Source organism: Gopherus evgoodei, chromosome 6 (genome assembly GCF_007399415.2).
Source record: "Gopherus evgoodei ecotype Sinaloan lineage chromosome 6, rGopEvg1_v1.p, whole genome shotgun sequence".
NCBI classification, from domain to species: domain Eukaryota; kingdom Metazoa; phylum Chordata; order Testudines; family Testudinidae; genus Gopherus; species Gopherus evgoodei.
Window position 1 is genome coordinate 32,740,208 of NC_044327.1, and position 576,716 is coordinate 33,316,923.

At 41.7% G+C, this 576,716-nt stretch overlaps 13 protein-coding genes and 1 pseudogene across 26 annotated transcripts; 3 read left to right on the forward strand and 11 right to left on the reverse strand.

The window, feature by feature from the left end:
• The first annotated feature begins 31,660 nt into the window (after window positions 1–31,660).
• On the forward strand, window positions 31,661–252,867 carry FOCAD (focadhesin). Of its 9 annotated transcripts, none has more exons than XM_030567745.1 (45): window positions 31,674–31,811; window positions 38,477–38,650; window positions 47,922–48,011; window positions 51,610–51,684; window positions 55,613–55,767; window positions 61,950–62,054; window positions 76,951–77,052; window positions 83,853–84,057; window positions 93,483–93,689; window positions 95,116–95,203; window positions 95,953–96,155; window positions 102,884–103,141; window positions 126,218–126,322; window positions 126,740–126,841; window positions 130,318–130,448; window positions 132,906–133,032; window positions 158,941–159,075; window positions 161,730–161,780; window positions 162,383–162,466; window positions 165,669–165,798; window positions 169,642–169,830; window positions 170,367–170,488; window positions 196,476–196,568; window positions 199,651–199,739; window positions 204,095–204,136; window positions 207,473–207,581; window positions 211,173–211,289; window positions 213,644–213,882; window positions 215,835–215,924; window positions 222,557–222,704; window positions 226,968–227,087; window positions 230,703–230,825; window positions 234,265–234,342; window positions 234,748–234,819; window positions 235,013–235,115; window positions 236,493–236,573; window positions 237,402–237,530; window positions 241,168–241,283; window positions 243,821–244,081; window positions 244,784–244,873; window positions 246,064–246,241; window positions 247,401–247,498; window positions 248,386–248,637; window positions 251,335–251,410; window positions 252,434–252,867. In XM_030567745.1, the coding sequence occupies exons 3-45, from the start codon at window positions 47,955–47,957 to the stop codon at window positions 252,505–252,507; spliced, it is 5,409 nt and encodes a 1,802-aa protein (XP_030423605.1). In that variant the 5' UTR covers window positions 31,674–31,811; window positions 38,477–38,650; window positions 47,922–47,954; the 3' UTR covers window positions 252,508–252,867. The 9 variants fall into 9 exon arrangements, with proteins under 9 accessions (XP_030423608.1, XP_030423606.1, XP_030423607.1 ...); XM_030567749.1 differs by lacking the exon at window positions 38,477–38,650 and having other exon boundaries at window positions 31,676–31,811; window positions 102,884–102,914; window positions 103,074–103,141; XM_030567744.1 differs by lacking the exon at window positions 38,477–38,650 and having other exon boundaries at window positions 31,675–31,811.
• A 7-nt stretch (window positions 252,868–252,874) lies between these two features.
• Window positions 252,875–290,783, reverse strand: HACD4 (3-hydroxyacyl-CoA dehydratase 4). Of its 6 annotated transcripts, none has more exons than XM_030567757.1 (9): window positions 289,790–290,783; window positions 284,158–284,318; window positions 270,167–270,358; window positions 269,170–269,273; window positions 267,592–267,719; window positions 264,378–264,490; window positions 259,807–259,913; window positions 258,972–259,103; window positions 252,875–257,571 (listed from the first exon to the last, which is right to left on the reverse strand). In XM_030567757.1, exons 4-9 carry the CDS (start codon window positions 269,264–269,266, stop codon window positions 257,489–257,491), a joined length of 660 nt encoding a protein of 219 aa, XP_030423617.1. In that variant the 5' UTR covers window positions 269,267–269,273; window positions 270,167–270,358; window positions 284,158–284,318; window positions 289,790–290,783; the 3' UTR covers window positions 252,875–257,488. The 6 variants fall into 6 exon arrangements, with proteins under 6 accessions (XP_030423617.1, XP_030423615.1, XP_030423616.1 ...); XM_030567755.1 differs by having other exon boundaries at window positions 270,167–270,632; XM_030567756.1 differs by lacking the exon at window positions 270,167–270,358.
• Window positions 290,784–294,377: 3,594 nt separating this feature from the next.
• Window positions 294,378–294,941, reverse strand: LOC115653536 (interferon kappa-like). The gene has a single exon (XM_030566928.1). The coding sequence runs from the start codon at window positions 294,939–294,941 to the stop codon at window positions 294,378–294,380; it is 564 nt and encodes a 187-aa protein (XP_030422788.1).
• An 11,758-nt stretch (window positions 294,942–306,699) lies between these two features.
• On the reverse strand, window positions 306,700–307,356 carry LOC115653537 (interferon epsilon-like). Its single transcript, XM_030566929.1, has one exon. It carries the CDS (start codon window positions 307,354–307,356, stop codon window positions 306,700–306,702), a length of 657 nt encoding a protein of 218 aa, XP_030422789.1.
• A 15,040-nt stretch (window positions 307,357–322,396) lies between these two features.
• LOC115653538 (interferon beta-like) lies at window positions 322,397–322,966 on the reverse strand. Its single transcript, XM_030566930.1, has one exon. The coding sequence runs from the start codon at window positions 322,964–322,966 to the stop codon at window positions 322,397–322,399; it is 570 nt and encodes a 189-aa protein (XP_030422790.1).
• Window positions 322,967–331,777: 8,811 nt separating this feature from the next.
• Window positions 331,778–342,855, reverse strand: LOC115653539 (interferon beta-like). Its single transcript, XM_030566931.1, has 2 exons — window positions 342,282–342,855; window positions 331,778–332,130 (listed from the first exon to the last, which is right to left on the reverse strand). The coding sequence occupies exons 1-2, from the start codon at window positions 342,853–342,855 to the stop codon at window positions 331,778–331,780; spliced, it is 927 nt and encodes a 308-aa protein (XP_030422791.1).
• Window positions 342,856–361,713: 18,858 nt separating this feature from the next.
• On the reverse strand, window positions 361,714–362,285 carry LOC115653540 (annotated as a pseudogene).
• Window positions 362,286–368,560: 6,275 nt separating this feature from the next.
• On the reverse strand, window positions 368,561–369,133 carry LOC115653542 (interferon beta-like). The gene has a single exon (XM_030566937.1). It carries the CDS (start codon window positions 369,131–369,133, stop codon window positions 368,561–368,563), a length of 573 nt encoding a protein of 190 aa, XP_030422797.1.
• An 11,945-nt stretch (window positions 369,134–381,078) lies between these two features.
• Window positions 381,079–381,555, reverse strand: LOC115653543 (interferon epsilon-like). The gene has a single exon (XM_030566938.1). It carries the CDS (start codon window positions 381,553–381,555, stop codon window positions 381,079–381,081), a length of 477 nt encoding a protein of 158 aa, XP_030422798.1.
• An 8,529-nt stretch (window positions 381,556–390,084) lies between these two features.
• LOC115653544 (interferon beta-like) lies at window positions 390,085–390,660 on the reverse strand. The gene has a single exon (XM_030566939.1). The coding sequence runs from the start codon at window positions 390,658–390,660 to the stop codon at window positions 390,085–390,087; it is 576 nt and encodes a 191-aa protein (XP_030422799.1).
• A 9,172-nt stretch (window positions 390,661–399,832) lies between these two features.
• Window positions 399,833–400,405, reverse strand: LOC115653545 (interferon beta-like). Its single transcript, XM_030566940.1, has one exon. It carries the CDS (start codon window positions 400,403–400,405, stop codon window positions 399,833–399,835), a length of 573 nt encoding a protein of 190 aa, XP_030422800.1.
• Window positions 400,406–405,347: 4,942 nt separating this feature from the next.
• LOC115653546 (interferon epsilon-like) lies at window positions 405,348–405,932 on the reverse strand. Its single transcript, XM_030566941.1, has one exon. The coding sequence runs from the start codon at window positions 405,930–405,932 to the stop codon at window positions 405,348–405,350; it is 585 nt and encodes a 194-aa protein (XP_030422801.1).
• A 16,844-nt stretch (window positions 405,933–422,776) lies between these two features.
• LOC115653758 lies at window positions 422,777–519,696 on the forward strand. The gene is made up of 15 exons (XM_030567375.1): window positions 422,777–422,979; window positions 432,940–435,328; window positions 435,940–436,054; window positions 440,747–440,826; window positions 444,984–445,109; window positions 448,053–448,114; window positions 449,393–449,543; window positions 459,818–459,987; window positions 486,081–486,235; window positions 487,760–487,837; window positions 497,357–497,546; window positions 499,824–499,951; window positions 501,972–502,088; window positions 510,083–510,193; window positions 517,387–519,696. Exons 2-15 carry the CDS (start codon window positions 432,940–432,942, stop codon window positions 517,499–517,501), a joined length of 3,987 nt encoding a protein of 1,328 aa, XP_030423235.1. The 5' UTR covers window positions 422,777–422,979; the 3' UTR covers window positions 517,502–519,696.
• A 3,224-nt stretch (window positions 519,697–522,920) lies between these two features.
• On the forward strand, window positions 522,921–573,053 carry RASEF (RAS and EF-hand domain containing). The gene is made up of 17 exons (XM_030567718.1): window positions 522,921–523,252; window positions 539,397–539,543; window positions 542,355–542,445; window positions 547,425–547,520; window positions 548,749–548,826; window positions 549,506–549,621; window positions 551,073–551,141; window positions 553,355–553,439; window positions 555,784–555,875; window positions 558,637–558,868; window positions 559,879–560,016; window positions 560,122–560,269; window positions 562,043–562,124; window positions 563,275–563,389; window positions 565,054–565,173; window positions 566,736–566,812; window positions 569,532–573,053. Exons 1-17 carry the CDS (start codon window positions 522,921–522,923, stop codon window positions 569,635–569,637), a joined length of 2,124 nt encoding a protein of 707 aa, XP_030423578.1. The 3' UTR covers window positions 569,638–573,053.
• Window positions 573,054–576,716: the final 3,663 nt, after the last annotated feature.

Consider the following 576,716-nt stretch of genomic DNA (forward strand, 5'->3'; position numbering starts at 1 on the left):
GTAACAGGTTACTGAGGGGAAGGAGGAGGGGTGAATCCACCACCCAACCCCGAGTAAACGACTCAGGTCTGACAATAAAAACCGGATTAAAACTGCTGGAATGTAACCAATGTCTAGAACCTTAGCCCCCAGCAGTAAAGCAGGGGATGAGGAGGGGGCACTGCGCGACGGAGGGGAGCTGCTTGAGTTTGTCTGGGAATTTTAGAGGGGTCCTTTTTCCAAGGAGAGAGAAGAAAGAGGAAATTAAGAAAACCCAAACCTTAACTTTTGTAAAGTATTTTTCAAATGAACACAAAAGACGGCATAAAATAACTTGCAATGGCATTTACAAAGCTTGTGTGGAGACACAATGAATGAAGGAGGGTTAAAAATGATGAGTGACTTTTGTTAAGTATCTCAATGAAACACGCAGTTAACTGGAAGGAGTCTTTCAAAAAGAGTGATCCTTAGGACTGAGTAAGGATTTATCTGCAGCAGTTACTTAAACGTGTTTCCTAAGTGCCTTAATGATAGAAATTTACTAGAAGTTGTCAGTTTCTAAGAGGTATGGAGGCTGTAAGCGTGTTTACATTTTGTATTTTGAAGTCTGTTGGATTGCATCAGAAGAACTAGTATTAACCCGCTTACAAACACATGATGCAACTAGCAGACTTAAAATAGCAAATAAAGTTAATACTTACTGTAACGTGTATAAATTGGATTACGACCTGTATGCGCTTTAGTAACAGCGAATATAATCCATATAAGAGAACTAATCTGGTTAAATTCCTGAGTGACAAATAACTAGTTGCTCCCCAAGCTCTGCTGACACAAATGTTCAGTTCTAGTTATTATCTGATCGATGTCAGGAGAACCGGCATGAGGGGAGGGCATTATTTCATTTCAAGAAAGAGATCAGATAACCATTACCACACTATAGCAATCAGGAAACACAATAAGCGATTGAGTGGACTAAAAATAAAACGGTTTATCCTTATTTTGGTGGGAGTGAAGAAAGGAGAAAACAGTTTTCTAGAGTTGGCAAAATAACAGCAAAGCTTCCGTAATCTCTAAAATCCCTTTGCGCCCTTAAAATCAGGGAGACTCATTGATCTCATTCAGGTTATATGCTTTTTGTCAAACCTGCCCATCCTTACAGTCTTGTAACTTTGACTCCAGTAAACAAGAAAATTTACTCCAATGTCAAACTTTACCAGCCCAACAGCGAGCGCTCTGTTTCTTAACAGGGAAATCACAAGCAAGTATTCTGAAAGATACTCTCCAGCAAAATCTGGGGCAAAATTCAGACGTTACAAAGTTTTAAAAATTAGCTAGAAATGTTTCTGTGGGTTCTTTTTCACTTTTTTAAAAAACAAAAAAATCAGCACCCATCATGTTCTCCACCTAAACATAGGGTATGAAAGCATAGTGTATAAAAACGAGGAAATGAAATTGACTAGAAAATTACTCTGAACAAAATGGAAACTCACTAGTCCCTTTTCTTTGCCTAAATTGAAAGAAAGGTAAAAAGTAAATAAGCAGCAGAGATAACAAAAAGCAAATTCGTTTAAGTTTAATAATTTCAGTTTTAACAACGTAAAGGTCCTGTCCTTCAAAAACTACACACTTGATTAATTTTATTCTGTCCAAGAGCCCTTTTGAAGTCTGGGGCTACTTACCTGAATAAAGGTATTTAGGTGGATACCTGTTTGCTGGATCAGGCCCTACAGTATTATTTGTAATATAAGTATCAAACATGTTGGTTTTAAATATGATTTTTTGAACCTGAGTGTTTCTTTACATTTTGCAAATTACAATATATTAGGGAGAAAAATGTTCACCTTTTCCATTGATGGGCTGCACAGACCTCACCTTCTAGAAGACCTATATGAAAATAAACAAGACAACACACTGTGTTAAATACATAATTAAAAACATAAAAAAGATGGAACTTTCAAAGCCCAAGCTTCCATCCTGGCTATTCAAACAAGCTAATATTCCTGGAGAACTATAATTTACAGACTATAAAAGCCCTTTTAGCAAATAAAGCAAGGAAATAGGCTAAACATACATTAATTGAGCAAGTATCACTAATGATCATGGTTAGTAGAAAGAACATAGCCTTTAAGTTTATTTAAATACTGTTTGCATCACTACTAACTGGTTGAAAACATTATTTTAAAAACTTTAGATCCTTTCTATAGCATATATAATAGAAAATGCTTGCTCAGGGCACAGAAATATGGCAATGAGAAATTAGATACGATTTACAGTGGGCTTCTGGGTCACAGTGCTTTATTCTGTTTGCTGAGTACCTTCTGAAGTCTACAAGAATAATATTTTAGCCACATATAAAGTACTACATTATCCTGTTTGAGTAATAAGAATTGCAACTGATTATGTCAACAATTAAAAAAAATCAAACCCTTACAGTCCGGTATTTTTAATCAACTGTACTTAAAGCCAGTTTGAAGTATCCTCTCTGGAAATTATAGATATTACCAGCAGATGGCGCAATACGTCCTTGAACTGACGTCCTCACTTGACCTCTTTAAAAAAAACTAAATAATCCCAGACCCTTTGTATTCTCTTCTGCATTCGACCTGAGTTACTCACATGCATATTATTAACAATATTTTAGAACTAAATCAGCTAAATTTGCCAGTACAATCAACATCATGTTGAAACAAGTAATTGAATTATATATTTTTATATCCATTATTTTAAATTGGCGGGGGTTTCACCTACATTTAGAAGGAAAAGTAAAAAACACCGCTTCATTCTAAAATGTGCTTATAAGATAGTTTAGCTGTAAAAAATGAAATAGTAAAACCAGTGCTAACTAATCAAGAGTCAAGAAGGAAATAGAAATTATTGAAACAGCACAAACCACAATATGGATAATTAAATAACAACATTTACCTATCAACTATACATATATTTTTTGAAAACTGAGCCATTTGAACTTTAGACTGTCTTATATGTCTAGTCTATATTGTTTGTAGGGCTGGATCTAGCAAGCCATCATGAACAGAACTCCCACTGATGTCAGCAGAGTGCCTAATTTTGCATCCTGCATATCATGACAGTAACCCTTACAAGAAGTCCCAGTGAAGACAAAGAGACTACTCACATGAGTAATGATTGCTCATAGGAGTAAGAATCCCTAGGCCAATTAATTTAATGAGGCTTTAAAGGAGTACAATGGTCCACCTGAACAGAGCAGTTTGCATGCTTAGGGTCCTCGAGACTGTAAAATCTTTTGGGACAGGGTCTTATTCTACATGGTGTTCAGCATCTCCTCCAAAATGCTAAGTACCTCAATTGTTTTCATGGGAGTTGGAGGCACTTAGCAGCTCCCAGAAGACACAAAGGGTGGAATCCATGACGGGATTTAGGAGTTGCAATGCTGAGCATCACAATGGCAAACTTTTAGCCACAGAGAAAAATTACAGGAACACAAGTTAGGCACCTAGGATCCCTGATCAAGGAATGGGGAGAGATAGGTGCCTTAGACTGGAATCCACAAAGCCAGCATGCTAGGTGACTCCCTGCCTAAACTAGCCTATGTGAGATGTCAGGTACGTCTACACTACGGGATTATTTCGATTTTACAGAAACCATATTTTTAAAACATTGTATAAAGTTGAGTGCATGCCGCCAAACTAAGCACATTAATTTGGCAGTGTGCGTCCATGTACCAATGCTAGTGTTAATTTCCGGAGCATTGCACTGTGGGTAGCTATCCCATAGCTATCCCATAGTTCCCGCAGTCTCCCCGGCCCCTTGGAATTCTGGATTGAGATCCCAGTGCCTGATAAGGTGAAAAACATTGTCGTGGGTGGTTCTGGTACAGCCTCACCCCTCCCTCTGTGAAAGCAGCAGACAACCGTTTCACGCCTTTTTTCCTGGGTGAACTGTGCAAACACCATAGCACAGCAAGCATGGACCCTGCTCAGATCAACACCGCAATCGTGGATGTTATAAACACCTCGCGCATTCTCGTGCAGTCTATGCTGAACCAGGACCTGCAAAACCAGGTGAGGAGGAGGCGGCTACGGCAGCGCGACGACAAGAGTGATGAGGACATGGACACAGAATTCTCTCAAACCGTGGGCCCCTGCGCTTTGGAGATCCTGCTGGTAATGGGGCAGGTGCTAGCCATTGAACGCCGATTTTGGGCCCGGGAAACAAGCACAGACTGGTGGGATGCATAGTTTTGCGGGTTTGGGACGATTCCCAGTGGCTGCGAAACTTTCGCATGCATAAGGGCACTTTCATGGAACTTTGTGACTTGCTTTCCCCTGCCCTGAAACACCAGAATACCAAGATGAGAGCAGCCCTCACAGTTGAGAAGCGAGTGGCAATAGCCCTCTGGAAATTTGCAATGCCAGACAGTTACCGGTCAGTTGGGAATCAGTTTGGAGTGGGAAAATCTACTGTGGGGGCTGCTGTGATGCAAGTAGCCAAAGCAATCATTAAGCTGCTGCTACGAAATGTAGTGACTCTGGGAAATGTGCAGGTCATAGTGGATGGCATTGCTGCAATGGGATTCCCTAATTGTGGTGGGGCGATAGATGGAACCCATATCCCTATCTTGGCACCAGAGCACCAGGGCACCCAGTACATAAACCGCAAGGGGTACTTTTCCATGGTGCTGCAAGCACTGGTGGATCACAAGGGACGTTTCACCAACATCCACGTGGGATGGCCAGGAAGGGTTCATGACACTCGCGTCTTCAGGAACGCTACTCTGTTTAAAGGGCTGCAGCAAGGGAATTACTTCCCAGACCAGAAAATAACAGTTGGGGATGTTGAAATGCCTGTCTTTCTCCTGGGGGACCCAGCCTTACCCCTTGATGCCATGGCTCATGAAGCCATACACGGGCAGCCTGGACAGTAGTCAGGAGCTGTTCAACTACAGGCTGAGCAAGCGCAGAATGGTGGTAGAATGTGCATTTGTCCATTTAAAGGCGCGCTGGCACACATTACTGACTCGCTCAGACCTCAGCCAAACCAGTGTCCCCATTGTTATTGCTGCTTGCTGTGCGTTCCACAATCTCTGTGAGAGTAAGGGGGAGACCTTTATGGTGGGGTGGGATGCTGAGGCAAATCACCTGGCCGCTGATTATGCGCAGCCAAACACAAGGGTGATTAGAAGAGCACACCAGGAAGCAGTGCGCATCAGAGAAGCTTTGAAAACGAGTTTCATCACGGGCCAGGGTACGGTCTGACTGCTGTGTTTGTTTCCCCTTGATGAACCCCCCCCATTGACTCATTCCCTGTAAGCAACCCACCTTCCCACTTCGATTACAGCTTGCTTTCTAAGGAAATAAAGTCACTATCGTTTAAAAATCATATATTCTTTATTAATTCATTATAAAAAGAGGGAGAGAACTGACAAGGTATCCCGGGTATGGTTTGGGAGGAGGATAGGAGGGAAGGAAAAGGCCACTAAAAAAATGTCAAAGTAATGACAGCCTTTTGGCTGGGCTGTCCACAGGGGTGGAGTGAGCTGGTGCACGAAGCCTTCCCCCACGCGTTCTTACACGTGTGGGTGAGAAGGGTATGGAACATGGTGAGGGGTGCGGGTGGTTACACAGGGGCTGCAGCGGCACTCTGTGATCCTGCTGCTGTTCCTGAAGGTCCACCAGACGTCAGAGAATGTCACTTTGATCACGCAGCAGCCCCAGAGTTGCATCCCACCACTGCTGATCTTCCTGCCTACACCTCTGATCTTCCTGCCGCCACCTCTCATCTCGAGCATCCCTCCTGTCCTCATGTTGGTCTCTCCTGTCCTCACATTCACTGGCATCTTTCCTGTAATTTGATACCACGTCCTTCCACTCATTCAGATGAGCTCTTTCATTGCGGGTCACTTTCATGATTTCCGATAACATTTTGTCTCGCATCTTTTTTTTCCGCCGCCTTATCTGAGATAGCCTTCGGGATGGAGTAGGGAGGCTTGAAAAATTTACAGCTGCATGAAGGAGGGAAAAAAGAGAGAGAAGTATTTAAAAAGATACATTTTACAGAACAATGCTTATACTCTTTCACGATGAACAACACTATTAACCTTACACAGCACATGTGATTTCACTACAAGGTCACATTTTGCATCTTAATATTGAGTGCCTGCGGCTCTGGTGTTAGAGATCTCGCAGATGCAGGTCCGGGCAGCAGAATTCAGCTTGCATGCGGCCATGGTAAGCCATTGTCTTTCGGCTTCTGCAGCCTTCATATACACAGTGCCCTCCTTTCCCAAATACCAAGCAAATCCCATTCAGTGCTGCTTCTTTCCTGTTAATATGCAGCAGCAGAAACCATCCCCCCCTTCAATTCTCTGGGATGATCGCTTTACCCCTCCCCCCACAGCGTGGCTGGTATCATGGAAGAGCACTGCTAGCCAAACACAAAAAAGCTCAGCGCCAATCCTCCCACCCCTCCCCCTGCAAGGTAGGATTTCTTTTAAGCGACAGGCAAATAGCCCAGTAGGAATGGCCATCTCTGTCCCCTTAATTAAATTCCTGAATTTCAACTAGGTTACCATGAACGATATCACTCTCCTGAGGATAACATAGCGAGATAAAGAAAGGATGTTGCTTGAAAGCTAGCAATCACCGGGACCATACGCAGCTAGGCTTTGTTATGCAATGATACCAGATCACTTGCTACATGCATGGCGTGGTCAAGTGTCCTACCATGGAGGACGGAATAAGGCTGCCCTGCCCAGAAACCTTCTGCAAAGGCTTTTGGAGTACCTCCAGGAGAGCTTCATGGAGATGTCCCTGGAGGATTTCCACTCCATCCCCAGACGTGTTAACAGACTTTTCCAATAACTGTACTGGCCACGAATGCATCCAAAGTCCTCAGGGCAAATTAATCATTAAAAAATGCTTGCTTTTAAACCATGTTTTATATTTACAAAGGTACACTCACCAGAGGTCGCTTCCATGGCTTCATTGTCTGGGTTAGTGGCTTGGGAGGGCTGGGAGGGTAATTCCATCTGGGTGAGAAAAAGCTCCTGGCTGTTGGGGAGAACGGAGTGCTGTGTGCTCTCTGCAAGCTCGTCCTCCTCTTCCTCCTCCTCATCTTCCCCGTCCACAGAATCCTCAGGAATGGCTGAGATTACCAACTCCACCTCGGAATCCGCGGACAGGGATGGGGAACTGGTGGTGGACCCCCCTAGAATTGCATGCAGCTCAGCGTAGAAGTGGCATGTTTTCTGCCCTGCCCCAGACCTTCCATTTGCTTCTTTGGTTTTCTGGTAGGCTTGTCTGAGCTCCTTAACTTTCATACGGCACTGTACTGAGTCCCTGGTGTGGCCTCTCTGCATCATGGCCTTGGAAATTTTTTCATATGTTTTTTCATTTCATCTTTTGGAATGGAGTTCTGTTAGCAAGGAATCCTCTCCCCATATAGCGATCAGATCCAGTACCTCCCGTGTGGTCCATGCTGGAGCTCTTTTTCGATTCTCAGGAGACTGCATTGTTACCTGTGCTGATGAGCTCTGCGTGGTCACCTGTGCTGGTGAGCTCTCCACGCTGGCCAAACAGGAAATGAAATTCAAAAGTTTGCAGGGCTTTTCCTGTCTACCTGGCCAGTGCATCTGAGTTCAGATGGCTTTCCAGAGCAGTCACAATAGTGCAGTGTGGGATACCGCCCGAAGGCCAATGCCGTCGATTTGCGGCCACACTAACCCTCATCAGACATGGCAATACCGATTTCAGCGCTACTCCTCTCATCGGGGAGGAGTACAGAAACCAGCTTAAAGAGCCCTTTATATCGATATAAAAGGCCTCATTGTGTGGACGGGTGCAGGGTTAAATCGGTTTAACGCTGCTAAATTTGGTATAAACGCATAGTGTAGACCAGGCCTGTCTCTCCTGTTGAAGCTGTTTCACTGTGGATAAATAATGAAAGAGTAGGAATGACTCTGTAGTCCAGGGATAGACCACCCACCTGATGGGCAAGATACCCTTTGTCAAGTTCTCCTGCTCCACTCACTCTTTCACCAAACCCTGTAGGCAATGAGTGAGTTTAGGCACCTACGGGGTTCAGCAGGAGTTTTGTGCATTACACTGGGGGGACTTAGGCACCTAAAAATGAGATCCTGGTGCTTAAATCTGGGCTTAGGTGTGTGGCAAACTCAGGACAATCAGCTACCAGGACAGGGGTAGTAATTAGTCCCAGAGGGGTTAAAAGGCCTCTCCCTATCCATTGAGGGGAGATAGCTATGGAGAAATCAGGTTCAGCTGGAGCAGGGGTTACCAGGGAACTAATTAGCTTCAGCTAGCCCCAATTGCTGGGGACCTTTTTAAGCCCTCCCTGGCAGGGAAGCAGGGAGGGGAGTGAGAGAAGTAGAGTAGCTGCCAGCAGGTAGGTGCAGCAGGACTCTGAAACTCTTCCTGCAAGGAAGATTGCACTCTCCCCAGGAGGAGAGAAAAACAGAGCAAGGGACTGACTGAGAAAGGATCAGCCAGGCCCTGCGTGACCGGGAAGGACTTTTGCTTTGCCCAAGCCTGTGGCTCCATGGCAACAAGGGACTGAGCCAGCAGAGGAGAAGCAGATACTTTGCCCCACGTGGTGTGAGAAGTGGGATGGTCTAGTGAGTGAGGCTCTGTGGCAAGCCATCTCAGGGCAAGGTAAAATCACAAAAAAAAAAAATATATATGGAGGACTTAGTGAAGGCGTTGATACAGGCCACTGCGGCTCAACAAGAGGCTACCAGAGTACATGTGGCGGCCCAGCAAGAGTTGGTACGTGTCCAACAGCAGACAAACCAGCTGCTGATGAGCCAGGCGGCCCAAGATCGAGCCACCCTGAATGAAGTAGTGAACCAGTTGAAAGCCCTGACCATGCTGACATACGGGGCCCAGGGGACCCGGCTGCTACAGGCGAGCAACTATTTACAGAAGATGACAACAGACGACGATATAGAGGCATATCTCCTTGCATTCGAGAGGACGGCACTGCAGGAGGCCTGGCCCCAAGACCAGTGGGCAGGTCTCCTGGCTCCATTCCTATGTGGGGAGGCCCAGAAAGCCTACTTTGACATGACCAAAGAAGCAGCTATGGATTACCCTCAGCTGAAGGCAGAAATCCTGGCGAGGGCAGGCGTGACGCCAGCTGTAAGGGCCCAGCGCTTCCACGAGTGGAAGTACCGGGATGATAAAGCACCGAGGTCCCAGCTATTTGACTTGATGCACCTTGCTCGGAAGTGGTTCTGCCCCGAGACCCATGGGCCAGAGAAGGTAGTGGAAATCCTGATATTGGACAGGTACATGAGGGGGTTGCCGCCAGACATAGGGGGGTGGGTCTGCCAAAATGATCCCTCCTTTTATGATGAACTAGTTGCTCTCGTGCAGAGACACTTAGCAGCCCAAGAACTTTCTTGGACCACCGGTGAAGGAAGGCGCCAGAATCGGAGACCAGCCTCTGCACCGAGGCCCTGGTTTGCCCTAGCTCCAGGCCGGAAAATGGAAGGGAGGCAGGAGGTGGAAGAACAGCCGGCAGTCCCGGAGAGACTGGAAGACCGGGGAAGAAAGACTCGGGGGATATATCCCAGCAGCCCAAAAAATAGGGGGCTGCCCCGGGTGGGGTACCGATGTTATGCCTGTGGTGAACTAGGGTATATTGCTGCCCAATGCCCTAATCTAGGAGAGCCTGTGCAATGTGAACGGGGAGATATACGGGGACCAGGCGAGCTAATAAGTCTAGTCGGGGTTGTGATGGTCCCTCACAGATACACTAGGCCTGTTAAGGTATAGAGACCACAGCATTAATAGACTCGGGAAGTGCAGTCACATTGGTCTCAGGGAAGCTGGTCAGGCCGGGCCAACTATCCCAGGCCAAACGCTCGGGAATATCCTGTGTGCATGGGGATGTCAGCTATTACCCAACCATCCCCGTACTCATAGAAGTTCTCAGAAACCCCACTAAGTTGATGGTGGGAGTCGTTCCGAAAATCCCCTACCCTGTCCTTATCGGACGAGACTTCCCAGGGGTTGATGGCCTACTCCCCGGGGACGAGGGAGAAGAAAAGAAGGACCCTGGGACCCAAAGTGTGGCCCAGATAGGAGACCCTCCCCCCACCTTCCATGAGTTTAGCCAGAATTTGTTCTCCCCACCGGGGAAGTCCAGGAAGACTCGGAGGGAACAGAGGGCAGATAAAAGGAAGGGGACGAGGATCCTGACCCGGTACCTGAAGTCTACGCTGGCAGGGGAAATAAGGGGCTCAGCTGACAGCGGGGCTGGGTCAGCCAACTACAACTCAATCGTTGGACCCGGTTCCCCAGGGGCTGTCCCTGAGGGAGATACAGAGGTGGACCCTCCTGAATTGGGACAAATAGGGACTGCATGCGGGAATTTTGGTCAGGATCAGGCCAATGATCCCATATACCACAACATTCTTAAGGAAGTAGTCGAGGTAAATGGGGTCCCAGTGGAGGGGAGAGCTAAGGGCCCAGGGCCATATTATATGATCAAAAAAGATCTGCTATATAGAGTAGTCCACGTCCAAGAGCAAGTCACAGAACAACTCTTGGTCCCCCGGAAGCATCAGACAGCGGTAATGGATCTGGCCCACAGTCATCTGTTTGGGGCCCATCTAGGGATAGATAAGACCCTCGATCGGATTCTACAGAGGTTTTTTTGGCCTGGTATTTATGCGGCCGTCCAGCGATATTGTACCTCCTGTACGGAATGCCAAATGCATGGGCCCCAACCATACTTAAGGGCCCCTCTGGTACCTCTGCCAATTATTGAGGTTCCATTTGAGCGAATAGCTATGGACATAGTAGGGCCATTGGAGAAGTCAGCTCGGGGCCATCAGTACATCCTGGTAGTACTAGATTATGCCACCCGATATCCCGAGGCCATTCCCCTACGGAATACCATGTCCAAGACCATAGCCAAAGAATTAGTCCAGATTTTTTCCAGAGTAGGGATACCCAAGGAGATCCTGACGGACCAAGGGACCCCCTTTGTTTCTAAGCCAATGAAGGACTTGTGTACCATGCTCCACATACGGACCCTTAGAACATCGGTCTACCATCCCCAGACCAATGGCCTCGTTGAACGTTTTAATAGGACATTGAAAAACATGTTACGGAAGGTGATTAGTTCTGACGGAAAAGACTGGGATGCCCTGCTGCCTTATGTACTGTTTGCCGTACGGGAAGTTCCTCAGGCTTCCACTGGATTCTCCCCCTTAGAGTTGTTATATGGTCGACACCCCAGGGACATACTAGACCTGGCTAAAGAAGACTGGGAGGAACAGCCGAACCCGGAAAGAAACGTGGTGGAACATGTGCTGCAGATGAAAGACCGAATAGCCCGAGTCACCCCCCTTGTGCGCGAACACATGGAGAAGGCCCAAGGGGCACAACGGACGTACTACAATCGTCAAGCAATGACCCGGAAGTTCCAGGTGGGGGACTGGGTGATGGTGCTCATACCCATAGTGGAAAGCAAGCTCCTGGCCAGATGGCAGGGGCCATATGAGGTAATAGAAGCTGTAGGAGAAGTTGACTATAAGGCCCGGCAGCCAGGTCGCCGGAAGCTGGAGCAGATCTACCATATAAATCTGCTGGAACCTTAGCAGGATAGAGAAGCTCCGGTAGTTGCGCTGGGGGCACCATCCCCTAAAGGCAATCAGCCCAACCTGGTGGGAGTATCCCCAGAACTGACTCCGGAACAAAGATCAGCCTGATCAAATGCAACCAAGATGTGTTCTCCGAAAAGCCAGGCAGGACTACTGAGGTTCACCATCACATCTTCACAGAGCCCGGAGTGAAGGTGAACGTCAAGCCATACCGGATCCCGGAGGCCAAGAGAGAGGAGATTAGGAAAGAGGTCAGGAAGATGCTGGCCTTAGGAGTCACTGAAGAATCTCATAGTCAATGGTCCAGTCCCGTGGTTTTAGTGCCTAAGCCAGACGGCAGTATAAGGTTCTGCAATGACTTCCGCAAGCTGAACGAGGTGTCCCAAGTTGACGCATACCCTATACCCAGGATAGATGAGCTGATTGACAGACTGGGAAAGGCGTGATTTATGTCTACCCTTGATCTTACTAAGGGCTATTGGCAGATTCCTCTGGCTAAGGCCGACAAGGAGAAGACGGCCTTTGCAACTCCAGAAGGACTTTATCAGTACACTGTTCTCCCCTTTGGGTTGCATGGGGCCCCCGCTACCTTCCAACGGGTAATGGACAAACTGTTATGATCCCATGGGAAGTACGCGGCTGCCTATCTTGATGATGTCATGGTATATAGCCCCTACTGGGAGACGCAACTAGAGAAGGTAGGAGCAGTCCTAGACACCCTGAGAAAGGCAGGACTGACTGCAAATCCCTCCAAATGTTCGATCAGGTTAGCTGAGGCCAAGTACCTTGGATATATAGTGGCAAGGGGCATGGTGAAGCCCCAACTCAACAAGTTAGAAGCTATACAGAAGTGGCCCCGACCACTCCGGAAAAAACAGGTCAGAGCATTCCTGGGACTAGTGGGGTACTATAGACGGTTCATTCCCCACTTCACCACCAGGGCATGCCCGTTAACGGACCTGACCAGAGCTCGGGGCCCAGACATAGTAAAATGGTCTGCTGCGTCCGAAGCCACTTTTGCGGATCTGAGGACGGTCCTCTGCACAGACCCCGTACTAGTAGCCCCAGAGTGGGGGAAGGAGTTTATCCTACAAATGGACACCTCTGAAGTAGGGCTAGGGGCAGTGCTTTCACAAATGGTCTGAGATTACGAACACCCCGTCCTCTTCCTCAGTAGGAAGCTCCTACCTAGGGAACAGAAATACGCCATAGTGGAGAAGGAATGCCTGGCAGTAAAATGGGCCATAGAAAGCTTCCGCTACTATCTACTTGGACAGAGGTTTACCCTGGTCACGGACCATGCCCCTTTGCAGTGGATGCACCAAAACAAGGACAAAAATGCGAGAGTCACAAGATGGTATCTGTCGCTTCAACCCTTCCACTTCACAGTATGACATAGGGCTGGAATCCAACATGGCAATGCGGATGGCCTGTCAAGGATGCACTGCTTTCCAACCCAAGTAGCCCAACCCCATAGTGTTGAGCGGGGGGGGGGGGGCAGGGGATATGTGGCAAACTCAGGACAATTAGCTACCAGGAGAGGGGTAGTAATTAGTCCCAGAGGGGTTAAAAGGCCTCTCCCTATCCATTGAGGGGAGATAGCCATGGAGAAATAAGGTTCAGCTGGAGCAGGAGTTACCAGGGAACTAATTAGCTTCAGCTAGCCCCAATTGCTGGGGACCTTTTTAAACCCTTCCTGGCAGGGAAGCAGGGAGGGGAGTAGCTGCCAGTGAGTAGGTGCAGCAGGACTCTGAAACTCTTCCTGCAAGGAAGATTGCACTCTCCCCAGAAGGAGAGAAAAACAGAGCAAGGGACTGACTGAGAAAGGATCAGCCAGACCCTGCGTGACCGGGAAGGACTTTTGCTTTGCCCAAGCCTGTGGCTCCACGGCAACAAGGGACTGAGCCAGCAGAGGAGAAGCAGGTACTTTGCCACAGGTGCCTAAGCAGTTTTGTGGATTCCATCCACGGGTCCTTGCAGGTTTGAATCCTATGTCATCTTCTACATTTGTGCAGGGCTGAGTACATATTCTACTCTCAATAAATTACAATAATATATACTGTAATAATACTCTGCATATATATAGATAACCTTTCATCCAAGGATCTCAAATGACTTTACAAACATTACAATATCCCTAAGAGATAGATAGGTATTATTATACCCATTTTACAATGGGGTGAAGTGAAGCACATAGGTTATGACTTTCTCAAAGCTACACCTTAATACAGTTACAAAGCTGGGAATAGGATTTAGGAGTCTTGGTCAAAATCTTCAAAAGTGATAAATGATTTTGGGTGCCTTAATTCTTGGATGGTCAATTTGAAACACCTTGTAAGTGCATGATTTTCAGAGAAGGGGCACACAGCTCCTTTATAGAGTGTCTTGAGTTGGACACCCAAAAACTGAGCTGTCCATATAACCAGTAAAGTTTGAAAATCTTGCTTGACTATTCATCCATTACACTAAGCACTAATGAACTCTACACTAACATGCAGACTGTAGTATTTAAGCAGATTAATAATTTCCCTTCCTTCCCTTGTTTTACCTCCAATTAGTTACTGAATACACTTTACTGGTAAGACTCACTGCAATCTTATGAAAAAATAATTTTCAATAAAGAAAAAGACTCATACCGCTTCTTGATATCCAAACCCATTATTAATGCAGTACATGTACCATGTTTTTAACAACCACTGTATGATGAAAAGTTTCATCTTAAATGTCATTACTTTAAAAAAACTTTAAAATGATCATATTTAATTCATTACCTCTTGAAAGCTTCTTAATAGTGAGAACATACCTTAAGGTGGTTAATTAGTAAGGCTACAATTTTGAAACTACATTTAGACACCTAAATTGATATTTAAGCACCTAAATACGTGGTTTAATTTTCAGAGGCAGTTAGCACCTGAAGTTCCCATTGACATCACTGGGAACACTTAAGAAATGTGCTTAGGTACTGCCTTAAAGAAGGATACTTTTCTGAAGGGACTACTCTCATAAGTTATGGCTGCAGGATGAGGCCATAAGAATCCAATCTTGCATTCTTTGTGTACCCAAAACTTCAATTAACTTCAGGCATGCAGGACTGAGTGGGTCCTAAAATATGTAGGGGATCGTATGTACTGTGTCAAAAGAATACATGAAGTAGAAACGGGCATTATTTTATTAAGTAAACTTACAGGTGAATATTTGCAGCTCAAAATCCCATTATAGTTGAACTTCTGTTCTCAATACATCTTGCTAGCTAGAAGGTAAATCAATTTACACCATCTTTCTGTATTTCTGGGCAACTCTTCAGAAATCTCGGCTGCCTGTTTGTAGTTTTCTTCCTTGTTTACATATTGTTTGACATCATGAAAAATGTGCTACTCTGCAACACCACTGAAATGGTAGTGGGCACCACTCCCTGTATCCCTATAATGTATTTATCATCACTTTTTGGAGAGCATGCTGTATAAGGATTAAACAAACAAATTGTTCATGTTATTAGACTAAATAGGAAAAATATATAATAGACATATTTTGTGTGAACCATACTATGTTCTTCTGGCTGGATAGAAAGCATGCAGAAAAACTAAGTAATGAAAAGAAAAGACGTCATTATTTATTGATATCCTTCTTGCTCACCTCCCCTGGCCTTCTCTCCATCCCCAAAATATCTTAAATTAGACTCCCCACATTTGTTTTGGAAACCATTATTAATTATTATGATTGTTGCTTTGGGTACATTTAGACTGATGGATTCTCCTTCCGTACAGAAGCAAAAGCTGTTTGTAACTATGGATTAAATGGGATGTCACAGAGGGCCTGATCCTGAGATGTACAGAGCACATTCAGTATTCATTGACTACAATAAGAGATAAGGGGTGAAGATCTGACCGGAAGGCCCCTCAATACTTCTGTTAAGGAGCTGAACACTTTGCAGTATGTGACCTATGATGACTTATTTCTAGACCTAATATATTTATAAGTATGTAAAGTTATTCATCCATGGTTTTCTCAAAAGACTACAGTGTGAGGTTTTGAGTTTTCCCTTCTCTTTCCCATATTCATTTTCTTAATAGTGAGGGTTCTTGAGGTCTGGCACGATCACAACAAACATATTATAAATAAAGTAAATCACACAAGGAAAGAGAGAATTATTTCTGCTCTAAAAATACTGGTGCCTACACTAGCTGTTTCACTGAAGTTCACTAAGAAGTAGTTCAAGTCACATCTGAAACATATGGAGCTTTTCCTGAAGGCCATAAAACTATAACCACGTTAATGGTAGTTTTGTCTTCTTCTTGTTTTATGATGCCTTTGATATTTTTTGCTTTATTAGACTTAGAATGTAGACTTATATAGCATCTTTTATACGCAAGTCACTTTACAAGATAATTAATTGGATTCTGGTAATGCATGGACTCTATAGGCAAACAGAATAGCTATTAGGTATTCAACAATAGCTTCCACACAGTCTGGGATATCTGAACCTGTTTATTGAGAGAGAGAGTGTGGCCAAGACACAGGGGATATCCCCTACCCTTTTTTAAAAGACTCATGGGATCTTTAACTTCCACCTGTAGAAACATCAGTATCTGAGTATAATGTTTCACTTGAAGGGCAGCGATCTTTATTTTCAGTGGTTCTGATGTTGTGTGTCTACTGTCAAGACAGCTTGGGTTGCTGCAGAGAATGACCTGAAATAAAGGTGTGGGTCATTGGGAAAGCAGTAATTGAAATACCCACTAATTTTTAATGGGTATCAGTAAAATAATTCTCTTTGTGAGGTCCCTTTAAAAGATACTGTAACAAGGTGGCTTGCCCCAGGGGCTGGAGAGCCTGGAGCTAAGCCAACCATGATTATAGAATGAATCCCACTTGAGAGGAATCAGGTGATGCCAGCATAAAAGGAGCAGGAAGTTACACCGAAGGGAGAAAGCCCAGAAAATTACAGCTATGTTTGTAAACACTGTAGGGCTCAGAGTTAGCTGGCGTTAGGGGAGTTACCATCTGAGAAAGCTGGAGGAGAAGGGCAAATTCCAGGCAACAGGTGGAAGAAAGCAGAAAGTCAGCCCCTCCGGGAAGAGGGGTTGTGCCCACCTGAAAGTGGGATAAAGACTGTGTGAGTTTGTGTTCTACTTGAAAGACTTCATTATTTTTTGAATACCTGGAGAGAGACACTGAATTAGGGTTAGGGCCTAGAGGGCCAGTATGTATCTGAAAACTTGAACAATTGGACCTTCAGGAGAGGACTGTTCTGGACTACCTTAGAACTGAGTTCTTAAGGAGCCCTGAAATGCTGTGAGAGAGGGGAGTCCTGTCCTGCACTACAAGGCTTCCGGTGCTAGGCCCTTAAAAAAATGGTAGTGTAGGTTTTCCCAAGCACATTTCCCCAGGACATCTTCCTCTCTTCCAGTACCTGTCTCTGCCCTTTCTTTGGCCTTTGTCCACTCAGGAACTTTTAAGGGACACACCATGGTACAGGGCTGACTGACCCATCAATGGCTATTAGCCCACATGGTCAGGGATGCACCCCATGCTCTGGGGTGTCCCTAGCTTCTGATTGCCATAAGCTGAGAGAGGACAACGAGGGATGGACCATTCAATGATTGCCTGTTCTGTTCATTCCCTCCAAAGCACCTGGCATTGGCCACTGTCAGAAGACCGGATACAGAGCTAGATAGACCATTCTGACCTAGTGTGGCCATTCTTATGAGCAGGGGCAGTTCTGTTTTTTGCCACCCCAAGCACGGCAGTCAGGCAGCCATCGGTGGCACTCGCTTGCTGCACTGGTGCCTGGAGCTGCCCCTGCTTATGAGCCCAGTCCTTACTACCCTGCAAGGGATCAGTCCCCTGATGCAATACAGTAGTTAACTCTGGCACTTAAGGGAAGTGAAATGCCTTTTAAAGATATAATAACTCTGAATTTTTCCATAATTTTAGATCTTTAACTTCTTTATACAGCCTATATTTAAAATCATGTAGTGATCTTATTGCAAGCCAGATATTTTGATTACAGACCTGAGACACCGGTCTGACTTATGAGCCAAAACACTGAGCCTAAATATCTGATCATACACATAAAACAAAGAATATCTGTATATTGCTATAAAATGTCACTCTGCCTGCCAGGAAGTAATGGCAAAATATTCTAAGAGGTTTGGCTCTTCCTTGAATTAGCTACATTTACACACACTGATCTAAAGCCAAGTAGCTTGGGCCAGGCTTTGGGCTTGTTTAGAAGTTTTATTGGCTTATGTGCTTCTAATTACGAGTAAAATAGAAAATGAGCACTTTAGTCAGTAACATTTAAACCTCTGATCAATGGCAAAGGCCTTTACAAGTGATATTTGGATATTTTATAAAACAATATAAAATGGTTTATAACTCACCACCAACCACTTCACTAGGTGGGAGAAAGGACAACAGATAAATGCAAAAGAAAGTCATAACTACGTACGATAACACAGTATGGATGGTAAAAAAATAAAACATTTAGCAGACTCTAGGGACATATAAGGAAACCTGTTTAAAGTGGAAAGTCTTGTTGAGAGACCTACAAGGAAGTATTTCGTTTTTGGTTTCCTCACAATGCTATAGTCCTTAGAGGAAATATTCTTGTAAAACAAATAAAGGAATGCAGGGTCAAATTCTGCTCTCAGTCAAGCCAGTGAAATATCTGAATCCAAAGGAGTGACTCTGCATTTATACCAGTATAGCTGGGCCTGATTCTGATCACACTTGCACTGAAGTTAATAAAGAGTAACTCCATTGAAGTCAATATCCCTGATTCTTTCCTATATGGAAGTCTCCTCAGTGCCGGAGAGAGGAGAGAGCCTGTGAAGAAGCTGGATACAGCTCCCTGATTGTCATCGTGAATCTATGCCGGCCAGGGCCAGCTCCAGGCACCAGCCCAGCAAGCAGGGGCTTGTGGTGGCCAATGGAGAGGGGTGGCACGTTCGGCTCTTCAGCAGCAATTTGGTGGCGGTTCCCTCACTCCCTGTCAGAGGGAAGGATCAGCTGCCGAATTGCCGCCGAAGACTGAAATGGCGGCGGTAGAACTGATCGTGATTGCAGCTTTTTCTTTTTCTTTTTCTTTTTTTTTTTGCTGCTTGGGGCAGGAAAAACCCTGGAGCCGGCCCTGATGCCAGCCCATTTCCTGTCCTGCCCTAGGTTAGAGCTGTCTTGGGGCTTCTCTAAATTTGTGCCAGCTAACACTGTTCCATATGGAACTGTATGCCAGCTGATGCTAATTGGAGTGCATTATGCTCTGGACACAGCCTTTACGTTCCTCCTGTGCCAGGGTTTTGTTGAGGGGACGTCACAGGGGCTGGGTACACTGTCTCTCTCCAGGTAAGAGCTCCCCTGTACTGGAAGAATTCTCAGCTGGCCAGCCCCAGGTGCTTTCCAGCACCACTGGAGCAGCACTAAGGGACTAGAACACAGAGAAGAGTATGACTTTGAAGCATAAAGCCAATCCGTCTTTGAGGCATAAAGCCAACTGGGAAACTGGAATTAGGCCCACAGAAAGTAGATTTTGGCCCTAAAACAAGGAAAAGTCGATGAAACAGGTAGAAACATGTAACAAAAAATAACATGGGAAGGAGAAAAAGATTGGACAATGAACAATTAATAAAAAATATCTGTTGAATGTTGAATTCAAAAACCATTGCAAGAGTTGATGAATATATGTTATGTGTTTGCAGGATCAGGGCCTCAGAGTTTAGAAAGGCCCAATCCAGAAATTTAAACATAAATCATCAGAATGGAAAATAGCTGCATTTACACATGAGAGAGCTGTAAAGCAAGGCTGTTCAACATATGGATGTTTGGGAACCAATTTGGAATCACAGCAGCAAAAGAGAGCAGGAGGTAATTTTATGAAGGCATGGAGGGGTGGGGTGGAGGGACAAGGCAGAATAACGTGGGGTGGAAATACTCTGAAAACTGTTGGAAGGGGAATGGTAGCTCTGCAGCATACAGATTCCTCTCTGTCCCAGAGATTTCAGCTCTGTGTGGTCCATGGAATCCAGGAGACTTTGGGAGCAGAGCTGCAGAGCAGCTGCCCTCAGTTTACACTACTCCTAATAGTATGCACCCTTCAATGCATGCTGGATTTCCTCTCCGAAGACTTTCTGCCACCACATGACTTTAATTCTAGGCACTTTTCCATATATTAATGTATTAAAATAAAACGCTGGAGCTAACGAGATACAAATGTAGCAAGCATGATCTCATTGCTTTTCCATATTATAACTCATTTCCAGTCTCCTCTTCTTTGTCATCCCTCACCATATAACATCAGATTCAGATTTGAAATGCACAGAGCAGGAGCCTATCAATTGTATTTGTCTGTTAAGTGCCATAAATGCCTAAGTTACTACATAAATAACAATGGTCATGAGTAATCAGAGAACCATTCATTCCTGTGCTACACCTGCATCCTTCTTGGAGAGTGTGGTTCTGAACGGTGGTGAGGAGATATGTCAAAAGGGAGCGCTGGGTCCTAAGGAATCTGGGATTCCAAGGTGAGGAAAAGGAGGAGCTGGGCAATATTTTTGAGCTGGTAGCTCCCTTGTGGATACATCTGGGATGTGTGGAATTTGCCTTGGGAGTGCAGACAAACAGGCAGGCAGGGTTTAGAGCAGGGGTCAGCAACCTTTCAGAAGTGGTATGCCGAGTCTTCATTTATTCACTCTCATTTAAGGTTTTGCGTGCCAATAATACATTTTAACGTTTTTAGAAGGTCTGTTTCTATAAGTCTATAATATAGAACTAAACTATTGTTGTATGTAAAGTAAATAAGGTTTTAAAAATGTTTAAGAAGCTTCATTTAAAATTAAATTAAAATGCAGAGCCCCCTGGACCGGTAGCCGGGACCCAGGCAGTGTGAGTGCCATTGAAAATCAGCTCATGTGCCACCTTCAGCACGTGTGCCATAGGTTGCCTACCCTTGGTTTAGAATCATCCCATTCTGCCTCTTGCACAGGGCTCCATGAGCTGCTCACTAAAGGGAAACATTCAGCAGAAAATCTTCAGGTGGGCTTTTTTTCAGAAGATGGGAGGAATGGGCCAAAGAAATGCTTTTCATCTCCAAATCTAGTTCAAATTATGTTAGCCCCAGTAATAGAAAGTGATTGAGTCAATAGTGAATGAAAATATAGAGGATCCCAGAATGCAAAATTTGAGATTGAGTAAAGAGAACTGTTATTTAAATGTACCACAGAAAAATAAGATGACAGAAATATTGTTCTAAAAGATCTCTGAAGAATATAATTGGAAATAGGAATCCAAGAAGGCCAGAAAGCAGTTGTGACTAAAGAGAAAAATAAAGGCGTGGCAACTAAACTAACCTTAGTGTTATTGAATAGCTTTTCTGAATGAATAAATGGTTTTCAGTAGCAAACTTACTCTTGTGAGTAGTCTTTTCTCCCATTATTGGTCTCATTTATGTAAATGTAACTATCTGTACAAGTAAGGACTACACGTAAGTGATGTATTGCGGAATTGGACCCTGAAAGATACACATACTTTGTAGTTTTAAGACCCACATATCAATGGTCAAATTCTGTTTACTCAGGTAAACTTTCACTGACTTCAGTGGGAGCTTGAATCATTAAAAATGAAGGCCCCGATCCTGCTAAAACTTATGCATGAGAAATTTTAAACACATAAGTAACTCCAATGACTTAATTGACGCTAATAGCACTATCACGTTTAAAGAACTCATGTACAAAATCTTTGCAGGATTGAGGCCTAAGGACTTGAACTAATGTCCACTGAAGTCAATGGAGAGAATCCCATTAACTTCAATGGGCATGGGAAGAAGTCTAAATGAAAAGCTCTCCTGCCAGTGCACCCCCTTGATGTGGATGAAATGATAATTCTCACTTGGGCTAATGATGGTGGTGGCTTTTGTGATAAAGACACTTGTTCACTCAGATTTCACAGAAGTCACATTTTTTTACTTGTGTCTGTTATTCAAATGCTGCTCCAATCTGCTGGCAAACTCTGTGGGATCTAATTAGGCTGCGTTGTTCCTGAAAGGAAAAGAATCACAAGACATCATTCTGATTCTTGGAATCCTTACACTGTCAGAGACAATGTTTTCCTCATTTCTGACTGGCCTCTTCATTTGGAATTTACAAAAGTATAAATGTATACTGCTCTGAGATGAGCTGTCAGAGAAGCAGAGGGTGCAATGTGAGCATCAGGCATCAGGACTGTAAAGCTCAACAGTTGTAACCCCATGTAGCTTGAACTGTGAATTAGGTACCTTTAATTTAAATAGAGGTGAACCTCACAAAGATTTACAAAGCAATTGTAAGAATACTCCCTTTATGTTTTAAAAGGACAATGTCAAGATGACATCCCTTTGCTCCTGTAGGGTTGCACAGTGTACCTGGAGGTGGAATTTACCCTCATTTATTATTTTTATTATTATTAATTGTTTTGTGGTAGTGCCAAGGAACCCCAGTCATGAACCAGGGCCTCAGTATGCTAGGCACTCTACAAACACAGAATAAAAAGATGGCCCCTGCCCCAAAGAGTTTGCAATGTACATAATTTGCATTTTACTAAATAAAAATATAGGGCTAGATTGTAATGCTGAGCAGAGCTCTGAGCGAGGAGTTGAGCACAAGCTGCAGCAATTCAAGAATAGCCCCAAGGTACATTCTACTCAGAGACCCTCCACCCGGGAAAAATTCCTCTCCAACATCCTCCTTGCTCTGGGAGAGCATATCAACTAACAGATATACCTAGAAAGTTAAAGGAAACACAGTGAAGCACCAGAAAAAAGGCAGTGTCTGATCAGTAATAATTGGCAGTTACATATATTATATTTGATTACTTGGTGCAACAGGATTTTAGTAAACCTTGTATCTCAATAAATCTATCTTAGGTACTTATATGCCCCTCACCATTCCTTTAATGCATTTATCCTGCCAACCCCTCTGTGGTTACAGATGAACGGAGCACAGAGAGATTAAGTGATCTGCCCATGGACTGTGGTGGAGAAGAGATTTGAACATGGTCTACAAAGGTCTCTGTGAGTACGCTAACCACTAGACAATTCTTCCTCTCTTCAAGCAAATATCACTTTATTTACTGTATTGTAATTATTAGTATTATTTGGTTTTGTGCAACATTGGCAATATGCTCATCGCTATCAAATAGACAAAAATAAAGACCGTTACTGCCCCTAAACCATTGTAATCTAAAGGAAACACCCACAGCAGACAGGCTGCTGGGTCATCCAGAGGTTTATATTTGTATGTGATTAGATATAAGGGATTAAAGCTACAAAATATTTTGGGTGGGATTTTGAAAGCCATTTTGCGATTGAATTCCTCTGTTGAGATTTGGGTGTCCAAATAAAGATATATAGCCTATTTCATAATCATTCTAAACTCACTTCTTGTAGATATCATGGAAGAAATGGATTTTCAGAAGGAGTCAATATCATGCTACTGTCATCATCACATATTATGAAAAACACCACTGCCAATCAACCTCTACTTTAGAGTAAGTAGGTGTATAGAAATTCCAGTATGGAACCTGCATTCTTAACTAAAGGGGTCATTTCCCATTTTTATAGACTTTTTAGCATTTAAATATATGGTGGAAAAGTCTTTTTTTACTTTTAATATTTTGATTAGCAATGTGGTTTTTAAAATCTAAATGGATGAAGGTACTTTGGAAAACTCAGAAATATTACTCAGATTGCTCTTTTGTTTGTGTTATTAACTGTGAGGTTTAGGATAATAAAAATAAACCTACATGATTATATCCCTATCAGCCTTTTTCAAAGAGGTTTTGCAAATTGTGCTGAAATGGTCATTTGAAAAAACAGATTGCAAAATCAAGGAATGTAAGCAAGTGTTTGTTAAAGAAACTTCACTAGCAGTTGACCGTGCATAATGGAGAGCAGGATTTGGCTTTATAAATACATTTCACAGTATTTCAGAATTCCTAATTTCAGTTTCTTAAACTGGAAGTGGTGAGGTCTGATATGGAGAAGGGAACAGAATGAGAATGGACACAGGATATGAGGAATATGGGATTTTTCGATCGGGGTGAGAAAAGAAATAATAGTGGAAGATTCTGACATGAAATAGCCATAGGAGTAGGAAAGGATAAGTCTTTAATGGTTAGTGTTTCAGGAAGGGATCAAAGACTCTTCATTACCCTTCCCTCATCCATCCTGAGTTGCCATCAGAGGCAACTATGAAGAAGAGGGAAGATGCCATGAGGCAGGTCTCATGCTTTAAATCCTGTCCCTAATGAAGTCAATGGGGTCAAAAATTCATTCAATGAGTGCAGCCTCTTATGATATAAAAAAATGTCAATTTGAAGCCACGTATCTGAATTTTGACTGGAATTTGGCTATCCATTGAAACTTGAAATTTAATTCAGTCCAAGTCACAAGGATGCAATAGTATAGAACAAACATTGTAATAGAATATCAGGACATCATTCCACAACTTGGTGGCTCTCCATAGCTCTCCATAGAAGTGATGATGCTTGAGCACTAAGGTATTATAACCAAGAGCTGTAGTATTTCTTTACTCATAGCTGCACTCTTCCTCCCTCTTCCTTTTTCCATTTCTTGTTTACTTCTTTTTTCTTTCCAGTTGCAATGTCCCAGGCAATTTGTTTGTCCTCTGCCTACTTGTAATTTACTTTGGGATCACCGGAGTTAGATTATCATTAATATTTGAAAACTAGCCACTGTATATGTGCAGAAGTTACTTTTCATGCCATTATTACCCACACTGTGAATTACATCAGTGACATGTTATAGTGACATTGTATTTAGACTGAAGTATCACAGTGTATACTTATTAGCAAAATCAAGGCAATTTTTGATAGAGCTAAAAGGAAAGCTATAATGATTCTAGTAGAATTGTTTTGGGTCCATTGGCCTTTATGACCTAATACATTTTTAGTGGAATTGTCTTAGAGCACATTTTCTTAATAGCGAAATACCGAGTAATAGGATTTTTTCCACTGTACCATATTCTTAATGGACAAAATATGGCAAGAGGTTCAGATGCTGAGCTGTAGTAGTGTTGATAGAATTATTCTATTCCAGTTTGTTCACAGAGAACCAAATATAGGCCCTAAGTGTTTCTGGTTTGGACATGAGCCAAAAATGCATTACTGTGAGCCCATATTCAGATAGGCTACAATCCCAATTATTACCCTTCTCTGCAGATTATGTCTGCCAGGTGCAAAAATAATAATGTATGAGAGGTGGGATATACAGAGTAGGACAATAATTGCTAAAACATATGGAAAACATCCCATTGAAATGCCTTCTCTGTAGCTCCAGGCCCTCTGCAGATTTGAGGGCAGTGCAGAATAGATAGAAAGGAGCTGTGTGGCTTCCTGATAGCATATATGCACAATCAGTAGGTTGGATTTGACCCATTGTTTTGAATATATCTCCCACTGACATAGCTACTGCTGCTTATTGGATGTGGTTTAATTATGCGGGCAGGAGAGCTCTCTCCCAGCAGCATAGAGCAGCTACAGGGGAAACCTTACAGTGGCACAACTGCAGTGGTTGGTACAGCTGTGACTCTGTAAGGTCCATAGTGTAGACACAGCCTTAGTGTTCAACTTATTAAATCTTTTTTCTAAAAGATCCTTTGGGGCCAAGAGGCTGAACTTCTTTGCAATTTTTGGAGAAAATTCTGATGTCATTTGCATTATGTAGCTGTGAAGCACACACACGCTTCCATTTCTAAAACGTCTTCCTCCTGCAAAATATGTTGTTAATGCTACATGAGAGCTGAAAATTTAAACACAAAAAGTCAGCAAATTCTCAGTTAGATTTCCAACACCAACCCAAGAATATCCAGGGAGGCATGATCTGAGCTCATATCTGAGGGATGAGAGCTCCCAAATTTCTAATTCTAGCTTTGTTTTACTGTAGATTCACAATGAGGTCTTGGCAAGTTACTTAAGGTGTCTGACGCTGTTTTCTCATCTGTAAAATGTGGATAATAATACTTTAGTCAATGTTTGTAAAAATGCTTCAAAGATAACCACTACATATTATTGTTATCCCTCAGTTCAAGCACCAACTTTAACTGTGCCCTGTTGCTCACAAAAATTAGGACCTAATCTAAGCTTATTAAAGTAAACGGAAAGATTCTCAGATCTTTTAGAACCAGTTCTATAACATGAACACACATAGGTAGTAATATAAAATACCAGCTTTACACATCTAAGGCTAGAGAAAAAGATGTAAGATCAGATCCTCCATTGACTTCAACTGAACCACCCTGAGTCACACCAGCTGAAGACTTTTCCCACAGTTTTTGTATTATATTACCCAGAATGTTTGACTAGATAATGAAAGCCCTTTACTGTAAATAACATTGGAAGAACCTAAAAAGGTTGGTTTCAAATAAGAATCCAAATGCTAGGATCCTTAAGCCATGGATATTTAAACTGTGTCACTTGGGGCCCAATTCTTCAGTAATTCTATTCTCAGAACTCCTCCTGAAGTCAGTGGGAGTTTGCAGTGTAGGAACTTGCAAGCCTGATGAGTTTTCAAGGAGAATGAATCTTAGAATAAAGAAAAAAACCCTTGTGATATTAAAAAGTTCCTGGGATTCCATTATTTTATACGTAGTCATGGCTCACTGATCCAAATCTATTTGCAATCTCCATTTTTATATGCTCAAAAATTAAATCATATTAACAGTTCAGTAATGCATAAATGCCATCAGATTGCTTACGCAGGCCCATAGACAAATCAAGCATGGATTAACTATATTCAGGGACAATAAAATCTGCAGGCAAGTAAAATCAACACAGAATGAGTGTATATGAAGTCACTGCCTGGACTTTGCTGTGCAGAATGAAGGATTTAATTTAAACAAACAAAGGGCCTGATTCCATGATGCACTGAATACCCATTAATGTGAATGGGGACTGAAGGTGCTCATCATGTCACAAGCTTAGATTCAGACAATGTTCAGCCCTTCTGGTTGTGAAGATAGTTTCTCACTGCAGATAAATTTACTGCTCTCTTGTTGGTTCTTTGTTAAACAAAAACAATATAGCACCAGATATGTGAACACTTTACTCATCTTTAAGTAGTATCCTCAAAACAGTTTAGATTATGTAAATGTTTTCACATTTACACCAGTTTGTCCAAAACCAAAGCACCTATTTCTAGTCATTGTGAGACAAATGCTTCCCTACTGTGGAGAGCCCTGACTCAATGAAACTTGTAATGAGGGGAAGGCAGGATCTGAGGCCATGTCTACATCTAAAATTTTGCAGCGCTGGTTGTTACAGCTGTATTAGTACAGCTGTATAGGGCCAGCGCTGCAGAGTGGCCACACTTACAGCAACCAGCGCTGCAAGTGGTATTAGATGTGGCCACACTGCAGCGCTGTTGGGCGGCTTCAAGGGGGGGGTTCGGGGAACGCGAGAGCAAACCGGGAAAGGAGACCAGCTTCGCCGCGGTTTGCTCTCGCGTTCCCCGAACCCCTCTGCAAACCGCAGGGAAGGAGACCTGCTTGCTCGGGGTTCGGGGAACGCGAGAGCAAACCGGGGAAGGAGACCAGCTTCGCCGCGGTTTGCTCTCGCGTTCCCGAGCCCCTCTGCAAACCGCAGGAAAGGAGACCTGCTTGCTCGGGGTTCGGGGAACGTGAGAGCAAACCGGGAAAGGAGACCAGCTTCGCCGCGGTTTGCTCTCGCGTTCCCGAACCCCCCTGCAAACCGCAGGGAAGGAGACCTGCTTGCTCGGGGTTCGGGGAACGCGAGAGCAAACCGGGAAAGGAGACCAGCTTCGCCGCGGTTTGCTCTCGCGTTCCCGAACCCCCCTGCAAACCGCAGGGAAGGAGACCTGCTTGCTCGGGGTTCCGGGAACGAGAGAGCAAACCGGGAAAGGAGACCCGCTTCGCCGCGGTTTGCTCTCGCGTTCCCGGAGCCACCCAGCAAACCGGGAAAGGAGACCCGCTTCGCCGCGGTTTGCTCTCGCGTTCCCGAACCCCCCTGCAAACCGCAGGGAAGGAGACCTGCTTGCTCGGGGAACGCGAGAGCAAACCGCGGCGAAGCTGGTCTCCTTTCCCGGTTTGCTGGGTGGCTCCGGGAACGCGAGAGCAAACCGCGGCGAAGCTGGTCTCCTTTCCCGGTTTGCTCTCGCGTTCCCGAACCCCCCTGCAAACCGCAGGGAAGGAGACCTGCTTGCTCGGGGTTCCGGGAACGCGAGAGCAAGCTGGGGAAGGAGACCAGCTTGATTACCAGAGGCTTCCTCCTTCCACGGAGGTCAAGAAAAGCGCTGGTAAGTGTTTACATTGGATTACCAGCGCTGGATCACCAGCGCTGGATCCTCTACACCCGAGACAAAACGGGAGTACGGCCAGCGCTGCAAACAGGGAGTTGCAGCGCTGGTGATGCCCTGCAGATGTGTACACCTTCAAAGTTGCAGCGCTGTAACTCCCTCACCAGCGCTGCAACTTTCTGATGTAGACAAGCCCTGAGGATCCTCTGATGAGGGTTTGCACCCACTACATGATGCAGAGTTTTATGGCACAAGGGTTCCCTGCACTCCAGTATGTGGAGGTTAAAAATACTTGAAGGTAAACCATATGCTGGACTGGTAAATGTGCCTAGATAGCTTCATCAGCCATTCTCCCCCATGGAGTTGGAACACCCCAGATAAAAGAGCTACTGTCTGCTGCTTCTCTGTTTACTTGGAGCAGGGAAGATTCTTTCTCTCTCCAGCCCACATGGTGATCCTGACCATGCAGCCCAGCCACTTGGACTGTGCTCCTAAATGCCAAAAGTTCAAAAGACAAGGTTTATACACCACATTGAGCCCAAATTTTCCATACTGTCCACAGTTGAGGTAATTGCACACTTTTGGGCTGGTTTACCTGTCCCTATTGCTGACAAGCCACATTTGCTAAAATTATTTCTATTACCAGAATTAAGAGATTTTAAATAAATATTGTTTTTAAACGTGGCAGGGTTTACTGCTATTGAATCATGTAATACATTCTTAACTGTGAATTTCCTTATTCCAGTCCTTATTTTTTTTAAGCTACAATACTTCCTAGTTTAGATGGAACTCTGTTTAAGAAATAAGATATTCTAGCATTTTCAGTGGCTGCTCCCTAATGATTTGCATGTACATAGCATCTTTTAACAGAAAAATCTCAAAGCACTTTACAATATCTGTAAGGAGAAGGTACTAGTAACTGTAGTACTCTGAAATTGTTGCCTCTGCACATTCACACTTGTGGAATAAGCAACTACTCATGCACAAGCTTGGACTCTTCCTAAGAACCGATTGGTCAGGGTCATTAAGCCCTCCTTATGCTCCCCCCGAAACAGAGTTCTCTGGGTACAAAAGTGGGAGTTTTCTTAAAGTAGATTACTCTAGGTTTAACAAAAGCTGTTGTCTCATGTATTGGAGGTTGGTAAACTGATTTGGCAGCCCACTCCACCCTAACAGAATTCAAAGACAACTTGTACTGTTTCAAGTGCATTAGACAGACCAAAGTTAAAACCAGTAGAGGACCATCTAGTAGTGAATTTGATTTGAATTGGAGCAAGTGAAAGTGGATTGCCCAGCAAAGCTTGTAGCTGACTCAGGCTGCTTTAGTGTAGAGCATGAGCCATCCCAATTATGGCTTGGTAGTCAGGATTCTAAGGACTCCAGTGGCTTCCTTTTTGCTGAGTAAAAGGGCTTGATTTATTGTGGCCGTTCATGGAACCACAGCCAATACGATCCTGTTCTGAGGACCAGTTTCTGGAAGATCTCCAACCAAGAAGGCCCTGACAATCAAAAGCAAGACCCTTGATCCCAGAGACCTGAGCTCGCTAAACAGGGCTCCATGCAGAAGAGCTCTCCTTTGACTCAGGCAAGACCTGAATTTCTGATGCAACCTACAGGCCATTAATATAAAAGGATCTTCTGGGTTAACTTGCCCCTCTCATTGATGGTGCCATGCCCTTGACACTGCACCTGGTCAACCTGGATGATATCCAGGACCTTGAAAATCGCAAAGCTGGGCCATTGGCACTGGACTCAGTCAACCCTGAGGAACCAAAGTCTCTTATGCCACACATAAAAACACTCTGATGAGCAGCCTATGGAAGTGAAATGCCTCTTAGCATAGACTGGGCCAGACCTTCAGCACCAAAACATTACAAAGGGACAAACTCTGACAAACCCAGGGATCTCAAGTCACTTACACCTGGGAGAAAGCCTTCATGGTGAGTGTTATTTGGAACAGACAGTGCCAGACTTTCAGCACTGTACTCATTTGACTAGAGAGTCTGCAACACGGAGATACTATTTCCTTTGGTTTGTTTTAAAAGGAAAAAATGAAAAACTAACCAATTAATGGGCAGCGTGATGGAGTATACACACCCCTCACCAGCCAGGAAAAGGTTAACAAGCTGCTGTGGGGTCAGCCAGCCCCAATCCATTATACCTGCATTGGGTTCAGGCTGGGAGATGGGGGCCCAAAAGAGGGAGATCCCACTTCAGTTGGGTGCTGCCTGAGAGAGAGAGCACATCTCCAGCTCTCTGTGAGAGAAGCCTTGCTAGGGTTAGGAATGAACTGCAGCCTGCCATAACCTCTCTGAGAGAAGAAAATCCTGAGCTGGGACCATTGTTCTGATTCACTACCAGTCACTTGCCTATTGTTGCTGAGCCAGACTGCAGCAAGAAGTGCCCTCCCGAAGAGAGTGACAACCAACTAAAATCCTTTGTCTTCTGCACCTGACTGGGGATGCAGCAGCCGGTAGTTGTAAGTGCAGGAGTGAAAATGGTCACAGGTGGGGGGAAAAAACCAACAACAATGAAGAAGGTGCAGGGATACCAAGTTAGCTTTGAGCTCACGGCATTGTCAACAGTCACAAGAACCGAGTGGCTGTTGGGGGCCACTCCTCCATTTATACTCCCAGAACCCTAGGTGAAGTGGGAGGGTAAATGGCCCCAACAGACACTGCTTTCTAGAAGATTCTGAGCTGAGGGCAGGCTTGTCCCATGATGCAGAGCAGTATCAGGGGGTAGCCGTGTTAGTCTGTATCTACAAAAACAACAAGGAGTCCGGTGGCACCTTAAAGACTAACCAATTTATTTGAGCATGTGGAGCAGTGGTTCTCAACCAGGCATACTTGTCTAGTCCAGAGTCTTGTCTCTAACAGCCATCAGTAAGACCCCTCTTTTACAGCCCAGGGCCATGATTGCTGGCAGAGATAGTGGTGCTTCCCCATCCCCTCCTATGATCTCAATTTTTTAACTGCCTCAGAATTTGATTCCCCCAGAGATCAGATGTTCAAACCCTCCAAATCAACCACGGCCAGTACTCGATGTTCCAGTGGAAGCAATAAGAACCCAGCAGTAGGCAGATATGGGATAATCTGCCAACATCAGATTTTTATCCTGACCTCTAAGAGAGATTGGTTTACTCCTTGAAAATTTAATATCCCTTCCAAAATGTTTGTTATATAGGAACAGATCCTTCTGTAAACTTTTGAACCCTACAGAAATTAATTTCAGGGTTGTTTTATTTTGTGAAAATTTTATAAAAATAACTTTTTTTAGTATATTTTACCTAACGAGGGTCCTGAACCAAAAACCTGGTTCCAAAACAATCCAGACTTTGGGAAAGTTTGCATCTAGCTCTCGCATTGTGTTCAGCTCATATCTCCATAATGGACCAATGCAAAACTGTTAATCCAAATGCTCCCACGTTTTGGATCGGGACCCAAACTTAATGGCCAGGCAGAGACTTATTTTTAGATTAGGGCTGGGCTAAATTCTATTCTTGGTAACACCTGTCAAATCCATCAAAATCAGTGGGCTTGCAACAAGAGCATAACAACAGAAAGTATCCCTGTACCTCTACTAAAAACACAAGGTACATCACTGGGGCAAAGGGGAACACGTGACATGCCGTGTGCTCTGGGCTAGACCAGCTCCTGGTTTTGCTTTTAGCAGCAGCCCAGACACACACAGCCGTGTGCCTTGTCTCTTTGGGGTGGATCAGAGGGTGAGGGCAGCGGCTTCATGGGTGCAAGTGCGCATGTCGGGATCTCTGTCCGGGCTGCCTCGCGACACTGGAGCACAATTTCACGCTAGCGTCTCCTTTGCCTTGCAGCTGAGGGAGGGAACTGACGTTGCTGCGTTACGTTCCGGTGGCACGTGGTCGGGGAACGTAGCTGCAGCTTGCGGGGCGGGAGGCTAAGTCAGGTAAGCGGCGCAGTGGGGTTTCCAGAATGCGGGGGCAAGGGCTGCCTGCTCTCTTCCCCTTTGGGGCGTCCGTTGGAGCGCCAGCGGCTGCGGCGTTCCCAAAGCCCGGCACGTCAGCCGCGTAGACTGGGGGGTGCCAGGCTGCAGTGGGCGGCGCGGCGGGGCGCCTGAAACTGACATATCGCCCCGCTTTTGTGCGAGATGCGGGGAGGATCTGGTGCGTCCCCCTGGGCTTTGCGAACGTCTGCCCTGGAAACAGAGCCCCGGAGCCGTAGAAATGGGTTCAGAAGTGCTGGGTGTCGGGATAGCTGCTCCCTATCGGGTTTGACCGTGAGGGGTTGGAGAAAGACAGTCCCTCTCCGCTCGCTGTGGGGGCGCCTTTCAAAACGTTGAGGCGCAACTGCAGCAGGGCTGTTTTTCTCCTGTTGGGGTGGGGAGAGCTCCCCCCCCCGTATGTGTATATGCGGGTCTAAAGGCCTCTCGGGATGCGGTGGGAGGATAGATTTTGCTGCGTGTCATCTTCCTCCTTCAGGTGGCCGTCCTTAGACAAGCAAGGGTGTTGTCTCCAAGTGAGTGCCCTAGCCTGAAAAGTTGCCTTGAGACCTCAAGTCCTATTGATTTCAGTGGGAGTTGAGAGTGAGCACCCCATCTCACAGGCCTGGGTTGCAAATCCTGCCTTTGCAAACTGTCTGTAATAGGAGTAATGCACATTCAGCCTAGCAAGTAGAAAGTCTTACTACTTCCTGTGACTCTAGAGTTCCCAGCCCCAACTGAAGCTATTCTAGGAGATTTTTTTCCCCGACACAACATAATGTCATTTTCTTTAAATAACCTATTAAAGTGTCCTGGATTGCTTCCAGTAGTCACTAGGAGATGGATACCAATTCCAGGAGACTCCAGGCCAAATCTGGAAGGTTGGCAACCCTGCCTGTTCTGCGAGCCCTTTCTGATGCTGCAGCAAAGAATCCTGTGGCACCTTATAGACTAACAGACGTTTTGGAGCATGAGCTTTCGTGGGTGAATACCCACTTCCTCAGATGCATGTAATGGAAATATCCAGAGGCAGGTATATATATATATGTGTGCTAGCAAGCAAGCTAGAGATAACGAGGTCAGTTCAATCAGGGAGGATGAGGCCCTGTTCTAGCAGTTGAGGTGTGAAAACCAAGAGAGGAGAAACTGGTTCTGTAATTGGCAAGCCATTCACAGTCTTTGTTCAATCCTGAGCTGATGGTGTCAAATTTGCAGATGAACGGAAGCTCAGCAGTTTCTCTTTGAAGTCTGGTCCTGAAGTTTTTTTGCTGCAGGATGGCCACCTTAAGGTCTGCTATAGTGTGGCCAGGGAGGTTGAAGTGCTCTCCTACAGGTTTTTGTATATTGCCATTCCTAATGTCTGGTTTGTGTCCATTTATCCTTTTCCGTAGAGACTGTCCAGTTTGGCCGATGTACATAGCAGAGGGGCATTGCTGGCATATGATGGCGTATATTACATTGGTGGATGTGCAGGTGAATGAACCAGTGATGGTATGGCTGATCTGGTTAGGTCCCGTGATGGTGTCGCTGGTGTAGATATGTGGGCAGAGTTGGCATCGAGGTTTGTTGCATGGATTGGTTCCTGAGCTAGAGTTATTATGGTGTGGTGTGCAGTTACTGGTGAGAATATGTTTCAGGTTGGCAGGTTGTCTGTGGGCAAGGATTGGCCTGCCACCCAAGGCCTGTGAAAGTGTGGGATCATTGTCCAGGATGGGTTGTAGATCCTTGATGATGCGTTGGAGGGGTTTTAGCTGGGGGCTGTATGTGATGGCCAGTGGAGTCCTGTTGGTTTCTCTCTTGGGTTTGTCTTGCAGTAGGAGGCTTCTGGGTACACGTCTGGCTCTGTTGATCTGTTTCCTTATTTCCTCATGCGGGTATTGTAGTTTTGAGAATGCTTGGTGGAGATTTTGTAGGTGTTGGTCTCTGTCTGAGGGGTTAGAGCAGATGCGGTTGTACCTCAGTGCTTGGCTGTAGACAATGGATCGTGTGATGTGCCCGGGATGGAAGCTGGAGGCATGAAGGTAGGCATAGCGGTCGGTGGGTTTTCGATATAGGGTGGTGTTAATGTGACCATCACTTATTTGCACCGTGGTGTCAAGAAAGAGGACCTCCCGTGTAGATTGGTCCAGGCTGAGGTTGATGGTGGGGTGGAAGCTGTTGAAATCATGGTGGAATTTTTCCAGAGTCTTCTTCCCATGGGTCCAGATGATGAAGATGTCATCAATGTAGCGTAGATAGAGAAGGGGTGTGAGTGGACGAGAGCTGAGGAAGCGTTGTTCCAGGTCGGCCATGAAAATATTGGCATATTGTGGGGCCATGCGGGTGCCCATAGCAGTGCCACTGATCTGGAGATATATATTGTCATCAAATTTGAAATAGTTGTGTGTACCTTCATGCCTACCTTCATGCCTCCAGCTTCCATCCCGGGCACATCACACGATCCATTGTCTACAGCCAAGCACTGAGGTACAACCGCATCTGCTCTAACCCCTCAGACAGAGACCAACACCTACAAAATCTCCACCAAGCATTCTCAAAACTACAATACCCGCATGAGGAAATAAGGAAACAGATCAACAGAGCCAGACGTGTACTCAGAAGCCTCCTACTGCAAAACAAACCCAAGAGAGAAACCAACAGGACTCCACTGGCCATCACATACAGCCCCCAGCTAAAACCCCTCCAACGCATCATCAAGGATCTACAACCCATCCTGGACAATGATCCCACACTTTCACAGGCCTTGGGTGGCAGGCCAATCCTTGCCCACAGACAACCTGCCAACCTGAAACATATTCTCACCAGTAACTGCACACCACACCGTAATAACTCTAGCTCAGGAACCAATCCATGCAACAAACCTCGATGCCAACTCTGCCCACATATCTACACCAGCGACACCATCACGGGACCTAACCAGATCAGCCATACCATCACTGGTTCATTCACCTGCACATCCACCAATGTAATATACGCCATCATATGCCAGCAATGCCCCTCTGCTATGTACATCGGCCAAACTGGACAGTCTCTACGGAAAAGGATAAATGGACACAAACCAGACATTAGGAATGGCAATATACAAAAACCTGTAGGAGAGCACTTCAACCTCCCTGGCCACACTATAGCAGACCTTAAGGTGGCCATCCTGCAGCAAAAAAACTTCAGGACCAGACTTCAAAGAGAAACTGCTGAGCTTCCGTTCATCTGCAAATTTGACACCATCAGCTCAGGATTGAACAAAGACCGTGAATGGCTTGCCAATTACAGAACCAGTTTCTCCTCTCTTGGTTTTCACACCTCAACTGCTAGAACAGGGCCTCATCCTCCCTGATTGAACTGACCTCGTTATCTCTAGCTTGCTTGCTAGCACACATATATATATATATATATACCTGCCTCTGGATATTTCCATTACATGCATCTGAGGAAGTGGGTATTCACCCACGAAAGCTCATGCTCCAAAACGTCTGTTAGTCTATAAGGTGCCACAGGATTCTTTGCTGCTTTTACAGATCCAGACTAACACGGCTACCCTCTGATACTTTCTGATGCTGTACTCCTTCTTCCTTCCCACCCCCCTTTTCAGGGCAGGCTGTCAAAGTCAGGACTATTGTCAGTCTAATAGGTGCTGTGGGAAACACAGTGAACCATTAAAAGCATTCAACAAATTTAGAAATAAATTGGACCATTCACAATGTCTTCTGCCTTTTCCCCCCCTCTCAGCTTTATATTGCTGGGGACATAGGACCTCTTTGTTTTTTGAAAAATTCACTTGCTCCTGTTACTTATTCTCCATTCTACTCTTGTATTTGTGGTGTAGTCATTTCCATAGCAATTCTGACACGTGCAAATTGTGGCTGGAGTGAGGAATGGGTGGCAGGAGCATGTAAACTTCTAACCTCTGTATTCTAAGGGTCTGTCTACACTGTAAACATTACAGCACGGCCACGCTGTGATGTGGGCAGTGTAGACACGCTATATTGCCAGGAGAGAGCTCTTCTGGTGATTAAAAAACAACACCACCCCAAATGAGGGGTGGTAACTGTATCGCTCCTGGTGATAAAGCACTGTCTATACTGGCGCTTTTCAGTGCTAAAACTGTTGTCACTCAGGGGGGTGTTTTTGAAAGACAAAAGTTTAACGCTGAAACTGGCAGTGTAGACACAGCTTAAAAAAATCAACCTGCTGTGGATAAATGGCTATGAGTCCCATTCAGCTGGAGTTGAAAGTGGCTTAACTGAAGTGTAGACAGGACAAAAAATATGTTCAGCACTGTGTGTGCAATAAACCACGATTGAGACTTGGAGCTGGATCCTCCACTGTGATTTGGTTGCTTTGTGTTGCTCTGCTGATAAACCAGTTTAAACCAACTACGGGTATGGCTACACTTGGAGATGTGCAGCGCTGGGAGTTACAGCTGTGTTTGTACAGCTGTGTAGGGAAAGCGCTGCAGTGTGGCCACACTGAGAGCTACCAGCGCTACAGTGTGGCCACATTTGCAGCATTTGCAGCTCTGTTGGGAGTGGTGCATTGTGAGCAGCTATCCCAGCGTTCAAGTGGCTGCAACGTGCTTTTCAAAAGAGGGGGGTGGGGTGGAGTGTGACAGGGAGCGTGGGGGAGACAGAGAGAGTGGATTTTTGGAGCTGACACTGTTCTCAGCTCCCTGCCTTGCAAGTTCTAAGGACTGGAAGATACACAGTGCCTACCTTCAATCATTTTAAAAGTTTTGACCTTTCCCCCACCTGTCTCTTATTCACTAAATGCAAATTATGCACTCCTAAATAGTCTTTAGACCATATAAGCAGCTGCTCAACACTACCCCTCCCCTCTCTCCTCAAGCAAACAGCTGTGAACATTCCAAAGCAATTCCCCTGCCTCCGCTTGCTCGATCGCTGGAGCAAAGAGCAGTTGTGTTTGTTTTTTAGCTAAGGGTATGGCTACATTTGGAATTTCAAAGTGCTGCCGCGGCAGCACTTTGAAGTGTGAGTGTAGTCTGAGCGGCAGTGCTGGGAGAGAGCTCTCCCAGCACTGCATGTAAACCACATCCCTTACGGGTGTAGCGTGCAGCTCTGGTAGCCGCGCTCCCAGCGCTGCTGCCCTGATTACACTGACGCTTTACAGCGCTGTATCTTGCAGCGCTCAGTGGGGTGTTTTTTCACACCCCATTTGCAGCGCTGTAAAGTGTGAGTGTAGCCAAGGCCTAAGTAGCTACAGGGAGATCGGAGTTCAGCCATTCTTCCGGTTTGTTGTGGACAGGAATTCTGGGATACTTCCTAATACCCTGGAGGCCAATAACAGCGCTTTTGGTGGCTACACTTGATGACCAGCGCTGCATCACCGGCGCTGGAATCGCTATACCCCAAGCAAACCTGGTGTACAGCCAGGGAGTTGCAGCGCTGGCCGTGCTTTGCAAGTGTGGACACAGAGTGAGTTGCAGCGCTGTAACCCCATCACCAGCGCTGCAACTCTCCAGTGTAGCCATGCCCTACCTGAGGATTTTCGTAGTGTAAGGAGAATTCCCGCACTGGCATAGAACTAGCATAGTGTCTCTATACTCCTCACACCCACAGGCCCTTTAGCATAGGGAGTGTTCATACAGAAGAGGGATGCGGCTGGAACACTCTTGCATTGTTGGGGGAATCCCCTCTTGCTAATTTTTTTTAAAGCCATAAACAGAAGGGCACAATTTTGTACAGCGCTTGGCTACCCCTTGGATTGGGGATCAGTAAGAATGCTCTAAAGCCACCTTTGTGCTCCCCCCCACCAGCTGGCAAGTGCTTCCCCAGCATGTCTAAGGCTGGGATTTTTGGAATGTGATAGTGTGACTGACTCTAGTTCAGCTGTAGGGTGACCAGACAGCAAGTATGAAAAATTGAGACAGGGAGTGTGTGTGTGTGTGTGTGTGGGGGGGGTAATAGTTGCTTATATAAGAAAAAGACCCCAAAATTGGAACATCCTATAAAATTGGGACATCTGGTCACCCTATTCAGCTGTAAGGTATGGCCCTATACCGAGGTAATCAAATATTTTTTGTCAAGGTCCAGACTCCAGAGAAAATAATACAGAAATAACAGCAACAATAATAATAATAATAAGTAAAATAAATAAATAAAGATTTCATGGTCCATTCAAAAGCATCTGGCAGTCTGGATTTGACCCATGGTCTGTTTAATGACTACCCCTCCTCTATACTGTTAATGGCTAATGGAATGCTGCTTTAGCTCAACAAAGCATGACTCACTTTTTAACAGTGTGTAAAATGATTTTATTCTGCCTATATTGGTAATTAAAGAGGTGTTGTCAATTTACTTTCTTGAAAAAGTGAACCTATTCTTTTTATACGTATAACTGCAAAGGGTTAGAAAAGATACATTCATCTAATTTTTCTATTATGTTTATTTTGTGCATTTGATAGTATATAGTGTATACAGTCATTTCCCCTGGTTCTTCAATTTTGTGTATGTGTGTTTTGGGGAGGGTGGGATGGGGATGTGATTGTATCTTCCGTTCCTGTAAGACTACATCCCATTTTCCCATTTTTGAAATGTTTTTCTAGGATCGCAAATAGGCTGGAAGAACTCAGGTGCCTGTCTAGTATCCAAAACTACTTTAAACTCATTTATTTTTAGATTGACTGACTACTTTTCAAGTTGATGTTTTTGCCACTGACTCAATGGAACAAATCATTGTAATTATTGTAGACTAGACCTATAACAACTTTGGAAGTCAAATTGGACTTCTTGTTGCTAAGAAATGCTGGACTGAACAAAGACCTTGATTCTGATTTCATTCAAATGCTCCCAGTAAGTAGAAAGAAGTATGAGGAGAGGTATGGGAACTACTATCAGAATGATCCAAATAGAATGTTTTCTGTGATGTCATTTAGTCTTATTTAACTTACATACTGTGGTGGGTTTTTTATTTATTTTTCTGCAGACCGTCACAATACAAACCCTAGGTCCGGATGGCAGAATCGTGCTTTCTGTTAGAGTTGACCTAGTCTTGGCCATCCCTCACAGTTTTACCAATGTGTTGATGTATTATGTATTGGGATACTTCTCATGCAAGTTGGCTTCATTAGGAAAAACAAACAGGAGTCTTTCCTATAGCTTGTGTTCTTTATTTATTCTTTGCTCTTGTGGGGTTTTTTTTACTCCTGCTCTCTAGCTCCTTGATATATGTAAAGTACCTCTTCACCAGTCATATTAGGAAAAATCTTATTGTCCAGTAGCTGAGGACAAACAAAAACCCAGCCAGGGCAATTGAAATTTAATTACTTACTGCTAACAAGGCAGGGTGCTGACCTACACGTAGGAAGCTTGGGGGTGTGTTGACTCATAGACAAACAATTTTGGGTCTGAACTGCTTTCCCTGCTTTTATTTAGTAAATGAATGTCAATTATGCAAAATTACCTAGTATTATAATAGTATTGGGAAGGGGAATAATTGTTTTCCTGTGGAAAATATGATGGCATTTTTGCTTCTATTTTCTGGAGGAAAAGCATGGGGGGGAAATAACTTTCAGCTCAGTCTGATATTGTATTGGGGCTGAGGTGGATTTGCTTTAAGGGACTACTGCTCTATTAACTTCGGCTTTTTATAAAATATTACCTATGCAAGAGTTCAGCATCTGATGTGGTGGGATAGTAAATTACATAGCATTCACGGTATTTTAAAGATTGAAACAACTTGATTATTTCTTACTCATTTGAGGCCAAATGCTGCCCCAGTGCACAGTTTGAGAACCTGGAATGTGTGTTGGAGCAGTATTTCATAGTGGTTTGCTAAGTACTTGTTGGTTCATAGAAACTTGACGGCTCACATGGTGCTAGCTCTGTTCCTTGTTTCCATATTACAAGACAGCTAAAGTATATTAAATAATTTCTAATACACCTCTTTCCCGATATAACACTATCTTCGGGAGCCAAAAAATCTTACCGTGTTATAGGTGAAACCACGTTATATCGAACTTGCTTTGATCCACAGAAGTGTGCATTCCTGCCTCTCCCAGAGCACTGCTTTACCGCGTTATATCCGAATTCGTGTAATATTGGGTTATGTTATATTGGGGTAGAAGTGTATTATTTGTCCATATAAGCAATTACTGTAGTTGCCATGTGGATGTTACATTATCGGGAAAGGGGGAGGAAGTGGTCCGTATGCTCCTAAAGGGGAGGGGAGTTAGTCTATGAGTCAATCTTTCCGTGAAATAAGGTGCACACTATGAAAAGGCTGATGAACCCCTGTGCTAAAGTGATGTGTGAGTGGGAGGAAATCCTTTCCCTAGGCCAGGGGTCGGCAACCTTTCAGAAATGGTGTGCCAAGTCTTCATTTGTTCATTCTAATTTAAGGTTTTACGTGCCAGTAATAAATGTTAATGTTTTTAGAAGGTCTCTTTCTGTGAGTCTATAATATATAACGAAACTATTGTTGTATGTAAAGTAAATAAGGTTTTTAAAATGTTTAAGAAGCTTCATTTAAAATTAAATTAAAAGCAGAGCCCCTTGGACCAGTGGCCAGGACCCAGGCAGTGTGAGTGCCACTGAAAATCAGCTCGCATGCCGCCTTCGGCACGCGTGCCATAGGTTGCCTACCCCTGCCCTAGGCCATGCAGCGGCAGTGCAGCTATTCTGTAGCTTAAGAGTTGTCATCATCCCGTGGCTGCAATATGGCCTCTTGGCTAGCAGGTGAGTATGGAAAATAACTTCTGATACACATAGTTGGTGCTTAACCACGAAGTATCTTGGGGTTTCTATTTGGTATAAGGGACAACATTGACTTTGGCATCATAGAGTAAGGCAGTGTTTCGTACAGTACAATGTTTTTTAATAGCTGTGTTTTTTAAAATTGTCAACAAATGACTTTGAATTAAGTATTAAACTAAGGTTGTTTTGTAAACTGAAGTAAAAACAAACACTTGTTTTGACTTCTTTCTGATTGGCTCAGTTTTGACTCAGCAGCTACAATTTTTATGAAGTCAATGCAGTTGGATAAGAAAATGAACTAAGAGAAAAATACTTGAACTCAACCTTGTGAATGGTAGCACAGTTTCTTTTTCTCTTTTTTTGCACATTAAGGGAAGGGGCTTACTAGGACACTGTATGTATTTTCATGCTCATTGGCCCCTTAAGGTCAGTGGTTTAGGCTGAATAACTACAGTATCAGTAAATTACTTATTTTTAAGCAAAAAGCGCATAATAACGTTAGTGATCTATACACAGATCTATGGGTGGGTATTATATACATGCCATGCCCAGGCATTGCGTGAGGGGATGACTGAGGTCAATTGAGAGAGAATTTGCTGGCTCCACTTGCTGTGGTCTGTTTTTTATAAATTGTGGCAGAGATTTTCTGCAGTATAAGGTCACCTGCCTTTAGCAGTTAAACTGGTAGAAGCTATGCTTCTGTTCCTAGATTTTGCCTTCACACTCCTTGTAAGCATAGGTCCCAGAGAGGTCCATCAAATGAATGTCACAGTGTTTCCACCGTATGTGGCAATACCTATACATGGGAAGCCCAGAAATGGAATAAATTAACATATTTAAAGTCAGGATGTGAATGTGTTGGCTGCAGGATTGGAGGTTTGCCTGCATAAGGCTGTGCTAACGCTCGTGTTTTAATGAGCCGTAACTTCAGTGAATATTGTCTGAAACCTCTTCCACTCACCCTCCCCATGAAAGTAAAAGTTTAATAGAACTTCAGTAATGCTGTTTATAATAAGTTTTTAAACCAGTTTTTATTGCATGTTAGGCCTGTAAATGTAAATAAATGCTCTAGTCAACTTAGTGTTTTGGGGATTAATAGTCTTTGTTCTGATGCACTTTGCAGGGGAGGCTGCCTTTCAGTTGTAGGGAATTGATTGCTGAATTTGTGCAACACAATATATAATTGAAATGTAAGATATTATTATACTGTAATCTGGGTGCAGTTGCAGCAAAGTTTCTTTGATCTAGTGCAGCGGAGGGCAAACTGCGGCCTGTCAAGGTAATCCGCAGCTCCCATTGGCTGGTAATGGCAAACCGCGGCCACTGGGAGCTGCGGGCGGCCGTGTCAATGTAAACAAACTGTCTCACTGCCCACCAGGGGATTATCCTGATGGCCCGCAGGTTGCCCACCACTGATCTAGGGGCTTGCTAGAACAAAGTTCAAAACTGAATTAATAGATGTATCTGTCCATAACTGGAAAGAACGTTGCATTCTTCTTCATTCTAGTGTGATGTTCAATTTTCCCCTTGCATCATTATTTGTGTTCTGATAGTGCCCAGAATGTGCAAAGCACTGTTTACAGACACACTTGAATAAGGAATCTCGGTCCTAATGAGCTTACATTCAGGTCTAAGTCCTTGATTCTGAAAAGCACTTAAGTGCATGCTTAAAGTTCACCTTTACTGCTGTAAAAGTTAATGCAGAGTGCATAAGGGGGAAATATTGCTTCCTTTGTTCTCATGACTCTCGTTGAAGATGATGGATGAGCAATTTGACCTAAAATGTATAAATACTTGGCTAGTTCACGTGTTGTACATTGAATGTCACTGATGGAGTCATAAAATACTTAACTACAGCAGAAGACATACTACATTGGAGAGCTATTGTAGATAAGGCAATGATTGCTTACATCAAATAATAGACTTCTGGTTTATCTACAAGCTGGGACATCTGATTCTATTTGTGTATAGAAGATTCTGCACTTTTAATGATCTTGTATTGTTACTTCTTTTTAACATGAATAATAAAAAGTGGCCCCTTGGCAAGTTGTAGTCAGAAATGAATCTCTCTGCAAGATAGAGACCGTATCTATTTCCTCTGTTGATCTCCTGTATGAATGAATATCTGCTTTGTGCAATAAAATAAAATGTATTTTTATACAGTAGGGATTTAATACTGGAAACACTGACATGAATAGTCCTTACTCTCACAATAGTCCCATTGAAGTAAATGGAATCACTCTTATGAGTAAGTTTGTAGAAATGTAACTCAGCAGTACTGGGGGACATGACCCTGATTTAGCTAACGGGGGTTTGGGTTAATTGAGGTTGTAACAATTATCCTGTGATTGGTGATTCTGTGATTGATTCTCCTTCTATTGTGAGTTGCACCAAAAGATGTAACAGAATCAGGCCCTGGAGGCACACCATTAGAGCCTGTTCCAGTCAAGATCAGTAGAGAAATTCTCATAGATTTCAGTAGAGGCAGGAATGGGCCATCCATGTGTAGTGAAGGACAGATCTGAAGCCTGAGCATATATTTTTTTGTATGAGTGCTTTTGCACATGTAGAACTATTTTTTAAAATTTCAATCCACACTAGATTTTTTTTTTTTTAATTTGTTCCTTTGTTACAAAGGACATATTACTAAACTGGATCCAAACTTATTGCTTGATATTTATACCGTTTGCACTTCAATTTGAATGGTGAGCCAAGGCAAGTCAGATTCTAATAATTTTTAAGTTCAAGTTCTTGCACATTGGCACAATGTTGCTATTGTGTTCGGGAGTTCAACCTGGAAGGGAGACTTGGTCCATTCAAAAAACAAATCAAAATTATTTTTTAAGATATCATAAACAATTTCTTATTTTTTTAATATATTTTAAAAACAAAATCTATATATAAGTCTAAGCGGAGAAGTTATTTGAATTGTTTTTTTCTTTTTAAATGTAAAAGACGCTGTGAATAAATAGCCTAAAGTTGGAGGACTCAGAAAGCAAATGTTGAAATAGCTGTAAGTAACTATGGTTGCATCTGAGCAATTTGGTTCATTCTGAGCTGTCCATTTTGGAAATCAGCAGTGCATGGATTGATGATCCTGCAGCCAAACTTCTTATTTAAAGAAACGTTTGACCTTATGTTGTACTGCTGAGGCACTACATCTTGACTGTAGTAAAGCTTTTGATAGTGTCTCGCATGATCTTCTCATAAAACAAACTCGCGAAATGCAACCTAGATGGTGGGTGCAAAACTGGTTGGAAAACCATTCCCAGAGAGTAGTTACCAGTGCTTCACAGTCATGCTGGAAGGGCATAAGGTGGGGTTCTGCAGGAATCAGTTCTGGGTCCGGTTCTGTTCAGTATCTTCATCAGTGATTTAGATAATGGCATAAAAAATACATTTATAAAGTTTGCGGACGATACCAGGCTGGGAGGCTTACAAGTGCTTTGGAGGATAGGATTAAAGTTCAAAATGATCTGGACAAACTGGAGAAATGGTCTGAAGTAAATAGGATGAAATTCAATAAGGACAAATGCAAAGTACTCCATGTAGGAAGGAATAATCAGTTGCATACATACAAAATGAGAAATGACTGCCTAGGAAGAAGTACTGCAGAAATGGAGGCGGTGGGAAGTGGCTCGGGCTGAGGGATAACGCTGCCCTCCCTTCCCGCAGCCCCCATTGGCTTGGAGCGGCGAACCACGGCGAGTGGGAGCTGCGATTGGCTGAACCTGCGGACGCGGCAGGAAAACAAACCGGCCTGGACTGCCAGGGGCTTTCCCTGAACAAGCGGTGGCTCGACTTCGAGAAGCACTGGTCTAGAAAACATGAACTATGAGGGAAGATTGAAAAAATGTGTTTTGTTTAGTCTGGGAAAGAGAAGACAGAAGCTACATATACACTAGAATCTTCAAAGCACTGCTGCGGGAGCTTAGGAGATGCTCAGGTGTGGTGCGGTCCCAACCCTGCGTCCCGGCCGGAGTTGGGACGAGCAGCATGGTGCAGCCCCCAACCCAGCGCCCTGGCTGGAGCACTGGATAGTGCCAAGACTCATGGTGCGGCTCGTGGACCGGCTTAAAATGACACACGGGCTGTAGTTTGCCCACCCTTGGTTTAGATAATATTTAGTCCTGCCATGAGTGCAAGAAACTGGACTAGTTGACCTCTTGAGGTCCCTTCCAGTCCTATGATTTTATATATATATAGTTGACCTCTCGAGGTCCCTTCCAGTCCTATGATTTTATATAAATCCTCAAGAGGTCAACTATATATATTTAAAAAGGGAGCAGTTACATTTTCAGTCTATTGGCAGATGTGACTTTGCTACAAGTTATATTTTTGTGTTTGAAAATGAGGCAGGTTGGGACAACAGCCAGTTTTTCACAGAATGATTGTTAACATATGGCACAGATTTAAAAAAAGCTTATGCTGCCTTATGTAATAGTGGCTTTGTCCTCAGGTCATTCTTTTTCAAAGATAACAGCAATGATCTCTTCACAAGTCTCCTGTGACAAGAACTCAACTGTTTTTGGCAGCTTTCCTCATGAAAGATGCTAATAAGTTTTAATGACTGTACTGGTGTGGGTGGGGTTTTATCATTCCAGTTCATTCTTTTGACACTAGAATGACAAAACCCCTGGGATGGATTTACATGATAACCAGTCCATAGTAGCTACTCTATCACTTTCTAGGAAGTGAACTCTGATAGAAACTTAGGTGGGAATTTTAGTTGGGTAGCAGGTAATTACTCAAATTAGAATTAGGCCCGAACACTGAGGTTAACAATTCTGTATGAATAGGATGTGTCATGGGATCTTGAATGGCCACTGGTGGCCAGCAAGTTTTAAATCTCGTTTGAAAAACAAAACCATGCCCTCTTCTGGAATGCTGGGATGTTGGCTTAATACCAAGAAGGAAAAGAGCCACCAACTGAATCACCAGTACCTCTTCCTGTTGGTCTCATATCCCAGTGCTGGGTAGGCCTGTCCTTGCTTTAACTGGTGAAATCTGACAGTGATGCTAGGGAACAGTTTGGTGTAACTGTTATCTTCAAAGTATGTAGTGACTGTACTGGGCAGTGTAGACAAGGCCTAATTTTGTTATTTCTGTATCCGTAGCTCGGCAGTGACTATAGTGCTGTTCTTCTGTTGATTTTTCTAGTGTGCCCCTCCTTTCAGTTACTTTACCTGCTTGGGGTCCTAAGATCACCAATGGGTTTTATACTTAAATTTTGGAAAAATAATACATTTTTGGCAGTGCAGCTGTAACCCAGTGGTGCCAGTTTCTCTGAACAGGGCTACACTTCTCAGGGCTGTTAGTCCAGTACCTATCATAACTAATTTTTGTAAGTTGACTCCCTGAATGGTCCCTTGGTTAAGTCATTAGCCTGGGATTTGAGAGACCTGGGCTCACTTCCCTGATCCACCAGAGACTTATTGTATGACTTTAAGTCACTTAGCCTCTCTCTCTCTCTGCCTCTGTTCCCCATTGGTAAAATGAGGATACTAGACTTCCACCCCTCACATGGGTATTGTGAAGAAGAATACATTAAAAATTGTAAGGTACAGATACTACAGTAGTCAGAGCCATATAAGTACCTTCGATAGAAATTCACTTCACTGGCATGGGCTGATTCTGAGAGTTGCTGTGCATCTACACTTCTCATTGTAAGAGTGGTAAGCACTCAGCACTTCTCAGGATCAGGACCTTTGGGGCTTTGCAACATGCAGATGTCTGTGATGATGACACATCAAGGATTAGTCTGCAGGTAATTACATTGTGGTTCATCCAGGGGATAGGGAATTGGAACATCCTGCCTCAGTTACTCACTGTAGCCATTCATAGATCCATAGATTCTAGGGCTGAAAGGGACCTCGAGAGGTCATCGAGTCCAGTCTCCTGCCCTCATGGCAGGACCAAATACTGTCTAGACCATCCCCGATAGACATTTATCTAACCTACTCTTAAATATCTCCAGAGATGGAGATTCCACAACCTCCTTAGCCAGTTTATTCCAGTATTTAACCACCCTGACAGTTAGGAACTTTTTCCTAATGTCCAACCTAAACCTCCCTTGCTGCAGTTTAAGCCCATTGCGTCTTGTTCTATCATTAGAGGCTAAGATGAACAAGTTTTCTCTCTCCTCCTTATGTGACCTTGGGATAGTTACTTAACCTTGTGCTGCTTCTTACCCATGTGTCAAATGAATTCATGGTCCATTTTGGTCAATTTCATGGTCATAGGCTTTTAAAAATCACTCTCATGGTTTGAGATATTTACATTTGAAATTTCACAGTGTTATAACCATGAGGATCCCAACCTAAAAGAGGATTGTGCGGGGACGGGGGAGGGTGTCGCAAGGCTGTTGTGGGAGGGTCGTGATATTACGGTTCTTGTTTCTGCTCTGCTGCTGATGGAAGCGTTGCTTTCAGAATTGGGCAACTGGAGAGTAGAAGGCAGTGCAGATGTGAGGGTTTCATGGTAGGGGGGTCATTACTTTTGCGGGGCCAGGGTTGGCCTCATGGGGGGGGGGCAACAGCATGGGTGCCTGAATCTTTGTACGAGTAGCGGGGGGGACACCAGTGCTGTAACGGGGGAGGCCAGGGGCCAGGCCCCGTCTTTTTAACATGGGCAGTTTAGGAGGCAGCGTTTTCTCCCCCCCCCACTGCAAACGTTGGTTAGGTGTGGAGCGGCACTGGCTGGGGCTGCGCTTTGTGACGGCGGAGCTGATAAGGTTCCACTCTCCCCCACGCCCCAGGTGTGGTATCCCTAGCCTCTGTTTGCCAAAAGCTGGGAATGAGTGACAGGGACAGATCACTTGGTGATTACCTATTCATTCACTCTGGAACACCTGGCATTGGCCACTGTCAGAATGCAGGATACTGGGCTAGATGGACCTTTGGTCTGAACAAGTCTGGCTGTTCTTATGACTCCTCCTCCTGTATCTAGGGCATGATGGGCCAGGAAGTGGGGCAGGGTTGCAGAGCTACCTGCAGCTGGGGGAGGTTCCCAGACATGGTTTTGAATTGGCCCCATGAGTGGCCCCTGCAGGGGGGGAAGAAGTCCCATCCCTCCCTAGCCCTGCCAGGACTAGCAGCTGGAGTCCGGCTCATGGTAGGAGCCCTGGCTGGGGCGTCCCAGCCCTGCCCCTCCCCAGCAGATTTCACGGTCTGTGATGTGTTTTTCTCGGCTGTGAATGTGGTAGGGCCCTACAAGTAAACCTACTTATGGTCGATGCTAGTAATCCTAAGTAATTATTAGATCTTGCTGTCTAAGTGCAATGTAATAAGTTTTTAGTTCTATTTATATCTCGTTTGTAATATACCTTCTTTCCTAGTCCTAAACAGTATATTTTTAATCTGTGTTGCAGAACCTAAATTAATATCATGTAAAAGAACCAGAAATGTCAGACGATATCAAGAAGCGGCTGGAATTTCCCAACACGCTTATTCAGTCACAGGTAATTAACTTTTTAATACTAACCTGATGAATTGTCACATTCAGAACTTTTCATTTTATACACATACCTTTCCCTCTGCATCCCTGCAATAAAGAGACAAAAAGAACATTTATCCTCCTTTGCCATTATAGGCCTAAAATCAAAGCCAGCAGAGCTTTCTCTTATAATAAACACTGGCTAATCAGCCTAACTGCACAATCCAAACATCAATTCCAGTCACCCACCACTGCAAAGAGCTCTCATCTTACTTTGCAGACTCTAAATGAGGCTGGATGGCGTTAACCACCCAACTGCCTTGACAGACTTTGACCTTTGTGGATGCCTTGTAGTTCTGGAATTCCTTGGGAATATTTAAGCTACCACCTACTAAAAACAGATACTTGCTACACCCGGCAATTCGGAGCCAGTAGAGAACAGTTGCACCCATCAGAGAATGGCTGAGGGTACTGATTGTTAAAAGTTACATTCTGATTGGCTGGCTAAGTCTCTCTGATGATGTCACAGCCATAAACCAACTCCAAGTGGTAGAGTTGGAATCTCATCATGCAAAATAAAAATAAATCCCGACGCCCATTATTTTTGATGGGTCAGAGAATAATAATAGAATATGGTTAAAAATATGTCGTCCCTACATCCATGATTATTTTTAAATTATCTATCTATCTATCTATCTATCTCCATACTGTTTTTAGCTGCACAGATGATTAAACCTATAACCAGCTTCTACCTTTCCCTTTGCCTTTCTCTTCTTCCTGTTGCTCTGCCTTAAAAATTGAAATGCCATGCAAAACTTGTAATTTTTGTGACAACCTGCTTCCTCAGCAGGACAGGTCACTGTGAACACAGTCTGTACAACTCGGAGCTTTTGCACTGCTTCCACATTTAACCCCAGCTACACTGATTTACAGTAAATCTGTCTGTCGGAGATGTACGTAAAGCAGTGTGACTAGACCCTTGTGTTGTGGGAGTATTGTGTTTGTGCTTTGATTACTCCACTAGCTCCCACTTTGCTTCTGTTGCCAGTTCCAGAGTTTTACCTGATCTTCAAAGCCATCGATTCATCAGGAGCTAACTTTCAGGACTCAGTGGTATAAATGACCGCATCTTTATCTGTGACCCCCCGCCCCCCAAGAAAGCTGCACTCTGGGACAATGTGGCTTACAAAGCCAAGGATAAAGATGTGAGGGCCATCTTCTTGGTCAAGGGGGTCTGCCTGTGAAATGATGTCCCAGAGGAGGCTAGGTTGATCCCAGAGTATTACCAGTTTTATTGTATACTGCAAAATCCTCTGTATTGATAAAACTTTTCCACCCTAACCAGACTGTCTGTAAGGATGCGGTTGTGAATGTGTATCTGAAGCACAGATGCTTATAACCAGGAAAGAGATGAACAGAAGGCCTACTGAAGTCCACTAAGACAGTGTCATGCAGTTTTAACCAGTTAACTAGTGTGGGGCTCTCCACAGAAAATCTTAGATATCTGACTTTATGCCATTCTCTTTCTTGGTTTACATAATAACAAGACACACAGATAATAACCCATCTATTTTTTTATTTTTTTTGGTAAAATATGTTAAAATACTTTAAAAAACAGTGCATTGAATAACCTCATTCTTGTAATCTTGGACAGAGTGAACTAGTTATAATTTGCTGTTGTGTTTTCTGGAAATGTGAACTGTTAACTAGAAGTATTATTACTGGTTTACATTTATAAAGTCATGGCATGCTATCCACTAGTGTCTGAAGGAAGATGTAATTAAACTATAAAAGGAGGAAGAGGAAGCTTGGAAATATTTAAAACAATCTATATTCCTGTCCCTTCATCATTTCTTCACACACTAATGAAACAGAGGTGCTATTTTTTTCTTTAGCTGGCATCCCAGTTTTTCCTCTCAAACACTAATGATCTGCCCTAGCCAGTGATGAATAAATTCAACTTTTCTTTTGGTTACAGTAATATCCCTAAGCATCTTTATATTTTTATTGTGAAAGGATCTCTCACAAAGACTTTCCATTTAGAGACAGCAACACAAATGAAATAAGAAAGAGGAAAGAATGAGATATGAGCCGAAACTGTGGCTCCAAAAACCTGTACCTGTGCAGTTGTTTAAAATCTGAGCTGGAATTGAGAATTTCAAGCAGTCTAGGGGACTTTGATACATCTTCCATTAAATGAAAATTCAACCCTCTATCTAAATTTTACTGATGAACCTTATTATTGTAATGAATAGAAACAACACGCCAGATCTGAATAATCCCTGAACTTTGGAGGTTTTTTAAATTCAGATATAAATTTGTTGCATGAGCCCATCTCTACGAAAGATACAACTTAAGTTGAATACAAAGGTTAAAGGTAACTAAGCATATTTGGCATTAACTACTCTGTGCAGCGTGGCTTTTAGAAGCAGTGGGCCTCATGTAGGGCTGGAAGTCAGGAGACTGTGGCCCTGTTCCCACCCTTGCCCCTAATTTGCTGTGTGACTTTGAGCAAGTCACTTAATTGCTCCCTGCCTGAGTTTCCTCACTTGTTCAGTGGGGAGTGTAACGCTGTGTCTGTAAAACACTTTGAGTTCTGTGGACAAACATAGCTGTACAAGTGTCTATTGTAAGAGCTGATGTTCTCAAGCAGGGGTGGGCAAACTTTTTGGCCTGAGGGCCACATCTGGGTATGGAAATTTTATGATGGGCCATAAATGCTCGTGAAATTGGGGGTTGGGATGTGGAAGGGGGTAAGGGCTGTGGCTGGGGGTGTGATCTCTGGGATGGGGCCAGAAATGAATTCAGGGTGCTAGAGGGGGCTCCAGGCTGGGGCAAGAGGTTGGGTTGCGAGGTGTGGGGTTAGGGCTCTGGCTGGGATGCAGGCTCTGGGGTGGGGCTGGGATGAGGGGTTAGGGGTGCAGGAGGGTGCTCTGGGCTGGTACCAAGGGGTTTGGAGGGTGGGAGGGGGATCAGAGCTGAGGCAGGGGGTTGGGGCACAGGAGGGGGTCAGGGGTGCAGGCTCTGGACGGCGCTTACCTCCCGACCAAGAGGAGCAGCGGGGACGATGCTTGGGGTGGGGGGAGCATGCTCAGCCCCCTGGCTGCCCGTACACATAGGAGCTGGAAGGAGGACCTGCTGCTGCTTCTGGGAGCTGTGTGAAGTGGGGCAAGCCCCTGACTCTACTCCCTGGCAGGAGCTCGAGGCCCGGATTAAAACGTCTGGAGGGCCGGATGTGGCCCCTGGGCCATAGTTTGCCCACTCCTGTTCTAAAGTATCAACAACTTCTGCTTAGGCCTGGTTAGGGTTTAGGTCCTAAACATGAGAGTTGTTCCATGTGGACGGACCCTCATGTCTATGCAGAGCTCTACTGAGGTTAGTTTCTGACAGGATAATAGTGCAAGGTGATATTGCTGCAGACTGGAGATTGGTGGTTCTATGATACATTTTAACTTCTCTAGCAAATTGTTGTTTGGCATCTCTTTTTATCCAGATGTTGCATTAACAAGCTCTTTGGCTTTCCTAGCACTGCAGCTGCAGCTTTGATCTTGGTCCCCTTTCCAAACAATAGTGCAGAGTGCAGCTTTAGCTGCATATTTTAATTAATTCTGTGTCTTTTATAGGCAGTGGGTCATCTTATTGCTGCAGTGCTAAAAGAAAATGTTTTATCCGACAAGATCAGACAGTCTACTGACCAGGTCTGTATTACTTTGTTTTCAGTTTCTCTCCCACATCAGATTCCAAGCTTCTTCTGTGGTCTCCCATAGTCTCTGATTCATGTTGAATAAAGTTGTAAATGCTGTGTTATATTTTAGAGCATGCAGCTGGAGATTGTAAATCTCTGTGATCTAAAGGGTAACCATTTTTTCCCGTTTTGAGACCTAGTGGCTAATAGTAACCGACAATAGAGTGATAATGTTTAACTGGCTGCTAGACTTCGGCTGATGACAGTTTTTTGTTTTCTAAAATTTGCATCACTGCAGACAAGAATTTCATTGTGGGATCTGTGATGCTAATGAACTTTTCAAACAGATTATTATGTAATGGCCCTACATACATCATTGCAGTTTGTATATTAAAATCTTGCAAGTTAAACCTCAGAGTTAAAATTGCAGGACATATTTAATTTCAATTCTCTGTAGCTAAATGTTTCCTTTTGTATTAGCAAATTAGGGTTCATATTTCCTTATGAGACAACGTGACTCAAGGCCATAATTTACTTTTCAGTTTGTCCAACCTTTGTTAGTTGAGCGGCATAGAAAATGCCAGTCATGATGAGTGTCACAGAGCACCGTAGGAGAGGGCTCAGTGTTGGCATTTCCTTTTCTCTAAAGGTGACCTGCAAAAGGGTAGAAGGAAGGAATGGCTTTGTGGCTTTTTTGTTTGTTTTGGGATATGTAAAGACCTGAAAGATATCATTTACAAAGGTGGGGCTTTATGTGTTTTCCTTTAAGATATCAGGCATGCTAAGTCTTGCTTTTTTTTTCTTTTTTTTTTAAGTTCTTGACTAAAATGTTTTAGATAAATTGGTATTAAGAAATAGTAAACAAAATTCATAGAGTTTAACAGCTTGAATAAAACTGCTTATCTTCCCCATCCCTCTCACATGAGACCCTTATTCAGAAAGGTACTTAAGCATGTGTTTAACTTTAAGCATATGGGTCATGCCCATGTGCTTAATGTATATTTCTTAAGTACCTCAGTGAATCGGCTTAACTGAAAGGAAAAGACAGTACTGAAATGGGGCCTTAAGCAAGGTTTACTTTCTTGTGAATATAGTTGTGATGTCACTATAGTAGTAGTTCTCTAGCCATCCATAGAATCTTCTATGGTAGACATGAATTTCTAAAGTTGAAAAAACTGAACTCTTTAATTTTTAACCTCTTCCTCCTCATCCTGAAATATCTTCAACATCGGTTTAAAAAAATGACACAAACCCATTTTTTCCTTTTGCAAAGTGTCTTTAAAATGAAACAAACCTTCAGGGATGTAGGCTAAGATTTTCTTTCAGAGTAGTATAGGGGATTTTGATGGACATATTCCTTTATTTTATATTGACGATACATATCTGATTGCCCTATACTGCTCAAAAAATCTGTCTCATTTTCTACCTTCTGTGGTCTTTACACTTTTATAAGCATATTGGTCTCAACTTCAGAAGGACTGATTTTAAGTGAGAAGAACACTCAAGGTATTTACACTCTGAAATGAAAACTGCTGTAATATTGATGAATATGGGAAATGCACATGTATTTAAAGTTAGACACATGTTTAATTTGACCATGGGATACTGTTGGGAAGAGAGATGATCCACCTGACTAAGAAGCGGAAGAGCTAAGTTGCCAACCAATGAGGAGGGCTTTAAGCTAGATTCAAAGAGAGCAGGTGACAAAAGCCCACAGGTAGATATAAAAAAAAGTGACCTTAGTAGAAACGTTGTGGGGGAAATGAAAAATTGTGTGTGGTTAGATGTTTGGCTCTGTGTGTGTGTGTGTTTTATCTGTGTGCTGCCCCAGCTCTGTGCAGATAGCTGGCAGCAGACCTTGAGCGAACTGCCCAATGACCACAAGATTCGTTAAGGTACTAAGGTGCCAGGGCAGGTTTATTATTGACAAAGCACAGTAATAGCACCTGGCAGACTTTACAAAGATACTAAGACATGTATGCCCGTGACTATGAATGCAGTTCACTGAATGACGGGACTTCCCATTTCCCCCTTGGCTGGACAAAAGATACTCCCTCTATGATACATTTTATACCCTGATACAAACAATTTCATACTGCCTTTGACATAGTTAATTACTGCCCCCTGATGTGGCTAGTTATTACCCATCACCTTGTACATGCTGCTTTGATTAAAACATTTTTATTGTGTACTGTTATCCTGACTGTATCTCTTAAGAGAGGTCGGTGTGTTTTTGTTTTTTGGGGAATATTTTTGTACCATTCTTGATATTGGGATGTTTTGGTATCACTTGATATTGGATTCTGTTTGCGTGAGAACTGTGTGGTTAGCACTTCTTAGGAATGTGTATATATAATTTGTGGATTACACCAAGCTGGGAGGAATTACAAGCACTTTGGAGGACAGGATTGGAATTCAAAATGGAGAATTCGTTTGAAATCAACAAGATGAAATACAGGAAGGACACATAGGAAAGAAAAATCAAATGCCCAACTACAAAAGGGGGGGGGATAATTGATTAGGCAGTAATACTGGTGAAAAGGATCTGGATTAGAAATTAAATATGAATCAGCAATCTTATGGTATTGTAAAAATGGCTAATATAATTCTGGGTTTATTAGCAACAGTATCATATGCAAGATATGGGAGGTAATTGTCCTGCTCTGCTCAGCACTGGTGAGGCCTCAGCTGGAGTAGTGTGTCCATGTTTTATAAAAGATGTGGACAAATTTGAGAGGGTCCAGAGGAGAGCAGCAGGAGTAACAAGAGGTTTTGAAAACCTGACCCATGAGGAAAGGTTGAAAAAACTGGGCATGTTTAATCTTGAGAAATGAAGACAGGGGGGACCTGGTAAGTCTTCAAATATGTTAAGGGCTATTACAGAGGATGGTGATTAGTTGTCCTCCATGTCGGCTGAAGACAGGACAAGAAGCAGTGGATTTAATCTGGAGCAAGAGAGATTTAGGTTAAGTATTAGGAAAACTTTCTAACTATAAGGATAGTTCCAGTTAAATCTTCTGTGTTCTCTTTGTAAAGGTTTCAAAGTGTTGACTTGTTAGAGTTTAAAAACATGTATTATCCTTTTACCTCTGCTCACAAACCAAATAGTAAATAGTAAATCAACCAACAGATGTGTAGCATCAAAATAACAAAAAAAAGGGCCTGATCCATAACACAGTAAAATCAGTGGATTTTGGATCAAGCTTCCCTGTATTCACAACTCCAAGTAAAGAACATATTTTGCTTAAGGTTGAAAGAATTTTAAAGTCACTTCAGTTCTACTGAGGGATTATTGCCCATCTGTAACAAATTCAGACATCTGGAAGTGCAGCAGCTCTAAAAGCAATGGTCCACAAACTTTTTCCATAGTCTCCCTCTCCCCCCATCCATAATTGATCCTGTCCGTGCTCCCTCCTTCCCCCACCCAGGAACAGAACTGAAACTTTTCATGAGAAAATGTTGCTTCCAACAATAAATTTTGAACAGAGATTATTAATTTGAAATTTCTCATGGGAAAACAAACTGCACTGGTAGCAAAAAGTACCTCAGACTTTATTAAAACATTCAGATATAGTAATCTAAGGTATTAGTAGCAATGTAAGTAAGGCAAATGTTTAAGACATTAACATGATGGTGTTGCTTTGAGGTTTGAAGTTTCTGTGTGTTTATTGACAGAAAGTAAGAGAGATTTTTTATTATTTATTTTGGCAGCATCATTGAATAACAGAGGTTTGGTTGGCTTTGTCTTTCTTTTATGTTTAGTAAATACAGTAATGCCCAAAGAAAGCAGAGAACTTGATCTTAGTTTCACCTACTCTTTACTTTAAGTTGCATCTCTGAGAAGATGATGTCAGGCAGGGTTTTGTCTAATAGCTTAGAGTGAATAGTATTTAACTTCTGTCACAATTCTAAATGATTGTTCCCCATTCTTTTGATTTCAGACTCCTGCTTTGAACTTGCTCTGGGAGAAGTGCTGCAGTGAGAATGTGGTTGTGCGGACAGCCTGCTGCGAAGGCCTGGTGACCCTTGTTGCACAGGATTATGCAGAGTTCAGTTATGTTCTCAATACCGCTCTCAACCTGATTCCCTCTGCCAGGTAACATTCATTCATGGTATTTGGGGCTTTTTGTTTGTCAGATATCAGTAAAGTTTTAGGTCCCATCTCTTGTCCTAAACTTAAAATGTAAGCTCTCTGGGCCAGGGCTGTCTTTTCTTCTGTGTTTGTATAGTGCTGAGTACAATGGGGTCCTGGTTTGTGACTGATGTTCTAGGTGCTAGCGTAATACAAACAATAATAGTTGTGCACATGTACTTTATGCACTGCAAGTAGTTCTATGGACTTTGTTTGGGCTTCAGTGCATAAAGTTGAGCACATATTAACACTCTGCAGTTTGGAGCCTTGCTTATTGATGTAAAAAGACAGATACTGTTTTTAATCACCATCTAATTAAACATAATACACATACGTTCCCCTCCCGTTTCAGCTTTTATTAAACTGAATTTCAAATATAGAGAATCAGCATATCTTCTGGCTTTTTAATCAATAGATCAATTAAAAATAGGAAAAACAATTGCAAAGATGTGGTTTCTTGATGTGGGAACTACATACCAGGATGAGGTCAAGGTAGGTTAGAAAACAAGGAAAGGGGTATCTGACAGTTTTTTTCTTAGAGATGTCTAATGCAGCAGTTCTGCAAACAATAAAGCTCATATGTAATTTGACCCATGTAGTCCCATTTTATTTCATGTGTGAGAGTAATTTTGCATATATGAATAACCCCACTGGAATGTTTAGGATCTTTTCTGGAAATATTGATGGGGATGCAAGAGAGTTGGTTTTTGGTCCCTGTACTGCTGCAGATTCACTGTGTAACCAAGGGCAAATCAATTTACCTCACTGTTACACTTCCTCTGTAAAATGGGATTAATAAAACTTAACATCTCTCAAGGGTGTTTTGAGATAAATGTGTTGTGTGGTGCATAGATAATATACTGCTGAGCATCATAAAAAACCTATAAATAAAAACACATGAATGTAGTCAAGTACATGAGTGTAATGTTTGAAGATGTATTTTGTCAGTCTCTTTGCAAAGTTCAGTGAGATACTATTCTGTCCACTGACTTATGGCAAGTGTTTGGTTTTTAGCACTAAGCCTTTCTGCATAGAGAACACTAGTATATTTTCTTGCTCAGGCTACTAATTGATGCTACACCCGTGCTGTATTATGGGATCATGGCAGTGACCCCATAGTCAAGGTTGCCGGAACCATGCCATTCAGAACATATTTGTAACTAACCCGTTTTAACTTTCACGAAATTAGGTTTAGGCTGAAATTTCTTGTGCTTAACTTCAGCCAAAGGTGATTTTAAGTTTGTGTAAACTCAGCTGAACCATTTTTGAGTAATTCAGCTGATTTAAAAAAAATGCAGTTTTGTTTTTAAAAAATACATTTCAGTCATTCCAGGCAGATAATTCAAAATCAGCTTACTCTGAAAACTTGCTACAAGGATATCTGCTTTAGACCAGGTTTACAATATTTTGATTGGAATTCCTGGACAAAAATATTGTAAATGTGTATTACAGGAAACTGGCTAGTGTGTGCACATGTTGCCTTCTACAGGATAGAAGCAGAACAGTTCAGCTGTGTGTCATAGCTAACAAGTTGCAGGTGTGCTTTTGGAGCATGAGGATCTCAGTCCTATCCCTGCTGCTGCTATGAAGTTTTAATTAGTTGTGGTTAGCAGACTAGTGACAATGTGAAATTCCTATATGGCTGTGAGTTTGCTACAATAGCAATAATTTAATAGAATATAATTTTAATCAAATTTTGTACTTTAGAAAATGTTTGTAAACCAGGACATTCAAAGTCAAGGTTAATGTTAAAAACAAATGTGTGAGAATGTTGAGTTAAGGTATTTCAAACGACTTTAACTGTACCATCATTTTCACACCACTCTATTCACCCTGCGTGTGAAACAGATCCATGCCTGTGACTGGTATCTCAGATGGTTGATATGTTAACCACTGGTTGTGTTGGCAGTTTACCCATGAAACCCATATAATATATAAAAATCTAGTATATTTTGACATTTTTCTTCTGACTCCAAGAATTCAAACCACATCCACTATGATTTGCAAAACAGTATATGTAGCCGAACCACAACGGTATATGGGTTTAAAATGTTTTCAACCACAGGGAGTAATGACTGACTAACCTAGCCTTTTCTTCTTGGTTCATTTTAACATTGATCTGTTTTTGACCCTTGGCAAGCTGTTCCTTCATCCTGTTCTCTGCCAGATTTTTATTCAGATTTGTTGTGGGGCTTTGCAACACTGAGTGCACTGTGTCTTTAAAGGCATGTACCTACGAAATTGACTGTCAATGGCAGCCCAGCAGAAAGGTCATCAAAACTGGTGGGCTCCTTACAGTTCTGTTTAAAGCAGGTGTGTGTTAGAACAGTGGAGAAGACAACTTTCTGCCCTCAGCAACTCTCTGCATCTTCTACAGTGACTTTGGCAGAGGTTAGCATACCTGCTGGTCTTTCTGCTGTGCTACCTATTTCATATGCCATGAAGGACAGCCTGTATTCTGAGATGGGCACTCCAGAGCTCACATGGTTTGATATTTCGCGTGTGACACCTAATCATTTCACGTTCAAATTATCATCCTCACTTCTCCATAAGTTTCCTCCTCAATCAGTTTTAAAGCTCTGCTGATTTCCTCTGATCCTTTAATACTACCTCCCTTACAGAATATTCCTATGGAATTTCATCTCATGGGGTTTTTTAACAGAAATCTAAAACAGGCAATTTTTTTTTTTTTTTAAGAAAACACTCTTGAGAGACCAATGCTTTACAGAACAATCATTAGGAATTAGACTCTTTGATATTACGTAGTACTATTTAGAAAAAGATAATATTTACTTAGAGCCTGGACTTCATGGAATGTCTTGAAGTATCTTTAACTTTCCTAAGAATGTCACTCTTACAAGGAATATTTGTTATCGCAGGCTTCCATGCCTTGTTTCTCAGCATAAAGACAATGGGGCAGCTCTTTAACTCGTATAAATTGTCATAGATCCATTGATTTCAGTGGAGTTTCAATATTTTACACCATTTGTGGATCTGCCCCAATAATGGATGAAATTCGATGGCTTGTATAGAGCAGGAGGTCAGACTAGATGATCGTAATTGTCCCTTCTGGCCTTAAAGTCTATGAATCAATGCCATTATTGTTACATATTTAGGAAATAATTTTAAATAAATACTTATTTGCATTCTTTTAAATGATTTTTTCTCACATTAGGATTAATACACACAGTGAGAACAGAAGCCCCTCTTTGCATTATTTAGTGAGGAGATCTTCTGGCTTAGTTCAAAAATTACCTACTTTCCTAACACACACATCCCTCCCCTGATTCCAAGTGGTAGCTGAGACTGGATATTGTTGATATTTTGTTATAAAAAGTGAGGCCTGCTGTTTTGTTTTGCTCAGTCACTTCATAGTTATTCTTCTGAGATTGAGTGACGTGTGCTAGTAAGTTAACCGTGCCTTGAATTTTCCCTAAGGCTAAACATTCCAAAAATGTTTCCACCTCATCTCTGCCAGCTAGTATACCAACTTCCAGAAGCCTACTGCAGACATCTTTTTCTGTTGCTTGGCAACAGGAATGTGAATAAAGCTGTAACTTCTACAGTAAGGTTTTCAATGTTTTGATGCTGAGGAGTCATGACAGCCTGTAATTTTAGTGATTCCAAACATCTTAGAACTGCACCATTTACTTTAAAAAAACAAACAAACCAAAATACCTACCAGCAGGATTCTATCAATAATGAACTGCGCCAATGTTTAATAGTATCTTTTGCAGGAGTGCAGAAGACTCATCTGTGGGAAGAGATGGACTACTCACTGTACTTTGCATCCTGGAGATCAGTGTAAATTCTTGGGTGAGGAATCCACTCTGGAGATTCTGAAATCTTTAGATCCTCATGCCAGTGACTCCCACCAATTTTTATGTAAACTTATGCTGAGCATTCATTTTGAAAAGGCTATTAGTGTTGATGGAAAATAATAAAAGTGTAGCAATCAAGTGATTTTGTGTGTTTCTGATTTCTTCTTAGGAATGACATGGATTTAGGATTATTGCACTGTAGAGATGATGATAGTTTATCCTTAATATAACACCTTTTATGGATGAATCTGAAATCCTTTGTATGTATTAATCAAGCCCCATAAATTCCCTGTAAGATAAGTTGTATTATCTCATCAGTGGAGGCTGATTGTGTTTGAGGCCTTGCCAACCTGAGAAAGATGTACCGATTTAGTTAAATAGATAGCTATATAAGTTCAGCTTCCTTGTGTAGACAAGTCCTGTGGGTGTCAATGAAACTGATGTGCAAAGGTCCATTAAGAGCCAATTTACAATAGCAAGTGTAGAGCATAAGGTATCTTGTACAAATCACTTAATGTTACTGTACCTCAGTTTCCACATCTGTAAAGTAAGAATAGTAGTGTTTACTTGCCTTCTTCAAGGCACCTTTTGAGATCTATGCATGAGCATTGTATAAATGTGATGAGAATCAAATTAGCTAAATATGCCTGATGGTTAGGTGTTTCTACTGTTCCTGTTTCACAGATGGGGAAACTGAGATACAGATTAAGTGACTTGCTTAGATATACTGTTCCCAGTAAAATAAAAGGAGAAAGACTGTCATAAAATGTGTGGCTGTGAGTTTTCTTCTCCTGCCCACCCCATTTATTGTTTAAAGGAATTTCTCCCCATGTCTTAACATCATTTTATTCCTTTTCTCTTTCTGTTAGGTTTTTAATTCATGTGATAAGTTGCTATCCTTTCTCTTTCTGCCAGTGGATATTTGCTCATTTTGTAATAACTGAAATAAGGTTGGGGCAAAACCCAGTGTGAAGCTTTTAAGATATATTTGGAACACCCTGAAGCGTTGCTTATTCATTTTTAAAAATAATGGCTTATTTTTTCTCTTCTGCTTTATTTTAACCAAGGACTTAAAATTCATTCTATTTACCTGAGATGTTCCTAGTATGTTCTGTTTAATTTTTTGTAATTAATATTTTGTTCCAGAGCTTTCAAAACCAGAACACTCAGGATTGTCCCTCTACAGAAGTCAGCCAATGGACTATTGAAATCATGGTCTAGCAAAAATTTCTGATTGCCCAACCAGTATACTAGTTTTTCCTCTGTCTAGACTGCAGTAGTTTCTGTTAGAGCCTCTCAAGAGGCTTTTTAAGGCCTGGTCCACACTACAGCATTAAATCGATTTAAACAGCGTTAAATCGATTTAACACTGTACCAGTCCAAACTACAAGGCACTTTAAATCGATTTTAAGGGCTCTTAAAATCGATTTCTGTACTCCTCCCCAACGAGAGGAGTAACCCTAAAATCGATATTACTATATCGATTTAGGATTAGTGTGGACGGAAATCGAAGTTATTGGTCTCATTCTTTTACTGAGCTACCCAGAGTGCATCGCTCCGGAAATCGATGGTAGCCTAAGACCATGGACGCACACCACCGAATTAATGTGCCCTAGTGTGGACGCGTAAAATTGATTTTATAAAACCGGTTTTAATAATTTCGATTTTATCCTGTAGTGTAGACGTGGTCTTAGATTATAGGGAATCCTATAAAACTTTCAGAAATCCTATTGCTGCTCAGTAGGTTTTCATGAATAGTAAATGAGGTAAGGTGGGAAGAAGGAGATAAAGCAATTTCATGGAAGGGCCTCTTACTGCTCCAGTCAAAAGTCAGAAGAGCAAACCCATTGTCCTGAGAGTCTCTTAGGAGTTAATTTTCAATGTGGGGGATTTAGATGCATGACACTTGATAATCAGAGTTACATGGTAAAATCTGTGCATACTGTGCTGAATATTTACCTTTTTTATTCTTGCACTCAGGAACCTATGTTGGTTTTAAAATGATAAAAATACTGCATTAGAGTGAATTATTAACATTTAGAAGGGTTTTCATCTTCAAAGTGCTTCACAGGCATGGATTGGTCTGTTAATTCTTGATTATAGGCAAGTAATGTGACAGTCATGTAACAGTAATATCTCTATATTGCACATAAGTTAAGTGACTTGCCTTAGAGGCAGTAACTTTCAGCTTAGGGAGTAGAACTCAGGAGATCTGAGATCTCAGTTTTGTGCTTGGATAACTGGATCATACTTCTCATGGAAGGGTCAGTCAATCCACTGTCCTTTAGATGATGATAATGTCATATATTCATTGTGTTTCAACAGGAATGTACATGGTTTGGTAAAAATTATTGGGAAATTACTACAGATGCAGGCCATTACGGTGGGAAAGAGTGGAGATGAAGCTGTTTGGGATTTGTATGCAATCAGGTGAGCTTCATGTGTGCGTAGTGTGTATGTTTTTAATAATCACTATTTTTAAATGACAAAAGCTTGCACATATAACTGTTTACTAACACTCTGGTACAAAAACAGCCATTCTGCCACTGGAGCCAAAGGAGACTTTACATTAGCTAATGAGTAGTAATCATCCTAAAAGCAAAAGTTTCAACCCTTGGTCAAAATGTTTAAATAACATTAGCTGCTTCCTTTAAATAGAGAAAGCAGAGTAGAAGACTTGACTGATCTTAATGGAAGAAGTGCATAGTAATCCCTGAAAGAATAGGAGGTACTTAAAAGAGAAGACATTGGATGCCTGGGAGGGAAACAGAGAGAGAAACTCATTTTATACTCATTAGTCCACAAAAGATATAGAGCTAGCATCTGTGTGCTGTAGTGCTGCCAAAACTGGGATCTGTAGAGCCCCTGGAATATGGTCCCACAATAATAATAGTTGCCTGCAGTTACTAGAGCCTTTACCAAGACTCCGCTTTTCTGATAAATACAGAAATTACCAGGGAGTCTAGGTTGGCAGAATGTAACCATCTGAAGTGGTGATGAATCAGGATCCCAGTGATAATGCCCAGGTAACATAGATATGGGGTACAGAAGAGCCTTATAACATTTTAAATGTTAGTCATCAGATGACACTGATTCACTGAGACCACGTAGATTTTCATGCCTGGACTATAGTTTCCCTGTGTGTGAGAGTGAAAATAATTTTGAGGGTCCTTCTTACTGCAAGAAAGGTGTTTACCCCATCTATCCACTTGTACCACTGGAAGTTGGATTAGAAAAAAATGATCAGTACTGCTAAGAAGGAAGTGATACTGGGTGAAGCAACCAGATGAAGTGTTGGAATTGATATCTTCCCCTCTGTTACCTGCCTCTTATTACTCATATTTGCAGTCTAGGGGACCTGTTGGTTCATTAGCTCTTCCAGATGGTCTAGATAGCAGCAATGCTAGAGTGATTTTTGTTGTTGTTCTGCACTTCAGTATAGCCTGAATATTGAAATGTTATCACAGTCATAATACAGTTTCACTTGCTGGTTGGCCTATTGCATCATGTTTTGTCTAGGTCTGATGGCAGAGGCTAAAAGCTGCATGTGACAGGTTCCCCACAGGATTCCACTTGGAACTGGAGTACCACTGAGCCTGCCTGACCCACCAGCCTGGGCTCCCTTTCCCATGGTGATAAGGTGCTGTGATAATTTGCCAAGCTCTCCAAGCTTGCTCTTTCACCAGCATACACATAGATAGGGACACACCCAGCTACAGCTTTACCCAGATGCTGAGATCAACTCTGCATGGGAAGGCTCAGCTAAGGCATCTCCTAGTTGCTAAGGCATGCACCCCACTCTGGAACCCAGAATTATACCATCTTGCATTGCACAAGAAGCTGTATAGCGTAAGCTCAAAATACGCCCCCTCCCCCAATGTGGAGAAAGATATGCAACAGCTTTCTACCCGAAGTTATAATTTCCACACATTGATTTTTAGACAAACCAAAGGCAAATTTATTAACTACAAAAGGATAGATTTAAAGTGATTATAAGTGATAGCAAACAGATCAAAGCAGATTCTCTTAGTAAGTAAATAAAACCGCAAACTGAGCTTAATACACTAGATAGGTAGGATATGAATTAGCAAATTCTCACCCTGAGTGATAAACTGGCTGGCAGATTCTTCAGGCATAAGCTGCCTTGGCTCTGCAGCTTGGGTTTCCCAGGTTTTCATACACAGGCTAGGAGTCCCTCTAGCCTAAGACCATCACTTCCCACAATTCAGTCCTTGGCCCACAGGTGTTTCCAGGTGTGTTGTTTTAGAGTGAGGTACCATCATGATGTCATTTTCCCCCTTTTATTTCTTTTTTCCACTTGTTGGAAAGCTCTTTTGCTGTGACCTGGGTCAAACAGTTCCCATTGTGTAGTGCTATCTTTGAGAGGTTTCTACACATTTGCTGGGGTAATCCTTCTTGTTGTGTGCGTTTCCTCAATAAGCCATTAACATTGTTTGACATTTTTACTGTTGTACCTGAAAGGCTGCTTGTGGGTGTTTTCAGCCTCACAACATGTTTCAGCAACAGATACATAGCCAAAGGTCATAACTTCACATACGATGATAGCACATAAATTCCAATGAGATATTACTGACTAGCAGATCAAGACATTTAGAGGCATACTTTGTACAAAACATATCCTAGTTACATGACAGTTGTGAATATTGGGGTCCAAGGGTGTCACACTGCAGTTGATATATTGCATACCATCTCATCTCCTTAGTAGGGCATATAAACAAGTGTATTATTGCAGTGCTTAGCAGTCTTCAGTGGCTCCTAATCTAATTCTGGAACTGCTTAAAGGTCTTGGTGATTATATTTTAAAACCTTGAATAAGCTAGAATTGGAATATCTCTCAGCCCATCTGTCTCTGTGACGTGTCTCAGCTTCACCATCTCTGTTGATTGTAGTTGTTGTGACTAATCTTCTTAGGGGAAACTCCAATTAACTTGGGACTGGGCATGTTTGATGGAAGCTCCTAGGTCATGGAGTCACTTACACTGGTGATCTGTGACCAAGTCTTTCTGCTTTTAGAATACAGTCCCAAACCTTCTTTGCACAGGACTGTCCTTAGTAGTAGAACTGAAATGTGGCTGGCCAGGCATTGAGCTCTTGGAAATCTGTCACCAAACTGATCCCACCTAGGACAACAGATATCAAGAATGCAGTGTGGGGAACGTCTTGATCCTAATTTGTGTGTGTGAATACATTGAAACTCTATTATGCACCTGGGTACTATAGTGAGATCCCCTTTAGTGGTGATTAGCTGAATAGAATCTAGAATGCCTTCCTCCCACTTGTGACACTAAACCACTGGACACAGCTTTGTTTTTTCTGTCAAATTATGTTTCCTTTCTATCTCCTCTTTCTAAATTGAGTGCCACATAAATATAGTTCATGTGTACCCAAAATTACTACACAGATAGTATAATATAGTATTAGCATAGGGAAATGCCTTAAGATTTCAGCTAGCTCTATAGTAACACTGAGTAAATGTTGACTTACTAGTGGCCACCACTATATCCCCTTTCCCAGACATGGATCTTGGTTTTGTAAAATTCCGTAATACTGTGGAAACTCCTTTTTATGACAGAGAAAGCAAGCTGTTGACATAGTAGTTTTCATCAGGAGAGAATTAATTTGCAGCTTAGTGGTAGTTAGGATTTTTGTGTGCAGATGGAGAACACTTAATTCCCAGTTTCTTTGTCCCTAGCCAGCTCTAGTAGTGTTGTCCAGCTCTGAAACCTCTTTGTCTAAAATTATGATGATGTAAATTAGTGTGGGAAGGGATGGTTAGAGCTGCTACAAGAATGTAGAGCCTCCCTCTCCTCAGGGGAGAGAAGGACTTACAAAGAATTATAGCTGCTGACAGAAGTGTGGAAGGTGGTGTTTAACAGTAATTATAAAGCTGTTTAAAGTAATTAAGAACGGAAACTAGGCATCATGACAAATCAAGCCTTGTAGATTCAGCCAGCGTCTTGCAGCAGGCTTTTGTTGCTGCTAGTTAATTTCTTGGAGAGGTAGATTCAAATGGAAAAAAATGGATCTAAATTTTGAACACGCAGGAGTTCAGGGTGTTGAGATTCTGGGTTTTGGCTTAAAGCCCTTCTGTACATTAGGAACGAACACTTTTAAAAAAAAATTCAAAGACTTGTCAGGTTATGTTTTTAGTTGCACAATTTTATCGCCTGCTATACTGTATTTCCAGCTTGTAACTACTGTGTTGCACGTGAGGTTAATGTGAAGCTGTCACAAGACTTTCTTTCCTAAAGAAAAGTGAGAGTACACCCAATAGCTCCTGAGGGGTAACCTCCTTTTAACAATACTAATGTAGTGTGCTGTCAGGTATGCAAAAATGTTCAATGTAAAAATCATTGGAGAATTGATGAAGCGCCAAATGTGAAATAGACAATTATTGTCATCTTTTCAAAATAATAGTACAAGTTAAATAAACTTTAGGGCTTAGTGATATTTTCTGTTGACTAAAACCAACTTATTATGGCCTGTCTATTTTGGTAATATCACACTATGAAGAATTCTTAGAAGGAAATTGAAGATCCTGATGTCTTGCAATTGCTTTTGGTTTTGGTTTCTTTAATGTTTGACACTCTCACCAATTATTTCTTTGTCTCCAATTTTGCCGTCTTTTGAGGAAAATTGTTAGGGAGGTTGTGGCAATGTAGCTATGGCTCTCTCAATTCTCTATAGTGTAGACTACCTCTATAAACTAATCAGCCTATTTCTTCTGTGAAGGAAAAATGAATGAGATTTTTCTATTTTTAAGTCATAGAATCCTAGATGTGTAGGGTTGGAAGGGATCTCAAGAGGTCATCTAGTCTTCTTTCTCCTCTCCCCTACCCTGCCCTGTGCTGCGGCAGGATTAGGTATGCTGGACTGTCCTTAACATCTGTATTCTGACAGATGCATATGAGGTGTTCATTTGATCTCCATGATAGTATATAAGTACATAGATTCTTATACCCTATCCTTCCCTCTGGTAGTTAGGAGTTTCTTGACCCTTTTCAGTATGGTTTTAAACATGAGTATGTAGACTTCACTAGTCTCTTTGATCAATGAAGTCCTTCTGAGGATGAGTAAAGACCAAACCAAAGATTTTTTTATTCATTTTTTTAAAAAAAGTGCTTAAAGTTCATAGTCCATATTTAAAATCCTTAAGTACGTTTTGACTTTAAAATCAGTTGGCGCTTCGGATGCTCAGCACTGTTCAACAGTTCATAAATTGGAATCGGCTTTGGCACTTGAGTTGGATGTCCTAGATGGGCATGTCTATGATCTGGGATCAGGCATTACCCACGGAGGGCCTTCAGTTCTGGAAGAGAGCCTGGTTTTGATGACTTTCACATCATATTGCAAAACCTATGTGTTAACTCAGGCCTGAATGGATGAGTTTTAGTGGCTGGTGAAGATTTTTTGGGGCAGCTTTGTAGACGTTGTCAGTTTAGATCAGTGGTCTCCAACATTTTTACCCCTAAGATCACTTTTTGAATTTAAGGGTAACCCAGGATCTACCCTGCTCCTTCCACGAGACCCTTCCCTGCTCACTCCATTTCCCGCCCCTATCTCTCCCCTACCCTCACTCACTTTCACTGTGCTGGGACAGAGAGTTGGGGTTTGAGAGTGGGTGCAGGCTCTGGGCTGGGTCATGGGGTTGCGGTGCAGAAGAGGGTGAGGCATGCAAGCTCTGGGAGGGAGATTGGGTGCAGGAGGGGACTCTGAGCTGGGGCAGAGTGTTGGGGTATAGGAGGGGGTACATGGTGCTGGCTCTGAGGAGGGTCAGGGCTGGGGCAGGAGGTATGGGTAAGGAAGGGAGGGGGGTTGGAGTGAGGGCTTCTGCTGTGTGGCACTTACCTCAAGCAACTCCCGGTCAGCGATGCAGTGGGGCTAAGGCAGGCTCCCTGCCTGCCCCAGTCCTACGCTGCTCTGGGAAGGGGCCAACATCCCCCTGTGGCCCCTTGGGGTGGGGGGGAGAACCTGGGTCTGTGCACTGCCCGTCTCTGCAGGCATCGCCACCACAGCTCCCATTGGCCACAGTTCCCCATTCCCGGCCAGTGGGAGTTGCGGGGGCAGTGCTTGCAGACAAGACCAGTGCACGAAGACCTCTACCTCCCCCTTTCCTGGGGCCATGAGGGCGTGCTGGCTGCTTCTGGGTGCAGCGTGGGGCCGGGTCAGGCAGGGGGCCTGCCTTAGCAGCAGCCCCACTGCACCACCAGAGATCGGGATCGACTGGGAGAGTCTCCAGGATCGACCAGTCGATTGTGATGGACTAGTTGGTGACCACTGATTTAGATGGATTCTGGTATACATTTGCACTTACAGTGAAACATTCACAAATAAAGATGTAATGGGGCGTTAGATACATGGAAAAGATATATTTCTCAGATATATATTTTTTGGAATAGCTTACAACAACATTTTAAGTGTTTCATGTTTTATTATGGAAATGAACAATTTGTATTTCTGTATTGTTAACTTGTGTGATAAGGCTAGGCTATATAAATGCGTGAAGGGTGTATTTAAGAGTAATTTTATTATTCTTGGGATTGAGAGAACACCTATGGTGATAACACATTTTGAAAGTATATCAAGCTTTATATATTGTGCATCTCGTGTTGCAGCCAGATAGCTCACCGGCCTGAGGTTATATAGCCTATCTTGGATGGATGTATACAGTGTAGTTTTCTGACCACTAAATAAACTTAAGACACAAATAAAATAATTTCTTTTCCATTGTGGGTTTTTTTTGTTTGTTTTATATTTCATTAGATCTCTGCTAAACCTTTTGAGACTGGGAAAAGTGCAGTAATAGTAAGGGTGTTCATAAAGATTATTTTAAAATTAAGTGGAACAGAATTTCAGCAGCAAAGTCAACAGAAGAGAGGAAAGAAATTGGCTATAAAATTTTGAGATCAATGTCGCTTTTGCAATTTATCTTAAAAAGCCTGGGATGGAAACAACAAAAGAGCATATTTATAGTTGGGTGTGTCAGTACTTTCTGATATGTTATTTTTTCCTCATTAACCTCCTTAATTTATTTTTAGTGAATGATTTGACTATTCTATATTTTCTATAACTATTCACCATTTTTGTTTTTATTGTGTTAAAATGTTCTCCCACCCTTCCCAAATGTCTCTTTTGCTTCCAATCGGCAGTCTGAAATAAAAATTCAGAGCAGGTAGAAAAATGCTTTTAAAATGCATATTTGATGTAGTAAAGTGCTGTGCCGTGTTTCTGAAAGAGTCAGGGTCACAGCTGCATACATATAAATGCATGGTGAATGCGACATTGTTTCCGCGTACAGAAAAAGCAATCTGTCCGTCACTGAATTTATGATGTAAATTGAATTGTAGCTCTCCTATGTTCAGAGATGTAACAAAAAGGTTAAGGTGACCTAAAGGTTACAGATAACTTTAGATTTCATTGTTGCCTACCATAAGACTAATCTTTTTTGATTGCCTTTAGATGGATGTATTTACACTTGGATAGTTGGATCTGGTTGCATGTCTTTCCTTATCCTAGGTTCTTGCCAATAGAATCAAGAACATAGCATTTTCATTTTTCCAGTTAAAGTGCAGATGTTACAGCACAATATTAGCAAAGCTAAACTTAAGGTTGAAAAGAGATTTCTATCCCAAACCCTTCTTTTCTACTATTTATAACTTTTTCCAAGTTGAATTCTTTAAGGCTGAATTTTTTCATTTTCAATTTAAAATCAATCTGATTAAAAACAGAATAAAATACTATGGTCAATATGATGAAATTTGGTCCAGATGTCTAACCTTTAAGAGCACACAGAATCAGAATCCTTCTAAATTTAAAATGTTTGTTGTGTTCTGACTTGAAACCAGCTTAACTTTAGAACCTGATGCCTGGCATACCATTAGTCTTTGAGGGCCCCATTGACTTCAGTGTAGAAACAAGCCTGATAGAAGCTAGATCAGGAACTTAATGAAGGCTAATTATTTTACCTAATTAGAAGAAAATGTATTTAAAATACCATTAAATATACAGCTGTGTTAGGCCAGAATGTACACAGCCCTGCCTTTTCAGAGTCTCCACATCATATGTAAATCATATACCTAATCTGGCAGTGAGAGGGCCATCTCATATTCCCAGGTCTGTGATCCTGTCTGATTAATGCCAGCATAGGGAATTAATTTTCAACTCGCCTTTCACATTACCCTTTGGAAACTTGCATTTCAGCACTATACTTTACACTCCCAGTCCATGTAAGGAAGTCACTGGGACCAAAGAGCTTCACTAAAACAGAAAGAAAGGAGTTAGACAGGATGGACATATTGTGGGTATGCACAGGGATGTGTGTGTATAGGAAACAGTCACAGGTGAGGAAGGGAGAGGGTGGAGTTCTGCCCTTGACTTCTATTAGGTCCCTAACAATCGGGGGCCAAACCTGAGCTGAGCATGCACAATTGGTCATTTTTCATTACATCCATATCAATAGGTATTCTCTGAACATCCTACAAGTATCCCATCACATCAGCCAGCTTGACATTTGGACAGCTGTCATTTTTGGTAGTGAAGAAACTTTGTTTTCCACACTTATCTATATTCATGAGAATTGCTTTCAATAGCATAGTAGGGAAACCTGTTTTGTTCCCATTCAGTTGTCTTGAGATGTACAAGAATAGTAGGAGGTTTGTTTTTTTTTTTCCTTCGGTATCTGTATGCATGACAGTTAATGTCCTGGAAGTTGATTGCTTTGCAGTCAGGGATGTAGAAAGATCCTGAGTGCTCCAAACTGTACTGAGCAAACTTATACAAAACCTACAGTAGAGAGATGGAAATGTCACTCATGGTGAACACTGATTACTACCCGTGTCCAGCCATAGTGATGTTACTTGATAATAAAACTTTGCATTTACCTAATGCCTGCCATCTGAGGAACAAAATATGCTCAGTCATTACAAACATTGCCTAATCTAGCATCTTGCTAAGTGGATATTACTTCTCTTTTATAGATGAAGAAACTGAGGCACATAGAGATTTAGTGACTTGGCCATGCCATAGACTTTCTCTGCGATATTGATCTCCTGATGCAGATCTCATAGACTCTAGGACTGGAAGGGACCTCGAGAGGTCCTCGAGTCCAGTCCCCTGCCCTCATGGCAGGACCAAATACTGTCTAGACCATCCCTAATAGACATTTATCTAACCTACTCTTAAATATCTCCAGAGATGGAGATTCCACAACTTCCCTAGGCAATCTATTCCAGTGTTTAACTACCCTGACAGTTAGGAACTTTTTCCTAATGTCCAACCTAAATCTCCCTTGCTGCAGTTTAAGCCCATTGCTTCTTATTCTATCATTGGAGGCTAAGGTGAACAAGTTTTCTCCCTCCTCCTGATGACACCCTTTTAGATACCTGAAAACTGCTATCATGTCCCCTCTCAGTCTTCTCTTTTCCAAACTAAACAAACCCAATTGTTTCAGCCTTCCTTCATAGGTCATGTTCTTAAGACCTTTAATCATTCTTGTTGCTCTTCTCTGGACCCTCTCCAATTTCTCCACATCTTTCTTGAGATGCGGTGCCCAGAACTGGACACAATACTCCGGTTGAGGCCTAACCAGCGCAGAGTAAAGCGGAAGAATGACTTCTCGTGTCTTGTTTACAACACACCTGTTAATGCATCCCAGAATCACGTTTGCTTTTTTTGCAACAGTATCACACTGTTGACTCATATTAAGCTTGTGGTCCACTATGACCCCTAGATCTCTTTCTGGCATACTCTTTCCTAGACAGTCTCTTCCCATTCTGTATGTGTGAAACTGATTGTTCCTTCCTAAGTGGAGCACTTTGCATTTATCTTTATTGAACTTCATCCTGTTTACCTCAGACCATTTCTCCAATTTGTTCAGATCATTTTGAATTTTGACCCTGTCCTCCAAAGCAGTTGCAATCCCTCCCAGTTTGGTATCGTCCGCAAACTTAATAAGCGTACTTTCTATGCCAACATCTAAATCGTTGATGAAGATATTGAACAGAGCCGGTCCCAAAACAGACTCCTGCGGAACCCCACTTGTTATACCTTTCCAGCAGGATTGGGAGCCATTAATAACTACTCTCTGAGTACGGTTATCCAGCCAGTTATGCACCCATCTCCTGACTTTTGGTTCCACATGACTCCTATCTGCTCGTTAAATTTCATTTGTCCTCATGTTTACAAAATTACAAAACTAACAGTAAATCAAATCAAAATAAGTAGTGGATGCGTAAGTACACTCTAAGATGAATTAGGGATGCATGGGTAGCAACTTTAAAATAAAGTTGTATTGGGTGTTGCAGTTAAAGCAGGACTAAAATCCCTCTGTTTTAGTTATTGAGTTTCTCCTCCAGATTTAACACACTAACTGTCTTAGTGTGCTGGCTGCAAGTCCTAGGTTTTCCTAACACACTGTAGCAATAGAACCTTCGATGTTTTTGGTTTTCTCTCCTGTACACAGTCCAGTTCTAAGTTTCCTGTACTATTGAGCAAGATGAGAATCTTGAGACAGGTGGTGGAATTGTCGTGCTCTTTTTAACATGAGCTTCCTTGCTCCAAAGAGACTTGTCACTGTTGATTATTTCTTGAGCCTGCTCTATTTTTACAGCTAAACTCAGGGCAATAGAACAACAAAGGTTACTGGATTGCAAAGTGTACAGGGTCTGTGCTCTCTGTAAGGCATGTTTTCCAATCCTTTGCTCGTTCTTGTGGCTCTTTTCTGACCCCAATCCAATTTTTCAACATCCTTCTTGAATCGAGGACAGGTGAATGCAATAGTCCAGTAGTGGTTGTACCTGTGCCACATACTGTATATTTCAGAGTTAAGTGGTATTTAGATAAAGTTTCTGTATATAGAGATAAAATAGCAACAAGTTACTATCTGCAATCCTAATTTTTTCCAGAGAAGCCCATCCTATTTGTTTAAAGAGCAAAATTGTCTTTATGTCCAAATATAATAGAGGGTATTGCAGCCTCCTTGCACTTTTATTATTTGTTTTTTTAACATGTCCTCTCAGACTCAGCTACCTGATTCTATCTATCTATATCTGCAGAAGCAGGCAAGCACTAACTTTTCGAGGGTGCCCTAAAGAATGTTAACAAAATAATTTATGATGCTGATAAAATTATTACTCTGACATTTATACTGCTACATCACAAACACTCTTCTATAGCAAATAGTGCTCACAAGTCAAATCAGGATCCATTTTCTTGGCAAGAGACAATACACTGGAACTTGCTTTCACTATATATGCCATAGAATTTTTATTAAGAGTAGGATATTGCAGATCTTAAAAACCCTGCAGCTATGCAGTCTGAGGTGAACTCCAAGCCTGCAGAGTTCAGTGGGTCGTGTTCCACTATAGTCTCTTACTAGAGTAGAGTCAATAATATTTGCAATTTTCTTGGCTGTTAGCTTTCCTCTGACAAGCTCCTAAAGAAACAAGGAACATTAGGTATGAAAGATCTTTCTGCAGTCACCTTGTGTAACCCGTCAGACATTTCATTTGGATAATGGTGACATTTATTACTCCTTAAGTAAACTGAAATCCAGTCAGTTACCTGGTATTCTAATAAGGTCAGAGAGAATAAAGTACCATAATATGGAGCACCTTCTTTTGTTTTTTTAAAAAAAATGTATCTTTTAGTTTATTTTTCAGAAATGTGTTACTGGGCATGGTATTTTTGTATTCAGGGTCATATTTACAGCAGATGGGTATGGTCTCACTAGTTAATTGATAGCATGAAAGCACTTTCATACTATTTAGTCAAACTATGATGTATAATAGAGAAAAGAACTAATAGCTTGTTTTTACAAAGTGCAGAACTCCTGCAGATACCGTTGACTGCATTTGGAGCTGGGATTACTCAGCACTGCTGAAAGTCAGGCCATAAATATTTCTGTGTAATGTGAAATAATGTAAAAATGTCTGAATTTGTTTATATTCTTAGTATTTTACAATGAGAGACCATCTCAGGCTTGGGCTCTCCTAACAATCTTTATTTAAAAAAAAGAATACAGACGCCATCAAATATCCTGGTAAACAGACTCCATCAAATACCTTGGCAACAACAGAAATATAACTTAATTCAAATTTCCTAACAGTGTCTCCATCAGAGTCCACCTTGCACTGCTAGCCAGCCTTGCCCATCACTAGTCTCCTTATGGGCCAGAGAGGGAAGATGGGCCTGGCGTCATACCCAGAAGGTTAGAGAAAATTTGTGCTATTATGTGGAAAGGGGGTTGGCTAGTGAATTCAAAAAGTATAATGGAACTCCAGGTCAGGCACTCCTACTGACTATGATTATGGCATGCATTATGTCTTGGGCACAGAGAGTTGCCTCTTAGCTTGATAGGTCTCAGGTTATTTAGAGCTTTATAGAGCAAAACCAGCACTCTGAGATCCAGCTAGAAACAACTGGCAGCCAGTGCAGATGTTGGAGCATAAACTTGATGTGCTTGTGAAAAGAAACACTGTTTAACAAACTGAGGGCAGAATTCTGCACCAGTTGCAAATTTCCAGATTTAAGATATAGTCCCATCAGGACTGATAAGTGCCATGCATTGGATGTGCATTCCCTGCTTCTAGTTTATTCCTGCAACCCTGTTTAAATCTCATGTATCCAGCAGGACTTTTCCTGCGACTTCCCTTCTTGGTCACTGGGGGGAAAATGGCATTAGGTATCAATCCTGAGGTCAGGGAGACTGTCCTGTGCTCTGAATGTGCCCCTTGCTGGCCCCCAGGCATCCTATTGAATGAGGCAGCAATGGCACCAGTCTTGTTTGCAGAGGATGAGGAGCAAAATGGGGCCTGGTGAGAGCATGGTGGAAGGAACAAGGGCAGGCAGAGGGAACAAAAACTGGACAGGGCTGGTTAAGAACAGAAGGGACAGGTAGTGGTGAGCAGGGGCAGGACTGGGGAGCTGCACCCCACTTCCAACATTTGTCATTATAACAGGCTCCTCACAACCAAAATTCCCCAAGTGGGTTTCATGTTTAGGCTCACCCATTCCTTTCCACTCTCCACAAACAAGCTCCCATACCACATTTTTCCACCCTCCCTCCAGTAACGTTTGTCTCCACTGGCTTACCCAGGCTCCCAGTGCTCACCCAAGCTGGTTTTGATTTTGCTTCTGCAGGGTGCAAGGGATAGGCTTTAATCTCCGATCCCTCCCCCTGTCCACACACCTTTCCACTGTTTAGGAAGAAAGGTGTGTGGACAGGGGGAGGGATTGGAGATTAAAGCCATTTTTCCCTGGTGAGAAATGTGCCACGTGGAGTGGCACAAAACTTACCTGATGTTGATATATCCCGGTGCAGTGCAATAGTTTATTCTGGAGGTGGCAAAGGGCTGCATCAGAACGAAACAGTTGCAACCTCTTGGCTGTGTACATATGGCTTAGTAGCTACACTAGCAATTCAGACTCTGGTATTTTAATGAAATGTAATACCCTGGCACTCATGTTCCTCTCTTGGTATCCTCTTCAGTCACTTTATGGCAGTTAGGCTGATATCTACCCTGATAGTTGTTTCCATACTCATTTCCTTGTGAGTAGTCTGAGAGAGGGTACAAGAGAACTCATACTGATCATGGTATGCAGGCCTCTCTGCTAGACTCACTTCTTCATGGAGATGAAAGCTGATCTTTTTGATTTCTAATTCCAAGCTGGATAGTGATGTGTGCTGGCCTTGAACCACAATAAAAATCCCCTTTCTTGGTGTGGGGAACACTTCAGCATGCGCGGAGCACGTGGAATAAAGAGGAAAGTGTGGAAGTGGGTTAGGATGGTGGTAGTGCATGAATGGCCCCTGGGGAACTGAGTTCCTGGAAGCTAGTAATGGGAGGAGGAGAAAGAAGTGGAGCAGACCAACGACAGAACCAGTACAGGAGTGACTCCATAGAGACAGCTGCATGAGGAACTACTTCTGTTCCAAACTGACTGGAGACAGAATACATGCAACCTGCAGTAGGAGAAGACCCACCTCCAAAAAAGCAAACACTTCTGCCAAAGAGTCTTGTCAAGGGCTAGCCACCTTCGGGAAGCTTAGGTTCTCAGGTGGGCTCTGTTTTTTTTGTTGTTGTTGTTGGGAAAGGGTGGCTGTAAAATCATTTACTCTCCAGCCATCAAAGCTACAACTGACCCTGTCGTGGGCTGAAGAATAAAGAAAAGTATTAATACACCAATAGCCCTCTGGTTTGGTAATATGTCAAACAGCAAAAGTGGTGGCAGACTTTAAAGACCAGGTCTGAGAAGCTGCAACTTCTGCTTCAGTGGACCAGCCACTGTTGGCAGCCTCTCCCGCTGAAGAGATGTATCTGTGGTTTAAAGACTCCAAAGAGCTGGGTGATGTGCAAATCAGAATGTTTGTCTGGGTACTACTGGTAAAGTAATAGGGGGAAAAAAATCTTTGGATTATTTAAATTGTTCAAAGGCGACAACAGCAACAAAAAAGACAGGAGAGGAGGTATAAAGCACATAACCCGCACCTATTTGTGTTAAGTGATTTATGTTTTCTTCTTTAATAATTAGTCTTGTCATTTGTAGCTTATTGAGATACCTGGAGCATTTCAGAGTATTTTGGGCTAGTACCTTAATTTTGAGGAGGCCTCCCCTTAACTGGGGAGAGGTTTAATACTCACCCACCCTAATACGTTGTGAGTGCCTTTGTTTTACTTAGGAATAAAATATGTTAGGATATCCTGTGGTATGTGACATGCTTATTGTTGAGCAGATAATGGCTCCTTTTATGGGTTAATTAGTTGGTGCACTTCTGGTATCCAAGTCCATTGCTTTAAACAGTCATTATGAATCCCTTAACTATGAAAGGTGCTCTATGACAATAAAGACAAAAAATTTAAAATATGAGATCCTAAAGATAGTACTGTGGAGGGTGACTTTCAAAGACACAAAGGGCAGATAAGCATCCAACTCCCACTGAAAATCAATGAGTGTTAGGCACCTAACATACCAGTGTGTTTCTGAAAATCTCCCCCTCTGTCTGTATTTAAATAAATTACCTGATTTTTAGGCACCTATTTATGGGCATATTAATTTAACTATAAGCACTCTGTGGAAATTTTTTTTTGGCTAAATCTGTACCTAATAAACACTTATTTGAATGTTGTTTCGAGGGGATCCCAAAAAACATACTAGTTCGATGCATAGTATCTTGATGAAACTCATGAAGGAAGTTGGTAAAGGCAGGAGTTAACATTTTGTACATCTACAGATGTTATCTTGAAGATGGTTACCTCACGTTTGCCACCTGCATTACAGATCCAAATATGATTTCTCTGTGTTTCAGGTATCCTCCTCATCCACTAATCACTGTACTAGAAAACAGACCTGATTGCTGGCCAATTCTCTTGCAGCAGATAACAGTATTTTTCAAGCAATGTCCAGAGAGGTAAAAAACAAATATAGTTCAATTGTTTGTTTATATCTGTAGAACTGTGTACTAATTCCACAAAGAAGTGCTTGCTGAAGTGACAGGGTAAAGTACCTGATTGTATGTTTTTAAAAAAGAACAACAAAAACTTCTTAGGGTATGTCTACACAGCAAAGAAAAACCCTGTGGGGTGGAGGGTTCCTAGAGCCCAGGCTCCAGCTTGAGGCTGGAATTTTACACAGCAATGAAACAGTCCTGCGAGCCTGAGTTGGCTGGTCTGGGACAGCTGCAGGTTTTGCTCTGTAGACATGCCCTTAGATTTCTTTGAGTAGTACATAATTGTCAGCTAGAAATGATTTGAAAAATGGTTATTTTTTAGCCAAAAATTATCTTTCAAAGTTTTTTGTTTCTGAGTATGGGAGAATTTCTAAATATCTAAAATTGCTAAATTTTGTAATCAAAATAGTTATTGTAAAAGTTATTCGAAATGCTGTGCAAATGGTATCTGAATTTTTGATAACAATTTTAATGTTTTAGGTGATACCTTCACAAATTTTTCATGAAAAATGTAGTTTCTGAAAAAAGGTCGTTGTTGGATGAAAACTTTGAGTTAAAAAATTTAATTCACTTCTGTTGCAGACCATGTAATAATGGAAACCAAATGTTAAGGATAACTTTGGAAGATTGTCACAGAAATGGTCTAGCCCAGGCAGAAAATTTACCACAGTGAGGATGTTAATGGAAAAACTAATAGTTCATTAAACCAACCATAAAATTATTTCCCTATGTTAATTGGCCAGTTGGCTTTTGAATGGGTACAAAATCTGTATTTAGGAGGATTGGGACTGCTTAGTTTAGAAAGGAGGCAAGCGGGGACATCTGTTATATGAAATAGTGAATGATATAGAGATGGTAAATCAGATGTTCCTATGTACCTTTCTCATAACACAAGCACAGGAGGATGTTCAGTTCATTCACATTTAAATCTGATAATAGAAATTATATTTTTATTTTACACAACACGTAATGAATCTGTGGAACTTGCTGTCTATGACATCGTCATTGAGTTCAAGAGTTCAGAAAGACTTAGAAAAAGAGTAGCTATTTACACGGGCAATGAGAAAATCCTCTATATTAGATAACTAAGTAAAAAGTAGGAGTATTAACCCTCAGGCCAACTGCCTAATAATGAGACATGAATACATATGGGCAGATTACTCTATTATTGTCCATGGTGGGTTTCAGGTACTTTCCTGTGAGACATCTGGTACTGTTGCTGTTAGGATACTGGAATAGATGGACAATTGATGTGTTCTGGTGTGGCAATTCATGTGTTTCTAGGAGTTTTCTGCTGATTTTTTTTTCTTACTACAACTTTGTTCTTTTGAGAAAGACTATGTTTAACAGAAGGCTGTTTAAAAGTCAACATTTGCAAAGCATTACCACAGAGGTATGAGAGTGCCTGCTAATACGTGGCTGGGGAAACTGTGTTAATCTTAAATGTCACTGTGTGATAATTTGGCAATTGGTGATATTTTAATGGCTAATGCTGTATAACAGCACAGTTTGTCCAATGACAAGGTCCATGAATATCTTTTATACAACATGACTTCATTGCAGGTAAAATGGGATCTTTTTTTCTGGGATTGTGCAGCAACCTAGTACCATAGCTATAAGCTATTTTTCCTGTTAAGTTTAAATGATAGTGATTTTGAAGTGATAGTGATAGTGGCTTTTGAAGATGCTTGCTTTTTATTTAAAAAATTGAATTGCAAAGCCGCCTTATAAAAATTGTCTGTTGAAAAACAGATCCATACCATTTACATATACATGAAGAGCTAAAAGGACACTGTCAATCTTGAAAAATGAGTTTAAAGCACTATCAAGTATTATACCAGCCCCACAGCCATTGGCCATTTTTTGTAGTTTTATAAAACATTTCCCTATCTTTTAAAAAATGTCATTTCTCTGTTGCTTTGTGAAAGACTGTCACAAACGGGGAACTGACTGTAGAAATACAATGAAACTAACTAAATATATACAGGTCTGTTGCATCTTAGCTGGGGTTATGTTCTGCAGTCAGTGGGTAAAACGAAAATCGCGTATAGTCAAAATGACCCTTGAAAATCTCTTAAATCACCCATAAAGTACAGTTTTGTGTATACAGCCCTGTACAGTACTATGTATTGTATAGAGCAATATAAAGTACAGTATATAATAAAGACTACATATGCAAAATATAATTTTACAGTATTTTTGACAACATAGAGAGAGAAGAATGAAAGAATAAAAAATGAAAACAGTACAGTACTGTAAACCTGAAGAGTCACCAGTCTTCCTGGATATTCTTGCTAGTCTTTTACTGTACACACTCCAATGATTAGTCTTCCTCTTCCCCTACGTGTGATTTTGAGGCTTCTTTCCATAGAAGGATCATATTCAGAAATTAAATCATTCAAGTATTTTGCTGCTTGGAACACTTCAGAAAATTTATGAAGATTCCAAGTTGCTGGCTCTTCCTGTTCATCATCATCATCATCATCATCATCATCATCTTCTGTAGACGATTTTATCAGTTCCTCTAACTCTTTGTCAGTCAATATTTCTCTGTGGCCCTCAATTAATTCCTCAGTTTCTTCCTCGAGGATGTCGACGAAGCCATTACCACCCACTTGCCTGACCACCTGAACAATGAGTTGCACTTCTTTGTCAATGATCGGGAAGCCCTTAAAATCATTCACACAGTCTTCCCATAGGTTTTGCCAACATGCATTGACCGTTTCAGGCTTGACTGCATCCACTGCCTGTTTAATATAAGTGATGCAGTCAGCAATGTTGAAGGACTTCCGACACTCCATCACATTAACATTGGGATCAGCATCCATAGTGGTAAGGATCCATGAGAATGTAAACCTCGTGTGCGTGGCCTTGAAACAGCTAATGACGCCTTGGTTGAGAGGTTGGAGGATGGAGGTAGTACTAGGGGGGAGAAAAACCACTTCAACAACATTATGCCAAACCGAAGTGCCACAGGGTGGTCAGGAGCATTGCTACGATCAGCACCACTTTAAAGTAAAGTCCTTTCTCTTCAAGATATTGCTTGACCTCCAGAATGAAACACTTGTGGAACCAATCCAGAAGTAATGCTGCCGTCACCCAAGCATTTTTATTTGATTGCCAGAACACAGGCAGGAGATTTTTGTTCTTGCCTTTTAGGAGACGGGGATTTGCAGCCCTATAAAGCAAGCCCAGCTTTATTAAATGCCCAGCCGCACTGCAACAAAGCAACACAGTCACACGGTCTTTAGCTGCCTTGAACCCAGGGGCTTGTCTTCCTGATTTCAAAATATAAGTGCGGGTGGGCATTTTTTTTCCAGAAGAGCCCAGTTTCGTCAGCATTAAAAACTTGTTCTGGAAGATAGTCCTTTTCCTCTATGATTTTCTTTAATTGTTTGGGGTAGGCTTTTGCTGCGTCCTCATTGGAAGATGCAGCTTCACCAGTAGTCTGCACGTTTTTGAGGTTGAAGCGGTTCCTAAAACTGTTAAGCCAACTTGGCTGGCTTTGAATTCCTTCTTATCAGAAGGCTGTCCCTCTTCGGCGGGAGGTTTGAACAGCGCATAGATGCTAAGAGCCTTTTCTCACAACATGTTGCCATTGATAGGCACCCGTTTACGGTTCATGTCTTCCAGCTATAAGTTTAATACCTTTTCAGTCTTCACTTAAAGTCTTATCATGCACTTGGCTCGTCACCTTAGCAGTTACTGGAGCACTTGATGCCATGGCTTGATGAATTTCTGTCTCTGGAATCTTGATGGCATGGATGTTAGATTCATTGCGACCGTATTTACACACCACGTTGGCGATGAACATACCTTCTCTCAATAAGACCAACACAGCCAGTTTGAGCACCAGATGAAGTAGGTGGCTTGCGTTTAGGGGCCATATTATATGAAAAATACGTACTGTCTCTTTAAACAATACAAGTACAGTAGAGTCTCAATCAGTATGAGAGGCCCAGGGGGACTGAGTACTGTAGCGGGAACAGCAGTACTGTAGTGGGAACAGCAGATTCGCTTCTCCCATCTCACAATCACTTCGGGGCATGTATACTATTTAAACTGTTTTTTTTGTTCTTTTTTTGCCAACCTTCCAGGGTTATTATAGGGGAGAACCTTATCACAGGCCTAAAGACATGCTGTTGCTGTCGTCTCCCCCCCCCTCCCTGCCAAATATTTTAGTGGGAACAGCAGATTCACGTCTCACGCTGGTGGAATCGCTCGCACTCTCCCCCCCCCGACCATGTAAAGTTGAAATTGTGCATGTTAAATGCGCGCAAGATGCAACAGACCTGTATAGTGCTCTGTTTCAGAAAGTAGACAACTAGGGTAGGAGAAATATTTTTCAAGATAAATATATTTCTCTTTATTTTATAGTGAGCTTAACTGTTACTTGTGATGATAGAAGTTAAGGAATCTTCAAACGGAAGTTTGAGTTTTAAGTTGATGTCAAATTAAAAAGGTAGATTCATTCTAAAACAAATATTCAAAGACAGATCTTCCAGTCACCTTAAAATTCTGGAATTCAGTGTTCATAAAGAATCCTGTCATAAGTGGGTGTGATATAATTGTTTGTTGAATGGGCAGCAGAAAAAATGTGAAACCTTGACCCCATTGAAGTCTATGGCAAAACTCCCACTAACTTCAATGGGACTAGGATTTCACTCTTAAGGTATAAGGCCTGTCTGTTTCCTTAACTGTGATCTTGCAAACACTTACTGAAGTCAGCAGGACTATTCACATATATAAACTTGAGTGGATGAATAAGAGTTTGCAGAATCGGGGTCTTAGTGTTTTGTTTTAGTTGTATTATTATTATTTTTTATGTGGTGGCCTGATGGTGATGTGGTGTGACTGGAGGAGATTGTATGAGTGTTTGGGAATTTAGTTGATATTAATCTATTAAAATGTTAATGACTTTCGTTATTCCTAGAGCTCAGAAAACAGGGAGGTATTGTGACAATTCGACATTACATTGTTTCTGTTTTTCATGGAAATGTTTTTATTTGAATTTTTCTGAACTACTGTAATAACACCTAGAGCCGGAGCTAGAGATTTATAATTAATTAAAAAAAAATTTGTTCTTTGCAGATAACTACAGGTGATTTTAAAATGTATTTCATTTTTGGCCCAATCTCACAATCTTTACTTAGGCAAAACTCACACTGAAGCCAATGAGTAATGCCTGAGTAATGAATATGTTCTGTCATAATACATGCATTTTCCATAACTGAAATCACAATAGCATATTTTAAAATGTATGCAGAAGGGGAAAGCCACAGATAGCTTTCCATAACCTGTCAGGGAATTGAGTCCTGATTGAAAGTCCTTGGAAGTCAGTGGAGAAATTCTGATTAACTTTAGTAGGATTTAGATTGAATGCAAAATTGTTATGGCCCTGATTGTCCCACTGAAATCAATGACAACATTTGCAGTGATATCGAACGGTGCCAGAAACACTTTCTTTTGTATGGTATTTAGTATATATTTAGGTGTATAGTAGGTATGTTGTGTGATGAATGGGAGTATGAAGTGACAGCTGGTTAATTTTTTTTTTTTTAACAATAGCTGCGTTCTTTAGAAGAACCCATTTGTCCTGTTCTTCCTGCCACTTTTTATCCAAAGGCTTTTATAGCATAAAATCATAGATCTAGAATATGGTGATCTATATGTATTACTGACTTTTTTGAGACACGAATGGGAGAAGATAAAAGGTTTCTGGAGGTACTTAATTTTTTGACAATATCTGGGCAGTGTAACCAATATTCTGATTCCCAGTTTTGAGACAATGAGTCATAAATGGATCAACAATTGGATTTTTTTTTAAATGTATAGTTGTGAGTTTCTAGCAAAGTGAATCCAATGAAACAATACAGTGATACACTCTTCGCCAGGGAGCAACTCTTGTTGAAGTAGTACTTTGTTTTGATCGCTGTTGCTGTGGTAGCTCTCAAACAATGTTCTTTTGTGTTTGATTTATAGTGATGAAAAGTAAGATTTTATAATAGTATTTCTGAACAACATTATCCAGATACTGCATAATTTGGTACCACAATAGCTATGATGACATATAGCACAGAAAACAGATTTCTAAATTGTTGAGGAAAAAAATCAAATATAAAATGCCATTTCAGCATGTAAGAGTATAACAGGGGTCGGCAACCTCTGGTATGTGGCTCTCCAGGGTAAGCTCCCTGACAGGCCAGGCCAGTTTGTTTATCTGCCACGTCAGCAGGTTCAGTCGATCGCGGCTCCCACTGGCCGCGGTTCGCTGTCCCAGGAAGCAGCAGCCAGCACATCCCGCAGCCCGTGGCGCTTCCCGCCGCTTGCATTGCCCTGGGACAGCAAACCGCGTTCAGTGGGAACCGCGATCGGCCAAACCTGCTGATGTGGCAGATAAACAAACTGACCTGTCGCGCCAGGATGCTTACCCTGGCGAGCCGTGTGCCAGAGGTTGCTGACCCCTGGAGTATAAAGTGAGGTATTATTCATGCATCAGTACAGAATAAGTAAATTGGCAATGCCCTTTAATTGCACCTCTGCTATTCAAGAGCTCATTATATTGTTCTGTGCAAGTAAATCAAATTGTTACTGCTTATTGTGAGATTTAGCAATGACTCTCATGATGTCTTCTCATAATTACTATACATCCTGCACAATGTTGATACCAATAGAGGCTGTGAATGTTGTGTTGCTTGGGTTTCACTGTTTGCTGACTTTTACTAGTAAGTGGTCTCAGCAAACTTATTTTTGAACTGCAGGGCACAGAGTTCATGTGTCTGTATAATGACCCCATTTCTAAGATACCTGTATTGTGAACCATCCCAATTGGGGGAGAATGCTGAACTGCGAATGAGTCTACTTAAAATCTTACTTCAGCCACATGGTCCTGAAAACAAAGAGGCACCTTCTACACTAGAACACCTTATTCTTCAGCTGCTTTGTGACTTGATTCCACATTTTCAGGTAAAAGTTAATTTAATGCTTGGCCCTGCCTTCTGCAAATAAACTTTTGTTAAAGCAGCTTTTTTATTGTATTACTCATTTGTGTGTTCACATGCAATGCTGCATTCCAACTCTCCAAACTAGATTTGATCAGCAGCTTGGAAATCTAGAACTAATAAGTCTGGCTTTCTTGGGGAAGGTAATATAATTTTTTTTTAAGTGATCAAATCTGACCATGCAAGTTCTAACTGGAAACATGTGTTATGTGTGATAGTAACTAATGATGCTGATGACCTTGTATATAGTTTAAGCTGGGAGAGCCGCATGTGAAAGACAGAATGTTATTGTCCTGAACCAATCACAGTCTGCTGTTCTTCGAGTGCTTGCTCATGTTGATTCCGTTCTAGGTGTGTGCATGCCCAAATGCGCGGCCATCGGAGATTTGCCTTAGCGGTACCCTTAGGGCTGGCTGTGGTGCCCTCTGGAGTGCCGTGCTCATACCATGGTATTTCAGGCACTGCCGGCCCTACACCCTCTCAATTCCTTCTTATTGCCCATGGTGGTCGGTCGGAGCACCTTTCTCGCTGAGCAAGAGCTAGCGGTTTCCACCATTCTGAACTTCGTGCCTTAGGGCCGTTGTACATAGTTCACATTTGATAGTGTTAAATAGTTGTTAAGTGTTAGTTAGTAGTCAGGGTCCCAGCGAGACTTTTTCCCAGGCGGGGCATGCCTTGGTTTAAGCTCTGCTCGGGTTTAAGCCTTGGTCTCGCAGGTTTAAGCTCTGCTCGGACTGCAGCAGGCCTATGCCTGTGATTGACCCCCATGGCAGCTGCCTTAAGTGCTTGGAGGAGTCACACGTTAAGGAGTGGTGCTGGATCTGCAAAAATTTTCAGCCCTGCACCCAAAAGAAGCAGGCTATCCATCTCAGGGCTCTCCTGATGGAGTCCACCCTCCACCCGGCTTCAAAGCTGTCCAGACAGGTCGTACCTAGTGCCTCAGCCTCTGTGCGCAGTGCAGCACTGGCACCCGACACCTCCTAGAGTCATTCACCATCGCCGGTGCCAAAGAAGAAGGTCAAGAAGTGCTCCCTGGTACCGAGCAAGAAGGCCCAGGAGTCATTTAGCAAGGGACCTTGACCTCCCCGCCAGGCTACTCCGGGGCCATGCAATCATGCCTCCCCAGTTGGGGCTCCCAGCTCCCTTAAAGGTCTGCCACTGACTCCTGGGAGAAGTATGGGACCCACACTCCTGCCTGCACCTTCATCATCCCAGGCTCCCTAGGTGCAGAGAGAGCGTAGGTCTCCATCTACTCCAGTGAAGACCCCAGTGCCATAGGACCTGGCTAAGGTTCCCCAAGAGGGAAAGCCTGCTGTTAAAACCCCTCAGGAGCAGGGGAACAGCACTGGTCGCCAGACAGAAGACGTCGATCTTCTCCGCTGTGTCTGGAATCCCGGGGCAGGTCTCAATTGCGTTGTCGATCGCTCTCCCTTACTATTCCCAGCACCACTCACTCTCTTGATGGTCGTCCTTTAGGCATCGATCCCAATCACCAGCACAGTTGGAAAGTTCCCCGTCCCGTTCTTCCCAGCATCAGTACTGCTCTCCACGCTACAGTTACTATTCAGTTACGCCTGTGCAATGGTCACTCTATGTCAGCCTGCTGGGTCCTGGACATACCCTGCAGTTCTCGGCCACCCCTCCTTCCTGCCCCTGCCTCCTCATTTCGCCGTCTGTCTTCCGGGGCCCTTCTCAAGAGCAACTCCTCATTTAGGAGGTCAAGAAGCTCCTGGGCTTGGGGGATGTGGAGGAGATTCCTCAGGACATTGAAGGAAGAGGATTCTACTTCTGCTCTTTCCTAATCCCGAAAGCCAAAGGGGGCCTCAGACCCATCCTGGACCTGCGTGACCTCAACAAGTCTCTCAAGAAGTTGAAGTTCCACATGTTCTCCCTGGCCTCTATCATTCCTTCCCTGGATCCGGGGAACTGGTACACTGCTCTCAACTTAAAGGATGCCTTTTATCATGACTCCACATTGCTGGGCCACAGGCGTTTCCTGCATTTCATAGTGGCCGGGTGTCACTTCCAGTTCCCGGCACTACCCTTTGGCCTGTCCTCGGCCCCCTGGGTATTCACAAAGTGCATGACACTGGCAGAGGCATACCTGAGATGTCAGGGGTGGGGTGAAGTGTCCAGATCTTCCCATATCTTGACGACTGGCTCATCAAGGGCAGGTCTTGGGAGCAGGTGCAACGTAGCCTCAATCTGTGTGGTTCATCTGCAATGATCTGGGCCTGTTAATAAACACAGAAGTCCACGTTAACACCAGTTGAATGCATAGAGTTTATCGGAGCATTTCTCGACTCCATGTGAGCTGGGGCCTTCCTTTCAGAAGTGCAATTCCAGGCCATGTCAGACTTGATCACTCACATAAAGAGCCATCTGCTCACCACAGCCCACACGTGCCTATGACTAATGGACCACATGGCCATGTGCACATACATGTGCACAGCCATGCCCGACTTCATCTACAGCCTCTGAAGGTGTGGCTAGCCCTGGTCTATAGACCCAGCAGGCACGCCCTGGCCCATGTGGTCACGGTGCTGAGCTACGTGCTTTTGGACTCTTGGCTGGCTCCCAAGTTAATGTTGCAGGGGGTTCTCTTTGTGACCCCATCTCCGTCTCTTACCCTGGTCTCAGATGCGTCAGACCTGGGCTGGGGAGCCCATCTGGGTGAGCTCAGCATCCAGGGCCACTGGCCACACAGTGATCTGGCCCTTCATATGAATGTCAGGGAGTTCAGAGCGGTTTTCCTGGCCTACCAGGTATTCTTGTCCCACTTGGCAGGAAGGTGCAGGTCCTGGTGGACAGTACAGCCGTGATGTATCGCCCTGATGCCAGGTCTTCAGATCTTTGTTGGGAGGCTCTCAGCCTCTGGGACTTTTGTGTGCAACATGCCATTTTTCTGGTGGCCACCCACATGCCTGGAATCAGGAATGTCCTGGCAGATTGCTTCAGCATGACCTTCTTGTCTCGCCACGAATGGTTGCTTCATCCAGAAGTAGTCTGCTTAATCTTCAGCAGGTGAGGGACTCCCCGGGTGGACCTGTTTACGTCTAGACATAACGGAAAGTGTCACCTGTTCTGTTCTCTGTGGGGCAGGGACAAGGGCTCCCTGTTGGACGCCTTCCTTATTCTGTCGTCGTAAGCACTGATGTACACCTTCTCCCCAGTACCATTGATCCACAAGGTACTGCTGAAGTTGAAGCAAGACAGAGCATCTCTTATTCTCATAGCCCAGCGTGGCCTCATCAGCACTGGTTTGTTGTGCTGCTGAGTCTCTCAGCAGCCACCCCATTGCAGCTATCTCTTCTGCTGGATCTGCTGTCCCAGAACCACGGTGACCTGCTGCACCCAAACCTGCATCACTGGCACTTGAACGGGTTTGTCTGCTGCCTTGCTGAGTGTGGATGAACAGGAGTGTTCCGCTGGTGTCCAACAGGTCCTGCTGGACAGCAGAAAGACCACCAGGGCTACTTGTGTGGCGAAGTGGAAGTGGTTCATATGTTGGGCCTCGGACTGACGCATTCGTGTGGAAGAGGCCCCACTGCAGGACATCTGGACTATTTATTGCACCTTAAACTCCAGGGTCTGCCACCATCTTCAGTCACGGTATATCTGGTGATTATTTTGATGTTCTACCCTTCGTTTCAAGGCCAGTCGGTCTTTGCCCATCCCATGACGGCGCGCTTCTTAAAAGGTCTAGAGTGCCTTTACCTGCATGTTCGGGACCTGGTCCTCTCTTGGGACCTGAATCTTGTGCTGTCAAAGCTCATGGGTCTCCCCTTTGAACTCTTGGCTTCCTGCTTTCTCCTGGAAAGTCTCCTTCTTGGTCACTATAACTTCGGCCCATAGAAAGATCAGGGCGCTAACAGTGGAGCCGCCCAATAGGATCTTCTATAAGGACAAGGTCCAGCTGCATCCAAGGTCATCTCCTAGTTCCACACTGGTCAAGACATTTACTTTTAAGTCCTTTATCCAAAGTCTAATGTGACGGATGAGGAGTGTGGGCTGTCTACCCTGGATGTCAAACGGGCACTGGTCTTCTACATTGATAAAACAGAGCTGTTCCATAAGTTAATGCAGTTCATTGCTGTCACTGACAGGATGACAGGTTGCCCAATGTCAGCCCAGAGAATCTCGTCTTGGATCATGGTCTGTATCTGCTTTTGCTATGAGCTGGCAAAGGTGTCCCCACCAGCCATCATGACAGCTCATTCGACTGGGGTGCAGGCATCATCATCATCATCAGCCTTCCTGGCACAGGTGCTGATCCAAGAGGTCTTTCGGGCCACAACCTGGTCGTCTGTCCACACGTTTGCGTCGCACTACGCAGCAGGGTCAAGACGATGCTGGCTTGGCAGAGCAATGATGCGAGTTGTAAGACTGTGAACTCTTGAGCCCACCTCCATTGATTCGGCCTGTGAGTCACTTAGAATGGAATCAACATGAGCAAGTTCTCGAAGGAAAAATGGCTATCTACCTTTTGTAACTGTTACTCTTAGAGATGTTGCTCATGTTCATTCAATTAACTGCCCTCCTGTCCCTCTATTAGAGTTGTCGGCAAGAAGGAACATATAGGGCATAGGGCCGGCGGCGCTTGATATTCCAAGGCATGAGTGCGGTACTCCACCGGGTGCCATAGACAGCCTTACTGGTACTACTAAGGCAAAAATCTCCAACGGCTGCACTCGTGGGCGCACACACACCTAGAGTGTAATGGACATGAGAAACACATTTTGAAGAATGACAGTTATGAAAGGTAGGTAACCTTTTTTTACAGCCAGCTCTCAACATCATGAGCTATTTTGAGAAAACTCATGACACTTGAATTTGGATGGGTGGTTTTAAAATGTGAAATGGGCTATACAAAGTTCTTGTGTTTTAATAAGATAACACAAATTCTGCCTTTACATAAATAAGTGTGACACTCTCTGAAGCCAGTGGGACTATGTACTGGAAGGCACAACTGTACTCTGTGTAGGCTGGGATTGTCAAAGGGGCCTACTTCTCACTGAAATTCATGTGAAGTAGGATGCCTAATTGTTTTAGGCCTCTTTCAAAATCTTAGCCATAGCTCATTGAGGAGAAGAGGGGACAAATGGTCCAGTGGTTAGGTTGCAAGCCTGAGACTCAGGAGATGCAGAAGGAACTTCCATGCTCCGTCACAGATTTTCTGGGTGAGCTATCGCACCTCACTTAGGTCTGATCTGTGCTTCATGGTTAGGTCAACGTAAGCTGCCTTGCATCGACCTAACTGTGGAAGTGTCTTCTCGTAAATTTGGATCCCACCCATGTAAGTGCCTATTAGTTACACCTCTCTGTGCCTATTAGTAACACCCCCTCCCCGAGTGGTGTAGAGTCAGTGTCAATATAATTGGATTGACATAGTGTCAGGCCTGGTCTACACTACGTGTTTATACCAATTTTAGCAGAGTTAAACCGATTTAACGCTGCACCCATCCACACAACGAGGCCCTTTATATCGATATAAAGGGCTCTTTAAATTGGTTTCTGTACTCCTCCCTGATGAGAGGAGTAGCGCTGAAATCGGTATTACCAAATCGGATTAGGGTTAGAATGGCCGCAAATCAATGGTATTGGCCTCCGGGCGGTATCCTACAGTGCAGCACTGTAACTGCTCTGGACAGCAATCTGAACTCGGATGCACTGGCCAGGTAGACAGTAAAAGCCCTGCGAACTTTGGAATTTCATTTCCTGTTTGGCCAGTGTGGAGAGCTCACCATCACAGGTGACCACGCAGAGCTCATCAGCACAGGTAACAGTGCAGTCTCCTGAGAATCGACTAAGAGCTCCAGCATGGACCGCACGGGAGATACTGGATCTGATCACTATATGGGGAGAGGATTCTGTGCTAACGGAACTCCGTTCCAAAAGACGAAATGAAAAAACATTTGAAAAAATTTCCAAGGCTATGATGGAGAAAGGCCACACCAGGGACTCAGTGCAGTGCAGAGTGAAAGTTAAGGAGCTCAGACAAGCCTACCAGAAAACCAAAGAAGCAAACAGAAGGTCTGGGGCAAACGGAAGGTCCGAAAACATGCCACTTCTACTCTGAGCTGCATGCAATTCTAGGGGGGTCCACCACCGCTACCCCACCCCTGTCCGTGGATTCCGAGGTGGGGGTGGTAATCTCAGCCATGCCTGAGAATTCTGCGGACGGGGAAGATGAGGAGGAGGAAGAGGAGGACGTGCTTGCAGAGAGCACACAGCACTCCGTTCTCCCCAACAGCCAGGAGCTTTTTCTCACCCAGACAGAATTACCCTCCCAAGCCAGTAGCCCAGACAATGAAACCATGGAAGCGACCTCTGGTGAGTGTACCTTTTGTAAATATAAAACATGGTTTAATAGCAAGCATTTTTTAATAATTGATTTGCTCTGAGGACTTGGGATGCATTCACGGCCAGTACAGTTATTGGAAAAGTTTGTTAACATGTCTGGGGATAGAGTGGAAATCCTCCAGGGACATCTCCATGAAGCTCTCCTGGAGGTACTCCAAAAGCCTTTGCAGAAGGTTTCTGGGCAAGGCAGCCTTTATTCCGTCCACCATGGTAGGACATTTGACCATGCCATGCATGTAGCAAGTAATCTGGTATCATTGCATGACAAAGCCTAGCTGCGTATGGTCCCGGTGATTGCTGGCATTCAAGCAACATCCGTTCTTTATCTCGTTATGTTATCCTGAGGAGAGTGATATCGTTCATGGTAACCTGGTTGAAATTCAGGAATTTAATTAAGGGGACAGAGATGGCCATTCCTACTGGGCTGTTTGCCTGTCGCTTAAAAGAAATCCTTCCTTGCAGGTAGCCAAGCGGGGGGAGCGGAGAGGGGGGGTAATGACGCTGAGCTTTTTCACGTTTGGCTAGCAGGGATCTTCCCTGCTACCAGCCACGCGGTGGGGGGGAAAGGGGGATGATTAGCAGTGATCTTCCATGATACTAGCCACACGGTAGGGGGAGGGGTAAAGCGATCATCCCAGAGAATTGGATGCCGGGGTGGTTTCTGCTGCTGCATGTTAACAGGAAAGAAGCAGCACTGAACGGGATTTGCTTGGTATTTGGGAAAGGAGGGCACTGTGTATATGAAGGCTGCATAAGCCAAAAGACAGTGGTTTACCATGGCCACATGCAAGCTGAATTCTGCTGCCTGGACCTGTGTCTGTGAGATCTCTAACACCAAAGCCGCAGGCACTCAATATTAAGATGCAAAATGCGGCCTTGTAGTGAAATCGCATGTGCTATGTAAGGTGAATAGTGTTGTTCACTGTGAAAGAGTATAACCATTGTTCTGTAAAATGTATCTTTTTAAATACTTCTCTCCCTTCTCGCCCACTCCACCCCCGTGGACAGCCCAACCAAAAGGCTGTCATTGCTTTGAAATATTTTTAGTGGCCTTTTCCTTCCCTCCTGTCCTCCTCCCAAACCACACCCGGGATACCTTGTCAGTTCTCTCGCCCTTTTTATAATGACTTCTTAATAAAGAATACATGATTTTTAAACGATAGTGACTTTATTTCCTTAAGCAAGCTGTAATCGAAGGGGGAGGGTGGATTGCTTACAGGGAATGAGTCAATCGGGAGGGCCGGTTCATCAAGGGGAAACAAACACAACAGTCGGACCGTACCCTGGCCTGTGATGAAACTCGTTTTCAAAGCTTCTCTGATGCGCACCACTTCCTGGTGTGCTCTTCTAATCACCCTGGTGTCTGGCTGCGCGTAATCAACGGCCAGGTGATTTGCCTTAGCCTCCCACCCTACCATAAAGGTCTCCCCCTTACTCTCATAGAGATTGTGGAGCACACAGCAAGCAGCAATAACAGTGGGGACATTGGTTTGGCTTTCAGGAGCCATCCCACAATCCCCACACTGACAAAGCAATTGATATAAGTGCTCTTTGTGAGGACACACACCACCAACACAAGGAGCCAAGTATGTACATACAATAAATTTAATAACTGTGGTGACTTTATGATGACATAAATAATTTTGTAGTGTAGACATGGCCATAGCCTGTTTGTGCCTTTGTTCTCTGTCTGTAAAATGGGAATATTAGGTGCAGTGAGGATAAATACATTAAAGATCGTAGGATGCTAATAGACTTCAAAAGGGACACAGGAAACTTCTCAGAAAAATAGTTATGAACCTGCTTTATTCCCCCCAAAACAAAACACACAACTATAGGAGTGAACTTTGTTTTGCTAGAAATTACATTTAAGAAAATAAAAGTGTACTAAGCTTTACATTCTCTTCACTGTCCCCTTGTCCACCGTATGTCTTTCACTGCAGCTAGGAAAATCTTTGGCCCAAGAACTCATAAGCTTGTTTTCATAACCTGTCCTTTCTTCCTCCTCCGATCCCCAAGCCCTTTTTATCCTTTCTTTTTCTTGCCCCTTGTTTAGTCCTGCTAACATGTGTTACAGAAATGCTGAAACACTTCATAATCATTTTGTTGTCTTATGATGGCAGCCACTGGTGAAAGGTTCAGCTGGTCACCTGCAGACTTTCCTCTTGATGAATTCAGCAGGCACAAGGCACCTGATTAGAGCAGATGGTTCATTGTTCTTAATCCCTTGGAATAAATGCCAATGTAGATGAGATCAAAACCATATTCATAACACCAGCTCCAGAATTTTGATCAGAACAGCTGGGTTTGATTGGAATTGGAATTTTCAAGAGCAGAACATCTTTCATATCTAACACATTAACTTATTGAAGCACCTTGTTGTTTGAATCTTCTTCTGCACTGCTTCCAAACATAGAATGACACTTTTGGTCAAGACACTCAAATGCAATTTTTTTCTGTAGATAAACTTACATCGTGGTTCAGGGGAATAAGATACTGACCTGCTATCTCTTGAGACTGAAATTGGAATCAAGATTAGATAATAAGAAAATTGAATTTTTTTTTGGGGGGGAGGGTCTCAATAATAACACTTCAGCATTAGAAAACCTCTGTGCCGCTTGTTCCATTTGGCAATCACTAATCCAGAGAAGCTCAGGAATTAAATTGCATGCAGTAGCAAATCAGGAGCGAAGGACCCCAAACCAAAGATGTCTGTTTGTCGTCCCTCTTAAGGAAAAGGGCAGTGCTTGTTAATTCTTTAAGTTTTTGTCTGATTTTACTTGAGTGTCAAACTGCAGATAGGCTTGTCTGTTTCAACGCTGATTCTGCCATGAGCCATAGAATGTTAGGGTTGGTAGTTTATTTCTGAATGTGTTTCTTGAAAAGTTTGCAGTAAAAAAGTTATACAACTCTTAGGACCAGCTATAGAAAATGAAACTCTTCCACACATCTTGTAAGGAAGAAGGAAAATAAATTAAAAAAAAGTGTGTGTGTGTATGTGTTTAAGCTATCTCTTTTTCTCTACAGATAAAGGACTTGTCACAAATAACGGAAGCATTGTTCTTTCTAGAAGAATTATTCCGTAGTCTGCTTCGCTACCCTGTTTTTTGGAAAGTTCAGTTATCCCAGCTGTGTCTGCAGATTTTGTGCTTCTGTGAGATTTGTCTGAACGTGACAGGGGAATGTTCATCTACAATTTGCTTAATAGAGCAAAATGTTGAGTTCTTGCAAGAGGTAGGAATTTGGGAGAAGATACAAAAAGTTACATTAAATGGAAAGATTGTTGCCATTTTAAAGGTGGTCTTTCAAAGTGGCTCTATACATGCAGTTATTTTTTCTTCCTAAGAATCTTTGTTTAAAATGATCATCTGTGCTGAAAAAGCCAATCAAAGGTTCTCATTATCCTCACTGTGAGACCAACACAAAGTTAATACAAAATTCATAAGCAAATAGCATGCTCTGTATTTGCAACAAGCACCATCTTCCAATATATTGAACTTGTACAAGTTAAGAAATCTGAAATGTTTTGATCGGGCTGTAATCCTCAGTCAGGGTTTGCAGTTTCAAGTCAATGGGACTTGTGCTCCTAAGTTGCATAGGTGCTTTTTAAATCTCAACTTTTGGTGTCTAAATATTGCCGTAGGAGCCTAATGCATTTTTGAAAAAATTGGGCTATAAGTCTAAAACAGTTCACAGTAACTTTTAATGTATTGGAAGTCTAAATAACTTTTCATTATTAATGTTGAAGTAGCTTTATTTGGAAGCAACAAAGGTTTTTTGTTCCCTAGAGAAAATCACTCCACCCTATTAGAAACATGATCTAGGAGCATAGTTTGACCATTGCAGAGATCAGGTTGCCACTGTCTGTGAATTTTACTGCTTCAGCCCCAGTATTTTCACAGAGATTTGTGTACTATGGATAAAATTGCCCCCTTCCCCTGGTGCCTCTCCAATGGTGGTACCTAAAGTTAGGCTTCTAAATCCATAATAAGTGATCTAAGTAGCACATATTTTTAAAAAATGCAGATTACCCAGAAGCTCCTACTGACATCAACATAGGATGCTTAGCACTTTAGACATTCGGGTACTTATTTAGGTCCTTAGAATATGGTCTTAGGAGTCTAACTTTAGGCACCCATTTCTGAAGATCTCTAGGCTTATGTAGAGCACATAGACATTGAATTGTTTTATCTAAACTAATAAGGCTTTTACCATAGTGTTTGCTTATGGTAGATATATGAAGTCTGAGTTTAATTTTGTTGTTTTTGTTTCTTCGTTGCAAAACCTAAAAAGCCAGAAAATGTAAAATTATAAAGTCCCCATATATCAGCTACTATGTTTTAGTGCTGACTGGTTAGATTCAGTGTAGACTGTAGTGTAGGAGCTGGCCAGTACAGGTTAAACCAAATTATAGAGAAACTAATCAGAATCTTGTGGCTATTTTATTAACAGACTTGAATTGTATTTAAACTCATGCTTTCCAGATGATTACCTTTATTGAAAGGTTGCTGCTTTTAAATTATGAGGTTTGAACAGATACACTGTGTTCAGTATATACTGTGTGCATAAAAAAGACCTGCAGTAGAAATACGTTTATTTCCACACTGCATCAGGCTCAAAACTGAAATATTCAAACAACATTTTTTTTCTACCTCTTCAGGACTTTCCAGTTGAACAGGCCATAATTGGATTAGGTTTACTTCTGCTACAGACTCCAGCATGTCAGCAGAAACCCATCTTAAGCCTAGGTAAAGTTCTACTTGGAATATCCAGTTTCCAAGATCATGGTTTCCTGTTCGTTTTGTTTCCTTAAATTTAAGACTTTGTCTTTTGTAATCGGTCGTCTTTGAAGTTAGGTGCAGTGATTGGAATGTTCATTGTATTAAGTTGTAATTTTTTGTTAATTAAAAAATAAAAGTTTGATATGGTGGAGCCAAAGGCAAAGAGAGATCTTTTCCCCCTCCTGTTTCCTGTCATGGATGTTATCATCTGCTGGCTTGTCCTGCCTTTGTATAGGGGTTTAAATTTTTCCAGCCAGCAGCAGGATAGCCTTTGCACAGGGTTCAGGCCTACTGAACCTGTTTCTTCTGACAGTTCTTCTGTTTGACAATCTTGAGAGCACAACGTATAGCTTATTTGTTTGGCTGGGCTTTTGACTTACTGTGTTAGTAGTAGAGAATAGACTTTTCCTGTTGATACATTAACAAGCAGGGGTTTCTATTATATTCCATTTCTATGTTTGTTGATATCAGGTGCTCAGGTGGCTTGGTATAAAGGGCATGTAATGTACGTTTGGTGATGTCTTCCTTACCAGGAAAGTAGTTTGCACTGTGGCAGTACAATGTGTGTGTGTGTATATATATATACATATATATATTACAACTCTTTTGGGAACTATTACTGTGCTTGACCAGAGTGTTTGCTAGAAAATGTGTATGTCATACTGAAAAGCATAACTCTCTTTTTTCCACCTATTTTTTTTCTCTTGCTCAAATAGCTTGCAAGCTCCTTTCCTGTACAGAAACTCAGAAAATTCCAGCCACAGCCATCATCTTGATGATGCCTGTGTTGCAGATCTTATCTTCAACAGCAGTTGAAGACTGTATATCGGAGGAAGATTCTGGTTCCACTAGGCAACAGCTGGCTATAAATCTTCTGGAAATGGTACAGCAGGAAAGCATAAAAGATAAAAAGAAATTGGTAAAGATTTAATTAAGGCTCTTCCCTTTTGGGGCAGATTGGGTTGGGGGGGATATAACAGTTTCTCTGCATTGTTACATACAGTAATTTACATTAGAGACTGCTAAAGGTGGTGTGTGTGTGTTTTCAAACTTGACATGGAAACTGTCAAAACATGTATTAAAGATGAGTAAAATGGAAAGTGCTAGGAAGGCATCAAAAGCTAAGTTTGCGCTTGGGCATTGTTTCTACCTGTGAGGTTTTTTTTTTTGTTTTGTTTTTAAACAGCCTTATATCAGCTTATACAGATTTAAGGGTATAAGTACATCTTCATCCTGTGCTGTTAGCCAAATAGCAGACCTCAATAGAACGCTAAACTTTTGCCTCCTCCAGACTCTTGCTTATGGTACTCTTATTCATCCCCTTCCTTGTAACAGTAGTCTCATCAACCACCACTCTTTTCTGCTCTTTCCGCTTTGTTGGGGAAAGAGAGGGAGAACAAAGGCAAAGGGGGCCTATTAAGGTGTCTACTGATCATCTTGGAATCTTTTTGTACTTACTGTTGCTCCCCTCCTTTCTACTGATGCAGGATCTTGAGCCTGAGAACTCTCTCTCCCTCTCCCACAGAATCATAGAAATGTCGGGCTGGAAGGGACCTTGAGAAGTTATTAAGTCCAGCCTCCTGCACTGAGACAGCACCAAGTAAACCTAGATCGTCCTGACAAGTATTTGTCCAGCCTGTTCTTAAAAACCTCCAGTGCTGCAGATTTCCATTATCTCCATTGGAAACCTATTCCAGTGCTTAGCTACTCTTATAGTTAGAACGTTTTTCCTGGTATCTAGCCTAAACCTGTAGATTAAGCCTATTACTTCTTGTCCTACCTTCAGTGGACATGGAGGACAACTGACCACCATCCTCTTTATAATAGCTCTTAACATACCTAATGGCTGGTTTCAGGTCCACACTCAGTATTTTTTTGTCAAGACTAAACATGCCCATGTTTTTTAACCTTTCTTCATAGACCAAGTTTTCAAAATCCTTTAACATTATTGTTGTTCTCCTCTAGACTCCATCTATGTGTTCATAGAATCATAGGGTTAGAAAGGACTGCAAAAGTCATCTAGTCTAACCCCCTGCTAAGATGCAGGATTTGTTGTCTAAATGACAAGACAGATGATATCCAGACTCCTTTTGAAAACCTCCATCCAAATGTTCTAAGGATAGATGAGAGCTGCCTACCTTCTCATTTAGATATCCTCAGCGCTGTAGAAGTTAGGCTCCATTTGCCTCTTTACAGCTGTTTTCAACTATTTCTGGAGATTAGTTAGGTTGGTGGTGCACATGAGACAGCAAAATGTACCATTTCTTCTAGTTTCTGCATCTAATAACCATTTATCTTAGAGGCCCACTCCCAGTTAACGTTTTCTTCAGAAGTCCATAGATGCCAGCCTAGGTAAGGTAGTAATATGTCCTGTCCACAAAAGATAAACATATTGTGTCACAGATGAGTGGGAACTTCTTAGATCAAGACACTATGATGCATTATCAAAGTGTATAATTTTTGAACTTAAATGGTCATCTCTGCACCATTTAACACTAACTAAATCCTGTCTCAGCAGGCTAAGGATGATGCATGCGGTGAATTGTCTAGTGATGCACTGCTCTTTGGTTGTTCCAGAAACCTAGTCTTGTATCAGTACAGATGTCTTCCGATCACAGGGAATAAAATGCTGTAATTTCAGTTCCCTGTAAAGGCAACTGTACTGTCTAGTCATTCAAGTGATCTCCCAGGATCCCAAGCCCCAAAAGGCGAAGGCTTTTCTCAAGTTGAGCTAAAGGTTTTAGTAGTTCTATAGCTTTTAAAATCTTATACCTCTAACTATTTGTAGTCTGGCAAGATCATATTGGTAGTGGATGGCTCCCTAGGGCAGAGGTGGGCAGACTATGGCCTGCGTGTTCCCCTGCCTAGCCACTGAGCTTCTACCCTGGGAGGCTAGCCCCCGGCCCCTCCCCTGTTGTTCCTCCTCCCCTGCTGCCTCAGCTCACTCTGTCGCCAGTGCTGTGCTCTGGGTGGCGGGGCTGCCAGCTCCTGGTTCAGCGCAGCTGCAGAGCCGGGGCCTGACCCGGTGCTCTGTGCTGCAGGGTGGCGTGGCTGGCTCTAGCCGAACAGTTGGCTGCCTGTCCTGGTGCTCTGAGTGGCGTGGCTGTAGTGCCGCTAGCCACCGGTGCTCCAGGCAGCACAGTAAGGGGTCAGGGAGCAGGGGCGGGTTGGATAGAAGGCAGGAGAATTCAGAGTGGTGGGTCGAGACGGTCAGAGGGCAGGGGCTCCCCAGGGGCAGTCAGGAAGGAGGGGGGTGGATGGGGTGACAGGGGGCAGTCAGGGGCTGGGTTTCTGGGGGTTGTCAGGGGATAGGGAATGGTGGGGTTGGATAGGGGGCGGGGCCATGCCATGCCTGACTGTTTGGGGAGGCACAGCCTCCGCTAACTGGCCCTCCATACAATTTTGGAAACCCGATGCGGCCCTCAGGCCAAAAAGTTTGCCTGCTCCTGTTCTGGGGAAATGGTTTAAGGACTTGTATCCCAGATTTTCTCCTCAAGGCTCCAGAAACCTGGTTACTGTACTGGCTGATGAGCTACGGAGACGTGTGGTAACCTGTAGTTCTTAAAAACATAAGAACGGCCATACTGGGTCAGACCAATGGTCCGTCCAGCCCAGTATCCTGTGTTTTGACAGTGGCCAATGCCAGATGCTTCAAAGGGAATGAACAGACTAGGACAATTATTAAGAGATCCATTCCCCCGCAGTCCCAGCCCCTGGCAGTTAGAGGCTTAGGAACATCCAGAGCATAGGGCTGCTAATGGCCGTTGATAGGTCTGTCTTCCATGAACTTGTCCAGTTCTTTTTAGAACCCATTTATAGTTCCACAGGTTGACTGTGTGGTGTGTGCAGAAGTACTGCTTTTTTGTTCGTTTTAAAGCTGCTGCCTGTTAATTTCATTGGATGAACCCTGGTTCTTGTGTTATGACACGGGGTAAATAACACTTCCTTATTCACTTTCTCCACACTATTCATGATTTTATAGTCCTCTATCACATTATCCCTTAGTCACTTCTTTTCTAAATTGAACAGTCCAGTCTTTTTAATCTCTTCTCATATGGAAGCTGTTTCATACCCCTAATCATTTTTGTTGCCCTTCTCTTTACCTTTTCCATTTCGACTATATCTTTTTTGAGATGGAGTGACCAGAACTGCTTGCAGTATTCAAGGTATGGGTGTACTATGGACTTAAATAGTGTCATGATGATATGATATTTCTTAACTTTAGGACCCGGAATGTAGTTTTTTAGTGTTCCCACATGCTTGGTAAATTTGTGCACCAGGGTCAAATCACTAACAGAATATAATCTTTAATGGAATTTCCACGTGTTCTTTTTTGTGCTTTATGCTCTGTTCCTACAGGGAAAACCCTTATCAATGTTGTCTTCATCTCTTGCCTCAACTTTTCTAATTTGCTATGTCTCTGAGCTTCTAATCTCTGCCCTGCTGCCCACCCAGAATGCTTCGGTGAATAACATTTTCCCTTCCAGACCACATCCCATCCCTTCTTTGATCCTTAACTGGCAACCATCTCCTCTTGTATCAGTGAGGTTCCTAGTACAGGCCCTCAAGGCTTTACTTTGCTCATGCTTGCTATTCTGCTCTCCTTTCTTCCTGTGATTTAACAAGGAGATTGCCCTCAGACTCAGAGATCCCAATAAGAATTAGAACTCCACTGTGGCAGATGCTGTATAAAAATAACAGTCCCTGCCTCCATGGGCTCACAATCAGAGAATCCCTCTTTGCTGTGCACAGCTTTACCAGCTCCCTTCATCTTTCTCTCACTCGCCTCTTTGAGTCTTTTTCTGGGCTGTCTTTTCTTCTGGGGACAGAGTTGCTGTTTCTGAACCAGAATCCTCTCTCCATTCATACTCCTACAAATTCTCTCGTTCAGTGAAGCCTCAGTAATGTGCCACCGCAGACACGATTTTTCAATCAATCAATAATATTAAACATGAAATGAGATCCTTCTTTGCCCACCTAGTATATTGTAACCAGTTTGTAGGTACTTACAACTACTTGACATCTGCTTTGATGCTCGCAAATCGTAGCAACATGGGGCTGCAATTTGAATCCTCTTCCTCTGACAGCACAAGCCTTTACCACTTAAGACAGAAGAATCTCCATTAGTTAGGTCCTTTACTACCATGACATACAACTGACCAATTACTTCATTCAGTAAAAGGCACTGGCACATGTATGCTGTGTCTGTACTGTCTGTCTAAATGAGATTGTAAACCTTTGGGACAGGCATCCTGTCACAGTCTTTTTACAGTGCAACATGGAACACATTGTCAGAGCGCAGTAAACAAATACTAAGCTGCTAAATGTTAATGCTAGCCATGACTAAACTTTCTGGCAAATGTTCTATGAATAAACAATAGTAGTCCCAAAAATGTGGAGGGGAAAGGGACATGATTCTCTAGAGGGGAGGAGAATCATGGTAACATAAGGGCTTGTATTTTTCCAGCTCCACTGCATATAGTTATTATGTAGAAATTATTACCACCACAGTCATTGTTCATTTCAGTGAAATGCACAAATACAAATGAAATTGTTCCAATTAAATGCTGAGACTCCCTCCTCTCTCTTCCCAAGAGAACAATGTGTCAGAAAGGCAGTAAGTCATTGTGAGAGAATGTTATACGCCTGTGTAGGTTACTACTGTTCCTGCTGCTTAATGGTAAGGAAAACAAACATATCTCCAGAGAACAGTCTCTGAATCACAGGATACAGTAGAAAACATTCCTGAACTCTGGTTTTGTTTTTTGTTTTTTCAAATATTTTGAAAAATGTAACAGTAAAACTCATCTGTCTCGGCCAGTAAGGGGGTATATTTTCTGTCAGTGCTTGCACAGTTCCGGTGGAAGTTGCCCAGCTAGATTTCTGTCCATGGCAGTCCTCAGATTGGAATGGCAGTGATTATATATTTTTCCTTTCTAAACTCCAAAACACTTAGGGTGTTCCAGCTTCTTTTCAGCATTTATTTTCCTTTATTCGACTTGTGAAATTTGAGGTGTGGGTATAACCACATATGCCCCTCAATTCTAGTATTGGTTTCAGCTGTGGTGAAATTAAATCTTAGGGACTGATCCTGATTTTCAGATGCCTGAGGGAACTGAAGTAATCCAATATCCTGCTGAATCAGGCCCCTAACAATAGAACCTAAAGATCCTGAACTTTCTCATCAGGCCACATTGTGATCTTAAATCAGCCTCTATGATAGCAGCTGAAGTAAATGAGACACCCCTGGGTGCATCTGAGGGGAGAATTTGGCTCTAAGTGATCTCATCTGACAAAGGAACAGTGGGTTGCAGGTTGTTGAATTTTTCGCATACAATAACTGATGGAATAAATATTGGAGTAAGAGTTAATTCTAATTTAAATGCTATTCTAAAAAGGTTATTTAAAGTACAGGGACATTATAGTTCTCATTAATCAAAATAAATTTACATTACATTAAACCATGTGATTAAAGTTAAGGTGTGAAGATTTATGTAGAACTGCTATGGCTGCTCATACAGAATATCTCTTCCACTTGGAAATTCAAGGGTGAACAAGTCCTGAACCTGACCGAGTCTGAATTATGGGTCAATTTCTAGTTTCCAGCTGGAAATCTTTCAAATTCATTCCTTACTTGCTTCATATATAAAATGTATTGCATCTAAATGCGTCATCCCCTAAAGCTACCTCTCGTTGTAATCTAGATTTGGGTGTGGAAGAACACTTGGAAAACATTTTCTTTTATAAGAGAATCCAGTTTTAATAAAAAATGTCAGGTAGTTTATGTTCTGAATTAGTGTTGTCTTTTAATTAACAATAATATGCGTTGAAACTGTTCCATGATTTAAAAAAAGAAATAGCTAACCGATTCTTTTTGGGATTTTTATCTTTCCCTGTTATTTTCAACCCAAATATTACACAACTATACCTGTGCTGAAACATGGGAACTGAAAAATAACATTGGTTAATTTAGTAGTATTGTCCAAAGCTGGATGAAAAGCAAAAAAGTAAACCAAAAACATAACAGGTCATGAGTAACTTACATTTTCTCTTTCAATTCATAACCTGGCAGTTTAAAGCAATATGACAGTCTCCAAAATAGCAGGCACTTTTGTCAGAAACAAGTACAGGTCTGTTGCATCTGAATCCTTTATGCAGTCGGCAAAAATAAAAAAAAAATAAAGAGAAAAATAACAATTTTAATACTGTACCTGTAGTGCGGGCGATTCTGCCCGCCATTACACTCAATGTAATTTTGATTTTACGCAATTTTTCGCTTTACGCGCTGACTGCGGAACATAACCCCAGCGTACGATGCGAAAGACCTGTACTTTTAATATACTTCAGCTTCATTGTCTCCACTTCAGTTTGGAAATAGAACCATAATTATCAGCAGGAATAGTGATGATTGCTGCTAAGCAGAGGGGAACTTAAAAACAGTGAATTTGAATCATATTGCTCTTTAGCGACAGAACCCATGGATAAGCAAGTAAAGAAAGAGAGATTGTGATTTAATTTAATTTTTTTTCCTTTAAGGAATAGTCTCTCTCAAACAAGTTTAGGTGGGAAAATTTGGATTTGTTACTTTTTTGTTTTTCAAGATTTGGACTTAATCTATAATGGTATTAATTTGTTTGTGTTTTCCAGTCATCCTGCAAGGTCATCTTCCCTATAACCAGTACGTACAATTTATTGTATACAACCTGGAGGATCCTAGAGCACATGAAAGAGAAGTCTGCAGTGCTTGTCTGGTTGTCTTCTATTAAATCACTGCTACCTATTATGAATCAAGTCCCCACTCATGTGTTCCTTCTGCTTGCTTACCTCCTGGTTCAAGAAAATGGAGAGAGTCTTCGTGAAGTACTGAGTGCTACTGTGGACATAGCCAAGTCAGATTCCTCTCAGGTAAAATGTGACCATTAATGGATTGATCTGGTGCGTTTCCACTAGCAGTGTTCATTGAGTGCATATGGGTGGTGTGCTTAAAGTGCTCTTCGTGTCTGTGTAAAATTGCTCACTAGCCTTTTTTATTTAATGTTGGTGAAGAGAGAAATCTTTTACTGATGTGCAGTAACTGAAGGGTTTTTAGTTTTTCAGGGATGTTTTTCAGGGTGTGGAATGCAATAAAATAAGGGGCATGTTTTTAAAAAATAAACAAAAATGGAATGAGTTCTGAGAGGTGTCACTTCTTCATTCTGGTGGCTGCACAGTGGTGATGGTCTTGAATTTGCCCTTTATAAGTAGTGAATCACTGAAGCTATAAAGGCATTGTTGTTAAAGTGTTACTGTGTTGGAAGTAGTGTTATGCCAGTCAAATATTGGTGTCATCAACTTGCTGTGTGTACTTGGGCCAGTATAGCTGCAGTTTTTTCAGTCTGTAAAAGGGGGCTAATCTCTCGGGAAGTAGTAAGAATTAACTGAAATATTGTGAGACCTTTAATAGGAACTGTTATGGAAGTGCAAAGCAATATCATATGCTTTTAGCTATATGTTTATTTGAATGTTCTGGGGAGTAAGTCCAAAATGGTGTTGAGCGTATTCTTGTGGTAACTTTTGAAACTTTAATTAGAAAAAGGTTTTCCAAACTATAAGGTGTTTATGCTTTTGCACATTCACCTTTTTGTAATGATCTCCCTTTCAGATTATTTTTCTCTTTTTTTTTTTTTTAGTTGTAAGTTGTGCAAGCTTAAAAAAATGACTATTTGTGGTCTTACCCAATATATATGAAGAATACAATGCAAGAAAATTGAGATAAGTCTACTAAGCCATTTCTGGCTTCTCATGACCTCATAAGTCACAGTCCTCTTGTGGGTACTGTGATGATCTCAGAGTCCCTTGATGTCTGTAGACTTACATTTCAAAATTACCTGAATAGTCCGTGCTGTCTTTTTGTCTACTTCACTCCCTGCAAATTCAAGTCAGGTTTTTCACAATATCCATATATATATCTGTGTAAGTTGAAAGACAAAAATAGATACCAGGCTTTATAATTTATCAGTCATAACACCAGATTGTCATGTGTGTGTATTATTTAAGTCAGAGGTACTAAACTAAGACAATACAGTAGATCATAAAAAATATTCATGTTTGTATGTTGAACATGGGTCACTTCTGCTGTCTTGGCTCAATTCTTACCAGTTCACTTACCCTTGATAGGGAAGTTGACGCTAAAATCAACAAAGCTTAAGTTACCTTTGGCAAACTTACCTCAAGTCTTTGTAACAAGTTGCTAACTCTGAACAAACATAGTCTATCAGGTTTGTGTCCTTAGTACTTTCCTTCACACTTGTGAAATCTGGGTTGCATATTCCAAGCAGGAGCAGAGATTGAACAGTTTCCACCTCCACTGTCTTAGAAAAATCCTTAGAGTTACTTGGCACCAATGAATCACTAATAATGAGACCCTTGACAGAACTGGCCTACAGTCTGTGTAGACTGTGCTGGACGCTCACAGGCTTTGGGAGACATGGACTGCATGCCTCAGGATTGTCTCCTGAAGGCTGTGCTCTATGAACAACTTAAGAACTGCCCGCGATGCAGAGGAAGGTCAAAACTCTGTTATAATGACAAGGTCAAGCAAGGCCTCAAGAAATTCAGCATTCCTCGTGACAGCTGGGAAAATCCTGCCCACAATAGTTCAGTTTGGAGAAACCGAGTTTAGACTGGTGCAGTCACTGCGGAGAGCCATCAGAGAGCCCAGGCGGAGGTCCACAGGCGAGCCAGGAAGCAGAGTATTCTTCACCTTCCATCTGAAGAGTGGGAAGGTTTGCCACTCACACATTAGGGTCTTTTCTGATATCATTGCTAAGCACCATTGACAGACTGACTTTGTCACATCTCCTTTCATCTGTCAAGATGTTGGATGGCCATATATGTTGGAAAGCAAGAGAGAGTCCTTTAAAAATTAGAGATGCTCTTGTAACACAAAGACCAGCTTTTTGTCCATTTCTTAAATGAATTTCTGTTTCAAATGTTAGTTTGCACACCCATTAGAGCAGGATTTGGCAACATGTGGTTTAAGGAGTATGGGTTTGTTTCTGTAGGATACTGGGTGTTGTGGTCCTGATCCATTTAATTGAATGGGACTACTCGAGTGCTTACATTTGAGCACATGCTTAAGTGCTTTGCTCAGTCAGGGCCATCATGCAGTGCCTTCAGAGTATACCTTTGATACTGGTACTAGCACTGTGTCATCTATTGAACTCCTATTATTCAACTTCCTCTCTTTTTCTCTTCTCAATGTTCTTTGTGCTTATGTCTTTTTTATTTCTTATTCTTTCTCTGTCAAGTGGAGGGGGCTGAATATGCACATGGGTTTGGAAGGCATATGAATTTTTTTTTTGTTGGATATTTTTATTCTTCTGAGTTGGATATTTTTCTTTTGCACATGTCTTTTTTCCCCCTGTAGCTTTGCATTTGTTTTTGGCCGTGGTTTTTGAGATTTTCCTTTGTAATTTTCCTATAACTTTTTTGAAATATTTTTGTTTCTTTTTTTTTAGAAAACACATCACTTCAAAAGTTTAGACTCCCTCCCTCCCATTTTTAAACTTTCCTTTTATTTATATTTTTTGGCAGTTTTAAAAGCTTTGGACCTCAAATATGCTGGCCAGGTCACATGGAAATATTAGCTGACCCCTTTCATTCTCAGACATATGACAACAGATAAAAAAAAATATGGCTTTCAGTCTGGAAAAGATTGCAAACTCCTGTTCTGGAGTTACTCATCAAGTTTATGAGCATTGTGTGGGCATGGAAGAATCTGTAGAATGTGTTAATTTACATGAACTGCAAGCTCGCTACTGTGAAAAAAAGGATAAAATGTATTATGTGTAAACCAACAAAAAGCCCTTTGGATGCATTGTTCTGCAATGCAGTTGAGGTTCCAGGAATTGGATAATGCCCTGAAGTCATTTTACTCATGGTTTCTCTCAGATTACCAAGAGGGAACCCACACGTACAGTGCTTTGAAAAAGATCTATGTGCATATGGCGGAGTAGTTTGCTGCCACTTCTATGTCCATAAGGCTGATTAAGTCTGGAAGTAAACAATGAGTGTAATACATTAGCAAGAGACATGGCAATAAAGAGAAGTAGACAAAATTGCAAAGCAAAGCTAAGGGTTACATCCACCTTAGTTTGTCAGCAAACCCATCTAATGTGCGTTCCAAACCCCATGTAGCCATCAGTGGAGTGGAAAGAGATTATCTGGTAATTCACCCTTGTTGTATTTCCATGCATTTGTGTGAATTAAACAGAGAGATGCTGTCTTTTGTTCATTTTATTATTTGAAGTTCTTGTGTCGTGCTGTGCACAAAATTTATGCAGCTATCACTGAGCTAATGTTGGATAAGTTATTGTATCATTCTAGAGAGTTCACAGGTAGTTTGTAGATTCAGGGTAACACTATTTGCACAGAGACTGGACAGCAATTGGTATTTGCAGAGTTCCCAGAAGAAGCTGTGTAGTCTGCAGGCTAGTTCTGACTGTCCTATGGACAAGGATTCGATTCTTTGATTTGATTATTATTTTTATTGTTCAGTGTGCTGTGTGCTATATTGAACAGATATTAGAACACAGGCTGCCCCAAGGAGCTTACAGTCTAAGGCCCCAATCCTGTAAAGATTTGTGCATGTTCTTAACTTTCAGCACGATTAGTCCCATTGATAGAAAGAGAAACATAGAAAACAAAGCATCCTTATTTCTTTCCCAGCTATCTTGCTCCAGCCTAACTATGGTTGTTTTGTTAATCATTCCTAGTACAGGTCTGTTGCAGCTTATGCTGGGGTTACGTTCTGCAGTCAGCGCATAAAGCGAAAATCGCTTATAGTCAAAATTACATTGAGTGTAATGGCGAGCGGAATCGTCCGCGCTACAGGTACAGAATTAAAATTGTTATTTTTCTCTTTCTTTGTTTTTGCTGACCACGTAAGATGCGACAGACCTGTATCTTACTGTAGTTTTAATTCCCATGCATGCCAATGACTCCCTCCCCTTGCACCACAACAGATTCCTAGTCCTTCTCAACTGTTATATCCATTCCTCTCTGCCTTCTAGAGAGCAGCTGCATATCACAGAGCAAAGACAAAAAGGACATAAGCTAGTCAGAACTTCCCACTAGTGGTGTTAGACAGGCTCCTCAGATTTTTGTGTCAAGAGGGCCTGCTGGAATCTGCCTCTGTTGCTCCATGTGGCTCTGGACTCCCATTGCTTCCCTCACCTGCACTCTACAATCCTAAAAAGCATCCTTGTTTAACAATTCAGTATAAAATACAGTACCCTTGCTTGTTTTTTCAGAGAGCACACTTATATTGTGTAATATCTAGTTGCAAAGACCTTGATTATATAGAGGAAGGGAAAACAATTACTTGGAAATCCTACCCCTAGACTTATTTTCCTAAGAAGTCTTTTGCACCTGAAAAACATCAACTTGCAACACAAAAGCCTGAAGTGACTCTAACTAGACAACTTTCCAAAATAGTGGTGGTGTTGCTTGGTGGGAATTCCAGTCTGCAGGTGTCTCTTTGAGGAAAGTTTATACTGTATTCATTCAAAACAGAAAAATGTAAACTATTTTGGGGAATTTTTAAAACCTTCCTTCTCAAATGGCTTCGCATGTCTTTGCTTGAGGTCTTCAATGGGAATAAAAGTTGCTTTTGAGGCTGAGTAATGGGAAAATACAGAGATTAGTACTGTAATGTGCACTGTGCCAGTAGCAATCTGTTACAAATTATTTGCATAGTCATGGATCAGAATACAGGTTAAACCCAGGTCATTGCATTTGCTCTATAAAGATGCATTTTGGATTTGAAAAACTCAGGTATTTGAATTGTAAAGTGTTTCATTGTTGAATTTATTATTAGCGGAAGGTCTCTAGTTTTTATCACAATCTTTCTTTTAATCTAAAAATGTGAGGTAGAATGGATTCAGAATTGTTATATGAAATACATTATCAGCTAAAAGATCTTTATTGATAACTAGGGTTTAGCTGGTTCTTTATCTTCCACGGTCTGTTCTTATGCTTGAGAAGCAAACCTCATTCCTCTGTGGCTTGTATGAGCTATCAGTTACAGAAAAGATGGGGCAAACGTTTTTACTTTATTCACACAATAAAACTTTGATGTAGTAACCAGAATCAGGGCACATATAAAACAAACAAAGTCTAATGCTTCACTCCAGGAAGCATACATGTGGTTTTAAAACAGGCATGCTAGGAACAGCACAAAAGCACTGACAAATAATATTGGCATAGCATGCATTACATATAAAACTGTAATATAAGTGAGGGGAAAATGGCTGATCAAAATGACAACAATGGCAGAGTGTAAAGCTTATAGGCAACAGAAGGTGGTGGCCAGACACGATATTGCGGTCTCAAGCCAGCAGTGATAGATAAGTTTATAGGACATTATATTTGGGTATGTTTCTTAATGTAGTTGCATTATTTTGTTTAGCAGAGGAGGGGGTTATATTGCTGACGTCTGATTCCTTGACATAACTCTCTCTTGGCAACAGTTGTCTAATAAATGGAAATCCGTTTCCAAAGTAGGTCTTCAGTTAAATCAGAAATACATAACCAGATTGGAGGGTCAGGGTAAGCAAAAGCAACTAAACTTAGAGCAATATTGTGCCTGAAGGTGAAACTGAGCTGATTGAAATACACTACATTCCGCCTTATAGTCATTAACTCTGTTTTCTTCTTGCAAGGAAATTCATGGGTTAAGTTTCAGCATTTAAAACAAACATTAATAGCATATAATCCTTTCTCAGATTGGTACACGTATTTACTAACAAATTTAAATGTAGGGCACATGATATAGTCTTAAATTGAATTAGATGCTCTGTAGCTGAGCTGTGTGTGAGATAAATAATAGTACATTCCACAGCTTGAAACAGTGAATGTTAATGCCTCACTTCCTAACTTTTTAATATGGTTGTTCAAAATTCAGTAAAGAAATAATTTTAAAAAGAGAGAATATTAACCTACAGAAATCTGCAGACTGTAATACCTGGGCAGAATGAGTTGAGTTGAAGACCTATGGACAGATTCTGCTCCCAGTGATACTGGTGTGACTCTGGAGTAACTTCACTGACTTCAATTTAACAGATAAATTTAAAGGCAAGTCAGTGGAGATACACCGGATTCATAGAAGTGTGATGGAGCAGAATTTGACCCAGACTGTAACTTCTAGTCTGAAGTGTCTTGCATTGCTTACTGTATGACTAAATCTTAAGGATAGGCTTTTGTGTGCAAATATGTTAAAGATTGACAGAGGCAGCATCAAACATTAGATTAGGTGATCTGTCTTCACTGTAAGTAGGAGGGTCTTCCTGGCTAGGGGAATAACCTCTGCTAATATTGTGGAATATTTGGACACAAGTAGCTCCAGTGACCTATTAATATGATGAAATGAAGTTTAAAATTACATTGGCTTTTTTCCTAATGACCAGCAGCAGGTGGATCCAAATGGATTGGGAATTACTACATAAAACCTGAAACTCAAACCATAACTATTTGTTATTCTCTGATTGGGTCACATTTGGTCTGCAAACAGGCACAGTGCAGACAGTGACTTCTTGTTTTAGATAACTGTACATTTTAAAATGCTTTTCTGCAAAAAATGTAAAATAGCTTACTTCAAGTATCTTTTTACTAGTACCACATAATAGTATTACAGTTGTCATTCTTGTAGGTAATCTTTTAAAACTTGGAACAAGTAGTATACTGTGGTGTTTAATTTTGTGGGGCTATGTCCCCTGTTGTCTCTAGATGAGTGCTACCAGGGAAATGTGAATGCTTTGTATGGAAGGTTGCATAATAATACCATTGTGCATTTATATAGCACTGTTCATTCCAAAAGATCCTAAGGCCTTTTACAGACTATGGGCCAGATTGTTCCATCTGGCTGAGCTGTGCAGAGTGCAAGGTTGAGGTGGTGCTGGGGGAATAAAGCAAAGTGGAACTAAACTACCACTGCCCCCCACCCCTTAGTCCTGGGGCCATCTGCCTCTGGTCCAGTGCCTGGCATAAATTAGAGCAATCCTGAGGCTGCTCTGATTTATGCTGGCTGCTTATTGCTCCAAAGGGACCTGGGGATCACTATGATGAAGGACTATTCTAGCCATACTCCCTTTTCAGTTACCAAGAGCTAGAAGGGGAGACTAGTTAAGAGCTGTTATAGCAGCTTCATGGAAGGATTCAAAGCAGGTTGACTGGACCAAACAGTCCATCCTATGCATCTACAGCACTGGAATCACTTTCCCAGTATGTTGCTAGTGCTTCTGGGGTGGAGCGTGGAAGCCCGGTAGTCATCTGGTATATAGCAACTAATCCATTTTGCATTCCTAAATAAAATCAGTTTTCCCCATCCATTAACTAGTTTTGTACTCCCAAGGAAAATAATTCCTGAACTTTCATACTATATCAGTTAATCAATTCTACCAAATCTGCCTTCCAAACATCAAAACCTATTCTGATATGTACACCTCACATAATCTCCCAGTTAGTAAATTCTGGGCTCTTTCCTAGTTAATGAATTCTACCTCCCGCACCCCCAAATGAATTCTGGGCTTTCTTCTGTCCTGCCCAGCTAAATGAATCTTGAGTCCCTTTCTCTTTATAAAGGGCTGTGCTTCTTCCACTCATGGTTTCCTGGATGTGTAGGAGATTGGAGCTAATCTGCTCTGTTCAGTTATCAGATCCCTTTTGGAAGGGACTAGGTTTTTCCTCTGGAGGGCTAAAAGAGGGGCTGCAGAAAGGAACTTTGGCTCCTGTGACTATCCATGGAGCAGCGGTAGCACTAATAACGCATTTTGTGTTACTTTGGAGTTTTGTTTGAGCTTCTCAAAATGGTGTGCAGGAAGAAGGGCCTGAAAGGTTCTGGGGAATAGCAGTGAGTCCTTAGTGGGCTGGGGAGACCAGCACCTCACAGGTGGTGGAGAGAGCAGGGAGGAGCTTGGCCCCTGAGTGAGGCAGCAGTTGGCCTGAGGCCAGACCACCAAGGCAGTATTTCATTAGTACAGGGCGAAGCTGAAAGCAGCTAAATTTGAATAAGTGGAACTTTATTAAACCCTGTAGACTGCTCTGTCCAAGTGGCTGCATTGCTTCCTGCCCACTCCCCACATTCTCTGTTTTCCTAGTGTTTCCTCAATAACATTCCCCCTCACTCACTTCCCCGCCCCCCCAAACATGGACCCTCTGGCTTTAGTTCCACTGATCATGATACAGGTGGTACTGCTGCAGGAGGAGGCATGACAATCTGAAAGTTATGAGTGAAAGGAAAAGAGAAAAGCTCTAGTACACTGGGGACATTTTCCAAAATTTTGCCACCATTACTAACGCTCTTCATCTCCGTTGATGTTAGAAACATTTAGATGATTACTATAGATAGGTGACTGGCGGCTGTTGATGTTCTTAGCATCGTGTCATGGTAACCCTGATCTGAATAGTCTAAATGAGTAGAGATTCAGTAGGGATAGTGATGGGCGTAGAGGTAGAATTGAATGAAGAGATGCAGAATGGAGCAAAGTGGTGGAATACTTTTGACCTCGCAGAGTTTGTGGAGGTGCTCAAATGCCATGGTGATTAATACAGTATAAAAAGCTAGCTAGCAGTAAGAAAAGATCCAGGAGGAATTTTGTGCAGTCCATTTTAGTATTCAAAATAGTCAGTGATTCTACTGCTGATGTAATTCCACTGCTTTGTGGTGCTGATCATTAGTGCAAAGCTAGAGATACTTCATGGTGCAGGTCTAGTCTGTATGTGGGAGAGTGATGTGCTGGATGGAAGAGGATCAGGAAGAGGCTATCTGAGTAGAATCCTATCTTTATTGCTTGAATTTAGCTGCATAGACTTTACATCTCTTCCTTAGGTTTAGCATTTATTTTAACTCTACCTCATGACAGTGACTAGGGCTCAGAAACGGGTCTTCCATTTCAATCTTGAAAAACCTTTTGACACTGAGACTATAGTGTGTATATATAATAAATTAATGGAGCATTGCAGAAATTTTCTTAGTAAAAATGATTGCAATAACCAGTTTTGCACACACCCCTCTTTTCCCCCCTCTCATTTCATAAAGCCTATAGATCATTTTTTCTTTACTTTTTCTGTTTTTTCTCCTATCCTAGTACAGAAGCCTGACAGCCTGTTTTATTGTTCAAGATAAGTGATTATATTTGATCAGGTTTTAGATGTCTTACCAGCCGAAAAGTGTTGAAGTAATGGTCTGAAACATTCTGGAAGAAAGTCCAGAAATCTTTTTAAAAGGCCAAAGAATGAATAACAGTGCATATATTATCAGGCTGACTTAAATCAAATCATTACTGAACTGCACTGACACATGCTGTTCATGAAAGACTTTATACAGTCCTTTTAATCGGATGAATTGTCTTGTTGTGCAAAAACTGTTATTACACTGTGTGTGAAACCAACCATGCTGCAGGGGGAAAAAATTAAATTGTCTGACTGAGAGGTCACTTGTGAATAGTAAGACAAGATCTATTACCATTATTAGGGGATTATGAGGCTCTAGAGGACATTCACTCTTTTATGGTTTTCAACTGCTCGAATGAAATATTTTCGTGGTAAATGACACCCTTCTGGGAAATTCATCTGAAGATGCATTATCTCCTGTCTTTCGGAGGGGGGAAAAAGTGCGGGTGGAGGGAGGAATATGACAGAAAGCAAAATATGTTCTTATTCATCTAGAAGCTATATATAAAAATCCATTAAACTTGATGTGGGTGTCTGAAAAGTGTCTTAAGTAATACTTGATGGCACTATTCTCAGTCTGCTGCTATTAATACCAGAGAATGGCTTTAGTGGAATTGTGGACAGAATCTTGGAGGGATGTTTGCTCCAAGTTTATCAGGATGCTGAAGCACATGCAGTTTTATAGAGCATATGGATTAGATTCTCTTAGGTGCTCAGAACCACAATTGGGCCCAAATCTTAAAACGCCACACTCGTGTGGCCACCCAAATGAAATGACCAGATTTCCAAGAGTGCTCAGCATTCAGCAGCTCTCACTGTTGTCACTGGAAACTGGTGAACACTTTTGAAAACTGGCCATTTCACTCAGATGTCTAAATGGGAAATGTTGGAGTGTGAACTCTGGAAAATCTAGTCCAGTGTTGTAAACTTTTGAAGTAAAACCTAGAAAACTAATTGCAGTTCCATTTGCTTTTTGTTTGCGGTGATGAGAGAGAGGATCTCACTCTCTTCAATATTGTCTGATTAACGTAGATGAATTTTCTCATGAGATAATGTATTTAGGTTAACAAAGCGAGGTGTGAATAAAGAGCCATTGATACAAGGTCAATGTTCTACAACCAGGTTGTTAAATTGAGAATTGGATTTTTTAAATTGTGGATCCTAATCCTTGTGAAGTGTTGTTCTGTTTGGGTATAATATTATTATTAAGCTAATCTCAGGATAATTTTATTAGCAGCTGTAACACAGGAGCTCTTTGGGGGGAAAATCCATTAAAAAAATTCAGACAGGGAGAAAAGGAAAGGGGAATGATGGATTCTGTTTTCCCCCTACTCCCTCCAGTCAATCACAGCATCAGCTTTTAAAGAGACTAATGGTTTTATAGCTTAAAAATAAATCACCAAATTGCAGGGGATGTGTGAATGTGCATATAAATCCTGATGGTTTGGGGAATAGCAGCTTTTGTTACAGTTAGATCTTTGTGTAGCATATTTAAATTTATTTTTAAGAGGGGCTGTTGGAATCTTTTTCAAATAGAATAATTAAACCCAAACTCAGAATAAACAAACAAACAAATAAAACCCTGGAATACCTTTGTTGGGTTGCTAATGAGAGGCTTCACCTAACTGCTCCATCTTTGGGGATGATGAGGGAGGTAAAATGCACTGTTGCTAGGCAACACATTTGTCTGCCTTCTGAGCATGTTCATATGCACTATGAGCTAATAAATCTTCATGTTGGCTTTTTGAAACGGTTCAACAACTGATGAAGAGTTAATATTTATTTATCTTTGACGGGTACCCAGGCAAGTCTTGTTTATCCATTAAATGGGGGGGAGGAGTTGTGATGCTAAAGCGTATTGTTTATCTAAACTCACAATGTATAGTGAAGTTGTTTTTTAACTGTAAAAAATTCAAAAGGAAATACCAATAGAGGATTGTGTAACTAATAGCTATATAAGTTTACTAGCAAGTGCTTAATGTTTCCCATGGAGCTTCAGACAATATTTAAACAGTTATTAACAAAAAAAATCATTTGCTGTGGGGATCATAATTGTCACAGAACATAATGCAGTCTTCTCAAATTCAGACCACTGAGATAATGAGCTGATATTGAACACATCAGATAATGAGGTAATACAGACCCTCAATCTCAAAGTCAGCTTCTCCTGACCACTGCAGAGTGAGGATGGGACTGAGGAAACTGACCTTTCAACTTAAATGCAGCAGGTATGAATAACGTCCACTGTAATTATAATTGAGATCCAACTTCCAAGAGAAAAAGGATGGTCCAATGGTTTAGGCACTAGTTTAGGACTTGGGAGGCTTGGGTTAAAGTTCCTGCTCCATCACAGGATTCCTATGTGACTTTGGAACTTAGCCTCTCTGTGCTTCGGTTTCCCAATTGTAAAATGGGAATAATAGCTCACTCTCTCTCTCTCAGCGGTGTTGCAGGTAAAATACATGATGGAAGAGCTTAAGGCAATGGGAGTCATACAAGTATGATAGATAGAGTGTCTGTTCTGCATTTCCTTTTTTCAGTTTTTCATAGCTTTCCCAACAAATTCCTCTGAGGCTGAAATTGTCCAGGCCTTGTGTCATCCCAAAAATTATTTCACAAACACTTTCTCTGGCACACCTGAGAGTCAATGGATGAAATCCTGGCCCTATTAAAGTCAAAGAGAGTTTTGCCACTAATGTCAGTGGAGGTAGAATTTTACCTTAAGCTCTGCAGGACTGCAGTTTTTATCAAGATCAAGGCGCTTTCAAGCTCTGTTGTCACAGCTGGTGGATCTAGTAAGCTCTCAAGGCCACAGGACTCAGGATCTTTCTGTTTTTTTTTTCTTAGCAAAACAGGAAAATTGAATAAAAAAAATCTAGTTTTGATGGAATTTTCTGGTTACAAAATCAAACTGTCAAAAGTCAAGACATTCCAAAAAGTTAACACTGGAAATGTAACTCATTCACACTGTGTATGTATGCAATGTCCCTTCTTCCTCATTTCCTTGCTATGTGTAATCTTTAGAGTATCACGTATGTGAAAAGGATAGGATATGTGTTGTGACCCAATTAATAATGTGGAAACAGTCTAATTTTTGGAGCAACCTATCTTTTCAGTGCTTGTTTTTTCTTATCATTGAGGCAGTAATACATTTGCTGCTTGTAATTTATCATAAAGTTAAAACATTGTAAGACCGAAAAGAAAGGAAGGGCTGGAAGAGAGGCATGATTGGCCTAGAGAATGCTGCATCTTCAAACAGTGATATATACTAGTCATTAATTTCACTAAAGAGGGCCAAAACTATGAAAAAATTATTTTGTTACAAACCCAGACAAATTTTTGACTTTGTAGAATTGTTCAGACCCCTCCCTCGCCCCCAGAGGAAAAAAAAAAGAAAGATTTATAGATTGTCTCATCACTAGAAGAGAATATCTTGTTGTTATTGCCTAGAAAACAGGAGCTGTAAGTGTAAGGTGATAAGTGATAAATGGTCCTATTAGAGTAAGGCTTAGTTTATAAACTTCATTTTTCATAGAAATGTGGGACTGGAAGGGACCTCAAGAGATCATCTGATTCAACCTCCTGCACTGAAACGGGACCAAGTATACTTAGTATACCCTGACAGGTGTCTGTCTAACCTTTTCTTTAAAAACCTGCAATTACAGGGATCCCACAACCTCTCTTGGAAACACATTTCAGTGTTTAGCTAGACTTAGAAAGTTTTTCCTAGTATCTAACTTAAATCTCCCATGCTGCAGATTTAAGGTCATTATTTCTTGCCCTACCTTCCATGGACGTGGGGAACAATTGATCACTGTCATCTATATAACAGCCCTTAACATATTTGAGGACTTATCAAGACTCCTCTGCTCCCTCAGTCTTCCTTTCTCAAGACTAAACACATCCAGTTTTTTAACCTTTCCTCACAGATCAGGTTTTCTTTGATCATTTTTGTAGTTCTCCTCTGGACTCTCTCCAGTTTGTTCAAATCTTTCATAAAGTGTGTTGCTCAAAACTGGACACACCAGTCCAAGTAGAGTGGGATAGTTCCCTCCCATGTCTTGCATATAACATTCTTGTTAAAAAACAAACAACCCCCCCCACCCAGAATCATATTAGCCTTTTTTGCAACTACATCACTTCATCTCATATTTAATTTGTTGATCCATTATAAACCTCAGATCCTTTTTAGCTGTACTGCTGCCTAGCCAAGTATTTCCCCTTTTATATATGAGCATTTTATTTTTCCTTCTAACATGTAGTGCTTTGCACTTGTCTTTCTTGAATTTAATCTTGACCATTTTAGACCAATTCTCCAATTTGTCAAGGGTGTTTTGAGTTCTAATTCTGTTCTCCAAACTACTAGCAACTCCTCTGACCTTAGTGTCATTTGCTAATTTAATAAGCACATTGTTCACTTTATTATCCAAGTTATTAATGAAAATATTGAATGGTATCAAACCAAGAAAGACTTCTGCGAGATTCGATTAGATATGTCCTCCCAATTTGACAGCGAACCATTGATACATACTCTGAGTATGTTTTTTCATCCAATTATGCGATCTTGGAACTGTTAACAATTATTTTCGGCAACTCATGGAGGATGGTGAAATCCCAGAAGACTGAAGAAGTTTCAGGTTTTCTTGTTTGTACACTCCTAATTTTTTCTTACCTTAAGTTTTGTATTAATAAACTCTGAAAGCTGTTTTGCTAAGAGAGCCCTTTATCCAGATAAGTAAAATTTTAGTTCTCAATTTTTTGCCAGTAAAAAGACTATTTTAAGAAATACTGAGAAAATGAATGAATGGAAGTATGAGTGATGTAAGAAATAATAATGATCTTGATCACATCCAAAATTTGTAGTGGTTTAGAGGAACTGTTCCATCTGTATCCCCACAGAGAAGGGGGCCAAAACTGCATCCGTGGAGTGATCTCTTGGTGTTCACATGATATTCATATTTTTGGAGTACATCTGTTGCAGTTTGGTGAGATATTGTTACAAAGCTGCCAATAAAAGAGAGAGGGCTGCTAGGCTGGCCAAAGGTCAAACTTGTTCACTCTCAACCTGGATTGGTCTGTGAGACCCGATATCCCCTGATTTTCTCAAAAGGCTTCTAGGAGGGAACTGGATTATACTCTTAAAGATCCAGGTAAATATGGAAGAAGGTGCAATTCTTCCTGGGCACCACAATACCAAGAAGGGCTTCTGCCTCTCCTTCCCCTAGGAAGGAGGAGACCAAGACTACAATAGAGCCATGCTGTTCTCAAAGTAACCTTTTTTTCCCCTCTTTTTTTGGTAATCTATTTGGCAGGGATGCCCGATTTTTTTTTTCCCCCTCTAAAACTGTGTGTGGGGGGGTGGGGGTGGGGGTTGTGTGCGAGTGTGTGCTTGTGAGTGTGAACGTTTAAGTTTTGAGTAAATACTGTCCTAAATCACTGTGTCACCGTGAGTTATAAAAGAATGTTTCCAGAAACTACTCTGTCCTAAAAAGGGACGTTAGATGTGGTTAATCACTCTGCATTGCAGTTAGTAGATACAGTGGGGAGGAGGGGAAGAAGTCAGTCCTAGAAGCCACCTTGTAATAGTGACCTTGAAGGAGTTTTAAGTACTGCTTTAGAAGGCTGAGAAGTAGACTTTGCCTCCTTAGGTCTTAGGTTTAATATGTATAGGAATTGATTATATGTTACGTTAACGTCATGGTTTAAGTCTTGATTGGGGTCATCCAATAATTCAGTCAGCTGCAGATTTTATTCCATACTGTCAGCTTGATTTATTAACTCAATTCCTGTTGTAGTTTCGATTTTATAGTTTTACTGTTTTATCCTTAATTAGTTAGTAAGATTTGTAATAGTTAGTTTTGGCTAGACTATTAATTGATTTTAAGTGTCTTTTAATTAATTTGTAATAAATTATACAATAAAAATCATATAGCTGGGTTTTCTTTCAAAATTGCAACAAGGGTCATAAAACTCTTTCAAGGTCCTGGGTTATTTAGCTGCCTGCGAGCTACTTAGTTCTATCCCTAAATTAGTACCTATGTCCCTTACAGCGACTATATTTTCATAATAAAAAATTGGGACACTTGCAGCAACATGTTATAAGGTTGTGAACTAATCATATAAAAAGACAAAAGTGCATTTTAAAAATTATATATGTACATATGTAAGTACTGGTGTTGCTATCGCCAGTTTCTGACTCATGCATATTTCTTTATTTTGAACAGAAGAACAGCTTTGATAGTGTCTGCTCATTTGACTTTTCTCTCCAAATTTTGTTCATTACACTAAGCACTTGTTTCATGGGACTTTTTATTCCTAGTGTACATGGAGCAAGTTCTGATCACTATAATAATATGCCTTGAACAAGCCATTTGTAATTACAGAACCAAAATCAGGGTGTTTCATGGTGATTGAAAAGCCAGGACTATATTGGTAAAGTTGGGATTTATGGTCCCCTTGTATAAGGAATAATGAATATTTCATGTGTGAATTAGAAGTGAAATAAACGTGCTTGATACCTTGGTCTTAATCTGCAAAGCTATCAGTGCTTCAGGACTGTACTACATCAGATTCCATTTAGGCAGCTGCACTCTTCCAGATCAGTGCAGCTAACTAGGCCTAGGCCAAAGTTTTTTGAGTACTGGAGATAGAGCAATTTTGATTAAGGACTCAACTTCTGGAACAAATATCAAATGAAACCAAAGTCTTGCTGTTTATGGAATGTACTGCAAGTCTTATTTATCTTTCAAAGCTTTTAATCTATAACTGTTTGGGACTGGGATGTGTGCATTTGTGTCTAATGCTTGGAGTGGGAGTCAGGCTGTCATAAACAGATAGTTAAGGGTTAATAGAACAAAAGTACTTCATGTCTCTTTTGCCTGTAAAGGGTTAACAAGTTTGGTGAGCCTGGCTGTCACCTGACCAGAGGACCAATCAGGGGACAGGATACTTTCAAATCTTGAGGGGGGAAGTTTTTGTGTGTGCTGTTAGTTTTTGGTGGTGATTCACTCTGGGGGCTCAGAAGGACCAGACGTGCAACCAGGTTTCTCTCCAATCTCCCTGATACAGGTTCTTATAGATTCAAAATAGTAAGTACTAGGTGATAAGGCGAGTTAGGCTTATGTTTGTTTTCTTTATTTGCAAATGTGTATTTGGCTGGGAGGAGTTCAAATGTGTATTTTGCTGAAAGGATTTTAATTTGTACTTGTATACTTAGGCTGGGAGGGTATTCTCAGTGTCTATAGCTGAAAGACCCTATACCTATTCCATTTTAAATGTACAAAGATAATTTTTACTGTTTTATCTTTCTTTAATTAAAAAGATTTTCTTGTTTAAGAACCTGATTTTTTTTTTCTGGTGTGAGACCCCAGGGGATGGGGTCTGGATTCACCAAGGAATTGGTGGGGAGAAAGGAGGGAAAAGGGAGAGAGAGGTTATTTTCTCTCTGTGTTAGGATTACTATCTCTCTCAGGGAGAGTCTGGGAGGAGGAAAACAGAAGGAGGGGGAAAGGTGAATTTTCCTCTCTGTTTTAAGATTCAAGGAGTTTGAATCACAGTAATCTCCCAGGGTAACCCAGGGAGGGGAAGCCTGGGAGAGGCAATGGTGAGGGAAAGGGTTTACTTTCCTTGTGTTAAGATCCAGAGGGACTGGGTCATGGGGTTCCCCGGGCAAGGTTTTAGGGGGACCAGAGTGTACCAGGCACTGGAATTCCTGGTTGGTGGCAGCGCTACAAGTACTAAGCTGGTAATTGAGCTTAGAGGAATTCATGCTGGTACCCCATCTTTTGGACGCTAAGGTTCAGAGTGGGGAATTATACCATGACACAGGCCTAGTACTCTTAGTAGATATCAGAAACCCCCAGTCAGAGGCCACATTCCAAAGCCATGGGTCAAAAGTCAGGAATCTCAACTGGGTTACCTGGAGTGAGGCAAGGCAGGTGCAGGGCTGGAACACAGCGTAGGAGCAAGGCTGGGAACGAGCAGGTGCAGGAACTATCACAGCCGTGGGCTAATGCTTTGAGCAGCCAGTGCCCTGCTGCTGATCTTAAGAGAAGAGCTGGTAATCCCCTCAACCAGTCAGGTGGCTTGGCCAATCAGGAGGCTCAAATGGGGCCCAGCTTCACTTGTTAGACTGCCTGGGGTTAAACTAGCAGATACGCAGGCTACAAGTTAGTCCTTACTTCTGACAGTAACATAACAGGGGATCATTAATCTAAGGAGGGGACAGGGGATCATTAATATAGGGAGGGGAGGAAAAAAAAACCTAGAACACCTGAGAAAGGCAAAGAGCTGAATCCACTTACCTGTTCAGAACCCAGATGCTATGGTGATAAGCGGTATAGTAATAATTTAGATAAATAAATTGTTGCCATTGAAACATTTTAAAAAACATTATACATTTTTATTGATATCTTTTGTAATTACTAGTTTTATAAATCCTCTGTTTTGGGCTTCACCATTATCATGGGAAATCCCAAAGTGATGTAGCCTCCTTGCAGATTGTGCACCACCCAGATCAATCTCTAGTTAGATTGTCAAGGTGGTCTAGCTGGATATTCAGGCTTGTGGTGACCACATGGTTGCCAGCGATCTAGCAGCAAACATGCTTCATTGGACATCCCTCCTAACATATGTCTGTACCAGGAACACCATTGAAACTGAACCAGTGATGATGGAGGCAGTTGTGGGTTAGATTTCAAATGTCCTCATTTCTGATCTTGTCCTGCCATTTGATATGGAGCTGCTGCTGAAGATAAGAATCAAAAATGTCATTATGGTTCACTTCAGTTTTCCTCAACACTCCTGTTTCACTGACTTACAATAGCGTTGGTATAACTGTAGGTCTATAGATCCACAGCTTTGTAGCAAGCTTAATGTCATTACACCCCCACTGAAGCTGCTGAAGGGCCCAAAGCACAGCCCCATTATTTGACAGTTGCCATCTGCTCGATATCCCATCCAGATAGGTTAATACTGAGTTGGTTGTAATCTGGAGCTGGAGTCTGCTTGGTGGCGATGGCCAGGGACTTAGTTTTATCTGGATTGTAGTGGACCCTTGTTCTCCCATTCGAAGGGAGGCCACTTGTTCAGGTTGCCTTCGGGCTTGTCTGGCCGAGGCACGAAGCTGGAGAACAGTCTAGGGCCCTTGTCTCCACCCAGGAGGAGCAAGGCCCCCCAGGTCCTCTAGTTCCCAGCCCCACAATAGAGCTGGGCACCAGTCAGTCACGGCCAGGCTTCAGCCTGGGCTTGGAGAGGCTCAAGCTGCTAACAATTAAACACGGGCGACGGGGCTGGCTTCGGCTGGGTGGGGCTCCGACTGCTAGCAAGGCGATCACAGTCTGTGGAGCTAGTGTGGCCTTGGGCTTGAGGAGGCTCAGGCTGCCAGCAAACAAGCAGTCTCAAAGCTGGCTTTAGCTTGGGTGGGACTCAGGCAGCCAGCAAAGCAGCAGTCTAAGGGAGCTGGTAAGGGAGGCTCTTTCTTCAGAGCGGGAGCTTCACTGCGCAGTGTAGAGAGTTGGCCACCCCAGAATAGGGTGGCAGGGGGACACAGGCCTACCCTACTCCACTGCGTCTTGGCCCTGGCAGAGGCAAGATTGGCTTCCTCTGCGTCTGCGGGGATCCAGTCAAAACACGCCAACTGAGCTGCACCTGGCTCCGCAGCTGGCTGCTCCGTAGCTGCCCTTGGGCCACTTCCTGCCTCCCTGGGCTTTGGTACCTCTCACATCCAGGGCTCCTCGGGTTCCTTTGGGTATGTTGCAGCCACTCCTTGTCGGGGTCTCCCACTTCTGCAGCTATGGGACAGCCAGGTGTGGATGTAGTTTCCCTTCCTGGGCATGGCAGTACAGCAGGACCGTCCTTCTCCAGGGATTCTGCCCCAACTGTGCTGCAGGGCCTTCCTCTTACACTTCTGGTCCCGCCTCGGCACTTCCAGTGAGGGGGGGCGGGGCAGGATAGGCTCCGCCCACCAAGGGAAGTGTAGTGGACCCTCCCTCTCCTGCTTGGAGGGAGGCCACTCAGCCTTGCTGCATGGATTAATAACCAGACAGGCATGCTGTTTCTCGCCCAGCCAGATTAGCCACAGTGATTCACCAGCTGAGATGATAGGCCACCTAGCAGCATTTCTTCATATATCCACCCCTCTAATTTTGTAGCAGGTCCTGTATTGTTTTAAAGGGTTGTGGCCAGTAAATTGTAAACGAATCCATTGCACATTGCTATTCTATTTGCAATTATTTAGTAGGTTCATCTGTATCTTAAAAATTAAAAGGAAAATTAATATTTAAACATTTGGGTAAAAATTAACCTAAGGTATCAGATTTTCAAGATTTAGCCCATGCAAAATCTTGTTTACAGAAGAAATTATCATGCATGTTAAATGGAAGAATGTGAAAATGGGACCTAAAGAATTAGTTTGTCCCAAATAAGCACAGTTCAAGCTTGATATCTGCCTGATTTCCTCCCTCCGCCTGTTCCTTTGTGCCTTCACTCTTCTCTGCCGTCCTCTTCCTAGATTAAAACAATTTCTTTATTAAAAACATAATTCCTATAAAAAATGAAGAGCTCTTCAATTTCTTTATTAATTCTACAGAAGATTGAAAGCATAGAACAAGGAGCAAGGAAAAAGGACACTTTCAGATTGACACAGCAAGCAGAAAGAGAACAGTGCACTATGAAACTTGCATTAAAATTGCCCCTTTGGGTGAAATTCTACTCTAATGTGCATTATCTGAAATTCTCGGACTCCTTTATTGTTTCTGCTACACGATAGTGTCACAAACCCTTTGTTACACTCAAGCAGAGCTTTTGTTATCTCTTAACTTAAGAGTTGCTTTCTTTATTGGTAGTGGGTCATCTTCTTGAAAAGTAGGGAGAGAGAAATAATGGTACTTCAGCTAAAAACTGTGTGAGAGAAAAGGCTTAACAAAAGGAACTATTTTTGCTAAGGGATTCTAAATAACTAATCTGAAAATCTACAAGAGATGTTTTTAAATTTAAATTAATTTTATAAATATTAAGTTTAGGCCCCCAGATGAAAAATTTGGAGCTGGGCTTTAAAATTATTTAAAAATTGCAGAAGTACAGATCTGGGATTTGGTTTGATCCATTATAAAGATAGCAGCAACTTGCAAAACAAATTGCTGGAGTTTTGGTTTGGGACCATCTCTGATGATGATACATAGAAATTTGCAACCTGAAGATTATAAAATCCCAGTGCTCACTTTCTCCCATTACAAGATCACTGGCTTTCATTTGCTGGATCATCTTTTGGCACACTGTGGGATGTAGATGGTCCCAGGAGAAAGCTGCTGCAGTAATCTGCAGTCATAGTACAAAATACTACATCTTGCATGCATAAAGAGTTGGCCAAACCATACTGAATTTTTTTGAGAGAGGTTTGTAATCTGTTTGATTTACTACTACTTTGAAGGATTTAGAGTTAGGGCTGTTCTGTCTTTTATCTGAGCCAATTTACCCATTGCTAATAAGTATAGGTTTTGGTTTTAGGTTATCCTCATGTTTCCAGCCAACAAAATTGTCCAATCTTGGGGTCATTGAAAAAGGTCTGAGGTTACAGTAATTTAAGGTAACAGAAAAAGTTTGGAACAGTGATCCACTCAAGAAGCAAACACTAAGACTGAAATGGAGAACTCTGTATACTCCAGTGACAGTATAATGCAGGGGTAGGCAACGTATGGCACGCGTGCTGAAGGCGGCACGCAAGCTGATTTTCAGTGGCACTCACACTGCCTGGATCCTGGCCACTGGTCCGAGGGGCTCTACTTTTAATTTAATTTTAAATGAAGCTTCTTAAATATTTTAAAAACCTTATTTACTTTACACACAACAATAGTTTAGTTATGTATTATAGACTTGCAAAAAGAGATCTTCTAAAAACTTTAAAATTTATTACTGGCACGCGAAACCTTAAATTAGAATGAATAAGGGAAGACTTGGCACACCATTTCTGAAAGGTTGCCGACCCCTGGTATAATGAAAATAATTGCTTAAAATCCAAAAGACTTGGAAATAATCAGGTCCACGCATCACAAAATACTGAATTTCCTAACATGCCTTACTGCTCTAGGAGAAGGATAAGATCCCCTGATGCAGGTTGTTTCATGAAAGGCTAGCAACTATGATTAAATGCAAGACAGTATTTTATGGAAACCAATATCTGAAGGGAAGGGGAACAGAGGGTTAAGTAACATTCCTTTTTCTTCATTGTCACTTTGTGGGGCAATACTTAGAAGAAGAATGCTACCATACATTTAAAAATGCAGTAAATCATGTTCTAAACTCATACATGTTGCGAGTTGTGATACAGGGTCATGAGAATTCTGGTAGAATGACTGACAATCACATTTCAGTTCATTCTTCATTGACATGGTATGTGGATTTTTCTGATGTATCTTCTGTTTCTTTCAATGGAAGTTTGGAATGAAAGTTTCAAACTAAAATGAATTTGTTATGCAATCTAGATAGGAAATCGAGAATTTTTCTATGGGTTCCCCTTGATCTGTGCACTCAAGATGTTGAGGCCATTTTATTGTAAGCAAACAATGAGAAGCCTCTAAATCTTCACTTGTGCCCAACAAGACTGAAAATCTGTGTTAATTGTTATGAAAGCAATGAAATATAAACTGGTGACCCCTATGCTTGCTAATTTTGATTTAAATAAATTGCTACCCTTACCTCCGTGTTTTCAATAGTCCGTATACTTCTATGTTCTGAATATGAAGAATATTTTAAATACTCTAAGGCAGTGTTTCCCAAACTCGGGACGCTGCTTGTGTAGGGAAAGCCCCTAGCGGGCCAGGCCAATTTGTTTACCTGCCGTGTCCTCAGGTCCAGCCAATAGTGGCTCCCACTGGCTGCAGTTTGCTGCTCCAGGCCAATGGGAGCTGCTGAAAGCGGCGCAGGCTGAGGGATGGGCTGGCCGCTGCTTCCAGCAGCCCCTATTGGCCTGGAGCAGCAAACCGCGGCCAGTGGGAGCCGCAATCAGCTGGACCTGTGGACGCAGCAGGTAAACAAACCGGCCCTGCTTGACAGGGGCTTTCCCTACACAAGCAGTGTCCCAAGTTTGGGAAACACTGCTCTAAGGCCTCAGCAGGTTTTCAAGACTGACCTGACCTGAAGTGTTATACTATGCAGTATAACAAAGGTTATGATATAATTGAACTAAATTTTGCCTCTGGAAGTGAGGTGGTATAGCTGAGGAGCATTGTTGTCCAATGGTTAGAGCATGAGACTGGGAATTGAAACATGGCTTTAGTTCTTGCCATGTGACCTTGAGCATGTAATTTAACCCCTCAGTGATTCAATTTCGCCATCTGTAAAATGAGGCTAATCTACTACTTATTAACTCATCAACCTTTGTAAGTCTTTTTAAGATCTATGGATGAAAACGGCTGTGTAAGGGTTGCTTGTGGTTCTTACTGTTTTTATTATTTTGTCCATATTACTCCATTTCTTCTATTAGCCTAACATTTATTGCCAATAGTTTAATTGATTTTTTTCCCCATGAAGTCAACCGAGGTTACGGGACTTGTAGGTTCCAAAAAGGCAACTGAAAAAAGCTCTAAATGAATTTTATGAAGAGTCAGTCTTTTAATTCCACTCCCCTAATTTTAATGCAGGAAGAGTGTTGGGGTGTATGTTCTCTTGACTTTATTGTTGGTTATTACATTATCTGTTAACCACATCATTGCAATTGGCTTCTTTAATACCAGTGATGTGTTTGTATATATTACATTTTTCCATTTATTTTAGGTCCCAAATCTAATCCCAGTTCTGATGTTTAAGTTGGGAAGGCCACTGGAGCCTTTTTTGTACCGGGATATTTTATATACTTTGCCTACTCTGGGTGTACACAAGGTCAGTATGAATAGAAATCGTACTTGAGCCAAAAATGATTTTTAATAAAGGAAATATTGTTTTAGTAAGTAGCTAGTTACATTGAATGAGTGAATGTAGACATGGATATGCATAACTTGCTTAAAATTGTAAGTGATTTGTGAGCATCTGCATAACTTATTACTTAATATTTATGACGGGAATATAACAACTAGTTTTAAAGGATTAATTATATATTGTGCTTTAACTATCTATTCTGTATTTATATATCTCCTGAAAATGTCCTTTAGGATCATTATGCACCAAAATCTGTTAGAAAATGACTCCTCATTTCTTTTTGATGCTGCCGTGGGCTTTCAGATATTTGACACAAGTGAAGCATCTCCTTGTTCATGGATATTAAAATAACAAATGCATGTGGTGAACAATCTCTTTTAGGTCTGCATCGCTCAGATTTTACGTGTGATACAGGTGCTGGGGAGCACGCCAAAACTCAGACCTATCACTTTACGCCTGATGACATCTTTATGGGAGAAACAGGTTAGAAAAAATCGTGCAGTCTGTAAAGGGTTCTTTCACTATCTGCCTTATAAGTTTGGATGCTTAATGCTATGCTGCTATGGTTCAGAGCCTTGACACCAGTAGCCAGCCTGTAAACATAAAGGTCTCACCCTGGCTTCTGCCAGCCTAGTTATTCCTTGCAGGGTGATCTCAACAGCCCTTCTGGTCCCAAGTCTCCCCAAATTTATCTACCCTACTTCTTAACTACCAGACACTTGGACTTCCCCCTCTGGTTTGTCCCCCGCGAAGGAGTGAAACCTTTCCCAGTTATCTGTTCCCTTTGGTACATACACTACACACAGTTTGCACAATAGAGATCTGCTTGGGATAAAAATAAACAAAAGGTTAATTTTATAAAAAATCAGACTCAAAGATGAAATAACAAGGGAAACAAACACATTTAGGTTGCATAGAAAATAAACAAAGATGCAACTTCAAGTTTTACACTTCTATTTACACTTCTATGTGAGATAAATTCCCCTTTCTAATAAGTGTTACCTATTGCCTTTTAACAGTTTCCCAGCGTGTCCCCTATCATAGAGGGGATCCAGCACTTAAAGAACTGCACCTCATGTAGATGCTGGCCTTCAGTTTCTGGATGCCAAACCTCCGACACAAGCCTGCTTTAAAAAGGCTTGTTATTTTCTCTCTCATTAGTCAGAGTGGGGGAAACTGCTTCCTTTCATACTTTTCCAAGGCTGGGGTTTTCTTTCGGTTCCAATGTCTTTCTATTAATTTTAATGGTCTGTCATTTGCCTTTTCCTGAATTATATAATGCTAGGTGCTTGGAACTAATCTTGTCTGGTTGGGGAGGCAGCCTCTCCCTGCCTATTGTGAGGAGGAGCTGAATGTTGCAGCACAAATTATGAGCATAGTTTTTTATCTACACAACTACATAAATTCATTACCACAGTTTGTATACATATCTCATAATGACCATCATGTTCAGAACATTACAAGCTTTCTTAAAAGACAGTGCCTGTCACATTTTATACTCAGTAACATTGTATTCAACCAGTTGATTCTATTGTTTATTCTTTGGAGGTTCAATTCTCCTCCCTCCCCCGTTCTCTTGTTGGGATGTTGTCATATTTCAAGGTACAATCCACACCAGTGAGTGTTTGTCACTGCCTGCTCTGCAACCTGGGGTACCACACAATGTTTTCCTGTTGTAGTTCCAAACCTGGACCGCTCACAAACAGCCTACTAGCATGCAGGTTACACCCTGGGTGTCTGTGTATAGCTACAGCTCTGGTCCAGCAACTCTTAGTCCAGCAGCCTGTCAGAAACACACCAGCCACAGTCTGGCTTCCATCAGTCTGGGTTACTACTTCCAGGGTGACCACAACATAGTCCCAGTCCCGAATTGTCCCAAAAACACGTGTTCAGCTCTGTCCAGCCCCCTCCTGGGCAGCTCAGATATTATACGTTCTTAGCCCTTGTAAAGGGTCAATATTCAGCAGTCCTGCTACGTTCAGTGGAGTTACCAAGCAGTTCAGTGTAAACACAACACTGGATTAGTTTATATTAAAAAAAAAAAAAAGTTTATTTAACTACAAAGAGAGAGATTTTAAATGAGTACAAGTATAATTGAGTCAGAAATGGTTACATGAGAAATAAAGGTAAAATGCTTTCTGGTAGCTAAAACTTAACAAGCTAGACTTGGTTCAAGGTAAAATTCTTACTACAGTTTCTCAGCGACATTGCTGACCAACTTCTCAGGTCAGAAGCTCCCCTAAAGTCAAAGGGCTGATTCCTTTGTTGTCTTAGGTGAAAGAGGGAGAAATAGGGGGAGAGATTGGGAAAGATGCCTTGGGTTATTTTTGCTCCTCACTTCGATAGTCCACTCGCTCTTTGAAGTGAATTCTTATGAGGCTTACCCCTTAAAGCAGGTTTATTCAAACAATAAATAAAGCATCATGGAGTCTGGTGGTGAAAGTGGCTCCATGCTCTTTCTTCTCCACTATGCTGAAATGCAGATTTGCCTTGTCTCCTGCCATTTGCCCCTCTTGTTGTCTCAAAAATCTAGTTTACTACTTATGTGTAAATTGAGGTAAATACATTCCTTTGTTTAGAATAAACCTTTTTAACAACTTCTGTCTAGTCAGGGCTGTGTGGTTTGAATATATGGTAACATCATCGTATGGGGGAATTCAGAACTTTACATATAATGTTGCTACATACATTTCATCATGATATTATTGATTAGCAAGTTACTAGTTTTCAAATGATACCTCACAAGGCATATTTGCACAAAGATTATTGCAGTGGTGGATAGGGTGTGGATAACAGGGGTGCTTTCGTTCACAAGTGTTTGGATCCCGCTTGTCTCACAGTCTCACCAAGATAAACTACAGTGGATGTCATTTTACATGCTTTCCCCCGGTAGGGAAAGTACATCATTTTGAATGCCAGCAATGCCCCTCTCCCATGTACATTGGCCAAACCGGACAGTCTCTATGCAAAAGAATAAATGGACACAAATCTGATATCAGGAATCATAACATTCCTGGGTTATGTGGGAGAACACTTCAACCTCTCTAACCACTCAGTGGCAGACTTGAAGGTGGCAATTTTCCAACAAAAAAAACTTCAAAAACAGACTCCAAAGAGAGAGTGCTGAACTCGAATTAATATGCAAACTAGATACAATTAATTCAGGCCTAAACAGAGACTGGGAATGGTTGGGTCATTACACTAATTGAATCTATTTCCCTATGTTAAGTTCTCCTCACACCTTCTATAAGTCATCTTAATTATCACTTCAAAAGTTTTTTTTCTCCTGCTGATGATACCTCATCTCAATTGATTAGTCTCTTCTTGTTGGTATGCATACTTCTAACTTTTCATGTTCTCTGTATGTATAAATATCTCCTGTCTGTGTGTTCCATTCTATGCATCTAAAGAAGTGAGCTGTAGCTCACGAAAGCTCATGCTGAAATAAATTTGTTAGTCTCTAAGGTACTACAAGTACTCCTGTTCATTTTGAATGATTGATTATAGTAGTGCCTGATTATTAGTTGTGGAAAGCAAATTGTGTCAGTGATATGCTTATTAATTCTGATGTATTGAACAGCATCTACAGTTGGTCTTTCATGGAGCCTGTTCTGCATTTCATTGAGTCTTGGAATGAAATTATGAAATAATTTTCTGAAAGATATTTTTATACCACTTTACTCTGATACTTTCAATGCATTATGCAATGAGTGATAATCATTTCTATTTGGCTGCATGTTAGTAGATTACTTTTTAGCTTATGGGGGAAAATATATAGATTCTGTGCAAAGAAGCCACTTAAATCACATCACAGTATTCTTCTCCACTGATGAACCAAAATGCAATGTGATTTGCAATGTAAATGTTTCTTTAGAAGCTAAAGGCTTTAGCTGCATAAAATCATTTCACCAACTTTTATAAACTTAATTATATATTTTAAAAATCAATTGTTTTTCTAGGATCGGGTTTATCCAGAACTGCAGAGGTTCATGGCAATGTCCAATATGCCCTCTTTGTCCATTGGGAAGGATACTCTGTGGGAAAAGGTGATAGCTAAAGCTGCTTCCATCAGAGATATATGCAGACAGAGGTAAGAATGAGTGTTCATTATCCAACTTTGAGAGGATGCAGGGTGTTTAAAGGAAAGCTGTGCTGGTCACTTCTGGCGAGCCTGTTATCTTAATTGTGGGGCCTGTGGTTTTTGATGGCTGTAATAGATACATGTTGTCTTAGGCGGTACTTCGGAAGCTAGTAAGTATAATGTGTATACATGGCTTTTAATACAAACAGAATAGGACTATATGAAGGACTGATAGGAAGCACATACAAACAAAACACAGTGCTTCAGAACAGAATTTACAAAGGAATTCTGCTTTCTCGGGTCTTTCTGTGACAGAAACATTTGAGAAATCATTGAGACATCCCATTTGTGCAAAATTTACTTGGAGTCCGCAATGGAAGAGCCAGAATCATACCACTGGCTTCAACTGTATGTTTTGTCCACCATTAATATGCTGATATAGAACCATTGTTTGAATGTTGTTCTAGATATGGAAATGAATGAGCCATGCAGCTAGCTGACACCCCAACTGTCCTCTTGGACATCGGGGGTTATGTCTATACTGCATACGAAGGCCAGACTCTGTCTCATATTTGACCCCAGCCTTCCCCACCCCCTTCCATCCACACACAAATCAGTCTGAGTTGCTAAGCTTACTCTGAGGGCCATCACTTCTTCATTTCCGGATTGAGTGGGCAAAATTATAATCCTAACAATATGTTAATATACATTTTTTGTATTTAATTTCTGATATTTTTTTTCTAATGGAAAAACCTGTTCTGATTTCACCATGTACTTTAATGTCTGCATAATCAGCGCTGTAAATGGGAGTTACGTACTGAAGAGTGATTGTATTAAAAAGGCTCCTTCTTATTCATTCCTTCTCCATATGTAAATTTAGAGACAAAGCTGCTTGCTTGACTGACTGAAATAAATTTTTACTACTTATGATTCTTGGTTGCACTGAAAAGTCAGCACAGCTCTGGAGGGTGAGATGGATTCTATTTTGGCTCACACATTGTTAATCAAATAATGAACTAAATTCTGATTGTAAAATCTTTAGCTTAGTGTTTCATCATAAACCAGAGGGATCCCATTTTTACTGTTAGGTTCCAGGTTTTGTTGGCAGGGCTGACAGTTTTTTAACTTATAAACTGAGACCATTTGATGTAGAGTTATTGAGATACAAGCATAGAACCTCCACAATGCCATTTTTATAAAGTCACATTTTAGAGCAGAACCACTTTTCTCTGGTCAGATTTTTAAACCATGTGAAATTCAGTCTCCACATTTAAAGTAGCAGAGAAAGGCATAACAAGAACCGATGGCTGGAAACTAAAACCAGACAAATTCAAAATAGAAATAAGGCAGGCATTTTTAACAGGAAGGGAGATTAACCATTGGAACAAACTAACAAGTGAATTAGTAGGTTTTCTTGTCTCTTGATGTCTTCAATCCAAGAGCCAGATGCCTTTCTGGAAAATATGCTTTTTTCAAAAACAAGTTATTGAATCTAGTACGGGGTAACTGGGAGTATGTCTACTGAACACAGACCCAGGGAGTTGGTGGGCTTGGACTCGGGTGGCTAGTCCATGCCACTGTTGCATCATTCATGGTGCTATTTTTAGGGTGCCAGCTTGAGCTGAGCTAGTGCACATCTGTCTACCTGTGGTGGGAATCACACCTCTCAGCTGCAGTGTAGAAATACCCTGGATCAAATTCTGTGGCCTGTGTTATGCTGGAGATCAGACTAGGTGATCTAATAGTTTATGTCCTTAAAATCCATGAACATTAGTGTTATATAGTTACATTATTCCATAGTCCTATGTTCTCTCTTTTTATTGTCTTTAAACCTAAAGTAGTTTTTCCCTTGTTCATGCAAAACTAGTTTTTTCATTTGCTTGTAAGTGTTGTGTGGTCTTTTCTCCCACTTCCACTTATCTACCTGGAGACTAGTCTTCTGTGAAGACCACACACCTGGGATGATTCATACCTCTTGTGACATTCAGTACTGTCTGAGTTATGAATGCACAGAAAAAAACCTTACTCTTTTTAGAGTAGAAAATGTGAGATTTATTTTGATCATAGTATATTTCAGTCAAAAGAAATTTTTTTGGGAAGTTACAAGCATCTGAAACCTGGGTTATAAAAGAAGTCTCAATGTAACTGTAACATTAGCTGCCAAGTGAACACTATTATTAGAGTTGAAAGTTTAAATGGGATTTGTGATGGCACAGTGGAAATGATTTAGAGGCTATAGAAAGAAAACTTAGAAAGCCTAAACAATGCTGTACTTACATCATCCAGTCAGATGATTTATTTATCCAAGTTGTTTAAAGACATAGTCATTAAGTGTTAAATAGGAAGCGGTCCTGTGTAGAAGAATATGTGCTTGGAAATATTTCTCTACATGTCAAGAATCTTTGAGAGGTGGAACTGAATTTTTTTTTAAGTATTTTGCCTTCATGTAATAGTGTTTTCCACTAGGCCATATCAACATGGAGCTGATATGTTGGCTGCAATTTCCCAGATATTGAATGAATGCACAAAACCTGATCAAGCCACACCTGCTGCTTTAGTGTTACAAGGTCTTCATGCACTTTGCCAAGCTGAGGTAAGGTTAATTTGGACTATCCTTTTTTTGAGTACTGCTCTGCATTGCACGTTTCCATTTTCTAGCAGGCATTGCTATAGAATAGTACCATGTTTTCTTCTGTTAAATTAAACTTTTGTCTTTTCCTATTTATTAATTATTCACTCGGGAATTTATCTAAGTGCTTCCCTGATCAGTTGCTATGATATTCCTCTAACACGGGGCCAGGAATTTTAAGTCTCTTCACAACTCTTTTGTCTATCAACAGGCAGATGTCCCCTCAAGAATTTTTCCTTCAAATTTTAGATGTGGCTTGGTGCATAGTTCTATTTGGCTAAGAAGTGCACACGTCCTATAATTTTTGTTACCCTGTGTTCTTAGCCCTGGTCCCTTTGACTGTCTCATTCACTTTTGTCTTTCATTATGTTATTCACTTGTTATGACTGTAAGCTCTTTTGGACTGAGACTGTCAGTTCGTATGTGCTTGTACTAAGCCTAGCACAATGGAACCCTGATCTGGTTGAAGATTCTAAGGACTACCACAATATGTACATGTTTAATAATAATGTCAGTAGCATGCAATTTAATTAATAAACACCTGTATAAAACAACAGACTCCAGACTGCTGCTAAGAACCAACATCTGGTTCAAGAAAATTATCACTGAGTTTTCTTTTAAAGTGGAGCATCACACTTTTTGACCCTATCAATGTGTTTTCAACGTTAGCCTCAATTACTATTTAAACAAGCGTGTCCCTTTACTAGCATTTTTAGATCATATTTTCTCTCTCATGATTTGGAGGCAGGAGCTATGGATATTGCTGGGCCTTGCAGGATAGACAACAATGCCCAAGTTGCGACTCTGTCTGAGATGTGCTCTCTCCCGCCCCATACAGGCTGTCCCAAAGAGCCGCTTTGGGAAGCAGGAAACACTCCTGGTGTTATGCCACTGGTGAGAGATGATAGGCCAAGGTACCGCCAGGTAGTTGAAAGTGAGCACCTTATTTTCCTGGAAGAAAATAACATTGTGTGGCACACTAAAATCTTCCTCTCACCCCTGTTCTAATTTTGCCTCAGTCCTGACACTTAGGCTATGTTTATACTACCACTTATGTTGGCAGAACTTATGTCACTCAGTGGTGTGAATAATCCCTTCCCCTCCCCCGTGACATAAGTTATACTGATCTACGCACCGGTGTGGATAGTGCTATGTTGACAGGAGAGCTTCTCCTGCTGACACAGCTGCTGTTGCTCATTGAGGGTGGATTAATTAAGTCGACAATAGAGCTCTCTCCCATCGGCTTAGAGTGGTTACACTTAGGGTGACCAGATGAGAGGATGAAAATATTGGGACACTTGAGGGGGTGAGGGGTCGCCAGCGGAGCAAAAAAAAAAAAAGAAGGGCGGAGTGCAGCCAGTGGATTGGGGAACCAGTCCCGCTATCACACTATTCTGTGCCTTGGGCCTCTCAGAGAGAATTCTTGTATGGGTTAGTGGTATGGACAACCATGTATTGGAATGAGGGTAAAATTAGTAATTTTTTTCCCCTAATTAGTATTTAAACATTGGTCTCCAGAGCAAGAATTTGAGACACAGTATATTTGGTGGTTAGTCAGAGTTTCTTGAGTCTTCCCTCATTCTGCCACTGACTAAAAGTGTGACCTTAGGCAAGTGACTTAACCTCTCTGTGCCCCAACTTCTCTATCCATAGCAGTGAGATAGGTGGAGATTGTGACCTGTCCTGTGCGGTCTTGCAGGGGAAGCATAAGGCACACTCAGAATCTGCTTCCTAGTCTGCACTTGAGTCAATGCAATGGCACAACTATGTACACGGGCTTTTGCCCAAAATCATTGGTGAGTCCTTAAGAAATTGGTCTGATATTTAACGAATGTTTATAAAGCATTTTGAGATGCTCAAGTGAAAGTTCCTGTATAAGTGAAATTATAATAAAACCTGCTATAGTGCTAATATTTGATCTGAATAGTAGTTTTCAGTTGAGTTGGACTTAATAATTGTTTGGTATTCCATGTATACATAAAGTAGGTGCCACTGTACATTAATTTTTTACATCACTTAGAGCATTGGGTTTGCATTTGGGAGATTTATGAAGAAGGCTAAATCTTCCTTTTTTGCTTTTGTGTAACAGAGACCTTTAAATGAAACTATAGTATGCACTGACTTGCATGTCAAAATTGTAAAATATACAAAGTAGTTCTTGCCAGGCCACATTTACTAATTCTGGGCAAATCTTTTGTTTTTCTGCCAGCATGATTTCAACAGAAGTCAGCATACTTTCTGAGAGGCCATCTATCGTGGTTTCTAATTGATTTCATGTGTAAAGTGTTGTATGCAGGCCAAGAAAGATTCAAGAATGAAAATGCTAAGCATAGTTGTTTTTTAAAAAAACCTCTTCCAAGCTGTTTCTGGAAGTGGTTTCTTGCTGTTTGTTCCACAATTCCACATTTATCGTCTGTCTTTGACCAAAAAAGGGAACTGGCAAAGTGGAGCAGTATAGCAAAATAAAAATTATACAGATGACAAATTATGCTAACCAGTGAATTTGATGTTTAGTGGAAATTGCAATGTTGGATAGTCTTAAAACAGCGTGCATTAATTGGCTATTAAAACTAAGGTTTAAACATTTTTTACATTTAATACATGGAGAAACTAAGATTGTGGTTTGAATTTTTTCCCCTTGGGTTAAGATTTCCCTTGTGTCCTTTACTGAGTCCTGTTGATTCATCACCACCATTCAGGTATTTTTCTTAGTCTTATGTTCCCAGCCACAAGAGGCCCTGCATTACTGATGTTTTAGTTATGTTCAGGTCCTTTAGCCAGGATTACAGATGCTATTCTTTAATTGTCCAGAAGGGTTGCTACTGAGGCCTGGTCTACACTGGGGGGAGCGGGGCAGGGGAATCAATCAATGTTATGGAACTTCAGTTATGTGAATAATGTAGCTGAAGTTGACATACTTAATCTACTTACTGCGGTGTCTTCACTGCGGTACGTCAACTTCTGATGCTCCCCCATCGACTCTGCCTGCACCTCTTGGTCTGGAGTTGACGGGAGAGTGCTCGGCGGTTGATTTATCGCATCTTCACTAGACATGGTAAATCGATCCCTGCTGGATCGATTGCTCTGGAGGTAAGTGTAGACATGCCCAGAAGAGAGATTCAAGGTTTTCTCCTCCTTACCCCAATTTCAGCCCTCCCAGGGCAGTATGCTCCTTCCACAGCATTCCTGTCACTCTCAGAATGGATGAACAAGAGTGTGGGACTGGAAATCATACCAGCCTGTGTCTCTCTGACAGTAGTATGGAGAACTTTGATTCATCTGGTTGGTGGGAATATTCACCATCATAGACTTTTTGAAATGTTAAAGATGTGCTTGACGGCCTCCATTCTATATTCGTCTGCTTCTCTCGCTAATGTCTCTTTGCTTTGTGCAAGCCTACTACCTTCTCCTCATTCAACTCACATACCAAAAAGAATGTAAAAATATAGTCATTGAGGTTGCAAATTCAAGCACTTCAGGTTTAGGAATTACCAGAATTAAGTTAGCATGGCCAACCTTTATTCATTTTTGTTCTGTGTACAGTATGATACAGTCTCAAATTAATGATCACGAACTCTTTTTTCTCCCTAAGATCCCTACTTTTTTCCTTGTTAGGCAGCCTAAAGATTTGGTTCGTTGTCACTTCCCCATGATAGTTTTCACTATGCTTTGCACTAGCTTTCGTTGAGTAACTACACAGTCTTATTGGCGAAACCCTGTTCTTTTGCCCCATCCATCCTTTCCCTAACCCTGTTGTTCTGTTACTCAGGAACAGCGTCAGGGTTTTTGATGCCCTAGGTGGGGGTCCTTCCGTGCCCCTGGTCGTTGGCGGCAATTCTGCGTCGGGGGGGTACTTCCTCCCTCCCGGTCGGTGGCAGTTCTGCAGCGAGGGGGTCCTTCTGCGCTCCCGGTCTTCGGGGCACTTCAGCGGCAGGTCCCGGAGCGAGTGAAGGACCCATCGCAGAATTGCCGCCGAAGACCCGGAGCTTGGAAGGACCCCCCCCGCTGCCAAATTGCCGCCGAGGATGGCAAAATGCCACCCCCCAAATCCTGTTGCCCTAGGCGACCACCTAGGTCACCTAAATGGAAGCGCCGGCCCTGCTGTTGCTCTCTTTGTCACATCATATCTGAATTTATTTTGTAATTTTCTCAGGACAGGAATGAAGACGGACCATATCTTCTTTATACTTCAAGGCAGCTAGTACATTTATGGTCTCTGTAATGTAGTAAGTAGTAATAAAACTATAGTTAGCGTCAATTTGACTTTTAATTCAACAGTGTGCTTTAAATGGGGAATCCATTTTTTGAAGTTTATGAAAGTTTTTTTTCCTTAAACTCTATCAGTTCTTGGGCTTAAAATTTTTTCAGAACTAAGGTAAACCTTAAATATTATTTGCAACAAACTTGGCTTTTTATTTGGAAAAAGGTTCTATATATTTTTTATTTCTATTCACACAACAGTGTGCTAAGTGCTCTATAGGCATATACAGTAAGACAAGTGTTAACAGCCCTTGTAGATTGTAAGAGCTCTTAGGAACTCACAGACTAAATAGAAAACAGTCTAAATAGTCAGCAGAGTCTTCTCTGACATGCAAATATAAGACTTTCAGATTATGAGACTAGTGAGGTACTTGCTGTATCGTGAAGGCGAGCGTAGCCATAAATGGTCTGAAACCCTGTTTTAAGAGACTGATCCTTCTGTACTGTGGCAGTTACTATCAAGTATGATGTTCTTGCTCCCAGAACTTCTGCCTTTGTACTTGAACCTCTTGGTGGTTCACCAAAGTGCAAGTTTTTGGCTCACTTTTGGGCATTGTGCCAAGTGTATTTTGTTGATTTTGTTTACTTTATTCTTGCAGCTTGGCTGTCCACAAATTTTATAGTAGCAGTGTTCATTTTTATTATACAAAATGAATTGTGAGTTCATATACAATTTTGTTTTTGCAAATAGTTCATAATTGCTACAGATGGAAATGCTCTATAAATTACTGAATGAATATATTCACTTCGAAATGGAGGGCAAGTCTGATGGGTTTTGCTGTAGTTCACTGTTCTAGAAAAAGTTTTAATAGGAGCTGTAGTTTAGCGCATAATCTGAACATTTCAGATGATGACTGTGATGGATGTAGAGCTGCTCTGTAATAACCTATGAATGCTATATGTTGACTTGGTTATTGCGATGTTTACCATATGAATATGTCAGTTTTGTTTAATAGTAGCCTATATGGAAACGCAAGCAGGCAGGAGAGAACAACAACTTAGGATATACCATGCCTCACAAACACTTGAGGGTTGTTACAGGACAATGGCAGAGCCATAGGCTCCAATGAGTCTGCCTTGACCTCCTGCTGAGCCTACTAGGGCAAAGCCTGGGAACTGACAAGAACAAAGGGATTCTGTCTGGATTAAGAGTCTCTCTTTGTCTCTGTCTTGTTAGGGGAACCAGACTGACTCAGGCTCCTGCTATTGTGTCTGAAGAAGCTAGGCCTTCCTAGCTAACTATTGTGATGGCAGGGCTGTAGGTAAGGTAGATGTGCATATAGACTATTTGTTGTTTTAAAATCCTTTTTCTCTTATGCTTCACCTCTCCTGTGAGAATAAACAACAGTTTGGTTTAAGAAGGCTGTCTGTTCACTGTATCCATCACTGGTCACAGGCTCCTGAAGGGAAGAACTGCAGGTGCCAAACCCACTTTGTTTAGTTGGTATCTTACCTAAAGCTCTGCCATACATGGTGACCTAGGCAGACTTAGCATTTTCAAACACCTCAGTGAATGCCTGTGTCAGTCTGGTTTTCCCAAATACCTCCCAAACAACTACTTCCCCTCCCTCCCTTTCTCTTTTGAGAGAGAGAGCGTGAAAGCAAGTGTGCCCCTTTTAATCTATCCAGAGTCACTTTGTTTTTGTAAATTCCCAGGCTTTTGCCCTTCTTGTCAAAACCATTTTGATAGGCTAAGCAGGAGATCAAGGCAGATTCCTCAGCGCCTATGGATCTGCCATTGTCCTGTAACAATCCTCAAGTGTTTGCTGAGGCATGGCTTATCTTTAGCTATTCTTTTCCCCTTCTTTCTGGATAAGCATAGTTGATATACAGGTACTGTGCCACCAGGCCTGGTCTAAGAGTGGGGAGAATAGTGGAATTCCATCTCAGGACATGTAAAGGCATGAGGCCAGAGATTGAGGGGGTTCATTCAGAGAAGCTGAGAGAGGACAGAGATACAAATAATCCTCCAACTGTTCGTTCATGTAACCACATTACTACTGATAGTGCCAGCTGCCACATGAAGTCTCAATATAAATAAATGCTTTATTTGTCTCAGAGAGTAAATTTACTTAAAATGTCATCCTCTCTTCTCCCATTCCCCTCCCCCCAGTTCAGTACAGAAAGTTAATTAAAGTATGCTCTCACAGTGCTGCTCCTCTCCCTGAGATCAGGAGATCTGAATAACTAAAACTTCCCTTTCCAGCAAATGATTTCCAGGCAGTGTTCTGTCCAGCAGCAAGAGATGCATTTTAAGACTAAAAAAAGCAAAGACAAAGCTGACTTGACCAGAAATCCTGAAAGCCCATAAATTATAAAGGTTGTTAATTTTTCAAGATGGAAATGATCTGTCAATCTAAACAAAAATAGAACCAACGAGTATAAAGACAAAAACAAATGTACAAAGATCTTGCACCAAAAGCCTTAGATTAGAGAGTCTGGATTTATGAACATTCTTTTTCTAATCAACAACAATTCTGTTGCGGCAAAAATTAATAGGCGCCTCGGCATCATGAAGAAAAGCTCTTTCATCTTGTTCAGTTCCTAGAGGGTGTTGTATTTTCAAAGAGAAGCATTGTACAATTGAGCAATAACTATTGAGGCACAGGGCATTTCCTGGGGATTCATGACCGGCAGGGAGAGTTCACCTCAGGCTGTTTATCACAGTCTGCTATTCCTCCGGAAATATGCCAGGCCAAGGTTGTTGTTGCTATTATAACCGTTTATTTATTTACTTTTTAAAAATGAAGTGTTTGGGGAGCAAAGTACCTCTTCCCTCTCTTCTTACCCATCATTGTTTCTTCACAACACTGCAGGGTGGATGATTTTCAGTGGGGCTGCTGCTGTGTTGGACAGTTCTAGCGAATTATTTCCTTGTAAAAGGAGCCAGTCAGAATTCTAGATTTTAACATTTTAAGGGTTATAAAAATAATTTATTATGGAATTTTGATGGCATAGCTGGAAGCCCATAAATGGCTGGCCGGAGTGCACAGCTGTGTACAGTAGGTTTTTTTTAGTAGGCTGTAGCTTCTATATTTATTACATTCCAGAGATTTTTTAATAATGTGGTTAAACAGTGTTACATTTTTAGATCGGGTCAAATGTTTTATTTGATGCCATTTCCCAGTCAGAAAATTTACTAGATCATCTTTTCCTCAAACAGAAATCTGGGGCAAGGAGTATTTGTGCACAGACAAGACCTATTGCAAATTCTAGTCTGACTCAAAACAAAGCAGTAGTTTGTAAGCTGTGAAGTCTTCTTCCAATTTACTCTTCTTTTGTAGAATCTGCATGGCTTATTTTCATCAAAGAATTTGTCTCTCTCCATTATTCTTAACTTATATATGGATACAACTTATGTAGGGCTCTAAATTGTCTCCTATTGTTTTATTGCATTATTGTGACATACATACTTTATTTATTATTGTATTCTTGCTAGCAGCAAGAAGTTTAAAACAGGGAAAAAATGACTTCTTGTAAGTCCTAGAACAATCTGAATTGTGGAAGCAGGCTATTAAGGGCGCATGCATGCAATATGTTGTTTGTGTGGGAAGCATGCAAAGCAGAACATTTATTTGCCTTGTTTGTCTTTTTATCTTGTTTGTTTTGTTGTGGGAGGAAGAAAAATCATTGTTGCTACAAGGATTATTTTTTTAAAAGCACGTCAAGGGAAAATCATATAAAATACCTACAGCAGTAAATGTTTAAGGTTAGTTGCTTATGATGTCCAGTACATTTATTAGACTGTGTTCTTAAATGTTACAGCTCCTGAAATATTACAATACTACACAAGCTTTGGAAATAGTATCATGATTTTCAGATCCCATCCACCCACCCACCCACAGAGCACCAGATTTTCAAATGTGTGTACACAAGTGGCTCCTGTATTTTGGGTTGTAGAATGGCAGAATGGATAGTTTTCGTACTTGAGCTGATATGATTAGTTCAATGAGCTGTGATAGATTAGTGCCTTATTGGAGCATCTGCTTTAAGTTGGAAAACTTTAGTGTGAGTGTCCTATGTCAGAATACAAGCACTATTCTGGGTAGTGTTGGTGAATTTCTGGATCTTAGTGAAACTCTGAGGGATCTTCAAAAGATCAAATCAGACACTGGGAAGGTTTTAATTTTGTCAATTAGCAGCGGAGGAGCCTGTCTCAATGGCCGCAAAGCATGATAATCTGAATTAACACCACTGGGTTGGAAAGAATAGCATGGCTGAGACTATGATAAGTGTCTGTGCAACTATGCTATTTCAGTGAATAAAGAGTATTTATATAGATTTATGCCTTCCCTTGGGTTGCCATGTTACTTTGAATTTGGAATGGTGCTTGAATTCAGCACATTGTATGTCCAAACAGAATGGTCATGGGAGCCCTATAACTCTGAGTCATACTTCAAGATAGAGTGTTTTAATTAGTAATTGGAGGTGACACCTCTGAGCCTGCCTAAATCAGATGAGTTATCCATGAGCCAGAGAGTGTGATAAGTATCAGAGGCAGTTACCTGCAAGTCTTATGATAGGCCCCATGCCATTCAACAAGGGGTCAGGCCATCCAGAGGCAGGATCTCATCCACGTGATCACAAGGCAGGTAGTCAGTCTCCTAAGTGAAGCAGTCTCTCCAGTCTGTCCAACATCACTGCCTGCCTGGGAACACTCCCATTGCCAGTATTTTCAATGACTGGACATGGTCTAGCCTACTAAAGCTCCAACTAACCCTTGCTCCAGACTTCTCCGGTTCTAGCTGTGCCTGTTTCCATGCTAGCCAGCCCCTGCTCCAGCCTGCATCTGCTCCTGCCTCAGCTGGCTGCCTGGTGACTCTGGCATTAGAGTAGTATGTGCCTTTCTAATTTGGGAAAACATTGGCAATAGAAAATTCCATTGACATTTAAGGTGAGTTGTTTAGTTGCATGCATGGCTAGTTAACTGAGCCACTGAATGGAATCCAGTATTCAGCAGAACTCCCAAGTACCACATGCTGAGAAAGGGAGAGCCTCTCCATCAAAAGTAAGAGCATCCTTGTTCTGTCTCTCAAGGATGAGAGCTCTTATGCCACTCTGTCCTGCTGACATTTCTAAATTCAGCGGGACTTGAAGCTTCTGTCCTGCTGAGCTTGTAAGTTCCATAAGAGTGTAACTCTCTAGCCAGCAATCTCTGGGAAGCTAACTGATTTATAATAACTCAGGTGTTGGCCCAGTAGCTGGCTGGTACCTCTGTGCCCATTATGCAGGTCTTTAATTATCTAAAAGTTATGGGTGTCCCCTCAACTTGCAGGTAGTTGGGGTTGTATTACAGTGGGTTAAAGGAAGCCCCAAGCTCCACTAGCAAAACTGCCTTTAGAAGCTGAGGAATAATCTTCTGGTTTGTCCCCTAACTCCTTTGTTTCTTTTGAAAATCCTAGGAAATTGAATATAAAAATATTTGTGAATGTGAAGGACTTCCAAATTATACATGTGTGGTTGATGATAAAACAATTAAAATACAGAATAGCTCAATTCAAACAAGGTCAAAGTCAGATGATACTTGGGTATTTATGACATTGAAATTACTGTAGTGTATGAGATCTCTAAAAGTGTAGCAAACATTGCTTGTATTATATTGTATTGTTTGATAAATGGTTTGCGATCGTGTAATTAAAGATTGTATTATCATGTCATATGTACATGAGGAGATGCTGGTTTCCTTGGTATCCAAACAACTATTCATTGAGCATGTGTAAGTTTTATGGTTAGGTTGACTTTCCACATTTACTTTGCCTGTATTTAGTGGTGTATACTTCTGTTTTACTATCATTACAAACTGTGCAGCATAGCTTGCATATTTTTGATTAATGGCTGTATTCAGTTGAGCAGAGTCAATTTTGATTTTTGCAGTCTGCATTAGAGATGCTTACACAATTTAGAAGTTGTGTGGTTGGTATGTGGTTAGAAAACTGTAATAGAACTGAAATAATATGTACTTACAAGTATTTTAAAAAATAGTATACAAACGTTAATGAAAGAATTCCTTTAAGGTCACGTTGGGTTTGCAATAGATGTAACCCTCAACTTCAACCAGAAGAAGGGCTTTTAAAATCCATTTTTCATAATGAATTGAATGCATTGAGTTAATCCAGGAATCAACAGTTGATAGGGTTGTTGTTGTTTTTTCTTTTTTTTTTAAAAAGGCAGTAATACCTAATCCATGAAGATAAGTAAAGAATGCTGTGCTACATGGATGCAGAGCACAGGATTCAGAGCTGCAGCAAAACAGTTCTGTGTTAAATTTCTCCTGGGTAATTGCATCTTGTCAAACACAAACTATCATCAGCTGCTATGGAAAACTTTTCAGCCTCAAGCCACTTGTCCCTGTGAGCACATTCCTTCAGGTATCAGGCCTTGTTTCTGTCTCCAGGTGGAATTTTGCAGATATGCAACTCACGGACTGAGCCCTGAACTATGGTACCCTGTGTATCTACCATTATTACACCACAGGTCTGATTGAATTTGGGCAGCTGTGGTTCTTTTCTTCCAGAGCTGGTGACCAGTGGTATACAGTGATTGGACAGCTTCCTTAAAACAAAAATATTATTATTTTAGCAGTAGAGAAAAGCATGTCTGTTATCTCAAGGCTTTACTATTCTCTGATCACAACCTAGGCAGGGCTAACTTCTTCACATACATCCATGGGAGTCCTGATGTTTCAGTCTTTTTCCCCTGATCAACCACTATCTCTCTTTATAGTCCCTATTTCTGCAGCTCTTTTGTTCTTCTCTGTTCCTGGGCTTTGTCCTTTCTGTAGGTTCAACAGGAGACTAAGCCGGACTCCTCAGGGTCTGTGGTACTGATATTGTCCCTGAACAACTATCAAGTGCTTTCTGAGGGTTGGCTTTTTTTGTGCCCTTCTTTTCCTTCCTGCCTTTTTTTTTTTTTCCAAATGCTGTTGTTGAGATAACCCAATAAATTCACACCCCCCCCCCCCAAAACCAACCAACCAACCAATATTGCAAATTGTCACAGGGCAGTTCCAAATCAGTCATATCACCCATCCTTTATTACATTGTCTTCTGACTGTCTAGTATGGTCTGGCTTCACATTCTGGGTGCTGGGCGTTAGCATTCCCTTTTTGTCAGCTATTTGTAAGACTAGAAGCCCACTGGAGTTCAACAGATAAAAGTATCTAATGTTAGCTGCTAACTACTCAAAAATAGTTGCCTTTTTTTCTTAAATACACATAGACAATGAGCTTTAAAGCTATGGTTGCCAGGTGTCCAGTTTTTGATCAGAATGCCTAGTCAAAAAGGGATCCTGGCAGCTCTGGTCATCAGCACTGACCGGGCCATTAAAAGTCCGGTTGGTTGGGCTAGTAGGCTCCCTGCCTCACTCTATGCGCCTCCCAGAAGCAGCGACATGTCCCTCTGGCTCCTAGGCAGAGGGATGGTCAAGGGGGCTCCATGCACTTACCCCTGCCCTGTGCACTGGCTCCACAACTCCCATTGGTTGGGAACCACAGCCAGTGGGAGCTGCAGGGGCGGCGCCTGCAGGCAGAGGCAGCGCACACTGCACAGAGCCGCCTGGCCACCCCATGCCTAGGAGCCAAGGGACATGTTGCTTCTGGGGAGCCCTCTGAGGTAAGCCCACTCCCAGAACCCTCTCCCGTGCCCCAGCTCTGAGCCCCTTCCCGCGTCCCTGCCCTGAGCCCCTCCCAGAACCTGCAGTCCCTCCAGCACCCATTCCCATATCCTTTGCCCAGCCTGGAGTCCCCTCTCACACCCAAACTCCCTCCCGGAGCCCACACTCCGCACACCTCCTCCCACACCCCAACCTCCTGCCCCAGCCCAGAGCTGACCGCACTCCTAGCCCACAGCCCATACCCTCTCCCAAACCTCAAATCCCTGCCTCAGGCCAGAGCCCCCTCCCACACGCCAAACCTCTCAGCTCCACCCCCGAGCCCAGAGCCCCCTCCTGCACTCATAACCCTTCTTTTCTGGCCCCAGACCGGAACCCTCACCCCCTCCTGCACCCCACTCTCTGTCCCAGCCTGTTTGAGGGTGGGGGAGTGTATGAGGGTGGGGGTAAGTGAGTGACGGGGAAGGATGGAGTGGGGGCCTTGGGACGGGGCGGGGCCTCAGAAGGAGCGGAGCAGGGGGCGGGGCAATGATTCAGTTTTGTGCAATTAGAAAGTTGGCAACCCTATTTAAAGCCAGTGGTGCAACTGCACTAGAAAAATGGGTTGAGGTTAAGTCAGTCTTTGTTAACTAACTCAACTAAATTAAATTTTTGCCAGTGTAGGCACTTTATAACACCTTTTCACTTTAGCAGGTCTAGGTGTATACGAGTTAACACAGCCTGATCTAAGCTTGGGCTTGTCTACACTACAAGAGTAATTCAAAGTGTATCAGCAGTTAACCCCTTCTGTGGATTCCAATCTCAGATATTTTTTTCTTATAAAATTATTGCGGTTATACCTTTACATCTTTTGCTACAGTAAAAATAGCTGCATAAGTATTTACGTTTGTCCTGGCACTAGTGGTAGACAGAGATCTGAGGAATAGATTGCAGAGATTCTGCAGAAAGGTGGAAGATGCACACAGCAGGAGTTAATGGTACTTATAAGTAATTCAAATTATTCTCCAATGTAGCAAGAGTTTCCTTCTTTCTGCCCTTGAGGATCTCCATTTAGTGGATATTTGAAACACAACTCAGTCTGTTCTCCAATATAGACAACTTAGTTTGCAGAACTTCAGATTTCTTAATTAAGAACATGGAGATGCCATCCTGCTTCAAGATCTGCATCCTGAATCTCACTGTCTTGCCGTGTTGTTCTCTGTAATATGCAGCTTGTTCCCTGGTATGCTAAGATTACCCGCTCAAGACCCAGCCTTCTTTGAACTGGAGCCTGCAGACTTCCCTTTCAGATCCCTCACAAGTGGGCTAGATTATATGGATCAATCCTATTTATTCTGTGTGCCACTTTTTCCATACAGAATAAAACAGAACCTCTGTGTAAATGAGGGAAAGGGGATATAACTTAACTTTCCTCCCATCTTCAGTCACCAAGAAAACTCAAAACAGAAAAAACATGAACAAAGATTAAAAACAAAACTGAGAAAGCTGAACGATACTTGAAAGTATGTTTGACTATATGGAGTTCAGAAAACTAGCCATCATTCTGCACGGAACTTCAACCCTTTTATATTATATTTTTACTGGGGGGAAATGTTCATTATGTTCTGCTATCTCAAGATATATTTTGGTATTCTGAGAGGGCATTTACTCTAAGCCACTCATTTACCATACTTACAACAAACCATTATGGTCTGTCTTGTAAATCTGTCTTGGGGGAATTTTGGTACAGAAGTATAGTGTTGCCATTAGAGGCCTGTGTGAATCTATACAAATCCTTCTTTGTTTTTGTGATTTTAGTCCTGGCAGAACTGTTCCAAAGGAAATACCAAAAGTGTCATGTTAATCCAAACAGGATTTTCAGTTTGCTTTTAATTCTTATCTTGTTTTCATATTGGTTTCTGGGTTTGACATTTTCTTATGAACCCTTGTATCACTGGTACGGGGCATCAGAACACAAGTCAGTATGAAATAAACTGATCCCAGGTAGCATGGTGTGGACCGTATTTTATTAATATTTTTCTAGGAAGCAAGTTAAGCATGCATGGTACTGCTCTGTCTTCTGTAGGATTACTACAATGTAGGGTATTTTTTCACAGCTAATATTGGTATCATGGCTATGCTGTAGAATAAGTGATACTGTAGACCTCAGGCTTCCTGACTAACTTGTATTTCAAAGGCTTTTATGCATGTTTGATGTGACAGCTAGTACTATATGGAGGGCCACAACACAGTTTCATGTCAACAGCAAAGAAGCAATATATACCCTCAAAAAAAATTATGTTGGTTGATAGAGGAAGACATTTGTTATATACTGTTGTTCTTTCAGTCTTTGCTGCCTTGTTCTGTCTTGGAATTCAACACACAACATAAATAACGTGTCTGGTCATTGCATGTGATGTGCCATTGGACATGAATGTGGCTTAATTATGTACTAAATGGAAGCTGTTTTCAGAGTACTGTCCCTTTTATGGTTTACTCAAGCTGTAGAGCTTAAATGATTCATAAGAAAGTCAACATGAAAGTGTGCTTTGCTGCACTTATTAGTTTTGTACTTTTCCTGAACTACAGTACTTGAGCAGACTCCACAATATACATTTGATTTTTTTTAAATTTTTCTCCACATGATAAATCAAGATGCCTCATTTCCTAAATGACCAGCGCATAAAAAAGTTATACCTCTTCAAATCCTAGAAGAATTCTCTGTCTTTGTGAACACTGAAGTAGTATTGGTCTTTCTAATTCTTGAGAATGATGTTTTTGAAAATGGGGGTAGATGGGTGTCATTTTCACTCAACATGTAGTGAGATTATTTTTCGGTAGCTGTCAACATTAGTTACCATAAAAATGTATTTATGGATATGCCTGTTCCTAAAATGAACTTAATAGGCATTCCCAAAAGCTTCATCTTTACAGATTTGAAATGGTTCTCCAGAGTGTTTTCACAGTCACTGAAATAACTGCTTAATTCAACAATTACTTCTGAAAAAAACAAGTGGTACACTTATCTAACAGACGTGAACAATATTCTCTGTGTGTGCGCACATTGGAGAGAGCTGGACATTAAGAATTTTTGGGTTCAGTGGAGCAGTGCCAGTTTTCTCATTTTTATGCCAACACTTGCAGCCTTCAAAGCACATTCTCTGTTTATCTTATCTGTGCAGTGCTATGTCCACTGCACAAACAAAAAATAAGTTTGTGCATTTAGCTCTCATAAAATTACATAGCAAGAATACTTTTCGCTCCTAGAGTGTCTTCCATCTGAAGAGCTCAAACTACTTTACAAACATTGGCTAAACTGTGCAACACACCTGTGAGGCTGGTAAGTATTACTTCATTTTACAGTTGGGAAAAACTGAAGCATGGAAAGGTTGATTTGCTCAGTGTCTCAAATGAGACAGAACCAGGTGTCTCCTAATTCCCAGACCTGTCCTAAAACCCACAAGATCATCCTTCCTCTTTTAACTATAAAATTATATGCAAATTAGGTGCAGCCTTCAAGCTCTTGCCAAGTTATCAAAACAGCCCAGGTTTGCACCACTGACTTTCGTCCTTCAATTGTGAAAGCAGTGTTCTAGCTCTTATTAGGAAAAGATCAGATAACTCTGTTTTCATAGCCCTAAACTTTCATAAAATTCTTCCTTTGTTGGACTGAGCATTGGATGAAATTAAAAAAAAAAAAAAAAAGGACCTCTCCTGAATTTCTGGAAGTATCACGACAGTTATTGGCAAATTATTTAGGAAACTGGTTTTCTTTCCCTGTAGGTACAAAACCATACCTACAGCTGTCTGTGAATCAGAGCCAAGGAAACATTCATGGCCTCCTTCTTTAGAAAGTCTGCGTTAAATATGCTTTATGAAAGCTGTATGCTCAAATTTTAAATCAACCTGAATACTACAGCTTTCTCATCTTTTCCTCTCAGACATGGTGGCATAACATAAACGTTTTATAAGCATGAGTTTGAGATGCAACTATTAGCTGAACAGATGCCGTTTAAAATCTATTTTTAATTAATTTGGTAACAGTGCCTTAAAAATCTAAATCTGAAATCTCTTTTAAAACCATCATGCATAATTTAAAGTTTATAAGTTGTCATGTATTCAGTGAAACTACTCACATACTTAAAGTTCAACATAAGCTTAACAGCCTTGTTGAATCCAGGCCTAAATTTTTTTGGAGTGATTTATAAAAAGTTTCAAAGACAATCTTCCAAACAATTCCTCTGAGATATTTAACAATCTGTTGATTTGATAAATTGCGTTAATAATCTCATGTCTAGTAATAAAATGGTTGGTCTAAATATATTTTTGAATACACTGAATTCTTGTTTTTATTGGATTTCGTTCTTGCAACCATCAAGAGAGAGATCTGATAAGGGGAAAAAAATTCAACATTTTCACTTTGATTATGAAACAGTAAATTTGAGAGTGATGAAAAGAAAAATGAAGACAGCACTTTGGAACTAGTAATACCATTCCAGTGTAAAGAAATATATTGCAAGATAATGTCATATTATTGTCTCCCAGATTACAGAAATCTTGTTTGGGTCCTGGCTATCTGATAGGGATTCTGTGATTCTTGCACTTTCTCATGTGTTGGTTGAATTCATGCTTGTTGGTATACTGTATGTAACATTTCTCCTTTCAAACTGGCTTTACTTTAAGATCCATATTTAGGGCCTCAGATAAAACTTTTCCTAGTTATTCTCTTGTTTTTTCTTGAGAAATACCTTGGACTCATGTCAGGGATCCTAGAAGCAGCCTTTCCTGGTCTCCCACAAAGACTGCTGTGAGGGGAAATCCAATCCCTTGTGCTCTGGATCCCCTGGGGTATGTTAAGCTTCTGGAGCCTCAGCAGGCTGCAGAACTGGTTCTGCCACTGGTTCTCTGGCACATTGCCAGGGCACTAACTGTCTACTACCATTTCTTGGAAATGGGGCTCCTCAGCCCACCTGCCCTTGGACTGGGACCAGCACTGACCCCTGAGATACCTCAGTTACTTAAACACACTCCTGTGCCAAAACTCTGGTTTCAGTATAACTCTTTCAGGGGGTGCAGCAGTTGTGAAGCAATCAACACTCATATGCTTTGCACAGACTAACACTTTTATGATCTTAATCATGTAAAGCACTAGAGAGTACAGATCCTGCAAAACTATAAATGCTAAACACATGTGACATACCAGGGTATAATCCAGACTAATGAACAGCTATGTCACCCCTGCCCTGCAACCTTGGGTACCTTACAATGCCTTGCTGAAGTGGTTTCCCCTGGGCTGCTCACAAACAGCCTGCCAGCCACACTTGGGTTACACTCTGGCTCTCACCAGCTTTGGTTATACTTCAGGGTGACCCCAACACACTACCAGTCTGAAATTCTTTCCCCAGAAATGTATGTCCTGCACATCCTAGTCTTCTCCTGCACAATACAAGGTGTTATGCAATCTTATTATTACAAATAGTTATTCAGATACTTCAGTTTAAATACATTTGATTATATAAAATAAGTGTTTTAACTGCAAAGAGATTTTAAGTGAGTACAAGTAAGGAGGCATAAAAATCAGAAATGGTTACAAGAAAAATGAAGATACAACGCTACTCGTGTCTGTCTTAACAAACTATATTAAATTCAAAGCAAAGTTTTCTCACCACATGCTCCAGCAGTATTACTTCTTAGGTCACAATCCCTCCTCCAGTGCAACAGGTACTTCCTTGGTCCAATTAGATATAGTGAATCGATGGGTAGAGGGAGGTCCTTCGGGTGTCTGTCCCTTCTTGTTGTAGTTCTGTCTCCTCTTTGAGAAGGATTTCCAGCTGGGAAGAAGGCGACAGGCAGTGTGTGTGGAAGGGAACTCCATGCTGTTTCTTTGCTGTGATGTAGAGGTTTGTCCCTCTTTGCTGCCAAAGAATAGCCACTTAGCAGGTAATGGTCCATCAGCCTTGTTTACACCTGGTTACAGTGTCAGTTTATGCTTTCTATCACAGCATGCCCCCGCCTAAGTTTGCTCACCAATCCAGGACATTCTTTGGGCTGCGGTATGAGTCCTGTGGGTTGCTGTTTCCCGTGGGTTGCCCAGAGTCCTTGAGGCCATCTGGTCTAGGAAAGTGGGCAGAACTCCCCTGCCCCATGAGGCTGCTACATACTGGGAACCTCTCCCTCCTGTAACTCTTTACCCCGCCTCTGTGAGAGAGTTTGTTCTTCTTCGAGTGATTGCTCATATCCATTCCAGTTAGGTGTGTGCGCTGCGCGTACACGCTGGTCCGTAGATTTTTACCCCAGCAACTCCGGTGGGTCGGCAGGGTTGCCCCCTGGAGTGGCGCCGGATATATACCCCTGCTGACCCGACTGCTCCTCAGTTCTTTCTTACCGCCCATGTCGGTCGTTGGAACAGTGGAGCGCGGCTTAGCTGTCCTCCACTTCCCTAGCTTCTCCTTGTTCATTTGATCTCTTGTTGTATATAGTTGACTTAGTCTATAGTGTAATTAGTTTTATAGTTATTGGATAGTTAGTGTATATAGTTGAGTGGGGCTTGAGCATTAGCCCTTCCCCACACCCGGTGCTGGGGCCCATGCCCGGTTCACCGGGGTTTAAACTGTCCTCGGCCTGTAAAAAGCCAATGCCCACGAGCGATCCCCACGACTCTTGCCTAAAGTGCCTCGGGGAATCGCACATCTCTGACAAGTGCTGCATTTGCAAGGCCTTGAAGCCGCGGACAAAAAAGGAGAGGGACTTTCTCTTGAAGACTCCTTATGGAGGCAGCCCTGAACCCCCTGTCCTCGGCACCGAGCGCTGACAGTGCTCTTCCGGCACCGGACCGCGCCGGCTCCGCCAAGACACCTCGGCACCGGCCTTCTCCAGCACAGGGACTTGATTGGAGGCTCTCAGCTTCCTCCACACCTTCAACGCAGACTCATTCGGATCGCCCGACACCTACTCCTGCTGCGGCACCGACGACTGTGGTACCGTTGAGTCCGGTCCCGCGAGAGCCGTTGAGTCCGGTCCTTGAGAGCTCCTTGCTGAGGCCTGTGGTTGAGCTTATGGTCCCCTCCACACCGAAGACATTCTCCTCAGCCAGGGACCTTATCGCGATGACTGAGTCTGCCCTGCCTCAACCCCCGGCACCGCCGGTGCGGGTTCTGCATTCCAGAGGCAAGCCAGCCGCTATGAGGCCTCCTTCACTGGAATCGGCAAGCCGGCCCCGATCTCGATTCAGGTCCTGGCACTGCTTGCGGTCCCATGGAAGGTCCCGGTCTAGACGCCGTTCGCAGTCCCGGCACCGCTCACCTAGGCGGTACTGGTCGTACTTGCGGCACAGATCCACCTCTTGTCCTGCCCGGCACTCTCGGTACCGCTCCGGCACTAGGCACTGCTCCCGGCACCGAGACTCTCGTAGCTGGTCCCGCCGCAGACATTCGAGGTCCAGGTCGACCTCCCGGCACCGTGCTGGTTGCAGGTTCCGGTCTCGGTCTCGGCACCAATATGATTCCCGGTACCGATCCCCGGCACCGAGGAGATCTCCAGTGACAAGAGCAAAGGACTCATACCAGCCTTGCTCGGCTCCTCCATGGCCGTCCTGACACCCATCTGTGTCTTCTCAGGCGGATAGTGCCTACGCCCCAGACACCGACATGCCTGCTGCATTATTCCATGAGCCCCAGCCTCAAGATCATGGACTACAGCAGTGGAGTTTCTGGACACCTTGGGCGTACCATCAGGCCCAAGGCTCTCACCCAGGTCCATAGCGCTCGGCTACATCAGAACACAGGGTGCCGGAAGCCACAATCACCCGCCCTCCTCCTCCTCCTGTGGAGGAAGGGTTGACCCAGCCTCAGGACTCCGAGCTCCCCAGGGAGACAGAAGCGATCCACCAGGCGGAGCCCTCATCAGACCCGCTTGTTCCAGGTCTCTCCTCTTCATCCTCCCCTGACGAGGCTGTAGCTGGAACCTCATCGGTCAGCCCTCCACCAATTGACCTCAGAGCCCACCAGGACCTCCTCAGACATGTTGCACGAAATATGAACTTGCAGGCCGAGGAGGTCCCGGAGGTACAGGACCCAGTCGTGAACATTTTGTCATCAGATGCCCCCACTAGAGTGGCTCTTCCCTTCATTAAGATCATACAGACCAATGCCACTACAATCTGGCAGTTTCCGGCCTCCGTCCCACCTGCTGCACGAGGCGTTGAGCATAAATACATGGTGCCCTCCAAGGGCTATGAATATCTCTATGTCCACCCTCCTCCTTGCTCCCTCATTGTCCAGTCTGTTAATGAGAGGGAGCACCATGGCCAGCAGGCTCCAGCCCCTAAATCAAAGGATGTGAGATGCGTCGACTTGCTAGGGCGCAGAGTCTATTCCTCAGGGGCACTCCAACTCCACGTATCCAATCAGCAAGCCCTCCTTAGCCGCTATAGTTATAACACCTGAGCGGCAGCGGACAAATTTAAGGAGTTGCTTCCGCAGGACGCATGACAGGAGTTCTCAGCGATCCTCGATGAAGGAAAGAAGGTGGCAAGAACTTCCGTCCAGGCTTCCCTGGACGCCACGGACTCAGCTGCCTGGACTCTGGCCTCTGGCGTGACTATGCACCGTATCTCGTGGCTGCAGGTCTTCGGCCTCCCCCCGGAGCTCTAGCACACTATCCAGGATCTTCCATTTGAGGGCCAAGGGCTGTTCTCGGATAAAACTGACCCTAGGCTGCAGAGCCTAAAAAACAACAGGGTCATTATGCGCTCGTTAGGTATGCACACGCTGGTGACTCAGCACAGGCCCTTCCGGCCCCAACAGCATCGCCCTTACCCTCAGCCCCAGCAGAGGCAAGACTTCGCCAGACTGCGAGGCAGAACCGGTCGCCGAAGGCAATCGGGCAACCAAGGGGGCCAAAACCAAAGCTCCTCCAAGCCTTCCTCAGGGCCAAAGCCTTCCTTTTGAAGGTGCGCCCGAGGGCGTTGTACCAGTTTTTTTAAAGGATCCGTCCCCTCCTTTCTCCAACCGTCTTTCCTTTTTCCTCCCTATGTGGTCCCAGCTAACGTCAGATCGCTGGGTCTTACGCACGCTGGAATTTGGATACCACCTTCAATTTATTTCAAACCGCCCCTTCCACTCCCCTCCCTCGTCCCTCTTCAGGGACCCCTCTCACGAGCAACTCCTCATACAAGAGGTACAAACGCTCCTCGCCAAAGGAGCCATAGAGGAGGTACCGGAGCACGAGCGGGGCAAGGGGTTTTACTCCCGCTACTTACTAATCCCCAAGGCAAAGGGAGGTCTCAGACCTATCCTGGATCTGCGGGAACTCAATAGATACATGATAAAGTTGAAGTTCCGTATGGTATCCCTGGGGACCACTATCCCATCCTTGGAGACTGGTATGCCGCCCTCGACATGAAAGATGCCTACTTCCACATAGCCATCTTCCCACCTCACAGGAGGTTCCTCTGGTTCTTGGCCAACCGCCAGCATTTTCAGTTCGCGGTCCTCCCGTTCGGCCTCTCTACAGCCCCAAGAGTATTCACCAAATGTATGGCTGTAGTCGCCGCCCACCTCCGCCGCAGTCGGATACACGTGTTTCCGTATCTAGATGACTAGCTCATCCGAGGGACCTCCGAGGCGCGAGTCCTCAGTCACGTCCGCATTGCCAAGGACCTTTTACTACATCTAGGTCTAATGATCAGTGCGGAAAAATTGACTCTGATCCCCACTCAGAGGATAGAATTTATTGGCGCCACCCTGGACTCCACTCTTGCCAGAGCCTGTCTACCACTGCCACAATTTCAGACTATGGTAGCCATCATCCAGAGGCTGTGAGCGGCGCTGTTGACTTTGGTACGCACTTGCCTCGCTCTTCTGGGCCACGTGGCGGCCTGTACATTTGTAACAAAATACGCCAGACTGTGCCTCCGGCCCCTCCAGTCGTGGCTCAGCTCACAATACCGACTAGGCAGGGGCCCTATGGACATGGTCGTCGCCATTCCCCTGACTGTCTTAGACTCCTTAGAGTGGTGGCTGGATTCCTCCATAGTGTGTGCAGGGCTCCCGTTCCATCTGCCCCAGCCCTCGGCATCCCTGACAACGGACGCATCATCCCTGGGTTGGGGGGTTCACCTTGGGCACCTATGTACCCAGGGCCTTTGGTCATCTCAAGAGCTGACCCTGCACATCAATATCCGGGAGCTGAGAGAGGTCTGCCTTGGTTGCCAGACGTTCCAACAGCACTTACAGGGCCTTTGTGTGTCAGTATTCACCAACAACACAACGGCTATGCACTATATAAACAAGCAGGGCGGCACGAGGTCTTCGCCCCTGTGACAAGAGGCCTTACGACTCTGGGACTTTTGCATAGCCCACTCTATACACCTCATTGCGTCCTTTCTCCCGGGAGTTCGGAACATGCTGGCGGATAGCCTCAGCAGATCCTTCCTTTCCAACGAATGGTCACTTCGCCTGGACGTTGCTCTTTCGCTCTTCCGGAGGTGGGGGTTTCCCCGGATAGACCTCTTTGCGTCCCGCGGGGACAGGAAATGCCAGATGTTCTGCTCCTTTCAAGGCCTCTCACCGGGTTCAGTGGCGGACACCTTCCTTATACCGTGGACGACGCACCTGCTCTACGCCTTTCCACCATTTCCGCTCGTCCACAGGGTCCTACTGAAAGTATGCAGGGACAAAGCCCGCTTAATCATGATAGCTCCAGTGTGGCCTCGGCAACACTGGTACACCATGTTACTAGACCTATTCATAGCTGACTCTGTCCCCCTGCCTTTTTTTCCCCCGGACCTGATCACTCAGGACCACGGCAAACTGCGTCACCCGGACCTTCAGTCCCTCCACCTCATGGCATGGCTCCTGAGTGGCTGACCCAGTCTGAGCTGCGTTGTTCTGCCCCAGTGCAACAGGTGCTCCTGGGTAGCAGGAAGCCTTCCACTAGAGCAACGTATTTGGCCAAGTGGAAGCGTTTCGCATGCTGGTGTGTGGAGCGGAACTTCCTTCCCACCGAGGTCTCCATTCCCAACATCTTGGATTACCTCTGGTCCCTCAAACAACAGAGCCTAGTGGTATCATCTCTGAGAGTCCATGTGGCGGCCATCTCTACCTTCCACCCAGGGGAGAATGGCTGCTCGGTGTTCTCAGACCCGATGGTGTCTAGATTCCTTGAGGGCCTAGAGCGCCTCTACCCCCAGGTATGCCGCCCTACCCCAATATGGGACCTTAACCTGGTTCTTGCCAGACTCATGTCCGCCCCATTGGAGCCGTTAGCAACTTGCTCCCTTCTCTACCTCTCATGGAAAACCGCTTTCCTGGTGGCCATCACTTCAGTGAGACGAGTCTCCGAGCTTTGGGCCCTCATGGTAGATCCCCCCATATAGTGTGTTCCACAGGGACAAGGTGCATTTGCGACCACATCCGGCCTTTCTGCCCAAAGTGGTATTAGCCTTCCATGTTAACCAGGAGATCTTCCTACCTGTCTTCTTCCCAAAGCCACATTCGTCCCACAGGGAGCAGCAGCTACACTCCCTAGACGTCCGTAGAGCACTCGTTTTTTATATTGAGCGAACAAAGCCATTTCGCAGAACCCCCCAACTCTTTGTCGTGGTGGCTGAGCGTATCAAGGGCCTACGCATCTCCTCGCAACGGATTTTCTCTTGGGTAACGTCGTGCATCTGCACCTGTTACGACTTGGCTCACGTCCCATCGAGCCACATGACTGTGCACTCTACCAGGGCTCAGGCCTCATCGGCTGCTTTCCTCGCTCACGTGCCCATTCATGAAATTTGTCGCACAGCTACCTGGTCCTCGGTCCATACCTTTGCCTCCCACTATGCCCTGGTTCAGCAGTCTAGGGATGACGCAGCCTTTGACTCTGCAGTGTTACACTCTGCGACATCTCACTCCGACCCCACCGCCTAGGTAAGGCTTGGGAAATCACCTAACTGGAATGGATATGAACAATCACTCGAAGAAGAAAAGACAGTTACTCACCTTTGTAACTGTTGTTCTTCGAGATGTGTTGCTCATATCCATTCCAAACCTGCCCTCCTTCCCCACTGTCAGTGTAGCCGGCAAGAAGGAACTGAGGAACGGTTGGGTCAGCAGGGGTATATATCCGGCGCCATGGCAGCGCCACTCCAGGGGGCCACCCTGCCGACCCACCAGAGTTGCTAGGGTAAAAATCTTCTGACGAGCGTGCACGCATGGCGTGCACACCTAACTGGAATGGATATGTTCTCGAAGAACAACAGTGACAAAGGTGAGTAACTGTCTTTTCTCTCTTGCCCTATGCTTTCTCTTCCTGCCTGGCTCCTCTTCCTGTGTTACTTTATTTAAATCCTTCCTGGCCACATGGCCTTTTTCTTTCTACTCCTAGTAAGTTTCCACTGTTCCTGCCTTCCCTACTTCCTTCAGAGGAATCAGCTGCTAAACTGATTTTCTAAAGAGGCAGCTCACCCATTGTCCTGAGATGTTTGCACCCTAAATAGGTTCAGTAGGTCCAGAGAAGCATTCTGTTGTATTGTCAGGGCTTCTACAGGGCTTTTCAGCAATGGTGGATCCACATACATATAGGCATTCCTAATTCGGCAGTTTTTCGTAATACACTTTCACAACATCATTCTGAATTTGCAGGTTGTACAGACACGGCCCCAGTTCATCACAACATACATTTCAGAATCTAACTTAATTCTCAGGAATTTCTGTTTTTCTTTCTGCAGACATTAGATTGGGCCAGGATCCTTTTTGTTATCCCCCTCATTGGCTTGTGTTTGGTTTTCAGTGATTTCTAATCTCTTTTCAGAAGTGCTGACCTCTGAATCCAGGTGACCTATCCTGCAAGTTGATGGAAACTTTCAGCTTCCATTTACATTCATTGGGATTGAGGGGTGCTTGTCACCTTGCTATACTCCCCCTCTTCCTGAGTTAGTTAACTAAATGGACATGTTTTCCAGTTTATTTTCTGTTCTTTACATGTCACAGAAGCCTGCAGTTTATTCTATTTAGTTAACCATGTTGCGAAATCACAATATTTGGTGTTTCTCTGAAAGCCACAGTGGTCAGAATCAAGAGATTGCATGAAAACCTCTGATCTTTTTTTTTTTTTTTAAATTAAAGTTTCCAGCCCTGTTGGTTGCAGAGAAAAGTTTTTGAAAAGGTGAAGCAAGTGCATCCGAAGGACTCAGAAGCCAGAAAGCATATGCTCTTCCTCCTCATTCCTCAGATTTATTATTTAAAAGAAATCCCATGATTTTTAGGCCAATTTCAGGATTTTGGAGTGCTTGACTCACGATTTTTGAAAGCTTGCAGTTGGAAATACTGTTCGTACTGTCTCATAAAGCAGAGTTAGTGTTGTTTTTCAGGGTTCTGGCCTGCTCTCTCTTGCACTGAAGCAAGTTGGTTCTGAGAAGTTTATCTGTACTGGGGTGTGGCTCAAAAAACTTTTTTATACTTATTTTGCCATGATACTTTAGGTTTTTCAAAGATTTTAGGCCCCAGCAATATTTGCCCCCCTTCTGTCTGTTCAGTAAATGTCTCAAGATTTGGTTGGCTTTAGTGATTTAAAAGCATTCTGTTGTGCGGCGCTTCAATGGAGTGTGGCTGCTCCTGCTTGCAGCCTCCTGCATTCCCACATTCAGCTTGATTTTAAGCTAGCTAAAACAAATAAAGTAGGGTAATTGTGACACATCTTGCAATTTGCTAGTTCATGTGCACTAGGATGATGATCTCTTCCTGCTGGTCCAGGGAGCTCTGGAAACCATAAGTTATTTTTGCCTTCCCTCCGTAAAGACATCACATTTCAAACAGCTGCATTATCTGGAGAGATGTTATTTACTGTTGTTACATGACATTGCTTAATGTATTGTGAGACAGTTAATAAGTGAAGTCTTAACATGCTTGCCATATTTATAATATGTCCTGTATTAATTCCTGCTCCAGCATAGATTGGCAGAAAAGTGCTGAAACCAATATTGTGGTATGCAAGTTGAGACCTCCAGTGCTAATGATGCATTCATTTCCCTTGCAGGTCGTTTGTATTCGCTCTACGTGGAACGCACTCTCACCAAAGTTGAGCTGTGACACCCGTCCACTCATTTTAAAAACACTGAACGAATTGTTTGGCCTGGTTCCTTCATTAACAGTGAATACAAATGAGTATGAGGTATGTGTCCCAGGTCTAAAGTGTATTTTTTCTCTTAGTGGCAGCTTTAAATGTGTCTGCTCATTTAGGGAAGTTCCAAGTCACTCTCCTGACTTTTATAATTAGTTGTATCTTTGCATTTAAATAGCACTTTGTTTTCAAAGGGCTTTAGAAGCATTAGCTACTTAAACCTTAATAAGTACATACCTGTTAACCTCCCACCACTGCAGAGCTGGACAGGGGCTCCCTTCCCTCAGAATCCTGGACACGTAGTCAGGGATGTTCTCTTTGTGGTACAAATAAAGTTTTGGGGCTTTTTTGAAGTAATATTTTCAGTTGCTCCCTCCTCCCCCTTTTTCCAAATGTGGCCAATGAATAAATGTGAGGATGGTGGCAGCCATTTCCTCTGGTAGTTGAGTGACACAAGGGGTGGCTTTGTCTTATGGCTGCCACAGACTTAGGAATGAATGAAGGATTGAGCTTTTGTCCAGTTGCATGTGTGCCTCTCTGCTCATCCTGATTTTTGTGACAGGGTGTGGAGAAGAACAGGATAGCCATAGAGCTCCACTGAGGTGTACTATCAACAGCACTTGGATACAAATGTGATAGGTACCCTAGGAATACCTCAGATAGATCAGCATGTTGATGATATACAGTTGTGTACCTCTTGCCCTACAAGAGGGTTGTTGGGGATTGGTCCTGCTTTGAGCAAGGGGTTGGACTAGATGACCTCCTGAGGTCCCTTCCAGCCCTGATATGCTATGATTCTATGAAACCTTGTTAGCTCATTCTACACCAGAACAGTGCTTTGGTTCTGCCACTGAGCTGTATCCCTTCCACAGCCCTGGGAAAACAGATGTTTCAGTAGTGGGTGTAGCTTGTCTATAAGAGATGGCTCTCACTTCCTTCGTAGAAGCATAATTCCCAGGCATGTTGCCAGATTAAGCATTTTGGCATTTTTTTTCAACCACTCAGCAGTGTATGGAAAGCCACCTGTGCTTTTGTAACTACTCAACCCTCTTAACAAAACTTTTATCAATCTTTTCCTTTGCTTCTATTTCTTTTCAAATGGAGAGGTTCCACCATTATGCCTTACATTGGCAAGTTGCTGTCCTGTTGCTGTTTTGACCTCTAGACAATAGAACTCTCATCCCTTTGATATCTGTTTAATTCTTTCTCTTCCCACTTTTCTTTTTCATATATGTTGTTTTATTTTAACCGCTGTTAGCCATTTCATAGAGAACCTTTCCACTTTTTGTCCTACTTTGGTGTATCCCCTGTGTTTGGCTTTGGTTCTGAGGTTGGAGAGTGGGTTTTTTTTTTTAATTATACTATTACTTTCATTGTGTTCGATCATGTTTTTTTCTTGTATTAACTTTTACATCCCATCAAAACAAGTCTGAGTGCACTTTGAGCCATTTAATAGGCTAATATGAGGTAGGCAAATTACAGCCCTGGGACCGCATCTGGCTCTTCAGATGTTTTAATCCAGCCCTCAAGTTCCTATCAGGTAACGGGGTCTGGAGCTTGCCTCACTGCAGCCAGGAAGTAGGGTCGGGGGCTTACCCTGCTCTGTGCATGCCGTGGCTCCCAAAAACTGTAGCATGTCTCCTCTCTGGCTCCTGCACGTAGGGGCAGCCGGGGGCTCCATATGCTGCCCCTGCCCCAAGCATCGCCCCCGCAGCTCCCATTGGCTGGGAACTGAAGCCAGTGGGAGTTGTGGGGGTGGTGCTTGTGGATGGGGCAGTGTGCAGAGCTGCCTGGCTGTGCCTCCACGTAAGAGCCGGACAGGGGACATGCTTGAAGTAAGCGCCACCCGAAGCCTGGACTGTGTCCCCCTCCTATGCTCCAACCCCCTGCCCCAGCCCTGATCGCCCTCCAAACCCGTCAGTCCCAGCCCGGAGAACCCTTCTGTACCCGCAACCCCTCATACCCAGCCACATCCTGGAACCTGCACCTTCAGCTGGAGCGCTCACGCCCCACCCCAACCTCCTACCCCAGCCTGGAGCCCCTCCCACACCCTGAACTTATTTCTGGCCCCACCCCAGAGCCCGCACCCCCAGCAGGAGCTCACCCCATCCAACACATCAGCCTCCAATTTTGTGAGCATTCATGGCCTGCCATACAATTTCTATACCCAGATGTGGCCCACGGTCCAAAAAGTTTGCCCACCCTTGGGCTAATAAATCAAAGGATAATCCACCCTGAGTCTCCTGCAGTGACATTTTTTGCTAAACTATTTTTGCTTGTGCATGCACTCTTTCTCTGTTTGCTATTCCATGTAGACAGACTTTAAAAGATGAGAGCCCCCATCCTGCAAATGCAGGCGTTGACTTCACAAGACTACATGCATTCTTAAAGTTAAGCACATACATAAGTGTTTACAGGACTGGAGCCTTGGTTTGTATTTTTATAGAATAATTTCTACCACCTTAAGTATTATAAAGATGGAGATAATTTAAGATACAGTATCTAGATATTTTTACTGCAGCCATCTCCATGGTATCTAAGTGCCTCACTGTAAAAAATCCATAATGCTGAATGTACAGTACATTTTCAATTGCTGATAACTGCTGATAACTCCTTGCTCCAGTTTTATCCATATTACTTAATTAAATAGAAACTGCATAGCCCTATGTGCCTATCTATAACTAAATATTTTTTAAATTTTATAGAAATTTAAAGCTCAAGTTGTCAGCTCACTTTGGAGCCACACTCAGAGCAAGGTAAGTGAGGTGCCAGGAAAATGTTAATTAAGGTGGGCAGTGGGATACATTAAAGATTCCTCTCGTCCCTCTTTGAAGATATTGGTATCAGTGTCATTTATTTATTTATTTTCTGCAATATTTTCTTGCCTGTCAGTGCTGAGTTCTCTCACTGATCTTGGTGTTTGTGAAGGGAGGTAGACTAACAACTTCGGAGATAAATTTTTCTGCTTCTCCTCAGAGCCAGGACAGTGCAGTCAAAACCACTTAAAGCTTCCCCATATTGTCTGCATTTCCCCTATATGTCTTAGCCTTGGCCTGGTGGGGTCCATTCTTAGTGTGAGAGGGTTTCCATTAATAATAGATCTCTCTGTTGAGACTACCAACAAGGGTGTTGATTTTGATAGTGGTTTTTCCCCAATTGTGCTTTATTGCATACAGAAAATAACTGATTGAGTATATGCTTCACAGGAGACTTCATTACATATAACAAAGACATTCATAAGAGTTCAGCACTCAACTGTTAGCCGATAAACTCTCTTAGTTTTAGGGGATAACCAAATGAGTTCTGTCTCCACTATGCAGCAATAATGCCTTCTATGCTTGTAATACTTTTTTCCTAGGATTCCACTGTAGCAATTTCAGCATATAAATCTCTGTCAGAATTTGGTTCTGAAGAACACACCATCCTTCATCTTCCTGAACAGGTAGACATTTTGTATTTTAAAGAGTGAGAGTACGTGCCACTTCTTTAGAAATGAAATGGAAAAGGAAAGAGCAAAACCACAGGAAAGGAGAGTAATACTTGCTCGCTAGCCCAGAGTGTCATAACATTTCTTCCCAGATCTGGACCTTAGCGTCCAAAATATGGGTGTTAGCATGAAAACCTCCAAGCTTAGTTACCAGCTTGGACCTGGTAATTGCTGCCACCAGCCAGGAATTATACAGTGCCTAGCTCACTGTGGTCTCCCAAAACCTTCCCAGGGGACCCCAAGACCCAGATTCCTTGAGTCTCACCACAAAGGGAAATAACCCACTTCCCTTCTCCCTCTTCCCCTCCAGGTGTTCCCTCCCTGGGTTCCTGGAGAGATATACAGATTCAAGCTCCGTGAATCTAAACAAAGGGATTCCACCCTCCCTGCTTCAAGTCCTTGAAACACAAGTACCGAGAGATCTAACATCTCTTCCCCCCTCACCCAGAGGGTATGCAAAGTCAGGCTTAGTAAATCTCACACAAAGAGATTTTCCCCCCTGATTTCTTCCTCCCACCAATTCCCTGGTGAGCTGCAGACTCAATTCCCTGGAGTCCCCACTAAAGAAAAACTCCAACAGGTCTTAAAAAGAAAGCTTTATATAAAAAGAAAGAAAAAGGACATAAAATGGTCTCTGTATTAAGGTGACAATATACAGGGTCAGTTGCTTAAAGGAAAAAATGAATAAACAGCCTTATCCAAAAAGAATACAATTTAACACATTCCAGCAACTACACACATGTAAATACAAAAAAAACCAATATAAACCTATTGTCTTACTATCCTTGTACTTACAACTTACAACTGGAAACAGAAGATTAGAAAGCCTGGAGATAGAAAAATCACTCTCAGAGCCAAGAGGGTAACCGAACCAAGACAAAGAACAAAGAACTCACACCCAAAACTTCCCTCCACCCAGATTTGAAAAAGTCTTGTTTCCTGATTGGTCCTCTGGTCAGGTGTTTGATTCCCTGTGTTAACCCTTTACAGGTAAAAGAACATTAACCCTTAGCTATCTGTTTATGACACAGAGGAACTAACAAACAGCAGAATCAGAAGCAAAATGACCCACCTTAGGGATGTAGCTGGTTGTCACTCCTCAGTAAAAGGGACAGTTACCAGAGAGTGCTGGGATAAGCTCCTGAGAGAGGGAGAATGCTAACTGAACAGTTCAGTGATGCCTTTGTAATCAGAGAGAAGACAAGTTTTATTACTTCATTAATTAGTAAGTGGGGCTACACAGGTGAGAGAGGGTCCTGGATTTGTATCTTTTGTTATTCTGAGAGTGTTTGGGACCAGGCTTTGAATTATAGGGAAGTAGTTAGAAACGCAGACTTTGTTGGAAGTTGTATCAAAATAATAATCCCTGAGCTCATGCTTAATACCAGGGTCTGCTCCAGCTTTTTTGCTGCCCCAAGCAGCAAAGGAAAAAAAAAAAACGGATTGAGCTGCCACCAAAGTGGAAGAGAGGGACTGAAGGGCCCGCTACCAAATTGCCACTGGAGATCCAGGTGTGCTGACCCAATATTGGACGGAGTGCCGCCCCTTTCTACTGGCCGCCCCAGGCACCTGTTTCCTTTGCTGGTACCTGGAGCCAGCCCTGCTTAATACCTCAGTTTGAGACAAACTTGCCTGTTTAGGTAATAGGTGTTTGTTTTGAATCAAGATAAAATGTTTGTCTGTAAAAGCAGCTGCTTTTACAGATAAAATCTTGTCTTCCTGTGTTCCGTATACTTTTAAGGTACTTTTCCTCCTTTTGGGGGGAGGCAGATGGAAAGAAAATCATGTTGTTTGTTTCATGGCTTTAGTGTATGTAAAGGACTGTTTCCTCTTATATTTTACCCCGCAAAATTCCTAACTCAGTACATGTACACAGTGGAAGAGTACATGGAGACTCTCATGTAAGGTTATCTATATGAGAGTATAGGAAGTAATGAGTAATCACTACTACTTTATGGTTCTGGTAAATACTTCTCTATGATTCGATTTCCTACATTATTACATAATTGGCTCCATATGGTGCTATGGCTGTATATCATGAAAATGTAATAAACAGATTTTTTAAGAGAGACCATACTTTATGGTAAATTGTGAAAATTTCAGTGAATATCTGATGAAGAGCTCTGTGTAAGCTCGAAAGCTTGTCTCTCTCACAAGCAGAAGTTGGTCCTATAAGAGATATTACCTCACCCACCTTGTCTCAGGGGTCTTCTACACTGCTGCACTACATTGTCGCAGCTGTCCCATGCCCAGTGAAGACATGTTATACTGATGGGAGAGCACTCTTCTGTTGACATAATTACTGCACCTCAATCAGAGGCAGGAGCCTGGTCATGAGGAGAGCATCTCCTGCAGACATAGCGTGGTCTGGACACTGCTTTAAGTTAATGTAATTTATGTCACTCGGGGGTGTCATTTTCACACCCCTTAGCAACATAACTTACATCAACTTAAGCAGTAGTATAGACCAGCCCTTAGTGAAAACCTGCAAATGAAAAAGGAAGGCATTTTGTCACAAAAGAAGAAGATACAAATTAAGGACAGATCTCTAAATGCTAGTGCAATAGTAATAAATCTCTGTGTGCTGGCACATAGGCAATATCCTGGTAATTGAACCTGGTATAATGTCCCATCAGAAAATGTAGAAGATTAGTAGGTTTGTTTATTTAAAGGCTTAATCAGTTGGAAACGTTGCAGATTTTAGTGTAATGAAAAGAACTAAAAACACTTTTGTTCCTATTAGAAATGTGCTTTATAGGTTGAATATCAATGTAGGCATAAAATATTTTCTTTTCCTGAAATGTTACAGAAGGGTCAGACTAAGTCAAATCCAAGGCCCAGTAGTACTACAGATACTTCCATTCAGTCCACAAATGCCTTGATTATTTTTACCACTAATGATATTTTGGAATTTATATGGCTCACTGCTTTTATAAGCCTACTGTGATCTACATACACTCTTCAGTCTGGTAGAAGAAAGACATTCAGTTGATCAGTTTCAAGACTTAAATTCATTACCCTGGAGGGCATTCCTTACTGAAATAGTGATCCTTATCTTTGTCACACTGGACCTTGAAACTAAACATGGATTAAGAGGCAATGTTTATTTCTATTTTTATTTTTGTTTTATTTTATTGCTGCCTTTGTCATCCTTCAGGCAAGACCAGAAGTTGGTCCATCAGAGGAGATGGACATAAATGAAGAGGAGGAGAAGGAGGTGGACCTTTCTGTTCCTGGCTCTTCATATATCAAACTGTTGTCACTAACTCTTCCTTCTGTTTTGCCAGGTAGAGCACTTTCATAAGTGGAAGCTTCTATACAGCTTTAGAATCTGAGTGATGCCATATGGGTGTAGAGTTCTACCTGTATGAAGAGACTTGTGGGATTGAGACCTTATTTTATTTATCTTCCATACAAATTACATCCTAAAACACTTCACCAATTTAAATAATAGTGACATTAAGAGCTCTTGGCAGTGAATAAAGATGTTTTCAAGGATGTTACTTAAGAATTCTTTTAAATGCTATTCATTTTTCCTCTTTTCTGTAGTTATATAATTGGTTACAAGTTACTATATTTCAAATTCTTGTTCACTAATTATGATATAGGCCTAACATAGAGAACTGAAGGACAACATTTTAAGAAAATTCTGAGTTTTGAACAAAGGTAAAACAGCAGGAAATGCAAAGTTACAGGATTTATAAATGTGTTTGCTTCATGTAAGTTAAACTCTTTGATATTTTTTCCAGATAATGTATTTGTGAAGAGGGTGCATAGTGCTGTGAATAACTTTAAATCAAATCATTAAGTAAACAATATTAAGACATTATGCAGTATAAAACATAGTTAATTAATAAAGGTGTGAATATGAAAAATAAGAGTAACGATAAGCATTAGTGAGACTTAAATAGGTATAAAGAGATACACCCATGGCTGACAGGTTCATTTTGATACCCATACAACTGACTCATCTTAAAAATAACACTTATTTTTAAAATCTTCACTTAATTATAGTGTTAATTATAGCTATCCATTAGAGTCAGCAGTGCAACAGTCACAGGACTGTAAGCTCCTCAGGACAGGAACCATCTCTTTTTATGTGTTTGTACAGTTCCTAGCACAGTGAGGTCCTAGTATATGAATGTGGTCCCTAGATACTACCATAGTATAAATAATAATACATCTTTATGTAATATTTCTTTTATGGGAACTTCTCCCACTTGCATCTGGGGAAGGAGACCATCTTCTGGTCCTCAGGTCCTTTCATTAGGAATCAATTAGGATTGACTGGGACCTGTGTGGACTCTCAAGGAGGTATCAGACTGGAGGATATATGCTGCTTCCATGTAGGGAAGCACTTTTCATACTCTGAATGTAAGGCATTAGTCTGCTTAGGAAACTTTACAGGGAAATCCCAAGTAAGCCATTTAAACTAATGAGAGCAGTGCTTGCTGTCAAAGACACAAAGCTGGGCACGTACATCCTGAGTGACGTTGTTTAGCTTAACAGGAGGCTAGGAAATCTGAAAATAATTTTTTTAAAAGGGCTATTTGTGGAAAAGGGCTATTTGTACTATAGTCAGGGCTATTGACGTGGATGAACAACTCTAGTGATGGAGTAAGATATTGGGTGCCCAAAGCAATGATAGAGATCTCTCAGAGACCACTAAATCTTATGTACAGGTGAGGTTGTGGAACCTGGTATAATTGAACAGCTGTTAGATGTTACCAAGATCATTCACAGTTTCCTTGCTGCTGGCTAAGATGTCAAGCCATGGGAAGGTATAGACCAGCAGTCCCTATTTTCCCTGATGTCCTTGCTAATGGGTACCATGTTGACTGGAGCTTTCAGAGCATGATTTTTACGAGCTCTGGCTGAGATCTCTGTTCTCCTGGGGCTTCTCTGGATGATTCCCTTAACTCAGAACTTTCTCTTCTCACCTTCCCCACCCCTCTCTTCATGGGGGAAATTCTTTCCTAGCCTCCATATGCCACTTCTGGCGGAGATGAATTCTTACTTAAAGAAGAAGAAGAATCATTGATTATTAGGGTTGGAAGGGACCTCAAGATATCATCTAGTCCAACCTCCTGCTCAAAACAGGACCAATCCCCAAATCCCTAAATGGCCCCTTCAAGGATTGAACTCACAACCCTGGATTTAGCAGACCAATGCTCAAACCACTGGTAACTGGAGCTAAAATCCAGAAGTCAAAAGCCAGTTTCCCTCCTGGACTTCATGTTGAATGTGGGATTGTCTTTCCATGAGCCTTCCTCTGCTCTGGAGGGCAAAACTGTCTTTGCTCACAAATAAATCCATTGGGGTTACCTCAGTTACACAGCTGAAAGGAAAAATACTGATAAACCCATATTTTTTTTTGCAACAGAATCATATCACACTTCTTATTTACTCTCTTAGCATCTACATTTGTGTGAGCCAAAGGAAACAGAAATTGGGAAAACTTCACTTCTCTGAGCTCCTTGGGGCCCAGCAACACTGTCAATTTCTGCTGCTAAGCTGTGTTATCTCTGTACTCCCATTGCTGGCATTGTTTCTGTGAGGACAGAAAGAGAATCAGCAATGGGAGTAGAGAGATAATACCGTCTGCACACACACAGCATCAATGTTTTCATTAAACCAATTTCATCCTTGATTGTTATTTGGTGGGTGTCATATGCAGTCTAGAAACTTGTACCTTTAAAAAAAAAAAAGTTTATCAATGTGATGTATGTACATTTTAAAGGACAGCAGTTGAATCCATTTTTTTCTTACTTAGTGGTAGATGTATAGTGCCTGTTTTTCTTCAGGTTTGTACCAGCCTTTAAAGTATGATTCATTATCATTTGCTACAGAATCAGGTGGTCTTTCGTGAAGTTTAGCTAGGTTTCCCTGTTTGGTTTATGCTTGGCATTCTGGATCATTAGGTTGCATTTGTTTGCCATTGTGATTAGAAATAGCAAACTCATTGATAGGCATTTTGAAAGCAATAAGTTCTTTTGTTATAAGTAGTTTTAAAAAAAAGCTTGGATTTAAAGAAATCTATGATTAGACATTGTAATAATGATTAGCCATGGACAGACACCCAGCTGCCTAGGTACACATTTATCTCTAAAATAAGGATCTCTTTTATGACATTTTGTAGTCTTTTTCTCATTATACTGTTAATAAAATAAATAAGAAATGAAAAAGAAGGAAATGCTGCTAAAATAATGGGTACTGACTGAAAATGACCAAAGTAAGGAAGTTCCAGGATAAGATGTGTCTTTCCATTAACTTGTTCCAAAGTACCTCAGGTATTGCCAGGATCTCGGAAGAGTGGGTAAATGCTCTTTCAACCCATATATGCTCCAATTCTTAGGAAACCAGCATTGCATCTGGTTTGGGAACTTATACAACAGAGTTTCAAGAGTAATGTGAAACAGTTGTTATAAATCCTTTAAAACTTGGTCATATAACGAAAGCAATAACGGACTCTTAAATCTATCGGCATTACCAGGTGCTGGTCTAATGTTGGCTTCATGTTGGGATGCAGTTACACTGCACGCATCAACCATAAGGGCTACCTTAATCTAACTTTGAAACCAAGCAATAGCATTACTTTACACTGTTGAACCCAGATAAAATATAAAAATCCCAAGTATGAGAGCATACCACCATATAAACAGTACCTACAACTGTGTTCAGAGTAATTCTAGTACCAGTTGTTTGGTTTTTTTATGGTGAAAAATCCTGTAGGAAAAAAACTCATTTTCAAGGAACATTTTATTTACATTGACAAATGTAAATTTCAGTTTAATTTCTGACTGTCCTGGTTTGTGACTGTTTCATTAGCGTAACAAACAAAGAACACATTGATCAACAGCACTGAGAACAGTTCAGGCTATTTTTCTTCTGAGTTTTAGCATCTGACATCACTTATTCAGAGCTTCCTGAGCTGCAGTTTGAGTGGAGGTGAACGCAGAGTCAGGAAGACTTGCCAGGAGTTCTAAATCCCTGACCTTGGAGCTTTCATCTGAACGTGTAGTTGCTAGTTTAGTTAAGCATAACTGCCCTGAAGCTGTGGTTTTGGGTTTGTTGGGATTTTTTGGCCTCTCTTCAGCCTGTGACCTTTTTCTTCCATCCACTTCCTCCAGCTTTTGAAGAGTTTGTGGCATCACTTGTGAAACAGGAGATGGCCAACATGCCCCGCGGAGTCTATCATTCTGCCCTGAGAGGAGGGGCCACGCGCTCTGATCAAGGAAAGACCGTAGCAGGAGTTCCCAACATCATGCTGAAAATGTATGAGAGGAACAAGCAGCCTGGCCTGAAGCCTGGCCTTGCAGGTGAGCTGCTCCTGTCATTGGTCACATCGCTCCCTTAACTAATGTTTCAAAGTGTATGGTAGTTTTTCTCTGTGTGTGGTGTTAGCCTTGATTCAGAAAATCTTGTCAGGACATGCTTAAGTCCAAACTTTCTCAGGACAATATTTTAGCACATGATTAAAGTTGAGCGTGTGTTTACATATTGTCCTGAATAGCGATGTTTTCCTGAATGAAAATCCCAGAGTGCATCAGTTTAAGCAACAATCATGTACTCTACAACACTAATGTTCCCTTTGCCCTTCTCCCTGCCTCTTCCTCAAAGTCTGAACTCATCCTCTAAGTGATGAATCTTAAAACCCAGCAGCACTGAAACATGAATCATTAAGTGACTCCAGAATGATCTTCCACACTGGTCAGTGTCACAGTCATTTTAAAATGTAACTTTAGAACTATTATATGATCTTTCTTAAAATTTATATTCAGCTGTTGTGCATGAAACTTTTTTTGCTCTATTTAGCAGTATTTTATGTTGATGCACTTATATGTTTTTTTTTAAGCTGGCATGTTGTTATGTTATGACCTTCCAATCCACATGGGCAGAGATGGCAAACCTATCAGTCGTTTTCTGGCTAGCAGAGGACGCAATTTCCAACAGATGTTAATAGCTCTCATTCATGAGGTAAGCATTTTCGGCTTTTCTTCCCTTTTCAGAAATGTTGTGCTGCTTTCTCCTCCCTGCTCCCCACAGAGTCACATTTGCTTTTTTTAATTAGGAAATACTAGCTACAAGCTATGTGATGTTTTAATGCACCATAATTAACTAAAGTTGCTGTGAGGGGCAATTAATGTGAACAGAACGTGTAAATGCATTTAATAAAATACTCTCTTTGCTGAAATGCTCCCTCTGAAAATTGTTGGCGTAAATTGAAACTGACATTCTCCTTTTGCCCCTCCTCCTCTCAGTAGTGGTGCCTAATCAGGCTACAGTGCTCTAGTATGTTGGTGTGTCTGAACAACAATTATGGGATTCCACCATAGGGAGTGACCGCCGCCTCCTCGTTAGGGTAGTAATAACAAAGCATATCTTTTAATTGTTTCCAAGTCCCTGGAATATTATGCTGATGTGGCTGATCCTATGCAGTGAACTTTGGTAAACTAGAGCTGTAATGTTTAAATTTGTGTGGTTTTGGAAAAGGTACAAGAAATGAACATCCAGTTAATCATTACAGAAAATAAGAAAGAGCTTGTTATCAAATTGTACAGGGAGTTTAGAATTATGGCATTAGAGTTGATATGAAAACTGATCTTTGGAAACTGCAGAGACTGGGAAAATAAATAAGTAGCTAGACAAGAGCTTGGGAAATGATGTTTGTTTCCCATTTTTCATGTCAGTTTGAGCATTTACTAGCACAAGTAGACATGTGTTAGGGTATGTCTACACTACGCAATTATTCTGATTTTACGGAAACCGGTTTTTTAAAACAGATTGTATAAAGTCGAGTGCACGCGGCCACACTAAGCACATTAATTCGGCGGTGTGCGTCCATGTACCGAGGCTAGCGTCGATTTTCCTGAGTGTTGCACTGTGGGTAGCTATCCCATAGTTCCCGCAGTCTCCCCTGCCCATTAGAATGCTGGGTTGAGATCCCAGTGCCTGATGAGGCAAAAAACATTGCCGCTGGTGCTTCTGGGTACAGCCTCACCCCTTCCTCCGTGAAAGCAACAGCAGCCAACCGTTTCGCACCTTTTTTCCTGGGTGAACTGTGCAGACGCCATTCCACGGCAAGCATGGACCCTGCTGAGCTCAAGACAGCAGTCATGGACGTTTTAAACACCTTGCGCATTCTCGTGCAGTCAATTCTGAACCGGGACCTGCAAAGCCAGACGAGGAGGCGGCGGCTACGGCAGAGCGGCAACGAGAGTGATGAGTACATGGACACAGAATTCTGTCAAACTGCGGGCCCTGCACTTTGGAGATCCTGCTGGTAATAGGGCAGGTTCTAGCCATTGAATGCCAATTTTGGGCCCGGGAAACAAGCACAGACTGGTGGGACCGCATAATGTTGCAGATGTGGGACAATTCCCAGTGGCTGCGAAACTTTCGCATGCGTTAAGGGCATTTTCATGGAACTTTGTGACTTGCTTTCCCCTCCCCTGAAGCGTCAGAATACCAAGATGAGAGCGGCCCTCACAATTGAGAAGCGAGTGGCAATAGCCCTCTGGAAGCTTAAAATGCCAGACGGCTACCGGTCAGTCGGGAATCAATTTGGAGTGGGAAAATCTACTGTGGGGGCTGCTATGATGCGAGTAGCCAAAGCAATCACTAAGCTGCTGCTACGAAAGGTAGTGACTCTGGGAAATGTGCAGGTCATAGTGGATGGCTTTGCTTCAATGGGATTCCCTAACTGTGGTGGGGCGATAGATGGAATCCATATCCCTATCCTGGCACCGGAGCACCAGGGCGCCCAGTACATAAACCGCAAGGGGTACTTTTCCATGGTGCTGCAAGCACTGGTGGGTCACAAGGGATGTTTCACCAACATCCATGTGGGATGGCCGGGAAGGGTTCATGACGCTCACGTCTTCAGGAACACTACTCTGTTTAAATGGCTGCAGCAAGGGAATTACTTTCCAGACCAGAAAATAACAGTCGGGGATGTTGAAATGCCTGTCGTTCTCCTGGGGGACCCAGCCTATGCCTTGATGCCATGGCTCATGAAGCCATACACAGGCAGCCTGGACAGTAGTCAGGAGCTGTTCAACTACAGGCTGAGCAAGTGCAGAATGGTGGTAGAATGTGCATTTGGCCGTTTAAAGGCGCGCTGACACACACTACTGACTTGCTCAGACCTCAACCAAACCAATGTCCCCTTTGTTATTGCTGTTTGCTGTGTGCTCCACGATCTCTGTGAGAGTAAGGAGGAGACCTTTATGGCGGGGTGGGAGGCTGAGGCAAATCACCTGGCCGTTGATTACGCACAGCCAGACACCAGGGAGATTAGAAGAGCACACCAGAAAACGGTGCACATTAGAGAAGCTTTGAAAACCAGTTTCATCACTGGCCAGGGTACAGTGTGACTGTTCTGTTTGTTTCTCCTTGATAGACCCCCCCCCCCTTGATTGACTCATTCCCTGTTAACTGCCCCCCCTCCCACTTCGATCACAGCTTGCTTTCTAAGGAAATAAAGTCACTATCATTTAAAAATCATGTATTCTTTATGACTTAATTATAAAAAGAGGGAGAGAACTAACAAGGTATCCCGGGTTTGGTTTTGGAGGAGAATAGTAGGGAAGGAAAAGGCCACTAAAAAAAATTTCATAATAATGAGAGCCTTTTGGTTGGGCTGTCCACTGGGGTGGGTGCATGGAACCTACCCCCACGAGTTCTTACTCGTCTGGCAGGTGAGGGAGGCTAAGGAACATGGTGAGGGGTGAGGGTGGTTATACAGGGGTTGCAGTGACACTCTGTAATCCTACTGCTGTTCCTGAAGCTCTACCATACACCAGAGCATGTCAGTTTGATCACACAGCAGCCCCAGAATTGCATCCAGCTACCGCTGATCTTCCTGCCACCACCTCTCATCTCGAGCATCTCTCCTCTCATCTCAAGCATCACTCTTGTCCTCACGTTGGTCCCTCCTGTCCCTCACGTTGGTTCCTCCTGTCCTCACGGTCACTGGCATCTTTCCTGTACTTTTCTACCATGTCCTTCCACTCATTCAGACGAGCTCTTTCATTGCGCGTCACTTCCATGATTTCCGAAAACATTTCTTCTCACGTCTTTTTTTTCCACCGCCTTATCTGAGATAGCCTTCGGGATGGAGTAGGGAGGCTTGAAAAATTTGCAGCTGCATGAGGGAGGGAAAAAAGGGAGAGAAGTATTTAAAAAGATACATTTTAGAGAACAATGGTCATACTCTTTCACGGTGAACACCACTATTCACCTTACATAGCACATGTGTTTTCACTACAAGGTTGCATTTTGCATCTTACTATTGAGTGCCTGCGGCTTTGGTGTTACAGATCACAGACGCAGGTCCAGGCAGCAGAATTCGGCTTGCATGCGGCCATGGTAAGCCATTGTCTTCCGTCTTCTGAAGACTTCATCTATCCAGCACCCTCCTTTCCCAAATAGCAAGCAAAGCCCGTTGAGTTCTGCTTCTTTCATGTTAACGTGCAGCAACAGAAACCACCCCATGGCTGATATCATGGAAGATCAGTGCTAAACACCCCCTTCCTCCCCCCCTTCCCTCACAACCGCGTGGCTGGTAGCAGGGAAGATCCCTGCTAGCCAAGCGCGGAAAAGCTCAGCGCCAATCGTGCCCCCCCCCCCCCCGGTTCCCCCCGCTTGGCTACCTGCAGGGAAGGATTTCTTTTAAGCCACAGGCAAACAGCCCAGTAGGAATGGCCATCTCTGTCCCCTTAATTAAATTCCTGAATTTCAACCAGGTTACCATGAATGATATCGCTCTCCTGAGGATAACACAGCGAGATAAAGAACGGATGTTGCTTGAATGCCAGCAATCACCGAGACCATACGCAGCTAGGCTTTGTCATGCAATGATACCAGATTACTTGCTACATGCATGTCATGGTCAAGTGTCCTACCATGGAAGACGAATAAAGCAGCACTGCCCAGAAACCTTCTGCAAAGGCTTTTGGAGTACCTCCAGGAGAGCTTCATGGAGATGTCCCTGGAGGATTTCCGCTCCGTCCCCAGACATGTTAACACACTTTTACAGTAACTGTACTGGCCGCAAATGCATCCCAAGTCCTCAGGGAAAATTAATCATTAAAAAACGCTTGCTTTTAAACCATGTCTTATATTTACAAGATATACTCACCAGAGGTCGCTTCCATGGCTTCATTGTCTGGGATAGTTGCTTGGGAGGGTAATTCCGTCTGGGTGAGAAAAAGCTCCTGGCTGTTGGGGAGAACGGAGTGCTGTGTGCTCTCTGCAAGCTCGTCCTCCTCTTCCTCCTCATCTTCCCCATCTGCAGAATCCTCAGGCATGGCTGAGATTACCACCCCCACCTCAGAATCCACGGACAGGGGTGGGGTAGTGGTGGCGGACCCCCCTAGAATTGCATGCAGCTCAGCATAGAAGTGGCATGTTTTTGGCCCTGCCCCGGACTTTCCATTTGCTTCTTTGGTTTTCTGGTAGGCTTGTCTAAACTCCCTAACTTTCACACGGCACTGTACTGAGTCCCTGGTATGGCCTCTCTGCATCATGGCCTTGGAAATTTTTTCAAATGTTTTTTCATTTCGTCTGTTGGAATGGAGTTCTGTTAGCATGGAATCCTCTCCCCATACAATGATCAAATCCAGTACCTCCCGTGCAGTCCGTGCTGGAGCTCTTTTTCGATTCTCAGGAGACTGCGTTGTTACCTGTGCTGATGAGCTCTGCATGGTTTCCTGTGCTGGTGAGCTCTCCATGCTGGCCAAACAGGAAATGAAATTCAAAAGTTTGCGGGGCTTTTCCTGTCTACCTGGCCAGTGCATCCGAGTTCAGATGGCTTTCCAGAGTGGTCAGAATGGTGCACTATGAAATAGCTCCCGGAGGACGATACCATCGAATTGCGGCCACACTAACCCTAATCTGACATGGCAATCCCGATTTCAGCGCTACTCCCCTCATCAGGGAGGAGTACAGAAATCGGTTTTAAGAGCTCTTTATATCGATATAAAGGGCTTCGTTGTGTGGACGGGTGCAGCATAAAATCAGTTTAACGCTGCTAAATTCGGTATAAACGTGTAGTGTAGACCAGGCCTATGTCTCTGATTTCAGAGTTCATAAAAGAAAGAAGAGTTAATATGATCAATTTTCTTTACTGGGGAGACTTCTTATGTGCATCTTAGGATGAAGATTCTCTTCACAGGTCATAAATGAGAATGTCAGAATGATACAAGTCTATTCTGTCGTGTGTTAGACAAGCAGGAGAGCATACATGATTATAAAAATACCTTTTGTAAAAAATCTAAGTCTGGGCCCAGAATAGCTCCTCTAGACGTGATGATAACATAGTGATAGATGTACATTTTAAAAGTGCCTTTAGAACAATGCCAAAAACTATTTCTTTATTCATGCAACAGCAACAAAAATGTTCAGAAAACAGAACTATCATGCTTGTTCCCTCTGTCCCTTGTACTGGAAGTAACCATTCTTCCTTATAAAAATAACTGGAAGTTATAATTATAGGTGAAGTTGGTAGTGCCAGCTATGGTGAAGGTTGATCAACACACTCTGTTATAAGAACATGTTTTCGGTTGTTTATATCTTTGCCAAATTTCATCTCTTTGAGCTGAAATTTTCCATGCCAGATGTCTGCATGAGGCTGATTTTTTTTGAAGTTTCAGCTAAACTTGTTTCTAAAGAATGAGATTAGGAATTCGGAAAAAAAAAATTTGCTCATATTTAAATAATGCTTAAACCTGTTTCTTGAGCAGTTCTAGCTGCTCCATGTTTGGAGGCAGGACTTGCAATTTGGCTGGGGATGTTGCCAATTTGGTCAGGGATGTGCCATTAAAAATTGACCAAGTTTTGAGGCTCCGAAGAATCTCAGTTCACACATGCTTCATAGAAACATGCTAGTTGGCAGCTAATATTCCAAAGAATCCACCTGCACTGAGCATGCCCCAGCCCAAGTTGCAGGGGCAGAACAGTATTTTGCCTGCAGTTGCTCCTCTTGGCAGCCAGATCTGCCTGTGGTATCAGGCACAGGACCTGAGAGTAAGGAGTCTGTCTCCAGTGCTTTCAGCTTTCTCCTTTCTGGGCACAGGCAGTGTGGAGGAGGAGGAAGCCTAACTGAAATGCAGAGGGCTGGGGAGTTTTATGGGAGGGTAGAGACTGGGTCAAAGTCTGTGCAGGATAGATTGGAATCTGAAGGGGCAGGAAGGAATAGTAGGACTGGAAGCCAGGGGATGAAACCAGGACTGGGTAGGTGTAGAAGTTGGTATTAGGAGCCGGTGAAGGTAATGAGTGAAGATAGATTGGACAAAGAAATGTTTATGTCTGCATGGGGAGATTGGGACTGGGTGGGCAAGATGACCAGGCTGAGAAGCCTGACGGTGAGGAGAGGGAAGGAGGTCCAAGGTAGGGAGACCAAGAGTTGGAATGGGAGTTAAGTTGAGGGAAAACAGGGATTCTGATAAGGAGCCCAGAGGGAGAGATTGGGACTGGGAAGAGGAACCCAGGGCGCACTTGGAGATTGGGGCTGAGATGAGGAGCTGGGAGACAAATCTGGGACAAGTGTGGTCAGAAGGGGTCAAGCTTGGCAAGAAAAGGGGCAGAAGGCTCTGTGCCCACTTGAGAACACTCCAGAAGCTGGAATTAAATCCAAGATTCTTCTTCAAGTGATTGCTCACATCCATTCCAGTTAGGTGTGCGTGCTGCGCGTGCACGTTTGTCGGAAACTTTTTACCCTAGCAACTCCAGTGGGCCGGCAGATCGCCCCCTGGAGTGGCGCCGCCATGGTGCTCCATATATACCCCTGCCGGCCCACCCGCTCCTCAGTTCCTTCTTACCGCCGTGTCGGTCGTTGGAACTGTGGAGCGCGGCATAGCTGTCCTCCACGTCCCTAGCTCTCCTTGTTAACTCTCGTTATTGTTATAGTTGTTAGTTAGATCGTTAAGTGTAATTAGTAAGTAATTAGGTGTAAATAGTGTTGTAGATAGTTATTCGCCGGGGGCTGTAGCCCTTTCCGGCACCCGGCACCGGGCTCATGCCTGGTTCGCCGGGCTTCAAGCAGTGTGCGGCCTGTAGGAAGCCTATGCCTACCAGCGACCCCCACGACGCGTGCCTGAAGTGCCTGGGGGAATCGCACAGATCGGACGAGTGCCGCATCTGCAAGGCTTTCAAGCCCAGGACAAAAAAGGAGAGAGACCAAAGACTCAGGACTCTCCTTATGGAGGCGGCACTTGACCCGGCGGCTTCGCAGGCCGTGATCTCGGCGCCGGCACCGGACCGCACCGGCACCGGGAAGACTCCCCGGCACCGACCTTCTCCGGCACCGGGTGCAGAGCCGAGACAGTCAGCGTCTGCTACTCCAGCCAGGCAAACCCGACTGGAGCGCCCGGCCTCGGCATGGGCCGCGGCGCCGCCGGCACCGTCAACTCCGGGCCCGACGGGTCCATCGAGTCCGGTGCCGCCGAGCTCCCCCATAAGATCTGGGGTTGAGCTATTGGTCCCATCCACGCCGGAGACCTTCGCCTCGGCACGGGACCTTATTGCCCTAACGGAGCCTACTCAGCCGCCACCCCCGGTACCTCCGGTGCGGGTCGCATCTAGAGGCAAGCCCATGATGTCGGCACCGTCTCGGGACTCGCGCTTGCGATCCCGGTCCCGACACCACGGCAGATCAAGATCTCACCGCCGCTCGCAGTCCCGGCACCGCTCCCCTCGGCGGTACCGGTCGCACTCGCGGCACCGATCGACCTCCAGACGGTCGCGGTCGGACTCCAGCCGCCGATACCGGCACCGTGACTCCAGGAGCCAGTCCCGCCGTCACTCACCGCGCCGGTCGACCTCCCGGCACCGAGCTGGTAGCAGGTCCCGGTCCCAGTCGACCTCCCGGCACCGCGTCGGTGGCAGGTCCCGGTCCCGATCCCGGCACCGAAGCGGCGGCCGGTACCGGTCCAGATCCCGGCACAGAGACAGAACCCGGTCCCGGTCCCGATCCCGGCACCGCTATGACGCCCGGTACTGATCCCCGGCACCGAGAAGATCTTCGCTGCCGACTCACGCAGACCCTTACCAGCCAGGGTCGGCTCCGCCGTGGCCTTCTAGGCAGCCGTCGGTGTCTTCGCAGACACACAGCGGGTATGCGTTGGGCACCGACCGGCAGGCGGCGCTTTTCCAAGACCCGCCGCAACAGGACCAAGGCCCGCAGCAGTGGGGGTTTTGGACCCCATGGGCATACCATCAAGCCCAGGGCCCCCAACAGCTTCCTGTTAGGCCTGCGACAGTGGAGCACAGGGTGCCGGAAGCCTCGTTGTCTCGCCCCCCTCCCTCCCCGGATGGAGAGGAAGGGTCCAAGCAGCAAGACTCCGCTCTGGCTCCTGAGACAGAGGCGAGGGCTGAGGGGGACCCCCCATTGGACACTCTCTTGCCGGGGGTCTCCTCATCCTCCTCCCCTGATGAAGCGGTGGCTGGCACCTCCTCCAGTAGCCCCCCCCCCCCGCTGGATCTCAGGGCGCACCAAGACCTCCTTAGGCGAGTAGCTCAGAATCTGAGCCTACAAGCCGAGGAGGTCTCTGAGATCGAGGATCCGATTGTCACCATCCTCTCGTCGGATGCTGCCACCAGGGTAGCCCTACCCTTCATTAGGACGATCCAGGCCAACGCCAACACAATCTGGCAGTCACCGGCCTCCATCCCCCCTACGGCGAGAGGTGTCGAGAGAAAGTACATGGGCCCCTCCAAAGGCTACGAGTACCTCCATGTCCACCCGACACCGGGTTCCCTGGTGGTGCAATCGGTGAATGACAGGGAGCGTCATGGACAGGAAGCTCCAGCCCCCAAATCCAGGGAGGCCAGGCGTATGGACCTCCTTGGACGCAAAGTCTACTCGGCTGGGGCCCTGCAGCTCAGGGTTTCGAACCAACAAGCCCTGCTCAGTAGGTACGCATTCAACTCGTGGGTGGCAGCGGACAAATTTAAAGAGCTGCTGCCACAAGACGCCCGCCAGGAATTTGCGGCCATCCTAGACGAGGGCAAGAAGGTTGCACGAACATTGTTGCAAGCTTCGTTGAACGCTGCAGACTCGGCTGCCCGCACCCTCGCCTCGGGGGTAACAATGCGCCGTATCTCCTGGCTGCAGGTCTCTGGCCTTCCACCGGAGCTCCAACATACCATCCAGGACCTCCTGTTTGAAGGCCAGGGCCTGTTTTCAGAAAAGACAGACCCGAGACTTAAGAGTCTCAAGGACAATCGGGTCATTATGCGCTCCCTAGGGATGCACACGCCGGGAACGCAACGCAGACCCTTCCGGCCACAGCAGCGCAGGTCATACCCCCAGTTCCGCCAACGGCAGGACCTCAATAGGCGCCGTGGCAGGAATGGAAGGCGTAGGCATTCGGGGAACCAATGGGGGCAGAATCACAGCTCCTCTAAGCCCCCGCCTGGACCCAAGCCTTCATTTTGAAGGTGCGCCCGAGGGCGCAGTAACAGTTTCCCCCACGGATCCTTCCCCCCCGTTTTCCAACCGCCTTTCGTTTTTCCTTCCGGCGTGGACCCAAATGACATCGGACCGCTGGGTCTTGCGTACGGTGCAGACGGGATACCGCCTGCAGTTTACATCGTTTCCTCCTTCCCGCCCCCCCTTCCTCGTCCCTCTTCAGGGACCCCTCTCACGAGCAATTCCTTCGACAGGAGGTACGGACGCTCCTCGACAAAGGAGCTATAGAGGTGGTTCCAGAAAACGAGAAAGGCAAGGGGTTTTATTCCCGCTACTTTCTGATCCCCAAGGCCAAGGGAGGCCTCAGGCCTATCCTCGACCTGCGAGAGCTCAACAGATACCTGGTGAAGTTGAAGTTCCGCATGGTATCCCTGGGGACCATTATCCCATCCCTGGATCTGGGAGACTGGTACGCCGCCCTCGACATGCAGGACGCTTATTTTCACATTGCCATTTGACCACACCACAGACGGTTCCTTCGTTTCGTGGTGGGCCCCCTTCACTACCAATTTGCAGTCCTCCCATTTGGCCTTTCCACGGCCCCGAGGGTCTTTACAAAATGCATGGCAGTCGTTGTGGCACATCTTCAGCGCAGTCGTATCCACGTGTTCCCTTACCTAGACGATTGGTTAATTCGGGGCACGTCGGAACTGCAGGTTTGCAGCCACGTCCGCGCGATCACCGGCCTGTTTGCTACCTTGGGCCTTATGATCAACATGGACAAGTCCACCCTGATCCCCACGCAGAGGGTGGAGTTCATCGGGGCCGTCCTGGACGCCACCGTCGCCAGGGCTCTTCTGCCGTTGCCGAGGTTCCAGGCATTGTCGGCGATTGTTCATCGATTGCGGGCAGCCCCCTTAACATCCATACGGACATGTCTAACCCTGTTAGGCCATATGGCAGCATGCACGTTTGTGACCGGTTATGCTCGGCTCCGCATGAGGCCCCTCCAGTTGTGGCTCATCGAACATTACCGGCCGGCAAGACAGCAGCTGGACATGCTGATCACAATCCCCCAGGGGGTGTTAGATTCTCTCGACTGGTGGCTGAACCAGTCGGTAGTATGTGCGGGGCTCCCCTTCCACCCGCCTCAGCCCTCGGTGTCCCTGACAACGGATGCCTCAGATCTTGGCTGGGGGGCCCACCTGGGAACCCTGAGAACACAGGGCCTGTGGTCCCCGCAGGAGGTGAGGTTGCACATCAACATGCAGGAGTTGAGAGCGGTCCGCCTTGCTTGTCAAACATTCTGTCACCAGCTTCAAGGTCGTTGTGTCGCGGTGTTTACCGACAACACGACGACCATGTACTATATCAACAAGCAGGGCGGCACCAGATCCTCTCCCCTATGTCACGAGGCGATGCAACTCTGGGACTTTTGTGTAGCCCACTCCATTCACCTCACGGCTTCCTTCCTCCCCGGAGTACGGAACACGCTGGCGGATCGCCTGAGCAGATCCTTCCTATCGCACGAGTGGTCCCTTCGCCTGGACGTCGCCCTCTCCATCTTCCAGAGGTGGGGTTATCCCCGTGTGGACCTCTTCGCGTCCGGGGGGAACAAGAAGTGCCAGGCGTTCTGCTCCTTTCAGGGCAGGGAGCCCAGGTCTATAGCGGATGCCTTCCTTATTCCATGGACGACCCACTTGTACTACACGTTTCCCCCTTTCCCTCTGGTCCACAGGGTCCTTCTGAAGGTGCGCAGGGACAGGGCTCGCGTGATCATGGTAGCCCCGGCGTGGCCCAGGCAGCATTGGTACTCCATGTTGCTGGACCTGGCCATAGCCGACCCAGTTCCCCTGCCCCTTCACCCGGACCTGATTACCCAGGAGAACGGGTCTCTCTGTCACCCGGACCTGCAGTCGCTGCACCTAGCGGCGTGGTTCCTGCGTGGCTGACCGGTTCTGAACTGCGCTGCTCCACACCGGTACGGGAGGTGCTTTTGGGCAGCAGGAAGCCTTCCACGAGAGCGACATACTCGGCCAAGTGGAAGCGTTTCTCCTGTTGGTGCGTGGAGAAAGGTCTCCGCCCTATGGAAGTTTCGGTGGCCAATATCTTAGACTATGTTTGGTCCCTCAAACAACAGGGTCTGGCGATATCGTCGTTGCGGGTCCACCTGGCAGCTATCTCCACCTTTCACCCGTGTGGGGATGGCCGCTCCGTTTTTTCTCACCCGACGGTGTCTAGATTCCTTAAGGGGCTGGAACGTTTATACCCTAACGTCCGACTCCCTGCTCCAACATGGGATCTTAACCTGGTGTTGTCTCGGCTCATGGGGCCCCCCTTCGAGCCGTTAGCTACTTGCTCCCTACTCTATCTCTCTTGGAAGACTGCCTTTTTAGTTGCTATCACCTCAGCTAGGCGGGTGTCGGAACTCCGGGCTCTTGTGGTAGACCCCCCGTATACAGTCTTCCACAAAGATAAGGTACAGCTGAGACCACACCCTGCCTTTCTCTCCAAGGTAGTCTCGACCTTCCACATCAACCAAGAGAGATTCCTCCCGGTTTTTTTCCCAAAACCTCACTCTTCAGGCGGGGAGCAGCAGCTCCACTCGCTTGATGTCCGTAGGGCTCTCGCGTTCTATGTGGAGAGGACCAAACCGTTCCGCAAATCCCCCCAACTTTTCGTGGCAGTAGTGGACCGCATGAAGGGGCTTCCTATCTCCTCACAGAGGTTATCCTCATGGGTTACTTCCTGTATCAGGACCTGCTATGAGCTGGCCCATGTTCCTACGGGCCGTGTGACTGCGCACTCTACCAGGGCGCAGGCGTCGTCGCTGGCTTTCCTCGCCTGTGTGCCCATCCAGGAAATCTGTCGGGCAGCGACCTGGTCATCGGTCCACACCTTTGCTTCCCGCTACGCCCTGGTCCAGCAGTCAAGAGAGGACGCGGCCTTCGGATCTGCAGTGCTCCATGCCGCAACTTCTCACTCCGACCCCACCGCCTAGGTATGGCTTGGGATTCACCTAACTGGAATGGATGTGAGCAATCACTCGAAGAAGAAAAGACGGTTACTTACCTTTGTAACTGTTGTTCTTCGAGATGTGTTGCTCACATCCATTCCACACCCGCCCTCCTTCCCCACTGTCGGAGTAGCCGGCAAGAAGGAACTGAGGAGCGGGTGGGCCGGCAGGGGTATATATGGAGCGCCATGGCGGCGCCACTCCAGGGGGCGACCTGCCGGCCCACTGGAGTTGCTAGGGTAAAAAGTTTCCGACGAACGTGCACGCGCGGCGCGCACACTTAACTGGAATGGATGTGAGCAACACATCTCGAAGAACAACAGTTACAAAGGTAAGTAACCGTCTTTTTCTGAGTGTGTGTATTCGTTTGCTGTCAGCAAATATCTGTGAAATCCACTGATAAAATTTCTTTCAGCATGCTCTAGTGGTTGGTTCACATAGAAGATGACCTACAGCTGCTATCAGTTACTTCAGGGTTGCCCAATTTACGGCCCACGGACAATACACAACCTACCAGAGCATATCGTAAGGCCTGCAGCCTGCTTCAACACAGTATACTAATGGCTGATTCATTAGCGTTTTGTCATCATGTTTACTTCATTTTAGTTTACAGAAGTGTGTAAATGTAGTGTACATAGAAATAACATGTCTAAATACATACAAAACAAACTGAACTTAAAATATGAATCAATAGTGGTGACTTTAAATCTTATTTTAATAAGTAGAATGTGTTTGGCCCACACAAGGTTATGCTTAGGTTTATGTGGCCCTCCTGTGTAATAAGGTTGGTCACTAGTGTGTTACTTCATTAGCTCAAGTGTCAGAAATCTGTTCAGTGAATCTAACTGTTCCAACCCTGCTGATGACCCATGTGGGTGTCTGTGTGATGTCACGTGATAGATTTTGGGGTGTTTTTCAGTTTGTTTTATTAAAAAACCTTATGAAATAATCCATAAAAAAAGTACTTTAAAAGAACATTAAGGTTGAAAAATCAAGCACTCCCAAGTTAGGAAATGCCTAATTAAGATTCTTCTTCGAGTGCTGTCCCTGTGGTTTTTCCACTTCAGGTGTTGGCGCATCCCAGCATAACTGCTGAGAGATTTATGGCAGCAGTGACCACGTGGGTCATCTTGCAGTGCCGCATGTAGCACGTGCATGTCCCAGGCCCTTCAGTTCCTTCTCAGCTGTCCTCGGCTGAAGACGGAGCTCTGGGGCAGTGTTAGCACTCTTCTGTAAAACCATTAGAAAAATAGTTTAATTAGATAGTCAGATAGAAAGTTATAGTTACTGTTAGTGTTACTTTATTGAAAAAAAAATTGATTTTATTAGCTGCTTTCCCTCAGGGGACGGTTACCCATTAAGATGCCTAGTTCTCCAGGCTTCAAACCCTACGGCTCCTGCTGCAGAGCTATGCCCGTTTCATTGTGTGTATGCTGTCTGGATGAGAGGCATATCTCCCAAAAACGCCCCCACTGCAGCAATTTGAAAGCAAGAGCCTGACGTGACAGGGATCTATGGCTATAAATGATTTTAATTGAGAAATCCCTCCAGCCAGAGTCCGACAAGCAGACTGCCTCTCTAGGCACTCCTCCAAATGGGAAGGGAGACAGACCCTGTGAAAGACCAAAAAAGACTTTTTTCTCTCTCCTGCTAGATTGCTACACTTGATGCCGACATATGCTTAGGTGAGCACCATTGACGCTCCAGGCACCTCCGGCACTGCTGAAGTCCGAGCAAAGGAGACTGAACTGAGGCACAGACAAAGGCATGCCTCCTCCATGGCATCGAGTTCCCTGTAATGGGACTCGGCACCGAGCATCTCCTCAGGTGCCATCCCTCTGCTTCCAGCACTGACTGTGCAGTCGGCATGGGTGGACAAAAACAAGTCGGCACCGGCCGCACCAACTAAACAGTCATAGTGTCAGTCAGCACCGACGCCTGCATTGGCGAGCACTGACCCTGGGACACTGATGGCCCAGACATTAGTACCAACACAGTCTCTGCTGATATTGTTGACACCACACTCCCTGATATTTGGTACCAAGAGCTCTCCAACAGGCTACAGAAGAGATCCTAACAGCTCTCATGACATTGCACAATCTTCCAGCAAAGATGAGGAGGACATGCTGGAGCAAAACACCTTCTCATCACACCACTCCTCATCGAAAGCACACTGCACACCATGGAACCATATGGGACCAAGATACCATCAGACAACTCAACCATGGTGTGGATCACCGTGGATTTACCCCCCTATGGTCTTCCCCATGCCATGGGCACATTGGGAACCCTGGGCGTCTTAAAGGGATCCACATCCCAGGCCTTCCGCAGCTCACAGATGCAAACTGCACTCTAATCCTTTGTCTCTCATACTGCAGCCTATGGAGGCTCAGGATGTAGGAAAGGACACAGAAACTGGCACAGACCAAGAAACTACATTTCTTGCTCACAATTCTTCCTCCATAGATGAGGCTATTATGCCCCCACTACCAGCTTCGGCGGATGATTTCAAGCAGTTTCAGGGCTGTTTAAGTAGGTCACTCACAGCCAGGACATCCTGCTAGAGGAGGTATGGACAAACCAGCCCAAGCTGGTACAAATACTACAACCATCATCTACCTCCAAAATCGCTCTTCCTATCAACGATGCCATCTTAGATCCAGCGGAGACCATTTGGCAGACACTGACCTGAATTCTGCCAACATGCAAAAGAGCGTATAGAAAGTACTATGTACCCTCAAAAGGGGCAGACTTTCTCTTTGCACATCCACCCCCCAGCTCCTTAATGGTCAATGCTGCAAATCAGCACGGCAAACAACCACAGTTTAAATCAACACCACAGGAGAAAGAACACAAGAGACTAGACATGTTTGGGCGTAAAGTGTACTCTTCAGGCACCCTACAACTCAGAGTGGCCAATTATTCCGCATTGTTGGCAAAATATTACTACAGTAACTACAGGAAACTTAGCTTGTTCACAGCAGAGCTCCCAGAGGAGAAACAGTCACAATTTCAAACCATCATCAATGAGGGTCAACTGATATCCAAAAGAACCCTACTGGCGTCACTAGACACCTTGGATATGGCAACCAGAACCACAGCAACAGTCGTAGTAATGTGCTGGTAATCCTGACTACAGGCCCCGAGTATACCCAAGGAACTTCAAACAAAGGTAGAAGACCTACCTTTCAGTTGAAAAAAGCTTTTCTCAAAGTAAACTGATGAGGTGTTTCATTCGATGAAGGACTCTCGGGCCACCCTTCGCACTTTGGGGATATATATGCTACCTGTGATGAGAAGAAGGTACCAGTTGTATCAAAGACTTAGAGACTCCTCTAACAGCCGGCAACAACATCAGCCTTACAACAATCAATGGCAACGTTCACAGCGTTGACGAATGCCCTAGTCAGAGGCGCCCACTTTCCAATCGGCTCCTCCAAAACCACAATTTTGAAAAGTTGGTCGAGGATTTGAACAACCTTCCTCATAAGACAGCACCTATGCCTGACCCGTCCCCAATTTTTGGTCATTTACTTCGCCCTTTTTATCACATCTGGATCTCAATCACATCGGACCAATGGATTTTAGAAATACGTCGGGATATACCATCCTTTTACCTCCTGATCACCTAATCTACCCCCTTCCACATCCCTCTTCAGGGACCCTTCTCACAAGCACCTGTTACGACAAGAAGTCGATCATCTTCTACAACTAGGTGCCATGGAATTAGTTCCATCGAAATTCAAAGTGAAGGGATTCTATTCCTGTTATTTCCTGACCCAGAAGAAGAACGGTGGATGGAGACCTATCCTGGACCTAAGGAAGTTCAACAAGTTTGTACGCTCCCAAAAGTTCAAAATGGTCACATTGGGCACGATTCTCCCAGTGCTGCAACAGGGAGACTGGTTTTCAGCCCTCAGCCTCCAAGATGCTTATTTCCATATCACCATTCATCCCACTCATTGGAAATTTCTGCATTTCATGGTAGGACAGGAACACTTCCAGTACAGAGTACTACCATTCGACCTATCCACTCCACCAAGGGTTTTCTCCAAAATCCTAGCTCTGGTAGCAGCACATCTATGCAAACAGGGAATTATGAAGTTCCCCTACCTATATGATTGCCTTCTCAAAGGCCCAACTTGACAAGTAACAATGGTCACAGTCCAGACCACTATCACACTGTTCCGGGAGCTAGGGTTACAGATAAATGAATGGAAATTGACTGTAATCCTGGTCCAACAACTGGACTTCATCTGGGCACACCTCAGTGCCATAGAAGCCAAGGCATCCCTGCCCCCAGCTGGATTCACAACTCTCACAAAGCTTATCTCCAAGGTATGAACCAGCCCCCAGATACAGACTTGTGCTGTCCTGCAACTACTAGGACACACAGCAGCCACAACATTCATGGTATGACTCAGAAGACTACATATGCAGTGCCTACAGGGCTGATTAAGCACGGTATACATACCCAGCAAACACAGCGTACACACATGACTCGCAGTACCACCCAGTGTCCTGGACCCTTTACCATGATGGACAAGACCACAAAACATTTGTATGGGCATCCCGCTTCAACAGGAACACCCATCAGTTGTGATCACCACAGATGCCTCACTGATTAGGTTGGGGCGCACATATGAATCAACACACAATTCAAGGCAAATAGTCTCCGATGGAGACTCAGTTACACATCAACTTACTAGAGCTATGTGTAATCTGCAGTGCCTGCAGGCATTTTCTATCTCATAGAAAGAACAAGTCCATTTGCATTATAACTGACAATATTGCATGCATATTTTACATCAGCCACCAAGGAGGAGCTTGTTCACACTCGTTATGCACCGAAGCCATGAAACTGTGGAACTGGTGCATATAACGCAACATAAACATCTTGGCATCCTACCTACTGAGCTGTCAGAATGCGATGACGGACACACTCAGCAGGTACTTATCCCAAGACCACGAATGGGAGATGAATGGTGAGGTTCTGAAATCAGTCTTCAACTGGTGGGGCATTCCCATTATCGACTTGTTTGCATCCCCGATGAACTGCACATGCGCAACGTTCTGTACACAAGTGAGACTGGGACCACGATCACTGGAGAACGCCTTCCTCATCAAATGGGAGGTGCAACTCGTGTGCATTTCTACTGCTATCACATGTGATACACAAGATGCGAACAGACAGGGCCAAAGTTATCCTCATAGTCCCAACATGGCCCAGACAAGCGTGGTACCCTTACCTGATGCACCTGGCGGTATGCGCCCCACAAGCTCTCCCTCGTCATCTGGATCTGCTGTCTCAGCACAACAGTCGCACTCTTCACCCGAATCCAGAGATACTCCACTTACAAGCATGGCTCCTGCATGGTTCTGTCATGGTGAACTAACCTGCTTGGAACAAGTTAAACATCTATTATTAAACAGCAGGAAGTTGACCATCCATAATACCTACCTTCAAAAATGGAAGAGGTTCTGTGCCTGGTGCCAGGAAAAACATTTAATGGATGCTACAGTACCACTACCATTAATGCTGAAATACCCACTGGAGCTGAAAATGTTAGATTTAATAGTGAACTCAGTCAAAGTCTTTCTTGCCGCCATTTCTGCATTCCATCAGGGGATTGATGGAACCTCGATGTTTGCCCACCCAACTAATAAACACTTCCTCAAGAGTGTCCTAAACATTTACCCAGAAGTTCGATGACCTATCCCAGCATGGGACCTCAACCTGGTGCTGAAATGCCTCACCACACCACCATTTGAACCATTGGCCATCTGCTCCTTGCTACATTTATCTATGAAAGTGGCTTTTCTGGTCATTATTACATACGCCAGATAGGTGAGTGAGATAGGGGCACTCAGCTGAACCTCCAAACCCAGTATTCTTCAAAGAGAAAGTCATGCTAAATCTATACTCTAAATTCCTACCAAAAATAACTTCAGCATTTCATATGAACCAACCAATACATCTCACTACGTTCTACTCTAAGCCGCCCTCCACACATTGAACATTAGGGTGCGCTGGCGTTTTACATTGAAATTCCCTGGACTTTTCGTCTCTACTACCGAGTGCTCGAAAGGAGACGCTGTATCCACTCAGAGACTGTCTAAATGGATTTCCACATGCATTCAAATGTGCTGTTGTATCCGTAATATAGAACCACCTGAACACATTAGAGCACATTCTAATCGATCTGTTTCAACCTCAATAGCATTCCTAAATAATGTTCCAATACTAGAGATTTGTAAAGCGGCCACTTGGGCCTCCGTCCACGCATTGCTGAGCACTGAGCAATCACTCATGACTCCAGGGCTGACGCTATAGTGGGCCTCACAGTACTTACTTCAGTGGCTCAAATGAACCCGAAGTCCCCCCATCACTATGAAGGGCACTGCTCTACAGTCACCTGAACTGGAGCACCCACAGGGACAGCACTCAAAGAAGAAGGGAAGGTTACTCACCTTGTGCAGTAACTGAAGTTCTTTGAGATGTGTGTCCCTGTGGGTGCTCTACTACCCGCCCTTCTCCCTTGTACTTCAGAGTTCTCAGTAGGGACTCTGCAGTATAAAAGAAACTAGAGGACTCAGGTCATGAGTGCACGAGTTACATGCAGCACCAACAGCACTGCGAGACCCACGCAGGCACTGCTACATAAATCTCCAATCAGTGGTGCTGGGACACACCGACATCTGAAGTGGAGCAGCCACATGGACATACATCTCGAGGAACCTCTGTTACTGTACAACGTGAGTAACCTTCCCTTGCCTGTGCAAACTCAACAGGGCCCCTTTGTGCATATGCATTCTGATACAGTCTTTTTATTAAATTATCGGATACTATATTTTCTGCAGGACCCCTACCTCATTGACTGCATAGAATGGACCATACCTTAGGGACCAATATATATAATACATTCCCACAATGAAATTGAGGCACCATTTGTCACTTTTCAAAATATAAGCCGTATCATTTGTGTGTATATGCATACTGTATTTGTTATTTTGTGTGTATTATGGTAGTGTCCAGGGACCAAGCAAGAACAGTACAAACCCAGAGTAATAAACAGTCTCTTCCCTGGAGAGCATACAGTATACATAGAGCCTTGCATGGATACAAAATTTATATCTGCAGATGTAAAGCGGTTATCTGCAAAACTGCCAGACTCTACCAAGAACTTTATCTGTTTTCTCTACCTCATGGGACTCTCTTATTCAAAATAATTGTAGTATTTTATTAAAGAAAGTGCTTAGAGTCTAGCCTATGAAGAATGCTACTCAGCATTATAACACTTCCAAGGACACAGCCCTTAGCTAACATTAATGAAAAGACTTAAAATCAAAGTTAATTTGGAGGCAGCAAATATTAATTTATTTGATCCTTTATTGAAAAGATCAACCAAATAGTGCTCTGTGGTCATCTAATTGATTAGGGATTAGAGGTTATCAGTGTAATGATAACCACCGTGGCACATTCAGGTTTGTCATTTTCTAGAGACTTATTCTGGGCTCACCACTGTGAATATTTACTTGGGGAATTGCAGTAATTGTATGTGGAAAATAAGTTGTGTAATTACATTTGTATTTTTGCATGTGGGTTTTTTTTTTGAAAACCGAGTTCCAAATTTGTGATGAGAAGTGGGGCTTGAGGCCACCAAGTTTGTTGTGAGACTTATCCAATGTATAGACTAATCAGGTTCTGCTCTGTGTGTGTGCATATCTGAGCAAAAGGTATAGGTTATGTATCCAAGGAGGAGGAATATTATGTAAATCATTCCATGTGCTCAAGTATTTATAAAACAAAAACAAGTAAAAAAAAACTGTTTTAGTGCGGTTTAAATGTAACTATAACAATAGCACAATGGTCATTGCTATTAAATCTTAAGGGACTAGGCTGTTACTGTTTATCTCCTAGATGCTATCCTAGCTGAGGCATTGGGTGCAGGTATAATATCTGTCAACAAGAGTAGATTAAGATGCAGGGATATTTTTTTCCCCCATGTTATTTGAGCTGGTTTCTCATGGGAAGCAGAACATGCCTTCAATAAACAGTGGTGTGTCTGAAGTATCGTATTGCCCTTTACTGGTCACTAGTGACTTGAAGGAGAAGCTTGTCTCTCCCAGGCAAGTGTTTGAGCACTGTTTTATTGTTTGGTAAAGGAAGCTTGGCAATGTGCCTTTGAAAGAACATTCGAGTTACTGTAGTCACATTGGTTGAAGGTCATTTAAATCATGTGTGTCTACTTTATAATTTTCTAAAGGGCCCGCCTCACCATGCATCTCGGCTGGTGTTGTGCAAGAAATCTCTTAAGGTTTATTGCAATCACTTGGGCTAGACTGGCCAATAATTATCTGCTATGGTTTCAGCAGTTTGGAATCATTATCTATGATGGGTTTACAGGGAATAATCCCTTTTAGGCTTCCCTTGTCTTTATTATGAAAATGAATCAGTAGGAATAGTCACATATATTCACATCATGACCCATATGTTTTGATGGTTCTGTAAATGTATGCTTTGGGTTAGATGCATTAAAGCTGTTAAGCATTTACCCCGCTACTAATCTTTTATTTCCTTAATGGAGATGAAGTGGACTGTGTTTGTTTGTTACATATAAATAGTATCTGAAGCAGTCTTCTTTTGATACAAAAGTACAGTGGCATTTTAATTCCTGATTCCTGGAGTGTCTTTAAAACAAAGAAGGCCTGTTAGAACCAAATTCTTTAGCATTATTATGTATTATTATGATTATTTGTATTGTGATATTGCTATTAAGGTTTGGGGCCCACTTAGATTGTAAATTCTTTGAAGCAGGGACCACCTTTTTGTTGTGTTTGTACAGCACCTAGTACAATGGGGTCCTGGTCCATGACTGAGGCTTCTAGGTGGAACCCTGTGTGGGACTAGCGTATAGCCCTGCAGCAGGACTAGGATCCCACAGGGCCTGCAGGACCCACTGCCATAATAGTGGGAACGGGATTAAAAAAAGTCCCACACAGGGCTTTACTTCTAGGCACCATCACAATACAAATACTAGATGATGATCATGATGATGATGTTTAGGCACCACGCACACACACACAGTGACAAACAGACCCTGCTTCAAAGAATTTACAGTCTGAATAAGCTCTTCAGTTGTACCATGATGAAATGTGTCTTTGTGAAACACAGGGAAGATCACCCCATGCTCTTTTTTGTGCTGGTTTGGTTTTAGTATAATCACATAATTTAAAGGGTTTATGCAGCCTAATGTCCTGTAACATCAAGAGTTATATTTGGGATATATAAAGTGGGAAAATTCAGAACAATAGCCCAAACTAGTTCTAGTATGCTCTTTTGTGCCTAGACAGTATTATCCTAAGTTCATATTGCCAAGAAACATACAAAATTAATAGGGTTTATTTTGCTATTATCATAAAATGTCACATGTGCCCTCTGCTGGTTATGTATCTGCAGTGGATCATAGAATATCAGGGTTGGAAGGGACCTCAGGAGGTCATCTAGTCCAACCCCCTGCTCAAAGCAGGACCAATTCCCAACTAAATCATCCCAGCCAGGGCTTTGTCAAGCCTGACCTTAAAAACCTCTAAGGAAGGAGATTCCACCACTTCCCTAGGTAACCCATTCCAGTGCTTCACCATTCTCTGAGTGAAAAAGTTTTTCCTAATATCCAACCTAAACCTACCCCACTGCAACTGGAGACCATTACTCCTTGTTCTGTTCATTCTGGATGAATGAACGCTGTCCATAAATAATGGTTTATAGCAGGGCAAATGCTGAGATAGAAAATTTATCCAAATCCCCTCTCTGGCTTGAGTTTTATTGCATGGCTTCTGGTTTTACCCAAATTGACACCAGTTTTACAGGAGTCTGTAGTTGCATTCTTGCCACTCACTTTTACAAATAGTTACCTAAAAAAATACAAACCCAGAAAAGTACAAAACCATAGAGGGCAGCTCCTTCTGGATTTTCCCAGAGCTCCCTGCACAACTTCTTTGCTTGTGTCTCATCTGACAGTGAAAACACCCTTATTTTAAGGTGTTAAGCCTAAATAGACTGAGCTGCATGTAGCTGGCTCCCTGCTGGTAGTGTCTACCTGAGCTGCTGCTGAATCTAAGCTGGGAATTCTCCTCAAAACTTCTGGCTGCCTGGCCTGGCAGGACCTTCCTAAGAACACCACTGGAGCAGGGTGTGGCAGAGCTCCATGATCCCTTGCAGGGGGTTCGAAAAGACCTGTCCCATGGTCGAACACCAAAATTACATATTCACAAAGAATTTGCTAGTATTAGTTCTCTAGTTTGATCCAGCATCATCCAAGCCTGTTAGTACTTATAAATCCACAACTTTTCAGAGGTCATCAGGATGGAACATCCAGTGTTGAGGATATTAAATCCACCAGGGCTCTTTATAAAAAGCTGTGGTCATCAAGCAAGGGAGAAGAAACACAGCCATTTGTCTTGAGTGTCCGACTTCTGAGCAAGAGTAAAGAACATCAGCCCTGACACTCTTGTAGATGCTTAACAGAGACTGAGAGTTATTCAAAGTAATACATCTCTACTCCGATATAACGCAACCTGATATAACACGAATTTGGATATAACACGGTAAAGCAGCACTGCCGGGGGGGGGGGGGGGGGCGCTATGCACTCCAGTGGATCAAAGCAAGTTCAGTATAATGCGGTTTCACCTATAACACGATAAGATATTTTGGCTCCCGAGGACAGCGTTATATCTGGGCAGAGGTGTAATTATTTAAAAAGAGCCACTAGAGAAGATTGGTGATCCTCTAATGAGGAAGGGACAAGATCAGAGATGTGACAAGACAGGCAAATAGCATCTTGATTAATACTGAGGTAGGGCATTTGTTTGGGTGAAGAATGAGGATATGTTTTGGACGTAAGAGGCTTTTCTGGAGTTTTTTCTTTTTTGTTATCTCTATTTGATTATTTAAAACTGCTGGCTGTTGGAGTTAATTTATTTGTGTTTTAATATTAATTTTGTCAGTTATTGTAAGTCTGATTATTGGCAAGACACTCAGCTTTTGTGTGGGCATTGTTTTTAATGATCTAAATAAAGAAAAATAAAGAAGAACATCCCCTTTTTGTAGTCTGTGAGGGAAGTAATGACATAAGACAAGGGAAATGCAAAAGAATCAAGGACAAGTTCAGGGACGTGAGAAGATAAGATGTACTTGAACTCAGGTACTTCTCTTGGTTATGCTTTCCATGCTAAAGGAAAGGAGAAGACTAACGGATGTGCCAATAATGTCGAAAGAAGGTGTTTGGGTTCATAGAGCTTTGGAATGCTTTTCATGTTGAGCAGCGGCTACAGTCTGTGTAAGCAGAAAGAGTAGTAGTAACTTTCTGGGATTAAGCCTCACAGCATTGTTTACTGTATGTAGGCTTTATGACGTGCGTGGTGTTGGTATGTGTAACAGAGAATCTGGCATGTTCTTTTAATTTAAAAATGAGAAGTATAGACCTTAAAAAGTGGGTATGGAAATATATCCCATCTCACCATAGCCTGACATGTTTCCTTTTCCTTTATTAAAAATGTATTACCTTGGAAACCTCGGATATTAAATAACTTGTTTCCAGTGGACTCCATGGCTGTCGTGACGTTTTTTTTTGTTTTTAGTAAAGGCAGATAGTAGACATAATTGGACACTAGCAACAACAAAAATTATTTCTTTTTGACCACCATGGAATATTGTGAGACATAACAATGCACAGCAATCATTTAAATTACAGAGCTTGCTTTTGTTGTGGGCCTGAAAACACTGCTGTTAAAAAGAGGATGGCGAGGGAACCAAACCGTGATCCTCCATCTTCTTTTAATAAAATATTGTTATAATTAAGGTGCTAAACAGAGAGAGAAAAGTATTGTACCATTTAGTTTTTAGTATTTTATCCGCTTGTTTAGTAGACTCATTTCTATAAACTTGTAAATTCTAACAAACCAAAATTTCTTTAACGTTGATTTTTATTAGAAATGTCATTCAGAGGAGTTTATGTCTTGATGATTGGGTATGTAGGGTGGGAAACTGAGTCAGAAGTAAACCCAATTTAGGCTTAATCAGTTTTCGCCTTTATACAATTTCAGACAGAATTATTGTTACTTAGTGTCTGGACATAAATTTGAGATAGACAGATAATAACAGACAAGACAGAATAGGTAAATGGGCCCAAGTTACCACATTAAAGGGCACTAAGAAGTCCTTCCATGATGGTTGTCGCCTCCCCTGATCTCCTGGTCTGGTCCTTCAGTCCCATCCTTCAGTTTCTGGTGCAGTGCTTCTCCAGTTTGGGCCCATGTTAACATGGATCCTTATACATCTTCATATCACAAATTATTTATCTTTATCCAGTTGGCTTTTAGCATATACCACTTGATTATTTTTTTTAGTGTAACCTATACATTACACATGTCCGCAGGGACGTGATGCCAGCCACTTCAAGGAGTGGCGCAGGGCATAAGGGGGGCAATCCTGCAGTTGTAGTTTGCCCACCCCTGGCCTAGAAGTAGGCCAGGGGGGGCGGGCACGGGGCCGGATACCAATTTACCAATGGGTAGAAAATGAAGTTGTTGTTGTTAAGACCACCTACCTTGTCTTGATTTCAGCTGTGAAATTTCCAGTCTGAGTTTTAAGCTAGAATATTTCATAGATAAATTTTTTTTAAAAAAATGCTTGTTTATAAAGATTGGGTCCAAATCTACTCTGTTGCCCGACTGCAGCTATCTTGACTAATAACCCTACCTTCCATACCCTCCTTAAAATTCACTACTTTGATTAACCTGCGACAACTAATTTCCATTTTTGTTATTTACTTCTGTTCTTGTGTGTAACATAGCACTTCTAAAATAGAACCTGAATTTAAAGAAAAAACAAACAAATTTGGAACTGTCAAGCCAAACCACAATTGCAAATAAAAACAAACTAAATCACTCTCTATTCTGTTGCATCCCTTGTTTGTTATATGTTTAGTTTAGGGCCCAAACCTGCCAATGCTACTAAATGTAGTTCTTCCTATTGGGAATAGTGCACTGACCTCCCTGGGATCAATTTATCAATTCAATAGCATTTGAATATTGAAATAGCATCCATCAGCATAGTATCTAAGTGCTGCTGTAAACTAATCATAGCAGTGAGTATTATACTTGGGTGTTTGTAGGATCAGCCCATTAATTTGTAAACTCTTCTGAGCATATAGACATTGTCTTATGCTTGTAAAGCACTGTAACCTTCATGACACTGCAGAAATTGTAATTGAATTCAGTGGCATTTCAATTGTGTGGCTGAAGCAGAGTTTGACCTATTAAACTTAATACCATTCTATTAAAAAACTTTCAAGTACACCTTCAGTTAGCTAGATTGTCTTTAGCATTAGTATTTTATTTTTCTTTGGACAGTTAAGTACAGTACAAAAAAATTAATTTGTCTTTATTCTTAAAATGCTAGCTATGGATGTAAATCACATTCTTGTTAAATTAATTCCAATATAACTTAAGTCTTGTTGGGTTTGTCATGCAGGTTAGCATCCAGCCTTCTGAATGGCATCGCTCTCTTCTTCTTCCTCAGTGCTGGCTGGGATTTATGAGTAGAACATACCATGCAGTTTTACAGGTAATTTGAGTTGTGTGGTGTTTTGTGTATTTTTCAGCTTTACCATCAAGGACTTCTCTGCAAATGGGAAAATTTTTTTTTAGAAAGACTCTGCATTTCAACTTGAATGCAAGAAAATTAAATAAAAATAAGGCAGGTCATCAAATTAAAGTTTAATAAGAGTTCAGCCACAGCCAGCGTCTGGTAGAGGCAAATTTTGCACAGGTCTGGTTTCTGCTCAAGAATTGACACTCCTAGCCTTACTCCTGTTCAGAGTCCTACTGGAGTCGATGGTTCAGCCTGTGTATCACTATTAGAATTTGGGCTCTGACCTTGAATTTTTATCAATTATTCATTATTGAAAGGAATTGTATGAAAATACTGAAAAGTGGAACAATGCGGATAGAAAAGAAACTCATCTCCCCTTCCAAAAAAAAATTAAAATGTTTCATATGTCTGTTTTACACACACACACACACACACACACCCCTCTTTCTCTTTGTAATCCTTTGTATCAGTCAGGATTAGAAAGAGAAATGCTGTCGTATTATAAGAGAGACTGTATTGGCAGTATTTCTGACCCACCCCAAAGCAGGAAGTACTGGAAATTTGACCAGAGAATCTGTTCCAGTAAGATTATGCAGCCTGATTTCCAGACCACAGACGTTCCAATCTATAAAATTGTAGCAATAAATAGCTTCCCTGTCAAAAGCAATGTATGGTTGGCTTTGTCCTGCTGTCGGGGATGATTCATATTTTCTCCCATGTATGTCATGTGATACTAGACACTTTCATAGTCTGAGCAGCTCAGATTGCTGAGTAAATTCCAAAAGTTTCATGGAAGGTATCGTCTTTGGTGAGGTAATGTAACAGAATTTATACATGAATGAGGGAGCCATTAGAGATACCATTTTCAAAACAAATCACTTTTTAATTAGCACCAAATTCTCAGATTTAAACACAGCCTTGTTTCAAAACAGAACTAGCAAACCTACTTTTTAAATAGTAATTTTAGGTCTTAACTGTACAGAGTAGTACTTGTTGCCTATATTTTGTTGTTCTCCTCTTTCATCTGTCTACCTCAAACACTAAGATTTTGTGAAAAGAACAACTTTTACCAGCTCTGCTTCTGAAATCCTCTCTAGGATTTTCTGTCATTTACTGGAGCACTGAAGCATACCACTGTGCCTTTGAAGTTTGCTCTCATGTATTTATTTGCTCCTCTTTTCAGAGAACTAGAATAATTATACCTTATACTTCTGTAGCGCTTTTCATCTGATCCTGTAAAAGCACTTTACAAATATAAGTTACCATAGTTGGTTCGAACAAATAAGTAGTTCAGTATGCCCATGAGGAAGTGATGGAGTTATATACCCATTTTACAGATTGAGGACTGAGGCACAGAGAGTCTAAGGGCTCAGTCCTGCAAGGTGCTGAGCACTCTATACCCAGTCTAGCAAAACATTTAAGTATGTGTTTTACTTTAAGTACCTGAGAAGTCCCATTGAGAGTATGTACATGCTTAAGTGCCTTGCAGGATTGAACCTTAAAGGTATGTCTACACTGTAGCCGGGAGTGAGCCTTCTAGCCCAGGTAGACAGTCTCGTACTAGCGGACAGGTGTACTAATAATAGCAGTGCACTGGCAGAGACTCAGGCTAGCCACCCAAGCTCAGACCCAGGGGATCAAGTGAGCTTGCACTCAAGTGGCTAGCCTGAGCCTCCATTGGTACAGCAACATCCATTTCACTATTTTTAGTACGTTGTCTCAAGCCCCACTCGAGGCATACTCCCAGCTGCAGTGTAGATATACCCACCGTGATTATGGTCATATAGGCCTGAACTTAGCAGTGTGCACAAATATATATGCTTAGGTGCTTTGTGGAATTGGAATGGACTTAAACATGTGCTTAAAGTTGAGGATGTGTTTAGATGCTCTACTGAATCTGAGAATTAGAGAATCAGTGACGGAGCTGGGAATGGAACATAGGAGTCCTGACTCCTGGTCCTGTGTCTAACTACTATAATCAGACTTCTTTATTTTGTCTTAGTGCTTGTTTATAAGGAGTTTTAGTGCATAGTAAGACAGAATGTGAATCTACTGCAAATGAGCTGGCCATGTGACCTTGTTGCCACACACTAACGGTTCCACAGCGTGCTTGAAATGAAAGTGGGTCAGAACATGTTATGAATTCTGTTGTTGTGCACTAGAAGTTCCCTAGTGTGCTTTGATGTACTTCCCTTTTAAGCACACTGTGGAACTTCTAGTGTTCAGCAGCAGCAGGGTCCACGTGGTCAGTTAGTACGTGGCAAGCTAGCTAGCCGAAGATTCACACCGTGGCTTGCCATGCACTAACTCTTTGTGTAGACAAGCCCTGATTCACATTTTGTTAATGACATTTGGATTTTGCGGAGATTACTCTCTTGTGTTCTCAAGTTTTCATGATCATCCCATGTAAAGATGTTGAATGTGTGAAAAACAGTGCTTGTGCTCATATATTTTCCATCAAGGCTTAATAAAATCAGTGGCTATCTTGGGGGTGGAGGCTAAACCTAGATACCCATTCTCAGTCTCCTACTGAACAGATTTGCTTAACACCCTCTCAGATCACAAAAGCATCCCATAAACCACTGTGGGGAATCCAACAGCACTTCCTTTGAGGCACAGCTAGAACTGGCATGAAGGATTGCAAAGAGGACAGTCAGTGAGTAGAAGGTTGAGAAATTCCGGTTTAAATGATGCATTAAGTAAATAATAGGTTTTGCTGTCATTGTACCTTTGGTTTCCAAATCTTCTTCCCTGTGGGATACAAGTTTGTTGATCCTTCTTTGTTACGAGGGAATAAGTTTCCTTCCATCATTAGGAAGCTGGAACCATTTTCTGTCTATAGCAACCACTCCACTCTTCCCAGAATCAAAAATTGCAATTCTTTCACTGAATACATTGTATATTACAATGGGATGTAGTATCAAGAACAATTAGGTCCAGTCATGACATGGATCTCAAGGGAAAGGTTACATCTGTTACCCAAGTGTTCCCCGCAGAAATCTCAGGATTATTACCCATGCATGATCTCCTTCTGATTTATGTTGTGATTCTGCAGGGGAGACAGGCAGAGCTGGAGATGCAGTTAAAACATGGAAAAGAGGATCCTGAAGAGGTGCAGTACAAACAATTTACAGCCTGGCTCTGGTAAGAGAATCACTGTCTGCTCCTCATCACTTGTAACTGCAAGTGAGGGGGGCAAAAGGGTGGAGATACTTCAAAGGCTTTAATGTTGCAAGTTTAATCATCAGTATGAGTGCTAATGAGAAAAAACAGATATGATCTCTAATTTTACAGATATGATCTCTAATTTTAAAAAAGATGGAGAGAAGAGAGTGTAGGAAAGGATGCTTATATTCACAGATAGCTAACCCTTTGCAGTTTATGGAACCTAGTAGTGACAGTAGCTGGAATGAATTGAAAACTGCAGTATTTTATATTCTGCTATATGAAAACCTTTTGCTCAGTGCATAATTGAGTAACAGACACAAAAAATATGCTGTGTTTATTGAATATGACTTTATATCATGTCAAAGCTTACATTTCTTGTAAAGACAGTCTTGGAGGAGGGAGCTTGGGGGTGCATTCTCAGATACCATGATGATGAGCACAATATAAAACTTGAGAGAGAGAGAGAGAGAGTGAGTGTGTGTGTTTTAAAGAAGTGTACTCTCTTCCAGATCTTCAGCTGGTGTAGTTCCCTTGAAGTCAATGGAGCTATGTTGCTTTTACAGCAGATGAGGATTTAGTCATGTGTTTATTATAGATGTCTTTATCTCTCTCTCTCTCTCTCTCTCTGTGTATTTTATATGCATGTGTACACTTACACACAGTCAGGATGGTCCTTACAATAAATTTAAACCGTGAATTGGTATAAAGCCATAGTCAATAAGGAAAATGTAATTTCTTAATTATTTTATTCAACTAAGCACTGAGTATATGGTTGGTAAAATAGGCCTAATTCTCTCTTCTCTTGAAGCAAATTTGTGCCAGTGGCACTGTATTTGATCCTCTGTATCCCATCAGGTATAAAGAGAAAAGTGTATGCTTTCCTAGAACTTCTGAGATAGGATGAAAGTAGAAGACATTCTTACAAAATTTCTTTTTAGGTCAGGGGACCAACAAAATCTGCCTTAGCCTCCTCTCCCCAGTGTTTGTAATTGCTTGACCTAAACTATTAAATTAAACAGTTTTTTAAAAAGTGATTTAAATTTGTGCAAGTGCAGATGCAGGTGCTAAGTCAGCAAAGGAACTGGGCTCCCAATTGTAAGGTGGAGTCTCTCTAGGCCTTTCCTCACGGGTTCAGACCTGTAAGGTGCTGAACACCCTTAATTCTCATTAACTTAAAAAGAGATTTGAGGTGCTGTGCACCTTACAGGATCAAATGAGTGTAAAAGGAGGGGCCAGCACTCAGAGGACCTATTAGGTATTTATCAGTATTGCCCACTCTGAAATCTGACCTTGACGTTTGCAACAGTGGAGAGGGCAATACTGAATTTTACTGTTTAATGCATTTTTGCACCATTATATTGGTTGTGCCATTCGGTGTAAATGCTTTCAACTTAGGTGGGTTTTTTTTTTAGTGACTGTACAAAAACAAATATTGTACTTAAAATGAAACATTGATTTTATTCTTTAAAGTATGAATGACCTATACTCTTTGTTTTATAGCTACAATTTCAAACATTTTATTATGTGCTGTAGAAATTTGATTGAAGGATAGGTATCTTTTTGGGTTGGATGACAGTCCTAGTTAAGATTTACTACTTCATATTGTAAATTGTGGTGTATGGGATTTATATATTAAAAAAAACTTGTCAGTATAAAAGATTTATGGCAGCTCATCCTCTGGATATGAATGCAAAACTAAACAAATGAAGTCAAGTAATGTGTTGTAAATTGATCACAGTAACATAGAAAGTATTCTAAGTGACCGTATAGCTTTCATTTCAATAAATGTAGACTATTGCACCACCTGATAGCTTAACCACACATAGTTGTGTTCTGGACTATAATAAATGTTGGATAAATTGTTATAGTTCTCCATTGTAGAATATTTTCATTTTATTAGGCTGGGGCATAGAACATTGACCTGGAAAGCTATCTGCTATAGCTAGATGATCAGATTTATGGCTGCTGCATGAATTTGTATTTTCCACAATGTAGTATAAAATCAGATAAGAGCCTTTTTAGAGGACAGTTTTAATGGATTTAAAGATGTGAAAAATGCAAGATGGTATGTGACAATTTTTACTAGTTTACACTAAGTTTTATAAAATAAGTATTGGATGTGATGTTTGCTAACTGTGGCCTGGTCTACACTACGCGTTTAAACTGATTTTAGCAGCGTTAAACCGATTTAATGCTGCACCCATCCACACAACAAGGCCCTTTATATCGATATAAAGGGCTCTTTAAACCAGTTTCTGTACGCCTCCCCGAAGAGAGGAGTAGTGCTGAAATCGGTATTGTCAGATTAGGGTTAGTGTGGCCGCAAATTGACGGTATTGGCCTCCAGGCGGTATCCCACAGCAATCCGAACTCGGATGCACTGGCCAGGTAAACAGGAAAAGCCCCGCAAACTTTTGAATTTCATTTCCTGTTTGCCCAGCATGGAGCTCTGATCAGCATGGGTATTATGCAGTCCCAAATCCAAAAAGAGCTCCAGCATGGGCCGTACAGGAGATACTGGATCTGATCGCTGTATGGGGAGGCAAATCTGTTCTATCAGAGCTCCGTTACAGAAGACGAAATGAGAAAGCATTTGAAAAAATCTCCAGGCTATGATACAGAGGCCACAGCACAGTGCTGTGTGACAAGCGTAACGGAAAGCCAAAGAATCAAATGGACGCTCATGGAGAGAGGGAGGGGGTACTGAGGACTCCAGCTATCCCACAGTTCCCGCAGTCTCCGAAAAGCATTTGCATTCTTGGCTGAGCGCCCAATGCCTGTAGGGTCAAACACATTGTCCAGGGTGTTTCAGGGTATATGTCGTCAATTTACCCCCCTCCTCCCCTTGAAAGAAAAGGGAAAAAAGTCATTTCTTGACTTTTTATATGTCACCCTATGTCTACTGCATGCTGCTGGTAGACGTGGTGCTGCGGCAATGAATAGCAGCATCCTCTCCCCTCCCCTCCCCTCCCCGGTGGCAGATGGTACAATATGACTGCTATCCATTGTCATCATCAGCCCGTGAGTGCTCCTGGCTGGCCTCAGGTGAGGTTGGCCGGGGGTGCCTGGGTAAAAATAGGAATGACTCCCGGTCATTCCCTGTAGATGGTACAGAACGGCTGGTAACCGTCCTCATCATAGCAACTGGGGGCTGAGTTCCATCAGCCCCCCCCTTTCATGTATAAAAAAAGATTCTGTACTGTCTGGACTATTATAACAGCGGGATGCTGGGCTCCTCTCCCTCCCACCGTTTAATGTCCTGCCTGGACTATCATAGCAGCTGGAGGCTGCATCCCCCTCATTTTATCTCACTAAAAAGTCAGTGTTTCTTATTCCTGCATTCTTTATTACTTCATCACACAAATGGGGGACACTACCACGGTAGCCCAGAAAGGTTGAGGGACAAGGGAATCAAAGGGTGGGGTTGTTGCAGGGGCACCCCCCGTGAATGGCATGCAGCTCATGATTTCTGCGAGATCTGACATGGAGCGGCTGTGCTCTCTGGTTCTCTGTTACACTGGTTCTCTAGTACACTTGCCCCATATTCTAGGCAGGACTGACTCTATTTTTAGATAATCCATAAAGGAGGGATTGACTTGGGGAGTCATTCCCATTTTTGTCTTTGCGCCCCCGGCCGACCCCAGCTAAGGCCAGCCAGGAGCACCCATGACAGCAGCAGACGGTACAGAATGACTGATAACCGTCATCTCATTGCCAATTTACAATGGCACAGCAGACGGTACAGAATGACTGGTAACCATCTCTGTTACCTTGCAATGGCAAATGAATGCTGCTGTGTAGCGCTGCTGTGTAGCACTGCAGTACCACCTCTGTCAGCGGCATCCAGTACACATATGGTGACAGTGACAAAAGGCAAAACAGGCTCCATGGTTGCCATGCTATGGCGTCTGCCAGGGCAATCCAGGGAAAAAGGGCACGAAATGATTGTCTGCCGTTGCTTTCACAGAGGAAGGAATGAGTGACGACATTTATCCAGAATCACCCACGACACTGTTTTTGCACTATCATGCATTGGGATCTCAACCCAGAATTCCAATGGGCGGGGGAGACTGTGGGAACTATGGGATAGCTACCCACATTGCAATGCTCTGGAAATCGACGCTAGCCTCGATACATGGACGCACACGACCGAATTAATGTGCTTAGTGTGGCCATGTGCATTCGACTTTATACAATTTGTTTTACAAAACCGGTTTATGTAAAATCGGAATAATCTCATCGTGTAGACATACCCATAGAGTGGTCAATTGGAAGACTAGAGGGAAATGTAATGTATAATGTGCTAACTTTACTTTTTGTCTCTCCTGCAGGGTCAGAGACATGCTGACTGATGTTATCAAGGGTGCTTCAAAGTAAGAATTGTTCCTTTATTAGAGGCTAGAGAGTGATTTCCTCTGTTTTTTTTTCATTGTGTGTGATGTAAGCTAATATTTCTTATTGATGTGATTTGAACTCATAGCCACAGGTATAAGGATATGCGCTTTCCCTTCATGTACTGCATTGTATAGTTGGCTAGGTGCATTTTCTGAAGAATTAGGCATAGGCTACTCAAAAGGCAGAGTACTACTCTGTGCACTGTTGGTGCAATCTTGTATGGCAAAGAATTTTCCTGAAGTCATTCTTTTTATAATTTTATTCCTCTCAGCTGTCTCTGGGGTGGAACATCACCTCTTTAAAGCTAACCCACTGTCTCTCACTCTTAAGTGTTCCTGCTTGTGTCCAGACCCCTCTCCCTCCTGAAGGTAGATGCAGATACATGTTTTCAGGCTGTCACTGGCATGTTAGCTCATGGCATTGGGTTAGCAGTGAACACTCTGGTTCCACCATCAGTCATTACTGAAAGACTTTAGGAATGGTTGCTAGTGGCTTGATTTCTTCCCTGTGTACATGTCCTTCATTGATGGACATCACTTCACTGTACTCTGTGGTTGGTTAACCTGGATGACAGCTTCTTGTACTTGACCAGACAGGTGCCAAAAGCCACGAATCTGGGTAAAAATAACTCTTAAAATCACAAACTCTGCCCTGGAGATCGCAGCAGTGATAGAACCACATTGCTATTTATCATAGGCTGATTCAGTGGGTGGTACCTGCTGGAGCTGCAGAGAAGATTAGTCTTAAATATATTGGGAAATTCAGAGTTCTGGCAGTTCTAGATATTCAAATTTTCTGTAAAGATTTTGACGGTTTTTGCCTTTTTAACCACGCAGCTGTTCTTGGTGAATGCTGCTGTTGGAAATGTTCACATCCACATGCTTCCCTGCCAATCTTCCTTCAGGTAGTTCACTCCTGGGTAGAGGAGGAGATGAAGAAGAGGAACTGATTAAAATTGAACTCTATATTTTAGCTATTCATTAAATGCCTATGAAAAGTTAGAGAAGTAAAGGTTGAAATCCTTTGTGTACCTACTATAAAGAGCAATATACAATACAGGGACATAATGAACTCTCAGAATGTCATTTCTTGGCTCTAAGTAACAAGAGCCAATTTATTGAAAAAGAATGTACAAGGTTTTTGTCATGAAAATAGTTCACTGGTCAAATTAGTTCATTAGGTAACTTTTCACTGTTGGTTCCTGGGGTTACACTCTCTTCATGGCTAGCTTCAAGGGATTTCCCATGGACAAACCATGCCGCTGGAGCTTTTGCTATGTTTTGTGTTTTTTCGTAGTCTAACTTCAGTAAATTCCAGGATAAAATGGTCTAGTCTTTCAAACATTTTTGGTTTTTCTCATAGAACCTAGTGATTTGTGGGTCTGTGGTGTTGTCTTTATGCTGACAGGCTGATATTTTGTTCTATGACAGTAGAATGTTTTTTATGAATTTAAGGCATCCAGGTGAGGGAGGCCAGTTTAAACGCGTCTAACAGTTGAGGCATTTTAGAGTGCAACCACTGTCACTAGCAATAGACATAAAAATAAATGACTACATCAATAAATTCAGAAGTGATTTAAGGTAACAGAAGAAGAATACTCTGAGAAATGTACTAGCCACCTAATCAAAATTATTTTAGCTCTCTCTGATCCGGAATGGTCTGAGTTTAGTGTCCCAGAGCTGAAAAGTCAGTGACATTCCATTAAGATACTCATCTGCCTTATCAAAAAAACTATTTTCAGATGCAAAAAGAAATTCCTAAAGACAGGAGAATGGGTTTGAGCTTTCAGAGTAGTACATATTTATAGTAGTAGTTGAGCAGTCTTTCTGGATATGCAATACAGTGTGCAGCGTGTAAAAACGGAAACTGAAATGTAGAATACTTCATTTAACCAGTACCATATATTACATCAGCATCCAGTATGATGGTATTTCACATGTTCTATTCTACATAATACCTAAAAGGTAGACTACAGGATTACAAAAGAAGTACTTGGAGCCTATTTTTGCAGTCCTTTTTCTGGACATAATCTGAATGCCAATGTCTTTGTTTTGGGAAAATCTTAAGAAAAAGTATCTCAAATAATTTAGCAGGAAAGGCTCACAAGAGTACCTGTTCCCTAGCAATTTTCAAAATCAAGATGATAGCAATCTAAATTTTAATTGATGGGAAAACTTGGATATGAAAACCCAGTTTTCCTCTTCGTCATTTCTAGTACATACACAAGCACAGAGCCTCAAAAGTGCCTAACCGTGGCTGTAGTGTATTGTAGCATAATTCATATTTAAAAGTGTCAGTGCTGGCTACAACTCTAGTTGCACCTGATGTCTCACAAGGTAAAAAACTTGGGGCTGGTTTTCTCTCTATAATTTCATTGACATTTAGGATTTTTTTATGCGTTTTAACCTTGGCAGACATGATTACTGCTTCACTGCCTGATTCCTATATGCTGAAAGAGTATGGCTAAGCCACTCATGCCCCTAACTCCATAGCTACTAGAAACTGATCTGTTTATAACAAGAAACTTTAAAATAGCCAAAATACTGAGGGAGCGTACATTTACCCAGCATTGTCAGCAAATCCTGTGCACAGCTATGAGAGTATCCCAATCTGTGTACCAGGGAAGAGTTGCATTTCTGTGCTAGCACATATTGGAACTTTTTCTTTATTACATTTGTATGAAATCTTAATGCTCTGTGGTAAGAATGCCACACAACACTTAGCTGCATAAGGCTTTATAGCCAGGTAAGACTGTGGCTTGTTTTGTGGCGCTGTGTGTGTATACGTGCCACTGCTGCTACTGTAATAAGCACCTACCTCTCCAAGCATTGCATGCTTTTGGAAGAGTGTGACTGCTAGACTCAACCATGTTGTTTTTTGCAAGATTAGTACACCATCAGACAAATTATATAGAAAGAATTTTAGATCTTTTCAGCAAAAGCAAAATATATAAATAGTGTGAGGCAGACTATTTAGCTTCAACAGACTTTCTTTAGTTGCAGCAATAGTCTCTCTCTCTTATATACATATACACACAGGTTTGTTTTAGGCTTTGGATGACAAAGAGGCAAAAAGAAAACTATTGAAACAGTAAGCTTAGTTTCCTCCCATCTCACTGTGATGTGAGGGTGAGATGTGGGACACTTGCACTGGGTCAGTGAACCATCTGAGATAGTTGTTAACTTTGAGAATCTTGCTGAAAGGTTGGTATTTGCTATATAGAACACTGGCGGCATGTGCTTTCCCAATTACTAGTGTGTTTCATTACCTCAATCTCTTATGTCTCATTAATTACTGTTTGTTCTTTTCAATAGGGACAGCCCAGTGGTGAAAGGAAACTCTATCTTAGCTTTAACTGGCCTTGCTGTTGTTGTGGCAAAATATGAAAATAGCCTTTCTTCAGACACTGAAGTAGGACCAGAGGTGAGCTGAACCTTAGAAACACCATTTTGTCATCTTAATGTGACTTACAATCAAAGCAAACTGTGACATTGCATGGCTGAGAGGTCTGATAATGGAATACAGGACCCCTCACTCTCTCATATCTGTTCATATCCAGTCCTGCTCAGTAGTGACCATCTACTAGCTCTGCTCTGTGTGAAATCAACCTAGTGGTCTCAATCTGAGTGTGTCCTCCTCACACAAAATGCCACAATTGACACATTTGTTGTCAGTATTGTCAGAGCAGAGAAAGATACAGTAGATGTTGAGGCTCCCCCACCTGCTTTATCCAGATTAGACTTAATAAAATGTTTTGAGAGAGTTTGCAGTGCCACTGCCTGTGCGCTACCTGTACTGCCGCTCAATAGGGACTGGCAATCTGGCACTTGTCATGAGCTCTAAATTCGCACCTGGAAAAGATCATTTGTTTTAGAAATAGATATATCCACAGTATGTGTAGGTGTGTGATTTATGTATGTAAATAATTACATACACAACTTTTGTCCTTATGTCCTTTACCTCAGAATATAGGCACTGGCATTCTTCTTATGTTGACCTCAATCCTTAACCTTGGTGCATAATTTGGTCAGGCAAGGAGAACCCCCATTCTGCTTGAAGATCATTATTAACATGAATCTATTTTTCAGCTAGTAAAGTATTGATGAGTTGCTGGTATTTCCCAGTGTAACACAGTACAAACTGATAGATAGTTTGGCTCAAGAAGCTGCTTGTAACACTTTAAATAATAGAAAATATAACTAGGAGAAGAGGGAAATGTGGATTGTAGCTAAATGTGAAAAGTCGGATTATTATGCTCAACCTTTCAGTGCAATAGAAACACCACAAACTAGTAGTCTGAATCTGTCTTATGTTAATTACCTTCCCACTGGGTCTGTATGGGCTGGAAGAACTGTAAAGGGCCCCAGCAGCTGGGAATGCCACACACTGTTCTGTCTAGGTCAGGAACAGTTTTGACAGGCTCTGGAAGGACAATAATTCAACCTTTTTATTGATGAAAAACATGGTCATGATGCAAAGCCCTAAGGAGGTTAAAGTGAAAAAAAGTATGTATCTTTAAGACTCAAAGGACTTCAGAGTGAGAGGAATGATGATTTACTTGATACATTGTGGTCTCCCAGTATTCTTGACCCAATGCCAGAAAAATCTGCCTGTTGTCTTCATCATGTAACTGGTTTTCAACCTGTTGACTTCCTGAAGATTCTTCTGAAACCCAGTGTCCATTAGTTTACTGTGGTATCTTGCTACTAGGTCAATCTTTGTCTCAGTTATTTGGACTCACTGTTAATATTTGTTTCATTCTTGCATTTTTAGTGTTTTTACTTTGGTTAATAGCAGCTGTCAGAACAGAGTGGAGCATTTTACAGTAGTGTGTGTTTGAGATTTTGCCAAAGTGTTGAAGACCCTGCCTCTGTAAGCTCCAAAGAAGGCTGGAACTTGAATTTGATTTAAACAACTTATGTTTTCAGAAAGTCAGCCTTATTCTCAGAAGTGTGACATTAGCACTTGTTAGGGAACTGAGTGAGCTGCAGAGCCTTTTCACTTATGGGTCACCAGTTTGACTCTAGATCAGCTCAGTCGCAGTTAAAAGTTGTTTCCACCTAATGGAAATTTTGGTAGTTTCTGTATGAGAGGTGTGGGGTGTGACCCATTCCATGTTCCATATCACAAATTCATTCCCATCTCCCATCTCTTTTCACTAGATTTCAAGCTCTTTGGGGCAAGGGCAGTCTCTTACGAAAGTGTTTTTGCAATGCCTAGCACGATGGCTGGTTGGGTTCTCTAGCAAGAGCTCCTGAAACAGGGACAAAAATTGCATTGTGTGATTAATTTGTAAGAATTGGCAACCCTGTAAATTGCCATAGACAGTTATGGGTAGGAAGAGTTCAAAAAATCAGAAAACAGACCCCAAAGCCATGATTTCATCAATTCACAATGTTTGAACTTTTGGGGTTGGCAATACTGAATTTTTATGAGTGACCTTCAGGAGCCTTTCCAGTTAGTTCTTCTAGGAAAACAAGTAGGGAAGCATTAGTAAATAGCCCCGTTAGAGAACTGACTTCTGAATTGTGGGAAAAACTACGTCTATATCTCAGTACGTTTGTTCAACTGTGTTTTAAACACATCTTATCAAGCTAATGAGCAAAAATATAATGACATATGTTCTGTCTGCAAGTTCCTGGGTCATGTTAGTGGAAATAGTACTTCTGGGAAATGAAATGAAGTTCTTCTCCATAAGGGGTGCCAGAGAGCAAATTCAATCAAGCGAATTCATAAAATATTTGTATCCTGAACACCCACAACTGCTATTCACTTACAGCTACTAAATTAACTTGTTATAACATGAAATATTGAAATAGGGCCATGTGATTTCCTATTCCAAATGACAGGGTTTTTTTCATCTTTTCTCAAGTGGAATAATAATCTTTATTCTGTCCTGCGTTCTATTTCTAGCTCTGTCACAGTCTTTAGGGGACCTTTAGCAAGTCTCAATCTATTTGAGCCTGTTTCTTGAGTTGTAGAGTGTCCCAGACACATTTTAAGGCTGGCTTTGTTCATTTTGTAAAGCACCTTGAGAAACTCGGGTGGAGAGCACTACATAAACACACAATATTTGTTATTGTTATTTTGCTAACAGTGTTATGACTGATGCACATACTGCTTCCTATTTCTGAGAAAATTGTCTGTTATCCATTTTATTTCTGTGTCGAGGGAAAAGATCTTTTTAGGACTGATTTTCAGAAGGGAAATTACAGTCTGGGGCTATTTACCATGGGTCAGGGTACTGTATTGCTAGAGGTACCATCCATATATGGCACACTTTAATCCATGCATCATTTATTGCACTGGTAAATTGCACTTCCTGTGTCATAGTGAGACCTCAGTTTACTGTTTATTTTCTGTGTGCATGTTCTGTTTATGCATCTGTTGTTTTAATACATTCTGTTCTTGCTACAGCACAAACAATTAAACAGAATATGAAAAGACGCTGTTTGACTGAGACACAAATTGTGGTCCTGTCTGCCCGTATATAGTGGCTGCCCACATAAAATTAAAGATCCCATGTCATTTTTCAAGAGATGAAAAATATTTAACTATAGTGTCCTTGGAGAATATCATGCTGTCCGTTCAGCCTGAAAATTTTCAAGTTTTCATACATGATTTTTGTTTCCACATTTAATTTATGCCAGGCTCTAGGAAAATTGAAACAGCCAGTTACTTGCTCATGTTGAGCCATAACATTTTAGGGCTGTGTTTTTTCCCCTGTACTGCTGCTAGTTTTGGGCCTGATTCAGTGATCTTTGCTGTCATTGAATAATACCTTATTATGCTAACTTCATGGAATGATTTGTGGGAATAAAATGTGCTACTCGTGAGTAAGAGTGGCAGAATTAGACCCTTGTTGCGTAGCTAAATACTTCATAGTTCGCACATCAGCTGCTGAATCTGTCTTCTGTCCTTGAATGTGGCCTGGTTTAGGAATAGAAATGAATGAATATTTGAAAGCTGTTAGTTAATGTTTATTGGCTTATGTCATTTTTTCATTACCTATAGACTGAACCTGATTTTCTTCCCACAAAACACTGGATTTCTATGGTGATAGAAACACTTCTTAGTATTGTGAACAGTCGCTATCGCGCTAAAGGTCAAGTTTTCCCTTGGTTCTATCAGGTACGTCTAGAAGTATAAAAATATATAAAGAAAGAGGGTAAAACAGTAACTATTATAGGCAAGAGAATAGGTATTTGGATTTAGTGATCTTAATGTTGATGATTGTATGAAATAATTGTTTAATCTTGGTTTTACTGATGCTATTAATTTTTGCAAAAAGATGTGTGGGAGAATGAGAAGACTTTATTTTATTTTTTAGCAAATTTTGCTTCTTATTTTTATATTTTTTCCTCAGATTTTTTCCTTCAACTGTCTCTTGAATTTTCTTCTCTGTTTGAGTTTCAGCAGTTATTGCTATCTATTTCTTTCTAATTTTTTTTTGCTGTTTAAAACCCCCCCAACCCTAAGCTCCATAACATTTCAACCTGCATGTACAAAACTTAACAATAAAACTTTAGCATATCAACCTAAATAGATTCTCACACCACACCACAAATCAAAATTCTGAGTTTGAATAAAAACATGGCTCTTAAATCATGCTCTGTAGGTTGTATAACTCTGACTCTGAATGGGGAGTTATGCAGTCAAAGTCCTTCCCTTGAAAATGCTTTGCTCAACTCCCATATCTAGGGACTATTAGCAGAAGCATCCTATCTGATTTCAGACTTATAACTAGAACCTAAACCATGAACCTGAACTCCTTGAATAGCATCTGAAGGTGAACTGGAAGCCAGTGTAGTCTTCAGGAAACAGGTGTCATATGTTCTGTGCAGATACCAATGCTAAGTACATTGCAACTGTGTTCTGCATTAGCTAAAGCTTCCTTTCTAGATTGTCTTCAGAACTGTATCCTTGTATAGAACACCTTGCAGGAGGAGCCTCCAAGGGCACTGTATAACAGTGAGCCTTATTGAAAAAGGGTGAGCATACTCCTTTCCCAGGGGAAGACACAACTTCTGACCCTATCTACGTTCTTCTATCTACCTAATAATATCACGTTGATCTGAGCTTCAACCACCTTGCCATTATCTATGCTTCTGTCTTGGCCAGTCTGCAGGGAAAGCAAAGAAACCACATAGCTTGGATTAGATGAAAGGAACATAGAGTGGGGTGTAAGCCATGTGATGGAACCGCAGCTCCAGTTCTCTCTCTGTCTCCCTAGTGGCCTCACATAGACTGAACAGAAGGGAGCTAATAGAATGGTTCCTGAGAGAGGTGCAAGAGGTGGCTCAGGATGAATGAGCATTTGTACAAGGACTCTGTCTACAATCTCTGTGAAAGGAAGGAACTGAACCATAAAGGGTGGTCACATCCAGCCACCTCAACAGAACCTCAAGGGCAACAGTACTGAAGACTGATAGTTCTAAAAGAGTTCATACCCGCCCTAGTCCTTTCTCATCACCGGGGGAGGGCCCAGACCACCAGAACCAGTGCAGTTTTAACACCACTTGCAAATATAATGCCAGACTGCCAAGAGCCAAGGAAATCTATAGACTCAGTTGGTACTAGAGTTAATACGTTGCAATCTTCCAAAACACCTGCCTCCAAAAGTGGTACAATTTAAAAATACATTGTATTTTTGAGACGGAGTCCAGGGAATTCATTCACAGCAGTTCCCTCTTCCAAAAATACAATATATTTAAAAAAAAAATTTCTTTCTCAGTCTGTAAATTTCAAACGACAAAGCCTCCTATAGAAATCACCACTCAACAGGATACCTGGCATTCTGATTTGAATCTTTTTCTTCCCATAATTATATATAAGCTAATACACATATAGTAGGCTATTGCGTATAATCAGCTTTTATTTATAGCTTTGTAAATAGAGGCAGTTACAGGGATTTCGGCTTTTAAAATGGAAAGGAATTTGAAGCCTTTGTGGTGAATAATCTGTCTCCTGAGAAGCTTTTCCACCAAAAATTATTCAGGATCTGCTGATGTTTTTCCATTCTGGACTTGATGCTTCCCCACCGCTAAAGCAACATTTTTTTTTCTTCCTGATAAATTCCTGGCTTTCTGTAATTACAGAATCGCATGCCTGTTTTTATTTACACATACATGAGTTGGATCATTCTACTGAATATTTTAGCAAGAAAGCTGAATATGAAAGGAGAGAAATGTATTTATGCTCAGACCAGCTATTGAATTCCTGTTTCCCTCACCCATTTTGATTTAATTCCATATTTGCTCATTCTATTTTGATTCTAGAAGGTATATTTTCAATTACCATATTATTGAACTGGTTGTGAGGGGAAAGGAAATGTTGCTGGAGGCAAAGCTATGAAATACTATATGTTCCCAAATAGAAATGCAATTACAGTACTGTATGCTGTATATTTTTACATTCTTAAAATTCTGTTTTCCCTCACAAATTGGAGAAAAGAACAAAAAAGTCTTTTTTTTAATGTGTCCTAGAAATCCTATTCTGGTGAAAACACAGCCAGTGCTATTGCTCGCTCCTGTGCAGCCACTGCTTTGTCTCTCTTGGTGCCAGTTTTCATTGTATCCTGCAAGGAGAAGGTTGAGGAAGTCCTGAGTGTACTGACTGCCAGGTTACCTGGGAAACCAAATGCTGATGAGTCTCAAGCTGTTCAAATCCACATAGGCCTTGCTTTGGGGATGTTTATCTCACGTTTGTTTGAAGAAAAAGTAAGGTATGGATTACAGTCTACAGCAGGTGTGTAAATAACTAACTTCTTCCCCTTCCCGTAATGTGGCATTTAAGTTCTGCAGAATAAAGTGTTTACATTTTGTAGTCTAATGATTCCCAAGGTCTTTTGCAAGATTACTTAAGACATCTTTTTTATTTCTTGATTAATCTCTTCTTCTTCCCCTCCTCTGTTGTTGTTGCCATACTGTGCTGGGTGTGCTTGTTTAAATACAGCATCACACTTTCAAGATTAATGATGTGGTTTAGTTTTCATAACTGTGTAGGTGTTAAGATGCTCATGTGACTCACTTAAGTGATACAGCCACAAAAAGAATGTTAAGGGGATTAGCTGCCCTTATTTATAGCATTGTATGGTGGTATTCACAATTGTGAGAACATGATGTGCTGCAGAAGTATGACATACAACAAGAATGTCTAGTTACTTGCACCTGATGCTAAACATCTTGGCCGCATCATGAAACACACAACTTTCTAAAAGCTCTGTGTATCCAGTATAACGGACCTTCTTTAAATGTATCGTTACTCTGTGGGGTGAAGACAGCATTTTCAGGGACTGTTTGGTAGAAGTTATCCTACAGCATATCTGCAAAGTTGAAAGGAGACTCTCCAAGATGATTGCCACAGATTCCTGAATGTTGCCAAGAAATTCAGGCACTCACCTTAGGCTGTGGATGTTTTTACTTCATGACTTTTAGGGTTTGTGTTTGCTTACACCTTTAGTAAAATACAGGTACTTGATTTAGGGCTTGCTGGCATAGCTATTATTTTTATCCCTTCAAGCTGATGGTTTCTGAATCATCTCCCTTGGCTAAAATGCATTTTGCATTAATGCGCTACCCTGATACTCAATACTAAGGGGATAATGGGAAAATAAGATTGCCCTGCTTTTTAAAAACCTACAGCACAGTTTGAGGATATATTGCCTCTTGATAATTAGTCAGTAGTGACAAGTGAGCTACAGATAAGCCATAAAAGCCTTCTGAGAAAACAGGATTAGATCATTACACTGTACCAGGGGACCTGAAATATAGTATGACTTTTTTTATTTTTTGAAAGAATAGCAAGAGAGGACATTTTTTTAAAATTCCTTACATATTAAGGCAGGTTAGTTTTTCCTTTTTTGCCCCCAAATTTTCTCTGTCGTAGATATTCCTTAAATTTAGCTACCAAACTCTGACTTAGGAAAGTATTTATGTTGAACATAGAGGTAATTTATACCAAAGCCTTCCTACACTTTAAGAGGATTTTCAGCACATTCTGTAAGCAAGAAATCCCTTGGGGGTTAGTTCAGGGTGTTCAGGCCTCTTTCTCCAAATAAAATCCAAGGATTTTGCTTTTCATTTGTGGTGCTGGTGGTGAGGGAGCAACTTTTCAAGACTGAGTCACAAAATGAAGTTTTAAAACATTAAGCCTGTGAAAAATTAAAGTTGTAGCTGCAGCTAATTTTTATGGAGCATGTAGTACTGTGGTTTTCTTCCTTTTTGGTGTTAGTAGTAAAGGTCTCAGGCTTCTGTGTGTGTGCTGCCTCACTACAACTGAGACAGTTAGAAACAATGATGGGTTCTGAAGTGGATTCATAGACTTCAGCTGTACATGTATTTGTGTGAAAGCACAAAAAATGAACAATTGTGCACTTACATAGAATGAGAATCTATTTTTTTTTAGGAAATAAAAAACAATGTTGAATGGCAAGTTCATTCTTCCCAATATCACAAGCAGCATGAAGAACTGAACAGGAAGGGATAGCTCAGTGGTTTGAGCATTGGCCTGCTAAACCCAGGGTTGTAAGTTCAATCCTTGAGGGGGCCATTTGGGGAACTGGGGTAAAAATCTGGGGATTAGTCCTGCTTTGAGCAGGGGGTTGGACTAGATGACCTCCTGAGGTCCCTTCCAATCCTAATATTCTATAAATTCTATTTTATTTCTTTTTCGTAGTGATGTTTCTGGCCAACAGATGAATTTACTTCTAATGAAGTCCCTTGATGCATTGGAAGATTGCTGCTTTGACACCAATCTGGAGTACAAGTAGGTTTATTCCATTACTGGTGTCAGTATTTACTGTGATTGATACCATTCGTATAGGCCATTAGGGCTTCAGCCCACAAATTCTGAATTTAGGACTACAGACCTGTTGCTATGGGGAGACTGATCCTGTCCTTGGATACTTCTACCTGTCTTGTGTCTTTTGAATCCATTACCATGCTCATTTTAACATAAATGTTAGGATTAAAAATTCAATTATCTTATTCATTGGAGATGGAGCAGCAGGCAGTGGCAGCAATTTGAGGTGGAGCGTTGTTGTGTACCTTACCTGCACGTGCTCATTAATGAAAAACACTTTTGAAAGTGCCCCTCAGTGTTCTTCTATAGCTGCCAAGATGTTGAATGGAGTCTAGTTTCTGCTGCTTCAGAGCCTATTACTGGAATGTGTATGTGTGCACAATATAGTCTGAGCCATAGGAGTGGCTGCCTCACATGGCTCCTTTATCTGGGAGAGCCAGCCTGTTAAATTAACAGCTGTGGATGGCATCAAGAATATGAAGGGAGGCAAATGTAGGTCATATGCTGCGGGTGCCTTGAAGAAAGAAGCAGTGTGCCAGCAGGGCAAGAAATCTTTGAAGAATATTCGTAGTTACCAACATAGGCAAGCCCAGAAGTATCCACATACTGAATTATTTCCTGTACATTAGTTGCCATTTAACAATCAACATGTACCACAGAATGGCATCTCAGATATGTTAGTTACTTTCTATTCTAGGAACAGAGAAATATCTGCAATATCTCAGGTATCACTGTGACTAAATGTTAACTTAATAATGATGACCACTTATGTTGATTCTTCTGTTACCAAAGTCAGCAGAGCAACAATTTCTGTTCTTCCCCTTCCCCTTTGTACTTCTTCAAAAGCCCAGAAGGGGTCACAGCTGCACTTCATTGGGCTCTGAACTTGGAAAGCTTAGTTTGGATTCTGATTTGAGTTTCTCTTCCCTTGGCTGGCATAGAATCCACAGGGAGTTGTATCAGCTGCATCACATTGTTGTAACCACTGCTGCTTAAGATAAAAGCTTCACAGTAACAGCCAAAATAGTCCCTCCCCTCGCCTCCCCCCCCCCACCTGCCAGTAAGAGGCAGACAGAAGAACACAAAACAATCAAGAAGAGGAGAGGAAAGATTAAAACCTTTTCCCTCCGTTTGATATAAGTGTAAAGGTGGGAGTGGGGGGGGGAGGAAGTTAAGCTAGTTATAAAATTGGTGTGCAGTGTGAATTCTTAACTTGAAACTGAACAAGAAAGTATTTTTAGACTTTAGTTGATATAGATTCTTGTCCAGCTAAAACTATATCTATTTTTAATGTGGGTTCCTTTAGTCTTTATATTTTGCACTGTAGACATTCTTGCCTATGTGACTTCAGTAATATGTTTATTTCATTTGGACTTCATCTGCTGGAGATTGTCTGAAGATACTCTGGTGTTCTGTTCCATCAAAAATATGCTACAAACTGTCTGCAAAAAGATATAATATGTTACATAAATAAGAAAAAGGTTCATTTTTACACCCAGAATATTTTTTCCTCTAAATGTGGTTGGAATAAAGTTGCTTCAATTTAATATGTTTCTGGGAGAGCTTCTTCTGGTGATATAAGTCACCAAGAGCAAATTCATCATGCTTGTCCTGATTTAAAAGATGTGCAGCTTTTATTAAGAGATCTCTGGCTGCTTGGAGCTGCTATTTGGTTGGAGAGGATATGTCTTGTATCTTGCTGCCATCTAGTGGAAAAGACATCACTTACTACCATATTTTTTCACTGTTGTACAGTAGATGTTTTGGTTTGTATACTTTTTTTTTTTTTTGCAAACTAGTGGTTCAGTACTGCTTTCTAATACATGATATGCACCATTTAGAAGATGCAGTGAGATGTTCTATGTATCAAAGAGCATTACAGCTTTTTTCCTTGTGTGTCTATTTAATAGAAGAATGTAGTGCAGTGTGTTACTGCACACATTGGAGTTCACATAACACTGTACACTTTTGACTGAACCATTGACTGTCTATATTGATAATAGTATTGTTCATACTAGTGCTGTGGTTGCTCAGTTGTTTAATTAGAATAATTCTCTTTTGCATTTTTGTTAATATACTAATTCTTTAGTATTTTAAGGGGAAAAACAAAGATAGAGAGCTATTTCAAATAAGCAATAAATATTATAATAAGCAACAAGATTACATGAATATTGTAAAACATCTGTTCAACTAAATCAACAAATGATTGTTTACAATTGTGTACTATTACAGAGCTGCCAAGTCTATGTAAGTTACAGAAAAATACTTAAAATATTACAAAATCTTTCTCTTCCAATAGGCCACCATAAAAATGACACAGTATTGACACTCCCTCTTGCCCAAAAACCCTCCAGTAACCAACTAAACATAAAAAAAATCCTACCCTGAAGCAAATCAACCTTAAGGAGGAAAAAACCCTAATAACATTTTAGAAAACCAAAAAGTTTACCCCCCCAAAAAAGGAGACATATCAGAGACTCCAGGCAGTCATCTGGGGACTTTGTTATTGCTTTTGATTTTACATGGAAGGTGCTCAGGTGCTACAGTGATGGGTGGTGGTATAAAACCTTAAGATAAAGAATTAAATATATATTGTTTAGAAACCTGTATTCACACACATTACTGTTGAGTATATGTGTAATTGTAAATATATATTAAATGGGGGATTTTGACAAATAATTCAACAATTAAGTCACCAGTAGAGTCGTTAGGTTTCTTTGTTGTGGAAATTACATAATAAAATTTATAAATATTTCTCTCTCTCTCTCAACATTATTGACACATAGAAGGTTCACTATGCATTTGCATTCATCGTTATATAATTTCTTTTAATGTTATTGAGCTAGTTTATATTGAATATATTATCTGTCTAAACACACTCAATTCTACAAGGATCACAGAGAAAGCAATGTGAAAAGAACCAATCCAAAGAGAGCATTCAATTTCACCCAGTTGTTACAATTCAATATGCAGATAGTGGATATATTTAACTACATACTTCTTTTATTACGTATTGACTTGGAAATTTTTTTCTTTTTAACCTAAGAAAAACTGTGTGTTGAAAATGGGGTTGACTGTGACCTCTCTATGGTTTATGTATGCTCCAAATGTTGAAGAATGCCAAGATAAGTCAGTAATAAGTGGTAGTATTTGTGGCTTACTAAATACATATTTTCCTTCTTTAGGGTATATTTTTATATAGCCTTTCAAATGTTTGGTTACTATATTGATCTATGGTATAGCAGAACTGGACTACAACTACTTGAAGAACAAACATGATAGGACAAAAAAGTATGATTTTTGGCAAAAATGAATGTTGTTGTTTATGTGTTCAGTATATGTGCAATTATGAGCCTGATACATCTGAAATTTTCAAGGCATTAAATGGCCTCCATTCAAATAATCATCTAACATTTGTGGACAATAAATTGATTTGCCTCTGCAAAATGCTTAATATCAAATAACTGATTGACAGCAGTACAAAGTAAGTTTCAAACATTTTCAACAGGGAACTCGATCATTAAACCTTCTTATAGATTACTGGTCCCACTGTAGTCAATGGCAAAAATTCCCATTAACATCGGTGATTTCAGAATTTAGCCTTTATACATAATATCAGCCCTTTTAACTTTTACTTTCGTATTAATTATTTGTGAAGCACTTTGTGGTGTAGTATACTCTACAGTATTATATATGGTTGAATTTGACCTTGCCAGCAGGTAGGGGATCTTGGGGGACAACTACTGCACTGGTGGGGTGCAAAATAAACTTTATTAAGAAAATGCAAAAACAGGGAAAATTCAATAGTGAGGAGTGTGGGGTTTGTTAAGGTAGACAATTGGGGAGGGGTTTCTTTTAGTAAATAGTATAGGGGGTTTCAATAGTGGGGTACAATACAGTGGGGTACAATACAGCTGGTAACCAGTTAACACTGAAGTATAAATGTAACAGGTAGCTAACAATTTCTATGTAAAGGATGTGTCACAGCAGCATATAACCAACTAACAGTTATGGGTAAAATGTGTTAAATAACCAACAACTCTAGGTAAAAATGTGTCACAGTGGTGTAAATGTAAAATGTGAGGTGTGTCAGAGAGAAAAGGGTAACCAATGGGGTTTTATGCTAGACTTCAGTAATACAATTGAGGTTTGGCAGCAGTAGGAGTGGGGTGAACACGTGGGGGAAGGGATTAAAAGAGAGAGAGAGAGAGAAAGGCAGTGGTAGAGGAATGAGGTTGGGGGATGGGGGAAGAGGAGCACATGGTGGAGTAGAGACCAAAGGCAGAGGCGCTGCTGAGGGAGATTTAAACTCAGGGAGACAGAGAGCAGACAGGCTGCAATTTTAAACAGCAGAGAGACTGCAATGAGTGACTGGGGAGCTCGGGGGGAGACACGGGCAAGCTTGGGCGGGGGGGTTAGGGCAGCGGGAAGACAGACTTAACCACAATTATACAGAACAGAGCAAAATATTATTTATGATCTAACTTAACCAAGATTACACAAATTAGCAAGTAACAGAACACAATGCAACAATTCTTTTTTAAACCTAACTTACAGAGCACAATACAAACAATTATTTAAACCTAACTTAACCACAGCTATGCAAAATGAAATTACAATTTATCTAGACTAAGAACCTGATTCTAATAGGTGCACCTTACACTATGCCGATTCTTTGATCGGGAGGGGGAACAGTTCTAGAGGGCAGAGTGGTGTGTGCCCAGGGTACAGCCCCCGGGGGGGGTTGGCTGCAGCAGTGGGGCAGCTGCAAGCCGGCAGCCCAGGATACAGTCCAGGAAGGCACAGCTTAGCAGCGGCAGGGGCTTATTTTTAGTAGCAAAGGCGCTGCGGAGCAAGAAACAGATTACAGATACAGACCAAGGAGTTAGCTGGGGTCTGTCTGCTGGGGAAACAAGGCCACAGCTAGGACAGGGGGAGTCTGCAAGAGGGAGTTCTTACCAATCCCCAGGACAGCAGCAAGCACAGAGGCAGGAACAGCAGTAGCATTGGAGGATGGAGAGAGGACCTGATTCGCTGACAATAATCAGGAGATCTCCAGGCACAAAATCGTTGTTCGTGGGAGGGGAGTTTAAAAACAAACGAGAGCGGGGAGAGGGCGCCCTGAAGACCCCTAGCTGATCAAACCAGGTGGCAAAGCAAGGATCTTCTCCAAGGTCTGATCAGAAAATGTCCAGCTTTAAAGGCAAACTCAGGCAGTTTCCCACCAGTACTTTTGATTGGCTCCTCTTGATACAGGGGAGGAGAGAAGGCAGGGAAAGGCTGCAGGTAAGCATAGACATGCCTGGGCATGTTCTGAGCCACAGGTATGACTCATATGCTTAATTAGTTGGCCACTTCAGGTCTTGCATTTCTGGGCAGCACCCCCCACACCGAGCTGGGTCTGAACAAAGGAGCTGAACAAAGAAGCAAGAAGCCCGCTCCCTAGGCAGAGCAATGGCTCCAGTTAGTCTGTACAAGCCATTCCTATGAATAGGGCTATGACTTTAGGTAGCACAATGGCAGGGAGGGGCGGCCACACAGGACAAACAGAAAGGAGAGGGGAAAAAGGAATGCAGCAGTGGGACAGCTGTAACAGACAGAATTATTCCACTGAGAAGAGAAGATAGTGTTATTGCCATTATGTCAGAAATATTACAGTAAGAGCCCATAGAGCATGCTGTAGCACTTTCACTGGTATGTTTTTAATAGCTGTATAGACACAATTTAAAAAGAGAAAGTAAGAATGATCACTAATAAATTCACTGTTTTCCTCACAAAAGTTTATTCCTCCTACACTCCCTTATGAAATGAAAATTATTTTTTAAAGCATTGTTACACTGGAAATTGTTGTGATTGGAAATCTAACCATATCAAACACTTTTTTCTTTTAGCCAAACTTTGGCTCAAATTTTTGCATATTTTATGAATAAATTATAATATAACATTTATATATGATAACGTGTGATAATTCTAAATGTTTAATTTTCCAAATGTTCTATAGTTCATATATCCCAGTGATATTTAGGAGTATCTGTTGCTGAGGGTTATCTTCATTGTCCTCTGAGGCATAGATAGAGACTGGGAAAAAAATGTCTCCAATACTTGTAGCCACTGCCAGTTGCTGTTGGAAAGTGTTAAATATTCAAAGATAAAGCAAAAGTATTTCTTGAAGTTATTTTTATTTAGTTTGAGTGCTAGTGGCATTAATTTTAACAAGATATCCCAAATTTTAACAAGAGTCCTCAGAACTCCTGCCCTCCTTGTTTCACACTACATTGACTGTTAATTTTAACAGCTGATATTGCTAGTGACATCAGTATAGTATATCATGCATACGGGCTGGGAGTGCTTCATCTCTTGAGGCAATGAACTCTTATCTCTGTGTATGTGTGTCTGTGAGGAAGAGAGAGAAAGAGCTGTCCTTTAAGAAGACTAGGTCAGTCACATTAGTAGTATCTATGCAGTTGAAATGCCATATAGGTTCAAATTGAGTTTCTACAGCTCAGTATCCTGAGTAGTATTGAAAAATAGATCCAAAAGGAGTCTAGGCTTCCTTAACTCTTCCTAACCATTTTATATTTTCTCTTCCTTTTAAGCACTGGATGTATCTTGGGTGTAGGACTTGTTCTTTCATTTATGAGTCACAGCAGCCAAACAGAATCACGGGTTCATGTCTCTGCCTCCCTGAGGAAACTCTGTAACTACCTGGATGACAGTGAAGAGCAAAGCAGAATGTTCCAGGAGGTAAGACTCTCTTCTTTTTTTTATTATAACTTTCTATCCCCCTCCAGTTTTTCTTCGTCCCCTCCCCCATAAAATCGATTTTTACTGAAGACAGTGCCATACATACTATAACTATCAGACTGATGATACACAATTCCAAGGTATCTTCCTTTCATGCATGAATCTTTGACTTATAGTTTTTCTTTTATCATAACATTCTAGCTTTATATGTATCAAACAAAGCTTATTTGATATTCTAAGTTTTTTTATTTAATACAGCACAGGCACTAAGAAATAATACATCAAACTCTTTTTAGATAGAAACTTCGTCTCTTGTTAGGTAGAATCCTTGCTGCAAGGGGTAGTCTCCCAGAAAGCAAGTTACTGATAAACAATAACCCTTCCTTTAAAGTGGTCTCTGCCCCTTTCTTTGAAAGTTCCTTTTGCTTGCTCCTGTGATTGTAGCGCTAAGAAATGCTACTGTGGATGTGGGTTTATCAGCATTTCCCATTATAACAGTTTTCAAGTGTTTTAAAACTCAGATGAGTGGGGTTTAAGCATGACATTATTTATATAGTGCCAAAATGCATGACACTAACAGAAAATGAGACGTCATCCCCGCCCCAAAGGGTTAGCAATTCAGGTTGAAATTTAACTTGACTAGTGAGGCTGACAACACTGGGGAAACTGTAATGGAGACTAAGAGAGAGCGCAAATTAGAGCATGTGCTTATATTTAAAAAAAAGCCTGTTCCTGTCACACTTAAACCCATTGCATGCTGAATAGTTGTGTTACATAATCCCCTATTTTTCCAAGGGATTTATAAACTATCGGTACAAAGTTCTACTCTTTTTGTACAGCACTAAAACTTTCTTTTCTTTTTTTTAAATAAAGGTATATTTTTATATAGTTTAGGTTTTGCTTGCAGTCAATATATGTTGTATATTATCCTTGTGTAATTCTTAGATTATGCAATAAAGTGTTTTATAGCTATAAAATAATTTATCATCCCCATTGATTATAGAGTGCTTTACAGAACCTTAACTGATGTACAAACTTTACACAGGCTTCAATGCAGCAACTGCTGGAGTGAAATGCAGCAGCTGTTTAACATTACAAAAAACTTTGAAATAAGAAGTAAAGCATACTTCTTTTCAATTTGAAACTCCATAGGGAATTTAGGGAGAAGGTATGTAATTACGCCAGTTACAGTTTGCCTGGGATACTGGGACATGACTACACTTACAAAAAAAACAAAGCCATGGAATCTTTAATGACCAGAAGTTATTACCATGACCGTAGCTTACCATTTGTATTTGTGAGGAAGGCTTCTGCACTCCCTTTCTTATTCCTGTCCAATATGTTCAACATTCCACACCTGCACCATACAGGGTTAATCCCTGACTCATCAATATTGTTTCCTGTTGCACTAGTGTGTTCTTTGGAGGTCTCCCATCCAAGTAATGAGCTGGTCCAACTTTGATGCATATGAGAGCTAACGGGATCACAGCACATTGTGGTATAACCTCAAAGTATTTTGTTTTATTATGTGATCTTCTGATTATACATACTGAAAAATGTGACCGTGTGTGGAAGGTTAAACAAAATTTTACCAAACATATTTTTAAGCATATAGTTTTGGACTTAAGCACGAAAAATGTCAGCCCAGAGGACAAATCTTTCAAGGAAACGAAAAACAGCTGAAAATAAGGCTTATAATTCTAAAAAATCCTTCTTTACCATAATTATAATTGTGCCAGAACAGCACTGCGTGTTTTTAAATACATAAGCCATCAGCATCCTGCATTGCTTGGGACAGGGGTTCTTAACATTTTACTTTCTGAGGCCCCCCAAACATGCTATAAAAACTTCCTGACCCCCCTGGGTTCCTGGCCCTCAACTGTTTTTCCTGCATATCCAGTAAATTAAAAACCAGGGCAGGCATTAGGGAATAGCAAACAGAGCAGTTGCCCATAGCCCCACACTACAGGGGCCCTCGCAAAGCTAAGTTGCTCAGACTTTGGTTTCAGTTCCAGGTGGTGGGGCTCGGGGTCCTGGGGTTCTGCCATACCTAGTGGGACTTCAACTTTCCACCCTGAGTTCTAGCAAGTCTAATGGCAACCCTGCTTGATGGACTCCCGAAACCTGCTTGTGGCCCCCCAGGGGGCCCCAGGCTCCTAGTTGAGAACTGCTCACCCAGGAGATACTTTTACAGTTATAGTATAAGTTCCAATACACAGTATTTATAACATCCCTGGTACATATCATTATCCGTCATTTGGATGAGATCCTAAATCAAAGGTCTTTTACCTGCCTTGTGGTTGTCAAGAGAAAAGTAAAGATCTTATAGTACTTTTCAGGAAGAGTGAGAGAGAATCTGGGTGTCCTGACCAGATTTCCTCCTCAGCAGTTTCTAGTATTGAAGAGCTGTGAGCACTGTTGTTGAGTGCATAATGGCTGCTGCCTTGGCCTACACAGGCACTGTACTGTCAGTATCAAGTGCTTTGCTTTGTAAACTTTTTTCTGGACACCTGGAATATGAAATGGTCCTTATAAACTCATCTCTTATAATCTTATGTAAAGTTTCTGTTCACTACAATGAAGAATTTAGTATTATCTTAAAATGTCACAACACTGTCTCCAAATAAATAACAAATACTAGCATTGTGCTAACACTGAGTTGAATAAAATATACAAAGGCAAAGGAGACCAGAGTTAAGGCAGAAATTTACTACTTTGGTTTAGATATAGGTATTCATAAACATTTCAAAATACTAGGTACGTCTCTTACTATCTGTAGTACCTGGGCACAAAAGTTTGGGTTGAGGGCATATGTATAGCTCTTAACGTTGGATTTCCTTAGGTTTGGAATATCAGGGTATGTCTACATCTAAAATTTTGCAGCGCTGGTTGTTACAGCTGTATTAGTACAGCTGTATAGGGCCAGCGCTGCAGAGTGGCCACACTTACAGCAACCAGCGCTGCAAGTGGTGTTAGATGTGGCCATACTACACCGCTGTTGGGCGGCTTCAAGGGGGGTTCGGGGAACGCGAGAGCAAACCGGGGAAGGAGACCAGCTTCGCCGCGGTTTGCTCTCGCGTTCCCCGAACCCCCCTGCAAACCGCAGGGAAGGAGACCTGCTTGCTCGGGGGTTCGGGGAACGAGAGAGCAAACCGGGAAAGGAGACCAGCTTCGCCGCGGTTTGCTCTCGCGTTCCCCGAACCCCCCTGCAAACCGCAGGGAAGGAGACCTGCTTGCTCGGGGAACGCGAGAGCAAGCCAGGGAAGGAGACCAGCTTCGCCGCGGTTTGCTCTCGCGTTCCCCGAACCCCCCTGCAAACCGCAGGGAAGGAGACCTGCTTGCTCGGGGGTTCGGGGAACGAGAGAGCAAACCGGGAAAGGAGACCAGCTTCGCCGCAGTTTGCTCTCGCGTTCCCCGAACCCCCCTGCAAACCGCAGGGAAGGAGACCTGCTTGTTCGGGGAACGCGAGAGCAAGCCGGGGAAGGAGACCAGCTTCGCCGCGGTTTGCTCTCGCGTTCCCCGAACCACCCTGCAAACCGCAGGGAAGGAGACCTGCTTGCTCGGGGTTCAGGGAACGCGAGAGCAAACCGGGGAAGGAGACCAGCTTGATTACCAGAGGCTTCCTCAGGTATGCTGGGATACCTGCTTATTCCACGGAGGTCAAGAAAAGCGCTGGTAAGTGTCTATACTTGATTACCAGCGCTGGATCACCAGCGCTGGATCCTCTACACCCAAGACAAAACGGGAGTACGGCCAGCGCTGCAAAAAGGGAGTTGCAGCGCTGGTGATGCCCTGCAGATGTGTACACCTCCTAAGTTGCAGCGCTGTAACCCCCTCACCAGCGCTGCAACTTTGTGATGTAGACAAGCCCTGAGTTAGTCAGTAGTGTAATTCTGATGTTTGATTGTTTGTTTGTAATGGCCAGATATTGTAAATTAGAGTGTTATCACAATTCTGACATGTAGCATGCAGCAGCATTGAAAACCATGTGGAAAGCTTGTATTGGTCTGGTTATTGTACAATGAACTTATTCCTACACTGAATGACTGTATCCATATTTTATTTCACTTGTTTTCTAGAATTAGATACCCTTAAATACATTTGGGGTGGGTTACTTATTATCTGGAGTGGGGTGGAGTAACAAGGTGCCCTGGTGTATGTCTACAGTATTCAATAAAAGCTGTTTCCTATGTGTTCCCACCTGGGGAAGTGTTAACCTGTCTGGTTTTTTTACCTGTATTTTTCCCCTTTCCCTTTATTCAGATCCTTGCCTACTCCATTGCCTGTTCCTGCGTCTCTGCTTTCAGCATGAAAATCATAGAGGCAGTGGAGGCTGAAGAGATCATGAACAAGTTGCGGACGTTAGCCGAAAATAATCAGCAGGTTATATCCACAATTTGGACCCCTTTCTTTCATTATATTTGTCTTTTCCTGTGTATCTTTAACGCTGTACTCATGTCAATATAAGATGGAAATTCCTTGATCCTTCTTGGATATTTGTTTGAAAGAGTGTGATTTGAGGAGGGTACCGTGAAGGCCATCTGTTTATTCTGTATATTCCCTGTAACTGTTCATTACCAAAGGATGAGACAAAAACTGAATTTATATATGCTGACGATGTTTAAGGGAAAAGCTTACATTTTCATTTCAGGGTGTCTCAGCACCTTGAACCTCCTAATTAATATCTTCTTCCTAATTCTGTTCTTGAGACACTCTCTTCCTGGGGAAATAGGCTCTCTTGAATTATAGGTAAGGCAATAGTTTTGTCATGGAGGCCGAGGAAGTCACAGAATCTGTGACTTCAGACCCAGGGACTGGGAGCTGCAGGGTCCCGTTACTTCCTGCAGCGTCAGGGAGCTGTAACGTACCTCTTGCCGCCTGAAGCAGTAGGCCTACAAGCTCTCAGCCACCATGGGCAGTAGAGATACCCAACAACTCCCAGCCGCCACTGGTGCTGGGGGTACCCTGAAGCTCCCTGCCAGCCGCAGCAGCCAGGGAATCCCTGGCAGCTTCCCGGCTGCTGCGTTGGGGCTGGGGGACCTCCAGCAGCTCCCCGCTGCCGCAGGAGGACAGGGGGAGCCCCACGGCTCCCTTGCTGTCGCAAGGGGGCAGAGGGACTTCTGCAGTGCTCCCTTGCTGCCGCTGGAGGGGGACGGGGGACCCCCACAGTGCTTCCTTGCTGTCATCGGGGGGCAGGGGGACCCTTGAAGTGCTCCCTGCCACTGGGAAGGGGACAGGGGGACCATGCAGCTCCCTCTGCTACTGATGGCAGGGAGACCCTGGAACTCAGAGTCCCCTGGAACTGCCCTGTCCCTTCCCATTTTATCATGGATATTTTTAGTAAAAGTGATGACAGGACAGGGCTTTTTTTCTTGATTTTTTTTATTGCCCGTGACCTATCCATGACTTTTATTAAAAAATATCCATGATAAAATCTTAGCCTTAATTATAGGCAACTGAATTTTTACTCTTTCTGTGGACGCCATACAGCAGATCACAAACACAACCCTAATAGCTTGGTGTCTCAACCACAACTTCCTCTAGGGTGTCCCTTTCCACACAGTCACTGTTCTACGACAGCGGTTCTCAAACTGTGGGTCGGGACCACAAAGTGGCTCACGACCCTGTTTTAATGGGGTTGCCAGGACTGGCTTAGACTTGCTGGGGCCCGGGGCCAAAGCCCAAGCCCAAGCCCGAGTGCTTCAGCCCTGGGCAGCAGGGCCCTTGGGCTTCGGCTTTGGCCTCCCGGCCTGGGGAGATGGGGCTTTGGCTTTACCCCCATCCACATCCTGGGCTGGAGGGGCTTGGGTGGGCTCAGGCTTTGGTCCCCCTTCCTGGAGTCCTGTAGTAATCTTTGTTGTCAGAAGAGAGTTGCAGTGCAATGAAGTTTGAGACCCCCCATTCTAGGATCTCCATCTAACAGATGACCAAAACAGCACCATTTTGTTACTTCAGCATCCCTTGACTGCCCTTCTGTCACGGTTTGACTTGCTTTGCTCCAGCAGTCTTGTTTCAGCACTGCTTCTTCCTCCTCATCTAGCCAGTCTCTACCAATGGGAAAAGAGAAGAAGTGCTGTCACCGAGAGGAAATGCTGGCAGGACTGTTCACAATCAAAACCAATCTTCACAATATTCAGCAGACGAGTAAATTTATCTGGAAATGGGAGGCAAATCAACATTTACTTTTGTAATCCTTTTTCTTCACATCAGAAAGCCATCCTCTAAAAGAGAGGCTTCTGCACCTTGGTCCCTGAGGCACTTGCTGGTGGTCTGCAGACAGCTAGCTGATCATATGATACTAGTTCCTTCTTTTTTCCAGCTGCTAAATCACATTAAAGAAGCTAAAAATATGTTACATTATTTCATAATATCACTGTTCCACATAAGCAATTGCTGAAGTTGCAACAAGGGTGTTGTGTAATTGTGAAGTTAGGTATTTTGTGAATGGGAGAGGATTTGGTCAAGGAGACAATGTTGATATTAAAATGTGATCCATACTGAAGAAGGTTGAGAATTCCTTGCCCTAAAGCAGAGACCTTGTCCCACAGAATCAAGGAGTAGAAACTTGCAGTGAGAATCCACTGTGATCATGATGAATGTCTGTACAGCTGCTGATGTCCTAATAGTTGCATTATTAACTGATTTGTATTTCACTAGTTCCTTCCTCATCACCAGGTTAAGGCAGAGGAGGCCTTGATGTTGCCTGGCATAGTTAAAAATATGTGTGTTGCAAATAATGCATATACTTAAGCACATGCTTAACTTTAAGTACATGCATAATGCCATTGATTTAAGCAGGTGCTTAAGCTTTTGCTAATGGTGGCCTAAATATCTCTCTGAACTACAACACTTGTTCTTCAGCTCTCAAAAAACATCTATCACTTGACCTAAAGAAGTCCATTGACTGATAGCAGTAGCAGCTTCTATCCTTTTTTCAAGCCAGTCATTAGAGGGCAACATAATTCCCTGACATGTATATGTAAGGGTGCAGACTCACCCCTGCTGTGCCTCTTGCTGGTTGTCCTCAGGAATTAACTCATTTTCCAGCCAGAAGCGCCCTTGGCAGGCCAGGTGTCCAGCCTGTCGTTGACCCTGTGTCCCTCCTGGACCCTGGTGCCCTTGTCTTGGGTGCTGCCCCTCCCCACCGGCACTACCCCCTTCTCTCTGGGTCTCCCCACCCAGGGGAACTCCCAGCCCCTATCCCCACGTCGCCTCAGTTATGTCAACTGCCAGTCACCATCTAGCCCCTGCACCCTTGGGTGAACTACAGTCTGTCAGCCAATCATTACAGGCATCAAGGAGCTTGGACTGGCTGCCTTTACCCACCCTCAAGCTGCCCCTCTGCAACCCCAATACCTATTTGGGCCTATAACCAGACCCTGCATCCTGGGGAGTTGCTGGCCCAGGGCCTCCCAGCCCCCAAGGCCTTTCCCCAGCCCTGCCTCACTCTAGGTCCCCAGGTGAGTTCCCCAGCAGCCAGGCCTGTCTCTCTCTCCAGTCAGAGTGAGACTGCTTAGCTTCTGGCTACCCTGGCTACCTTATAAGGCCTAGTTGCTCAGTTTGGGGCTTGGCCCCTGTTGCAGCCATTTCTGCCAGTCAGCTGGGGTTTTGCTCCCTCCCCCAAGCCCCAGCCCTCTGCAGGGCTTTTCCAGCGTCTTCAGGGCTGGAGCGGGTGTTCACCCTGCCACAGTATACATAGACACACATCAAACCAGTACGTTACAACATGACAGGGCTCAACATCGTAGAACTGGATGCTTCATATAATTCGATTTCCTGAAATTGATACCTATAGTTTTGTCTCTTTGTTTCAGTCAGCTGTTCATTTTAAAAGCACCTGGTATTTTGAATGATGATGTAGCTTGTGTTATTGAACATATCAGTGGGAAGTATTGCACCTGGAAAATGCAGGATGTTTTTCTTTTGAAAAAGGAATACATGGGCTTTTGTGAAAGCTGTTTTGTAAACTGTGTTTTTGACATCTTGTGTTTCCTGCAGACATCCGGTTTTGCTTTGGCATTGGGTAGCATAGTTCATGGTTTGGCAGTCTGTGGACATGGGAAAGCAGAAGACTTGAGTAACAGACTGCTTCCTGCCTGGATGAAAATTGTTCTTGCAGAGGTAGAGGAGCTGTCTGTCTCTCCTTTTAAAAAAAATAAATTACTACTGAGCTTATTTAATTAAGGAGAAGAAGATAGTTAAGAATAGTTTGAATTATTTGAGCAGGTGAATAGATTCACATTTAGAAGCAAGACTCTCTGCAGTCTGTTTAAAGAAAAACCAATATTTTCTTCTTTTCATGCTTGCTCATGTCCATTCCACGGTAGGTGTGCGCGCTGTGTGCAGAGTCACTGGAGATTTTTCACACAGTGGTATCCATTGGGCCAGCTCTAGTGCCCTATGGTTTTGTGTGCTCATGCGCCAGTATAGCCAGCCTGCTGGCTCCACACCCTTTCAGATCCCTCTTACCGCCTGTGACGGTCACTGGAACAGCTCTTCCTGCTTTGACAAACTCTTTCTCAGTGCTCTTAGTTTAGTCCTTTTCCCTTTTTTCTCTATCCCAGTTTTTTATTTTCTCAGTTTAGACTGCTGTAGATTAGTTGTATATGTTTAGTTGGTGCTTCTCACTCTGTTAGTGGAGTTTCATCCGGTGCTGGGGCATGCCTCGGTCCCCAGGTTCAAAGCCCTGTGCCTCCTGCAGCCAACCCATGACTGTGAGTGACCCGCACTCCAGTTGTCTGAAGTGCATGGGAGAGACTCATCAGGGACCATAGCCAGATCTGTCAGGATTTCAAGCCCCATACAAAGAAGAACAGTTTGAACTCCCTCCTGATGGAGACTGCACTTAGTCTCTTACTGGAGCCAAGAAGGTCCCACCCAATACTTCAGCGTTGGTGTGGAGTGCTCCTCCCACCGCGTGAGTCTCTTGGCACCATTCTCCTTCACCTGTGCCAAAGAAAAAACATAAGATTCAGCTGTCCAAGAGGGGACTCTGAAGAGAGCCAAGTATGGGAGCACAGTGGTGTGTGGTCTGAGTGAGGCGACTCCTCTGCCCCTGCTCTGAGGGTGGGACCATGAATTGGCCTCATATGCAGGCTACATTGAGTCCAGTCCCAGACAGTCCCTCAGCATCGAGGGGCAATACGGCACCAGTGGGATCATGGTACTGTCTATTCTGGAGGTATTCATTGTGGCCAGGGACCAGCTGGCTCTATCGATAAGGCTACGTTTATGTCACAGAGGTCATGGAAGTCACGAGTGACTTTCAGAGATCGCCCTGACATTCTCTGCTTCAGCCCCAGAGCTGCAGGAGCTGACAGCCAGTGGGGCCCTGACAGGGTTCCAGAAACAGGTGACAGCAGCAAGAAGAGACGGGGGCTCCCTGCAAGTTCCAGGGACAGGTGGCAGACTCCTGAGGGGGCCCTTCTCAGTGTTCCAGTGATAGGCAACAGCCTTGCTTGGGGGGCTTTGGTGAGCGGCTCAGGTATTCCATTTTCTCTTTGGGAAATATGGTCACCCTGCAGCTCCCAGACGCTGTGGACAGAGGAGGAACCCCACAGCTCCCAGCCACCACGGTGGTGAGGGAAACCATGGAGCTGCAGCAGCAAAAGTCATAGACAGTTCATGGCTTCCATGAATTTTTGTTTATTGCCCATGACCCGTCTATGACTTTTACTAAAAATAACCATAACAAAATCTTAGCCTTAGCTATCGGTACTGCTTTTGCCAGCAGTACAAGAGTGGGTGGTGTCATTGCTGGGGAGCAGAAGGGAGTATGTGACCATTACGGGAGCCACTTACCCTGCCAAATGGAAGTGTTTCTCCATGTGGTCCTCTCAGTGAGGTGTCTGACCTGCTGTATCACCTCTCCAGTCTGTGCTGGAGGATCTGCTTCTTCAGAAACAGCCGGGCCTAGCCATTTCATCGATTTAAGGTACACCTAGCAGCCATCTCAGCCTTCCACCCTCTGGTAGATGGTAGGTCGTTTTTTTCTCACAAAATGTCCATTTGCTTCTTCAAGGGCTTAGAGAGACTATGCCTGCAAATTCGTGAACCCATTCCTCCATTGGACCTAAACCTGGTCCTATCAAGACTCTCAGGCCCTCCTTTTGAGCCACTGATATCATGCTCTTGTCATACCTTTCCTGGAATGTCACAACCTGGTCGTCGGTGCATACTTTTTCATCCTATAACGCCGTCACCCAGCAGGCTAATGATGATGCTGGGTTTGGTTGAGCAATGTTGCAATCTGCATGTCCATGAATTCTTAGCCCATCTCCTAAGCTATCGCTTGGAAGGCACCTAACGTGGAATGGATATGAGCAAGCATTCAAAGAAGAAAAAATGGTTACTAACTTTTCTGTAATTGTTGTTCTTCGAGATATGTTGCTCATGTCCATTCCACGACCTACCCTCCTGCCCCTCTGTCAGAGTTAGCTCGCAAGAAGTAACTCAGAGGATGTGGAACTGGCTGAGCTCCTTATACAGGTGCACCAGAGGGTGCTAGAGCCAGCCCGATGAATACCACTGAGGGAAAAATCTCCAGCAACTGTGCACACAGCGTGCGCATACCTAATGTGGTATGGACATGAGCAACACATCTTGAAGAACCATGGTTACAGAAAGGTTATTAACCATTGTTGTTTTATAAGCAACAACGTAATGTAAGACAGCTCTCTACCAAGAAGTTTCCAGATAATCTGTGAGAGCTCAACTGCATTCTTTACTCACTGTGAGTAGTATCTTAGTCCATGAGTAGTCACACTAACATTGAGATTACTTATGAAGTATGGTGGTACTTAACAAAAATTAGACTGGCAAAATGAAATTTGTGTTTTGCTGTTCACTGTAAGTTTACCCTAAGTGTGTATTTCATTAAGTAATAAATGGCTCTAGCTCTACTTTTATCAGCCTGTAATTGCCATCTGTATGCCCAGTGCATACAGAAGCTACACGGTGATGCTCAGATTGCATTTAGTGTAGTAGGTGGAGTTGAACAATTTAAGGCCTACTGAAGGCAACATTAATCACAGTCATCATAACTGAATAGAGAATTGAGTGAAATGTATTCATTTATTATGCTTACAATTCCATAGTAATGATTTATCCCGTTGTACCAAAAAATTACATATGAAATGTAGTTTTAAAAGCAGATCCTAAATGAATCTCCAAGATGGGATTTGAAGGTAAATATTAATAACACAAAATTTTGACAGTCTGTATAAAGACTAGATCATCTCAGCATGTTCTTATGGATGATGCACTTCAAAGATGTTACACTGGAACATACCGTACTGAGGTGCTATGTCAATGAGAAATATACTATTATTTGAGTTTGGGAAAAGGAGCAAGTTCCTGAAATGCTGTTTATTTCAGAGCCTTGGTAACATAGTTGGGTCTCACACTCTGAGGCCAGCATATGAGTTTGTTGGGGGAGAGGTATGTCTGTATTGTTCAGAATTAAAAAGAACATCTTTTCTTGGAGGAAAATGCCTTTGCTGTTCAGTGTTATGCCGCCTTCTACCCCTTTGTCATGTGTTGATTTTGCTTGGATTTATAGGGGTCTCCCACAATGCAGCGTCTGGCTGCTGTCAATGGGCTGGTTGCGTTGGTGGGTTCTGAAGCATCCATGATACAGGTAAAAAGATATAAGCGTATGATACCTGTGTTTCCTTTAGAAACAAAGTTAAAGATTCAGGCTGGAAACCCGAATGGAATCACATCTCCATGAGCACCTGTAACACCACAATGGATTTTGGCGGGGGGGGAAGTGGTGGTTAATATATTGAATAATTAAATAACTATGCTTATTTAATAGCAAAACATTCAGTTTGCTGCAGAGTTTTGAATTAATTGTACAAAAATGTATTTCCTCTGTCAGAATAATATCTTTGAAAAGAAAAATTGGTCCTTAGGTTGCTTTCAACAATATTTGTTGTGTATGAGAGCTAAACCGGTTCCTCCACCACCAGTTATGCATTTCATTGTTTTGCTTTTCCTTCAGATGTTCACATCCTTTTGTTTTTGTTTTTTTTCCTGGCAGCTGAAATCTGAGGCTATCCAGTCCTCCCAGTTTCAAAATAAACTTAATGAAATCATCAGAACCCTGACTCAGGTGAGAGGATCATGTCTGTCTCCAATAATGTGTGATGTGCACTGTACTACAGTACCTTGTGTGGAGGATCCAGATTTAATTTAAAAAAAAGTACAATTTTTTTTGTGTCCCACGTGCTGTCGCAGCACAGAATGAAGAGACCATCATTAATGAGACTAGCCTATAAATTCATGTCCAATAATTGCCTTCACAGATAGTCAGTTTTTCTGGGGTGATTGGTCTTCAGACAAATGCAGTTTGGCTTTTAGGACACCTTCATCAATCCAGTTTGTCCTCAGCCCAAAACAGAACGTCCGGTAAGATGCTTTCATTGTTGTTGTTTAAGAATACGTGACAGGCTTTAGAGGGAGGCTCTTATGCTAGAACACTGCACCCATGTAAAATGAAAAGACAATCTTTGGCTCTAAAAGCTCCTAATCCAAGGGCACCGAACCTGCAAGTTGTAACATGCAGTCAGATCCTTGTATCTGTGCATAGTTCCATTAAAGTCTGTGGTGTTGATTGCAAGGGTCTATTCACATGTTTCTGCTTGCAGAATCAGAATCTAAGAGCTCACAAGCTAAACTGTTCCAATCCAATCTGTATTCTCTAGTTTTAAATTTACAACATAGAAGAATTCATAATTGTTTTAAAATTAGATTTGTGCAGGAGGACCTTGATCTGTGTTTTGTAAATGAAATATTTATACTGTGCTCTGAGAGCTAATTGGATTTCCAGATTTGCTGACTTCTTATTTCTGCATCTTTTTCCCTTAAATATTTTAAACATTTAAAATCCAACCAATATGAAGAAAGGAAAATAAATGAGATTAATTTTTCATAGCTGTACTCCTGAGGGTGAGCTATTCTCTGATTAGCTAAAAGTCACAACTAATCTGTCATCTTAAGCAGTCCAGTAAGCTATTTACAAAGGGTGAAAGTCATCTCTGTGCAGAGGGTCAGCGTGAGGGCGATGCATCACTTATGTCCCACTTAAGCCTACAAGAGTGCTTAAGTGGGATTTAAGTGGTGCATAGACTGTTCACTGGCCCTCAGTGCAGGTGTGAATTTCACCTCATGGTATGGAGTGACCAACTATAACTGCACCAGTAATCCACCAGGTAAATGATTGCAGGGCAAGATGATTGGTGGGAAATATAATTCAACAGAGGGAGCTAAGTATAGGCCACTAGTTTCAACCTGACTCAAGTTGTGAATGGTCAGTATCATCAAGGAGGAACACATGTCAACACCACAAAAACAATCCTCAATCCTCTTGGCGGCAGTCTTGGCAGAGAGGCCAAGGACTTAGTGGGTATGGAATGTAACCTGTGCTATTATCCTTAGCAGTGTTCCCCACAGGTTAGGATAGCGGCATATAAACTGAGGTGTGGGGAGAAATTTGTATACCACAATAGCTTTTTAGTGGACAAATGAATGAATCCGTTCTTCGTTGCTGACAGTCCAGCACCTTTCATCAGCACTAAATTCACATGGAAAGAAAGATGGATTAGGGGGAAGCCAGTGGTAACATCTGCATCAGTCTTTTGATCTAATAGAAATAGTCAGTATCAGTCTGTTAACCGGAGATCAGTTCATAAATACCTCATTTTGCCTTTGAATGTATAGGGTAGTTGGAAATTATTATTTGTCCTGCCAAGTTGCTGGCTTATTTCATATTTTTTGTCTTCACAGTTCCTCCAGACTTCAGCTACTTGCCTGAAAACAGCTTTATCAGGGCAGCTATTGACTTTGCCATTGAAGGAGGAAAGAAAGGTGAGTTGGAGCAAATTCCATAAAGATGTGATAATGTGCTGCTTCTGTAAAATGTGATTTGACTTATGTTTTTACATGTATAACTATAAAAAATCACTAATGAATTATATTAAAAATAGAAATTTCAGTGAAAAATATTTTAATATAAACTGTGTTGGAATCTTGTTAAATTTGTGTAGAAAATCAGAGCAGAGATACAACCCAGGTAATTTTTACTACAGCATAGCTAGTTGAGGCCAGCTCTCAGCTCCCTGTGCCTTTACTCCAGTCGGACTTTATATTGAGTTAGCTATCTTGATGTTTAAAAAAACAACCCACACCTTCCTGTGTGAATATGGATAAATCATGCAAACTCTCTGCATCAGTTTCCCTGCCTGTAAAACGAAGACAATAATTACTCACCTCAGAGAAGCAGTGTAAGGCTTAATTTATTAATGTGTGTAAAGTGCTTTGAGAGTCTTTGATGGGAGTTGCTGTAGAAGTACACATTATTTTAATTTATTTTTATTTATTTTAATTTCTAAAATTAATTTTACACTAGCTCCCCTTCAGCAGAGACAGAAGAACACTTCTTTAGCAGACCATTCTTTGTATAATCCAACAACTGCATTCTAAAAAGTTTGCAACATATTCAGCCAATTGCAGGCAATACAAATGGCAGAATATTTTTAAGTGCTTTTATAATGTCTTTGTCTTTCATTACAAATTGTTTTTCAGTCCAGTATGTAATATTATAAATTCATGTCTTATGTTTTTATATTCCTTGTTTTGGTTATTTTACCCAATTTGCTCATCATGAAATTCAGATAATTGGTTGTTCTGTTGCAGGCCCTGAATCCATTCCCCCTCACTTGGTGAAAGTAGCTTTGGCACCTATAGCTTTAGTTGGAGAAAGCTACCAGTATCCACCTGTGAACTGGGCTTCAGTTCTTTCTCCCTTGATGAGACTAAACTTTGGTAAGTTTAATGATTTTATGAGTCCTTTAGATCATTTTCATGTGACTTGTGTTCAAAAGATCATACTGTCCAGAGTTCTTTAAAGAGTCTAGAGCATTTAACATACCCTGAAGTATGATATTTGTGTTTCTGAGCTTATGTCTGCAAACATTCCCATGGGGACATTGGAATTCCAATACTAGTACAAATTAGAGAAAAGTCAGAGCCACAAAGTTCAGATCTAGATCTGAAATTCCCCAGAATTCAGAAGTGTCTGGATCAGATTTGGGATTTGGCCCATTTTAGTAATAGGAACCTACTGCAACATTGGGACCTGGATCTAAACTTTGTCAGTGTCCATGGAAAGGGAGAAGGGCTCACATCAGAAATTTTGATTTGTTCCAATCTCTACAGCATACCAGTTGTGTGGTGAGTCTGATATACTATCTCTAACAGAAATGCCAGATGTGTCAGAGGAAAGGATACCCCTTTCCTCTGCAATATACCTTATTTCTCAGTGTTTTCCTGTGGCAAGAAATGTTTTCTCATACCCGACTTAGATCAGCTCCTTCTCTGAAGCATGGCTATAAATGTCTAATGAGTATTTGACTATTTCACTCAAAAATATCTGTGGTGCTGAGTTCTCCATTCCATTGTCATTTGGTTCTGTTGAATTTTGTGTCTCTTGCTTCATGCAGTGGTAATTCCCCTACAGCTGAGCCATGCTTTTGCTCTTGGATTTAGATTGTAGGCCTCAGTAATAGGGAGGCTGCTCTTATTTCTTGCTAGAGACTAACAAATTTATTTGGGCATGAGCTTTCGTGGGCTAGAACCCACTTCATCAGATGTATGAAGTAAAAAATACAGGATCAGGTATAAATACATGAAAGGATGGGGGTGCTTTACCACGTGTTAGGTCAGTCTAACAAGATAAATCAATTAATCTCGTTAGACTGACCTAACACTTGGTAAAGCACCCCCATCCTTTCATGTATTTATACCTGATCCTGTATTTTTTACTTCATACATCTGATGAAGTGGGTTCTAGCCCACGAAAGCTTGTGCCCAAATAAATTTGTTAGTCTCTAAGGTGCCACAAGGACTCCTTGGGGTTTTTGTTTTTTTTTTTTTTTGGCTGATGCAGACTAACACGGCTACCACTGAAACTTATTTCTTGCTGTTAGTCATTTTATTTATTTACAAGATGCTCTTAAATCCGAAGTTCTGGAAATTATGAAACTGTCATTGTGGAAAACAAAGCCCTTGCCAGATGTAGAAAGATCTGGCAATTCATAGCAGGTTTTGCTGATACTTTTGCCTGATGTTGTGTTCTTTCAATGAATTCTCTTAAGTTATATATAGAGAAATTTGCATGAGCATTTCTCATATTGAACCAAATTGTCCATATTGCTCTCAGTATCTGAATGGTGCTTTGAATGTGGAAAATTCTTTAGCACACTGGAAAAATTGTGTTATTATAAACCTTAGAAGTTCCAGAAGAAACAGTGCATCTGTTTAGTTCCTTCATTTTAATTGAATTTAGATGGCATTTGAGACTGCTTGATCTTTGACAGGTAAACTCTTCTCATTGTACCTGGGTAATATTATGCAAGTTAAATATATGCATAAAGAAATTAATAGATACCCCCTTTGTATGAGTAGGTGGTTCATGAGCAGTGCTGATGTTGGGCTACAGAAGCAGAAAGCAGAGCAATTGTATTTTAGCCTGACATCCGAACTGGAAATGTGAAACCCTGAAGTAATTTTCAAGAAACATGATCATGAATATTTTTGTGACACATATTGAGTCTCGTCATAATAATAGTTATTCATGAATATTTGGATGACAGATGCGTGTTTGTGAATATGGTTATGAATCTTGAAAGTTTCACACATTCTAACATGAATGATTTATTCATCTATAAACTGATAACAAAAGCAGATTATTCTCCTGTTTTAAAAAGTTCAGTGCTGCATTTGTGGAGCAGAAACAATACTATGTGATTTAGGATTGGCATACCTCACAACTACTGAATAACAAATAGCTTGGGTGAACAGTTTGAAAACAATCTATAGTATGTAAATTATTAATCCAGACTATTTGGTGAATGCTTAGAAATGACAAACAGTTTTGTAGCAATCTGGATTGAGTACCAAACAATATGCTAAAGAAAAAGGCTAAATTTCTACGTCAAGAGTCTCAAAATCACAAGCATAATGTTAGGCTCCTAAATCCATATTTAGACATTGAAGTGAATAACCTTATTTCAGAAGTAAAACTACTTAACAGCATCCGTTGCAGTCAACTTTAGGCTTCCATTTTTGAAAATATTGGCCCAAATACATAAGATTAATAACAAATGGTTCCACTTTCAAGTATTCTGGAAATGTATATAAAGCAAAGTTGAATTAAGACTAAGCTTGATAAGTTTATGGAGGGGATGTTATGATGGAACTGCCTACAATGACATGTGGCCCATCAGCGACTGCCAGTAGCAAAAATTCCCAACGACTGGAGATGTGACACTAGATGGGGAGGGCTCAGAGTTACTATAGAGAATTCTTTCCCAGGTATCTGCCTGGTGGGTCTTGCCCATATACTCAGGATCTAACTGATCGCCATATTTGGGATCAGGAAGGAATTTTTCCCTGGGTCAGATGGGCAGAGACCCTGTGGGGGGGTTTCGTCTTCCTCTGCAGCATGGGGCACAAGTCCCTTTCAGATTTAAACTATCATAAATGGTGAATTCTCTGTAACTTAAAGTATTAAAAGCATGATTTGAGGACTTGAGTAATTCAGTGAGAGGTTAGAGGTCTATTTCAGGAGTGGGCGGGTGAGATTCTCTGTTCTGCAATGTGCAGGAGGTCAGACTAGATGATCACAATGTTCCCTTTTGACCTTAAATCTATGAGTCTAACTTTAAATGTCAGTATTAAATTTGAAATCCCTGTCCTTCATGTGCAGCTACAATAGAATGAACAGTTATGAAAGCCATTCCATTGTGCAAAGCAAACTTTTTTCAGATTTTTATGGTTAGTTATCTTTATCAAGGGACAGACAATTTTGGATTTTTGGGGAGCCTAAACAGGACCCACTAATTAGGAATTCAATAACTACTGTAAGAACTCTGTTCTTTAGAAAGATCCCCTACACCCAGACCAGAAGAATGTCTGTGCCCATGCTCCAACAGCAATAACAATGATTCACCTGTAGTTCTGCAAAGTTGACATTTACACTGGTGCACAGCATGTTGAATGTAAATGGAGCAGAACAGGCTGAGCTTAGCAAAAAGGAATATCAATCCTTAGTTCCCCTTCAAGGGGTTCTTTAATAGTTTGATTATTCTCTCCATTTAGCAAAGAACATTGTGGTTTTTTTTATCCCCCACGATCACATTTTAATGCTTTTCTTCTCAATTAAATTTGAGTGAATGCCACATGCTTGGATTCTGGACACATCCAAGGGTAATAAAGAAGTTACATAAATAGAAAGAGAGGTCTGCTCTAAATGTTATCAGTGGTGTCACAAGAAACCCAACATATTTCTGCTAGAATAAAAACATTTACCTTTGTTTTTATTTTTTCTGCATTATGGGCTAAGAACAAATTGAAAATTAAAATAATTGCATTGTAAACTGTTCACTTTCTTCCCCTTTAGGTGAAGAGATTCAGCAACTGTGTATTGAACTTGCAGTGACCCAGGCTCAGTCATCTCAGAATGCTGCAATGCTCCTGGGGATGTGGGTCGTACCACCTCTAGTTTACAGTCTTAGCGTATGTATGATATCAGCATTAAGCTCCAGAAGGCTTATGAATCCTCTGTGTCCTCTTTTCTGTGTACAAGTTTCCTTACACAGGACAGCACATCTTAATCCTGCGCATGTACATGCTTACTATTCCAGCCCTGCATTTCATCCAAACAAAAAGTGACATTTGTGCAGAAGTTTCTAAAAGTTTTGTTACATCAGCAGATGGCTTTTAATGGCTCTCTGAAATTACTTATACCAGAGACTTCAAACTCAAGGCAGACTTGAGACCTTCCATCACCTATCTATGTCAGTTATTCATCTTGCTTTCCTTCCCTCTGTTCCTCTAAATTAATCCTTATACAGTTGAAAGGGTAATCTGGGTTAGCATCAAAATTGGTGATATCCTCAGATGAAAAGTGGGAATCAAGTTGTGGAAATTCAGCATGGGCTCTACAAGGCCCCCGGCAATGCATGAAATTAGTCCTTTAGAAATCCTGCAAAATTCCATATCAGCCTTAGCTAGGGTGAAGAATGTAGTTCTGATGGAGCTGTGCTGATCTACATCAGCTGAGAAGCTGGCTCAGAATCATTAGAAGAAAATTAGAAGAAAATCCTGCTAGTTTTAGTCTATGATCCTCCAGTTCTCCATGGTTTAGTGAACTGGTAATCCGCTAGAGTTGGTAAAGATGTTAAAAGTTCTGGGATTTGGTTTAGGTGTTTGTCACCAGTAAGGAGAAGACTTGAGTTTGAGCCTTTCATTTCTCAACAGAATCTGCAGGCCACAAGGGCAGTGCATTCAGCTCCAGAAAGTGGAGAGTTTAGCATCATTCTGAAAATTAAGAAGCAATCTTGAAGAGGTTTGGAGTACACTGCTTCTGCACCTCTCTGCCAAAGAATTGTACTGGGTTGTGCATTTTGTGTAGAATGGGCCAAGAGTTCTGCTGGAAGGCCACAGTTGTACTCTGACTGATAAAACACAATCCTCAGTATGTGAGAGAACCTGAGGAAAACTTAACAGATCACAAGTGATTAAATTACTGCTTCAGCTAGTGTTCCTAGGCATATGGTAATACAAATAATAAATAATAACAATATTAAAGAAGTGAGAGAAGCATCTAAAGTTATTTGGGATGAAAAAAATTCCAAAGTGCTTCAAGTCCCAGGGACTTCAGCACTTCTGAAAAATTTACGCTTTGTCTATAGCTGAGGGACGATGGAGGTTTCATTTTAAAACTAAGAGAAGGTGGAGTCCAAATTTTTTAGCATAGAAGAAGAGAGAAACTGAGTCACTGGTAAATATCTTCTACTTTCTGCTATAAATCATATGGGAAGATTAAGTTCTGTGTACTGTACTCTAGAACCATTTAAAACTTTCCAATTTTGCCTCCAATGTAGTAAATCCTCACTTAAAGTCATCCCGGTTAACATTGTTTTGGTGTTACGTTGCTGATCAATTAGAGAACATGCTTGTTTAAAGTTGTGCAATGCTCCCTTATAACATTGTATGGCAACCACCTGATTTGTCCACTGCTTGCAGAAAGAGCAGCTGCTTGGAGCTGTCTGGTGGAGGCTTGGAACCAGGGTGGACCAGCAGCCCCGCTATCAGCTCCCTGCTCCCCTAAGTTCCCTGTGTGGCAGCTGGCCAGCAGGCTATAATTTGCCAGCAATTCAGCTGTCCCTCCCCCCAGTGCTTTGTGCTGCTCCTGCCCTCTGCCTTGGAGCTGTTCTCGGGAGCCTCCTGTTTGCTGTGCGAGGGGAGAGGGCTAATGTCAGGGTGTCTCCCTCCCCCCTGCTCCTGCACCGCACTTACCCCATCTCGATGTGTGAGGAGGGACCACATGACAGGGCTCAGGACGGAGGGAGCTTCCTGGGAGCTATCTCAACTTGCTGATCTATTTAAAAAGGCAATGTACTTAGAGTGGGGTTAGCCTACTGAAAGGTGCAGTGTGCATCTCTCTCACACAGGGTGTGTGGGTCTGTCTCTGTTAGTCATGCTGTCTCCCCTCCCTCCATTCATCTGCCTTGTAAAGTGTGTGAGGCTACATTAACAACAATGGGTTAACCCTTGAGGGCTCAGCCAAAAGCTAGTTCATCATTTAGCAGCAAAGGCATTCCCTGGGAAATAGCCCACCCTCTGACTTCACCACCTCAACCAAGCTTCACAGTCATCATCGCTGTGTACAGTACTAAATTGTTTGTTTAAAACTTATACTGTGTGTGTGTGTGTGTGTGTGTTTTGTATATATATAAAATATAATCTTTTGTCTGGTGAAAAAAAATTCCCTGGAACCTAACCCCCTTTATCTACATTAATTCTTATGGGGAAATTGGATTCGCTTAACATCGTTCTGCTTAAAGTAGCATTTTTCAGGAACGTAACTACAACGTTAAGCGAGGAGTTACTGTAACTAGTTAATGTTACGTCGATATTAGTAGTATTCCCTATGCTTAGTAAAAGGAAGCACATTAGGAATACTGAGATAATAGTATTAATTATCTAAGTTAGGAGCAAAGACTTTGAGCACAACCAATGTCCAGTAATGCCTTGTATTTGCCCTTCAGATGAAAACCAGGAAATATCTTTTTACTTCTTTGCCCCTATGGATGAAACATGTTGCAGAAGACAAACTGCAGACTTTTATGGAAGTGTTTTTAGTACAGCATTTTGAAACAAAGAAGCACCCAAAAAATCCTGAGCTTTGCCAGAGTATCTTACAGGGACTCAGCCAGGCTATGAAACTTCCAAACCCTGCCCAATACTGCTGGAATCTTCTGTGCCAGGCTGCAGAGAAAATATTTGAGCTTTTGCCAGAAGAGATTCAGGTAAGAGAAGTAAATATTCACATTCTAGTACAGAATTTTAAGGGTTTGGTTTTTTAGGGTAGGGAGGGTTTAGGGAGCAAGGCTGGATGGAGGGATAAAAAAGCCACTATAAGATGTTTGCCTGAGTTTTCCGCAGCTGGCAAAAACTCCCCCTTCCCCCCCATGAAATCTGTATTGAGCCATTGGATTTAAAATTTGATGCAGGAATTTTGGGTAAATAATCTAATACCATTCTGGTGAAAATTCTTTAGTTATTCTTTAGAATATGGTAAATTGTAGTGGACTGGAGTGGACTTTGCCTAGCAAATAATGAGGCAATTAAAAAAAATAAAGAATTTGTACTGAGGTAAAATAATTGTTGAAATGGAAGCAGAGAATAATCGGGGGGGTGGGAATAATTTTAGACAGAAAATTTCTCACAGTGACAAATTCCTTGAGAACAGCAAACAGAAAATACACCAAAGGAAAAGCACTTCTCTTTAGAAGTTTCCATTTTGTTGTTTTTGTTGAATGTATTTCATTTTACTATTTAAATCCACCATAAATGCAAAATAAGTGATATATTTTCCAGCTTCATTTTTATTTAGAAACTTTATTAAATGATCCAAATGAATAAAAAGGCTCCTAGGTTCTTCATTACTTTAATGATATTAAAATACAGTTATCCATGTATAAACACACACATTTTTTTTCTTTTTCCAGAGAAGTGAAGTGGAGATGTATATTGAGGTAGCAAAATGCCTCTCAGAAATGGCAGATGCAGAGGTTGACCGGATTGCCCAGTTCTCCAAGGTAAACGTGTTTCATTCTAGGCTTCTAGAACTCTCCCTAACACTTGTTTATGTGTGGGATGAAGACTCACTGTATCGTTTTACACGTCACGTAGAATATTTTAACACCTCTCAAATACTGATTAATGTATCCTCACATCAACCCTGTGTGGAAATGTCATTATCCTCAATTTACAAATGGGAAACTGAGGTAATGGGGAAAAACTCCTATTGACTTCAGTGGGCTTTGAATCAGGCCCTAAATGGCTCCCCCAAATTCAGACAAGTCTGTAGCAGGTCAGTAACAGACACTAGGTCTCCTGAATCCCAGTCTAGTATTTTAACCACAAGACCCCCTCCCTCTATACATCAGCCATGTGGGTTACAACCAATGTTGTAACCCACTGCATCTGAATTCATGAATCCTGGACACAGTTGCAAAATTGAAAAATTATATTGCAATTTTTGGATTTCACACTTGCCAGTATTATAGATTTATCACACTGTATTTCAAATGTGTTCAAAATATTTTATGATGGACAGGATGGCTGAGGAGGATAATGAAATATAAAGCTTTCCAACTCCAGATCACTTGCTCAAATAGAGTTGAGATTGATAGTGATCAGAAGTTATGATCTGGTGATGAAGTGACCTCAGTGGAATGAGTTGGTGATCTCAGATCAAGCCCCCTTATATGCAAGTGTCCATATCACATAACCACCATGGTACCCTTGCTGGCAGACTCTGTTGAGAGCAATCCAAGAATTTAAACAGGTCTTTGAAACTGAACTATCCTTTTACTATGAGGTTAGTCCCTTGGGGTCAGGATGAAGTCACATTGGAAAAGCAGCGTGAGAAAATCTGCATTGCTGCAGCCCATGTTGTTCCTGTCTTGTGCAAATAAGACTTAAACCAGGATTGTCACATTGACCCCTTCCATAAGCATTAATCATTGTTTACAAGCATAGGCACAGTCTGATTGTACCAACTTATGTGCATTTCATGTGCTATTATATGATCCCACATGATACGTATTATATACTATATCCTGTCCAATCCATTTAACCTCCCCCACCCCAAAAAAAGAAAGAAATCAGCTGGCTTAATGATTGAAGGATTCCTCCCATCTCTGTACAGAGACACGTAGTATCTTTTACTGTTGTCACCCAGGAAGAATGTTTTATTTTAATCAAGTTTTTGTTGCTTTTGCAGAACAATATAGAAAAGGTCACTTTCATCAAAGTGTATTTAGTTTCTCAAGGCCGACTGTCTTTGTTGAGCTTGAATGATGTGATTGGTATTGCAGTAAGATGCCAGCAGAAAGAAACTATTACATGGATGTTGTTTCATAGTTTCTACCATGCCCGAATTGTAAGCCATGAAAACACAGGTAAGGCCACACTGAAGGAAGAAGTGAAAAAGCTTAATGAATCTGCACATATTATTTTAAATAAGAGTTTTGGTCCAATCAGTCTTTCTAGGTGCGTTATGTATTATTTCTGAAGTATTATAAATGGATGTGAGGATTTATAGACCAAAAACACAAGGTCACTGCTCTCCAAAATTTAAAGTCTAACTTATACAAATACAAATGGATAGAAGTTTAAATAGAAAGGACTTCAGACGTCATCCGTGTTTGAAGGATTTGCAAAAGTGCTGTATTTGATTGAAATAAGGGAGGTTAATTAGTATGTAAGAAGTGAGATGCATGAAAGCAAATACAAAACTAAGAGTAGCAGGAGATGGTAAAAGGAGCAACTGAGAAGGAAGGAAGCTTGCTAGGAAGGAAGGGAGTACACACCCCCAGTACTCGTGCTGAAAGTAGTTGGTGTTTTGTTTGGATAAAGAAGGCAGGGATGTGTTTTGAGTTAGCCAGGTCTGATTGATGAAAAGTGTGTGATTGGTCTTGGTAGCTCTTACAAACACTCAGTGAGGCAGTTATAGGGAAGGAGTGTTCTAGTCATATTGAATAGTTATATGGTGGTCTGCCTTTGGGTACGGGGAGGCTCCTTAAAGCACTGAGACTAGTTGATTAGGCATATAGCTACTCTATTAATTGTATTGGTCAAATCTGCACTGGAAGAGGTTTTACACACCACTTCTTATACTCCCCAGATTCTTTCCCAACATGCACTGGACTCAACGCAAAGCCTAGATTTATTTGATTGGGGGTGATCTCTTCTGTGTTAGTGTTGGAATGTCATGATCAGGAATCTATATGGGATGTCCACAGAGCAGATATCTGCAGGATGGAATTATTATGAAAGATTATTTTTTCATTATCTTTTTCCATGTATTGTTTTTAGTTTGATAGCTTTAGGGATTGTTACAGCCACATTGTCTGTGTTATAATGTGAGTTTCAGCTGTTATTATTAAGGTGCCTATATGCCTTTTGGCATCGGCACACAAAAATTAAATGTTATAATTGTTGCTATTATTCCTCCTCTGGCTTGCTGTTTGATTGTTATGTTGTTTCCTGGCACTTTCTTTTTAAAGAAAAAGGAGTATTTACTATCATTTATGTAAGACAATATTCTTTTTCTTACAGGAGTATTGAAAAGAATGGACTGGCTGTTAGAATTGATGAGCTATATCAGAAATGTTGCTTACAAGTCAATACCTATACAAAACCTGGATCTTAAAGAGGTACTTGCTGTGAAAATATGTAGCTTTCAGAAAAAAATGGTTTCTAGTGTAATTTATGTCCTTTCTAAGGAACAAGTATTCCCTCACTTTTTATCTTTTAGAATAATCTCCATTTATCTCCATAAGGAAAATCACTGATTGTCCTCAAAAGGTTTTTAAAATGTACATATATTTAAAGTCTCTTAAGTGAGTCTAGCACCTAACCTGTGAGAACAATGACAGAGAATGAAAGAAAACTATATCGTGTAGAACTCTATACACTTGGAACTGTTAAAAGGAAAAGCTCCTTTATAGTATGTTAATTCATCTGTGGCATTCATTATCCCAGTAGGTCAGAGTACTGCAGCGGCATTTTTTTTTACAAGGGTTGAACAGTTCAGGGCTACCAATATTATTTGTAGTTATGCTTGCTAAGATACTTAAATCTCATGCTTTGGGGCATCATTTGATTGCTGCAGACATCAGAAAGGAGCCTCCTCCCTTGCTATATAGCATAGCATTATTAGCCATGTGCATTATGGAGGTGAGCAAGTGGCTAATCATCCTGGAGCACCAGCTGCATGGAACAGGATGCCGGACTTGCTGAAATGCCTGTCCACAAGCATTATTTTCCAGTGTAGATAAAAAAAATGAATAAGTGCATTACTAAAGAAGTCTGGTTCAGAATTGTTTCCATTTGCTTCCCTTGCTTTAAGGTTTGTAATTTTAAAATACTGTTGTACTACTTTAAAGTGCAAAAGCCAGACCATTAAACTGTCTTTAGTCTTTCTCTCTCAAAGTTTGAGTATTCAGTTGCCTAGGATTTATCCTGGAGAATGAGATGTTATAACATTTTTTTCTTCTTTATTATTTAACTAATGAACCAAACTTGTCTTTTTCCTGTTTAGGCTGTAGACTTCCTGTTGTGGATATTTGCAGTTTCTGTGGTTGCCTGGGCTGACCATGCTACTCCACTACTGCTTGGCCTCAGTGCCAGCTGGTCGTCATGGAAACACAAAGAAGTATTACCAGAATTGTCTGCAGATGATTTTGGCAAGCATCCAATTGAAAAGCTCTCTGTGCAGGAGACTCTTACTCTCCTTCCAAACAGTGTGCAGCTTTTGCTGGCTAAAGAGCCTTGGAAAGAACAAACACAAAAGGTAAAGCTGCACATAATTTACTTTCTAAAGGCCCAATCATGCAAGATGCTAAGCACTTTCTGAGGGTAACAGATCACCCTTGGTTCTCAGTGGAGTCAGCTCGGCTCTTATATGAGGCAGCTGTTATATCCTCTATATCTACTGCATCTGACTCAAGCTCTCATTTTTCTTTATCGCAGTCAGATAGGACTTACTTAAAAACATGCCCTTAAATAAAGTCAGATGCAAGTTGATAAAGAACACTTAAGGGTTGGGTGTTTAACATTAAGTAGGTTTACTTAGGGGGAGGAGTGTGTGCATGTGCATACTTGCTCCTGCATGTGGCTAGTTCGGCATGCAAACATTTAGGGGCAGATCCTCTACCAGTGGATGATCTCTCCTCCCCCCCCCCCCCCCCCAGTTTATTGTGCACATCATTTACTTGCAAGCCTAAATTAGGTATGCATAAGCGTGTGTGTGAGATTGTATGTGCCTAGCTTGGCAAATCTGGCTTGAGTTTCCGGTAATGTATAGAAATGGTGATCTCTGTACATTGACATTTAATTATTTTAAACAAACATGTATGCATTAAGGACTGGACCTTGTCTTTTTTGCATGCGCAAAACTCCCACTGAAGTGAGAGTTTGGAGGGTGTGAAGAATGCAGAACTAGGCCATTAAGGTGCAAATTTTTAATTAGGTTTTAATAAAGCATTTGAAAAAATAAACCATCCAGATGTATCTGAAATATTGTATTCTCGTCTAGGCAACATACGTTTCCAGAAAGACAACAAAAATTGGAGGAAAGTCAGAAAAAAGTGATTAAAAATTATGTGGGTGCTGAGGGCATTGACTTTGGGAAGTCTGGCTAAGGGTATGTCTGTGCAAAAAAAAAAAAAAAAACAACCCACAGAATAAGTCTCAGAGCCAGGTTCAACCGACTCTAACTTGTGAGGCTAGCACTGGGGGCTAAAAATATCAATGTAGATGTTCTTGCATATATTGGAGCCTGGTCTCTGTCTCTGAGACCCATTCCCTTTGCCAGGTTAAAGAGACCAGGCGCTGGCCCGAGTGAGAACATCTACTGTGGCGGGGGGGGGGGTTAGCCCTGTAGCATGAGCCTCATGAGACTGAGTCAGTTGACCCAGGCTCTGAAATTCACTACTGTGGTCTCTTTTTGCGGTGTAGTCAGGGGCAGCTCTATGTTTTTTGCTGCCCCACGCACGGCAGTCAGGTGGCCTTCAACGGCACGTCTGCGGGCGGTCCGCTGGTCACGCAGATTCGGCAGCATTTCTGCAGGTGATTTGCCAGTCCCATGCCTTTGGCATACTTGCTGCCGAATTGCCGCCAAAGGCTGCCTGACTGCCGCCCTCACAGCGACTGGCAGGCCGCCTCCCATGGCTTTGCGCCCCAGGCACGCACTTGCTGCACTGGTGCCTGGGGCTGCCCCTGAATGTAGTCATACCCTTACAGACTGATAAAGGAGGATGGGTGCGGATATTTGGAGATGAACTATTTACTGTGCTTGCTGTGCAACAAAGTAGTATAATTGGGGATAATGGGATGAAGGGAAATGTCCCCAGAAAGCAAAATTCAGACCGTCAAGCAGGATCTTGTGACAGTATGTTGTAGTAGGATATATTAAGCTGTGGAAGATTCTTCCAAGGGAAATGGTGGAAACTGCATTGCTTGGAATATTTAAAACTAGACTGAACCAAATATTTGAACATATACTAAGTGACCAATTCTGCATTGACGGAGAGAGGCACTGAGTGACATCATACTTTTTTCCATCTTTTATTACTGTGGTTCTCCAGCTTCTCTCAATCCATCCCAGTTCTGCAGTGTTTTATTTATTATTTTGCATGTCCACTGTTTTAGCTGGTGTTTTGCCTGAGCAAAGTTCAGAACTTTATTAACTGTTTTCTTAAGCAATTTTGTATATTTCCAAAACACAGTGTCAGCATGCCTTGCAAACAAAATATCAGGTCAGCCAAATGGCTCCCTTAAAACACTGCTCCTTTTTTGCCCTAATGTCTGTCCCATTCCACCCAAGGCTGATGATTAAAAACTTAAGTAACAGGTGTGCAAACAAATAGCCTTTGAAAAATAATTATAAAATCTAACATTCGACAGTAACTTTTGCCCTTTGACATGAAAGCAGGCTTTAAACTGCAATCTAGTTCTAAATCTGTTTTACACCCGTAACAATTTCTAATAGCTTAACAATGATTTTTGAAAAAAATATAAACCTAGTGACTCTCATTTTCTATTTGATTTTTTTCTCTGCACCAATTCTGAGTTACTACTTTATAGATTTAATAGTAAGACACTGAATATTATATGTCCATGTTAGGAATGAACAGCAATATTCAGCAGCAACCAAATACATGTGTTGGGAATTCACTGATCAAAGACCAGTATCATCATTGAAATAGGCAATAGTGAGGGCTTGCCTCATTTTCATACTGCAAAAAGAAATAACTTTGATAATCACTCAGATAATTCCTGTACTGTTGTGTTAAATTAAATACTAATGGACTGTTGTAATGCAGTGAAGGGCAAACTCCAGCTTGGGTGGATTTGCCATTCAGTCCAGATATACTGTAGCTAAACTTGAGTAGGATGCATGTCTTAAGCCAGTTTGGTCAGAGAGAATTTCTGGGGTTCTGATATGGACATTCTTTTAATGTACAACTGCTATTCATTTTAATCTTAGTTTGTTGACTGGCTGTTTAATATAATGGAGAGCCCTAAAGAAGTGCTATCTGAATCCTCCAGAGACATGTTGAAAGGTAATGTATTTCTGATATTGTTTATTCCTGTATTTCCTTCAGCACAGGAAAATAGCATTAGTCTGTTAAAGAAGCAAAATGTTTGTACGTTAACAACATATGTTGATGACAGAACTACATATTGGCTTTAAGATAACCTCCACAAGCAAATAAACATTCTTCTCTTTTTAAATCCTTTTTTAGATTGTTTGATCCCTCATTTTATCTCCCACTCACCATGCAACAGAAAATCCAGATAGTATGTGTTGCTCTCAGTTTTAGCATAAAATAGCATCAAACACCAAAAGCTTTGTTAATGTCCAGTTAAGGTTACTGGCATATATCAATGGCTTGAGTACATGTTATTTTTAAGGAAAGTTAGAATTACAAAAAATATATATATATTTTAAAAAACTTCAAGTGTTAGTGCAAGTTTTGTTCTGCATTTCCTAGTGTGTCATTGTTCTGGGAAGACCAGTAATCCAATCAATTAATGTGGCCTTTAATCTTTGACAGCCAGTTCAAAATTATTTAACCCTGTGTAACCTGGCTAATCCTAAAGAGTGTAAAAGTGCTTCAAGACTAACCATTTTCCTGAAGTTTTTTCAGTGTGCACCCGGGGATGCTTTTGCAAGGACTGGGAAGTGTTTGTAGTGGCCACGAACAGGTTGGGTTCCATGGGAGGAGCAAATTGTGATATGACCAAGCTGCCCTTGCTAGAAATGAGACACACTTCCTTAGCTAATCCCTTTCATAGTGTCCTGCGATTCATATGGAAGCAACAGGGGGCTTGGGGAGTAGCAGGGAAGAGCAGGGAATTAGCAAGAGGAGAAGGAGATGGGAGAAAAGTTAATAATTATTATTATTTTGTATTGTGCTTGTGCCTGGAGACCCTGGTTCAAGTACCATCCCCCTTGTACTAGCTTCTGCAAAACTCTGAAAACAGCCAATGAAAATAATATAGAAATAATTGTGATACAGGTGATTCTTGTACTTTACTATACAGTGTGTACATAATCATGTGACTTGTCCTTGTTTTCTCAGCTACACTTCTGGCTTTGAGGTTTCTACCAGAGTTCAAGAAGAAAGCAGTATGGACTAAGGCTTATGGTTGGTAGCCACAAGACAACATCATTCTCGTATCTGACGGCCCTTAATACTGAGAGAAAAATGCATAGCAGAAATGTTCAGTCATCAATAAGTGTCATTCCGAAGAAATTTTACACTATGAAGTATTATGGGATTTTCTTCCCCGGGATTCAGAGAGTAGAAAAGTCATTTGGTTTGACTGGTCAGTAGGCTGTCTCCTATCCTGAGCTGTCTTACCCTAGTATGAGGACAAGCTTTGGGCTACATTTTGAATGTGAGTTAGAAATCTGAATTTCAGAGGTAGTGAAAGCTGCAGACAGCAGAAAGACGCCTTTCTGTAATAGGTGGAACCTTTATATGAATAAGTGAAAAAATTAAAAACAAATCTTGCGAAACTGTTGTTTGATGTGGTGTATTTATTGGAAGGCACAACATTTCTTTTTTTCTGGCTTTTTAATTAGCTTTCATTTTAACTGACAAAATTTTGTTAACATGATTCCTCCATATTATAACATTCATCATCCAATGTTGTTGTTATACCATGAACAACACTATTTTTATTATAGTAGCATAGTTGCCAACCTTGTAACGATTTTACCAGGGACACTTATCCAGGTAAGTGTGGGATCTGGGTGTTGCTGGGTACATTTTGATGAATTTCAGGTTAATTTAATCATGAATATTCCTTTTCAGGGCCTCAGAAAATTAGGATCTGGATAATTTTCCAGAAGCTTGGATGCTTTTCAAAACCTATGGAGACCCCATCTTCCTTACACACAGTGTTCCATCTCCCCACATTTCCCAATAATAGCCTTCCCCTACCTCCAAAGATGCCTTCAACTTTTGGGGTGTGGGGGGAGGGAGAGAACAGCAGGTTTTTTCTACCTTTGCCATGTTAAAAAGAAGATGGCACGTCTGTTCTCTCCTCAGCATCTTAGTGTCTCTGAGAGGACATAGGATTTCTTCTCTCTTTCCTTCTCTTTTTCCCAGCAAGCATATGGAGCTACTCTTATTGGCGAGCCCATTTTCTCACATCCCTCTAAGCTCCTTCATTCCTCCTGCTATTGAAATCTTATTTCTCTCTTCCTTTTTTCTAATGTTACCTTCCTGGCTTTGAGCCCTGCCACTTATAAGTTCCCTTTCTGAATCTTAATATTGTCCTGGTCCCACTTCTTACCTTTAACCCATTTGTGTGTCTCACCATTTAGCTCCCTATGTCTTCAACTTAAATAGGGAAATTATACCCCAATGCAAGGGTCCACACAAGATGGAGATTAAAGAGAAGCGTAATTGGTGCTAAGGTTCTTGAAGAAGCCCCCTCTGCACTGGGGCAAATGTCATCTGTAACTGACTGACTAAGTAATCCCATACTGGTCCCTAGTGTCTACTGCAGTGACCTCAATCAGAGCAGTGTGTAATTTAGTTATCCTAGATATGGTGGTTTTCCCAGTTAAGTATTCATCTTCATAGTATGCCACAGTAGTATCTTTATTTTCTTATTTCTATTCCCAGTTTAGTATTCTTAACAGTGGAAATGAATGAATAAATCTTCTATGTCTGCTATTTACTTCTCTTAACCAAGACCCTTTAACCAGTGAGAATCGGGTATGGTACTTGTGTATGCTTTATATTGCAGTAGACCTATGCATTCTCAAGACATGTGTTTTCATTTTGGCTGTGTCTATACTTTGAGCTAGGGATGTGATTCCCAGCTCAAGTACACATACTCATATGAGGTCTCATCGAGCTAGTGCGAGTATAAATAGTACTGTAGCCTTGGCAGCGCAAGCAATGGTGGCATGGCTCCACTATACTGTGTACATGTACCTGTGGGTTCAGGTGGGCTTGTACTCAGTATGGCTAAGCCATGCTGCTGTTCTCATTCTGATTGCTGAGAGCTAGTGCAGGAACATGTACATGAGCTGGGAATCACACCGCTAGGTCACAGTGTAGATGTAGCCTTTGTATTATCATTAACATGCCAGTAGTAATTCTTAAGAACCATCTAGACCAGTGGTTCTCAATCTATTGACAGTTATGGGCCACATATATAGCTCTCTGTTATGTGGGCCGCATCCGCACAATATATATACTATCCATATGGCCCTGAGGATGTCATAGGGGTCGCAGTTGTGTGCTGATTAGGCCACAGCTGGAGAACCACTGATCTAGATCATGAGTGCATGATTCATCAAATCAGCCTGTTAATTCTTTGCGTAGCTTGAGATTAACTGAACACACTTTTTTGAAGCTGCAAATGTGTCTGCGTTTTGAACACCTGGCCCACGACATCTTGCACCTTGCTAGTGCAGAATCAATGTTGACTGATATACACACTGTAAAACTGAAAGCCATTTACATGCTACAGGTGCCCGTGTGCAGATAAATCAGGTTTGGTAATTACTTCCGTCTTTTCAACCAAAGATTTTTTTTAAAATAGGTTTGCTATCATTCAAAATTAAAATAAGTAAATAAATTGCACAGATTAAAAATAAATATTCAGTAAGTAAATATGAATTTATCACACTGAAATACAATATTAGTGGTGGGATTTTATATATACGTGTGGTTCAGTGTAAAAACAGTGAATTAAATGGTAAACCTAATTGCCAGCACCAGCAACTACAGTAGGTCTGTGGATCAGTAACTTCCTACGCTAACAAACTTCAGCAAACAATTTCATTTTTGAATGCCTAAAGTTGGCTTAAGTTCAGATTTAGGCTCCTATATAAGAATGGCTTGATTCTCAAAAGCAGTCAATACTTTCAACTCCCTCTTCACTTGGCAGAGTGTGTGCAAAGTTCATCTGAAAAATAAGCCACTTGTTAGGGTGCCGAAACATAGACTTAAGGCAACTTACTTTAGCAATCTGAGTTTGAAAATTTTGACCAGACTACCATGTGAACAAAATGGAAAATATCAGCATTTTCCAACAAATGTTAGGGATCCACCATCATTTTACTCTTTCAGGATATGATTTATAAGGTGAGATTCTGGGCTGTGCTTCTAAGAGATGCAGCACAGAGCTCCCAGCCTGTGGAATGGGTTGGCAGGGGTGTGCTAAGTTCACTTTGATCCACCTTTTCTGCCCTTGTGAATCTGGGCTGCTCCAGAGGCTAAAGTGGCCTCAGGTGGGCTGTCTGCATTACAGCAGCATGTCCCCAGCTGGCTCTGCTGTCTGGAATCTCTGCTGGGTAACATGCTGCAGCCCTGCCTCTGATACTCCCTTCCCACACCAGGCACAGCTGCTACCCCAGGATTCTTAAGCGGGTCCTTTGTCTTCCTCAGATCCTGCACTGAGGGAATTCTCCTCTGCCCAGATAGCATGATCATTGTTAAAAACATCACATTTGCTTTTGTAACTAAATAACATTACAATAATATTTGCTCTATTTCCTAAATACAGGCAATACTATAATAGTTACCTCTTTTGTAAAGCGCTTTGAGATCTACTGACCAAAAGTGCTATATGTTAGCATACACACCACAATAATACCTGAATGCAAAAGCAAAGTGTTTAATGGTACCCACTCTAGTGTACTGTTCCCAGGTAATGTATAAGTTTACCTGTCTAAGGCTATGTCTACAGTACAAGCTAGGAATGTGATTCCTTTGTTCATGTACATGTATTCAAGCTAGTTCCAGCATAAATAGCAGTGTAACTGTGGTAGCACGGGTAGGGGCAGTTCAGATACAGCTGAGCTGCCTGGCTGTGGCTGTGGACTTGTCCTAGAGTCACTAAATCATCAATTTGAGATGCTCTTCCCTCATTGGTTAGTCAAATGTTGTCTTATGACAAAGGCATACTTAGGTTTCACTTTTTCAGAGTCTTAAATAGGTAAGAGAATTTTCATGACCCAAAGTGTTTTCATTTCACTCTTTAATCTGCTTCATTTTTTCTGTCTTTTATTCAAGCCCAAAGGGTGGTGGGGAATAGTACCAATGGGGAACAAGTCAGCCTATGGTTATTTCGGAGTAGCTTGTGCAGTCAGAGAAGTAATTTGTCCCCAAGGAAAGCGTATCCTATTTTCTTGCTTCTTCACATATAAGTAGTTCCCCACCTCATAGGACCAAATCCTAATTACTTTTGTTGCACAAGTAACCTCACTGACATCAATGGGACAATTCTCATGTGTGAGACAATCTGGATTTGGCCCACAGTTTATATAATCCATTATCTTAGTTTTAAAAGCAGAGTATTTCTTGGACTGACTATATCACACTTCAATGAGTTAAGTAAGAGTGAGTGTCTGTCTTGTTTCTTCAGTTCCAAGATAATCTGGATGTCACAGTTAAGAAAAACAGATCCTTCAATAGTGTTTACTGGAAATATATTAGAATCATAACTTCTACTTTAAATGCCTTCTAGGACTTGTAGTGAATAGACACTGTAACTGCATTTGTCACTTACATGTACTTTAAGAATCGGGGTGGAGGGGAAGTGGAGGAGGATGGGTTTTCTGTGAACAGTTTTACCTATTGGTATTTGTGTGAATGTGGCAAAATGCAGAACCACCAGCTTCTGCTTCATAATCTATTGCAGTTCCAGCAAATATGATAGTCGTACATCTGATTTACGTAGTCTAACAGGTGAGATAATGATAAAATACCACTGACATTTTACTCTGATATAAAATGCACAATCCATGCTACTGCTGCGATAGGAACCCATTATTAAAATACAGGAAATGCTGATATGATTTACATTTTTTGTCACATTTTGTAACCTGTCATTTTATGTTAGAAAAAGATAGAGTAACCTCTGAGGCCAAGACTTTAAAAAGTGACGGGAGATTTGAGATGCTTACATCTGAGTGCCCAATGTGAGATGCCTTAATGGGCCTCGTTTTCAGAAAGTGTGGAGCACCTGCCCTTGTAAATTCGGAACCTCTAAGGCACTCCCAGTTGGGTGCATAAGATCACTAAGCACTTGGTCTAAATTATTTCCACATAATGTGTTAGCATAGCATGTTCTAGAGCATTTTCCTCATTACAAGACAAGGTATCAGCTTAGCTCCTTTTCTCTTTGATGTAGCTGGCTCCTAGATGAGCTTTCCTTTCTGAGCAGAGGTATGTGGTGATGAAGTACATACCTAAATTGAAACATAAAATGTAAGTGCAGGGAAACAGACTCCAAAAGGCCCAGCATTTACCTAGAAAGTAGAGGTGGACCTGGACCTGCACCTGAAAACCCTAATGGGATGAATCCTATTGACCCAAATGGTCCTGTGGGTGGTCCCATTAAATCCACAGGAGTAAGGCTTTTCAGACAGGTTCTATATTTTTGTAGCTAACCACACTATATTTTTAGGTATCTGTCATTATATGAGAGATAATACCAGGACTAGGCATGGTCTTTGTGCAGCCAACCACTATTACTGGGGCCTTTGTGACAGCCCTTTGTGCAGCTGTGGTGCAATGGAGACGATGACGCACATTGTCGATGAATGTCTGCTGACTAGGTTCAGCAGTGGCCTAGAACTGTATCACACCACTGAAGATGCCATCACTTGGCTAGATGACTGTGCACCCGCTCAATACATTATATGAGACCTCAGTAAGTAAATTTAGCCAATGCAGGTCCTGAGACATTTTCCTGGAATCTTTAAAGCACACCTGCTTTATATAGGGTAATTATAATACTGCAGTTATTGCCATTACATTGATGCATAAGTACAGAGATATTTTTCCAGATTAGCAGGTCCACCCCACAGCCACCATCATGACTAGTGTCCTCATATTACTGGTCAAGGATTAAACAAGAATCTCTTATGAACCAGCCAACACTGTACTTCATCTAAAAGGTTAAATGAGTTTTTTAAAAAACAGATGGGCTCATGCTAGAAAAATAAGCACCCTTTACCCCAAATGTGAGGGGGTTCACATGGGGTCAGCCAGAAAGTTAGATGCAGACCCAAACATCTCCAAAGTGCAGGCCTGTTTGGATCCAGGATTTTGCTGTAACGCACAGTAACTGTAGATGGGGGAAACTATGAAGTTTGGATTTAGCTCCAAATCTTCTCAAGGCTGGAGGAGTTCTGGTACAGGATGTCAGACCTAGTTTAAAAGAACAAAAACGGGGGGCCTGATCTAATGCCCACTGAAAATCCATGGAAAGGTTTCCATTGACTACAAATAGTAGCAGAATCAAGAACTGACTCAGGACTCTCTGTTGAATTAACATCTATAATGATGAAGGTGGCTCAAACACTATATTCATTTCCCATTCACTTTTTTTCTTAATAGTTCTTTTCCCCACACTCCTTTTCTCTAGAAACAGATAATTCACTTCCAAATGGGACACTGGAATTCAGAGCAGCCAACTCCTGAGCAACATGAACTCCCCCTTAACACACAGCTGTCAATGCAGGAACTGCCTGTGAGAAGGCACAGCTTACAAAGAATTTTCACTGATTTGATTTTTACCTCCTCAGGCTTGTGAATTCCAGCACAGTGGCATTAAGATCCTGCTCACAAGAGATGAAAATCTTACCTACAAACAGCATTGCCAGGTACAGTTTTAGTATGTACGGGAAGTAGATCGATAAGGCAACTGGAAATGGTAGCTTGATTGAGTATGTGCCGAAGGATTCAAAATAAGGAAGTGATTCATAGATGGCAAATGCTGCAAAATAATGTTTTGATGTTTTTTAAAGCTGGAGTTATAGTAAAAGACTTATAAGTGAAAGACCATCTCTAAGAAAACTACATTTAAGGCATGAAAATGGGTATTGGTTTACTGCCTTATCTTGTGAAATGTAATCTGTATGAAACAGCATACTTGGCATGCATGCATGGCTTTACTTTTAATTCATTTTCTTGGGACTGAAGTTGTAATCATTTTGATAAAGAGGATTAGCAAATATTTACTTAGTCCTCATCTCTGCTGGGGTTTTCAGCTACAGGGATAGTGCATACACCTAGTCTAGGTACAGTAAACTGCTATAAGCCACAATGGTTTCATGCATAAGCTGGTTTCAAGTAGAGGTCAGCTGCACCAGTGCATTTGCCAGCTTTGTCTGCGCTTCGCACTGGGTGCCTAGAATTAAGCTACACCAACAATTGCAGAAAAGTGTCTGCATCCTAGGTTGATGTTCTGTGGCTTTTGTTGTGCTAACAAATTGCTAATTTTCCAGGAGAAAGGAACTGTCTTGTAAAACCCAAGAAAGAAACAGAGAAAGGGGAAAGATAGATGAAAGTGTGTAGATAAGACACATTTAAACCCCTTTACTCTTATTTCTCAAAAACACTCATCAAAATGATCAAACTCTACTGGGTGAGATTCAGAAAATAAGTAATTTGCCTCATGCCTACTACCTCCCTTTTACCTTTAGCCAGAATTGACAGGGGATATACTGGAATCCATAATGTGTAGTTCAGCCATGTCAAAGCTCCATAGTATGTTCCTGACACTGATAACATGCAGTAAGTGTATCTGAAATTTAAAAAAAAAAAAAAAAATGGGAACTTGTGTTTATTTTTCAAATGCAGATAAAATAGGAATGAATAAACATCTTACTCCTTAAAACAGTCACCTATACTGAGAAATCTGTGGATTCCAGATTCCTGTACTCTAATCGTGTGAGCCACTCTGATGGAATGCTGGACATGTGTTAGAGAAAAATTGCACCCATTTTATTTAGTGTCAAACTCTCATCGGAACCCGGAGACAGCCAACTTGCTGAAGCGTTCTTTTATTTGTGACTCTGGCATATGGTGGGGAGATGAAAATAACAATAATATGGTGCATTCTATATTGCACTTCTCATCATGGAGGTTCTCATGCAGACTAGTTTCCAATGTGCTTTCATATTGGTTTGTCAGAAAATAAGCTTCAGCTATGCATGTAACTTCAATGGGAGGCTCATACATGTAACAGATACTAAAATATCGTCCTTTGTAGTCATGTTTTTATATCAAATATAAACATGATTGCTAAATCATTCTTGAAGCAGGCTAGAAGTTGGATTACTGCCCTGGTTACAGATGGCACTACTGTTCAGTAAGAGGGCAGCCCCGCATCCTGGGGCCCAGAAATGCACATGGGAATATTTCCCTTATCTTCACTGTACAAAAAACTAAGGGTCAGAGTTAGTAACTACACAACATGGGTGTCGTTCTAAAAAGTTCTGAGGTGGATATAGGGACCCAGGAGAACATCAAGGACCTAGCAGCCCTCTCAGAAACGGCCCATCAATAAGTCTCCATATCCCAATTATGTGCACACTTGAATCTTCAGATGATTTAGTAGGAGGTTTAAAAAAGCCCACAGAGCCCCAAGTGTGAAGAAATGCAGGCTAATGCTTCTTAGAGACAGAACTCTAAGAATGTTTTGTTCCTCAGTCTGTGTTTCCATTCAGCATGTCTCCTTCTCTCTTTCTCCCTATAGGGTCTGGGAGTAGGATTTGGCCATCTCAGAAAAGTAAAATGGAAAATGGCTTATGTGTACTGCACAAGAATTCCAGAACGCTGGTAGATTGTCAGCTAAGTGGAATTCCTGCTGCTTCATAGGGGGGTTTCTTTCCTAGGGCTATATGGCAATTAGCAATCTCCTCTGAAATTGAAGTCATAATGGAACATCAGAACTCCAAGTTCTCTATGAGATTTGGTTTTTAGACTCTTGAGGTGGTCTCATTCTTACGGGCTTGTCTGAACTGAGTGACCCAGTAACTTTCTGAAGATTTGAGAGACTGGTTTGATCACATTTTTGGTCGGTTGAAAGGCCCTGCACTTGCTGTAGATCTCTAAAAAAGTGTGTTTAAGCCACCATTAGCTGGGACTGTTTCTAGCAGATAACACAGCCCTAAGCAAACTTCCTGGTGGCCTCGGTATTGGTAACTTTTTGTGAAATCCTGGATGGTACACCCGAGGGAAAAGTTAATAGGGAAAACTGTGCTGTACATTCTCCTCTCTCCCCTGATTTTTCAAATTTTTTTAAAGTAAACTTGCAATATAATACAAAAAGCAGATTGTGTACTTATTACTAAGCAAGAAAGATAAGATTTGTAGGAATAGGCAGAATTCACCCTCCCTGTGTCATTAGGCCTAATGCTCAGAAAACTTTGTATCTTTTAAGAATGTATCTATAACTGGTTGTTAGGCTATGAAAGAAGAGCCTCCTTCTGACTCTATACCAGCAAAGCATCCCCTTTTACTAGTGTGATCTTCGACACCATGCACAGTGGATCTACCAGTGCTGTGGCACAACACCACTGTACCACACTAGACGATCTGTCCCAAAATGTGGAACTGACTATCTAAGCCTTGACAAAACAGAATTCTGTAATTTCAGATAATAATGCTCTCTCAGATGCTCAGTCATAATCAGTAATTAAAAACAATATTCACATTCCCTAGAGAGTGGGAAATATTGAAAATAATTTAAATTTGATCTTTACAGAGTTGTTGTTTTCCTGGGGTTTGTCTCTAGTGAAATTTCTGTTATGTTTTCAAATATAGTTGAAGGAAATTCTCTTAAGGAGTAGATACTTCTCCTAAATAATACTTAATCATTCCTCAAGGAAAGTATATTATTAATTTACACTATATATTCAAACAATCCTAGTCCTTGATCTTCAGTTCATAAGAAAGACTTCATTCCTAGTAAACTCAAATAGTCACTATTGTTCTAGTGTTACACTGGGAGTGGTTTCCTGGACTTGCCCAGCTTGCTTAAGTCTTCTGTTCCTCAGGCATAAAAGTTACAATACATCCTAATATTCGTTTCTTTCTTTGCTATATAGGCAAAGGAGCATGTGCAAGAAGCTCCCTCTCCTTATGCCCCTGTACATCAGTTGAGTACAATTGCATTCCATTGGAACTCAGGAACTGCTCCATCTATACACCCCAAAACATTGGTGAGAATGTTGTGGCCCAACATCCTATATATACTAGCCCAAGGAAGTTGGTTGGGTGCAGAGGAGAGAGACGGCTGAACTACCAGAATTCTGACACATCACCTCCCACACAGGAAGTTGTGTCTTAAAGGCATAATAGAACATTTAATGAGTCCAACACAATCAAGTAGAGAGGGCTAATTTATCCATTACTGATTATGACTGTATGTGATGCAAAATCAGATTAAGTCGTGTGTGTATATATATACGCACACGCGCACACACACACACACACACACGCACACACACACGGTAAACCAACGAAGGAAAGGGAACTAGACAAAAGATATGTTCTCCATAGATATGAAGGAGGACTCCATAGAACTATGAAGTAAACTAGATTCAAAATATTTCTAAATCAATACTAGCAACATTTTACATTATCATTTAAACCATACATTTATGCTGGAGACAATACTATTATGTATGAGGTCTCATCCATTCACACATTCTATGGTTGCCATTATTTTGACCGTAATAGTTGTCTTTAAGGATTACAGTTAGTAATTACATATTGACAGTTCTATGCTGGAGTTTTTCATTGCTGTTTTCTTCCTTTTTCGCTTTAGCTGAAGAGTGCATTTTCATTGGGTTTTATTTTTATCTTTGAATCTTTAAAAATTAAAAAAAATGGGGGAGGAGAGAGGCATATGAATAATTAAAAAAAACAAAACACCTAGAACCCAAACAAATCTTCTTGATCCCATATGCCATTCATTTTCCTTCTCTAGCTCTCTCTTCATACCATACTTCTTTCAGCTACCTCTCCAATGCTGACCCTGGCAGCAAGGTCATCTCAGTACAAATAAATGAATTTTAAAGATGCAGTTAACAACGCATTCAAGGTGAAATTCATCCCTTTGCAGAGGACTGGCACAAGGGCTATGTGCTGCTTAAGTGCCACTTAAGCCTACAGGTCTTCCTTGATGTAAGTAAAGAAACTGAAATCCACAGGCACTTAAATGGCACTCAGGCAGCGCATAGCTCTTGCACTAGTCTTCTGCACCAGGATGAGTTTTATGTCCAATGCAAAAACTAATAGGGTGGGATTGTAAGTGGCTTAAGAACACACATTCCATTGGAAATCACCTGTAACTTCATACTGTGTAAATCTTTCTTCTATTCCCATGCTCTTTGCCTACTGTGATTTCTCCCTGTCATTTATATGCCCTATCTAGCCTAAACTTTCAGGTCATGGGAGCAAGAACTAGAAATTTTCCACTTAATGCATAATAATCAAAATCTTAATGAATGCCCTGCAGCTGTGAGTTACTATACTACAAGTCTTGTGTCTAAGGCTATGTCTACACTACAAGCTAGGGTGTGATTTCCCCCCTGTTCACACACCCATTTCCACTAACTCATTGATCTGGCACGAGTATAAATAGTAGTGTATCCACAGTAGCATAGGCAGCAGCAACAGAAACATGGCTGACCCATACACAGTATAAACCTGCCTGAAACTGGTGAGTGCAGCTCTGCTGCTGCTACCTGTTGTTCTACACTGGCTATGCTGCTGTTTCTACTCATGCTAGTCCAGGGACAGCAACTGTGACTACGTGTACATGAGCAAAGGAATCACACCCTAGCTTGTTGTGTAGATGTGGCCTAAATGAGCTGTAAAAAGGAGATACTGCTTTTAAACATCAAAGCAAAGGTATTAGAGATAGTGTTAGGGAATGCCCTTCCTTAAAAAATAGCTGTGCTGCTGTTCTTAATTGGTGTTAGAAAGGTCAAATCTTTTGAAATAGTAAACTTTAATGCAGTGGCTTACTCTTGTAATAAGGCAATAGGTTTATTTGCAGTTATTTTGCCTAACTGATATACCAATTATTCTAGAAACCACAGTGTGCCTTATCAAATCCAAACATTTGCTTAAAATGTAAAACTATGTTTCTGCCAAGGTCAAAATAATGAAAATCAGATGGCACGCACTGTATTTGGATAGTTCCATTTGACAGAAGTGCTTGCTTTACTTTTATGAAGTTACTTTGATTTCTTACCTGACGACATCCAGTAAATTCCAAAGGAAAAATAAAATGCACACAACATATTTCCCTTGAACTTCTTCTTGACTGGTGATGACAACAAATAAAATGATGATTCTCTCAGTTATCTGACAAGAAGAAAATAATTACAGTAATAATGACCTTCTACTCGTATGTATGGTTTGTGTATCTCTGATTTCTGCATTACTTCAGCAACAAGGATGCCATGTCACTCTAGTGTATATTACACTAAGTCCAGTATCCCCTCTTTTATTTAGCTGAGGTCTTCAGACTGCATTCATGCCAGTAGCAGTACCAAAAAAATCCTGAAGGCCTGTGTAATCCTTCCAAAAACCTGACGTTAATCCACTCTGGATTATACTTGCATTGAAAGTGTTTAAAATATAGGGACAAATTTTCAGCTAGTGACATCATACCAGCTGAGCAATTTACCCACACAATCTGTTCTGTTAATTCTTATAGATTTAAATTATTTAATGGGCAAAGTATCTACCCACTATGAAGTCATGAAATGAAGACTACGTAACTAGAATATAATGAAGTTATCTGTACAGCACTTTCTATATCTTATTTACCAGTTCCTGTGTGGAACTCTGGGCACAGACTATAATTTTAACAAACAACAAAGCTCTTCCACATTTGTCAGATAAAGCAAAATGTCCACACATCATCTTATTCTTCTTCAGATTCATGCGAGGACACATTTCCTATTGCCAGCTCCTAGTCATCTAGAAACAGAACACAGCCCTCCCTGATGGATCCAGTTCCTCATCTTGAAAATTTTTAAAATACCACAAATTTTAATCTTTGCTGTCTGACCATGCCTTCCCCTTCAGATGTTAACACTGGAAGTAAATTCTTAGAGGGGAGTGAATCAGACTCCAGTCTCAGCCAGTGAGCAAAGATTAAAAGGGATTAACAGAACAGTCTTCAGAAATTATTAAACTAGAAAGCTGCCAGCAACAACCCTGCTTAAGTCAATAGGGTTCCTCACAGGCTCTCACGGATCTGTCAACACAGAGCAACTGGCAGGGTTAGTACCTTAGTAAATTGGGAAGGAAGCAGGGTGGGGTTTTTGGTTTGTTTAAAAAAAAAAAAAAGGAAGAAGAAAAAACCTTGTTTCTTTTTGTGTAAATGAGGGTTTGCATGTGGCTTCTTGTTCTCTCTCTGCCTGCCTGGTCTTACAATCCCTAATCGACTATGGTAAAATATTTGCCCCGATACTCTTAAAAAAAAAAATCCATTAGAAACCATGTCTTTTCATGTCCTTAAAAAGGGAAAAGGAAGCACGTGCAGTCATTTCACAAAACATAAACAGCCTGGTTTCGTTTTTCATTCATCTTCATTCAGTGCATGAAGATCAAAGTGGAATTTCCTTTCTCTCACTGCTACCCTATCACGGCATCCACTCAGTTCTGTACATGATTCATGTTTCCACAGTATAATTTGATCATTTTAAGAGTGAGCACGACAGCAATAAATCAAATTCATTTAGGACAAAACAGATTTTACAGGGAGGGATTGTGCACATTGTAGAGCCACAATGTTCGTCCTTCAAATCTCTCTTTAAAATTCACCTCGACTGTGCTGTCTACATAACAATGCACCATGGCCAGGCAACCAGTGTGCTGTGATCACTGCTTGTTACACTTACCATAATCATATTAACGATTACCTTGTGCTCCCTCATCCATCTGTTATATACACTTGTCTTTCATCTTATATGTAAGCTCTTTGGTACAGGGACCATGTCTGTGTACATGAACAGTGCCCCGGGGGAGACCTCTAAGTGTGTGTCCCTAGGCACAGAGTTAGCCTGGGTAATCAGTGCCCAGGCTTAGCCTAACTCAGGTGTGAGCAGTCACACTACACTGCCACACTCGAGTTCCTGCATCCTCAGTGGTGAGCGGTGCTAGGACTTCTGGCAACATATCCCATGATTCTTTGTGATCCACTCTGATTCTTTCAGAGTGAATTGGAGAATAATTTGTCTGTCCTTCTGGGCACATGAGGGAAACTGAGGGAAGGCGCTGAAGGACTTTATCAACACTTGAGTGATTTAGCCTGTATCTTTACTGCAAAGTGGGCAGATAACCAGCTTGAGTGAAAGCAGAACCCAGGTTCTAACCCATACCCCCAACTGTGCCAGCTTGCCTGGATTGAAACTAACCCCAAGTGAGCTGTTTTTTGTTTTTGTATAGACAGGAGGAAGGAGCCTGGACTACTCTGCAGTGAAGACAGAACCTAAGTGCAACTATAATATAAATAATACCTGCTCATATCCTCAACCCTGCCCAATATTCACCTGTTAAGGAATAGGAGGTGTGGAGTTCTTGGTCTTACAGTTTCTAGAGAGGAAGACTAAAAACTCAAGTTTAAGTTAACTCCAAAGCAGAGAACAAGAGAGTTCCTGGGAGAATGTAACAAAATTCTTTCGTGTTTGTTCTCTCTTTCTTTACTCCCGCAACGAAAGGTATGCACTTAAATCCCTATAAAATGTCACAATGCCTGGAGCCTTTCATAAGTTGATTACATCATGTCTGGATTGTGCTAACTTTGACCTTTAATCAAAGAACAGAACTGCTCTTTTCTTCCTGCCCACCCTGCTCTACAAGAGATCCTCCCCTCAATAAGCACCAGCAAACCATGCCTTCTTCAGGCAGCTGGAGCCTGTTGAACTGCTGGGAAGAGTTTCTCAACCACCACTTTGCATTCTAGTTGCTGTTCCTCCTTCACATGTGATTGGGCATGTGGTGCCTCCCCACTGCTCATTCCTGCCTTAGGGAACTGGTTAGGAACTGGCAGCTGAGGGAAGTGGGGAGAATTCAACCCTCAGGATTAGCCAGTCTCATACTGACTATAAACACTGCTCCAGGAAGCACACTCAATTGCCCATGGAGGGAACCTTCCCTTCATTCTCCTCTACTGGTCACCCAGTAGGTTACGTTGTGTTTTGTTTTTTTCTCTTTCATTATACATTTACGGATTCTGATACCCAACATGCTGGTCTGGTGACGAGCATACACTTAACTATAGGGAAGGGGCAAGGAAGTCAGTGTGAGTTTCTGGAAGTTACATTAGGAATTATACTGGGGCATTCTGTCCTGTAAGTATCTCCTGGGTACCAACTGCAGCTCAGATTAAATCTATATGTCAAATCAGAAAGAGCCAGGGACTCTTTGGTACAGTATAACTTAACTTAACTTACCTGTAAAAACCTTGGGAGAAAACGGTTTTCTTCAATTCCAACTAGAATGTGCAGGAGCTCTAATATGGACAATGACTGACAAAGGCGCATTACGAGTCCTATAGAATAGAAGGTATCGGCCAAAGAATCTACAACCGCAGGGGAAAAGAAAACACAGTGCCATTAGTTACATCTCTGAACCCTTTCCATGCCAAGCCTCAGATATAACTACCCGGGTGTCAAAAAGTAAAGTTCACATGCCACCAACCTTTTGAAACAGAGACAAGCACAGAAAGGATGTCTGGGGAGTAGTAAACATAGTGGGGAAGGTAAGGAGGGCATAGAATAGTCTACATCTTACCTACCTTTTTTTAGTTAAGTGGCCATAATGAGCACTGAATAAATCTGTGCAGGACCTGGATATTTGGTTTCAGAAATATTCCTTTGCAATAGAGGATGGTTTGATGTTTCATAAAATATCTGCTACTTGGACTTTATAGTTTGTGTAAACCACTGTCCTTTGTATTCCCACCATCCATCATTTCTTTTTAACTGTTGTCAAGGTTCCTTCCCCACTCTGAACTTTAGGGTTCAGATGTGGGGATCTGCATGGACACTTCTAAGCTTAATTACTAGCTTAGATCTGGTATCGCTGCCACCATCCAGAATTTTCAGTTTCTGGATCACTCCCTTTCCCCCCAAAACCTTCCCCTCCCTGGGTAGCCTTGAGAGACTCCATCAATTCCCTGGTGAGTCCAGATCCAATCCCTTGGATCTAAAAACAAGGAAAAATCAATCAGGTATTAAGAAAAATGCTTTTAATTAAAGAAAAGAAAGGTAAAAGAAAACCCTCTGGGAGAGATTAGCATACCAGCTACTCTCACGGACAACAGATTAAAAATACAGAGGATATTCCCCTAGGCACAAATTTAGTTACACAAAAAATACCCAATTTGATTCTACCTCTAATTGCATAAGACAGGTTACAAAGAAATAAACATAAACCTATTTATTACTTTCTAAAACTTACTACTCTGATAAGAGGCTGGTTCCTTGATCTTTTTCACTCCAGCTGAAACTGAAACTCTAAACAAAGGAAAAACTTCCCTCCTTCCTTTTGAAACATCTTGTTCCCCCATTGGTTCCTCTGGTCAGGTGTTAGCTAGGCTAGGTGAACTTTTTAACCCTTTACAGGTAAAAGAGGCATTAACCCGTAACCATCTGTTTGTGACAACTCTGAAGTCAGTCATTTTCTATTATATCCCTGAACTTGTCAGTCAGTCACTGTAGGTCCAAATATAGCTCTTATCTTCCAAAATTTTACGGTAAGTCAGATCAAATACTGTGGAATATTAATGGTCCTTAGCAGAAAAGGCAGCATAGCAGCAAGAACTATAAAAATAGTGCAGATGTATTGGTATTGTTTTGTTCAACCAATCCAATGCTCATCTGCATTGAACGATGCAGTATTCTATCAGTTTAACTGAAATTATAATTTGACATAGTAACACAAAGAGAGTCTTACAAAGTTTGTCATGTCCAGTTTAGGGATTTTAAAAGTAAAATAATAAAGCAATGTAAAATGAATGAGAGTCTTACCTTTCCCAAATGACAAGAACCTGATGATCATATTCGTAAATATCCAGGAATGTCCACAGAATTGGATTAAATAATAGATGAAGAGATAAGTGTTCATTGTACAGCTGTAAAGGCAGGAATAGTAAAGTAAATAAGCAAACCCAAAATGCATTACTTCGTATCATGTTATGATTTGTGCCAGTGCCCCAAAGCAAATTATACCCCCCACTCAGAATATGTCTACCACTGCCAGGAAAAGGAGCTGAAACTTTAAATAAATATTTCTATGTCAATAGCCAGAAAATCATGCTTCTTCCTTGTGGACTTACATAAATCAATCTAAGGTGCTTTTAAAGCTGCCATCACTTCTGTATCTGAGTGCCTCACAATCTTTCATGTATTTATCCTCACAGTACCCTAGTGAGGTAGGGAAATTTTTATTCCCATTTTACATAGGGGGACTTGAGAGATTAAGGCTGTGTCTACACTGCAGCTGCGCCGCTGTAAGGTCTCCAGTGTAACTGCTCTATGTCAGCAGGAGAGAGCTCTGCTGCCTGCATATAATTAAACCACCCGCAGGAGTGGCAGGAGTTATGTCAGTGGGAGAGCGCTGGCCACACTTTTTTCAGTTAAACTCTTATTTTTTCACACCCTTGACCAACAAAAGTTTTATCAGCAAAAGTGCAAGTGTACACATAGCCTTGATATTTACCTAAGGTCACACACGGTCCATGGTACAGCAGGGTCTTAAAGGAGGTCTCCCCATCCTAAGCTAGTGCACTAACTACTGGACCATCCATTATCTGGCATGGTGATAAACATATTCAAGACCTCCATGCTTGATTATTGCAACTCATATCTAGAAATTAACCCTTACAGCCTGAATAAAGCTCCAGCTGGTATACAATGAATCAGCCCAACAGGCCAACATAAAAATATCATTCCAGTGTCCGTGTTATTTGCCCACTGACTACGGAGTCCAACTTAGGCTCTCCCTCCAGATATACATGGGACTGACCTTGGTTGCCTGGAAGGTCTCCTCTCCGATCACCAGGGCCTTCCACAATGGTTATGTTTTACTGAAAGCATGTAAATGTCAACCAACAGTGGGAGTTTTGTGAGCATGGGAGACCGCACTTTCACAGGAGCTGGACCTAGGCTGTGGAATTTGTTCCTGCAAGGTCTAAGGATGACCCAGACACTGAATGACCTAAATCAGAATTAAAAGCAAACAAGTCTTTGACATGACTTTCCCTTTGTAATGTCTGTCTTCCGCTCTCACACATAACAACCAATCAAGCTATTTTCTACAAGCCAGGAATGAAGAAAGATAAATTAATATTATTTCTGTTTTCCAGAACTCTGAGGTGCTCCAGTGTTATGACAAGAAGTGTCTTTGAGGAGCTCCAAGAGGAATCTTATTCAGCCCTCTTCACCCATGGAAGGTCCTTACCATGCAGGGCCTTTGAGGGAAGAGGGGAAAGCTGTTGAGGAAGAAAGATGATTTAAATGTAATGAAAAATAATTAAAGTAGAAAGTATAATTGTTTTGCTATGATATTTCCTATATGTGAGAGTTGCAGCATCTTATGTCTGAGGAGCAAAAGAAATGTTCTGAGAGGGAACCTGTTACACAGGTCTGATGCAAAACTCCACTGTCATCTGTTTCCACTTAAAGGGTCAATATCAAAGGTGGTTGGGCTTTAATTAGATTTCCTACCTTTTCTGGTGTCATCGCAGGAATCCATCCACATTTACATTGGATTGCCTGATCCTGCAGCATTCTTAGAGCATGGCCTACTGCATAAAGCATAGGAGGTGATATCTGGAGATAGCTGTTCTATTCCTACATCTGTCACACAGACTCACTCTGCCTTTGTTTCACCATCTGTAAAATGGGGTTGACATACTTCTCTACTTCACAGGGGTGATCTAAGAAAACATCCCTTAATATTGTCAAGTGCTTTTTAAATCCTCAGATGAAAAGTTCAATAGAAATATTATGCATTTCAATACCCTGCCTGTTTTGAGAATTGAATGGAGAAAGAGCGAGAGAGTGATATGCATCACTGCAAACAAACCCAGCCTACTGGGTTTATTATGGATAGTGCTTTAGGTATAATTCTTGTAAAGTTATAGTTATTAATTTGCATAAATACATTGAAACCTCTATGACAGTGTGACCCAGTGGTGGATCCCAACTTGTTCAGAAGAAAAACTTGGCTTTTTCTTGCATACCCACAGGTCTGGAAAAGTGAGAAGCTGTATTAGATATTAGCTCTCTGTTTTCCCTCAGCATGCATAACTTGCAAAATGGGGGTGTCCTATTTCCTCCTAAAATATACAGGCAGATAGCATATACCTGCTTATGCTTTAGTTGTCCAGCCGAGAATATGAGATTGTAACAGCATTATAGCTTTAGTTTGGAAAGTCAGCTTTTTTCAGGAATAGGAGGATTACAGAACTACATATTACTACTACTCTTTTTATTATTTAATAGGATTGTGTTTCTGTGGGGACTGTCACCATTAGTACCTGGGTGTCTGCATTTGACAGTGGGCTTGTAAACCTCCACCATACCCTCTTAAGGCTTCTCTCCATTATGCTAAATAGTACATCCAAAGGACACAGATCATGATGACCTGGGTAGGTGTGGGCACAGACTGCGGCCAGGGTCACTTTCTCCTCCAAGGGGAGAATCTCCCAGAACAGCTTAAAGAGCTAAACAGTACCCCTATTCTTCTTCGAGTGATTGCTCATATGCATTCCAGTTAGATGTGTGCGCGCCACGTGCACGTTCGTCGGAGAAACTTTTACCCTAGCAACACTCGGCGGGTCGGCTGGGCGCCCCCTGGAGTGGCACCGCTATGGCGCCGAATATATATCCCAGCCGACCTGGCCACCCTTCAGTTCCTTCTTACCGCCCGTGTCGGTCGTTGGAACAGTGGAGTGCGGCTTAGCTGACCTCCATCTTCCCTAGCTACTCGTAGTCTCTTCTAGTTATATTCGTAGTATAGTTTACTGTTGTTGTATACATATAGATATAGTTCATTAGAGTTAGTTATAGTTCATAGTTATAGTTGTTAATTAGTAAGTGTTGCGGGGTTTGGGAGATAGCCCCTTCCCCGAACCGGTGCCGGAGCTCATGCCTGGCTCACCGGGTTTCAAGCAGTGCTTGGGCTGTCATAGGCTGATGCCAACAGGAGATCCCCACGACTCCTGTTTGAAGTGCCTAGGGGAATCGCACTTATCGGCTAAGTGCCCAATTTGCAAGGCTTTTAAGCCAAGAACAGAAAAGGAGCGGGACATTAGATTGAAGCAGCTCCTGATGGAAGCGGCCCTGACACCGTCGCCCTCGGCACCAAGCACGAGCCAGTTGGTGAGCAGAGGCACTCCTACGGCACCGGGCGTCGCCAGTATGCCTAAGGATTCCCGGCACCTGCCACCGCCGGCACTGAAATCGACTCCGCGCCCCTCCCTCTCCCCGAGGTCAAAGACGGTGAAGGGCCAGACGGCAACGCCAGCGTTGCAGCCTGAGACTGCACCTAAGGCTGACCGCCCAGCACCAACACCTGCCGCAGCACAGCCAAAACCGGTGCCATCAGCTCCAGCCCCACAAGGGCAGTTGAGTCCGGCACCTGACAGCTTCTCGGCACCGGCCGTGGTAGAGCTCACTTTACCATCGACCCCGGAGACTTTCTCCGTGGCGAGGCACTTGATCGCCATCACCGAAGCGGCACCACCCCTACTCCTTGCACCGCTGGTGCAGGTATTGCAGTCCCTGGGCAAGCCGACTCTGACCAAACCGCCATCGGTCAGCGTAGCGGACTGGCACCGATCAAGATCACGGTCCCGCCGCCGCTCTGAGTCGAGACGTCGCTCCCGATCTCGACGTCGCTCTCGGTCCCGGCACCGGTCCTCGCCACAGCACCGGTCGGACTCTCGGCACCGGTCAATCTCTCGCTCACCAACCCACTACTCGTGGTACCGCTCCAGCTCCCGGCACCGTACCAGGCACCGTACCTCCCGGAGCAGATCAGGGCATAGAGACTCGAGATCCCGGTCGACCTCCCGGCACCAGGCCAGTCGCAGGTCCCGGTCTCGCTCTCGGTACCGCTATGCATACTGGCACCGGCCCCCACGATCGAGGGGTGTGAGATCAGTCGGGACTTCGGCTCCAGGCTTTTCTGCTCCACCTTGGCCATCCAGACACACATCCGCATCCTCCCAGGCGGACAGCTATTACGACCGGGACCAAGATACAGAGGTACCGGCAGGGGGTTTCCAGGACTCTCGGCCGCAGGACATAGGAGTTCAGCAGTGGTCCTTCTGGACACCCTGGGCGTACCACCAAGCCCAGGGTGCCCCTCTGGTCCAGACCCACTCTGCTGCCTCAGAACATCGGGCACCAGAGGCCACCATTTCCCGCCCCCCCCCGCCCCGCGGTTGAGTCGGAAGAGCACGTAACATATCCTCCGGACTCCCCGGGACAGCTGGAGCAGGAACCATCCCAGGAGCAGGAGGCCGTCCAAGACCCCCTCATTCCCAGGGTATCCTCCGCCTCCTCACCGGATGAGGCTGTGGCAGGGACTTCATCATCAGGGCCCCTGCCGATAGACCTCAGGGCCCATCAGGACCTCCTGCATAGAGTGGCCCTCAACATCAACCTCCCAGTGGAGGAGGTCCCAGAAGTCGAGGACCCCGTAGTGAGCATCCTCACTGCTGATGCTCCCAGCCGGGTCGTGCTGCCATTCATTAAGACCATCCAGGCCACTGCCGACACCCTCTGGCAGTTTCCAGCCTCCATTCCACCGACGGCAAAGGGAATTGAGAGAAAGTACATGGTACTCTCTCGGGGGTACGAGTACTTGTATGTCCATCCTCCTCCCTCCTCCTTAATTGTCCAGTCGGTCAACGAAAGGGAACGACATGGCCAGCAGGCACCGGCCCCAAAGTCCAAAGAGGCCAGACAGACGGATCTCCTGGGTCGTAAGGTGTACTCCGCGGGGGCCCTACAGCTCCATGTGGCCAACCAACAGGCTCTACTGAGCCGATATAATTACAACACTTGGGCTGAAGTGGGTAGGTTCTCAGAGCTGCTACCCCCGGACTCATGCCAGGAGTTCAACGCGTTCCTGGAGGAGGGGAAGAATGTGGCCAGGACCTCTCTCCAGGCCTCCCTAGATGCGGCTGACTCAGCAGCCAGAACCTTGGCCTCGGGGATTACCATAAGGCGCATCTCCTGGCTCCAGGTCTCTAACCTACCTCCGGAGCTGCAGTACACCATCCAGGACTTACCCTTTGACGGCAAGGGTTTGTTCTCGGAGAAAACTGATCCCAGGCTGCAGAGCCTGAAGGATAACAGAGTCATCATGCGCTCGCTGGGGATGCATACCCCCGTAACCTAGCATAGACCCTTCAGGCCCCAAGCACACCGCCCGTATTTTACACCTCGCCAGAGGCAGGACCTCAGTAGAAGCCACGGGCGGGGGGGGGGGGCACAGATGCCAGTCCAGTTCACAAGGGGGCCAAAACCATGGGCCCTCTAAGGCACCACCGGGCCCCAAGTCCAACTTTTGAAGGTGCGCCCGGGGACGGCATACCAGCCTCAGGACAGGATCCTTTCCCTCCCTTCTCCAAACACCTCTCCCACTTCCTCCCGGCGTGGTCCCAAGTGACATCGGATCTTTGGGTTCAGCACACATTGAAGCAAGGATACCACCTCCAATTTGCTTCATCACCACCCTCCCGCCCCCCTTCCCGGTCCCTCTTCAGGGTCCCCTCTCATGAGCAAGCCCTCCTACAGGAGGTCCAATCTCTCCTCGCTGCAGGAGCTATAGAGGAGGTACCTTTAGATGAGAGAGGAAAGGGGTTTTTTCCGATATTTTCTGATTCCCAAGTCCAAGGGAGGCCTCAGACCTATCCTAGACCTGCGCGGACTCAACAAATGGATGCTCAAGTGGAAGTTCCGCATGGTCTCCCTGGGAACGATTATCTCATCCCTGGATCCTGGAGACTGGTATGCCGCCCTCGACATGAAGGATGCATACTTCCATATTGCCATCTTTCCACCGCACAGGAAGTACCTTTGCTTTATGGCCAACCACCAGCACTTCCAGTTCACAGTCGTCCCCTTCGGCCTCTCCACGGCCCCGAGGGTGTTTACGAAGTGCATGGCCGTCGTTGCCGCCCACCTCTGCCGGCAACAGATACATGTGTTCCCGTATCTGGACGACTGGCTCCTCAAGGGGTCCTCTCAGTCTCAGGTATGGCAGTATGTCAATATAGTTACGGACCTATTCTCCCGGTTAGGACTACTCCTCAACACCGAGAAGTCCACCCTGGTTCCCACGCAGAGGCTGGACTTCATAGGGGCAATGCTGGACTCCATTCAAGCCAGGGCCTACTTGCCTCAGCCCCGCTTCCAAGCGATCGTATCGATCATACAAAGCTTACACGCCTCCCCGATCACCTCAGTTCGCACCTGTCTCGGACTCCTGGGGCATATGGCCGCATCTACTTATGTGACAAAGTATGCCAGGCTCCGCATGAGACCCTTCCAAACGTGGCTCCACTCGGCCTTCCGCCTGGGCAGGGACCCTATAGACGTCCTGGTGACAGTTCCCCCCAGCCCCCTCCGCTCCCTCGATTGGTGGTTAACTCCATCCCTGGTATGCACAGGGATGCCGTTCCATCCACAGCCGCCGTCAATGACCTTAATGACAGATGCGTCATCCCTTGGTTGGGGGGCCCACGTAGGTCACCTGCGTACCCAGGGCCTTTGGTCGTCCCAGGAGCTGACACTCCATATAAACATCCGGGAGTTGAGGGCAGTCCGCCTTGCCTGCCAGGCCTTCCAACAACATCTGCAAGGCTGTTGTGTTTCGGTGTTCACAGACAACACAATGGCCATGTACTACATCAACAAACAAGGAGGGACCCGCTCGTCTCCCCTGTGTCAGGAGGCCATTCGACTCTGGGATTTCTGTATAGCCCAGTTGATAGATCTAGTGGCGTCCTTTCTTCTGGGGGTTTGGAACGCTCTGGTGGATCGGCTCTGCCGGTCCTTTCTATGTCACAAGTGGTCAATAAGACCAGACGTCATCCATTCACTCTTCTGGAGGTGGGGATTTCCCTGCATAGACCTGTTCGCCTCCCGCTCGAACAGGAAGTGCCAGGAGTTCTGCTCTTTTCAGGGTCTCTCCCCGGGGTCGATCACAGACGCATTCCTTCCGTCGTGGAGGCACCACCTGTTGTATGCCTTCCCTCCGTTTCCCCTGGTGCACAAGGTCCTGTTGAAGCTCTGCAGGGACAAAGCGCATCTGATCCTGATCGCACCTGCGTGGCCCAGACAGCACTGGTTCACCACCCTGCTAGATCTGTCTGTGGACACCCCAGTTCTTCTTCGAGTGATTGCTCACATCCATTCCAGTTAGGTGTGCGCGCCGCGCGTGCACGTTCGTCGGAAACTTTTTACCCTAGCAACTCCAGTGGGCCGGCAGGTCGCCCCCTGGAGTGGCGCCGCCATGGCGCCCAATATATATCCCTGCCGGCCCGCCCGCTCCTCAGTTCCTTCTTACCGCCGTGTCGGTCGTTGGAACTGTGGAGCGCGGCATAGCTGTCCTCCACGTCCCTAGCTCTCCTAGTTTCTATCGCTTGTTTATCGCTTATCTCTAGTTCTATATAGTTGTTAATTAGTATTGTTAAGTAGTATAGTTTAGTAAATAGCTGTTAAGTAGTTTCTTGCCGGGGGCTTAGCCCTTCCCGGCACCAGGCGCCAGGCTCATGCCTGTTTCGCCAGGCTTCAAGCAGTGTGCGGCCTGCAAGAAGCCCATGCCTACCAGCGATCCCCACGAAGCGTGCCTGAAGTGCCTCGGGGAATCGCACAGATCTGACAAGTGCCGCATCTGTAAGGCTTTTAAGCCGAGGACAAAAAAGGAGAGGGATCAGAGGCTCCGAACTCTCCTAATGGAGGCGGCACTTGACCCGTCGACTTCGCAGACCGTGGTTTCGGCACCGGCACCGGATCGCTCCGGCACCGAGAAGACTCCCCGGCACCGACCTTCTCCGGCACCGGAATCAGAGCCTAGGCCGTCGAAGTCTAATACTCCGGCCAGGCAGACCCGGCTTGAGCGCCCGGCCTCAACATCGGCCGCGGCACCGCCGGCACCGTCAGCACCGTTGACTCCGGGCCCGGCGGGTCCGTTGAGTCCGGTGCCGCCGAGCTCCCCCATGAGATCTGGGGTTGAGATAGTGGTCCCGTCCACTCCGGAGACCTTCGCCTCGGCTCGGGACCTTATTGCCCTGACTGAGCCCACTCGGCTGCCACCCCCGGTACCTCCGGTGCGGGTTGTGTCCAGAGGCAAGCCCATGCTGTCGGCGCCGCCCAGAGACAGTCGTTCGCCATCCAGGTCCCGACGTCTTGGGCGCTCCAGATCCCGACGCCGCTCGCAGTCCCGGCACCGCTCCCCTCAGCGATACCGGTCGCACTCGCGGCAACGGTCGGCATCGAGACGGTCGCGGTCAGGCTCCAGTCGGCGTCACCGGCACCGCGACTCCAGGAGCAGGTCCCGACGCTACTCACCGCACCGGTCGACCTCCCGGCACCGAGCTGGTGGCAGATCCCGGTCCCGGTCCCGGTCTCGCTCGACCTCCCGGCACCGAGCTGGTGGCAGGTCCCGGTCCCGGTCGATCTCCCGGCACCGAGCTGGTGGCAGGTCCCGGTCCCGGTCGATCTCCCGGCACCGAGCTGGTGGCAGGTCCCGGTCCCGGTCGATCTCCCGGCACCGAGCTGGTAGTAGGTCCCGGCACCGAAGCGGCGCCCGGTACCGAAGCGGCGCCCGGCACCGTGACAGATCCCGGTCCCGGTCCCGATCCCGGCACCGGTATGACTCCCGGCACCGGTCCCCGGCACCGAGACGATCCTCCGTGCCGGCCCGCGCAGACCCGTACCATCCAGGGTCGGCCCCGCCGTGGCCCTCGAGGCAGCCGTCCGTATCCTCCCAGACGGACAGCGGCTATGCGCTGGGCACCGACCGGCAGGCGGCGCTGTTTGCTGATCCGCCGCTGCAGGACCAAGGCCCACAACAGTGGGGATTCTGGACACCCTGGGCGTACCATCAGGCCCAGGGCCCCCAGCAGCTCCCTGCTAGGCCGGCGACTGCGGAGCGTAGGGCCCCTGAAGCCTCTTTGTCTCGCCCCCCTCCCTCCCCGGAAGGGGACGAAGGGTCCAAACAGCAGGACTCCGCTGTGGCTCCGGAGACAGAGGCGAGGGCTGAGGAAGACCCTCAGTTGGACACTATTGTGCCTGGGGTCTCATCATCCTCCTCCCCGGATGAGGCGGTGGCGGGTACCTCCTCCAACAGTCCCCCCCCGCTGGATCTCAGGGCGCACCAGGACCTCCTCAGGCGATTGGCTCAAAACCTGAGTCTGCAAGCAGAGGAGGTCTCGGAGATAGAGGACCCAATTGTCACCATCCTCTCTTCCGATGCTCCCACCAGGGTCGCCCTGCCGTTCATACGGACCATCCAGGCCAATGCCAATACTATCTGGCAGTCCCCGGCCTCCATCCCTCCGACAGCAAAAGGAGTCGAGAGGAAGTACATGGCCCCTTCTAAGGGGTACGAATATTTACATGTTCACCCGACTCCCGGTTCACTGGTAGTGCAATCGGTGAACGATAGGGAGCGTCACGGCCAGGAGGCTCCGGCCCCCAAATCCAGAGAAGCCAGGCGGATGGACCTCCTTGGCCGTAAGGTGTATTCGGCTGGGGCGCTGCAGCTCAGGGTCTCTAACCAGCAGGCCCTGCTGAGCAGATACGCCTTTAACTCCTGGGTGGCAGTGGACAAATTTAAGGAGCTGCTGCCACAGGATGCTCGCCAAGAGTTTACGGCCATCCTGGACGAAGGCAAGAAGGTCGCGCGCACGGCCTTACAAGCCTCCTTGGACGCTGCGGACTCGGCTGCCCGTACCCTCGCGTCAGGAGTTACGATGCGTCGCATCTCCTGGCTGCAGGTTTCCGGCCTTCCGCCAGAGCTCCAGCACACGATACAGGACCTTCCTTTCGAAGGCCAGGGCCTGTTTTCCGATAAGACAGACCCCAGACTTAAGAGTTTAAAGGACAACCGGGTCATTGCGCGGTCCCTCGGGATGCACACCCCCGTGACACAGCGTAGACCCTTTAGGCCGCAACAACAGCAGCACCGTCGGCCGTTTTCCCAGTTCCGCCAGCGGCAGGACCTTTACAGGCGCCGCGGCAGGAACGGGAGGCGCAGGCAGTCGGGGAACCAAGGGGGGCAGAACCAAGGCTCCTCAAAACCCCCGCCTGGTCCTAAGCCTTCATTTTGAAGGTGCGCTCGAGGGCGCAGTAACAGTTTCCCCTATGGATCCTTCCCCCCCGTTTTCCAACCGCCTTTCGTTTTTCCTCCCGGCGTGGTCCCAAATAACATCGGACCGCTGGGTCTTAAGCGTGGTGCAGACGGGGTACCGCCTGCAGTTTGTTTCGTTTCCTCCTTCCCGCCCTCCTTCCTCGTCCCTCTTCAGGGACCCCTCTCACGAGTCTGGGCCTCTTGATAAACACAGACAAGTCCACCCTGAGGCCCACTCAGAAGGTGGAATTTATCGGGGCCGTCCTGGACGCCACTGTGGGCAGGGCCTCGCTGCCTCGGCAGCGGTTCCAGACCATGGCGGCGATCGTTCAACGCTTGCGGTCAGCCCCGTTGACGTCAGTGAGGACATGTCTAACCCTGTTAGGCCACATGGCGGCGTGCACTTTTGTGACCGACTACGCTCGGCTCCGCATGAGGCCTCTCCAGCTGTGGCTTATCAGTCATTACAGGCCAAGGCAACCGCTAGACATGTTAATCACAGTCCCCCAGAAGGTCTTAGATTCCCTCGGCTGGTGGTTGGACCAGTCCGTATTGTGTGCGGGTCTTCCCTTTCACCCGTCTCAGCCCTCGGTATCCCTGACAACGGATGCCTCAGATCTAGGCTGGGGGGCCCACCTAGGGACCCTGCGGACGCAGGGCCTATGGTCCCAGGAGGAGGTGGGGCTACACATCAACATGCGGGAGTTGAGAGCGGTCCGCCTTGCTTGCCAAACGTTTTGTCATCAGCTTCAGGGTCGTTGTGTAGCCGTGTTCACGGACAACACGACGACCATGTATTATATCAACAAGCAGGGCGGCACCAGAACCTCCTCCCTGTGCCTCGAGGCGATACGACTTTGGGACTTTTGCGTAGCCCACTCCATTCACCTCAGGGCTTCCTTCCTTCCCGGAGTGCGGAACACGCTGGCGGATCGATTGAGCAGATCCTTCCTGTCACACGAGTGGTCCCTTCGCCCGGACGTCGCTCTCTCCATTTTCCGGAGGTGGGGTTATCCCCGGGTGGACCTCTTTGCGTCCAAGGGGAACAGGAAGTGCCAAGCGTTCTGCTCCTTTCAGGGCAGGGAGCCGGGGTCGATAGCGGATGCCTTCCTCATCCAGTGGTCGACCCACCGGTACTATGCGTTTCCTCCGTTCCCTCTGGTCCACAAGGTCCTCCTGAAGGTGCGCAGGGACAGGGCTCTCGTGATCATGGTGGCCCCGGCATGGCCCAGACAGCACTGGTACACCATGCTGCTAGACTTGGCCGTAGCCGACCCAGTTCCCCTGCCCCTTCATCCGGACCTGATTACCCAGGACCACGGGTCTCTCTGTCACCCAGACCAGCAGTCGCTGCACCTAGCGGCGTGGCTCCTGTGTGGCTAACTGGTTCCGAGCTGCGCTGCTCCACGCCTGTGAGAGAGGTGCTCTTGGGCAGCAGGAAACCGTCCACAAGAGCCACATATTCAGCAAAATGGAAACGCTTCTCCTGTTGGTGCGTAGAGAGAAATCTCCGCCCTATGGAAGTTTCGGTATCCGAAATCTTAGACTATGTTTGGTCCCTCAAAGGGCAAGGTCTGGCCTTATCGTCGTTGCGAGTCCATCTGGCAGCTATCTCCACCTTTCACCCGGGTGCGGACGGTCGCTCCGTTTTTTCTCACCCGACGGTGTCGAGATTTCTTAAAGGGCTGGAACGGTTATTCCCTAACGTCCGTCCCCCTGCTCCAACCTGGGATCTTAACCTGGTGTTGTCCCGGCTCATGGGGCCCCCCTTTGAGCCGTTAGCTACTTGCTCCCTGCTTTACCTCTCTTGGAAGGCTGCCTTTCTAGTGGCCATCACCTCGGCTAGACGGGTGTCGGAACTCCGAGCCCTTGTGGTAGACCCCCCATATACGGTCTTCCACAAAGACAAGGTACAGCTTAGACCACACCCTGCCTTTCTACCCAAGGTGGTCTCAGCCTTCCACGTCAACCAAGAGATTTTCCTCCCGGTTTTTTTCCCAAAACCTCACTCCTCAGGCAGGGAGCAGCAGCTCCACTCGCTGGATGTCCGTAGAGCTCTCGCGTTCTACATAGAGAGGACCAAACCCTTCCGCAAATCCCCCCAGCTTTTCGTGGCGGTAGCGGACCGTATGAAAGGGCTTCCTATCTCCTCCCAGAGGTTATCCTCGTGGGTTACGTCCTGCATCAGGACCTGTTATGACTTGGCCCATGTCCCTACGGGCCGTGTGACTGCGCATTCTACCAGGGCGCAGGCGTCGTCGCTAGCTTTCCTCGCCCGTGTGCCCATCCAGGAAATCTGTCGGGCAGCGACCTGGTCATCGGTCCACACCTTTGCTTCCCACTACGCCCTGGTACAGCAGTCGAGAGAGGATGCGGCCTTCGGAACGGCAGTGCTCCGTGCCGCGACTTCTCACTCCGACCCCACCGCCTAGGTATGGCTTGGGAGTCACCTAACTGGAATGGATGTGAGCAATCACTCGAAGAAGAAAAGACGGTTACTCACCTTTGTAACTGTTGTTCTTCGAGATGTGTTGCTCACATCCATTCCACACCCGCCCTCCTTCCCCACTGTCGGAGTAGCCGGCAAGAAGGAACTGAGGAGCGGGCGGGCCGGCAGGGATATATATTGGGCGCCATGGCGGCGCCACTCCAGGGGGCGACCTGCCGGCCCACTGGAGTTGCTAGGGTAAAAAGTTTCCGACGAACGTGCACGCGCGGCGCGCACACCTAACTGGAATGGATGTGAGCAACACATCTCGAAGAACAACAGTTACAAAGGTGAGTAACCGTCTTTTCCCCTCCCTCTCCTCCCAGACCTGATCACACAAGACCACGGCAGGCTTCGTCACCCAGACCTGCGAGCTCTCCACCTCACGGCGTGGCTCCTGCTTGGCTAAACGCAGCGGAGTTGAGCTGTTCCGCTCCAGTTCAGCATGTTCTCCTCAGCAGCAGGAAGCCTTCCACCCGCTTCACGTACTTGGCAAAGTGGAAATGCTTGTCTTGCTGTTGTGCAACTCAGGGTGTTACTCCTTTGGATGCCTCTATCCCCACGGTCCTAGACTACCTCTGGTACCTTAAGCAACAGGGCCTGGCGGCATCCTCTCTGAAGGTGCACTTAGCGGCCATATCCACCTTCCGGCCAGGCGAGGACGGCCACTCTGTGTTCTCCCACCCCTTGGTCTCTCGGTTCATTAAGGGCCTAGAGCGTCTCTATCCCCCCGTACGTCGCCCTGCCCCTACCTGGGATCTTAATTTGGTCCTAACCAGACTTATGCTCCCACCATTTGAGCCGCTAGTGACTTGCTCGTTCCTGTACCTATCATGGAAAACAGTCTTCCTGGTGGCCATTACATCGGCCAGGCGGGTCTCCGAGCTGAGAGCTCTCACGGTGGACCCACCATACACTGTTTTCCATAAAGACAAGGTACAGGTGCGCCCTCATCCGGCATTCCTCCGTAAGGTTGTGTCTGCCTTCCACACCAACCAGGACATCTTCCTCCCGGTCTTCTTTCCAAAGCCCCACCCTTCTCAGCAGGAGCAGCAGCTACACTCCTTAGATGTACACAGGGAACTCGCCTTCTACATTGAGCAAACAAAGCCGTTCCGAAAGTCTCCCCAACTGTTTGTGGCGGTCGCGGAATGGATGAAAGGCCTGCCAGTCTCTTCCCAGAGGATCTCCTCCTGGGTGACCGCATGCATCCGCGCATGCTATGACCTAGTTCATGTCCCTTCGGGCCACCTTACAGCACACTCTACTAGAGCTCAAGCGTCATCAACTGCCTTCCTGGCGCGCGTGCCTATCCAGGAGATATGCCGTGCAGCGACCTGGTCATCGGTCCACACCTTCACCTCGCACTATGCCCTGGTCCAGCAATCTAGAGATGATGCAGCCTTTGGCGCAGCGGTTCTGCATACTGCCACATCTCACTCCAACCTCTCCCCCCCCCCCGCCTAGGTAAGGCTTGGGAATGACCTAACTGGAATGCATATGAGCAATCACTCGAAGAAGAAAAGACGGTTACTCACCTTTGTAACTGTTGTTCTTCAAGATGTGTTGCTCATATCCATTCCAAACCCGCCCTCCTTCCCCACTGTCGGAGTAGCCGGCAAGAAGGAACTGAAGGGTGGCCGGGTCGGCTGGGGTATATATTGGGTGCCATAGCGGTGCCACTCCAGGGGGAGCCCAGCCGAGTGTTGCTAGGGTAAAAGTTTCTCCGACGAACGTGCACGCGGCGCGCACACATCTAACTGGAATGGATATGAGCAACACATCTCAAAGAACAACAGTTACAAAGGTGAGTAACCGTCTTTTAGTAGCTCTACAGTTCCAACTGCCCCCAAGGAAACACCTGCTACCTAATGAAGCAACAGCTCATGGAAACCGAAGAGCAACGGCTTTTTAAAAAAAATAAAAAATGAGAAGCTGGCAGAAGACCCCCTCTGCTGCCCTGATTTCCTTTGTCATACTGGTCTGAGCTCTTAGTTTAACACTCCCTCTCCTCCCCTGCCCCCAAGCTTTGCAGCTTAGGATGGGAGCTGGGAGGACAAACAACTGAAAATCAGCACAAGAAGCATGTTTCCTCCTACACGCATATCCCTCCCTCGCTCCTCTGCAGTTGCACGGGTTGAATTGCTTGTTTTACCTTTGCTCAAGAGTTACTGGTTGGTGCGGAGATGGGTCGCTGCTGCGTTTGTCTCTCTCCCTCTCTAGTCACAGCTGCAACAGCTGTTTGCCAGGAGGTTACCCTCCTCCTTTCTCCCCCAGCGTCACTGAAAGCAGCACTACAGCGAAGTAGACACTTTCCTAGTAAAAAGGAAGGAACCACTAACTCAAGGAATCCTCGTTCATTTTATCATTTTTCCACAGGCACCAGTTCAGGCATGTTTCTTGCCTTATTACAAATAGTTCCTATAGATGCAGTTCCACTAGTTTTTGCGGTTAGTCAGAAGGGGAATTTTCAAAGGCCAGATGAGAGTACGCATGCAAAATTAAAAGCACATTATTCTGGAGACGACTGTAGGGTGATACAGAATTAAACAAGTATCCATAAATAGAAAAGATAAGGTGATGGTATTTAATTTTCATCAGACTCTAAGTGACTGCAAAGCAAATAAATATGCTACATAACACTGTTTCTGTTACTTCGCTGGAAATGGAGACTGCACTTTTTATGCCTATAGTTTGGAAATGTGCAAATGTTTGGTCAGATGCGATCCTGTATATACAAGATTTGCTGGGTGCCTGTTTGATTTATTTGATCCAGATGTTTGCATTTTAAATAATTTAGAATATATTAAATAACTAGACATGAGAAAATATATCAAAGTAGCATTGTCAGTAGCAAGAATACACATAATGGGACACAGGACAAAGCAATCTACACTGTCACTGATGGAGTAGATTAAGGGAATGAATGTGTGTCCCATTAGACTATTATTTATCATGTTAGAGGCCATCCAGAGGCATTGCAGAAGTTATGATACCCATATTTCATTGTTTGATATAATTTAATTTATAGCTTATTACAATGCTTTACCCTGAATTTTTGTACTGTTTTGGCTGATTTATCCACTTATAAATATTGCAAAATTAGAGCCAGATAAGCAAGAGGTAACAGGAGTGTTTGGGGCATGGAAATACTCACAGATGTAGAGAGATTGTAAAGACTGAAACTGAGGAGACAAATCAGAGGGGAAACGTGACCAAAATAATTAATGGCCTACAGACGGTAAGGAGGGAATGTCTGTTCCCCTGCCTCATAGTACAAGAGCAAGAGGATATTCAGTGACATTGTGACTCAAAATGTGGGGGAAGAGAACACAGCTACTCCCTTGCCATTGCCCACAGAGTAGATAATGAGGAAGTGAAGGGTGGACAGTGGGAGGAACCATGGCTCATTTCCCCCATCCCCAGTGAGAGTGGCTGGCTGGCTGCACAGCAAAGAGTGAGCTGGTGGATAAAAAGGGGGGGAAGTAACTTAGCTGCTCCCCACGGCAAGAGAGGAATTGTGACTCATTCTCTTGGCTGTTCCTGGAGCCATGCAGCTGTGCATTCTCCCTCACACAGGAAAAGTTACAAGGTTACAGTCTAGCCCAGGGGCAGTCAAACTTTTTGGCCTGAGGGCTGCACTGGGTTTCCAAAATTGTATGAAGGGCCAGTTAGTGGAGGCTGTGCCTCCCCAAATAGCCAGGTGTGGTCAGATCTCACCCCCATCTGACTCCTCCTCCTTCTTGCCCCCCTGACAGTCCCCCCCGGACTCCTGCCCCATCCAACCCCCTTGTCCCCTTACAGCCCCCAGAACCTCTGCCACTGACTGCTCCCCGCCGCCCCCCTCCAACCCCTCCTCTCATTCCTGACTGCCCCCTGGGACCCTGCCCCATCCAACCCCCTGTTCCCCACCTCTGACTGCCCTGACCCCTGTCCATACCCGTACACCCTGACCACCACCCCAAACTTCCCTGCCCCCTATCCAACACCTCCTCCTCGCTCCCTGCCCCCTTACCACGCTGCCTGGAGCGCTGGTGGTGCTACAGCCATACCGCCCAGCTGGAGCCAGCCACACCACCGCGCAGTACAGAGCACCAGGTCAGGCCTACCCAGGAGCTCACAGCCCCACCACCCAGAGCACTGCACCTGCAGCAGAGCGAGCTGAGGCTGCAGGGGAGAGGGAACAGCAGGGGAGGGGCCGAGGGCTAGCCTCCTGGGCCAGAAGCTCAGGGGCCAGGCAGGAGGGTCCCGGGGGCTGTAGTTTGCCCACCTCTGGTCTAGCCCAAAAGGAAGAGACATGGATCTCTATGTTGTGATTTTTAATGCACTGCACAAACAATAACCACATCCCTAAAGCCTAAGAGCTGTGAGCAAAGTAGTTGTTTAAAAATAAACTCTTTCCAAACTTTTGTTTGACAAGTATCTTTGAATCTCAAATACCTTCTATTTGGGGGCCTTACTCTTTTAATCTTTGTGAGAGTGATTATTTCAACCAGACGTACTAAGAAAGATAAAATTGACATAGAGGAACAGGTAATAGAAAAAAGTTAACTGGAATATTTAAAAGGTTTCTCTTGCTCTGGTCTTCTCAGCTTCTGCAGAGAGGTTATCTGAGTTTTATGGCTTGGTAGCTGGAGTCTAAAAACATGGTTGTCATAAATCAGGGCAAAACAAATTACGATGGGCGAGATTGTAAGTCTCGTACTTACGGTAGTGAGCAGTTACATGAGTAGTGCCACTTGATTTCTGAGGAACTACTTGGGTGAGTAATTGCTTACCAGTGTGGGCAGGAGGCTCACAGTTTAGCCCTAAACATTAAGAGCCTAATCTGGCAAGGTGCTGAGTGCCACTCGCCAAATCCTATGCACCTTCAACTCTCATTGACTTATGACCATGGCAGGGAGACTCTCAACACTTTCCAGGATCTGGCCCTAAATTAAAATGTTCACCATCTTAAAGCAAACTTTTTGATTCTTTATGCTGGGCTGAAAGCTGCTAACTGCTACCATGAAGGGAATCTTGGATCCAAATTCAATTATAGACCTCATTAAAGCCAATGGATGTGCCAACTGCTCTGTCACAGGCTCAAAATTACAGTTACAGTTGCAAAATAATAATAATAAAAAATGCGGGCTACCTCCCCAGGAAATACTCTATATTTCAGGTGAGAGCTAAACCATGTGGACTGAGCTGTTTCCCTGGTTGCAAAAGCAGGGGCTACGATATTGGTTTGCATGCTGTGTTTGAGGCAGAGGAAAGCCAGGAGAAGAAGTGAGCGTGACTGTGAGAAGAAGCAGAGAGACAGAGCTTCTACAGCAAAGAGCTCACTAAAGTAGCGATTGTGAGGATCTGATTTCTGAGCAAAGGAACTGCCTGCTGTTATGTTTCTACTGTGTTCAGGAAAACAAGACTGTATTCACTTTTTTTGTAAATAAAAAAATTACGCTGAGAACATCCCTAACTCATATAATCAATTTCTTATCCTAATGGAAACAACCCTGCAAACCTAACCACCTGGGTGAAAGGGGCAACACTTACATCTAGAAGTGGTGGCTGATGGAAGAGTCCTTGACTATATAGCTCAAGTGGAACAGAGTTGCCAGAAAGCTAGAGGAAGTTCAGGGGACCTGAAGCGAGCGAAGAGATTCTGGGAGCCAAACCCAAAGGAATGATCTAGAGAAAACTCTCTGAGGGGATGAGTTAAACTTAACCACTCTTTCCTGTAGCTCTCTTTTTATGTGCGGAGGTGATTTGACCTATACATTGCACTTTGGTACTCACCCTCTGACACAAACGCAAACACACTGTTTTATTCATTGTGTAGGCATATGTGGATTTGAGGAAACATTATCACCTCAGATATTAAATCACAAACTTAACACCATATAGCCAAGTACTCCTACCATAGAATTTTTTCAATAATGGATCTTAATCCATGTATAATTTATAAAAATCAGAGCTGCACAGAAGAAACTTGAGTTTATGATGTAATAAAGAACTGCTATCATTTGAGTTGACCACTGTATATTGTTTATATTGCTGTTTAAGATGAATCTAATATAGATTTCTACAGTTCATTTTTAAATCAAGTAATGAAAAAATGTCAATTTGTATTTTTAAAAAATGTAGCTTTTTTTTTTTTAAATCCAGTGTCTAACAGAAGACCCATTAAATAATATCCTCTAATTATTATGTTTTAAAATGCCTTAACTCTTCCCAGGGCTCTTTTGCTTCCCAGATGATGCCTAGAAAAGTCTTTTTCACCACAGCAAACCCTCTTTGAATGGGTGTGTGAAGCTGCAACAGGACTCATTCTCATCACTAAGGCAATGGTGTAAATTCTATGATGGAGCAGCAAAAGTTTATTTAAGAAATTCGAAATAATAATAAAAAAAAATCCGCAGGCGAGCCAGTGGGATTTTTGTCCAGATAAGGAATTCAGGGCTGTACCCAATGGTGGCGGTGGCTAAATGGAAAACGTGTGTTAGGAAAGCAAATAATACAAAACAAAGTGTACGGTATTATAGTGACAGTGAACCACTGGAAAGGATTCTAGGTCTTTTTAGCAGTTGAAGAAACGTTTTTGTTTTATACAAGTCAATTTTCTAGATATTTCTTATCAAGGAAGACAAACTATAAACAGTCAGTATTCCAGCTATAGTACAAAGGAAGCTATTCAGGCTCTGGCCTGCCGAGATAAGAAACTTTAGGACTACAGCTGATAGAGCAAAAGCAAATGACTCAGAAACAAGGCTAGATTTTTCTTAAGTAATTGGCAGTATGAAGAAAACATTTAACAAAGACGGAGGATCAGAGAAAGTATGGAGGGGTAGCTGGGTGAAAGGGGAGAAGAGGATAATTGAATGACGATAATGAAAATGTATGACCTGATTTTTCAGAGGTGCTGCATGTTTACCATGGCCTATGGCTCTTTCAATAGGCGAGGGTGATCTGGTCCCTAGATTGCACTTTGATTCTCACCATCTGGCACATAAATGCAAAAACTCTGCTCCGTTCATGTTTAGGCATCTGTATGTTTGGAATAAATTGCCCCTGAAATATTATCCTCTCCCACCGGGTATTTATGGACCAACCACCTCACTGACTTCAGTGGTGGCTGCAAGTGCTCAGCCCTTCTAGAACTCAGACGTTTATTGCATTAGAGGATTCAGGTTGCTAGTTATTTGGCCAATTACACTGTTAAATCCAGCGGGAACAGGGTTTTTTGTTTGCTTGTTTTCTAAAATGGTTCCATCTCCCACTGTGCTCAGGTGTAAATATCCCGTAGGAAACAGCCACACACACCCCAAATAAACTTTCCAAATCTCACCCAATAACCCACTAACTCCTTGTATTGCCCCTATTCAAGCAACCACTAATATCTTCCAATCAGAAAAGGAGAGGGAGGAGGGGAAGAACACCACCTTTCGAACCTGAAATTAGGACTCAAAATCCGTATTTAGGAAAGGAGCCAGATTTTCAGAACCGCCGAGCACCTACAAATATAAATGACGTCAGTAGGAACGGAGCGTGTAAAAAGTCAGGTTACTTTTATTTATTAACTTTTACTTTTAAATATGGATCTAGGAGCCTAACTTTAGGCACTCATGTTTGAAGATCAGCCTGAGCACACAAATTAGCTTTGCAGCATATCCCGAAGGTCGATGCATTCAGCTTCCAGCAAATGGCAGGAATTGAATTCCACAGATGCTTTGCAGCCCCTCTGCAAAAACCCCTTGCTGCAGCCCCCTCCATCCCCCCGCAATTAAACCCGGTTATTAGCTCACGTGTCTGGTGACCTCTGCTATCGCAGTAACACGCAGGCAGAAGGCTGGTGATCTCGGAGCTCTCGCGGACCCACTCTCTTTATAGTCTTAAATTGCACCCGGAAACTAAGTAAAATCCAGCATGCGGCGTTTTGGGGAAGGAAATCCAGCGTCCACATGCGTACAGCGTTAATACTCAGGGCAGAGCTTTCCTCACAGCGCCAGCTCGAAACTAACCCGCAACACCGAGCCTAGCAGAGCAGGTTTTAAAACGGACAAATCTTTACATCCCGCCCCCTACCCCAAAGGCCTGTCAAGGCCAGTAAGCATTCTTCTTTGGGGCTGTGTTCGCATACCATCAGCAACGGTAGAGTGTACGGTCATTTTGGTTGCATTATGTTCACATTCAAAACCCAGCTGGGCACCTCTGTTTCCAGCGACGTGAAGGAGGTCTTGCTTTCAGAGAGCTTGCGGAACCTGGAGGCATTTTACTGTCAGCGCTATTTCGGGTTTATCGCTTTTGGCCATTTTCTGCAATATCCTTTTCAGGATTACCATTAGGTCTTCTTGGCTGTCTGGGGCCGATCCAGAATGGGAGGGTATTTGTCTCGCCTCCTTTACACTGGTCTGTGAACACTCAGCGATCCTCCACCAGCCCCTTTTGCTTTTGGTTTTGTTTGGCTTCAGCACCAGCCCTTCGCTCGGAAGCTTGTCTTGCTCTGGGGCAATGCACCCAGGAGACTTAATCGTCGCAGCGATGACTAGTTCAGTTAAATCAGCGGGTGCCCTAATGTAGAAGAGCCTCCTGCGTCCGGACCGAGGTTGCTTGCTTTCAGCGGGGCTAGCGGAATTAGCGGTAGAAATCAGCTTCCCCGCACCAGAAATGGTGACCGCCCCCACCGGGGTATTTGGAGGAGGTACTCAGAACATTTAACCTCCTAAGAAGGTATCAAAACGCTGGTTTCTTTTTAACCAGCTGGACCTACGCGATGTACATTCAGTCCCTAGCGCAAACCGCGGAATGACTGGAGCTCCCAGCCTTTCCCCTTCCCATGCACCAGGCTCTTGCGCGTTTACACCGTTCCCCCACCAGGGGCCTATGCGCCCATTGTGCCCCCCCCCCCCCGAGAGGGCAGCCGGTTTAGGGGCTGGAGCCGCCAGAGGCACCGCGCACTGTCCCGGGGGCCAGGTGAGGAGACCCGGGATATGGGGACGGACAGAGCGGGGCACACGCACTGGGCTGGTGGGGGAAGACTAGGCTGGGCACAGGAGCTGGCAGGGTGCTGGAAAAATGTGTATCTGGGATGCTGAGAGCCATTGAACCAAACTGTAAGGCGTGTATCCCATAGAAATCCCTTCAAGCCAGGGGGAGCTGCAGCAACCCAGAACACCTAGTTCCAGCACCTCTGGGAGCTAGTGAGGTGACAACATTGAGCCAGGGCTAAATGGGAGTGAGGGGTGCAGGGCCATATGGGGACAGGTTGTGGGGGGTGTGGGGACACATGAGGCAGATGTGCCTGACGGAATGGGAGAGGCCAGGGGTCAGCCACGATCTGCTCTGCATAAGGAAGGCTTCCCAACAATCTCATCCCCCCCAAAAAAAACCCCAAAACTGTTCCAGACTTCTCTCACTCACACTCAACAAACCCCCAGGTTCACTCCCACGTATTTTCCCAACAATTACGTCCTCTTCCCTCAGCTTCTCCAACACTCCGGCGTCCTCCCAAGCCTTTGCACTGCTTCTCAGGGGTGCCAGAAATTTCTCTCTCTCTCACATACATACACATAGTCTACCCCCTGACACATATCTATGAGGAAATTGCTGACTCCTTCTTATTGGAGTGACAGTTAATCTGGGGAGCCTCCCTTTGAAGTCTTATGGCACCCACTATCTGTGCACACCCAAGCTGTGAACGTTTATGCCTGTAAATAGTTCTGTTATTGTCAGTGTGGCAGCTCAGGTGTGTACGGTTACTCACAGGCATGAGGGTTTGCAGGATTGGACCTAAAATGTAGAGATTTTAGAAAACACGGTGGCACAACAGGCTAAATTCTAAAACTCTTGGTCTCGTCTGCACAGGGAAATTGACTGGAATAGGTAAAGCAAAATAAACTCCCTCCCATTCCCCTACAATTCTTACTGCTTTAAAGGCACTGTACAATTTTACTGTGGCATTTTAGCTATAATCTCACTTTGCCCTCTAGTGCCCAATGTAGCAGTACGTTCTGCATTGCAAAGTATACCTCTGATTGAAATAGATTTCCATACATTTGTAGTCAGCGGTGCTGCGGAGTTTACATTGCATGGTGCAAAAAATAAGAGCGGCTGAGTAGGAACTGAAAAGAGAAGCTTAATGAGCTGAGAGTTTATGGGATGATTAGAGGACCTTGTGCTAACATTGTCACTTCTCACCAGCAGAGAAAAGTTGGATGGAATTGAGGCTTGAATGGAAAATCCTCGGAACAACCTCAGAGCTTTATAACACGATATTCATGATGTCGTAGATAACACTTCTATCTGAGGGCTCATTCCTATTGATTTCAGAAGCAATTTTGCCTGCTTAAGAACTACAAAATCAAGCTCCTGTACTAAGAACATGCACAGCAGGATGCTGGGAAGTACTGTGGTGTGCATGTGTCATTAAAGAACCTCTGAGTCCTTTCCTGAGACTGTGTGTGTTAATGGACAAATTAATTTTGAAGTAATTATTTTCAGCTTTCCTAAATCTCCCCCAGTTTTAGTTTGATATTTACCATATTCTTCACTTCCTTTCTTAGACTGTTGTATAGTTTTACTATATGTTCTTCAATAATTACTGTGAGTTCTAACATTCAACTTTTTATGTAATAAATTTTATATTTCAATAAAATTTGCCATTTAGATTTCAACATACTATGTTGCAGCAGCATGCTAGTGTATCAAAAGCAGAAAGTGAAACTGACAAACTGCATTTGTATAGTTTAGGCTTCAGAAAGTGCACAAAGAAGTCAAACAATAGAAATAACCATACATTTGTTTAAACATTCTTGCAGTTGTAATATTTAAGTGCGGTGTTAATAACATGAGCAAAGAAAGTTAATTTTATAAACCATATTATTTTGACTAATGTCTCATTAAAAAGAGGGTGGGTTCAGTCTTCACTTAGTTCCTTCAATCTTTCTTTTTTTGTTGTCCCAGATCCTGATTCCTTCTGTACTTGATTGGGTTTGTGATGTTTCTGTTTCAGATCTGCTGTCCTTGGACCTTAGTCTTTTTAGCTGATTCTTGATTTTTTTGCTTTCATCCACAACTAGATTCAGGGAGAAAAGTTAATAGGTACAGCCCGCAAAGAGATCTGTGACACCTATACTGTCTTAATGGCTGTGGAATATCATTGTCTTCATTGATATTTTATCAGATTGAATTTTACCATTACAACTTTGCATCCTGGTTTCTTGAACTGCTGAATATGTGCTTTCCCCTGAATAACACACATCAGGTTACTAGGGGAAAACATTGAGCTGAAGCTGATTGAATTATCAATGAATATTTATACAAGGGTACATTCTGGACCCATATAAGTCAATGGCAGATTTGTCATTGAGTTCAACAGAGCCTCGGATTTCACCTCTAGTAAGTTTAGCATTTTGAGGAACTCATTTACTTTGTAATTATTACGTTCAGGACCACGTGCCTTTTATGTAAAATATGTTAGAATACCAAGGGCTAACTCTACCCACTGGTTGCACTTCCAAACAAAGGGTAAGCAACAGAAAATTTTAAATAGTAATAAAATAGCGTGAGTAGTGATGTGTGAGATTTCAACAGACAGCTTGAAGACACACACAGAACACTAAGAGGTGTCGTTGGCTAGCGTAGCCTTAAGGTGTGTCTACACAGGGAAAATAAGGCAAGGTATGAATTTAAAACATAATAGGTATTCTGGAATAGCTCCCTGTATGGACACACACATGCTGGAATAAGAGTGTCTGCATGGGGAGCTGCTTTGGTCAATTTCCCTCCATAGACAAACCCTTAGAGGATAACTTGAACTGCTGGAACAAAGCAAACATTGGAATTAATCAGACACAATATCAGATACATGACTGGAAATAGCATATCTTGAAAGAGTGAGGAATTATTTTAAACAAAAACATACTTTAAAAATATATAGCAGAAAAATACCATTATTTTATTTTTAGTCCAAATAATTGATTTACATGATTCATGGAAAAGTCATGGCTTGTTGGTTCCTTCAGAATTAAGAGATCTTGTGTAGGCAGGTGAAATGGGAACCACAATAAATAGCACACTTTTCTCAGAAGGGAACGCTACGGCAATAATGTTAATTACCACAGAATTACCACTGTCCTATGCAGTCATACTTCCTGAAAATTATGTGGGTTATTTTGTGGTCAGTGTGCAATTATTTGTTTAATAAAGTTTTATTGTTTATAAACCAAATATTTCTTTGCAATAATTTAAATGTAACAATACATAATTGGCAACATATAAATAGTAATAGAAAACCAGTGAAATTTAACTAGAAGCATTTTCACAGTCAGTAGATAATTTAAAATAAATTCATTTTTTTTCTGATTCCAGTTCTCAGATCAAAATGTTTATACCTTAGTTTCTAAGCCTTCCTATAACTTTGTCAATAAACTGAAGACATCTCCTCATTTCCAGACGGATGATCTCCCAGGAACACAGGCTGTATTGTTTGTCTTTTAGAAAATTATCTATCTTTTGGAAGTACTTTTTCAGTTTCAGTCTAATGATTTCCTCACTCCTTGAGTAGGGTTGTTTCTTCTCCATCCTCTCTGTCAAACATGCTTCCAGATGCTCAATTTGCTGATTTAGTCCATTTTGGAATCTTTCAAGATATCTTCCATCCCAGGCAGCTAAGGTTAGATTTTTGGTAAAGATATAGAAGATCAGTTGCAGGATCTCCTGGATTTCCACCTTGGCATTCTCTTTCTGTCTGAGCTTTAGAAACTGCTCAGGGAACTTGAAGTGAATTTTTTCACTTTGACATTGCTCAGGAAATTGTTGACCCATTTTGTTCAGAAGGTGTAAATTGCCCTGTATCATTTTGTTGTGCAGGAGAGGAAGAATATTACAATCCTGAGTTGAGATTTTGGTGATGTACAGCAGCACAAAGCTAATTTGTAGCAAACAAAAAGTGGTCATGATAATGATGATGTCTTACACTTCTCGACTGAGTATAAATCCAGACAGACACACTGGAATGTTTTGAAGGTCTTTTGTAGATGCCTGATTTTTTCTTCCATAGCTATAAACTTAATTATTCTGTAAGAGAAGTTTTCTTTCATCACTTTTGGTTTTCAAGGATTTCCCCTGTGTTTTTGAAACTTACCACTTTCATTTTCTGCTTAATTACTTCATTGTCTTGTACCACTTTCCTTTTTCTTTTGATCAGAAAATTAAAATATGGTATCTCCCCTTAGGTCATATAGTCCATACTCCTGCCAATTATCTATTGTAAATTTGCTCAGGATTGAAAGAGGTCTCAAAGAAGTGCCAGATGTGTTACTGAAATTTCATTAGTTCTTCATATTTTAGCACCAGAAGAGCATATTTAAATACATGTATAATGTTGTTATTTCCCTTTTAGGACAGGAAAGTGTTTAACATTATTTAGCAGGACTTACTCTTCCTGAAATTCAGTTAAGAAGTCTCTGCCTCAGTTCTCCATCTGTAAAATTGGTATAATTCCTTTCTCTTTTGCTTTGTTTAATCTGATGTAAGGAAGTGTGAATAGAAAAGCAGACAGGGCTGCTCTTTAGGAATTTGTATACTAAGCTTGTGGCAATGTCATTGATATTAGGATCTTGATAGGTAATGCTCAATTGTAGGTTTCTTCTGCTGTTTTCCTTCCTTGCTATTTTCTCCTGTGCTAGTTTCTGGTCATCTCTCACTAGCTAAACAGAGTTGGACTGGCTTGAATCTTGAATGGGGGAAGAGTGCTAATCTTTCCCCCCCCTTTCCTCAAGCTTTCAAAGAACACGTTAGAGCTTCAGGAGGGTATTTACAATGCAACAATGGGCAGTCTTATCTGAAGGCCTATTTTTGTTTTTTCATAAGATGTATAACACAGGTATTTAGTATTCTATATTATTTTGTATGATGGTAGAGAGACGTATTTACATGTTGTGTTGTTTTAATCTTGGAATCTATTTGGTTATAAGGCAAACCAACACTAAGAGTGTCTTTTGAAACTGCCTGTCATTTCCCCTTGTTAAGGGAATATGACTATTCTTTATTCCTAGGATCTCAAAGATAAGTGATGTATAGCACCTGGTTTATCATAACCACAAAAGCTGGGTCAGTAGCCTCATGTTACTCCATTTCTCTCCATTTTAAATCTACACAAAGAATTCTAGAAATATTCATAATGTGAATGATACTCCAAAATCTTCAGTTGTTTAACTTTAGTGTAAACATGTATTCAGTGCATCTTGGAATAACATAGTGAACACAGTTGGAATGCATGCAGATCATTCTCAGTGGCTATTGCCCACTTGAGGGAAATAGAGTTAAGATTGCATTGTCATGTACCTTAATTATGTATTTCCAGGTTTTCAGAGGTTTATTTTGAAATACCTTAACACTTCATTTCCTGGGTTTGTGTGTCATAGAACTCAACTCTCTGGAAGAGTACTAGACACCAGATGGTCTAATATGTTAACATTAACGTTTCTTTGTCAGTGAATTTCCTGGGTTTGTGAACAGAAAGAGGTGTTTTTTGTAGGAGTTAGTGGTCATTTAGGCAGTTGAGGTTATCACACCGGTTGATATACTACTGTGGTTAGGTAATAACAATACTTGGCATTCATGGTGCTTTTTAGCTGTAGATGATCCGTGCAAAGTATGTTACAAAGGATTATTAGCCCCATTTTGCAGATGGGGAAACTGAGTCACATAGCTGTAGTATGACTGTCACCTAACAGACTAGCGGAGCACTGGGACTAAAACCTAAGTAGGTCCCAGTTCAGTGCTCTCTCATTTAGGCAACACAGTTGCTATGTGTATCTAAGTGTGGTCCCCCTCACCCCCAGTATACTTTTATAGTGGAATGGAGCTAATGGTTGTGCTTTGAAATTGTTGCAGTGTGCAGTTGTTAACAGGGCAAGTGAGACATAATCTAGGTCCCAAATCTTGGAAGTTTTATTAGATGATGGTTACAATACATTTAAGAGCCTGAGAGAAGACTTGTGTGTCCATCTCCTTCACCACTCGCTCCCCACCCCTCACCCCATTCTCCACAAAATACAATATCTGGCCAATGTTTTCAGCTCATCTTCTCCTTCCTGTCCCATTACCATTAGGGTGTGAAAAGTTGCTCCTTACTGTTTGACACCCTCTCCTCTTACATATTCATATCCAGGTAGCAGCTGACTAGAGAGCTGCATATTTCCTGAATTATGTCATCTGAGCTGTACACAGAGCAGGGCCCCTACTACTCAGCCACTCAACCTAGCCTCAAGCACTGGAAGGGCAGGCCCCCCAATCCCAGCACAGTTAGGCAGGCAGAGCATCTCAGAACCCCTTAGAGGGGCAGGTCTCCCTCCTCCCCACCATCCTAGCATACACACAGGAGGGGAAGATGTGGGACTGACAGGCTCTCCCCTGCCCAACCCACCGTCCCCTCTTCAGTGTCCCACACATGCCTTCCCCCTGACCTGAGCTCCTCTAACTCCTTTCCCCTCCCACATGTTCCCATTTAGTCCCTCTCCATAATACCTTGCCACAGCCGATAGCCCCTTCCCTTCTCCCAGCAAGCATTTGCATGTGCAATTTTTTAAAAAAAATAGTTTGAGCACTTTCTTAATTATCTGCTGTGCTCATTTAAGCTTTCTCCCAAAAAAACTACCCTTCCAATCCACAAGCCAGATTGAAGCAATATGCCTACAGGTCTTCCTCAGATTTTTGCTACAGGTAGGTTTTGAAGCTGTACTGCTACAGTTCAAGTTCAATGGCCAGATCATGTCCCTTGAACAACCAATGTCATGTAAAAACGTGGCTTAGAAACCCTCTTGTCTAGTCTTCCTGAACAACTACATTGTAATCCATTTAGAGAGACAAGGTGGGTGAGGTAATATCTTTTATTGGACCAACTTCTGGTGGTGAGAGAGACAAGTTTTCAAGCTAACACAGAGCTCTTCTCTGAGTCTGGGAAATGAAGGGTATGTCTACACTGGCAGAGTTACAGCGCCATTCAGAGAGTGCTGAAGGGAAACTGCTGTTGTGTGTTCACACTGTCAGCCGCCTGCACAATAGCGTGTTCACACTTGCAGTGGTATTCGGAGTGGTGCACTCTGGGCAGCTATCCCACAGAGCATCTGTTCCTCTTCTGCCCCTAAGAGTTGTGGAAAGGCAGAGGGGATCATGGGCCATCCTGGGTCCTGTCCCAGTGCCCCGTGATGAATTGCTTTGTATCCCAGCAATCCCTGTGCTTCCATCCACATTTGGCACCATCTTTCAACGGTTTGTGTACTGTGTGCTTTGCCTCTTCAGTCTGCAGGAATGGATCCCGAACTGTTGACCAGTATGCTGCTCGCTCTCACTAACACGTCACAAGTGGCAGTGGAATTATTCCTTAAACTACAAAGGCAAGAGGAGTGCAACATTAATCTCACCATGCATAGTAACTATGACACAAGATTGCTTGTGGCATTCATGGAGCTGCTGACCACGGTGGAACGTCACTTTTGAGCTTAGGAAACAAGCACTGAGTAGGGGGATCCCATGGTGATGAACATCTGGGATAATGAGCAGTGGCTGCAGAACATTTGGATGAGGAAAGACACATTCATGGGACTGTGGTGAGCTTGCCCCAGCCGTGTGGCACACGAGAATGAGAGCTGCCCTGTCATTGAAGCAGCACATGGTGATTGCACCATGGAAGCTGGCTACTCCAGACTGCTACCAATCAATTGCTAACCAGTTTGGAGTGGGAAAGTCAACCATTGGACTTGTGTTGAGGGAAGTGTGCAGGGCCATTAATCGCATCCTGCTCTGAATGACTGTGACTCTGGGCAATGTGTGTGATGTTGTGGATGGCTTTGCACAAATGGGCTTCCCTAACTGCGGAGGGGTGATAGATGGCACGTGCTATTAACATACAGCTAAGGGTAGCGTAAAATCCCTCTTTACCCTGTAAAGGGTTAATTCTTTTTTTACCTGTAAAGGATTAAGAAGCTCAGGTAACCTAGCTGACACCTGACCAAAAGGATCAATGAGGGGACAAGATACCTTCAAATAGGGGGTGGGAAGGAGGGAAAATAGGTTTTGTCTGTCTGTCTGTCTGTCCTGTGGGCTTTTGCCAGACACAGATCAAGGAAGCAAGCAATCCAGCTCCTATAAAGTTGGTAAGTATTTAGCAAGGAAATGCATTAGTTTACTTTTATTTTGGCTTGTGTTTTCCTTAGGGTAAGAGGGAGGTTTATGCCTGGTTTTGTAACTTTAAGGTTTTGCCTAGAGGAGAGATCCTCTGTGTTCTTGAGTCTTTTGTTAATTTGTAAAGTACTTACCATCCCAGTTTTAACAGAGGTAATTCTTTTACCTTTTCTTTAAAATTCTTCTTTTAAGAACCTGATGGATCTGAAAACAATGAAGAATCAAAGGGTTTGGGTCTATGTTCACCTGTGCCAATTGGTGAGGATATTATTCTCAAGCCTGCCCAGGAAAGGAGGTGTAGCGGCTTGGGAGATTATTCTCAGGCCTGCCCAGGAAAAGGATTCTAGGAGTTTGGGGGGATATTTGGTGAAGGTAGGGCTCCAAGTGGTCATCCCTAAATGTTTGTTTAAATCACTTGGTGGTGGCAGCGTTACTTAATCCACAGTATAAAAGAAAAATTGTGCCTTGGGGAGATTTCAACCTAAGCTAGTAAAAATAAGCTTGAGGGGGGGAGATGTCTTTCATGCAGGGCCCCACATCTGTACCCTAGAGTTCAGAGTGGGGAAGGAACCCTGACAGCACGCATATTCCAATTCTGGCACCAGGCCACCGAGTACATTAATCAGAAGGGGTTCTCCAGGCACTTGTGGATCACCGTGGGCATTTCACAGACATTAATGCAGGCTGGTCCGGAAAGGTGCATGATGTATGCATCTTTCAGAACACTAGCCTGTTTAGGAAGCTGCAAGCAGGGACTTTCTTCCTGGACCAGAAGATCACCGTAAAGGAAGTAGACATGCCCATTGTGATTCTACCTACTCCTTAATGATGTGGCTTGCGAAGCCATACATGGGGCACCTTGACAGAAGAAAGGAACGGTTCAACAACAGACTGAGCAAGTGCAGAATGACTGTTGAGTGTTGCTGCTGAGCAGGGAATCAAGGGAGGGTCTTCTCCAAGAAAGCAGCTTCTGCCTTGGTCCTTTTCCCCCAGCTTGCCTGTGTGTAGCAATGGTGCTCCTGCTGCCCTCCAGTCACATCAGAATGGTGCGGGAGAGTTACCCTTAATGAGGCAAGAAACAAAGCAGCTCTGCCAAAGAAACTGTGGCAGCAGATTGCCCAGTATCTCCATGAGAGTTTCCTGGAGATTTCGGAGGCAGATTCCTATGAAGTGAGGGAGTCAAACACCCTGTTCTGCTGCTCAGACTAGGCACGTGGTGGTACATGCATCATACAGACACAAGTCTGCTTTCTGCAGCGCTCCTGCCCCCAACAACTCGCTTCAGTGATTCCCAAAATCAAATCCATTTACCAGGGGCCTCCTCTCCTGTTTGTGCTTTGCCAAGCTCTAACAGCTGTGACTGGCTAGCCTCCTCCGGGGTAGAGAAGAGCTCTGGCTTGCATACATCTCTGACGTCTGTGTCCCCCTTCTGCTCCTCATCCCAAGATTTCCTCCTCCTGGCTTGGTCCACTCTTGACAGGCACACAAGCCACCAAAGTACCCATAGGGGCCTTCGCAGTGGAGGTGGGATCACTACTGAGTATCATGTCCAGCTCTTTGTAGAACTGGCAGCTCATGGGTGCAGCTCTGGAGCAGCAGTTTGCCTCCTACACCTTGTGGTAGGTGTTCCACAGCTCCTTCACTTTGACCCTGCACTGCAGTGTGTCCTGGTCACGGCCCCTTTCCGTCATGCATGGTGAAATCTGTCCCTAGGTATCACAATTCCTACGGCTGGATCACAGCTGGGCTGAGACTGAACAGTCCCCTTTGTCCAACTGCTGATAGGTCCAGCAGCCCGACATTGCTCCAAGCAGGGGAGCACCTGGTGCATGGAACGGGCATAGCCACCTGGAAAGACGTACTGAGACCACTGCACATATCACTGAACAAACAGGAAGGGGACTTTCAAATTTGCAAAGGAATTTACAGGGTGGAAATGACAGTTGGTCACCTGAGGGCAGGGCAGTAGAGTTCAAACTGATGACCAGAGAGGTGAGAACAGGTATTGTGGGAAACCTCCTGGAGGCCAATTGCAGCACTAATCAACCAAGGAGTCTACACTGGCACTGCAGTGCTGTACCCACCCCGTGCAGAAAGCTGTACGCTTCTCTTCAGGTTTAAAAAAAAAAAAGCAGTGCAACTGCACAGTTTCTGCACATGAAGTGGCTTGGCAGTGTGTATACCTTGGGAATTACAATACAGAAAGCTGCTTTACTGCACAGAAACTTGCCAGTGTAGACAAGGCTTAACTCAAAGGGATGCTGTTAAATACCAGGTTTGAACAGATTGTTTAGCATAAATAGTTAACACATCTCAAAAGGAGTACTTATAGCACCTTGGAGACTAAAATTTATTTGGGCATAAGTGGCTTTTAGCCTATGAAGGCTTCTGCCAAAATAAATTTTTCATTCTCTAAGGTATCACAAAGGACTCATTGTTCTTTTTGCTGATACAGACTAACACAGCTACCAAACATTTCAAAGGATCATTCAAGGTGAAGTGGTCAGTTAACACCCCCTCCATTTGCCAGGCACCAATCCTGAACTGGAAACCTTTTAAAAGTCACATTTTCAATATCCCAAGGGGTTGTGGGAACCATGCACTTGCTGGGTAAATGATTGAGATCAGTGTGCGGTGGGGATGATCAGAGCCTGAGTTTGAGCCCCATTTCTGTGCACCAAAAAGGAATTGAATGTGTCAGCTGTAAGAAATGCTGTATCTTGGGAACTCCCTTGCTCCCAAAGTCACATTAGTAACCCTACCCCCAAAGACACCCCAAACATCAAGGTAATCCACCTAAGCATGTAGAGTTTAGAGTTGTTCTTTAAAATAGGAAGGGCTTGGCATGGAGAAACATTCAGGAGAGCAGGGCAGGGCCGGGCCTGGGTTGGCCCTCACAGGGCATAGGGTGGGAATGCCATCCAGCCCTGCTTTGGCCCTGTCTCAAGCTGCCCCCCACTGCACTCAGCCCAGCTGCAGCTCTGCTCCTGGTCCCAGCTCCAGCCTGTCACCCTGGCTCTGAGGGGGAGGGGGTAGCAACACATTACATTACAGGGGAAAGGGTGGGGTATGATAAAGTTTCGGGATTACTCTTCAAGCCTATACATTTAATGTTCTCTGAGTTTCTTGGTACTCTCATGACAACCCTCCTTTCTACCCAACACTATGGTATGTTAATTCCAGTGTCCTGATCAAATTGAAACTGTGAGGGGGAATTTGAGAATTGGATCCTGACATGACTCCTTTTCTCATCTAAGTTGTTTTATAGCATTGCTATATTCTTTAAAATCCTAGCCATAGTTTCCTAGTTAGCCATAGCCTAATCCTAGTTATTTTATTTAAATGAGTGGTCTCATTAAAATCCCTCTTGGTTTAATGAGAGGGATTTGTCCCTTTGCATTTATTTTGCCAGGATAGTAGCAGAGAAATTCCTGTAGCATCCCCAGAATTCTAACAACTAGTAAATCAAGTGGGAATAAATCAATGACAATGATCGCATGTGAGGTATACTCTTGCGTTTAATTTACTGGGTGTTCTAGGAATGCAGAATCAGGGTCACTCAATTTGCTGCAAAGTGACATGATTGTGTGATAAATGCATAAATCAGATGTCACTGCTTATCTGGAGTAATTCTCACAACTGTAGTAGTTTTCTATTATAAAAATAATTTTATTTACAAATAGTGTGATAAAGATGACTTCAAACAAATACTGCTACAAACAAAAGCAAGCAAAAAGTGTTTTCAGTTTAGGAAACAAAAATAATAGTTTACAATACTCAACTCCTTAGGTAATAACTTCATATAAACTGTTTTGTTTGATCCAGGACCTTCATATCAGACTTTAAGCCTTCTGATGTTGAGTAAGCAGATAGATTCTCCAAACAGAAACTAAGTTCTCAGGCATATAGGCCTGTTGTTCACCTTTTGGGAACTAGGTCTTTGCAGTGTTTTATTCCCCTCTGTGTCAGGGTAAAGCTTTCAATCCACACACTTCCTGAATTGATTTTTTCCCCTCCAGATCTGCATCTGAACATGTCTCCATGGTGTTCAGTTGGGCATGTCTTTATGGAATTACCATTCCAGGCAATTTGGGTGAGATTTTTATTAAAGACACTGAAAATCTGATGTGTGATCTCTTGGACTGTCATCTTAGCATTTGCAGCAGACACATAGCTGTCATGTTCACATAGTCTTACACTCCTTGTCTGTTAATAAACTGGGGACTGTAAAGTCTTTTGCGGACTCAACATTTTTCATCCATGTTTCTGAACTAATATGTCCTTTTTTTTTTTTTTTTTAAATAAAGTGGTTTCCCTGCTCCGCCACCATCATTTTCCTCTTCTGTGAATTTTAAGTGAACAAAGCATTTCAAAATATCATGAATGTTCTCAGTCTGTTGCTTATTCAAAAGGCAGAAACTTTTCACTTGGAAGAGGCAACTGAGAAGTGTGAGATTCTGGTGCAGAATATTTCATTCTGTTGTCTTTATATCTGTAGCTGAAGTACTGATCATTCCAAGCTGGAACGAAGAGGGAAATGGTTCAAACACAATCTGTTTCTAAATGATCTCTAACAAATGTTTTCAGAAATGAGTATCTAAAGATTAATGCAAGGAAGTTTGGAAGTTAAAGGTGATCTTTTGTGTATAAACCAAAAGAATGTAAGATTTATTGGCTCTGTATAGCCATGAAGAACAAAAAACAGAAAAATTCTGCTTATCCCTTTCAGCCTGCCCCTCACTCTCTCCCTAACAGGAGTCACTTATGTAGCTATAATGCAATATGGGGATGGAATATTCACTCAAGATGACACTCCTGTTTAGGACAGGGGAGGACAAATTTTTTGGCCTATGGGCCACATTGGGAAATAGAAATTGTATGGTGGACCATGCATGCTCACAAAATTGGGGTTAGTATGAGAAGAGATGAAGGCTCTGGTTGGGGGTGGGGCTGGGGATGAGGCGTTTGGGGTGTAGGAGGGTGCTCTGGGCTGGGACCGAGGGGTTTGGAGGAGGATCAGGGGCAGGGTTTGGGAAGAGGTGCAGGTTCCAACTGGGTATGTGGGCTCTGAGATGGGGCTGGGGAGGAGATGTTTAGGGTGCAGGAGGATGCTCCATATTGGGATCAAGGGATTTGGAGAGCAGAAGGGGGATCAGGGCTGGGGCAGGGCTCTGAGCAGTGCTTACCTCAATTGGCTCCCAGAAGCAATGGCATGTCACTTCTCTGGCTTCTGGGTGTTGTGTAGCCCCTGACCCGGTGCCCTTGCTGAAGCACCGGAGCCGGGCCGAGCCATGTGATACAGCCCCCAACCCAGCTCCCCAGCTGCTTAAAACAGCTCATGGGCTGGTTCCAGCCCGTGGGCTGTAGTTTGCCCATCCCTGGTTTAGGATAAAAGTTGAGGAAGATTGTTTAAAGGGAGCTTTTTCTCCTCTCCATCCCTTCAACCTATAGGAAATTATATTCCTGGATATATAATGTTTATATAATACATACCACAAATAAGTGAAAAGGGATTTGTGCCTCTTGAGAGTGGCAAAGCTGTACAGAACACAGAAAAAACATAGCTTATAACTCTTGAAGCCTGTGAAGATTACCTAAAATTCATCCTTTTTAATGTAAAAAAAGGACACTATTAGAATCTATTCTAATTCCCCAGTGTTTAAAGCAAATGCTCAGTGCCCCCATTTGAAAATGTAGAGTCTCCCCTTTCTGGTATAAAAGGTTCTGGCCAGAAAGCATCAAGCACCCATGCTCTGAAAGTTGTGTCCTTTTAATGTCAAGTTGGGCATCTGAAAACTGAGCCTCCCCCCAAAAAACCCACTAGATACTTAAACTCCCACACCTCTTGACTGAGTTTCTAGGCCTGATCAGTTGCATCAAGTCTGACTTTCAAAGAGTTATCTGTCCAGGACTGAATGTTATTGCCCTGGGCTTCAAGGTAGTGTAATTATTTTTTGGGGGGAGGCGGCTTGTGTTGGTGGCAAGTACACATTTTGAAGGTGGAGGGGAGGGAAATGTTTTTGGCAAGCTTTTAAAAATATGTAAATGCAGCTGTATGAAGCTTTTAGGGACTTGCAATATTGGACATAATTACCAGCAGAGATGACTAGTGGGCTGGGTTCAGGTGAGGTATGAAGGGGCCTGAAATAGAATGCATCATCTAGATATTGTCACCATTTTGTTACATGGCATCTTATAAAGAGAAAAATAGACATATCCAGTATTATATATCCAGTAAAATATTACAAATCCAGTGGTACTAATTTATAGCACTTACACAGTAGAGGAAGGTAATCACCTGATCTTGCTACTATTGAAGTCAAGGAGTTTAGCCAATGGTTTCTATGGGAAGAGAATCCTAAATACAGTAATTCCTTGTTTAACGTTAGTCATGTTCCTGACAAATGCAACTTTAAGCAAAACACTGTTAAGCAAATCCCATTTCCCCATAAAAATTAATGTAAATGCAGGGGGTTAGGTACCAGAGATAGATATATTACACACACGCAAAGTTTTAACAAAAAATTTAATGCTGTACACTGCAATGATTGTAAAGCTTGGTTGAGGTGATGGAGTCAGAGGTTGGGATATTTCCCAAGGAATGCCTTACTGCTAAATGAGGCACTAGCACTCAGCTGAGCCCTCAAGGGTTAACATATTGTTGTTCATGTAGCCTCCCACACAGCATGGCAGAGAGAGAGAGAGAGAGACAGACACACACACACACACACACACACACACACACACACACAGTGCCCCTTTAAGTAGGCTGACCCCACTCTAAGTACATTGCCTTTTTAATTAGATCCGCAAGTTACACAGCAGCTGCTGCCAGGAAGCTCCCACTATCCAGAGCCCTGTCCTGTCCCCCCTGCTCTGTGGATAAGGTAAACTGGGGGTAGGGTTACCAGACAGCAAGTGTTAAAAAAAAATAAAATAAAATAAAAAAAATCAGGACGGGGTCAGGGATAATAAGTGCTTATATAAGAAAAATCCTCCAAAATCAGGACTGTCCCTATAAAATTGGGACATCTGGTCACCCTAATGGGGGGGACAACACCCTGACATTAGCACACCTCCCTCCCCAAACAAAAAAAACACACACAGAGCAAGCAGGAGGCTCCCAGGAGCAGCTCCAAGGCAGAGGGCAGGAACAGCACATGACGGGGGGGGGGAGGGGGACAGCTGAACTGCAGCAATTGCAGGGAACTTAGGGGGAGCAGGGAGCTGATAAGGGGAACTGTAGGGGGGCTGCTGGTACACTCTGGTTCCAAGCCCCAATCAGCTAGCTGCAATGGGCTGCTCTTCCTGCAAGCACTGGACAAAGCAGGCAGCTGCCAAACAATGTTATAAAGGGAGCATTGCACAACTTTAAACAAGCATGTTCCCTAATTGATCAGCAACCTAACAAAACAACATTAACCAGGACAACTTTAAGTTAGGAGTTACTGTATATTAAATTCCACTTCATGCCTTTTGGGTTGAAATGAATTATTCTGAGGATAATATTTATACCTTACCTTAGTTCTTAAGCCTTTTTAATCAGCTGGTCAACAAACAAAAGACATCTCCCCATTTCCAAGCGGATGGTCTCCCAGGCACACAAGCTAAATTGTTTCTCTTTCAGGAAATCCCTGATTCTTTGGAAGTATTTCTTCAGCTTCAACATGGGGAACAGGAGTTTCTTGTTGCCCAAATAGGGTGTCTCATTCTCCATTTCTGAATGCAAACATGTCTCTAGCTTCTCAGTTTGCCAGTGAAGTCCATTTTGTAATGTCTCTACAGAACTCCTGTCCCAGGCAGCTTGTGTGAGGTTTTCACTGAAGATATTCAAGATCTGCTGGAGGATCTCCTGAATTACCATCTTGGCATCCTTCTCCTGGGACTCTCTGGGCCTGAGAGCTTTCTGGGGGAGCCTGAAGTTCCTATTTTCTTTTAGGCATCGTAGAGGAAATTGTCCACCTATTTTGCTCAGAAGCTCTAAGCTTTCTGTGTTCATTTTATTCTGCTGGAAGAGAAGTATGGTACAGTCCAGAGAAGATATTTCAGTGGAGAACAGCATTACAAGGGAGATGTGCAGCAAACACATGGTGATCATGAGGTCTTCTTTCACTCTGCCTCTGCGTGAAGTGCCTTGGAGACAGGAGCTTATGCAGTGTCTTTCATAGATGTGTTTTTCATCCATGTCTGTGATTTAAATATACTGTAGGTGAAGTTCATCACTTTCTGCATCTCAAGTTTTTCCTTCTTGAGGCTTATTTGCACTTTGTCTAATTGCTTCATTTTTTGGTACTTTTTCTACTCTCCTTTTTATGGAAGTGAGCAAAGTTACAAAGATTGTAATATAAATGCATACATGTTTGTCAATTATACAAGTGCCGGTATGTATAATGTACTAAATATGGCATTCTACACCACATTTCAGTCCTGAAGTTATTTAAGTTAGACCTTTCATTTTTATAGATGTTATCTGCTGATATTACAGTATCTAGAGTTGAAGTGGGCCATATGTGTCATTGCACTTCAATTTAAAGTCACCTTGTGTAGGTAACTGTCACTCCTATACAAGTATTACAGTAAGAATACCTGTATTCATATATAATAGTTACAAGTTTAATTAGCTAAGCAGACACACAAACTGCTGTTTCTAAGTCAAGTGCCTCCTCAGAGATCTAGTGTGCAGAGGTTTCCCAAAGGTTTATCTGCTTCTTCTAAAGCTAGAGTTAGTAGTTAAACACACAACTACTTGTTCAGGAAAGAGTGAAAACTCAATCATTAGTCTCTGTATTACACTAACTTGCTTTCAAAGTTCTGTCTTTTTAATTTCATCTGGTTACCAACAGCAAATACATGCAAGAGATGTAGGGAAATGTAATGGGCTCAGGGCAGGCTAATGGAGAATTGTAATGGTGGGCACATAAGTAGAAAGGAACTTCTGAAATATTGTCTGTTCGCCCTCAACTGACTGATAACATTACTAGAGGGGAAAACCTTTACTGTGCTGAAAGACATTCCTTAACTAAAATGCATGCAGACAGACATGAGTAAACCGATTATACAATATGAAATTAATCCCTCCTTATTTACATTTCATACTTTCTAATAAGGGGGGGATAATTTTATGCTGTATAATCAATCAGTTTACTCATGACTGTCTGCATTCATGCTATGTCTCTGGTGTTTGCACATTTGCCAGCAAACTATACTATTCCATATCCTGGGGGTCAGGGGCTGATGCTGCAAGTGCTCCTTGGCCTTTGGCTCTACTGGTTTCTGAGTTAGGATCTGCTGCACCCTCTCCCCCTTGACTTCTCTGGCTGGAGAATTACCTCCCTTGCTCTGGAAGAGTTTCCCCAACTGCTTCTTCATGGAACAGTGCCCCTCCTTTCCACACACAAGGCATTCAGGTCTATCAGTCAGCATTTCTCCCCTTTTGGCCTGACCACACCCAGGAATCAGGATAGCACCTGGAACATTCAAACTCTTTATATCCTGTTTACCTACACTGGAAATAGGAGCCCTGGGCGTTACTCTCTTGCCGGTGGTGGGCCTCCTACCACTGCTATGATCCTGCTAGGCTGACCACAGCACCTCTTACTGCCTCTGCTGATCCTGCAGGAGTTTCAAGAAGATACTGCAGTCCCTGGTGTGACTCTCTCCATCATCTTGTTCTCCATTGCTGTACTGTTGGCCTTCTTGATGGGAGGGGATGTTACTGACTAGGCCAGTTGTCATAGAGCTGAGTATTTCTTCATAGCTCAGGGTCACACTTTAGGCAGCCTACCTTAGTTTCACCTCTTCAGGGGCTTTTAAACCCCATTCTCCAGTCCAAGGGGAACTTAAAACATTACCCCTCCTAGAGTCCAGTTTATTTAGTCCTTACAGAATTTGGCTCTCATGGCCAAACCCTCATTTAACTTCTTTCTCCCCTTAGATTCAGAGTCCCCAGCCCACCTTCCCAGAGCTAGGTCCCCTTTCAATCACTGTTCACAAGCATTACCTGGGTGGAATTCAGATTTCCAGCTTTGACTTCCAACCACCCCAGGGGGGTCAAGATCTTCCCTGCTAAAATCTCTCTCACTCTTTACCATTTCCTGAACTCACTATCACATCCTGCTGCTTTTATAATAGAATCATCTGATCTCTCTCAGGTGTGTCTCCTCAACAATGAGGGTTGGCTGTCCCCATGCCACTATCCCTTAAGGGGCAAGCCACACTGTTACAATCATCTTCCTACTGAAGAAATATGTAGCCTATGTGTTGTTACATCTGCTTACCTTAGTAGCATACATTTTCCTACTGCTTTGTTACTCTAGCTCTTCAGAATTAAGCACAGCTGGATTTTATTCTGGCTTGTTTAACATCACTAAAATCAACCAGTTCTCAAGTACAGGGATCAAGCAAGGGATGTTCTGGAATAATATGCCCTAAGGAATCTTTTCACCCCGAAGGCTCCCAGATTGATTTTGCAGGGCTGTCAATTAGGAAAACACATTTTCTCTCTTAAACTGAGCAATTTGATGTGCAGCTATTAAGACATAGTACACATGGAATCACACAATGCCATTTTTAAAGCAGCACTTTTCAGGGTAGTACTGCTTTTTAAACGGTAAAGGATTTTCTAGTTATATTATTGTGTAATCTATTGTAACTTCCATTACTACTTGTATTTGAGAGAGAGAGAGAGCTATCAAGTGTGGTAATCCAATGAGTGACTCCTGTTTGTGGGGGAGGAAGCTTTGTCAGTGAATGAGTATCCTCCTCACTCCCACCTTCCAAAAAATATTAACCTTGAGATACGCAGTTTCCTGCAAACTGAAAAGTGCAGTTAACTTGAGATGGAAGCAAGAAATGATTGGCAGAGCACACTGAGAAACTGGAATATTCATCACTGTAATATATACCAGCCCTGAGAAATTTGTGTTCCTGAAGACCAGATAAAGTTGTAGAATATGAACTTTGCTTTGCCTTTTGGCTAGTTTAAAATTTAAGAATCTAACTGATTAAATCTATTAAATATACTAATAAAAGACCCACACAGATGAATGGAGGTTATACTGTGATTTAGAGGACTTTGTTGTGGTAAATCATACTGTCTGTTTAAAAAAAAATTACTTGTATTACTTCTAACATTTTTCATGATCAACACTAACCATTTTAAAGACCTAATTTACTTTTCCTTATTCATGCTGGATGTTTCAGTTTTACATTTCACTGGTTTTGGACAGGGAAACTAGATCCGTTTGGTTAGCCTTATTTCCTTGAGCTGTTTCACTTTCTGTTTTCATATCCTTGCACAATGCTGATTTGTTGGAGTTTCCATCACGGGAGGAGAGGTTTTTAATTCAAAAAAAAAAAATATTTTCTGTTAAATTAATAGAATATTTCTGTTCACAAATGTTAATAAATCTGTCTTGTTACATTTATTAGTATTAATAAATCCTACTTATGCCTTATATAAACAGTCTAAAATTGGGTGCAAAGCTATTTCACTGTATCTGTAAGAAAAATAGCTTATTGTACATCTGATATATCACGGACCCAACACAGTCTGTGGCTATACACCACAATCTCCCATTATCTTCAGTGGCTGCTCTGGAAGCATATCCCATGGATGTCTCAAACGATATGTGCAGATAAAGAAAACTTATAACAAATTAAGAAATGGAATGTCAACAAAAAAGGCCAATGTGGCAACTTAAACAAAGGTGAAATAGCCATAGAAGTAACCTATTACTTGAGGGAAAATACTTATAAATATGGCTGAAATTGCTAAGCTGCTGCAGTCATTTTTGTTAGCCAAATCACCTAATTAAACTACCATCTCCTCAGAATAGTTCTCCACACTGTCAGGAAGTTCTCCACACTGCCAGGAAGCTTACCAAATGTCATCTTTGGAGTCTCCTGTTCCCAGAAGACTTACAAAGGGCTTCTGTCCAAGGCAACTCCCAAAATCTTCTGCACAAGCAGGAGACTTTTGGGAGAAGGAGGGGTACAGAAGATAAACCTCTTTGGGAAAGAGGCCTAGTTATCTGAAGCATCAACACAAAGTACAGAGTGGTCCTCCAATTAAACACGAGTACATAAGTATATCAATTTTTTAGGGAGTGGAGAGGAATCTTTCAGCAAGAGCAACTTTCCTAGGAGATGTTCCTCTTTATAAAGCCAAAGGGATCTGCCTACCTGAAAGATTGCCTGTCTTTCCATGCCAAAGTAAAAGTGCTTGAGCTTGATCCCCTCACTACAATGGAAGGGGTGCAGTAGGGCATTGGTCTTGAGGGCCCAATGGCTCTGGAATCACCCCCCCCCAGTCTGAAATTTTTGAATTTCAGGATGCAAGACAAACGCTATCATACATAGCCTGGGGAGGGGTTCTGGGTGAAGTGAAATGTAATATATACTGGCTACTGTGATGGGAGACCATGTCCTCTTTTGGTTCCTGAAGGGCATGGGGAAACCACAGGACCCTAGAATAATATCCTGTCTGCTATAACTTCAAGGAGAGACTACTTGATGAAACACTACAGTTAAAGACTACCTGTAACCAATGAGGCACTAGCTCACATCACATGCTCCCCTTGTTCTATCATCATGATTCATAGACAGACTCCACCAAATGAAGTTCAAGCAGAATATTTGAACAGACATAGTGAAATAATTCACTTTTCATGGCCAATAACATCACGAGGCCCAGCACCAGTTATACATCACATTGACAGAGCAAAGTCTTCTAATCAGTTTGAACAGGGTGGATCAGACTGAGAGAAGAAGATTGTAACTCTCAGGATATGTCATCACTGCAGAGTTAGCCCAGGTGTGTGCAGCCATATTATAAAGCCGCACATAAATTATCGTCTTCTCACTGGTGCTACACTCCACCCTATGTATTTCTAGGAGTCTTGGGGGCATATCCCATGATTCTTTATGTTTCAGTAAGATGAACAGCCCTATGATTCTTTCCTAGTGAACTGTGAGAGAACCTGGCTGTCCAGGAAGGCATTGGACTAGCAACACTTTAGTGATTTAGCCTGCATCCTCACTGTAAAGTAAAGATGAAAACTGTGATCTGTACCACACCCCTAGTTAGGTCAGCTAGCTCAGGCTGAAAGTACTACTAAACTTGGGTGAAAGGGTTCTCTATGTGGATGGATGTGTTGGAGTGGGGGTGGTGAGGGGTCACATTGGTTAAAAGCCTGGGCTAACTCTGATGAAGACAACCCCTAGCTTGCCTGGACAAGTAAGAAGAACTGCAATTAATGCTGTGAATGGTGACCAGGGTAGGTCACAGAAGGATCTGGGCTCATTAGGAGAATGCAAGTTGGTTCTTTTTCATTCCTGTAATTTAAGAGGAACATAAGAATGGTCATACTGGGTCAGATCAATGATCCATCTCACCCAGTATCCTGTCTTCCAAAACTGGCCAATGCCAGATGCGCCCAAGGGAATGAACAGAACAGGTAGTCATTAAGTGATCCATCCCATCAGCCATTCCCAGCTATGGATGCCATCCCTGCCCATCTGGCTAATAGCCACTGATGGACCTATCCTGCATGAATTTATCTAGTTCTTCTTTGAACCTTGTTATCGTCTTGGCCTTCACAACATCCTCTGGCAAGGAGTTCCACAGGTTGATTGTGCATTGTGTGAAAATTTATCTAATTTAGCTTGAAGGGTAGGGTAGGATTATATGTTATTAGATATATGTGATGTTAGCTGTTTTAAAATACTCTTTTTCTCTAATGCTTTATTCCAACTTCTTCATACAACTATTTTGTCTTAAGAAGGCTGTTGGTCAATATCACTGGTCACAGGTTCATGAAGGGAGGAAATACAGAAGTCCAAAAGCCAGGGTGATAAGTGGTTGTTATGCATAGGGTAGTGCTTGTGCATAGGGTAGTGCTTGTGGGTCATGAGCTAAGCGTGAAGGGGATGTACTCAGAAAGACCAGAAAGGGAGAAGAGGTGCAACTAGACTTGCAACCTCCCTTCAGAAAAGTAGTATCTGTGTTTGTAGAAGTTTTGCAGGGGTAAAATCAATAGCGCAGTTATGAGGCAATAATGCTATGGACCTAATTCTGGATTCTTTGCACAAAATTAAAAATCAACAGGAGTTTGGAGGTGTGAAAGGAATACAGGATCAGATGTTTTTTTCCTATGCAATCACTGTGCATTTATTGCAAAAAAAATGTGGTAATTTTATGGAAATTTACATGGTTAGACCCCAGTCCTGCAAGTTTTTACACATCTGCTTGATTCTGAGAATATCCATAGTATAATTGAGTTCAGGGGACTGTTTATGTGCTTAAAGTTAGGTACAGGCATGCTTTTAGGATTGGGGCCTGACTGTGCAATTAAATTAAGTAACTGTTAGTCTCAGGTTAAATAAACAATTAATCCAAGTCACTTATGCAGTAGACATCTGTTTTTATGAAGAAATACTTTATTACATATGTGACATTCTATAGCTTGGGGGAGCACCTTGTAACCCCCTGTAACAGGGTTCATGACCCACCCATCTTTCTGGTGCCCGCTTGTACTCCCCAATAAGGCTCAAGGAGGCTTCAGGGTTGTGCACACTTGTGTCCTTATTAACTTAACTTCATTCCACCACCCATGCCCATCTATGTACAAGTTTTACAGGATTAAGCTCCTTTCCAGGCAGAGCCAGCCTTCAGCTAGGAGACCTCCATTTCCCTCCCTAGCTACCCCCCTGCCTTCTGGTGCCCTCCCAGCCTGGCCCTTGACTTGTCAGGCCAGCAGGTGTTACCAATCCTCAGACCGGCATCAGACCTTTTACATCAGCCACAGTCTGCTTCCCCTGATTGGAGCTGACTGGGCAAGGGCTAATTAGGTGCTTTTGCACCAGCACCCTGCTATATCCCCATATTCCTCATTTACATATAATTGCGATATTTCATATAAAGCATGCATTGTAAGGTATTGTGGGAAAGGTTATGATCTGCTGAAACCCACTGCTTCATCTAAATATGTACATCATTAATGCATATGAAGTTATGAGATTGTGTTGTGTGGTTGTCAGTAAAACATGCTGTAAATTGAGGAATAGGCCAGATATTAGTTCCCCAGAGATAACAGCAAGAAAAGTAACCCATGTCCCGGTGGGTGTCAAACAACCATCAACATCCATTGTCCAGCAAGGGAGTTACAATTCAATGACTCACCTGCATAAGGCCACAGCAGGGGAATGGCTCAGCCTTGCCTGGTGACTCAGCAATTCCCACAAGACATAGTTAGACTTGTGTTCTCCAAGCACATGATTTAGGGTATAAAACAGAACACAAGCGTCCCGTGCTGGGTTTTTTCTCCTTCCTCTACCTATGCTGCAAGCAACAAGGACATTCTGAAGACTATGACAGAGGAGACTGGCCCAGGTTTCAAGGGTGAATCCTGTGTACTATAAACTGCAATAGCCAGTGGGGTGAGAAAACTGCTTAATCTAGATGTAACCAGTCTAATGGGGTTGAGAATTTAGATTGCATGCTTATGTTTTATTTTCTTTTGGTAATGAACTCTGACTCTTTGCCTATCACTTATAATCACTTGAAACCTATCTTTTGTTGTCAATAAACTTCTTTTACTGTTTCTCTTTACCTGTGAGTTTGCCTGAAATGGTGATAAATCTGCTCAGGTTTGCAAAGGCTGAGATATATCCACTTTCCATTGATGAAGTGGTGAACCAATTAATAAAATGGCACTGCTCATTTTGAGCTGTGCAAGACAGTGCATTCCTGAGGTACAAGGCTGGGAGCTGGGGGGATTTGTCTGGTGCCTTTCCCTGTGCGATTCATGAGTGGCTCTGGGCGCATTCATGCACTCTAGCTGTGTGTGGGGCTTGACATGCTCTTTTGCTGAGTGACAACAGTGCCTGGAGGGTTTTGCTGCTTGTCACTAGCAAAGCACTGTGAGAGACAACCCAGGCTGGGGAGAGTTCAGGAGGCACAGTGCTCTCACGGTCACAGGCTGCACTCTGGTGATCCTGTCACAACATAATATAAATTTTTTGTTGACATTTATAAATAAAGATTGACCTAATATGACAAGTAGCACTACAGATCCAGTGAAATGACCTGAAAATAGCTTGACAATGTACTTAAAGCTTATCTACTTTCAGTGCTTAGTAATTAGAATTGACTACCTTAGAACAGCCTTAGGCATAAAAAGATATTGCTTGTTTCATTTATGTCTCAACAAAATGTTTGTTTGCCTTAGTTTTAAGTCTCCTGTGAGTTTGTCAATAAATTGAAAATATTGTATTTCTACTCAAATTGTAATTCAGAAACATGGTCTGTATTACTTCTATTTTGGAAATAATTCATTCTTTGGAAATATTATTTTCCTGATGAGCTAAAGGCCCTTGCTTCTTAAGTAGGTTTTCTCCTTCTCCGTCTCTTTACTCAAACATGCCCACAGCTGGTCAGTTTACAGGGTGAAGCCCATTTTGTAATGTCTGTTTTGAACTCCATCCCAGGCAGCTTGGGAGAGATTTTTCCTCTAGATGTTGCCAGATAAGTTTGAGGATTTCTTGGATTGCCTTTTTAACATTCTCTTTGTGGGACTATTCAAGCTTTAGAACCTCTTGAGGGAACGTGGAGTGTGTTGTTCTATTTAGATGTTGCTGAGAAAATACCATCCCTTTTAAAATGATCAGAACTTGAGAGCAGTCTTGGTTCACTTTGTCTTACTGGAAATGAAATAATACAGTCTGGAGATGAAATTTCAGTGGAGAATAGTAGCATACTGCTAACTTTCAGAAAACACACAGTCACCATAATGATCAAGATGTTTTACAGTTCTTGTCCTTGTGAATAACTGTAAAAATTGGAGCTTGTTAAAGCTTTCATAGACTCCTTTGTTTTTCCTTTCATGTTTCTTTATTGATTTATGTTTATGAGGCTCATTTCTTTGCCTTTCTGTTTAGTAACTTGTTTTCTAGCACTTTTTCACAAAAATAAACTAAGCAAAGGATACAGTAATATAACATATAGATGGTATTTTCATAGCAGGCTGATACTGTTGTGTAATTCAAGGTATCAAATTTTAACTTGATGGAAATAATTATGGAAAGAAGCAACTGAAAAACAAGGGCTTTTGGTGCCCACATCAGTTTCATTTCACTGTTTTCACTGAATCAGAAATAGAAGCATGAATGAAAAAGAGGAAATATTTTAAAACTCAGATGGTCAATTTCTGAATGGTTCCCTATTAAATGTTTTCTAAAGGATGCTGGAGAACATAAATCCTGATCCTTCTTGCATTAATTTTACCCCAGTTAGTCCTGTTATATATGATTTTACTAAAGCATTTTAAGCTAAACAAAACCAATAATTCCAAAATAAGGCCTCAGTAGAAGCTATCACCTCAAATATAGTGAAGATTTTAAAAAGGGATAGAATATTCTCTCGGGTTTCTGGGTTCCTGACTGGAATGTCATCTTGACTGGCAATTGTTTAAAAGGGGTTCATCTTTGTTCTCATCCATACACCATCAAAACATTAGGCCAAATTACATCCTAGAATATCTATTTTTATAAGGTGTTTCTATTGCTGTTGAAAATAATTTAAAGGCATTGGTTTGTAATAGCTGCATGATTCACAAGCGGTGAAGCAATATGCATCTTAGAGTACAAGAAAAAAGATAACATGCACATTTTCAGTGACTCAAAAATTAAGTATTTTATCTATAAAAATATCACAGTTCTAAAATTCAATATGTCTATTCCTGTCCTGGTTAAAAATAAATGCTGACTGTCCCACTGGAGAACTGTGAATCTGTTTTCTGGTAAAATGCTTCTTTTTCTTTCTGGAGCTCTCTGACATTAAAATTATCACTGACTCTAGAATAGTCCTATTTGTGTTACGCTCTTCTTCAGGTAACTCAGAACTATCTATCTGCAGATGTCACTGTAAGGCAGGTAGGAAAGTCTGCTACCACAACAGAAACTTCCTTCTGATAAAGTTCCAACATTATGTGTGGGGGAAATGGTTGGAATATTGTAGATCTCATTTCTCTATATAGTCATATAATGTCCTGACGGCATCAAAATGAAGTATTCGTTCTTGTGTGTGACCATGACATTGTCTATATCCTTTGAGGAATTTTAATAGTGTAGGTAGTGGGGAAACATTTCTGTAGGAGAATCAAGGGAGTACTGACACTGGAAAACTTGCTCATGTGTCCAGGACTGAAAAATGGTACATGGGGAGTAATTCATAAAACGGGATTGTGCAATTATCAATAAAGGTTGAGGAGTGAGAGAACCCCATGTCCTTTAAAACATACTTTGGCAAAATGATGTGTGTTTCAGCTATTATCTCAATAGAGTTAGTTTAATCTGATTGAAGAGTAGTGTATCTGAAACAGTGTTAACTGGCCTTGCATTAGCAGAGTCTCCCCCATTGGTGGTGTTTTGTTTTTTTTTAAACCCAAACAGCTAAAACAGCTTCAAATGTTAGCCTGTGCCTTGACTGGATTTTAAAATCATGTTAAGCTAAACTGAGTGCAGCTAACACATTTGAAAAATACCTGTTTTGCCTGTCTAGAGACAGCCCCTTTTATAGTATGGTTAAAAGGAAATTATTATAACATCATATTGTGTATATATTTAAACCGTAAATACATTACCACTAGTCCCCTAAATTATTAAAATTTAGATATTTTAATAAACTACTTTGACTTCTATCATTTATGCTATATTAGCAATGTTATTGTTTCTGTCTTTGTTTTATTTTAACCCTTTGGATTTTACTTGGTTTGGACAGGGAAACTTGACTGGTCTGTTTTAATCTGCTTCCTGTGGTCAAATTTCACTTTCTGATTTTCATGCTCTAACACCAGTTTGGTATGTTGGAGTTTACATCATTTCAGGAGGCGGAGGGACTTTTTAATTGAAGAAAAAAAGAAAACAATTTTTCCACAAAATTAAGAAAGCAAAAAGGCATGAAGAAAACATGACAGCCTTTCTATTCATATTAGTTTGGGTAATTCCCCCAGGCTCCCAATGCACCTTCCTTTATCAGAAACTAAAGATGGCACTAAATTAGTGTCTCTTTAAAGAAAATAAATCTGCTTATATTCATGAAAAATATGAGTCACTGTGATTGGCTCCGCACTGAAATCTTCCATTAGTAGGTATTCTGGTTGTTTATTATATGGAAGGATTGTGTTGCAAGAGAGGATGACTAAGAGAAACAAACAAATTAAGAAGTATAAATGCTAACAGGAAAGGCTAAAGTATCAAATAAAAAAAGGTTCAAAGGAGTAAAGGCAAACTCTTTGAATAAATTAGAATGTTAACAGCAAGCAGACACAGACGTTGCCCTGCTCACTGGAAAGTGTTAGTTAGAAAACCGTTTTGCCTTCAAGACCCATGGATCCTTAATTTCCAGGACTCTGTGGACTGTTTCTTATGGGACTGGGATCAGCATTAGTGCAGGTCCTGAGGTAGATACGTGAGGTGGGGTCAGACAGTCACAGGGCAAATCCTTGAAGCTGTATCTTCCCTTCATCAGCTCCATGCAGATTTCGCTGAAAGCTAGGCCTTAGGGATAGTCAGAGCGGACTGTGGATGTAACAGCTCTAATGCTACCAGGAATCCGGAAGAGGGGCAGAGTATCTAATGGTTCCCCAGAACTGACTCTTTTACTCAATCTGCAGAGAGACTCTGTAGATCCTCTATGACTTACACAGATTTCAGGGGATCCACCGAGTATGAGGATGGACTTGTCCCTGCAATGATAGAACAATCTGAGATGAGCTCAGCGAGCAGTCCTGGCACAGTTTTTCTTGAATTTATCTCTCCTGCTCATGGCTTTTTTTTTTTCTTTTTTTTCAAAGAAGAGTCTGGTTTGCCCAAAATATGGGTGACATCGCCAAAGAGCTAAATGAATTATTCAGCTTTTTAAAGGAAGGCAAAAACGAGTGTAGCAGCTCCTAGACTGGGCTGTGGGCTTTTCAGAAGAAAACAGAATGATTATGGGTATGTTTTGCCCCCTGTACTGGAAGGGATAATGAGGCAGACAGACACTCAGGAGGAATCAGTCCCAACTGAACTGCATCTTGTAACTCTGAATAAAGTAACAAAATAAACAGGAACCAGCTCAGCAAAGTTATTTTGCAGACAGGACTGAAGATTCCCCATAAAGGTAAAGGGTGTCTGGAGGAAAGAGTGTGGACTGTGTGATAAAGAAAGGAAGAACGCGTTCAATATACTATAGGCCTATAAATCTGTAGTTGCTGGGCTGAGATAGAAGGGGGAGGTAGACCTGTTGAAGGTCTCTGAGTAAGGTAAAAGAGGTAAAAAAACAAAAAACTAAGAGCAATGTCATGGTAGGGGTCTGTTACAGACCACCTCACCCGGAAGAAGAGGTAAAGGAGACTATTTTTCAACACCTAACAAAATCATCCAAAACATGGGACTTAGTGATGATGAGGGACTTCAACTACCCAGATATCTGTTGGGAAAATAATACAGGATTTGGATAATGGCATAGAGAGTACACTTATAAAGTTTGCAGATGATACCAAGCTGGGAGGGGTTGCAAGTGCTTTGGAGGACAGGATTAGAATTAAAAATGATTTTGACAGACTGGAGAAATGGTCTAAATTAAATGGAATGAAATTCAGTAAGGACAGATGCAAAGTATTACGCTTAGGAAGGAATAATCAATTGCACAAACACAAAATGGGAAATGACTGTCAGGGAGTACTACAGAAAAGGATCTAGGGGTTATAGTGGATCACAAACTAAATATGAGTCAACAACAGCAAAAAAGTGAGCAGCATTCTGGGTTGTATTAGCAGGACGGTTGTATGCTAGACATGAAAATAATTCTTCCACTTTGCTCAGCACTGATAAAGGCTCAGCTGAGTATTGTATTCAGTTCTGGGCACCATGCTTCAGGAACGAAGTGGACAAATTGGAGAAAGCCCAGAGGAGAGCAACAAAAATGGTCTAGAAAACATGACCTATGAGGGAAGATTGAAAAAATTGGGTATGTTTAGCCTGGAGAAGAGAAGACTGAGGGGGACATAACAGTTTTCAAGTACCTAAAAGGTTTTTACCAGGAGGAGGCAGAAAAAAGTTGTTCTTTACCTCTGAGGATAGGGCAAGAAGCAATAGGCTTAAATTGCCGCAAGGGATGTTTAGGTTGGACATCAGGAAAAACTTCCTACCTGTCAGGGTAGTTAAGCACTGGAACAAATCACTTAGGCTATTACTAAACTACACAACTTAGAGTGGCATTGCTGTAGAGAGCTCTCCTGTTGACTTAATCACTCCAGCCACCACGAGTGGCAGTAGTTATGTCGGTGCTTGGGTTGGCATAACTTACATCACTCAGGGCAGTGGCTCATTCCCACCCCTGAACAACATAACTTATACTGACTTAAACTGTAATGTGTACATAGCCCTAAGAAGGTTGTTGCCAGGGATGGTCTAGATAATACTGTCTTGGCTCAATGCAGGGGACTGAACTAGAGGACCTATCAAGGTCCCCTCCACTCTTGCGTTTCTATTATTTCTGTGAATATGATCGCTAATGGCAGGGAAGCTGTCCATGAAACAATCATTTTCATAATGTACAAACATCTCAATAGTTTGAAAAACCCTCCTCCACACTGTAAAATTGGTTGAGAATGTCTGAGATCAACTGGAGAGGCCAATCTGTCTTCAATAATGCCATCTGGTGACTTGTTCCCATACCACTGAAGTAATTCACTTTGGATTTTGTTTTAATGGAAATACTATCATGAATAAGGGCATAAGGATTTGGTTATAAAATGCTCTGACGTCTGCTCTATGCAAGTTCAAGGTATTAATAGCAATAACTGATATTAATATTTTATTCTTATTACTTCATCTTCATTTAAGAAATATTTTATTATATGAAACTCAGGGTTGACTTTGAAAGGATCTCAGAAAAAAAACGAGTCTTGTTAGACTCTTCAGAATCATAGTGTCTGATATGTACAGGTAGAGTGGGAATAAATTCAGTAAATATCAGGAGATGACAGTGAGGGCCTGGCCCTGCACTCCTGGTCCTGAACATCTAAGACATCAGTTCCTGGCAATAGTAGTTTGGAAGTACAAGGGATGCAGATCCCTGCCATATAATGGAAAGATTGATTGATTGATTACCACACAATTGGTATTTTCTAGGGAATTGTGAACTTAAAGTAAACCACTTCTGAGGTAAATGTTTTGGTAAATATGTAAGTATTTTAAGATATCATAATTTTTATGTAATTAACTCAGACAATTTCTGTAGTACATTTGTAGCTTGAATAAAATAATTTTATTTATAAATAAGGGCAATAAGTACATAAATAAATAAATAAAAATTGGCCTGTGGATAAATTATGGCAAATCCAGAAAAATGATCTGAAAATATTTTCATAGGAGAGAGAGTAAATTAAAGCAGCTTGAGGCATTCTACTTTTTGCATTTAAAAAGTGAGCAAAACATTAAGGTAAGAAAACCTAATATATAAAATATATCTGGGTGAGTCTGCTGCTTATTTCAAGGTACAAACTTTTAACTTTGTAAAAGTAATTTATTAGAAGAAGCAACTGAGACAGAAAAGATTCCAGCATAGGGTGCAGTTTCCTTCAGCTGATTTCATTACTTCAGTAGTAAAAGTGCCCACCATCATGAGCTGCAATGAGAGAGGAAAATAGTTCAAACAGAAAACACTTCAATAGTGAAATATTTAGAAAATGATGATGATTCCATATCATAAGTCCTAAGTTGCCTTCCAGTAAGCCTAACAAAGAAACTCTCTTTTTACAAAAGGTTTTACTAAAAGTGTTAAAATTCATAGGTGAACAGAGCCAGTGAAAGCAGATAGGGAATCCTGCCTGTCCTCCCCCGCAGAAGACCTCAATCTAAAGATAGCATGGGATAAAAAGGGATGGATTTTCAGGTGTTCTGAGTGGAATGTTATCTTGATTGGTATTTGTTTAGAGCAGGCCAGTTTTTATTCCCCTGTCCATTTTATCAATCTATTGAACAAAGTCATATCCCTGGATATATTATATGAGGTGCAAATATCACTTTTGTATATCAGCAATATAAACAGGATATTCTCTAATAAAGGATAGAACAGAACCTATAGAATAGTTTTTAAATGAAAGCACAGCATGTTTTACCTGTTTTTCCCCAAAACTATTATTTCAATTACTCTAAAAAAGGTGTTTTGTTAAAATACCTTAGTTTTTAAGCCTTTTTGTGAGTTGGTCAATAAACAGAAAACATCTTCTCATTTCCCCACGAATGATCTCCCAGGCACACAGGCTGTATTGCTTTTCTTTCAGGAAATTGTCTATCACACGGAAATATTTCTTCACTGTCAGCCTGCTGAAGTCCTCATTTTGTGGGTAGGTTGTCTCCAACTTTTTTTCTCCATCGAACCACGTCTTCAGCAGCTCAATTTGCTGGTGAAGTCCACTTTGGAATGCAACTATGGAACTCCTATCCCAGGCAGCTTGGATGTGACTTTTGCTGAAGATATTGAAGATCTGTTGGAGGATCTCCTGGATTGCCACCATGGCATTCTCCTTCTGGAACTCTCTGGAGCTGAGAACATTCTGGAGGGATATGAAGTTTGAATTTTCATTTAGACATTGCACAGGAAATTGTCCTCCCATTTTTTCCAGAAGCTGTAAACTAGCTTGGTTCACTTTGTTTTGCTGGAAGTGAAGCATGTTACAGTCCACAGATGAGCTTCCAGTGGAGAAGAGCAGGACAAGGCAAATGTTCAGGAAACTCAGGGTGATCATGCTGATGATGACTTAGATTCCCTGTTTGTGTGTAGAGACAGCACAATCTTTCATAGGCTGATGTGTGGTATTTTTACCCCTGTCTCTGAATTTAAGTATTCTGTAGTTTTTCTTTCATCACTTTCTGCATCTCAAGGTTCTCATTTGCTAATTAGGACTTTTTATTTTCACTTTTCTGGATTTTTTTAAATACTTCTGTTAGTTGGTTTTTCAGCATTTCTTTCCTTTTTTAAAAAAAGTGAGCAAATTATTAAAACCAGAACAAGTTGTTTAATATTTGGTATTATTTATGTTATTGCTGTAGCAAATTTCCATTTGATCTGAAACATTTCCCAAACTGAAAATAGATCAATTTAGCTGGACTAAGACATAAAAGTCCCTTGTAAAAGGCCATCTGTGTCCCCATATCCTCCTAACCTTAATTCAGAAGTCCCTTTAATGTTTACTAATCAAAGTAGTTTAATGAGTACAGAAACTGATAATGGAAGAGTAAACACACTTGAAGAGATTTGGGGCCAGATCCCGAGGACTAGTCATTTGCTGGCCAGAATGACTCAGAAGGCTTACGCCTAAATGTGGCATAACAATGTGTTCTTAATATTGTTTCTTTTTTCTATCCATTGCCATCACCTCCTCCACTGCATGCTACACCTACATGTTATGTCATGTCTTTTTTAGCTTTTTTTCAGGCAGGAACTGTCTTTTACTGTATGTCTTTGTACAGTGACCTTGTTAGAATAGTGCTCTGATTCTGCTTACGACCCTGAGCACTGCAGCATTACAAATAAATTATAATGGATTACTCAGAACTGTCTACATGCAGATGTCAGCATAGAGCACATAGACACACAGAAAACTTTCTTTTGTATCATGATAACCCAAGTCTAAGAGAAACAAAAATTCTCTTTCCAGATAATATTCATGATATATCCTATGGAACACGTAATCTCAGCATGCTCCTGTGGACTTGTCTTTGAGTCTCTGCCAATCTTTACATTAGTTGGTAATAATTTCTTTTCTTCTTCACCTTGGTTTAACTAATCATGTTCCTAAATTACTTATGAACTCTTTTAATTGTAAAGCTAATTTTTTTCCATGGGGGATAATTACAATTTACAACAGTCCAGACTTAGAAAGTTTCTTTACACTATTTAAACTTTCTAGTTTTGAGTAATTGCAATGTAACAAATAATTATAATTATCAAAGTTATGTGAACGCTAGTGACCAAAATTAAACTTTTATTCATAATAGTCTTGCAGAGACTCAACTTCTATGGGAGAAAGGGGTGGGGCAGCTGGCTATTATATTCTTTTGCATTGCTGGGTGTTAAGACATTTTTTCTACTTGAAAATTGAATGTGTTGGAGAGGGAGTCAGATACACTAAATATGGAACCCACAGTGCTGCTTTTTGTTTAAAAAATCATTTAGTTTTCAGATTTCAGAGTGGTAGCCGTGTTAGTCTGTATCAGCAAAAAGAGCAGAAGTACTTGTACTTGTGGCACCTTAAAGACTGACACATTTATTTGAGCGTAAGCTTTTGTGGGCTAAACCCCACTTCATCGGATGCATGCAGTGGTAAATGCAGAAGAAAGATTATATATACACAGAGGACAGGAAAAATTGGGTGTTGCCATACTAACTCTAACGAGAGTAATCAGTTAAGGTGGGTTATCCTCAGCAGTAGGAAAAAAAACCTTTTGTAGTGATAATCAGGATGACTCATTTCCAACAGTTGACAAGAAGGTGTGAGTAACAGTTGGAGAAAAATTAGCTTGGGGAAATAGGTTTTACTTTGTGTAATGACCCATCCACTCCCAGTCTTTATTCAAGCCTAATTTAATAGTATCAAGTTTGCAAATTAATGCCAATTAATTTAATTAAAGAAAGTAACAGAATGCCACTAGCTGTCACCTTCAGTTCCCAATTAAAACCTCTCCAGCGCATCATCAAGGATCTACAACCTATCCTGAAGGATGATCCCTCAGTCTCACAGATCTTGGGAAACAGACCAGTCCTAGCTTACAGACAGCCCCTCAACCTGAAGCAAATACTCACCAGCAACCGTGCACCACACAACATAAACACTAACCCAGGAACCTATCCTTGCAGCAAAGTCCGTTGCTAACTCTACCCACATATCTGTTCAGGGAACACCATCATAGGACCTAATCACATCAGCCATTCCATCAGGGGCTCATTCACCTGCACATCTACCAATGTGATATATGCCAGCAATGCCCCTCTGCCATGTACATTGGCCAAACTGGACAGTGTCTACTCAAAAGAATAAATGGACAGAAATCAGACGTCAAGAATTATAACATTCAAAAACCAGTCAGAGAACACTTCAATCTTCCTGATCACTCGATTACAGACCTCAAAGTCACAATACTCCAACAAAAAACTTCAAAACCAGACTCCAACGAGAAACGGCAGAATTGGAATTAATTTGCAAATTTGACACCATTAAATTAGGCTTGAATAAAGACTGGGAGTTGATAGGTTTTACTTTGTGTAATGACCCATTTCCCCATGCTAATTTTCCTCTACTGTTACTCACACCTTCTTGTCAACTATTGGAAATGGGCCATCCTGATTATCACTACAAAAGGGTTTTTTTTCCTACTGCTGAGAATAACCCACCTTAACTGATTACTCTCATTAGAGTTAGTATGGCAACACCCAATTTTTCATGTCCTCTGTGTGTGTGTGTGTGTGTGTGTGTGTGTGTGTGTGTGTGTGTGTGTATAATCTTCCTATATTTTCCACTGCATGCATCTGATGAAGTGGATTTTAGCCCATGAAAGCTTATATAAATTAGTCTCTAAGGTGCCACAAGTACTCATCATTCTTCTAGTTTTCAGAGTAAGATCTCACTTAAAACTAAATTTGGATTTGTAAAAGGAAGAAAGACCCATGTGGATGAGTCAGGTGAATTTTCTGTTTTCGCTGGAAACAGGTTTTCATGATAAAATGTTTTGTTTAGTTTCCTTTCACTTTATTATTAACAACCTGTATTATGAAAAAAGACATTATTTTTAAAATCTAATTGACTTTGCACCATATATGCTTTTTATCATTGGTTTCAAACTTTTGCATTTCACTCAGCGAAGACTGGTAAAGTAGACACGTCTAGTCAATCAAATTAAATTCCTTTGGTCAGCTTCACTTTCTTCTTCATATGTCCCAGCCTGAGGCTGGTGCATTGGAGTTTCCACCTTTGTAGGAGAGTGGTTCGGTTATTGTAATCCAAAAAAGAAAGCTATTTTCCCTTAAATGAAAAATGGAAAAAACATCATGACCACATGTATAATTATATTGGTTTGGGTAAATCCCCCACAGGAGCAATATGCACATTCTTTTCACTTAATCTATATTTGAAGCCTTAACTGTTTTGGCAATGTGTCATTCAAGACATGAAAACATTGGAGTGTGCATCTAAAAGATCAGATTTCCAGTACTGCCATTAATTTATGCACCTTATTCTCTCACAATCTTCAGTGGGACTTCTGGGAGCATAGCATATCCCAAAGGAGGAGGATTAAAAGAGAGAAACCAGTTAAGGAGGATGATATTTACAAACTCTTAATAACAAATTAAATGAATAGTCATGCTAGTAAAGAGAAATCTTTTAAAATACATCTATATATTAAAAGCGAGTAAGCATATAGGTAGTGTAGTTCCATGAGGAAAGTTGTAAAGCCCTTATCTCTTGCCTCCAAGATCCATACGTGGAAGGGGTGTTGTGGCAGTGCCTCTGATCTGCCCTGGGGTGGGAGAGGGAGAGAATGTATGTGTGGGAGTATTGGCCTATAGAGTCAACGGCCTACAAGCATCATTCCCTCCTTTTTCCTGGGTTGGAGGAATTGTTCTGCATGGTATTAGAAATATGGAGGTGGGTGGGAAGGGACTATGCTGGATGGTGCTGAGGGTGTATCCTATGGGTTACATCTCCCTTCCACCAGCTCCACATAGATTATTCTTTAATGGAAATCCCAGAGGAAGCTGTAGCCTGATGGAATACTACTAGTGTGGCTGTCATGGAGCTAAACTGTTAGAAACCAGAAGGGGCTCTCATGCTCCTGAAAAGATGCAAAAGCAAAGAGCGCCTGTGCAGAGATCCTGAATATTTCCTGCATTCTACATAGAAACCAGAGAATGTTCTATATTTGGGAAAAGAAGCTGGTTCCATGAGAAATGGGGCAAACTTCTCCACCGCCCCAATCCTGATGGAACAATTTGAGTGGAACTGTGTGAGCGGTTCTGATGGAGCATTCCTCTCTTTTTGATCCCCTATGATGTGTTTTCTCACAGGAGGGGCCAACTGAGCCAAGAGATGAGTGGTGTCCCCAAGAAGAAAGAAGCTAGTGTAGCATCTTGCACGCTGGGGTAAGTACTATTCACTGAACAATTGAATGAGGGGGAACAGGGTTCCCTTGCACAAATGTCAGTAATGAAACAGTTAGACATTATGAAGAATCAGTCCCAGATTGATTCTCATAAGTAACAAGGTAAATGGGAACCTGCACAGCAAAGTTGTTTCATAATTAAGAGCCAAGATTTTACCATATAAATTGAAGTAGTGGTATGGAATACATGATAAAGAAAGGAACAAGAAACCCTCCATTCAGGGCAATCCTTCCAAGCCTACATCTGGAACTGTTTGGTAGTTTTATGTCTTCCCTTTTGAAGATAAAATTCATGTTATGTGATTTCTGGTTGTTTTCAGGGCTATTGCATCTCTATCAGTATATTTGCCCTTTTCTATTTCATTGTAACTTTTTTCTGTTGAGTAAGACATTAGTAATGTATGTAGCAGACCACCTCCCCCCCTCAACCCACAGTGTAAAACATTTAGAATTGTATAATATAGACATCCAGCATGGTTGATGTAGGCTGAAAAGCTAGCCTCATGGATTCTGAGTTCTAATTCTGGCTGTCACTCTACGATATTGAACAAGTCAGTTATACTTTCAGTTTATCTATAAGATGGGAATAGTAATATATGACATAAGTTATAGATAAGTAAGCTTTAACAAAGGGCTTAGAGATTCCCAGATATAAGGTTTTATCTAAGTCAGAGGTTCTCAAACTGAGGGGAACACCCCGTGGAGAGGCACGGAATATATTCTGGGGAAGTGTGAGAAGCTTCTGGGGGAAAAAAAAAAACTTACCGCAAACATTTTACCCACACCAGTGAATAACTAGCAAAGCTGATTCCTCCAGACATATCAGTCTTCAGGTGGTGCTGTGCATTTGACTTTAGCTGGCGCTGTGCATTTTGATGGATTTCCACTAAGCTTGCATAGCATTATACAAAGTCATTGCCATATGTACGTTAATCCGTTTGCTACGATGTGGTGTGCACATTTAATTGTAAGCATGGACCACAATCGCAGTTTTGCTTTTGCTCTTATTACAATCGATCATTGGCTCATTTTGTGCTATTTGTGGAATTTCTCTGCTCCAAAAAACAGGTGTACACGTCACACAAGTAACAATGGTGTGATGCCAGTAAGCAGTATCTCACTTAAAATGTACATTACTATATACTTAAACGGCTCTGTTTGAATCAATGACTTACTGTTTTTAATATTAGTGAGAGTTTTATGTTATTTGTAATCAGTAGATGTACTTGTGAGGCAGGAGGGGGGACGTAAACTATTACAGACACAAAGAAGGTGAGGAGCAATCAAATAAGTTTTTGAGAACCACTATGAGAATATATCATTATTTCATCTTTTGAATATTTGTCTGATTGGATAAACCTGTGCATTTCTGGTGATCCAGGTGATCCAGTTGGTGACACTTTTATGAGGATGCCCTAAGCAATCTACCCTGAATAGTTGGAGGACTAGGCCCTAAATCAATACTGAATCCATGTCCAGAATGGTATTAGGGGGCACCTTAATGCTGGGTGTTATCTTCTGGAGGAAATGTAGACCAAAGTGGGAATGGTGGGACTCCCTAGCTCAGAGGTAACTGGAGAGGGAACCAGAAATTTGAAGCCTCATGTTGAAGGTGAAATTGGAAACTCTAAGAGGGATGGTCTTGGGCCTGAAGGCCCAAAGTAGACCACGCTTCCTAAAGAGTTAATAAATTGGACTGCAGGCAGGGGAACTGTAAATACTCTGGACTGCAAACATATTATTGGGAGTGCCAGGAGGGAACTGAGGTCAGCGTGCCTGCCAGGACACGCTGTCCCAAAAAGCTCATCTGCTCTTTTTATAACTGTGTTTTATGGCAGAGATTAGAAACATTTCTGAGAAGCAAGATTATAAAGATGTTTCAATCATACAGTTTACAGATTGAGAATAGATTATTAAAGTTGACAACTTTTATGGTGAGAGCATAAACTTGTGTATTTGTTAAAGGACCAGGAAAATTGTGTTCTAATCTTGCTTTGAAATTGACACATTGTAAGATTTGGATTGCCCATCCAACGTTAATTTAGCCCCCTTGTGCATCTGTGTTATGACAACTCAATGTCAACCCCTCATAGCTATTAGTGTTTGAGGAAAAATAAACAGGCAAAGGACTGAAATGCAAAAGGGGCACTTAATTGAAGTTGTGGTGCATGGAGTCATAGTGAATTTAGGTCTTGATTTGGCGATGTGCTTAAGCATGTTCACAACTTTAAGCACTGACTTCAATGGGACTGTTCATATGCGTAAGGTTAGGCATGTGCTTAAGTACTTTTGTTGAATGGGTATATTAAGGCAGAACAATGTTGTTGTTTTTTATTTGTTCATTTTTGAAAAAATGAAATTAGTAGAAATCACCACTATAATGAGCTGCTATTTTAAAAGTAAAATTATATTTTAATGTTAATGTAAAATTTAATAAAGATAAAATATCTCTGATAAAAAACTAGAAATTGACCAATAGATAAATACTGTTATAAAATAGTAAAATGATCTGAAAATATTTTCATGATGCACTAAGAGAATAAATATTAATAATAATTAAAAATTCCAGTGCATTTCATTTTAGATAACATAGAAAAGAATTACATGCTGTGTTGTAGCCATGTCAGTCCCAGTCCCAAGACATTAGAGAGACAATGAAGGTGAGGTAATATCCAATATTGGACCAATTACTCATTTCACTTCTTCAAAAAAGGCTAATATGTTAGTTTCTAAAGCTTATTATGAGTTAGCTCCAACTCTGAAAGTATCTTAATTCTACTTGGATTCTGTAGCCAGCACTGAGAGTGAACTGTTTTTGTTTGTCTGTTCCAAAATAATCAATATCCCTACAGCATCAGCCTCAATAGCTGTAGGCCAGGCTTCCTAAAAATGGTACCCCACTTTCCATCATTGCAACCAAAATGTCTCCTTCTGCTCAGCTTCTAGGTGAGTCCATGTTGGAGCTTCTATCACAGCCAACATGGGATATATTTTTGCAAAAAATGTAGGAAATCTGTTGGAAGAGTTCCTGGATTGCCACCTGGATGTTCTTCAGAAACACTGAAGTGAAGTGTGGTTAGGGTGACCAGATGCCCTGATTTTATAGGGAACGTCCTGATATTTGGGGGGTTTTCTTATAGAAGCTCCTATTACCTCCATCCTCTGTCCTGATTTTTCACATTTTTCACATCTGATCACCCTAAGTGTATTACAGTTCAGAGGTGCAATTTTGGTGGAGAAGAGCAATATAATACAAATATATAGCTAACACCTAATGTCAGCAATAACTAAGAAATTTTATGATCCATTCCTTTCTTTTTAAAATGCTTCGTCTTCTGACTTTTTTTCACCAATATACTTCATTCTGCGTTTTAAAAAGTGAGTAAACCAATAAAGTATTATCATATAAGATGTAACGTGCATTTGGAATTTCTTAGTAGAGTGAGTCAATTGCACAGAGCAAGGTCAAGAGTTATGGAGTCTCAGAAGTCACTGTTGGCGGAGGCAAAGGAGGAGGGATTCCATTCCACAGTGCAGTTTGATTCAACTGTTTTAACAAATCCAAAGTTGTAGCATCAGCTGGAATGAAAAGGAGACTTGTTAAAACACATAGGAATGTGGCATAATTTTAAAAACCTCAACAAATTAAATGAAAAGATCTTTCCTGTACAGTATATCACCGGTTTTCTGACCCATTGTTCATATTTTTACATGTCTCCCTGAAGTGTCTCAAGGCTGGCAATGTGAGAAATAATTAAACATACTCCATAAGTAGAAGAATGCAAGTATTATTTGATGGTGCTGGTGAGGTGACTAACAGTTCTAGATATATACAATTTATTGCATAAGCAGCAAAGAGTCCTGTGGCACCTTATAGACTAAGATGTTTTGCATCCGACGAAGTGGGTATTCACCCACGAAAGCTCATGCTCCAAAATGTCTTAGTCTATAAGGTGCCACAGGACTCTCTGCTGCTTTTACAGATCCAGACTAACACAGCTACCCCTCTGATACTTGACAATTTATTGCATGTTCTCCATTTAGCCACTGCATAAGACCATCTCACATATGGTGGTTTACAAACATGTGCAAACATAAATAATAGTAGAAATACTTCCAAATGCTATTACAAATCTATGTAATTACAAAGCCATTTTCAGCACAAGATGGGAAGAGCCTGATGTTGCTGCAGTAGATATCAGTTGCAATTTGGCCAATAATTATGTGGTAGAAGGACTAGGTCCTATTTAATAACACTTAAAATATTATTGGCTACCTCTGTTCAGCAGTATAATTGAAAGTAATGTTAATTCAGTTACTGTAGGCAAAAGTTTTGTACTGTACATTATTTTTTAAGCCTTTTACTAAGTTTCTCCATCAGCAGAAAACATCTCTGCACTTCAACGTGGATGATCTCTGAGGCACACGAGCTGTATTGCTTTTCTTTCAGGAAAGCGTCTGTCCTCTGGAAGTATTTTCTCACTCTTACTGGTGAGCTGGAGGTCCTCATTTTCCAGGCTAGTTAACTCTATCTGTGCACCCAAACGTACTTCCAATGGCTGAATTTGCTGATAAAGTCCATTTTGGAACCTGGCTATGGAGCTCCTATCCCAGGCTATTCGGGTGTGATTTTTGCTAAAGATAGTGAAGATTTCTTGGAGTATCTCTTGGATTGCTGCATCAGCATTTTCCTTCTGGGACAGCTGGAGTTGGACAACATCCTGAGTGGGCTTGAAAGTTATCATTTCATTTACTAATTGTGAGAGGAAATTTCCACTAATTTTCTTCAGAAGCTCTAAGCTCTCTTTGTTCACTTTGTTCTACTGGAAATGAAGCATGGTACAGAGCTGAGATGAGATTTCAGTGGAGAAGAGCAGTACCAGGCAAACATTCATCAAACACCCGAGTTTCATCTGTGTAAGACCATTAAGATAATCACTGGTGTTCCTAAGGCAAGAATTTTGTTTGTAAAGTCAGTATTATTGGTGATGCTACACAAGTTAAAGAGAAACTACCTTGTTTCTCTGATGCCAGGCTGAACCTACAGTTAGGTAAAAACTAAAAACTGAGCAAATATCTAAAGGCAATTAGTTACTAACCATGCTAACCACAGTACTATATTTTTATCAGTCTGATTTTAAGCTCACAGATGCATTTTGAACTATACTTTTATTTGTAAATCTATATTTCATCCACTTAACCAGCAAGAGGAAACTGTTCCCTTTCTGGATAGGCAGTGAAAATCATAAGACTTCTATCAACTGTTAATTCTCCTTCATACCCTGCTTCATTTGAGAGAAGGAAATAGTGTAGGTATATTTAAAATTGCTTAATCCAGGAGTAACTATGGGAGTAAAATCTCAGGCCCTCAGGAAATATTGGTTAATCTGCACTTTTCAGATTTCATACAGTTTAAGAAGTACATTTAAAATGTTGTTGATGCCAGAAAAAATTGATATCTTGGACTGTAGTGGGATGGTTACCCTGCTCTGGCCTGGAGGGGTTAAAAGCAGCCCTGAAGAGGGGTTAAAAGCAGCCCTGTGGCTGGGGAAAGGCTGACTGGGGAAGCAGCCGCAGCTGGCCATATAAAGGGGTTGCTAGGCTGGAGCTCAGGCAAAGTATCTCTAGATGTTGAGAGGGATGAGCCTGACTGCTGGGAGCTGAGCAGGGGACTTAAAGTGGAGCAGGGCTGGGGAAAGGCCAGAGGAGCTAGGGAGCTCAGGTCTGGAAAATCCCCAGGCTGCAGGCCTTGTTAAAGGCCAAGAAGGGTATTGGGGTTGCAGAGGGGCAGCCCAAGGAGGTAGCAGGTCCAAACCCTCCTTGCCAATGATGAGTGACAATTATATTGCAGTCCTCCCCAGTGAGTAAGGGCTAGATGGTGACTTGCAGTAGCTGAAGACTGAGGTGAGGTGGGGATAGAGGGTTGGGGGTTCCCTGGGGAGGGGAGACCCAGTGAAACTGGGATACTGCAGGGGGCAGAACCCTGAGAGAAGGGGCACTGGGGTCTGGGAGGTGGGAGGGACACGTGGTGGGGGGCAATGCCAAGGCAAGACATCGGCCTGCAGAGGGCGTTCCAGAGGCTGGCGAGCTAATTCCCAGGATGACCAGCAGGAGGCACTGCAGGGTGAGTTGTCGCCTCATTACATGGACACTGAGAAAAGGAACCTTCATTTACTGTCAACAGATCTGTGAATACAATGCAATTAGTAATACATTTTGTAGAGATGTACCTACCTGGATGGATGTGGTTTACAGTGTGATTAAAAGGAGGTTATGAAGTGAAGACATGCTATGTATTTTTAATAAGTGTGTTGCTGGAATATAATTCAAAAGAATTAAAAAAAATCAAATTTGTGTTAACCATTACTGCTGGTCCCTTGTCTTTTAATTTTTGCCTTTCCCTGGGCTTGGACAGGGAAATTCTTCTGGTTTGTTTAATCCTCTTAACTTTCTGTGGTCACATTTCATTTTCTGGTTCTCATGCCCTAGCATGGACTGTTTGTGTTGGAATTTCAATCACTGCAGGGAAGATTGTTTTACTTTTTTGGAGTAAAACAATTTTTACTGTAATTAGAAGATTTCCTTAAAGAGAACATGAAAATGTTTGTGTTCATATTAATTTGGGTAGAGCTCCTAGGCTCCCCATGCATTTGCTTGTTAACAAATTCACCATTTTTGCTTCAACTATTTGACTGGAACTCTTAAAAGAATCATAGAAATATAGGGCTAGAAAGGATCTCAAGAGGTCTTTTAGTCCAAGGGTTCTCAACCTTTATCTTTCTGAGCCACATTCCCCACTCCAGCATACTATAAAAACTCCATGGCTCACCTGTACCACAATAACTGGTTTTCTGTGTATAAAAGCCAGGGCCAGCATTAGAGGGTAGCAAGCAGGACAGCTGTCTGGGGCCCCATGCCACAGGAGCCCCCATGAAGCTATATTGCTTAGGCTTTGTCTTCAGCCCCTGGTGATGGGGCTCTGAGCCCTGGGCTTTAGCTTTTTACCCTGGGCCCCAGTGCATCGAATGCTGGACCTGCTTGATGGCCCCCCTGAAACCTGCTTGCGACCCCCCCGAGGGGGATCCAGACCCCTGGTTGAGAACCAGAGATCTAGTCCAGTTTCCTGTGCTGAGGCAAGACCAAGTATACCTTAACCATCCCTGACAGTCATTTGCCTAACCTGTTTGTTCTTAAAAGCCTCCGCAACTTCTCGTGGTAGCCTATTCCACTGCTTAACTATCCTTGTAGTTAGAAAGTTTTTTCCAATATCTGATCTAAATCTCCCTTGCTGCATATTAAGCCAAAAACTACTACTTGTCCTCACTTTGGTGGGCATTGAGGAAAATTTATCACCATCCTTTTTATAACAAACTGTAACATTTGAAGATTGTTACTAGGTTCCCCCTCAATCATCTTTCCCCAAGACTAAATAAGCCTGGTGTCCTAAGTCAGACCTCCTTCTGGGATGCCCTGTGATTTGCTGGGATTTCACTGAAGCTGCCTGCTCTAGTAGCCTGGGATCCCTCTCCCCATGTTGCTGAATTAGGCTCTCCAGTCCTTGGCAGCACACACACAGGTAGAGACACACCAGCTGTAGAATCACACAGAGTCTGCAAACAGCTCTGTGATGATATGCAGCTAGAAAATTGCCCAGCACATAAGTGCAGCTCCCCTCTGGAAAGTACACTCAAGATAATATCGTGTTGCACTGTAGAGAAATCTATACAACATAAGCTCGTAAATTCACCCCCTCCCTCAACGTGGATATGTACAACTTATAGACTTTAAGGTCAGAAGGGACCATTATGATCATCTAGTCTGATCTCCAAGGCAGATTTTAAGTGATTATAAGGGATAGCAAACAGAACAAAGCAGATTACCAAGCAAATAAAACCAAGGACACATACAGAGCTCAAGTCTTAAAGAGATTGGTTTCAAGAAATAATTTCTCACCCTAAATGTTGTTTTAGGCAAGTTGCAGAGTTTCTGTAGCTTAGAGTTCCAGTTATTTCTCTTCACAGACTAGACTCCTGTCTTAGTCTGGACTCAGCCCGTGCCTTTCCCACCACTCAGTTCCTTTGTCTCTTCAGCTACTTTCAGCAGTCTTTCTTCTTGGTCAGGAAAGCAATGGAGAAGAGTCCTGTTTGCCTTATACCTCAGCCTTAAATAAAAGATTCCCACCTTATGTAAATCTTATTTCCCAGTCTTGACCTCCCACTCCTTTTAGTGGAAAATTACTGGAAGTCCAAGATGGTGTTTAGTACCAGGTGACAGAACCACCTAACCTAGAACTATCACAGCTACCTCCCAGGATGCCTCTCAGGAAGGAGAGAGATTAGGATCTTCAAAGTCTTATTGTTTCTTCCTAATAGCTCATCAAGGCTGATGGCTTGTTGTCTGGTGGGTGTCTCCCAAATACACACACAGTTGTAATTGTTACATAGTCAATATTTCTAACCTTAGATACAGAAATAATACATGGATACAAATTGGATAATCACATTCAGTAAATCATAACCTTTCTGATGATACCTTACAAGACCCATCTTGCATAACATATATCTTAATTGTGTGATATCCATATCTTAAGCATATTTCCATAAAGAATATGGGATGTAACATCACACCTGTTGTTTTTTTTTACTTTTCCTTATAGGTCAGGTTTTCTAAGCCTTTTATCATTTGGTCTCCCCGACTGTCTCAAATTTCTCCACATATTTCTTAAAGTTTGTTGAAGAAAAGTGAACGTAATACTCCTGCTGAGGCCTCACCACTGCTGAATAAAGTAGAACAATTACCTCCCATGTGACACTGCTATTAACATTTGTCTTTTTTGCAACTGCATGACTTTGGTGTCTCATATGCAGTTCATAGTGATGCTTATCTAGTTACCACACTTGTCTCCATTGAATTTCATCTTGCTGATTGTGCATAGTACTGGAGCCAGGACAGACTCCCGCGAGACCTAAGTAGATATGTCCTTTCAGGTGACAGAAAACCATTGATACCTACCCTTTGAGGACAGTTTTTAACCAGTTTTGCACCCACCTTACGGTCTTTTTATTTAGCCCACATTTCCTTAGCCTGTTTACGAAGAGAAAGCATGTATATCTAATGTGCCAGAGCCCCAGTCCTGCCATGGGGTATGCACCCCAAATGGCGGTTTGGGGTACACATCACACAATAAGAGCAAGTCCCAGGAATGCTGAAGAGCCAGTGAAATTAGTTAAATAATATGAATACTAGCAGGAAAGATGGAGGTAGCAGAGTAAATACAGGCTAATGAAAAAACAAAATCTATTTCAGTAAATCTGTATGTGTCTATGTGCTGTGAACAGAATTAGTATAGTGTTTGAGGAATGTTAGTTACAAAAGCCACAGAATCTGCCCCAGGGGCTTCATGACGGAATAGAACTCTGGTGTGAGCATCTCAGCTGCTCCACATGGAAGCGTGTGTGATGTGGGCTGAGGTGGAGTAGGGTCTGTTGCCTTCACCCATCATTCCCTCTTTCCTGGGACCCTATGGATTGTTTTCCGTAGGATTATGGTCTGTGTCAGGGGCCTGGACTGAGCAGACTTGCTTTGGGTAGGGGCAGTCCTGTTGCAGCTCTGCAAGGTGCATCTCACTAACCAGCTGCACAAAAAATTACAAGTAACAAGGTTGTCTGAGGTAATTGCAGCCTGCAGCCACCCTGGAAGAGACTACTTGGCACTGAAAAGATGCGGGGCGGAACAGTCTAATGGGACCAGAGCTGAGACAGATGCTGCAGATCTCTGTGTGGTGAGACCTTTTCGATCAGCACAGAAACCATAGACTCTGGTGAGTCTGGAGATGGAACTACAGCCGCTTCCATGAGGAAGACTGGGGACAAATCTGTCCGTCCTTACTTCTGCCCACCAGTGGAAGGATGTGGGAGAACCTAAGTGAGGGATATTTACAGAGTTTAACTCTCTTTTAGGAAAAGCAAGCTGGGATTCCCCACAGGCATGGCTGTCCCTTATGATACGGGTGATATTGTCAAAGAGCTCAACTGATTTCTGTGCTCAGCATTGCCCTTTTTTTATTAAAGGTCAGATGGAATGCATCAGAATAGGTCTATCCCCCAACATTGAATAGGTTTGAGGTAGTTTAAAAATCAAATTCAATGTTCACAATTTTTGCTGGTTCCTTGTCTTTTAACTTTTGCTTTCCCCTTGACTTGGGCAGGGAAACTCATCTGGTTGTTTAACTCTTTTCACTTTCTGTGGTCACATTTCATTTTCTGGTTCTAAAGTCTAGCACAATCTGTTGTGCTGCAGTTTCCATCATGGCTGGGAAATGTGTTTTAATTCAACAAAAAGAGCCCTATTTTCATTGAAATTAAAAAAGAAAAATCACATGAAGAAACCATGAAAACATTTCTGTGCATATTAATTTGGTTAGTGTCCCAAGTCTTCCTGCACTTTTATAAGAAATAAAACTATATGAAGGTTTCTATAAAGCAGAGAAAGCAGAGTTACCAGTGCCCCCAGATTGCCATGGGCTACGCTCCCCATTCTCCCATTACTTTCCATGGATGTTGGGGATGTGTATTCCACACCAGGGTGAAGTCCCAAGGAAAAATGTACAAGAGAGAGGGAAATAAGTAGTATGAATACTAGAAGGAGAGGCTAAGGTAACAAAGTAAACCCAGGGCAATAGGGGAAAGCCAGATCATGTCTTTCAGTAAATCTGCATGTTAACAGCAGTTCAGGGGTGCTGGAACAATTTTTATAATGAGGGTTCTGAAAGCCCACTGATCAAAATGTAAACTCCATATATGATGTAAACCATGCATTCACTTGCTAAAATTACTTTAAGCTGCGCACCCCTAGTTCCAAGTGCCCTGCAGCAAGTATGCAAACAACTAGTTATTAATTGAGGAAAATTAGTTAAAAAAGGCCTCAGAGCCTGCTGCAAAGGATCTGTGCAGGTATAGGTGATGACTCCATTGGTGCTGTGGGTCTGGAGCACCCAGGGGAAAAAAATGGTTGGTGCTGTATCAGCACTTCCCCTTCCCTCCCTGCACTTCCCTCCTGCTGCAATCAGCCATTTCAAGATGTGCAGGAGGTTGGCGGGGAAGAGGGAGGAGCGAGAATGTAGCAAGTTTGGGGGAAGGGGCAGAACAGGAAGACGTGGGGCAGGGATGGAGTGGGGGTGAGAAGAGGTGAGGTGGGGGCAGTGGTGTGGCCTTGAGGGAAGAGGTGGAGTGGGGGTAGTGCCTGGAGCCAAGCTGGTGCTGGTCGAGCATCCCCAGCACAAGGGAAAGTCGATGCCTATGCATACAGGGATAGAGCCCTCTGCATATGACTTACCTGTGCCATGTGGAATCCTGTGTTGGGTGAGATGAAGTGCCATGGAGTCAGATGCTTTTGCACATAGTTCCCTTTTGGGTTGTTCTCCATACAGTTATGACCCATATGTGGGGCCTGCAGTGAGCATACTCACATTGGGCTGGGGCACTGAGATAAAGACAAGCAAAGGCAACCCAAACTATGGTGTCACTAATAGAAGCCTCTGTAAATTCCTTGAAGTCAACAGATGGCATCAATGCAGAAGCCTTTGCTTGTCTTTATCTCAGGGATTCTCAAGCATTTCATGATGTCAGCCTAATCTTACCAAAATTGTTCTATGGACCGTTTCCCCTCCCATTCAAGATTAGGTAACACCTTTGTGGCAGGCACACCAAATGCTTACAAAGAAAGGTAATACTAAGAACGCATTTATGTAATTTGAAGTGTCTTTAAAGGAAAGTGGGAACTGTCAGTTCTCTGAATACCACCATCCAGTACTACATGTACAACCATGGAATAATGAACCTCAGTCTGGGACCTGCTGGTTTAGAGGCACGTACAAAAAGTTAACTCTTAAAACAAACACTTATCATGTCTTCTGATACAGGTTTTTTTCAGTAGCTTTAGCTATCACCAATAGATGTTCTTTCCTGCCCAACTCTCTCTGCCTTCATTCATTCTTTGGTGTAGTTGAAGCCTACAGGTCATATTGACAAAAACAATTAATATGTAAATGATGAGAGCCAAAATAGACTGTATGAACAAGCCAAGGATTCTGAACAGATTGGTTCACACCCTCCAAAATGTATCCCCCTCTCTGGTGGAACACGGAAGTCATATAGCACCTGGGAGCCATATAAACTCTTCAGCAAAGTCTAACTACTTCATGATCCCTATAATGCAGAGTGGAGCCTCCTGACATTCATTTCCAATGGGGCATACATTCCTGTTTTTCCTCATAAAGGCAGGTTGCCAAAAAGTGTGAAAATTCACACACAGTTTGTTTCCATGCTCTTTGAACATTTAATGGAATGGTTGTTTGATTTCTCTGAATAACTTTTTAATAAGAAACCTCCAGATTTAGGCTCTGTCCTAGGCAGTGCTATAACTGAGTAGCAGTTCTTCAGAAATACTCTCTACAGACCCAAACTTGCTAGAGAGGTAGATCCTCATTAGATCTGGTGCACTGGCTAGTTTTGTTTTGTTTTTGTTTTTCAATTAATTTTAACTATTGTCTTTAGGGTAATTTTTAGTCATTATTCACATTACAACTGAAATTTTGATGCACTGTGCTCATAAACTAGTGGTTGTTGGTGGAATATGCAGTTCATGAACATATAGGCTTGATTTTGGGCCAGCAGGGAAAGGGCAAAAGGATGCAGCACCAGCTGTTTACAAACCTAACTGACAGGATGGATGGTTACGTATAAACTTGATGCTGTTGACGCTGTGAGTCAAGTGTACCCTAGCCTGACTGATGAAGGGGGAAAATTAGGCCCCCACAAGCCTGATTGGTGGCAGATAGGGAGTCTGAGCACTTGGAAACTTGACTGCTAGGGAGGCAGTTTGCCCACATATCTCATTAATGGGAGGAAGGGAGGGAGAGAAAGAGGAATGGACAAGCAACTTTGTACCACAACAGCCTGAATTCTTCCCCTTGGACTCCCAGTTTTTCCAACACCCCTTTCATCAGTCTTTACCAAACTGGTCTATTTCATCACAATGAATTACTGCATCAAACACCCAACATTTGTAATGTTGGGGAAAAATAATCTGGTAGCAGGCAGAAATGCAACAACTGCAGAGTTGAAGTTGTGGTTTGTGGTCTGTTGGAGTAGTAAAACAAATTACCATATCTGTTTTTCTTATGGAGTCACTGCTGAATCAGGATTTATATTTACAGTGTATTTCAACAGGTTCTCAATGTTAACCCGGATGTCAAGGGAGGCTCATGTACTTAAGGTTAGGCAAATGTTGAGAAGTCCTTTGCTGAACTGGAGTCTTAAGGCAGAACAAGAGAAGATTTTTTATTGGGTGTTTACTTTTTTAAATATGTAATTACTGCAAATCACTGCTGCTATCGGATGCTATTTGGTATAAATAAATATTTATTTATAAATATAAAATATCTCTGAAAATGATAAATAAGAGCAATAAATAAATATTATAAATAAATAGTTGATCAATACCGAAATGTTACAAATCCAGTAAAATTGTCTGAAAATAATTTTCACAGAGCAGGAAGAGAATATAGGTTAGCAATAGTTTAAAATTCGAGTGCCCCTAATTATAAATGACCTAGAAATTGTGAAGTTCTTTTTTGTTTTTTATTCTTGCAGCGAAACAGATCTCCAGAAGTTCCATTTTCTTATGAGTCTATGTTAGAATCTTTGAATGCAACTGTCATTCCAGGCAGCTAGGGAGAAAATGTGGCAATAGATATAGGAAATCTGTTGAAGGAACTCCTGGTTAGCTAATGTGGCAGTCTCTTTCTGGGTCTCTCTGGGCTTGAGAAACTTTTGGGACCACATTAAGTCTCTCTCTTCTTTCTGACTTTATAGGAAAATTATTCTCTGTTTTGTTTGGCAGTTGTCCTACTTCGCATCTGTGATGCTGAAGCAAAGTCTGTTACTGTTCAGAGGTACGACTTCATTTTTAAGAGCAGCCCAAGGCAAATTCTGAGCAAACGCGTAACATGAATGATTTGGAAATCATAAGGTTTTTCTCCTTCAGTTCAAATATTACCTTGTCTTCTGGCCTATTTTCAGCAATATCTTTTGTTTTACATTTTCTCATGTGAGTAAATCAATCTGGTAATGGCAAGAAGTATATAAATTGTGCAATTGGGGTTCTGTAGGAGTTGGTCCCTTGTTTAACGCAGGGCAAACTGATAAGAGTCTGGAAAGGTACTGCTTGTAGAATCAACTTAGAAATGATGGACTCCAGTGAAGGTGCAGTTTCACTCAGCGGTTTTCATAGCATCATTACCTGAAGTATCACGTGCTGGAATGAAAAAGGAGAATGATGCAAACATACATACACAGTTTCAAATGTCATATAGAGTTCCTATTTTTCTAACCAGATGTCAACTCATAAATCCTGAGCCTTACTGCACTTATAATCTTGTGACAATTCTTTTTTTTACAAAAACTCTTGAAATGTAGGGGTAAATGGAACAAAAAAAACAGGATAAGTACCCTTGACCATTCTTTGTGTAGAGGTAACTAACAGAATTGGATGGAGGGATTGAAGTGTGTGGACACAGACCCTCTGTTTTCTGGTGTCCTGACTGGAATGTTGTTTTACTAGGCAGTTGTTGGAGGGAGGCGTCTTGCTGTTCTTTTTGAGTTAGCAGTTATGATGTAGTTCTATGTTTTTCACGTGGAATATTGCGTGTGTGGAATGAAAGCACTAAACTATATGCTACTCCTAAAACAGTTTTATTAACATGAGTTTGAAATAGCTGAAATTACTATGGAAGAAAGATTGGGACCTACGTAATATAACTTATAGAACCACCATTCATCTCTCTTCAGTTGTTTTATTGAAACAATACAATTTAGTTTCCCTAGAAAAATGCAAATATGGTACCTTCATTTTTAAGCCGATCTGTCAGTACATCAAGAATTAGAAAACATCTGGATATTTTTGCACGGATAATCTCCCAGGCACACTGGCTGTATTGCTTTTCTTTCAGGAAATCATTGATTGTCTGGAAGTATCTCTTCATTTTGAGGCTGGTGAGCAGGAGGTTCTCATTTCCTGGGTAGGTTATCTCCTTTCCTTTTTCAGCACTCAAACAAATCCCCAGTTTCTCAATCTGCTGGTGAAGACCATTTTGGAATTCCTTTATGGAAGTCCCTTTCCAGGCAGCTTGGGTGAGATTGTTGTTAAAGATATGGAAGAGTTCTTGGAGGATCTGCAGGATGGCTACCTTGGCATTCTCTTGCTGGGACAGTCGGATCTTGAGGATATCTCTGGGCTTGAAAACTGTCTTTTCATTTAGACATTGGAAGGGAAAGTTTCCACCCATTTTCTCCAGATGCTCTAAACTCTCTCTGTTCATTCTGGTTTGCAGAACATGAATCCTGTTACAGTCCAGACATGAGATTTCACTGGAGAAGAGCAGCATGAGGCAAAATTGCAGCAAACTCCTGCTGATCATGATGATGTCTTAGATTCTCTGTCTTTGTGTAGAACTTGAGCAACTGGCGCCTGTTCAGGGTCTTTTGTAGACTTTTGTGTTTTTGACCCATGTCTTTGAATTTAAGTATTCTGTAGGAAAAGATTTTTCTTTCATCACTTTCTTCTTTTCAAGGTTTTTCCGGCTTGAGGTTTTCACTTTCAGTTTCCTTCTTTTTATTTAGTGGAAGCGAACAAGTCATTAGAAAAACAAAATCACAGTCATTAGCTTTTTTAATATTAAAAAATCCCTACATTTCTTTCCTTAGGTTCCCCCTGTCCTCTTAGATAAAAAAATATTTAAAGGGTAAAAAGAGTATGATGATTAACAATGTCATCCAGTTATAGGTTAGAGTAGGGACTTGTCTGTCTACTCCCAAGTTCCTGTAGTTAGCACTGCTAGGCAGGTCTGAATGTCTGTTACATCAGCAAGACTATCCATGTTTTTAAGTGATAACAATTAATTTTGGCAGATGGGGGGAAACTACTGCAGAGGTTCTTTTTGCTGGACTCTGCAGATAAGAGATGTGCAAAGAAGTGATGTGTAAAGCTGCTGTTCCTTCACTTTGCCAGCAGATGGGAAACTTTCCCTCTCTAGTGTCACACTCAAAATCAGAAAACCCTGCTATGCTGGAAGGGTATGAACATGCTGTCTTCTCGGGTACTTCTGAGTAGTTCCCAGTGATCTAGTGCAGTGACATGCAAAGGAGTTGTCCAAAAAGATTGTCTGGCTGGTAATAAATATGCTAGAGCGACTGACATAAATGAATGTCACTTTCAAACGTGTTTGCCTTTTCACTATTCAAGCTTTATTCTTTTTTCAATGTGCATTTCACTGAGTTTGGACATTGAAATTCAAGTGGTCTGATGAATGAAGTTTGCATCCTCTAGCGTTCCACTTTCTGTTTTTCATACCATAGCACTAGGCTGTCATTTTGGAATTTCCATCAGTGAAGGGGAACGGTTTTCAACCCAAAAAATGAAAAGGAATTTTTTCATATTAATTTTTAAAAAGGAAAAGAAGAAAACAAACATATCTATTCATGTCACTTCTTTTACATCTCCCTGCCCCATCACCTCAAGTACTTTGTTTGATCATAATCTAGAGTTCTGCCTAAACTATTTTGAATTGTCACTTTAAAGAATGCAGTGTCACTTTAAAGGGACCAATCATACCAGAGGCTCTGCACCCCAATCTCGCATTCACTCCAGTGCAAGTTCTCTGTGTGCATTTCCTGGCAAGTTGAAGCTTCAGGAGATAATATTCATATGAAAGAGAGAGAAATTTTAAAATCTGAATCTAAACAAGAAAAGCTAAAATAAGAAAGGAATGGAAGTAAAGGCACATAGTCTAGCAGCATAATTGTATCAGCCATTCGCCTATTTTCATAAATCTTTAAGAAGTCTCAAATGTTTAGGCTGGAGATGAAATATGTTGTTGGAGTGCTACGGTTGACTGATGGCTCTTCAGAACTACTATCCACGTGCACCAAACTTGGAAGAGAGGTGGATGCTCACTAGATCTGATGCAAACTGCAGGTTTATTGCTAGAATTTTAAATGTTGGGTTTAGGTAATTTTTAGGCGTTGTTGATGTTATAACTGAAAGTTGAACACGTTCTGTACACCAAACTGATTGTTGGTGGCAAGGAACCACACAAGCCTGATTTGGAAGGTGTGGAGGGGTGGCACCAGTTGTTCAGAAAACTAAGGGATAGAATTGCTGACTTGAGTGTACGGAAGCCTGATTCATATGGTTTGATTTGTTTGTGTGTGTGTCGGATGGGTGAGGTGGGGTGGGGTCTGTCTATAAGACATGGGAATTCTAGTTGATATTATGTAGTTGTTGTCATTAAATTTCTTAAATAGGAAACCTCTTTCTATGTGTACTCATCCTGTTGGACAGGACCTCCTGCAGGTACTCATTTGGCTGAGGACAATGGGGGACACAACTTTAAAACTGTGTTCTAACATCGTTAGGCTTAGTAAAGTGCCCAAGTTGAGAAACCAGTTTGGCCAACCTGGTGTTAAGGAGAATGGGGGTTAGGAGTGGAAAGCTGCTGAAGGCTGACAAAGAGACAGATGACAAAAACAAAAGGTTCTAAAAGAAATCACTAGGGGAAGACCCATAGGACATTTGGGCAAGAGGAAGGAAGGGGATAAACTGGCCATGTCTGGGAGAGAAGGCTCTGCTTTTGTGCATATAAGTGATGCATTGCAACAGAAGGATGTTGGATGACCCCAAGTGACCCTGATCCAGGCCTATACAATGGCCTAGAGTGTTGAGGAAACTGAGGCAGGGAATTGCATATAGGGTTTACAATTTTTGTTTAATCTGTATATTTTCTGTGTGATTAAGTAAATAGCAATAGTGTGTTAGAATCCTGTGCAAAGTGTCTGGGTGTTATAATCTACACTTACTACATGGCCCCTGGAAGAGGTAAACTCCTCTGGGTGTACATCTGGGAGAGTTCATGTTAAAGCACATTCTGAGCTTCAAAGACTTCCCAGTTGACATCTCAGACAAGCCCCCACTTATAATGCCAACAGATCCCAGTTGTCAGCAGGAAGGATTGAACCTGGAACATTCAAACCTTAGTGTATAAGCCTCGACTGTAGGAGCTGAAAGCCACATGCCTCTTAAGCCAAGGCTGTAGCAGACTCATCAATCTCAAAATGGTTCAGGTGCCACTAGAGGGCGACAGATCACCACACCAACCAGGCATGAGTTGCATACTTGCCCTAGCTGAGGAAGTCCAATCCAAGCTTCAGAGACTTTCCAGTTGATATCCCAGCTCGGGTGACCAGACAGCAAGTGTGAAAAATCGGGTCAGGGGTGAGGGGTAATAGGTTTCTATATAAGATAAAGCCCCAAATATCGGGACTGCCCCTAATAAATTGGGACATATGGTCACCCTAATTCCAGCTGCCCAACAATAACTCTTTAAAAGGTTGTCTAAGGCAACTGCATGCAGGCTGGAACAGCTCCGGAAAATACTACTTGGAAAGACTGGGGCAGGGACTCTAATTGGACCAGAGCTGAGACAGATGCTGCAGATCTTTGTGTTTGAAGAGACCTTTTTGATCTGTGCAGAAACCTTAGAATCTGCTGAGTCTGGAGATGGAATGACAGCCACTTCAATGAGGAAGTCAATGGACGAACCCGCCCCTCCTTCCTCCTCCCATTGAGTGGAAGGCTGTGGGAGAATCTCAGAGGGAGATATGAAAATTTCTTTCCTCACTTTTAAGAAATGTTAGCTGGGATTCCCCACAGGCATGGCTGCTCCTTATGATATGGGTGATATTGTCAAAGAGCTCAGCTGAACACTGCGTTCAGCATTCCCCATTTTTTATTAAAGGTCTGATGGAATGAAGGGGAATAGTTTTCCCACAGCACTGAATACTTGGGGTTGTTAGACTTTTTCAGAAGAATTCCATATTCTTCCTAGATAGTTTCTGATTGACATATTCCACCAAATGGGAAGCTGTGTTTTAGAGGTGACAATGAGAAACTTTGATAATCTTAATACAAAATGGCCTATTCCTGCCCTTATTATTCACATGGAATTTTGTTTGTGATGTACGCCCAAGAATGAATTTAGCCTGTGCCCCACAGAGGTAATGGGATCAGGCAGTGGGCCACAAACCTGATAAGAGTGCATGTGAGCACAGACTTAATATTGAGGGCAGTGCTAGTAAATGTATTGGGTAGGTGCTGGATACATACAAACCTGACTTGATTTTGGTGGGTCGAGAGGGTATGTGAATGCACATTAACCTGAATGATGGGGTATGGGCAGGCTAATTACAAACTAACAATTGGTGTGTGTTAAGGGGTTCATGCAATCTTGCTTACTGGGGGAAAGGGCACCTATCTAGCCTCTTCCAACACAATCGTCTACTACACCAAACATCCAAATTGACAAGTTTTTTTGGGGGAAAATAACCTGGTAAAAAGTAGAATAGTAAAAGGAGGCAGAATTCAGGTATTCAGGTGCGGTCTGTTTGAATGGAAAAGCTAATTACCATTCTGTAATGATTATTCTTCTTCGGGTGATTGCTCATATCCATTCCAGGTAGGTGTACGCGCCGCACGTGCACGTCTGCCAGAAACTTTTTACCCTAGCAACTCCAGTGGGCCGGCAGGTCGCCCCCTAGAGTGGTGCCAGTATGGCACCAGATATATACCCCTGCCGGCCCACCCGCTCCTCAGTTCCTTCTTACCGCTGGAACTGTGGAGTGCGGCTTGCTGACCTCCACGTCCCTAGCTCTCCTGTATTTGTTCATCGTCTTTCGTTGTAAATAGTTCATAGTTAGTTAGTAGATAGACTGTTCGTTAGTAGTTAGTTGAAATCTTGTAATATAGTTGTCTAACATCGCTTGCGGGTGGGCCGTTGCCCTCCCCGGCACCTGGCACCGGGCCCATGCCTGGCTCGCCGGGCTTCAAGCAGTGCTCGGCGTGCAAGAAGCCGATGCCTACGAGCGATCCCCATGACGCGTGCCTTACGTGCCTGGGGGAATCGCATATCAGCGAAAAGTGATCCATTTGCAAGGCTTTTAAGCCTCGCACGAAGAAGGAGAGAGACCAAAGACTCCGCGCTCTCCTTATGGAAGCGGCTCTGTCTCCGGCACCGTCGGCGCAGTCAGCCAGTTCTACTCCGGCACCGGACTGCGCCAGCACCAGCAAGACTCCCCGGCACCGACCATCTCCGGCACCGGGAGCAGACTCTCGTCCCTCGACGTCTGCAACACCATCCAGGCAGGCCCGAGTGGACCGCCCGGCACCTACCCTAGCCGCGGCACCGCCTGCAGGACTGCTGTCAACTCCGGGCCCGGAAGGTCCGTCAAGTCCAGCCCCTCCTAGCTCCCCCTTAAGATCAGTGGTCGAGCTCCGGGTACCGTCTACGCTGGAGACCTTTGCCTCGGCTCGGGACCTGATCGCGATGACGGAGCCATCGCAGCCTCAGACGGCACCCCCGGGACGGGTAACCTCCAGGGGTAAACCGATGCTTCGAGCGCTGTCTCCCGAGCCCCGGCACCGATCACCCCGGAGGCGTGAACGCTCGCGCTCGGGGCGCCGCTCTGAGTCCTGGCACCGCTCTCCCAGGGGGTACCGGTCGTAGTCGCGGCACCGATCGCCATCTGCACGGTCCCGGTCGGGCTCGTCTCACCGCCAGCACCGAGACTCCAGGAGCCGTTCACCTCGGCATTTGGCGCCTCGGTCGACCTCCCAGCACCGAACCGGTGGTAGGTCCCGATCCCGGTCAACCTCCCGGCACCGCGCCGGTGGCAGGTCCCGGTCTCCGCTGCCGTCCCGGTACCGCACTCATTGAAGGTCGTGGTCCTGCTCCCGGCACCGACATCGCTCCCGATCCGGATCCGGATCCCGGCATCGGTCATCACGCCGTTCCCGATCCCGATCCCGGCACCGATGTGCATCGTGGCACCGAGCCTCGGCACCGAGGAGAGCGTCGGTCTCGGCGCACAGAGTCGTATACCAATCAGGCTCAGCGCCTCTGTGGCCGTCTCGGGAGCCGTCGGTCTCTTCCCAGACTGACAGCGCCTATGCCATGGGCCAGGGCACGCACTCGGCCCTGTTCCAGGACCCTCCCCCACAAGAGCGAGGGCCTCAGCAGTGGGGGTTTTGGACCCCTTGGGCGTATTCCCAGGCCCAGGGCCCGCAACACATTACCCCCTGACCTATGGGGGAACGCAGACCTCCAGAGGCGATGGTATCGAGACCCCCTCACTCTCCGGAAGTGGATGGCAGGTCCAGTCACCTAGACTCAGAGCTCCCTCCAGGGATGGAGGTGCTGCCCCACACGGACCACCCCGTGGACACTTTGTTGCCGGGGGTTTCCTCGTCCTCATCTCCGGATGAGGCAGTGGCGGGTACCTCGTCCTCCAGTCCTCCCCCGCTGGATCTTAGGGCGCACCAAGACCTTCTCCGCCGGGTGGCACAGAACCTGGACTTGCAAGCGGAGGAGGTGTCTGAAATTGAGGACCTGGTGGTGAGCATCCTTTCCGCCGATGCGCCCACCAGAGTGGCCCTGCCCTTTATAAAGACAACCCAGGCCAACGCCAATAACATCTGGCAGTCACCGGCCTCCATCCCTCCGACCGCTCGAGGGGTGGAACGAAAGTACATGGCCCCCTCGAAGGGCTATAAATACTTATATGTTCACCCGACACCCTGCTCGTTAGTGGTCCAGTCGGTGAACGACAGGGAGCGCCACGGGCAAGAGGCCCCAGTGCCCAAGTCGAAGGAGGCGAGAAGGATGGACCTCCTGGGCCGCAAGGTCTATTCGGCGGGGGCGCTACAGCTCTGGGTCTCAAACCAGCAGGCCCTCCTCAGCCGCTACTCCTTCAACTCGTGGGTAGCGGCGGGGAAGTTCGCGGAGCTCTTGCCTCAGGACGCCGGCCAGGAATTTTCCACCATCCTGGACGAGGGCAAGAAAGTAGCAAGAACATCGCTACAGGCCTCCCTTGATGCTGCTGACTCGGCCGCTCGGACCCTGGCCTCGGGGCTCACGATGCGCCAAATTTCCTGGCTGCAGGTCTCTGGCCTTCCGCCGGAGCTCCAACATACAATCCAGGACCTCCCCTTTGAAGGCCAGGGCCTGTTTTCTGATAAAACAGACCCGAGACTAGAAGACCTCAAAGACAACAGGGTCATAATACGGTCGCTCGGCATGCACACGCCTGCGACGCAGCGCAGGCCATTCCGGCAGCAAAACCAGCAGCAGCAGCGGCGGCCGTACCCCCAGTTCCGCCCAAGGCAGGACCTCTCTAGGCGCCGCGGCAGGAACAACCGCCGCAGGCAGTCCGGTGGCCAAGCGGGGCAGAACCAAGGCTCCGCCAAGGCCCCTCCAGGGCCTAAGCCTTCCTTTTGAAGGTGCGCCCGAGGGCGCAGTACCAGTTTCCCCTCTGGATCCCTCCCTGCAGTTTTCCTTTCTTTTTTCCTCCCGGCGTGGACCCGAATAACGTCGGACAGTTGGGTCTTGCATACGGTGCAGGCCGGTTATCGCCTGCAGTTTTCTTCGCCCCCCCCCTTCCCCGTCCCTCTTCAGGGACCCCTCTCAAGAGCAATTCCTCCGTCAGGAGGTACACGCGCTCCTTGTCAAGGGAGTCGTAGAGGCAGTTCCCGACAACGAGAAGGGCAAGGGGTTTTATTCCCGCTACTTTCTAATCCCCAAATCCAAGGGCGGCCTCAGGCCCATCCTCGACCTGCGGGAACTCAACAAGTATATCGTGAAATTGAAGTTCCGCATGGTATCCCTTGGAACCATCATCCCATCCCTGGATCCCGGAGACTGGTACGCCGCCCTCGATATGCAGGACGCTTACTTTCACATCTCCATTGCCCCCCAACACAGACGTTTTCTCCACTTTGTGGTCGACCGCCAACATTATCAGTTTGCGGTCCTTCCGCTTGGCCTCTCTACGGCCCCGAGGGTGTTTACGAAATGCATGGCAGTCGTTGTCGCACACCTTCGACGTTGCCGCATTCACGTCTTCCCCTACCTGGACGACTGGCTGATCCGAGGCACGTCAGAGCTGCAGGTCCGCATCCATGTTGACAGGATCAGCACCCTCTTTGCTGCCTTGGGCCTCGTCATCAATGTGGACAAGTCTACTCTGCTCCCCACGCAGTGGATAGAGTTCATCGGGGCCGTTCTGGACTCTACCCTGGCCAGGGCCTTGCTACCCTTCCCCAGGTTCCAGTCGCTGTCGGCCATCATTCTACATTTGCAGGCGGCCCTGCTGACCTCTCTGCGAACATGTCTGGCCCTTCTAGGCCACATGGCAGCCTGTACATTCGTAACGGCATATGCCCATCTCCGCATGAGGCCTCTTCAGTCATGGCTCATTGCGCAGTATCGGCCGGCCAGACATTCGTTGGACACAGTCGTCACCGTTCCTCAGAGGGTACTGGACTCTCTTCGCTGGTGGCTGGACCGGTCCATGGTCTGTGCGGGGCTCCCGTTCCATCCGCCCCAACCCTCGGCATCCCTGACCACGGACGCCTCAGATCTGGGCTGGGGAGCGCACTGTGGCACCCAGAGAACTCAGGGCTTGTGGACACCTCAAGAGATCAACCTCCATATCAACATACGAGAGTTGAGAGCGGTCCACCTTGCTTGTCAAGTGTTTGTCCATCTCCTTCAAGGTCGTTGTGTCGCGGTGTTCACCGACAACACGACGACCATGTTTTACATCAACAAGCAGGGCGGCACCAGATCCTCTCCCCTGTGTCTCGAGGCAATGCGCCTCTGGGAGTTTTGCATAGCCCATTCGGTTCACCTTTCCTCCTCCTATCTCCCGGGAGTGCGGAACACTCTGGCGGATCGGCTGAGCAGATCCTTCCGTTTGCACGAGTGGTCCCTCCGTCCGGACGTCGCCCTCTCACTCTTCCAGAGGTGGGGTCGTCCCCGGATGGACCTCTTCACGTCCAGGCAGAACAGGAAGTGTCGAGCATTCTGCTCTTTCCAGGGTCGGAAACCAGGGTCTCTAGCAGATGCATTCCTGATCCCATGGACAGCCCACCTGTGTTACGCATTCCCTCCCGTTCCACTGATACACAGGGTTCTCCTCAAGGTGCGCAGAGACAGAGCCCGGGTGATTCTCATAGCTCCAGCATGGGCCAGACAGCATTGGTACCCCATGTTGCTGGACCTCTCAGTAGCCAACCCAGTTACCCTGCCCCTACATCGGGACCTGATCACCCAGGACCACGGCAGGCTATGTCACCCAGACCTTCCGTCTCTACACCTTACGGCGTGGCTCCTGCGTGGTTGACAGGCTCCGAGCTGCGCTGTTCTACCCCGGTTCGGGAGGTTCTCATGGGCAGTAGAAAGCCTTCCACCAGGGCGACTTACTCAGCTAAGTGGAAGCGTTTCTCCTGCTGGTGTTCAGAGAAAGCTCTTCGCCCTATGGAGACTCCCGTCACCACTATTTTAGACTACATCTGGTCCCTCAAGACCCAGGGTCTAGCGTTGTCATCCCTCCGGGTCCACCTAGCGGCCATCTCCGCGTTTCACCTGGGAATGGATGGTTGTTCTGTCTTCTCCCACCCTATGGTGGTGAGATTCCTGAAGGGACTGGAGCGGCTCTATCCACAAATCCGCCCTCCAGCCCCTTCATGGGACCTCAACCTGGTCCTAACTCGGTTCATGGGCCCTCCATTCAAGCCATTAGCTACTTGCTCCCTGCTCTACCTCTTGTGGAAGACCGCCTTCCTAGTGGCCATTACTCAGCTAGACGAGTGTCCGAACTGAGGGCCCTCACAGTGGACCCGCCGTATACCATCTTCCATAAAGACAAGGTACAGCTGAGGCCTCACCCTGCCTTTCTTCCCAAGGTGGTCTCAGCTTTCCATGTTAATCAGGAGATTTTCCTCCCAGTCTTTTTCCCAAAGCCCCATTCATCCCGCAGAGAGCAACAGCTCCACTCGCTAGATGTACGTCGGGCGCTAGCATTTTATGTGGACAGGACCAAACCCTTCCGCAAGTCCCCCCAGTTATTTGTGGCGGTAGCAGACCGGGTTAAGGGGCTGCCGATTTTCCTCCCAGAGGCTATCTTCCTGGGTTACCTCCTGCATCAGGACCTGCTACGACCTGGCCCACGTTCCAGCGGGCTGTGTGACTGCTCACTCCACCAGAGCACAAGCATCATCGCTGGCTTTCCTGGCCCGCGTACCGATCCAAGAGATTTGTAGGGTGGCGACCTGGTCATCGGTCCACACATTCACTTCCCATTACGCCCTGGTTCAGCAGTCCAGAGATGATGCGGCCTTTGGCTCTGCAGTACTCCAGGCCGCGACCTCTCACTCTGACCCCACTGCCTAGGTAAGGCTTGAGAATCACCTACCTGGAATGGATATGAGCAATCACTCGAAGAAGAAAAGACGGTTGCTCACCTTTGTAACTCTTGTTCTTCGAGATGTGTTGCTCATATCCATTCCACACCTGCCCTCCTTCCCCACTGTCGGAGTAGCCAGCAAGAAGGAACTGAGGAGCGGGTGGGCCGGCAGGGGTATATATCTGGTGCCATACTGGCACCAATCTAGGGGGCGACCTGCCGGCCCACTGGAGTTGCTAGGGTAAAAAGTTTCCGGCAGACGTGCACGCGCGGCGCATACACCTGCCTGGAATGGATATGAGCAACACATCTCGAAGAACAACAGTTACAAAGGTGAGCAACCGTCTTTTTTAAATATGGAATTACTGCAAACTGGGACACTGATTTATCAGTGTATTTAAGCATATTCCTAAGTGGAAGCACTAACATCAATGGGATAACTCACATACTTTGAGTTAGTCATGTGCATAAGTATTCTCTGGAATTGGGGTTTTAAGGCTGAACAATTACAGAGTTTTCTTTTTTATTCTCCTTTTTGGTTCAATAGGTATTTAATTCAAATCAGTAATACTATAGGTTACCATTTTATATAAAATAATTATTTATTTATAAGTATATTATAAGTAACAAATATCTACGATAAATACATAAAGAGGAACAACAAATAAATAACAGACAGTGCACAGATAGAATAAATAGTAACAACAGCTTTTAAAATTTCACTGCATCTCATTTTAAATCATGTATAGTATATTACTTGATTTCGGTTAGTACTTCTAAAAATGTTGGTATTTAAATTTCTAAACTTCTTTGTGAGTTAGTCGTATATTTGAAAACTCCATAATTCCACATGGATTCTCCTGCTAGCACTGAGGCTGAACTGCTTGTCTTTTATGAAATAATTGGTATCTCTTCACTATCATCCTGGGAAACTGTAGGTCCTTACCTCCTGGTCAGAGAGTCCCATTTTCCATCACTGCAACCAAACATGTCTCCAGATGCCCAACTTGCTGATGAGTGTATGTTGGAATAGATGAATGGAACTCTCACCTCAGGTAGTTTTGGAGAGATTTTTGCAAAAGCAAAAGGAAAAGCAGCAGGAAAAGCCACCTTGCCATTTCCCTTCAGGGACACTTGAGGCTTGACATTAGAGGAAAACTATGCACATCTTTTTTGTCTGAAGGTTTTCCAGTTCACATTTGTTATGCTGTTATACTGTGGTTAAACTGTATGTTACACTTCAGAGATGAGATTGGATCAGAGAAGAGTTGAAGCACAGAAATATATAGCAAACCCATAATGTCAACAATGTTTAAGGTCTGACCCTATCTTAATTTTCTTTTAACTTTTTTGCATCGATATCCTTCATTTTGCAGTTTGAACTTTGAGTAAATCAACAGAGTATTATCAGGTAAATTGTAATATGGGCAGTTGGAATTTCATTATGGAGTGAGTGTCTTCCATAATAGAAGGTCGTGTAGTATGGAGTCTTTGAAGTCACTGTGGGAAGAATCAGAAGAGAGGAGGGAATCCACTGCACAGTACAATTTCATCCAACTGTTTTAACCTCTGTAGTCGCTGCATCCTTAGCTGGAATGAAATGAAATTTGGTTGAAACACAAAGGGAAAGCTAAATTTTCCACTGCATTAATGTCAGTACATTAAATGAAAATATCTTGGTGTGCTGGGACCTGGAGCCACCCCTGCTTGTGGTTGTCTTTTCCACAGGAAGACCTAAAGTCATAGATGATGGATGACATCATATGGCTTTTAAGTAGATTAAAAGATTCTTTCACGTAGCACAGCTTAAAAACAATGTGATGGAATGATTGTCAGGAGATTCTCCTCCAACTACAGAGGAAATGGAGAAGTTAGACTTTGAAGAAGAGTTTGTATGGCTCCCAGGTGCAATATGACCGCCGTGTTCCACCAGAGAGGTGGGTACTTTTTGGAGATTGGGAACAAATCTGTTTATAATCTTTGAATTGTTCATACAATCTATTTTTGCTCACATTATTTCCCTGTAATTGTGCTTTGTCAGTACAATTTGTAGGCTTTAACTACACCCAAGAATGAATGAAGGAAGAAGGACTTGGGCAGAAAGATCTTCTACTGCTGATAGGCACTGCTACTGAAAAAGCCTGCACCATAAATAAAGATAGGCATTTGTATTAAGAGTTCCCTCCCTGTATATGCCTCTAAGCCAGCAGGTCCCAGACAGAGCTTCATGAATGGGTGATAGTATAGAGTACTTGATCGTGGTCCTCAGAGAACTGACAGTTCCCACATTCTTTTAAAGACAGCTCAAATTTTATAAATGTGTTCCTACTACTCCCTTTCTCTGTAAGCATTCGGTGTTCCTGCCACGAAGGTATTACCTGATCTTGAATAGGAGGGTAAATAGTCCATAGAACAATATTTCTAAGATTAGGCCCACATGATGAACTCTTTGAGAAACCTGGAGATAAAGATAAGCAAAGGCTTCTGCAGTGGTGCCAGCTGTTGACTGTGAGGAATGAACAGACTCCTATTAGCAACTCCAAATGAGGTGATAAAAGGGATTTCCAATGGGGCTTACATTGCTGTTTTTTCCCTAAAGGGAGATTGCCAATCAGTGTGAAAATTTATACACAGTTTGTTTTTATGCTCTTTGAACATTTAATGTAGTGTTTGTTTGATTTCTCTTAATAACTTTTTAATACGAAATCTCCAGATTTAGGGTGAAATTTGTCATAGGCAAGTGCTATGACTGACCAATAGTTCTTCAAAATACTATCTATGTACCCAAAATTGGCACTTTTATTGAATGCTTGTATAGCACCCATAATAATGTGCCTGGGCACTGATAGGGCCCCGGGGAACTGTAATACCAATAATAAGTAATAATCAGCTTGCGCTAGCCCTTTTACCTGCAACTGTCACTGTAGTGCATGTTAACCTGTCAGTTACCACAGCAAAGACTCTCTCTCCAGTTAAGGGAATACGGTTTGCATGTTGCAGAGCTTCTATATCTAGATCAGTGATAGTCAGACCTCGGTAGTTCAGGAGCCAAATTAACAGTTAATATTACCCAAAAGAGCCAGAGTTGTGTGAATTCATTGATTCATTTAGTATACTATTGTACTATTTGTATTTAAATGGTATGACAGGGAAATAGTTAGTTTTTTTAATATAATATATATTATTTTCAGAGCAAATAAGTTAACAATTTAGTGCAAGCTGATAAATTAATTGGTTAATAAAATAGTAAAAGCGTCTTGATTGGTTAATAACTTAGACTGGTTAAGAATTAAATCACCCAGTGTTTTTATATCATGTGCTGCAAAGAGCGACAGGAGACACATTAAAGAGCCACTTGCGGCTCACGAACTGAAGTCTGAGTATCACTGATCTAGATGCAAGTCATGAAATGGTCTGAGACATACATATAAACAGAATAGTTCCCTTGTCTGGGCCCTGAGATCATGATATCTTCTCTATTAGTTGTTGTTTTTCTCTCTCCCTGCATTTCTTCTCCATCAGGGCTTGATTCCCCAACATGGTATGTTTTAATTTATTCAGGATTATTTTTGTTCAGTTGCAAAATGATATTTTCCCTTTTGCCTCAGTTTATCAGTTTCAATAGTTCTGTCCCTTTACCTTTTCTTAGATTGGTCAGGCTGAACTGACAGTTAGAAACAAGGCTTTTTACCTAAAAACTGAGCCAATGTCATCAGAAAGCAATTAAAAACACTAAATATAGTGCTCCCACAGTATGATTTTTTTCCCAATCTCCTTTTAAAAGTACAGCCTCATTTTAAACTATACTTTTATTTGTAAATCTACATTTCATCCTCTTACCCAGCAGGAGGAAACTGTTCATTTTCTGGATGGTCACTGCAAAACATAAAAACCTCCTGTAAACCTATAATTTTCCTTCGTACCCTGCTTCATTTCAGAGAGGGAAATAGCGTAGGTATATTTAAAGTTGCTTAAGGCAGAAGTAGCTATAGCCCTCAGAAAATATTGGGTCATCTGCACTTTTCAGATTTCATGTAGTTTAAAAAGAACACTTAAAATGTTGATGCCAGGGAAACTGCTGTCTTGGACACTGGAAAAAAAGAAAACTTTGCTTACTGTCAACAAATCTGAAAATGCAATGTAGTTAGTTATCCATATTCGACAGAGGTACCCACGTGGATGGGTGTGTTTTACAGTGTGGTTAAAAAGCACTTATGAAGAGAAGTCATATCATGTGTTCTTAACATGTGTGTCACTGGGATGTAATAATTTGAAGTTTTTTTAAATCAAATTCGGTGTTCACTATTACTGCTGGGCCCTTGTCTTTCAATGTTTGTGTTTCTCTTGGCTTGAACTGGAAAATTCTTCTGGTTTGTTTAATCCCCTTACTGTGGTCACACTTCACTTTTCACATGCCCTAGCGCAGATTGTTGTGTTGGAGTTTCCATCATAGCAGGGATGTGCGTTTCAATTAAAAAAGAAAACTATTTTCACTGAAATTGGAAAAGAAGATTCCCTTACAGAAAATATGAAAACGTTTCTGTTCATATTAATTTGGGTAGAGCCCCAGGCTCCTAATGCACTTTCTGGTAAGAAAGTCAACATTTTTACTTCAATTATTTGACAGAGAGTCTTTACAGGATCATAGAAATATAGGGCTATAAGAGACCTCAAGAGGTCATTGAGTCCAGGATGAAGTATACTAGACCAGGGAGGGCCACATCAGGCAACAGAAATTGTATGATGGGCCATGAATGCTCACAAAATTGATGTTGGGGAGCGGATACTGGGATGGGGCTGGGGGTGAGGAGTTTGTGGTATAGAAGGGTGTTCTGGTCTGGGAGCAAGGGGTTTGGAGGCCGGGAGGGTGAATAGGGCTGGGGCAGGGGTGCAGGAAAGGGTACAGGTTCCGGCTGGGAGTACGGGCTCTGGAGTGGAGTGGGGATGAGAGGTTTGGGGTGTAGGAAGGTGCTCTGGGTTGGGATCGAGGGGTTCGGAGGGGGGGAGGGGGGGATCAGGGCTGGGGCACGGGGTTGGGCATGGAGAGAGGCTCAGGAGGTGTAGGCTTCGAGCAGCGCTTACCTCACTTGGCTCCCGGAAGCAGTGGCATGTCCCTTCTCTGTCTCCTATGCAGAGGCACGTCCAGGCAGCTCTGCATTCTGCCCCGTTCACAGGCACCGTGAGTCGGAGTGGGGCCATACCGGCTTCTGAGAGCCATGTGGTGCATCAACCGACCCAGTGCTCCGGCCAGAGTGGGACCAAGGTGCGTGGTGCGGGCCTGACCCAGTGTCCCTGCTGGAGCAGGGCTGAGCCATGTGGTCTGACCTTGGGCCAATGCCCCAGCCAGAATGCTGGAGCGGGGCTGAGCTGCTGGTGCCACTCACAGACTGTCTTAAAATGGCTCCTGGGCCAGATTGCCCCATAGTCCATAGTTTGTCCACCCCTGACCTAAACTATCCCTGACAGGTGTTTTGTCTAATCTGTTCTTTCAAATCTCCAATGACGGAGATTCCACCACCTCCCTTGGCAATTTATTCCAATGCTTAACCACCTGGACAATTTGGAAGTTTTTCCTAATGTCCAATTTAAACAGCCCTTAAGAATACTATTAATACTAACAGAAAAGACCAAGGCATCAAGGTAAATACAGGGTAATGAAAGAACAGAATCTGTTTCAGTATATCTGTATATCAACAGCACATAGGCACAGAAGTAGTGTATAGTTTGAGGAAAATTAGTTACAAAGGCCATAGAACCTGCCCCAGAGGCTTCATGCAGTGATAGAGTTCTCTGTGTGAGCATCTCAGCTGCTTCACATGAAAGCATGTGTGATGTGGGCTGAGGTGGAGTTGGGTTTGCTGCCTTGACTCATCATTCCTTCTTTCCTGCGAACCCATGGATTATTTTCCATAGCCCTGGAAAATACTCCTTGACACTGAAAAGATGGGGGCAGAGAGTGTAATGGGTGGTAATACAAAGTGGTGAGACCTTTGTCATCTGTGCAGAAATCATAGAATCTGCTTAGTCTGGAGATGGAACTACAGCCATTTCCATGAGGAAGGCTGGGGTCCAACCTGTTCCTCCTCATTCCTGCCCACCATTGGAAAGATATGGGAGAACCTCCGTGGGGGATATTTACAGAGTTTCTCTCTCTTTTAAGAAATGCGAGCTGGGATTCCCCATAGACATTTGCTGCTCCTTATGATACGGGTGATATTGTGAAAGAGCTCAACAGAATTCTCCACACTGTATGGCCCGTTTTTTATTAAAGGTCTGATGGCATGAATAAGAATAGTTCCTCTCTAGCACAGAATAGATTTGGGGTAGTTAGGGTTTTTCAGAAGAATTCAGTATTGTTCCTGGTTAGTAACTGACTGACGCATTCCCCCAAACAAGGGGCTGCATTTTAGAGATGACAGAGAAACTATGATAATCCTCATTCAAATGTCCTATTCCTGCTCTCATTACTCATATGTAATTTTGTTTGTGGTGTGCACTCAAGAATGAATTTAGTCTGTGCTGTGCTCACTCAAAAATAATGGAACCAAATGTGTGTGGAGCATACACAAATGAGAAGCATTCATGGAAGCCCATACTTGATGGGCGGGGGCGGTGCTTGTAAATGTATTGTGTTGAGTTAGTATGTGAATGCACACAAACCCAATTAATGGAGTTATGAACAAGCTAATTTAATGCTAACTTAACTGGTGTGTTTTTGAGGGTGCATACTGTTTGTGGTTGGTGCCCTTTCTCCCGCACCCAGTAGTTTGGCCTCTTCCAACACATCTACTAAACCAAACATCCACAACAAGAAGTTATTTGGTAGGGGAAAATAACCAAGGAAAAAGTAGCAGAGGAAAAAGAGGCAGAGGTCAGGTCTGGTGCATGGTTTGTTCCAGTGGAAAGACTAATTTTCACTCCATAGCTACTTTTTAAAATATGGAAGTACAGTGAACTTGCACACTGATTCATCAGTGTATCTAATTATATTCCCAACTTGAAGTACGAACATCAGTGAAATGGGTCACATGCCATAAGTCGTGGACTTGGGGTTTTAAGGCTGAACAGGAATAGAGGTTTTCGTTTTTTTAAAATGGGTATTTGATATAAATCATTACCACTATATGTTGCCATGTTGTATAAAATAATAATTTATTCAAATGTATCTATGATAAAATGTAAATAAGAGCAATAAATAATAGACCGAAATAAATATCCTGTTACAAATATCATAAAATGTTCTGAAAGTATTTCCACAGTACACAAATAGAATAAATAATAGAAACAGCTTTTAAAATTCCATTGCATCTCATTTTAAATTGTGTATAAAATGTTAATTGATTTTGGTTAGTACTTCTAAAAATTTTATTTTAATTTCTAAATTTCTTTGTGAGTTTGTCCTGTGGCTGAAAACTGTTTAATTCCATGGTGGCACTGATGGTGAACTGCTTCTCTGCTAGAGAAATAATTGGTATCTCTTCACTTTCATCCTGGTGAGCAGAAAGTCCTTTCTTCCTTCCTGGTAAGAGTCCCACTTTCCACCATTGCAACCAAGCATGTTTCCAGATGACCAGCTGGCTGATGAGTCTAGGTTGGACCTCTGAATGGAACTTCCGCCTGAGGTGGCTTGGGAGAGATTTTGCAAAAGCAGCAGGAAATGTGTTGGAAGATTTCCTGGATTGTCACCTGGGCATTTTCCTACAGGGACTCTCAGAACTTGAGAACCTCTTGCTGCCACCTGAAATCGCTCTCTTTGTTCTGACATTATAGGAAAATTATCCACACCTCTTTGTTTGGAAGCTGTTCCAGTTCACATAGAATGATAGAATATCAGGGTTGGAAGGGACCTCAGGAGGTCATCTAGTCCAACCCCCTGCTCTAAGCAGGAGCAATTCCCAACTAAATCATCCCAGCCAGGGCTTTGTAAAGCCTAACCTTAAAAACCTCTAAGGAAGGAGATTCCACCACCTCCCTAAGTAACCCATTCCAGTGTTTCACCACTCTCTGAGTTAAGCTGTTATACTGTGGTTATACTGCATGTTACAGCTCAGAAGTGAGATTTAATCAGAGAAGAGTTGAACCATAGAAATATATAGCAAACACTTAATGTCAACAATGTTTAAGGTCTAACCCTTTCTTTTAAAATTCTTAATTGTCTTGAAGCTTTTTTGCATCAGTATCCTTAATTCTAAACATTTTAAACACAGTAAATGAACAGAAAATTATCACATAAAATGTAGTTTGTGCAGCTGGAATTTCATAATAGAGTGAATGTATTGCATAATACATCAAGCGTTATGGAGTGTTAGAAGTCACTGTGGGAAGAATCAGCAGAGAGGAGGGATTGCACTGCATCCTTCTGGTTTAACCTCAGTAGTTGCAGGATCCAGAGCTGAAATGAAATTGGAAATAGTTGAAACACAAAGGGAAAAAATATAATTTTCATAGAACTGATCTCAATAAATTCAATGAAAATATCTTTTCCACATGTAAGCTCGCAGATCTTTTAGTATGTTCATATTTTTTTAAAGTCTCTAGGAAGCTTTTCAAATCTTGGAATACTAGAAATAGTTCTCATGAGGACAGTTTAATTAATAGCAATGATGATAATTGTAGAAACACACTACATCTGTCGAAGTCAGAATACTTTGGTCATCAGATAATGACACTTCCCTGCCTCCCACACCAAAAAGTGCTGGTGAGGTGCCTAAGGATTCCACATATATGTACTTTGTTGCAAGGTCTGCCAATTACCGATTACACAACAGTACTGATATGTGAGAGATTATGAAGATGTGCAAAAATAAATAATAGTAGAAACACAGAAAAATAAATCCATGTAATTGCAAATCCATTTCCAGCACAGGACAGGAAGAGCCTCAAACTGCTGCCATGGAAATCAGTTGGTATTTGGCCATTTACCCTGTAGAACAGGGGTAGGCAACCTATGGCACGCCTATGGGAATAGTTTTGACTGTACCTTAGTTATTAAGCCTTCTAGTGAGTTTGTCAGCTAGTACAAAACATCTGGGTATTTCCGTGTGAATGATCTCCCAGGCACACAGGCTGTATTGGTTTTCTTTCAGGAAAACATCTATCCCCCGAATTGTTTCACTCTCCGACTGGTGAGCTGGAGATCCTCACTTTCTGAGTTGGTAAAGCCCTTCTCCATATGTGCTCTCAAACATGCCTCCAGCCGCTGAATTTGTAGATAAAGTCCATTTTGGAACCTGACTATAGAAGTCCCATCCCAGGCACTCTGGGTGAGGTTTTTGCTAAAGATGTTGAAGATCTCTTGGAGGATCTCTTGAATTGCCACCTTGGCATTCTCCTTCTGGGACACTGGAAGTTGGACAACATCCTGGGTGTGCTTGAAAGCTGCCCTTTCGTTTATGCATTGTGAGGGGAAATTTCCGCTCATTTTCTGCAGAAGCTCCAAGCTTTCTTTGTTCACTTTGTTCTGCTGGAAGTGAAGCATGGTACAGAGCCGAGATGAGATTTCAGTGGAGAAGAGCAGCATAAGGCAAACGTGCAGCAAACACCTGTTGGTCATGATGATGTCTGTACAGTCCTTTTCTTTGTGTGGAACCTTGAGCCTGGAGTTTGTTGAGGGTCCTACGTAGGCTGCTGTGTCTTTCCTTCATGTCTCTGAATTTAAATATTTGTCTGCAGAACTTTGTTTCATCATTTTCTGTTTTTAAGTTTTTTCCCTCCTGGAGGCTTTAGTCTTTTTCTTTCTGTTTAATTCGCTGCTTTCTAGTTCTTTTACCACACTTCCTCCTTTTGGTATTTTTGTGAAAGTGACCACAAATGACCATATATAACTCCTTTAACTCATGGTGGATCCACATGCATACAGGCTTTTCATGATACATTAACTTAAAGATGTAATTAAATAAGATCATCCACACTTCAGAAGTGGTAGAGAGCAGACTCCCAATTCATCAAACCCTACACTTCCCATTCATAACCTCCTTCATTTGACAGAAAAAATAGTTGAGGTACATTTAAAGTTTTGAGATATAGAGAGGAAATGGGAGGAAAGGGTTAGGCCTCGGGGAGCTGGAACAATTTGGATAGTGGGGCTGCTGAGAGCCATTGAACCAAACTGTAAGCCCTGAATATGTAGGAAACCACTTCAAGCCAGGGGATGTGGCAGCACCTATGTTAGGCCGCCCAAAAATATTGGTAAATTTCAACTTCAACCATGCAACTTGGAAAGCACACTTAGTGTGGAGACACCAGAATATATCGGTATCTTTCTTCTAGGAAAGCAAAGAAGACAGAGAGTGTGCTCTGTGAGAATGGAAGCTTTTTTCATTTTTTTTTTTACTTCCAGATCTAAATATATATATATATATACTGTAGCTGAGGATAGATGCAGTTAGATGGTGTGAACATTATTTCCTATTGGTCACTCTGAGTAGCTGACGGTGGTGAAAAATGGAGGTAATTCATAAAACAGGACGAGCAGTTAGTTACACATACTAGAGAGGTACCCACATGGATGATTGTGATTTACAGTGTGGCCAGAAGAAGGTTATGAAGAGAAGTCATGCTAGGTATTTTTAACAGGCATGTCCCTGGTTTGTAATAATTCAAAGAATTTTTTAAAAATCAAAATCAGTGTTCACTATTTTTGTTGGTTCCTTCCCTTTTGACTTTTGCTTTCCCCTTGGCATGGGCAGGGAAACTCTTCTGCTTTGTTTAAGCCTCTTTGTTTCCTTTGGTCACATTTCATTTTCTGGTACTCTTCCCTTAGCAAAGACTGTTTTGCTCATTTTTCCATCATGTCAGGAAAATGTGTTTTCATCCAAAAAGAAAACTCTTTTCACTGAAATTAGAAAGGAAGAATCACATGAATAAACCATGAAAAGATTTTTGTGCATATTAATTTGTTTAGTCTCCCAAGTCTCCTGCACTTTTATAAGAAATTTCAGATGTTTGTATCAACTACATAAACATTTTGTAAAGCAGAGAAAGCAGACTTACCAGAGCCCCCAGATTGTCATGAGCTACGCTCCCCATTCTCCCATTACTTTCCATGGGTGTTGGGGATATGTGTTCCACACCAGGGTGATGTCCAGAGGAAGATGTTGAGGCAAGTAGGAAATAAGTCATGTGAATACTAGGAGAGTATAGGGTAACAAAGTAATCACAGGGTAATGGGGGGATGGGAGAAATCTTTTTCAGTAAATCTGTATGGTAAGAGCAATTTAGGGGCACCGGAATAATTGTTATTGTATGGCTGCTAAAAGCCATTGAACAACACCGTAACCCCTGTATATAATGGAGACCATGCATTCACTTGCTAATATTACTGGAAGCTGCTCGACACTCCAACTTCCATCTCCCCTGCAGCAAGTAGGCAAACAACTAGTCTATTATTTGAGAAAAGTTGCTTACAAGGGCCTCAGAGCCTGCTGCAGAGGATCTATGCAGGGATAGAGCCCCCTGCTTATGACTCTTACCTGTGCCACATGGAAGGGTGTGTTGGGTGAGATGAGGTGCTGTGGAGTCAGATGCTTTTGCACACAGTTCCCTCTTGGGGTGTTCTCCATACAGTTATGATCCATGTACAGAGCTTCGAGTGAGCAGACATGCATTGGGGTGGGGCAGTGCTAGTACAGGTCTGGTGGGTGCCTCTTGCCATGTCAGCTGCACTGAAATGACACTTAAGGGGCATGCTGAGGCAACTGCAGCCTGAAGGAAGCCCTGGTTGTATGGCTGTAATGGAACCATGCTGACAGGGACCGGAATGGGGCTCTGACTGGTCCCGACAACTGATGCAGAGAGTCAGTAGCTCTGTATGAAAAGACCTTGTGTTCTGTGTAGAAGCCACAAACTCATCTGTTTATATGATGAAGGCTGGGGACACACCTGCTAGTATCCCCTCCTGCCTGCCAGTGGAAGAATAAAAGTGAGCTTAAGTCAGGATGTATTGGAATCATTTCCTCCCTTTTTATCCCCCCGTGGTTGGTTTTCCCACAAGAAGGCCTGAAATCTTAGATGATACATATCATCAAATGGCTTCTTCAATAGATGAATGGATTCTTCCACATAGCACAGCTTATAAACAGTATGATGGGATGAATGTGAGGAGATTACCCTCTGTACTCTATGGGTAATGAAGTACCTATAGTTTGAAGAGTTTATAGGGCTCCCAGGTGCTATATGACTGCCAAGTTCCACTGCAGAGGGGGGGATACATTTTGGAGGTGGTGATTTTGTCACTCTTGATTTTTCATACAGTCTATTTTTGCTTTCATTATTTTCATATAATTGTGTTTTGCCAATATAACCTGTAGGCTCCAGCTACATGAAGGATTGAATGAAGGGAGGAAGATTTGGGCAGGAAAGAATTTTGACAGCTGATGGCTACAGGTATTGAAAAAAAACTGCACCATAAGAAAGGATAGGCATTTGTTTTCATAGTTAACTCCTTATACATGCCTTTAAATCAGCAGGTACCAAAACGAGTTTCATGAATCAGTGGTAGTACATGGGGTACTGGGTGGTGGTCTTCAGAGAACTGGCAGATCCCATGTTCCCTTAAAGACAGCTAAAATTATTTAAATGTGTTTCTAGTACTACCTTTCTTTGTAAGCATTTGGTGTACCTGCCAAAAAAATGTTACCTGATCTTGAATGGGAGGGGAAATGATCATTAGAACAATTTTGGTAAGATTAGGTCCACATAATGAAATGTTTGAGAAACCCTCAGATAAAGAGAACAGAGGGCAAAAACTTCTGCAATTCTGCCATCTGTTGTCTGTGAAGAATTTACGGTCTCCTAGAGACCGCATAGTTTGGTTTATGTTACAAAAGGGATTTAAAATGGGACATACATTCTTGATTTTTCTCCAAAGGCAGGGTACCAATCAATGTAAAAATACACACACAACTCATTTTTTTTACTATTTGAACATTTAATGTAGTGATTGTTTGACTTCTTTTAAATAAGAAATCTCCAGGTTTAGGGTCTGGCTTAAATGAATCCTAGACAGTGCTATAACTGACCTAATAGCTCTTCAGAAATACTATCTACATACTCAAACGTGGGAAAGAGCTAGACCAGGTGTTGGCAACCTTTCAGAAGTGGTGTGCCGAGTCTTCATTTATTCACTCTAATTTAAGGTTTCATGTGCCAGTAATACGTTTTAACATTTTTAGAAGGTCTCTTTCTATAAGTCTATAATATATAACTAAACTATTGTTGTATGTAAAGTAAATAAGGTTTTAAAAATGTTTAAGAAGCTTCATTTAAAATTAAATTAAAATGCAGATCCCCCCGGACCAGTGGCCAGGACCTGGGCAGTGTGAGTGCCACTGAAAATCAGCTTGTGTGCTGCCTTCGGCACGCGTGCCATAGGTTGCCTACCCCTGAGATAGACTTTTACAAGATTTGGTCCAATGGATGTTTTTTGTTTTTGTTTGTTTTCTTCTGTTTTGCTTTGCTTTCAGGTAATTTTTAACTATTGGGTTTAGAGTAATTTTTAGTCATTATTCTCAGTGCTACTGAAATTTTGATGCACTACGCACATACAGCTGCTGGTCGTTGGTGCAACATGCAGTCCATCAGCACACATGCTTTTTTCGGGAGTGCCAGGGAGAAAGGAAAGGGAAGCAGCACCAGGTGCTTACAAGCCTGAATGACAGGAGGGGTTGGGTATGTACAAGCTTGATGCTGTTTGTGAGCCAAGTGTACCCAAACCTGACTGGTGGAGGGGGACAATTAGGCCCACACAGGCCTCCTTGGTGGAGGGGAGGGGGGGTACAGAGTCTGCACACATGGAAACCTGATTGATGGGGAGCCAGTTCACACACATCTCATTAGAGGTGTGAGGGGACAAGCAACTTTGTACCATAACAGCCTGAAGCCTTCCTCTTGGAATGCCAGCCTCTCCATCACTCCTTTAGTTTAATCAGAATGAGCTACTGCTCCAAACACCCACAACTACAAATGTTGTGAGGAAGAATAATCTAGTAACAGACAGACACACAAAAACTGCAGAGTTGAGGTTGTGGTGTGTGGTCTGTTGGAGCTGTATAACTAATTACCATAGCTTTTTTTTCTTATGGAGTCACTGCTGAATCAGAGTTTATGTTCACAATGCACTTTAGCATGTTCCCACGTTTAACCACTTATGTCAAAGGGAAGCTTGTGTACTTAAAGATTAGGCAAATGTTTACAAGTCCTTTGCTGAACTGGAGTCTTAAGGTAACAAGAGAAAATTTTTCTTGGGTCTTTCTTTTTTTTAAAATATCTAATTAATACAAATCACTACTTCTGTAGGTTGCTATTTTATATAAATAAATATTTATTTATAAATATTATTAAATCTCTGAAAAAATAAATAAAATAAATACATTAATATTTTGAATAAATATAAATGGATCAACATAAAACACTTTTACAAATCCAGTGAAATGATATGAAACTATTTTCACAGTGCAGGAAATTGCACTAGTTTAATATTTAAGAGTGCCTAGAAACTGGGATATTCTTGTTTCTTTGTTATCCTTGCAGCAAAATACACCTCCAGAAGTTTCACTTGCTTATAAGTCCATGTCAGGATCTTTATATGTGACTGTTGTTCCAGGCAGCTTGTGAGGGTATTTAGCATGAGATGTAGGAAATTTGTTGCAGGATCTCCTGGATGGCCACTATGGAAGTCTCTTTCTGGGTTTCTCTGGGCTTGAGAAACTTTTGGGGCCATGTGAAGTCTCTTTCTTCATTCCGCTGTTGCTGGAAAATTATCCTTCCATGTTGTTTGGAAATTGTCCTGGTTCACATTTGTTATGCTGAAGCAAAGCCTGCTACAGTTAGGAAGTAAGATTTCATTTTTAAAAGCAGCCCAAGGGAAATTGGAGCAAATGCGTAATATCAATGATGAAGAAATAGTAAGGTTTTTCTCCTTTGGTTTAAATACTATGTTGTCTTCTGCAATGTTTTCAGCAAAATCTTCTGTTTTACATTTTCTCATGTGAATAAATCAGTCCGGTAATGGCAAGTAGCATATAAATAGTACAGTTGAAGTTTGACAGTTTGCTTAATTCAAGATGGACTGATAAGAGTGTCAAAAGGTGCTGCTTGTAGAATCAATTTAGAGATGAAGGACTCCAGCGAAGGTGCAGCTTCATTCAGCTGTTTTCATAACATCATTACTTGACGCAGCATGTGCTGGAATGAAAAAGGGGAATGGTTCAAACATGGAGAGTTTCAAATGCCAAATATATGCCATCTTTGTCTAACCAGATGTAAACTCATAAATCCTGAGCCTTACTGCGCTTATCATCTTGTCACAATTCGTTGTTACAAGACCGCTGAATTTAGGGGTAAACAAAACAAGGAAAAGCAGAATAAGAACCTTCGGCCATCCCCACGTGCAGAATTGGATGATGGGATAGAAGTGTGTGAGCACAGACCCTCTGTTTTCTTGGGTCCTGAATGGAATGTTGTCTAATGAGGCAGTTGTTGAAAGGGGGCTTCTCACTGTTCTTTTCCCCAACTTAGACATTTACTGGGCAAAATTATATTTGGTATGGTTAGTTATTACTTAATGATATTTTGTCATTAGTTAGCAGTTATGATATATTTGTATATTTTTCATATAGAATATTGTGTGTGGTAGAGAAGCACTAAATTATATGCTATTCTAAAAAGTTTTGAACATATTTTTGAAATAGCTTTATGCATAAAATTATGATGGGAGAAAGATTGGGCCCTACATATTAGGAGTTATAAATCTATTCACTCATCTCTCTCCAGCTGTTTTAGTCAAATAATATTATCTGAGTTTTCTAGGAAAAAAGAAAATATGGTACCTTAATTTTGAAGTCTCTTTGTGAGTATGTTGAGCATGAGGAAACATCTGGATATTTCTGCACGGATAATCTCCCAGGCACACTGGCTGTATTGCTTTTCTTTCAGGAAATCATTGATTGTCTGGAAGTATCTCTTCAGTCTGAGGCTGGTGAGCAGGAGGTTCTCATTTCCTGGGTAGCTTATTTCCTTTTCCACCTCAGCGCTCAAACACGTCTCCAGTTTCTCAATATGCTGGTGAAGTCCATTCTGGAATTCCTTTATGGATGTCTCATTCCAGGCAGTTTGGGTGAGATTGTTGTTGAAGATATGGAAGAGTTCTTGGAGGATCTGCAGGATGGCTTTCTTGGCATTCTCTTGCTGGGACAGTCGGATCTTGAGGATATCTCTGGGCTTGAAAACTGTCTTTTCATTTAGACATTGGAAGGGAAAGTTTCCACCCATTTTCTCCAGATGCTCTAAACTCTCTCTGTTCATTCTGGTTTGCAGAACATGAATCCTGTTACAGTCCAGACATGAGATTTCACTGGAGAAGAGCAGCATGAGGCAAAATTGCAGCAAACTCCTGCTGATCATGATGATGTCTTAGATTCTCTGTCTTTGTGTAGAACTTGAGCAACTGGCGCCTGTTCAGGGTCTTTTGTAGACTTTTGTGTTTTTGACCCATGTCTTTGAATTTAAGTATTCTGTAGGAAAAGATTTTTCTTTCATCACTTTCTACTTTTCAGGGTTTTTCTTGCTTGAGATTTTCACTTTCAGTTTCCTTCTTTTTATTTAGTGGAAGCGAACAAGTCATTAGAAAAACAAAATCACAGTCATTAGCTTTTTTAATATTAAAAAATCCCTACATTTCTTTCCTTAGGTTCCCCCTGTCCTCTTAGATAAAAAAATATTTAAAGGGTAAAAAGAGTATGATGATTAACAATGTCATCCAGTTATAGGTTAGAGTAGGGACTTGTCTGTCTACTCCCAAGTTCCTGTAGTTAGCACTGCTAGGCAGGTCTGAATGTCTGTTACATCAGTAAGTTACATCAGCAAGACTATCTCTTTTATGAGAGAGGAAAAACCATGTGTGTAGAGAATACTAGAGGATGGACTGATAACTGAAAAGATTGTGTGTTTGAGTTTTCACCATACAAGCTTTATTCTTTTTTTCCAATGTGCATTTCACTGAGCTTGGACACTGAAATTCAAGTGGTCTGATGAATGAAGGTGCAACCTGTGGCAAGTTTCATTTTCTGTTTTTCATACCATAGCACTAAGCTGTCATGTTGGAGTTTCCATCAGTGAAGGGGAATGGTTTTCAACCCAAAAATTGAAAAGGAATTTTTTCATATTAATGTTAAAAAAGGAATAGAAGAAAATATAAACATATTTCTGTTCACGTCACTTCTTTTACGTCTTCCTCCCCCATCACCTCAATTTCTTTCTGTAGTCATAATTTAGAGTTTTGTCTAAACTATTTGGAAGTGTCACTTTAAAAAATGTACATAAGTGATGTACATAAGTATACCATATAAGGGACCCAGTCATACCAGAGACTTTGCACCCCAATCTTGCATTCACTCCAGTGGGGGTCCTTTGTGTGCATTTTCTAGCAAGTAGAACCTTCAGGCGATAATATTTATATTAAAGAGAAAAATTAAAAAATCTGAATCTTAGCTTTTCTTGTTTAAAGTAGGAAAGCAATGGGAGTAAAGACACATAGTCTTTCAGGATATTTTCATAAGCAATTAGCCTGTTTCCTGGGAAAGATTAGCTGCAGACTCAGCTGGGTGAAATATTTACTAGAATTTGATGAAATACCGTGTATTTAAATTTCAGTGAAAATAGTAGGAATTTTTACTGGAATTTTTTCCTCTGTGTCAGCCAGCTTAATTTGAATGTGAAATAAGAGATTAGTTTAGCCTCTTTTCCTATTTGCAAATAATCTACAAATAAATTCAGGATGTGTGAATGTGTTTATTTAAAATGATTTGACAAATGTTTTATACACATTTCACTCTGATTGCTCAGGACCTCCTCACCACATATTTTCCCTATGAATATTTGCTATGCATAATTTGCTACTTGTTCTGTTTTATGGTTTACCTGAGTCAATGCTATTGTGTCTGTTCCCGGGCTGGTTGCCTTCAAATTCAAAACTGCTTTCAAAATGTCTGCAGGAACTTTTCTCAAGAAAATTCTCTTTCAAATAAGCATTTCTATGAGTGTTTGTTATACTTTCTTATTAAAGAGATGTTCTTTTCTAACAAAAACTCAAATGGAGAAATATAACAGAAAATGTTTATAAAGGGCCAAACATTTGTCATAAATGTTTAATAAGTCTCTCATGTTTCAACTGTAGCTGAAATATGTTGTTGACTGATGGCTCTTCAGAACTAGTATCCACTTACACCAAACTTGTTAGAGAGGTGGATCCTCACTAGATCTCATGCAACCGGCAGATTTATTACTAGAATTTTAAATGTTGGGTTTAGGTAATTTTTAGGCGTTGATGATGTTATAACTGAAAGTTGAACTCGTTCTGTACACCAAACTGGTTGTTGGTGGCAAGGAACCACACAAACCTGATTTGGAAGGTGTGGAGGGGTGGCACCAGTTGTTCAGAAAACTGAGGGATAGAATTGCTGACTTGAGTGTACGGAAGCCTGATTCATGTGACTTGATTTGTTTGTGTGTGTGTTGAGGTGTGTGTGTGCGTTGGGAAATCAGTTTGGCCAAGCTGGTGTTAAGGAGAATGAGGGTTATGAATGGAAAGCTACTGAAGGTCAATCAAGAGACAGATGATAAAAACAAAAGGTTCTAAAATAAATCACTGGGGGAAGACCACAGGACATGTGGGCAAGAGGAAGGAAGGGGATGAACTGGCCAAAGCCAGGTTATCTAAACTGGGGGATAAGACTCTGTTTTTGTGCATATAAGTGATGCATTGCAACAGAGGAATGTTGGATGACCCCAAGTGACCCTGATCCAGGCCCATAGAATGGCTGGTGTGTTGAGAAAACTGAGGCAGGGAATTGAGAATAGGGTTTACAATTTTTGTTCCAATCTGTGTATTTTCCATGTGATAAAGTAAATAGCAATAGTATGTTAGAATCCTGTGCAAAGTGTCTGGGTATTATAATCTACAGTTACTACATGGCCCCTGAAAGAGGTAAACACCTCTGGGAGCACTTCTGAGAGAGGACATGTTAAAGCACATTCTGAGCTTCAAAGACTTCTCAGTTGACATCTCAGATGAGCCCTCACTTACAATGCCGACAGACCCCAGTTGTCAGCAGGCAGGATTGAACCTGGGACATTCTAATCTTAGTGTATAAGTCTCAACTGTAGGAGCTGAAAGCCACATGCTTCTTAAGCCAAATTTGTAGCAGATACATCAATCTTTAGATGGTTCAGATGCCACTATAGGGTGACAGAGCACCACACCAACCAGGCATAAATTGTATACTTCCTGTAGCTGAGGAGGCCCAACCCAAGCTTCAGAGATTTCCCAGCTGATATCCCAGCTCAGGTGACCAGACAGCAAGTGTGAAAAATCGAGACATGAGGTCGGGGGATAATAGGTGTCTATGTAAGATAAATCCCCAAATATCAGGACTGTCCTTATAAAATCAGGACATGTGGTCACCCTAATCCCAGCTGCCCAAAAATGACACTTTAAAAGGTTGTCTGAGGTAACCGCGTGCAGCCTGGAACAGCCCCGGAAAATATTACTTGGAAAGACTGGGCTAGGGAATCTAATGGGACCAGAGCTGAAACAGATGCTGCAGATCTCTGTGCCTGAAAAGGCCTTTTTGATCTGTGCAGAAACCACAGATTTTGCTGAGTCTGGAGATGGAATGACAGCCGCTTCCATGAGGAAGTCTATGGACGAATCTGCCCCTCCTTCCTCCTGCCCATGAGTGGAAGGCTGTGGGAGAATCTCAGAGGAAGATATTTACAAATTTTTCCTCACTTTTAAGAAGTGCGGACTGGGATTTCCCACATGTATGGCAGCGTCTTATGATTCAGGTGATATTGCCAAAGAGCTTAGCTGAACGCTGCCTTCAGCGTTCCCCGTTTTTTATTAAAGGTCTGATGGAATGAAAGGGAATAGTTTTCCCCCAGCACTGAATAGGTTTGGGGTTGTTAGACTTTTTCAGAAGAATTTGGTATTTTTCCTGGAAAGTAACTGACTGACATATTCCACCAAATGAGGAGCTGCAGTTTAGAGGTGACATTGAGAAACTTTTGTGTTTTCAACCCGTCTCTGAATTTCACTGTTCTGTAGGAAAAGGTTTTTCTTTCAGCACTTTCTACTTTTCAAGATTTTTTTTCTCCTTGAGGTTTTTACTTTCAGTTTCCTTCTTTTTATTTAGTGGAAGTGAACAAGTCATTAGAAGAACCAAACCACAGTCATTACCTTTTTTAATATTAAAGAATCACTACATGTCTTTCCTTAGGTTCCCCCTGCCCTCTTAGATAAAGAATATTTAAAGGATAAAGAGAGTATGATGATTAACAATGTCATCCAGTTACAGGTAAGAGTAGGGACCTGTCTGTCTACTCCCAAGTTCCTGTAGTTAGCACTGCTAGGCAGGTCTGAATGTCTGTTACATCAGCAAGACTATCCATGCTTTTAAGTGATAACAATTAATTTTGGCAGATGGGGGGGAAACTACTGCAGAGGTTCTTTTTGCTGGATTCTGCACATAGCAGCAGTGAAGTGATGTGTAAAGCTGCTGTTCCTTCACTTTGCCAGCAGATGGGAAATTTTCCCTCCCTTGTGTCACACACAAAATCAGAAAATCCTGCTATACTCTAGCTGTCTCATTCATTCCTTCCTTCCAGCCTTTGATAGAGGATAATACTATAGGGACCTCTTTAAATTTGATTAGCATGAAAAGAATTCCTGTGGGAGATTGGGGCCCAGACAATTCTCTATTAATCTCTTGCAATTTCCTGGCCATTTGAAATATGAAAGAGGAGAAACCATGTGTGTAGGGAATACCAGAGGATGGACAGAGGGCACTGAGAAACTGGGAGGTTTACTTAAGAACCCAATACCAGCTGTGAAAAGCCTGAGGAACAGGTACAGTTGAAGAGTGTGAACATGTTATCTTCTCGGGCACTTCTGAGTAGTTCCCAGTGATGTAGTGTAGTGACATGGAATGGAGTTGTCAAAAAAGATTGTGTGGGTGGTAATAAATGTGCTAGAGAGACTGACATAAATGAATGTCACTTTCAGACGTGCTTAACTTTTCACCATTCAAGCTTGGACATTGCAATTCAAGTAGTCTGATGAATGAAGTTTGCAGCCTGTAGCAAGTTTCACTTTCTGTTTTTCATACCATAGCAGTAGGCATAGCACTAGCGTGTTGGAGTTTCCATTGGTGAAGTGGAATGGTTTTCAACCCAAAAATTGAAATGGAGTTTTTCAGATTAATTTAAAAAATGGAAAGGAAGAAAACATATAAATATTTCTGTTTAAGTTATTTCTTTTACTTCTCCCTGCCCCATCACCTCAAGTGCATTCTTTAATTGTAATCTGGAGTTTGTCCCTAAGCTATTTGGAAGTGTCACTTTAAAGAATCAGTTTATTGTTCATAAATATACGTATATGGGACCCAATATTAATATAGGCTCTGTACCCCATCTCTGATTGACTCCAGTGGGAGTTCTGTGTGTACATTTCCTGGCAAGTTGAAGCTTATGAATATTAATGAGAAAGAGAGAAATTTAAAAATCTGAATCTTAACAACAAAAGTAATAAAGCAGTGGAAGTCAAGACACATGGCCTTTCAGCATATTTGCATCAGCAATTAGCCTGCTTTCTGGAAAAAGTTAGATGCAGTCTCAGCTGGGTGAAGTATTTACTAGAATTTGATTAAATACTATATATTTAAATTTCAATGAAAATAGCAGGAAATGTTATTGGACTATTTTTCCTTTGTGTCAACCAGATTAATTTGAATGTGTAATAAAAGATTAGTTCATCCTCTTTTTCAATTTGCAAATAATCTGTAAATAAATTCAGATTTTGCTGATGTATTTATTGAAAATGCTTTGAGAAATGGTTTATGGGAACACATTCCACTCTGATTACTTAAGACTTCCTCACCATATCTTTTCCCTCTGAGTATTTGCTATTCATAATTTGCTACTTGTTCTGTATGATGTTTCACCTGAGTCAATGCTATTGTGCTTGTTCCCGGGCTGGCTGACCTCAAATTCAAAACTGCTTTCAAGAATTTTTCTGGAGAGATTTCTCTTTAAAATGTGTATTTACAAAATACCTGTTATATTTCTTCTTGACGCAAATGTTCTTTTCTAACAAAAACTAACATGTACAAATATTTCTGAAAATGTTTCAGAAGGCCAAACATTTTTTATAAATGTTTAATAAGTCTCAAATGTTTAAGCTGTAGCTGAAATATGTTGTTGGGAGCGCTACTGTTGATGGATAGCTCTTCAGAAATACTGTCCGCCTACACAAACTTGGTATATAGGTGGATCCTCACTAGAATTGATGCAACCAACAGCTTTATTACCAATATCTGAAATGTTGAATTTAGGGTAATTTTTAGCCATTATTCATGTTATATAACTAATAGTTTAATGGATTCTGTACACAAAACTGGTTGTTGGTGTCAAGAAGTGCACAAGCTTGATTTGGAGGCTGTGGAGGGGTGGCACCAGTTGGTCAGAAAACTGAGTGTGACTTGCCTGATTCATATAGTTTGATGTGTTTGTGTTGGAGGGATGAGGAGAGGGTCTATCTGTAAGACATGAATTCTAGTTGATATTAAGAAGTTGTTGATATGAAATTTCCTTATCATGAGAATACTCTTTCTATGTAGATCCATCATGTTGGACAGGACCTATAGGAGGTACTCCCTAGGCTAAGGACAATGAATGTGGAGTATTTAACTTAAAACTATGTTCTAATGACAGCATACTTATGCTAAGTAGGGAACCAGTTTGGCCAAATTGGTGTTAAAGAGTATGGGGGTTAGGAGTGGAAAGTTGCTGAAGGTTGAGAAAGAGACAGATGACAAAACCAAGAGATTCTAAAAGAAATCACTGGGGGAAGACCCACAGGACATGTGGGCAAGAGGAAGGAAGGGAATGAACTGGCCAAGGCCAGGTTATCTAAGCTGGGAAAGAAGGCTCTGCTTTTGTGCATATAAATGATGCATTGCAACAGAAGGATGTTGGGTGACCCCAAGTGACTCTGATCCAGGCCTATAGAATGGCCTGGAGTGTTGAGGAAACTGAGGCAGGGAATTGCAAGTAGGGTTTACACTTTTTGTTCCATTCTGTGTATTTTCCATGTGGTGAAGTAAATAGCAATAGTGTCTTAGAATCCCTTACAGAGTGTCTAGGAGTTATAATCTACACTTACCGCATGGTCCCTTGAAGAGGTAAACCAGAAGGCTCTAACCTATGAGTGTACTTCTGGGAGAGAATGTGTTGTTATAATGACTTCCCAGTTGACTTGTGGGGCGAGCCCCCACTTGTAACACTGACAGACCCCAGTTTTCAGGGGGAAGGATTGACCCTGGGACATTTGAAGCTCAGGGTATGAACTTCTACTGCATGAGCTGAAAGCCACATGCACCTGAAGGTAAAGCTGTAGGAGACTCATCAATCTCTAGATGGTCCAGAGGGGGGCAGAGCACCACACCAACCAGGCACGGGTTGCATACTTTCCATAGCTGTTGATCCCTGTCATCAGCAGGCAGAATTGAACATGGGACCTCTGGAGCTAAATGCATGAGCCTCTGCTTCATGAGCTAAAAGTCACATGCCTCTTACTCAAGGCTGTAGCAGACTCATCAGTCTCTAGTGGGGTTTGGTGGCACTAGAGAGGAACAGGGCACCACACCAAGCGGGCATGGTTTACAACAGCACATAGGCAGGGAAATCATATAATGTTTAAGGAGAATTAATTACAAAGGTCACAGAACCTGCCCCAGAAGCTTCCTACAGAGATGGAACTCTCTGTGTGAGCCTTTCAGCTGCTCCACACAGAAGTGTGGGTGAGGTGGGCAGAGGTGGAATAGTGTCGACTGCCTTTACCCATCGTTCCCTCTTTCCTGGGATTCCATGGATTGTTCTCCATAGGGTTATGATCTGTGTCAGGGGCCTGGACTGAGCAGACCCAGGTTGGGTGGGGACAGTCCTATTGCAGCTCTGCTGGGCTGCACCTCATTATGACAGCTGCCCAAAAATGACACTTTAAAAGGTTGTCCGAGGCAACTGCATACAGCCTGGAGCAGCTCCAGGAAATACTACTTGGCACTGAAAGGATGTGGGGTGGGGAGTCTAATGGGTGAAGAGCTGAGACAGAGAACAAGAAACTGTGATAATCTTATTTCAAATGGCCTATTCCTGCTCTCATTATTCACATGTAATTTTGTTTGTAGTGTACACCCAAGTATGAATTTAGCCTGGGCGCACACAGAAGTAATGTGATCAGGCAGTGGGCCACAAACCTGATAAGAGTGCATGTGAGCACAGACTTAATATTAGGGGCAGTGCTAGTGTGGGTAAGTGCTGGATACATACAAACCTGACTTGATTTTGGTGGGTCGAGAAGGTATGTGAATGCACATTAACCTGATTGATGGGGTATGGGCAGGCTAATTACAAACTAACAATTGGTGTGTGTTAAGGGGTGCATGCAATCTTGCTTACTGGGGGAAAGGGCACCAATCTAGCCTCTTCCAACACAACCATCTACTACACTATACATCCACATTGACAAGTTTTTTGGGGGAGAAGTAACCTGGTAAAAAGTAGAATAGGAAAAGGTGGTGAAGTTCAGGTGTGGTGTGCGCTCTGTTTGAATGGAAAGGCTAATTATCATTCTGTAATGAACTGCTCTACAGCCAAAATGCTTCTGAAATAAATGTAGTCCAACTTTACTAATTCTGGGTCACTGAGAACTAAAATGATGCTTAAAATTGTTGATTGGCTCCAGTTTTCAAGATATGCTATTGGGTCAGTATATACGACCCTTGACTTGGGAATGGCAGAAGATAAGTGAGTTATAAAGTGAAGGGATCTCAATTTAAACCAGAAATGACTAAAATACATCTTTGACTGGATCTATGAATAAATCTATGACTGGGTTTGGACAGTACTTGCTTTTGAGGCAAAAAAATGAATGATGCAATCTGAAGCTGGTATTGCGTCATACATGATATGAATTGCATCATGTTATTCCTAGACGTCAAGGATGATGCAATCATAACGAAACTTACATCACTCTGCTGAACAAATTGCCCTATATCAGCTCTAGAAATCATACAATGACGTGCTCTCTTCTTTGTCAGTGTTTGATTTTGCAAGGGGACACATTTCTGTTTAGCCAAAGTGAGCAGAGATGCCTCGTACTTGTGTGAACAGTGCAGATAACTTCTGCTATGTTTGTGGTGAAGTGACTTTTGCATCACAAAAGCGCAGTATAACCACTATGGTTAAGAAAGCCTATCACCTTTCTTTTAGCTGCAAAATTGGAGATCAGGACAAGAGGTGGGCCCCACACATATGCTGCCATACTTGTGCAACAAATCTTCGCCAGTGGTTGAACAGGAAAAGGAAATCTATGCCTTTTGCAGTGCCAATGATTTGGAGAGAGCCAACAGATCATACCAGCAATCGTTACTTCTGCATGGTGCCTCCAGTTGGGAAAGGTGTGTCAAAGAAGAAAAAGTGGACTGTGCATTATCCAAACATTCCATCAGCTATACGCCCAGTACCCCATGGAGAAGGACTGCCAGTCCTGATGCACCAGAATCATTCTCACTTGAGTCAGAGGAGGAAGAGGAAGAGGATGAAACTTCTGGTCCTGAACCATCAATGTCACAGGACCCACATTTTCTCCCATCCTCCTCCTCTGAACCATACCTCATAACACAAGGTGAACTGAATGACCTTGTCAGGGATTTGGAACTACCCAAGAGTAAGGCAGAGCTGTTGGGCTCCAGACTACAGCAGTGGAATCTCCTGGCAAGCTATCAGGGCAAATGAAGCCCATAAATGCTTGCAGACGATTGCTGGACAGTGACAAGAGATGCTGCATTTAATGAATACAAGAGACAAGCCAAGAAGCGCCGAGTAGACACTGAATAGGACTAAACTATGTACATAATAGTTTTTTGCCTTTTGTTTCATAATAAATTTTATGTATATAACCCTTCTGCTGATTTTTAAAGTGTTACATAAACAGGATAGGTGAAATATTATCATGTAAAGCAACCATAAACACATGAAAAGACCTAGGTTTACAATTTATGATTAAAACTCTACTATCTACACAATATATATAGACATAAAATGTAAAAATGTAAATATCTTAGAAACAGTAGCCAATCAGTTGTTTTAATTGTCATATTTGAATTCAGCACATCAAAATACATAATAAATATCACATTTTATCTCTGAAGCAGACGACTTCTCAAAAATTGTAGACCAGTGTTATTTTTAATACGGAATGACTGCAAACTGGGACTCATCAATGTATTTAAGCACAATCCTAACTGGAAGCACTAACATCAGTGGGATGGCTCACATATGTTAAGTTAGTCACATGTAGAGTGACCAGATGTCCTGATTTTATAGGGACAGTCCAGATTTTTGGGTCTTTTTCTCACATAGGCACCTATTATCCCCCCCTCCTGTCCCCATTTTTGACACTTGCTATCTGGTCAGCCTAGTCACATGCATAAGTACTCTCTGGAATTGGGGTTTTAAGGCTGAACAATTACAGGGTTTTTTTAATTCTCTTTTTCTTTCTTTTTGATTCAATATGTATTTAATTCAAATCATTACTACTATAGGTTGCCATTTTATATAAACTAATTATTTATTTATAAGTAACAAATATCAATGATAAATACATAAATAGGAACAATAAATAAATAACAGACTAACATAAATATCCTGTTATAAATATCATAAAATGATGTGAAAATATTTTCACAGTGCACAGACAGAATAAATAGTAACAACAGCTTTTAAAATTCCACTGCATCTCATTTTAAATCAGGTATAAAATATTACTTGATTTTGGTTAGTACTTCTAAAAATGTTGGTATTTAAATTTCTAAACTTCTTTGTGAGTTAGTCATATATTTGAAAACTACATAATTCCACATGGTTTCTCCTGCTAGCACTGAGGTTGAACTGCTTGTTTTTTATGAAATAATTGGTATCTCTTTACTTTCATTCTGGGAAACTGTAGGTCCTTACCTCCTGGTCAGAGTCCCATTTTCCCAACTTGCTGATGAGTCCCATTTTCCCAACTTGCTGATGAGTGTATGTTGGAATAGCTGAATGGAACTCTCACCTCAGGTAGTTTTGGAGAGATTATTGCAAAAGCAACAGGAAATATGTTGGAAGATTTCCAACCTTGCCATTCCCCTTCAGGGACACTTGAGGCTTGACATTAGAGGAAAACTATGCACATCTCTTTTGTCTGAAGGTTTTCCAGTTCACATTTGTTATGCTGTTATACTGTGGTTAAACTGCATGTTACACTTCAGAGATGAGATTGGATCAGAGAAGAGTTGAACCACAGAAATATATAGCAAACCCATAATGTCAATAATATTTAAGATCTGACCTAGTCTTAATTTTCTTTTAACTTTTTTGCATCAATATCCTTTATTTTGCAATTTGAACTTTGAGTAAATCAACAGAGTATTATCATGTAAATTGTAATATGGGCAGTTGGAATTTCATTATGGAGTGAGTGTCTTCCATAATAGAAGGTCATGTATCATGGAGTCTTAGAAGTCACCATGGGAAGAATCAACAGAGAGGAGGGAATCCACTGCATGGTACAATTTCATCCAACTGTTTTAACCTCTGTAGTCGCTGCATCCTTAGCTGGAATGAAATGAAATTTGGTTGAAACATAAAGAGAAAACTAAATTTTCCATTGCATTAATGTCAGTACATTAAATGAAAATATCTTTCCACACCTCATAATCTCACAAGTCTTATGCTCAGTTCATATATTTTATACATGTCTCTAGGAAACTTCTCAAGCTGTGGTATATGTTAAGGACAGATTAATAAATAGCAACCATGACCATAATAGAAACACACTACATATGTAGAAGTCAGAGTACCTTGCGGGTGGAGGGGAAGTTTCATTATCTGATGACCAAAGTATCAGTGAGGTGGCTAAGGATTCAAAATATATGTACTTTATTGCATGGACTGCCAGTTATGTAGTGCATAACAGCACCTGATCTATGGGAGATTATGAAGAATCACAAACCTAAATAAAAGGAGAAATGCAGAAAAAGAAAACCATGTAATTGCAAATCCATTTCCAGGAGAGAATGGGAAGAGCCTGAAGCTACTGCCATGGAAATCAGTTGCTATTTGGCCACTAATCGTGTGGAAGAGGGTCAGGCCCTGTATAAGCAGAGTTATAAAATATCCGCTATCTCTGTTCAGCTGTATAATTGACACTAATCTGAATTCATTTACTCCAAGGAAAAGATCTGTACTGTACCTTAGTTACTAAGCCATCTAGTGAGTTTGTCAATAAGTACAAAACATCTGTGTATTTCCACACGAACGATCTCCCAGGCACACAGGCTATATTGGTTTTCTTTCAGGAAAGCATCTATCCTCTGGAAGTATTTTTTCACTCTCCGAGTGGTGTGCTGGATGTCCTCACTTTCTGGGTTGGTTAATTCCTTCTCCATCTGTGTTCTCAAACATGCCTCCAGCTGCTGAATTTGCTGGTGAAGTCTGCTTTGGAACCTGACTATAGATGTCCCATCCCAGGCACTTTGGGTGAGGTTTTTGCTAAAGATGTTGAAGATCTCTTGGAGGATCTCTTGAATTGCCACCTGGGCATTCTCTTTCTGGGACACTGAAAGTTCAACAACTTTCTGGGTGTGCTTGAAAGCTGCCCTTTCATTTATGCATTGTGAGGGGAAATTTCCCCTCATTTTCTTCATAAGCTCCAAGCTCTCTTTGTTCATTTCATCTGCTGGAAGTGAAGCATGGTACAGAACCGAGATGAGATTTCAGTAGAGAAGAGCAGTATAAGGCAAACGTGCAGCAAACACCTGGAGGTCATGATGATGTCTATACAATCCTTTACTTTGTGTGGAACCTTGAGTCTGGAGTTTGTTGAGGGTCCTACGTAGACTGCTGTGTCTTTCCTGTATGTCTCTGAATTTAAGTATTTGGTTGGAGAATATCTCTTTGATCATTTTCTATTTACAAGATTTTCCTTCTTGGAGGTTTTGGAGTTTTTCTTTCTGTTTTTCTTGCTATTTTCTAGTTCTTTTCCCATGTTTCCTCCTTATTTTTTTGTGTGAAAGTGACCACCCATGACAATACACAACCCTGTTAACTCATGTTGGATCCACATACATACAGGCTTTTTATCATACATTAATTTCTATAATTCGGAAGTGGTACAGAAAAGACCTCCAATTCATCAGCCAGTGCACTTCCCATTCATAACCTCATAATTTTTCTAGGCATGGAAGAGGTAAATGTGGGAGGAAAGGGTTAGGCCTCCCAAAAATATTGGCAAATCTTCCCAACTTTAACCATTTCCTCCTATTTAGAAGGCACATTTAAAATCTAGACAGCACAAACCATCGGTATCTTCCTTCTGTGAAACCACAGGAGATAGAATGCTCTGAGGAAATCGATTCTTAACTCATTGTTATTTCTAGGTTTTAATATACATACTGGAGCTGATTAATAGATCCAGTGGAAAGGTATGACTATCATGTTGTGTTGATCACTCCAAGTAGCGGACAATAGTGAAAAATTGAGAATAATTCATAAAACAGGATGAGCAATTAGTATAGTAACACATGCTAGAGAGGTACCCACATGGATGACTGTGATTTACAATGTGGTCAGAAGGAGGTTATGCAGAGAAGTGACATTATGTATATTTTACCAAGTGTGTCCCTGGGATGAAAGAAGTCAAATAATTTTTTAAAAATGAAATTCAGTATTCATCATTTTTGGTGGTTCTTTCTCTTTCCCCTTCCCCTCAGCTTGGGCAGGGAAATTCTTCTAGTTTGTTTTATTCTCTTCACTTTCTGTGGTCACGTTACATTTTCTGGATCTCAAGCCCGAGTCCAGACTGTTGTGCTGGAATTTCCATCACGGCAGGGAAATGTGTTTTAATTCAACAAGAAAACTATTTTCATTGAAATTAAAAAAGACAATCACATGAACAAACGATGAAAACATTTTTGTGCATATTAAATTGGTTAGAGTCTCCCAAGTTTTCCTGCATTTCTATAAGAAATTTGAGATTTTAGCTTCAAATTTTTGAAAGACCCTCTGCAAAGCAGAGAAAGCAGACTTACCAGAGCCCTCAGATCACCATATGAATGAGACCATGGGTTTGTCGCTCTTATTACTTGAAGCTTCACGCCCCCAGTACCCGTTGTTCCAGCCTGGGGCAGCCCTGGCAGGGTGGCTGTAATGGATCCACGCTGATAGGGACCAGTATGAAGGTCTGACAAAGCTCTAGAAGTGATGCAGATAGTCAGGTGCTCTGTGTGGAAAGATTGTGTTCTGTGCAGAAGCCATCGAGTCATCTATTTCTATGATGAAAGCTGGGGCAACTACTTGCTCCTTCCTGCTAGTGAGATGATAAGGGAGAGCTTAAGTGAGGATGTATTAGTGGTGTTTTCCTCCTTTTTTATATACCTGTGGTCAGGGGCGGCTCTAGGCATTTTGCCACCCCAAGCACGGAAGGCAGGCTGCCTGCGGGAGGTCTGCCAAAGCCGCAGGACCAGCAGACCCTACGCAGGCAAGCCACAGAAGGCAGCCTGCCTGCTGCCCTCACAGCGCTGGCAGAGTGCCCACCGCGGCTTGCCACCCCAAGCACATGCTTGGTGTATTGGGGCCTGGAGCTGCCCCTGCTTGTGGTTGGCTTTCCCACGGGAAGACCTAAAGTCATAGATGATGGATGACATCAAATGGGTTTTAAGTAGATTAAAAGATTCTTTCACGTAGCTCAGCTTAAAAACAATGTGATGGAATGATTGTCAGGAGGTTCTCCTCCAACTACAGAGGAAATGGAGAAGTTAGACTTTGAAGAAGAGTTTGTATGGCTCCCAGGTGCAATATGACCGCCGTGTTCCACCAGAGAGGTGAGTACTTTTGAAGGTTGGGAACGAATCTGTTTATAATCTTTGACTTGTTCATACAATCTATTTTTGCTCGCATTATTTCCCTGTAATTGTGCTTTGTCAGTACAATTTGTAGGCTTTAACTACACCCAAGAATGAATGAAGGAAGTAGGACTTGGGCAGAAAGATCTTCTACTGCTGATAGGCACCGCTACTGAAAAAGCCTGCACCATAAGTAAGGATAGGCATTTGTATTAAGAGTTCCCTCCCTGTATATGCCTCTAAGCCAGCAGGTCCCAGGCTGAGCTTCATGAATAGGTGATGGTATAGAGTACTTGATGGTGATCCTCAGAGAACTGACAGTTCCCACATTCTTTTAAAGACAGCTCAAATTTTATAAATGTGTTCCTACTGCTCCTTTTCTCTATAAGCATTTGGTGTTCCTGCCACGAAGGTATTACCTGATCTTGAATAGGAGGGTAAATAGTCCATAGAACAATATTTCTAAGATTAGGCCCACATGATGAACTCTTTGAGAAACCTGGAGATAAAGATAAACAAAGGCTTCTGCAGTGGTGCCAGCTGTTGACTGTGAGGAATGAACAGAGACTCCTATTAGCAACTCCAAATGAGGTGATAAAAGGATTTCCAGTGGGGCTTACATTGCTGTTTTTTCCCTAAAGGGAGATTGCCAATCAGTGTGAAAATTTATACACAGTTTGTTTTTATGCTCTTTGAACATTTAATGTAGTGTTTGTTTGATTTCTCTTAATAACTTTTTAATACGAAATCTCCAGATTTAGGGTGAAATTTGTCATAGGCAAGTGCTATGACTGACCAATAGTTCTTCAAAATACTATCTATGTACCCAAAATTGGCACTTTTACTGAATGCTTGTATAGCACCCATAATAATGTGCCTGGGCACTGATAGGGCCCCGGGGAACTGTAATACCAATAATAAGTAATAATCAGCTTGCGCTAGCCCTTCTACCTGCAACTGTCACTGTAGTGCATGTTAACCTGTCAGTTACCACAGCAAAGACTCTCTCTCCAGTTAAGGGAATACGGTTTGCATGTTGCAGAACTTCTATATCTAGATCAGTGATAGTCAGACCTCGGTAGTTCAGGAACCAAATTAGCAGTTAATATTACCCAAAAGAGCCATAGTTGTGTGAATTCATTGATTCATTTAGTATACTATAGTACTATTTGTATATAAACGGTATGACAGCGAAATAGTTAGCTTTTTTATATAATATATATTATTTTCAGAGCAAATAAGTTAACAATTTAGTGCAAGCTGATAAATTAATTGGTTAATAAAATAGTAAAAGCATCTTGATTGGTTAATAACTTAGACTGGTTAAGAATTAAATCAACCAGTGTTTTTATATCATGTGCTGCAAAGAGCGACAGGAGACACATTAAAGAGCCACTTGCGGCTCACGAACTGAAGTCTGAGTATCACTGATCTAGATGCAAGTCATGAAATGGTCTGAGACATACATATAAACAGAATAGTTCCCTTGTCTGGGCCCTGAGATCATGATATCTTCTCTATTAGTTGTTGTTTTTCTCTCTCCCAGTGTTTCTTCTCCATCAGGGCTTGATTCCCCAACATGGTATGTTTTAATTTATTCAGGATTATTTTTGTTCAGTTGCAAAATGATGTTTTCCCGTTTGCCTCAGTTTATCAGTTTCAATAGTCCTGTCCCTTTACCTTTTCTTAGATTGGTCAGGCTGAACTGACAGTTAGAAACAAGGCTTTTTACCTAAAAACTGAGCCAATGTCATCAGAAAGCAATTAAAAACACTAAATATGGTGCTTCCACAGTATGATTTTTTTTTTTGCAATCTTCTTTTAAAAGTACAGCCTCATTTTAAACTATACTTTTATTTGTAAATCCACATTTCATCCTCTTAACCAGCAGGAGGAAACTGTTCATTTTCTGTATGTTCACTGCAAAACATAAAAACCTCCTGTAAACCTATAATTTTCCTTCGTACCCTGCTTCACTTCAGAGAGGGAAATAGCGTAGGTATATTTAAAGTTACTTAATGCAGAAGTAGCTATGGCCCTCAGAAAATATTGGGTCATCTGCACTTTTCAGATTTCATGTAGTTTAAAAAGAACACTTAAAATGTTGATGCCAGGGAAACTGGTGTCTGGGAAACTGGTGTCTTAGACACTGGAAAAAAGAAACCTTTGCTTACTTGTCAACGAATCTGAAAATACAATGCAGTTAGTAATCCATATTCGACAGAGGTACCCACGTGGATGGATGTGGTTTACAGTGTGGTTAAAAAGTGCTTATGAAGAGAAGTCATATCATGTGTTCTTAACATGTGTGTCACTGGGATGTAATAATTCAAAGTTTTTTTTAAATTGAATTCGGTGTTCACTATTACTGCTGGTCTCTTGTCTTTTAATGTTTGTGTTTCTCTTGGCTTGAACTGGAAAATTCTTCTGGTTTGTTTAATCCCCTTACCTTCCTGTGGTCACACTTCACTTTTCACATGCCCTAGCACAGACTGTTGTGTTGGAGTTTCCATCATGGCAGGGAAGTGCGTTTTAATTCAAAAAGAAAACTATTTTCACTGAAATTGGAGAAGAAGATCCCCTTACAGAAAATCTGAAAACTTTTCTGTTCATATTAATTGGGGTAGAGCCCCAGGCTCCTAATGCACTTTCTGGTAAGAAATTCAACATTTTTACTTCAATTATTTGACAGAGAGTCTTTAAAGAATCATAGAACTATAGGTCTACAAGGGACCTCAAGAGGTCATTGAGTCCAGGTTCCTGCATTGACAGGATGAAGTATACCTAGACCAGGCAGGGCCACATCAGGGAACAGAAATTGTATGATGGGCCATGAATGCTCAGAAAATTGGTGTTGGGGTGCGGGCACTGGGATGGGGCTGGGGATGAGGAGTTTGTGGTATAGGAGGGTGTTCTGGTCTGGGAGCAAGGGGTTTGAAGACTGGGAGTGTGATCAGGGCTGGGGCAGGGGTGCGGGAAGGGGTACAGATTCCGGCTGAGAGTACAGGCTCTGGAGTGGAGTGGGGATGAGAGGTTTGGGGTGTAGGAAGGTGCTCTGGGCTGGAATCAAGGGGTTCAGAGGGCGGGAGGGGGATCAGTGCTGGGGCACGGGACTGGGGTATGGAGAGAGGCTCAGGGGGTGCAGGCTCCGAGGAGCGCTTACCTCACGCAGCTCCCGGAAGCAGTGGCATGTCCCTACTCTGGCTCCTATGCAGAGGTGCGTCCAGGCAGCTCTGCATGCTGCCCCGTCCGCAGGCACTACCACTGTACTCCCATTGGAGCACGTAGGAGCCGGAGTGGGGCCATACCGGCTTCTGAGAACCATGTGGTGCATCAACCGACCCAGTGCTCCGGCCAGAGTGGGTTCCGAAGCGCATGGTGCGGGCCTGACCCAGTGTCCCCGCTGGAGCAGGGCTGAGACATGTGGTCTGATCTTGGGCCAATGCCCCAGCCAGAGTGCTGGAGCGGGGCTGAGCTGCTGGTGTCACTCAAAGACTGGCTTAAAATGGCTCCTGGGCCAGATTGCCCCATGGTCCATAGTTTGTCCACCCCTGACCTAAACTATCCCTGACAGGTGTTTGTCTACTCTGTTCTTTCAAATCTCCAATGACAGAGATTCCACCACCTCCCTAGGCAATTTATTCCAATGCTTAACCATTTGGACAGTTTGGAGGTTTTTCCTAATGTCCAACCTAAACCGCCCTTAAGAATACTATTAATACTAACAGAAAAGACCAAGGCATCAAAGTAAATACAGGGTAATGAAAGAACAGAATCTGTTTCAGTATATCTGTATATCAACAGCACATAGGCACAGAAGTAGTGTATAGTTTGAGGAAAGTTAGTTACAAAGGCCACAGAACCTGCCCCAGAGGCTCCATGCAGCGACAGAGTTCTCTGTGTGAGCATCTCAGCTGCTTTACGTGATTCATCAGTGTATCTAATTATATTCCCAACTTGAAGTATGAACATCAGTGGGATAGGTCATATACCATAAGTCGTGTGCATAAGTGCTTTCTGGACCTGGGGTTTTAAGGCTGAACAAGAATAGAGGGTTTTGTTGGATTTTTTTTAAATGGGTATTTGATATAAATCACTACCACTATATGTTGCCATTTTGTATAAAATAATAATTTATTCAAATTTATCTATGATAAAATATAAATAAGAGCAATAAATAATAGACTGACATAAATATCCTGTTACAAATATCATACAATGTTCTGAAAATATTTAAACAATACACAAATAGAATAAATAGTAGAAACAGCTTTTAAAATTCCATTGCATCTCATTTTAAATTGTGTATAAAATGTTAATTGATTTTGGTTATTACTTCTAAAAATTTTATTTTAATTTCTCAATTTCTTTGTGAGTTTGTCCTGTGGTTGAAAACTGTTTAATTCCACTTGGATCCTCTTGCCGACACTGATGCTGAACTGCTTCTCTGCTAGAGGAAATAATTGATATCTCTTCACTTTCATCCTGGTGAGCTGAAAGTCCTTCCTTCCTTCCTGGTAAGAGTCCCACTTTCCACCATTGCAACCAAGCATGTTTCCAGATGACCAGCTGGCTGATGAGTCTATGTTGGACCCTCTGAATGGAACTTCCGCCTGAGGTGGCTTGGGAGAGATTTTGCAAAAGCAGCAGGAAATGTGTTGGAAGATTTCCTGGATTGTCACCTGGGCATTTTCCTACAGGGACTCTCAGAACTTGAGAACCTCTTGCTGCCACCTGAAATCGCTTTCTTTGTTCTGACATTATAGGAAAATTATCCACACTTCTCTGTTTGGAATCTGTTCCAGTTCACATAGAATCATAGAATATCAGAGTTGGAAGGGACCTCAGGAGGTCATCTAGTCCAACGCCCTGCTCAAAGCAGGAGCAATTCCCAACTAAATCATCCCAGCCAGGGCTTTGTCAAGCCTGACCTTAAAAACCTCTAAGGAAGGAGATTCCACCACCTCCCTAGGTAACCCATTCCAGTGTTTCACCACTCTCTGAGTTATGCTGTTATACTGTGGTTGTACTGCATGTTACAGTTCAAATGTGAAATTTAATCAGAGAGGAGTTGAACCATAGAAATATATAGCAAACACTTAATGTCAACAATGTTTAAGGTCTAACCCTTTCTTTTAAAATTTTTAATTGTCTTGAAGCTTTTTTGCATCAGTATTCTTAATTCTAAGCATTTTAAACACAGTAAATGAACAGAAAATTATCACATAAAATGTAGTTTGTGCAGCTGGAATTTCATAATAGAGTGAATGTATTGCATAATACATCAAGCATTATGGAGTGTTAGAAGTCACTGTGGGAAGAATCAGCAGAGAGGAGGGATTGCACTGCATCCTTCTGGTTTAACCTTAGTAGTTGCAGGATCCGGAGCTGAAATGAAATTGGAAATAGTTGAAACACAAAGGGAAAAAATATAATTTTCATAGAATTGATGTCAATTAATTAAATGAAAATATCTTTCCACATGTAAGCTTGCAGGTCTTTTAGTATATTCATATTTTTTTAAAGTCTCTAGGAAGCTTCTCAAACCTTGGAATACTAGAAATAGTTCTCATGAGGACAGCTTAATTAATAGCAATGATGATAATCGCAGAAACACACTTTATCTGTCGAAGTCAGAATACTTTGGTCATCAGATAATGATACTTCCCTCCCTCCCACACCAAAAAGTGCTGGTGAGGTACCTAAGGATTCCACATATATATACTTTGTTGCAAGGTCTGCCAATTACCTACTGCACAACAATACTGATATGTGAGAGATTATGAAGATGTGCAAAAATAAATAATAGTAGAAACACAGAAAAATAAATCCATGTAATTGCAAATCCATTTCCAGCACAGGACGGGAAGAATCTCAAACTGCTGCCATGGAAATCAGTTGGTATTTGGCCATTTATCCTGTAGAACAGGGGTAGGCAACCTATGGCACGCGTGCCGAATGCGGCACGCGAGCTGATTTTCAATGGCACTCACACTGCCTGGGTCCTAGCCACTGGTCTGGGGGGCTCTGCATTTTAATTTAATTTTAAATGAAGCTTCTTAAATTTTTTAAAAACCTTACTTACTTTACATACAACAATAGTTTAGTGATATATTATAGACTTATAGAAAGAGACCTTCTAAAAATGTTGAAATGTATTACTGGCATATGAAACCTTAAATTAGAGTGAATAAATGAAGACTTGGCACAGCACTTCAGAAAGGTTGCCAACCCCTGCTGTAGAAGAATGATCAGTCCTATATAAGCAAAAAGATAAAATATCCGCTATCTCTGTTCAGCTTTATAAATTACACTAATGTTAATTCATTTAGTCTAGGGAAAAGTTTTGACTGTACCTTAGTTATTAAGCCTTCTTGTGAGTTTGTCAACTAGTACAAAACATCTGGGTATTTCCGTGCGAATGATCTCCCAGGCACACAGGCTGTATTGGTTTTCTTTCAGGAAAACATCTATCCCCTGAAAGTATTGTTTCACTCTCCGACTGGTGAGCTGGAGGTCCTCACTTTCTGAGTTAGTAATGCCCTTCTCCATATGTGCTTTCAAACATGCCTCCAGCCGCTGAATTTGTAGATAGAGTCCATTTTGGAACCTGACTATAGAAGTCCCATCCCAGGCACTCTGGGTGAGGTTTTTGCTAAAGATGTTGAAGATCTCTTGGAGGATCTCTTGAATTGCCACCTTGGCATTCTCCTTCTGGGACACTGGAAGTTGGACAACATCCTGGGTGGGTTTGAAAGCTGCCCTTTCGTTTATGCATTGTGAGGGGAAATTTCCGCTCATTTTCTGCAGAAGCTCCAAGCTTTCTTTGTTCACTTTGTTCTGCTGGAAGTGAAGCATGGTACAGAGCCGAGATGAGATTTCAGTAGAGAAGAGCAGCATAAGGCAAACGTGCAGCAAACACCTGGTGGTCATGATGATGTCTGTACAGTCCTTTTCTTTGTGTGGAACCTTGAGCCTGGAGTTTGTTGAGGGTCCTACGTAGACTGCTGTGTCTTTCCTTCATATCTCTGAATTTAAATATTTGTCTGCAGAATTTTTGTTTCATCATTTTCTGTTTTTAAGGTTTTTTCCTCCTGGAGGCTTCAGTCTTTTTCTTTCTGTTTAATTCACTGCTTTCTAGTTCTTTTACCACGCTTCCTCCTTTTTGTATTTTTGTGAAAGTGACCACAAATGACCATATACAACCCCTTTAACTCATGGTGGATCCACATGCATACAGGCTATTCATGATACATTAACTTAAAGATGTAATTTAATAAGATCATCCACACTTCAGAAGGGGTAGAGAGAAGATCCCCAATTTATCAAACCCTACACTTCCCATTCATAACCTCTTTCATTTGATAGAAAAAATAGTTGAGGTATATTTAAAGTTTTGAGGTATAGAGAGGAAATGAGAGGAAAGGGTTAGGCCTCAGGGAGCTGGAGCAATTTGTATAGTGGGGCTGTTGAGAGACATTGAACCAAACTGTAAACCCTGAATATGTAGGAAACCACTTCAAGCCAGCGGATGTGGCAGCACCTATGTTAGGCCGCCCAAAAATATTGGTAAATTTCAACTTCAACCATGCAACTTGAAAAGCACACTTAGTGTGGAGACCCCAGAAAATATCGGTATCTTCGTTCTAGGAAAACAAAGGAGACAGAGAGTGTGCTCTGTGAGAATGGAAGTTTTTTCATATTTTGTTTACTTCCAGATCTGAATATAGATATAGATATAGATATATACTGTAGCTGAGGAATAGATGCAGTTAGATGGTGTGAACATTATTTCCTATTGGTCACTCTGAGTAGCTGATGGTGGTAAAAAATGAAGGTAATTCATAAAACAGGATGAGCAATTAGTTACACATACTAGAGAGGTACCCACATGGATGACTGTGATTTACAGTGTGGCCAGAAGGAGGTTATGAAGAGAAGTCATGCTGGGTATTTTTAACAGGCATGTCCCTGGTTTGTACTAATTAAAGAATTTTTTAAAAATCAAAATCAATGTTCACTATTTTTGCTGGTTCCTTCTCTTTTGACTTTTGCTTTCCCCTTGGCATGGGCAGGGAAACTCTTCTGCTTTGTTTAAGCCTCTTTGTTTCCTGTGGTCACATTTCATTTTCTGGTACTCTTCCCCTAGCAAAGACTGTTTTGCTGGATTTTTCCATCATGTCAGGAAAGTGTGTTTTCATCCAAAAAGAAAACTCTTTTCACTGAAATTAGAAAGGAATAATCACAAGAATAAACCATGAAAAGATTTTTGTGCATATTAATTTGTTTAGTCTCCCAAGTCTCCTGCACTTTTATAAGAAATTTCAGATGTTTGTATCAACTACATAAAAGTTTCTGTAAAGCAGAGAAAGCAGACTTACCAGAGCCCCCAGATTGCCATGGGCTACAGTTCCCATTCTCCCATTACTTTCCATGGGTGTTGGGGATGTGTGTTCCACACCAGGGTGAAGTCCAGAGGAAGATGTTGAGGCGAGAAGGAAATAAGTCATGTGAATACTAGGAGAGTATAGAGTAACAAAGTAATCACAGGGTAATGGGGGGGATGGGAGAAATAATCTTTTTCAGTAAATCTGTATGGTAACAGCAATTTAGGGGTACTGGAATAATTGTTATTGTGTGGCTGCTAAAAGCCATTGAACAACACCATAACCCCTGTATGTAATGGAGACCATGCATTCACTTGCTAATATTACTTGAAGCTGCTCGACACTCCAACTTCCATCTCCCCTGCAGTAAGTAGGCAAACAATTAGTCTATTATTTGAGAAAAGTTGGTTACAAGGGCCTCAGAGCCTGCTGCAGAGGATCCATGCAGGGATAGAGCCCCCTGCTTATGACACTTACCTGTGCCACATGGAAGTGTGTGTCGGGTGAGATCAGGTGCTGTGGAGTCAGATGCTTTTGCACACAGTTCCCTCTTGGGGTGTTCTCCATACAGTTATGATCCATGTACAAAGCCTGGTGTGAGCAGACATGCATTGGGGTGGGGCAGTGCTAGTACAGGTCTGGTGGGTGCCTCTTGCCATGTCAGCTGCACTGAAATGACACTTAAGGGTCATGTCTGAGGCGACTGCAGCCTGAAGGAAGCCCTGGTTCTATGGCTGTAATGGAACCATGCTGACAGGGACCGGAATGGGGCTCTGACTGGTCCCGACAACTGATGCAGAGAGTCAGTAGCTCTGTATGAAAAGACCTTGTGTTCTGTGTAGAAGCCACAGACTCATCTGTTTATATGATGAAGGCTGGGGACACACCTGCCAGTATCCCCTCCTGCCTGCCAGTGGAAAAATAAAAGTGAGCTTAAATCAGGATTTATTGGAATCATTTCCTCCCTTTTTATCCCCCCGTGGTTGGTTTTCCCACGAGAAGGCCTGAAATCTTAGATGATACATATCATCAAATGGCTTCTTCAATAGATGAATGGATTCTTCCACATAGCACATCTTATAAACTGTATGATGGGATGAATGTGAGGAGATTACCCTCTGTAATCTACGGGTAATGAAGTACCTATAGTTTCAAGAGTTTGTATGGTTCCCAGGTGCTATATGACTGTCAAGTTCCACTGCAGGGGGGGGGGGGGGGGATACATTTTGGAGGTGGTGATTTTGTCACCCTTGACTTTTTCATACAGTCTATTTTTGCTTTCATTATTTTCATATAATTGTGTTTTGCCAATATAACCTGTAGGCTCCAGCTACATGAAGGAATGAATGAAGGGAGGAAGATTTGGGCAGGAAAGAATTTTGACAGCTGATGGCTACAGGTATTGAAAAAAAACTGCACCATAAGAAAGGATAGGCATTTGTTTTCATAGTTAACTCCTTATACATGCCTTTAAATCAGCAGGTACCAAAATGAGTTTCATGAATCAGTGATAGTACATGGAGTACTGGGTGGTGGTCTTCAGAGAACTGGCAGATCCCATGTTCCTTTAAAGACAGCTAAAATTATATAAATGTGTTTCTAGTACTACTTTTCTTTGTAAGCATTTGGTGTACTTGCCAAAAAAAATGTTACCTGATCTTGAATGGGAGGGGAAATGATCATTAGAACAATTTTGGTAAGATTAGGTCCACATAATGAAATGTTTGAGAAACCCTCAGATAAAGAGAACAGAGGGCAAAAGCTTCTGCAATGCTGCCATCTGTTGTCTGTGAAGAATTTACAGTCTCCTAGAGACCGCATAGTTTGGTTTATGTTACAAAAGGGATTTAAAATGGGACATACATTCTTGTTTTTTCTCCAAAGGCAGGGTGCCAATCAATGCAAAAATTCACACACAATTCATTTTTTTTACTATTTGAACATTTAATGTAGTGGTTGTTTGACTTCTTTTAAATAAGAAATCTCCAGGTTTAGGGTCTGGCTTAAATGAATCCTAGACAGAGCTATAACTGACCTAATAGCTCTTCAAAAATACTACTACATACTCAAACGTGGGAAAGAGCTAGACCAGGGGTTGGCAACCTTTCAGAAGTGGTGTGCCGAGTCTTCATTTATTCACTCTAATTTAAGGTTTCATGTGCCAGTAATACGTTTTAACATTTTTAGAAGGTCTCTTTCTATAAGTCTATAATATATAACTAAACTATTGTTGTATGTAAAGTAAATAAGATTTTAAAAATGTTTAAGAAGCTTCATTTAAAATTAAATTAAAATGCAGATCCCCCCGGACCAGTGGCCAGGACCTGGGCAGTGTGAGTACCACCGAAAATCATAGACTCATAGACTCATAGACTCTAGGACTGGAAGGGACCTCGAGAGGTCATCGAGTCCAGTCCCCTGCCCTCATGGCAGGACCAAATACTGTCTAGACCTTCCCTAATAGACATTTATCTAACCTACTCTTAAATATCTCCAGAGATGGAGATTCCACAACCTCCCTAGGCAATTTATTCCAGTGTTTAACTACCCTGACAGTTAGGAACCTTTTCCTAATGTCCAACCTAAATCTCCCTTGCTGCAGTTTAAGCCCATTGCTTCTTGTTCTATCATTGGCGGCTAAGGTGAACAAGTTTTCTCCCTCCTCCTGATGACACCCTTTTAGATACCTGAAAACTGCTATCATGTCCCCTCTCAGTCTTCTCTTTTCCAAACTAAACAAACCCAATTGTTTCAGCCTTCCTTCATAGGTCATGTTCTCAAGACCTTTAATCATTCTTGTTGCTCTTCTCTGGACCCTCTCCAATTTCTCCACATCTTTCTTGAAATGCCGTGCCCAGAACTGGACACAATACTCCAGTTGAGGCCTAATCAGCGCAGAGTAAAGTGGAAGAATGACTTCTCGTGTCTTGTTTACAACACACCTGTTAACGCATCCCAGAATCATGTTTGCTTTTTTTGCAACAGTATCACACTGTTGACTCATATTAAGCTTGTGGTCTACTATGACCCCGAGATCTCTTTCTGCCATACTCCTTCCTAGACAGTCTCTTCCCATTCTGTATGTGTGAAACTGATTGTTCCTTCCTAGGTGGAGCACTTTGCATTTATCTTTATTGAACTTCAATCTGTTTACCTCAGACCATTTCTCCAATTTGTCCAGATCATTTTGAATTTTGACCCTGTCCTCCAAAGCAGTTGCAATCCCTCCCAGTTTGGTATCGTCCGCAAACTTAATAAGTGTACTTTCTATGCCAACATCTAAATCGTTGATGAAGATATTGAACGGAACCGGTCCCAAAACAGACCCCTGCGGAACCCCACTTTTTATACCTTTCCAGCAGGATTGGGAGCCATTAACAACTACTCTCTGAGTACGGTTATCAGGCCAGTTATGCACCCACCTTATAGTAGCCCCATCTAAATTGTACTTTCCTAGTTTATCTATAAGAATATCATGCGAGACTGTATCAAATGCCTTACTAAAGTCTAGGTATATCACATCCACCGCTTCTCCCTTATCCACAAGGCTCGTTATCCTATCAAAGAACGCTATCAGATTAGTTTGACACGATTTGTTCTTTACAAATCCATGCTGGCTATTCCCTATCACCTTACCACCTTCCAAGTGTTTGCAGATGATTTCTTTGATTACCTGCTCCATTATCTTCCCTGGCACAGAAGTTAAAGTAACTGGTCTGTAGTTTCCTGGGTTGTTTTTATTTCCCTTTTTATAGATGGGCACTATATTTGCCCCCTTCCAGTCTTCTGGAATCTCCCCCGTCTCCCATGATTTCCCAAAGATAATAGCTAGAGGCTCAGATACCTCTTCTATTAACTCCTTGAGTATTCTAGGATGCATTTCATCAGGCCCTGGTGACTTGCAGGCATCTAACTTTTCTAAGTGATTTTTTACTTGCTCTTTTCTTATTTTCTCTTCTAAACCTACCCTCTTCCCGTAAGCATTCACTATACTAGACATTCCTTCAGACTTCTCAGTGAAGACTGAAACAAAGAAGTCATTAAGCATCTCTGCCATTTCCAAGTCTCCCGTTACTGTTTCCCCCTCCTCATTGAGCAGTGGGCCTACCCTGTCCTTAGTCTTCCTCTTGCTTCTAATGTATTGATAAAAAGTCTTCTTGTTTCCCTTTATTCCCATAGCTAGTTTGAGTTCATTTTGTGCCTTTGCTTTTCTAATCTTGCCTCTGCATTCCTGTGTTATTTGCCTATATTCATCCTTCGTGATCTGACCTAGTTTCCATTTTTTATATGACGCCTTTTTATTTTGTAGGTCATGCAAGATCGCAAGGGTAAGCCAAGGTGGTCTTTTGCCACATTTTCTATCTTTCCTAACCATCGGAATAACTTGCTTTTGGGCCCTTAATAGCGTCCCTTTGAAAAACTGCCAACTTTCCTCAGTTGTTTTTCCCCTCAGTCTTAATTCCCATGGGACCTTACCTATCGGCTCTCTGAGCTTACCAAAATCCGCCTTCCTGAAATCCATTGTCTCTATTCTGCTGCACTCCCTTCTACCCTTCCTTAGAATTGCAAATTCTATGATTTCATGATCACTTTCACCCAAGCTTCCTTCTACTTTCAAATTCTGAACAAGTTCCTCCCTATTTGTTAAAATCAAGTCTAGAACAGCTTCCCCCCTAGTAGCTTTTTCAACTTTCTGAAACAAAAAGTTGTCTGCAATGCAGTCCAGGAACTTATTGGATAGTCTGAGCCCCGCAGTGTTATTTTCCCAACCTATATCTGGATAGTTGAAGTCCCCCATCACCACCAAATCTTGGGCTTTGGATGATTTTGTTAGTTGTTTGAAAAAAGCCTCATCCACCTCTTCCACCTGATTAGGTGGCCTGTAGTAGACTCCCAGCACGACATCACCTGTGTTTTTTACCCCTTTTAGCCTAACCCAGAGACTCTCCACACTTCCGTCTCCTATGTCCATCTCCACCTCAGTCCGAGTGTGTACATTTTTAATATATAAGGCAACACCTCCTCCCTTTTTCCCCTGTCTATCCTTCCTGAGCAAACTATACTCATCCACACCAACATTCCAGTCGTGTGTATTATCCCACCAAGTTTCAGTAATGCCAATAATGTCATAGTTGTATTTATTTATTAGCACTTCCAGTTCTTCCTGCTTATTACCCATACTTCTTGCATTTGTATATAGGCATTTAAGATACTGGTTTGATCTTGCCTCCCAGCTTCGCCCTGACCCTCCTTCCTCTCTGCCATTATAGCCCATTCTCCCTCCTGTGCCATAGGTTGCCTACCCCTGAGATAGACTCTAACAAGATTTGATCCAATAGATGTTTTTTGTTTTTGTTTGTTTTCTTTTGTTTTGCTTTGCTCTCAGGTAATTTTTAACTATTGGGTTTAGGGTAATTTTTAGTCATTATTCTCAGCACAACTGAAATTTTGATGCACTGTGCTCATACAGCTGCTGGTTGTTGGTGCAACATGCAGTCCATAAGCACACATGCTTGTTTTGGGAGTGCCAGGGAGAGAGCAAAGGGAAGCAACACCAGATGCTTACAAGCCTGAATGACAGGAGAGGTTGGGTATGTGCAAGCTTGATGCTGTTTGTGGGCCAAGTGTACCCAAACCTGACTAGTGGAGGGGGACAATTAGGCCCACACAAGCCTCCTTAGTGGAGGGGAGGGGGGATACGGAGTTTGCACACATGGAAACCTGATTGATGGGGAGCCAGTTCACACACATCTCCTTAGAGGTGTGAGGGGACAAGCAACTTTGTACCACGACAGCCTGAAGTCTTCCTCTTGGAATGCCAGCCTCTCCATCACTCCTTTAATTTAATCACAATAAGCTACTGCTCCAAACACCCGCAACTACAAATGTTGTGAGGAAAAATAATCTAGTAACAGACAGACACACAAAAGCTGCAGAGTTGAGGTTGTGGTGTGTGGTCTGTTGGAGCGATATAACTAATTACCATAGCTTTTTTTTCTTATGGAGTCACTGCTGAATCAGAGTTTATGTTCACAATGCACTTTAGCATGTTCCCACGTTTAACCACTTATGTCAAAGGGAAGCTTGTGTACTTAAAGTTAGGAAAATGTTTACAAGTCCTTTGCTGAACTGGAGTCTTCAGGTAACAAGAGAAGATTTTACTTGGGTCTTTCCTTTTTTTAAAAAATATTTAATTAATACAAATCACTGCTTCTGTAGGTTACTATTTTGTATAAATAAATATTTATTTATAAATATTATTAAATCTCTGAAAAAAATAAATAAAAGAACTACATTAATATTTTGAATAAATATAAATGGACCAACATAAAACACTTTTACAAATCCAGTGAAATGATATGAAACTATTTTCACAGTGCAGGAAATTGCACTAGTTTAAAATTTAAGAGTGCCTAGAAACTGGGATATTTTTGTTTCTTTTTATCCTTGCAGCAAAATACACTTCCAGAAGTTTCACTTGCTTATGAGTCCATGTCAGGATCTTTATATGTGACTGTCATTCCAGGCAGTTTGTGAGGGTATTTAGCATGAGATGTAGGAAATTTGTTGAAGGATCTCCTGGATGGCCACTTTGGAAGTCTCTTTCTGGGTTTCTCTGGGCTTGAGAAACTTTTGGGGCCATGGAAGTCCCTTTCTTCTTTCTGCTGTTGCTGGAAAACTATCCTTCCATGTTGTTTGGAAATTGTCCTGGGTCACATTTGTTATGCTGAAGCAAAGCCTGTTACAGTTAGGAAGTAAGATTTCATTTTTAAAAGCAGCCCAAGGGAAATTGGAGCAAATGCGTAATATCAATGATGAAGAAATAGTAAGGTTTTTCTCCTTTGGTTTAAATACGATGTTTTCAGCAAAATCTTCTGTTTTACATTTTCTCATGTGAATAAATCAGTCCGGTAATGGCAAGTAGCATATAAATAGTGCAGTTGAAGTTTGACTGTTTGCTTATTTCAAGATGGACTGATAAGAGTGTCGAAAGGTGCTGCTTGTAGAATCAATTTAGAGATGAAGGACTCCAGCGAAAGTGCAGTTTCATTCAGCTGTTTTCATAACATCATTACTTGAAGCAGCATGTGCTGGAATGAAAAAGGGGAAAGGTTTAAACATGGAGAGTTTCAAATGCCAAATATAGGCCATCTTTGTCTAACCAGATGTCAATTCATAAATCCTGAGCCTTACTGCGCTTATCATCTTGTCACAATTTGTTGTTACAAGACTGTTGAATTTAGGGGTATACAAAACAAAGAAAAGCCATCCCCACATGCAGAATTGGTTGATGGGATAGAAGTGTGTGAGCACAGACCCTCCGTTTTCTTGGGTCCTGAATGGAATGTTGTCTAATGAGGCAGTTGTTGAAAGGGGGCTTCTCACTGTTCTTTTCCCCAACTTAGACACTTACTGGGCAAAATTATATTTGGTATGGTTAGTTATTACTTAACAATATTTTGTCATTAGTTAGCAGTTATGATATATTTGTATATTTTTCATATAGAATATTGTGTGTGGTAGAGAAGCACTAATTTATATGCTACTCTAAAAAGTTTTGAACATATTTTTGAAATAGCTTTATGCATAAAATTATGATGGGAGAAAGATTGGGCCCTACATATTAGGAGTTACAAACCTATTCACCCATCTCTCTCCAGCTGTTTTAGTCAAATAATATTATCTGAGTTTTCTAGGAAAAAAGAAAATATGGTACCTTAATTTTGAAGTCTCTTTGTGAGTATGTTGAGCATGAGGAAACATCTGGATATTTCTGCACGGATAATCTCCCAGGCACACTGGCTGTATTGCTTTTCTTTCAGGAAATCATTGATTGTCTGGAAGTATCTCTTCAGTCTGAGGCTGGTGAGCAGGAGGTTCTCATTTCCTGGGTAGCTTATTTCCTTTTCCATCTCAGCACTCAAACACGTCTCCAGTTTCTCAATCTGCTGGTGAAGTCCATTCTGGAATTCCTTTATGGATGTCTCATTCCAGGCAGCTTGGGTGAGATTGTTGTTGAAGATATGGAAGAGTTCTTGGAGGATCTGCAGGATGGCTTCCTTGGCATTCTCTTGCTGGGACAGTCGGATCTTGAGGATATCTCTGGGCTTGAAAACTGTCTTTTCATTTAGACATTGGAAGGGAAAGTTTCCACCCATTTTCTCCAGATGCTCTAAACTCTCTCTGTTCATTCTGGTTTGTAGAACATAAATTCTGTTACAGTCCAGACATGAGATTTTACTGGAGAAGAGCAGCATGAGGCAAAATTGCAGCAAACTCCTGCTGATCATGATGATGTCTTAGATTCTCTGTCTTTGTGCAGAAGTTGAGCAACTGGTGCCTGTTCAAGGTCTTTCGTAGACTTCTGTGTTTTTGACCCATGTCTCTGAATTTAAGTAGGAATTTAGGTATTCCTTAGGAAAAGAAATTTCTTTCATCACTTTCTACTTTTCAAGGTTTTTCCGGCTTCAGGTTTTTACTTTCAGTTTCCTTCTTTTTATTTAATGGAAGTGAACAAGTCATTAGAAGAACAAAACCACAGTCATTAGTTTTTTAATATTAAAGAATTCCTACATTTCTTTCCTTAGGTCCCCCCAAGTGCTCTTAGATAAAGAAAATATAAAGGTAAAAAGAGTGATGGTTAACAGTGTCATCCAAATATAGGTTAGAGTAGGGACCTGTCTGTCTACTCCCAAGTACCTGTAGTTAGTAGGGATAGGCAGATCTGAATGTGTGTGACATCAGTAAGTTACATCAGCAAGACTATCTCTCTTCTGAGAGAGGAAAGACCATGTGTGTAGAGAATACTAGAGGATGGACAGAGGGCACTGAAAAACTAGGAGGTTTATTTAAGAAACTGATAACTGAAAAGATTGTGTGTTTGAGTTTTCACCATACAAGCTTTATTCTTTTTTTCAATGTGCATTTCACTGAGCTTGGACATTGAAATTCAAGTGGTCTGATGAATGAAGGTGCATCCTGTGGCAAGTTTCATTTTCTGTTTTTCATACCATAGCACTAAGCTGTCATGTTGGAGTTTCCATCAGTGAAGGGGAATGGTTTTCAACCCAAAAATTGAAAAGGAATTTTTTCATATTAATTTTAAAAAAGGAAAAGAAGAAAATATAAACATATTTCTGTTCACATCACTTCTTTTACGTCTTCCTCCCCCATCACCTCAATTTCTTTCTGTAGTCATAATTTAGAGTTTTGTCTAAACTATTTGGAAGTGTCACTTTAAAAAATGTACATAAGTATTGTACATAAGTATACCATATAAGGGACTCAGTCATACCAGAGGCTTTGCACCCCAATCTTGCATTCACTCCAGTGGGGGTCCTTTGTGTGCATTTTCTGGCAAGTTGAAGCTTCTGGCGATAATATTTATATTAAAGAGAAAAATTTAAAAATCTGAATCTTAGCTTTTCTTGTTAAAGTAAGAAAGCAATGGGAGTAATGACACATAGTCTTTCAGCATATTTTCATAAGCAATTAGCCTGTTTCCTGGGAAAGATTAGCTGCAGACTCAGCTGGCTGAAATATTTACTAGAATTTGATGAAATACCGTATATTTAAATTTCAGTGAAAATAGTAGGAATTTTTACTGGAATTTTTTCCTCTGTGTCAGCCAGCTTAATTTGAATGTGAAATAAGACATTAGTTTAGCCTCTTTTCCTATTTGCAAATAATCTACAAATAAATTCAGAATGCGTGAATGTGTTTATTTAAAATGATTTGACAAATGTTTTATTCACATTCCACTCTGATTTTGCTCAGGACCTCCTCAGCACATCTTTTCCCTATGAATATTTGCTATGCATAATTTGCTACTTGTTCTGTTTTATGGTTTACCTGAGTCAACGCTATTGTGTCTGTTCCCGGGCCGGTTGCCTTCAAATTCAAAACTGCTTTCAAAATGTCTACAGGAACTTTTCTGAAGAAAATTCTCTTTCAAATAAGCATTTCTATGAGTGTTTGTTATACTTTCTTATGAAAGAGATGTTCTTTACTAACAAAAACTCAAATGGAGAAATATAATAGAAAATGTTTACAAAGGGCCAGACATTTGTCATAAATATTTAATAAGTCTCTCATGTTTAGACTGTAGCTGAAATATGTTGTTGACTGATGGCTCTTCAGAACTAGTATCCACTTACACCAAACTTGATGGAGAGGTGGATCCTCACTAGATCTCATGCAACCGGCAGGTTTATTACTAGAATTTTAAATGTTGGATTTAGGTAATTTTTCGGCATTATTGATGTTATAACTGAAAGTTGAACACGTCCTGTACACCAAACTGGTTGTTGGTGGCAAGGAACCACACAAGCCTGATTTGGAAGGTGTGGAGGGGTGGCAGCAGTTGTTCAGAAAACTGAGGGATAGAATTACTGACTTGAGTGTACGGAAGCCTGATTCATATGACTTGATTTGTTTGTGTGTGTGTTGAGGTGTGTATGTGCGTCTGTCTGTAAGACTTGTGAATTCTGGTTGATATTATGAAGTTGTTGTCATGAAATTTCCTAATCATAGGAAACCTCTTTCTATGTGTGTCCATCCTGTTGGACAGAACCTACAGCAGGCACTCATGAGGCTGAGCACAAGGGAAGACACTTAACTTTAAAACTGTGTTCTGATGGCAGCATCGTTACAGTAAGTAAGGTGCCCGAGTTGGGAAATATGTTTTGCCAAGCTGGTGTTAAGGAAAATGGGGGTTATGAATGGAAAGCTACTGAAGGTTAATCAAGAGACAGATGACAAAAACAAAAGGTTCTAAAAGAAATCACTGGGGGAAGACCACAGGACATGTGGGCAAGAGGAAGGAAGGGGATGAACTGGCCAAAGCCAGGTTATCTAAACTGGGGGAGAAGGCTCTGTTTTTGTGCATATAAGTGATGCATTGCAACAGAAGGATGTTGGATGACCTCAAGTGACTCTGATCCAGGCCTATAGAATGGCCTGGAGTGTTGAGGAAACTGAGGCAGGGAATTGCATGTAGGGTTTACACTTTTTGTTCCAATCTGTGTATTTTCCATGTGGTGAAGTAAATAGCAATAGAGTGTTAGAATCCCATACAGAGTGTCTGGGAGTTATAATCTACACTTACCGAATGGTCCCTTGAAGAGGTAAACCAGAAGGCTCTAACCTGTGAGTGTACTTCTGGGAGAGAATGTGTTGTTATAATGACTTCCCAGTTGACTTGTGGGGTGAGCCCCCACTTGTAACGCTGACAGACCCCAGTTGTCAGCGGGCAGGATTGACCCTGGGACTTTTGAAGCTTAGGGTATGAGCTTCTACTGCATGAGCTGAGAGCCACATGCACCTGAAGCTAAAGCTGTAGGAGACTCATCAATCTCTAGATGGTCCAGAGGGGGGCAGAGCACCACACCAACCAGGCACAGGTTGCATACTTTCCATAGCTGTTGATCCCTGTCATCAGCAGGCAGAATTGAACATGGGACCTCTGGAGCTAAATGCATAAGCCTCTGCTTCATGAGCTAAAAGTCACATTCCTCTTACTCAAGGCTGTAGCGGACTCATCAGTCTCTAGTGGGGTTTGGTGGCACTAGAGAGGAACAGAGCACCACACCAAGCGGGCATGGGTTACATCAGCACATAGGCAGGGAAATCATATAGTGTTTAAGGAGAATTAATTACAAAGGTCACAGAACCTGCCCCAGAAGCTTCCTACAGAGATGGAACTCTCTGTGTGAGCCTCTCAGCTGCTCCACACAGAAGTGTGGGTGAGGTGAGCAGAGGTGGAATAGGGTTGGCTGCCTTCACCCATCATTCCCTCTTTCCTAGGATGCCATGGATTGTTCTCCATAGGGTTATGATCTGTGTCAGGGGCCTGGACTGAGCAGACCCACGTTGGGTGGGGACAGTCCTATTGCAGCTCTGCTGGGCTGCACCTCATTATGACAGCTGCCCAAAAATGACACTTTAAAAGGTTGTCCGAGGCAACTGCATGCAGCCTGGAGCAGCTCCAGGAAATACTACTTGGCACTGAAAGGATGTGGGGTGGGGAGTCTAATGGGTGAAGAGCTGAGACAGAGAACGAGAAACTGTGATAATCTTATTTCAAATGGCCTATTCCTGCTCTCATTATTCACATGTAATTTTGTTTGTGGTGGACACTCAAGAAAGACTTGAGGCTTTACAGTAGAGGAAAACTATGCACATCGTTTTTGTTTGAAAGTTTTTCCAGTTCACATTTGTTATGCTGTTATACTGTGGTTAAACTGCATGTTACACTTCAGAGATGAGATCTGATCAGAGAAGAGTTGAACCGCAGAAATATATAGCAAACCCATAATGTCAATAATGCTTAAAGTCTGACCATGTCTTAATTTTCTTTTAACTTTTTTGCATCAATATCCTTCATTTTGCAGTTTGAACTTTGAGTAAATCAACAGAGTATTATCAGGTAAATTGTAATATGGGCAGTTGGAATTTCATTGCGGAGTGAGTGTCTTCCATAATAGAAGGTCGTGTAGTATGGAGTCTTAGAAGTCACTGTAGGAAGAATCAGTAGAGAGGAAGGAATCCACTGCACGGTACAATTTCATCCAACTGTTTTAACCTCTGTAGTCGCTGCATCCTTAGCTGGAATGAAATGAAATTTGGTTGAAACACAAAGGGAAAGCTAAATTTTCCATTGCATTAATGTCAGTACATTAAATGAAAATATCTTTCTACACCTCATAATCTCACAAGTCTTATGCTCAGTTCATATATTTTATACATGTCTCTAGGAAACTTCTCAAGCTGTGGTATATGATAAGGACAGATTAATAAATAGCAACCATGACCATAATAGAAACACACTACATATATAGAAGTCAGAGTACCTTGGGGGTGGAGGGAAAGTATCATTATCTGATGACCAAAGTATCAGTGAGGTGGCTAAGGATTCGAAATATATGTACTTTATTGCATGGACTGCCAATTATGTAGTGCATAACAGCACCTGATCTATGGGAGATTATGAAGAATCATAAACCTAAATAAAAGTAGAAATGCAGAAAAAGAAATCCATGTAATTGCAAATCCATTTCCAGGAGAGGATGGAAAGAGCCTGAAGCTACTGCCATGGAAATCAGTTGGTATTTGGCCACTGATCATGTAGAAGAGGATCAGGCCCTATATAAGCAGAGTTATAAAATATCCGCTATCTCTATTCAGCTATATAATTGACACTAATTACTCCAAGGAAAAGATCTGTACTCTACCTTAGTTACTAAGCCTTCTAGTGAGTTTGTCAATAAGTACAAAACATCTGTGTATTTCCGCACGAATGATCTCCCAGGCACACAGGCTGTATTGGTTTTCTTTCAGGAAAGCATCTATCCCCTGGAAGTATTTTTTCACTCTCTGACTGGTGTGCTGGAGGTCCTCACTTTCCGGGTTGGTTAATTCCTTCTCCATCTGTGTTCTCAAACATGCCTCCAGCCGCTGAATTTGCTGGTAAAGTCCAATTTTGCTGGTAAAGAACCTGACTATGGATATCCCATCCCAGGCACTTTGGGTGAGGTTTTTGCTAAAGATGTTGAAGATCTCTTGGAGGATCTCTTGAATTGCCACCTTGGCATTCTCTTTCTGCGTCACTGAAAGTTCAGTAACATTCTGGGTGAGCTTGAAAGCTGCCCTTTTGTTTATGCATTGTGAGGGGAAATTTCTGCTCATTTTCTTCAGAAGCTCCAAGCTCTCTTTGTTCACTGTGTTCTTCTGGAAATGAAGCATGGTACAGAGCCGAGATGAGATTTCAGTAGAGAAGAGCAGTACAAGGCAAACATTCAGCAAACACCTGGTGGTCATGATGTCTGTACAGTCCTTTTCTTTGTGTGGAACCTTGAGCCTGGAGTTTGTTGAGGCTCCTACATAGACTGCTGTGTCTTTCCTGTATGTCTTTGAATTTAAGTATTTGGTTGGAGAGTGTTTCTTTGATCATTTTCTGTGTACAAGATTTTCCTTCTTGGAGGTTTTAGAGCTTTTCTTTCTGTTTTTCTTGCTATTTTCTAGTTCTTTTACCATGTTTCCTCCTTATTTTTCTGTGTGAAAGTGACCACCTATGACAATACACAACCATGTTAACTCATGTTGGATCCACATACATACAGGCTTTTTATCATACATTAATTTCTAAAATTTGAGAAGATCATCCACAATTCGAAAGTGGTACGGAAAAGACCTCCAATTCATCAGCCAGTGCACTTCCCATTCATAACCTCCTTCATTTGAGAGATCAGGAATATTTAAATTTTTCTAGGCATGGAAGAAGTAAATGTGGGAGGAATGGGTTAGGCCTCTCAAAAATATTGGCAAATCTCCCCAACTTTAACCATTTCCTCCGATTTAGAAGGCACATTTAAAATCTAGACAGCACAAACCATCGGTATCCTTCCTTCTGTGAAACCACAGGAGATAGAATGCTCTGAGGAAATCAAACCTTAACTCATTGTTATTTCCAGGTCTTAATATACATACTGGAGCTGAGTAATAGATCCAGCTGAAAAGTGTGAATATCATGTCCTGTTGATCACCCCAAGTAGCTGACAATAGTGAAAAATTGAGAATAATTCATAAAATAGGATGAGCAATTAGTATAGAAACAAATGCTAGAGAGGAACCCACATGGATGACTTTGATTTACAATGAGGTCAGAAGGAGGTTATGCAGAGAAGTGACATTATGTATTTTTTTTTACTAATTGTGTCCCTGGGATGAAAGAATTCAAATAATTTTAAAAAATCAAATTCAATATTCACCATTTTTGCTGGTTCCTTGTCTTTTAACATTTGCCTTCTCCTCTGCTTGGGCAAGGAAATTCTTTAGTTTGTTTAATTTTCTTCACTTCCTGTGGTCATAGTTCATTTTCTGGTTCTCAAGCTCTAGCACAGACTGTTGTGCTGGAGTTTTCGTCATGGCAAGGAAATGTCTTTTAATTCAACAAGAAAACTATTTTCACTGAAATTAAAAAGAAAAATCACTTGAAGAAACTGTGAAATTTTTTTTTGCATATTAATTTGATTAGAGTCTCCCAAGTCTTCCTGGACTTTTAAAAGAAATTTGAGATTTTAGCTTCAAATTTTTGAAAGACGCTCCTCAACGCGGAGAAAGCAGACTTAGTAGAGCCCCCAGATTATCATGGGCTATGCTCCCCATTCTCCCATGACTTTCCAGGGGTGTTTGGGCACCTGTATTCCACACCAGGGTGAAATCCCAAGGAAAGATGTTGTGAGGTACTGAAAGCAAATAAACAAAACTGCAAATCCAGTATATGAATGAGACCATTCTTTTGGTCTTATTACTTGAAGCTTCACACCCTCAGCACCCATTGTTCCAGCCTGGGGCAGCCCTGGCAGGGTGGCTGTAATAGAGCCATGCTGATAGGGACCGGAAAGCAGGTCTGACAAAGCCTTAGAAGTGATGCAGACACTCGTGCTCTGTGTGGAAAGATTTTGTGTTCTGTGCAGAAGCTATCGGGTCATCTATTTTTATGATGAAAGCAGGGCAAACTATTTCGTCCTGCCTGCTAGTGAGATGATAAGGGTGATCTTAAGTGGGAATGTATTAGTGGTGTTTTCCTCCCTTTTTATCTACCTGTGATTGGCTTTCCCACAGGAAGACCTAAAGTCATAGATGATGGATAACATCAAATGGCTCTTAAATAGATTAAAAACAATGTGATGGAATGATTGTCAGGAGGTTCTCCTCTGCGCTATAGGGGTAATGAAGAAGTTAGACTTTGAAGAAGAGTTTGTATGGTCCCCAGGTGGAATATGACCAGGTCAAGGCCCCTCTCCAGCCACTCCCCATAACTGAGGTTCCATTTCAGCATGTAGCTGTGGATATTCTAGGTCCTTTCCCTAAGAAGATACCCAGAGGAAAGCTGTACACACTGACTTGCTTGGCCATGAGGCCAGGGCAAGCGCCACCTCTGGCCGCAAGTTTCCTAAAGATGTGTTCCTATTGAGGATCTAATCCTCCCAGGCGAAATGTAACATTTTCATGGACTCTCATTGTGCCAGCGCTGACTCTGGTCGCAAGGTAAAGATGTGTTCAGCTATTGAGGATTTAATCCTCCCAGAAGAAATGTAACATTTTCATGGTGTGACATTCTGTACCTCCACCACTCAGGCAGTGCAACTCCCCCTCCCACTCTCAGAGCCCTAATTAAGTCCCACATGTATATATTTGTTATAACATTGCATTGGCTAGGAAGCATCACTTTACATTGCACATGCTACATTGTACATGTACATTTATATATAAGATCATATTTCCTTTTGTAAACATGTAACCACCTTATGTAAAATTGAGCAAAATGCTTAAAACAGTTCAAGCACATTATGTGAAGAAAAGACACACTGAAAATGTGTTGTGGTTACTGAAGTATTTCCCAGGACTATCTGCTTCAGTCCTACATCTCAAGATATAAAATAAACTAGACTGGCAATAAACTGTACAAAGGGAGACTGTCTCTACAATGTAAATAGGTGAAGTGGTCTAAAACATACTTTTCTTGGGCAAGACCTCATAAGATCAGATGACATGTCCTTCAATTTTGCTCAGTTTTGCTGTGTAAAAGAATGAAAGCTGGCACCTCCTACAGTAGAAAACCTCCCAAACATTTTAGAACTAATCAACCACTATATTAAGTCACACATGCTGCCCTACCCTCTGTTTATATACAAAACCAGAATACAAGCAGAATAGCTGTACTGTGCTGAAAGCAGGATGTGTGCTGGAAAGTCTCTATGCCCCTTGGATTCTGTCATGCCTTTCTTTGCAACCCAAATGGAGGGCTGCGGGTGTAGCCACTAGACAGGTCTGTGCTGCAGTAAGTGACAACCAATGTATGAGGTGTATCAGAACCCCATTTGTATCTACCACTAGAGCACCAGTGCAGCTATTCCATGCCAACCCAGCAGACTGAGGGGCAAAATATTCCACCCAAAGCCCGATTTTTGAGCTTTGATGAGAGGTGGCATCATTTGGCCCCATGTGTTCTGTATTTCTGGCCTCATTTTCTTGCTAAGGATACTTGCATATCATAATCTTCCCTTTTCTGTGACCTCATAACTTCCATAGCAAGTTGTTTCTAATGTCATAAGCAGTGGTGATATGTGGTAGATAAGCAGCAGTAGATGAACTTCAGATGTATAATGTATAGCATGTCCTCAAGCTTAAGGGGAAAAAAGCCTGAGTATTGATTTGTTCTCAATCTTTATTTACAACCTTCTACCAAATTTTTCAAATTTATTTGAACACATTGGATTAGAATGAACAATCCTTGATCCTTAGATAATTAGGGTAGTTTAATGACTAATAGCAATGGAAACTAAGTGCTCCACCTAACAAAAAGCAATAACTTCGGAGTTCTCTGGCAGACACAGGGCCAGAATAAGGTGTAGTGATCCTTTCCCCAAGTACAGGGTATCTATCTAGTGCTCAAGATAATGTTAAACGGTGCAGTCCAGGTACCCCACACTACTACATTGTCCAAGGAAATGTGGTTCACCAACAAGGGGGCAAAGCTATGCACCAGCTAATGCATTCCAAGTTGCTAATACATAGTCATCATCTTCTGCACAGAAGTACAATTTTTGTGCATGGCCATGAACAAAATGGTGCTTGTTTGACTAATGGCAAAATTGTCAATTCCATATCCATGCCATCTTATTTTATATTTTTGTCTGACCACTTTTCCTTGCCAAACTCCAAAGCAAAGATCAAGCAGAGTGCACACTAGCTATTCTGAAGCACCAAGGTAAAACAGTTTGATGTCAAAATTGAAAAACCCATATGGAGTGAGGCTAACCCAGATATGATCCCATAATTTATTGCATTCGATAAAGTGCCACACGGAATACAAACAAGTAGCATGATGGTTTTCCTATATTTCCCAAACTTGGATGACCTGCTGAGGGGGAAAATTGCTCTAATGAAAACACTAGAGGTGTAGACACTTTACTTTGACAGAATGGCAAGAAAAATATTGGCCCAGCCAAAGCATAGAAGCAACTTGATGTAACCTCTCTTCAAGCAGGTCATTTTAACTCTTCACTTTTATATCCTATCTTCAGAGGCTTTATGTAAACTATGTAATTATCTTCTATATTTCCCTTACTCCTACTTTTCATCTAACAATTATGGCGTCATGGACTATTTCACACATCATTTTTCCTCCTTTTCCTCTCTCTTGCTCTGTGTCAAGCTTGCCTGTACTTTTCCTTGTATAGGCAGCTTCATCTCCCTGTTAGACCAAAACTGTGCTAGATAACCAGTAAGGGCCATCAAATAAATTCTTTTAATCCTAATTTCCCTTGAGAGGCTTTCCAACCTTGGGAAGCTTTTTGGCTAAAAGACAAGCTCATCTTGGCCTATATTTGTCTGAACTTCTGACAATGTGGCAACCCTTCAGCACAACTCCTTTCACAAAAGAACAATTTCATATCTAGTGGGGTGATTGTTTTCAATTACTTGACTGTGTATTCATGCTGGTGATGGTCAAATGCATAGATAATTGAAGCATTTATGCAACTGACATTTGCAAAATAATAAAATGTTAAACTATCTTCTATGTTGAAATTTTTTGACTTTCAAAAACATATACTAACTATGCAAGTCAGAATGTATCAATTCTCCCCAGGTATAAATCTGTGTGCTATAAATTTGCTCCTTGAATGTGTCAGATACTGCTTTGTATAATGTATGAGAAAATGTACATGCACTATGACATGACACACAGGATCACAACACATTGACATACAAGCAGACGGACATAAATAGATAAGACAGAGGTGCTATAGCTGTTACCTAAACACAAAATCTTAGACAAGGTGAAGAACCTCCACAAGCTATGACAAAGGTGATTCCAAGTCACAGGAACAATGTTTTTCATGCTCATACTCAGAGTAAAACATACTCTTCAGTCTAGATTTGTTTTCATTCAGGTCAGGAAAAACATCAAAGAAAGGGCTTAACCCTGAGAGGTACTAATCACTTCCTGCAAGGTCCTGAGCACCCTGAACTTCTACTAAACTGGTGGGTGTTCAGCATGTCTCAGAATTGGGCCCAAAGCCTGAACAAAGAGAAATTTTCCATGGCAGAGAAAACACAGTGACTGTAACATGTTGCATCTTAAGGACAAGATGGCAGCTGCATTAGGCAGGGAGAAAATCTACTTTTAAAAGTGTAGTATTTAGAAAACAGCCTTTAATTTACATTGCTATGTGTAGAAAGAATAGTTAGAAATAACAGGCACGATTCTGCCATTCCCACTCACACTGAGTAATACCTCACTCTACTAACACTGATTTCAATGGGGGTTGCTTGTGGGGTATTGTACTAGTCAACGTAAGGGTGGCAGAGTCTGGCCCAACATGAGAACAATGGGCCAGATCCTGAGCTCATGGAATGCAGCATGGCACCATTGGCTGGCCCAATATCATTAGAAGAATCCAGATAACCCAGAGAAAAAGTCAGTTACAGTGATTAGTGTAAGAGGGCCAGAGCCAGAACCTGACAATAAAATACACACACACACACATACACATATATATATATATATATATATATATATATATATATATATATATATATATATATATATATATATATATATATATATATATATATATATATATATATATATATATATATATGGAGAGAGATCATCCAGAGCTTGGAGATGATAATAGAGAGCCCCTGACTAAGCCAGCCCTGCTTACAGAATGGGCCCCACCTGAGAGATTTTAGGTGATTTCAGGTTTAACTACTGAGTGGGCCCAGCTGAGGAAGGGCTGGAGGAAAGAGAAGGTAGAGAGTCAGAAGGTGCCTGCAGGGTGTTGAGTGAGGAGTGAGGCACCTGGAATAACCAGGGGACAGATTGGGAGACCTAGAAGGGAAGGAAAGAGGTGAGGGAGGAAGGACGGAAGGAAGGAAATAGTGCAGGGAAAACTGCAATATGGGTAGAGGATTTGATGTAGCTGTACCATACAGGGTCCTGGGCTGTAACCCAGAATTGAGGTTGGGACTGGATTTCCCTACCAGCCCCAAGGAAGTGGTGTACAAGGGTAGCTGAGCCCAGCAAGGGGGCTACAGGCTGAATGTGACCTGGTTGAAGAAGAGCTGTGGAGAGAGTGGAAGCTTTTTATTTCCATTAAGATAGTTTTGATCTTTAGTTTCGATAGCTGACCCTGGAAGGAATGGGCTAAAGACTGTGCCCTGGCAGGAGGGATGGGTTATCTGAAAGAAACCACCACAGCCCCAGAGTGACTGTTGACAAGGGCTGCTACCTCACAAGGAGACTGTGATGCCATGCCTGGCCATGAGGAAGTGCATAGTAAACCCTGTTACAATGCTTTTTCTTACATGCTTTAACTGCAGCATGTCTGAAACAACTATATTTTTGTAGTTTTCCTTTTCTACTCTCTCTTTTCCTACACCTCATGGCAAGCGCTGTATCTCAGCCCTAGTCTACAGCTAGCTCCTCCTTCCTTGGAAAAGAAGAGCTGAATCTGATAGAGAATTTGAATTGAAGGACACAGTTTCCAGTTCTCACATGGACTGGGATCACTAAAATAATTAGTTCAACAGACATATAAGCAGAAGCCAAAATGGTAAATACTTTAAATTAAAGATTTGCCATTTGAACTCTGATCTTGAGAGATGCCATATCTTGGTCAGTCTGAAGAACTTTGTTGTCTCTTGCCCTTCTTCTATGAAAGAAATTACTTACACAATTCGTTCATGTAGCAAGAGAATGGAGAAAGGCTGCCCTCTAGTGACATTTCACAGTAATCGTTCAGAGGTTGCTTTACAATGGATCAAGATATTCCAAATCTGCCGGGCCTGGATTCTTTTTGGATTAAGGCATTTTGAAAGTCTTTCTATAAAGTAAAGAAAGACTTGGGAACGTGGCTGAATAAAAAATGTATAGGGTTACACTTTGTTCTTTGAAATTGCCCTGGGATCAAAGATTTTGTTGTCTTAGTTTCCAGGTAAACAAACCAGCCAGCCATAAACTAAGAGAAGTCAATAATACTTACGAGTCTTTGCCATGGTAAAAATTCCTGATGGTGGTGGTTTTGGGTTTTTTGTTGTTGTTTCTTTGTTGTCTTTTGGGAGGAGAAGGGACTTAGAACCACTTTTCTTCTGGGTTCCCCTGGAAACCTGTTACACCTGTATAATATTTGTTCATCAACTTTTTATTGCTACACAGCCAACTGTGTCACTTTTTAGGGTAAGTATATTTCTGTCTACGAGTCATAAAGCTTAGTTGATAGATAAATCTCATCTTCTAAACTATATGTTCCACAGTCATTAACTGTCATTGATTTACTTCTGGAAGCTCCCATCAGTTTGTTTCCCTATAAACAGTGTTTTTAGTTTTGGGTTTCAACTGATAAAATGATCCCCAATCTATTTTAATTGCCTAGAAGCTTTTAAAAACTAGAACAGAAATGAATCAAATTTGGATATTTTGAAGATTTTATTTATTGATTGATTGTGTTTAAGCTTTCCTGCTGGAGCAGGTTTCCTAGTCTGTTACTGGGATGTTAAATAATACATCTGTGAATAGAAAGATCTCTAATGTTGTTTTACTCTGTTAAAACAATGGCTTAGATTCTTTCCTGCTATGTGGTAAAAGTGTGATCCTCTGCTGGCGAAAAGCTGCTTTCAACCCGGCATAGGCAGCCAGTAGATGATTCTCTCTCTCTCTCTCTCTCTATGCTAAGGAATTCTAAATGGTGTAGAGCCTTCTTCTCCTAGCCCTTGGGGTAGTGGACAGGGTTGAGGCAAAGGAGGTGTGACTGGGATTTTCTCACACATTGGTCATTTTTAGCTGTCAAATGTGCCCTGGGGGCAGCGGACAGATGGCACATGGCCCTGAGGTTGCTTTAAACAGAGCTTGAGCACAAAAAGCACAAAACTCAAGGGTCCTGTCCCATTTCTATTATCCAAGTAGGTTCATCACAAGTCTACACTAGATTAGTTAGTGGATCAGTCCAACAGCAAAACCTGTAATACCTCACATTTTCCATTATAAGGCCCATTCTCAGTTGCTTATTTTTCAAAACTATAATAACTTGGGCCTGTTGTATGTTTTTTTTGTTTGTTTAAGCTTAGCAAAAATGGGTCAGCTGTTTCTGAGAATAGGATGGGGGGGAAATGTAGTTTTGCCAATGTTAAAAAAAAAACAACTTTTTATTTCTGATTTTTAGAGGGGTTCTAGCATCTTCAGTCTTTGGAACTGGAACTTGGAAATTTGGCAGGGGAATAGTCTTGGGGCAAGAGAGATGACTTTTGCTGCCCCTGTGAATATGTAAACAGATTTGAACAAGTCATCAGACACTGAAAATCACCATTTCCACATATTCACTAGAGTTTTATTAGAGGCTTGCTGCTAAAATCTCTAAACATTCCATCTCTGTGGAGCATGCTGTCATAAACAGATAGCTAAGGGTTAATGTTCTTTTACCTGTAAAGGGGTAACGCCAGTAACCTGAAACACCTGACCAGAGGACCAATCAGGAAACAAGACTTTTTCAAATCTGGGTGGAGGGAAGTTTGTGTGTGAGTTCTTTGTTCTTTGTCTTTGGTCTGACCCTCTCGGCTATGAGAGTGATTTTTCTATCTCCAGCTTTCTAATCTTCTGTTTCCCAGTTGTAAGTACAAAGAGATAAGACAGTAGGTTTATATTGTTTGTTTTTTGTATTTACATGTGTGTAGTTGCTGGAATGAGTTAAATTGTATTCTTTGTGGATAAGGCTGTTTATTCATATTTCTTTTAAGCAATTGACCCTGTATTTGTCACCTTAATACAGAGAGACCATTTTTATGTATTTTTCTTTCTTCTTATAAAGCTTTCTTTTTTAGACCTGTTGGAGTTTTTTCTTTAGTGGGAATTCCAGGGAATTAAGTCTGCAACTCACCAGGGAGTTGGTGGGAGGAAGAAGTCGGGGGGAAATCTCTTTGCGTTAGATTTACTAAGCCTGACTTTGCATACCCTCTGGGTGAAGAGGGAAGTACTTGTGTTTCCAGGACTGGAAACGGGGAGGGTGGAGTCCCTCTGTTTAGATTCACGGAGCTTGCTTCTGTGTATCTCTCCAGGAACCCAGGGAGGGAACACCTGGAAGGGAGTGGGGGGGGGAATGGTTTATTCCCCTTTGTTGTAAGACTCAAGGAATTTGGGTCTTTGGGGTCCCCAGGGAAGGTTTTTGGGGGGACCAGAGTGCCCCAAAACACTCTAATTTTTTGGGTGGTGGCAGCTTTACCAGGTCCAAGCTGGTAACTAAGCTTGGAGGTTTTCATGCTAACACCCATATTTTGGACGCTAAGGTCCAAATCTGGGACATATGTTATGACATGGTGGCAGCGCGGTGTGGATAGATAGATAGAATCCAGAAGCCAGTAGGAATATTATATTTTTCTTTTCTCTGCTAGGGGCTTTTAAGCAGAGAGGGTTTGGTTTTAAAAGGAACCAGAGAGATTTTTTTTTCTGCTCTCTCTTGCAGTTTTGGCTTGCATATTAAGCAAGGAACCATTAAGGAACTATTACGGGTCTTTTGTCAGACAATAGCACTCCCATTGAGAGTCAAGAATCCAGCAATACATATGCAAATAAAGTGGTTTTTCTGGTTTACTTTACATTTAAAAGATTAGCTAGAGGAAGAAAGGGAAAAAGGCATTGTTGATAGGCCGATCCCAGGAGGCAACAGAGAAGCTGCAGTTCAGACAATAAACACCAGAGGGCGCCTCAGCACAAGAAAGCAGAAAACATGAGTTCCAAGGAAAGCCTAAGGCAGGAGCCAGCACGGCAACAAGCCATAGACAAAGAAAATGAACATAAGAGACAGATAGAACTAATTAATGCAGAACTAGCCAAGGAAGAGGCAGCCCACAAAAGAAAACAACAAGAAGAAGAGGCAGCTCACAGAAGGAAACAAGAAGAAGAAGAGGTGGCTCACAGAAGGAAACAAGAAGAAGATGCAGCCGACAGAAGACAGATGGAACTCCAGAGGGAGGCCCACCGCCAGACCCTGGAATTAGAAAAGGCTAAGCAACATGCTCTAGCCAATCCTAACAACCCTTCACCAATTATGGTTCCACATCCCAAGAAATTTCCCACCTACAAGGCAGGTGATGACACTGAGGTCTTCTTAGAAAATTTTGAAAGAGCCTGTCTTGGGTACAGCATCCCTGAAGACCAGTACATGGTAGAATTGAGGCCACAGCTCAGTGGACCTTTAGCAGAGGTGGCAGCTGAAATGCCTAAGGAGAAAATGAACGACTATAAACTTTTTCAAACCAAGGCCAGATACAGAATGGGGATAACCCCGGATTATGCCCGTCGGCGTTTTAGAACCCAAAAGTGGAAACCAGATGTGTCATTTCCCAAACATGCCTACTACGTTGGGAAAAATTATGAGGCCTGGATATCAGGAAACAATGTTAAATCCATAGACGAACTGCACCTCCTCATACAAATGGAGCAGTTCTTGGATGGTGTTCCTGAAGACATAACACGGTATATACAAGATGGAAAACCCAAAAATCTCACCGAGGCAGGGGAGATTGGAGCCAGATGGATGGAAGTGGCAGAAAGCAAGAAAGCTACTGTCAAGGGGAGCGAATACCCCAGAGAGCACACCGACAACAGACCCTACAACCGAGGGCAGCCAAAGACCCCACCTACAACCCAAGGAAAGGCACAGACACCCTATTCTTCCACCTCTCCAGTCTCCAGTAACTACCTCAACCCAGTGACCAGTCAGCTGGAAGATGCTTTAAGTGTAATGAACTGGGACATATAAAAACCAACTGCCCAAAGAACCCAAACCGCGTGCAGTTCATTACATCACCATCACACCAAAGATCCCCAGGCCCAGATGCCTCTCAAATACCCTTGGAGCGAAGGGAAAATTTGAGAGTGGGCGGAAAGAAGGTTACTGTGTGGAGAGACACGGGGGCACAAGTGTCAGCTATCCACCAATCCTTCGTAGACCCCAAATTCATCAACCCAAAGGCCCAAGTGACAATTTACCCCTTCATGTCACAAGCTGTAGACTTGCCTACAGCTAAACTGCCTGTCCAGTACAAAGGCTGGTCAGGAATGTGGACTTTTGCAGTCTATGACAATTATTCCATCCCCATGCTACTGGGGGAAGACTTGGCCAACCAGGTGAAGTGGGCCAAGCGAGTGGGAATGGTTACACGTAGCCAAACCAGGCAAGCTTCCAGACCCATTCCTGTTCCTGAGCCGTCCACAGACGCCCCGTCTGTGTTACCAGAGACCCAGACAGAGGTAGTGGACCCGGATTCCATGCCAACCACTGAAACAGCCACAGCACCTCCAGTCCCAGGCCCGGAACTGGAACAGCGACCAGCACCAGCAATTGCAACCACATCTTCAAACTCAACGCCAGAGGGCGCCAGCGAGCCAGAACTGGCAGAAGCAACAGACAGCCATACCCAAAAGGCTCAGCCAGAGCCTGAAATACCCCCTGGTGCACCAGCGGAGAGCGGTTCACCAGCAACAGAAACAACCCCATCACCTACATCGCTTCCAGAGGGACCAAGCCCAAGTCCCCAGTCTGAGGAAGAACTGGTGACTCCAGCCTCAAGGGAACAGTTCCAGACTGAGCAGGAAGCAGATGACAGCCTGCAGAAAGCTTGGGCGGCGGCACGGAGCACCCCACCGCCTCTCAGCTCTTCTAATCGATCCCGATTTGTTATAGACCAAGGACTTTTATACAAGGAGATTCTTTCTGGTGGACACCAGGAAGAATGGCAGCCACAAAAACAGTTGGTGGTTCCAACTAAGTACCAGGGGAAGCTCTTAAGCTTAGCCCATGATCATCCCAGTGGCCATGCTGGGGTGAACAGAACCAAGGACCGGTTGGGGAAGTCCTTCCACTGGGAGGGGATGGGCAAGGACGTTGCCAAGTATGTCCGGTCTTGTGAGGTATGCCAAAGAGTGGGAAAACCCCAAGACCAGGTCAAGGCCCCTCTCCAGCCACTCCCCATAATTAAGGTCCCAATTCAGCGAGTAGCTGTGGATATTCTGGGTCCTTTCCCAAAAAAGACACCCAGAGGAAAGCAGTACGTACTGACTTTCGTGGACTTTGCTACCCGATGGCCGAAAGCAGTAGCTCTAGGCTACACCAGGGCTAACGCTGTGTGTCAGGCCCTAACAGACATTTTTGCCAGGGTAGGTTGGCCCTCCGACATCCTTATAGATTCAGGATCTAACTTCCTGGCAGGGACCATGCAAAAACTGTGGGAAACTCATGGGGTGAACCACTTGGTTGCCACCCCGTACCACCATCAAACCAATGGCCTGGTGGAAAGGTTCAATGGAACTTTGGGGGCCATGATACAAAAATTCATCAACGAATTCTCCAATAATTGGGACCTAGTGTTGCAGCAGTTGCTGTTTGCCTACAGGGCTGTACCACATCCCAGTTTAGGGTTTTCACCATTTGAGCTTGTGTATGGCCACGAGGTTAAGGGGCTATTACAGTTGGTGAAGCAGCAATGGGAGGGGTTTACCCCTTCTCCAGGGACTATCATTCTGGACTTTGTAAGCAACCTACAAAACACTCTCCGACACTCTTTAGCCCTTGCTAAAGAGAACCTAAAGGATGCTCAGGAAGAGCAAAAGGCCTGGTATGACAAACATACCAGAGAACGTTCCTTCAAGGTAGGAGACCAGGTTATGGTCTTGAAGGTGCAACAGGCCCATAAGATGGAAGCATCATGGGAAGGGCCATTCATGGTCCAAGAGTGCCTGGGAACTGTGAACTACCTCATAGCATTTCCCAATTCCTCACTAAAGCCCAGAGTGTACCATGTTAATTCTCTCAAGCCTTTCTATTCCAGAGACTTGCAGGTTTGTCAGTTTACAGTCCAGGGAGATGATGCTGAGTGGCCTGAAGGTGTCTACTACGAAGGGAAAAAAGACGGTGGCGTGGAAGAGGTGAACCTCTCAACCACCCTGGAACGTCTGCTGCGGCGACAAATCAAGGAGCTGTGCACTAGCTTTGCCCCATTGTTCTCAGCCACCCCAGGACGGACTGAACGGGCATACCACTCCATTGACACAGGTAATGCTCACCCCATTAGAACCCCACCCTACCGGGTGTCTCCTCATGCCTAAGCTGCTATAGAACGGGAGATCCAGAACATGCTACAGATGGGTATAATCCACTCATCTACGAGTGCATGGGCATCTCCAGTGGTTCTGGTACCCAAACCAGATGGGGAAATATGCTTTTGCGTGGACTACCGTAAGCTAAATGCGTTAACTCGTCCGGACAACTATCCAATGCCACGCACCGATGAGCTATTGGAGAAGTTGGGACGTGCCCAGTTCATCTCTACAATAGACTTAACCAAGGGGTACTGGCAAGTACCGCTAGATGAACCTGCCAAGGAAAGGTCAGCATTCGTCACCCATGCGGGAGTGTATGAATTTAATGTCTTTCCTTCCGGGCTGAGAAATGCACCCGCCACCTTCCAGAGGCTGGTAGATGGTCTACTAGCAGGACTGGGAGAATATGCAGTTGCCTACCTCGATGATGTGGCCATTTTTTCAGACTCCTGGCCCGAACACCTACTACACCTGGAAAAGGTCTTTGAGCGCATCAGGCAGGCCGGACTAACTGTTAAGGCCAAAAAGTGTCAAATAGGCCAAAACAGAGTGACTTACCTGGGAGACCAGGTAGGTCGAGGAACCATAAACCCCCTACAGGCCAAGGTGGATGCTATCCAAAAGTGGCCTGTCCCAAAGTCAAAGAAACAGGTCCAATCCTTCTTAGGCTTGGCCTGGTACTACAGGCGATTTGTACCACACTACAGCCAAATCACTGCCCCACTGACCAACCTGACCAAAAAGACCCAGCCAAATGCAGTTAAGTGGACTGATGAGTGTTAAAAGGCCTTTACCCAACTTAAGGCAACGCTCATGTCTGACCCTGTGCTCAGGGCCCCAGACTTTGACAAGCCATTCCTAGTAACCACGGATGCATCTGAGCATGGTATAGGAGCAGTTCTCATGCAGGAAGCAACGGATCACAGCTTCCATCCTGTCGTGTTTCTCAGCAAGAAACTGTCTGAGAGGGAAAGTCACTGGTCAGTCAATGAAAAGGAATGCTATGCCATTGTGTACGCCTTGGAAGAGCTACACCTATACGTTTCGGGACGGCGGTTCCAGCTACAAACTGACCATGCTGCGCTAAAGTGGCTTCATACTGCCAAGAGGAACAAGAAGAAACTTCTTCGTTGGAGTTTAGCTCTCCAAGATTTTGATTTTGAAATTCAGCACATCTCAGGAGCTTCTAACAAAGTAGCTGATGCACTCTCCCGTGAGAGTTTCCCAGAATCCAGTCGTTAAAAAGTGTTCTTAAAATGTAAAACTCTGTTAGTTATATACTTAGTGGTATATGTAAAGGTGCATGTGTTGTATTACTCTGTTTATTTTAAAGTTCTAGGAGGAAATCGCCGCCAGTGAGGTTCCCCACTGTCTGCAATTTGGGGGGCGTGTCATAAACAGATAGCTAAGGGTTAATGTCTTTTACCTGTAAAGGGGTAACGCCAGTAACCTGGAACACCTGACCAGAGGACCAATCAGGAAACAAGATTTTTTCAAATCTGGGTGGAGGGAAGTTTGGTGTGTGAGTTCTTTGTTCTTTGTCTTGGGTCTGACCCTCTTGGCTATGAGAGTGATTTTTCTATCTCCAGCTTTCTAATCTTCTGTTTCCCAGTTGTAAGTACAAAGAGATAAGACAGTAGGTTTATATTGTTTGTTTTTTGTATTTACATGTGTGTTGTTGCTGGAATGTGTTAAATTGTATTCTTTGTGGATAAGGCTGTTTATTCATATTTCTTTTAAGCAATTGACCCTGTATTTGTCACCTTAATACAGAGAGACCATTTTTATGTATTTTTCTTTCTTCTTATAAAGCTTTCTTTTTTAGACCTGTTGGAGTTTTTTCTTTAGTGGGAATTCCAGGGAATTAAGTCTGCAACTCACCAGGGAGTTGGTGGGAGGAAGAAGTCGGGGGAAAATCTCTTTGTGTTAGATTTACTAAGCCTGACTTTGCATACCCTCTGGGTGAAGAGGGAAGTACTTGTGTTTCCAGGACTGGAAACGGGGAGGGTGGAGTCCCTCTGTTTAGATTCACGGAGCTTGCTTCTGTGTATCTCTCCAGGAACCCAGGGAGGGAACACCTGGAAGGGAGTGGGGGGGGGAATGGTTTATTCCCCTTTGTTGTAAGACTCAAGGAATTTGGGTCTTTGGGGTCCCCAGGGAAGGTTTTTGGGGGGACCAGAGTGCCCCAAAACACTCTAATTTTTTGGGTGGTGGCAGCTTTACCACGTCCAAGCTGGTAACTAAGCTTGGAGGTTTTCATGCTAACACCCATATTTTGGACGCTAAGGTCCAAATCTGGGACATATTTTATGACACATGCTCTCAGGCTCCAAGGAGTTTTATGGTAGGTACAGAGCTAAAATCTTGGATGGGACATAGTCAAAGCAGTATAATTAGCAGCAGAATACTGTATGACTTAAGAGGAAGGTGTGCGGGACTGGGAACCTGGAAATCTTCAAATCTGAGTTCTGTTAATAATTCTGCCTGCTTCAGCCCTCCTATCTTGGGAGGCAGGCCAGTATCATTCTCTGCATTTCTGCAGGAGCTGAGAGATTGCACACAGTCATTTCTAATGGAGCTAGGAATAGAACACAAATCTCTAAAACAGCAGACACAAAACTCATCCATAGTTATGCTGCCTTTCAGACACAATGTGCCAAATCTGTGTGTTTGAGTGTGCTGTCTGTGTTAATTTTTTTCACAGGTATGGTCTAATTTAAACCAGCATGTGAGCTGTTAATCTTCCTAGAGGAAAAGGATATCAAGGGGGAGGGGGGAAGAATGGGGATAAAAAGGCTTCATGTAAGTTTCCAGCTTTCTCTGCCCTCCCCCAGTAAATCTTCCCTTGAGTCACCATTCTTTTACCCTTCTGCCTCTTCACTTTCCCTCCATTGCATCATTCAGGGTACAGGATAGACAACAAGTGAGGCAGAGTAATACTTAAGAGAAAAGATGTTCTCTTATGTGAAGGCACTGCCTGGGGACCCAGAAAAGCACAGTTCTATTGCTGATTCTGCCACAGGCTTCCTATGTTATGCTGGTTGAATGTCATAATCATGCAGAGATGTGTGGGTAGGTACTAAGGTGGCACAGAGAACCTAGATTCTGGCATTTCTTAAGGTTTTTTTTTTCTTTTTAGTGCTTCACTTTGCAACTCTAACATTCCTTTAACAAAGTGTTTTTTTCCAATTAAATAGTATAGCAATAGATAAATTTACAAAAAAATGTGACTTTCTCCTATAACGGCGTATGACGTTTCCTATGTGATCTGAAGGAGTTAAACAGATTTTTACAAGTTTAAGTGCCTGAAGATGCATATAAGTTGCTTAAGGCAGGCACCGGTCCCTGCCTCTGCTCTGGGCGTGGGAGGCCGCCTGCTCCTCCCCCTGCCCGGGCGGTGGTTTCTACGGAGACAGCGGGATACAAATGCCTGGAGCCGCCGCCCCAGCCCGCCTCGCCTCGGCCCGCAGGCTGCGGGTGTTAGCAGCCGCCCCAGACCCGCTCCCGGGGCCCTGCCCGGGCTCTCGCCCCGCGCTCTGCTGGTCTGTGGACCGAGGTGACTCGCCCAGCCCGAGCGGACCTTCCCGCTCCCGCATAAATAACTCTCGGGTGGCCCGGCCCGCCGGAGAGGCCGCGCCGCAGACAGAGCCCGAAGCTCCCCCCGGGAGTCAGCAGGTCGGCGCCGTGAGCACTGCAGACAAGGTGGGTGGGGAGTCCCGGGCTGGGCGGGGGGCAGGGCTCAACTCCCGAACACCTGGCCAGCCGCCCACTCATCCCTTCCGCCATGCCACTGCCCGTTCTGCTGTGCGGGCAATCAGCCACTTCTCCAGCCACCATCCAGCCTTGCAAGTGCCCGGCTACCAGTCCAGCTACCCAGACACCTTTCCATTCCTCCAGCCATGCAACTGCCACCAGTCCAGCTACCCAGACACCTTTCCATTCCTCCAGCCATGCAGTCACTCGTCCAGCTACCCGTCCAGCCATGCAGTTGCCTACCCACCCTGCCACCTATCTGTCTGGCCATGCAATCGCCAGCCAGTCCTCCAGTCATGCAGCCACCAGACCAGCTGCATTGCCACCTGTCCGCGCATTCTATCACCTATGGAACTGCCCAGCCTTCAATCAGCCATCCGCCTGCCCAGTCACAAAGCTGCCCACCCTTCCAACTGCCTAACCATGCTGCAGCCGGTCCAGCTTTCCAAGTACCTGCCCAGTCATGCAACCACTCACCCAGCCTTCCAATTGGCCAGCCTCCCAATCACTCATCTGCTCTCCCAGCCATGGAACTGCTCAGCCACCCAGGCTGCCAACCCTCCATCCATCCCCGTCCATTCACCCAGCTGTGTGACCACCCAACCACTTGCCTCACCATTTACCTTCCTATCATCCATACATCTATTCACTCATCCATACACTCACCCACTAGCTCAGCCACTCACTTTCCCACTCAGACACCCACCCATGCACTCAGTCATCTACCCATCCACACACCCATTCGAGGAGCCATCCAGATACCCATACAACTGCTCACTCACCTGGACATCCCCCTGTACACATCTGCCCGCTCCCCCAGCCATCCAAGTGTCCAGTCATCCATACACTCACCCACTCTCCTACACCTTCTTACACTCAACCATTTGCTCATTGCTCAACCATATGTACTACCAGTCCGTACACCCAGTAAATTTCCCATCCCACTTTTCTTCTGAGTCTCTGTGCCCCAACCCACTTTCCCATCCATCTCCCAACCCACAAACTCAGCCATATCCTCACTTACACACCACACACTCAGCTGCTTTTTGATCCATCCCTCAACACACCAGTCCACCTATCCGTCACTCAACTTTAAATTATGTTATAGCTGTTTATTATATAGCACCACAGGTGGGCATGGAACTTTCCAGAGCTGATGAAGACTGTCCTGTTCATGAGAGCTTACCCTCTAAAGCACTGGTTCCCAAGTTGTGGTACATACAGACAGCTGGCTGATCACAGGGTGTTGACTCACTTCCTTGCTTCCACGTGCTTGGCTGCATTTAAAAAAAGTTAAAAATACATTTAGACACTTTCCTCACACTATTTTTGTATGTGAGCAGTTGCAATAATTGCTACAGGAATGTATGCAACAGAAAGGGAAGGTCCATGAGATAATCTCTCCATTAAGAGGTGATCCATACTATAAAAACAACTTTGAGAGCCTTTGCTATAAGGTAAGATGATAGATAGCACAAGGAGGGCTAGGGGAGAGAGAGAGAGAGAGAGGGTGAGGATGAAGACAATACAATTATTCAATTGATTGGGAAATGTACTGTATTTTTCTTTAGGATTATGCAGGTTATTTTAAGTGATAGGACTAGGTTTTATAGGCAGGGCTTGAAAAATCCACTTGCCTTTGGCTAATTGGAAAACTTCTGCAGTATATAAACTTTCATTTAAAAAACAAATTCTAGTCCTTATGGCTGAGAAGATAAACAAATGTGAATCAAGTGCAAACTGGTGCAGTACTGCCTCCTGGATCGTCTACTCCTGAGGAAATGTTGTGCCAAAAATTAGAAATTCTGCACCAGAAAATTAAGAATTCTATGCACAATAATTTAAAATTCTGCAAAATTCCACATATTTTAGTTGTCAAAATAACACTATATAATCATGCCAGTTTCAATTATTTTGGTAATTTATTCCAAAATACCTGTCAGCATACTCTAACAATACAGACACACAAATTCTCCCAGGAGTAGGGAATTAAAGAAACCCCTATGACAACCCAGCTCCTGTTTCTCTTCCCCTTACCCTCCAGAGCCCAGCCGTGAGGTGCCCCTCCCCCACAGCCCAGACACTCACATCCCCCTCCCTCCCAGAGCCCACGTGTGCAGAGGGAGAAGCAGCCTGATGCTGAGTCCGGGGCTTGTATGGCATTTCCTGCACGCCATCTCCTTCCTTCAGGGTGTGCCAGGAACTGTAGCTTCCAGGAACCCTCCCAGCTCCTTCTCCCTCTCCCTCTCCCCCCCAGCAGTGTCTTCTATTTGGGAGTTGGGCTTTGCCAGGTCCAGCTGCCCCTAGTGATTGCCAACAGCTCTGCAGTGCCAGTTCAGGGAGAGGGGAGGAAATTCTGTGCAGAACATTAATTCTGTGCAAATCCTGCATTGTGCAGTGGATCAGAATTCCCCCCAGCAGTAATCTTCAGATAGACAGCTTATGTTTCCAATATGCTGTTCAAGGTGAAAACTGCAGCACAGCAAACACTAACCTGTCTTGTTAGTTTATGTAGCTGCTATTCAGAATCCTCCCGGGAGCAGTGTAATTGACAGAAATCTGTTCCATTTTACTCTGCTGCTGCTACTTGAGAAAGCTTTGAGCAGTTGTAAAAGGAAGCACTATTCACTGGGGAGAAGGACTCAGACAGAAGCTGAGGGAGGAGTATACCAGGGTAACGTCCTCTTTGAGCAGTCAGGGAGGAGCTGAATAGAGGTCCATGCAGACTACCTGTCCTGATATGTGGGGTTACATTTTGCTCAAAGTAGCCTGGTCTCACCTCTCCAGTGAAGATACAGCATTGTTTGCTGGTGTGATAGCTCAGTGGTTTGAGCATTGGCCTACTAAACCCAGGGTTGTGAGTTCAATCCTTGAGGAGACCATTTAGGGATCTGGGGCAAAAATCTGTCTGGGGACTGGTCCTGCTTTGAGTAGGGGGTTAGACTAGATGACCTCCTGAGGCCCCTTCCAACCCTGAGATTCTATGATCTCTAAAGTCCTAAAGATATTTGTGTTACTATGGTAACTCCCTTGGGTCATCCCTTCTGGATAGGGGATCTCTAAAAAGGGTGAAGTGGGCTGGATATAGGATAAACTATTAGAAGTGAAGTGAGAGGTTGACCTGAGCCAGAGAAGTAAGTTTGACCTTTGTGTTAGAGAGAGCTGCTAAAGCAGCAGTATTTGAGAAATACTCCTGTAGAAACCCACCTGCGTACATGAAGATTGAGGAAACCTGGCTTAAAGGTCAGAGATTAATTACTAAAAGGGCCAGGTTATTGAGTATATAGGGATGTACCAAAAGGTGTTAGCGAGCTAATGTGTTGAAGAATTCTCTTCTGACTTTTCAGTTGAAATTGATTTCTTGTATCTAGTAAATATTATTTGTCCTTTTATCATTTGGAAACTATTTGGAAATACTATATGTTTTGTGTTGCTTTCTAGCAAAAGTGGATGAGATCTGGGCTGTCTTCCTGTCTGTACCAGATATCTGTGTGCCTTTGGGCAAATCACTCTGTTCTTCAATTTCTTCCTCTGTGGTAACTGGGATAATATTTACCCATCTTACTGGTAAGGTAGTGTAGCAGTGAAAAGTATTATTTTTAATTATTAATCTGGTCTGCATTAAAGAAAGTAGTATAGAAGAGAGATTAGAGATAGGTGTTGATAAAATCAACAAAAGAAAACTCAATCCCTAGAAAACATGGATGTTTAACCTTTGTTCTGCAGCCAGAACTGTCATATTGTTGAACCAAAGGAGGGCACTTATGGTATAATTTTCTTGTTATGGGATGAGACAAAATGGGGGTAAAATAGGCTATCTGTGAATGGGAACCCTGGGCCAGGCCAGACAAAGCAGAGCAGGCTTTGTCTACTTTATTAAGTTGGATCCAATGTGATCTTTACTCATGTTGTAAATTACCAATGAACATTTATTTTAGTTTTGCCTAACCATGTTCAAATATCACCCGTCTGTACTGGGAGACAAGAAAAACTCTCTGCATTGTCTCACCTCTCATCCCTCAGCATCCTCCTACTTTTCTGTCTCCTCTCCCCCCGCCTATGTTGTTTCCCAAGTTATTTCCCTGCCGAATTGCCCTACTTGACATAGATTGTATCTGCAGCATTGTCACTGAAATGAACTAATATTCTGTCTCTCACATTGTACTAATTAAAACACAAGTATAATTTATTTATACCTCTAGGTGGCAATTGCAGACTGTGATCTGTTTTAGAGAATCCTATGAGAACACATTATTTTCTCAAGGGTTTAATCTGGCGGTATCCAGTTTGCTCTGGAACAATGATTACTCCTGGTGGAATTCTGTGCCAAAAAATTAAAAATTCTGCACACAATATTTTAAATTTCTGCATATTTTATTTGTCAACATAACACAATATAGTCACACCAGTTTTGATTATTTTTGGTCATTTAGTTCAAAATACCTGTCAGCAAGTATGTCTGTAACCATACAGATGACGAAAAAAAGATTCAGGAAAGGTTTTTTGACAAACAGATTCCTTACTAGGCATATTAATACAGAACTCTGAGTAATAATTTATTTAAACTACAATACAGAACCATATTTCCCGCATGTCTCAGAAGCAGAGCAAAGGCTTGGGGGAATCAGGGGTAAGTGAGGAGTTGAGGGAGAGGGAAGTAAATTGCTGGGTGGGAGCCTGGGTGTGAACTTGGAGGGCTGTTGGATATGTGTGGGAAAAGCATGGTGTGACATTGCACTCCATATGCTTTATGAAAATATGCTTATGAATGTGAATATGATATAACTGGAATAAGCGTTATGCAAAAGGTCTCTTGTAAGATATCATTACAAAGCTTATAATCTACTGAATGTATTCATCCTGTTTGTATGTAGGTATCATTCTTGTGTCTGAAGCTAGAAATATGAAGTATAACTCTGAGGTCCTATTGTAATTATGCAAAGTGTGGGCCATTAATGGTGGCTTAGAATCTTGATGGCTCCCATTGACTAGGACAATTGGTTGTGAATGGGTTTTTATCTGCAAGCTTTCTTGTGTACCTGTGGGCTAGCCTGAGATCTTACAGTGACATGTGATCATGTCACCTGAGACTGGAATCCATCTTAAATCTGGTACTTTTCCATTTAGAAGGAGGGGTGCGGACCCAGAGAGACACAAAAGTCCTGCCTTGTGCCAAAGCTATAAAAGGGGGTGAAGCAGGACAAAGGAAGCTGCCAGTCATGAGAAAACCCCTGCTTTCCACCTAAGATGTCTGCTGGATCTAAAAAGGACTGTACCAGGGGAAAGGATTGAGCCCAGACTAGGAAGGGAGTCTAATCTGTGAAAGAAGCTTTTTGGAAAATCTCTCAGGGTGAGATTTTACCTGTAAATGGTTTCTTAATGTATTAGGCTTAGACTTGCATGTTTTTGCTTTATTTTGCTTGATGACTTACTTTGTTCTGTCTGTTATTACTTAAAATCCTATTTTATACTTAATAAGATCACTTTTGTTTATTAATTAACCCAGAGTAAGTGGTTAATACTTGGGGGAGCAAACAGCTGTGCATATCTCTATCAGTGTTATAGAGAGCAGATGATTTATGACTTTAGCCTATAGAAGCTTTATACGGAGTAAAATGGATTTATTTGGGGTTTGGATCCCATTGGGAGCAGGGTGTTTGGGTTGTGGAGGCAAGGAACCTGCTGAGCTATTGTCACTTAAAGCCTGGAGCTTTGGGGGCATGGACCAGACCTGGGTCTGTGTTGCAGGAGGCTAGCATGTCTGGCTCAACAAGGCGGGATTCTGGAAGTCCTGAGCTGGCAGGGAAAATAGGCTCTCGGGTAATTCCAGCATGTCAGGTGACAGTCCCATGAGGGTCTCTGTATCTGAACCTGTCATATATGAAACAGGTATTTTGTGGGGAGGGAAGGGAAGGATTGTTAGGGAGCTTACCTCTAGCCTCTTCCATTCAGGCAGGCACATCTGCCTGCTCCCATGTGTCTCTGTGCCCTCACCCAGCCACTCCCCTGTCCCTATGTAGCTCTGCCCTCCTCCCCCTGTCCCCATGTGTCTCTGAACCTCCCTCCCCCCGTGGCCCTGTGCCTCACTCCTGTTCAGACCCTGCCCCAGTCTGTCCTCCCCCACTAGCCCATATGAGCCCTGAGATTGTCTGCATTTTTTGCAGTTCTTCAGCAGTTTCTAGAGTTGACCTTATGAACAAACAAAACAACTGACTGTTTTTGGCCTCTGGGTGAAATACTGTCTCCGTGAAAGTCAATTGGAGTTTTACCATTCACTTTAGTTGGGCCAGGATTTCCCTCCCGGTATTTTGGGGGGTCCACATAGCTTTAGTAACACCCAGCCTGATCACCCTCTAGTAGAAGGATGGCTTGTTTTGTTTTGATTTTCGTTAAACCATCACTACTCTTTTTTTTGTTTTGTGTCATCCAGAAAGCAACTCTACAGAAATGACATTGTGGGTTTCATGTTTGTCCTTCAATTACTTTATATGAAATTTGATCAATTTTTTTTCATCTGTCAAATGCAGAAACCTGGATCTGAAAATCAAGTCAGATTCTTTCCTTCTTAAGTATAATTACTGGTATCTCAAACGAAACTGAGGTGTAGTATAGGTATAAATAAGGTGGAATGATTGTCCAGTTCATTACACCTGTACTAGGGATGTAAAATGCTAACTGATTAATGGGTAAGCATAGTTTTAACGGTTAACTGCCTTAACCGTTAACACCTGGGGTGGCTGGCCAGCCAGCTCCTACAGCCTAGTGCCAGCTGCAGCTGGCCGAGCTGCAGCGCCCAGATGGAGCACCACTGCCTGGACAGAGCGGGTCCAGCGGTAGTGCCCAGCTGAAGCAGTGCCAGCTAGCCAGAGCAGGCTCAGCCGCCACCCAGCCACTCCGATGGGATGGACCCCAGCGACTTAAACAGTTAACCATTACAAATATTTATTTTAAACAGTTAACTTTTTAAATGGCATTTACATCACTAACCCATACACTTCTTATGGTATCAAAATACTATATATTGTATTTTATCATTTGTGCTATTCTGTTAAATATGAACCTCCTAATTTTCACCAGAAATTAAAAGGTACAGAGCCAAACGTGAAATCCCTGTAAGCTGCTTGGAAACTTTTTAAATACACCATAATAGAGGCTCTATTTTAAATGTATGCCTCAAATTAAAAAAATGCATAGTGAGAGGACCAAAACAGTGTCACCATGGCTAAACAACAAAGTAAAAGAAGCAATTAGAGGCAAAAAAAAGTCCTTTAAAAAGTAGAAGTTAAATCCTATTGAGGACAATAGAAAGAAGCGCAAAATCTGGCAAGTGAAGTGTAAAATATAATTAGGAAGGACAAAAAATTTGAAGAACAGCTAGCCAAAGACTCAAAAAGTAACAGCAATAATTTTTTTTTAAGTAAACCAGAAGCAGGAAGCCCACTAAACAACCAGGAGGGCCCCTGGCCAAATGAGATGTTGAAGAGCACTCAAGGAAGATAAGGCCATTGCAGAGAAACTAAACAAATTCTCTGCATCTGTCTCCATGGCTGAGGATGTGAGGGAGATTCCCAATTCTGAGCCATTTTTCTTTAGGTGACAAATCTGAGGAACTGTCCCAGATTGAGGTGTCATAAGAGGAGGTTTTGAAACAAATTGATAAATTCAACAGCATAAGTCACCAGGAGCAGATGGTATTCACTGAGGAGTTCTGAAGGGACTCAAACGTGAAATTGCAGAACTACTAACTGTGGTATGTAACCTATCATTGAAATCAGCTTCTGTACCAGATGAATGGAGGATAGCTAATTTGAAGCTAATTTTTAAAAAGGGCCCCAGAGGCAATCCCGGCAATTACAGCCTGGTAAACCTAACTTCAGTACCAGGCAAATTGATTGAAATTATAGGAAAGAACAGAATTATCAGACAGATAGATGAACACGATTTGTTGGGGAAGAGTCAAAATGATTTTTGCAAAGGGAAATCATGTCCCACCAATTTACTAGTATTCTTTGAGGGGGTCAACAAGCTTGTGGACAAGGATGATCCGGTGCATATAATATACTTAGATTTTCAGAAAGCCTTTGACAAGGTCCCTCACCAAAGGTTCCTAAACAAAGTAAGCTGTTATGGGATAGGAGGGAAGATCCTCCCATGGATCAGTAACTGGTTAAAATATAGGAAACAAAGGATAGGTATAAATGGTCAGTTCTTGGAATGAAGAGAGGTAAATAATGGTGACTCCCAGGGCTCTGTACTGGTACCAGTGCTGTTCAACATATTCATAAATAATCAGGGAAAAGAGAAAAACAGTGAGGTGGCAAAATTTGGAGATGATACAAAACTACTCAAGATAGTTAAGTCCAAAGCCGAAGAGTTACAAAGGGAAGTCACAAAACTGGGTAACTGGGCAACAATGGCAGATGAAATTCAATGTTGATAATTGAAAAATAATGCACATAGGAAAACATAATGCCAACTACACAAATAAAATGATGGGGTCTATATTAGCTGTTACCACTCAAGAAAGAGATCTTGGAGGCAATGTGGATGGTTCTCTGAAATCATCCAGTCAATGTGCAGGGGCAGTCAAAAAAGCGAACAGAATGTTTGGCATCATTAGGAAAGGGATAAATAATAAAACAGAAAAATCATATTGCTTCTATATAAATCCATGGTACGCCCACATCTTGAATACTGCATGCAGATCTGGTCACCTCATCTGAAAAAAAAAATTAGAATTGGAAAAGGTTCAGAAAAGGGCAACAAAAAGGATTAGGGGTATGGAACAGCTTCCATCTGAGGAGAGATTAATAAGACTGGGACTGTTCAGCTTGAAAAGAGATGACTAAGGAAGGATATGATTGAGGTCTGTAAAATCATGCCTGGTGTGGAGAAAGTAAATAAGGAAGTGTTAGTTACTTCTACTCATAACACAAGAACTAGGGGTCTCCAAATGAAATTAATAGGCAGCAGGTTTAAAATAAACAAAACCAAGTATTTCTTCACAGAATGCACAGTCAATCAGTGGAACTCTGTCAGAGGATGTTGTGAAGGCCAAAACTATAACAGGGTTCAAAAAAGAACTAGATAAGTTCATGGAGGGTAGGTCCATCAATTGCTACTAGCCAGGGTGGTTAGGGATGTGAAACCATGCTCTGAAGTATCTTTAGTTTCTGTTTGCCAGAAGCTGGGAGTGGGCAACGGGATGGATTACATGTTCTGTTCATTCTCTCCAGGGCACCTGGCATTACCCACTTGCAGAAGACAGGATGCTGGGCTAGATGGACCATTGTTTGACCTAGTATGGCTCTTCTTACGTACCATTTGTCATCACATATTCCTTTCCCTAACTCTAGCCAAAAGCTTTGTAATATGATGAATATTTTGATGTTGTTGCCTGAGAAGATAATTGTGTGCTTAAAGCAGCTGTTTGGCCTTAAAGTCAGTAAATTCATGCAACTTTAAGAAGTCTGAACTGAGGCCCTGACTCTGCAATATACTTGTTTGTGCCTAATTTTAAACTCATGAGCCATTCCATTGAAGTTAATGGATCTGCTCACATGCTTAAAGTTAGATGCATGGCTAAGTACTTCGCTGAGCTGGAGCTAGTGCTTCCACAGCTGATTCTGGACCCATGTAAGTTAATGAGAATTTTGCCATTGACATCATTCGATGCAGGATCAAGTCTTTAGCCTCAGAATGGAAACGTAAAATTTCATCTTGTTTTAATTACTTAATCCAAACTAATATGCATTTTTTAAACCTTTTTTGCCTATAGTTAGTTGCTTCAGTCCTGTAATGATGCATTGAATATGTTCATGGAATGCCTCAGTTCATCTGTAAAAATTATATTTGTAGTTCTATTCTTACTGAACAATGTCATTTTTGTGTACATATTGTTTTTTGCAGATGGAGCATTTATCTGAAAAAGCAGCTGAACGGCTCCATACTGAAATCATTAATGAAAGGGACACACCTCGCACCCGTGACCTCAAGCTCTTAAGGGCCAAGCGCTTAGCTTACTATGAAAGGTGTGGAAGGACAAAGATTTACTCTTGTGGTACTGATAATAAACCAATTTCATCAGCTTCCAGAGGAACAGTTTTACATTCTGCAGTGAGCACTAAAGAAGAAGAAAATCAGACTTCCACATTAAGTGGCTCTCAGCAACCTAATGATGCAACAAATGGAAGGAAACTTTTAATTCAGAGATCATCTGGAGTAACCCATCAAGGAAAAGAACAAGAAACAATTATCACAAATCCAGAAACACATAGCAAATATATGAGCCAGACCTGTATTTCAGAATTAGATCATAGACTACTTGAGGATCTGACTGTTCCAGAGACACACAAACTCCAGCATGTTATGAGTTGGGCACAATTGGTCCTTAGTAAATCTCAGCAAGCTGCTCATATGCTGAAATGTTCACAGTTATCTCAAGGACTTATTTTGCCTCAAGGCAATGAAAGTGAAATAGGACTAAATAAGGAGAAGAAAGAAACCAGAAGCTCATCTAGTTCTTTATCACCATTGACAGATGATTTTAATCCCAATGCACATGCTAATATTTGCAAGAGTTCCATCTTTTCTTCAATCTCTGAAGTTAACTCAGGGCATACAGAGAAGTGCATTTCTCTTGATCCTTTAAGAGATAAAACATTACCTCCTGAAAACAAATATTTCTATAACATTCAGAGTAATAATAATAATCAGAGAAAGACAATTAGGATCAAGAGAGAAAGAAGGGACCCTGAGATCTCCCCATGTATTTTGGGCCAGCTTGCACTTGCTGATGAAACCTGGAACAGCAAAGAAAAATCAAATGTTCAAAATATAGGTGAGAAAGATATGTGGTCAGAGATGTGCAGTGTCCAGCCACAACCTCAAGTTGTGTGTAAAACTGACAATTATTCAAGTAAAACTGCAGAGGCTCCACGTGAAGATCCTAGTACTTATTTTTGGGCTCCCCTAGTTGATAGTTCAGATGAGGAATGCACAGACAGAATTGTGAAAACAAAGAGATCAGATAGGTCTGGTGCTGAGATCAAGGAGCACAAAAAATCTTCACACAGCATATTTTCGCTTAAAGAAAAAAATATAAAATATTTGAGTTCTGGTGTGCTGGGAGGTAGTATTGCTTCCATGAGGAAGATGCACAGCAATGGAAAATGGTCCGTGGGAGAAAAGCTCATATTGGAGAACAAAGAAAACTGTAAACACAAGGATTTCAACTTAGCCTTAAAGGCTCGTGGCTGCAGTGAAGGAAAGCTTATTGCAGATAGCATCAAGGGGGAGGCTGAAAACAGATGTATCCCCTTCTCTAGTGAATCTGAGGTTGAAAATGATGAATTGGAAAATCTGGTGGTAGATTTTACACCTCTGAAGAGAGACACTGATCAGAGTAATGAATCAAGATTCAAGGATATGGAAGACTCAGATTCCTCTGTTGAAGCGAGAAAATGGATTGGAGGAGAGCAAACAGACAGTATCTTCAGTAGCACAAGTTTTGACAATAGTATGAGTAAAGGAAATAACTACAAGAGAGCTCAGAAAGAAATAGAGCTAAAATGCTCTAAGAAAGATCCAGCCATGCAAAGTAGCAATCCTTTGCTGAATTCATTAGTGAATCCTCCGGAACACACTTTTAAAGTTTGCCCTGACTGTGAAAGTCTCAGTTATCCAGATATGACTTGGTGCAGTGGCTGTGGTTGTGTTTTATTAGGTGTATTAACACAGTCTAGTAAAGACAATATGGAACATAAATCCAGAGTATTCCTAGGAGATGTGACTGACAAGCAGAAGGATGTTTTCAGTGAAATCATCAAATCTTCACAAGTTTCAGAAAGCAGCTCAGAGGAATTCCCCAGACTAAGAGAAAGAAGTGATTATTGCCAAATGATATGCTGGGATGATAAGCCACTGTTATATTCAGACTGTGATATTAGTGTTTTGGATAAATATTATTTTTATTTGGATCAGTTAAATAAGGCTAGATGTCTTCATCCCAAAGGGAGAAACCAGCCATTTTCTTTGCAAGAATACCTTGGATACTCTAAAGAGGAAAAGATCGCCAGACATCTTCAGAGTAAGGTGATTGAGCAAGAGGAGACTGAAGAAACTCACAGTGATTCTGGAGCTACTAAACTAAGCTCTGTTAATAACATAAATCCTGATGCCATAGAGCAAGAGAACAGCCATCTTGAAGAACAGGACACATCTGAAACTTTTATGAAACTTTTGGATGATCTTGAGTTGAATAGTAAAACAGAGCATAAAAAAAGCAAAGTTTCAATAGGTAAAGAAACTTTTAACGTTTAAGTTGTTCGTTTTTTTATCATGTAACCATTGCTAATGACTACTTTAAGGAGAAATGTGCTAATCCTCTGTTGCTGAATATATGCATGATCCAGTTGTTTGTTCTTCTCTGACTGTCATAATTATTTATTTTGGATGTTTATATGTAAATGTAAAATTTTATGACCTTTGATATAAAAATAATAATGGTTCGGCACTGATAAAGTAGCATCCATCTCTCCAATTCCTAATTCACTGTTAACTGAAATTGATTCACATGTTTTGAGATGCTTAGTTTTTGCATTTAAAAAAAAGCTGTCAAGTAATGACACACAACTGTTTGTGAAATTCATTGCTTTTATTAGCCCTCTTTTATCACTTACATGTAAATAAACAGCTCTGATTAGGCTGCTCTTGGGACTCAATGAGTAAAGATGATGTACGTTTTTTAGGAAATGTTTCTTGTGAAGTACTTTAGAAAGTGGAACTACAGTACTATACTTTAGTGTCAGAATTTATTCATAGTGGAGTAAGATCGCTCCCTATGATTTTGAAAAAATCATAAATTCATTATATAAATGTTTGGTAACATTTAGTGTTACATATTTTTAGATAGGAAACTCTCAGAAACCAAAAGCATTAGGACAAAACTGACTGGATCTAAGAGGTATTGGGAGAAATCCAGCATTGCGTGGTCCTCTTACACACATGGAGAACTGAAGCCAAGGTTTGCTTACTTTTTTTTGAACTTACAATCTACTAAAAATTATCTGTAATAAATGCTCCAGTTAGGGCTTTAATACTTACATTCTACCCATCAACATCCTTAATCTTATCAAACTTGCCAATTTTTTTCTAGCTCTGCAGTATGTTGTTCTAAAGTTACAATTTAATTTTTAAACATTCTAATTTTACCTCAGATTAGTCAAATTAAGTTAGTCAGAATTGAGACACTAGTTTGGCAAAGAATTAAAATCAAGATTTTTCTTCTACAACTCTAACTGCTTCTGAAACAAATCAAGCAGTGGGGATTTTCAAGGCAGCTGAATGGGAAAGAACAAGTCTACTCCCCACATGGTTAATATCCCTTGGAGTCACAATAAGGTCTGTGAGAGACATTTGTTTATAGCGCTTCCCTTTTCCTTCAGGTCAGCGATTAGATGGCAAATGGTTAAAGAAAGGGGTTGGAAAATACAAAACTGTTATGGGAATATTTTTATTGTCTCTTAAGTAGAATATTATTATGGTCTGATGATCCCTTATACTAAGACCGCTTTAAACCAATTTAGCAGTGTAACGGGGCTTAAAATCAGTGTAAATGACATTTACACCTACTTTAAGGTAAGGAGCCTTGGCATAAATGAGAATCAAATCCTATGCTGGGGACTCACTACAGAATACTTTTGAATAGAAAAGAATAAGTAGAAGCAGTAGGGAAAAGGGGCACATAAAATATATCTACATGGCAGAGTCTGATGGTAGCAGCCTTCAGATGGCATCTGGCAGGAGCAGAGAATTGATTGGGGGGAGAGGGCAGGGTTAGCTTTTATAGTGGCACCATCCATATCAAGTGGAATGAGCCTGAGGATCCTGTCTCTGACTGCCCAGCAATTTTAATTCCTAGAAGCCAGGTAGACAGTGGCAGCACAAGTGTCATGGTTTGCTGTGAGAGCTGCTTTGATGCAGCTCACTCCAATGACATTGCTTCCTGGATTTGGAGCCCAATGGAGGCTCAACATTTTCCCCATAATTAAGTTGGAGATAATATTTCCCTACATCACAGGAGAGGGGAGTATTAATTAATTAGAATTAGCAAAATGCTTTTAAATTGCTGTCTGGAAGGCACTATAGAAATGCAAAACTTTTTCATTATTGTTACTAAGCTAAATTCACCCTGGTGACTTCAATAGAATAACACCATGCTGGATTTGCACCAGTGTCTGTTATAGAGCTAATAACAAAGAAATCAGAGCAGTAACAAAAAGATAAATTTACATATTTCCAGTCTAGTCAGTCAAATTATTAGTTGTATTGTGTATGTCTAAAAAGTGATACTTGTATTAATTTAGGGACCCAAATTTAGGCGCCCGTGTTTGAAAAGGTTGTCCTACCATTTCTGTGGTAAAATTTCCAGTTTTAACAAATTCTGTGTCTTACCTATTACACCGTTAAACTGATTAATTGCTTCCTGCAATGGATAGTACCAATAGTAACTAGATAAATCATAGCTTGGGAAAGTCTCATTAACATCTCATAGTCTCTGACCTTGGACATTGTTTCACATGGGCAAACCTCTGTGTTCATGTGGGGTAACTGAAAGGATTGGGCCCATTTGTGGAGTCCAGCTTATAGTAATCATCATTTCTCTTAAAAGAAAATATAAAAATTAATTTGCAAGAGAAATAATATAATTAAACTAGAGGTTTTATAAATCTTATCTGAAGAAAACATTTCCCAAGTACTCACAGCTTATCTGAATTGGTGTGAATGTATTATAAAAAGCATACATCTAAACAGTGGAAAAAGTCAGTGTATGTAGAATTGGGGAGAATTCAGGCCAAACATAAAGTTGCACTAAGTAATTTTCTTCATCCATCTACTCAAGAGGGCTAAATTCTTATGATTTCATGGCAGAGAGCTGAAAACGTTGATTGTGTTAATATTCAGATGCTCTGGGTTGGTTTGTGTAGGAAGGCATTTTTTATTTGTAAAAATCCAATTGTGCTTTTTCCATAATAAACTTCTTAGCACCAGTGATCAATAAGATAGAGTTGTTTTAATCTGGATTCAGTTACTAATGGCCTCTTTTCTTATTTTCAATTGATTTGTTCTTTGGTGGTAAGAATCTGTGCATGTGTTCTTGCCCACGTCCTCTGTCATGTTTTGCATTATTTCTGTCCTTGTTAAGGGCCTGACCCTGCTTTCTGTGAAGCCACTGGGCTGGATTCTGTGATCTACTAAAACCACTTTGCACAAAGCAGTCTTAAAGTTGCTGGAAATGGCCAGTGGAGAACTCCTCTTGCACACAGGAACTCTTCACAGCCAGCACGCTGGCAAAGCTGGCTCCACCACCTTCTGTTTCTGCCACCCCTGTGCCACCCAACTCTAAGGGGGAATTGGAGAGATACAGGGAGATTGGTGGGATGGAGATGGGGTATGCTAGAGTGGAGTTCTGCTGTACCCTATTCTCCATTGGCTTATGGTCCCTGGTGGACCTTACACCAGTAGTGAAAGGTAAAGGCGCTTCAATGAAGCTGTAATTTGCAATGGTGATGGACGGTTGAATATCAGGGAGCAGCAGCTAATATTCTGCAGTGGCCTCCCTCCACAGCATCTGAACAGAGGTTGTGTGGAGTGGGGTGAAGTATGTACCCCATTGTTTCTTTAGACATGGGAGAAGGACTGGACCCTAGTTGACTGACTGTTTAAAACAGGGCCAGTATGATGCATTCTTCTTCAACCCCCCCACCACTTTTGTCAGTGAATCTTTATTGGTCAATGGGGTTCTAAAATGTTTCCTCAAAGTAGCTCATTTATGAGCATAACTGAGCACATAGGAGCTGCTATTGCTGGTGCTGCCCCAAGGTGGTTCATGAACAAGCCATTTTGTATGAGAGATTATTTAAGGAGATTTCACCCCAAGCTGTGAATCATAGAAAAGTAGGACTGGAAGGGACCTTAATAGGTCATCTAGTTCAGTTCCCTGCACTGAGGCAGCACTAAGTATTTTCTAGACCATCCCTGAAAGTTGTTTGTCTAACATGTTCTTAAAAACCTCCAGTGATGGAGATTCCACAGCCTCTCTAGGCAATTTGTTCCAGTGCTTAAATGCACTTACAGTTAGACATTAGGAAAAACTTTCTTTCTTAAATAGTCCTACTTCATAATTTGACCTAGTTTCCACTTTCTTTGATTCATTTTTGAGTTTCAAGTTGTTGAAGATCTCCTGATTAAGCCAAGGTGCTCTTGTCCCATGCTTCATATCTTTCCTGTGCTTTGGCATAGTTTGCTTTTGTGCCCTTAATAATGCCTCTTTAAAAAACTGCCAGCTCTCTTGAACTCTTTTTCCCCTTAGTCTTGCTTCCCGTGGGATCCTAGCTACAATTCTCTGATTTTGCTAAAGTCTGTCGTCTTGAAGTCCATTGTCTTTATTCTCTTTTCCCTACTACCATTCCTTACAATCATACACTGTGATCATGAAATGATAAAGTTCATAATTCTTTTCACCCAAAGTGCCTACATATACCTGTAGACATTCAAATTGCTTGAAAGAAAGAATTTTACTAATTTCAGTTTACTCCCTTTTCTGGATCATTAGAGAGTATTTAAATACGAAAGGACAAAATATTGGATCCCTCCTGGATCCCACTTGATGCCTTCCTCCATTCAGTAATTTGCTGTTTATCTTTACCCTTTGTTTTTGTTCCTTCAGTCAGTTTTCATTCCATGTGACTTTCCTCTAAACCCAAACAAATTTGAATAAACTTTGTGTATAATCTGCCTTGAGAGCGTATATCAAATGCTTTATTAAAATCTGCATATTAATGTGTATTTACTAATTGACTTCTAAATGAACATTAATGCTTTAAAACAACTCTGTTTATACACTGTGACTCTCTGTATATTTCCCAGTTAGTTAACAAGGGCAAGCAGTAATAATTTATACTAACATTGAAGGAAAAATGATTCAATAAGCACTTGTGGTATAATTCCGTATATATGAGGTAATTTGCTCTATAGTAACTTAATGAGGAGAAATTAAATAAAGTCTCCTCTTGAAATAAGGTTTATGTTATCAGAGTTCATGTGCACACACGAGAGGTGTGAACATCTGACTCAAGCTCTCTGTCTTCATTTGCCAAATGAGCCAAAAGAATGCTGTGATACTGGAGCTGATCTGATTAATAATTTGTGATGGAAATGTCTGATAGTGAAAGGGATGAATTCACACATAACAAGGCTCAGATATTCTAATAATACTTTAGTGGGAAGAATCTGCATAGAGTTTTTATAAGAGCCACTAAAAAATTTCTAAACCCAGACAAGTAAAGTGAAAGAATTTTTGTAGAACCTTCCTTGGATATATGTAATAGGTTCTGCAAACTATTTAATTGGTTCATAACATTTATCACATGGCTATCACCATGGTTCCATACAGCTCTGCAGCTTATCAAATATTTATTCTCTCCCCATATGTTGTATATTATATATGTAAATAAATATGTCTAGTGAGTTTTTAATAAAACAGTACGATTTAAGTTACATGTTTGTCTCCAATTTACGGGTTCTGTAGTGCCTAAGCTACGCACTACGTTTGTCAATCCATAGTATGAAATATCAGATTATTAGCCTCTGATGATGGGCAAATGGAAATAAAGAAATATGCTATTCCAACGATTTTTTTGTTTGCCTGATCTAGATCACAGTGTGTACAAAGACCAGTCTCAGCTGATGTAGGCAAGAAGATGGCCTATATATCTCAAAATATTCAGCCTTCAAGTATGTGACTCAATAACCAGTAAATGTGATCACATCTACAATATGCCAGAGAAAATTAGTAGTTTAAATATCATGAAAATATGTATCAGTGATTTGATGCATGTATAGCATGTAGCTTTTGATAGTGGAGAGGGAGGGGGAGTTTAGGTAGACTGCAGAACCTGATCTTTCTTCTGAAATAGCACATGTAACAGTATTCTAAGGGATCAAATCTATTTCTAATTTTTAATATTTTAATTAAAAACCCAAATAAAGGGAGAAATGATCTGCTACTATGGGAATTTAAAGAGCCCCACTGCCATCTTTTTTTTCTCTCATCTTCTCCTCTTCCTTGTGAGAAAAGTGATGTGTTAAATGGATAATAGTCACTGGGGCTGAAATTCAGGTACCCACCACGCCTATCACCAAAGCCCAAGTAAACAGGCTTTGGACAGGGAGGACAAATATGGAGACAGAGATGGAATTTTCCCTTCTAGCCAAGAGGCTGGACTTGGAGCACTTGCTCAGCCAGTCCATGTCCATTAGTATATCCTGTGGTCTAGTAGCAGAGATAGCTTGCTACAGCCTCATTGTGCAGGACTTGTGCACCCTGGATCTGCACAGTTATTGGGTCCATTGACTAATACCACTTACCCAACCACCTACAATACTTTACCCCCTGCCCTTCTGTAGGGAGAGCCACCATGGGTCTTGACTCCAGGGTGTGCAGGGGCGGCAGCAGACTTTGTGGATATTTTTGGTAGTTTCAATATATCCATAACCATATCTAGAGCCTCCCTGCTTATTCTTTCTTTTGGACTCACACACACAAGGCTTTCCATGGCCCTGTGTTAAGCATCGTGAGTTTCACCTGAGAAGAAGAATTTAGAAGGCAAATCAAAATGTTGATAACTTACTGTAATACCTTGCATGTCATCTATGCAGTAATTCTCTGCCCTCCTCCACATTGTCCATCTTCTTGGAGACCCCTTCATTAGTACAGCATTTACTCTTGCTGAAGGCCGTATCTATGATGAGCTGATTTATTTGTGCTTTTTGGTTTGTAGATTTCACTTCAAAAACATGTTATTCGTATCCCATTTATTGGCATGATCACTCAGCACAAGGATCCTGTACATCAGTGAGATGAGCATAAATGAACAAAGAATACAAACTAGAGCCTTGTCTGACCATGCTGGAAGACAAGAGGCAATGGATATAGTTTAATTAAGCTGGAAGTTTATTCTCTTAAAATATCTGGCAATACCTGGCAATGAATTTTACAGTGCAGGACATCATCATTCCTTAATCATTTCTACATGATCTGCAACCTGGTTCTAGCCATGCCAGTTCTGGTACCCCACTGCCCACCCATTGTCTGAGCTAAAAGGGGGCTCTAAAAGGAAGGAGTTGGCTCGCTGCTGTGCCAGATGTAGAAGCCCCAACCTCCTGTTCCTCAGCTCCCTTAAGGAATGCTTTCTTACAAATCCTTTTCCATTCCATTTTCTTTGATAAACCATATCCCTTCCTAAGAAGTATCTGAACTGGACATCTTCCGTGGGTTTTTATGTACTAAGTTACAATGTTAGAACCTAACTCCCGAGTCCCAGACTTGCTGTGGGGAAGGCAACCCATCCGCAGTCTCAAAGGGAAAAAAGGGTGACTAGCATAAAGCCCAGAGTGGCTCATGAGGAAAATGGTCCTTTTGCAAATTTGATGGGTGGGTGGATGGGTGAGTGGTGCCAGCCCAATCCAGGTAAGAGAAGATTCTCTGGGGCTGATTGGTGAGTTATAAATACCCCATTCCACTCTTCCGGTGAGCAAGAAGAAATTACTCTTTCCCCTGACCTCATCCAGTTGCTTCCTGCTCTTTCTTAGGTTCATAGATTCCAAGGTCATAAGAGGGACCATTCTGATCATCTAGTCTGACCTGCTGTATAACACAAGCCATAGAAATTCTCCAAAATAACTCCTAAAATAGATCTTTTAGAAAAATAACCTGTTGTTCTGCTTGCTGAACTCTTGGTCTGCATGAAAACTGATTGAGACATTATCCTATCAGTAGATATCTGCATAAAATGTACTTTGGTATATAGAGTGCATAGCCTCATGATGTCAAGTATCAGAGGGGTAGCATGTTAGTCTGGATCTGTAAAAGCAGCAAAGAATCCTGTGGCACCTTATAGACTAACAGACGTTTTGGAGCATGAGCTTTTGTGGGTGAAGTGGGTATTCACCCACGGTAGCCTCATGATGACCACACAAATTAGACTTTCAATTTAGATCTGTTACATAAGCTGGTATGGTGCTAGAAATCCATCTCACATTAACAATGAAAATGTGCTGGCAATATGCTAAAAATGCCCGGCAGGCCCATTTCTGAATAGACCTCTGTATTTACTCTAAATGTGTGTCTACTGGAAATGTTTCAGAGTCATGAAGGGATGAGTGCTCAAGAAGTTCAATCAGTTGCCAGTTTGCCTTTCTTAGCTCATCATACAGTGATTCAGTAATAGCAGTTTCATAAAGAAGTATAGTAGTATTTCTTTCCATAGGGAATATACAGATTTTGTCTAAAATTTCACTATATTTCTCCTAGTCCCTCTGTATGTGTTTTTTTTTTTTGTAGTATCAGGTTTCAGATGGTGCTACTCTTAATCTATATTTCTAGTGACTGATATTTAAATTTGGCTTCTTCCTTTCCTAGCAAATTACAACCTAACGTACAATGTACTAATAACTATCTGATTTAGTTTAGGTGATAGAGGAGTAAGCTGTCAGGTTTGGGATCAAAAGGTCTATATTCCCTTATTCTTGTTTGCCATTCTCCCACATCCTGTTTTGAGTAGCTATCCAGCTATGTATTTCCACTTTGCCTATCATATAGATATTTTTAATATGCAGAAGTATCTGGGCAAAGATTAGAGACTAGCCATGCACTCAGACACTCTGAAGATGGGTACAGCTGAGAACCTAGATGGAGAGAGAGAGTAACTGACTATTTGTCCATTTTCCTTCCACTAGTTTTACTTATTTTGAATGCTTTAGGGAAACATCTTTGGGTGAAGAGAGCCAGCGAGGCCAAGAAAGCCAGAGAGGCCATGTTTAGGCTATTTTATTGGGGGACGGCTTGTGCAAAGAGGTGTGCTTTGCATTGTGATGTAATGTCTTTAGTCAGCATGGTTCAATTCAGTAGGACTACTTGTTTCCTTAAAATTAGGCATGTGTTCAATTACTTTGATTAATCCAGTATTCGAGGCATGGGCTCATCCCACTCTAGGCTCCCAGCTCCTCAGCTGTCACTTCTCTTGGGCAGAGACCCACATCTCTCTCCCTTCTGAACCACGGTTTTCCAGGCACAGATCTCTGCCTACACTTTGATATTCTTAGCAAGTTTGACTGCCTAAACAGGCCAGTTCTGCGCTTTGCTTTCTTTTCAGAAGGCTATGAACAATGTAATTGTCAATAGTTACAAGTTACTACACAGCTTGCTATAAGCAAGCACATTTGTTCTTCAGGTGAAAGTATTACAGAGAAAACACATTGAAACAATAAGGAATCTACAGTTTACCAGAGATCACAAAGGCTCTGGTAGGACTCAGTCATTCAAACTTCATATAGGATTTTTTCTGTGGTTACCAGTTCAGAACAGCCTTAGCTCAAAACAAGCACCTGCTGGAGTAGATCAGTCTCCTTTATACAGCTTGGGCCCTTGATCTTGACCTTGTGTGACAGGTAATCAGCAGACAAAAGCCCACCCCTCAGAGCATAGCTTAAAAAGACTAGCTGTTTGCATAACTTGGGGTGGAGAATTTGCATGCACCACCCCCTAGATATTTTCCAGGAAATTGATTTCATCTGTATTGTCCAAAAACTATCATTCTTGTCTGACACATTGTTCAGTATAGTCCTTTGATCATCCAGGTCCACAATAATAGATAACCTTTGCATTTAATACAATGGACTCCAAAGATACTTGAACTTAATTCAATAAGATTTTTCTAGGACATTGCAGGAAATTGCCATATCTGTCATTGGGAGTTCCACCAGAGAATTTTGCCCTGTAGCTGTAGCATCCTTGTGGCATGTAGAGGACTAGGATTGGGATTTCATAATCTAATAGTTAATTTCTACCTCTTACTTCTATAATACTATCAAAACTTTCCTTCTTTCTGTAGGTTGTGTCAATTCTAGACAGATAAAGGCACATCCTCTCCCAAAACCTATGACATCTGCAAAAGCTCAGCAGAAATCACCTAATTATCAAGCCACATCAGTAGCTTTTGTGAAGACTGCTAATGCTTGTAAGTAAAAATGTGTGCACATACTTGTTAAGCATGTTAATAGTCCATAACGTTTTTATTAGGATATGCACAGGAATGATGTGTAAATTGTTTCATGTAATTTTTGTGTTCATGTGTACTCACTATGTTCTTTATAATCACTTTTGACCTTCCTTCCAATTTACCTACCTTCCTTTTGCATTCTCCAGGTGCTTACTCTGTCAAGAGAACTAAAGCTGAGTGATAATCAATAGATGCTGACCTAAAAATTAAAAAGAAACAGTAGCTCAAAGTGTCAAACTGGAGCAATGCAGATTAGAGAATTTGAAGATAATTTAAAATTGGGATAATTTAATTAGTAGGGAAGAACAGCAAGATACAAACAATTTTTTTTAAATTAACCCCCCAACTGTAATTTCTAAGCCCATTACTTCCTCGGTTTCTTTTGTTTTATGTAATAAGTATATGTTCTCTGATCAGATCTAGTGTGAGGACTGATTCTGGAAAGTAACAAACACCTTTGGAGAGGTACTGAGAGCCCTTGACTCTCATTGCAGTTCCTCTCATGTGAAAATGCTGAGATCTTTAATAACCAAAATAATCAGGACTGTGGGTTTGTATCTCATCTGCAAGACATCAGTGCTAGCCTCACAATGCTTCTTTACAGTGTTTTTGGGCATTGGGACAGTCCTGATTTAGAAGGGGAATGGCTTCTTGTAAATTGCCAGTACCGCTTCCTGCAACACATTTTGGCTTTACTTGGAGGCCTCCAATAAATATTGTCAGGACTGACTTTACCATGGAAGATTTAACAACATCACAGCCTGATATAACATGGTTACTTTTTCATCCTGAATGAACAAAATGATTTGGGAAATGCTAGGTAGAAATCAATGTTTTGCAGTGGATAAACAGATCACTTTCCTTTAAAAATAAGTGGTCACTTTTCAGAGACCCATTCCATGACAGTGGTTTTAATAAACACCCTTTAAAATGTTAAAAAAAAATGCAAGAGAATGAATTTCCTGGATACAAAAAGAGCATTTCTTGCGAGTATTAAAAGACTTTTCTGAGCCTAACAGCATGGACCTCAATTAAAGGCAAGTGAAATGTAAATAGGTCAGTCAAGAGATCCATAAAACTGAACAAGGGTATGTAACATGCAAACAGAACAGAGATATCCTGGGGATATTTACGATTTCACAGATTTATAACTGAAAAATTGAGAGTAAGATTGTTTCCTGTGCTCATCCAAAGTAGCAGAGAAAATTGCATGTTTTGGTGAATGTAGTTTCTGCTGTGAACATTATTTAAGAAACACAGCAATGATCTGTGCAGATAATTATAAGGAGTGGTTTTAGTGAAGTATTTTTATTTAATTTTTAGCCAGGTGAGGACATCTGAATAAATCAAATCCGTTTTCTCTGCTCATAATGCCCTGGGTTAGCTCCTTCCAGTTCCTGACCAGCCAAAGGAGAATCTGCCTTCAAAAAAATCTGTCCAAGGTGGTACATTGAATGATGGGACAAGAGTTTGGGAATTTATTCATTGCTGTGTGAATGCTCATTTAGTGTAGATATGATCAATAAAGCTCTGTCTTGCAACTCATTGTTGAGCATCGGTACCTTGTATTAATGTGCTCCCTAATAACCAGGACATGCAACTATTTATGTGTTGGTTGAGTGCATAACTATTTACATAACTTGTGTCTAAAATGGAAATATAGCGGGCATTTGCTCTCTTAATATTCTCTTGAAATGAATACTTGCAGCTATGGTCCATTTGAATCTCTATCTGACGATATTGTGTTCTATGTACAAATACAATCAGCGTATCTGTGCTGGTAGTGGCGTTATAGTTTCAGTGTTCAACCACTTTTGCTTTTCTGAAAGATGCTAATAATGTATTTAGGAGGTGTATGACATTGTATAGATTAAAAGGCTTTCTAGGGAGTGGCCTTTTGACTGACGAATGTTTGATTATTTTTTAATGTATAGCGAGTATAAAGCAACTGGTCTGTTAGCAGCTGTAGTGACAGAAAAAAATAATGTAATTCAATTAATAATTGCACCACTCACCAAGACAGCAAAAAGTTTGATTTGAATATTTGTCAAAAATGTTATTCCATTGGAATGTCTGATATATTAGAGATAAAAAAGACCTGTTAAAGCCATGTAATCTATCCTTCTGCTAATGTGGGAATATTATATTCTAGTTCTGTGTTTAGGCTAGTTTTAGAGATTAAGTACCAGCATTTTCTTCCTGCTTTCAGCGGTCCCCGTCCCTCCCTCCCGCCCTACCCTTTTTTTTGACCTGTAAAACTGTCAGCATAGTTATTTATACCTAGGGTGACCAGATGTCCCATTTTTAAAGGGACAGTCCTGTTTTTCGGGACTTTTTCTTATATAGGTGCCTATTTCCCTCCACTCCCTGCCCCGTTTTTTCACAGTTGCTATCTGGTCACCCTATTTATACTTGCATTAAGGTTGCATAGATGTCTAACTATCTAATTGCTCCTGCAGGTCAGGTACTCAGACATACGTATGACAATGTTTGTGTCCAAATAATTGCGTGCACACAAATAAGTATGGCACAAGATTATGCCTGCAACTACTTGCCCCCATAATTTGCAATCATAAAAAAGGAGGCCAACTTTTGAAAATCTGGTGCTGCTGGCAAGATCTTGATACGTAGAACCACCAAATATATTTTTCTGTATGCGGCTGCTGGGTTTGTTCGTTTGCTTTTACATTAAAGGCAATTGGGAAGAATCCTGCCCTAACCAGAGGTAAACTAAATATCTTACCAGGTCTTTTTCATCTATAATTTCTGTAATTCTGATTATTTACAGTGTGGCCAAATGGAAATATTGCTTCATCTTTTCCTCATATGTTGCTCTCTATTACCAAACAAACAGACTTTCACATAGCTCTGAGGTTCCAGAATAATTTCTCTTTTACCCAGGCACTGACTCCAAGCAACCTTGCAAAAGTACATTTCAAGGTTTTGAGGAAACAGTAAATTGGGTAAGTGTCTGCATTAGCTCCCTAGCTGTATATGGAACATGCAGGTGTTTCAGAATTTTGAAATCTATTTTTCATACTAACCACAAATCCAGACTTTACAAATAAAGGATCTTGCCTGCGCAAAATATTCCACCTTCTGGACTGGGCCTTAATAACCCAGAGCCAAATTCATCAAAGTAATAACTGCTTGATGTATTTATTAACCTTTTTTAGAAAAGTCGTACTTTATTTAATCTGGTCATTTGAATCTGTTTTCTAATGTGAACAAATTTCTATTAATGATTTATCTGCTGCATGAATAGCAAAATGGTATTTTTATAGCTATATTTTGAAAAAGAGAACTGGAGAGCTTTTATGAGACTCTTTTTTAAAATTAAGTTATTAGATAATAAAAAGACACTCTCTATTCTGCAGGCAAAGAGGTTTATTGGCATTCAGATGGAGACATTTGTGGAAGAGATGGGGATTGTAGCCCATCTATGGCTACCTTGGATGACAACTCAAGATGTTTTTTAAAATAAAAATAACACAGTGAAGTTTAGTACATTCCTAAGGGAAACATTTTTTCTTCAGAAACTGTTATCATGAAGGGTGTGGTACCAGAAAGCATTGTTGTGCAGGCAATTTGTGGGTATATAGAGCCAAATCTCTGCCAATACAGGCCAGTGCTGTGCAAATGTCATAAGATTGTATACATTGAGTTTTCCTGTCTCCTGTACTTTTACTACATAGAGGACTATCTGGCCCTATGTCTGCAAACCATAGGAAGCACTTAAAAAATGAGGGGTAGTTGGTCACTTTCTTCAGTGTGTTCCAGGCTGTTTCCAGCTTGGGAGAGCTAAGCAGAACCAAAACATTCCAGATCTGGAATTGTTATCATTATTATTATTATTCTGAGAGTTGTATTGATAAAGTGAGCCGGCTAGTAAGGATGTGGCTGATCAGAATGCTAGATCCTCAATCCTTCTGACCAGCTGGCTAAGCCCCAGATTTTTGTGGCCAGCTAACCCAAAATCCAGGTGGTTAAAATTAAGTAATACATCATTCTGATGCCTCAGATTGGAAATGGAAGAGGAGAAATAGACTGTCCCTTTGCATTAAAGTCTCTTCTCGCTTTGCTTGCCAGTGAAACAGAAGAAAATGTTCTTCTCTTTGGTACCTGAATCTGATTTGTTTATTTTACTGTTTGGAATGGACAGGAGTTAGCTGTCCACTAGAGAATGCATTGTATTTGTCTGCTGTTCCTTGTAATAGCATGTTACTTTAATTTGTTTTTAGGATAATAAATGTGAGAGTGACCTCTCAGTTTGGCTGCTTCTTCCTGATGAACTGTGGCTATGCATCTTCTCATTGTTTTCCCATAAAGAGCTTTCTCAGGTTGCTCAAGTCTGCCACCGTTTCCACCAGCTTGCGAGGGATGAGTCCTTTTGTAAGTACATTAAAATACCTAGCTAGTAATGGTCAGTAAGCAGAAAGAAAGGAAGGTCCTCCAAGGTAACTAAGAATGCCAGTATAAAGGAAATCTCTAGTGTAATATCAAAAATATCCTAGGATTCAAGATATAGGCAACAGGAATAGCAGCAGGAACAGACATTCCTGTGCTGAACTACATAGAGGAGTGAATCACTAAAAATGTATATTAAAATGTTTAAAATTAAAAAAAATGAATAATTACCAATCAGTTTGGAAGATGCCTGTTTCCTACAAAGTTGAATTGAAAGAATTGGCTTCAGCTTCATCATGCTACGTTGCAAACTGTATAAATTTACAAGTGTAAAGAAAACTATGAAGGCACTGGAAATTAGGAAACTTTAGAGTTATAAATTAAGATCTACAATTGAAAAGAAAATAGTTTGATTTAACAATGATTAAATCAATTGCTAAGTTAAATAAGTTGTTTAAAAAACTTGATAATTTAGAATTGATTCAAATTGCTTTCTAATGGTGCTGCTGTCCCTCAGTTCTACTGTACTTTGAATTACATTGAATCCTTGTTTTGAAGTGTCATCAAAATGGCATCTTTTCCTGAAAAAAAACAGACTCATTCACTGAATATGTATATTGAAATTAGAGATTGGATATTAAACCAAAACCCTGAATTGGAACAACTCAAAGAAGTTCCCCAGAAAAATAATTGAACAGATCCTCAAGGAATCCATTTTGAAGCAGCAGGAGGAGAGAAAGGTGATCAGGAACAGTCAACATGGATTCACCAAGGGGAAGTCATGCCTGACCAACCTGATTGACTTCTGTAATGAGATACTGGCTCTGTGGATATGGGGAATGTGGTGGACATGGTATCCCTTGACTTTAGCAAAGCTTTTAATACGGTTTCCTACAGTATTCTTTCCAGCAAGTTAAAGTAGTATGGATTGGATTAATGGACTATAAGGTGGATAGAAAGCTGGCTAGATTGTCGGGCTCAACAGGTAGTGATCAACGGCTCGATGTCTAGTTGGCAGCCGGTATCAAGCGGAGTGCCCCAGGGATTGATCCTGGGGCCAGTTTTGTTCAACATCTTCATTAATGATCTGGAGGATGGGATGGATTGCACTCTTATTAGGTTCGCGAATGATATTAAGCTTGGGAAAGAGGTAGATATGCTGGAAGGTAGGGATAGGGTGCAGGATGACCTAGACAAATTGGAGGATTGAGCCAGAAGAAATCTGATGAGGTTCAACAAGGACAAGTGCAGAGTCCTGTTCTTAGGATGGAAGAATCCCATGAACTGCTGCAGGCTGGGAACCGACTGGTTAAGTGGTAGTTCTGCAGAAAAGGACCTGGGGATTACAGTGGATGAGAAGCTGGATATGAATTAACGGTGTGCCCTTGTTGCCAAGAAGGCTAATGGCATATTGGGCTGCATTAGTAGCAGCATTGCCAGCAGATCGAGGGAAGATCTATTTGGCACTGGTGAGGCCACATCTGGAGTATTGTGTCCAGTTTTGGGCCCCCGCTACAGAAAGGATGTGGACAAATTGGGGAGAGGCCAGCAAAGGGCAGCGGAAATGATTAGGTGACTGGGGCACATGACTTATGAGGAGACGCCGAGGGAGCTGGGCTTATTTAGTCTGTAGAAGAGAAGAGTGAGGGGGGATTTGATAGCAGCCTTCAACTACCTGAAGGGGGGTTCCAAAGAGAATGGAGCTCGGCTGTTTTCAGTGGTGGTAGATGGTGGAACAAGGAGCAATGGTCTGAAGTTGCAGTGAAGGAGGTCTAAGTTGGACATTAGGAAAACCTGTTTCACTAGGAGGGTGGTGAAGTACTGGAATGGGTTACCTAGGAAGGTGGTAGACTCTCCATCCTTAGAGGGTTTTAAGGCCCGGCTTGACAAAGCCCTGGCTCGGATGATTTAGTTGGGGATGGTCCTGCTTTGAGCAGAGGGTTGGACTGAATGACCTCCTGAGGTCTCTTCCAACCTAATCTTCTATGATTCTATGCCCTTACTTGCAATTCATGGTTAAAGTGTATTTGTGGCCCTACCTGTTTGCACCAGTTATCCCTTTTATTTCGGTAGTTTGTTTGCAGAAAACACCATATTCACACACAAAAGAGACTTTTTACATGCTCTGCTTTGATTTTGGACATTTAAATTCCGCCTTGGCCTGTCGGATGTTCTTAACCACTATGAAAAAGACAATATCATTCCATAATTCCATTTGGAATTTCTCCAAGCAGAGGGGTAACTATAATGTTACTGGACAAGATGCTCAATAAAAAAACAGAGGGAAATTTTTCAGTTTCACAAAATATTGTAATTCAAGTCAATGATAGCTTATGATGGAAGCTTTGTATGATATATTGAAAAACAACAACAAACTATTACTGTACTATTTTAAAAACATTTTTAAAATGCTTTGAAAAGTTATAACAAAAAAGAATAAAAAGGCAAAGATTTTCCAATACAATTTTATTCCTGATGTCAGCATCTTTATAATTTATTTTAATTCTCTGATTTAAAAAATGAGATGATGGTTTTTAATTTTGGGATTATAATTGCCTTTTATTTGTGCTTTGTCCATGTCTGGGTTATAAATTATCCTGCTTGGAATTTTTCAATAGGGTAAGTACTCAAGAAATGTTTCCATAAAGGAAAATTCTGTCATGCTTATGTTTGGTTACTTAGTTCCTGCAAGGTGCCCTCTCTGTCTCTAAGTTCACCTTGATATGCTATCCATGTACTTGCTCCAGATACCATCATGACTCCTACGTTCAGTGATCCAAGCAAATTGTACTTGAGTTTATGCTCATACAAGAGTGTGAACAAAAATTGGTGAAATGGCATCTGTTTCAAACGGACAGCCTGAGCAAAATGTAATTAATAATGGATATTTGTATCCAAATGTCCTCAATGGTTCTGATTACATGATCACACTGAAAACAAGAAGATACTGGTAGTTAAGTACCATACATTTTGTAAGTTAATGTCTCTGGGCTAATTGCTATGGTCCTTACTCCACAAATAATATGGGCTGAATGAATGCAGTACCTTTAAAGCCCGTTGAGCTGCATCCATTTGCTCAGTGTAGAATTTGACCATGTATGACTGTAGAGTGAAATGAGCTTTTTGTGGATTTAGGGAAGTCCCTTTGGTTGGGATCTATGAAAGTCCCAGCTTAGCTCCATTCTGAGCCACAAAACTCACCTTCTCCAACCATTTTGTGTGGTGGAGTGCCCAATTCAGTCCCATGAAAAACATCTTAAGCACCTGAGCTGCCTGACTCTAGATGGCAGGTTCCCATCTGTGGATCATTAAGAAGAGCTAAGTGCCTTCCTGCAGCCCAGACTTAGGGGCCTATCTCTGGAAGAGGGGCAGGGCTTAGTTAGTGCACACACCCAACTCCTCAGCACCTCTCTTTGGCTGCTGGCTCCCTGCCTAATGCACTGGCTTTTGTGGATTACATTCTCAGGTGCCTATATATCACTGATCATTGTTCAGGGAGCCTAAGCACCTAACTTGGCTTTGTGGATCACAGTGTTGTTCCTGTGTGGTGTGTGGGTTTTTGTTGTTTTGGTTTGTTTTTTGTTGCCTAAAAGTAAAGCACCATGATGCTCAGCATTGCAATGTCTAAATTCCTTCTTGGATCCCATCCATCATGTTTCTGTTTTTCCATCTGAATAACGGGGATAATATGTAGGTATCACTTCCAAAGGTGTTTTGTGCATTAATTAGTTAATCTTTGTAAGGAGCTGCCCCACAGAAATATGATTACATTTCATTCTCTGCTGACTAAGGCCTTATTTGAACCGGTGACCTGGATAGCTATGGAAAATTCTGTTTCCTGTTATCAATAGTAGTAGTTCATATCTGGATTTTTATATCCTTTAAACAAAAGTATCCCAGTCACACTCAAAATTTCCTTCAGGTAAAATAACTCATCCAGCATATTTTTTTTATCCAAAAGCTAATCATATAGATACATAGTTAAAACAACAACAACAGAAAGCACTGAATGAACTAAATGCCAGACGTTTAACAAAGAAAGAGACTTCTAAAAAAAGAGCAAACTCAAGGCTGTGACTGGGGAGGCAAACAAAGCTGTAGGTCACCTGCTGTAGACGCCTGTGTCTCGGCTTATGTCACATTCCCACGGTGAACTCCAAGACAAATACTTACACCTTAAACAAACAAAGGTGGGCCATTAGACGTAGCTGAATGTTGCGTTTCCGTGATGCTGAACAAATGTTCTAGGAACTAAGTGTATTGTTCTTTTAAAGAAGCAACAGCTGTCATGAATGGTCTGATGTTTATAACTATTGTGTAGCCATAGGGGCTTGCATTTCTAGATGAAGCCAGCAGTGCGTTCTGTAAAATCTTTCAGTTGTATTGTATGAGGTAAACTAAACTAACCAACTAGCCAGGAATCAGCTTAGTTTCTACTCTGGGTTTTTTCTTTGTGTGTTTGTTTTATCTTGTTATCTCTGGTGTGCATATCATCAGGAACTAAACTCTAGAAAGGAAAGTTGGAAAACATAGTAGGAAGATTTTTCAACTCCACATGGCAAATACAAGTGGGAAAGTGTTTTAGAGGATGTGCAGTATATTTCCATACTCCCATGTATTTCAGCCATACTGTAGCATATGGTTTTACAAATATTAAAGCAGTGTAGGTCTTAATCAGTCTATTTTGCAGATTTTAGCAAGAGGAATTACATTGTTTTTCCGAGGCAAAAACATTTTCTTTTTGAGGCCTAGTCTACACTAATTTTAACTATATGGGTTTAGAAAATGATATAATATCATGGTAGAACCTCCCCCGCCCTCCACCGTAAATGAAATTATACCTGCATAAAGATGCATATTTCTATACATTTACGGAAATAAACTGTCTGGCTATAAACACCTTTACACTGGTGTAACTGCATTCACATAAGGGGATTGTACCACTTTATTGGTTTCTAAACCAACACAGTTATAATAAACAAAAACTGTACCTAGACCAGCCATAAGAGAAATGTTTGCAAGTGTTCAAGTGACAAGTTGATATTGATAGAACAGGTTTACAGTAACATGGGCAGTGGCCTTCTTCAGTCTCTGGTGAGGGGAGAGGGCATGCTGTGGATCAGAGGAGTAGTACCCTTATAGCACAGTGCTATGGAGATTCTGAGCTGCTCCACAGCCTACAGGTAAGGCTGTGGGCCCAAGGGATTGCTTGCTTTTACTAACAAACATCATGTATTTAAGGACTTATTCAATACAGAAAGAAGAAAAGCCTAATATAAGAAGTTTTTCATCCAATATCCTAACAAAGAATAGATATACCTACTAATCGGGCTCATCAGAAATAATGATGTCATTTAGTGCTAAGCACAGACAACTATGTGTAGCTTTCTATGGACTCACAATTCATGGGCTGACCCAGACTCCCTTTGGCAGCAAGAGTGGGAGGCGTTTCTCCAGTCAGTTTTTCCAACCCTACAGCTTAGGTCCCTGCAAATTGTAAATCCTGCCCTGCTTTTAGCTTCAGTTCTCAACGCCATCTTCATATTTTTATCTGTAGTCGTCATCTTGGATATCAATCTATGCAGTACTTGTCCTGCCAATATGGTGTGTAGTTTGGATTATATTTGAGTGTACACGAGTCAGTTTTGGTGTATTAAAACAACTTTATTGGGAGACAGGGTGCTGCTTGGAGCACCTGAATTTGATATAATGTTGACTGAATATTTAAAATAGCAGATTCATTTAGTGTGCTTGTATATTTTCCCTTGATTTCTCTTTAGAACTAGTTGAAAAATGACCAGATACAAAGCTTTGCAAAACTTTGTTTATTTTTTATAAAGAGCTTCACATGAGCTCTTAGTGTATTTTTACCCTGCAATTAAAAACCTGCAGCTGGCCCTGTGAGGTTGGAGGGTCTAAGAGTTTGGGTTGCAGCTCGAGTCTGAAAGTCTGCCCACAATAAAACAGCCTTTTAGCCTGAGCCCCATGAGCCAGCTGGCACAGGCCAGCCGCAGGTGTCTAATTGCAGTGTAGACATACTGAGACTAAAATTTTGTGGGGAATAAATCTTTATCTGTGAGGTAGAAATGTCTGAAAATAAATAGTCAAGTAATAGTAATACCTATACATCCTCTGATTACATTAAACAGTTGCATATTTCCTTGACTTAGCAGACTGTAAGTGAATCTCTCAATTAACATTGATGCATCATGATTTGCATTTGCTCAGGGTTAATATTATCTTCCACCATGAACATTTCATTTGTATAATATTTATGTCCCCTTTACTTGTATTGGAGCACTCAGGGCGAAGTGTGCTGAGCTCCTTCAACTTCTAAGGAAAACAATTGGTGCTGAGAGAGATCAGACCCTATGTTTACAAGTATGACTCAAATGGAGAGGCTTGAGAAGCTACTGTATATGTCAAAGGGCATTTATCTTAGTGCAGTTTTGAATGAGGTACATCATGTATTGCAAGGCATGAAAGGGAGTAAATCAGTCTAACGATCCTATGAAGGCTCTTCTGGTACTTAACGCAGAATCCCATTTGGACTTTCATTTCTTTTTTCCACAACCATTGTTTAATTTAAAAAAAGATGAAAGATTTTGATTAAGTGTTGTGTTGCTGTCATCTCAGTTAGACTGTATAGGTTAGGGGAGTTTGATAGATAAATGATGGCTTTTGGCACACAGAAAGACCCTGAGCTGTTTCGTTGAAAGAAATATGGCTTTCCTGGTGTGAAATGGAAGGTTCTTGACCCTTTGTGAACTAACTTTTTGAAGTGTATGTTCTAAATTTTTATTGGGATTGTGATTGTTATTTATATAGCACCAGAGATGCGCATTGTACTTTATAGACAAGGTGTGTTGGGGGGAAAGACCCTGCTGGGATATCTTTTCAGTCTAATTGGAATCATATATTAAGCAAAGGGTTTTCAGTGAATGAACATGGACAGCTGAATTTATGCACATCAGTAATTCAGTTAGAACTATCATAAGTCACTTCAACGTTCAAGCACACATTAAAATATATTATGTCAAATCTGGAGGTCTCTGCGTTTGATCTATATTTAGGCAATTGAGTTATGTCAGTTTGGATTGAGTACAAACTAAATAACAATTTCAGGATTTGGCCCTAAATATATTCCTATCAAGCTTAGAAACTTTCTGTATTCTTGCACAGCTGTTGCTGTGGTCATAAAATTGTTTGTGTATAGTAGAAGCTCTACATTTTGTAAACAGTTTGTTCCTCCTACCTGCATCATTGACTAATGACACAATTAAGGCTTTGTGACCTTGCAAGTGTTTCTAATGTGATGTCACAACCACTGAGTTATAACTACTGAAAGAAAAAGGCTAACTATTAACGAGAGCTATTTACATCTCTTTTTCTATGTAATCAACAATGATGGCAAAAGTACAATAGATGCCTATTTTTGGCTCACTCCTGTGAAATGCTGAGTACTCTCAGCTCCTGTTGACTTCAGGATCTAATGAAGTTTTGTGAAATTATTAGAAGTCTGTGCTTGGTTACTTAAGTTCACAACAACTAGAAAAAGCATTGGAAACTATGTCAATGAATCTTAATGCCAAAGGGTTAAATCAGTAAGACTCTGTTTGGCATATATCGGGTGACTGTTTAAAAAAAAAAAAGGTCCACACTGCCAGGATTTCTGTCATAAAAACTCCGCCTACTACTAAAGAAAAGAAAAAGAAAGGGACATACTTCCTGCCCCTAGACAGCTCAGAAGAAATCTTATTAGTAATACAGGTAGGATTTTAGAATACTTTTGCATAAAAACCGAAAGGAAAAATAGACCTGTGTTTTATGAACCCTAAAGGATTATGTCGGGACAAAGAGATGAAGAAAACACTTGATTCAGTAATGTAATCCAACTGTTATCCTGCATCTCATTTCTTTGGATTCTGTAGCAGAATGTCATTCAGCTTTGACTAGCGAGCCAGTCTTACCACCTAAAGCCACTGTCTGCAAAAGATTTAATTAGCTGTGTTCTTTACGTAAAGTTGTATCTTCTCTTATCCCTCATACAAAAAGAAAGAAAAGGCTTTATTTTGATCCCTTGTGTCCAGTTTCCTCTGGATCCTGTGGTGTACTTTGAGTCAAGTCAAGTCATATGCAGTCAGTCCGACTGTAATGTATCCATCATCTAAGCATACAGAACATGTCCAAGGGGTCATGGGTTTGAGTTGTCTTTTATTTTAGAAGTGCTGTATATTGTATATCTATGGACAATTGAGGTTAAAGTAGCCAATTAGATTAGGATTTGAAATGTCTGTTAACAGCAGAGAACTTCTCACTGTTGAGGTGAAAGCCAAAATAAGTTTTTTTAAAAGTCAGTGAAAAGGGAAAGAAATTGCAGTGACCTATTTTGTTTTCTTGCCACACCCAGGGCTGTATAAAAGTTTATCCAGAAGCTCAGTTCCATTGTTGCGTTGCTATGGGCATTGCTATGTAATGGTGTATCATACACAAATAAGGGAAATACGTTTGTTATTTAAGGAGTCTTGAACCCCTGTAAGTTTAATTCTTCTGACAGTGGAAGTCAAATTACTCTTCTTTGTAATAGTGCAATTTCATTTTAAGATGCCTTGGTGATGGTGGTGGTTGTTTTATCTCATGTTTAGAATGCTAAAATCAGCTCAGGTTCCCTAAGGTTTGCTTTCTATTCAGATGCTCCCTTCGCCAAGTCACATGCACAGGTCACAAATCAATCACACAAATCCTACATATCCTGAAGGAGTCAGTTTGAGCTGCATCCTGAAACACACAAAAGAGATCAAGGAAAAAGAAAGAGTCTTAGTTGGAAGGAAAGAAATAAAGTGAAACCATGGGAAACAGGATTTTTTTTAACACAAGTTTTAGAAGCTTTTTAGCAAGAAAAGGCCCTGCTCAGATAAAATTCTTTGATACTATCAAGGCCATGTTCAGGAGGGAAGTTGAAATCTATTTGAACAAGGCTACAGGTATCATCCGAGAAAAAATATGTTTAAAATCATGAGTTTATTATTGAGATTTTAATACACTTTTTTGTATTAGTCCAGATAAACTGTGTCTTGTTGAACAGGCTCAAGCAGTGCAGAACTAATGAGCTGACATCAAAGACGTGGCTTTGGTAGTGAATAAAGATGACATGTAAAAGCAGCAAAGAATCCTGTGGCACCTTATAGACTAACAGACATTTTGGAGCATGAGCTTTCGTGGGTGAATACCCACTTCATCAGATGCATGTAGTGGAAATTTCCAGGGGCAGGTATATATATGCAGGCATAAAGATGACATGAACATTATGATCTGATTCTGGGAACTAAGCAGAGTATGACTGAGAGTGAACTGTTCTTTACGCAAAGCCTGACATATCCTAGAGGAAATTGCTAATTTACCTTAAGCTTTAGTTGGACTTACTTTTATCATAGTGTTTTTAAAAACTTTACAATAATAACAATAGCAAATATAGCTATATTTTTATGCATATAGTTTTCTCTACAAAGAAGTTTGTCCTCCTGCCAACCAAGAGTATAATTCTTCTCTTATTTACACTGTTGCAAATCAGGAGTAACTCTGCTGAATAGAAGGAGTTATAATGATGTAAAATGGGTATGAGGTCAGATTCAGGCCACAAATTGTTAAATCATTGAAGTTCACACTAGTTTTACATTAAATGCTTACATTATGTAATATACTAAATGCTCTCAGTACCAATTGATTTCCCTGGCAGCACCTCTGAAAGTGAGTCCCTGGGTGATTATGTACACCATTTCTGTGAATAAGTATAATTTAGATGTCTCCCTTCCTACTAAATAGAGATGGTACAATATTATATGTACCCAACACAAGAGAAAAAGTCCTGATACTCTGGCAAATTGAAAAAAAGCAGTCATGGTTCTGTATACTACATTATATGCAGTGTTGTTGTAGCCATGTTGGTCCCAGGGTATTATAGGGTCTAGATGGGTGGTATTAAAAGAAATTGGCCAATAAAATACTACTTTGCCCACTGGCTTTGTAACCACTTGATATTTAAAAAATGTGCATTTTCAGTTCATACTATGGCTTTTTGAAAATTGCACTTTAATGATGGATGTTAGCGAAAACATTATGCAAACATACCCTGAAATTCAGTTATCCAACTGAGATCCATCATTAATTATATTCTACCATGTTAATCAAAACAATAGACAATGAATATGGGCTTGTATTTTGTGTTTGACCATTTTGGTAATTTGGCTGTCTTTTTCCAGGGAGGCAGATTCAGATTTTAGACTGCCATTGCTTAAATGATGAGTGGCTGATCCACCTGGGACTACACCATCCCCAGTGTTTCACTCTTTACCATTGCCATGATGAAACACAGAGCATTACTCATAAGGGGTTAATGAAGTTCTTTCAGCACTGCAGAGACTCTCTTAAGGTAACATCAGCCTATGTTTAGAAGATAGCTTTACTTTCTGAGACATTTAGCATGATGCAATACTAATATATTTCAAACTTCTAAACATGTGCTCTGTCATATGCACAAACTGTAAAAGTAGCATCCCAGTAAAGAAATATCTCATTCAACTGTCTACTTTTCTTACCAACTTTTCACAGTATTTTAAAAATGTCATGTTTGTCATGATGACCAGTATTGTGTCTTTGATTCCTTGTGCTTCCCCACACCTGTCTGTTGTACCATTAGTTTCTCCTCTTACTCTGCATTTGTAAGGTCTCTCACCAAAGGCTCTTCAGCAAAGGAAGCCCTCATGGGATAAGAGGAAAGGTCCTCTCATGGATCAGTAATGGTTAAAAGTCAGGAAACAAAGGGTAGGAATAAAAGGTCAGTTTTCACAGTGGGCAAGGACCTGTACCGGATCCAGTACTGTTCAACATATTCATTACATGCTCTGGAAAAAGGGGTCAACAGTGAAGTGGCTAAGTTTGCAGATGTCACAAAATTATTCAGGTTTGTAACTCTTCACAGTCCGCTTTGGACTTAACTAAGGGATCTCACAAAACTGGGAGACTGGGCTACAAAATGGCAGATGAAAGTAATGCACACTGGAAAACATAATCCCAACTATACATACAAAATGATGGGGTCTAAATTAGATTGGAGTCCTCATGAATAGTTCTCTGAAAACATTCGCTCAAAGTGCTGCAGCAGTTAAAAAAGCGAACAGGATGTTAAAAATCACAAGTAAAGGGGTAGATAATAAGTATGGAAACAGTTTTGTCATGGTAGAATTAGGCAAAATTTATGGAACAGTCATGGTAAAAATGTACAAAATCAGGGTATGGTCACAACAACAAAAATATGTAACAATTTAATAATTAAATATTACAGTGTAATAATTTACACAAAAAACAAACATATATGTATTGGTTTTCATTTCCTTGTCAAAGTAAACTGTTTCAAAATTATATGCATATTGTGCAATAATTTTTCAAACAAAAATAATGAAAAACTACAAAAATAACTGATTCTTTTTAATACAGTGCCTTTTGTAAACTGTTGTAATTTTGGTATAACAAGTTATGCAGAGACAGATTGTTGTTGGGTTTTTTTTTATGCGGCATCTGTTGTCCCCGCACACATTTTTATAAGATGAGAAGAAGTATTTGTCATCCATGCTATTGACTGGTACTGCTAAGCATCGTAGGGCAAGTACTGACAGAGCTGAGAATTTGGCCATTGTGCTTCTCCAGAACTGGAAAACATCCTCATTCCTCAATTCTGGAACTGCTCCACAGTAAGTCCAATATTCTGTCTGTGCTGGAATATTGTCTTCAAACAGTGGTATATTGTCAAATTCTGTGGTCTCACAAATGTCAGTGTTTTGCTTGATTTGGTTCAAATACACTGAAGTTAAGAATTGAAGAAAGTGGCAGCAGGTTGGTGAAAGCGAGAGCTTGAGTCAGTGTCCACGTATGACTTCATTTTCTTTGAGCTTTCTCTGAGTGTTGTTTTTGCAGTTGTGTGTTGGAAAGTTTCAGAGCAGCTCTCTGCCTACAACACAAAATCTCACAAGTCATTTTTGACTTGATGAGTGCAAACTGTGGGTCCTTCATAAGCTGTAAGTGTGTTCATGATTCAGGGTGCAGACTCTTTTAGAGCCTGGAGTTCAACAGTTGCTTTGGATTGGCAAAGAGCAACAATGTCTTGAACACTTGAACTACTGCTATGACCATTCTCTTCTGTAAAAAAAAAAAACAACAACGTAATCCTCAGTGTATTCAGTGTGATAGAGAGCTGCATTGAACTAGGTGTTCCATCTGGTTATTATGGGAGGTGGTTGTGATGGAAAGACTGTTCCCTCTTTCTGCTAGAAACATACAGAACTGGACTTTTCTTGCAGGGCAGGCAGTGAAAGCCCATTTTACAGCCACAATTAATTTATTTACTTTCAAAAGTATCTTCCTTTACAGACTGCCCACAAAGTTAAGCAAATGTGCCATGCATGTAAGGTGTGCAGCATTTAAAAATGTTTTCAAACCTCAATTTCAAGCTTTCCTCATGTACGTGGTGTTAGTGGTCATAAATGCAGTGTTATGGTCAAATGGTAGGGCAGATTTTTCAACTGTTTCCCATATAGCGTTGTGGACGGTTTTAAAATTGACTGCTTCCAAAACTTCACGGTGTAACAAAAAAAAAAAAATCCAGCTTGTGTTCACTTGCATCAGAAGTGCCTGCATTGTCACTGCTTGTTGGGCTGGGGATGACAAGAATGTTAAGCACATACGTTGTCTTCAGCATCGGAGTTTCACCTGCGACGATGCTAATTCCTTCACAGGACTGCAATTTTTCCTTTGATTCTTCAATGTGACAGTCAAACACTTTGGAAGGTAACATTTTCTAAATTGATCTGCACTTGGTATAACACCTACCTTGCTTTCTGAAAACCATCTCAGTTTTGGATTGTCAAGGGTATGCAGGGGTATATTTGCAGCAGTGTATGTTAATTTGAACAATTTACTTCTCCTGTAAAGTTGCTACTCGATCTTGGTATTAAACCACTCTGTAACTGTTTTCTGCTTTTTAAAATTTTTATCTGCGTTCATTTTTAATGCCTTTCATTTGCACTTATGAGTTGCACTTTCAAGATTTGTATCACAGCTAGTGTTTCTTATAAAATCAACATCTATATTGCATGATGTAGAAAACAACTTTCCTCCACTTTCATAGAATGTTTTAAGGGACTGCTCTGCTCACTGCCTCACACTAAATTTTGACATTTCATTCATTTTTGTTTGTTTGCTACTTTTCTGTCTTCTTTCAAATTAATCACTGTAATCCCGTCTTTTACAGGATGCATTACTCTTACATATTAAATTTGACAAAGGCAGCGTGATGTAACATCCTTAGTTACTGTTGCTAGGTGAATGACTAAACAAAGTGAGCAGTGGTGAATGGAAACAAATGTTAGCAAATTTATTTCATTTCTTTTTTTACATATACTTCTAGTGCTTACAAATAAAAACAAATAAACAGTTTTATAGGGATGGAATGGTGCATTTTAAGGCATTCTCTCTGTTTTCATGGTCAGACTGAAGTAAATGGCAAAATTTGTGGATTCTGTGCCAGTGATGACTGCCATGACATAATTGTACCTATAATAAGAAGACAGAAAATATCATAATGCTACCATATAAAACCATGGTAAGCCCACACCTTGACTACTGCATGCAGTTCTGGTCACCTCATCTAAGAAAGATGATATATTAGAGTTGGAAAGGGTACAGAGAAGGGTAACAAAATAATTAGGGGTATGGAACAGCTTCCATATGAGGAGAGATTAAAAATGCTGGGACTGTGCAGCATAGAAAAGAGATGACTAAGGAGGGATATGATTAGAGATGTATAAAACCATGAATGGTCTAGAGAAAGTGAATAAGGAAGTGTTATTAACCCTTCACATAACAAGAACCAGGGATCACCAATGAAATTAATAGGCAGCAGATTTAAAACAAACAAAAAGAAATGCTTTCTCACACAAGATGCTGCCAACCCTTGGAACTCATTGCCGGTTGGATGCTGTGAAGGCCAAAACTATAATGGGGTTCAAAAAGAAATTAGATAAGTTCATGGAGGATAGGTCCATCAATGGCTATTAGCCAAGATGGTCAGAGATGTAACCTCATGCTCTGGGTGTCCTTAAGGCTCTAACTACCAGCAGCTTGGACAGGACAACAGGGGATGGATCACTCAGTAATGGCCCTTGTTCTGTTTATTCCCCCTGAAGCATGTGGCATTGGCCATTGTTGGAAGATAAGATACTGGGCTAGATGGACCATTGGTCTGACCCATTATGGCCATTCTTACATTCTTATGCAAGCTATTCATTTGGCAGAGGAGGAAAATGAGTCTCTGAAGTTAAAAGCCAAAATTTTCAAACATGTATGGCTAAAACTAGACACCTAAATCTTAATTTTCGTCTGAATGACTTGTTCAAGGCCACACCGTCAGTGAGAAACAGGACTGGGGTTAATTTTTTGGAGTTCCTGGCCCTCCAGCGGAAACTGTTGAAGCTCCACTTGGGATTCAGAATTACTTCACAGTTTCTTTTAGTTTGTAATGCTAAAATAGGTTTCTGCATAGTGAAATGAAACAGTAGCCTCTGCCAAGTAGGGAAATAAAATCTGTGAACCTTGTCATTGTATAGCTGGCACTTCCTCTGTATACAATGGGCAGAATTTATCACATATATTCCTGGTGTAATTTCATTAAGAATTCACAACTTTTTCATATGCTGAAAGACTTTACAAGGAAGAATCTCTCTCTCTCTCTCTCTCTCTCTCTCTCTCTCTCTCTCTCATATTCTAGCTGTCATTAGTGATCTAATTGTTCAGTGGGTATTGGCATACAGAATCAGTTAACTAGTGGATTTCAAATTTTGTCAGAAATATATTTGAGAACTTTCATTTTAAAAATAGAAAAATCCTAGCCTCTGGAAATAAAACAACAACAACAACAAATGTTATCATCAAGGTATTAAAAAGCCGCAGGTGCAGTGCTTTCACATCCTGTTGATCACAATTGTAGTTCATAAACAACTGTACTGTTCTCCTATGCATAATGAATCAAATTCTGCTCTCAGTTACAGCAGCATAAATCACTAGGAGCTCTACTGATGGCTTTGCACCAGTATAACTGAGTAGAATTTTACCCAATATTTTAGACTTTCCCTCTTTTTCCCCTCCCAGCACCTGTAAGAGCAGTTTGTAATGGTCATAGAGGTCACAGGATTCAGGAAAGGAGTAGATTAGTTGGATGTCTTTAAAATACCTTCAGATTATTTGACTGCCTTTTGTTTGCAAAACTCACTTTATGATAGCCTTCTACCAACTCGGCATGTAATTGTGCAGTTCTGTATCACATGCCTAGCTATGCAAACTGAAAAAAGTTTTCCATTCAAAACATTTTAACTAAGCAGTTAAAATATTCTGAATGGAAAGTCTACCACTCGTCAGTGGCAACTTATTTAACAAACACGTTGCAGGTTTCATTGTTTAGTCCATTCACTTCCTTAAGAACTGCAGTGGTGAATCATGCCCTAAAGTGCAACTTCCCTTAACTATATTTGAATCATCTGACCTTTTAGGGCATTACTGTGGCTCCTTATGTAACTCTGAGCTCACTTTCAACTCTGAACATCTTCAAGGATTAGAACATATGTGACATTCCCATTTAAATACCCCCTAGATGTTACAGGCTTTTGGCTGAGCAACAGAATATTTGTCTGGTACATGACAGAGGGGGAAGTGTAGTACACTGGGGGTGAGGGGGGAAACAACTTTTATTCATGTGACCAATACCAAATCCAGAATAACCAAAGCATTACATTGATTTTTTTTCCTTATGTAAATACTATCAGTTTCTTCAGTACAAATGAGTTTTCCTAGGCTAAATAGTCTCTTCCTGTAGCAGTATTCATTGGACAGGGGGGGGGGAAATCTCTGCAAAGATGCATTCTTGGTGATTCTCTCAGATCATCCAGTTGTGTGCAGGGTGGACAGGAAGTGTTGTCCCCTCTGTGGAATAAGCTGCATGGATAAACATATGTATTCCCAAGAATGTGTGGTGTATGTAGTAAATACAGTGCTTATCCCTACAGATTACCTGGTAATTGTATTTAATTGCCATTTAATATGTGCCTTTGTTTAAAGGTGAACTCTGTAGGAAAGTTGTTGGGGTTTTTTTCTGCTTGTTTTTATATTAGAAATATGTCCTGGATTCGCTTGTTTTGTTGAAGGGCCTTCTGGAAGACCAGAGAATTAAGTGGGATAATGATATCACTAGATGTGTTGCAACATTCCCAACCCTCTGTTTAGGGGAGATTGGGGTTCTCACAGAGACAGCTTGTATCCCAGTTGTTTAAAGTTAGGAGCTAGAGTTGAAAAAGTTTTAATTAAAACAGAACTTTGAGAAGTCTGACTCAATGTCCCGTCCTTCCCTGATCTAAATCATGGGAAAACTGCCACTCAGGTTTCAATCGGGTGTGATGTCACTGTTCTTTTCCAGTTCTTCAGGAACAAAGGGTCCTTCAGAAAAACAGGGAAATCAAGCTCTGATATTTCTGTTTATACAAACAAGACGTAACAAATCCCCAGAAGAAAATCCTTTTGGTTGAAAAATACTAAGGAGCTGTCTACATGAACAGTTAGTTCATAACGATCTGAGATGTGAATATACCTTCACTAACCTGTGGAGGACTAACTCTCCATATAGATCCCACTGACATGTGTTAACAGTTTGTTAATGCTTTTTGATCTAGTCCTCTTTGAAACAGGCTAGACCACAGCACATAAACAAATTATTAATATATATCAGCATGATCCACATGACAGCTAGTCTGCAGCAGGCTAGCGTGAAGTGGATTCACGCTCTTGCTTGCTGCAGACTAAATGTATTTGTAGACGAGCCCCGAGACTTGAATTTTCAAAGGGGTTTAAGGGAATTCGATGCTGAAGTGCTTAAATGCCATAATTAGTACTTGCAATTGATTACTATCACAAAATTAGTGATACAATCGAAGCCCCTTTTAAACTTTGGTCCATCAGTTTACAAATTATTCAATATGTTGCTATTGAGGTACTGGCTAAGCCACTTTGCAGTTGTCGGCATCAAAGAATACAAAATATATATCTCTTTTCAAGTTTCCGTACAGTGATATGCAATTCGAAAAAAAACCCTCACATCCTGGAACTATGCTTGGCAAGGTGTCACCATGCCTCCAGGGGTCAGAACTGAGAATACCAAATTCATGACAAACTGCTGAGAAATAGGGCAGACACACCCAAAACTATAGTTATTCTTCCATGAGATATACTCAACCAGCAACAAAAGTAAACTTCTGTCTCACCACGCTGGCTCACAAGACATCAGAAATGCAGCCTCTTTCTGAATTCCAGTCCTGGATTCAGTACCCAGACACTAGACTCAATGATGAGTAGTTATTTAAAGCCAATTTAATCAAACAAAAAGTGGTTCTGATCCCAAAGGACCAGCCACATACTCGGATCAATATTTAACTCGTATCTTACCCAATAATAATGCTGTTGCCAATCCTTTAATATCTAAAATCTAAAGGTTTATTTCTATGAAGAAAGAAAGGTGAGAGTTAAAATTGGTTAAAGGAATCAAATACATACAACAATTGCAAAGTTCTTGGTTCAGGCTTGTAGCAGTGATGGAATAAACTACTGGCTTATGTCAAGTCTCTGGTTGCTTCCAAATCACTGGAAGGTCTATAAGTCCATAGTCCAGAGATTTGAGCAGGAAAGAGGCAAAATAGAGATGCTTCCAGGGTCTTTTATAGCTTCTGCAAATCTTTCCTCATAGGTCATGCTTTCTAGACCTTTAATCATTTTTGTTGCTCTTCTCTGGACTTTTTCCAATTTGTCCACATCTTTCCTGAAATGTGGCACCCAGAACTGGTCCCAATACTCCAGTTGAGGCCTAATCAGCACAGAATAGAGTGGAAGAGCTACTTCTCATGTCTTGCTTACAACATAAGACCATAAAAACGGTCATACTGGATCAAACCAAAGGTCCATCAAGCCCAGTATCCTGTCCTCTGAAAGTGGCCAATGGCAGGTGCCCCAAAGGGAATGAACAGACAGGTTATCAAGTGATCCATGCCCTGTCACCCAGTACCAACTTCTGGTAAACAGAGGCTAGGGATACCATTCCTGCCCATCCTGGCTAATAGATTCATGGAAGATAGGTCCATCAATGGCTATCTAGCTCCCTTTTGAACCCCATTATAGTATTTGCCTTCACAACACTCTCTGGCAAGGAGTTCCAAAGGTTGACAGTGCATTCCGTGAAAAAATATTTTCTTGTGTTTGTTTTAAACCTGCTGCCTGTTAATTTCATTTGGTGGTCCCTTGTTCTTGTATTATGAGAAGGAGTAAATAACACTTCCATATTTACTTTCTCTATACCACTCAGGATTTTATAGACCTCTATCATATCCCCCCTTAGTTGCCTCTTTTCCAAGCTGAAAAATACCAGTTTTATTAATCTCTCCTCATATGGAAGCCATTCTATATCCCCTAATCATTTTTGTTGCCCTTTTCTTTTTTGAGATGGGACGACCACATCTGCACTCGGTATTCAAGGTGTGGACGTACCATGGATTTGTATAGTGGCAATATGATGTTTTCTGTCTTATTATCTATCTCTTCCTTGATGATTCCTAACATACTGCTCGCTTTTTTGACTGCCGCTGCACATTGAGTGGATGATTTCAGAGAACTATCCACAATGACTTCACGATCTCTTTCTTGAATGGTAACAGCTAATTTAGACCCCATCATTTCGTATGTATCGTTAGGATCATGTTTTCCAATGTGCATCATTTTGCATTTATCAACACTGAATTTCATCTGCCATTTTGTTGCCCGGTTACTCAGTTTTGTGAGATCCTTTTGTAGCTCTTTCAAATCTGCCTGGGATTTAACTATCTTGAGTAGTTTTGTATCATCTGCAAATTTTGCCGCCTCACTGTTTACCCCTTTTTCCAGATTGTTTATGAATATGTTAAATAGGACTGGGCCCAGTACAGATCCCTGGAGGACACCACTATTTACCTGTCTTCATTCTGAAAACTGACGATTTATTCATACTGTCATAAACAGATAGTTAAGAGTTAATAGAACAGAAGTACTTCATCTCTCTTTTGCCTGTAAAGGGTTAACAAGATCAGTGAGCCAGGCTGTCACCTGACCAGAGGACCAATCAGGGGACAGGATACCTTCAAATCTTGAGGGAGGGAAGTTTGTGTGTGTGCTGTTAGTTTTTGGTGGTTGCTCACTCTGGGGGCTCAGAGGGACCAGACGTGCAACCAGGTTTCTCTCCAATCTCTCCGATACAGGCTCTTATAAGTTCAGAATAGTGAGTACTAGGTAGATAAAGTGAGTTAGGCTTATGTTTGTTTTCTTTATTTGCAAATGTGTATTTGGCTGTGAGGAGTTCAAATGTGTATTTGGCTGGAAGGAGTTCAGATTTATATTTTGCTGAAAGGATTTTAATTTGTACTTGAATACTTAGGCTGGGAGGGTATTCCCAGTGTCTATAGCTGAAAGACCCTGTACATATTCCATCTTAAATTTACAAAGATAATTTTTATTGTTTTTTCTTTCTTTAATTAAAAGCTTTTTTTGTTTAAGAACCTGATTGTATTTTTATTCTGGTGAGACCCCAGGTGACTGGGTCTGGATTCACCAGGGAATTGGTGGGGAGAAAGGAGGGAAGGGGGAGAGAGAGGCTAATTTCTCTCTGTGTTAGGATTACTGTCCCTCTCAGGGAGAGTCTGGGAGGGGGAGAAAGAAGGAGGGGGGAAGGTGCATTTTCCTCTCTGTTTTAAGATTCAAGGAGTTTGAATCACAGTTATCTTCCAGGGTAACCCAGGGAGGGGAAGCCTGGGAGAGGCAACGGTGAGGAAAAGGGTTTACTTTCCTTGTGTTAAGATCCAGAGGGTTTGGGTCTTGGGAGTCCCCGGGCAAGGTTTTGGGGGGACCAGAGTGTACCAGGCACTGGAATTCCTGGTTGATGGTAGTGCTACAGGTTCTAAGCTGGTAATTGAGCTTAGAGGAATTCATGCTGGTACCCCATCTTTTGGACGCCAAGGTTCAGAGTGGGGAATTATACCATGACACATACCCTTTGTTTCCTATCTTTTAACCAGTAACCAATCCATAAGAGAACCTTCCCTCTTATCCCATGACTGCTTATTTTGTTTAAGAGCCTTTGGTGAGGGACCGTGTCAAAGGCGTTCTGAAAATCTAAATACATTATATCCATGGATCTCCTTTGTCCACATGCTTGCTGACCCCTCAAAGAATTTTAGTAGATTGGTGAAGCATGATTTCCCTTTACAAAAAACATGTTGACTATTTCCCAACAAATTATGTTCATCTATATGTCTATCGTAAAGAACAAAATTGTCAGTTTCAACCAACTTGCCTGGTATTGAAGTGATGCTTACAAGCTTGTAGTTGCCAGGGTCACCTCTGGAGCCCTTTTTAAAAATTGGCATCACATTTAACTATCCTCCAGTCATTTGGTACAGAAGCTGATTTAAATGATAGGTTACAGATGACAGTTAGTAGTCCTGCAATTTCACATTTGAGTTCCTTCAGAACTCTTGGGTGAATACCATCAGGTCCTGGAGAGTTATTACTGTCTAGTTTATCAAGTTGTTCCAAAACCTCCTCTAATGACACTTCAATTTGGAACAGTTCCTCAGATCTGTCACCCAAAAAGAATGGCTCAGGGTTAGGAATCTCTCTCACATCCTCAACAGTGAAGACTGATGCAGTGAAACACTCCTGCTTGTGATCCACTATGACCCCCATATCCCTGTCTGCAGTACTCCTTCCTAGGCAGTGCAACTGATTGTTCCTTCTTAAGTGGAGTACTTTGCATTTGTCCTTATTGAATTTCATCCTGTTTACTTTAGACCATTACTTTAGACCAGTTTGTCCCGATCATTTTGAATTTTAAGCCTATCTTCCAAAGCACTTGCAACCCCTCCCAGCCTAGTATCATCTGCAAACTTTATAAGTGTGTTCTCTATGCCATTATATAAATAATTGATGAAGATATTGAACAGAACCGGACCCAGAACTGATCCCTGCAGGACCCCGCTCATTATGGCCGTCTAGCTCAGGGCCACCCAGAGGACTCCGAGGGCCTGGGGCCATTGGTGGCAGGCGGCTCTGTTGGACCTCCCGCAAGCATGCCTGCGGAGGGTCCGCTGGTCCCGTGGCTCCGGTGGAGCATCCACAGGCACACCTGCGGGAGTTCCACTGGAGCCGCGGGACCAGCGGACCCTCCACAGCCATGCCTGCGGGAGGTCCACCAGAGCCGTGGGACTGGCAAGCGCGAAATGTCTAGAGCCAGCCCTGTTCGGTGGTGGGGGGCCCTTCCGTTCTGGGACCCGCCGCCGAAGTGCCCCGAAGACCCGCGGCGGGGGCCACCCACCGGCGAATTACCGCCGAAGTGGGACCTGCCACCAAAGTGCAGCCCGCTCTTCGGCGGTAATTCAGTGGCGGGGGGCCCCCGCCGCGGGTCTTCGGGGCACTTCGGTGGTGGATCCCTGAACGGAAGGGCCCCCCACCGCCGAATTACCGCCGAAGACTGGGTTGCGCTTTGGCGGTAATGTGATGGCGGGGGGTCCTTCCGCCCCGGAGCGGAAGGACTCCCCCGCCAGCAAAGACCGGGAGTGGAAGAAGCTCCGGGGCCCGGCCCCGCAAGAGTTTTCTGGGGCCCCCAAGCGAGTGAAGGACCCCGCTCCAGGGGCCCCGAAAAACTCTCGTGGGGGCCCCTGCGGAGCCCGGGGCCTGGGGCTAATTGCCCCTCTTTCCCCCCCCTCTGGGCGGCCCTGGTCTAGCTTGACTGTGAACCACTGGTAACTACTCTCCGGGAATGGTTTTCCAGCAATTTATGCACCCACCTATAGTAAGTAGCTCCATCTACATTGGATTTCCCTAGTTTGTTTATGAGAAGGTCATGCGAGACAGTATCAAAAACTAATGTCAAGATATACCGCTTCCCCCACATCCACAAGGCTTGTTACCCTGTCAAAGAAAGCTTTAAGCTTGTTTAACATGATTTGTTCTTGAAAAATCCATGCTGACTGTTACTTATCACCTTATTATCATCTTGGTGTTTGCAAATTGATTGCTTAGTTATTTGCTCCATTATCTTTCTGGGCTGTGAAGTTAAGCTGACTGATCCATAATTCCCCAGGTTGTCCTTATTTCCCTTTTGTATAGATGGTCTCTATATTTTTGCCATTTTCTAGTCCACTGGAATATTTCCTGTCTTCCATGATTTTTTGAAGATAATTGCTAATAACTCAGATATCTCCTCAGTCAGCTCCTTGAGTATTCTAGGATGCATTTCATCAAGCCTTCGTGACTTGATATCTAACATGTCTCAGTCATTTTAACTTGTTCTTCTTTATTTTAGCTTCTGATCCTACCTCATTTTCACTGGCATTCACAATGTTAGGTGTCCAATCTCTACTAAACTTTTTGGTGAAAACTGAAACAAAAGTGTAATTTAGCACTTGTCATTTCCACATTTTCTGTTGTTTCCTCCCCGTCTCCCCCATCATTGAGTAATGGGCCTGCCCTGTACTTTGTCTTCCTGTTGCTTCTAATGTATTTGTACAGTGTTTTCTTGTTACCCTTTATGTCTCTGGCTAGTTTAATCTCATTTTGTGGCTTGGTCTGTCTAATTTTGTCCCTACATATTTGTGTTATTTGTTTATATTCATCCTTTGTCCATTTGACCAGTTTCCACTTTTTGTAGCACTCTTTTTTTGAGTTTCAGATCATTGAAGATCTCCTGCTTAAGCCAGAGTGGTCTCTTGCCATACTACCTATATTTCCTACGCAGTGGTATAGTTTGCTCTTGTAGCCTTAATAATGTCTCTTTGAAAAATTGCTAACTCTCTTGAGCTGTTTTCCCCCTTAGACTTGCTTCCATGGGATCTGGCCTATCAACTCACTGAGTTTGCTAAAGTCTGCCTTCTTGAAATCCATTATCTTTATTTTCCTCTTTTACCTCCTACCATTCCTTAGAATTATGAACTCTACCATTTCATAATCACTTTCACCCAAATTGCCTTCCACTTTCAAATTCTCAACCAGTTCTTCCCTATTTGTCAAAATCAAATCTTGAACATCCTCTTCCCTAATAGCTTTCTCCACCACCTTCTGAAACAAAAAAAAATGGTTTCCAATACATTCCAATAACTTGTTGGATAATCTGTGCCCTGCTGTGGTGTTTTCCAAAGAGATGTCTGGATAGTTGTCCCCCATCACCACTAAGTCCTGCACTTTGGATGATTGTTAGTTGTTTTAAAAAAAAAGCCTCATCTACCTCTTCTTCCTGGTTAGGTGGTCTGTAGTAGACCCCTATTTTGACATCACCCTTGTTTTTTACCTCTTTTCCTTAACCAGAGACTTTCAACAAGTCAGTCTCTTATTCCCATCTCAACCTCAATGGTCTCTGCATTGTCTCTCTGTTGAGTTGGCTTGTTCCTGTACTTTGAACACCCAGCTTTGACCATTGGTTTGCACCTGGACTCTGGCTCTGATACTGATTCTGGATTGATAATGGACTCTGATCTCAATTTTGACCTGGCCTGTCCCTGTATCTCAATTCCAGTATCATCATTGGCCTAGTCCTGACCCTACACCCAACTTCAACAGCCACGCCAACCACTAGGCCTGATTACTGTGAGGCAATGCCTGACATCACTTCTCACCTCATAGGGATGTTGTGAAAATAAATAAATTTAATGTTTATGAAGGACTCATATTATAGTGATGAGAACCATAGAGAAGTTCATAAAGAAATGAATTCTGTCTTCAGAACAGGGTTTGGATAGCGTGCAGTGAATAAGGCTTGGGAGTTAGACATTGAATAAGGACAAAACAAAACATTGACTATGCATCTTGTGCATTGAATGAGGCAGGAAAAACAGTATCAGATCAGTTTTTTGGTCGCTGCCTTATACTTACAGATTTAATGTACCCTAATGACTTTAGTATAAATGGGCCAAGTTTTTCTAACGTCTGATTATATATAAAAATCATATAGTACAACTTTATATAGATGAGCTGTTTTTGCACCTTTTAGTTATTAATGATCTGATAACGATTTTTTTAGTTTTTTAAAATAAAAGATAAAGGAAAAGAAGATCTGAATAGTATATTTTATAATAAAAAACACTATCTTGCTAGGATTTGAGTCTATAATTGTCTTTACCAAGGAACTCCACTTATTCCTAAAGGATGCTCAATATTTTTGTGAGGGAAAATGAAGAATGCAAATGAAAAATAACCACAAGAGGGAGCCCATAAATTACCATTACCCCATAAATATGACATAATATTTTTATACAAGCATAGCCTAGGATATTCCATCTTTATTTCAAGACGTAAATGTATGCGGTTCTTCTTGAAAATTATTCCTAATAATTCCATGTATATTAATTTTTCTTCAAAGAGATAATGAAAACTCTTAATCAGATGCAGTATATTTTTGAATGTTCATAGCAAAGAGAAGACACTTATTGAATAAAAATGCAACCCTAGTGGGTTTGGGACCATGTAAAATCTTATCTCCAATGAAGTCTGTGGAAGTTTTGCCATCAACTTCAGAGGAACCAGAATTTTACTCTGTCTTAAATGTAATGAAATTATTTTATCCACCAGGCTACAAAATGTATAGGTTTTTGCCTTGAATATTTTTTAGGAGTTTTCAAGAGTTAACAAAGAAGGTGACAATGTGAACTCTTTATGGTTTTCAGGAATCTGCAAGGGTCACGCAAAGAGTGGTGACCTATTTGGTACCTACAAGGATAAGGTGTAACAACTAGTATTTCCAGAAGGAAAGGTGCAGGCTACAAATGAGGGGCAAGCTGCTTCTTTGAGGGAGTTGTTCGATTGGAACTTTCTCACAAATGGTGATGTGGAAGCAGATAGGTAAATGAGTTTAAGACAAAGATATTTTTGGGATCCAAAAATCTACTTAGGTCTTCTGGCTGAGTAGCAAGATGTCTCTTGCATAAGGTAGAGAATGGAGTAATAAAGTAGTTTATTTTATAATCTCATAGAATTACTCTTGCTTTACACAAATGTAAATGGGAGGATAATCAGGCCCAATGTGTCTAATGTCAATACTTTGGCCATCCTAACTTATTGATAAAACGAGTCATTTAGACAATCATCATCCTTAGGGCTCTTATAGATTGAGAATTTCCAGTTAAAGTCTCAGGGTAGTCATGGTAACAAGGGAAAAAATGGAAGTATGGATTAAAAAAATGAGGACTTGATTCTCATTCACTACTTTGCAGTGTAAAGGGGATCAGAGCAATGTAAAGGGGCCTTAGTGTGAATGAGAAATCACACCTAAGTGTCATGGAAGTGGTTTGCATTGTGTATGCAGGTGTGCTTGTTAAGCTTTTTAACAAAGAGGCTATGTTTGATAACAGAGAAACATTTTGAATATAATAGTTGCCATGCCACTGTCATAGGGTTCATTCACCACTGTGTCACCTCTTGCTGGCCATCACAGGGGTTCGCTCTGCTGGCCAGTGTGCCTTCCAGGTAAGGTTGCCAATTTAGGTTGGATGTATTCCTTAAGGTTTCATCACATGACATAGTCTTTAATTGAAGATTGATCTTAATTCCTGGACAATCCTGGAGGGTTGGCAACCCTACCTCCTGGTGGTGCCTCACCTGTTGTTGTTGCCTGCAAATCTGACTCAGTCTCAGTACTGCAGCATCTTCGTCTCGACTCAGCCCTCTGGCTGTGTCACTGTCCAAATTTTCCTCCTTCCGGGGGAAGGAAGGGGTGATGGGAAAATCTCCGTTCTAGAGTCTAGCCACTTCCCCAGTGGTGCATGGTGGGGGGGAGGCCCACCCATTACTCTGGGTCCTGGCCCAGGAATTCTGAAGCTAGCAGCATCCCGATGCCTCTCCTTAACTTCTCACCTATGTCGCTTCAGATTCCCCAGGCCACAAGAATAACTCAAAACCCTTGACTCTATGTGGCCATCACGGCTAAAAGGTAGCTTTGATTATCATAGGGTGTGACAAATTCTATCTGCTGCACTACACTAGTGCTGCCATTGACACAGCTGAAAGATTTCAGTGCTTGTCTCCACGTAGGAAACGTATCCATTTTTCAAAGACAATATCCCAGCTGCTATGGACTCATCAGACTAGTAAGAAAGGAGACTGACTGCTGTGTAGTCTTTGCTGTTCTGTTGAACTTAATGAATGGTGAGCTTGAAGTTAAGCATGTTGACTGTTGAACAAGGGCCTTCATTTCTGTGGTAACCTGTTTTAATATGTCACAAAAAGCTCACTCCAAAAAAAAAAAAAAGGCAGGTAGGGAGGAAACAGAGAACCATGTTTTGGGACTCCTAATTTATTACTGAGCAGTGTTTTGCACAATTTGTCTTTTTTGTAGTTACAATGTATTCACATCCACATAGCAATCCTTATAATTATTTTAATACATTTACCAATGCATGATCTGGTAGCTATTAGGCACACTGGTTCTTATGCATCTGAAGCCTTAATATAGGGATGGTTGCTCCTCCCTCCTCACGCCCCCCCCATGCATTGTGACCTACTGTGGCTCATAGATGTTAATACATCATGATTTATTTTAGTGTTTATAAGTGTGGTGTGTTGAGGACTGTGTTGGAATTGCAAGCTATTGCTTTAAGAGCAGCCGGGAGGGGAGATGTTCCCTGGACCTGCTTGCAGACTAGAGGGTTCTGTGGCAAAGCATACAAGCAGAGACAGTTTGCAAATAGACAGCTGAAAGCTGGGTGGCGAGAGCTGTGCCTCTCTGCCTTAGGGTGCAGCCTGTTTTTCTCTCTCTCAGTTTTTGGGTTCATGTATTATCGTTCTGAATTCTCAGAAGTAAAGTAGTGTTAGGTTGCAACCTTCTAGCAAGAGAATTTGTTTTTTTTATTTTACTACTATGTTTGTATCCATGAAACATAACAATATGTGAATATTTTGTACCATAAACAGCAATTGTTTTGTGTAGGGAGACTTGAGGAAAGACCTTCACTTGGTTATAAATTGTCCGTTCTATGGTTCTAAAGGAACAAAAAACTTTCTAACCATGGTATTGTATTGTTCCGTTACTAGATGGAAATGGTAAAATTATTAATAATAATAGAGAAGAGGCAGAAGTGTTCAATAAATAATTTTATTCCGTATTTGGGAAGAAGACAGAAAATATATTCATATCATAAAATGATAGTGAAACACATTCCTTTCCAACAGTAACTCAGGAAGATGTTAAACAGCATCTACTAAAGTTAGACATTTTTAAATCACCAGGTCTGGATAATTTGTATCTGAGCGCTTTAAAAGCACTGGACGAGGAGTTATCTGGACTGTTAATGTTGATTTTTCAATAAGTCTTGGAATTTGATACACATTAGATTAAAAAGATTAGATTAAAAACTGGCTAACTAACAGATCTCAAAATGTAATTCTAAATGGAGAATCATCAAGTGGTGTGGTTTTAGTGGGGTCCTGCAGGGACTGATTCTTCGCCTTACTCTAGTTAACATTTTTGTCAATGACCTGGAAGAAACCATAAAATTGTTACTGATAATTTTACAGATAAGCTTACAAAGAGAAGGTTAAAGGGTTACTTGATCACAGTCTATTTTGATATCTGCACAACATTTTGAAGCCAGTGGAAACGAAACTTCCACCCCAGGTTGACAGATTTGGGTTAGCAGGGCTCACACTGGTGCTCTAAAAATAGCTGTGAAGACAGCACTTAGAAGTTGTGGTTTGGGTTGGAGTTGGGCTCTGAAGTCCATCCCACTCCTTAGCCTTTAGAGCCTGAGCTCTAGCCTGAGACACAACTTTCAAGTGCTGTCTATCAGCTATTTTTAGAGTGCTAGTGTGAGCCCCCTTAGCTGAAATCTGTTGATCCAGGCTGGGAAGCTCACTCCTGTTGGCTCCAAAATGCTGAGTAGCATATCCTATAAGAGCCTACATGGGGAATAAAACTTTGATAGTGGGTTCTTCAATTTAGCAGACACAGATATAACACTGCTGTACAGCCAAAATGCTTCTGAAATAAATGTAGTCCAACTTTACTAATTCTGGGTCACTGAGAACTAAAATGATGCTTAAAATTGTTGATTGGCTCTAGTTTTCAAGATATGCTATTGGGTCAGTATATACGACCCTTGACTTGGGAATGGTGGAGGATAAGTGAGTTATAAAGGGAAGGGATCTCAATTTAAACCAGAAATGACTAAAATACGTCTTTGACTGGATCTATGAATAAATCTATGACTGAGTTTGGACAGTACTTGCTTTTTAGGCAAAACAATGAATGATGCAATCTGAAGCTGGTATTGCGTCATACATGACATGAATTGCATCATGTTATTCCTAGAAGTCATGGATGATGCATCATAACAAAGCTTACATCACTCTGCTGAACAAATTGCCCTATATCAGCTCTAGAAATCATACAGTGTCGTGCTCTCTTCTTTGTCAGTGTTTGATTTTGCAAGGGGACACATTTCTGTTTAGCCAAAGTGAGCAGAGATGCCTTGTACTTGTGTGAACAGTGCAGATAACTTCTGCTATGTTTGTGGTGAAGTGACTTTTGCATCACAAAAGCGCAGTATAACCACTATGGTTAAGAAAGCCTATCGCCTTTATTTTGGCTGCAAAATTGGAGATCAGGACAAGAGGTGGGCCCCACACACATGCTTCCACACTTGTGCAACAAATCTTCGCCAGTGGTTGAACAGGAAAAGGAAATCTATGCCTTTTGCAGTGCCAATGATTTGGAGAGAGCCAACAGATCATATCAGCAATTGTTACTTCTGCATGGTGCCTCCAGTTGGGAAAGGTGTGTCAAAGAAGAAAAAGTGGACTGTGCATTATCTAAACATTTCATCAGCTATACGCCCAGTACCCCACGGAGAAGGACTGCCGGTTCCTGATGCACCAGAATCATTCTCACTTGAGTCAGAGGAGGAAGAGGAAGAGAATGAAACTTCTGGTCTTGAACCATCATTGTCACAGGACCCACATTTTCTCCCATCCTCCTCCTCTGAACCACACCTCATAACACAAGGTGAACTGAATGACCTCGTCATGGATTTGGAACTACCCAAGAGTAAGGCAGAGCTGTTGGGCTCCAGACTACAGCAGTGGAATCTCCTGGCAAGCTATCAGGGCAAATGGAGCCCATCAATGCTTGCAGACTATTGCTGGACAGTGACAAGAGATGCCGCATTTAATGAATACAAGAGACAAGCCAAGAAGCGCCGAGTAGACACTGAATAGGACTAAACTATGTACATAATAGTTTTTTGCCTTTTGTTTCATAATAAATTTTATGTATATAACCCTTTTGCTGATTTTTAAAGTGTTACATAAACAGGACAGGTGAAATATTATCATGTAAAGCAACCATAAACACATGAAAAGACCTAGGTTTACAATTTATGATTAAAACTCTACTATCTACACAATATACATAGACATAAAATGTAAATACTTAAATATCTTAGAAACAGTAGCCAATCAGTTGTTTCAATTGTCATATTTGAATTCAGCACATCAAAATACATAATAAATAGCACATTTTATCTCTGAAGCAGACGACTTCTCAAAAATTGTAGACCAGTGTAACAAGATACAATGACTGAAAGGTGAATCTAGAGTCTAGACCTAATTCAGACTGGAAATAAGATGTACATTTTTAACAGTGAGGGTCTTAGTCACTGGAACAACCTACCCAGGATGGGGGTGGATTCTCCATCACTGGACATTTTCAAATAACTTTGGATGTTTTTCTAAAAGAGACGACTACTTCAAACAGAAGTTGATTCAGAGAAGTCCTCTCGTCTCTGTTATGCAGGAGTTTAGACTAGATGATCGCAATTGTCCCTTCTGGCATTTTCTATGAATGAATAACTCACTTGCCTGTGCACAGAATGTATTTTTCCTTTTTGTATGGTTTGCTGTCTCACATGCCAGACTTTCTAATATGAGCTCTAATTTAACCTGCAAAAGTGTACGCTTTCCTTGAACCATATTTTCTTGTACGCATAGTGCATTTGCACATGGAAACATGGTGAAATCCCGGCCCGGATGCCAATGGGAATACAGAATATTTACATGGGCAAGTGTTTATATACTCACATGAAAAATTTGCATATATGTTTGTGTCAAGCATCTGAGATTTGAAATTTTGGCCCTTAAGGATATGGTTTCAGAGTGATCTATACAACTTATGCTTCCCACCTCAGTTTATCAAAAATACTATACATTCTGAAGAAACACATTTCCTCAATTTCAAATGAGAGAGATTCATCTTTGGAAATGGCCAGCCAAGTTACATCAGATTAATTAAGCTTTTTCTTCTCAGGGTGATCTGCTCTACGTGGGGAATTGAGGGGGAAGAGGTCTGTGGGAGATAGGGAAGGGAAGTCAGAGCTCTACCACTACTCACTTTAAAGGCCACAGAGCTTTTCTAATGAATCAAGTCCTCAGAGTATAAGAATGCACATCTGTATTTGTCAGAACATATGATGTGACAAAAGCTACATTAATAAAATTATGGCTTATTGTTTTGCACTTACATATGTTCTGTTCATAATACAAATAGTCACTACAAAGTAAACCATCTATGCAATTAAATTTCAAATGACTTTATAATCTCTAGTTGTAAGCTGCTAGTTTTTTATATATATATTTTGGGGAAATTTAGATCCATAAAATGCACTGTAACATGTCCCATCTCAATAATATAAATAAATCCTTCAGAAACAAACATATAAACAAATAAAACTATTCTCCCAAAATAGTGACTAGTAAATAAAATGTCAACTAATATAAAATAAATAGTCTTCTTCAGAGACAGAACTATTGCTGGACTGCTGCCATGTATTCCATAATGAAAACATTGTGTTCTGACATTTTATGCCATTACATGAGACTGCTGGAAGTAATTCAGTTAATTTCTGTAGCAGTTCACCTTTTGCATGATAGTTATTTAATTACGTGCCTGTTCTCACCAGTTTAAGATTAATTAATAGAACCAAGTCTACTCTTCTAAAGCAAGTCATTGGACATATTTACTTGCATTCAGCAGGTTTTGATTTATTTTAAAGTACAAGAAAATGGCAATAATAAGTAAAATTGCCATTTTGTTGAGAAATCTAAATTTTGTGAAATTAGGCTATGAATTTTTTTCTTTTTTTAGTTTTCTGAAACTTCTGCTTATTGTAAATTTAATGTAATTGTATTTAGAACCCATCCAGCTCCTACAAAAGTGAATGGAAAAGCTCCTATTGACTTCAAGGGGAGTTGAATTGGATCTTAGGCCTGGACTACGTTACAGAAAGGTGAACACAGGTTGCCTTGTGTTGACCTACTTGTGTTTTTGGCTATGCTCAAATTGGTCACCAGCTGACATAATAGCTTAGTTACAGCAAAGTAGTAAAACCACATCCTGGAATGGCGTGAAGCCAGGGCTGATCTACTGAGGTCAATGCAGTGCAATTGTAGACACTGCATGACCTGTGTTGACCCTAACAGTCCTTCAGCAGTGGTCCCACAATGCCCCATTCCCTGCAACAGTGACTGCTCAGGTCACAATTGGAAACTTAAACTGCCTTGGAATCATGGAGACTAGAAGTCTCTCTCCATGTTAAAACTTCCTGTGTGTTTTTGAAATTCCTTTTACATATTGCCCACTTGCAAATCTAGCAATTCTCCCTTGCTGTGTGCAACTGCCCAACCAACCATGCCAGCTCCATGTACTAGACATGCTGCAACCTGGAGTAGACATGAATTATTGGATCTCTTGGGACTGTGGGGAGAAGAGGTTGTGCAAGCACAGCTACGGACTTGCTGGAGAAACATGGACATCTATGAAAACATTGAACGGGAAATGCAGGCAAAGGGGTATGATAAGGATTATTTGGCAGCAGACATGCAAAACCTGTGGGGAAAAAAATAGAGAAATTGGGCTTTGTTTTGGCCTAATTGACTTGTGAGTTGCTTGTTATAGCTTTTTGCTTCTTTTTTTGATCGGCTCCCGGCAAGTGGGGGCAAAGAGGAGAGAGAGTCAGGGGTGCACAGCAGGCCCACCACAGTCCCAGACTCCACGCTGGGGGGATTTAGTCACATAGAGTGTTAGGGTTCTTAGGGACTGGCTTGTTTTGGTCTTCTTTTGAAATGGGATTAGCTTGATTTTTGGCTTATTGTGAAAGTCGGAGTTCTTATTTACCGCATGAAAGTTGGCACCTGTGATCAGCAATAGTGCCACAACAAACTAAGGAACTTTGTTAAGCATAAGGCAAGGTCAGGGGGTTCAAAAAACTATCTGGTGCTGAGCCACAGACCTGCCACTTTTACTACTGCCTGCCATACTTGGAGACCCCACCAACACCTAGCAGATCATTGCGGATACCTTGAAGGAGCTCAAGACAGACGCTCCTGCAGTGAGCAGGGAGAGCGAGGTACACTACCCATGCCACGAGCCAGGACCTGTTTGAGACTTCACCACTGTGTAGCCAGTTCCACCAGCCGAGCATGGACCAGCCCATTAACAGGGAAGGAAACTCGGGTGAGAATGGGCATGCCAAGCATTTGTTTATGTACATAAGGATATCCCTTGTATCCTCCTAAGGGATCTTAATAAAACTTTAGTGAAGATACTCCGCAATCTTCTTCCAACAGTTTCTAGGGTTGGCTGCCTTATGTTTTCCTCCATGTAGGACACTTTCCTATGCCACTCCATGATGAATTCAGCAGGTACCATTATAGTAAACAGGCTAGCAGCATACAGGCCTGGACAGCTTCAGGATGCCAATAGCAGCTCTCCTTGCTTTTGTTACCCCCAGGAGTGAGTTATCAGCCAAAAGCATCACTGCCTGTGGAAAACAGTGCCAATATTCATTGCCCTCTACTGGTATGTGTGAACTAGGGACCGAAATTGTATTTCTTCCTGCAACTGAAATTCCTTCCACACCTTGCCGCGGTGGGCCATACTCACTATGGCTGGGCTGGAGACCGGTGCTGTGCTGAGGTGTTGCAAAGATGAAATGACAATAAACATGACTTATTAAACATTTTTGTGGGACGAAGGGAAGGGAGTTTTGAAACTTGTCTTTTCCTTTCCACTGTGACTGGAACAATACAATGATACATCTGTTTTTATCAGCAACTGTTGTGGCCTTAGGGGGTGCCCCTTCCACACCCACAGAATGTCTAACCCAGAGGAGGAGAAGAAAGATGACGACTAGGGAGGACGTGTTCAGTGAGATTCTACAAGCTAGTGCTGTGTCAGAGCATGAACAAAGAGCCCGAAGACATGGAGAAGGAAAGAGCAGACATGAGAAAGACCCAAGAGTCCCAGCAGGAAAAGAAGAGGGAGATGCACCAGGACATAAAGGGTCTTCTCAAGCAGCAAACCAAATGCTCCAGACTCTGGTTGACCTACAAGTCTAAAAATCCCAGCCTTCCTACCTTTGCAGTCTTTGGAGAACTCTACAGTAACAGCTCCCCACATCCCCCAGCATACCACATGACCTCCCTACTCCTATCATTCCATGTTTGTCTATGTATGAAAAATACAAACTGGGGTGAAAATACAAAAACAGAGAGACAGAGGCAAAATGCAAGAAAGCCGAGCATCTGTCTGTGAGCATGGTGTATGACCCTAGAAAACACCAGACAGAGAGAGACTGTGTATTTGAGGCCTGGGGTTGACTAAAGAGGATTGGGGTGATAAGCTGAAATAATAATCTTTTGTTTCTGGTTCCTCCTGTGTTCAGAGAAGGAGAGATTTGTACGTTCCTTGTAAATAAACAAAACTACATAAAAAAAAATACCAGACTTGATGATTAATTTCTACCCCCAACTGGAATATCCTCAGGGCCCCCAAATTTTGACAAGCCATCCGCAACGAAAAGGGGCAACTAAATGACAGTCAGGGGTCTCATGTCAAGATGTGGATTTTCCTTTTCATTTCAGAAGGTTATACAGGAATCTTGTAAAGAAATTACTTGTGGCACTCAGTCAATGGATCGACTATCATGAAGCTCTTGGCATTTAGAATTTTTTTTTCAGTCACTACTGTGACTGTACTTCAAAGTTGACTGCATAAAATCAATTACAAAGGGAACAGAATGTGAAGGGGAAAACAACTGCAATGGGAAATCTAAGTAATATTTGTTAGTTGATTGGAAAATTTTATGTTATACAAAACAGGCAAAAGGGTGCTATTCTCCAGCACAACTACACATATTACAGCTCAAAAGATAATTGCAGGAACATTAGTAACTTCATGTAGTTGATGTCTCTTGGTAAAGATTACAGAGATGTAATGGCAGTGAAGAAAGATTTAACACCTCATTCTGTACTCCCTTTGAAGTCAATGGGAGATCAATGCATGTAAGCCTTGCAAGATCCAGGTCCCGGTGCAGCAGAGCATTTAAGCACATACTTAATTTTAAGCATGTGTTGAAATTATTTGCTTAATCTGGAGCAGTACTTTATCTCAGGAAAAGAAATTTTAGGTTAGAATATGTTACAATTGTTGCAATCCTAACAGAGCTCTCCTTATGGATACTTACCACATTACTTTATTAGACCCAAACCTTGGATTCCGCCTGAGTTTAGGCTGGCTAAATTGGGACAGAGTCCAGTCACTGTCATAAACTCTGTCATTCTAGACACACTCTTGGCATGCAGATCCTCTGACACTCCTTTCTCAGATATGGGACTCTGCAGGCCAACAGCACTGGTCCTGAAATTAATATTGCCCTCTCAAGCCTTCTCAGTAGTGACTACATGCTCTTCAGAGTTCCACAGAAATCATGGACTCTCTGGATTTCTGTTTCATCCTTCAGAGAGTATGTGACAGTTAGACTGAGAGAGAGACAGCTATCACAAAACAATTCCTAAACACTTTACTCATAGACAAAGAACAAGAGATATACAGATGTATGGGAAAATAACAAATACCTGCATGGAAATTCCTGCTTCCAGTGTCCTCAAAACTCCAGAACCCTTTGTGTTTTGGTCCTTTTTTTTCAGGGTCATAGGATCCTCTTCTCTTACCCAGTGTTGCCTTCTTGTTTGAGACAGTGAGAGAGTGTCCCTGCTAAAACCAAAACTTGTCCTTTTATAAAATGCTATGCCCCTCTGTGAGGTGCTTAGAGCAGCTTCAAGTCTCTTTTCAGGTGATTTATTGACAGCTTACCTGAAGTCCAGATTGGGAAAACTTATTTTAAGGTGCTTCCATTTGAATGGAGGATCATCCAGATTAAGAAATCTTGATGCTCACCATTGTTAACCTACAGCTAGTGGGCATGCAGAGTCTCTGCTAAAGAACTCCTGGTTATCTCAGTCCATTATGGAGGTTAAGAGGCAAAAGTGAAGGCACAGTGCAATATACAATTAAAATGGAGTTGCTGACCAGTATAGACACGTGCAAGCATGCACTCATCTGTTGCTACAATGTTGCCAATTTTTGTAATTTTCATTCTCAGTCTTGCATTTTTGGGTGTTTTTCTTAAAATCCTCTCTTGGGGTCCATTGATTACTTGAGAATGTCAGCTTTCATATAAAAAGAAAGTTGCTGAGAAAATCTTGAAAATGGGAACACTAAAGGCTCGTAAACCAGAAGGCAAATATAAAGTATCCCAACTTTATTATTTTTTAAATTTTATTATTTTAAAGCCAGTCATGTTATTTTGGGGTCTGATTCTTTATTTATTTATTTTTTTTAATACTTGAGGTTGACAATATTGTATGTAGCAAAGTCCATAAACCTATGCCTTGTGAGGCTGCAACATTATCGTTTTACTTAAATAACAGTGATTTAAGGAAAAAATGTGATCTTTTCTGTATGTAATTTAAAAGGAATAGTTTGGCTTTAAGACATTGTTTTAAAAAAAATCAGGCCAATAAAAAATGAGTGGTTTGGACCTTGGCCACTAAGAGACCAACCCTGCAAAGTGGTGAGTGTCTGCTGTAACGTGCTGAATGGCCTCAACTCACATTGAAGTTAGTAAAGTGAAAGCAAGCCACTGTCAGTTAAAATTTTGGGTGCTCCACACCTTACAGAGTTGAACCCTTAGTTGCTAAGGTTGACCTAAAGACTTACCAACAGTATGTTGGGGGATGTCCATTCCCACCTGCAAAAGTCCACAACTGTGTTTGCAAATGCATTCATCTTGTATATTGCAGGGGCTCTGTTAGAGGCCCATTAAAAACATGGCCCTCAATATAATAAAATATCTGTGTGTGTTTATGTGTATGTGTAAAAATATATGAAAATGAGAAAGTACATTGAAAAATAACAATGAAAGAAGACAGAGACTGTGCCCAGTTTGTAGTTTGGAAGGCAAACTTCTACAAGCTGTAGTCATTATTTAAAGTTGTCCTACATTGCAGTTATTTTGTTGCTTGTTCACCCAGGAATTGAACATAATAAGCTGCAGTGGTCCAAGGTTGCGAGGGGACACAATTCTTCTCCATGCAAGCACCTTTTGCAGCCAGCTGACATCTGTGGATATAAGCTGGACGGGGGCTACTGATTTAGGGGTCATTGCTCTAGCAGAAGCTTCTTTAAGGTAAAACACTTAAAACCGCCCCACTTCTCCACCTGCTTGCTTTACAGCAATAGGTATACATTCCTCCTGTGGATCTGTTTATCTGTGCAAAGTAATGAAAAAGTGTCATAGCATTCCCTCTCAGATCTGAACCTTAGAGTTCAGAAAATGAGATACTAGCACCTGAATCCTCTAAGCTTAATTACCAGCTTAGATCTGATAGCACTGCCACCACCCAAAAATATAGTGTTTTGGGGCACTCTGACCTCCCCAACCTTCGCTGGGGACCCCAAGAACCCAGATCACTTGGGTTCTTAAAACAAGGAGAAATAAATCATTCCCCCACCTTTCCCCCTCCCAGAATTTCCCTCCCTGGGCTATCCTGAGAGACATTGATCCAACCTCTTAAATCACATACAGAGAAGCATCTCCCTTCCCTTCCACAAAGAGGCAAACAGATTTAAGGAAAACAGAGAGAGATTCTATCTCTCCCCCCTCCCGTCTCCCCCACCCGTCCTGGTGAGTTATCCCAATCCCCTGGAATAAAACAAAGGAAACAAGAAAAAAAAATCAATCAGGTTCTCTAAAAAGAAATCTTTTAATAAAAGAAAGGAAAAAGTAAAGAATTATCTCTGTAACTTCAAGATGTAAATATTACAGGGTCCTATAGCTTACAGACACCAGAAAGAGACTTTCCCCCCAGTACCAATACAAATCAAAATATTCCCAGCAACTACACATATAAAAGTTAACCAGCCAGATCGACAATTGCAAATAGAGTAAAACAATCAAAAAGCCTAAACTGCCTGTTTTTACTTACTATTTGAAAAGAAACTTAGAGAGCCTGTAGTAATGTCTGGTCTCTCTCAGACCCTCCGAGAGAAGAACACACAACGGACAAAGAACACACACGAAAGCTTCCCTCCACCCAAATTTAAAAGTATCTTGTCTTCTGATTGGTCTTCTGGTCAGGTGTCCAGTTCCCTGCTTGTAACCCTTTACAGGTAAAAGAGACATTAACCCTTAACAATCTGTTTATGACAAAAAGATCAGTTGTATTCATTGGGCTTGATTCACTTCTGTGCCAAAGCTCTTCTCAGTGTGGAGGAATTGAAAGGGGCCAGGAGTTGGGTTCCAGCTCTGGCTCCCTAGTTCCCACAACCTTGCTGGAGTTAGAGTTTCTTCCTAGTAGCTCTGGCTTGTGCCACTGATGCAGGCACTATTGGTGTAAGAAAACAGAGCTCTGTCATGGACCCCTCCCTACCTGGCTCCGGGAAGTCCCTGGCTGCTCCCTGCATTGGGGTGAGAGAGGAGACAGTAGGCACAGGGGCTGGAGCCAGCACACTTGTATAATTTGGGTGTTCCTCTGAGATGGAATTTTTCTGCTGGACAGATGCAGCCAGTTTCCAGCCCCTTTATGTCTCCTAAGTGACAGAAAGGCAACAGGACAAATAAAACCATGGTGTAACTTTTTTGAAGCTGATGGAGTTAAACTAGGGATGATTTTTTTAAATATAGAGAAATAACTGTTATTTTACATTTCAGCCTCCAGGGCCTTTCTGCTAATGGATGCCAGCTGACAGATGATGCTATAAATGCCTTGATTGAAAAGCATGGGAAAAGGTAATTCATATTCACACAATGATCCTGCACTGAGATATTAGCCATTAACAAACCAAAGAATAGCATACCCACCAGAAAATGCTAACAGCTGTTTCTCTTCTGGCAACCTACTTTTAATAAAGGTGCAACACACAGGAGTGCTAGTAAAGAGACTGGTCCTAGTCACTTGACATGGGTCAGAGTTAAGAATGGTTATTTCCCTTGTATCCATTCACTGCAGTGGCTCACTTACCTTCCTTGCACTTCCCGCTATGCTCATCCTGAAAAACCAAAATGCAACCTTAAGTCTGACCATATTTATATGGTATATGTTCAAACCACCTGAACACAATGCACCAACATATAACCAATCACAACATATATAAAAATACCTGAACATGTAACCAATAATCTTACTCTTAGATTTAAGACTTAAGACTGCTTGGTTGGTTTTTTTTTTTTTCAGGATAAGGGTGGAAATTTATGGGCTGTAAGGAATGTAAGGGAGGTAACTAGGGTTGAGATGGGAAGCTGATGAATGGAACTTGGAAGAGAGACTGAACAACTGAATTGTTTCTTTGTGTGCTTTACAGAATTTGTGTTGGTTTATACAAGGTCTGACAACCTTAACTCAAACCTTACAAAGTTTTTTTGTGTGAAAATATGTATTGGGCATCATGCTCAAGCCCTCTGATGGCAGTAGATCAAAAGGAGATAAGAGGAGATTTCATAGTAATCTTTAAGTAAGCATGGGAGTGAACATGAAGTATGTAGGAGGTAGCATATCATTTTGTGAAGGAGTGAGAAGTAATGGGATAATTCTGTAAATTTTCTGAACGCAGACTCTTTGCTAAAATTTGTAATTAAAAATAAAGGTTAGGAATAGATAATAAATCTGTTGGGAACCCATTGCAGCTAATGAAAAATCATTTTTATATTACCTATTTCAGCAATAGGGTATAATAAGACATGTGCCACTAAGCGATAAATGCAAATCTTGGCTGTATAGTAGCAAAGCAATAAATAAAAAAGATCACAGGCATGAATTGTGATATTTTTTCCCTACCAGACAAAGGGGTACTCTGAGACAGACTTGCTTGCTTGTCAATGGACGTCCTTCAAAAAAATGGAATCATAAAACATGAAAATCTAGTTTTATTGTGTTTGACATTCTATTTGTTATTGCTAACAAGAATGACTCAGAGGATGAATAAACCCAGCCAGCTGAGACCTATATTTTTGTTTACAATCTGTGGATAGTTCTAATTCCTAAGATGTTTTGCTCAGAGAAGAAATGAAAACATCAGGGTGAATGAAGTCAACAGAGATGTTTATGTAGGTTTCTGCTGAATTGTGTTGGAGCTGATTTTTAGACAGAAACTTGGTTTAACTAATCAGGAGGCAGACAACCTAATAACACAGGCAGCCACTCAGATTTTTTTGGGTAAAGTCTAAGGGCTCAGTCCTCAACTGTGACAAGTGAGTTTACAGTATATACAGTTTCATGAAGGGAAGAGTGGAAAGGTAGCCTCCTGGTCACTTTCTTCTCCCCGAACCTGGGTACTCAAATTGCCCTGGCATAGTTTAGAGCAGTCTCATTGTTGCTTTAAGGTATGCCACCTGTAATCAGCAAATGCAGTAGCTGAAAATCTGATGGATTGTTTTTTTGCAAAGCTGTTGGATCCGGGGCCTGAGACTTTAGAGTCTGAATTTGCTTAAAGAAATTAAATGACAAGTCAAGTGGATATTGTTTTTCATCTAAGGGCTGGGTTGAACTTCAGTCCTAAATTTGGGGCATTGGGAAGCAGCACCGTGTCCAGGAGAAACGCCTTGAAGAAATTGTGATTCAGTGGCTCCCTAGACTCCTCTCTTGCACTTGCAGGCAGGGAGTAATTTACTTCACTCCTTTTTGAGGTGCAGCATACTCGCTGCCTCATGCAACAATGAGTAGAATGTGGGCATACAGCCATGGCTCCTCCACTTGTTGCCCACTTGTTTGCAGGGAATTTTGCATCACAGCCTCTACTATCCCCTCACACTTGAAATGGCAATCTGGGAGAGTACTATGCATGCATGCAGGATTGGGGAGGAGCCTTACTCCACTGTTTAGCTGCATAGGAAAAAGGCACAATCAAGCTTTTCTCAGTTATAGAATTGAAGCATGTCTGAACAGCAGGAGAGAAGCTGTGGAAATAAAAGCCAAACTTTTCAAATGTAGCTTCCTAAATCTGGGCATGTTGAGGCACCTGAATTATTGACCTGAGTTTCAGGAATATTGAGAGCACAGTCTCATTGAATTAGTGGAAACTGTGAGCACTCAGTGCCCCTGAAAGTCAGGCCTCTTACAGTATTTAGGACTCTAAATGTAAGCTTATAAGCCTGGTTCTAAGCACCTATGTTTTAATTTTTGACCAAAAGAATTCAGATGGAGTTGAAAATCTTTAGGGAGAAGGTTTGTCATGGACATCTCCCAAGACATACTTTGTTTGCTAAAGAGGAAATAGTCAATGAGCAACATAAAACAGGACCGATTAATTTACTTTGCTCTTTATGGACATTATAAAGAAACAAAAACAATGTGTAGTAGGATATATTGATAAACCAAAACCAGGTAATCAACCCGTGTCTTAACACCCACTGCAGATAAAGGAGAGAGAAATTCCCTTCATTCTCCCAATAATCAAACATAAGCGATAGAGCAGTTTTGGAATGGTTTTAGAGATTACAGTCAGCAGCCTCTAAATCAGGGTTTTTCCAGCCTGCATTTAAGCCCATATTGGAAGGTGGGAATACACTGAGCTCCAGTCTCCCTTCTTTAGAGTTTATTCTCTCATCTGAAGGTAAATTTCAAGCCCACCTCCAAGTATCCATTTTAGAATTTCTCCACTCATGCTGGTTCACCAAGTCGCCATCTTCTCTGCATTCAAGTCTTGCCTAAAAACTCAGATATTCAGTGACACTCACAGCAAGTGAATATGTTTTTTATGAATAGGTCATAAATAAGGAGCAAGGCTAGAGCACTTGTGCCTGGTTTGTTGATCCCAGTTAGGCTTAAAAGACCCGGCCCGGGGAGGCGGAACCTGGGTTAGTCAGGCCTGAGAGTTAGTCAGGAAAGGGACAGAGTGAGCGCATGAAGACATGGGGCTCTCAGTGCCTATTCCCATGGAATAGGGAGATGGGCCAGAAGGCCTGGGTATTGGAAGCAGGACAGCAGGATGTTCTCTGGGAGAACCTGCCAGAATCCTTTGGGAGGAGAGGCAGTGGAAAACTGCTGGGGAAAAAGAGTCTCCAGGGAGAATCTCAGGGTGGTGGTGCTAAGTGAACAGAGCATGGAAGATTCCTGCGAGAAGCCCTGAAAGAGGAAGGACTGAGAAGTGAAGGGGAGAGTCCCTCGGGAGCTGTAGCCCAGAGTGGGCTAATTTTTATTTTGTTTTGTTAATTTTGCCTTATTAAAGTATAATACGTCAAAACTGATCCTTCCTCCAAGCATCCCATAATATCCCATGTTTTCTGTGTTTGTCTTTCATATAGTCAGTTCTTCTTGACAAAGACTGTTTTCATTTTGTGAACACACTTCTAGCAGTATTATTACTATGGAACAGTATAAGGGAGGTAACTATAAGGTGGCCTATACGTCAAGCCTTTGGCATGTTCATTAATTGAAAGAAATCAGAATACATGAAGAGAATATTCTGAAGTTAATTAAGCAAATGCCTAACTTTCAGCATGTATATGGTCCCACTAAAGTTAAGTTTAGCTCTAAAACTACTGTATAGTTTGGCGATAATGAGTGTAGCTCTGCAGTTCTTTACCATTGAGCTTGCTTGCAAAAGAAATCACATCATGAAATTGATGTTAGTTGAGATAGCTTCACGTATGCAGGAACCAGTTGACCCAGATCAGCTGGTATTGGCGTATTTTTTGTGTGTGTGGATCCTCGTAAATCTCATTCAATTTAAGGAAATTATATAAAAGCTTACCAAGAAAAGAGAAATTTAGAGCACTCTGCAGATACAAAATTTGTATCTGGATTCAATCTATGATCCACAAACATGGTCCGTGGATATAAAGCATATATCTGCAGATTTGCAGGGCTCTAGAGGTATTTTCTATTGCACAAGATCCTTAGCTCACAAAAGATGATCTCTTAAAAGAGTATGGCAATTTGCACTCAGAGTAGAGACTTTTTCTGCGTTAACGAATTGCCAGCAATGGTCACATTGCATCAGTTTTCAGCAATTTGAAGCCCAGTGTTACACTGTATTCTCACATAACCAGTTATGTCTTATTTATTAGTAAGGATGACCTAAATGACACACTGAAGAAATAGCATTGGATGAGAGAGAATGCCAGTGCTGCTTCTATTTTCAGTAATTACTGCTTTTTTCGTTATTCACAAGTTGTATTACGTGTTGCATGGCTTCAGAGAGAGGTCTTTAAAAAGTGCTTTCTTTGAAAACAAAAGATGGTAGTGATTATCTGCCATGATGGCCACAGAGGAGATCTTCAACATGCTCTGCAAAGTATATGAGCATGAATTAGAATTTTGGAAACACAACAAACCTTGCCAATCTATTTGATTTCCTTCAGTGAATAAATTATGCAGTCTCAATGCTAGCAGGAAGCCTAAATGTTGTCTGTTGTTTTAATGTCTGACTGCATTCATGCTTAGAATGACATATAAAATGCCTTTAAATAATAAATTGTTAAGCCTTCATGTACCCTTTCTTTCTTGGTATCTCACATCCTGTCAATTAGACTAAAAGAGCACATATTAAAACACAGGACACAAGCACAATCAGTGGGAGTTGTGTATAATGGACCATATCTTTAGCATGTGTGGATTGAAGTCAATGGAACTATGCTGATTTACACTGATGAGGCTCTGGCTCTACATACTATTTCTGAGGGAAGAACTGAGCTCATGGTCTGTAGAATTTTGGGTTTTTTTTTTTTAAGAAATAGGTGTAATCCAGCTGCTAAGGGACACTTTTTTAATGTAGTTTCAAAAGCCTCTAGCCCAACTGTTGGTGGAGATGCTAATGGCAAATATTTGTAATAAGAGTAAACATATAATCCCAATTATAGTCACTTCAGACTTGCAGAGTGACAGCAGTATCTTTAATAATTGTTTTAAGAGGATCCTTGACCTAAAGTTTTGCACCTAAAATTCACATTAGGCGCTTACAAAAAAGTGGTCTGATTTTCAGAGTTCTGCAGGTTTCATTGATTTCACAGGACAAACTGGATTTCACAGTCATAGCAGGAGTTATCTCGCTGAGTATTTGTCTACAGCATTCTGGCTGCACTGCCTGTACGTCTAAGACTGGCTGTCTTAGACACTGCTAACAGGTGGTTGCCTAGGGCAACAAAATGTTTAGTTATAAGCCAGCCAGGATCTATATCCTGTAATTAAAGTTTCTTTACAATCCTTCCTACTCACACGCTCTGCTGCTTCACCACTTTCTAAAGAACACGCAATAAATCCTCCTCCCAGTGTTAACCCTATCTCATCCAAACCACACACATTTGTATTTTAATACTGATCAGAGACATGTCAGTCTCTTTGGACATTTATAACTGATGGAACATGTTGTATAACATACAATGAAAGGAGGGGGAATTTTCTCTGGTGCAAAGCTGGATGAACCTATAGGGTCAGGATCAGAGGCAGAGAAAGACTAAGAAACCCCTCCCCGCAAAAAAATATCGTGACAGGAAAAAAAATGAGGATTAATGTACTACAAAAAGAACCTCAAAAATACATTTCAAAAGTACCAGAAAGATACTGAATGAAAATGAAAGTAGGAACAAAAATAAAGTGAAAAAAATAATACTATGGGAAGAAGAATAGGGCCTGATCAAGTGAGGAGTTAAATTCCCTAATGACTTGAGGAGCTCAACATCTCACAAGGTGCTCAGCATTTTACAGAACTCTCGTGGAAGAAATAGTAAAGACTATACCATAATGCATATACACAAAGGGGACAAATTAAGATCTCCTGGGCAGCCTGAATACTGGCATCTCCTAACTTATGAATATTTGACTTTGCTAAATAAATAATTCTTTTGACATAGAATTTTATATATAATCATTAAGGTATTACCAAATATATATTATGTTGCCACATATATTTTAAATATTTTTCTTGTTCAACTCACCCCAGTAGGCATGCACAATTGCTCACAAGACTAATTATGTAATAATATCTTTTTTCTTTTCTAAACAACTTCCTCCTGCTTACTAAACAATTCTGTGCCACTGCAATCTGAGGACTGGGACAACAATGTGACTTCCATGGTTCTGAATTATATTGTCATAAACACTAGTTTGTGGCTTCAGTTCAATGAATCTAAGAGGAAGGGGTGGAGGTCGAGTATATAAGAAACTATAGGGGACAGATTCTATACTGCATGCACCTTCTGCAAGGTGCAACAGAGCAGGGATCTGTTGGAAACTGCTTACGTGTCCCTGATTCTTTCCCCCTCCCCAATCCATGAGGCCGTTTAAACTTGTGACACTTGATATAACCTCCAAAGGACCCTGTACCAGTAGTGAGTAGTGCAGAAGAAATTTTTATGTTCTGGCCATTCCCTGTCCTGGCTCCCAACATTCCCTTGCTGCTCCTGATGTGCCTCCTGCATTGGTTGCTGCAGGAGTGGAATCATATGAGCCAGCTCTACACCTGTTGGGGACTCTCCCATGTATGGTGTGGCACCAGAAGGGACTTGTGGGAGATTTCCACTCTTTACATTGCCTCAAGAATCTAGACTCTTCTAGAAAAGTCAACAGCAGTGCAGGTTTCATGACAGTGCCCTGTCAGTGTGCCTCAATCTTGGTCAGAAAGGAACATCTCTAAGAGTGAGAGAACCAGGAGAACCATGCCATAGAAAGGGAAAGAAAAAAAAGATAAAGTAGAGAGAGCTACACTTTTATTATTTCTTTCTTTTTTAAAAATCCAGGGAATACATTTCAGCTTGTCAGGGAGAAAAGAAATGTGGAGTAGAGTGAAAGGTATTCTTCTCCGCCTTTGGAATAAGAAAACCTCTCTGCATAATGTCTGTTTTCTCCAGTTGTTCGGAATGATCTTATACCACATATATTTGTGTTCTTAGCCATTCAACTCATCTCTGCTCTGTTAAGAGGAACATTGATTATCTGTCGCACTGTAGCTACCATAGATAAAGCATTTTGATGAAAGAGGCTTTTCTGTTGTTTATTTCTTTTTTTAGGTAGGACTGAATGTTCAGTGCACTTCATTTTAGGGGCTCCACATATGAATGAAGATAGTACTGTGGGAATTGCTGTAGCACTGCTTGTCTAATTTGTTTTGATTAACTCAGTGCTGTCATCCAAATGGGGCTTTAGCATTTTGCTTCCTCTCACTTGAATAATGTGTGCTGGGGTGGAAAAATAGTTTTTTCTTTAAATGAAAGGCCCTATCTAATGCAATTTTCAATGTACTAATTTATTATATTTAATACTTTAAAAAGAAGAATTTGTTTCCTTAAGATAATTAAAGTGGTTCCTCTTCATCCTTTAAAAAAATGTTTGACTTGAATTTTGGTACTTATATTTCATGGTATAGTGTTTATTGCAGTTAATGGATGAAAAATAACCCTAGTTTATTTGGTTAACTTCAGCTGAGTTGTACCCTTGATCCAAATTTGCATTGAATTCAAGAAGTCTAATTCTGATCTCACCTACACTGGCGTACTGGAGTAACTAACTTCTGGTTTATATTGATTTAAGTGAGAGCAGAAACAGATCCCAGTTGTCTTTCCCTTTTTATTGATCTGAAGCTCTTGGTAGCATTTGTCATAGATGCTTTTCTTCAGGTGCCTAATCAGTCTGCAATTAGGGGTTGTTTAGAAGGGTTTTGTAATAATTATAATTTCTTGGTAACATTTTTTTTTCATTTATACATTTTCAGAGTACAGATGAGCAATATGTCCCTCTGGTGCTTCTGTTTATACATAGTATGATTTGTAGGCTACTTATTCCCTTTCCACTACATGCATCCGACAAAGTGCGCATTCACCAACGAAAGCTCATGCTCCAATACATCTGTTAGTCTATAAGGTGCCACAGGACTCTTTGCTGCTTTTATTCCCTTTTGTAATCTTTAACTATATGTAATAGAATAACATAAGAGTGAATTTAAATACCAGCATGTAGAATAATGATGATTGCAAAATAACCTGGTTATAATATATAAACACACAGTAACATTTATAAACCTGGCAGGAACAATATGTAATATTGATGATAGAAAAACCAGAATGTGAACCTTTTGAAATTTACTGCAGCAGAAAATAAATTATTTTTCCACTACTTTCAAAGAGCAAAATATGTCTCAAGTAATTTGGTCTTTCCAGTAATTAGCCTCTTGTAAGACATCCTCTCTTGAATTTCTCATTTTATCGTTTGGCTCTGCAGGATTTTTGTGTTCCTAAATCTCCACTCCTTCTCTTATCTAGCGGCCTCACTGATCTGCAGACCTCAGCTGTTTCCTGCCTCTACTTTGACAGTTCCTACCTAGTTCTTAGTGAAGAATCAAATACAAAATAGAGGTGGACTGAGGAAATGATGTTCTGGATTAGATTTAGATCTGGATTAGATTTATGCTAGGAGTTTGGGTTGAAATTTGCATCAACCAAAATCTTGCAATCTTTATTTCTGAGATTATGGCCGAGAATGATGAAAATCTCATAAGATAGTTGTTCTCATGACATTTTCATCATTGGGGGCTCAAAAACCAGAGAAGTAGGTTCAGATCAAGGGATTCACATTCAATTTCTTATCTAGGTTTGGATTTGAACTGTATTATGGGGAGTTATCTCAACAGTCCCTTTATGTCATTGGTTGAAATGTCTGAGGGATGGAGTTCCCTGGTTGATGCCATCATCAACAATAAGAAAGTGAAAGGCACTTGTGTTTAATGGTGCTTGACAAAGTAAGGATCTCTCTTAATTAGCTTCTGCTAACTAGCAGGTTCCTATCCTTGCTGAAATCAGCCACAAGAGGGAGACATGATCACCTGTTATGCCTGTGTGTTACACTACTTTGTTGAATGGATGCTATGTGCTCAGATAGAGTTAAAAAAGTCAGAGTGAATGCTATAGCCTTAAGTGTTGAAAGTGGGTTACTTTTAGGGTAATATATGATTATCTGAATTATTTTCAATCTGTTGCTAAATTTTGTAGGGGAAAATGAACATTGTTATTGTTTGTTTTTAAGCATTTTATCGGTGATTTTATTTATCAATATGTGTGATAGCCATTTCCAATTGCTTCTTAAAGTTATCAAATATAAGAGGACTTGATTCCAATCTCACTTTTACACAGGTCTAATTTCAATTACTTCAATAGTGCTATCCAATATTTACACAGGAATGACATCAGAATCAGGCCCACTGTTTAGGAGAAGGAAAACTGAAACATCTTACAAGAAAGTTTATGCAAAGCTGTGGTTTTTGTATGCGTTGCACTGTTGATATTGGATTAACTTTTTCAGTAATCTCATCTGTTTTCCCCCAGTCTCAGTAAACTAGAAATATTTGGCTGCCATGCTCTTACTACCAAGTGCCTGGGTTTCATGGCTAGAGAGTGTCCAAATCTGGAGACGCTGAACATTGGCAGAGTCCCCAAGGTTACTGATGTCTGCTTGGCGAAGATAGTCAATTGTTTGAAAAAGCTAACTACCCTCAATATAACTGGGCTCAATGTGGTAAGAACACTGTTTTCTCATTGTTTTTAAATCGACTAGAAGCAGATTGACTGATGTATATGGTATTTGTATCAATAAATGCACACTGGTATGTGTGAAATTCTCTCTTTTTTTCCAGACAAAGTGAAGTAATTGAAGGAAAACAGTATTTTTATATAAATGTTATGGCCATTTCACCTAGTTGTGAGACATGTAAATAGCCAATTACTTTGGCTAAAAAATGTTATCAAATATAATACAAATTCAAAATTAGTTAAACCATAAGAGAGACAGTAGCTTTTAACACTTGTCCCCTGTACAAAGCCTGAGTAGCTGGGCTTTGCACAGGTTACTTACATGGAGTTTAGAAGGGACAGATCCTCCCTCTAGTAGTGTCCCAGAGGTCTCCCTATATCCCGGTCTGGAAGAAACAATTATAGATGGGAATACTGCATTTGCTAAAACTCATGCCTGTTTTCAAAATACCCACAGCAACTACTACAGCCTTTAGGCTGCAGCAGTGTCTGCACTTACAGTGCCCTTCCTCTCCCATGTTTAGGGGTTATGGCAATTGGCTCTGTGTAGCTGATATTATCCACTGTCCCCAATTTCCTCTCTGTGTTTCTCTGTGGCACACAGTGGGTACCTTCTGCTGTTTGGCTTTACATGACTACACAAAATTGAGCAGGATTTGACTCAGTTTTTTTCTTAATAACAGAGCTAACCTTAAAACTACTGGGAAAGTGTCCAACGTCTCATACATTCCTATGCTAAGAACCATAACACTTAATTTGTCACAAGGCGTGTCAGTAGGATCACACCGTTGCTGAGGAGAGGCACTAAAATGGGCAACTCTTATTGAGAGTCTACAGAACCATTCCAGGTCAATACATGTAGAGATTTTTAAACCATGGTGAGAACAGGGAGGAAGGACAGAGTTCAGTGAGTACTGCACTTGAATTCAACAGCTAAAGTGCAGAAAACCAAAATTAGAAAAATCATAAAGAAAATAAAGCAAGCTGAAATTAGAGTTGGAAAAACTTGCATTAAGAAATGTAGTCTCTGGCTATGTAGAACACCCAATTCCTTTATTTGCTACTTGGATCCCCAAGTAAACACAGGATTTAACAACATCCTGCATAAGTGAGCCAAAGCTGGTATAGTGCTGAGATCCAAGACTTTCTGTATCTTCTCATTCAGCATTGCAGGATTTAGGTCATTCACATTGACAGAACCTTTCAGTCTCACTTGGAACCTTTCGGCTTGGAAAGAAATGCTCTTTGAGCAGAGACTGTAATTTGCTATATGTATATACAGTGCCTAGCTGCCCTAAGGGAACCTGGTCAGACTGAGGCCACTAAGTGCTACCACAATACAAATGACAAATAAATTACTACTACTACTAAATGAACCTCCCCTAATCTTGTAAAGTTATCACACCACGTGTTTCATAGGTGTACGTGGTGATATGGGTCCAGCTGTGTGATGGAGAACCCATGACTCTGTACATATTTTGATTATTATTATTATTATTTATTTCTGTTGTCTTTTCTATTAATTTCCTTTGTGTTCTATGAGGGCCCTGCCCACAGGAATTTCGTCTCCCTTCTTCCATATGGGTGAGAGAGAGGTAAGAGCTAGCCCAGATTCCAGGGACAGGAGTTGGCTATTGGGTCCTCCAGGCCTAGGGTCCCATTCACCCTTGAAACTTTATCTAAAATGGGCATCTTCTGATTGGCTGTTGTTTATTTGTTGCTCAGCCATGTCTCTGTTCTAGGATGGGTTTGGTGGAAGAAGGCAGTTTACTGTATTTACTAGGGGCAATGGAGGAGCAAGGGAGAGAGTGGGCCAGGTTAGGGCACGAAGATAAATGGGAAAACTGAAGGAAGCAGTTGGTGTTTATGTCAATATATAGAATCACCAGACAGCTGTAACAGACAAAGGCTGTGAAAATGAGATACATTATACAGGCATATCATCTATATAAACTCAAACCATATATATAATGGAACTAACACAATGTGTGCTTAACATCAGACTCAAACACTGTGCCTGTATATTGTATCCTCTTTTGACATGCAAGTTCTTCAAGGAGCAGAGACTATGTCTTCCTAAGTGTCTGCAGTGCCTAGCACATGTTGGAGAGTAATGTAAATAATAATGTTTGATAACATGACTGAAAGAATGAATTTTATTTCTTTAGCTACCACTGAATATCTCTGTGGGCTTTTGACAGACAGTTGCGCATACCTGAAAGAAATTTTTGCATTTCTTTTCCCTTTGTGTGATGCGTTCTAGGTAAGAGACCGTGTTGTCCACTTTATTGTAACACAGTGTCCTAAACTGGAGTGTCTGGTTCTCAGCTCCTGCTCCCAAGTGACTGATACAAGCCTAGTGGAAATTAGCACCTACCTGCGAACAATCAGGTACAAGTTTGAAAACTAAAATGAAACTTCTTGCAAATGAATTATCATTTGAAAGTTAAAGCATTTCTATCATTCAAAAGGGACGCTATTGGGTTCATTGATATTCCAGTTAACAGAAGCTTTGTTTGGTTTGCTCACAGAAAGTATCGCAATGGTGCTGTGTAAGCCACACTGTAATTGCCCTGGATCCACAGTGCTGTTCCCATTGGATCTTACAGGTGTGGATCAAAGCAAATATGTGGCCTTTTGAGTGTAGATTGCTTAATAAAAACCTATTATTTCTACATATACACATTATGTGATTTTGATTTACAGAAGGATGTTGTCACTTGCTTTTCAAATGTATAAAACGAGTCAGAATAAGAGTAACCTCTCATACTAAAAAGAGCTAACACTTTTCTGTGGTAACCAATCATAGTGCTGTAGTACTACTATGACAAGATATGCAGCATTTAAACCAATGCTGTGGAATTCTGGAATACTTTACTATAAGAGAAGCAATGTATGTGAATGTGGAAATGCTAGAAAGTTATTCAGTTAATTTGAAATTTATCTTAATTATATCATTGTATCTCTGAATACACACCTAGTTCTAATAATTCAGAAAAGAATTTAAATAAATGAATACAAGTGCAAACCTACATAAGGATTTTACAGAATTGATTTAGGGCCTGATTGAGTGAATGTGATACCAGAAAATGAATTACTGTGGATTGCAGAATTAGACCTTCCATCCCTGGAATGAAGTCAGGCCAGGATCTCACCTCTTGTCTCTTTAATCTTCTGAGTGGCTCAGGCATAGGCCAGGTCCACAAAAGAGATGAAACAATGGAAGTGGTTTCTATCCATCTATCTTGGGTATCTCTGTTCTGCTCACTGATGAAGAATCTAAGCACTGCTTCTGCAGACCTAATGACTATGCTGTTCAATAGGTTGGCTGAACACACAAATCACTGATAAATATGGACATCAAATATGAAAGGAAATGTTACTTTTATATTAATCCCTTATAACACTAACATCTTCCAGGCTGTTGGCCAAATGAAATCATAGGACATGTAGATACTACGTATGTCTGTAGTCTCCAAATAGTTAATGACAGTTGATTGAACTACAAGGAGAATATATTCCTACAATCATTTTACAAACAACAAGATTTCACAGTACCATTTGATATGGTGATTTGGTATTAAATTAATTCTGACATAGCATATATATTGTAATACAAGACATGCCTTGGTAATTATTCCACAATTTTAGCTCCTAATTGGTCAATTAGTAGCCTAAAATCCCATACAGCTGAGACACAGTTGAAAGCTTCTCCAGTTTTATTATGCATCCTTGGTGAGATACTTCATAAATGAATATGCACCATCAGGTTTTGGTCTTATGGTATAAGATTGACATTCAAGAGCCATCTAGGCATAGCCAAGTGGTTCTTGCAGTTTGAATGCAAATGGGGCAACCCACGTTTATAGCTTGTTAGATATAACTCTCCGTGACACTTAATCCATTTCCCATTCTAGAAATCATTACACTTGGGTTCCTTGCATCTGAGGAAGTGGGTATTCACCCACGAAAGCTCATGCTCCAAAATGTCTGTTAGTCTGTAAGGTGCCACAGGACTCTTTGCTGCTTTTGGGTTCCTAAAAGTGTTTATATATTAAAAAAAAGTGGGGGGAGGGGATTACATTAGTGCATGATGCTTTTTTGAATCCAGAGGAAAACTGCCATGATGGAATAAAGAAAACCTTTTAGGTCATAACACTTTTTTTAAAATTTGAGCTTCCTGGGAGTAAAAGGAATGAAATATTAATGAATTTAGAAAGGGCAGTTTTTTGAATAATCAAGCTGTTTTTTTGTTATGCTTTCTGGAGTTACCTGTGTATTTATTAAAAATAGTATAAATGGGTAAAGCTCTATAAATCATCCCTGAAAATGAAACTCGTTCACCACTTTTTACACTATTGTGCCAATACCTTAGACATTCCTTGGTAGTAATCTGTTCTGAAACCTACAGGTATCTTGATGTTAGTGGCTGTAAAAGGGTGACTGATGTAGGAATTCAAGCTTTGGCAGGGAGCTGCCGCCAGCTTTATTATCTTGATCTGAGCTCTACAGGAACAAGCAAGAGGGGGTAAGATATAACTTCAGCAGTTATCACCTAATACTCGGTATTCTCTCTTTTTTTTTTTCCTGTCACTTTCTTCTGTGTAACAACTTCATTGTGCTTCTTTTGTAGGATTTGCAATATTTGGAATGATCATTCATTAATCATCAAAACAAACATGAGTTACCGTATAGCCCTTCTGTAAAGAATATATAACTGGGCATCACTAAAATAGCGACATATGCTAATCACACTTTGTAATTATCACAGTGTTTGTTATATTCTTCACTCTGAGTGCAGGGAATACCACAAATCCATGTGTGAGATAAATACTATATCATAGTTCTGCAAACATTAAAGTTGTAATGGCATTTTGCTGTGCAGAGATGTACAGGCATTCAAATATTTTATGCCCATCATTACTTATGTTGGTAACAAAGTATCCTCACTATTAATTAAGTACTACAGATTAATAGGGAACATTTTAAAATGTATTGTTTAAAGTGATTGCCTTGATTAAATTGATAGCCACATTAAAACCTCAGCTGCTTCATATCTTGCTGAAATTCTTTATATAACAAATGGTTTTAGGCTGAATCAAAATATTTTTATATTCATTTATGTATATATATTTATATATGTTTTATATTCTTTTTATAGGGCAGATAAAGTTCTGTATATACAAATTGCCCACATACAAGCCCACATCGGAGATTCCTTTCTAGACACATAAATTTGGCGGTCACTCTTAGAAATATGTTTTCTCTGTTTGTACATAAGTGTCAGAAGTATAGGAAGAGGAATGACATGCGTGTACGTTTGTGTGTGTTGGTATGTTGTTCCAGAATCTTCTATTTGCAAAGACTTTGATGAGAAATTTCCTCATTGAGTGTGTTGCAGTCTGTGAAAGGGTGAAAATATGCCACTCCAGTAGAGAGGAAAGGGTTAATAAGTTTCCTTGAGAAGAAGTACCTGCCACACTTCAGGCAAACTGTTACTTTTGGCAAGAGTGGCTGGCAGTGATGTCTTTTTAAGGATCTAGGCTGTTTAAAAGAAAAAGTTTAAATGCTGGCAGGAGCACTTGCTCCTGGGAAAGAACACACTGTGCCTGGACCCTGTCCTGTAGGACTGGCATGAAGTGCAAGAGACTCTGTGAACATAGGGGATGGTAGATTTGGTTTCTGTATGAATTCTGTAGCAGACTTTTCACACAATACAGTGACACCACTGTAAAAGTCTTGTGGTAGTCAGACACACTGAAGTAGCCTCTTGAAATACAGATGACATAAGTCCCATATATTTATTTTTTGTATTGCTGGGATCTATCTGGATATTGATAGGAGAATAAACCCCTTAGTGCAGGGGTTCTCAGCTGTAGATCAGAACCCCTCTGGAGGTTGCAAGATTATTACATAGATTATTATATGTGAGTATGCGATAGTATCCTGTTGAGGAATGAAAATCAGAACAGAACTAAATGGTACTACATTATACAGTTGCCTTGTGCATAGAACCCTGACTTAGGCATAACCAACAGTTAATTACACATGGCTAGAACAAACTAGATATTAATTGTAACCTGTGACCAACTTAGATTTGTATTTGTTTCTTCTAACTTGAAATTTAACCTCTTCTTTGCTGCCTTACCTATGTAATACATCAGTCAAAAAATATCTCCAGTGTTACTGCATGAGTTGCGTATATCCTCTTTTGAAATACTGATATTCCAGTGGAACGAGGGCACTTCAGCATAAGTCTGCTCCAGTTTTACTGCTGTTGATTGAACACCAAAGCAAAATGACACATTTGATAATTATTGCAGCCATTCATTACAAGTACCCTCCCATTTTAGCTTCTTGTGAAGCTTTGAAATTCTTTGCGCTCCCTTCTCTGGTTTTCAATGTTATCACTTTAGGAACAGTTAAATATTGTTTCAGGGAGTAGTGTGTGAGGAAGATGACAGATGTGATTCCAGACAGAGGACATATTTTCTTTTATAAAGGAGCAAAAAAAAAAACCTCACACAAACATGTTCTTGCTTCAACATGGCTGTATGTGCAACTGCAAGTGGAACTTGAGTGTGCTTGTTCGCACTCTTTTAACCATTTGTCCCAGACTATCAAGGATTTCATTATTGAGTTAGAGTAGGCAATTTCATTTTCCTAAGCTGTCAATAGCTGAAGAATTTCTCTGTGTACTATAAATTGCTAATGTTAATCTATTTTGACATTGTTACAGGCAGAACACATTTTAATAGTATGTGTGTCATTCCCAACTGCACAGAACCCTTTCCCCTCCTATTCACAATTACAACTTCCTTGTGGCAACTACGACAACTGCTTACGTGGAAAGCATTAGGAAATTGATTATGTATGTTTAGTTTCTTTTAATGTAATGTTCCAGCTAGAAACAAGGAGGGGAGAAAGAATCATATGACCAATCCCTTCTTCACAGACTACTCTGAGCCATTGTTTAGAAATCCCCGGGTTATAGGACCTGGATGCCAAAGGGAAGTGGCAATGGGATACAGAGCTTTCCAACTCTAGGCTCTTTGGGCTCTTCATGAAATGAATTTGGCCATTGGCTGTGTGGCTATCTCGCTTCATGTAATTTACAATCTAAGAAATTTCCTGATTTGAATCCACCACCATTTGGGTTTTTTCCTTTCTTTTGTTCTTTATTTTAAACCACATTGTTTTAAATTCAGTGAGAAGTTTTCAGTATATGGAGAAATCTGCAAAAACTGAATAAACTATCACCTCTAAGCTCCATTTAAAAAAGAGAATGTTAAAAATTCATGTTATACTTTAAGCCCAAATGGCTTAATCTTTATTCTTCATGAGATTTAATCCAGCTATTTCTGAGGGTACCTCTAGACTTTGAGCTGGAGATGTAAATTCCAGCTGAAGGAGACATACCCATACAAGCCCTGATTGTGCTAGCGGTAAAAATAGAGTGTAGCCCTGGCAACATGAGGGGCTAACGGCCCCAGGTATGTGATTTGCATCTCCTACATACTTGGGATGTCTAGCTCCTCCTGTTGCTTAGGCTGTGGGGGCTATGAGAGCTAGTGCAAGTGTGTCATCTCAAATTGGAAGTTACACCTCCAGTTTGAAGTCTAGACATATCCTGAGAAAAGACGGGCATAGAAAAAATGTCACTGAAAAAGTATGAAGCCCCCTAATTCTGGTAGAAAGGAGATGCCCCCAACAGGATGAACAAGTATGTTAAAAAAATCTGTATATATAGTCTATAGGTTTGTCAGGAATTGGACCTCTGATCCATTCCCTTATACACAGTTGCATAGGGAAGTTTTTCTAATGCTTATTAAATCTATTGTACAGCCATGCACAGGGTTTTAAAAATGCCAGAGAACTGGGTGTTGTAGGATATGGACCTTTCAGCTCCACTCTTCAACTTTCTCTCTTTGTCCTGCCTAAAACAAAAGGGCTTTTTTGAATTTTGTTATTAATGGGCTCTGCTATATGCAAACCCTTTCGGCTAACTAGTTGTCCCTGCCAAGGCAGCCCATGTTACAAGATTTTCCACAGTTTTGTGTTATGAGGTGGGAAGTTATGGCATATTGATTCTCTTGACCTGAGGGTGCAAATCATCAAATCTATCTTAAATAATAAAGGAGGAGATTGAGACCAACATCCATTGATAGAATTTCCCCTCCCAAAGCAAAACTAGGTTACCAGAGACCAAGGGCAATGACCAGGCTGTTGGGAGCCATGTAGAGTGACCAGACAGCAAGTGTGAAAAATTGAGATGGAGGTGGGGGGTAATAGGAGCCTACATAAGAAAAAGACCCAAAAAGTCAGGACTGTCCCTATAAAATTGGGACATCTTGTTACCCTAGAGCCATGAATCAGCAAAGGCACAGAGCCTCAATGGGGTGATCCACAGGGTTAACTGTGTGGGTCATATGTCTCATTACACAAGGAGGAAGAGGAGGAACGAACCCAGCCTCCCTGATAGAGTGATATGGGGGAATCTTCGTGAGGGGATCCTTGTGGATTTTTCCTTCCCTCAGCCCATTCCCATATGCTTTACCATAGGAAAAGGATCTGGTCCAATAGTCAGACATAACAGTACAGTTTACTTACATAGCACATTTTAAGCAAGGCATTTTTCCCAATCAACTTTTTGTGGTTACATCAATTTTCTCCAGCTAGCTTTCCATGTTTCCATTACACATCTCTGCGTTATTCTGTGACTAGAAAACCCAGAAAAAATAATTGAAATGAAGTGTGTCTGTGTGTGTGATGAGGGGAGTTACATTTTTTCATAACTGAGAATATATAGCTTATACATAAATACTAGGTTTGTATGATTCAATTATAAAAAATCACTGTAAATGTATAAACAAAAACAGGAAACAAGGAGCCACATGTGACTCATTATAGCCATGTTTTCTATATTATAGACAGAGACTTTCATATGATTGTAACAAATCAGGTCTATTTTTTAATTAGAGAATCATCTACATTTAAAAAGAAGATGGCCTCACTGATGGAGTTGTTGTGCATCAGAGGCTACAAAGCTCCATGATAACAGAAATGTTGTCAGCAGGTGTAATGTGGGTGCTCTCTTTTCATCACATCTCCATCTTTTCAGAGGTGAAAAGCCTGCTAATTAAAACAGAGAGAGGAAATAGACTAAAGAACTGAAGAGTGTTTTAAGTACATTTTCAATTTCCAGTCCTGAATCAATGTGCTTTAAGATTTTGCATTGTATTTTCTAGGTATCTGTAGCAACATCTTCATTTTGTTGGCTTTTATGTTTCTTTAATACAGTTCAGTTCTACAGCAATATCTAGTTTTTTTCCAGGGCCGCCCAGAGGATTCAAGGGGCTTGGGACAAAGCGGGGAAGCTGTGGCGCTTGTACTTACCTGGCGGTGGTCCGGGTCTTTGGCAACATTTCGGCGGCGGGTGGGCCTACAGTCGCTCTGCGTCTTCTGCAGCACTGAAGGGCCCCCCGCCACCGAAATGCCACCAAAGACCCGCACTGCCACTGGGCCAGGGCTCCAGGGGCCCCTGTGGGGCCCAGGGCCTGGGGCATATTGCCCCACTTGCCTGCGCCCCGCCCCCTCCAGGCAGCCCAGCTTGTTTCTGTCCATTTATATACGACTCTGGTATTTTAGTTGAAATGTCCAATTGATTCAGATATTAGTATTCTTTCTTCTGTGATCCAAGAGGGTTACAGTGCCTTGGTCCTTGTTGCTGGCCTTTTTATATGTAGCTTGCTACTGTGGTATAAATTATATCAATAATTTTGATGCAGCTTCACAGCACTGGGTTCCCTCCACTGTCCGTTGTCCTCCTCTACTGTCTGTTGACTCAGAGGAAGAGCTCAACACCTAGTAGGGTCAGACCCGAAGAGTACATGTCAGTTAGTTATGCCTCATCAATCAGTTATATGGACATATAACATTCCCAAACCTTTAATTACTAACAGAGCTTGTTTTATCATATTAGTCTGTGCTATTTTAATATTGAATGAGGATGAAAGAAAACATTAGTTCTTTATAAATAGGTTTAAGTTGCTGTTCAAATTCCAATATTTTATTATACAGTGAAACCTGTTTTAAGCAACCATTCAAGATTAACGAAAAAACACACTTGCTTGATAGTAGTAGTCTCCTAATATAGGTGGCATGGAATTGTACTGTCTGTGGACTAGCTTTTGACATAACAATCTGCCCTGACTGAATGAGAGGGGGCATGTAGCTGCACTGTCTAGCAGTAGACGAGGGACAATCTTCCCAAGACTTTCCAAGTCACAGTTCATTCTCTGGTTTCCACCTTGTTTCAGAGGGAAGTATTCTGTGCTGTCTCTTTACCAGGCATCATCCTCCACACAAGCTCAGCTGTACTTGCTGGTGCATAAATGAAGAGGCATTTTCCTTATCTGTGCCAGCCCACTCATGTAGTGAGTAGTGGGCCTGCAGAGGCTGTTCTCTTCCTGTGCTGTGACAGTGCCTTTACTCTTCTGCACAAATGCAAAGGACAGATGATGATCTTGCCTTTGTTTAGTGATATTTAGAGTGGTTTCTTATGACAGAAAGTTGCCTATGAAGAGTGAGATTTTGCATAGAACAAATTGTCAACATCACAAGTCAAAATATACAAAGTAAATATCCTTAAATCAAACTCTAATAAATTATAAACCAGCATTTTTTTTACTTTGTCTTTTGATAGTAATTTTGATTATTGATGGAAATATTTTTATTGGTTTGTTAGTATAAGGTGAAATCTTACCAATCTTACCAACATTTACCAATTTAAAAAAAAACTATTTCTTTCAAACTTAAATGTATAGTATGCAAGATTTTAATCTTCTCATGCTTACATTTGGAAAATAATGAACAAATTGATGTCATAAATTAACAAGGTGCTCATAACTCCAGCAGAAATGCCTGCTTTTAGATTATTTAGTGTGGAATATAATGGACTATTTTTTGTCTCCTAAGAGGAAAATATCCTTTTACTCAAGATCTGGAAATTAGCTGGTTATAGATGGTTCAGCCTACAACTACTCAACTTGTAATGATGCCTTCAGGAGCTGCTGGTCCAGTGAATCACCGAACACATCCTATTTCTATTAATAAACTGCTTCTTATGTGCTATTGTATTTTATTAGCTTAATGTGAAGTTTAGTCTCTGGGGGTGGAATCCTGGCCCCATTGAAGTCAATGGCAAAACTGCCAATGATTTCTCTGGGCTAGGATTTTACCCTGTGCTTCCATTAGTCATATGCACTGGTCAGTCTCAGTTACTAAATGCTGCTGAGTGTAGAGATGCTAAGAGCACCCAAAACTTTTCTTCTTCCGTGTGTAGAGAGGTTTCAGTCTATTTTAGTGAGAGTTTTTGAAGGAAGTATGAGTTCTTGATCTTCACCCAGGGATCAGTATATTTATACACCTCTAGAATGCATAACAGCTCTTCACCAGGAATGTGCTATTTAACAATCCTTTTTCACCATTGCGTGCATATATAGATCAAATGGCACCCATCTGTATTAGCAGGTATACCTGCAGCCCAATGTGGAGGCAGGCAGTGTTTGTGCAACCAGCCTTCTCCAAGGGCTCATCCAATGGCGGGCAGTATTAACTTGCAATTGGAATCTGATGGTGGATACTGCTAAGGGATTTATTATTTGTATAGCCCTGGCGCCTAGAGGCCACAGTCAGGACCTGGGGACCAAATGTGCTGTGCTCTGTACAAACACATGCAATGAAAAATGGTATGTGCCCTGAAGATGTTGCAGTGTAAGACCGCATCCTGTATTGAAAACCATGTGGGTGCAGGGAAGTTTGGGGCCCAAATATTAGATGAGACACAGCAGGTAGATAGAGCAAACTGACTGGGGGAGCATAAGGTAAAAGTGAGACAATTATGACTCCATCTGTGTGTATCCCAAGTACCTAGTAAACCCCCTCTTCCTTGATCACTGCAGCCCACTTTTCGGGTTACAGTGGTCAGCTGCATGTCCCCTGGCAGAGCAGAGTTCAGGGCAACTTTCAGAAAATGAGTGAATCATGAGTAAAATTTTAAACTCAAATGGCTGCACTTTACAATTTGAAATGTTCATGTTGGCTGATGCTCTCAGAAGTCTCTCTATGCTTTTAAGAAAAAAAAAGACGTACAACTAAGTTTGTAGGAGTATGGAGTAGTATTCTTTGCTAATAGTGAGAGCTATAATCAGAAGTTTGGCTTTAAGGAAGTTAGAACTCTGTCAACTTCCCTGACAGAGCTTTTAAGCTCCACCAGCTTTATAGGTATGGATTTTTTTCCTTTTTCTTCTTTATTTGTCTAAAAATATAAATCCGAATGTATGTTTTTATGTTTCTATATGCAATATATACTTAAATTTTTTTCTAGCAGTGAACCACAATCACCCACATTTTTCTGAGATAATGTATTTATAAGTCTCTGTGTGGAGAGCAAAAAGAGGTGTTTTTCAAAAGCCTGTGCAGAACTTGGAGTTAATCTCTTTTTTTATTCTTGGGCTTAAGGGTCTGCTTGTTGGCCAGCTTCTGCCATATCAGTTTGGAATGTGTGAAGTTCAGTTTCTGCAAGGATATCACTCTGGAGGCAGTTAAAAAACTCTGCAAAAACAGTAAAAGGTAAGAGCTTTGGCTTTACACTGATAGAAAACTCAGCTATCCTGTCAGTGCTCAGCTGATATACTAAGTTATTCTATCGGACACAGACTTTGATCCTGATGATTCCTACAGCCAACAGTACATTGTTTATATATATTTTTCCATTCATAATAGGTGCTGTTAAGGTATCTATTCAGATGTTTTACATGCCATTTTAGATAGCTTTTAAAAACTGCAGAGGCTGATGCAACTCTCAATGACTTTTCATACAGTACTTCAGGGGTCTACTTCCACTTAGTGTTTTTAACACTGAAAAGAGAAATGTGATCTGCAGAACATAAACCTGTATTGTATTTTTTTTAAATCAATATTGTTACATCTGAAAACACTCAGAATAGGTGCAAGTGACCCAGCTTTCTGACTGTAGATCTGAGCTGATATAATTAACCATGGAAATACAGAATGAAGTGATAACACTCTTTAGATCACTGGTTAAAGAAAGCAAGCAAGCAAGCTAGCAAGCTCTGATGTTGTGTTTATAGTGTATAATGGAAATATCACACCTGGAGAGGGGAAACCGAGTCACTTTAGAATTTTAGTATATCTTATAGTGGCGCTGTAGTTGTAAGTACTTCTGGATTAAAAATCTGTACCTTTCTTGAGTTCCTAACCATGATAAAAATATGATCCTGATCCTGCAGTGAAATATACACAGGTAGGCACTTGTGCCTGCAGGGATCTCAGGCTCCACATGGCCCCTGAACTGTGCCAAATCCTGGGAGCTGAGGAATGCTGGCCAATCAGCACACCTCTCTCCCAGCTGGCCAGTGGGTGCCAGAGTCCCAGGGATAGTTACCTATTGTCCCTTGGCAAATGCCTCCTTGCCTTGCTATTAGGACTGTCCCCCTTTCAGCACCTGCCCCGTCAATATCCCCAATCTGTTGATGTGGGTGAGTGGCACTTTGATTAAAGAATATTTGATGTAAGAGGTAGGAGAAGGGACAGGTTGATTTTCAGATGCCGTGGTGAGTTTGCAGAGCTAGCAGTTACAAAACCTGGGCTTGAAAATGCAGTTGTGTTGCTGTGGAAGCCATAGAGAATAGAATAAATGTGTCTCCATGAAGTCATATTTACAGTCACTTTTCTTACTGTAGCCAAAGTTTAAAAGAAAAGGTTTATATTAAAAACAAAAACCAAACTCAGCTCTGTGATTGGTTCACAGTGTATTATTTATTTAACAAATGTAGCTGCTCTTGTTTTTGGATTGTCTGCAAAGAACTTTCATAAGTTTATTATTATTCAGAATTATTTGCTAAGTCATCATTGAAAATAATAATTGGTTTGTAGTGTGTATATAAACGAGACCGTTGTGAGTTTTTGAAATTTGAGCTATCTTAGGTTTGATTGGACATATAAGGTCACTTGTTCTGTTTCAGTTCTGTGACTGGATGAGTAATTACGATGGCCAGTCTATATTACAAAAATAACTGGACAAGCAGAGCTGGATATAACTTGTTAAATGTCATGTAGTTATAAGACAACAGAGGTTACAATATGGATATATCCAAAAGCCTTAGCCTAGTTTTGCACCCTGTTAAAACACTGAGTTAGGCTCTGCTCCTATCTGTGTTAAAATTCTAACTGTATAGTAACCAAGTCAATGGACAACTGTTATATCTGAGTCTTGAAACTCAGTTGTTTTTGTAGAATAGGATCATATTTCCATTCTAACTATTCTTGTATACAGAGTCTAAATTTGCTTTCTGCGTATATTCTCCAGTACTCAAAATTCATTGTTTAAACAAACATCTTTATCAGTAACTTCTTTGCTAGAATATTTGTTATAACAGTATGTGTGCAAAGTCTAAGCAAATATATGTAAATATTTGAACAAATATGTGTTGAAAATAGTTGTTTTTTAAGTGTTCTCCAGTTCTAGAACATTATGCTCAACAGAGATCTGCCAGGTTAATGGAAAAACTTTAGAAGGAATATTTACTTCATTCATGGAATGGGGGTCACAAGAACACCAGTTTTATTTCATAGTTCATATTGGAGGGGAGTACAGGAAGAGCCTAGTAGTAAGAAATCCACTGCATTTTGATATAAAACCTGTCTGTTAAAAAGAAATGGCACCTCCAACAGAGATCAAATTTTTTTTTTAATCCAATCCTTTATCACTGACATACATTCTTTATTCTACCATTTATAAAATGTTTATAGTATAAAAATATAAAAGGCTTTTATGGGCCTTGATGGGAAAGGAGGAGGGTCTCTTAAAATGGTTAGATATACTGAAGAAAGATTTTCCAGCTCACTTGTTAAAGAACTATATGAACATCTCACTCCTTAATTTAAGAGCCATGAGTATGAGGTTCTATATTACATTCCAGAAGAATTAGTGTAGTTTTACAGCTTTGTAAATCTTATCTGATTTGCTGTTCTGAGTTATGTAACCTTTAATCTTCTTTGGTGTAAAAGAACAGATGAACCTCCTTTAAACACTTCCTCATTGAGGAGATTCTTGAGAGATACCATAATCGCATTCCTGTTCTTTCTTTTTTGCCCATAATGTTGTATCAGTATTGTTTCCTTGTAAATGCAAGCAAATAATTATTTGGTGTTTTGAAGGGGACTTTTTCTGTCCTGAATTGAGAGTGCCAAAGGGTTGTTTAGGCCTAGAGTACTCAAGCTGCTTGTATTCTCCATTTTGCAGCATTTAGATGTAACCAGGCATATGGCCACAGTAGAAATTGTTAAGGTGCATTTTAATATAGAACAAAAGTACGCCCTGTTGAGAAGGAACTGTCCATTTTCAGTACAGAATATGTTCGGTGTAAAAATCTCAGCAAGAATTTTACCTAGATCCTTATTCTGCTCTTATGTTAAGGTACAATGAGTTTCAAATTCTGTATACAGAAGCAGTTTCAAATGCAGCTCTTAATCATGCTGATTACATAGGTATGTTAGTTCAATACAGTCACTCCTCACTTAACCGTTGTAGTTATGTTCCTGAAAAATGCGACTTTAAGCGAAACGATGTTAAGCAAATCCAATTTTGACAAAAGAGTTAATGTAAATGGGGTGGGGGGTAAGATTCCAGGGAAATTTTTTTCACCAGACAAAAGACTATTTTTGTGTGTGTGCGTGTATAGTATGTGTGTATACACACACACACACACATTTTAAACAAACAATTTCATATTTTACACAGCAATGATTGCGAAGCTTGGTTGAGATGGTGAAGTCAGAGGGTGGAAGAGGGTGGGATATTTCCCAGGGAATGCCTTACCGCTAAATAATGAACAAGCACTCAGCTGAACCCTCAAGGGTTAACACGTTGTTAATGTAGCCTCACACTCTACAAGGCAGCACAAATGGAGGGAGGGGAGACAGTATGGCAGACAGAGACACACACCCTGTGTGTGTGTGTGTGTGTGTGAGAGAGATGCGCATTGCCCCTTTAAGTATGCTGACCACACTCTAAGTACATTGCCTTTTTAAGCAAGTTGAGATAGCAGCTGCAGCTAGCATGCTCTCTTCATCCTGAGCCCTGTCGTGTCTCCTCGGCTCTGTGGAGATGGGGTAAGGAGGTGGCTGGAGCAGTGCGGAGGGGAACATCCTAATATTAGCCTCCCTCTCCTGCCCTCCACCCCCACCCCGCACAGCAAGCAGGAGGCTCCTGGAGCAGCTCCAAGGCAGCGGGCAGGAGCAGCATATGGCAGTGGGGGGAGGGACACCTGAACTGCTGGCAATTGTTAGCCTGCTGGGCAGCTGCTGCACAGGGAACTTAGGGGAGCGGGGAGCTGATAGGGAGGCTGCCAGTTCACCCTAGTTCCAAGCCTCCACGAACTAACTGCAACAGGCTGCTCTTTCTGCAAGCAGTGGACAAAGCCAGTGGCTGCCAAACATTATAACATTATAATTATATTATACATTATAAGGGAGCATTGCACAACTTTAAACGAGCATGTTTTCTAATTGATCAGCAATGTAACAATGAAACAATGTTAACCGGGACGACTTTAAGTGAGGAGTTACTGTACAACACAATACAGCTGGTTTTCATTCCAGTGTGGTTTTGAAGTCATAAGGAAGAAGTGTTTGCTGGGAACAGAGAAGGAAGTGCACTAAAGGACAAACTTAAGTTATTTTCCCTTGCAAATCTGAGGAACTGTCCCAGATTGAGGTGTCATTATAGGAAGTTTTGGAACAAAATGATCAATTAAACAGCAATAAGTCACCAGGACCAGATGATATTCACCCAAGAGTTCTGAAGGAATTCAAATGTGAAATTGCAGAACTACTAAGTGTGGTATGTAACCTATCATTTAAATCAGCTACTGTACTAGATGATGACTGGGGGTTAGCTAAGGTGATGCCAATTTTTAAAAAAGCTTCAGAGGTGATCCCGGTAATTACAGGCTAGTAAGCCTGACTTCAGTACTGGGCAAATTGATTTAAACTAAAGAACAGAATTATCAGACATATAGATGAACACGACTTGTTGGGGAAGAGTCAATGATTTTTGTAAAGGGAAATCATGCTTTACCAATCTACTAGAATTTCTTGAGGGGGTCAACAAGCATGTGGACAAGGGTGATCGAGTGGATATAGCGTACTTAGATTTTCAGAAAGGCTTTGACAAGATCCCTCACTGAAGGCTCTTAAACAAAGTGAATTGTTATGGGATAAGAGGGAAGGTCCTCTCATGGATCTGTAACTGGTTAAAAGATAGGAAATGGGATAGGAATAAATATTCAGTTTTCAGAATAGAGAGATATAAATAGTGGTGTAGCCCACTGGGACCAGTGCTGTTCAATGTATTCATAAATGATCTCGAAAAAGAGGTCAAGAGTGAGGTGGCAAAATTTGCAGATGATACAAAACTACTCAAGATAGTTAAGTCCCAAGCAGACTGCGAAGAGTTACAAAGGGATCTCACTAAACTGGGTGACCGGTTAACAAAAAGGCAGATTAAATTAAATATTGATAAATACAAAGTAATGTACATTAGAAAACATGATCTCAACTATACATATAAAATAACGGGGGTCTAAATTAGCTGTTACAACTCAAGAAAGAGATCTTGAAGTCATCGTGGATAGGTCTCTGAAAATATCTAGTCAATATGCAGCAGCAGTCAAAAAAGCTAACAATGCTGGGAATCATTAGGAAAGGGAATGATAATAAGACAGAAAATATCATATTGCCTCTCTATAAGTCCATGGTACACCCAGATCTTGAATACTGAGTGCAGATCTGGTCACCTCATCTCAAAAAGATATACTGGGATTGGAAAAGGTTCAGAAAAGGGCAACAAAAATGATTAAGGGCATAGAACAGCTTCCATTTACGGAGATATCAATAAGACTGGGACTTTTCAGCTTGAAAAAGAGACAACTAAGGCAGGATATGATAGAGGTCTATAAAATCATGACTGGTGTGGAGAAAGTAAATAAGGAAGTGTTATTTACTACTCATAATACAAGAACTAGGGGTCACCAAATGAAATTAATAGGCAGAAGGTTTAAAACAAACAAAAGGAAGTATTTCTTCACACAACGCACAATCAACCTGTGGAACTCTTTGCCAGAGTATGTTTTGAAAGCCAAGACTATAACAGGGTTCAAAAAGAACTAGATAAGTTCATGGAGGATAGGTCCATCAATAGCTATTAGCCAGGACAGGCAGGGATGCAAAACCATTCTCTGAAGTGTCCCTAGCCTCTGTTTTCCAGAAGCTGGGACGGGTGACGGGATGGATCACTTGATGAGTACCTCTTCTGTTCATTCCTTCTGAAGCATCTGGCATTGGCCACTGTCGGAAGACAGGATGCTGAGCTAGATGGACCATTTGTCTGACCCAGTATAGCCATTCTTATGTTCTTCAATGGGATAAGGGCACACACTTGTTACTGATGGAAGAATTCAAAGGAAATGCCCCATGTGGAAGCTCAGAATTTCCAATCCCCTTCACAGAGTATGTTTTTTTAATTGAGAATCTTTTTGTCATTCTGGGACAAATTCTTCTCTCACACCACTGTAAATGCAGAAAAGTGAATATCATTTGTATCCCTTATACCTAAAAAGCATTTAATAAAATAACACTCAGTACTTTCCTGTTCTTTTTTTATTAATTCTCTCTAAATTTTGGAGAGCTATTTAACTGGTCATTTATCTGGGGTAAAATTTTCAAAAGCACTGAGTGTCTGAGGATCCTAAACGCTATTGAAAATAAGTCAGATTTAGGCCCCTTGGTTACTTAGGCACTTTTGAAAATTTTACTCTTTTCTTTGGTTAAAGGAGCACTGTGATATATATGGTACCCACTATTGTATGTTAATACACAAAACATTTGCTTTTTTCATATTCATAGATTATAAAGCCGGATGGGACTGCTGTGATCATCTAATCAGACCTCATGTATAACATAGGACATCCTGGAATTAATTGCTGTAGGAACTAGAGCTTGTCTTTTAGAAAACAGCCAATCTTGATATTTTTTGCCACTAAAAGCTCCTTACCTTATTAAAAATGAAAATAATTAAATCTAATTTACTTTTATCATTATAGGTCCCACTCTGCCCTCAGTTACCTAGGGAGATGCACTTGTGTAACTGAGGGCAAAATTGGGGCCTTGATGTTTACTTTTTGCATTTTATATAGCTTGGAAGATAAACCCAGACTGGTCAATTTCTTCTTCTGATTCTCATATACTGCAAATTGTGTTTGTTTAGGTTTCTAATAGTGCACAGGAAAGGGAGAATTATTCTGTTTAAAATGTTTAAAATATAAAAATGTTACTGAATAAATATATTAAAATAAAATTCTGAAAATTTTATTGAGCCTTGTTATATCATGGCTTGCAACCCTGCCCTGCCACCCACTTTTTACATTAACAAAACATCACGTAAATGTTGGGAATAAACTACTTGACAGCATCCCCTTAATATATCCTTCTCCAGTCACCTCCTAGCATTGGAATATTTTTGGTAGAGTGGCATGAGGAAGATTACACAGGCCTCCCTAGTTAGGACCATGAACTTTTATTGGTTATTCCAGAGGCTCGCAAACTACCTGATTGGTCAGATAGTCAAGGGGCTTTAAAAGGGATTAGCACAGTGTCAGGGACTCATTCTGCTTTTGCTGCCAAGTACTCTTTTACCATCTGTGTTTAATTTTGTTCCTAATGGTCTGCTTTCTCTCCTTCAGGTTGAAGTTGCTTCATCTCTATGGCTGCCACATCACTGATCTGGAGTCCATTAAAGAAATCAATAAAACAGTGCAAGTGTATCATGACCTCTGTTTCCCACCTGCTAACATTTAGTTGAATGGGGAACTCTGCCTATTGCTATGGACACCTTGGCTTGTAAATATGCGAAGGTGATGCTATATCAGTTAGTCTTGTACATATTTTTAATTGTAATCTCAGCACGGGGTTGGGAACCATGAATTCCTGAACTGTAAGCTTGACACTGACTCCGTTTCTAGTTTTGCCCAAGTCACTTACCTTCCTCGCAGGGGTGTTGTGAAGATAATGCATGTGAGACATTTTTAAGATGAGAAATACAATTCACATGCTAACTATTACTAAATGTATTACCTTTGCTATTTGATTGGAAAGAATAAAAACGTGGGTCAAAAATCAGCAGTGATGTCAATGGTGGTCAGCAGGAGTAAGCTCCAGTGTAAAAAAAATGTTTGCAGTTGGCAAAGGAGTGTAACTTGCAGTGGCTGTGCACACTGAATGATATACACCACTGTGTATTCTGTGGGGAACAACTTTCAAAACTTGTGTAAGCAGCTTCAAATCCCATTGAAGTGACTAGAAAAAAGAAGGGAAAGGGAAGAAGGCCACCAAAATGGGGAAAACAGCATAGGCTGAAGTCCTCCCTCCACAACTATTGTATACTACAAATCACATACCTCCATCGTAACTCTGCATTCCTAAGGATGCCAATCTTTCATCATCTCCCTTACCAAACACACCTCTCCCAGCAGATTAAACTTCCACTATTAATAGTAGCAAGAGGGGGTAGTGTGGTAAAGAGATATGTATGTCGAAGAGAATTGTGAGGAGGGGCAGAGTTAAGGTTGTGCTATTTTTCTTCTGTGTGCTTGTGCATGGAGGATTACAGGGTATGTACTACTGCTCAACTTTTAACTTTGTTTTTCTGGAGTTGTGATGGCTATGTTATGTGAGCACAAACATTTAGTTGTTTCACAACAAGATTTTTTGTGCATGTGCTACTGTTTCCTGTTGCACTCATTAATCTGCTTGCTGCTTTGCAAACAAATGGCACAGCTCTGGCCCAAAGAGCTTAAACTGTCAAAAGACAAAACAAACAGGGAACAACAAACAGGTAATGTGACCACATACTGACTGGTCACAGGCTAACGAAGTTTTAATGGCAGAATATATATTTACACACACAAACAACTACATTAAAAGAACATTATCAAGATTGCAAAGCTAAGTACTAAAAAATTAGGAAATGCCAGAATTAAGGTTGCCTGTGCAATTAATAGTTATCAAAGTTCCTGTTTGCTCTGGACCATGCTGGGTCCAGGACCTGAAAGGATATCAGGGAGATTCTCTCTCCTGTGCTGTAAATGACCCTGCTGCTGTGGCCAGGCAGTGGGAGGAGAAAGCTGCCTGATTGGAAGGTAAAGAGCACAAAAGTTGGTTCAGTGGTGGGGGCAAGGAACAAGGAGCCTGGAATAGAGGCTGGCAGTGAGGTGGAGAGGGAAACTGGGACTGGATGCTGGGGTAGTGGGGGAGGCAATCTGGGAGACTGGAACTGGCTAGGCAAAGAGACAGGGTCTAGGAACTGGGGGAAGACTGGGACTGGCAACCTTAATTAGGATGCCCTTGTACATGCCACTGAGAAGAGAATTTAGCCCCAGGAACTCTGTTTAAATAAGTCTCTTCTCCTCTTTCCCCTTCCTGTTAGGCAATGTAATATGACAACAGATAATATCACAACTGTAGCCAAAATTAGTGGGATCCTCATTTCTCCTTATAATGTAAATGATTAACTTATTTGATATGTAGTGGAAAAACACACAATTTAACACTTCAGAGTGATATTGTTTTATACTGAGTTTGAAGTGTGTGCAACATAGCACCAGTGAAACTGATTTTATGTCATGTACACTTCAGGTCCTATTCAAACAGAATATTTTAGGTTGTGATATTATGTTAGGTATTCTGTATTCACACACAGGCTCACACAGCATGATTTCATACCCTGCTACTGTCCTATTCAACCATAAATTTTCTGGTGCTGAAACTGGTTTTGAAGTGTGGTTTGAGTTATAATTTGTAGTTGGGTGAAAGTAAGCTGGTATGAGCTGGTACGGCGTACTGGTAAAAAGTGTCTGCCAGTACTGGCCTGTACGCAGCTGACGTTAAAGTGCTGCTACAGCAACGGACCCTGCTTAAAGCGCTTCCATGGCAGCGCTTTAATGTTGTTGCCCTTTTTGTGCCCCTTGGGCCACTGATGGGGGCGGAAGGGGCAATAGGAGCAGCTGCCTCGAGGTCCAGTGATTTAAAGGGCCCAGGACTCTGGCTGCTGCTGATGCTACCATGGCAGTGACCAGAGCCCCGGGTGGTGCAGGCCAGTGTGGTCTACAGGCCCACCTTTTCTGGGGATCAGAGCCAGCCCCCATACTGCTAAGTATTGAATGTTACTTTCACCCTTTGTAGTGAGACAAAAAAGGCACTGAAAATTGTATCTCTATTTCTAAGATGGTTGTAACCTTGGTATCTACATATTGAATTCATATGACTGCTTCTTTCTGTCTCCTGGGTAAAAACTACACTTAAAGGGCCATAGAAGTGATATTTTGTTTTTGAATATTAAATTAGGCTAGAGCTGGACTCAAGCAGCACATCCTTCTAACAACAGGTGCATAATTTCAGAACAAAGCTTTGTTTTGCCATTTCCTGCTGGGAATCCTGCCCTCAACACCCACTGTTAGGGCTCATAAAATGAATCATCTTTTGTTTTGTTGTATCTGTGTCAGTTTGTTTGAATGGCATGTTTGAACCCTCTGATTAGAAACATGGGTGCCAAGCAGGATAGGTTGAAATTGGCTGATTGTATAATACTATAGGTCCCATCTGTTTTGGAGGATATACCTCTTCCATGACAGTGCTAAACGACAGTATATTTCATCTTGTTGCTTGAGCTTAATTGGCCAAATTAAAACTTCTGTAGCAGTGGAGGAAAGAAAAGCACAAAAGCCCATATTCTGCCCTCAGTTATAACTACTGACTACAGAGTGGGTTGCATTCATATAAGTAAAGGCAGAATTTGGAGAAAATGTAACAGTGACATATGGGTCTCACAAATATTGCTTTTATAGGGCCTGCTCCAAAGCCTCCTGAACTCAGTAGAAAGACTTCCATTGACTTCACAGGGCTTTGGATCAGACACATTGTGGAGCAAGGTGGGTATGTCTTATATTGCTCTTTATTACTTGTATCATCTTAGATGTTCAGGGTGCTTTACAAAACAAAAAGTTGGAAGCCCTAGCCTAAAACTCTAAGGAGGATGAGAACAGGAAAAGGCAACATATGGAAGGGTTGAGAAGAACAAGGTGTAAAATCAGGACTAATAAAGGACCAAAATAATATCGAGCTATACTCTATGTGATGGCATATCCATGGTAGACCATGCCTCCAGAGACATGCAACCATGAAAGAGTGAATCTGACTATGCCTGAGATACAAAATTACCAAGAAGTATAATCTAGTTAACAGCATGTGGCAACAAAGGCAAACAAGATAGGGTGTACATGTTGATTATGATTTTGAGATATCACTGTCTGATGAGGCAAACTCAACCCATAAATAAAAGTACTTCAGCTTAACAGGTTGTCAATATCAAAAGCCCATGCCTAGAAACTCCTGTTATCAAAGGGCTGGCACGCATAAGCAAGATAAGCGTGTTTCATTTTGATGAGGGAACAACTGCTGTCTGCCTTAAAGCTCTCCTCTGTTAGTCAATATGGTCGTCTTATTCATCAGGTCAATACTTAGTGGGCCTCCTTTCATATAAGAACATGGAGGAAGCAGGATTTCTTTTGTTCTAGTTAGGAAGATTTTGCTGGAGAACAAAGGGTTAAATCTTAGGCCCTATCTATACTACATGGCCTACAGCAGCATAGCTATGCTAGCTTGACCGTGTGTAGACACAGAGAAAAAAAACCACACACAACTTGTTCCTCCAACCTACTTCTGAGATCATGTCAGCTGTTCTGGAGAGACTGAAGTTGGTACTGTGAATCCTTTATAGAGCATAATACTACAATAAATCAGTCAACCTCTAATAGTGTTTTGGATCACTCTAGAGTGGCTTCCTAAATGAGATTTATGGAAAAGCACAAATTCTGACAGACCCCATAGTTACAGATAATTCTAAGAACATAGCACTTCCTGTGCTGCAGAGTGAACATTTTAGTTCAGAACTGTAGCAACATCACCTCCCCAAGGGATGGCAGCTAGGTTGACCAGAAGCATTCAGCTGTTGACCTAACTGCATCTGCACCAGGGGTTAGGATTTTTCACACCACTGAGCACTAAGTTGATCCATGTTTTAAGTGTAAGACCGGGCTTTAGCCTCTGTGAAGTTAATGGCGTTTACACCTCAGTGAGATTGGCCATTTGTAGTCTACGTTAAACAAGATGATTGGAAAAAAACATTTGGTTCCTGGATCTGTTAGTCTCTTCAGAAGTCAGGCTGTGGTACAACAATATTGTATATTACAAGAGGGTCCCCATAAACTTTCACTGATGTCATTTTCTGTTGATTTGACATTTTAATAGGATCCTCTTACATTCCTATCATTTGCCATTGTATCTGGATCACAATACAATGGACTAGGACAGTGTTAATTAACATATTCTAAAGGCAACTATTTATTAATACAGGAAGCACTTTTAATAAGAAACAGACTCCCATTGACTTCAGTGGGCTTTGGACCAGGTCCTTAATGCCCTTTTTCCTTCTTCAAATACCGAGTCTTAAAAACGGATTGGGAAATTTCCGTTACCTGTAAAGCTTTTGCTGCAGCAGAGAAGAGGACTGTGGTAGGGGTACTAATCAGAGAATGAGTAACCATTTTCTAAATGGTGTCATCTTATTAACAGCCTAAAGACAATTCCAGGTTCAGTTGAACCACTGGACATAAAATAAGGTGTGTAGGCAGTTCCTGCGGCCTGAACACTTAGCAAGGAAACATTTCTAACAGACCGTTCAATGTTTTCTCCAAAGCAACTAAAATGCAAACAGATGCAAAAAGCGTCCACTCCTAAAAGCTTCCTAGACAGCTTCTTTACTAACTGAGTAATTTTACCTCCCTATTTGCATTACTTCCCGCGGGGATTTCCTCCAGCAAAGAGACGGGCGCGCCGCAGTTACGCAGGTCACCGCATCGTTTGTCTAAGGTGAGCCTGGCAGGTTTGTCGGGGAGCGCTGCCCACGGCCAGGCCAAGCGCTACACCTTACATAATAGCGCGTCCCTGGGCTCCGCCCGCCTCGCTCGGGAAGTGCGCGGGCTCCTCCGCCCAGTGAGCGCTGGGGCGGCGCGGCGAGTCGAGTCTCGGGACAGGACGGGCCGGGGGCGGCTCCGGTGGCAGGGAAAGTTGCGCGGCCGGTCGGGTCGCTGAGCTCGGCGCCGGACAGCAGCGGAGCCCGCAGCCCGGCCCGGCCCGGAGGGCTCTTCGCGGGCCGCTGGCGATGGAGCTCGAGGAGGGGGACGAGCTGGCCCGGCTCCGCTCCCTCTTCGTGGCCTGCGACGTGCGGGGCTCGGGGCGCATCGAGCGGGCGGAGTTCGGCTCGCTGTGCGCCGAGCTGCGGGTGAGTCCGGCCGAGGCCGAGGCGATCTTCCGGCGGCTCGACACGGACCGCGACGGGGCCATCACCTTCCAGGAGTTCGCCCGCGGCTTCCGCGGGGCCAGCCAGCGGCCGCCGGGGCAGGACGAGGAGGAGGCGTGGGGCGCGGCGGGGCCGAACCAGCCCTGGCGGGATTTCGAGCTGCGGCTCGGGAGCGAGGCCAGATACATCCCCAGGTGAGAGCGGAACGGGTGGGTTAACCCACCCCTGGCCCAGCGCCTGCACGGGGAGGGGAGACACTGCCTGCTTTAGGGGGACCCTCCGTGCGCACAAGGCAGCCTTAGCGCGGTAGGATCACCTGTGCCCGGCGCTGCACAAAGAGATGGCCCTTGGCTCAAGCACCGCACGACAAGAGACAGGGACAGGGGGTGTCACAAGGGAACAGTAGGGCTCAGGGTGAAAAGCCGCAGTCATAGCATGCGTGGTAACTTCTGGCCTGGAAAGCACAGCAGTGCCTGTAGGAAAGTTTGGTCCCCGCTGCAAAATCAGGGTAATAATAGTTTGTGTGAAATAGGGGAAAGTTGCTTTTCAGTTCCCTCTCAATCTGCTTCTCTCCTCCCCTTCCCTTTATGCTGCTTTAATATGAGAATTAGTTCTTTGGGTTTTCTGTGGTGGTGAAACCATCCTGAAGTCCCTCATGGTTAGCCAGAGAAGGCACCTGTGCATGTTGTGAGCTCAAGAGACATCACCTAATTGATAGGTCCTTGAGAATTAATGGAAGCACATCTTAAAGAGGATGTAGGTTTAATGCTTGCAGGGAAGGGTGAGGAGTTCTGCATTGTTGTTTTGGTGGGGCAGGACATGATCTTGTACCCACTCTTCTGTACGTAAGGTAAAATTTGCCTGTCTTTAGAGGTCTGCAAGGACTTCTATCCACTTAAGCTATCCAGAGGGCATGGCACCTGCTTGGACTCAGAGGGAGATGAGCGTCCCATGGACCATACAGAGGAAGGGATCCCAGTTTCCTACAAAGAGGCTGTGCATAGTGTGTTTTGGACAGAGGATAATAACATAGGTGTATTGACTCAAAACCTATGTGTGGAAGAGGTTTGGAATGCCAGCACCCCCTTTTCCGGTCTATGGGCTCGATCCAAAGCTCATTGAAGTCAGTGGCAGCTTTAGATCAGGCCCTATATTCAGGAGTTGCAGAGGATTATGGACTGCATTTCATCTCTCTGCTCCTACATAGTTGGAGTTTTGAATACCCTGTACCTCAGCTGCTGAGTACCCACATATCATTTGAACAGGAGACAAATGATTCAGTACCAAAGCAACAGATGTAAAAGAAAAAAACATTAATGGGACAGTGCCCACTTGAAATCTTGACATTTATGAGTTGAAAGTAGGTTCAGGTGCTACTTTTGCCATTGGGTCTCCATCCCAGTTTTTGTGGTCCTTACTATCACATTTTTGAGTTTTTAAAATGCTTTCCCTCTCCTCCGCTGCTGTGAAAGACCCAAACAGGGAAAGGACTGACTGTGCAAGTGAAACAGAATATGCAGAGTATTGTGAAATGCACAATTTAAACAAATGAGGGGGGAAATTCCCCTCTAATCTCTTTCAGATGTTGTAATCTGATGTTACCTGACATTACAGTAGAAGATAAAAATCTTTCTTCTGTCTGAAAGTTTTAAATTGACTGAGCCCCCTTAAATAAGCCACGAGGCTGTAATTAACTCATTCTGGACCATACTTCCTGTGCTATGATCTCAACTCAGACTTCACTATATCGCAAGAATTCTCCCACTTCTCTCTTTATGCTCTGAGCCTTCTGCAAGGGCCCCGATCCTGCTCCCACTGAAGTCAATGAGAATATGTTCAGTCCCATAATGGGAACAGTTGACTGGCTGCAGCCTGCTTCGCAATGAAAACTGTTAGAAAGTACTTCCATAACTATAAAGTTGTTTCCATTTTGAAGGGTTCAAAATTGATCCATTGTCTATTTTTTATGATTTTTTTTATTATTTTAGCAGAAACTTTAATTAAAATTGATACATTCTATAAAATCAGAAAATTTTGACATTGACAGGTGTTGTTTTTTTTTTGAAGAGTTTTTTAAAGACTATTTTTTAGTGAAATACTTTTTATGCAAAAAATTTTGACCAGCCATCCTCAGAGCAAAGCTTCATATTAGACAGGAAAGGTAACAACCTGGCTTGCTTGTTAAGGTCCCAGTCCTGCAAACATGTATGGATAAGCTTAGCTTTACTCATAAACAATCTAATTTAATCAGACACATTTTATGTAAAAAGTGAAGCACTGCATAAGTATTCCTAGGCCAGGGCTGTAGTTGGAAATGTTGAGAAAGAAACAGGGAACCTCTGGTGCAAGTGAACCAATTCAAAATAGTTGAAAATGTCAGCATGTTTCCAAACCATCAAGTTTTTGATTGTTAAAAGTTTAGTCCAGATCATACTTTAATCTGTTTTCTTGAAATAATTGTAAATGGCTCAGGACTTAATATTAAAGAAATGAAAAAAAAAATCAAGTTAGGCATGATGAATCTCAACTCTTTGGGTTATAATTTTAAATCAAGATGGCCAACTATTTAACTTGATTTAAAAATCTGTATATTAATAAAATAGAATCATTTAGTGTTTTGATAAATATTTAAATGTTATACCTTAATTAAAGTTTAACTGCTCCTGTTTAAGGTTCTGATTCTGCAAAAACCTATGCAAGTGCTTTGAAATATTTGAAATATGTGACTCGTCCAATGTAATTCAGTGGAATTACTTGTGTATAAAATTAAATACATATGTAAGTCTTTGTAGGAATGAGGCCAAAAAGTGTTTTTTAAAATCTATATTATCCCCCAAAAAGCATTCAAGAGATGTAGTCCCAATATTTTGGATAATTAAGAGTAAAAGCTGTTTTTCACCTGCCAAAACCTTTGTTCAAAGTCTTTGTCTTGTAGCCATACTTTCAGAAGTGTTCATTTAGGCTTCAGTGTTGCATGTTAGTGTGCCTTGATGGACCCTTCTGCTCATGCAGAGACCATGACTTCAGTAGGGTTCTGTGTGTTCACAAGGGTCCATCCACATGGCTCATCTTGTAGGCTTGGAGCCTAATTTTGTGTGTGTCAGTTTTGGGCACCCTGCTTAAGAAAACTTATGCAGATTGAGGACCATGACATCACTGCTAGCTCAGTGGAATTTTTCATAGAAGCAATGGACAACATTGCAGCAGAAGATGAATGGGCTGACTGCCAGAGAGCAAATCGGTAACTTATTAATTTTCATTTGGACACTGGAGTTGTCAGAAACAGTGGTGTTAGCACTAAAAGAAAAGCCATGGGTGATGAAGGTAAATGATAAAACAGTAGTGAGTTTATCCCACTAAAGGAGAATATTAACTAGATATATGGGTAAATAACAAACTGGAAAGATAAAATTTGTAATAGTGCCAGGGAAAAGAACATCTGCCATTGGGTTAAAAGTGTCAAACTCTTAGTCTCGTCAAGAGGTGCACTCTTTGGTGGGGCAGAGAACCAAAACAAATGATGAGAGTTAGAGGACATCTTCCAGGGGGAGGGAGGCTCTTAAATGAGTGCAGAGTATAGCTGTAAGAGCCTAATTGCCCCACTATTTACACACCTAGGAAAGTTCCCTTTGGCCGAAAGCAGAGGCATAGGCTTATTGCTCTGGTAATCAGAATGAGAAGAAGAACCAAAAGAGTGGGTACACTTGTTAGTCACTGAAGGGAGAAAAAAGGTGGACTTCTTCAAGTATTTATAGACCTAAAAAACGATACAAATATGTAAAAAGAGACTATTTTCCACTACCTGTTAGGGGAGTAATTTTGAGGGATATGGCTGATGCCAGATATTTTTCTATGCTGGATGTGTCGTAGTCTGGTACCTATGTCTAGAAAACATTGTACACATCTGTGGACATTCAAAACACCTTTCCACAGACTGCCATTTTGATTGTGTTTTGTTCCTGAGGCATTACACTGGATAGTATAACAAATGTTTCATGATATTAGAGGATACTAAGATTTACAAAGGTAGCATTCTGATCTGGAGAAAAACAGTAGACGAGTATGACTAGAGGCTCTGGGGAGCTCAAGAAAGAGCAAGTGCAGCTGGGCTAAAGTTAAATAAACAAAAATTCTTTGCAACAGAAATAACATATCTAGAAGAGCAGCTAACAGCAATGTGTCCTGGTTGAGCTCATCACCAACATGCCTGTCTCAACAGATGAGAGGGTACAAAGATTCCTTGAAATGGTGGACTATGTAGGGAAACTTGTGCCAAATCTCGCTGTTCAAACTAGCAACCTGAGAGCACTATTGTGCAAAGATGTCCAGTGTACATAGGCTGCCAGTCTTAATAAAGGGTTTGAAAAACTGAAGAAGATAATTAAAGAGATCCTAGTCTGGAGGTACTATCACAGTAAGTGTAAAACGAGATGTCCATAGATCCTTCCAAGGAGGGTAATGGAATGGCAGCAGTATGGTCAAAACTGGAGATTAGTAGTTTATGCGCCATGGGCGCTAACAAAAAACTGAGTATCAGTATCCTCAATTAAAGAAGGAGGTTATGGCCAGTCCATCGGTGTAAAAAGATTCATATTTTTATTTATGAGAGACCAAAGTTAGCTGAAATGACCATAAACCATGTATTATCATTGCCATAAAGGGCTTGGTAAATATTCTCCCAAAAATATAAAGGTTATTTTTTCAGTTGCAAATCAAATAGAAACCTGGGAGTGATTTGGTAGTTGCAGACATACTTTCTAGAATATTTGTCTAGGGGAGCAAATTCCAGAGCTAGCTTTTTTGCATGTCAGTTTGGTAAAATAACCTTTCTGGTTTCAGACAAAATGTGGACTGGGGAAAAAAAACTATGCATTTGTTATAGACTGTTATTCTCACATCCCTGAGATAGCTTTACTAGATGATACTACAACTAAACAATCTGTTTTTGCTAGCCATAGTATACCTGATGTGGGTATACCCACATTTGGTTACATCCGACACTGGGCCGCAATTCAGTGGATATGAGCTTAAGAAGTTTGCAGTGAGGGTTGGGTTTAGGAATGTAACCTCTAGTCCCCATTACCGCAATCCAATGGGTTGGTTGAAAATGATGTTAAAAGAAGGAAGTGCCTATTGAAAAATGCTGCAGAGTCATTGGTGGTGGTCTGTAATTTAACAAAACCTAAGGGCAGATCTTTACCTTTATGTTACAGAATGCACCAGTGAAACATGGTTTATTAACTGTAGGCATTTTATTTAATAGAAAACAGAGAACTAGAATTCCTGTAATGAAAAAGCTGATCTCAGAGAAACTGGAGATTTGCAGAAATATAAAGAGACGGATAAAGCTGTACAAAAAACTCAGTATGTTTTGAGGTTCTGGGAGCTATCATGAATTCATGAATACAGCACAGTGAATGTCTCTGATGGAAATGAATGGTTGAAAACAGCAATGTCTTAGGAGGCTGTCCTCATGGCGGCAAGTCGACCTCCATGGCTCCCCCATCAGCTCCGCTTACTCCTCCTGCTGAGGTGGAGTACAGGCATTGATTCGGGAGTTGATTTATCATCTCTAGATGAGATGCGATAAATCGAACCCTGATAGATTGATTACTGCCCGCCGATCTGGCGGGTAGTGTAGACATGTCCTAACAAACTTATCCCAGTGTCTTGGTTACTGTGTTTGCAGCAGCAGTTTGAATGCTGTCCCATTGTTTGTCTAAGAGGGTAGTAGCAGGGAATGGGAACAGCTTTATTTGGTATAAGTGATGTGGTCTGATCATATTGAGTTGCAATTCTCAGACATCAAATTACCAACTGAAAGACGTTCAAAATGAAATGGTGGTGATTTAAGTGCATATATTCTCATATCAAATGAATAATTCTGTACTGTTTCTTCGTGTAAACGAGTCCTTTTCCTTTTTAGGTTTCTAAATAACTTTGAACCTCTCTAATATATGATCCTTGGCTTCATTTGTTAGGCATGTATCTATTCAGGTTCAGAGCATCCTTTGTTTTATTTTATTTTTTCTTTCTGATTAGTCTTCAAGCACTGGAGGATGAGCTAGGCTACAGTTCAATTTCTCTATGCTGGTCCAGATCTGGCAAATGTTTTAGCCTGTTTATCTTTGCTCCTCTGGGTAGTACTGTTGAAATCAATATGATTACTTGTATGAGCAAAGTTATATATATACTTAAGTATTTGAAGGATATGGGCCTTGGACAAAAAAAATGTAAAGCTTAAGATGACTTTATAATATATTGTTTTACATTTAACTGTTTATAAATCCACATTTCCTAAACTTTTTCCTAAAGGAAAAGTTAAATAGGATGACTGAAATGCTTCTGAAATCAAAACTGGAAAAAAATCTTAAAATGGCAAACTTCTCACCATGCTAATAACAGAACTGTTTTTAAGGTATGCAGTTTGCTAGCTTATGAAATTTTACATAATAGTTTGTAACTGTTATTCTCAAAATAGCATTTTGTGTCCCAGCACATTCATTCTTCTTTATTTCTCCGATACAGTATTTCCCTGGGATATATTTGCACTGAGAACCACAAGTAAAATAACTTAAAACAAGCAAACAAACAAACCCTGGCCAGCTCAGAAGTGTAATTAGTTAAAATATGAACCATCAATAGAGACGCTAACTTGACTATGCCCAGATTCTGACCTCAGTTACACAGGTAAGATGGAATAATTCAGCATTCGGTCCTGCAAGGTGTTGAGTACTTGGTAGTGGGCCCCAATCCAGCAAAGCATTTGATCATGTGCTTATTAAGTGCCTTGCTGGATTGCTCATAAAAATGGAGGAGTAAGCCATAGAAGATCAGAGTAACAAGACAGAAATGGGACCAGTTTCCCTGTAAGATAGAAAGGACAACCTTTCTCTACTTCCTTGTATTGCCATTGCGAGTTGCACTTGCATCAAAGGGACAATTGGCCTTTTATTCTGCAAATAAGAAATGATAGAAAATTTCACCATATGATACAAATAGAATAAAACCATTAAAAAAAATCTGAATCCTGGATTAGAAATTTCTCTTGTGCTTCAATGATAACGAAGGCCTGGGCCTTAGGTAGTGCTTTTCATCCATAGATCTCAGAGTACTTTACAAAGGAGTTCAGTATTGTCATCCTCGTTTTACAGATGAGGAAACTTAGGCACAGAAAGGGACATGACTTGCCCAAGAACACCCAGCAAAGTAATGGCAGAGTCAGGGATTAAGCCCAGTTCTCCTGTCCCAGTCCAGCATCCTATCCACTAGGCCGTGCTGCTTAGCTATTAACATTTAAATTGTACTAAGGTTTGTAATGCATTGGTATGGCTAAGGCTCTTCATTTTCAGTTTTTATTTTGTGTAAAATGTTCCAGGAATTTATCAGTGTTCATTACAAAAATTAATAAAAAGGTAAAAATAGTGTAAAAATTAACTCAGTCATTTTCTGGGTAAATATCAGGGTTAATATTGTGGGAACGAGAGGACAGAAAAAAGCAACAAATAGAGAAAAGTAAGAGTATGGAAACTAAAAGCAGTTTAATACTGTGGCTTATTTAATGAACTGTACATTAACAGTATGTACACATATGTTTGTGTATCTTTTCACTACATTGCCTCACTTTAACAGACAGGTAGACTAATTTATTATTAACATAAACACGTCTACCTAATGTTATTTTATTGGATTTTCTTAATATCAGTATTTTCATGTACATGAGTGATCCAAAATTCAGGTGAAAATCAGTAAAAAACTGAATAATAGCTTTTGTAAAACCCAGGAATCTTTCAGTATATAATAGTAAGAGCTGAAAACGAAGGGTCTTAACTATGGCATATTCACTTTCTTAAATCAAAACTAGTCTTTTTAAAAGAGTTCTAGTCATGTTGTCTTTATGTAGGCTTAATGCAAAAGATACCAAAATCAATCAATTTTTCAGAAAGCCATAATGCAGGAGCAAAAGTATTTATATAGGTTTTTAAAATAATTTTGTAGAATTGAATACTGATTTTAGTAGAGACAGTACACAGTTCCTGGGATATCAGAAATTCCAGCTAGTTAACATTATCTGTGTACTTACTTTTGACTTTCTAATATTGCCTTATGGGTTTTATCTTGATTAGAATAAAAGATGTGTTGTTAGAAAGTTAGCTAGCATACTCTTACTAGCACATTCTAACACTCTAGCATAGACAAGCCCATGTAGACTATTAACACATGCCAGCTGGCCAAGATGAAGCCTACTTAGCAAATCTGACTAATGATACACCTTTAAATCTTAGTCATGACAAACCCTATCACACCAGCTAAAAGAGAAATCCTTGCTGAACAACTGCGGTCTCCACCAGTTTAAAATAAGTTATACTGTTAACTGCTGCCTTATCAAACTGTTGGTAAGGTGCAAGGAAAGTTTCTGATACCTCCAATATTATATAGGAGTTCAGCAGGGCTGATCACATGTAAAGTTACATGTGTAAGTAATTTCAGGATTGGAGTTTGACATGCTTCCTGCTTCAAACAGCTTAAGGTTAATTACCATGTGGTATTAATATTTTCCAGATTGTATCATATTTTGTGGTTTCTCAGGATGATTATGGCTCAGATTCAGTGTCCACAAATCAGAGATTTCAATAAGCAAGGCTCAGGAAATTATTTCAGTAAACTTAACACTAAAAGGCACAAAATAAGCCTTAATTGTTTTCAGTATTAATGATCCATTTCCCAATCAAATCTGCATTCAGTATAGTAGTAGATGCAGTATCTGTGGGCAGGTACTCTGTTTCTACACACTGTATAGTGCATATTTTGAAACTAACTTAATTTTTAGACAACTGTTATGGGATGTGTCTTGCCTGTCTGCAGTTTGATTTGATTGTCCAATTAATTTAATTTAGCTTGCTGTCAGGATGCCTTCAAAGCATGTGTTATAGTTGCCTCTATTATCTTTTGAAGTTAGATGGGAGAATTAAATTTATCCTTTTTTCCTCCAAAGAAAGATTTTTTTTTCCGCAAATTTCCGGGGGTGTGTTGAGTCAGATTCCTACGTGAGGCATTCACTGTGAGCCGAAGTGTTGTTTGCCAGTTAGCCTTTATACTCAGTGAGCAATTGTGCTAGTAGCACAAAAAGCAGAAAGGGTTTCCAGACTAGTGTTTCCAGACTAGTATAATGAAAGACATCTGATTTTAACTGAATCTTTTTTTGTTGCTTTCTTTTCATTCAAGACATAACTATTCTTCCTTTATATTAAATCAAATGCGATGAGTAATTAAGCACAAAAAGACAGTGATTTCATTTTATATGCAGTGAACTACCTATTGGAGCATATATGAATGAGCTTTAGAAGTTCTCCTTTATTGAGAACTGAGACACACATCAGATTATACAACTAAAAGCTATTTGACTTTATCTGAGTATTCAGTTACCCTCACACCTATTGAAATTTCAATTGCCAACATTAAAAGAAAACAGCAGGGTATTTTTAAGTCTGTATAAAAAGGACAACAGCTTTTTCCTCCCTGAAATTAGAATAAGGAATGATCCAACACTCACTGACACCTCGAGAGAAAACTCGTGCTTGCAAATCATGTAACCATCAAATGTGCCAGCAGTTATTGATGTCTGCAAATGGATGACTATGGATAGTGACTTCTTTTGAATTTTGTCTCCTTTTATGCCCCAGACAGTGTTTTAATGCCCCTAGCAAGAATTTGGTGGGGTGGGGGAAGGAGAGGAATAGGGGTAGGGAACAGAGAGCTTTTCAGGTTCAGCTCCTGAATCCCACTAACTGGAGAAATTTGCTTTCTTTCCCCATCCATTTTACAGGACTCTGAGCTTCAGTCTGATATATACCCAAGTAAATATAAACTAAAAATGATTTGAGGAAGTGTATGCTACATAAGTAGAAAGGTCATTAAATGTAAGGTTATAAATATTCTTTCTCTGAAAATCCTACCATTTTGCTGTGCTTTTCACAGCTCCACTACTGTTATCTGTTCCTTTCTTTGTGCCTTGCTTCATTCTACTTCCTATGTTTACCTGATTGTAGGCTTCCATCTCTTCAGGACAGGAATTTAATTTTATTTCATTTCTATAAAGTTGGAGCTATGTGAATGTTGTTAATTTTGTTTATAATAGCTCTTCTATGGAACTATTCAAGTAACTGATTTTTCCATACAATATCAGTAGATCCTTAAAATTTAATAAACTCAGCATAACATTGGCGTGCACATAGCTACCAAATCTACAAAATAATCATGACTGAAAAATGTGTATCAGTGTCTACTGCATAAAAAGCTGCATTTCAGGATGATAACGCTCAAGAAAGGAGTGATGGCTAAAAGAGGGCAAAACCTTACACAGTGCACTCATTCAAAGCACTTGAGACAGATAAACAGGTACTGTCTAGACCTTCCAATTTGTTCCCAGAGCTTTAATCGCTAGCGCTATTATGAGACAACTGTGTTCCTGAAAAACATTCTGGGCCTGATTCTGATTGCACTAATACCAATGTAAATCAGGAATAACTCCACTGAAATAAATTGTTACACAGGTGTAAAACTGAAAGATAAAGTTAGGAGGCATGAGATCAGAATCAGGCCTGTAGCATATTAATATGAAAACAAGTACTCCAAGCATCCTAACTGGCTTCAGAATTCTCGTGTCCATAAGGATTAAAAGTTTCTAGGCCCTTTTTGTACAGGTTTTGCAAATGCACTTGACAATTGTGCATAAACACAATTTAAACTTGTTCGTGGCTGACCTGGGTTCCAAGATGGCCTCACTCAAAATCACTTTAGCTCTATTGATGGTGGCTAGCCAAACTACAGTAGAGCCTGCTTTCCCTACAACTGCATAAAATGGAGATGGGTTTGAGCTGATACAGATCTGAAATTTGGAGTGTTTGGATCTGGAGTTTTTATTCAGGCCAATCTGTGTCTTAAACACTGTTGTAAATACCTGTCCAGGCATGATCTTAAAATAAAGCAAGGTATATTCAGGGCAGGTATACATCAATACCCATGATGCTTTTCTGTTCTACATTTATCGCAAAGCTCTACTTTGGGAACATACCTTTTGGGAACAGCTGGCAGATTGCACAATAGGGATTCAGTCCCTAGTGACAATGAATAGCAATAATTTCTTTTACATTATTTTTTTAAAACATCTATGCCATGCATTCATATTTATGTACATCTCTGGGTGTACACATTTTTAAGAGTTAAAAGCTTGGCACTTGGAAGTGAAGGAGGCCAAAAAAAACCCCAAAACAAACACACAAAACCCCACATTGAACAGTCTTAAATAATTCAAACTGGGTTAATTTTTAATTTGAAAGTTCTAAAATTTCTGACATTGAAATACAAACTTTTTAGTCTCCTTCTGTATCCCATCAAAACAATCTGAGTTTCAAATATTAGATACAATGCACTGCTCAGGAATAACCTGCAGACCACGACATATTTTCAAAGTTTATTCAGGCAAACAATTTTGAATAACTAGTACATTTTTGAAAAGTGATCTCTCCATAAAGAGTTGGAAAAAATGGACAGCATTAGTCAGTTAAATTATTAAGTACAATGACTCTGTCCTGCTGTAATTATGCCAGTAAAGTGTCCCAAACTATGTAAAGCAGAAAAGTGGTTGAGAAATATGCAAATAGGCAATTCAGAAAAATTATTTTCATAACAGTCAAACACTCCCTGCACAAGGCCACATCCTTCTAAAATTCTGTGAATTTATAAAGTATTACAGTGAGCTTGCAAGTTAATTACAAAATATAGTTTTCAGATATTTGAGGTGATTAAGTCAATGGCATTACTGATAATTTGTGAAAATGTATTACATCTTGCTCAAGATGCCAGTGGTCAAGTGGAATTGTAGCAAATTTGTTACAAATTTTTTATTTCTTCTGTTTTTCTGTTGCTTCTGTGGGCTGGTGAGTCATGTTTTTAATTAAGATTTTATGCAAAGCTGTCACTGACGTGCTCAGGTAAGTGCCATCAACATCCCCAAAATGTCAGTTTCAGTTTTAAAAAAAACAACTCCCAGAGGCTATTACAGCTTCTGTTGGGTGTTGCACTACTGTGGTTGTGTGGATTTTATTTTACCTCTTAGACCTAACTGGCTCTGCATAAAAGTATGCCACTAGGGTGTTCTGAATCTAGCTCTGACTGCTGTAACTGGGCCAGTGAGGAACAATGAACATAAAGAGGTTTTTTGGATCACATAGCTAGCCTAAAGTACTATAACAGCTACTTATGTTTCTGACATCAACATCTTAATACAAAGCTTACCCACATGTGTGCACAGTCAGATGTAGTGGTAGGGAAGCATTGCTTTCAAACTTCCTTCTTTATATTTGTTCATTTGTTTAATCTTTGATGTCAGAAAATAGAATACTGAGAGAGGAGTGGTGCTGACATTCTTGGAACAGGAACAAAAATGTAAAATACAGAACAGAGCTCCACCACTGTCGCAAGGAGTTTGTTGTAGGGAGAGACCAGTGTGCTTGATTAATTTTCGGTTTGTCAGCGTGAGGCATTGTAGCCTCATATGCTGTACTGTAAGCAAGATCCTATTGGACAGTGCACTAAAGATGCTTTAATAGTAATATTTTACATGAGTACAGTGCTTTCTGTCCCAAAGTATCTTTCCAACTACAAAGCACACTTTAGCTTTATACATATAGCTCCACTAGGGTGGTGGGAAGCAGTCAAGCAGTATTGTACAACACTGGAGTGAGAAGGGCCTGAGCATTTTTTTGCCAAGGACTTTTCTTTGCGAGGAACACAACACAAGCCCCCTACTGTTGTGAAAGGTTTGATGATATGCTCCCTTCTGTCCAAACAGAGCTGACAGAACCTGTATGTGCAATACAGATGTGTGAATACCTCAAAAAAATCCACAAACATTTTCTTAAATAAAAAATTTGAATACATTTTGGCTATGTTTGTGTTTGCTTTCTGTGAATGTTATAATAGAGTTTTACTGGCAGGAACATTCATGGATGCAGCAAATTTAGAACAGATACAAAATATTTGTGAAATGCAGATTTTGAACTCAGATGTATGTGCACACCAAAAACTTGATTCTAAAGAGTTGTGCTCATCCAAGGAGGCAGAAACATGCCATGTGATCTATTTATCCCTGTCAAAACTAACCAATGCAATTAGTTTTGAACATCAAATGCTCTCAGTAAACTGATTACAAACCTTCTATGGACCAAGAATTTTTCATATTTTTTTGGGAGGGTGGGGAATAATACCTACTAATGAATAAGAGCAGCCATATTGGGTCAGACCCAGGGGCCATCTAGCCCAGTATCCTGTCTTCTGTCAGTGGCCTATGCCAGGTGCCTTTAGAGGGAATGAACAGAACAGGTAATTATTAAGTGATCCATCCTATCGCCCAATCCCATGTGTCTTACTGATATGTGTTGTCTTGACAATTAACAAAAAGAAACTCATTGAATAATATAGTCACTACAAATTTTTTGCTCAGCTTTAGATTTTACAGTCACATCGCAAAGACCCAAAAGTGCTGATCCAAATAATGTTGAATGTATCTACCTTAAAGGGATGACGGATTCATTTGACTATGATGGATTTTGATATACAAAGAACACATTTTCTTTTGTTTAGGGCCCAATCCTGACTTAAATAAGTAGTCCTTACTCATCTGAGTAGTATAGTTGAGTTAAAAGTGACAGCTAATAATAATACTACATTAATTAATTAATTAATACCTACTTTGTAAATGTTGGCAGGATCTGTCCCTCAATTGTTTTTGCAGGGCAAAATCTAAACCATTCTAAACTCTCCTTGTTTTGCCTAAGGAATACTACACGATATGAACCATAGCATCTCAGCGTTGTCTTGCCCTTCTACCACTGAGATAGAACAAAGTAATAAAAGGATGGAATTTCAGCCTTTAAATTTCTTTGTTTTCCCTCATTTAAAATTTAATTAATCGTGGTGATAGTTTGTATTTAATGTCAGTGATGTTTTAACTTTTATATTAGTGTCAAATGAAAATGTCCTTATCTGTATTTTAAATATGGGTTATTGACCAAACTGTGTAAATATGCAGTAAGGCAGTTTTTTAATTACTGGTTATTCATGCATAGTCATGATGGGATAAAACTGGTTAGTACCATGATCACCTATGAATCATGATATTTCTTTAAAAATATGTTATGAAACGTGCAACTGTGCATATATGGCAGAGAATTTTCAAAGACTAATACAAGTGTTGAAATTTTAACTTACAGAAATACCTAATATACCTAAAGTACTAGCCTGTATAAAAGAAATGATTTCTGAGAACAATAGTTTAGGTGCACAAAAATGGCATGAGCATCAGTAAATCTGTATTTCGTTGTGCTTTTGGTACATTGCCATATATTCAACTTGTACATCAAAATTTCAGCCTATAGATTTTTATAGTCTCCTGGAGGTTCTGCAGTTGTTTAAAATAGTATGTGAGCTATAGCAGCAGTTATGGTACAGTTGTAATAGAATAATGCATACAACTGGTGGGAAATCATATGGATACACTGTGAGAAGATACGTTGATAACCTCCTACACCATGGATATACAGTATGAGGTGCTTTAAGTAGATAAAGTACTAGCTACAGAGAACATGAATCTTCTTTCTATAAAAAAGTATCCAAGGAGATGCCAAACCTTTTAAGTTATATTTTAAATAATGCTGCATTTATAAGAGATTCTTCATGACTGGATAACTGCAAGTATAATTTGATTATTGGAAAAGGGTCAAGTGTATAATCTTAGGGGGAAATCTTAAACTTTTCATTTAAAAATTTTCAAACTTTTCTGTAAAAAAGAAAAGAGAAAATTTACCCATGGTATATTAGATATGGTGCTGGAGGTAGGACTCAGAAAACTTAGGTTTCATTCTGTTTTCTGCCACTGACCCACTGGATGACCTTGGGCAAAACACATCACCTTCCCAGGCCTCAGTTTCCCTTCCCATTTTCTCTATTTAGGTTGTAAACTCTTCAGGGCCAGATCCATCTCTGTGTGCACAGTGCCTCACATAATCTGGCGCTGATCTTTGCTGGGTCCTCCAGGTCCTACCATAATAATAATTCCAGTAATCAGATTTATAATCCAAGTAACAAAAATATCTAGCATGTAACAAAATACATTACACGACTATAGTTCCTGATGATATGGTCAGAGAGTTCAATGAGTTCATTCTATTCTTCAGCAGTAACCTCTGTAATATTGTCATCTTTTCTTAAGCTGTTGTGTGTTTTGTTGCTGTTTTTGTGTTTGCTCTTGGCAAAATGGTTTGATTAGTCAGTCAGGAATTTTTGTATTATAGTTTATGAAGGGAGTCTGCTTTAAAAAAAATGAGCATGTTGTTGTTCTGTACTATGGCAGAGGTTTTATAAGTGGTGTTTTTTTCTTGTGAAAGTTTTCAGTGACTGTACACACACACACACACACACACACACACACACACACACACACACACACACACACACACACACACACACACACGATTTTTTGTTTTCCTTAAGCATCCACTGTATTTCACATGAGAATGGTATCTAGGAATGGCATCTTAGAAAGATTACCTTTTTATTTTTTTGTCAGATAGAGCAGACAAAGTTCCAAGAGTAAAATGATTGGAATTAAAATTATTTGTTTTATACCAGTGATTTTTTTACTCAGTGTTCCTTGACAATTTACTTCCTGGTTAAATAAAAATTTTTGGTCACTATCTATAAAGCTATGAATGGTCTGGGCCCCAGATATCTCAGAATTCACCTGCGCCACTATGCCAAATGCAATTACTGAGTCTGGTTTACTAATGTGTTATTCATTGAGTCATCTCTGTCGTCTTTTCTCCAAGAAAATATACCCAACTCCTTAAGCTTCCATTATAACTTAGGTGCTCAAGGTGGTGTCCTCTTTTCCCCTTTGCAGCAGCCTCCAACAGTGATAATCTCCTTATATAGTATGATTACCAGTAGTGCACTCAGTGGGCTTGATTTTAGCACTGTGGTACTCCAATTTTACGCTGCACTTTACACAACCAACATAAGAAATATGAAATTATTCAAGTAATACTTCTAAAAGCTTTTTCTGGGAGAAGTATAATGCAGTAAAGAGACCGGAAGGATTTAGGTACTTGAGAAAAGGGCAGATGCTGTGCGGAATGTTTTAAATCTGTATTTGTCTTGTTAAATTTTAAAATCTGAGACACAGCTTGTTCTCATTTTGAATAAATTTTGGAAGCCTAATATAGTGGTTTTTGTGTAAGGAAATATGCTTCATTGTTTTGTTGTTTTGTTTTTTTTCAGGCAAGAGCAGGCCAGTGTTTTGTATGCGAACATCAGCTTAGTGGAACCAAGATTAATTCAGCCTTATGAACATGTTGTTAAAAACTTCATCCAAGAGATCAAACTTCAAAGCATGGAGATGGAAAGCTTGGCCATAGCTGTAAAAAGGTACAGGGGATCGTTCTGAATGTCAAACATGTGCAGTTATGAACTTCACCACTTATTTCTGTAGTCCAGTATGTTGGTTAAAGTTACCTGGTTTTAATGGCAAAACATGTTGAACAGAATATTTTCATTTTTAGGATATTAAACTGAGAAGTTGAAAGAATCACAGAGTTGTTTTTTTATACAAACCAGACAATTTGCAAATTGCAAATGACTCTGTATGTAATTACTTACACTTTGGATAAATTCTGGGGCCAGTCTTTGATCCAAAGGCAGGCTAAGATCCCAGATTTTAATAACTAAAAAAAAATTGGTGGGTTTTTATTTTTGTTGTAACTGTAACTTTGAATACATATGACTGTCATTTGCTTTTACAAATATTATTTTTGTATCTCCCGCTTTAAGGAGAGTATTTAGGCAGCATGTTTGGGTATTGTACAGGGAGTCCTCGACTTTACGACCTTCGACTTAGGACGAACAACATTTACGATGTTTCTGAATTGACACCCTGATTCAACTTACGACAGTTGGTTTCAACTTTATGACACTTGGTACTGCAATAGATTGGATTGCGATTCCGAGTTACGATGTTTCGACTTATGATACACTTTTCAGGAACCAATTGTGTCGTAAGTCCGAGGACTGTGTGTATCTTAATATTTGTAACTATATCATATTGTCATATTTGTATACTACGTATTAAAATTCCTATATGTCAGGGAAAGCTAAAAATGATTTTGTTCTAAAAAGTGACTGTGCAAATGTTATCATGATGTTCCCTGTTCATTGTGTCTCAATGAACCCAGACTAAATTTGCTCAGTTTACAAGTCAGAAACTTTTAATTTCCAGTCCTGCAAACTCAGCCTTGGCTTTGAGAGTCAAGCTGATTTCTTTCCTCCTTGTACATCATCTCCAATAATATTGTAGAAACGTAGGACTGGAAGTGACCTTGAGAGGTCATCTAGTCCAGTCTCCTGCACTAGTGGCAGGGCTAAATATTATCTAGACCATACCTGACAGGTGTTTCTTTAACCTGCTCTTAAAAATCTCCAGTGATGGGGATACGAAAACCTCCCTGGGCAATTTATTCCAGTCAGAGCCGTCTCTTGGTAGGGCAAATCAGGGCAACCACTCCGGGCCCTGTGAGCCAGTGCTACTGGCTGGCGCCGCAGTCCTGGAAAACATAGGCGCAGGAACTAGTAGTGTGGGGAGTGCTGCAGCACCTCCGGATGCTGCCCACACCCCATGCCTGGGGTCCTCCTCCCATGCCCAGGGTCTCGGCTGTCCAGCTGCTGATGCAGGGCGGGGCCCCCAAGCTGACAAAGACTGCTTTGTTCCGGGCCCCACATCCCCTAGGGATGGCCCGATTCCAGTGCTTATGTAACATCGACAGACCCCAGTCATCAGCAGGCAGGATCGAACCTTGGACATCTAATGTTTAGTGCATGAGCCTCTATTGCATGAGCTAAAAAGCCCCATGGTGGTTAGCTAAGGCTGTAACAAATTCATTTATCTCTAAATGGTCTTGGTGCCACTACATGGGATAGAACACCACACTCAGGAGGTGTGTGTGTTACAATTATCCACCCTGACAGGAATTTTTCCTAATATCCAACTTAAACCACCTTGCTGCAATTTAAGCCCCTTGCTTCTTGTCCTAGTCTCAAAGGTTAAGGAGAACATTTTTTCTCCCTCTTGCTTGTAACAATCTTTCATGTACTTGAAGACTGTGATCAAGTTCTTTCTCAGTCTTCTCTTCTCCAGACTAAACAAACCCATTTTTTTCAATCTTCCCTATGTTATGTTTTCTAGATTTTAATCATTTTTGTTGCTCTTCTCTGGACTTGCTCCAGTGAAGGCTCCAATAAAGGTGCTGTGTCACATTTGGACTGATATATAAACTTATGTATGAATGGTGGTCATCTTCAAATGATTTCCTTGGCTAGGTAGTCTCAGATTGTCAGTGGGATGGCACAGCAGTAAATGAAGGCAGAATTTTGTCCTGCCACTGAAGCTGAAACTTTACATTAAATTTATGTGTTTTGGACAATATGTGAGAAGTAATTGAATAAGCCATATCAGTACTGGAGTGATAATAGTAGTTAGACAAGTAAAAATATAGCTTTTCCAGTAAAGTAAGTCAAGATGACTAAATGTATATAGGGCCTAGATCTATTGAGAAGATGGTGTATTTTTTTACATAGTCATTTTTCAGAGGAGAATTTCACTTTAAAGATTTATTTTAAAGGGAAAAATATGAAACCAACTTTCTTCTAAACAGAGCATAAACATCATAGCCTTTTGTCAGTACTGCCGTATCCAGGGGCGGCTCCAGGCACCAGTGCAGCAAGCGCGTGCCTGGGGCAGCAAGCTGGGGGGTGGGGGGGTGGAGGGTCGCGTGCCGGTCGTCGTGAAGGTGGCAGTCAGGCTCCCTTCAGCAGTGTTTCTGCGGGAGGTCCACCAGTCCTGTGGCTTCGGCAGCAATTAGGTGGCGGGTGCGCCAAAGGTGTGGGACTGGCAGATCACCTGCAGAACCGCCGCCGAATCTGTGTGACCAGCGGACTGCCCGCAGAAATACCGCTGAAGGCTGCCTGACTGCCATGCTTGGGGCTGCAAAAAACATAGAGCTGCCCCCTGCCGTATCTATCTTTCAGCCACTAATAAAACTGTGACATAATTGCCTCTCATGTTTGGCCCAGGGTTCAACATTTGCTTGTGTATGTTTGAACTGGATAGGACATGTACTTTTTTTCTCAAATTTTCTTTGAAGTCAATGGAGGACTCATTAGAGTATATTCATGTTTAAATCTTAGAGCTCAGGATAAAGCAGCAATACAACTCAGTGAGATGGAGGAGGAGATGGATCAGCGGATACAGGCTGCAGAACACAAAGTCAAGAAGGAAGTGAGTACTAGATATTCCCAGCATTTCATAATTATCAGGTTACTCCTGCCCCTGTTGAAGTCAATATTGACTTTAAAGGTGCAGGCTTCAGGCCCCAAGTACAGACTATTTCTCATCTTGATTTACAAATGTCTAAAAGTTTATGGAATCACATTTTCCAAATAATCTTATAAGAAAGTACTATTGTTTGGTTTTGATGCCTGTGGGCCAATACAGGCTGTAACTGAACAATATTTCCTTTGAAGTCATTTGGTAGAATGTGGGCCGTAGAATTTAGGACAGACTTAAGGTTACCAAATGCCTGGATATCATAGAAATGTAGCACTGCAAGGGACCCCAAAATGTCATCTAGTCCAGCCCCCTGTGCTGAATTAAGTTATCCTTCCTTATCCTTTTCTTTTAAAAGCATACATTTGATGCTGATGAGGAATGTAATTCTTAAGGAATGATTTGCACCATGAATGTTCTAAAAGCCATCCATTTCCCCTGCAAGAGTGGGGGGTTTGCATCACCATTTAGATTTGTTGGGCCTAACAAAAATACTTGGACAAAACTCCCATTGAGTTTAAGGAAGGATTGAGGGCTAAATGATTCTCTGGACTTGCATAGGCCTGATCCAAAGTGCACTGAAGTCAATGGAAAGACTCCCATTGACTTCAGTGAGCTTTTAATTTGGCCCAGGAAGAGGATAAAACCTCCCAAAGGACATTTTTTCATTTTCCTCACAAAACAGATTGGCTGCTTATGTGTAAGCAATAAATTGCAAGACACAGTGCTCCTATGTTGTTGAGTGGGGAGTGGAAGGGATTGACCACTGAAGGGGACACAGAATGGAAGGACGACATCCCCTGGGGAAAGGGTCTAATCAGTAATACCAGTGCCCTAAATTTTCCTGTCTTTACAGAGTTGTGTACTGATTATTGTTTGAGCTGTTTAATCTGCTTAGACTTTCCTTCCCCTGTTCATGCACAATTATTTTTTTTAGAGATTCCCGGAAGAGGGAGAGGAATCCCATCCCTATTGTAGTTAATGAGAATTTTGCCGTTGTCTTCAGAGATTTCAGGTTTCACCCATTCTCTTAATCCAGTTGCAACCTTGATGGACTGTTGGAAGAATCCTTTTCTCTTTATTAGTTAGGAGAAGATATATTAGAACCCTAAATGAACTGTGTAATAAAAGGTAGAAAATACAATAAACTACATACTCCTTGTGACGGGTGGGATCACAGAAACCCCTCTGGGAGCTGTCACCCAATGGGCCAAGACTACTTTTGCCCCCTGCTTTCCCTGCCAACTCAGGACTACAGCACCCTGTCTTGCTGAGCCAGACACTCCCGTCTGCTCCAACACAGACCCAGGGTCTGGATTATTTGCCCCAAAGCTGCAGGTTTACCTGAAAGCAGCTAACAGAAGTGTTCCTGTCTATAACACTCAGATGCCCAACTCCCAATGGGGTCTAAACCCAAATAAATCTGTTTTACCCTGTATAAAGCTTATACAGGGTAAACACTTAAGTTGTTCGCCCTCTATAACACTGATAGAGAGAGATGCACAGCTGTTTGACCCCACCCAGTATTAATGCATACTCTGGGTTAATTAACAAGTAAAAAGTGATTTTATTAAATACAGAAAATAGGATTTAAGTGGTTCCAAGTAGTAACAGACAGAACAAAGTCAGTCACCAGGCAAAATGCAATAAAATGCGCAAATCTGTGTCTAATCAGACTGAATACAGATAATCTCACCCTTAGAGATGCTTCAGTAAGTTGTGGGTTTTGTTTTTTTGTTGTTTTTTTTTGTTTTTTTGTTTTTTTCCCTCAGACTGGACACCTTCCAGGCCTGGGCACAATTCTTTCCCATGGTACAGCTCTTGTTCCAGGTCAGGTGGTGGCTAGGGGATTCTTCGTGATGGCTCCTCTCTCTCCCCTTTCTTCTGTTCCACCCCTTTATATATCTTTGCATAAAGTGGGAACCCTTTGTCCCTCTCGGTTTCCACTCCCCCCCTCCCACACACACTGGAAAAGCACCAGGTTAAAGATGGATTCCAGTTCAGGTGACATGATCACAGTCACTGTAAGACTTCATAACCCACTTGCCAACACACCCAAATACAGGAAGACTCACAGGTAAAACACAGCCATCTGCAGACAATAGTCCTGGTTAATGGGAGCCATCAAGATTCCAAACCACCATTAATGGTCCACACTTTGCGTAATTACAATAGGCCCTTAGAGTTATATTTCATATTTCTAGTTTCAGCAGCAAGAATGATACATTTATACAAATAGGATGATCACACTCAGTAGATTATAAGCTTTGTAATGATACCGTACAAGAGACCTTTTGCATGAAGCATATTTCAGTTCATTATATTCACTCATTATCATATTTTTATGAAGCCATATAGATTGCACAACGTCACACTCCTCTTTGTCTATGTAACATAATGTTATAATAAGCAACTATTACATTGAAATATAAACCTACTTCAATATATTATATGCCTAAGAACAAAAATCAAGTTAAGATGGTCTAACACGTGCACAATAAATACATCAAATAGTATTTATTTATTTATTTATTTATTTATTGTTTAATTTTTGTAGGCTACACAATATACTCGGACCAGTCTGCATACTGGAAGACACGGTCCCTTTCATCAAAAGGGAGCACATTGTTATAATAAACTGCCAAACACTCTTTACCACTTGTATCATGAATGGTTATTTGATTGGTTAGTAGGTGAGAAGATAAATGATATTTGGATAAATATGTTATGTCATTGACCTTAGTATGTTTACTGTAAATACTCATTTTGTAATATAATAATCAGTGATTTATCTATCAGTTTCCTAGAGGGGATAGAACACACATGATGACATCAAGGTCTCAGGTGTGAATTCAGTAAAATGGTGTGTTATAATATGTTTGGCAAATGACAATGTAAATCACAGGAAAATAAGTGGAGGATGGGCACAACTGTATATCCTGCTGGGAAGATATGGAACATTTTACACGTAGGAAACAAATACATTACTTCTGAAAGAATTTCCTCTCTGCACACACAAGTACATTGCAATAATAAAAAAATAAAATGTAACACTCTCAACAACCATTATGTGATCAACAGATGAACAGGAAACATGTATCAAAGGTCATGTACAACAAGCCATTGCACTTGTGCACTCCTCCTGTCTGCTACATATTTCCGAATGTAGATTGTAATTTTTATCCTAATACAAATCAGTCTGTACCGTGGGCTAAAGAGTTCTAACAAATATGAATGGATGGACTGAAAATCAGATAAATGACAGTGTTTTGGGACCACTGGGGTGAAATCCTGGCAACATCAAAGTTAATTGCAAAGCTCCCATTGACCTCAATGGATATGTCTACATTGCAATTAAAAACTCCTTAGCTGTGGTGCAGAAATGTGGACTTATGGAGCCTGCAAAGAGGGAAGGTCCAAGAGCTTGGGCTCCTGCCTGAGCCTAAATGTCTACACTGCAATTACAGAACCTCTTAGTCTGAGTCCCACAAGCGTGAGTCAGCTGACACAGATCAGTTGCGGCTGTTTAATTGCAGTGTAGGCATACACAGTAGAGCCAGGATTTTACTCCTGATACCTAAGTACCAATATCAAGGATGGGCTGTAACTTATTTCTCCTATCATTCTATGGATTACATTTCTTTACATGTTTCTTTCAGTTCATGGCTCGACTTATTTTCAAAAGGTAAAACGCCCCGAGAGCAAATGTAACTTGCCGAGATATTTATTTTATGGGATTGTTCTAAGCTATAAATCTTAATGGCTGCAGTGAGCACACTGTTGTTTCAGACAGTGTGCTGACTCACACCAGTGTGACGCCTTCCTCCATATGATATCTGTATTTTGAGTGTTCCCTGCCTTCATGTTTTCACCAGGAAGGCAAACAATTAATGTGCAAGTCATACGTTAGGAATCTGTACAGGTGTCAGCAGTAGGAAAATCCTGCACTAGCTGGACAAGTGATTTACCTGTATTGCTATAATTAAAACACACACATACCAAAGGCTCTTTTATGAAAAGAATTGCACCCTGAGTAAAGTTTCGATCTTTGTTCCTTTCCACAAATAAAATCTGGCAGCTCTCTTAAAATCTTCATTTGCCAATGCTGATTGTTGTGACACCTTCTGGTTTGTAGTGCTCAAGTCAGAGAGGAGGCCTGTGCTGAGTTTAACATTCCCATCTACAGTTCTCGAAGCCTGTGTAAACCTTATTGATTTAAACAAACAAAACCCCAGTAATCCACTTGGATCAGCGTTCAGACTAAAAACCTTCCTGAGTCCTCTACAAATTAAGATACTGTCACTATCCTTTCTCATACTCATACCTCCCCTTTTGTCCCCTCCAAAATGGGATAACAATATTGCTTTAGCTGTATCTAGAGACACTTTTCAGTTTCATTGTGGACGCTGGCAACATTGAAACAAGGAAGTATGACATGAATTACAAACAAAGAACTGTCACACAAATTTATCTTGGGAACCAGCGTGTGATATTTTCTGAGGGGAGAAGGGAGGAGAAAGATTATTTACTCTGGGACCATATGTGTCTTCTGTGCGAATTACAGACTGGTCTAAAATCCATCAGAGTCCACAAAACTGGGTTACGGTTGAATTAAGTAACATTGGTGAACTGACCTGAGGTTTTACTCCAATCTGCTAAACATTTCTCTTCTACAAATACTTCAGATACTACAAATAGGGCTGTAATAACTTGAGAATTCAATTCAATGCCCATTTTAGTCAATTGAAAGGCACCTATTGACTTTTAGTGTTGGATAAGACCCTTAATCGAAAGCCAACGATGTGTACTTCAAGGTAAAAGGAAATTGTTTGACTTTACAATAATGAAATGTTTAATACCTTGGTGACTAGATTTTAAAGAAAATGTTTAAATCTGTATTTTGACTGTTAATAAAATACCAAATGTTACAGGAGAAGCGGAAAGCTGAAGAGGCATTAAATGATCTCAAGCGTCAGTATGAGAATGAAGTTGGTGAACTTCAGGTGACAATAAAAAAACTTAAAAAGGTGGGTAGCTTGGACTTGTGCCCAGAATTCTGTGGATGATACAATAGAGCCTGACCTGGGGGATGCTAAGTGTTTCTTCCGAGGTAGCTAATGGGAGCTAAGGGTGCTCTGTCTTTTGCTGTAAAAATTTTCCGGATAATGTGCATCATTAAATGGCAACTTAAAAATCGTTTTTAAAATTGCATTGACTAAAATACCCATTGCCGTTGTCCTTGAATCCATTCAGTATAGTCTACCGAAATACTTTGCCAAGGGACCTAACTGCTAGCCAAATAATATTACCAAATGATTGCTTATGATTATCAAGAAACTGGCATTTTGATTACCCAGTGGCAGTCTGGAATTTTATACATTGGAAAGAATCCAATTTATCATGTATAATTATTTGCAATGGACAGAATGATAAAGGGGTGAAAAGGACCTAGTATCAAAAGTTGTCATATCCATCCTCTTTGCACTATTAGGTTTATCTCTACTTTGATATTCCTATCTCTATGATTAACATTCCTAATACTGCAGAGAACCCCAAATCTGAACTCTCAGTGCAGGGACCAGAATCTGAATTTTGCAGTTGATGCGTATATCAGTGATGGAATGCTGAATGCTCACTTTTGAATATTTGAAATTCAGATTTAGGTTTTTGTGGCTGGCCCTTGCTATAGCTGTTAGTAACATTATGTGTCTTTCAGCAATATGAATCCTGGATGTGAATTGCACTCCATTTTCCTCTTTACTATCATTAAATCACACTTACAATTCCACTGATACTAATGGAAGTTTCCTATGAAAATGCTGTAGCTCTCTTTTATTTTTTACTCTGTAGAGAATTGGGCCTAAATGAGCTGGGTAGCTATGCACAGCTCCGCTGAAATCAGGGGAGCTACCACTCTAAATACCAGTAGAGGATCAGACCCTGGGTTGGTTTCGTGTATTGCAAAATGACTGTTATTTCTAGCAATACTAAATTCTGTAGAACACACTTTGAGAAATTTTCAAAATATTTTTTCTAAAAAATGAAATGATATAAACTAGATAATTTGGAGGTGGAAATTTCTTATGTGTACACCTGGAGAACTCATGTTTTGTAAAAGACCTTTTGTAGCTTGAAAATGCACATAGGTGTCTTTCAATATAGCCCTTGATCCAGATGACTTTCATTGACTTAAGTGGGCTTTGGATCAGTCAAGCATGTGTTTTTAAAATTTGCACATTTTATTTGCTCTTTCAGCTGGAAGAACAGTCCAAGAACATAAATCACAGAGAAGATTTGGCTGAATTAAAAAAAAGAATACATGAATTGTCGTGGGTAAGAGTTGATTATAATTTACATACAGAAGATGTAGATTCAACCTGCACTTTGTACTTTCTTCAGTACTAGTTTGTTTTCCCACTTCAGAACTGGTATTAGAATTATGAGGCTAAGAGACTGCCTTTTTTTCTTGTAAAGATGTTTAAGGTGGGCTGATTGCTTATTCTTGGATAAAGAAAAAATAATTCTGTTTAAGTAGATATGAATTCTATATATACCATTTATTAATCACTTGAAATAGAATGGTGTCATGTTTGTGTATGAGAAACTGCAAAATCTGAAATTAAATTGAGTTTTTGAGTGTTAGAACTATGACTCCAATATGGCTCAAGGTATGGAGATCATCTGCACTCAGATATCTATGGAATGTGCTTAACTTTAAGCATGTGAGTAGTCCCATTGGGTTAGTTAATTAGGATTTCTAAAGTAAAGTATGTTTTTAAGTGCTGTTGCCTACTTCAGAGATTTTGAGTGTCAGTCTTAAAGGTTTACCTTTTGTAAATTAGCTTTCCATAACTGGTACTTTTAACAGTTATATTCTTAACTCTATCGAGATTTTTATGTTGTTACTGTTTTCTATTTGATTTTGATCTTTTATATTTTAGTATTACAACACTTCATTATTTTGTGAAGGCAACTCTGTTGCATAAACTTCATTTTCTGTTTTTTTCTTTAGGAAAATCAGAAACTTAAAAAAGATCTTTTAGAAGCACAGACAAGTATAGCTTTTCTTCAGAGTGAATTAGATACTTTGAAAAGTGATTATGCAGATCAAAGTTTGAGCTCAGAAAGGTAAGATACTTCACGTTATAAAATTCTTATTTGGGGAGAAAATAAGTTGTTTTGTGTATATATTATATATCTAGTCAGTAACAATTATTTTAATAGATCATAATTGGCTAGTACATAGGTTAAAACTGATATATTGCCACATAGCCTACTAAGTAAACCATAGATATCATGGCTCTGATAGAGCAAATTTTGGGCCTGATCTGGAATCCCTTATTCATGCAAGTAGGTTCACTGACTTCACTGGTGAGTAAGAAGTACAGGGTTGGGCCCTTTCTTTATAACTCCATTTCAGTGAAATACCCTTGTCTGTCATGGTAAATAAGGCCATGGAAGTCTTCCAAATCAAGGGTGAACCATGAAAACAAAAGCTACTCTGGGTATTTTGAGACCTTTCACAAGAAATAAAAGTTAGGGGTAAATTATGCCTCTCATGAGGCTGAGCAGTATTGGAGATGGAAAGAGTCATATTGCCCCAGTGACGGTGCTAGAGGCGTTATGCCTTCGAAAGGCACAGTGGCTAGTGGGTGATGATGTCTTCCTACACCTATCCAGTAGGTTTAGTCAGGGTATGCTTAGTACAGAAAAGGAAGATCCATAAACCCATTAGCACATCACTTAGAGATTTACCTATTGGACCATCAACACCACTTCCTTTATTCCTAAACACCTGCAGCTAAATTATGGCTGGCTGCTGATGGGAGAATAGGGACTCCCTTCTGTCCCTCACCTGCCACAACATGTTTAAAATGGAGCAGTAGTAATTTGAGCCCCAATAATTCAAATGTCTGTGCTGTGACACACTCTTATGTGTGGTCAAAGCCCCATTGAAGGTAGTGGGGCTCTTCCTGGGAGCATGAATGTACCCACATGATGTCAATTGTAGGATTGTTCCTTTAACCTTTAGAGTACATGGGAGTTAAATTAGCATTAATTTCTTTTGCTAAATCCCCCTATAAAATATTTGCTGAGTTCAAAGTATTTTGTACACACAGCAGGGATATAGACAATTTTTAATCTTTGGGGAAGCTAGAGTTACAAAATTATAAAATAATAGCTGTTGGCTATTGCTTAAATGAATAGTTTGGTATTATGACTAAATTTGTCTGCCTTTAATAAAATGAGATAAATGAACTTCTGTTCCAAACGTGGTGTTTCCATTATTAATGAAATCCCTGGGTTGAGGGGGATCGGGAGGGGGCTGGCAAAAACCACCCAAGTTCCCGGTTGTCTATGTCCATGCATGCTGGCCAGTTTTGAAACTTCTGTACCTCTTGGAATTTCCTCGTGAGTGGAACCCTGACTGTTCACAAGGTGCTGGCTTTTTGTTTCCACCTGCTGAATTACATTTAGAACAAGCTAATGAAACATTTAAAACATCAGTAATACTGTTTTTTTTTCACATCAGTAATTATCACAGTGTGTGTAGAGAAGTATAACTTTATATTTTGCAGAGACCTGGAAATGGTCCGAGAATACACTGAAGACAGAGAGAGCCTGGAAAGACAAATTGAAATACTTCAGTACGTTTTTAATAATTCCCTGTTCTTTATTTACAAACTTTATTCTGAAGTGTGCACAGCTAAACACGTTTCTCTAGTTGTAGGGATATCTTGATGGAATTGAAGAAGAAAATATTATCAAGGGGAAATGTTTTTTTAGCTGCAATTTAAACTGTTTCTGTTGTAGTAGACTTCACTTTACTACCTGGACTATTTAATAATAGTTTTAGTGTCACATGCAGCAACCTGGAAACACAGTGTAAAAATACTATCTGAATTTTGTATCTCTCCATGTGATCCGTATATAATCTTGTCCTTTCACAAAAGATGAAAGTATAATCTGTCTCTACTCTTCAAAACTTAAGTTGTAATGGCTCAGGTATGTTTGGACTAGTACTGGTTGACTACTTCATTCTTATTTTACCACAAAATAACTGCACACATTATTACCTTTATATAGAGTACTCAAATTATTTCTGAGAGCCTATCTCTGATGTCTCTATTTATGTATGCTACAGTTCTGTCTGCATTTTTTTCTCTAATGCTGTTGAGCAGAAGAATACTGGACCATATCATGCCACTGATTTATAACCGGAGCTCCCTATTGACTTAAGGGAGCCAAAAATATTAAAGATTTATCCACCACAACTGCCAGCTTCTTCAGTTCTATATTTGGTAGACTGCTGAGTCTTGAATACTTTGTGGGATTTTTGTTCTTTGCCTAATTGCCTTTCATTTCTTTATAATAAGCTGAATAAGATCCGTGTATATCCGTGTTATTCTAAATATTATCACTTGGCTTCGATTTTATTGACTTTGCCTCTCCAGTGACTCCCTCTTTTATCATTATCTTTAAAGCATCAACAATGTGTCTAGCGCTGTATGACGCACACACACTGCTACCTTCAAGGATCATCCAGTCTAAAGTAGTTTTACATCCTCAGCAAGTTGCCTTTCATACTCACGAGTTTTCTTCTGAGTAATTGAACCAAGTCTCTCCTTAAAGTTATCCCAGTGGCACCTAGGCACTTCCCCTGTTCATCCCAAATCATTACCATTCACAAGCAGTTTCTGGCTTTGAGATCCAAATAACTCGGCTGAGGTCGCTCATCTCCCGTATTCTACTTATTGACCTTGCAGAATTCTTTTAAGGATCACACAGATTATGTCCACTTCTCCTACCACCAAATATTTTCAGTTACTCAATTTTTTGAAAAGTATAGCATTTATGATCTTCCTTTTGTGAATTCAAGATAACATTCTTGATATGTAACTTTCTAACTTTCAGGTATGCCCCTATTTAATGGTCTTGACTTTGCAACCTTAGGCCCTGATTCTGGAAACATACATGTGCTCAACTTTACTACCACGAGTAAAGGGATGCTTCCTTCTAAATCCCCTTCCAGTTCATTTGATCTGATAACTGTATCTCTTTCATAGTTAGTACCTACAGTGGACATCTGCCACACGGAGGTGCCAACAGTTAGCTTGGCTGCCTCCTTCTACCCACTCTCAGTTCTCAGATATTTACCAGTCCCTTCCTTAATATTGGACAAAAAATATACCCACACCCCAGTGTACCTCTAACTCCTTTCCCTCTAAAGAAAGAGAGGCACCTACACTAAACAAATCTGTACTGCTTTAATTGGGCAAATTCCATTCTTTCCACGCACTTGTAGAAGTATGACTCTCCTTGCTGTTCCTTAATTGGTTTGTTGACACATTGTGAGTCAAGGTGTCAAGTCCTTCCCCCTGCCATTGTAGATCAACTGAAAGGGCAGTGTCCCTCTTGACCTGGTCCAGCGACCTCCTGCTCTTTCACACTCTGTTCAGGTAAACTTTTCCCTCTTCTTCCACTTCTGCTACAAGTTACAGAGAGCACTCTTAAAGCAGTAATAACTCCTTGTCTTCTGGCCAACTGACTAAGGACCCCCTGTCTACAGTTGTAGTGAGCCCAGTTGTAGTTCACAGTTTACTTAAGAGTAAACATCCGCAATTGACAGTTCATTGGAAAATGCTCACAACATTACACTTTGAGTACAATAACGGCTCTGGGCCCACCCTTCTTATTAGAGTTCATTTAAGGAAAAAAAGAACCTTTCTAATTCCATCACAACTGCTGGATTTGACAGTGTGTGACCTGTAATGTAAAAATCTAATAATCCTTTTTTTACTTAACCTATTAGGAAGTTTTGCAAGAAAACTTTAATTTTGGTACCTGTTTCATCTTATAGATCAGCTAACAGAAAACTACATGACAGCAATGATGGTTTAAGGAGTGCACTAGAAAACAGTTTAAGCAAATGCAACAGATCACCGGTATGTAATATAAAATTATAAATTATACAAATATGTTTTATATAATTGGCCATATTCTGCTGTCTCTTACACCAGGGAAAGCTGAGAAAACTCCTCTGACTTCAGTAGAGTCATTCTGGGTTTACACTCACGTAACAGAGTGCAGATTTTGGTGCAGTGTTACTACATTCTGAAGTTGTCTATTGTCTCTATGTGTGTACGTAATTCCTATTAAATATTGGGGTTATACACACACACATCAAGAGATGAAAACATCCTTTCCTTCATCCTGAAATTAATATATTTACATTGGAACCCTCAAATACTGAAGAGACACTTTTGCATAAAACAACTTAAGTCTCAGCAGAGATTCACTGTAATCTGAATTGCAATCTGCCATTTAAATACATTGACAGAGTTCAGAACTTTCATTGTATTTAACTGACACACAAGAGTTTCACTGTAACTAGGTTCACTTTCAATGGGTTCCACTGGTCCACCTCTAAGAGGCCACTCATACTTCCTGTGTTCTGGATTCTCCCTGTTCGCTGTAATTTGAAGGAAGGTATGTCTACTCTTCGAGCTGGAGGGTGTAAATTCCAACTTAAGGAGACATAACCATGTGAGCTGTGATTGAACCAGTGTGCTAAAAATAGAGTGTAGCTGTGGCAGTGTGAGGAGTTAGTGGCCTGAAGTATGTACCTGTCCAAGAAGCTAGGAATGAGCTTAAGGTAGCTAGCCTCTCACGTCGCTTGTGTCACTGCAGCTACTCTATTTTTAACATGCTATCTCTGATCAAGCTACTGTGGGCATGTCTCCTTGAGCTGGGAATTGCACCTCCAGCTCCAAGTGTAAACAAACCCTGAGAGAAGTCTGGTTTGATTAGGACATAGAAACAGCAAGACATAGTACGGTTAAATGTAGCGGCCATAATTTTATTCATTTAAAACTCTTACCTAGCTGGAGTAGCTCCCCACAAACTACCCTGCAGGGTTTTTCTCATGGGAATGTCAGCTGGCCCCAATAGTCCAAATGGACTATAAACATGAGGATGATTGTGAAGGCCAGGCCCTCTCTATACCCTCAGGCCTGCCAAGAGACCTTGATTAGAAACTAGAGTCCCAAAGAGCTGCCCTCCTCCACATTGGAGGCAGGCAAGATAAGATGAAAGGAGATGCATGCTGAGATATAGAGGCAACTCCCTCACTGTGCTCTGAGGAGATATGCCTGTGCAGTCCACTGAGCTACAGGGACCTCTTCTGGACTCCTAACCCACCAACTGCACTGGTACCATCCAGTATTGCAACAGTTGTAATGTAACCCTCCCCCTCCCCTCAATCAAACATTCTGATGCTGGGTGTAAAAAACACCCAGCAGTTTGCCAGTTTTTCCATATAGGAAAAATCCCTTCCAGACCCTAAAACTGCTTGTCAGCCAAGCTCCTGGCATTACCAGAGATCCAGCAACTAGATGGGTTGGGAAGGGTGAGGCTGAAACAGGAAGCCCACAATGGCTACCCTGCCTAGGTAGAAAACTGTATTAACCCTCCTCCCTTCTCTCCCACCAGATGGGATGAGCGTCATTCCCACCACCCAGTGAGAGCAGTGGTAGGTGGGCCAGGCTCTGTGAGTCCAGGCTCAAATGTACCATGTGACCCCGCTCCCCCATACACCCTGCAGCATAAGGAAGAGAAAAGCAACCCTTGTATGCTGAAAGCAAATGGGAAAGGGTCAGAGAGGAAAAGAGAGAGTCTCAGCTGCTCCCACTCGGGAACTCCATTCTACCCCTCCAGCCCACTGCTTCTAGCCCCATCACAGCTGCACCCTGGCTGGAAAGGTGAACACATTTTGGTAAAATAGATATTGAGACTTTAAAATTTGGTATGATGTCTTCCAGCAGCCTGAATGTCTATGACCTGAGGGTATTTGAATCACATTGGAGATTTCACTCTCTCCATCTTGACCACCTATGTAATTCTAACTGGTGGTTATACCAAAATGAGAAACAAATCTTAGGTCATTCCCCAAAATACTGCGTTTCTAAAAGACTGTATTATAGTTCATGGAATGAGGTCTCTTACTCAAATGACACTGTTATACAGACCAGCCACTTCACTCTCGGAAATCTCATTGCTGCTTGGCGGTTGATTAACTCCAGAAGTTGGGGTCCATAATGTCATCCTAACATTACATATTTGAATGTTACATGTTGGACATATATACATGTTGACATCCAGTCCTGTAAAGGATAAGGAAAAGAAAAAGTTGGATTTACATCATAACATACAGCAGCGTTAGCTGTGATGGTTGTAGTCCCACTTGTACAATAAGATACTTATAGACCTTTCTACACATGTCTATTACAGCGTCTAACAAACATCTCCCCGGGAAATACAATTACTAGAAGCAGCCCCAAATATAATGGTGGCCAGTCTCCTCAAAATCCACGATATGACAGGTAGGACTGGTACATTTTTACTTAAATTATAGCATAACGATGGACCATTATACATGTCTTAAGACAGCCAAATGCTTAGTAGAAAATGACAGAGTTAAGCAGCGTGTTCTATCTTTTTTCAATTCCAACTCAAGAAATTCAAGCAGAATTCAATTTGTGTCCTCTCAGCAGGACCAAGCCTTACAAAACAAGATTCTAATAGGGACCATGCTTAAATGGTCTCTTCAGTACTTAAAAGAGAAAGCGCTGGTTTTTCAAGATCTTTAACCTGTATAGCTAGTGTCCCCTGTGTAATAAGTTAACTTCTATTAGTGTATGAGGGTCTGATTCTTCAAGGGTTTAAACATCCTCATCTCTCAATGAAATCTCAGGTAAATGAGTGTGCTCAGTATTTTTCCTCAGTATTTTGCAGAATAGACTGTATAGACAGCATAAGACCATTTAATTAATTTTTGAGCTTCAAAAATTCTTGAGCTAACTATTAAATGGTCAAGGCAACTAACTGTCTGCTTTGTTTTATTGGATATAAGTTCTGGATCCAAAATCCACTGAAGTCAATGGAAAGACTCCCATTGACCTCACTGGGCTTTCGATCAGGCTCTAATTGCAGTAGGTCATATAATTTTACTGGCTTGACACATTCTCTTAAATGACAGAATTTTGTCTCATTTTTTTCTTTGGTATTACTTGAAACAGCATATAGATCTATATTAGGGCCTTTATATGGTTAACATGTATATTTTGGAAGTGGGTTGACAATCATTTGTAAACATTAAATTAGCTTTCACTTTACATTAATGATATCCAAATATATCATTAATTGAATACTATTATTGAATCTGCTGTCTCCATGTTGGAGACTTGTTTGCAGGCTATAAAATTCTGATTGCAACAAACTATCTTTCTACTGAATGCAGATAAAATAGATTCCCTCTTGTTAGATCCTCTGTATATTTTGAAAGGAGATGTCCCTTACTACGTTGCACATTAAAAGAAGTAATGTTCTGAGGTGAAGGAAGGAAGGAAGAAGTCTATTTAACAGGCCTGAGGGATATCATCTTCTGAGAGCATTTAAAAAAGCAACCTGCTATTCTGTGCAATCTAGTGTATTCCAACCTGAAGTGAAAAAATTGACTTCTTCAGAAGCACATGTGCCAGGGATAAACCTCATTCCTGGCTGGTATGGCTTAGCTGTATTTAGAGAGAAATTAAGTTCTGCTCTCAAAATGCCTGTCCGTTTTCAACACTTTGTATCAGACAAGAAACGGAAGGGTGCTGGTTTGGATTCTAACCTTGCTTTTAAGACATTTTTAATAGTAAATATAATTTTCTTTTCTCTGGTCAGATAACCTCACTTATATTATGTTGCCTTAAGCACATATAGAATTCCCAACACTGATTACATGCTTTAGTGATTTTAAAAATTGACTAATGTAGTCCTTTTGTTTGAGGTTATTCTTAATGCTCTTAACTTTGCTACAGTGTGCACCCTTTGTTCTCATATCAGTGATTTTCTATAAGCTACATGCATGAATACAAATAGTATTACAGTACTACTGTGGTGTTCTAAAACCAAGATCATGAGTATTTGAATGAGAACGCATTACCCTGGGAGCATGGAAATAGACAGTTCTGAAGTTGTTGCAATAGAAAATGGTCCCTGTAATTGCCCTTGCTGACCGGTAGTTGATAGAAATTATATGGGAGTAGGCAACCCTGTGAATCCCAATGAATAGAAACGACAGCCCCACAGAAGGCTATACTTCCATGCTGCACACTTGTTGCCAAGTGATCTGAGCACTAAACTCTACAAGGAACAATGCTGCCATTGGCTATATTAGCTGCGACTGTGATGTCCTGCATCTCTACTCCTATAAGATAGAGCAAAGTTAACTCTACTACTTTCAGGCATTTCCCACCCCCACTTTACTTTTTTTTTTTTTTTTGCTCCTGTCCCTGCTTGCTGCAGATAGGGGCTGGAGACCATAATACCTTTTTTGAAGGCTGTCCTCTTTGTCTCTCTCCATTTCTCTCTCTTTTCCTTTCCCCTTTTTGTACAAATTAACTTAAAAAGGAAAGACACTACTGCCATTTGAGTATCCTATTGTATGTCATGGCACCCAAAGCAAAACAAAAATAGCCTTGGAAAAGAAAAGAGAATCAAAGGGGAACATTGTCTTGGAGAGGAGGCGATAGTCAAACCCATTACGAGAAACCAATTGTTTCTGGTTGTTATGCAAAAGATGATGTATGGGACATCTAAAACTGGAACTGAACACATTTCTGCATTGCTTCTTCAACTGTTGCTGCGCTTGTGATTTCTGCTGCTCCTTTTCCACAGTTATAGGTATTTGCAGGACAATAAATTATGAATAAAACCTGGATACATCCATTTATATTCAGGTTCAGTATATTGAGACCATTTTCTAGGTCCTGGGATGGACTAATATCTCTACTGCCCTGTTTTTAATATATTCATGGTACAATGTTCTATTTTTTTTTTTAACAACCATTTCCTTTTGGATTAAGAATAAGAATGCCAGACTGTGGATAAATACAACATCCTCACCATGGCATGTTAGATGAACTGTTTGGGTGCTCACTGCTAAGAATCTAAATTAAGGAATTCATTTATTGGAGATTTTAAAAAAAAGAGATCCTTCTTTCATAAAGGGCAATAAAATGTGTACGTGAAATGTCTTATTTTGTTGGGGAATCAGATCCTGTAAAAAGCCTATTTACCCCCTACTTTTGTCACCAGATCATCTCGTTCTTCCTTTGTGGATGAAGATGAGTGTTTAGCCCTTTGTGACCCTCTGCAAAGCATAAACTGTGATGCTGATAGCTTGTCTGAAAGCTGCTTTGACAGTGGTTTGTCTACCTTGAGAGACTCAAACGAATATGATTCAGAAGTGGAATGGAGACATCAAAGAAGCTTTCAAAGGCCACACTGTATGCAGGACAGTTCTGGTGGTGATGCTTCTGATACAGATGTAAGCTCCAGTCTTATTGCATTGCTAAGAGACACCTTTGTTTGGAGGCAAAATTAGCTCCCTGTTTGTAAAGTGAAATCTATCTTTTTCACATAAGTCGGGGAACATACATTGTCTTTACCTGGGTTATAAGCATTAAAACAGAATTAATAGGATACTTTTGTGGATGTTTAAGGGAACACTCTGTGGTTTAAAAACAGTCCCATTTTAACTGGTTTTATAGATCCGTTAATGAAGCTATAACTTTTCATAAGTTTGTAAAAGTGAATTTAATATTTGTGAAAGTTGATAAATTGTTAGCCCTGAAGATTAAAGTCCTCCTCTTATCAACAGAAGAGATACAAAGAGGTAGTACATCACCCACAGCCTCCTGATGTGCCTTGGCAGTGATGTGAAAAGAGAATAATAATAGTATTTATTAATACTTACAACATTTTACATGCAGAGATCTCAAAAAACTTTACAGCGTAGGAAAGCACTGTTGTCTTCATTTGACTAAGAGGAAACTGAAATGGAGATAGATGTAGTGACTTACTGTCAGGCCGTGACAACGCTGGGTATAGAATCCTGGCCTCCTGGCTCCTAAGTAGCTCAGTCTCCCTGACTTTTCAGTCCCTGATCTTTGTGTTGAGAATGCTGCTAAGGGTACCAATTAATGTCAACTGCGGTGACTTTGTCAACTGCGGTGAGTTTGAGCTATCAGCTTCTTAATTTAAATATTTCTTTCATAACTTTTCAAGTAATTTTTCTCACTGTTTATTGTAATCCTTTTGGATCTGAAAATTTCCTTGCTGAAATCTTTTATTCCTATTACATCTGGAAACCAGATTGATGTTATAGGGTTGTTTATGAGTACTGGGTATTTGGCACTGATTGGTTTTGAGAACACTAAAGTAGAGAAAGATATTTGTTTTGAGGGGAAAAATTCCAAGATACATAACACTGCAAAGCACTATTTTTTTTCTGATTTGAGATACTACAAAAATAGTAAAATTTGCTGATACTTGCAGGTTCCGGAGATCAGGGATGAAGAGGCTTATAGCCCTGACAACAGCAGTACAGCAGAAGACTGGAAATCCTCCCAACCAGTCAGTCGAAGCAGCTCTAGTGCTTCAACAAGGAGGTGTCTCCCTGCCCTCTCGCCACAGGTAACCAGTCCAGAGCAATTTTATATTTTAGTTTGACATACTTAACTATACTGCAATTTTTTTCTCATTTTTAATATGGATTTGGTGGGCTCTTTTTGCATTTAGACAGACACAATAGACTGTAACCTGAAGTACCCTAATTCAGAGAAGGCTTACAAGATCGTTCTTGCTGGAGATGCAGCAGTAGGGAAATCCAGTTTCCTTATGAGACTTTGCAAGAATGAATTTCGAGGAAACACCAGTGCAACTCTGGGTAAGGATTTGAGATCTAAAGCATATGGGTGCCTAAATGTGTATTAGGTTGGGGAAACTAAATGGTTGTGTTTATCTTCAGGAACATGCTCCATGTTTTATAAACATCCTTTGCACAAAGACACCCATTAAAATCTGTGTGTAGGGGTTGCAGTGTCAGGATCCTTGAACCAACTTCAAAAAAAAATCCTCTTTCAATTTTCCATTATTATCTTTTTCCTGCTATGATTGGCACCCGCCAGCACACCCCTTGTGGCCCCTCATGGCCCTGCAGTTGTACTGCGCTCAGGGCCCCTGGGATTCTTTCAGCAAATTAGATTGGTTCAAAACCATGTACCCTCTTCCTGGGGTCTGATTTATTAAGACTTTCTACAAAGAGTAACTTGCTTTGTTAATTTCCCCAATTTATCCCCACTCTGGATCCATATAAGAGTCTCTTACTCCTCTTCTGGTGGTCTCCCAGCCTCCTTTCTGGAACTGGGGTTGAACTTTAAATTGTCACTTCCTGTCCCTCAAGTCAGAAGTCTCCAGCTTCCCACCTTGGAGTAGGGTTGTAATTTAGGCAATTACACAGGTCTCTCTGCTCAAGACAGGAACTCCCAGCTCTCCTCCTGGAACAGAGTGTACTTCAAGAAGTTACTCTGTCTCTCTCCTTAAAGTAGGATCCCCAGCCTTCTAGTTAATTCAAAAGTTATTAACTCTCTCCTTAAGCCAGGAGTCCTTCATCTGGAGTACATCCTCATTTAGGTCACCAGTGGAGCCTCAGCCAGATTCTCCTCCAACTGACCCTTTTCCTCTAATTAGTCCTTTTAATCCTCATGCTAGGAGGGTTCAGCAGGCAAACTTTCTCCTTCTGGTGTCATCCTTGGTATTAGGGGAGGCAGCGTCTATGCTAGTTCACTTCTCCCAGCTCATCTCCAATTGGTCCGGTCAAAATGGAGCCTTGCCACACCCACTGTGCAGTAACTTACTTTCTCCAAACAATACTTATACTCAGAACTGCTTTCTCTCTACCAGTACCTCTTATTATCTAGGTCTTTACATATATCAAACCCTCCCAGAATCCTAAACAGGCTTGCAAGTGGGCAGGCGGAAGGGGGACACTTAAGGATCCCAACCCTTATCTCTGTCCTTTTTCATATCATTTTCTCTTCATCCTTTCTTGTTCAAAATGTTTGTAAAGCCTGGAATAGCTCTAATTCAAATTCAACTGGAGGTATTTTAAAAGCTTGGAAGTCTCAACATTCCAATCTATATTATCACATCCATGAACTACTATAGTTATATTAAGTTCAAAGCTTAATTTTTTTGTCTGCCCATCAAATCACTTGTGTGTTTATTTGTTGTGGTTTGAGGGTTTTTTGTTTGTTTGCTCCTTGTTTGGAATAAGATCTACTATACAAAATATTTTCTGTCCTTCTGTAAAAGGCTTTTATAATGTAACATGTGGAGCTTTTTGTTTATGATGTGAAATTTGCATCAGTACTCCTGAGTAAATGCATGAGAGGATGTTTTAATTTTTTTCCCCCTAAAACCAATTGATTATGCACCATAATACACTGGGGGATTACTGTGTTTTTTTGGGGTGCTTTAACTCTAGAGCTTTTTCTCACAATGTACTAAATGACTTGTAATTTGAAATGGCTGTTACAGCCTATTATTTGAACTATATCACACTGTTATTCATTTGTAATGATGTTGGTAATGTACTTCTTAAATCAAAGCCAATATTATGTCCACTGACTAGTTTTGTACACTTATATTTCTTTTTAAGGAGTTGATTTTCAAATGAAAAGGCTTGTTGTTGATGGAGAACCTACAGTGCTCCAGTTATGGGACACAGCAGGACAGGAGAGGTTAGTAATGCTCAACAGATTACTAGGATGTAGATGTGAATTGACTTGTTTCTTAGTGAAGAATTTGTATTAGCATCTGACTTTTTTCCTAGTTGCAAGAAAAATAGTAACAGTTTCTTGTCCACATTATTTCTCCTATTTTTACTTTTCCGTCCCTTCCTTACTTTTGCTGTTACAGACCTTTACCTTTGTAAAGGCTCAGTCTTACAAGGTGTTCAATGACCTAAATTCCTATTTGGGTCCTTGACCTTGATTCCCATTGAGCACAGCCAATTGTCTCTTCTGTGATATTTTAAGAGAAGCATGATAAACTTGCACAAGTTGCTGAATTCTCATAAATAGATCTGTAAACTATCTGTGTAGTTTTATAAACCCAATAAAATCCCATGAGATCCTGGACAGCAAAGAGCCAATATGTTTTAGCTGACACAATTGTATGTATATTAAGGTGCTTGAGCTAATTCCACTGAAGTCAGTCATAATCTTTCCATTCACTTCAGTAGAATTTGTATTGGGCATGCTATCTACTTTTGCATTGAGTGAAGTCGGTGTATTGTGTGGAATAGGAAGTTAAGATATGTTTGGCCCACTCATTCTTCTTCATTACGTGAAGATCTCAAATGTGCAATATAATGTCTTGTCAGTCATCTTAGTTTTGGAATAGGCCACAGTACATTTACAGAAAAAAAAGCCCTCTATAATTGAGGAACTCATCCCTGTTGTAAATCCATTGGTTTCGTATTCCACACCCATTTTATTGACTTCAGAGATATTATACTAGAAATGAATTTGGCCCACTGTGTTTATGAACTTTGCCTCTCAGACAGGAATATAAACATGCTACCATATCATCGAAACACCAGTGTGAAGACAGTGTCCTTCATGTACATTGCTGTTTACTGCAAAGTGTTGTCTGACTGCAGTATAGGATACAGCTGGTTTTAATGGAGTGTTTATAGAAGTTCATAAATAATTTGGAAAAAACTTTATATGAATTCAGTAATATATGCAAGTTTGTCACATTTTTCTTAAGGCTTTTGGGGAGACAGGTATTAAACAGACTAAGCTAATACAATAATGATTCACTATTAATTATAGTAATATTTAATCTGTGTTTAAAATGTTTCAAACATCATTTTTTTTCTAAAAGATTTCGAAGTATTGCCAAGTCGTATTTTAGAAGAGCAGATGGTGTGTTACTGTTGTATGATGTGACGTGTGAAAAGAGTTTTCTTAATGTACGAGAATGGGTGGATATGATTGAGGTAAGAACTTAACTGTGTGAAATTTGCAAAGTACACTTACTATGTAGTCATTTTAATATTTTTTTATTAGGAAATGGGCATTTCCATTGGGAGAACTCTGGTATGAGTCAGAACCATGGAGTCCTTTTAGGGATACTTGTTTTATTTGTTTTTAAATCTGCATTAAGGTGGTTGCGTTGCAGAATTGGCCAACATGCAGTTTCCACTAGTAATGCAAGTTAGATGCACTGCTGTCAGAATACAAGAGATTAAACTAAATCCTGACACAAGCTTCTCTGCTCTCATTAAAGTTGATGAAATGTGGTGTTTGGTATCACAAAATACCATGTAATCAACCATTTCATGTTGTTTCCCCCCCCCATCTTGTCTGAATATCTCACTTCCCTTTGATCTGAAAATGTAATACTCACCCATTTCAAATACTTTATGGGAACAAGCTCGATTTTCCTTGTGGTCTCTGCCACAGTACAGTGTTTCTTCCTGTACAACCACCATTTTTCCTATTATCCACAGCAGTGTTTTCCCCTGTAGCTTTATCTTATTACCACCCTTTTGTGTTACCTGAATACTAATTTGCATTAATAAAAAGGGCTTCCCTCCTTTGTCCAAAGGTGTTTAATAGAAAGGAAGATGATTAGAATAAAATTTCATTTGCCACTTAGAGTGCTTTTTTTACCATGGAAATTGTATTAGCCCCTGTTTCTAGGGGTAATTGTGTCATACAAAATAACATAAGAATGGACATAATGTATCAGACCAATTGCCTGTCTAGCCCTGTGTCCTGTCTTCTGACAATTGCCAGTACCTGATGCTTCAGAGGCAATGAACAGAACAGGGCAATTTCTTGTGATCCATCCCGTTGTGCAGTCTCAGCTTCTGGAAGTTGGAGATTGAGGGACACTTGGAGCATGGGGTTACTTTCCTGACCGTCTTTGCTGATAGCCATTGATGGACCTGTCAGCTATGTACTTATCTATTTTTTGAACCCAGTTAAACTTTTGGTCTTCACAACATCCCATAGCAATGAGTTCCACAGGTAGACGCTGCGCTATGTTAAGAAATTATTTCTTTCTATGTTGGTTTTAAATCCACTGCCAATTAATTTTATCAGGTGACCCCTAGTTCTGATATTATGCAAAGGGGTAAATAACACTTGCTTATTTATTTTTTTCCACACCATTCATAATTTTATAGACCTCTATCATATCCCCGACTTAGTCTTATCTTTTCTAAAATGACCAGTCCCTGTCTTTTTAATCTCTCCTCAGATGGAAGCTGTTCTGTGTTCCTAATAATTTTTGTTGTCCTTATCTTATCTATACCTTTTCCAATTCTAATGTGTCCATGTTGAGCCATAATGGACAGAGTGATTCCATAAGCATTATCTAGCAAATACAGTTCTTGTTGGAAATGCATTCACTCCTGGTAGGTTCCCTATTAAGATGGCTATTTTAAGATATACATTGTTTTATCTGCAAAGTGTTCAACATGACTGGTGTTCAACATATTTTAACTATAATTTCTTGCGTTAATATTGCATTGGTTTTAGATGTTTTGGTGGTGAAGTAATTAATATGATGTGGGCTCCAATAACCTGCTGATATATTTGACCTTTTTTGTATTCAGAATTTTTCAAAGTTAAATAAACAATATATTTATTGTAGGATGCAACTCACGAGAATATTCCAATCATGATGGTGGGTAACAAGGCAGATCTTCGCCAAACAGTTTCAGAACAAGGACAAAAATGTGTATCAATCAACTATGGAGAAAAATTGGCCATGGTAAGACCTATATCTAATTGTTTCAAATTCAACTCCTCTTAAAAACTTTAAGATGAGGTCTGGATAATTCACAAAAATAATTGTGAAGCAAAGAGTCTTTTACTTTATAATCACCAAGATGGAATTTGTCCTTGGATGGGTAATGCATACTTGATCGGGTTGAAAAATGTCACCAAATAATGGTTATTTGCTAGTCTCTATGAATGAGTTAGCTGTCTCAGTCCAGAGTCGTCATCACAAATTGGCACATTCTTGACATTCTCAGAAAGGTGGTCAAGAAATTCATGAGTCTGAATAGGATGACCAGATAGCAATTTTGAAAAATCAAGACGGGGTGGGTGGGGGGCAGTGGGTTCCTACATAAGACAAAGCCCCGAATATCGGGACCGACCCTACAAAATCAGGATATCTGGTTACCCTAAGTATGAGACTTATCTTGCTCACTGAGCATGAGTTCATGTTTGACTCTACTACAAGTGTGGGCACATGACTGAGAGCAAGGCCGGTTCCAGGCACCAGCACAGCAAGGGCGGCATGTCTGTCTCTTCGGCAGCAATTCGGCGGCATGTCCCTCAGTCCTTCTCGGAGGGAAGGACCTGCTGCCGAATTGCTGCCTCCACTTCATTCTTTGGCAGTAGAGCAGCGGCCAGAGTTCCACATTTTTTTTGCCACTTGGGGCAGCAAAAACGCTGGAGCTGGCCCTAACTGAGAGGATGTGAGGAAACTAGCTTCTGCTTCTCTTGTACCCATAGATGTTCTGAAGTTGAAGTATTTTGGTTTCTGAAGCCCAGATTATCAAAGGTTTTAGTTGCCTACCTCTCCTTGAAATCAGTAGAATGTGGGGAACTAAATACTTTAAAGGATCTAGGCCTAAGTAATTCGGTACCACTCTAGCTATGACTGCAGCAGTTTTGGTGTGATTTGTTGCATACGAAAACTTAAACAAGATTCCAGGAACTTGTACAGTGGATCTGCACATCCTGGTTGCTGTGGAGCTGCTTTTTATGGGATTCCCCACACCACCGGGGGCAGGGTTTTTTGGTTAGCCAGCAGTGGAGCAAGAGTTTGCTCTGTTGGTAGATCTGTGACAGTGCAGAAGCAGTGGTCATTCTCTGTGCAAAGGTGTGTGGGCCTAGAGCTGGGGATGCTAATGTAGCTTGGTAGTTAAATACCAAGTGTCAGGGGTTCTGGAAATATGGTAAGTAGAGGGTAAGCTCCAGTAACAGCTTCAAAGCTTCTGCTGCTGGTTTATAGCCTCGCAGTCAAGATTATTCAGGCCAGACCTTGGGACCGGGATTTGTTCCTAAATCAGTTACATATCTTAAACACTCTTAAGTTTAAAAAGCTATAAAACTGAAAACAACTTACCGGTACTTTATTTCTGTAGTATTAAAACTAACATCTACAAAGTATTAAGAGGACCAAAAAATCCTGTTCACTTTAATTTGTTAAATCTGCTCTTCAGTAGTTCTTAAACTTTCCAGGGAAATCATTTGGAGTAAACATTTAGACATAACTGTACAATAGACAATGTAGCTGATCCTTTTATTTTCTTCTCACAGACTTATAATGCACTCTTTTGTGAAACAAGTGCTAAAGATGGATCTAATATTGTAGAAGCAGTTCTTCATCTTGCTCGGTATGTAGTCATGTTTCTAATATCAAATACTAGCTTTGTTGGTTAATATATATTATATTTACTTTATAAATAAATGTAAAACAGGCTTCTTAAGGTTTTACATGGCATATATTTTATTTTATAGAGTTCATTTTTATCTTAGCTGATCCTAGTACAACAATTTTCAGTGTTAAATATCTATATTCTAAACATTTAAATTATGTGTATATGTATATAAATATATCTCTGTTGAATATAGATACTTAACATTGAAAATTGTTGTACTGGAATCAACTAAGATCAAAACAGGACTCTGTAAATAAAATATATGTGCCTTTGTAAATCCTTTAAAAATAAACATAAAACAGGATTCATAGTTGAATAAGTGAATCAAACAAACGACTAAAGAATCTACACCACAAACACTAAAAGAATATTAACATATATGCAGACAAAATTATGTTAAAGTGGAGCTCAAATATGGATCCCATTCTTTTAAAAATGTCTGATAAATTATACTTTCTAATGAGATACATGCATTTATTCTTTTAATCTTTTCATACACTGAAGACACGTTTGGTTTTGTATCATATATGATTTTGCTACAGACAAATCACATACATTTTCCTTGATCTCTACTGAATGTAACTTTTTTCTAAACTATTTAAAATTCAGACATCTGGATTAAATAAAAAGAAATCTCATCTAGCAAATCTTGAACGTACTTTATAAATTCTGACCAAAACATTGCAATTTTTCTACAGTTTCCAAACTAGTATTAATTATGATTACTGGTGTATATATAATTTTTAAAGGATCAGCAATATGTATTACATTTAATACATGGAGCTCCAAACTGGAGTCAATTGCTCGTCATATTTATTTGTTTTTATTCTGTAGCTTGATGTGAGAATCAAATCTTTTGACTTGAAAGGTCAATATTTGGCTATTCCATGCGACAGTATTTTTAACAGTAATAGCTTGAATAAAAAATTGGATTATTGGAAAGAAGTAATGCTATCTGTTCGGTCAGAAAATGGAAAAATACCTATACTTCCAGTGAGAACAGGTGTAGCAGAAGTATAGTCATTCATTTATATTCAAATGTCAATACAAAGTTAATTGTTAACTTGTGTGACTCATTTCCAGGCACCTGACTATGAATGCAACAGTGCATTGTGCTGTTAGAAATTTCTACAGCACAGTTACATAATGTTAAATCACAGGTGAAAAAACATGTTAAAGGCAACATTTGATTACAATAGTTCAATGATTATAATAGTTCAATTTTGTGAAGGGACAAACTGCTCTTCCCATCTTGCCTATCCCCTTTACAATACCTTGAATATATGATTTGAACTAGTCTGTTCACTGGCTTAGTGAAAGTTCATTTCTGAGGGATCTGTTAATATTTGCTATATTTGAGAGCAATGGCAGATGCACCAGACGCTGTCCAACAGTTTGGTTTGAGATGGATGGTTATACTCGGGGATTAATATTTCTCATTTCCTGGAAGTAACATCTTTAACTTAACATTTCATGGGAAAGTTAGACTTCCAGACCCATGTTACCTGTATTTAGGATTTGATTCTGCCACTGTTACTCATTTTAAGTAGTACAATATTGATGTCAGTAACTGGTTTCAGTGGAACTACTCGATCTGAGAATTGGGACTTTACAAGACACATTAATAATACTGGTACAAAATTGAAAATCACATGTACAGATAAATCAGTTACAAGCATCTTTGTAACAAAGTGGCTAACGATATGCACTATTTCTCAGAATAGATTTATAATTGTATAATAGTTTCTTACTTTAGTATATGAATATCTAGAGCCCTTTGCTTTCCTCTTCTGGGATATGAGGAAATAAATATAAGAAAAATGGGCTAAAAAGGAATAGAAAACATGACTAATTGTCTAGACCTCAAATTGGAGTTATATAATAGTTTTTGCATAACAACTATGCTTATTCCTTCTGCTAATTTTGCACTTTCCAGAGCACTTTGTATAGAATTATTGCTGCCATTCCAAAGCAGAAACTATAGGGAATGTCACTCAGTCCCAATCCTTTATTGATTTCATAAACTAAAAACATTTATCCTTTTAGACAGTTTGTGAATTTACGTTATAAAGCAGTGGCTGACAGCGGGCAGTGCATTCCTTTTTATTACTCTGTGTAACATATTTTGAGTAGTATCAGAGGGGTAGCCATGATAGTCTGGATCTGTAAAAAGCAACAAAGAGTCCTATGGCACCTTCTAGAGGCATGTAATGGAAATTTCCAGAGGCAGGTATAAATATGCGGGCAAGAATCAGTCTAGAGATAACGAGATTAGTTCAATCAGGGAGGATGAGGCCCTCTTCTAGCAGCTGAGTTGTGAACACCAAGGGAGGAGAAAGTGCTTTTGTAGTTGGCTAAGGAAAAACAGCTTTTGTAGTTGACTAAAAGCAGTTTCTCCTCCCTTGGTGTTCACACCTCTACCTCTAGAAGAGGGCCTCATCCTCCCTGATTGAACTAATCTCGTTATCTCTAGACTGATTCTTGCCTGCATATTTATACCTGCCTCTGGAAATTTCCATTACATGCCTCTGACGAACTGGGTATTCACCCACGAAAGCTTATGCTCCAATACATCTGTTAGTCTATAAGGTGCCACAGGACTTTGTTGATATTTTGAGTAGAAATACCAAGATACAGTTTGGTGAATGAAATTTATTTCATTGCTATCTTACAGTGAAGTGCGAAAAAGAAGTGACAATGAAGACACAGGGTCCGTAACCAACCTGGCTGAGCCAACTGTCAAAAAATCGACACTAATGAAGAACTGCTGTAATATATAATTAACAAATTCCCTTTCTGCCCTAAATAATTTTACTTTTGTATTTTTATCACTTTTAAAAATGAAGGATTTACATGAAGTTGTTCTCCTTACTATGGATTTATATGTATACAGTAGTTGCAAAACTTGAGAAATTCAGATCCTACTTTCTGCTGCTCTGCACTGGTGCACTTGCCATGCCTCACAGGCTGTGGTTTGATCTCACTTATATCAGTGTATGTCAATAAAATAGAGAAATTACATTGGTTTAAAAATGGGTCTGAGATCAGAATCAAGGCTTCTACTTTTGCCGGGAATTTATGATCGTCAGTACAGTACTGTATTTTCATTTCATTCATCTAGACATTTCCTTAAAAAGTGAAAGCGGTTTCACAAACTGAAGACACTATAATAATTTATTTTAAACCCAGGATATTCAGAGCCCAGGGGAAATTCCATCGTTACTTCATCTAATTTTGCCTAGGACCACAAATGTAGGTCAAATTAGACCTACATAAAATATTTACAACAAACCACCCAGCCACTTGAAAGTTACCTAGGTTTGTCCAAGTTTGTCAAAAAGACTTGTCAAATTTTTGAACTTTTCAAGTGAGCTAGCTGAGTTTTGAGCATACCTCAGCAAATATATGGTGTTACATCTATAAAGCAAAACTCACGTCTGATCCCACACAGATCAAACCTGGAGGAAATACTTGCATGAATCCTGCAAAGCAAAAAGGCAAATTATATACTGCTCTAACTGCAAGAGAGGTCACAGTATCTGCAGGATTTAGGAACACTAGGATGAATTAACGATACATTTCCTGCCTGTTTATAAATGAGACTGTTACTATTATTATAGGGGAATGTGAATTGCCCCTTCCCTCTTGTTCTTCAAATGTTTGCCATTGATATATATGACAATTTAGAGAGCTAAAGTGATGGACTCTAATAATACAGAAGAGTCTGTAGTAATCTGTTTTCTTAGTGAATCTTTAGGCCTTAAACCACCTGTTAGCAGCTGTACGTACACAAGACTCCATATTAAATTTTTATTAAAGGAATCATTCAGCATGACCACGAGCCACTTTCCAAAAATCGGCAATACTGTTCCCATCAAGGTAAGGCCAAGGACTCTCAGCTCCACATGAAGTCAGTGGGTGCTGCAGATGCTCAATCTCTCTGAAATTCAAGAAATTGGTTTTATTGAGTTTTCTAAAAATCTCATAGTTTAGTACATATTTTAAACTCAAAGCCTAAAATCATTAATGTAAAAATGACACTATTATAGTATAATTATTAAAGTAGGAGTACAAAAAAGCATCACACCCTAGTGACTTTGTTTAGTCTTTTGTTCCGTTACTTAGGGCCAGTCCTGTAAATATTTAAGCATGTCAGTGACACTTGCCTGCAGATAGTCCCATTAAAACCAATTCATGTTTATAGGTATTTGCAGGATCAGGAGCTTGGGGCCCAATCCTCCTCCTGTTAAAGTAAATGGCACAGCTCCCACTGACTTCAATGGGAGTACTGTTAGGACCCTTAATGGCTGAGCAAACTATTTCAGCCTTTTTTTTGTGTATATTAGAAACAGGTCTCAAGTTGCAACCAGCCTGCCTAGTGTCAGACTTAGGTGAAGTTTTAGGGTCTGACCTCAAACCTGTGAAAAAGTGGATACTAGCTGTAGCAATATTAGATATTTTCTGAGCCACTACATCTCAAGAGTATAGACTGTGACTGATATTGTTAATTTTTATAAAATATGGACTTTCCTAGAGTAGTATCACCTGGCATTTTGTTTTGTTTTTTTAAATGCTTTTTAGGTATCCTTTTAAAGCTATGTTTTCTCAGAGATTTTATCCTCAAGCAACTAATCCTGAGCATTTTCCAGCAAGGCAAAGAAACTATAATGCCAAATAAAATTGGCACATCCATTATTTCTGTATATTTTGGCCTCATAAAAGAAAATGTACTTGGGACCAGATCATGACCCATAATATCCATGAGCTGAGGGGAACCTTTGGACACAGATCTATCTTATCCCACATGGGAGGGGTAAGGAGTCACCTACTTATGCAGCACCATCCTACCCCACCTGGCAGAAACATCTCTGTGGCTCTTGGGTCTGTGCTGGGGGAGGTGAGAGGCTGGGAGAAGTGAGCAAGCTAGGCATATGGCCATGGAATATAAGCAGAAAAGATAGTGCAGCCATTTTTCTACAAGGGCAGTCATGACCGGGGGAGCTTGGCTTTGCTGTCAAGGAGAAGATATCAGTGCAGATCACTGGGAATCCAGGATTTCTTCAGTGAGGGATGAGGGTTAATCCTCCCCCTCCACCTTCCAAAGGAGTGAGTTGAGTGGAGCTCCACAAGGGTTTCTGGAGATTTCCTCCTCCAGAGCCCACTCCTGTGGATGTTATCAAGAGGGAACATAATCCAGTTTTTGGCTTCTAAAAGCCTAGGCTGACAATATATAGGCTTTCAAATTATTAATCTGTTTGAAATTGACCTTCCCAGTAAGAAGCTAGATTCATATTAACTCTTTATTTCAATTCAAGTTATTGCTCATTTAGTGCTGATAACTTCTGCCCACTCTTACTGCCACTCCAGAATTTTTCCCAATAATTGCTGTCTTTCCTGTTTAAAAAAAAAATAGGCGAGAGAGAAGTCAGAACAATCACAGGTTACCTTTCATTTCATTGACAATGAAGGAGAAATAAGCTATCCTTGAAAATTCTGCAGGAACATTTTAAAGTAATGAAACTGTGTCATGCTAGTATTCAAAAGAGAAATACCTTCAGCAATGAAGTGAGTAGAGTCCTATGCCTGTACAGAGTACAGCTGAAGTCAGTAATGTCAATAGCCTGACCATTTAGTTCTCTCTGTGGAATTGGTGTCTTGGGCAGTTCTTGTTGATTTTAATGACCAGACGTGTGTTTAGGGATTTTGCCAATATTTTATCACTTGAATCTATTTTTTTAAACAATGTGACTTTTGTTTTGCATTTGTGTGGGCTATAGCTATAGCTGTGTGGGTTTCCACCTTGAAACAATTTTTTTAAAAATTAAAAAAAGTGTAATGGTCAAAATAGTATCAGCCAGGTTTCATCCTGGAATGTGTTTTATGGTCAACTTTTATAAATTCTTAGAAAAAGAAATGAAAATGCGGTGTCACTGGGCCAAATTCTGTACTCATTATAGGCAATAGAGTTGCAGAGTGCAGCTCTGGACAGAATTTTGCTCACTGGCCATAGCAGTGTGAAGAGCTCTTGTCATAGTTACATTTCATAAGCCTCTTTTGCAATTAGAGCAGTTTTTTAAGCCCTGATGGGATTCTGCTGACTCAGTGAGTGTCCACACAGGCTTCATAAGGGTCTGTGCTACTGTAACCAATTGTAGGATTTGGACCTATATATGTGTGTGTGTATATATATACACACACACACTATAATATATGCACAATTTATTAGAAACGCATGGATTCAGGCCCTGCCCCTGCGATATGATGCATACTCAGAGACTGCTCCTATACAGAGCTCCATTGACTTCAGTGGGGTCTGTGCATAGGCCTAGAAGTCTGCTTCCATGAATCACTTTGCAGGATCAAGGCCTTACTTAGAAATCCTGCAGTGATCGCCCCTATCAAGTCTGACAATTGGCATAATATGAGATGGCATTCATGGTAAAATAAGAGGGCTTGGAATGAAATTATTAATTTTAGAAGCTAAAATATCTGCCTTTAAAAAAAAAATCAAAGCTAGTGTTTATATAAGGTCCTTCTTTTGTTTTGCTTTGAAAAGTTGTCTTGCCTGGTGCCTAAAACATATGGCAGCAAACAGCAGATTTATGTTCTGGCATATCTGCGCTATTGTGTATTTGTGTTCCTCTATGATTTTGTTCAGTACTTAAAGCTGTTCATTTATTGCACAAAAGTTGTTTTGTTAGTTAGTGGCGATGTTATCTTAACTATTTATTTTTAAAAGAACATCTTTTTGTGTTTTTTCCAACAATCTGTAAATAAGATTTTTTTTATGCACTTGACACACAAGTATTATTTTCGTCCTTCATTGTCTTTGCCTTTTTAATGGTCACACGTTAAACATATTTTGAGGCAATAATTTTTGTGGGATGCTTTTAAACATCTAGGTGATCAAATGATTTTTTCTAGAGGTCTCTCATCTATTTAGCATTATTTAGTTGCTTGCTTATTAAAATTTGTTGTATTATTTCCCTTACTCAAGAGTGTAGTTATGATCTAACTGCTTGAAACCATATTTAAAACATATCTTCTTTCATATTCATCGAACAATTCCCTCTTATTTTAGCAAATACTGTTGATCATAGAGCACACTTTATCCCAAAAGATCCCAAAGCACATTACAAAACTAATGTGGCAATCCTGCAAGGAGCATCAGGTGGAAAGACCCATGTACCAATGCAGAGAACTCCATCAGTGGGGTTCTGTGCCAGCATAGAGGTCTGTTCACAAGGAGATCCTTATACAAAGTTTTTTGAGAGGCTGAGGCTATGCAGCCTATATATTCTGAAGTGTAGCTACCTCGGGTTAAACGTGGTTCCTGTTTAACACTCGTAGCAATACTATACATTGTAGTACAGGAAGTGAAGAATACCAACACTGACAGGTATCAGGTGGATGTTGTGGTAGGCACAATGTATTTATCCCCATTGGAATTTGATGAGGACAACAGGATTAAGTATTCTGACAAAAACAAAAAACCCTATGGTATTTATGATCATCACTAGTGATTAAGATCTCATTTTACATTTCTCCTGCAATTTCAATGTCCCCTACCACCATGTCCCTAGATGTTGATACAGTAGGTGATAGTTTCCTCTAACTACTAATCTATCAACATCACTTCCTGCAGCATGAGGTATTTGAGTAAAGATATCTCGTCCAAGCACAGACAGGTGTAATGCTGCTTGGCTTAGATCTGACATCATAGCCTGAAGGGTGTTTTTTGTTTTGTTTCACTATTACCTGGCATTTCTTTTTTTGTTTTTAAACCCAAACTACTTGTATTTTAGGTTCAATTTATGTCACAGAAAATGGTGAAGAGTGCTCTGTCACTCACATTTTCAGCCCTTAGAGAGAGAGAAATAACTTCCCACTAGCTGCTTATATGCGAAGTTAGTAGTTAAATGATTGGCTAACAAATAATATTTGCATAAAACCATGCTGTGTAAACTTCTAAGTGAATATAAAGTTAAGTATTTAAAATAGAGATTTATTTTCATACTTGTATAGTGAGCAGATTCAGTGAACTTTAGTTTTATGTGCCAAGTTTAATTACAGACTATATGTTTAAAAACGTGCAATAAAATAAACAGGTCCTATAGAGTGAAACAATTGTTTTGAAACTTTGATTTATTCTGTTTACAAATATGACAGCAAGAATTGTGGTGTTTGCGCTAGTTGTTTCTCCTCAAAACTACAGATCATTCCACCCATGGTGTAATTTTCTACATGTGTTTAAAAAGAACCATGTGTTTGTCAATTGCATATTGCTGTACAATAAAATGTGCTTTAATCGCTATTCAGTAGGGTTTATTTTTTTTCCAATTTGCCATTAAATTTGCTGAATACTTTCAGCCACAACATTTCTTCCAGGCTAGATCCACAAGGGAACTTAAGCACCATTGACAAAATAGGAGAGCTCCTGTCACCTCCCTTATGTCCAGTAACATTTAAGGCACTTACCTAGGATGTGGGAGAAATGGATTTAAATCCCTGCTCTGCAGCAGAAATTTGATCTTGGATCTTCTACAACCAAGAAGAGTACCCTAACCACCAGGCTATTGGGTACTCTGAGGAGGGCTCTCAATCTCTCCTGTTGAAGCTGTTCCACTTAAATATTCACTGGGCCAGAGTGAGACTAGTGAGGCTAGAGCACTCACTTAGGTTCTAGATCCTGCTCCAATAAATATTTTATAGAATGGAACAACTTCAACAGGAGAGACAAAGGGACTAGTGCACCAGCATTTTGAATAGCCCAGTAGATAGGGTACATACCTAAACTGTAGATGATTGAAGTTCAACTCCTTCCTCTGAATCAGGCAGAGTTCCTTCTCTACCACAGACTTCCTGTGTCACCTTGAGGTGACCAGTCTCTCTCCTTCAGTTCTCATCTGTGACATGGGCTCAATAATGCTTCCCTGCTAATGGGGTGATGTTATAATGGGGGGCAGGGCATGTAAGTACATCAGAGGAATAGAATAGTCTGCTAATTTTGCCTTAGAAGTTGTGATCACTGGAGCTGGTAGGAAGTTTTCACCACAATGATCTTCTGATGGAAATTTCATTTTCTACAAAATCAGTTTTCTGTGGAAAAATTTCCGTTGTCCATCAGGAAACTGCTGTGGCATCCCTGTTCCTTGGCAGACTGCCTGGCAGGTCTCAGGGGGATATATTTACACTGCAGTTGAACACTCTCAGGCTGACCCATGCAGTTGACCTGGGCTGGTGGGGCACCGGCAAAGGCGCTGTTGAACTGAACTGTTGGATATCAGGCATAGCTCTAGCTCCCTGTGAGGTGGGAGGGTGCCAGCACTTGCGCTGCAGCCTGAACCTGAGCAGCTACACCACAATTAAACAGCCCCTCACCCCAAGCTCCATAAGCCTGAGTTAGCTGCACGGGCCCGTTGCAGGAGTCTAACTGCAGTGTAGACACCTTTAGGAGCCCAAACTTCCAGGCTTTGTAGCTCCAGGCCCTGTGGTCTCCCAGGTTTCTGGGTCACTCCGGGAGCCCAGAACCATTTCAAAAAGATTTAAATGAAACATTTGAAATTCCAATTCAGTTGCAAATTTTTAAATTTTGTTGCAGAACACTTTTTAAAAAATAAATGTAGGACTTCCCCCCCCAGAATGGGAATGCCAGTTTCTATCCTGCTCGAGTAGGCACAAAAGACCTCTCCTGATTGGCTTCCTGCTATAGTTTTAAAGAAAAAAATACACAGGGTGTGACTTTGCCACTTGCCTTAGATAACTTGACATCAGTACACATCTACCTTGAGATAACGTGACCCAATATAACATGAGTTCAGATATAACATGGTAAAGCAGTGCTCGGGTGGGGGCTGGG

Coding starts and splice junctions, on each gene's coding strand:
- LOC115653546 (XM_030566941.1), bottom strand. CDS start 405,932: ATGACCACCAGGTGTTTGCTGAATGTTTGCCTTGTACTGCTCTTCTCT.
- RASEF (XM_030567718.1), top strand. CDS start 522,921: ATGGAGCTCGAGGAGGGGGACGAGCTGGCCCGGCTCCGCTCCCTCTTC. Junction 547,521..548,748: donor CAATAAAAAAACTTAAAAAG/GTGGGTAGCTTG, acceptor TTGCTCTTTCAG/CTGGAAGAACAGTCCAAGAA. Junction 549,622..551,072: donor CAAAGTTTGAGCTCAGAAAG/GTAAGATACTTC, acceptor TATATTTTGCAG/AGACCTGGAAATGGTCCGAG.
- LOC115653537 (XM_030566929.1), bottom strand. CDS start 307,356: ATGGATGAAAAACACATCTATGAAAGACACTGCATAAGCTCCTGTCTC.
- LOC115653758 (XM_030567375.1), top strand. CDS start 432,940: ATGGAGCATTTATCTGAAAAAGCAGCTGAACGGCTCCATACTGAAATC. Junction 487,838..497,356: donor ATTGAAAAGCATGGGAAAAG/GTAATTCATATT, acceptor GTTTTCCCCCAG/TCTCAGTAAACTAGAAATAT. Junction 497,547..499,823: donor ATATAACTGGGCTCAATGTG/GTAAGAACACTG, acceptor GATGCGTTCTAG/GTAAGAGACCGTGTTGTCCA.
- LOC115653544 (XM_030566939.1), bottom strand. CDS start 390,660: ATGACCACCAGGTGTTTGCTGCACGTTTGCCTTATGCTGCTCTTCTCT.
- FOCAD (XM_030567745.1), top strand. CDS start 47,955: ATGTCAGACGATATCAAGAAGCGGCTGGAATTTCCCAACACGCTTATT. Junction 95,204..95,952: donor GAAACCCATCTTAAGCCTAG/GTAAAGTTCTAC, acceptor TTGCTCAAATAG/CTTGCAAGCTCCTTTCCTGT. Junction 130,449..132,905: donor AGAGATATATGCAGACAGAG/GTAAGAATGAGT, acceptor GTTTTCCACTAG/GCCATATCAACATGGAGCTG.
- HACD4 (XM_030567759.1), bottom strand. CDS start 269,266: ATGAACACTTATCTCTTCATCTATTATTTAATCCAATTCTGTGGACAT. Junction 267,720..269,169: donor GTTCTTGTCATTTGGGAAAG/GTAAGACTCTCA, acceptor CTGCGGTTGTAG/ATTCTTTGGCCGATACCTTC. Junction 257,572..258,971: donor CCTGGCAATGCTGTTTGTAG/GTAAGATTTTCA, acceptor GTTTCAATTTAG/GTATGTACTTCATCACCACA.
- LOC115653542 (XM_030566937.1), bottom strand. CDS start 369,133: ATGATCAGCAGGAGTTTGCTGCAATTTTGCCTCATGCTGCTCTTCTCC.
- LOC115653538 (XM_030566930.1), bottom strand. CDS start 322,966: ATGATCACCCTGAGTTTCCTGAACATTTGCCTTGTCCTGCTCTTCTCC.
- LOC115653543 (XM_030566938.1), bottom strand. CDS start 381,555: ATGAACAAAGAGAGCTTGGAGCTTATGAAGAAAATGAGGGGAAATTTC.
- LOC115653545 (XM_030566940.1), bottom strand. CDS start 400,405: ATGATCAGCAGGAGTTTGCTGCAATTTTGCCTCATGCTGCTCTTCTCC.
- LOC115653539 (XM_030566931.1), bottom strand. CDS start 342,855: ATGATCAGCAGGAGTTTGCTGCAATTTTGCCTCATGCTGCTCTTCTCC. Junction 332,131..342,281: donor AGATCGGCTTAAAAATGAAG/GTACCATATTTG, acceptor TCTCACAATTAG/TAAATGAAATGATAACTTTC.
- LOC115653536 (XM_030566928.1), bottom strand. CDS start 294,941: ATGACCACTTTTTGTTTGCTACAAATTAGCTTTGTGCTGCTGTACATC.